The sequence below is a fragment of the Mobula birostris genome, chromosome 21 (assembly GCF_030028105.1).
Source record: "Mobula birostris isolate sMobBir1 chromosome 21, sMobBir1.hap1, whole genome shotgun sequence".
Classification (NCBI taxonomy): domain Eukaryota; kingdom Metazoa; phylum Chordata; class Chondrichthyes; order Myliobatiformes; family Myliobatidae; genus Mobula; species Mobula birostris.
In genome coordinates this window covers 58,398,111-58,974,826 of record NC_092390.1, presented here as the reverse complement: position 1 = coordinate 58,974,826, position 576,716 = coordinate 58,398,111, and the positions used below count along the sequence as shown (strand labels likewise).

The window sequence follows — 576,716 nt, the reverse complement described above, 5'->3', positions numbered from 1 at the left end:
TTTAACTTCTCCATCTATCACCTTCCAACTTCTTACTTCAAAGCCCTCCCTCTCCACCCACCTGGCTTCACCTATCTCCTTTAGCTTGTCTTCCTTCCCCTCCTTTCCCACCTTCTTATTCTAGCTTCTCCGAAGTGTCTCATCCCAATCCATCGACTGCTTAATTCTGTCCATAGATGCTGCCCGACCTGCTGAGTTCCTCCAGCATTTTGTGTGTGTTACTCTGAATTTCCAGCAGCTGCAGAACCTCTAGTGTTAATTTTACTGAACGATCCATAATGCTCGTCTTACCTGTGCAGAAATGGATAGTTTTATAAATTGAAAGGCTAGGTCCCAACTCAGAGTGGAACAATCTACAGTGAATAGATAAGATAACAGGAAGAGAAGCAAAAATACGTAAAATGCAGAGTAACTGAAGCGTTAGAAGCAAGATAATTAGAAATTTGATTCAATCCTAATTTCAATTTGACATATCTTTTACCTAAGATAAAATTCAATATTCATTTATCACCTAGATGCCACTGGTGCAATTTGATCCTCGAATTGATTTAGCTTTAAATTAATCAATATGAGTAAAGCATATCAAGTAACTAATGGTTGCCCTAGTAACCACCTTAGACAAACATGTTTCATTACTGATTAGACTCAAAAGACTGGGTTGAAATTTCTTGATAAAGCAATTGTAGACATCAGCCAGCATTAGTTCTAATTACTTGGGTTCCATTTCATCACTGGCTAGATAATACTTGTTGTACTTTCCTTTTCTGGTTAAATTTATTTTGGTTACATTTCTCTTTGTCCTGGTCACACTCTCCACTCCCCCACCTCTATTGACAGACAATAAAAGAAATTCTTCAGCACCAATTTTCTGGTCTTGAACAAAAAAGGAATTGGGAAGAAATACACTTTCTCTCTTTTGAAATTAGTTGTGTGTTTGAAAAAAGATAAAGTTCATCCTTGCATTTAAACAGGACTTGTACAGTGCTTGTCTGATACAAAAATATTCTTTCTTTCTCTTTCTCCACTAGGTATTTTACAAAATATTTAAAGCTATACATTACAAAACTATTTCCTTTAGCCTAATATTTTGTGCTACAAGTCATATGATTTATTTGGCGGCTGATTTAAGTTAGGTTTTTGCAAATAAAATGACGTGAGGCATTTTATGTTTAAGAAAAACAGTAACAACTCATTTATTGAACTCCAAAAAAATGAACACAAAACATAATAAAAGCCTAATTACGTCATCACGTCAGACCAGCTTCTTAAAGTGAACCCCAACTCAATGTTGGTGGTTGTGAGTTATGTATGTCTGCACCAATTACGTTACCCTACAACCCAACCTACTAATGATTTGTTTCAAGCACAGAAACACTGATAACTTATTTGAATTTTTTTGGTTTTGTCCATTGTAGATGGCAGATTCCAAACACATTGATTTGTTTTTCCTTTTATTGCTCCATCAATTTCTAAATTGTGGTATCCCACACATTAGTATAATAAGTTCAATTTCCAGTTTATTGTCGTTCATCCATACACATGTATACTGCCAAATGAAACAATGTTTTTCAAGACCAAGGTGCACAACACAGTACCTATAACCCATACACAACACATAAAATATTACCATAAATAAATTAACAAATGAGTTGAGCTGAGGCCTCTGTCAGTCAGAGTCGACTATGGATGTTATATCCTAGCTGTCTAGATACACAGGCTAGGACCCTACAATATGGAGAGCAAGCTGCTGCCCATGTAGCAAGCTTCCCCTCTCCTTGCATCTGATGAGTTCAAAGAAACAGTAGAGACTGTGACAGTTTGGCAACAGCAGTGTCCAAAGAGAGGTCAGTTGGTGTTGAACTCAATGTAGGACTGCCTTAGGGACTCCAGTTCCAGATTTTTCTCTCGGGGTTTACTCCCAAAGCTATCCCTATGCATGGGTATAGATGCAAGACAGCAAGAGGTTTGAGATCTGACACAAGTTAAAAGGTAAATAATAAACACTACTGGCACTTCATATGTAATGAGACTGGTGTAGTGGCAGAGAGTTTGGTAGTGGCACAGCCCGGGGGAAGAAACTGTTTCACATCCTAACAGTTCTTGTTCTGATGCTACCATACCTCCTGTCTGAAGGTAGGGGATCAGAGAGATTGAGCGATGGATGTGAGGATTCCTTGATGATGCCAAGGGCACTGTGTATGCAGCGCTCTGATAAATATCTTGGATGGGTGGAGGTAAGATCCTAATGATGTTCTCAGCAGTCCTTGCAATCCTGTGTAGGGTCTTGTGGTCATACGTCATGCAATACCTGTACCAGATGGTAATACAGCTGATCAGAACACCCTCAATGATGTTCCTGTAAAAATTGGATAAAATGGAGGAGGAAGCCTCACTCATCTCAATCTCCTCCTGAAGTGGAGAATCAGATAACAGTATCATTATTGTCAAATGTGGAAATTTTAAAACAAAGGCAACACAAGAACGTGGAAGCAGGAAGAGGCCAGTTGGCCCCTCTAACCTGTCTAGCCATTTAGTATGACCCATGGCCGACTGACCCAGGACTCTGCTCCTCTTACATATCAGCTCCACATAGTCCTCAATAAACTGTCCGGACCCAGGCCTCGACTCCTCTATATCCTGATCTATCAAATATTTAAGTACTTCTGGAGATCCAAAATCTCTCTGGGTTACACAATTCCAGACTAGATTTTGGAAACTGTCAATAGCTCAGGCAAAATTTGTTTTTCTCCATAGATGCTGCCAAATCTTCAGACTGTTTTCTCTGCTTAGCAAAAGCCTGAAAAGAGATATCGGCATTGGTTTATTATTGTCACATGGACCAAGATATAGTGGAAAACGTGTCTTGCACACTGTTCATACAGATCAGATCACTACACAGAGCAGTGAGCTGGAATAAAGTAAAGCAATAACAATGCAGAATAAAGTGTAAAGCTACCGAAACAATGCAGTGCAAGTGAATGATAAAATGCAAGATGATGACAAATAGCTTGTGAGGTTAAGAGTCCAACTTACCATCCATTCAATAGTCCGGTAACAGTGGGATCAGTGGAATAGAAACTGTCCTCGAGCCAGGTGGTACATACTTTCAGACATTTGAATCTTCTTCTTGATGGGAGGGGGAAGAAGAGATCAGGTCCGGGCTGGAAAGATTTTTGATTATGCTGGCTGCTTTACTGAGGCAGAGGGAAGCAAAGGGTCCATAGAGTAGAGGTTGCATCCTGTGTTGAGCTATGTCCACAACTCTCTGCAGTTTCTTGCAGTCATGTGCAGAGCAGTTGCTTACCAAGCTATTATGCATCCGGAGAGAATGTTTTCTATGGTGCATCAGTAAAACTGGTAAGGGTTGACAGGGATGTGCCAAAGGTTTTTAGACTCCTGAGGAAGTAGAGGTGTTGGTAAGCTCTCTTGGCTGTGACATAAACATGGTTGGAGCAGGACAGGTTAAAGGTGACACTTACACCTAGGAAGCACACAACCATTTCAATCTCAATGCTGCTGATAATGACAGGAGCGTGTGCACTGTCCCCTCCCCCCCCCACACCTCTCTGAAGTCAATGACAAACCCTATTGCTTTGTTGATGTTGAGGGAAAGGTTGTTGTCATAGCACCATGACGCTAAGCTCTCTATCTCTTTCCCGTACTCTGATTCAACATTATCTGAGATATGGCACACTACAGTTGCATTGTCTGCAACCTTGTAGATTTAGTTACAACAAGAATCTTGCCATGAGTATAGAGGGAGTAGAGTAGAGGACTGAGGACACAACCTTGTGGAGCACCAGTTTGAGATTAATCATGGTGGAGCTGTTGCTGCCTGTCCTTATTACAGTTTGTTGGTCAGGGAGAATCCAGATGCAGAGGGAGGCATTGACTTCCAGGGATTGGAGTTTGATGATGAGAGCTAATCGAAGCGGCAGGGTGCGAAGGCAAGGAAAGATCCAAGGTTTGGATGATTTAAGCACCACACCAGATTGAAATGGTCAGGGTTTCGTGCCTGGAGGCAAGGGACAGATCGGTTCAGCTTGCTTCTCCGTGAGGTTTACTCATCTCTGCACTGAACTGAGGCTGTGGCCTGCAACGAATGGACTTCTGACTCGGCTGCAGTGATGCCTGGCTCCGTGATCTTCAGTTCTGAATGCCATTTACTTACTTTTATTGTTTGCACAATTTGTTTTTTCCCTCTCTCTGTACATTGGGTGTTTGACGGTCTTCTTTTGTTTTACTGGGTTTCTTTATTTCGTGGCTGCCTGTAAGGAGACAAATCTCAAGGCTGTATAAAGTATGCATACTTTGATAATAAATGTACTTTGAATTTTGAGTCTACTTGAAATAGTAGTATTGAAGGCAGTCTGGAGTCAATAAACAATACTGTGACATATTTGACATAAAATGTACCAACAAAAAAAGAGCATTGACTGGCAGTCATTTTGAGAGAAAGGAACTTCAATCAGGTTAAATGTGCGAGTACAAAAGGCAGCAGGGGGTCACTACAGCGAAAAAGAGCTTTGACCAGCAGTCATTCCAGACATCAGGAGTTTTGAGAGAAGGCATCTTCAATGAGGTCCACTGCCCACGTTCAAATGGCAGCAGCGGGTCGCTACAGCGAGAAAGAGCTTTGATTAGCGATCAGTCGGTGTTTGTGATTGATTATCAAGAGCAAATGAAAGGAAGGCAGGTGCAAGTGCAGCAGGCATTGTCTGAGTGGGCAGGGTTGGAGTGGTCATCTTGAGGCTTCACTGAAGAGAGGCTTCAGTCAAGGAAGACGAAGAAAAGAACAGCTCTAGGTTAAGTTTTTTTTTTTCCCTTCACTTTTTTTTTATATCTGCTTAGCTAGGACAGTCGAGATGCCAGGCAGGGCAGTGCAATCCTTTAGCGGGATGTGGGAAGGCAGGGAGACCTCCAGTGTCCCTGATGACGACAACTGCGAGAGGTGCCTCCAGCTGCAGCTTCTATCAACCTGGAGGCTGAGGGGATGATAGATAGCACATATAGAGAGGTAGTTATACTCAAGGCGCAGGACGCAGGAAACTGGGTGAAAGTCAGGAAGAGGAAAGGGGTTAAGGAGCCAGTGCAGAGTACCCCTGTGGCCATCCCCCTCAACAACTAGTGTACAAATTTGATTACCGTTGGTGGAGACGGCCTAACAGAGGAAAGTCACAGTGGTCGGGTCTCTGGCACTGAGTCTGCCTTGCCTCTCTGACTCAGAAAGGAAACGGGGAGAAGAGGTATTTTGTGGTGATAGGGAATTTGTTAGTTAGAGAAATGGATAGGAGGTTCTGTGGGAAAGAGATTTCCGGATGGTATGTTGCCTCCTGGGTGCCAGTCGAGATATCTCACATCGAGTGCTTAGCAATCTTAAGTGAGGTGGTGAACAGCCAGACGTCATGGTCCATGTAAGTACCAATGACATGAGTAGGACAAGTGACAAGGTTCTGCATAGAGAATTCAGGGAGTTAGGTGCTAAATTATAGGGCAGAACCTCCAGGGTTGTGATCTTAGGATTGCTACCTATGCCATGCGCTAGTGAGGCCAGAACTGGGAAGATTATACAGTTTAATATGTGGCTAAGGAGTTGGTGTAGGAGAGAGGGCATAAGATTTTTGGACAACGGGGTCTCTTCCAGGGAAGGTGGTATCTGAGCTGGAGGGGGACTAATATCCTAGCAGCAAAGTTTGTTAAGGATGTGTGGTGGGATTTAAACTAGAATTGCAGGGGTAGGAACCAGAGTGCCAGAACAGGAAGTGGAGGGGTTGTGAAGGCAGATGTTGGTAAGACCTCAGACTAAGTTAGGAGTCAAGAGGTTGAGCATAGTGTGACTAGTGTCCTGAGCTGCCGGTATTTCACTCAAGAAGTATCGTAGGAAAGGCAGATAATAATGCTGAAGCTAAGGTAGCTGGAGAGGCTGTTGGTAGGGCAAAATTGTAGTCAACAGGATAAATTGCAACATAAAAGGCAGACAAAATTGAAAGGGATGAATACAGGACTGAGAGTGTTATATCTGAATGCATGCAGTATACAGAATAAGGTAAAACGAACTTGAAGCACAGTTGCAGATTGGTGCTTGTATGATGTCGTACGCATCACTGAATAATGGCAAAATTGATTAAAGCTGGGAGCTTAATGTCCAAGGATACACATTGTGTTGAAAGGCAGGCAGATAGGCAGAGGGGCAGCACTGTTCTGTTGGTAAAAATTGAAATCAAATCATTAGAAAGAGGTGACATAGGGTCGGAAGATGTTGAATCATTGTGGATAGAGCTAAGGAACTGCAAGGGTAAAAGACCTTGATAGGTATTGTATAGTGACCCCCAAACAATAGTAAGGATGCAGTCTACAAATTACAATGGTTGATAGAATATACGTGTCAAAAGGGTAATGTTACAATAGTCATGGGGGACTTCAATATGCAGGTAGATTGGGTTGGTGCTGGATTCCAGGAAGAGGAATTTCTGGAGTGCCTACAAGGTGGATTTTTAGAGCAGCTCATGAATCAGCTATCCTGGATTGGATAATGTGCAATGAACCAGATTTGACTGGAGAGTTTAGGGTAAAAGAACCCTTTGGGGAAAGTAATCAAAATATGATCGAATTCACCCTGAAATTTGAGAAGGAGAAGCTAAAGTCAGATGAATCAATATTACAGTGGAGTAACCATATAACAAACCATATAACCATATAACAATTACAGCATGGAAACAGGCCATCTCGGCCCTTCTAGTCCATGCCGAACTCTTACTCTCACCTAGTCCCACCGACCTGCATTCAGCCCATAACCCTCCCTTCCTTTCCTGTCCATATAGCTGTCCAATTTAACGTTAAATGACAACATCGAACCTGCCTCAACCACTTCTGCTGGAAGCTCGTTCCACACAGCTACCACTCTCTGAGTAAAGAAGTTCCCCCTCATGTTACCCCTAAACTTTTGCCCTTTAACTCTCAACTCATGTCCTCTTGTTTGAATCTCCCTCACTCTCAATGGAAAAAGCCTATCCACGTCAACTCTATCTATCCCCCTCATAAGTTTAAATACCTCTATCAAGTCCCCCCTCAACTTTCTACGCTTCAAAGAATAAAGACCTAACTTGTTCAACCTTTCAAAGGAGTAAAGGGAATTACAGAGGCATGAGAGAGGAGTTGGCTGGAACTGATTGGAAAAGAACACTGGCAGGGATGACAGCAGAGCAGTAATGCCTTGAATTTCTGGAAGCAATTTGGAAGGTACAGGATATATACATCCCAAAGAGGAAGAAGTATTCTAAAGCAAAGATGACACAGCCATGGCTAACAAGAGGAGTCAAAGCCAACATAAAAGCCAATGAAAGAGGATATAATAGAGCAAAAATAAATGGGAAGTTAGAGGATTAAAAACTGGAAGGCAACTAAAAAAGTCACAAAGAAGGTAAAGATAGAATATGAAAGTAAGCTAGCCAATAATATGAAAGAGGATACCAAAAGTTTCTTCAGATACATAAAGTGCAAAAGAGAGGAGAGGGTGGACCATTGGAAAATGATGCTGGAGGGGTAGAAATGGGGGACAATGAAATGACAGATGAACTGAATAAGTATTTTGCGTCAATCTTCAATGTGGAAGACACTAGCAGTATGGTGGAAGTTCCAGGTGTCAGGGGGCATGAAGTGTGTGAAGCTACCATAACTAAGGAGAAAGTTCTTGGGAAACTGAAAGGTCTGAAGGTAGATAAATCACCTGGTCCAGATAGTGTACACCCCAGGGTTGTGAAAGAGGTGACTGAAAAGATCATGGCAGAATTAGTAATGATCATTCAAGATCACTAGATTCTGAAATGGTTCTGGGAGTCTGGAAAATTGCAAATGTCATTTCACTCTTCAAGAAGGAAGAGAGGTGAAAGAGAGGAAACTATAGGTCAGTTAGTCTGACCTCAGTGGTTGGGGAGATATTGGAGTCAATTATTAAGGATGTGCTTCTGGGGTACTTGGAGTCACATGATAAAATAGGCTGTAGTCAGCATGGTTTCCTCAGGGGAAAATCTTGCCTGGCAAATTTGTTGGAATTCTTTGAAGAAATAACAATCAGGATAGACAAAGGAGAGTCGGTTGATGTTGTGTACTTTGGATTGACAAGGTGCCACATATGAAGCTGCTTAACAAGCTACGAGCCCATGGTATTACGGGAAAGATTCTAGCATGGATTCTACCATAGCTGATTGGCAGGAGGAAAAGAGTGGGAATGAAGGGAGCCTTTTCTGGTTGGCTGCTGATCACCAGTGGTGTTCCACGGGGGTCTGCGTTGGGACCAATTCTTTTCAAGTTATATGTCATATGTCAATGATTTGGATGATGAAGTTGATGCTTTGTTGCAAAGCTTGCAGACAATATGAAGATAGATGGAGGGGCAGGTAACTTTAAGGAAGGAGAGGGGCTATAGAAGGACTTAGATAAGGAGAATGGGCAAAGAAATGACAAGTGGAATACAGTGTTGAGAAATGTGTGATCATGCACTACGGCTGATTATTTTCTAAAAGGAGAGAAAATACAAAAAAACTGAGGTGTAAAGGGACTTGGGAGTCCTTGTGCAGGATTCCCTAAAGGTTAATTTGCAGGTTGAGTCAGTGGTGAGGAAGGCAAATGCAATGTTAGCATTCATTTCAAGAAGACTAGAATATAAAAGCAAGGATGTAATGTTTAGGCTTTTTACAGCACCGGTGAGGCCTCACTTGGAGTATTGTGAAGAGCTTTATCTCAGAAAGAATGTACTGAAACAGGAGAGGGTACAAAGAAGGTTTATGAAAATCATTCCAGGATTGAATGGCTTGTCACATGAAGAGCATTTGATGGCTCTGAGCCTGTATTCACGGGAATTTAGAAGAATGAGTGGTGCCCTCATTGAAACCTATCGAATGATGAAAGGCTTTGATAGGGTGGATATAGAGAAATATTTCCTATGGTGGAAGAATCTAACAACAGAGAACACAACTTCGGAATAGAGGGATGTCCGTTTAGAACAGAGATAAGGAGGAATTTCTTCAGCCAGAGAGTGGCGAATCTGTGGAATTCTTTGTGATAGGCAGCTGTGGAGGTTAAGTCTTATGTATCTGTATATTTAAGGCAGAAGTTAATAGATTCTTGATTGTTCAGGGCATAAAGGGATATGGGAAGAAGGCAGAAGATTGCAGCAGAGAGGAAAATTGGATCAGCCATGATGAAATGGCAGAGCAGACTTGATAGGCCAACTAGCCTAATTCTGATCCTATATCTTATGGTCTAAAAATACATAATTACATGGAATGTTAGTTGGAAAATCTCAATTTTTTTTCTGTTTTGTATTATATCTTAATGAACTAACTTCAATAAGTACACCTGATATGTATTTGACATTCATTGGCTCTGCATAATCAGTATTTTCTCTTTACCTACCATGTTTCTCATACATTTGCAGAGAATCATTGTAAAAATGAAACACTGTAGGTGCTGCCAGTCCAAAATATAAATAGAAATTACTAGAAGTAGTCAAAAGGTTAAGCACCAGTTCAAGTCCCATGGTCATTAAAAGTGGCAAAGGTTCAGATTAAACAAATCTTAAAATGCAAAGAAGAGGCTGCTTACTGTCTGTTACACTGCTGGTGTTCAGGGCAACAATGAAGGTCCTCCATCTCAGGTAGTGTTCAAAGCTTCCTTCATCGTGTTGGCAGCTTTGTCTCGGTTTCCACCACTGTCAGTCATGCAAGTCCCAGGCGGAGACTCAGGAATACCATTGCATTCAGGTGTAGAAGGATTCTTCATTACTGTTTCCATAGCAATAGAAAAAGGAAAGCAGGGATAAAAGGGAATGTCTGTGAAAGGGGGTAAAAATGGAACAAGAAACAAGATCAAAGAGACCTGATCAAAAAACGTAATGAAAGAAAACTGCACTTTTAAAAATATTATCAAAAGATGCTAACATGTATCAGACCTTCTTGATCAATCCAACTGCTTCTTCTAAGCATTCATGCACAGATAAATTGGTCATTCTACCCTTTAAAGTTCGAAGTAAATGAATTATGGAAGTACATATATGTCAGCATATATGACTGTGAGATTCATTTTCTTGCAGGTATTCACAGGGAATTAAAGAAATACAATAGAATTCATTAAAAACTATAAATAACACTGATAAACAACCAATGTCAAAAGAAGACAAATCGTGCAAATAATCTTAAAAAGTAAATAAATAATACTGAGAACGTGAGGTGTAGAGTCCTTAAACATGAGTCTATAGGTTGCGTAGTCTGTTCTTCATTGAGATGAGTGAAATTATCCACACTGGTTCAGGATAGTTGTATGGTAATAACTCCATAATAAACAATACAATAAACTAGCATCATTTAAATAATATGCATTTTAACTCTTTTTTCCTTTTGCCTTGAAGTGAAATAGGTTCTGAGCATACATTCTTCCACACCAAATACTGGCATAGATTTCAGCAGAGCGCATGCCTTGGATAGCTCTTTTGAAGGAATATGTTAGAAAAATCCTTCAGTGAGCTGTGATGGAGTAAGTGACAATAACAAGAGAGATGCACGAAGTGTCAGGTCAACTGTCAGCTCTATTGAAGCAAAGGGAAATGTAGACCATTAAGAAATTGACTTATAAACACCAGAAATTATTGTAGGCCTTTGACGGCCTATCAAACAGATAAAAGTATAATGACAACTACCATGGTGACATCTACTACGTGCTTTACTAAGATCCATGGCATCGAAAATCTGCAGAACCAAGTGTTAGAATTGATTGCTTTTTAATACTTTTTATAAGATATTAATTAACTTAATGCAAGAGTAAATTTGTAGTTTCAATCATAGCTTTTTTACTGATATAATTTATATTTTTAACAATTTGTATTTTTAGCAAACTCGTATTTTTCAGAGTTTGTGATGGTTCGTTTCCACTTACTGGCACAAGGCAGTATAGCAGTTACGTATACCTTTTCATGTTTTAATTGGCTAAATGCTAACATTTTACCCATGTGCTATGATTGTGCAAACAGTGATTGGTTTATTCTTATCTAAGGAATTTCTGTTAACTCGAATATAAGAGTGATAGATTTTTCAAAGGCCCCATCTTTATATTGAATCTATTGAATCTGCATTGCTTTTCAGCTCCTCGCTTAGTTTCAAATGCTCTGTATCTTTGTTTAAACTTTAAAATAAACAATCATGAAGAATCAATGAATCAAAGTTTCTGGCTCACTCCTAAATTTCTAACAGAACCCAGGGATAGGAAATTACAGACATGTGGAAAATATTTATTGGAGGTACTTGCAGCAAAGCCTCCCCTCCCCATAACTCCATTAATAAAATCTAGATGGGTTGTTTATACTGTGTAACAATTTCGTAACATACCAGCAGCAAGAGATAGCAAATTGAGTCGGGTTTTAATACTAAAACCACTATATTTATTTACATCTACTCAAAAATATAGAAAATTAAATAAACTACTTTCATAAACAGAAGTTAACAGTGTTATGCCTCTATAGCTCCCTTATAGTCAAAGTTAGAACCCATTCTTAACAAATCTTACTCAAGCACAGTCATAAAGTGGCAGTTCAGAGAGTCCCAGTAATTCACGAAATAGGTGACAGGAGCGACTTGTGGGTTCACAATGCAGCGACGAGGTGATCACAATGAATTCCAAAGATTCCATGGCTAGTGAACGAAGAAACAATTACCGAAGATCCCAGCCGAGGAATACTGTTCCAAAGTCCACGAAGAGCGATTTCACAAAGTGACTGTCATGAAATCCACACCCATGGATCATGTGAAGGACAGACATGTCTCCACAATGCACAGTGTGCCGCTGATTAACCCAATCCTTTTGGTTTGGGTAAGCACTAGACTTTATCCCTCTCGTTCGTGAGCTGTTCCCGGATAGCTCGATGTCTGTGATCTTCACTCTCTCTCTCTTTCCTTTGACTCCTTCGACTGTCTCTCAGAACTGTCCACATTTCCTTTATACCGTCGGCATACGTCATAAGGTAACGCTCACAGAAACGAAACTGTGGACCCCCAGTAAAATGAAACTGGAGACACGTGATGCCCACAGTAAACGAAACTATGGACTCCCAGGAAAACGAAACTGTGGACACATAACACCTCCCCCCAAGAAGGGAACATTTTGATATGTAAGAGCAAAATTTTAACTACAATCTACAATATGTGGGACAATACATACATGGTTATCTTATAGCACACTACAAACTAATACAACATATTGCAGGAGCATACACAAATATTAAATTCCACTCCATTATTAAAATTATGTTGCAAGTTTAACATTTGGAAAGACAATCAGTAATTACATTATCTTTGCCTTTAATGTGAGTTATCACGAGATCATACTCTTGCAAAATCAAACTCCAATTCAGCAGCCTTCTATTTGTTTTTCAACTTACTCAAGAACACCAGTGGATTATGATCTGTATAAACCACAAGCAGTTTCTGAGCTGTGCAAACATACACATCAAAACGCTGCAAAGTCAAAATGAATGATAATAATTCCTTCTCTATGGTGGAATAACTCCTTTGATGCTCATTAAATTTCTTTGAAAAGTAAGCCACAAGATGGTCAACATCATCATAATCATCCCTTTGTAGTAACACTGCTCCTACAGCTGCATCACTGGCATCCACAGCTATGGAGAATGGCTTGGCAAAATCAGGTGACCTGAGCACAGGTTGGTGACATAAGGTAGCTTGCAATTTATCAAACGCCTCCTGACAAGGTTCTGTCCAAACAAACTTTTTACCCTTCTTCAGGAGGTTAGTCAATGGGAGAACAATATCAGCAAAGTTCTTACAGAACTAGCGATAATATCCAGCCATTCCCAGAAATCTTCTAAGAACCCTTTTCCCGGTTGGAATGGGAACCTCAGAAATTGCCTGAACTTTTGCCTGAACAGGAGACAACCTGCCTTGACCTACAACATAACCAAGATAGGTCACAGTGACATGGCCAAATTCATCCTTAGCTAGGTTAATGGTCAGGTTGGCTTTTGAGAGCCTTTCAAACAGCTTTTCCACTGCAGAGATATGGGCTTCCCAGGTGTCATTCCCCATGGCTAAATCATCAATATAGGCATCTGTGTGTTCCAGCCCTTAATTTACAGAATTAGTCATTCTCTGGAATGTTCCCAGAGCATTTTTCATTCCAAATGGCAGAACATTGTATCCATACAACCTAGAAAGTGTCACAAAGGCAGAAATTACTCAACTTCTATCCGTTAATGGAACACACCAATATCCTTTTAACAGATCAATCTTTGTAAGAAACTTAGCTTGTAGAGGGTTTGTTTGTACAAGAAACAAAACAACCACTTTATCTCCAGGCTTGAATGACCTCATTCTGGCTTGTTTATCACACCAAGTTTTCATTCTTTCCTGGGCTGATTTTAAATTTTCCTTTGCTAGGTTGCAAGCCGTTTGCAATTTGGCCTTGAACTTCAAAACATAATCTAGCAAATTAACATGCAGGTCATTGTTAACCCACTGTTCCTTTAACAGTGCCAAAGGCCCTCAGACCTGGTGACCAAACACAAGTTCAAAGGGACTAAAGCCTAGGGACTCTTGTACTGATCCCCTTACTCTAAATAAAAGCAAGTGAACTCCCTCATCCCAATCCTTCTCATTTTCAATACAGAATGTCCTAACTGTGGTTTTGTGGGTAGAATGGAATTTCTGTAAGGCCCCTTGCGATTCTGGATGATATGCAGATGATGTAATCTGTTTGGCTCCCAGTTTGTAAACTACTTACTAGAATAATCCTGACATAAAATTACTCCCTTGATCAGACTGAATTTCTTTAGGAAAACCAAATAAAGTAAAAAAAAAATTACAAGAGCTTTCAACACAGTTTTGGCTTTTATATTTCTGAGAGGCATTGCCTCTGGATATCTAGATGCTGTACATATGATAGTTAGCAAATTAGTCTTTGGCAATGGGTCAACACAATCCACAATAACTTTAGAAAAGAGTTCACCAAATGCAGGAATAGGCTGCAGTGGGGGCACTAGGGTGACCTGATTAGGTTAACCCACAACCTGACAAGTATGACAAGTCCTCCAAAATGCTGTAATATCTTTCCTCAAACTAGGCCAGAAGAATTGTTTTAAAACTTTGTTCACAATTTTCTTCACACCTAGATGCCACCCAAGGGTTTACTATGGGCCAAATTTAAAATCTCATTCCTATAGGCTTTAGGAACTACAACCTGGTGAAAAATTGCCCATTCCTCACTTGCAGGAACATCAGGTGGTCTCCACTTCCTCATTAACACTCCATCTTTGAAATAAACCCCTACTGGGACTTTAACAATCTCCTCACCTGAGAGAGCTTTTTCTCTCAAAGCTTCAATCTAAGGGTCTCTGCTCTGTTCTGTTATAAACTCCTTCCTAGACAGAGATAAATCTTTATTATCAGATTTAATACCTGGATCCTGGTGAAACAATGAAGGCAGAAAAGTCCCTGACAAGTCATCAAAATCTGATTCCCTATTTGGGCTATCATTAGTAGCCGAATCATGCTGCACAGGGCCATCTGCATTGGCAAGTTTCCTGGCCCTAGCTCAAGTTGCTGCACTCAAGGGATAAGTGTTAGGGTCTATCTTTGAATCATCATTGATTGGCTTAGTTGTCAGCTGTACTCCAGGAACAACTTTACCACCTTCTAGGTCAGGGGTAGGCAACCTACGGCCCATGAGCCAGATCCGGCCCGTGAAGGTATTTTGACCAGCTTGCGAGCAAATATTGGGATACTGTGTTTATCCGGCCCGGGAACGATTTTTCCTTATTCTCAGTGTTTCACGCGACCACACTGATGAACATGCATGGCGTCTTGTTACACTGGCCCCGGGTTCCGTTTTGTTCCAAACCAAACACTGGTATATACAAATGACGGGAAGGCAGACTACCTTATTAATATGTATTAGATACTCTCCGTGCACGCACAGGTTTTCAGATGGGATCGTTCAAATTTGTAAACAGAAACAGCATCACTGTGTTTTAACAAGAAATCCACGCTAAATATCCAGATATTTACATGTGCTACGATACTTGTTGAATAACTCGCGTTTCGAAATAAAATCGAAGAAAAGAATTCCAATGGCAATGAATGCAAAATGCAGGAAGGTAGACACTGAGTGCCAAAATTTCCAAGACACTTGGACACTAGATTACTTCTTCATCGAGCAAGCTGGGAAAGCACAAGCATTTTTGTGAATATGGTCCAAGAATTGAGAAAAGAATTTTCATCTCGTTTTGCTGATTTTCGCTTGCATGCAAATGAGTTCAAGCTGTTTGCTACTCCATTTGATGTGGAAGTGGACACTGCATCAGAAATTTTTCAAATAAAATTGATTGAGATGCAGTGTGATGACATATTGAGATTGAAATTTCATTCTGAAGATGTGTCTGTGCTTGACTTCTATAGAAAATATATTCATCCAAGTGGGAAGTATCCCAAATTAGTGGACCATGCAAAAAAGATGGCATCATTGTTTGCCAGCACTTATCTGTGTGAGCAATTATTTTCAAAAATGAAGCACATCAAGAACCATTTGAGAACAAGATTGACTGATGCGCATCTGGATAATGTCTTGCTCCTGGCATCAACAAGTCTGGCACCCAATATTGAGAAGCTTTCAAGCAACAAACAGCATCAGGTATCACATTGATTTATCGACTGTTTGCATAATATTTCTCTTTTTTATTATACTTAATTTACCACCATTCAATGAATCATGATCATATGTTTTACATTTAAAGATTCTTTGTGTCCTTTCAGTAGATTCAAAGGATACCTTGATTGAAATAAATTGCAACTGAACTGCGTTCTTTGATTACTAATTGGCATCCTTGGTTAAGCACAAATGATTTTCTAGCATGCGTTATTCATTAATTTGAGGCAAAACATAACTAGATATATTTAAATCAATAATTCCCATATTTCAAGTTTTTATGGCATTTGTCTGGCCCACTGTCCACTCATTAATATGCGATCCAGCCCACAGAGGCAAAAAGGTTGCCGACCCCTGTGCTAGGTCATTCCCTAACAGCAAAGAAATACCTTCCGCCGGTAAACTGGGTCGTAGTCCTATTTTAACAAGACCAGACCCTAACTCTGACTTCAAAATTACCTTGTGCAGAGGTACAGGAACAACGTCGCATCCAACACCTCAAATGAGATTTACCTCATCAATGGCAGTCTCATCACCAAACTTTAGAACACTGTCTAACATAAGTGACTGAGAAGCCCCAGTATCTCGAGGAATTTTCACCGGCACCAGGGTTGACCCTTCCTTTACTGAAACAAACCCATCTGACGTAAAATGAAGGAACCTGACCAGACATCTTAGCCTTTGGCAGAGCTTCATCAGAATGTGCAGAACCCCATGGGTTTACAGGTGTTTCAACCTTTTGAACACAGGCATCTGAAACTGCCTCCTTTTCCTTCTTCTTTTTCAGAAGGAAACAGTTAGGCGTAACATGACCAGGTTTCCTACAATAGTGACAAGTAGGACCAGAGGGCTTCTCCTTTCATTGTTTCCCTTCATCCTTACCTTCGTCACTAGACCCAGATTTGATTTCTGGTTTACCCTGACTATCCATGCTGCTCTTTTGGAAGATCTAACTCGGAGTAAAATTAACCTTGTGGGTTAAGGCAAACTCATCTGCTAGTTTAGCAGACTCTTGCAAAGTGGTGGCATCCTTTTCATCTAAATATGCCTTTATATCATTATGGATGCCCCTTTTAAATTCTTCAATTAAAATTAACTCTTTCAGTTTCTCAGAATTATCATCCACATTTTTAGATGTGTACCAGTGGTCAAAACACAAACTTCTCATAAGCAAATTTCACATAAGTCTGGTTCACAGATTTCCTCAAATTTCTAAACCTTTGCCTATAGGCTTCTGGAACCAACTCATAGGCTTTAAGTACAGCCCATTTCACCATCTCATAATTAGCTGCATCTCCAATTGATAGGGCAGAATAAGCCTGTTGAGTCTTACCCTTAAATACACTCTGTAACAAGAGAGGCCAGCTTCCTTCCAGCCAACTTAGGCTCTGAGCCACTTTCTCAAAATGCTGAAAGTATTTATCAACCTCAGTTTCATCAAATGGAGGGACCAATTTAACTTCCCAACTGGCAACAAGCTTATCACCAGAGCCAAATGCTAGATCCCTTTGCTGCAACTTCTCTATCTTCTCTTACTCAAACCTCCTTTGTCTTTTTGCCACTTCAGCTCCAAACTGCCTCTGTTTTTCTGCTTCCTCAACCTCAAGCTGTTTTTGTCATAACTCAAACTTGAGCTGTTGCAGTCTTTGCCTATCCTCAGCCTCCATCTTTAATTTTTCCTACTTGTACTGGAGCTCAAGATCACTGGGTTTACTTTCAGGAAACCTTTCTAACACCCCCTCTTCAAACTTCCTCAAAGAAATATACTGCTCAGCTATTAACCTCTGAATCTGTACCTTTTCATATCCCGCTTTACCTCTTCTTACCAATGGCCAACAAGTCGTCTTTTCCGGTAACCCCTAATGCCTTAGGGTCTGGCGATGCCAGAAATGCACCAATATCCATTGTTGTTGGTTTCCCCACACAAGTCAATCAAAAGCGTAGTAGCCAATGAGATAGATAATCAATCAATCCATAAGCTCCAATTTTGTTCATATCCCGGACGAGCCCCCAATTTTGTAATGATTTCATAACGTACCAGCAGGGAGATGACAAATTGAGCCAGATTTTAATATTAAAATCACTATATTTATTTACATCTACTCAAAAATATAGAATATTAAATAAACTACTTTCATAAACAGAAGTTAACAGTGTTATGTGTCTGTAGCTCCCTTCCAGTCAAACTTAGAGCCCGTTCTTAACAAATCTTACTCAAGCAGAGCTGTAAAGTGGCAGTTCAGAGTCCCAGTAATTCACGAAATAGGTGAGAGGAGAGGCTTGTGGATTCACAATGCAGCGACGAGGCGATCATGATGAATTCCAAAGATTCCACGGCTAGCGAAATAAGAAACGGTTATCAAAGATCCCAGCCGAGGGATCCTGTTCTGAAGTCCACGAAGAGCGATTTCACAAAGTGACTGTCATGAAATCCACACCCATGGATCATGTGAAGGACAGACACATCTCCACAATTCACAGTGTGCTGCTGATTAACCCAATCCTTTGGGTTTGGGTAAGCATTAGACTTTATCCCTCTCATTCGTGAGCTGTTCCCGGATAGCTCAATGTCTGTGATCTTCACTCTCTCTCTCTTTCTCTCCTTCGACTCCTTTAAATGTCTCTCAGCACTGTCCACATTTCTTTTATACCGTCGGCATATGTCATAAGGTAACGCTCACAGAAATGATCAGTGGACCCCCAGTAAAGCGAAACTGGGGACACGTAACACTCACAGAAATGGAACTGTGGACCCCCAGTAAAACGAAACTGGGGACACATAACAACTGAAGTCAAACATGTTCAGTCACCTGCTTTGTACTGGGTCAGAAACAGGAGCTTTAGACAACTCATTAATTATTAAAGTCAAAACATTGCGTGCCGAACACACACAGCAGCAAATGACACACTGGACTTCAGGGAATCCTAATATCTCAGTAGATAGCACCACCTTGATGTTTTGATGATCCACAAATCTGTAGGTAGGACATCAGTCATTCAGTTAATTGGCTGTCATATTGATAGTCTTTGACAGTGAGAGCAACCAGGACAAGGAAAATTAGAGATTTTAGTTGCATTGTTTGTTTTATCAGCTGGTTGCAGATGTAGGTTTTCACCATTATCATTATGTGCCATGTTGTACTGATGTGGACAATCATGGTCTTTCCATGACTGTGGTTGTTCTTAGCAAATTTTTCTACAGAAGTGGTTTGCCACTGTCTTCTTCTGGACAATGTCTTTACAAGATGAATGACCCTAGCCATCATCAATACTCTTCAGAGATTGTCTGCCTGGCATTAGTGGTGGGGTAATCAGGACTTGTGAGATGCACCAGCTGCTCATACGACCATCCACCACCTGTTCCCATGGCTTCACATGACCCTGATTGCGGGGGTAAGCAGGTGCTAAACTTTGCCCAAGGGTGACCTGCAGGCTAGTGGAGGGAAGGAGCACCTTACACCTCCTTTGGGTAGAGGCGTATCTTCACCCCGCCACCCAATGCAGATGTGGTTAAGGCTGACATTTTATTACCTTTCCTCAAATACTCTTGTTCTAGGCTGCTGCTGGAGCAGTTAGGAATCTGGATGACGACCATAGATTCTGGGTCACATGTGGACCAGACCAGGTGAAGATGGCAGATTTCCTTCCCTGAAAGATATTAGCAAACAGTTAAGTAGCTTCACAATCCTTGCTAGTGGCACCAGATTCTCCAGCTGTCAAACTCATGTCTCTGGATCCTCAGTAACACGATCACTAAGAGTTCTCGTCAGCATTGTTTTAACTGACTGAAGATAGTTTAGAGCCACAACTGAGGGTCTAGAACAGGACCACCAGAGAATGGAAACATTTATTTTACAAAGGCTATCACTGGGTAAAATGTATTCATTTGTTTATTTATTGAGATAGAGTGTGGAGTCGGTCCTTCCAGCTCTTCAAGCTGTGCCGCCCAGTTACCAACGCCTGATTTAACCCTAGCTTAATCACCCGACAATTTACAATGACCAATTAACCTACTAACCGGTATGTCTTTGGACTATGGGAGGAAACCGGAGCACCCAGACGAAACCCACGTGGTCACAGGGAAAACGTACAAACTCCTTATGGACAGCAGTGGGGATTGAACCCAAGTCCTGATACTGTAAACAATTGTGCTAACTGCTACGATGCCATGCCAGTTAAATAGCATCAGAAAGAGAGTGAGGATGATAAAAATATTTGTCAAAATCAAACCAAAAATGATTTTATCACTGGACATTGGGCCATATATCCGTACAATGTTGGCAAACTTACCAACTACACAGGGGAATGAAATAGTTTAGTTTTCATTCTAAAGGCATCATTGATCAAACTTCATAATGTAACATCGACCTACAGCACCTCTAGTGGGTTACAGGATAATGCCAGTCTCCATAACACAACACACTCTGACTGAATTCTTCAATAATACTTCTTTTTCAAGCTCCCATGAATTGTTCTTAGAAGTTAGTAGCTCACTGAGTTCACAGGATGTTCCTCAGGAAGAATACTAATTTAAAACTGTGCATTGACCAGCTGGTGGAAGCATTTGTTAAGTCCAAGCTGTGGTAGTATTGATAGTATTCTAATTTGTTATGTATTTCAGTTAAATACATAATTTGTTACTCAGTTAAGCGGTAGTTTGTATTTTTTATACCTTTTTAACTATTTTCACGAAACCGGCTAATTGGCACAGCCCCTTAATTGCCCAAAATGTATAGGTCCTGATGGCTCCCTTTTACAGTGCCTACAAAAAGTATTCATCTTTCTTGGAACTTTTCATATTTTATTGTTTTACAGCATTGAATCACAGTGAATTTAATTTGGTTTTTTTGACGCTGATCAACAGAAAAAGACCTTTTGAGTCAAAGTGAAAAGAGATATGTACAAAGTGATCTAAATTAATTGCTAATATAAAACACAAAATGATTAATTGCTTAAGTATTCATCCTTCCTTTAATATGACACACTAAATGACCACTTCTGCAGCCAATTGGTTTTGGAAGTCGCATAATTAGATAAATGGAGGTCTGTTTTTGGAGACATGCGTGCAGTCAAGGTGTTTCAATTGATTGTAGTGAAAATACACCTGTTACTGGAAGGTCCAACTACTGGCGAGTCAGTATCCTGGCAAAAACTACACAATGAAGACAAAAGAACAACCCTGTGAAGAGGTGATTGAAAAGCACAAGTCAGGAGATGGATACAAGAAAATTTCCAAGTCACCGACTATCCCTTGTGGTACAGTTTAGTCAATTACCAAGAAATTGGAACAACATAGCACAGCTATAAATCTGCCTAGAGCAGGCCGTCCTCAAAAAGTGAATGACCTTGCAAGAAGGGGACTAGTGAGGGAGGCCAACAAGAGACCTACGACAACTCTGGAAGAGTTACAAGCTTCAGTGGCTGAGATGGGAGAAATTGCACGTACAACTGTTGCCCGGTGCTTCACAAGTCACAGCTTTATGAGAGAGTGGCAAAGAGAAAGCCACTGTTGAAAAAGCTCAGATGAAATTGCTGCTAGGATTTGCCAGAAGGCATGTGGGAGACTCTGAAGTCAGGTGGAAGAAGGTTCTACGGTTTGATGAAACCAAAATTGAGAGTTTTTGGCCATCAGACTTTGACATAAGCCAAACACTGCACATCATCAAAAACACATCATCCCTACCGTGAAGCATGGTGGTGGCTGCATCATGCTGTGGGGATGTTTCACTGCAGTAGGCCCTGGAAGGCTTGTGAAGATGGAGGGTAAAATGAATGCGGCAAAATATAGGGAAATTCCGGAGGAGTCAGAGTCCAGACCTCAATCCAACTGAGAATTTGACTTGAAAAGTGCTGTCCGCTCACGATCCCTATGCAATCTGACAGAGCTTGAGCAGTTTTGTAAAGAAGAATGGGGAAAAATTGCAGCGTCCAGTTGTGCAAAGCTGATACAGACCTATCCACACAGACTCAAGGCTGTAATTGCTGCCAAATGTGCATCTGCTAAATACGGACTTGAAGGAGGTGAATACTTATGTAATCAGTTATTTTCTGTTTTATATTTGTAATTAATTTAGCTCACTTTGTAGAGATCTGTTTTTACTTGACACTAAAGTCTTTTGCTGTTGATCAGTATCAAAAAAGCCAAATTAAATCCATTGTCATTCAATGTTGTAAAACAATAAAACATGCATCTTCCGGGTGGGGGGGCAGGTGAATACTTTTTATAGACACTGTTACTGGAATCCACTGTATTGTGATTAACTTGTTGTCCTTTTGTATTGTAGAATACATATGTGTTTACTGAATCAAAGGGAAATGCGTGGAGATGAGGGAGAATATGCTATCGGGCTGCATTGAGAAAAGGAGTAAGGGATTGGCCTGATAGGATTCCCCCACTGGGAGAGGTCCAGGACTGAATGGGAGGGAGCAGGATGCCTGGCCCTTTCCTCTTCAGGACAATCAGGAGACCATGTGCTCTCCTCAAATGCTGTCTGGTACCAGGACCTCACCAACTGGGCCACACCCTCTTCTTGACTCTGCTATCGGGTTGGAGGTCTAGGGGCCTGAAGACACACACCTCAGGGTTCAACAACAGCTTCTTCCCCACTACCATTGTGTTCCTGAACTGAACTGATGGCCTCTAAAACTACCTTCGGTTGTATTTTTTTTTCAGTCTTGACCGTTACAATTTTTTGTTGATAGGCCATAGAAAGCATTCTTTTTGGATGCAAACCCATTTGGTACAGCAACTGCTGTGCACGTGACCACAAGACACTGCAGAGAATTGTGGACACAGCTCAGCACATCAGGGAAACCAGTCTCCCCTCCATGGACTGTCTATACTCACCGCCTCAGTGAAGCAGCCAGCATCATCAAAGACCACACTCACCGCAGACATTGTTGCTTCTCAGGCAGAAGATACAAAAGCCTGAAAGCACACACCTTCCAGCTCAAGGACAGATTCTACACTACTGTTATCAAACCCTTCAACGGACCTCTTGTATGACAAGATGGACTTTTGGCCTCACAATCTACCTCATTGTGATCTTGCACATTATTATTTACCTGCTCTGTGCTTTCTCTGCAACTTTTAGACTTCTTCTGCATTTTTATTGTTCTACCTTGTTCCACCTCACTGCACTGTGTAATGATTTGATCTGTATTAACAATACGCTGGATAAGCTTTTCACTGTATCTTGGTATGTGTCAAATATAAACCAACCCCAGTATATCTCTAACAAAAACCAACAGTCCATGTGCCAGGCCTCATCGGAGGATCAGAGGTAGAGGGGGTTACTAACTTTAAATTCCTCAGTGTTATTATTTCAGAGGACCTGCCTTAGGCTCAGCACGTAAGTACAATTACGAAGAAAACGTGGCAGTGCCTCTACTTCCTTAGCAGTTTGTGGAGATTTGACATGACATCTAAAACTTCGACAAACTTCTATAGATGTGTAGTGGAGAGTATATCGATTGGCTGCATCACAGCCTGGTATGGGAACACCAATGTCTTTGAACGAACAAAAATAGTGAATACAGACAAGTCCATCACAAATAAAGCCCTCTCAACCATTGAGCATATCTGCATGAAATGCTGTCGCAGGAAAGCAGCATCCATCATCAGGATCTGTTACCACCCAGGCCAGGCTCTCTTCTTGCTGCTGCCAGCAGGAGCCTCACGACTCACACCACCAGGTTCAGGAACAGTTATTACCCCTCAACCATCAGGCTCTTGAAATAGAGGGGGTAACTTCACTCAACTTCACTCACCCCATCATTGAAGTTTTCCCACAACCAATAGGCTCATTTTCAAGGACTCTTCACCTCATGTTCTCAATATTTATTGCTTTTTTTTTTTTTTTATTTTTGTATTTGCACAGCTTGTTGTCTTCTGCACTCTGGTTGAACACCCTAAATGGACAGTCTTACTGTCCTGGTCTTATATTGTGGACTGGTCACTCACGGCTCCATCATGGGCTCATGCAGTGAAAGCTTCCATTTTCCTGAATGCTCTGGCTTTCAGCAGCCATATCTCTCTGGGAAAAGAAACAGCAAATGTAAATTCACTAGACAATGACAAAACCGATTACACTCCAGCCACAGAGGTACACAGCAAGGGAACCTGTTCACACTTTCTTCACCACCCTGTCTATCTGCATCATATTTTTGCAGAACTCTGCATTTGTGCCCACGGTCTCTCTGTTCTACAACTCTTCCCTAGGCCCTGACATTCACTTTGTATGTTCTGTTCTGGTTTAACTTCCCAAAACCTATCATGATTGCCCTTGTCCCAATTAAGTTCCACCTGCCATTCCTCAGCCCTCTTTCCCAGCTAGTCTTCATCCCATTGTTATTTTAGATGACTCTCACTTTCACCATTCTTGGTGTTCTGCAGGAGGAGAAGATGGTGGCGCAACGCAGCTCGCAGTGGCCACTCTGGTGGTGATGTCTGTTATTTGTCAAGTAGGGTACCGTGCACAATCCTGATTTGATGGAGGCAGACGTGAGAGCACGGAGGAACATCTGGTGAAACTTCTGAAATGTCTGTTTCGCTGCCGCTGCTACTGTGTGATCCAGAATCTCCGGAGGGGAAGGACCCGAGTCCTCGGCTTTACTTGTTGCTTGGCGGCCGGGGTAGGGTCGAAACGCTCGGCAGAGGATGGTGCTCAGAGAGGCCTTGTCAGAGGGACTGGTCAGAGGCTCGAAGTTTTCGGTCGGACTCAGAGTCGGCTACAGTCAGGTGCTTCCAGGGTGCTGCATCGGCAAGTTTGTGGTGCTTGGAGGTTCATGGCAGAGAGAGTTTCTCCCTTCTACCGTCTGCATGAGATGATGGGGCTATTGGGACTTTGAGACTTTTTTTACCGTGCCCATGGTCTGCTCTTTATCAAATTACGGTATTGCTTTGCACTGTTGTAACTATATGTTATAATTATGTGGTTTTGTCAGTTTTAGTCTTGGTTTGTCCTGTGTTTCTTGTGATATCATTCTGGAGGAACGTTGTACCATTTTTTAATGCATGCATTTCTAAATGACAATTAACGAGGACTGAGTGACCTCATAATCTAATCTAATCTAAAGAAACTAATTATACCAACTCCATTCTCCCTCAAATCCTTACCACAGAAAACAAACAACAGATTAAAACAGGACAACTACATGGACCATTTACACTTCTAGATTCCGACAGAGGGTGAAACACTGAGTATTAAATGTGACAGGATCCCCTATTGGATAATCAGCATTGCCTTCAGGCAGGCCCAGGGGGAGCATCTGACATCACTGAAGGACCTTTGTCTACATCAACCTAGGAGCAAGCTCTTTAGCAATGACCCAGGATCAACAAGGACAGTGGACCCAATGCAGTAAATTAGCCATGTTTACCATGACCCAACCTTCCAATTCCAACAGCTAGTCTATTATCCCTCCCAAAGACAATACTCTACTCATTGCTCCCTGAAGGAATGGAAGGAATCAGTTCTTCAACTCCTGTTACAGCAGTTCTCTCACGAGGAGTCTCTCCATTTTGTGTAAGTTTCTTCATTCTCCTTCAGATATCTTCCCCTATTCTCATCTGTCTCTCTTCTCTTCAGAGTTTCAATGTCAAAGATTTAATTCAGGAAAGTCAGTCAAGTCTAACCAGGCTCCTGGATCTCAGGAAGAGGCCTTTCATCCATCATGATGTTGCTACAGTAAATGCTCCATAGATCCTCCATGTCCTGGAATTATATCTCCTCTATGGAATTACATTTTTAGAAAGAGATGACATAAGGTCAGAGAATGCTGAATCTTTGTGGGTGAAGTTAGGAAACTGCAAGTGTAAAAAAAACATTAATAGAATCATATATAGGCCTCCAAATAGTAGCCAAGATGTGGGGTTAAGATTGTTAAAGGAGTTGGAAAAGGCATGTAATAAGGGCAATGTCACAATTGTAATGGGGAACCGCAATATGAAAGGGGATTGGGAAAATCAGGTTGGTGTCAGATCACAAGAGATGGAATTTGTTGAATGCTGATGAGATGGCTTTTTAGAGCAGTTTGTGCTTGAGCCTATTAGGAGAAAGGTTATCTTCGATTGGGTGTTGTGTAATAACCCAGATCTTATTTGGGAGCTTAACATGAAGGAACCCTTTGGAGGCTGTGATCATAATATGACTGAATTTATACTGCAGTTTGATAGGGAGAAGCTAAAGTCACATGTTTTAGTGGCACAATGGAATAAAGGGAATTACAGAGGCATGAGAGAGGAGCTTGCCCAGGTGGATTGGAGGAGGATACTGGCAGGGATGACAGCAGAAGTTTCTGAGAATAGTTCACAAGGCGCAGGCTAGATATGCCCCACAGAAGATGATGTTCAGAAATGGCAGGGGTAGGCAACCGTGGCTGAGGACTACAGAAAAACCAAGGAAGCCACAGCACATAAGGAAGCAAAAATTAGATGACTGGGAAGCTTTTAAAATCCAACAAAAGGCAACTAAAAATGCTATAAGAAGGGAAAAGATAAGGGCAAACTAGCCAATAATATGAAGGAGGATACTAAAAGCTTTTTCAGTTATATAAAAAGTAAAAGGGAGGTGAGAGTTGTTATTAGACCACTGGAAAATGATGCTGGTGAGGTAATAATGGGGACAAAGAAATGGCAGATGAACTTAATAAGTACTTTGCATCAGTCTTCACTGCGGAAGACATTAGCTGTGTGCCAGAGGTCCGTGAGTGTCAGGGAGCAGGAGTGAGTGCCATTGCTATTACAAAGGGAAAAAGTGCTAGGCAAACTCAAAGGTCTTAAGGTGGATAAGTCACCTGGACCAGATGGACTACGTCCCAGGGTCCTGAGAGAGGTTGCTGAAGAGATAACGGATGCATTGGTCATGATCTTACAAGAATCACTTGATTCTGGCATGGTCCCGGAGGACTGGAAAATTGCAAATGTCACTCACTCTTTAAGAAGTAAGGAAGGCAATAAAGGAAATTATCGGCCAGTTAGCCTTACCTCAGTGGTTGAGAAAGTGTTGGAGTCTATTATTAAGAATGGGGTTTCGGGGTAATTGGAGACTAATGATAAAATAAGTCAAAGTCAGCATGGTTTCTGTAAAGGGAAATCTTTCCTGACAAATCTTTTAGTTCTTCCAGAAAGTAACAAGCAGGGTGGACAAAAGAGAGGCGGTGGATGTCATTTACTTGGATTTTCAGAAAGCATTTGATAAGGCGCCTCACATGAGGCTGCTTTACAAAATAAAAACTTATGGTGTTACAGGAAATATACTGGCATGGATAGAGGAATGATTGACAGGCAGGAGGCAGTGAGTGGGAATAAAGGGAGCCTCTTTCTGGTTGGCAGCCAGTGACTACTCAGAAGTCAGTATTAGGACTGCTACTTTTCACACTGTTTGCCAATGATTTAGATCATAGAATTGATGACTTTGTGGTCAAGTTTGCAGATGATACAAAGATAGATGGAGGGGTTGGTAGTGCTGAGAAAACAATGCGATTGCAGCAGGTCTTAGACAAATTGGAAGAATGGACAAGAAAGTGGCAGATGGAATACTGAGTTGGGTATGTACGATAATGCATTTTGGTAAAGGAACAACAGTGAAGACTATTATCTAAGTGGGGAGAAGGTTCAAACATCAGAGGTGTAGAGGAAGTTAGGAGTACTCATGCAAGTCTCTCACGAGGTTAATTTATAGGTTGAGTCTGTAGTAAAGAAGACAAATGCAATGTTGGGATTTCATAGGAAATAGAATATAAAAGCAAGGAGAAAACGCTGAGGCTTTATAAGACACTAGTCAGGCCGCACTTGGGGTATTGTCAACAGTTTTGAGCCCTGTATCTCAGAAAGGATTAGTTGCTATTGGAGAGAGTCCAGAGGAGGTTCTTTTCCATAGAAGTAGCCTGGCCTGCTGAGTTCCTCCAAAATGTTGAAAGGACTAGATAAGGTGGATGTGGAGAGGATGTTTCCTATGGTAGGGTTATCCAGAACTAGAGGGCACAGCCTCAAAACTGAGGTGCGGCTTTTTAGGTAAAGAGGAATTTTTTTAGCCAGAGAGTAGTGCATCTGTGGAATTCTCTGCCATAGATTGTGGTGGAGGCCAAGTCCACGGGTATATTTAAAACAGAAGTTAATAGTTTCCTGATTGGTCAGGGCATCAAAGGATATGGCAAGAAGGCAGGTGTGTGGGTTTGAGTGGGATCCGGAATCAGCCATGATGGAATAGAGGAGAAGACGCGATGGGATGAATGGCCTAATACTGCTCCTATAACTTCTCTGTCCTCTCCTTTCCCACCTCCAGCACTTCCTCTCTCAGACGCTTTACCTTTTAAACAGGACATGTTCTCTTCTACATTCTCCAGTGTTCACCTTTTCCAGTGTTATAGTTCCAACACAGAAAATGCCATCCTTGAAAAGTAGTCGAGGTCATGATGAATTTTAGAATCCAAAATGAGACCTTTTGGCTGGTGGTGGTGCTATAGATTTGAATTCACCAGGTTCTGACTCGATCAGTACTGCTCCGTTGGGAATGCTAGTGATCTGGGAGATCCAAAGACCAGATTTGTCACTTTGACCAGTCAAATCTTGACATCACCATCCGAGGATCAGAGGAATCTGCAGCCCAGACAGAGGCATCTGAACACATCGTGTCTACACCAGCCTCCAGATCAGCAGACTGTCCTCCAGCTGCACTGAGGGGTTGATATGCCTCTGGTATCTAGGTGACCAGAGTTTGAAACCTGCTGTGACATTACATCTCATTGTGATGTGTCCCATTAGTGTGACAGTGACCTTGTGAGGTCAGGCTTTGACCTCTCCCTGAGTGGTCAGACCTCAACATCTCCATATTTAGCAAAAGCCCTAAATTAGTTAGGGCAGGCAGCAATCTGACACATGGCCAGCTGCAGACGTAAGGTGACTTTACAAGAAAGCCTCCATTGAAATAAGCTCAGGAAAAATCTTCAGGTTGCAAGGAACACACTTCGGCATTTAAAATTCATGAATATCTTACTTATTTTAAAGATTTTGTTATTTATCACAATTGCACCCCATAACGAGGCAGATAGGAAGAACGGTATGAGCTCACTTAGTCCTGCCGAGTACATCTGTTTACTGGAATATCCTACAATTCCCAAAATTTCTAACAGTTCTGCCAAATCACGTAATATCTATTCAATTACTTTATTTTAGGTACAACTATTGTTGCTAGAATTTCAGATGGTGACGAGAGGGCGTACAGGAGTGAGATATACCAACTAGTTGAGTGGAGTTGCAGCAACAACCAACGAAATGATTGTGGGCTTCTGAAAGGGTGGGATGAGGGATTCTCATAGAGGGGTCAGAAGCGGAAAAAGTGAGCAATTTCAAGTTCCTGGGTGTCAACATCTCTGGGGATCTGTCCTGGGCCCAACATATCGATGCAGCTACAAAGAAGGCTTGACAGAGACTATATTTCATTAGGAGTTTGAGGAAATTTAGTATGTCACCAAAGACACTCACTAATTTCTACAGATGTACTGTGGAGTGCATTCTAACTGGCTGTATCGCTGTCCAGTATGGGGTGGGGGGGGAAGGGTCTACTGTGCAGGATCAAAATACTGTGCAGGGCACAAAGGGATATGGGGGAGAAGGCAGGAGATTGGGGCTGAGAGGAAAATTGGATCAGCCATGATGAAATGGCGGAGCAGACTCGATGGGCCAGATGTTCTAATTCTGTTCCAATATCTCATGGTTTTGTATCTTACTTCATGATCTTTAGGGTTGTTATAGCCAGAGATGGTAATGGGGCAAGCTCCCACTACCTATTAAATGTTCCCAATGGCATGCCCCTCAAATAGCCTCTGACAAACAAGTCCAGCTCCTGGCCTTCACATGTGGTTTAGCTATTAAGCCCAGCAGAAAACATTTCTACTGACAAGAGAAGGGGCAAAGACAGGTTACCGGCGCCTTAAAACTGTGGACCTTCTGCCCGAGGTCCGAGCAGAATGGTAATTGTCTGGTGATGTGAGCAACTCACTCAGCCTGGTGACCTCTCCTGAGTCCAGAGGGGATCTGGACTGCCTCTGTGTTGTTCATCCACTCGTGAGGGTGGAGCTCAGAGCAGCTGAGAGAGTCAGCTGTTGGATTGTCTGACCCCGGCGGATTGTCACCCTGTCATTTAGGAAGCAGTGGGTTGCCAAGACAGACAGATCCGGGAGAGGGTCCCAGCACATCGGCAGTGCCCTGGACTCCGGTCATACTGTCTGTCTGGAGACATGCTGACTTAACTCTGCCCCGAGTCTGGAACTGGACAATGCCGATTGTACCCTTCACTCTCCGAGCCTGTGGAAGTACCAGGTGATCACATCCACGTTCAGTGGCCCAGAAGCCCACTGGTCCTGAATGTGGTCCTCACACCCAAGTGCCAAAGCATCTGAAGGGCCCGAGAGCCACAGCACCCAGCCCGGAGAAGGCTGGACACCCAGGACCCCGACTTATTCAAATGCTGCATCACAGGAGATCTGTGGACACATTCCCAGTGTGGGCGCATGACCCTTCCATAGTGTGTATGGTCAGAGACCATGAGATCACCCAATGGTGTGTTCACCAGTAGAGCCAGATAAACCCACATAAAACAAACATGCAAGCTGAAGGCATGAAATGAGTGGGCTTCACTACCTCAGATCTCCCAGACCCAAGCACTGGACTGAGCCATCCCTAGTGATTCCTCTTGGGGTCACTGGTTGTGGCCTACTCCACCTGCTGGGTGCTGGGTGACCAAGCTGGACAGGGTCTCAGAGGTGAATGGTTAGAGAAGGTGGCCCCTCATTCCTAATCCGGAAGGATGGTTCAGTACAGCACAATGGACACCAGGGTCTGAGCACAGCCTCAGAGAGGCTGGTGGAAGGGGAGATGTCAAGGACGGGAGTCAATGCTACCAGTGTGCCGTGCCCCTGCTCCTTGACAGTCAGAGAGGGATCTCCTAAAGGTAAACACAAAATAATCTGCAGATGCTGTGATCAAAGCAACACTTTCAGTACGCTGGATGAACTCAGCAGTTCAGGCAGCATCAGTTAGGAACGATGAGTCGACGTTTCGGGCCGGAATCCTTCGTTGGGACTGAAGGATGAAAGATGGGGAAGGATTTGAAGAATGCTTGTAGCTTCAGTTGAAAGACCAGTAATTTGAAAGACAAAGGGGTGGGGGAGGGGAAGCATTGACGTCATAACCCTGAAAACAATGGGTAGTAGAAGAAGGAGGCGGAACCATGAGGGAGCTGGGGAAGGGGGTGGAGTGAAATAGGGATAGAGGAAGGGAGGAGGAGGGAATTACTGGAAGTTGGAGAATTCTGTGTTCATACCAAGGGACTGGAGACTACCTAGACAGTATATGAGGTGTTGCTCCTCCAACCTGAGTTTAGCCTCATCATGGCAGTAGAGGAGGCCATGTATGGGCATATCTGAATGGGAATGGGAAGCAGAGTTGAAGTGGGTGGCTACCGGGAGATCCTGTCTGTTGTGGCGTATGGAGTGGAGGTGCTCGACGAAGCAGTCCCCCAATCTGCGTCGGGTTTCACCGACATAGAGGAGGCCGCACCGGGAGCACCGGATGCAATAGATGACCCCAACAGACTCACAAGTGAAGTGTTGTCTCACCTGGAAGGACTGTTTGGGGCCCTGAATAGTGGCAAGAGAGGAGGTGTAGGGGCAGGTGTAGAACTTACGCTTACAGGGATAAGTGCCGGGTGGGAGATCAGTGGGGATGGACGTGCGGATAAGGGAGTCGCGGAGGGACCGATCTCTGCGGAAAGCGGAGAGGGGTGCAGAGGGAAAGATATGCTTAGTGGTGGGGTCCTGTTGAAGGTGGCAGAAGTTGCAGAGGATAATGTGCTGGATCCAGAGGTTGGTGGGGTGGTAGGTAAGGACAAGGGGAACTCTGTCCCTGCTGTGGTGGCGGGAGGATGGGGTGAGGGCCAAAGTGCGGGAAATGAAGGAGAAGCGGGAGAGGGCATCATTCATGACGGTAGAAGGGAAACCACGATCCTTAAAGAAAGAGGACGTTTGAGATGTCCTGGAACGGAAAGCCTCATCCTCAGAGCAGATGCAGCGGAGACGGAGGAACTGGGAATAGGGAATGGCATTTTTCATGTGGTGGGGTGGGAAGAGGTATAGTTGTGGTCGTTATGAGAGTCAGTGGGCTTGTAGAAGATGTCAGTGGACAGTCTGTCTCCAGAGATGGAGACCGAGACATCGAGAAAGGGGAGAGAAGTGTCAGAGATAGAGCAAGTGAACTTGAGGGCTGGGTGGAAGTTAGAAGTAAAGTCGGTGAAATTGACGAGCTCAGCATGGGTGCAGGAAGCAGCACTAATGTAGTCGTCAATGTACCGAAGGAGAAGTTGGGGAGCAGTACCAGAATAGGTTTGGAGCACAGACTGTTCCACATAACCAATGAAGAGGCAGACGTAGCTGGATCCCATGTGAGTTCCCATAGCTACACCCTTAGTCTGAAGAAAGTGGGAGGAGCTAAAGAGAAGTTATTAAGTGTGAGAACCAGTTCCGCCAACCGGAGGAGGGTAGTGGTGGTGGGGAACTGGTGAGGTCTATTATCCAGGAAGTAGCGGAGGGATTTGAGGCCTTCTTGATGCTGCCACTGCGCAGGACCTGGAGGAATGCCCGAGGTGGAGGGGCAGGTGAAGTAGTGACTAGGCTGAGGGACCTTGCTCCTTCACGGAGGCTGCTGCTGCAGTGGCTGATCTCGGAGAGCGTTCCTTCCTCTGATACCAGTTGATTCTTCAACTTACCTGCAAGATCTGAGGTGCCAGAGGGTGCAATTGGAGACATTGGTAGGATGAGTGGAGGGACATTCAGACCCTCGGTTCCAGACTTGTATCACCCTGGTTCAGTACATCAGCCAAAATGACAGGAGGGTTGTGACCGACACACTTTCCCACTGGGCTTCCAAAGACGGGAGCCCTCGGGAAGCTTCCTTTGGGTGAACCAGCAGGGAGGGAAGGCTGAGAGGGAATCCCTGGGATCAGGAATGAAGGTGGCTATCCAGCTCCAAGCTCACAATTACAGACTGAAGGAGTTCGGCCCTCGCCAGGAGCCACTGCCTCTCAAGATAGGTGCCGCTGGGGTTCATATATCCTCCCTGGGTGTGCCAACCCCAGGATCAACCCCAATGACCCCCGTACGAATTGCAGAGACCGGCTGTGGGTGGGTCCGCATTGTGGGGGGAAGATTCACTTTAGGGCCAATTGAGACCTGTGACCACCCTCCCCACAACCTAACCCACCGACAACACGGGTGCCCCGGAGTGGGATGCCATCCAGGAGGGTGGTTCCCCCAAATGAGTTGGCACCAACCAGAGACCAGGGGCCCAGGGCTGGGTTGGAGACACCACAGAGCATGATATGCACCCTGGTGAAAAATACACTAACAGCAGCTGTTGGCTCTTGGGGGAACTAGCCTGATTCGGGCAGAGACTCCTCAGAGCCAGCTGTTGCCAGACAAGGACCCATCCTGCCTTCTAGGAGGTCTTGGTACTAGTGTGTTCCAAGGTTTACCAGATGATGTGGCCGGCAGGTGGGCAGCAACTGTCTGGCCAGCGGCTTTATCCAGTCCTTATGTTTGCCTCAGTGCCAGGGGAGAGCCCGCAGTTGGCATTGGCCAGAATTGATCTCTCCAGTGCCAGTGCTGTTACTCTGAGCAATGCCAGGCTGAGTCTGGAACCGGAGCAGGGTCTGTTACTGTTGCCAATGTGCGGACACGGAGACAGGACGTGATGATCCAACTCAGGGGAGAACCCATTGTCAGATGTCACCCAGAAACAATCAGAATGGTCGGAATGACACACCCATCAACACACATAAATGGCAGCTTTTAAATTAGACATAAATCAACATCAAAACAAACTTAGAGAAGTGTGAGCCCAGGTTGGACAGGATGGAACCATAGAACCATAGAACCATAGAAACTACAGCACAGAAACAGGCCTTTTGGCCCTACTTGGCTGTGCCGAACCATTTTCTGCCTAGTCCCACTGACCTGCACACGGACCATATCCCTCCATACACCTCCCATCCATGTATCTGTCCAATTTATTCTTAAATGTTAAAAAAGAACCCACATTTACCACCTCATCTGGCAGCTCATTCCATACTCCCACCATTCTCTGCGTGAAGAAGCCCCCCCCCAATGTCCCCTTTAAACTTTACCCCCCTCACCCTTAACCCATGTCCTCTGGTTTTTTTCTCCCCTTGCCTCAGTGGAAAAAGCCTGCTTGCATTCACTCTATTTATGCCCATCATAATTTTATATGCCTCTATCAAATCTCCCCTCATTCTTCTACGCTCCAGGGAATAAAGTCCTAACCTATTCAACCATTCTCTGTAACTGAGTTTCTCAAGTCGCGGCAACATCCTTGTAAACCTTCTCTGCACTCTTTCAACCTTATTTATATCCTTCCTGTAATTTGGTGACCAAAACTGAACACAATACTCCAGATTTGGCCTCACCAATGCCTTATACAACCTCATCATAACATTCCAGCTCTTATACTCAATACTTTGATTAATAAAGGCCAATGTACCAAAAGCTCTCTTTACGACCCTATCTATCTGTGACGCCACTTTTAGGGAATTTTGTATCTGTATTCCCAGATTCCTCTGTTCTACTGCACTCCTCAGTGCCTTACCATTAACCCTGTATGTTCTACCTTGATTTGTCCTTCCAACGTGCAATACCTCACACTTGTCTGTATTAAACTCCATCTGCCATTTTTCAGCCCATTTTTCCAGCTGGTCCAAGTCCCTCAGCAGGCTCTGAAAACCTTCCTCACTGTCTACCACACCTCCAATTTTTGTATCATCAGCAAATTTGCTGATCCAATTTACCACATTATCATCCAGATCATTGATATAGATGACAAATAACAATGGACCCAACACTGATCCCTGTGGCACACCGCTAGTCACAGGCCTCCACTCAGAGAAGCAATTCTCTACTACCAATCTTTGGCTTCTTCCATTGAGCTAATGTCTAATCCAATTTACCACCTCTCCATGTATACCTAGCGACTGAATTTTCCTAACTAACCTCCCATGCAGGACCTTGTCAAAGGCCTTACTGAAGTCCATGTAGACAGTATCCACTGCCTTCCCTTCATCCACTTTCCTGGTAACCTCCTCGAAAAACTCCAAGAGATTGGTCAAACATGACCTACCACGCACAAAGCCATGTTGACTCTCCCTAATAAGTCCCTGTCTATCCAAACGCTTGTAGATTCTGTCTCTTAGTACTCCGTCCAATAACTTACCCACTACCGACGTTAAACTTACTGGCCTATAATTTCCCGGATTACTTTTTGATCCTTTTTTAAACAACGGAACAACATGAGCCACTCTCCAATCCTCCGGCACCTCACTTGTAGACAGCGACATTTTAAATATTTCTGCCAGGGCCCCTGCAATTTCAATACTAGTCTCCTTCAAGGTCCGAGGGAACACCCTGTCAGGTCCCGGGGATTTATCCACTTTAATTTTCCTCAAGACAGCAAGGACCTCTTCCTTTTCGATCTGTACAGTTTCCATGATCTCACTACTTGTTTCCCTTAATTCCATAGACTTCATGCCAGTTTCCTTAGTAAATACAGACGAAAAAAACCTATTTAAGATCTCCCCCATTTCCTTTGGTTCCGCACATAGCCGACCACTCTGATCTTCAAGAGGACCAATTTTATCCCTTACAAACCTTTTGCTCTTAATATACCTGTAAAAGCTCTTTGGATTATCCTTCACTTTGACTGCCAAGGCAACCTCATGTCTTCTTTTAGCCCTCCTGATTTCTTTCTTAAGTATTTTCTTGCACTTCTTATACTCCTCAAGCACCTTATTTACTCCCTGCTTCCTATACATGTCATACAACTCCCTCTTCTTCTTTATCAGAGTTGCAATATCCCTTGAGAACCAAGGTTCCTTATTCCTATTCACTTTGCCTTTAATCCTGGCAGGAACATACAAATTCTGCACTCTCAAAATTTCTCCTTTGAAGGCTTCCCACCTACTGATCACATCCTTGCCAGAGAACAACCTGTCCCAATCCATGCTTTTTAGATCCTTTCTCATTTCTTCAAATTTGGCCTTCTTCCTGTTAAGAACCTTAACCCTAGGACCAGATCTATCCTTGTCCATGATCAAGTTGAAACTAATGGTGTTATGATCACTGGAACCAAAGTGCTCCCCTACACAGACTTGTGTCACTTGTCCTAACTCGTTTCCTAACAGGAGATCCAATATTGCATCCCCTCTAGTTGGTCCCTCTATATATTGATTTAGAAAACTTTCCTGAACACATTTTACAAACTCTAAACCATCTAGACCCCTAACAGTATGGGAGACCCAATCAATATATGGAAAATTAAAATCCCCTACCACCACAACTTTATGTTTCCTGCAGTTGCCTGCTATCTCTCTGCAGATTTGCTCTTCCAATTCTCGTTGACTATTGGGTGGTCTGTAATACAATCCCACTAATGTGACCATACCTTTCCTGTTTCTCAGCTCCACCCATAAGGACTCAGTAGACAAGCCCTCCAATCTGTCCTGCCTGAGCACTGCTGTAATATTTTCCCTAACAAGCAATGCTACTCCCCCACCTTTCATTCCTCTGCCTCGATCACATCTGAAACATCGGAACCCTGGAATATTAAGCTGCCAGTCCTGCCCCTCCTGTAGCCAAGTTTCACTAATTGCTGTAACGTCATAATTCCACATGTCAGTCCATGCCCTCAACTCATCCGCCTTCCCCGCAATACTCCTAGCATTGAAATATATACACCTCAGAAGATTTTTACCACCACTCACAACCTTTCTATTAGTGGATTTGCTTGAACTTTTAACATCATTTATTTTCACCCCAGCCACACTGTTAGCTCTGGCACTCTGGTTCCCATCCCCCTGCAAATCTAGTTTAAAGCCTCCCCAATAGCATTAACAAACCTCCCTGAAAGGATATTGGTCCCCCTGTAGTTCAAGTGTAACCTGTCTCTCTTGTACAGGTCCCACCTGCCCCAGAAGAGGTCCCAATTATCCTGAAATCTGAAACCCTGTCCCCTACACCAGTTCCTCAGCCACTTGTTCATCCTCCAGAGCATCCTATTCCTACCCTCACTGGCATGTAGCACAGGTAGCAATCCTGAGATTACCACCCTCGAGGTCCTGCTTTTCAACTTCCTACCAAGCTCTCTATACTCACTGTCCAGGACCTCCTCACTCTTCCTTGCTATGTCATTGGTACCGATGTGCACCATGACATCTGGCTGATCACCCTCCCACTTCAGAATGTCATGCAAGCGATCAGAGACATCCTTGACCCTGGCACCCGGGAGGCAGGTCCTGGATTCTCTGTCACTACCACAGAACCTTCTATCTGCACCTCTAACTATCGAGTCCCCTATCACTACCGCTCTCCTCTTTTTCCACCCTCCCTTCTGCACTGCAGAGCCAGGCTCAGTGCCAGAGATCCGGATACTGCAGCTAGTCCCAGGTAAGTCATCCCCCCCAACAGTATCCAATGCGGTATACTTGTTGTTGAGGGGAATGGCCACAGGAGAACCCTGCTCTGCCTGCCCTTTCCTCTTCCCTCGCCTGACAGTGACCCAATTTCCTGTCCTCTGCTCCTTTGGCGTAACTACCTCCCTGTAGCTACTATCTATAATCTCCTCATTCTCCCGAATGATCCGCAGGTCATCCAGCTCCTGCTCCAGTTCCCTAACGCGGTTTGTTAGGAGCTGCAGCTGGATGCACTTCTTGCAAGCGTCGTTGTCAGGGACACCAGAGGGCTCCCTGTTATCCCACATCCTGCAAGAGGAGCATTCCAACATCCTGCCTGGCATTCTCTCTACGCTAGACAATCTGAATAAAAAACTTGCCGGAACTTACCCTGGCCTCTACCTGTTCTCGCCGAAGCCTGTTTGAGCCAAAGCCGTCCCACTGTGACTCAGTCCACTCCGACGATGGCCGCTACAACGATGGCCACTGTATATGGTGGTCTGCTTTTAAACCTTGGCGCACTACGTCAAATAGTCCTGACATGTGAAAGGTGGTTTCACACAGTTGACCTGTGGAAGGGAGTGCCAGTGATTGTCGAGTCAGCACTGAGATGTGGATGGCACATAGAGAGATTGATCTGAGAAGCATCAGTTCGATTGCAGTCAGGACCTGCTGTCTTGGGCTTGTATGGTGGACAGGTTGCTCACGGTTCCATCACTGGCTCGAGGTGAAAGCCTCCGTTTCCCTGCTCTCACCCAGACGCCCTGGTCTCCAGCAGTCATTGTCCTCTGGGAGAAGAAAGAGCAAACGTAAATTCACCAGTTTACAACTAAACAACCACAGGGCCTTTCACACAGAGATACACAGCACAGGAACCCGTCCACACCTTCTTCACCACCCTGTCCACCTGTGTCACCGTTTTCAGTCTCTCTGTTCTACAACTGTCTTTGAGCCCTGTTATTCACTTTATATGTCTTGTTCTGGTTTAACTTCCCAAAATCTATCATGTTGTCCTTGTCCCAGTTAACTTCCACCTGCCATTCCTCAGCCCTCTTTCTCAGCTGGTCTCCATCCCATTGTAACCTTAAATGACTCTCACAGTCACCATTCACCACTCTTGGTGTCATTCACAAACTAAATATACCATCTGCACTCTCCCTCAAATCTTTAACACAGAAAACAAACGACAGATTAAAACTACAAGACCGTTTACATTTCTAGATTTTGAAGCAGGATGAAATGTGACAGGATCCCCATTCTGCAATTGGACAATGGCAACAACTTTGCCAGCTCAAGGGGAGCATCTGACATCACTGAAGGGCCTTTGTTTTCATCAACCTAGGAGAAGCTCCTTAGCAATGACCCAGGATCAACAAGGAGAGTGGACCCAATGTAGTCATTAGCCATGTCTACCATGAGCCGATCTTCCAAATCTCAACAGCTACTCTATCATCCCTCCCAAAGACTATCACTCTACTCATTTTCCCCTAAAGAAATGGAAAGAATCAGTACTTTGTCTCACTGTTACTGCAGTTCTCTCTCAGGGTGTCTCTCCACCTGGTGCAGGTTTCCTCATTCTCCTTCAGATATCTTCCACTATTCTCCACATCTGCCTCTTTTCTCTTTAGAGTTTCAATGTCGAAGATTTAGTCCAGGAAAGTCAGTCAAGGTTGGGATGGAATCCCACCAAGGATCAGGATTCTGATTCTCAGGATGAGGCCTTTCATCCATCATGGTGCTACTATAATGAATACTCCATAGATCCTCCATGTCTGTCTCTGTCCTCTTCTTCCACTTCTCCAGCTCTTTCTCTCTCAAATACTTAACCCTAAAAACAGGACGTGTTCTTCTCCACAGTCTCCTGTGTTCACCCTTTCCAGTGTTAGAGTTCTAAAACAGAAAATACAGTCCAAGAAATGTAGTCAAGATCACAATGAAATCTTTCTGAAAAGAATAATTCTAGAGTCCAAAATGAGACCTTTTGGCTGGTGGTGGTGCTATAGGTTTGTATTCACCAGGTTCTGACTCGATCAGTACTGCTCCGTTGGGAATGCTAGTGAGCTGGGAGATCCAAAGACCAGATTTGTCACTTTGACCAGTCAAATCCTGACATCACCATCCGAGGATCAGAGGAATCTGCAGCCCAGAGAGAGGTATCTGAACACATCATGTCTACACCAGCCTCCAGATCAGCAGACTGTCCTCCAGCTGCACTGAGGGGTTGATATGCCTCTGGTATCTAGGTGACCAGAGTTTGAAACCTGCTGTGACATTACATCTCATTGTGATGTGTCCCATTAGTGTGACAGTGACCTTGTGAGGTCAGGCTTTGACCTCTCCCTGAGTGGTCAGATCTCAACATCTCCATATTTAGTAAAAGCCCTGCTCATTGGCTGGGTTGCAATGATGTGATGAGGGTGAAAACAATAACTGGTTTCCATGGTGACCTGGATCTGTGACCTTGGGAATGGTAGCGGTGAGACTGTTTATTCTCACTATCAACGGAGTTAAGGGAGATTAAGGGAGATTGACTGCTGAGATGTGCTCGGAAACAAGGCAATGGTTATGACATTGCACAAAATATTTTGGATTATCCTAGTTTAATTCAACCTTGAATTGAGAAATAAAGTGAAATATTGCAAGGAGACACATAAATGGATCATGAAAATGACAGCTGGGGTGGCTTCTTGTGAACACTGCTCCATTTCCTGCAGTCCCCTGGAAAACACAGTGATGTTACTGAAGACCTCCTGTGAAGTCTGTCCCTCTCCCTGCTGACTCCTTGACTACATTCTCACAGGAGTTTCCTGTCCCACTCCTTGCATCCTGACTCCCGATGTCCCAGTGTGGAAATTATGGGAAGACAAGGGTTAAAATAATGTCCAGGCAAGGAAATTCTTTGAAGAAAAGTCTTTGTAGAGCCCAGCTTCCCCTTGCACAGCAGGGGACCAGTGCAATTTGGCATAAGGAGACAAGCTACAGATACAATCGAAGTATGTAAGCCACACACCAACTAAGGGAGAATTGCTTTACTAACTTCAAAGTATCATCGGTTGTTGTTTATACTGACTTTTAACACCTGTATTGTGAATGGTGATTGATATTATGAGTAAGGAATTTGAATATACACAGTTTACCAAGTGGACATTATCCATTACTGCTAATTAAGGTTGTATAAAAATAGCATTTTTCTTTTCAGATTTCAGAACATTTTCGTAACAGGATCTGAGCACAAATAAATAAAGTGTGTTTGAGGAACAAAAGTGAGTTTTTAAAGAGTCCAGCTATACAGCTGACACCACTAAGCTTGCAAATGTTGCACTGCATCTGGTGGTCACTTGCACTGCTTCTAAACAGTGCCCCATTCCTGGGGACCCACTGGGAACACAAACACTCCTGAGTGAAAGCTCCACATGAATCTGCCTCCATTATTCCAACAGACAATTCCCTTCAGACCTGAGATAAAAAAAAATTCCTTTTGTCACTCATCTATTTACCAAACATCTTCATTCTACAACAACACACAAAATGCTGGAAGAGCTCAGCAAGTCAGGCAGCCTCTAAGCAGGGGAATATGGTACAGTGTAGGCCTCTGTTGGTCAGGGTCAAGCATGGATGCTGTGTCCTAGGTGTCCAGATACCCAAGGCTGGGCAGTACAATATGGAGAGCAAGCAGTTATCCATGTAGCCTGTGTGTGCCTTTCCCTCAGCCATGACCTTGGCTTGTGAGGAGTGTGCAAAGGGTGCTGGTTGCGCCTTGCACTATCCACCCTGAGGCCCTACTCATAGTCAGACCCCACCACACTGGCAATGGCAGAACCCCACCCACTGTCCAGAGACAATCATTTCAGCCCACATGGGCATCGTCCCAATGCAGAAATAACAGATCCCACGGCTCTGATCCTAAAACCCTTGGCCAAGAGTTTAGTTTAAGTGGGAGCAGGGAGGAGGGGGAGTGAGGATAGTTTCAGGATGACAAAATAATTATCAAAAGCCATTCACTTCGACATGGTACATTTAGCTGTACCCACCCAGCCATGGGTGTATGTTTGCAGTGATGCCGAGAAGTGGCTGATCATTGTCGTGCACACGTAGCTCAAACTGCCCACAAACATCATCCCAACAGAATGAGTTTGCTCAGTATCCCTGCTCTGCTGCACAACTAACCCCAGTGCCCAGGGACGTGAAGTTGCCCCTCTACAGCCCCCACTGCTGTCACACAACTTCTTGCTAGGCATCTTAGCTTCAAGTTCAAGTTTAATTGTCATTTGCCCATACGTGAATACCCATGAATACAGCCAAACCAAACATTATTATGTGGCCAAGGTGCAAAGCACATACACAACAAGATATGGCACATATAAGATATCAGTAAAATCCAGTCACACAAAAGACTATACAGTCAAAGACCCCGAGTCCATGCATGTTCCAGCAGCCTGCAGTCGTGCACAGTACAGCTTATGTTCTGCATAATGAACACCGGGGGGTGGAGGGGACAGCACCGGCTCCATGCAGTCTGGTGGAGCACACCGACTCCAACACCTCACCTCTGGGCAGCTGTAAGCAGTGGACACTGCAGCTCGAGGCGTAGTCCTCACTACGACCAAAGCCACCCAGCACTCTGTTGTCTGCAAATTAATCAGTAAATCAGACTTTCAGCGTTCTGCATTCACAATGACCACCTGGGTCTCGCAATCACAAACAGAGTGACTAAGACGATCATTCACTATTGGACTGTACACACCTTCGTGCTCTGTCTCCTCCAACGTCTCTCTAATACAGAAAAATCGTGTTTCACCAATGAATGTCAGATGACAAAACTTTAAGGGAAATATCCTGTCAAAGCTGATAACCCTTCTTCCTTCCTGATTGTAATTCTCTTGTGATAAAGCCTGGTATCCTCAAGGCATCTCTGTTGGAATAATCTGACTCTTTCAAAACTGACCAAAGGAGCTTCTCCTGACTCCACAGACTTAGCAGAAGACAGGACAGTTTTAGGAAAGTGTATCCAATCATTTACACTGTGTCAACACATCTGTCTTCTAGTAGATCTAATCATTTATGGCATAGTAGCCTAATGGTTAGCACAACGCTTTACAGTACCAGCCACATGGGTTCAATTCCCGCCGCTGCCTGAAAGATGTCTGCACATTCTCCCCATGACCACATGGGTTTCGTCCCACCAACCAAAGACCTATCAATTGGTCATCATAAATTGTCCTGTGATTAGGCTGGGATTTAATCAGGGGATTGCTGGGTGATGCGGTTCAAAGGGCCAGAGGGCCTATTTTGCACTGTATCTTAATAAAATAAAAATAAGTGTGCTTAATCATTTGCATATGAATGCACACCTGTATTCTAGTGTGTCTGATCATTTGCACCATGAATACACACCTGTATTCTAGTGTAGTGAATCATTTGCACTATGAATGCACACCTATATTCTAGTGTGTCTGATCATTTGCACCATGAATGCACACCTGTATTCTAGTGTAGCTAATCATTTGCATATGAACGCACACCTGTATTCCAGTGCAGTGAATCATTTGCATATGAATGTACACCTGTATTCTAGTGTAGCGAATCATTTGCATATGAATGCACACCTATATTCTAGTGCAGTGAATCATTTGCACCGCATACACACACTTGTACTTTGCGTAGTTTTAGCCCGATACCATCTTCCCCTATTGTTGAATTATTTTCTTCCAGACGATTTTGAGAGGTATACATGTCCCTTTACAAATCGTTGACTGGTTTATGGATGACACCTTCCACTGCAAAAATGGTAAAAAACCTTGTCAATTATCTTTAATTTTCAAGGCAGAAATAAACTCAAAGATATGGCAATGGATCCTCAAACATGTAATAGACTCCAAAACAAAACAAAAACATTGAAATAAGCTCAGTGAATTTCTCATTGTAAAAGGAACAATCCCCTTTTGTTTTGTTAACAAGATAAACAAGAAATGAATTTAGACTGCTGTTTGAGTAATTATAATGGCCAATTTGTTGCTGGAGACTTTTGTTCTTTGGTTCATTTTTGACCCATTACATCAAATGGGTCTTAATTAACAGATGGCGCTGATTGATTAGGGTTAAGCAGCTTCAGGCAATGTTGGAAAGAAACCATAGCTTTGATACCTTTAAATCTTATTTTTTAAATTGAAAACTGATGTTATAAGACTATATTCAGAAATACACACTTAGCTCAGTTTATCAGGTCTGTGTTGTACGTGTTAAGCAGCAAGCTTCTTAGATCTTTACATGGCATGGCGTACGCTAATATTACTTTATGTTCTCCTGCCAGAAGTGCAGCAAGCGCTGCAAAAATTAATAATCCTAAATTATCTTTTGCTGCTTGAATGCAAGAAAAGACCTTTATAAAGCTGACACACATTTATAAAGCACATTCATTTTTGGTACTAATATTGTAATGATAATATATTTTTCTTCCGACTTAATAAATATAAATAGAAAAAGATAGGCATGTGGTGAAGTTTAATGAGTTGGCGACTTACCTCAGTAAAATAAAAACAAGTGTATCTAATCATTTACAGGATGTGCTGACATTGGAGAGGGTTCAGTGCTGGATCATGAAACGCTTATCATACGAGGGGCATTTGATGTCTCTGGGCCTCTACCCACTGGAACTCAGAAGAATGAGGGGGGAGTCTCATTGAAACCTATCGAATGTTGAAAGGCTTTGGTAGAGTGGATGTGGAGAGGATGGTGGGAGAGTCTAGACTGGAGGATTCAGCCTCAGAATAGAGGGACGTCCTTTTAAAATGGCGCTGAGGAGGAATTTCATGAGGAGGCCAAGTCATTGGGTATATTTAAAACAGAGGTTGATAGATTCTTGATTACAAACAAGAGAAAATCTGCAGATGCTGGAAGTCCAAGAAACACACACAAAATGCTGGAGGGGCACAGCAGGTCAGGCAGCATCTGTGAAAAAAAGTACAGTCGATGTTTCTGTCAAAGGATCTCAGCCCGATTGGAGCGGAGAGAGAGTTTGAAAATCTGGCAGGAGCAAAGAATGTTGGGAATGGTGAGGGTGGAGCACCATGAGAGCATCGTGGGACAGGTGGCAGAGAAGGAGTGCCAGGGGCCGGGGCTGCACGGGTGCAGATAATCCCAGCCCTGAGATACCAGGCCAGTTCATTCAAATCCAAATGATTGGTTTATTGATCATTACAGAATGTCTCTCTGGTGCTTCCCACTCCTTCTCCTTTTCCCAACCACGATTCCCCTCTCCCTGTTCCCTTCCCACTCTCAGTCCACAACAGAGACCAGATCAGAATCACGTTTATCATCACTCACACATGTCATGAATTTTTTTTGTGGCAGCAGCACAGTACAATACATAAAATTACTACAGTACTGTGCAAAAGTCTTAGGCTCACCAGTTATATATGTGACGGCTATATAATTCGACTTTTGCACAGTAATGAGTGTTTCTACACAGACACACACACACACACACACACACACACACACACACACACATATATATACACACACTCAATGAAAGACAGTTGGTGAGGGAGTTAAAATGTATCTTGTTCAGTGGACTGATAGCAAATGGTAATGAAATGGTAAAATACTTGTACTGTCTGGTTCCAGTACGCTAGGGGAGTTAAACCAATTTTGTGGTACAAATGTTTTAAATGAGTACATATCTTTCTGTAACACACCATGCAATCTGATACACCTCTTTCCATTATTTTCCTTGCCTTTGGATAATTTGGTACATCGGCAAGTTAAAAGAGAATGGAAAAGTTGTTATTTAGAACATAGAACAACATGGCCCAAACTGGCCCTTCAGCCTAGATATCTCCTCTGCTCATGAAGCAGCAGGGTAGAATAATGGTTGTTGTAATGTTATTACAGCAGACCGGGGTTCAATTCCACCGCTGTCTGTAAGGAGTTTTTACGTTCTCCCCATGACCATGTGGGTCTCCTCTGGGTGCTCTGGTTTCCTCCCACAGTCCAAAGACATATGGGTTAGTAGGTTAATTGGTCACATGGATATAATTGGGCAGTTTCGACTCGTTGGGTTGGAAGGCCCTATTACCATGCTGTATATCAAAAAATCAATAAGTAATAAGCCAAATTAAATGAATCCCTTCTGTCTGCACATAGTCCTTTTCTCTTCATTTCCTCTATGTTCCTGTATCTGTTTAAATGCCTCTTAAAACATCTCTAGTGTATCTACATCCCCCACCACTTTCGGCACGATCCAGACACCCAAATTTTTCTGCGTAAAAAAATTGTCTTGCACATCTCCTTTAAACGGTTTTTTAAATATACAGTATTTCTGTTTTTGCACGTTTTAAAAAACTTATTCAATATAGGTAATCGATTGTTTAATTATTATTATTATTATGTTTTATTTTATTTTTTTCTCTCTCTCTCTGCCAGATTATGTATTGCATTGAACTGCTGCTGCTAAGTTAACAAACTTCACGTCACATGCTGGTGATAATAAACCTGATTTCTGATTCTGTACCTGTTGTGTGCATTCATCATTTCTTAATGATTTACTTTTATCAGAATAAAAAATATATTTCCCTGTTAATGAACCAGATAATTTCTGCCCATAACTTTCTGCAGCTACTTCTGAACCTGTGCAATGGCCCCCCCCAACCCATAGCGTGTGGTGATGCAGCCAGTTAGAATGCTCTCCATAGTATAGCTGTAGAAATTTGCGAGTGTCTTAGGTGACATACCAAACCTCCTCAGACTCCTAATGAAATATAACTGCTGTCGTGCTTTCTCTGCAACTGCATCGATATGTTGGGCCCTCAGAGATGTTGACACCCAGGAACCTGAAATTGCTCACTCTTTCCACTTCTGATCCCTCTACGAGGATTGGCGTGTGTTCCCTCATCCTACCCTTCTGAAGTTCACAACCAGTTCGTTGGTCTTACTGACGGTGACTGCAAGGTTGTTGTTGCGACTGGGGTTGCCAACTTTCTCACTCCCAAATAAGGGACAAGAGTAGCAGTCAAATACGGGACACTTGTGTTTACCCCGAGAAAGACTACCATGACCATGAAGCCTTGGGTGGGCACCTGTGTGCGCATGTGTCACGTGCACGTACGTGATGTGCGCATGCGTGTACATGCCGATTTTTTTCTACAAGTCAGTTTTGGCTTAATCTTCCTGATTCTATTCAGTGAAACTATTCTGTACATGCATTATTTCTACTTTATATAGGCTGTGTATCTATCATATCATTCCTGCTTTTACTATATGTTAGTGTTATTTTAGGTTTTATGTGTTATTTAGTAGGTTATTTTTTGGGTCTAGGGACGCTCAAAATTTTTCCAATATAAATTAATGGTAATTGCTTCTTTGCTTTACGCCATTTCGGCTTATGAACAGTTTCATAGCAACGCTCTACCTTAGTGGGGGGAATACGGGACAAGGGCGGTCCCGTATTCGACAAACTAATTTAGCCCAATATACAGGATGTCCTGGCTAATACGGGACAATTGTCAACCCTAGTTGTGACACCACTCAACCAGCTGATATACCTTGCCTCTGTATGCCTTCTTGTCTCCATCTGAAATTCTGCCAACAATAGTGTCATCAGATGGCGCTTGAGTTGTGTCTAGCCACACAGTCATCAGAACTGGGAAGGAAGGGGAAGACACCAGAAATATTAAATATTTCTCGTCAACATACAACAATAGAATAGTGGAATATTTTTCTAAAAATGTTTATAAATCATTTACCACTAATAAATATGCAAATGATTTGCCATTGTTATTTGTAAACATATTCTGCTTTTCTTGTATTCCCATTCCTGGACAGTAAAGATTTGTATCAGAATTATGGTACTTGGTAAAATGGTTGCGATAATTACTCAGTCCTAAAAAAAATAAAGATAAAATGCAAATACTGAAAACCTGAAAATAAAATTGGTGGAAAGACTGAGCAGCAGAGATGGCTTCTGTGAGAAAGGAACAGGAATTACTGTGTCAAGCTAAAGACACATGATTGATCTAGAGTTGAATATCTTATTCAGCCAGTGGATTTGGAATATTTTACAGTTTATTTATTTATTGTATTTAGAGACATGGTACAGTAACAGGCCCTTCAGGCCTAATATGCTTACGCCATCCAATTACACCCATGGGCCAATTAACCTACTTTCCCTTTGTAATGTGGGAGGAAACCAGAGCACCCGGAGGAAACCTGGGGAGAACGAACAAACTCCTTACAGACAGTGGCAGAATTTCGTAGGGATATTGCAGACAGGTGTACTTTGCAGCAGAATAACTTTACTAAATTGAGTAGCATTTGACCATTTGGACAAGTTGAATTCACATTAAACTTGATTTATTCCAGTGCATTGGGATAAGTGATTTAGCCTGAGGTCAATGAGGCTGAGAATCAGGTTTAATGTCATCTGTATATGTCGAGAAATCTGTTGTCTTTGTAGCAGCAGCACAATGCAATACATAATAATAGAGAAAAAACTGTGAATAACAGTAAGTGTACATATATATTCAATTTAACTGTATGTATATATAAACAGTTAAATTAAATAAGTAGTGCAAAAATTAAATTAAAAATATCAAAGTAGTGTTCATGGGTCCAATGTCCATTCAGAAATCAGATGGCAGAGGGGAAGAAACTGTTCCTGAATTGTTGAGTGTCAATGCTGATCAAAATAACAGTGTAACAGGTAACATGATATACCATTGAAGACGTGGTCTTCCTCTACAAATACATTTCTGAAACAATGACTTACAACATATTTATTACTGATTATAGGAAAAACGAATTTGTTATGTGTAAATCCTTCGCTGATAGGATCCAAACATTTGGCATTAGTACTAGCTTTAGAACATGTTGTCTTTTAAGTAAATCTTGAAAAGAAAACGTATCAGATTACTCAGATTGAAGACTGACAAAATGCAGCTGCAGAAGATGAGAACATGGTTGAAAGAGAGACAAAATGTTCATTCTGGTCCCTTTGTTACAGTTTCAGGTGAAGAAGAACAGATGGCTCTGATTAGATTTATCAGGGAACAATACGAATGTATTTGAAAGATGGCAGTGATGCAGTGATTCAAGATATTCATTGCATGTCTGGGGGAGGCTGCTTTGTTACAGATGTCAAATTTTAGACATTAAAGCAAACTCTCTAATTATCTGTTCAGTTGCAAACCACGGTAGTGTTGCAGTTAGCACGACACCATTACAGATCTTAGTTCCACTGCAGTGCTGTCTGTAAGGAGTCTCTGTACGTCCTCCCCATGAAATATGTGGGTTTTTCATGGGTGTCTAGTTTCCTCCTACAGTCCAAACTCGTACCAGGTAGGTTAATTCGTCATTGTAAATTGTCCCAATATTAGGCTAGGTTTAATCAGGGTTGTCATTGTCTGCTGGAGCAGCACAGCTCAAAGAACCAGAAAGACCTACTCCACACTGTATTGCTAAATAAATAGGATTCTCTGTTGTTACTTGAGGAGAGAAACTATAGAATCTTACAGTATGCAAACAGCTCACCTGGGCACACTGAATCTGTATCAACTATCATGTGCCATTTACCCTAATTCTACATTGATCTCACACCATTCTCCATCAATTCTCAGTAGAAGTTCAAACCTACAGTGGCCAATTCACGTGTCCTTCGGTTGTGTGAAGACACAGGAGCATCGCAGAGAAACCCCTGCATTCTCAGGGAGAATAGACAAGATCTTCACAGGCAGCAATGGAGGTCAAGATCTGAACCCAGGTTATTGGAGATGTGGGGTAGAAGTTCTACTAGCTGCATCACTGTGCAACGTGTCTCCATCAACCAATTAATCCAATAAACTGTCTCATTTACGTATACGGGACTACCTTTACAGACACATGGATTGGTTGCTGCACCTCCTTAGTTGCTGGAACAAACTACATCGGATAAAGATTGCTGTGAAATACCTTGATATTTCCTGAGGGGTTTCTCAGGTGATTATGTGCAAGCTGCACATAAGACATACAGATATTAAATGCTGTAACTGTCGCACTGGCACTAAAATTGACAAACCTATCAAAAAAATTCAAACCTGTATCCTGCAAAATAATAGTAATGGAAATCCAGCAATTGCATACAGCACATTTTTATTATAACTTGCTCAAACTGAAAGGTAGTAAATCAATTTGCTCACTCATTTATTAATACATGTTGCGTACTCCTTATCTGAAATGTCGGGGCTGAAAGTATTTTGAATTTTGGATTTTTTTAAATTTTGGAATATATAATGAGATAATTTGGGATCACCATCATTCCTGACCCTGAATTTATGTGCTACTGGTAAGCAGTCTTTGTCTCACCCTTGTTCATCACACATATGTACTTACAGTAAAAATTATTGCATGCCATTAATATGATGAAAATATAATGCGTGCAGGGTAACAGAAGCAACACAGCAGCAACAGAATACCTGAATCAGCTGTTGGACAACTACATACACCAGCAAGCTTTCACTCTCCATCACCAATGCTGTGTTTTGATTAAAAGGTTACAGTACACTCTATCTGTAGGTTTTATATATCAGCAATCAGCATTGTAGACTTGTTCTGGTAGGTTTTCATTGGCGACAATCTCAGCAAACTCATCAATGAATTTTTCTGCTGCTATGTGTTCAGCAGACGCTTTAAAATGTAATGCCATGGTTTTTCTTAAATTTCTGCAACCAATGGGCTGAATATTCACAAATACCTTCAATTTTCAGTTTGTCATGATAGATCTTTACTTGTTTCATGATCAGCATGCTGTTAAGTGGCACACATTCACTCTGACGCTGATGAATCCCCTCTTTCAATACACAATCGACACCTTCATTTTTTGCTTAATGCAGTGTTCTATTTTTCATTAACTTTTTTCGTTACATATGTGAGGTCACTTCTCAGAACTGTCTGTGGTCACAAAGACTTGCGCATTGCCTGGAACCTTCTCCATGCCCTATGGAGCTTTCCATGTCTGACGTCATGTCAGCACTCAAAAAAAATTTCGGATTTTGATGTTTATTGGATTATAGATTTTTGGGTGAAAGGTACTCAACCTGCACTTCCATGAATGTTATATCCTATAAAAAATAGAGTTTCTTTCTTCATCTAATTTTCAGGATCCAATCTGAAATATTATAAAACAGATATAGTATGTTCACATTGAATAACTTCAGAACCTACAGATGATTATGAAGAAACATTAGTAATTTATTGTTTTTACATTGAAGATTTATTTACATATTCAGAATATTTGCTTGATTTTCAAATTAAAACATTATTATCCTTCATCCTGGATGTACTCCAACCCCCATCAGGCCAGAAAGTCGTCTGATGAGTCAGCAGCTCTGCGTGCATTCTCTCCAAGAATACCCTGACATAACATATCCTTGGCAAGCAGTCAGTTCAGACAGCCCTGCAGTGGCCCACTGCCTGAACCTGTGAATGGCCTTTTTAACCAGGACCAGGAGTTGACCAATGAAGAGAGCTACTCACATACCCTCCACCACCCTTCTCTCACTTACCACTGACCCCACTCCCACACACTTGGCGCCAAAATTCTGGGGCTGACGTGCACCAGAACTTACCAGCTGCTTTGAGCACTCATTTGGGGACTGCAACCTTTCACATTCCATGTAAACATAGAACACAGATTTCTCTAGGCTGTAAAAACTGGCAAACAGCCCAGGGAGGCCTTGAACCAAGTTAACATAGTGTGACACTATTCTATGCAACACCCTCCACTGCTGGTCCCCAATGTAAAGGGTAAAGACTCTCACTTAGAGAGACCACCACCATGCCTCCCCACTGTTAGGTCATAGAAGCGACTACCATGGCACGTCCCAATGGCAGATAAGGGTAGGAAGTGGAGAGTGGGTAGGAGCAGCTTGTACTGTGTGGTGTGGAATGGCACTGAGGATATTCCTAAGGGATGGCTCATGTTGTGTGGAACTGGCTACCATGGTTTCAGAGCCTAGTTCCAATCAACATCTATGACTGAGTGGGAGCTAGAGTGATTTTATTTATGAAGGCTTTATCTTGCGTGGAACATCTTAGAAGCATTGACAGAGGATCTGGGACACTTCATCTGAAATCTGGCAGAAGAATCCTAGATGACCATAGGGTTCTCACTATGGACACTGCACAGCTGTCAGTAAAAGATCATAGATACTGTATATTTTTTGCCCACTGATGCAAATAAGATGTTGAATGGTGCGGTTATATTTAAAAAAAAACAGCTTGCAGCAAGCAAAATACCAAGTCCCAGATGGACATAACCACCCAGACCTAATTTGAAAATCTCTGTTTTACACAACTTGAAACAATTATACTGTGATTTGGAATAATGGAATTTAGAACTAAAACTTAACAGATTGCTTTCCTAGCATTTTTAACAAAACATGTAAATCCTTTCAAAACTTCCAGTTGATCTTTGTTGCAGTACCACATGCAATTTATCATCTGTTCTATGTGCTTGGTCATAGGCTATACTCGAATATGTAGCTTGAACTTACAGTCTGTTTTATTGTTTATGCAGTGAGCAATCCCAAAAGTAAGGTATTCAAAGTGGTATCAAAACTCCTTCAAGATAAGATAAACAGATAAGATGGAAAGCAAACAGGAACAGCAGGATAAATGCCTTTTTAAATCCTCATTAAGATTATGCTCCAAAATAGAACATTTTTCCATACTTGCAACTCATGAGTAAGTATTATATACTTCTAAATTAGGTACAAGAATTAGGTCTTGGAATTTCTGAGCTGGAAGCGAGAAAGACCTCACTGAAGAAGAAACAGTTTACCAGACATTCAGATTTTTGCAGTTTAATTGTCCTACGAAAAATCTAATCTTTGAGGAGTTCGAACAGAAATGTGGCTGACGCAGCATCAGACCTGACTGAAGGCTCTGAAGTCTGGACAGCAGAAAAATTACACTGAATGCATGTGAATCTATCTATTTATTTATCTGTCTACCTGTTTATCTGTTTTTTTCTTTCTCTCTGTACTTGCACAGCTTGTTGTCTTTTGGACACTGGTGGAACACCCAAGTTGGTGAGGTCTTTCATTGATTCTATTATGGACTTATTGAATATGCCCACAAGAAAATGAACCTCAGGGTTGTATATGGTGACATACATGTACTTTGATAACAAGTTTACTTTGAACTTTAAATGCTTGATGGAATTTGAGGGCGAGGGTGATGGTTATCAGTTCTGTGGAGATCAATGTGAAGCTGTGCATTAAAAATTAAATTAGCCCAAAATTTTGTGGTTGGCAGCCACTGGTCTTGAAGTAAACTCTCAGTAAACATCTGACAATCTCTGTGGCACTGAGCTTTCCATTTCTAAACTCAAGCCAGTATTTGGCAGTACCTGACAACCAGCCAATCAAATTAAAGAATTCTTCCAGATAGCAAGCCAGCCAGTAGAAAGCAATTTTCAAAAAATTTTTCAGCTGCGGGGTTATGATTCAGATTGAAATATAAATGATCTTGGCACATTGTTTTAAATTTTTAAATACTTATTTATATGGATAGCAGTGAAGAGTATGATTGATTCTAAATGTCTCCTTAGTTTAAGGGCAATTAAGGATAGAAGTTCTATGCGGGCGATATCAGTAATGCCTACATCCTATACTTAGAAATATCTGCACACTAAAATTAGTTATTTACTGGTAAAGTTTGCTAAGCATTAACAAAAAAGAGAACATTGTTATAAGCTCATGCAACAAAACCTAATGTTCTAGTTTGGTTTACTGCAGGAACAGTTAGTAAGGAATTACTAACTGGGAGTTGGGAATACTATTGTTTGCATGATCTTTTTTTTGTCTTTCTCTTGCACATCAAGTGTAGGCCTTTTATTTTTTATTTTTATTCCTTAATGGGTTCTTTCGAGTTTCTTTCTCTGTGACTACCTGTGAACAAGCAAATCTCAAAGTTGTATAATTTATACATTCTTTGATAATAAATGTACTTGAATCTTGAACTGAAGTTTTCAACAATTTCACTAATTCAGGAATGCCATGCTGGAAGAGGATTTTAAAGCAATGAATGCTGTGGAGCAGATTGGAATTACTAACAGCAGCTTTTGGTTTCCCTCGCTGAACTATATATGTGCATAGTTCAGAAGCTGCTGTCAGTTTTACAGTCTAGTAACAGCAAATACACAGTTTGCAATTGTTAACCCAGTGAATTTCAGTCAGATGTACCGTGGAGAGCATTCTAACTGGTTGCAATCAGCATCTGATACGGAGGAGCCGATGCATAGGAATTGAAAAAAGCTGCAGAGATTTGTAAAGTCAGCCACTCCATCACGGGTATTAGTCCCCCTCAGCATACAGGACACTTTCAAAAAGTGATGTCTCAAAAAGGTAGCATCCATCATTAAGGATGCCCATCACCCAGGTCTTCTCATCGCTACCAGCAGGAAGGAAGTATAAGAGCCTGAAAACACCCTCTCAACTTTTCAGGAACAGCTTCTTTCACTCCACCATCAGATTTCTGAATCGGTAATAAACCCATGAACACTACCTACGCTGTTCTCTTTTTGCACGTAACTTACAGCATATTTTGTGTATTGTACTGTACAGCTGCCACAAAATAACATATTTCAAGACATACCGTATGTCCCTAAGATCATAAGACATAGGAGAAGAATCAGGCCATTCAGCCCATCGGCTCTGTCCCGCCATTTCCATCATGGCTGATCTGTTTCCTGCCTTCTCCCCGTAACCATTCACACCTGGCTAATCAAGAACCGATCAACCTCTGCCTTAAATACATCCAACGACCTGGACTCCACAGCCACAAGTAGCAACAAACTCCAAAGATTCACCACCCTCTGGCTAAAGAAATTCCTCCTTATATCCATTTTAAATGGGTGTTCCTCTGTTCTGAGGCTGTGTTCTCTGGTCGGAGACTCCCCCACTATAGGAAACACCCTCTCCGCATCCTCTCTATCAAGGCCTTTCAGCATTTGATAGGTTTCAATGAGACCCACACTTCCCTTCATTGTCCTAAATTCCAGTGAATACAGACCCAGAGCCATCAAGCACTCCTCGCGTGGTAAACTTTTCATTCCCAGAGTCATTCTTGTGAACCTCGTCTGAACCCTTTTCAATTTCAGTGATAATAAACCTGATTGTAATTCTGATTCTAATTCGATCTCTGTGAATCTTTATTGTTTCAAAGTATTCTGTATTTGTTTCTTGGGCTCCGTTACTATGTGAAGCATTAGCCTGGACTGTTTGAAACACAATGGAAACAACACAGGTGCACCAGAAGCCAACTATGCATTAACTGAAGGGCTTAATGGGACCATGTTATTTTTTAGTGCGCAGTAATGGCAAATGTTTAAACATTATGGGATCACGAAGCATTTGAAAAAGTAAGGTGAAAGGGAAGAGAGGAAGCTAAGTCACAATAAGTTGCTTATCTAATCCTCTCCCTGCAATAAGTGAAATGTCAGTAAAAATACCCAGCTTTCTGAACCAGTCACTGTGTTTGTGATCACGTTATTGAACTGCTAAAACAGAGCTCCATTTACATGTCCCTTACAAAACAGGTAGGAATCACAATATCTCTTTGGTAATCATAAAAGAGGGCAATTGAAAGATGGTGCTAGCCACCAATGCTACCAGAGGTGACATCCTCAAGAAGGGTCACAAAGCTTTTCCTTTCACTTCTTTTATATCTTCTTTCGATTTCAGATGTGGTTCTGCTGTTGTTAGAGCCTGTTATCTACAGTCTGGTGGTGTGGTTTCGGGCTGATGAGGCGATCGGGCGCTTTGCTGTGTCTGAGAGGGTTCCATGAGGCTGTGAGCAAAGTGTGCAGCGTGAAGGCCTGAAAGCCTGGGGACCAGGATCGACTCCATCTCTTGTTGATCTCGCTGATTGAAGTGCCAAGGAAGACTGAAGATCGAGGCAAGTGGGAAGTTAGAGGAAAGGGAAGCTTTTAAAAACCAACAGAAAGAAACTAAAAAAGCTATAAGGAGGGACAAGGCGAAATACGAAGATAGGCAATAATATCAATATCAAAGAGGATTCCAAAAGTTTTTTCAGCTATATAAAGAGTAAAAGAGAGGTGAGAGTAGATATCAGACCACTGGAGGGGTAATAATGGGGGACAAGGAAATGGCAGACAAATTAAATAAGTATTTTGCATTGTCTTCACTGTGGAAGATGTTAGCAGTATAGCAGAAGTTTGAGAGTGTCAGGGGGCAGAAGTGAGTGCAATTGCTGTTATTAGGGAGAAAGTGCTTTGGCAGCTGAAAGGGCTGAAGGTAGATAAGTCACCTGAACCAGATGGACTACGCCCAGGGTTCTAAAAGAGGTAGCTGAAGAGATTGTGGAATCATCAAGTAATGATCTATCAAGAATCACCAGATACTGGCATGGTTCCGGAGGACTGGAAAATTGCAAATGTCACTCCACTTTTCAAGAAGGGAGGGAGGCAGAAGAAAGGAAATTGTAGGTTAATTAGCCTGACCACGGTGGTTGGAAAGATGTTGGAGTCGAATGTTAAGGAGGCACATGATAAAATAGAGCAAGATAGACAAAGGATAATTGGTTGATCCTGTGTACTTGGATTTTCAGAAGGCCCTTGGCAAGGTGCCACACATGATGCTGCTTAACAAGATAAGAGCCAATGGTATTACAGGAAAGATATTAGCATGGATAGAGGATTGGTTGATTGGCAGGAGGCAAAAATTGGGAATAAAGGGAACCTTTTCTGGTTAGCTGCGGGTAACTAGTGGTATTCTGTAGGTGTTGGGATTACTTCTTTTCATGTTATATGTTAATAATTTGGATGATGGAATTGTTGGCTTTGTAGCCAAGTTTGCAGATGATATGAAGGTAGGTGGAGGGGCAGGTAGTGCTGATGAAGCAGAGAGTCTGTTGAAGGACTTGGACAGATTAGGAGAATGGGCAAAGAAGTGGAAGATGGAATACCGTTTAGGGAAGTGTATGGGCATGCACTTTGGTAAAAGGAATAAAGGCATAGACTATTTCTTAACTGGGAAGCAAATTCAGAAATCAGAGGTGCAAAGGGAATTAGGATTCCCTAAAAATTAACTTGCTTAAAAAAGACTAAATATTTAGTTGGCAATAAAGAAGACAAATGAAATGTTAGCATTAAGTACAAGGGAATTAGAATATAAAGACAAGGTTGTAATGCTGAGATATTGGTCAGACCAGATTTGGTGTATTATGAGTAGTTTTGGGCCCCTTATCTGAAAAAGGATGTGCTAGCATTGGAGAAGGTCCAGAGGAGGTTTATAAGAATGATCCCAAGAATCGGAAGGTTAATGAATCAGAATCATTTGATGGCGCTGGGTTTGTACTTGGTCTAGGATGAATATCATTGAAATTTATTGAATATTGAAAAGTCTAGATAGAGTGGATGTTTCCTATAGAAGGAGAGTCTAGGACCAAAGGCTCAGAATACAAGGATATCTCTTTAGAGCAGAGATGAGAAGGAATTTCTTTAGCTAGATGGTAAATCTGTGGAATTCATTGCCACAGATGGCTGTGGAGGCCAAGTCACTATGTAGATTTAAAGCAGAGATTGATAGGTTTTTCAGATGTGTAAAAAGTTATGAGGAGAATGGGATTGAGATGAAAAATAAATCAGCATTGATTGAATGGGTTGAATGGCCTAATTCTACCTCTATATCTTACAGTCAATCTACCTATAAGGGTTCAACAAAAGGAAGCAGATGTAATTGACCCATGTAAGGACAAGGTTATTTAATTTTTTTGAAATAATTTAGCTTTAATTATTTAAGAGTAGTTTTGAATTTTTGCATCTTTTCATGTTAATATTTTTGATGTTTTAATTAGTTAATTGGTTTTTAATACTTTTTGGGTCTTAATGATTTGGGAAATCATTCAAACTCTTGGCAGGTTTAATAACCATTTAAACCCAAGGATTAGCAAACTGCCAGAGTTTATTCCAGCTGTTTCATGAATGTTGCTCATACTGGCCAATTCCCATCACAGAGGCCCATCCCTTTGGATGGCTTGGCAAGCGAATGAATGGTGAGTGTGAGAGGCTCGCAAGTACTGGCCAATATATTTTTCAAATATCAGCTGTAAGATAAATACTGGCTATTTCTCTGGGAATCCATCTCATTTTTTAAAAAATCACATGAGAGTTCAGTTTGGCTGTGCATCTACATTCACCAGTCTGATCTCAGCTGAAAGAAAATGACTGACAAGGCACCATCCTTCGTTATTGCAGGTTGGTTGGTTGGTTGCCCATCGTATCTGACGATGACAGAGCACGAAAGAACCTAAGCAGGAGAGTTTCTAAAGTGGATAAGCCGTTAGACTGGGGCAGTTCCACTCTATGGACCTTGTAGGTCTGGGTCCAGTGGTACAAGTTGTTGTCTCAACATCACTTCCTTGGTTGCAGTGGATGACCATGACTACACTCACTTGCCCATACACTGAGATGTTCCCACAACTGATGATCTACTTTAAGGACTTTTCATCGTGTTATTTCATGTGCTCATTATTTATTTCCACTTATCTACATTTGTATTTGCACAGTTTGTTGTCTTCTGCACTCTGGTTGATCTTTCATTGACCCTGTTATAGTTACTATTCTATAGATTTAATGAGTACGCCCACAGGAAAATGAATCTCAGGGTTGTATGTGGAGACATACATGTACTCTGAAAATAAAATTTACTTTGAACTTTGAACTCCTTCTGTGCCTTGCCATACCCTTCGCTCTCCACTGAGTTTTTGCAGAACTGCCTTCCTGGCCATTAGATCTCACTTTGATCTCATCTGCCCAGTCCACCAGAGCTAAATTCATATGCTAGTAAAGACATGTCCATAGCTCACTGGGGTATGGAGCCCGCCAACTACACTCACCTGGTCTACCTGGTCTAGTTGAAGCGAAGTACTGGGGTGTGACACTGTTGTTTGCGAACAGTTACTTGGAGCCACAGGTGAGAGCTGAGTGTCTGGTGGGAACCAAAGTTGAGTGAGCTGCCCAGAGGGCACAACAAGTCCCTTCACTAGAGGTGCTACCCCTCCCTGAACATATCATACACCCTATTATTGCAATAACGCCATGATTAAATTGGAGGAATATTACCAACATCCTTTTCACTTTTCAATAAAAACTTGAGCCTGAAATATTAGAATATCATCAGAATTATGAAATTCAGTCAAGCATTGCAGGGTTGAAGACCTTCTTACCACATGAAAACTTTGGTATTAAGTGCTATATATATATTGTCATTGAATAATAGTTTTTGGCAGTTTGAAGCTGATGGGAATGTACATGCCTGTCCTGATGTTAATGTTCTTAAAATGTTTTGATCCTCTTGCTGTTCAGTTACAATCCTTTCTAACTGTATTGAATTACAAAATTCCATCTTTGGTTTGAATGTTAGACTTCCAGGCTTGTAAATCATCAAAATTGTCTGTGTCTCTTTAACAAGCTTCAAAATTCCTCAGTTATATATTGCAGATCAAGTTCTCATGGATCAGTCAATGGAGACTGCCATGAAATAGAATTCTTGATGTATGTTTCATATTGAGGCCCAAAAGCAATTCACTGATTTATTAGTAGCACAAATGTTCTCAGCATTTTGTATCGAAGCTTCTGAAGAAAATTACTTCATATCGATCCTTGTTGTCGTTTTGAACTTACTGGGAAAATGCAGTTAGTGCTTGAAGTTTCGAGGTGCCCAGTTAGATAGAGTATCATAACTGTGGTTGTACGGGCATTAAATCAAAAGTTTCACTTCCCTTATAGAAGCAAGGTCACATGTTGGATGGAGTTAATTAACCATCCAGAGCATTTCCTCTCCTGGGATGACTAGGCCACGAAATTTTAGGGTTTCTTGTTTATCACAAGTCTGATTAAAATCTATTTGCTTCAGAGGGAATTTAAATCTAATTCTGAAGATGATTCTGTTTATTTCAAAGTAGATCAAAGTAAATAGCTCTAAACAATTGAAGCCATGCTCATTGAATTGACATAACTATCTCAAAGGGTGTTTTTTTTCTGTGCCTGAAGGGGATCAGAGGGCACCATTTCCACCTTTGCAAATTTGTAACAGAATGAAATATTGCTGGATCATATTTAATAGAGTAAAGTACAGAGTACGTTTCTTATCCTCTGTCACTGAAACACATTGTAATTCTGTTCTCAAAGGAGGATTTATTACTTATTTGAAAAGAACGGCATGTTGGAGTCAATGTATACAGGCTCACAACCACATCTGTGCAGCATTTTGCACTTAGAAGGAACTGCTTTCTGATTGCCACCTATCAGGCTGTTAACGAGGGGCTAAAACGGCTTATTTCATCAGTGTGGATTACCTATGTTTGTGAGGTAAATGGAACATACTGCGCAACAGTTTGTCAGGCTGTAATTCGAGATGATTGTGCTCCAATTTCCTCCCACTGTCCAAAGACATACCGGTTGGTAGGTTAATCGGTCATTGTAAATTGCCCCATGATTAGGCTGAGATTAAATCTGGAGGATTGTTGAGTGGTGTGGCTTGAAAGGCCAGAAGAGCCTGTTCTGAGCTGAATATCAATAAATAAAAAAATAAATAAAATTAATACTTTGGGAGAGAGAAATAAAACTATAAAATACTGATTTCTTTGAATCTTATGTCAGCACCAGAATGTGGTGCCACGATGTGAAGCAGGCCATTGGGACCTTGAGTTTGTTCTTCCATTTAATGAGATCCTGGCTGCCCCATTCATTATCTCCATTTACTCGACCTTAGCTCTTATTCCTCAATACTCCTACTTCATAGAATCCACTCCTTCATGAAACTTGAAAAATGTCAATTGACACGGCATTCACAACCTTTTGGATGGAGAATCCTACATTTTCACGACATTTCAGTAAAAAATATTTACTGATTTTCCTTCCAACAGGCTTCAAGTTCAAGATCAATTTCAACTTGTTTTAAAGTTTCCAACCTCACCTCTTCGGCCCCCCCCCCCACTGTGCTGGACTGCATCACCAGAAGAGAATAATTTCTCTAGGATGCCATGGGGAAAGGAACTGAACAGTGAGGTAATTATGTCATACAAAGCAAATGTTGACACTGGAACATTGTCCAATAATGAGATTTTGAAACAAGAATGTGTACTTATTCTTCTTTTTAATTAGATCCTGGCTGCCCACTGCACCAACTCCATTTACTCGGTTTTAAGCCTTCCCCTTTGTTACCCACATCTAATAGAAGACTTGCCATTCACAGCCTGAAAATATCAACTGACGTGATGTATGCATCCTTCCGAGTAGAGAATTCCCAAACTTAATTTCATCATCTGAAAATAATTTTGTCATCCCTCAACTTCTAAACTCAAGGGAATAGAAATCAAGGTTAAACACGCAGTGGCCACTTTATTAGGGGCATTTGTACACCTGCTTATCAATGCATGCATCTAATCAGCCAATCTTGTGGCCACCACTCAATATAGACATGGTCAAAAACAGTGGCAGCGCCAGAGATTTTTTCTTGCTGGTGCTATAGTGGGGCTGAATATTCAGTGATGGTGCTGAGGGATGCACTCGCAAGGCCAGACGCGAGGTGTATTCGCAAGGCCAGACGCGAGGTGTTAAAATGTCAGTTTCAAGCATTATGTGCCTACTATAAATGCCTCTGTTGATTCACAAGCAACAGCAATTGATAGATCTAATATAGAAGTGAACTGTTACAGTGTCAATGGCATCGGAGCCAACCTGGGCTACACGGAGCATAAACAAAAAAAACAAACAGAGCATCCGAGCAACAGCAGACAACGTGAATCACTCACCTATCCCGCAATCAGCGTCAAATGCGTGCTTTTCAATTGAACCCACTGCTATTCACATTACATAGACAGCAATGCCAAAAGATACACCGTTATTAAAGTCAAATAAGGCAAACAACAGATGCAAGGCTTTACCAGGAGTTGGACAAATCGTACTCTGACCATACAATACCTCAATTAATTAAGCTATTGAATTTAAAACAAAATCAATAGAATCACTGCTTGGAAGTCTAAGCAAAACCAGTAGGCTTAACAGCAGTAAATTTAATATTTCAGGATTTGCAGGAAACATAAGGACTATGGGGTATCCACCACAAAATAATAACAATAATCAGCATTAGTCTTGGCCCAAATTTTTTAAAAAATCAACTGCGCTCACCATTAATGTTTTCAGAGAAGCACAATCTGTCTGTTGTTGTGATTGGTGGCGAAAGCATCAATGATTTTCTGGATGTCAAGTGCTTTGGTCCTCCGGCTGTTTATGGCCAACAGGACCAAGTTGCTGTTCCGAGCATCGCCGTTGCTATACCTTAAGTAGTTTTCGATGCGTCTGAGGCAAGAGAAACTCCGTTTGCATGAGGCAGATGTAACAGGCAGAGTCAGTGATATGCAGATTAGTTTGTATAAATCTATAAATGCATCGCGGTAGGGTCTCATTAGAGCTAGAAATTCCACTGTGACATTCACTGTCTGTCCTTGCTTTTGTTTTGTTTCCAGCAGACACCAAACCTGATGTAGCTCTGCAGTCAGGTTCACTTCAGTCACTCCATAGTATTGGGCCATTGGCCAAAGACAATTCTTGTCTAGGAAGAACTCATGTTTGGGACTCAATGCTGAGACTCCAGTCAGAACACCCCCAGTCTCAACTGAGAACCGTCTTTTCATTTCAGTCAGAAATCTGTCTATAACTGGATAGAAACAGTGGTTGCGAAGGTCATCAGAGGATGTGACAGGTGTGCGTTCAGTCTGGGCCTCAACAACAAAATTATTTAGGCGGCGGAGTGGCTGGGCCTCTCTCCTTTCATGTGGTCTGCTCTGTATACCGGCCTTGACGCACAGGTCCCTAGCTCTTGTCTGAATTTCACTCCATGATTCCTCTCCCTGTTTTGCTGAGAGTGCATCGATAACAGACTGAGCCAAGTCCACAGCGGATGAAAGCCCCAAACTGGGAGATTGTAGCTGGTCTGACATGAACTTGGTGACTTGGAATAAATCCTCAAACAGAGTGAGAAGTAAAGCAAACTGCTCGTCAATCAGTCCACTTACAGCTCTGGCCTCCGTTTTCCTCCGTGCATTTGGTTGACCCATAATATCCTGTACTGTAGCTAGAATGGCAGGGAGTGATTTTCTTATAGCCCACAAAGCTGTATACTGCCATGCCCAGCGTGTATCTGACAATTTCTTCAACTCCACGGGCTGTGCAGTTGATTCCAGTTCTCTCTGTTTCTTCATGAAAAGTTCGTGGGCAATAGAGTTTGAAAAGAAGTTGTAAAGCAGCTACACAGTTTCAAAAAACTCACCCGCTTGTTGTACATTGCGCACAACATCCACTAAAACAAGGTTAGGTCTGTGAGCATGGCAGTGTATATGTAATGCCTGTGGGACCTCTTTCCTGAACCTCTCTTGTACCCCGTTATTGCAGCCGGACATCACTGCTGCCCCGTCATAACACTGACCCATACACGCCTTCTTATCAATAACACACTGGGCAAGTATCTGTTCAATGCTTTTAAGAAGCGACTCTGCGTCCAACTGGAGTAAAGTGCAAGAATTCTTCAAGCACTGTTTCGTTACTCAAATACCGCACCACCACTGATATTTGCTCCTTTTTACTCAAGTCTTTACTTTCATCCACCATGATGACAAAATGTCCAGCCTCCTTGATCTCTGCACTTATTTGACGTCTGACCATATCTGCCATAATACCCATAATTTAATTTTGGATATCGTGATGGGTGTTTTTTGCATTTCCAGGATTGTCCTCTATTTTTTTAGCTACAATCTTATCAAACTTTCCAATTACACTGAGCAACTCAACAAAGTTCCCCTATTGCCAGATCCATCATTCTCCCGGTGTCCTCGCTGGGCAATGCCTTGGCACGCAGTATAGCGTAGAGACTCAACTACTGCTCTCTTATACTCACAATTTTCTTGGACCATCTTTGCATGCCCCTTATCAAGCATATTTCCCAATCTTGAACTATCTTGTTTTCTCAATCTGAATTCGGCCCATGCCTCCATCGCAAACTTATGAGCTGCACTTACATGGTGGGTTTTGAAAGCTGTTGTAGCTTTCCGCCAGTTGTGGTAACTGGTGACAGTGAAGGTAGACTCAGAATGGAACCTATGGCCTCCACACAGGAAATGCCTGCTTGAGAAGCAGAATGTAGCATCTTTTGTGATTGAATATTCCAGCCAGGAGTACAGGTCAAACCAGCCATGAATAAAACTCCTTTGCTGATTGCCGAACTGTTGCGAAGGGTACTTTTTCAATGCTGGCCGACGGGGTCCTTCCTCAGGCTGCTGACTAACATCGCTAACAGTATTGCCACTAGAGAGCCTCATCCACGTTCTCTTCCGAATCCTGCTCCATTTCTTGTTCCTCTACTTCGCCCTCACACTCCCTCGATGAACTGCTGTTGTCCTCATCCCCACTTACTCCTTTCTGCATGTCACTTTCAATTAAGACATGCTCAGGCTGAGACACCACTGGATGAGGTCGTTTTCTGACTAAAAATCGATCCATTTTTCACGCCGGCCAAAATAATGCACGTGCCAGGTCAACGCTCGCTTGTAAAAGCACAATGTGCATGTGTGGCATCCGTTAGTCTCGCGAGACCATGGATCTGCGCCTGAATGTATGCTATCAATCTCTCGTGTGAGTGAGGGTGAATGACATCACCACCTTAAGTGATCTTAGATCAGCTTAACTGATCTGAGGGCAGCAACGGCAAGACATTGTCAACGAACGAATAAGCAGAAGTGTAGAGTGGATCTGACAGAGTTTATAACTTTATTGCTGCGCGGGTGCTAAGGTAATTGGGGGCGCTGTTTCACAGATCAACTGGAGAAACAAGCTGTATTCAAAACTATACAGAGAAAGCAAAGCAGCTGCAGTTAATTTCTTGGTGGTGCTATGGTGGGGCTATTGCAATTTCTGCTGGGGCTATAGCCCCAGCTAGCACCACCTTAGCGCTGCCCCTGGTCAAGAAGTTCAGCTGTTGTTCACACCAAACATCAGAATGGAGAAAAATGTGATCTAAGTGACTTTGACCATGGAATGATTGTTGGTGCCAGAGGGGGTGATTTGAGTATCTCAGAAACTGATGACCTTCTGGGATTTTCATGTACAACAGTCTCTAGACTTTACAGAGAATGGTGCGAGAAACTTTTAAAAAACCCAGTGAGCGGAAGTTCTGTGGCCTAAAATGCTATGTTAATGAGAGAGGTTACAGAATGGCCAGACTGGCTCAAGGTGACAGGAAGGCAACAGGAACTCACATAACCATGCGTTATAACAGTGGTGTTCAGAAGAGCATTTCTGAACACACAAAACGTCAAACCTTGAAGTGGATAGGCTACAGCATCAGAAGACCACAAACATCCGCTCAGCGGCCACTTGATTAGAAACAGGATATACCAAATAAAGTGGCTACTGAGTGTATAATCTGTTTTCATAATTGAATTCTAAACTCTGGCCTTGTGTTTGTGAACTTGTGTTGTACCCCAGCCAGGAGTGAAATATTTTCCTAGTGGTGTTCTGCCCATATCCAAATACAAGATGTCAGATGGGGACTATTCAAGACTTTATATCATATCCAAACCATTTTCAGCTAATGGGAATGTTTTATTTGCTGGGTTCTTCCATAAATTGCTTTAAAATATGAAATAGTAAAATCAGAGATAATTCATAAGCCCATAGCAAATCATTATGTGTAATATATAACTGATAGGCTAATAAAACGTACACAGCGAGGAATTTATGTGGGATTACTTTGTGTGTCCAATAAAATGTTAGCAGAAATGTGAAAATCTTGTAAAATTTGTCTAAGTGGATTTGGTAAGAACATAAGAGAATACAAAACAAGAGCTAAAGTAGGGATAAAAATACTAACAAATAGTAGTAAAAGAACAAAATGGATATCAGATACAGACACTTTCACTTGAAGTGCCTAGAAATTATAGTGTTGATTTGCTGAGGCTTCTGAGCAGCACAGATGTTAAGAACGCTCAAAGGATTTACTATCACCAGATTCAGAGCACGAAGGACTGTAAATTTTATGTGGTGCTCATGGCATTTGATTGATTTGCAAGCGACAGCTCTTAAAATTTATTCAGCCGTTTCTGGATGTACCCATTTTCTGTATAAATGATGCAATTTTTAAGATATTTTATTTGTGAATCACTGTAAAATAATTTAAAAAGCTGAAGTTAAATGCAATCACAGAAATAGCACGGATGAAGGAAGCTTCTGAAAACAGCACATGCCTTTTCAAATTTCGTCTCTGATATCTGTTCTGGAAGACCATTGCACAGGAGTAACTGTCCAAAGTTCAAAGTACATTTATTATCAAACTACGTGTTTAGTGTACAACCTTGAGATTTGCCTCCTTGCAGCCAGCCACAAAACAAAGAGACACAATCGAATCCATTCAAAGAAAAACCCCACACAAGACTATCAGACACTCAATCTGTGAAAAAGGAACAAATTGTGCAAGCAATAAAAAATAAAGAAACAACATTAACTGCAAAGTCCCCAAAAGTGAGTCCTCAGCACTGTGGAGATGGTAGTCTTTTTTATGAATGAGAATTTAAGTCTGAACTTTTCATAGTTTTAAATCATTGTGCAGTGCAGAAAAGTGAAAAAAAAATGTATCCATACAGTAGTATATAGAAGGGATGGAAAGGATATGTTCTGGTTTTTCAATTTGCTCAGAGTTTCTTTTCTTCATGGGTGCCTTTTTGCCTTCAGAATAATTGTTAGAAGCATCACCAATGATCAGGGCTCTTTGGAGATCATGCCATCTGAAACCATATAGGAAAATTTAGGGTGCTTAAGTCTTTTGCACAGTACTGTACCCCCACCAGAAGAAATATTCTCTCAGCACCCACATTGTCAGACCCCCTCCAAATCTTCAAATGTTTCATAAGATCACTTTTTATTTTTCCAAATTCTCTTCCCTACAATGACTATTGACCCAGCCAGCTCAGGCTTTCTTCATAGATCAACTCTTTCATCCTGCTGAACCTGCTGGCAATGCAAACACATCCTGTGTTAAATCATAGGATTAAAACTTAATGCAGTGGTCCAGGTGCAGTTTCACTCATGCTGCTCTAATGCTAGTTTTCCTAGAGTTTCTATGGTGTGCAGCTCTGCAGCCTTCCCACATCTGCTTATGAAAGGTGGTGAACAATTAAATGTCTTACTGGAGCAGGAGATGCCAAGAGCATATTCATCCTTGAGAAACATTAAGAGAAGAACTCCAGAAGATTAAGTCTAGAGCTTGGGCTAAATTCCAAGGAGAATATAATTACAAACATGAGACACAATGAGTCCTGATGAAGGAGCCTGGCTTGAAATGTCAGCTGTCTTTTCCATAGATGCTGCCTGACCTCTTGAGTTCCTCCAGCACTTTGTGTATGTTGCTAGAATATAATTCCAGCCTGAAATGAATTGCTGTTCAGCAGGTAGGCAGGTAAATCCTCTGGAATTCTTTTTAAATATCTCATGGAGTCATTTTAATACCAGGGCAAAACTAATGACATCACTTGTCCTGTCTTTCAACTGCCCTAAAATGCTGTTAAAATAGAGTCCTCCATTTTCTATGTATATATGCCAGAGTCTGCCTTTTGGGAAGGAGCTACAGGAGCCTTAGATCCCACACTACCTGGTTCAGGGACAGTTTTAGCAACCTTCAATTATCAGGCTCCTGAACCAGCATAGATAACTTCCTTCACCTCAACACTGAACTTATTCCATAATCTATGGGCTCACTTTACAACTCTAAATGCAAGGATGTATTGCCAAGGCCTTATAAGGCATTGATAATGCCTCATCTGGAGTATTGTGAGCTGTTTTGGGCCCCTTAGCTAAGAAAAGATGTGCTAATGTTGAAGGTTCACAAGAATGACTCTGGGAACGAAAGGGTTATCATATGAGGACCAATTAATGTACTCACTGGAAATTTGAAGAATGAGGTGGGACCTAATTGAAACCTATTGAGTGTTGAAAGGCCTTAATAATGTGGACGTGGGTGAGGATGCTTCCTATGATGGGAGAGTCTAAGACCAGAGGACACAGCCTCAGAATAGAATGGCGTCCTTTTAGAACAGAGATGAGAAGGGATTTCTTTAGCTAGAGAGCGATGAATCTGTGCAATTCATTGCCACAGGCAGCTGTGGAGGCCAAGTCATCAGGTATTTTTAAGGCAGAGGGTGATAGAGTCTTGACTAGACAGGGCATAAAGGGTTATGGGGGAAAGCAGGAGATTGGGGCTGAAAGAGAAATGGATCAGCCATGATGAAATGGTGGAGTAGACTCAATGGGCCAAATGGACTCATTCTGCTCTTATACCTTATGGTCAAACTCATATTCTCAGTATTATTTACTTATCTATCTATTTATTTGTTTGTTTGTTTCTTATTTTGTGTATTTGCAGTTTGCTTTATTTTGCACATCGGTTGTCAGTCTTTGCGTATAGTTTTTCACTGTATTGCTCTGTTCTACTGTGAATGGCGGCAAGAAAATGAATCTCAGACTGGCATAGAGCGATGTACTGTACCTTGATAATAAAATCTACTTTGAACTTTGAAAGCAACAGCCAGGTAGTTCTGAATATCTTGGCACTACTTCACACTGAGCAGGTACTGGCTGCAGATCTCATGTACAATATATTCACATTCCATTATTATTATTATTATTATAAGAAGTTCCATGTAAAAGATATGCCCTGAGAACTCACGCATATTTCAACTTGTATTGCCAATTCAAGAAAATAAATATGAGCTTCCTCATCTGAGTGTACTATAATGGCTGCTAATATCTCTTCCTTTATATTCTCAGCTGCATTTAGGATAAAAGCAAAATTAGCACAGGCAGAGTGGAAGTGCCAGTGTAATTGCTGCTTCTAAAAATAGTAGTCATAAGTGCATGTTTTCCTCCTAATGGAGCTCTATCCTCAACAGATTGTTCAGTCCTCTTTTAAATTAATCATTCTTTGACCTACGATTATGCTGAGTTATTGAAAATTATGGTGTCAACTCTCATGGAGAACTTTGCTACTGTACGATGTGAACTGAATGGGTTGGACTTGCAAGTGTCGTGTTAATTTCTTCCTTAAATCTAATTAATTTTTAAATGAAGAGTGATATTTGTAAACTTTAATGAAAATTGTTGTGTATGAATATTTGTGCCTAATAAGATTAAATGCATCACTGGGAATAACGAGACACTCCAGCTGAGTTATAATTCCTGTGAATAAATTCCGGAATAAAGTAACTTCTGTTTTTGTTTTTTTTAAATTCACTTTTACAGATTAGTGCAATTGAGTGCTGAAGATCACTAAAATAATTCCTTGAAATGTTGTTGCTTTGTCATGTTAAAATGCAGTCTCTGCGTCAGTGACACCACCATTTAAATGGCCATATTAGTGACTTGCAGCAATTTTGCTGAAGGATACTTGATACGCCTCTGCGTCGATAGGTCACAAGGTCAGGTTTTACTGCACAGACTTGAGCACATAATTAGAGCTGTCAATATAAATCGTGCTTTGGGTTATAAAACCCATTTCAGTTCTACTTCCCATTCCTGTTCCGACATGTCAGTCCACGGCCTCCTCTACTGTCGCGATGAGGCCGCACTCAGGCTGGAGGCACAAACCTTATATTCCTTCTGGGTAGCCTCCAACCTGAAGACATGAGTATCGATTTCTCGAACTTCGCTAATTGCCCACCCCCATCGTTCGCCATTCCTGTTTCACTCTCTCACCTTATCTCCTTACTTGCCCTCTTGTGCTCCTCTTCCTTCTCTTTCTTCTATGAGCTTCTGTCCTCCCCCATCGGATTCCCACTCCTCCAGCCCCTTATCTCTTCCACCAATCAACTTCCCAGCTCACTACTTCAGACCGTCCTCCTCTCATGGTTTCACCTATCACCCGCTAGATTGTACTTCTTCCTCCCCTCCCCCCACCTTCTCACTCTGTCTTCCCCCTTTCCTTTCCAGTCCTGGTGAAGGGTTTCATCCTGAAAGATTGACTGTTTACTCTTTTCCATAGATGTTTACTGGCCTACTGAGTTCCTTCAGCATTTGTGTGTGTGTGTTGCTATAAAACGTACTGTCATTTAATTAGGTGTTGAATTATGTGTTTTGAAGTTGGTGCAAAAAAAAAGGCAAGGCACCAAATTTTAAGGCCATCCAGAGGATTTAAGCACTGCTGGCAAGGACAGTATTTATTATACGTTTCTAAGAACCATTGAGATAACAAAAGTAAATGACCTTATTCAGGTGTAAGAGTCCATGGGAGTGAAAATGCTGTTGAGGAGAGAGATCTGAGATTTAAACCTACCAATTAAGAAGAAGCAATAACTTTTCTTGAGTGGTGGGGTGGAGATACATCTCTACCAAAGGAGGTGTAAGGTGCTCCTTCCCTCCGCTAGCCTGTGGGTCACCCTTGGGCAAGGTGTAGCACCTGCTTAGCTCCTCCGCCCCCCCCCCCCCCTCAATCAAGGTCACGTGAAGCCATGGGAGCACCCAGTGCATATCACAAGTCCTGGTTATGCGACCAGTGACGCCAGGCAGATAATCTCTGAAGACTATTGATAATGGCTGAGGTCACCTGTCTTGTAAAGACACTGACCAGAGGAAGGCAAGGCAAACTACTTCTGTCGAAAAAATTGCCAAGAACAATCATGGGCAAAGACCATGAATGCCCATGTCATACAACACAGTACATAATGATCAAACAAGTAATTTTTCCAAGTCAGGATACAGGGAAACTTTCAACTGGGAGCATTCAGGTCCATTCAGGTCAATGTGTTCTCCTCTCTCCTAGGTGATGGAGGTCTGAGGTTTTTGAGTTGCTGACAATGGGTTTCTACAGTGCAATTTGTAGGTGATATGTGCTATTGAAGTGTGTTTAATTTACATCAGAGGAACAGAGCATGCTGTCAACCAATCAGTGTGGGTATTTTTAAAACTCTCCACAGAAACTGCATCGGATTCAAATTATTTAATCTCAGTGTGTCAAAATGACCTTGTATTCCTTTTTCCTGAAGTGCTCATTTGGCTTCCAAGATGCATTGGCTTCTCTGCTGCTTGTCTCATTCGCTGGATGTGATACTGAGTTCCAAGCAGTAAAAAAAATCCTGCTGAATTTTGTGTTGTGTATATTACTGATGACAGGATGAACGGGGGATCCCTCCCAGCGTCCAGACTAATGTCCATGCCTCTCACTATCATCATTATGTTCCATGTCGTGTGATGTAGTCGACCATGGGCTCATGACCATGACTGTTTTTGGCAAACATTTCTGCAGAAGCAGTTTGTCATTGCCTTCTTCTGGGCAGTGTCTTTACAAGACAGTGACCCCAGCCATTATCAATACTCTTCAGTGATTGCCTGCCTGGTGTCAGTGGTCACATAACCAGGACTTGTGATATACACCAGCTGCTCCCATGTGTCACATGACCCTGATCGGTGGGTGGGGCGGGGGGGGCTAACCTTGCCCAAGGGTGACCTGAGGCTAACAGAGGGAAGTATGTATACTTCAGTAAAATGGCTCTCCTAGCCAATAAAGTTGAAAAGGCTATCATATATTGAGCAGAAACGGGAATGTTTCCTGGTTTCGATGGGGAAATCCCAAATATTGCTGTAAGTAAATTAGATTGTAGGTCCGGATCCAAGACTTTTGATAATGCTTTAAAAACATCTCTCCAAAAATTGTCTAGCTTTATACAAGACCAAAACATATGAGTTAAAGTGGCCACCTCACTATTACATCTGTCACTAATAGGATTAATATTGGAAAAAGTACGTGCTAGTTTATCCTTTGACATATGGGCTCGATGCACTGCTTTGAACTGTATCAAGGAATGACGGGCACAAATAGATGAGTTATTAACCAAATGAAGAATTTTACTCCATTGATTATCTGAAAATGACTCTTGAACTTCCAATTCCCAAGCACGTTTCATTTTATCATTAGATGTCATTCATAAATTCAATATCCGTTTATAAATTATAGCTATCAACCCTTTTTGAAGTGGTTTAAGCTGAAAAAGAGCATCTGTCATATTAGGTGGATAAGCAGACGGGTAATTTTGCAGCAAGCCACGTAAAAAAATCCTTTTTACTGTTTTACTTATTTACTATTTACTGTTAAATGAGCCATTTTACTGAAGTGGAAGGATTCTAATCCACCTGTCTTTTATTGGCTTTCCTCCATTATGTCCTGTTTAAGTTTAGAGAAAATAAGAAGTCAGACATTTGATACATCCTTTAAATTTGAGCAAAACTGGCGACCTTTTATTCAATATTTTCACTTGATTTGATTTAGTACTCTTCCAATTTTTTTTCAAAGTTTTACATTTGATCAGAAAGTATTTCTTTTTTTTCGGTCCTATCCTCAGAATGGACTGCCCCAGTCCCTTTTTTTGTATAGTGTAGTGGGTTTTTTTTTCATTTAAAATTCAAAGTTTTTACTTTCTTCTTCATGAACTATTAAGAGGAGAATTGCTGTTTTCTTTTTTATTATTTATTACATACTAGCTTAATGTCTATTTCAATCTCTGTTTGTGCTGTTATTGATATATATATTTGAGATAATTCTCCTCTTTTTGTATTTATGTTCCTTTTAAATCAATGAAAAGATTAATAAAGAAGAAGGAAGTATGTATACTTTATACAACCTTGAGATTCATCCCCTTACAGGCAGGAACAAAACAAAGAAACCCAGTAGAGCCCATTAACACAAAAAAAAGACCATCAAACACCCAAAGTGCAGAGAAAAACAAAGCAACTTGTGCAAACAGTACTGCACTAGTTAGCAAATAACATTCAGAACTGAAGTTCACGGAAGTGAGTCACAGACACAAAGCCAGGCAACATTGCTACTGATTCAGGAGCCTAGTTGTAGGCCACAGCATCAGTTTAGCACAGAGACGAGTATTACAAATGTTAAATGAAGCTCAGTAGAATGTTTCTAGCCATTTAGTTAGCTTCTTCTGACATTTTATCTCTGATGCTAAATAAAGCTATTATATGGATTTATTTCATAGACTCGTAAAGTCATAGTCATAGAACAAGACAGCACAATAATAGACTATTTGATCCAACTCTTCCATGCATCTTTCCATGCTATTTTCATTTTCCTGTATTTGACCCATATTCCTCTATTCTTTTCCTATCCTCGTATCTATAAAAATTATTTTAAATGTGATGATTGTCCCTATCTCTCTAATTTCCTCTGCAGCTTGTTCTGTATATCCACTGCCAATGTTCCCTCCAGCTCTTTTTTTTACAGATGCACGGAACAACCACTGCTCTGAACAGGAAACTTTTACACGGTCTGAAATCTGTGTGGCACTTTGTATATTGTTTTGTAATACGTACTTCAAACAAACATCACCACAATTCACAACACGAGTAAATGATGTCAGGCAGTCAAAACAACTGACAGGCACAATGGCAAAAGTAAAATGTTTTGACTAGATGATGCCAGTGTTTAGCAGGCCGATGGTTTATGAACAACAAGCTACTGGCTTCCATTCTGTGTATATTGTTGCATTTGTAACAGAGTTGTAACTTGAAACATTGGCAATGTAAATACATTGAAGCTCGAAAATGTTTCAAAGTAAAGGCTGTGGTATGTTTATTATTTTGAAAATTTATGGATTATATTTATTAACACAATTAATTACAAGGTATTTCACAACTACATTAACATAGATTTCAAAATTATATTAATATTATACAAAAGAAAATTTCAGCTGCATGGCAACAAAGGCTATGGGAGCATTTCAGTTACTGTGTAGCTGTGCACCTGTGCAGCTTAGAAGGAACAGTGCTCACCATCCTTTGTGAAAATCTTGTCCCTCAGCTCTGCTTTAAATTTTGACTTCTCACCTTAAATCTACGTTTCTCTAGTTTTGGATACCCCTACCTGTAATGAGCTCTTCAGGGCTGCGCAGGGTGCCAGAGAGCATTGGGCTCCGCAGTTTATAGAGCACCCGAATTGGTTAATTGTTGTTTAATCAAAGTTATTAATTGTTTGGAGTGGCTTGTGTTTTTCCTGAGCGACTCACTCTTTGTAATGAGGTCTCCTAGTGCATTCTGTTTAAACTTGTTAAGTTTCTTTTGACAGACTCAGGAATTTCATGTTACTTGCGTTATTTAAGCGGATGTCCGATTAGCACTAATATGGGTTTCTAGTTTTGAGAACGTTACACCTTGCAGTGTTGCTCGGCCGAGCCATTGAAGTTCTTATAGATGTATTAAGAATAAACTCTCATTACTGTCTCCGCACTTGGGTTCAGCTACAACCAGCGCACATTGTGACACCTACCCTTGGATAAAGATTGTCAATATCTATTCTGTCTTATGCTTCTCATAATGTTATAAACTCTATAAGGTCACCCCTCAGCCTCCAGCTCTCCAGAGTGAATAATCCAGCCTATCGATCGCTTCTTCTAAGTAAAGTCCTCCATTCAACATCCTACTGAATCTCTTCTGTACTCTTTCTAGCTCTACTGTATGCTTTATGGTACATCAATATACTTACATCACAGCAGTCAAACTTCAGAGTTTTATTATAAATATTTACAAATGTATTAGATAAGTATATAAAGACAAGGATTTAATTTTACCAGCCAGCCGCAATTAATGAACCAATTGAGTCATAGTTTGTGGAGAATTGTCGTGCAATTATTTCCAAATGCCTTGTGCTTGCCAACGTTGCATTATATTGTACTTCTGCTTTTCTGACAAGGCAGCTTCATTGTGGTGTCAATTGCAAATTTTTGACTCAGATCCAGTACTATGCAAAAGTCTTAGTCGCATATGTGTGTGTGTGTGTGTGTGTGTGTGGCTAGGGTGCGTAAGACTTTTGCACAGTACTGTAGTAGTATTATGTATTGTACTGTACTGCTGTCGCAGAAAAAAAAACAAATTTCGTGACATATGTGAGTGATGATAAACCTGGCTCTGATATGGGTGTAAATGGTGGATTGAGAGTGGGAAGGGGGCAGGGAGAGGGGAATCATGGTTGGGAAAAGGGGAAGGGAGAGAGGAGGGAGTGAGAAACACCAGAGAGACATTCTGTAATGATCAATAAACCAATTGTTTCAAATCAAATGACCTTTCCTGTTGTCTCAGGCCTGGGTGTGTCAGCACCCACACCACCCCCCACTCCTGCCACTCCTCCTCTGTCACCTGTCCCACACCCCGCCCATGGTGCTCCACCCTCACCATTCCCAGCATCCTTTGCTCCTGGCAGATTTACAGACTTGCTCTCTGCTCCACGTTGACAAATACAGTACTGTGCAGAAGTCTTGGGTACCCTAGCTGTATATGTGTGCCTCAGACCTTTGCATAGTACTTTATCTGCTCAGTGATAAGTAGGTATCAAACTAAACCCAGATATTCTCTTGATCTTGTTAGGATGTGGCCATATTTAAAGTGTTTGTAATGCAGCATAAGCAAGCATTGTCCGAGGAAACACTGAGTTTACAAATGTGTATTTCTTCTTTGGATCATAACATTTAAGATGTACACACAAATGGAGAAGATTTTCAACTCTAAATCTGCCATGCTTATACAATATAGATATACCAAAAGGACAGAAAATACAGAGTTGTCTCCAGTAAGTAATTTTTTTGATAAAAAGCTTGAACAGTTCAACTAAAAGAAAAGAAATATCTGAGTTTTCCAGCTGCTGGGCATCTGGCCATGAGCATCCCATGAGCAAGGCTGTTTGGGAACTCTCTCACCTGGATGATGGTGGATTCATCCAGGTTTGGTGGGCAGTTGTGTTAAGTTGGGGACTCCTGGATAAATGATCATAATACATGTAACTTACCTCTGTTCAAAATTTCACTATATGTTTACAAATTTGCAACTTAGTTATTCAGTTTGATGGAGTTGGTTGAGACATGTGAAATCTGGGTACAGATTTGGAGGAATTTTAAGCTTGTTATCTTTTTAATGTGATCTGAAAGTGCTGGAAATATTCATTAGGTCAGGTTTCTTACATTGTACCATTTTTCCCTCTTTCCCATCTTCTCACGTATATTCACCTATTATCTGCTGAATCCTGCTCCTCTCCCGCCTCCTACCTGTTACCTTTTGTAACTTCAAAACACTAAATTAATTCAAGGAAAGACATGGGAGTCCAGGAATGCAGGTGTAACTTCCAGTTTACTTTAAGCGAGGGGTGCACGTATCATATGGTAGTGTGACAACAAATGCAATAAATGTAATTAACCCATAATTAATTACTTAAATGAACAAGAATGCTCAATCAAGCAATGCATATACAAAATTATTCAAATATTACTAAAATATTAAATAGGCAACACCACCATTTTATTCTGGCTTCTGATGCTTTCCTTTCCAGTCCTGATGAAGAGTGTCAGCCCAAAAAGTTGACTGTTTATTTTCCTTCACAGATCCTGCTTGACCTACTGAATTCCTTTAGCGTTTTATGTGTGTTGAATTGGAGTCAATGTTTCAGTCTGGAGACCCTCCATCCCAAATCAGGAGGTTCTAGAGGTCCGTCAGCCTCTTCCTTGTACAGTTGGCGCAGTCTTTCATTGATTCTGTTATGGTTTTATTCTATGATGGATATATTGAGTATAACCACAAGAAAATCAATCTTGGTGTTGTATATGGTGACATATATGTGTACTATGATAATAAATTTACTTTGAACTTTGAACTTTAAAGCCCATCCTGTCTCACCCAACAACACACTCATACCTTTTGCCTAGCTCCCCTGCCTTTTTCCTTTTAAGATGATAATTTACCGTCATTTGTCTCATCCCGACACTGATCGCACCTTTCCATCCATTGTCAGCTCTTTCAAGGTTTCTGTTCTTAATCCATCTTGCTTTATTTCTCTTTTTTCTCCTGTCTAAATGCTCCTAGTTCAACCCCTGAAATAATAATCCATTTAGTAAAAGGAGGCAGAATCCATTTCCTACTGGAAAGTCTTTACCTTCCATTAGATACCGTATATGTGACTAATGTGTTCTGAAAGCCGGAGGAAGTCAAATGACAGAATCATGATGAGTAGCAATGGTTTACCTGCAAAAGCTCTCTGTAGCTGTGGCTAAGATAAGTTTGATCACTGCATTTTGTAATAATGGTAGAAAGACATTTGATAACAGGAAATCATAATTATTTTCTTGACCCCTCCTCGGTGCAGAGGTTTCATATTGGAAGTTAAAAGTACTTCACTGACTTTTTAGAATCTTGAGGTTATTGTTTGTGATTATGATCCATCAGCCCGGGGCCAGCCACCCAGTTGCAATTTTTCTTGGTGTGCATTTTCTTGCAAATTTTGCTTAGCTTTAATTTATATGACAGGAAGAATAATGACAGATGTAGGAGCAAAATTTTGGGCTGTCACCTATTTTAGGTGCTGAGAGAACGTTTCCAAATTGACCATAAAACCATAAGCCGTCCAGTGGTATGGTGGCATCTGCACCTAACTTTGAGGCGACTGGTCCTGGCCATCTCCTTGCATGCTTTCCATCCATGCTGGGTTGAGCATCGAGCTAACAACTCGTAAAAAACAGACAAATGTGAAGAGAAACGGCAAGGTTGCTGCCCAATGTACCACAAGTTGCAGAGAGGAACTCAATGCAGCATAAGACCATAAGACACAGGAACAGAGCTAGGCCATTACGCTCACAAGTCTGGTCCGCCATTCCATCATGGCTGATTTATTATTCCTCTCAATCCCATTCTCCTGCCTTCTCCCTGTAACCTTTGACAACTTGACTAATCAAGAGCTTCGCAACCTCCACCGCAAATACACCCAATGACTTGGCCTCTACAGCTGTCTGAAGCAATGAATTTAACAGATTCACCACCATGGATATACCTTCCCTGAATCCATGTAATAAGTGGGGCTGGTGAGTCTTATTTAACTAATCGATTAGCAAAGAACTCAACAGATCAGGCAGCTGCTGTGGAGAGAGAAAGAGAGTCGACAATTGAGTCAAGACCCTTCCTTTTGGGAATAGGGTTTCCCTACCTTTTCCATGCCCTGCCATTAACTGAGGCATCCGTGACCCCCAGGTGGGGATTTCCCGCTCTGGAATAACTGAAATGTTAATTGGCGTCAGTGGATTACACCTTAGTGTAGCAGAATGGCAAATGATCCTCATTTGGAAAATTTGCAAGAGAACAAGTTGAGAGGTAGAGGGGAACGAGGAACTGCTTAGTTTTGAGGGGATGATTATGTTAATTGCTGAACTATAATCAATAAAGAGCATCCTAATGTACATATCTTTGCTGTCCAGATGTTCCAAACTTTGGGATATGTGACTAAAAGCTTGCTTAATATGATATCTTGGTTTAAAGTTGTCTTTAATTAGGAGACATGATTAGTTAGGTATGGAAAGATTCAGGAACAAAATTCCGGAGATCAGGGGTTTAGATGAAACAGCAAGGCAATGACTTTTCACTAATATTGTAAAGTATCAATAGCAGATTATACTTAAAAAATAGTTGATGCATTCATGGAGAGAAAGTTTCTTCCTCCCAGACTCGAAAACATTTTGTCTCAGTATAATTAGCACACTGGAAATGTTAAAGCTCATTCAGTTGGCTTGCAAACAGCAGGCTGTCTTGTCTGATAGTGTTTATTGCCTGCGAGGATAACCTTTTAAGCAGACTTGTGATTTTTGGCACAAGAACTACTTGAACTAAAACTGAGAGGAAGTCTAAAAGCTCCAATGTTGATTTTACTCAAATATGGTGGTTTCTGATAGCGTCTTTACTGCTAATTACTGTTTTAAAATTATACTAACATTCAGAAGCATTAGTCAGGAAAGATAGAGCTTTTGCAAATGGGGGGAGGGGGAACTGTTCATAATTTTGTTTTAATTCCCTGTCATTACATCCAGCATGACCCATGCATTGTGTGCTTTCAAAATAAAATTGGAGTGAAATGTCTCAATGCAGGAGCCTTGATCTTGCACGCTCTAAGAAGTTCTAAGAAGTTACTCTGAAATATAGCTCCCTTTGCGAAAACGAGCATTTCTAATGGCTAACATTATCCAAATGAGGTAGAGGAATGAGTCTGTGTCAGTTACACGCTCAGCAGAGGTGATCTGTTGTTTCGCTATGTCCCAGAACAGCTGCTGACTTTCTGTCCAACAGTTAAATGTATACCCCTAATCGTCCAATATTTCCAGAGATGATGGAAGTTACAGGCCTCAGATTTGTCCCACCTACCTGGAGTGTTGATGGTAATGCAGAATCAGGTTTATTATCACCGACATATGTCATGATTTTTTTTTTCTTTTGTAGCAGCAGAACAATGCAAGACATAACAAATCTGTAAGTTGCAATAATAAATACGTAGATAGATAAATAAATACATAGACGACTGAATGAATAAACAGTGCAAGAAAGGAGTAATCAAGTAGGGTTCATGGGTTCATTGTCCATTCAGAGATCTGATGACGGAGGGGAAGAAGCTGTTCCTGAAATGTTGAGTATGGGTCTTCAGGCTCTTGGATCTCTTCCTTGATGATAATAATGAGAAGAGGCCATGCCCTAGCTGGAGACAGTACTTAATGATGATGTGGTCTTCTCGAGGTAGTGCCTTTTGAAGATGTCCTTGATGGTGGGGAAAATGATGGCGATATATTAAATTTGATAAATTTATGGAATGAACTGGCTGAAGCTCATGTCATTAGCTGTTGAATTTCCGTCAGTGGCGGAACCTGGGAAATCCGAAGTGCACAATTCCCATTTGTTGATTGTACGTTGGGACTTGCTTTCGACAGCGGACCCTCTGTAATTGCAATTCAAAGACCAGATTCTCTGATGGACAGCTGGACAGGTTCGTCACTGGTGAGTTTCATTCTGAAATGGCCCAGCAGCTGATGCCTCCCTTTGTTTGGGGACACCACAGTGTGAAAGTTCTTTCAATAAAAGCTCCAACACTAGAGTCGATGAACTAGGGGAAGAAGCTACCTGAAGTGTTGGACCCTCAAAAGTTTGGCTTGGTTCTGCAGGAGACAAATGTCTACATGATTCAAGAGTCTTCACTGCATGTCAGAGTCAGAAGCAGGTTTAATACGTTGTGAAATTTATTGTTAGAGAAAGTGCTATGAAGGTTTTCTATTTCAAGCCTCCAGGAATTAACTAGTTTCTCACAACCTCCTCCTAAATGAGGTGGGACCTCTTGTCTTCAGAGGAGGCTGAGGACAAATTAAAGGAGGCCTTTAATTAAATGATAAGGCAGCAGTAAATATATGTTTTCACTTGCCAGGCAATTCAAATCTGAAGGAACATAAATGTTAGAATGTTTTAAACATTTGAACAGGCACAAGGGTAGGAAAGGAAATGGGCCAAATGGGATGAGCTCTGGTAGACAACTTGTTCAGCATGGGTGAGTTGGGCCGAAGGGCCTGTTTCATGCTATAGTACTGTATGACTCTGAAATAGTTGCAAATCAATCCAGAAAATAATTCAGGAGAAGCTTTCCTAACAATTTACTAAAATGCAGCAGAAACAATACATGGTACAATTCTTAAGCAAAACTGGTTTTGGCCCAGTCTGTCACCGGCAAAGCACTCCCAACCATTGAGCACATCTACATGAAACACTCTTGCAGGGAAGCAGCATCCATCATCAGGGACACCCACTACCCAGCACAGGCTCCCTTTTCACTTGCCCCATCCTTGGAATGTTCGTGCAACCAATAGACTGACTTTTGAGGACACTTCACCTCACGCTCTCGATATTTATTGCTTATTTATTTATTGTTTATTCTTTCTATATTTGTTTCCTTAAGGTTCTTATAGTCAGGGTGGTAATAGGGATAAGCTCCCACTACCTATTAAATGCTTCCAATGGCGTGCACCTCCAATAGCTTCTGGCAGCCATGTCCAGCTCTTGGCCTTCACATGTGGCTTAGCTACTGAGCCTATCAGAACCATTTCTACTGACAGGAGAAGGGGCAAAGGCCGGTTATTGGCACCTTAAAAGCAGTCACTTCAGGCAGATGGGGCTCGTCAGCCATGGTTAGCAGCTCATCTAGGAGCAGAAAAACTCTGATCTCAAACCTCTGCTGCCTTGCAGCTTTACCCACTGACAGGGAAGGCCTCAGGAGTAATCCCTGAGGGAAAAGTACGGAGCAGGAGTCCCTAACGCAGTCCTACATTGAGTTCAATGCTGACTGGCAACTCCTGCGACACTGCTGGTACCAAACTGTATCAGTCTCTGCTTTTGGGTTCATCAGATGCGTGGAGAGGGGAAGCCTGCTACATGGGCAACAGCTTTCTCCCCATATTGTACTGCCCTGGCTCGAGTATCTAGACAGCTAGGGTGCCACATCCATGGTCGACCCTGACCAACGAAGGCCTCACCCAACTCTTTTTGTATTTGCACTGTTTGTTGTCTTCTGCCCGCTGGTTGAACGCCCTGGTTGGGCAATCTTTCATTGATTCTGGTATGGGTATTATTCTGTAGATTTGTTGAGTATGCCCGCAAGAGAATGGGTTGTATATGGTGTCATTTATGTACTTTGTAGTAACATTTACTTTGAACTTTGAACTTAGAAAATAATTCAGAAAAAAATTTCCCAATAAGCAACTAAGATACAGCAGAAACAATGCATGGTAGAATTCTACAGTAAAACTGGAACATTCAAAGGTTTCAAAGGTACATTTAATGTCAGAGAAATGTATACAATATACATCCTGAAATGCTTTTTCTTCACAACCATCCATGAAAACAGAGGAGTGCCCCAAAGAATGAACGACAGTTAAATGTTGGAACCCCGAAGTTGCCCCCCCCAGCTTCCCTCCCTCCCAGGCATAAGTGGCAACAAGCAACGATCCCCCACCCCATCGGCAAAAAAAAAAGCATCGGCACCCGCCACCGAGCACTCAAGCATGCAGCAAAGCAACAGCAAAGACACAGACTTGCAGTACTCCAAAGACTACTCGTTCACTCTGTATTTAACATACCACAGGCTCTCTCTCCCCCTAATAAGGGAGAAAGGGATGTCTCCGTTTCAGAGTGAGAAGGGAGACATAACAAACAACTCATTGGTTTACGATGTTAAAAGTCCATTGCGTAACTTTTTCTGAGCTCTGTGCCCAAAGATCTTTCGGTCTCTGGGCACACGGCCTTAGATCTTCCATCTTCCACAACACACCAATCTCCTGCCTGGACACCAACCTCAAATCCCCCCCATCTCCAGAGCCATGAAATCTCGGACCTCTGAAGGTGAGCGAAGCTTCTAGGTTGTGCCCTTAGCGAGCCGAATAACAGCCAGTCATTAAACCCTGAGGGCGGGTCCTATTCCCGCAAAGAACGTAGTCAGCGTGTAACTCCAGGGCAGGGTCTTCAAAAGAACCCTGAAAGGAAAAAATAGAGATATTAAAGATGAAAATAGAGCTCTTTCCGAAGATGCCAGCAAAGGAGTCGCTGTTAGCCGTCATTTTGGAAATAGTCAGCAACTAGGCAGCACCTGGGGAGGGAAATGTAGTCAGCAATGCAAGTTTGAAAGTTTTTGTTAACCCTGTTTCTCTTTCCATACACAGTAGCCTGACCTTCTGTGTGGTTCTGGCATCTGCTAATGTGGAAAATTTCAAGTGGCCTTTTCATCAGAACAGGAAGCAATAAGAGATAGTTTATGATGTGAGATGTAGAAGACACTAGTGAGGCTGCACTTGGGTATTATGTTCAGTTTCAGTCACCTTGTTATAGGCAAGATGTCATCAAGATGGAAAAAGCACAAGAAGAGAATGTTGCCAGGATTCAATGGCCTGAGTTATGGAAAGGTTGGGCAGGCTGGGCCTTTATCCCTGGAATATAGGAGACTGAGGGGCAACTTTACTCTGGTGCATAAAATCACAAGGGGCAGAGACAAGATGAATTCACAGAGTCTAAGGAAATGGAACTAAACACTAGAGGGCATAGTTTTAAGATGAGAGATTAACAATTTAAAAAGGACCTGAGATATAACTTCTTCATGTAGAGTTTGGTGCATTATGAGGAATGAGCTGCCAGGGAGAGTTATTGAGACTGGTATAATAATGACATTTAAAAGACCTTTAGTAATTATTGGGTTTGAAAAGGTTTAAAGCGGGGGTTCCCAGCCTATTTTATGCCATGGACCAATACCCTTAACACATGGACCCGAGATTGAGAGCTCCTGGTTTGGAGGGATATGGGCCACATGTGGGCAAATGGCACTAGCCTAAGTGGGAACATTGGTTGGCAAGAACAAGTTGGGTCAAAGGGTATATTTCTGTATTGTACTATTCTATGATTCTATAACGACAGATGCAAAGAATGAGGGAAGAGCATGAAAGAACTAAAAGAGAGCTGTAGACAAAATGACAACATAATTTTGTTAGTGACAGTTTTCAGTCATGGAGACATACTGTAGTTATTTGTTATACGCTGTGGACATGTAGCAACGCTGATCTCTACTGGATTCCTTGCTATTGAAGGTCCTGGGCTCAAGCCTGCAAGAAGCTCTCTTGTCTGCACGAGAGTCATTGAAAAGCACAGCACAGAAACTAGCCCTTTGTCCCATCTAGTTTGTGCCAAACCAGTTAAAATGCCCACTTCCATAACCTGCCCCGGGACCAAAGCCACTCATACCCCTAACATCCATACAATTATCCAAACTTCTCTTAAACATGGAAATTGAGCTCGCATGCACTGGCAGTTTGTTCCTCAATCTCATGACCTTTAAGTGAAAAAGTTTCCCCTCATGTTCTCCTTAAGCCTTTCACCTTTCACTCTTAACCCATGACAACCTGTTCTTGTCCCACCCAACCTCAGTGGAAAAAGTCTTCTTGTATTTACCCTATCTATACCCCCCATAATTTTGTATACCTCTATCAAATCTCCTCTCAATCTTCTATGTTCCATGGAAAAAAGTCCCAATCTATTCGATCTTTCCTTATAACTCAGGTTCTCCAGACCCAATATTCAGTAAACTTGCAACGTTGTGGAAAAGCCCTGAAACAGGGACTGACATATCTTATTTTGCTTCAAAACAATCCCCACATCTACAAATAAACACACTGGGAAAACCTCTAACAGCAATAGGACAGCTGGAACAGAGCGAACAATACTCCTATGTTCTTCGTCCTGTTGATTCTTTATCTCTGACTAATCTTGCTCTTCTTTAAGTGGGATTTGGACAGGATTGACCAGTCAACATATCAAAAACTTAACAATCATTTATAGTACCTTCTCTGACAGTGGCATCAGAGGAACAAAGAGCTTTCAGAGTAATTTGGTTCCCATCCCATCTAGACCAATGCATCATGTTCTCATAGGGTGAATGACTAATAATTCATAGGCTGAAGCTACTATTCTATAAATGCGTTGAGTATGCCTGAAAGAAAACAAATCTCAGGGTTGTTCATGGTGACATTCATGTGCTTTGATAATAAAATTTACTTTGAACTTCGGTTGTTTGTGTGTAGTTTTGTGTTTCTTTGTATCTACTGTGAATCTCAGAATGGTATATGGTGACATATGTATATTTTGGTAATAAATTTACTTTGAACTTTGATATGATCTCTAACATATTTTTGAAATGGACAGAAGCTTCATGAAGGCATATATGCATCATTTTTCATATTCAACAGCAGATCTGCATTGAAATCGGATAGAAGATGATTTGGGCGAGACTGAAATTTTACAGGGTAAAACCAATGTGTTATTTTGAGTATTGTATTCAGTGTGTAGGGAGTCCGGAAGTTCGACATGTGGTAAAACTCCAGACTTCAAAGGATGATTTGCTGCTTTGTTGCCTCTTAATAGTCTTTGAGCAATGTTTTGTTAATCGTTTCCAAAGTTCGAGAGTTCTATTCTGTGATGGTGACCTTAGGTTAATAGGGCTTCATGTAAATAATCCATAGCCAACAATTTTCATTTAATTTTGAACTAAATCCTTATAACCATGTAACAATTACAGCATGGAAACAGGCAATCTCAGCCCTTCTAGTCCATGCCGAGCGCTTACTCTCACCTAGTCCCACCGACCTGCACTCAGCCCATAACCCTCCATTCCTTTCCTGTCCATATAGCTATCCAATTTTATTTTAAATGACAACATTGAACCTGCCTCAACCACTTCTGCTGGAAGCTCGTTCCATACAGCTACCACTCTCTGAGTAAAGAAGTTCCCCCTCATATTACCCCTAAACTTTTGCCCTTTAACTCTCAACTCATGTCCTCTTGTTTGAATCTCCCCCACTCGCAATGGAAAAAGCCTATCCACGTCAACTCTCTCTATCCCCCTCATAATTTTAAATACCTCTATCAAGTTCCCCCTCAGCCTTCTACACTCCAAAGAATAAAGACCCAACTTGTTCAACCTTTCTCTGTAACTTAGGAGATGAAACCCAGGTAACATTCTAGTAAATCTTCTCTGTACTCTCTCAATTTTGTTGACATCTTTCCTATAATTCGGTGACCAGAACTGTACACAATACTCCAAATTTGGCCTTACCAATGCCTTGTACAATTTCAACATTACATCCTAACTCCTATACTCAATGCTCTGAATTATAAAGGCCAGCATACCAAAAGCTTTCTTCACCACCCTATCCACATGAGATTCCACCTTCAGGGAACTATGCACCATTATGCCTAGATCCCTCTGTTCTACTGCATTCTTCAATGCCCTACCATTTACCTTCTTTAATCTTCTGTCACCTATGTTTTTGGCACTGAGACAAGAGGGAGAGAGCTGTGTGAAATGGCACTGACTGTAAACTGTAACAGGTGTTGAGAGTGAATGCTATAAAGGACTTTTAAGGCTTAGTTGCCTCTCCTCAGTTATATTATAGGTTGCCTTGGTAGCTTAGCGGTTAGCTTGATGATATTACAAGTCTGGGTGTCAGAGTTCAGAGTTCAATCCCAGCATCCTCTGTAAGGAGGTTGTGTGTTCTCCTCATGGAATGCATGGGTTTCCTCCCCGTTCTCTGGTTTCCTCCCACAGTCCAAAGATGTACTAGCTGGTGGGTTAATTGTTCATTGTAAATTGTCCTATGATTAGGCTAGGGTTAAATTGGCGGGTTACTCAGTAACACGGCTCAACAGGTCTATTTCGCACTGTGTCGTGAAAAGGCAAATTAAATAAATGAGCAGAGATTGCCATATCCCATCTTTATCAAGCATGGTGACACAATTGTGAAATAATGAAAACAGAAGGAAGTTGCAGTGGATGCTTTGTGTTTTGGCATACCACTAAAGCAATTCAATAGATAACCCTGAATTCAAAATCACATAAATTGACAGTAACTTTTTGGACCCCGTATCTCAGAAAGGATGCGTTGTCATTGGATAGAGTTCAGAGGAGGTTCACAAGGATGATTCCGGAAGGACGAGGTCAACATATGAGAAACGTCTGGCAGCTTTGAGTCTGTACTCACTGGATTTTAGAAGAATGCGTAGGGACCTCATTGAAGCCTACCAAATGTTGAAAGGACTAGATAGGCTGGATGCGGAGAGGATGTTCCCAATGGTGGAGGTATTGAGAACTAGAGGGCACAGCTTCAAAATTGAGGGGCGACTCTTTAAAAACAGAGGTAAGGGAGGAATTTTTTTTAGCCAGGAAATAGTGAATCTGTGGAATGCTCTGCCATAGACTGTGGTGGAGGCCAAGTCTGTGGGTATACTTGAGGTAGAAGTTGATAGTTTTCTGATCAGTCAGGGCATCAAAGAATATGGGGAGAAGGCGGGTGTGTAGGGTTGAGTGCGATCTGTGATCAGCCATGACGGAATGGTGGAGCAGACTTGTTGGGCTGAATGGCCTAATTCTGCTCCTATGTCTTATGGTCTAACTAAGACTGAGAACATTACATTCAGGGTCACTTAGACTCATTTTGAACCTTTTTGCAGGGAACACATAGGAATTGACAATTAGAGCTGATTCAGACATAAATGTTTTTATTGTAAAAGTGTTCATATTATGCTTACATTACATGTTTTGCAATATGCAATAACTGTGGCATCTACTGGAGATTAGGAGAATTACAAACAACTCCAACACCTTAAAAGAGTGCAGATACTTTTTGGGAATTACTTCCTTCAGTTGTCTTTCTTGGTAATTCTGTAACGAAAATCACAGGAATTCATGCCAGTCAAGCTGTATTCTCGCATGAATGATATAACATATTAAAAGTATGCAAAAAAAAGGATTGACAATGATTTGGCAACATACACCTGACCGGAGACATTATCAACAATGGATGCAATTGTGAAATTAAAACCTGTAGAACAGAGTATTAAAAATCTCTGGTGAGCAGCGGGTACTGTGAAAGACCTGATCTTTGAGCCTTCAAGGTTCAGCAGCTGTGTGTTAATGTGCTATAATTATCAGCATCCAGCTGGTGACTTGCTACTTCAGCTGCATAGCAAACTCCAAGCATTCGGCTGCTAGAGTACTGGTCCCACGGAGTGTCATCCAGCCTGCTGGTGGATTAAGGTTGAAAGCCCAACAAACCAGCACCCCACTAGTTGCAATAAGTACAGCAACATTAATCTATACCAACTGGGGTTCTTTTGACATCTAAATCAGGCCACTAGAAAAAATCCAGAATAAATAAAAATGATAAAAGGGCATAATTGATACAATGGCTCAACTAACTAATTTTAAACTTGTAACTGCTGGAGTGTGTGTTAGCCTCTGCCCTAAATGAAATTTTAAAGTCTGAGGAAAGAATGTGCTACAGATTATATCCAGCACAGTGCTTCACATCACTTGAGCCACAATCTGTCTAAAGATAAACATACAGCAGTACCTTTTCAAAAACTTTTGACTGTTCGTTCATGGTTCTCAATGATGTTAGTGTTCAATTATATCATTTAAAGACATAAAGCAGGGGTTCCCAACCTTTGTTAAGCCATGGACCAATACTACCAAGCAAGGGGTCCATGGGCCTCGGTTGGGAACACCTGCATAAAGCATAAATTTCACCAACCGTGTACTCAAACGTGCAGTGTACATCAACGAACAACCATTACGTTACATTTCAAGTGTAGGAAGGTCAGATATGAATTGCCATTAAATCTTGAAATATCTGATTGATATCTCAACTGATCACTGAGCTCGAAGGGAGCTCGCAATGATCTGACATTACAATTATTTACAAGGTGCCATTACAGACATTGTGTTTCTTTTAGAAAATAATACAATCCATAGAAATCATGTCATAATACTAGATTAATTTACCACTACAATTTATATTAAAGATTTGAAACTGTAGATTCAAATTCCTAATCTTCATATAAAATCAATGCTTTAAACATCCACTGACTGCCTGCCTAAATTACAGTTATACATATATACGTCATTGCAATATTTACACTCTGGTGCAACTTGCAAGAGACAATTATAATCGATTGTATTTTCTATAGGCTTCATGCTATATATATAAAATCACAGTTTAAAGTAACAAATCTTGCTGAAGATTTCAATAGTGCTGTTAACATGCTGTTTGTTCTATAACATTTCCTGTATACTTTTAGAATATTGCTTTGGCATACAGTGGCAGTGAACACATTTTTTATAATAGGATGAAAAGAACATGTTTTTCATGACATCAGGATATCTTGCAGCGTTTCACCACAACTGAAGTTCTTTTGTTGTTTCGTTCTTGGCGTCGGAAGCTACAGCGCTCAGTGTGTGAATTGCAAAGTTTGGTATACTGTGCAAAACAAAGCTGAGCAGATAATTTGTTTGAACAACATCGGGTAAAGACACTGCCACGAGAACTTTAATTATCTACGTAAAACAGCAGATGGCTTTCAACTTGTCATTTAAACAAATGGCAGCTTTACGCCTAAGTGTCAATTTCAATCACGGATTCAAAAAGACACAGAAAACATGCAGAATTCCAAACTAATGATTGGGTTGTTAGCTAATAAGTTTTGCTGCTTATTAAATTCCTTGATTTGGAGGATTTTCACAGAGCAATTGGATATCATCAAGATGCACGTTATCGCCCTAGCAGTCACCCTATTCACCAAATTGCTATCAGGGAGACGCTACAAGTCCATCACCAGGACTGCACATCATCTCTGAAGCTTCTTTCCTGTAGCTACCCAGCTTCTCAATAAAACTCACTCCGGTGTAATACCTGACTGTCCCTGCACAAAAGCCGTGAAATGGTTCCTCCTGCTCTCCTTGTTCTGTTGATAATTATTGAGTCTGTTCATATCTTCATATTTTTCAGTTTGATTGACACACGCTAATTGCCAATTGCTCATGGCCATTTGCACGATTGTCTTATTGACTGTTGTGTTGGCTGTTATGGTTTTGCCATCATCACTGAGACCTGACATCGTCATTCTGTCAGAAACCTCAAGGCAGGTGGTCATGACAGGACTGACTGTTCTTTGGGAAGACCAGATCGAGGAGGCGTTTGAGGCTGTTTGCACCGTTGTCTTGTAAATTGTTGGTTGCTATTGTGTTGCCTGTTATGTTACTGTCCTGTGTTTGATGCTTGGTACCGAACCACAAACAATTCTAGTTTGTTTCAGGGGAGAAGATTCCAGACGGAGATGAGGAGAAACTGTTTTTCCCAGAGAGTGGTGTATCTATGGAATTCTCTGCCCAGGGGAGCAGTTGAGGCTTCCTCACTAAATATATTTAAGAAACCGTTAGATAGGTTTTTACATAGTAAGGGAATTAAGGGTTATGGGGAAAAGGCAGGTAGATGGAGCTGAGTTTACGGACAGATCAGCCATGATCTTATTGAATAGCAGGGCAGGCTCAGTGGGCCAGATGGCTTACTCCTGCTCCTGCTCCTATTTCTCATGTTCTTATGTTTCACATACTGGCAATAAAGTGATAGTAATTCTGAATGGGTAAAACAGCACCAAGGTCAGATCATCTCAGGACAGATCTAGGGCAGCAAGTGCTCATTACTACCAAGTCAGTTCTGTACTACATTTCAACATGAAAATACACTATTTTATCAACTACACCCTGGGAAATCAGTTATGAAGGACAGTGACTATTAACTGTACATTTGCCAAGGAGTTATTGGAGGGAAAAATGCTGAGCAATTAAGCATGATGCTCCTGCTTATAATGATGTAAAGTGTCTTAGAAACGAACAGCACCTTTCAACAGCAGATATTAACCAACTTCTTTTGTTCTATTAAGTAAATGACATAAACTGCAATAAAGTGTTAAAGAAAGATTCCTTATTTGTCAAAGGCATACTGCCCAGATGTTGCACATTATTCAAAGTGGAACTTGCAAGTGGTGTCAATGAACTCAGACCAGGTGGAATGAAAGGACGACGAATGCTCCCAGAACTAAACGTTGCAGACGTGTTCATTATTAAATCAGTAGTGATCCACAAGATTCAGAAGAGTCTACCAGTTCAATTAATACTGATGAATGTCTGCTGGATAACATAAGGTAATTATTTCCGGCTTTGATGATGTTTTCATGGTGATGAGCTTGTGGGTGGTTCTCTGTGTAAATTAGCACTTTGTACAACCTTGCAAAAAGAAATTAAATATAATTAATTTGCATTAACATTCCTTAAACATAATTTCAAAAACATCCATAAGATCGTAAAACCATAAGATATAGCAGTAGAGTTAGATGTTTTGGTCCATTGAATCAGCTCGGGCATTTCATCACAGCTGATCTATTTCCCTCTCAGTCCCAATCTCCTGCCTTCTCCCTGTATCCCTTTATGCCCTGACTAATCAAGAATCTATCAAACAGATTTCAGATGTTTTTAAACTTTCTCTTCAGCTGGATGATATTTGTTTTTCATTTTCTAGTCATTCAACGCACATCTTACTTGCTTTCTCACGAGTCCTGTCCCAATCACGGCCCTTCAGTAGTCCATATGAGGTATGACTCTGAGGCTATTCCCATGGCCAGGTTTTAAGGACACAGACCAGTCCTGTACATCCATGGGTGGAAATGGTGTAATTCAAATAGATTACTTGCTTGGTGGAATAAAAGCAGGAAGGATGCACAAATGAAAAACAAAGGAAGCTGAAAGGAAAATGCTTTGAGTCCAATAAACTTGTAACTCAGTGTCAATACTACTAAACACACACACTCTTCCCTGTGCACTAACGTTAAATGTGTGCGAACTTAGCAACACACACAAAATGCTGGGGGATCTCAGCAGATCAGGTAGCACATATGGAAATGAATAAACCGCTGCTGTTTCAGGCCGAGATCCTCGTTCGGGACTTAGAAGGAAAGGGGGAGAACACCAGTGTTGGGGGTAGGGAAGGAGGACAGCTAGAAGGTGACAGGTGAAGCCAGGTGGCTGGGAAAGATAAAGAATCAGATAGGAGAGGAGAGTGGACCACAGGATAAAGGGAAGGAGGAGGGGATCGGAGGAGACAAAAGGCAGGTGAGAACAGGTAAAAGGTCAGACTGTGTAATAGAAGAAGAGGGGAGGGGGAAGGGAAGAAAATTTTGTGAACTTATTAGTCTTTGGTTATACACTTGTTTCCATTGCCATAAGTGGAGCCATAGGTATGAAAGTAACGATAAGTGTCAGCCAAATCTAGCAAATGCATTAAACAGCAGCAATCAAAGGTAAACCTCTATCTTATAAATGTACCTTTGTTTATTTTCACTCAGACCGGGGTTCCCAACCGGAAGACCACGGACCTCTTGCTTAATGGTTTTGGTCCATGGCATAAAAAGGGTTGGGAAGCCCTGATTAAGAGATAGAGCACAGTAACAGGCCCTTTTGTCCCATTGAGTCTGTGCTGTCCAATTACATACAATTAATCTTCAAAATGGTACGGTCTTTGGAATGTGGGAGGAAACCAGAGCACTCGGAGGAAACCCACGTAGTTACAGGGAGAACGCAAGAAGAAATTGGTGGAAATTGAACCTGGGTCGCTGGCACTGTAATACTGTTAGGTTGCCTACTATCCCCAATTGCCCCTAATATTGTCCCTTCTGTATTAACTTTTTGGGGAACACAGTACCTGGCAAAAATCTTAGGTATGTATATACGCTGGGGTGCCTAAGACTTTCGCAAAGTACTGTATTTGTCAAAATGGAGTGGAGAGCAAGTTTGTAAATCTGGTAGGAGCAAAGGATGCTCGGAATGGCGAGGTCAAGTACTATGGGAGGGTATGGGGCTGGTGGCAGAGGAGTGCCAGGGGCAGGGGTGGCACAGGTGCAGACACACCCAGCCCTGACATACCAAGCAAGGTAATTTGATTCCAAATTATTGGATTATTATTCATTACAGAATGTCTCTCTGGTACTTCCCACTCCATCCCCTCTCCCTTCCCCTTTTCGCAACCATGATTCCCTCTCCCTGTCCCCTTCCCACTCTCAGTCCACAATAGAGATTCAGATCAGAATCAGGTTTATCATCACTCACACATGTCATGAAATCTGTTATTATTTTACAGCTTCAGTACAGTGCAGTACATAAAATTATTACAGTCCTATGCAAAGGTCTTAGGCACCCTAACTATACATATATGCCTAAGACACTGTACTGTACATCCATTTTAACTAAACATACGAAAATTGCCACAAATAACACAATAGTTTTCTGGACAATAAAGTTCAAATGAACCAATTCCACTGCAGACAAGACATAGACACTTACTTTCATTAGTTCCTTCCTTAGATTTTCCTTATTTTTATTGTGGTCTGATGGAGCATCAGGCATTCGCAATATGGTGGCAAGCACCTAGGGGGAAGAATCATTTCCTTTAACTTCCAGAAGAACATCCAACTTATTTCCCAATTAGCACAAAACAACATCTTTGAAGGTGGTTTAACTTCACACAGTTGAATCGTTTTGTCATCTGACCCCATTCTAATCTTCACCCTCCTGCACGCTTAAGGCATAAACCCCTTTTTCCCTTTTGCTGATCACAATTCAATCTCCAGAAATCCTTTGTCAAAGGTTCCTCTGAAAATCTTCTTAACCTTCAATTCTTCTGGTAAGCTTTTGATTACCCAAATTTATCTTTCTTTGCTATAGGCATAGGGTTTCCATTTACCTGTCTGTGAAATTCTTCCAGTGAGTGGTCTCTCCGACCATCTTAACCCACTTGGCAGCTTCTCAGCTTCCCACACGGGGAAGCCTGGATGTACATATATACCCCTGTGTATTATCTAAGAGAGGATAGAACAATCTCCAGTTGTTGCACCAGTATGAACAATGACACCAGAAATCTCTGGATGTTTCAGTGCATCTCCGCCTGAGTGAAGGCACATCCATGAAAGGAGTTCAGGAGAAAAGACCAGAACTTGGAGACACCAGGCTTCAGCCTAATGAGACGGAACCTCCCTCTGGAACCTGACAAAGTGTAGGGCTTGTTCATACTAAGTACCTCAGGACACCTTCTCTGTGTGAGAGTAGACCACCTTAACAGCCTAGACCATGGAAATGCCTCCGGTCCCTGAAGATTGAGATAAGTCAGGGGCAGTTCCCTTATCCTACTGGAGAAAAAGTCCACGTGATTCTGTTTATTGTTTTCCAGGGATGAGGGTCATGATTTCCAAATTGGCATAGAGCAGTGCAGTGTTCGGGAACCTAGGATATGTGTGTATTTACAACGAGGAACCACAAGCATACTGAAGAGGTCAACATTTTACAGTAGGATCAGACAGGAAAGGCCTGGTTTTAGGAGTGGAATGGTGGTGTTAGAATTATCATATTTGTCAAAACTTACTTCATTTTTACTAAAGCAATATCCAATACATAGTTTGACTGAAGAACAACCATTATTAAATCCACATAAAAAATGCAACATACCTCCTCTTCGATTGACTTGTTTAATAACATCTGCAGTTCCTCCACATTCTGGATCTGAAGTTTGTTAATTGCCACAATTTGATCTCCATGTTTAAGTGCACACTTCTCATCTGAATATGCGACACTGTGGGCAAGATGAAGAATTTATTAGGAGGCCTTTATGACACACTTGACAAAATGACTGGCTGAAAAAGAAGGACCATTAGGATTGGAGAGAAAATGTATTTGGGGGGGCTGGTGACTTGTGTGAAATCAGCCACAAGGTGGCACCATTGCTCAGTTTCCCAGACCATGATTCACCCTGGCTTTGTGTTGATGCTGTACATTGGGCATAGAACTGTACAGCGCAAGAACAGGCCCTATGGCCCAATGTGCTGAATCGATTAGATTAGTTATCAAATAGCCAACTAAAATAATTCTTTATGCCTACACCACCCCGGCAGCACTTTTCAGGCACCCGCCACTCTCTGTGTAAAAAAACTTGTCCCTCACATCTCCTTTGAAAATACCCCCTCTCACCTTAAGTGCATGCTTTCTCATATGAGACATTTCAACCCTGGGAAAAAGATACTGTCTGTCTACTCTGCCTGTGCCTTTCATAATCTTATAAACCTCTGTCAGATCTCCTCTCAGCCTCTGCTGGTCCACAGAAAACAACCCACATTCGTCCAACTGATGCACGATCAATTACTCCAAAAGACTGGAAGTAGAGTAAATACTGAAAGGCTTTTATTAACAGTAAGTGGACCAACGTCCATGCTGAGTGTCCGTCCTGGACTGAGGGAGGAGCAGTGGCACAATCACCTTTATTCAGGGGTCTGTGGGAGGAGCCACAGGAGCAGTCAGCAGAGGGGCGTGTCCAGGCAGGTAACCCAGTTACAACCTATACATATGGTTTACCACACCAACCTCTTGTTATAGCACATGCCCTCTAATCCAGGCAGCATGCTGGTAAATCTCCATGCACTCTCTCCAAAGCCTTGACATCTTTCCCATAATGGGGTGACCAGAACCGTACACAATACTCCAGATGTAACCTAACTAGAGTTTTATAAAACTACATCACAACTTTCTGACCTATAAGGCATGGGTTTATGGAACACTAAACTGCACTTTTTCCCTTGTTGTCTTGGAGACGTATGTTTGCCCGAGCAGAATGCACAGAGGAAAACTGAATAGGGTGAAGCAGCCTTCTACAAAAAATCCTGAATTTCGCTGCATTCATCTCAAATGGATGGAAAATCATGCAAATTTTATTGCAGGCTGTACCTCCTATTTCCTGATTTCTTCTTTATGCAGAGTGTTGTGCACAAGAAGAACGTCTGCCACTTCCACACAGTCACTTACTTCATCTACAGTCTGCGCACAAGTCTTAGGTACGTATATATAGCTAGGGTGTCCACGGCTTTGGCACAGTACTGTGGTAATTTAATATATTGCACTGTACTGCTGCCATTAAAAAAAAAACAAAATTTCATGTCATATGTGATAAACCTGATTCTGATATGGGTCTCTAATGTGGACTGAGAGTGGGAAGGGGGCAGGGAGAGGGGAGTCATGGTTGGGAAAAGGCGAAGGGAGAGAGGAGGGAGCGGGAAGCACCAGAGCGACATCTGTAATGATCAATAAACCAATTGTTTGGAATTGAATGACCTTGCCTGATGTCTCAGGGCTGGGTGTGCCTGTACCCACACAACCCTCCGCCCCTAACGCTCCTTCTCTGCCACCTGACCCACACCCCGATCGTGGCACACCACCTCGCCATTTCCAACATCCTTTGCACCCTGCCAGTTTTACAAACTCACTCTCTGCCCCATGTTGACAAATGCAGTTCTGTGAAAAAAATCTCAGGCATCCTAACTATATACTAAGACCTTAACACAGTAAAACCCAAGACTTTAACACAGTACAGCATGTTCTTTGTCCTTGACAGTCTGTCAAGCTGAAGAATGACAAATTATCAGTGTGAGCAATTTGCAGGTCGTATGAATGTCTTGTAACAAGAAACTTAACAGTATTCTGGTTGTCAGCACTGAAGCTAAACAGGAAATGAAATGTGCTGTTGCAAGCACATTTTGTAACACTCACAAAACAATATTCTGTGGACTGAATCTGTACTCCAATGGCATCAAATATTACCAAAATGCATAAGACTGCCATTGAGTCAGCTTCGCTCAAAACACCAATGCAGTCCAGGTCTCTGTACAGCTTTTCCCTCTTTGTACGCTGCAATATGGAAATATCCTCTTTTCTGAGCAATTCTGAACTAACATTTGTTTTAACCAAGTGAATATTATATATCTTTATTCACACCTTCATACAAAGTATTTTGCAACAACTTAGAAGGAACAATTTTTTTTATTTCATGACTTAGTTTGTGTTGGTCTTAAAAGTTTCATGATATGTTAGAAGAAGAAAAAAATCAAAAGTGACTTACCAAACTTTGTTCTGCACTTCTAAAAGTGAAAGATTGGTTTTGAAGTCCTGTTGGCAAACAGCAACGTTCAATTTTAGCAGCTTGGTTTCTTCTGTAATTTTGCTGAGAAATAAAGATTTGTAAATATTGAGAATAATCTAGTGCAAATATCATCAAAATAAGTTTGAGATTCGTGTTGACCTGAGAAAGCTAAAATCTGTTTTGAAAAGTCTCACAGGTCATGTGTCCAAGTAATTAATTGTTGGACAATACAGTTCTGTAGTCAGCCACTGGGCGTAGAGGAGTATGCACGACTGACTCATGTGATCTACAGATAGCTGAAGGTCGAGGTCCCTACATGCCTGCCTTGGAATTAGAGAACAAAGAATTTCATCAGTTACTTTTGTCAGGCGTGGATCCTGCCAAACATAATTAGTCCAATCTTGGCTAAAATTTACAACACGGTAGGAGGCAGTTCTGTCCATTAGGTCCAAGACACACCCGCCGCTGTCTGCAAGGAGTTTGTGCGTTCTCCCGGTATCTGGGTGGGTTTGTTCCGGGTGCTCCAGTTTCCTCCCATAGTTCACAGTTCGCAAGTTAATTAGTCATTGTAAATTGTCCCGTGATTATGCTAGGGTTAAATCAGGGTTTGCTGGGCAACAGGATTAAACTACTCATAAACTACTCTTCCTTGCTCAGTCCTCTGAGAGAAATTTTTCATCAGAATCAGGTTTAAAATCACTGGCACATGTCGTAAAATTTGAGAAATTGAGCTTACTGCAAAATAGCAACATTAGTTGATATGAAGACAGTGGGATCAAAGAGGCTACCCTCATCTTAAATTACCCAACCTTTCCCAGGCAGAGAGAATTCCAACCAAGAAGTGATATTACACCATTGCTGTGGAGAATTTGCGCCAGGGGAGGAAGGAAGAAGGCTTTCTTACCTAATCAATGCTTCCAAGGCCTCTTTGGTAGGTTGTTTTCCCTTGTTTGATTCTTCGAGTGGTGACTGATAATAATGTTCATGAAGGGAGCCACCTGGAAACATGTCATCGCTGAACGAAGAAACCCACTTGTCAGTCACATGTTCATCTTGTACCGTGCTGCACTCAGTTCAATACCGTCTTAAACAATACATTCAGCCAGGGCTATTCCTTGCTAAATAAGCAAACTAATGTAAAGTACATTCATCCCTACACACAAATATTTCAAAGTAAGCAATATTTGGAAAAGTGTAAATAATATTACGTTTCATTAATTTTGTACTTTGATGTTTAATTTTGTGTCTTTTTCCCGTTTTTGCGACTTGTTCTTTTTTTTTGCATGTTGGGGATTTGATGTTTTTCTTTCAACGGGTTGTATACATTGATAATAAATGTACTTTGAATCTTTGAATTATGATCTTCTAGGTTTTACCTTAACCATATACAAATTGTTGTGTGTCTGTTTTATTTAATGTCCTGTCATGTTCAAAAGAAATTCATTTATTGAGATACAGCATGAGATAATCCCTTTGAGCCAGCGGCAGGGCAGCCCACCGCTTTAACCCTACCCTAAGCCAGACGGTCACAGGGAGAACGTGCAAACACCTTACAGGCAGCTACGGGAATTGAACCCAGGTCACTGGCAAAGTGTTGTGCTAACCACTTTGCTACCGTGCTGTGCCAAGGTAAGTGTTTTTGCTTACTGAGTTATGTCACAGCTGGGGTATTGCATTCATTTCTGGCCACCCCATTCTAGGAATGAATTTGAGGCTTTGGAGAGGATCTGGAAGAGGTTTACCAAGTTGCTGCCTGGATTAGAAGGCATGAGCTATAAAGAAAGGCTGGGTAACTTGCGGTGTTTTCTCCGAAGTAGTAGAGTTGAGGGGAGATCTGATAAAGGTTTAAGGTTATGAGAGGCATAGTCAGCCCACGGTTGAAATATCTAATACTAGAGGTCATACATACGAGGTGAGAGAGGCTAAGTTCAAAGATGTGCAGGCCAACTTTTAAAAAAAAAATTTAATCACAGAGTGGTGGGTGCCTGGAATGCACTGCCCAGGTTGTGGTGGAGGGAGATACGATCGAAGTGATCAAAAGGCTCTTAGATGGACACCTGATTATGGAGCAAATGGAAAGATATGGCCATTGTGCAGGCAGAAGAGATTAATTGGAAATTTGATTACTAATTTAATCAGTTTGGCACAGCATCGTGGGTCTAAGGGCCAGTTCTTGTATTGCACAATTCTACATTCTATGCTCCAAAGTCTAAAGCTCCAGGAGGTTTCACCAGTCCTGATAAATTATCACAAATCTGAAATGTTGAGTATTTCTGACAGTGTTACTATCTGTTGCAGAATTCTGACATCTGCAGTGTTTCTCTTCAAAAAAAATGATAAAAACTTGTGGAAATATTAATTTCAATGTCATCTCACCACTGGGATGCACAGATGAAGAAAGCAGAACTCAGCTCCATAAGCAGTATTAAATCAAATATTTTCAAGGGTGATAAAATGGTTCACACCCACACCGTGCAACTCCCTAGCATTCAATTGCAAACTTGCCTCAAATTAGAATGCCTATTGAAAAGTATCTCAAGTTATTTGCAAAGTATAAAATTATAACATGGTTTTATTGGTTATACAACTTGGATGGAGTGGCAGTGCTGGTAGTTTCTACAAGTAAACATTGATTACAAACATTATCAAAGTTCATTTATGTTGCCTTTAAGTACAATAAAATTGATGTAGAACTATCTAATGAATTTAACAGACTTGTATCAAAATGTTTCCTGGGATCTATCCATCATATGTATAACAGAGTAGCAAATGCAATTTGTGTTGTGTTTCAAATTTATTTCCATTAATAACTTTTGTTCCTGAGAATTTTCCATTGTCATACCCAAAAGCCCAAATCTAATCTATTGCCCGATTCTGTACCATGATTTCCTAACTCATATCAGTTGTGCATTCTGTGCAGAAAGGAAAGTAATTACATCTTATTATTTACTGGAGTTTGAAACCAATTTACATATGAGTAATAAAAGGCATAAGATAGAGAACAGCCAAATTGCTTGTAAATTGCATTTAGGGAGGCTGACTGCCCTCAAAGGTAAACAATGTCTCTTAAGGTTGGGATCAATCTTGTCAGATATAATTATGTTAGAAGTACATACATTGCCTTGAGATTTACATAATTGCTTTCATCAGAAGATCCAAGAGAGCTGATAGATGAAACCGAATCATGCCAGGCTTTACTGTAATAATAAAAACATTGACATGTAGTTGGCTTAACTTTCAAAGTCTTAACCCCTATTTTTAATTTTATTTTTCACATAATCATCATCATCATGTGCCGTGTCATAGAAAAGTTTGCCAAGAACAATCATGGTCATGGAAAGACCATAATCGCCCATGTCATACGACACGGCACATAACAAACAAGTGGTTGCACTGTACTGCTGCCAACTTATGTCAGTGCTAGAGCTGACTGCCCAACAAATGTTTAACTGTCACACTTGTTTGACGATGAGAAAGGCCTCAAGCCCATTTCAGGAACAGGAGAAAATCTGCAGATGCTGGAAATCCAAGCAACACACACAAGATGCTGGAGGAACTCAGCAGGCCAGGCAGCATCTATGGAAAAGAGTAAACAGTCGACATTTCGGGCCCAGATCCATCAGCAGGACTGGAAAAAAAAGATAAGGAGTCAGAGTAAAAAAGGGAGGAAGGAAGAAGGTGATAGATGAAACCGGCAGAGGGGAGGGTTGAAGTAAAGAGTTCGGAAGTTGATTAGTGAAAGAGATACAGGGCTGGAGAAGGGGTAATCTGAGAGGACAGAAGTCCATGAAAGAAGGAATAGAGGGATGAGCACAAGAGGGATGTGATAGGCAGGTAAGGAGATAAGGTGAGAGTCGGAAATGGGATTGGGGAATGGTGATGGAGTTGGGGGTGGCTTTATCAGAAGTTCAAGAAATCGATGGTCATGCCATGAGGTTGGAGGCTACCCTGGATGGAATATACTGTGTTGTTTCTCCAACCTGAGTGTGGCCTCATTGTGATAGTAGAGGATGGATGGACATGTCAGAAAGGGAATGGGAAGTGGAATTAAAATGGGTGGCCACTAGGAGATCTACTTTTTCTGGCGGATGGAGTGCAGGTGCTCAACGAAGTGGTCTCCCAATCTGCATAAGGTCTCCCTGATATACAGGAGGCCACACCAGGAGCACCGGATATAGTATATGACCCCAACAAATTCACGGGTGAAGGGAGGTGTAGGGGCAGGTGTAGTACTTATTCCGCTTGCAAGGATAAGTGCCAGGAGGGAGATCAGTGGGGAGGGACGAATGGACAAGGCAATTGCGTAGGGAGCGATCCCTGTGGAAAGCAGAAAGTGGGGGGGGGGGAGGGAAGGATGTGCTTGGTGGTGGGATCCCGCTGGATACATATTGCAGAAGTTACAGAGAGCTATGTGCTGGACATGGAGGCTGGTGGGGTGGTAGGTGGTAGCCTATTTGAGGTATGGTCAGTGCTTTGAGATTTTATTTATTTTTGCCAATATGGCAGAAGGTGAACTTCCAACTTATAATGAACTTGATCTTACAACAGGAAGGGCAAAGACAGAAGAGATACTCTTCAGAGATAAACAAAACGTAGTGTGGTCATATTTTTGTTACTACTCAGCTCAATTTTAAACAGGATCTTATATACCTGTTAAACAAGCACATTGTGATCTCCAAAACAACGAACAAAGAAGGCGATTGTTAGAACAGGAGAAAATCTGCAGATGCTGGAAATCTGAGCAACACACACAAAATGCTGGAGTTTGTTACTAATCAAGTCAATTTTTAACAGGATCTTTATGTACTGGTTAAACAAGCACATTGTGATCTCCAAAACAAGGAACAAAGAAGGCGCTTGTTAGAACAAGAGACAACCTGCAGATGCTGGAAATCTGAACGACACATACAAAATGCTGGAGGAACTCAGCAGGCCAGGAAGTACCTATGGAAAAAATTCCTGCCGAAGGGTTTTGGCCTGAAACGTCAACTGTACTTTTTTCCATAGACGCTGCCTGGCCTGCTGAGTTCCTCCAGCATTTTGTGTGTATTGTTAGAACATATATATCTTTCTAATTACAGAGGCCTATTATGTTAACCACAGAAATTCTTTGATACTCACATTGTGGACATGGGCTCATAGATCCCCGAGTCAGCCGATACCACCTTATTATTTCTCCAGTTCTAGATTTGTGTCAGGAAAAAAACTGAATTAGCTTCTAAAAGGTTAATAAAAATTAGCCACATTTTGCAAACGTACTGTTAGCTTTTAAAATCTCCAACTATGTGACAAACCCAGAGACGTTCATATTCAAAACTGCTTGTTTAAGTGTTTTGAGTTTGGGCTAGTTACAGTATTATGTCGATCAATCTTTGTTGAGTGTTAAAATATTGCCTAATGAATACATTAACCCTGGTGATCTGGTTTTTTAATGTATCAGTTTCCTGGCATAAATCCTGCAAAAAGAAATGCTATTTTTAAAATTTCTTATGCAATGGATCTGAAGGAATTTTGGCAACTTCTAAGTAAAATGAGATTAAATGGCAAAACAGGGACAGGGACAGGCAGAGTTGTTGTCAAATGTTTCCTACGGAGGTATCAAATACAGAGTCACGGTGCTATCATTTAGCCTAATCCCAAATGGAATTAGAGAGGATAGTCTGTCCTCTAATTTCACTTTATTTCATCTGGTTTAACATATTAATACAGTTTTCCCAGATGACAGAAATGATAGTCGACTCCTCCTGGTGGGGCTCTACCACCTCCTACCTGCAGGTGAGTAAAGGCAACACAATAATGCCTCATTAAACATTAGTGGCAATTTACTCCCCATGACGAGGCGTACAAGAGCAAGATAGATCAGCTAGTTGAGTGGTGACACAGGAACAACATCAGTAAGACCAAAGAATCGACTGTGGACTTCAGGCAGGGGAAGCTGCAGGAACACACATCAGTCCTCATTGAGGGACCAGCAGTGGAAAGTGTGAACAATTTCAAGTTCTTGGATCTATCCTGGGCGCAGCATATGGAAGCAGTTATAAAGAGGGCTTGACAGCAGCTGTACTTCACTAGGAATCCGTATATCATCGACAACTCTCAGAAACTTCTACAGACGTACCGGGGAGAGCATTCTAGCTGGTTGCACAGGAATGGAAAAAGCTGCAGAAAGTTGTAAACTCGGCCAGCTCCATCATGGGCACTAATCTCCCCAGCATCGAGGACATCTTCAAAAGGTGAAGCCTCAAAAAAGTTAGCATCCATCATTAAGGACCCTCATCACCCAGGACCTGCCCTCTTCTCATTGCTACCATCTAGATGGAGGTACAGGAGCCTGAAGATACACCCTCAACGTTTCAGAAACAGCTTCTTCTCCTCCGTCATCAGATTTCTGAATGCCCAATGAACCTATGAACACCACCTCAATATATTTTCCTCCTTTTTTTGCACTATTTATTTGTTTATTATTGTTTTTATTATTTGTATTACATTGTGCTGCTGCCACAAAACAACAAATTTCACGACCTATGCTGGTGATAGTAAACCTGATTCTGATTCTTGCACATTTCAAATGTGTTGGGGCACTTTACATCTTTTACATTTTGCAAATAATAATTTTTGAACCACAGTTTTGCCATTTAATGTTTCCAGATGACAGGATTTGGTAGTTTTGTAGATTAAGTAATTAATGAATATTAGTGAGAAGCTTCTATTGCTGTCATCTAATTGACCTGGAAGTGATTGACTTACCAGGCCTTTCCTGAGCACAAAGATGTGCTGATCAGTTTGGTGAGCTGGAGTTGTGAATAAGCACTGACCAGATTGGTAAGGTGGAGTTATCAATAAGAACCATCAAGTAAGGATTGCTAATGTCCCTCCTTTGATACTTTGATGCTGGTAAGCCAGTTGTGCTTTAACAACAATCCAGTAGCTTCACAGCCACAATTACAGACACCAGATATGATTATTATTACTATTTCTTTTTCTTTTTGTGTTTGCAGTTTGTTTTTTTTTACACACTGGTTATCTGTCCGAACTGTTGGGAATGTCTTTCAATGATTCTATTGTGTTTCTTATATTTACTATGAATGCCCACAAGGTTGTGTATGGTGAGAGATATGTACCTTGGTTATAAATTCACTTTGAACTTTGATTTGTTTTATTTAACTGATAGACACAAACTCAAACTCAGGTTTCTGGATTGATAATTCATGGCTTTGGGTACTGGTTCAGTAATTTAACAGAAGTGTTAATATAACCACAGTGGGGGAAAAAACAAGTAGGTAAGGAGCAAAATTTTTTTAAGAAATCTGTCAAACTTACAGCAGTTACAATCTTCCTGGGTACATCATAGTGGGATGGTGGCTCTGAGGTAGGCAGTGAATAACTACGTAGCTTTTCTCTGCTGGCCAGTTCGGGTGTGGGCTGCAAGTAAGAAAAGATGAGCGAAACAACTTATTGTTTTGATACCTTTGCAGAGCATATAGAACATTACAGCATACGACAGGCTCTTTGGCCCATAATGTTGTACTGACCTTTTAACCTACTCCAAGATCAACCTAACCCTTCCCTCCTCCACAGCTCTGCAATTTTGTTTCATCCAGGTGCCTATTTAAACTACTCATGTTATCATTTGGTGAGCTGAGGCCTGCGTTGGCCAGGGTTGACTATGGATATTGCCTCTAGCCGTCTAGATACACAAGCCAGCATAGAACGATATGGAGAGCAGGCTGTTGCCCATGTAGCAAGCTGCCACTCTCCATGCATCTGATGAACACAAAGGAACGGCAGGGACCGATCCAGTTTGGTACCAGCAACGTCACAGGAGTTGCTAGTCAGCATTGAATTCAATGTAGGACTGCCTTAGGGACTCCAGTTCCGGATTTTTTCCTTTGGGTTTACTCCTGAAGCCTTCCCAATGGGTGGGGACAGCCGCAAGGCAGCGGAGGTTTGAGATCAAAGTTTTCCTTCTCCGAGATGTGCTGACAAGCCCCATCTGCCCAAAGTGACTGGTTTTAAGTTACCAGTAACCTGCCTTTGCCCTTCTCCGGTCAGTAGAAATGGTTCCACTAGGCTTAGAAGCCAAGTCACAAACGAAGGCCTTAAGCTGAACCTGGTTGTCAGAGGCTATTTGAGGTGCATTTACTAGGTAGTGAGAGCTTGTCCCATTACCACTGATAGCTATAACAACCTTAAGGAACCTGTAATCATTTAAGATAATTTCATAATTTAATACAATTATTGTCATCTTCTGTAACTGGCCTGTCATAGCAAAGCCAGCTGCTTTTGCAGAGTCCTCTCAACTTGGAACAGAACTTATAGAGTCACCGTACAGCATTACAGCATACAGATTCTTTGGCCAACCAGATCTATGCTGACCACTCACCTGTACTAGGGGCAATTTACAGCTGCCAATGAACCTTCCAAGCCACACATCTTTGGGGCTTGGGAAGAAACTGGTGTGCCCGGGGGGGGGGGGGGGGGGGAAATATGCAAACTCAATGTAGACAGCACAGTGGTCAGTCTTGAACCCTGGTTACTGCAGATGTAAGAAAGCAGATTCTACCAGTGCAGCACTGGCAAATGTTTAGAAAGAGGACATTTACACTACCTGTGATAACCTGTGTTGGGCACTCCTGGGAATGTCATAAGGCTGGTTGGAGTCTTCATTGAAAGTATATTCAACAAATGGTTTTGGATTATTTGTGGCCTTTTGTTGCTTGCATGCCTGAAAACAAGGATACATTAGTAATCTTTTAATGAAGTCTGTCCAGTGCTTCAAATTCATTCAAGTCTGTAGCACCTTCTGTGTTTTCAGCACCTGGTCAACTCAAAATGCTTTTACTGCAAGGTATGCTGCCTCAAAAGTTCAACACATTTCACCACATCTTCACTTCCAAAGAACTGCAGATTGAAATAATCAATTATCTCTAAATCTGTGCAAAATATGTCCATCGTTCATGCATGTAGAAGTGCTTCAGATACAAACATCTTAAAACATTTTTATAATTTTATTTTAGAGATATGGTGTGGGCCAGGCCCTTCCCGCGCCACCCGGTAAACCACCTATTAAACTCCAGCCTAATCACAGGGCAACTTACAATGACCAATTAACCTCCCAACCGGTACGTCTTTGGAATGTGGGAGGAAACCAGAGCACCCAGAGGAAACCCACACGGTCACGGGGAGAACGCACAAACTCCTTACAGATGGCGCTGGAATTGAACAAACTCTGACACGTCGAGCTGTAATAGCGCCGCACTAACCACTATGCTTTTCGATGTTGAGGTATTTTTTGGTCTAAAAGGTAAATTGCCATTTCGGTCTTTGTAATATCTTTATGGTATCTATCTGCTGTTGTTAACTGCAATCTGTTCACAGTGCACAAAGTTAACTGCAGACAATGTGCAAGTTATATATAATTTATGTTAACTTAAATGTATAACTTATATTTACCCTCATCTCGTAATGCACTGTGCTGCTGCAGCAAAAAGATACTTTTCATAGCATGATGTAAGCATATGACAACAATAAACTTGAACTTGTGTTCTGAGTCCCAAACACAATGCTGTGGATGCTGGAGATTTTGAGCTGCACATACAAAATGCTGAAGGAACCCAGCAGCAGGTCAGGCAGCATCTATGTAGGGGAATATTTCCAGCTGAGATCCTTCATCAACCACCAAAAGGACCACAACCTTGTGATTGGGTTTGGAGGCTTGCATGCCTCAATGGCCCAGAGAGCTATGTTGGCTGGAGTCAGGTCTTTATGCTTTGGCTCTTGGTAGGGTCACCCATACCAAACAGGGCAAAGAGTAGAGGCCAGACTCAGAGTGGTCCACCGTTCCTCCAGGTTTGGGGGGGGTGGGTCAGCTCAGCCAGCCCCATCACCGGCACAACTCTCCCTATCATCGAGAACATCTTCAGGGGGTACCTCAAGAATCCATTACTGAGCACCCTCACCATCCAAAACAAACTTAATGATACTGTCAGTGACATTAAACCCCATTCTGATTCAAGGCAAAATTATAATTGCTTCTAGAAGCATTCTAGAAATGTCTACTCATCACATGCAGATTTTACATTACTGAAAAGAGCCTCTGGTCCAACAAATTCATGTCACTCGAGCCTTCTTGCATTTTTCCTTCTCTAACCCTCTCACCCCACTCCTCTCTTATGATCAACCAACTTCTCCTTTAATGCACCTTTGGCATTCTTCTCATCTAAGTTCTCTAGAAGAAAATTCCATGTTTGCATCACTCTCAGTAATGAAGCTTCCTATGAATTCCTCAGGTAGGACGATGATGATTATTATGTGGGTTTTACTATTCTTTTTCCCTAAAGTGAAAAGCACCCTGAGAGTCTGCTGTTTGACCAACTTCATACACTCTGACAAGATGGAGTATGTTATCAAAGTAAATTATTCAGTTAATCAAATCATTGGGAAACACCTTCAACTAACTGGGTTAATATTAAAGAGCAACACCAAGGTACCCATTACCTTTTAACCTATGTATACTTCCTTGATACCAGTCACTTTGGGCAGATGGGGCTTGTCAGATGTGATTGGCAGGTCATCTGGGAGAAAGAAAACTCTGATCTCAAACCTCTGATGCCTTGGGGCTATATCCACTTATGGGGAAGGCTTCGGGAGTAAACCTCAAGATAAAATACAGAGCTGGAGTCCCTAATGTAGTCCCATGTTGAGTTCAATGTTGACTGGCAACTCCTGAGATGCTGCTGGTGCCAAACTGTATCGGTCTTTGCTGTGCATTTGGGTTAATCAGATGTGTGGAGAGGGGAAGCTTGCTCTCCATATTGTACTGCCCTGGCTTGCATACCTAGACAGCTTGGATCCAACTTCCATGGTTGACCCTGAGGCCTCAGGTTTCCTTCCCAATGGCCATCAAGTAAGAAGTATCAGCACCATAGAATGCACAGAAATATACTGCATTGCCTGCTCTTGCTGCAAAGCTTCATCTATTGAGACACAGATTTCTTCAGCTTCATTTGGTGGTGTAAGTTGTGATTGTAAGTGTAAATTCAGATTGGTATTCACAAGTTCACAGGAATTATTCTGTAGATAAGCATTATTTAAAACTTGGAAACCAAGCATCCTAGAAATCTAAAGTTTAAGCCTAGTTCATGTATTTATTTATTTTTCAGTTGTATAAAACATTGCAAAATCCCACAACCCTTGGCACTGGTTTCCTGGACAATAAAAATACCACCTCAGAGTGTTGGTATAAAATCAATTTAAATATACTTTAACCAATAATCATATCACTACTAGTTCATACTAAATTATAGATACAAGTTGCACACATTATGGAAGCACCTGTAGCATTTTAATTGGTGTTAAGATGATTCTAAATGAAGAAGGTGCATTTGAAACTTTTCACCACAGTTAGCTTTGCATGTGTCAATTTTTTTTTACCTGGATTTGGCTTTCACACATCTGAAGCACACTTGCAATTACTTGATGCAGAAGTTCTAAGGATACTCTGAGAATGAAAAGACACAGTTAAAAGAGGTAATCTACAGGAAATTCTCACCGTTACACATGTAGCGATACCATTCCACAGCCTTGGTTATTGCCAGTCTTCCCTTAACTTCATGACCTTTAAAAGCTTAGTTGATGGAAACTTCTGTGAACTTCCAATGACTTCCCCCATATATATGAGCCCATAATTCTGTCACTTTAATTCCAGATGTATATGCCTTGGAATTATTTACAGTCCACTTCTATATCAGTTTCTTTCTTCATCTATTTATTTATTTAGCGATACAACACTGAACAGGCCCTTCCAGCCCACTGAGCCAAGCTGCCCAGCAACCCACCTATTTAAACCTAGAGTAATCACAGGACAATTTACAATGACCACTTAACCCGCCAAGCAGTACATCTTTGGACTGTGGGAGGAAATTGAAGCACCCGGAGGAAACCCACACAGTCCTCGGGAGAATGTATAAACTCCTTACAGAATCCGAAATTGAACTCTAAACTCCAATGCCCTGAGCTGTAATAGTGTTGCACGAACCACTATGTTACCATGGTGTCTGGTTCTACTGTCACCCCAGTCCAGGGACCCAAGTTTGGGTCATGTCTGTCTGGCTCTTCATCTCATGTTCTCAATATTTCTTTTCTTTTTTTCTTTTTGTATTTGCTCAATTTGTTGTCTTTTGCACACTGGTTAGTTGTCTGTCCTGTTGGGTGTGGTCTTTCATTTATTCCATTGTGTTTCTTGGATTTATTGTGCATGCATGCAAGGAACTGAATCTCAGGGTTGTATAAGCTGACATATTTGTACTTTGATAATAAATTTAAGCTGTATTTTGAAGTTTGTTCATTTTTCTTGGAACCACATTGGTGCACTGATTTCCTTCCAAGTGGCTAATATAAATTCTGTAGTGTGAGAGACAAAAGAACGAAAGGTGATGTGGGAACAAAAAATAGCAAGTTGGAACTGCACTTGATAGAAGCTCTGTTAAGCAATGTCGGAGATGAAGCTGAAGGGCATTACTATTGTGTGTAAAAAATCTCCAAGATGTATTGGACCTGTTTTCAGTGTCATACTTAGAAAGTCACCAGCAAGTTAATTGGAGACAGGATCAAAGACATTGAGCAATATGATTTATTAGTACCATGGTTAACTGGTAAACTCAGATAAATTCTTAAGCTTCAGAATATTAGTCATGACAATGTTCTGCTGCACTGTATTTATATAATATTAGTTATATTATAAATTTTCACCCAAGCTTCTCAGAACATTCTGCATTTGTTGATATCGAAATGCAATCATTTTAGTTCTCAATACTCACCCTTCTCCGATTAAAAAGTATTCTCTTTCTTCGGTCTGCACAAGCATAACATTTTCAGAAGAACATTTAAAAAGTTTCTGTAGTGTATTCCATTTTGGATGGTAAATTGGTCTAATGCAAAACTCTTTAATGCTGTTTAAATAAAGAGAAATATATTAAAGATTACCAAATGTGGTTTGAGTGTTAGCTTTTGAACATATTAATAAAACTTTAATAATTAAAACAGCAATTAAATGTTAAGCAACACACACTAAATGCTGAAGGAACTCTGCAGGTCAGGCAGCATTAGTGGAAGTGATGTCAATACAGTCAACGTTTCTGGCTGAGACCCTTCGTCGGGACTGGAAGGGAAGGGGAAGATGCCAGAATTAAAAGGCAGGCAGAGGGGAAGGAGAACAAACTAGAAGGTGATAGCTGATGCCAGGTGGGAGGGAAAAGTAAAGGGCTGTAGAATAAGGAATCTGATAGGAGAGTGGGCCATGGGAGAGAGGGAAGGAGGAGGGGGATAGGGAGTTGAGAAAATATGAGAGACCAGAGAGGGGAGTAGAAGAATTGGGGAGATGGGAGGGAAAAATTACTGGAAGGAGAAATCTATGTTCAGCCAATCAGATTGAAGACTACCTGGATAGAATTATGAGGTGTTGCTCCTCTACCCTGAGAGTGGCCTCATCATGGACGGTGTTGGAAGCGGAATGGGAATAGAATTAAAATGGTTGGCCACCGGGAAATTCCACTTTTGGCGGATGGAGAAGGTATTAAATGCTAAGGAATAATCTTGAGTTTTACCCTTCTAATTAAAGGTCAGTCATTCATCATCTTCTTCACATTTGCAATGGTGGACAGAATTTGAGAGGGCAGAAGTTAATACTTGTTTTGTTATGTACAATGTCTCTTCTGTCTCCGTAATAGCTATGTTGAAATAGTTGTACATTAATGGTGTTTTCCAGGACATTAATTGAAGAGCGTTTGCTAACACTGAAGGCAAGAGTAGTAGATTGGGTTTTCCCTAGCTGGAAATTTCTGTCACTTATCAGCCCAAACTTGTGTGTTACCAGATCCTGTTTTAATTAGGCATGGTTCTGTGCACAATAGAGAATCATGACATGGCTGGTGTACAGATTATTCCTGAACTAATGACAGTAGAATGGTCATTAATGTGGCAACTAGAAAACACTGTGCAATGGTCACTTCCCTGAGGAATTCTACACATAAACTGAGCGGTCACTTTATTAGTACACCGGCTGGGAAATATAAATATATAATCAGCCAATCATGTGGCAGTAACTCAACGCTTAAAAGCATGCAGGCATAGTCAAGAGGTTCAGTTGTTGTTCAGATCAAGCATCAGAATGGGGAAAGAAGTGTGATCTAAGTGACTTCGACCGTGGAATGTTTGTTGGTGCCAGATCGAGTGGTCTGAGGATCTCCGAAATTGCTGTTCACTTTCTGGGGTTTTCACTCACAAAAGTCACTAGAACAGGGGTTCCCAATCTCTTTAATGGTTCTCTACCAGAGGTCGAATGGCCCGTAGACCCCAGGTTGGGAATCGCTGCTCTAGAGTTACAGAGAATGGTGCAAAAAACAAAAAAAAAAATCCAGTTCTATGGGTGAAAATGCCTTGTTAATGAGAGAGGTCAGATGAGAATGTCCAGACTAGTTCAAGCTGAGTGATAATGAGAGAGGTTAGATGAGAATGTCCAGACTGGTTCAAGCGGACTGGAAGGTAACAGTAATTCAAATAACCATGCATTACATGAGTGGTGTGCAGAAGAGCATCTCTGAACGCACAATACATCAAACCATGAAGTGGATGGGCTAGAGCAATGGAAGACCACGAATGTACACTCAGTGGCCACTTTATTAAGTAGGAGGTACAAATAATGTTACCTATTTTTCATGACACAAAGTGGGATGTAACACAATCATTTCTCTTCAGCCTCTTCCAATGGCTTCAGATTTATTTGGGCTTTCCAGTGTCAGGACCGAGCAAAAGATAGCAATGCCCTTTCCTCCAACACTTTTTTTTTAAACTCATGCATGTACTTGGGTCAGGGATAGCCAATCAGATTCAATATAGCAAGGATACTCCAATGGACTTAGAGCTTTGGAAACTGTACTTAAAGCTTTTGAAAAGAAAGATGGAATATATCACAAGAGTGCTAACTTTAGGATGCATCGCTTGATCTAGAAATGGAGGATGGATTACATATGGAACATGTCTTGCAGTGAAAATAATATGTATATCAGGATTAATAAATTCTACCATGGATAGTCCCAAGCCAAGTTGTGAAAGGAGGAGGGTTAGGTATGCAGCTAGTAACCCCATCCCATAAAAACCCAGAGCTCCAGAAATGTTAACAGAAGCTCCAAAGACCTCATCTCTGGGAGAAGATGGGCTACACTTGTGATAACTTGAGAGACTGGCCCAGGACAGAGAACTCTGGTGAGTTGCTGATGGCAGCCTATGCTCCAGAAGGGGATGATGGCTTAAGTAGATAAGTCAGAATTAATACTGAAAACTGTCGGAGGAACCACTCTCAACTAAGTCAAAACTGAGAGTGCTCTCTTTGAGCAAAAGTTGATTGAGTAGCCACTTCAGGTTCAATCATCAAAATTTACCAGACAAATTAATAAAAGACAAACTGTTCTAAAGAGAACTTGGTATAGATATTCTATAAACCACAGCAGAACTTCAAAGCATGAAAAATAAATTAACTTTAATAACGTGTTCTTACTCTCTTATAGGTATCTTGCCCAGAAGCGGTGACTTTCGGCTCACTTCCTTGTTTTTGAAGTAACTCAGAACATGTTCTTCTTTTGATTTTGCCAGTATGAAATATCGTTTTTTCCATGATGACTAAGAAAAGAAAATAATGACTCTGAGTAAAGCGCAATCAACTCCGAGAGCAAGTTGGCTAGAAGCACACTTTGGTTACTTGGTGGCATTGGGGTAACAAGCCTAAGGTTTGCTCCTCACAGAGATTAATTTCAGAAAATGCAAATTTTACATCATGCTGTGGTAAATAAATGCTATACATTCACAATTTTGTCTCTTAGTTCTCCTTCTATGACAGTCCCCTGGAGTTGAGGATGGCCTGCTTCCAGTGAGGTTCTGTGTTCTGAGGTGGGTGATGAAGACTGTTGTAAACTGCAGACCCTTCCACAAATAGGCAGGAAGTGACTGAGGGGGAGAGGTTGTAACATGCCGTGCTCTTTCCCCTCTAATACGGGGATTCTGCGCACTCCTGATATATATCCTCCAGGTATTCAATGCAATCCTGAATGCTCCGGCACTTCGGGTGGTCATGGGCCGATGGTTCCCCAGAATCAGTGGGAATTTTGAACTTTATGGAAACTTTGAGCACATCCTGCAGTCCTTTTCTCTGTCTGCCTGCTAACCTCCTCCCACAAGCTCAGAATAAGGGCCGTGTTTTGGGAGTTTGGTGTCAAGCATGCAAGTGATATGGCCAGTCCAATGCTGTTGGTTTAGTGCTACAAAGGCCCCAGAGCTGGGGGTGTGGTTGGGAGAAAAGGCTGACGCCGATTCATTTACCTTTTCAGGGAATTTGGAGGATTTTGCTGAGTGTTACTGGTATTGATCACATGCCTTGAGATGTATGCTCTAGGCCAGGGATTCCCAACCTTTTTTATGCCACTTACCAATTGCATTAAGCAAGGGGCCTATGGACACCAAGTTGGAAAGCTCTGCAGGTGCTTCAAGTATCAGAAGCCTAGAAGCCATCATTCACTGAGGCCAGACAGACCAACAGTCTTGTGCCAAGTAAGATCTTTTAACTTAGTCAACCAAATTTTCATAAACATCATATACTGGGTGAATGTTAAAACTGCACTGATATGGAAGTCACAAACAAGAGAAAATCTGCAGATGCTGGAAATCCAAGCAACACACACAAAATGCCAGAGGAACTCAGCAGGCCAGGCAGCATCTATGGAAAAGAGTACATTCGACGTTTCGAGCCCAAACCCTTCAGCTGGACTGGAGAAAATAAGGTGAGGAGTAGCGTTAAAAAGTGGGGGGGGGGGGGGAAGTGGAAGGAGAAACACAAGGTGATAGGTGGAATTCGGAGGGGGAGAGGTGAAGTACAGAGCTGGGAAGTTGATTGGTGAAAGAGATACAGGGCTGGAGAAGGAGGATCTAACAAGAGAGGACTGAAGGCCCTAGAAGAAGGAAAAGAGAGGAGGAGCACCAGAGATGGTGAGAGAGGGTAAAGGGGATGGGGAATGGTGAAGGTGGGGGAGCCCATTACCAGAAGTTCAAGAAATTGATGTTCATGCCATCAGGTTGGAGGCTACCCAGACAGAATATAAGGTGTTGTTCCTCCAACCTGAGTGTGGCTTCATCTTTACAGTAGAGGGTGCTGTGGATAGCTTTATTGAAATGGGAATAGGAAATGAAATTAAAATAAGTGGCCAGCGGACACCACCTCAGAATAGAGGGGCATCTTTCTAGAACAGAGGTGAGGAGGAATTTTAGCCAGAAAGTAGTGAGTCTGTGTAATTTGTTGTCACAGATGGCTGAGCAGGCCAAGTCATTAAGTATACTCAAGGCCACACTGGGAGCTCCAGATACAGTAGATGACCCCAACAGACTAACAGGTGAAGTGTCGCCTCACCTGGAAGGACTGTTTGGGGCCTTAAGTTGTGTTGAAGGAGGAGGTGTATGGGCAGATGTAGCACTTGTTCTGTTTGCAAGGATAAGTGCCAGGAGGGAGAGCAGTGAGGAGGGATGAATGGACAAGGGAGTCGTGTAGGGAGCAATCCCTGCAGAAAGCAGAAAGTGGGGGCGAGGGAAAGATGTGCTTGGTGGTGGGATCCCATTGGAGATGGCGGAAATTTCAAAGAATTATGTGCTGGACACAGAAGCTGGTGGGGTGGTAGATGAGGACAAGAGGAACCCTATTCCTGGTAGGGTGGCGGGAGAGAGCAGACGTGCGTGAAATGAAAGAGATGCTGTTGAGGGCAGTGTTGATGATGGAGGAAGGGAACCTCTTTTCTTTGAAGAAGGAAGACATCCCTTTTGTTCTGAATTGAAAAGCTTCATCCTGAGAGCAGATGCGGCGGAGATGGAAGAATTGAGAGAAGGGAATGGCGTTTTTACCTGTAACAGGGTGGAAGGAGGTATAGTCCAGGTAGCTGTGAGAGTCGGTAAGTTTTCAAAAGACATCAGTAGATCAGCTGTCTGCAGAGATAGAGACAGAGGAGATAGAGAATGGGGAGGGAGATGTTGGAAATCAACCAGATAAATTTGAGGGCAGGGTGGAAGTTGGAGGCAAAGGGAATGAAGTCAATGAGCTCAGCATGGGTGCAGAAAGCAGTGCCAATGTAGTCATTGATGTAGCTATGGAAAAGTGGGGGACGGTTTCAAGTGTAGGCTTGGGACATAGATTGTTCCATTTAGCAAACAAAAAAGTAGGCATAGCTGGGACCCATGTGACTGTCCATGGCTACACCTTTTGTTTGAAGGAAGTGTTTTTGGTTATCAATATATTTTGTTGAGATTTTTTTGCAGAAATATTTAAAGACACCTTGTATGAAGGGGGAGTCGAAGACCAGATGACACAGCCTCAGAATACAGCGGCATCCTTCTGGAATGGAGACGAGGAGGAATTTCTTTAGCCAGAAAGTGGTGAATCTGTGGAAATTGTTGCCACAGGTGGCTGAGGAGGCCAAGTCATTGGGTGTATTTAAGGCAGAGGTTGGTAGATTCTTGATTGTTCAGGACATGAAAGGATTTGGGGAGAAGGCAGGAGACTGGGGCTGAGGGAAAATAGATCAGCCATGATGAAATAGCAGAGCAGACTTGATGGGCCAAATGGCCTAATTCTGCTCCTGTATCTTATGGTCTTCTGGTTATTTTGTAAATTTAAATTCACTCCCTTCACCCTGTATTAACAGACATAACTGTTGCTGAAAGGCCAGTTCCTGTGCTGTACACTTCTGTAACTCATGAAAGTGACAGGACAAAATTGGATAACTCAGGTAATATTCATTTCAGGTAATATTCCTGATTTTGCTGTGTGACACTGTGCAGTAGGTTATTCAAATTTAAGTTAAAAGTGGAATTCTGGCACATATAATTAGAGTACATCAGAATCAGGATCAGGATTGTTATCACAGATTTATGTCCTGAAACTTGTACAGCAGTACAGTACAATACACAACATATGCAATAAATTACAAGAAATAAATTTTAAAAATTACATCAGTAGTGCAAAAAAAGAGCAGAATTAGTGAGGTAATGTTCATGGGTTCTTTATCTGTTCAGACACTCATATGGTGGAGGGAAAGGAACTGTCATTTCACTAAACTTTTTGTCCCTTTGTTTGATAGGACAAGTTTTTCAATGGCTGTTCACTAAATTTTTAAGCACATCGATGGGATGTTTTGCTAAAAGGTAATACTGTCTTCAATTTAAAGAAATATTTATTTGTTGAATAGGCTCTTCCATGCCCTTCGAGCCACACCACCCAGCAAACCCCTGATTAAATCCACGCCTAATCACGGGACACTTTACAATGACCAATTAACCCACCAACCAGTAAGTCTTTGGATTGCAGGAGAAAACAGGAGCACCTGGAGGAAACCCACGCGTTCACGCGGATAACATACAAACTCCTTACAGGCAGTGGCAGGAATTGAACCTGGGCCATCTGTACTGTAAGGTGTTCTGTTAACCACTACACTACTATGCCAGGTTTTATGTATGAAAAAAAAATGATTTTTAAGTTTAAGAATACAGATTTCTACCGTATCACATTATACTCACATGGATTTTTGTTTGCAATTTAGCTGTACTTTCAATACCAGAAATATATTCATGAATGCTTAAAAAGCTGTCAAATATAACATCACAGTGAATATTTTGAATGTACCTGTGTTGAAAATTTATTCACAGGTGGTGACTTTATCAAATAGTCCTCATAGCAAATGTCATCTTCCTTGATGTCATTTCCCACGTAAAATGCTGAACTACCTATTTTGAAACATTGTAGCATTAATTTAACTGTATTTTATAAGATAACTATGTATTAGCACCATATCAAATAAAAAAATATTTTCAGCAGGTTTCACACTGGTTTAGTGCAGTCCAAAGCAAGGGAAAAAATAGCACCAAATTTCTAAACTTCTAAAATAGTATGGAATCTGTAAAATTTTAAGATCATGCCAAATCCCTTAAAGATTCAAAGTAAATTTATTATCATGCAGAATACTACTGTCAGAGATTCGTTCTCCCACAGGCAGTCGTGAAACAAAGAAGCACCATGGAAACCGTGTGATAAAACACCAAACACCCAATGTGTGGAAAAAAAACAAATTGTGCCAAAAGCGAGCAAGAAATCTGGCCATGTAGCACGAATATAATGCTCAGATTGTAAGAGTCTGGAATTACTAATGCAGACAGCAAAGATTTTTTTTAATCCCATCCCCAAGTGAGATTCTCAGTTCATTTTTGAAACATTAGTCACTTTCAATGAAAGAGAGCAACAGTAGTTTTGGTGAAAATAGCACACGGAAAAGCTGGTGGTGAAGAAAGGATTCTCTGGTGTTCTCATGTAGAATAAAAGTTTTCGATTACAATGCAAGCTAAATAATGTGATCAAGCATTTTTCAATGTGAGCCGAAGGGCCTGTATTGTGCTGTAGGTTTTTTAAGCATTTTTCTTTGAAAAATGGAAACCATTTAAAAATGTAACATAATTACCTTTTTTATTCATTTTTAAGAAGATTTTTACTATTCAAAATGATCTGGTGGGAGAAGAATAAAATGTGTCAGCAAACTCCAAGAATGTTAAACAGAAATATACAGTAGTTCTAAAAAAAATTCCAAGATCCAGTCAGTGCCAATATTTCAGATTGGTTCTTTACTAACAACAAGAACACAGTGAATTGAACTTGGTAACGTTCAACATTTATGGTTAAGTATTATATTTTATCAGTTTATACTATTTCAGATGGCGGGGTGGAAATGTACCTCTACCAAAGGAGGTGTAGTGGGCTCCTTCCCTCCATTAGCCTGCAGGTCACACTTGGGCAAGGTGTAGCACCTGCTTCACCCACCAGTCAGGGTCACGTGAAGTGATAACAGCAGGTGGTGGATGGTTATACGAGCAGTTGGCACATATCACAAGTCCTGGTTATGTGACAACTGATATCAGGCTGACAATCTCTGAAGAGTATTGATAAGGGCTGGGGTCACCTGTCCTGTGAAGACACTGCCCAGAAGAAGGCAATGGCAAGGCACTTCTGTAGAAAAGATTTACTAAGAGGAATCATAGTCAGGGACAGATAAAAGAATAAGAACAACAGTATGCAGGGGTCTTCCCCACAGGCAACAATCAGATGGAAGACCATGATTGCCCACATCTCAATTTCCCTCGGGATCAATAAAGTATATCTATCTATCTATATGACGAGGCACATAATGATGATGATGATACTACAACTTATACAAAGTCCAGTTAAGGTCAGAAATACCTAATTTAAAATACCTAACCTAAAATACCTAAGTTCAGAAGGGGGAAATATAGTCCGGGTGCTTAAAACACACCAGCCCAATTTGACGTCATTGAAAGGTACAATCTTTTGTGTTGAACAGCTGCATAATGATGCACAAGGTGTTACTGCTTCCACAGCAACATTGTGGACCAATGTTGCTGGGACACAAGCCAGGGTCTGATCAACCCTGGCTGGATCGCTTGGGCAAGAGTGTCTGATATTGGAAGAACTGAAACACCCGATGACCCCAGGTTACATCATTGATGATGTGTCCCAGTGCATATTTATATACATACATACATGGACATCTCTTTAGAACCCAGATGAGGAGGAATTTCTTTAGCCTGAGGGATTTTTATAGGAAAATGATAACCACACAGAAATGCTGTGAAGCTTGCAAATCACAGCAAGTAAAAATGAACACATAGGAGAGCACAGAATCTTATTCCGATATTGTTTAGCTTTCCTGTTTTACTTCTTTTCCTACAAGAAAGCAAAATTCCTTCACTCAGGTCTCACCCAACGAATTAAAGAGTCCTAGTTGCGTGAAACAATTGTGATGATTGAGAGAGAGACAGAGACAGAGAGATAGAGAGATAGAGAGATAGAGATAGAGATAGAGAGATAGATAGAGAGAGAGAGAGAGAGAGAGATATGCAACTGACCCTCCTACTACATCGTTCAAGGTTCATGGTACATTTATGATCAAAGTATTATTCAGTATACAACTCGGAGAATTGTCGTCAAAACAAAACAGCCACAAAACGATGAAAACCATGGAAGCCGTTCAAAGAAAAACATCAACAAACCACCCTGCCAAAAAAAAAATTAAGCATCGTTCGAACGATTTGGCCCTGGAGGGCACCTGACAAGCAACTGGGTTTCCCAAACCACCATACACCATAGACCATAGACTGCTTAGAAGGTCGATCCAAATACACGGTTATCGGCGCGCAGTTGTTAACATCAGGACACTAGAATACAATCGGCCGTGACAGTTCCCACTGTCCGAACACCACAGGCCTGCTTATTCTCTTCAGCTCCTGGCGCAAATCCCGAGCGAAGGTATTTTATTTCGTATTCAAGTGGACCGAGAGTGCCTGGACGAAGAAACCTCATTCTAGCCGATTTATGCCACAGTGTTACAGCAATTGTTGCGGCACAGTCGGTGCTAGGGTGTAAATTCGGCCCACTTAGTCTGTGCTAGCTGTCTGCGAAGCAATACATTCCCTTACTCTTTCCCTGCAGGCCTGCCAATTGTTTTTATCTCTACTGTCTTTTGTTTCCAGCACACCTTGTCTTGCAGAGAAACGGACTGTTCAGTACTGAGTCTCACCCGGGATCAAACACATCGTTATGGAGAAACTCCCAACATTTTTCCTCAAGTGGGGGAGTCGGGAACATGCTCAGGACACAAGGTCGTCTCCTTAGAATAGAGATGAGGAGGCACTTATTTAGCCAAGGGGCGATGAAACTGAGGCGGACAAGTCACTGGGTATGCTAAGTATATAGTTCTTAATTAGGGCGTCAAAGGTTACGGAAAGAAGGCAGAAGAATGGGGTTGAGAGGGATAATACAACAGCCATGGCGCAGCAGGCTCGATGAGACAAACAATTCTGCTCCTATGTCTTATCGTCAACACATCATCAGCCACTTACTGATTTTGCACTTTCCCCGTTATTTAACCTGTGCAACATATACCTTTTAAAAAAAAACCTCTTCCCTCAATTTTCTGAAGAATTCTATAAAAACCCGTAAAGCCTCTCTCTGTGTTTAACCCCGTTTCGGGAGGCGGACTTGACAGCACTTACTGTACTGCGAGCTTTCCGCTCCCTCCGCTGAAGCCGGTATATTCCGTGCGTTGCAGTTCAGTCCCGAGCGATGCCGTGCGTACACCTCGCTAGAACACCTTCGCGCTTGACCAACTAACTCTCGCTGCTCTTCTAACTGCGAACGAGCTTTTTAAGTTTTCTCAAGGGGCATTCCACCCGGAAATCACACACCTCGGTGCTTTTGCTTTCTCCCTCTTCGGTCGACGTCAACTTGTAATCATTAATCAAATTCTGCAGCCCCAGGGCGTGACCGTCTACAGTGACTTTGCCACAATTATCAAGGGACCAAAAATACAGCTGGGGTTTGTTGGGCCACTTCCAATAACCACACGGGAAAGACGGGAATTTTTTTTAAAAAAAGTTTTTTGGTTCTACACATAGTTTGAAGTTCTCGGTATCGGTCAGAAGCCATTATGTCAGTCAACGCAAGTGTGGGAAATAGAGACAGTACTCGGGAATTTCATTTCCTTTGGCTTTTGGCCAATATGGATTGAATAATCCTGGCAATTCTGGACAATGTTTCTCACCTTCTGCACGCCACCTTGGCTGAACAGAGGAGCACCTTTAGTAACGCAAACACGAGAAAATTTGCAGATGCTGGAAATTCAAGCAACACGCATCAAAGTTGCTGGTGAACGCAGCAGACCAGGCAGCATCTCTAGGAAGAGGTACAGTCGACGTTTCGGGCCGAGACCCTTTGTCAGGACTAACTGAAAGAAGGTCTCGGCCCGAAACGTCGACACTACCTCTTCCTAGAGATGCTGCCTGGCCTGCTGCGTTCACCAGCAACTTTGATGCGTGTTGCAGAACTTTTAGTAATAGACTAAGGCAACTGCGCTACTCCGAAGAGCACTATATGAGGTCATTCTTACCCTCAGCCATTAGGCTCTACAATGAGTCAACTTATAGCCGGGGAAGTGAAGACCGCCCCCCACCTCTTGTTAGATTGTTTCTGGTAACTTATTATTTTTATTCTTTCAATTTACAATATTTATAGCTGTGCACTTGTAATGCTACTGAGACACTGTAATTTCCTTTGGGATCAATAAAGTATCGACCTATCTATCTACTCTTCAGAGGTTGTCTGCCTGGCGTCAGTGGTCTCGCATAAGGAGGGATTGTGAGATGCACCGGCTGCTCACATGACCACCCACCACCTGCTCCCATGACTTCACGTGACTCTGATTGGGGGGGGGGGGCTAAACAGGTGCTACACCTTGTCCGAGGGTGACCTGGAGGCTAGCTGGGGGAAAGGGTGCAGGGGTGCCTTGGGCTTTACACTTTACACCTTCTTTGGTAGAGACTATCTCCACCTTACCACCCAAATTGCAGTGTGTGTGTGTGTGTATCTAAATAAGTAGTGGGAAAAGAGAGGAAACATGCTGAGGTGGTGTTCACAGGGTTCATTGTCCATTCAGAAGTCTGCTGGCAGAGGGGAACAAGCTGTTCCTGAAATGTTGAGTACGTGTCCTCAGGTCCCTGAATCTCCTCCTTGATGGAAGCAATGAGAAGAGGCCATGTCCTGTCCTGGTGTCCTTAATGACAGATGCTGCCTTTTTGAGATCTGAAATAAGGGGAAAAATATAGAGAACTCGGTGTTAATTTTCTTCTCTCTCTCTCTCTCTCTCTGGATATGCTCCTCAGCTGCTGAGCACATCGAAGTTGAAGATGTTTATTGTCATATGCAGAGTGGTGGGGTGGAGATACGTCTCTACCAGAGGTGTGAAACGCTGTTTCCCTCTGCTAGCCTTCAGGTCACCCTTGGGCAAGGTGTAGCACCTGCTTAGCCTGGATCAGGGTCACGTGAAGCCATGGGAGCAGGTGGTGGATGGTCGTATGAGCAGCTGATGCACATCACAAGTTCTGGTTATGTGACCGCTGATGCCAGGTAGACAGTATCTGAAGGGTGTTGATAATGGCTGGGGTCACCCATCGTGTAAGGACACTGCCCGGAAGAAGGCAATAGCAAACCACTCCTGTAGTAAAATTTACCTAGAACAATCATGGTCTTGAAAAGACCTACGTCATAAAACATGGCATATAATGAACAAACAACTTGTCATATGTACAAGTGTATGTGTGCACAGGTGCAATGAAAAATCGACTTGCAGCAGCTTCACTGGCATACAGTATTCTTTAAGCAGCATTCATAAGTAAAGCATAAATTAAACAAAAAGAACACAATTAGATTTTTAAAAATATCCAAATGTAGTGAATAAGGTTTTGCAGGTTTGTTCAAGAACAGAATGGTTGTGGAATGTGGTGTGGGACTTCAGGCTTCTTTTCCTCCTGCCTGGTTATCGCTGTGAAAAGATGCCATGGGCTGGATGCCTCCAGAACCAGCATACTCCGCAAAATGATTTTCACACTGATAATCTTCCTTTGCACGTTAAATATTTTCAAAGCCCATGGTAGAAATAGAATATTTCACATGAAATTGTTGAATACCATTTTGACTGCTGCTGAGAGGAGTATTGCCTTTGAACCAAAAGATTATCAGTCCAACACCATTCTAGGATATAACTATACCAAATGTTCTCTTATTGTAATGATGGTATACTGATATCTATGATTTATTGTCTGTATTGGTATCTGGTGTGAAAGCATGAATGTCAGCCATATGGTAATAGTCAAAAGGTAATAGTCTATGACAATGTATCCTTTTGATTTTAGTTGTGTGATAATATCTAGGACATGATGGGAGTTTCCAAAGGTGCAAAAAAATAGCCTGATCCACCTTCTGGAATTTGCAACTAGCTTATTCTGTCCAGGTACTGCAGTTCAGGAATTGCTCCAGTATGGTCAGTGATGGCATCTTTGTGTGTGGTGTGTTTATTGATGAGTTGGAACTGCTCTGAAATGAGACGTATTGTTGGGTGTCTCTCCCACAGTAGTTTTTGAATGGACCCATCATTGGGTCATGTCTTCCATTTAGTAGTAAATTGTTTTAATGGGGTTGTGACATGCTTGATGAAGATTTCCTTTCTCTAAATCTGAGGGAACACTGTTCACCAGCTTTGTTAGCCAGCTGATGGTAATTTAGACATGGCTTGTTATAGCTCTGCGTGCAGAGCCTTAGCATGTTGACTATCTATCTGTAAAAATCCCACACTCAAGGTGCAGAAGATCAAAGACATATGTTTTACCTCTCATTCCCTTTGGTTTCTGGAGCTTCTTCAAGATGTTTGTATTTATCTTCATCCTTTCCCTGGTTTCAAGTGCTGCTGACAGACCCTGACCTGTGGCCATTGCCTTCCTTCAGTTGTAAACATGTGGCTGATAATGGAGCAAGGGACTGGAGCCACAAATGTTCATTTTCTGCTTCAGTATGTTGGCACTCTTAAAAAATTATTATTAAAAAATGTTCTATTAGTTTAAACATTAACTTGGAGATCTAGATAATATAGTGCTGCTTTAACAGATACCACCAGACACTACATTATCGATAAATTCCTGTTGAATTGAACTTTCTGGCTTTTATATATTTTGTGCATACTTTGATATCATAAGCAACAAAACATATATTTTTCTGGACTTAAAATATAAACCTTTAGACTTTTCTTAGGGCAAAATATTATCTATATTTGTTTTAACTTTAATTGTTTTGATATGGAGATATGCTGAAATCTGAAGGGGACTATTCTGAGCCTGGCCATTTTATGGAAAGCAAAACAGTACTTTTTGCTTCATGTCAAAGACTCTTCATCAGAACTGTGAAAGAGTGGAAACAAATTAGTGTTAAGTTCTGGAGCAGATGTCCATGGAGCTCTCAGTTAATGGTAGGTGTCCAAAAAGGTTGGGAACCTCTGTTCTAGAGAATGTGGGCAAAGGGTGGGTAGGACGAAGGAAACATCTGTGACAAACAGGAATCCATGTTGCTCAGCTCTCGATGAATGATTGTGTTATGGTTGATGAGGACAGACAGACAGTGTGAAAACCATGGAACATGTAAAAGCCGTAAATTCCCAGCACATTAGGCATTCTCATAGTGAAGACTTTCACCTTTAACTTTTTCTGGATCAAATGTCTAATGAAACGTTTTGGACCACACCTGTCTTCTTGTGGGAAACATGAAATAGTCCTTACTACAGTTCTGCACTGTCCCACTCAGCTTTGTTTCTGTATATTCACAAGTCTATTGGTATTGCTTCCTACACTTCTACAGAACTAGAAATTATTATTACTTGTCTACCAATGTCTATACCTGCTCATTTGTATGCTTCATCTCTGACTCACCCCATTCTCAATCTCTTTGTTTACACCATGGATGATCAGTTTAAAAACAAATATTGATCAATAGGTCCCAGGCTCCCTCAGCTAACCAGATTTCCCCTGAACCTGTCAACCTGTTCATTCACCCATTTTATCTCCATTATATCTGCATCAGTGATGAGATTTTGCTCAAGGGTGACCTGCAGGCTAGTGGACGGAAGGAGCACCTTACACCTCATCTGATAGAGGCATATCTCCACCCTGCCACCCTGTAATGTAGGCTGGCTTTTTTAAGTTAATTAGATGAATAAAGCAAAGCAATGACAGAATACCTCTACTTGTCAGGATGAATGGTTTCCTAACCATTTGAAGAATGTTGAAAAGCCAGTCCTGTCTGCTAGGAACAGTGTAACATTTAATGGCACTCCACTTTTTTTGTTCCTTTTGAAAACCTCGGACATGAGGTGGCCTTTAAAATAACGTGTTTAAAACCTTATGGCCTTTCATGATTTTATTTAAAAACATGACCTGCCCAAATTCGTTCAGGACGTGTGTCCTCTGACGACTTACTCTGGCTTTCTTCTCCAAAGTTACTGGTAAACACAGCAGATAGTTGCGGTGAAAAGCAAGTCAAGTAACTTAAACTCTTTGTTGATGAAGGATTAAGAAGGAAATTACTGAAGATCTGTAAAGAGGACGTGTAATGGGAAATAAGCAGATTTCAAGGATTCAGACCAATGAGGGAGAAAGAATATTTCAAATTTGCTATGGGGTATTTATCTAAAGCAGGGGTTCTTAACATGAGGGTCCGTGGATAGATTCGTGGGTCACTGAACATAGGAAAAACTGCATTTTTGCCTTCACTAACCTCTAACTGAAAATTATAATTTCCTTCAATTATGAATGTAGACAACAAACCACAGTAATATTAGCAGTATTTTATCACCAGTCACCAGATATTTTATATCATATGACATTTGTTACAAATATCTCAAATATCGTTAACTCATCACTACTTTGAAATCATGGTGGTTATTAGACCTGCCACTAAATCTAACATAATCACAGTCCTCCTGTCTGCAGATGCTCATACGCGACACAGCTGGGCAACTATCGGGCAGCCCTGTGCCTAGTCTTTGTTCAGCCACCAAACGGTGAAGTCGTGTATGGTCACATTTGCGACCCAGACATCCACGTTACTCTCCCAATATTCCCTATTTACAATTGCTTGTTGATCAATGCATAGAAGGAGGTGAGTCATTTTTTACTGTTTGTTAAAGTTTTGCCAAACCAGACCGTTCAAATGAGAATTCTTAACTCTCTGTAAGGCCGCGCAAACTTTTGTAACACCAAGCGACTCCGTGGGCTTCGATAGCCAAATTCCAGAAAGGACTTGACGCCTGGGCTACCATGGTAATCCCTCTGTGTATCCGAGTTTCTAAAAGCCATTAAAAGTGTTAAAAGTTAGTATAAATTGTAAAACCTGCCTTATTTTACTTATCTGGCATACAAATTTCTTGAATATCCTTCACTTTGCTTAATTAACAATCAGATTACTTACTTCTTTGCAGATTTATCAAACAAATTACTTGAAAACCATACAAAAATATTGAGTTTCAAAACATGTCAATTAAATACATTGTTCTGAGAAGGTGTCCATAAGCTTCACCAGACTGCTAAAGGGGTCATTGCATGAAAAAGGTTAAGAGCTGCTGATTTAAAGTATATCAAGAGATAAGAAGGTAAGAAGAGTAAGTCTAAAACACAGTGTAGAAGGATTAATGAAAGAACAAGTTACATGCCCTTCTGTGTGGATTCCAATTTGATGACTGGTCGGGAGGATATCAAAGATCCTTGGAACACTCACAACACGCTGGAGGAACTCAGCAGGTCGGGCAGCATCTGTGGAAACAATCAGTCAATGTTTCAGGCCGGGACCCTTCGTCTGTCCTGACGAAGGGTTCCGGCCCAAAATGTTGACTGATCATTTCCGCGGATGCTGCCTGACCTGCTGACTTCCTCCAGCGTGTTGTGAGTGTTGCTTTGACCCCAGCATCTGCAGAGTATTTTGTGTCAAAGATCCTTGGCACTGATCCCGATTCTGTTCCGAAGAGAAGTCCAATGAAGCTGTTCAATACTCACGCTATATACTTGCACGTCTTTTTTAATCTATGCATTCTGGTCAGCTACATTTCTTAAACTGGGCAGCTCAAATGAGAGATTGGTGAGGGTAGGGCAGTGGATGTTGCCTACATGGATTGTAGTAAGGCCTTTGACAAAGCCCCTCATGGGAGGCTAATCCAGAAGATTAAGATCTATGGGATCCGCGGCAGGTTGGCCCTTTGGATTCAGATCTGGCTTGCGCATATAGTAGACAGAGGGTAGTGTTGAAGGGACCTGTGCTAGCTGGAGATCTGTAAATAGTGGTGTTCTGCAGGGACATGTGTGGGGACCTCTGCTATTTGTGATGTATGTTAATAACCTGGATGAAAATTCAGATGGGTGGGTTAGTAAGTTTGTGGATGATACCAAGACTGGTGGAGTTGTGGATAGTGCAGAAGACTAGAAAAGGATACAGTGCAATATAGATTACTTGCCGATATGGGTGAGAAATGGCAGGTGGAGTTTAACCCAAGTGCAAGGAAATAGTACATTGTTAAGGGCAAGATCCTTAACTGTGTTGTTGAGCAGATGGATCTTGAGATCCAAGTTCATAGCTCCAGGAAAGTGGCTACACACTGTTGATAAGGTGGTGAAGAGGCCAATGGAATGTTTGCTTTTTTGGTCAAGGCATTGAGTCCAAAAATCAGGAGGTTATGTTGCAATTTTACAAGACTCTGGTTAGGCCACATCTGGAGTAACGCGGACAGTTCTAGTCGCCCCACTGTAGGAAGGATGTTGAGGCTTTAGAGAGGCTGCAGAAGAGGTTTACCAGGAAGCTGCCTGGTTTAGAGGGCATTTTGAATTTGTATTTATTTTATTTCTTACATCCAAGGGCGTAAAAATATTTTATGTTGCATTTCTGTCGCGATGTACAAGCAATAAGGAAGGGAAATATGGGAGGATGTTGCCCAAACACTAAGATTGTATACATATTGTTTTGTATATGTGTGTACAGTCAGATGTGCAATCAGATCAATGTGTATTGATTGATCTGGTGGCCTGGTGAAAGAGGCTGCCCTGGAGTCTGTTGGTCCTGGCCTCAATGCTGTGGTACAGTTTGCCAGATGGAAGCAGCTGAAACAGTTTGTGGTTAGGGTGACTGGAGTCTTGATGATCCTCTGGGCCCATTTTACTCACCTGCTGCCGTAAATGTCCTGAAAAGAGAAAAGTTCGCATCTACAGATGCACTGGGCTGTCCGTACAGTGCCCTGCGATTGAAGGTAGTACAGTGCCTGTACCAGCTGGTGACACAGCCAGTCAGAATGCTGTCGACGATGCCCCTGTAGAAAATTCTGAGGATATGGGGACTCGTGCTGAACTTCCTCAGCCTTCTGAGGTGAAAGAGGTGCTGCTGTGCTTTTTTCCACCACACAGCTGGTACGTACAGACTAGGACAGACCCTCGGTGATGTGTATACCGAGGAACTTGAAACTACTTACCCTCTCAAATGGTTGGTTGGTTGTTCGTCCATCGTTGGCATTGATGAGGACCTCGACACCATTATGATGATGTCGAGACTAGCGCGTGATTTGGATTTAAGTGAGGGAGAGTTGCGCAGCGTCAGCCTCACTCTCTCTTCCTGATTCCCATCTGGATCCAGTGGCAAGACAGAGTCGAGACAGCTGGAGATGGGAGTAGGCGCAGTGGATGACCAGGACATCTTCTGTGTCTTGTCCTGCTCTACATGTTCCACGACGCTTGCAGAGGCCGCCTTCTTGACCGTTGGACTTTCCATAGGTCTCAACCGCTCAATCCGCCGGAGTCTGTCTTCACATGCTGGGATGGACAACTCCCTATCTCACCGAGGGTTCGAGACCCGTTGGCTACCCTCACCTGGTTTAGCCGGCTTGTCGAAGCCGTTGCCCGGGGCGTGGCCGCTGTCGCATGCAAACAGCTACCCTCTCAAATACAGTCCCACTGATGTCAATAGGGGCTAGCCTGTCTCTGTTCTTCCTGTAACCCATGATCAACTCCTTCGTTTTTTCAACATTGAGGGAGGGGTTCTCCTACATGCCCTTCTTTAGATAGCACTTCAATATATTGTTTAAGGAAACTTTCCTGAACACATTTGATAAACTCTATGCCTATCCAGCCCTCCTAAGGTATGGGAGTCCCAGTCGCACCACTGTATGCCTCAAGGACTCAAGGACCCTATGAATCAAAACCCACTAATGCCTGTAAGGAGTTCGTACGTTCTCACCGTGACTGCGTGCATTTCCTCCGAGTGCTCTTGTTTCCTCCCACAGTCCAAAGACATTCCAGTTATTAGGTTTATTGGTCATTGTAAATTGTCCTGTGATTAGGTTAGGGTCAAATAGGTGGGTTGCTGGGGGGGGCGTGGCACGAAGAGCTGGAAGACCTGGAGTAGATTTTAAAGGTCTTGTAAATTTGAAGAGTCTTACATATTGCAACACACACAAAATGCTGGATGAGCACAGCAGGCCAGACAGCATCTATGGAAAACAGTACAGTTAACGTTTTGGGCTGAGACCCTTCTTCAGGACTGGAAAGGAAGGGGAGAAGTCAGAGTGAGAAGTTGGGGGGACGGCAGGAAGAAGTACAAGGTGGCAGGTGACAGGTGAAACTGGGAGAAGGGGAGGGGGTGAAGTAAAGGGCTACGGTTCGTTGGTGAGAGAGATAAAGGGCTGGAGAAGGGGGAATCTGTTAGAAGAGAGCGGGTGACCATAGAAGAAAAGGAAGGAGGAGGACCATCAGAGGTAAGGTGATACAGTGAAAGATGGAGTCAGGAATGGGCAATGGTGAAGGCAGTCGAGGAGGCCATGGACTGATGTGTCAGAATGGGAGTGGAAAGTAGAATTGAAATGGGTGGCTACTGGGAGCTCCCACTTTTTGTGACAGACGGTGGCAAAGTGCTCAGCAAAGCGGTCTCCCAATCTACATTGGGTCTCCCTGATATACAGGAGGCCACACTGGGAGCACTGGATACGGTAGATGACCCCAGCAGCCTCCTATACTGATCAGCTGAATAAATAAAATACCATATTTGGAATAGTTGATTTTCAGTATGAGAGTAATTGATTGTGAGTAGCAATAAATCATATTTGCATTTCTGATCAATACTCCAGAGTACTTACAGTGAGTTCAGTTTGTATCTCACAACATTTCAGTTTGAAGGCCTTTCAGCAGATTTAGCATTCAGAGCTTGTTTTGATGAACGGTCTTCAACCTGTACATTTTAAATCAGTTTCTCCTTCAATTGATGCCTTCTGAGTTGCTGAGAATTCGCCCTTTATTGATTTTCAACACTTGTTCATATGCTGTGCACGGAAGAATTATAAAATTCCCCCAAAAGATCCCAAATTCAGATGGCTCACATTTCTGTGGCAGGTTTATATCCTCTTCAAAAATTAGGTCAGCAGCACTGGAGCAGAATTTGTTACTTAACCATCAGAGATGCTGACACTGCTTTATGTTATTTATAAAAACATGTCATAGCAATTTTGGATAAAGCTCAGATATGCAGAGGAGTGAAAATATCCGAAGGTTGTTTGCTGAATAATGTCGCCATCTTCTTGTGATCTTCCAGAAGTATATGAGATCACAGGAGGTGTAGATGGGGTGAATGCACATGCTTTCTCTCGGAGTTGGGGTATCAAGACTAGGTAGTGTAGCAGTTGGCACAACACTCTTACAGCACAGGGTATTCCGGAATTCAGAATTCAATTCCAGCGGGGTTCAGTAAGGGGTCTCTATACGTCCTCCATGTGGAATGAATGGGTTTTCCCAGCTGCTCTAGTTTCCTCCCACAGTCCAAAGACCTACCAGATATTAACTGGCCATTGTAAATTGTTCTGTGATTAAGTTAGGTTTAATTGGGGTTGCTGGGGCAGGCGTGTCTCAAAGAGCTGACTCCGTGTCGTATCGATAAAACAAACAGACGGCATAGGTACAATATAAGGTGAGAGGGGAATGTTTTAATAAGAACATAAGGAGCATTTTTATTAAACCAGAGTTGGAAACAAATATGGAATGAGCCAAATCTGAAGATTAGCAACACTAAGTATCATTAATGTTACAAAATTTACAAAGTCATTTTACAATTTATTATAACTTATTTTATAGAAATAACTGCTACAGTTCAAGTTCTGCAGTAGCTCTGTCAAATAATACGGGTGCATGAAATCTATCCACCAATTCCTGATGGCTTCATTGTTGTAAACCAGTGATATCCTGCTGTCAATATTGCTGGAAGTGGGGAAAATATTCTGTGACAAACAGGAGAAAATCTGCAGATGCTGGAAATCCAAGCAACACACACAGAATTTTGGAGGAACTCAGCAGGTCAGGCAGCATCTAGGAAAAGAGTACAGTTGATGTTTCAGGCTGAGACCCTTCGGCAGGACTGGAGAGAAAAAGCTGAGGAGAAGATTTAAAAGGTGAAGAGAGGAGAGAGAGAAACACCAGGTGAGAGATGAAGCCTGGAGGGGGAAATTGATAAAAGAGATAGAAAGCCATGGAAGAAAGCAAAGGGGGGAGGAGCACCAGAGGGAGGAAATGGGTGGTCAAGGAGGTAAGGTGAGAGAGGGAAAAGAGGATGGGAAATGGTGAAGGAGAGGGGGGGTGGGGCCATTACTGGAAGTTTGAGAAATTGATGTTCATGCCATCAGGTTGGAGGCTACCCAAACAGAATATAAGGTGTTGTTCCTCCAACCTAAGTATGGCCTCATCACGACAGTGGAGGAGGCCATGATTAGACAACACACACAAAATGCTGGTGAACGCAGCAGGCCAGGCAGCATCTATAGGAAGAAGTACAGTCGACGTTTCGGGTGGAAACCCTTCGTCAGGACTAACGGGAAAAAGAGCTAGTAAGAGATTTGAAAGTGGGAGGGGGAGGGGGAGATCCAAAATGATAGGAGAAGACAGGAGGGGAAGGGATGGAGTCAAGAGCTGGGAAGTAGATTGGCAAAAGGGATACAAGGCTGGAGGAGGGGGAGTATCATGGGACGGAAGGCCTTTCGAGGAAGAAAGGGGGAGGGGAGCACCAGAGGAAGATGGAGAACAGGCAAGGAGTTATTGTGAGATGGAAAGAGAGGGAAAAATTAATAATAAGTAATAAATTAGGGATGGGGTAAGAAGGGGAGGTGGGGCATTAACAGAAGTTAGAGAAATCAATGTTCATGCCGATAGGTTAGAGGCTACCCAGACGGAATATAAGGTGTTGTTCCTCCAACCTGAGTGTGGCTTCATCTCAACAGTAGAGGAGGCCATGGATTGATATATTGGAATGGGAATGGGACATGGAATTAAAATGAGTGGCCACTGGGAGATCCTGCTTCCTCTGGTGGACAGAGCATAGGTGTTCAGCGAAGCGGTCTCTCCGTCTGTGTCGGGTCTCACCAATATATAGAAGGCCACACCGGGAGCACCTGACACAGTATATCACACAAGCCAACTTACAGGTGAAGTGTCGCCTCACCTGGAAGGACTGTCTGGGGCCCTGAATGGTGGTGAGGGAGGAAGTGTAAAAATCCTGAGCATGAGAAGTGTCACGAACATAGGTGGGAAGGGATTGAACAGGGGGGGATAAAACAGTGTCAAGATATGCAGAAATGAGTTTGGTGGGGCAGGAGCCCTCGTTCAATCCATTCCAATGCATGTTCATGACACTTCTCATGATCTGGATTTTTTCAATAATTTCAAGTTCCCTGGCCCCCATCGTCTTATTTACACCATGGATGTCCAGTCCCTATATACCTCCATCCCCCACCAGGAAGGTCTCAAAGCTCTCTGCTTCTTTTTGGATTTAAGACCCAACCAGTTCTCCTCTACCACCACTCTTCTCTGTCTAGCAGAATTGGTCCTTACTCTCAATAATTTCTCTTTTGGCTCCTCCCACTTCCTTCAATCTAAAGATGTAGCCATGGGCACCCGTATGGGACCCAGCTATGCCTGCCTTTTTGTTGGCTATGTGGAACAGTCCATGTTCCAAGCCTATACTGGTATCCGTCCCCCATTTTTCCTTCGCTACATTGATGACTGCATTGGCGCTGCTTCCTGCATACATGCTGAGCTCGTTGACTTCATCAACTTTACCTCCAACTTCCGCCCTGCCCTCAAATTTACCTGGTCCTTTTCTGACACCTCTCTCCCCTTCCTTGATCTCTCTGTCTCTATCTCTGGAGACAGCTTATCTACTGATGTCTACTATAAGCCCACGGACCCTCACAGCTACCTGGACTATTTCTCTTCCCACCCTGTCACTTGTAAAAATGTTATCCCCTTCTCTCAATTCCTCTGTCTCCACCGCATCTGCTCTCAGGATGAGGCTTTTCATTCCAGGACAAAGGAGATGTCTTCCTTTTTTAAAGAAAGGGGCTTCCCTTCCTCCACCATCAACTCTGCCCTCAAACACATTTCTCTCATTTCACGTACATCTGCTCTCACCCCATCCTCCCGCCACCCCACTAGAGATAGGGTTCCTCTTGTCCTCACCTACCACCCCACCAGCCTCTGTGTCCAACATATAATTCTCCGTAACTTCCGCCATCTACAACAGGATCCCACCACCAAGCACATCTTTCCCTCCCCCCACTTTCTGCTTTCAGCAGGGATTGCTCCCTACGTGACTCCCTTGTCCGTTTGTCCGTCCCCCCATCCCTTCCCACCGATCTCCCTCCTGGCACTTATCCTTGTAAGCGGAACAAGTGCTACACCTGCCCTTACACTTCCTCCCTACCACCATTCAGGGCCCCAGACAGTCCTTCCAGGTGAGGCGACACTTCACCTGTAAGTCTGCTGGGGTGATATACTGCGTCCGGTGCTCCGGGTGTGGCCTTCTATATGTTGGTGAGACCCAACGCAGATTGGGAGACTGCTTCGCTGAACACCTACGCCCTGTCTGCCAGAGGAAGCAGGATCTCCCAGTGGCCACACATTTTAATTCCACATCCCAGTCCCATTCTGATATGTCAATCCATGGCTTCCTCTACTGTAAAGATGAAGCCACACTCAGGTTGGAGGAACAACACCTTATATTCCGTCTGGGTAGCCTCCAACCTGATGGCATGAACATTGATTTCTCTAACTTCCGTTAATGCCCCTCCTCCCCTTCTTACCCCATCCCTAATTTATTATTATTTATTTTTTTCTCTCTCTTTCCCTCTCACAATAACTCCTTGCCTGATCTCCATCCTCCTCTGGTGCTCCCCTCCCCCTTTCTTCCTCGAAAGGCCTTCCATCCCATGATACTCCCCCTTCTCCAGCCTTGTATCCCTTTTGCCAATCAACTTCCCAGCTCTTGGCTTCATCCCTCCCCTTCCTGTCTTCTCCTATCATTTTGGGTCTCCCCTTTCCCCTCCCACTTTCAAATCTCTTACTATCTCTTTTTTCTGTTAGTCCTGACGAAGGGTCTCAACCCGAAAAGTTGACTGTACTTCTTCCTATAGATGCTGTCTGGCCTGCTGCGTTCCACCAGCATTTTGAGTGTGTTGCTTGAATTTCCAGCATCTGCAGATGTTCTTGTGTTTACATGATTAGACATATCGCAATGGGAATGGGAAGTGGAATTAAAATGGGTGGCCACTGGGAGATCCCACTTTTTCAGTAGATGCTTGGTGAAGCAGTCTTCCAATTTTCGTTGGGTCTCACTGATATAGAGGAAGCCACACTGGGAGCACCGGATACAGTAGGTGACCCCAACAGACTCACAGGTGAAGTGTTGCCTCACCTGGAAGGACTATTTGGGGCCCTGAATGGTATTGAGGGAGAGGTGTAGAGGCAGATGTAGCACTTGTTCCGCTTGCAAGGTAAGTGCCAGGAGGGACTTATTCTGTGAACTTAGATTGCCATAAGTACACAATTATATTTGTAGAACCCAAGTTTGGCAATAATGTGAAATGGTCACTGATTAAGTACATCTGCGTTTTGTTGAACAACACTATAAAGGGTAACTCTTCTGACATATCTTGCACTTGAAAGTTGCAAAAGTAAACATGTAGCCAGGATCCAGATTTCATTACAAGCTTGATTTTATTTGGGATAGTTTGAAGGACCTGGGTTTTGCATACAATACTTTAATTATGTACCTCAAATTCAAGTTTTTCACACAGTTCCATGTATCATGTGCTGGATGCATCTGCACCCTTACCAGGATCAGATTAGTAATTGCTGAGATGAGAGACTCACTGGACCTGAATGTTTATTTGGTTTGATAGTGTAATGGTTAGCACAACGCATCACAGTACCAGCAACCCTGGTTTATTTACTGCCGCTGGCTGTAGGGAGTTTGTACCTCCTCCCCGGGACTAAGTGAATTTTTTCTGGGTGCTCCGGTTTCCTCCCACAGTCCAGAGACCTGCCCGTTGGTGGGTTAATTGCTCATTGAAAATTGACAATTTATTAGTTTTTAATCATCATCATAAATCAATAATATTTAAGAGACTTTGATAGGGCGAGGTTCTGTCCCAACCTTCTCTCCCATCAGAGGTCACCAGGCTTCAGCAGTATGCAGAGGTCTAGTCATCTGAAGTCTTGCCATATCTCACCTCTTGATTGCACGATCAGGAGACGCAGGATGACTGGAGCGATACATCCATACCTGGTTAGTATTTGCATGGAGAAAACATGGAGATTATTCTGAGCAGCAAGTGTATATCAAATATTCACATTACTTGGGTATCATTATCATCATTATGTGCCATGTCATATGACGTGGGTGATCATCGTCTTTGACCATGATTATTCTTGGCAAATTTTTCTACTGAAGTGGTTTGCCATTGTCTTCTTCTGGGCGGTGTCTTTACAAGATGGGTGGCCCCAGCCATTATCAATACTCTGCCTGGTGTCACTGGTCACATAGCCAGGACTTGTGATGCACACCGGCTGTCCATATGACCATCCACCGCCTGCTCCCGTGGCTTCATGTGACCCTGATCGGGGGCTAAGCAGGTGCTACACCTTGCCCAAGGGTGACCTGCAGACTAGTGGAGGGAAGGAGTACCTTACACCTCCTTTGGTAGAGACGTATCTCCACCCCACCACCCTACTTAGGTATAGAACAATTAAAAATACCAAGCAGATTGTTTTGTATTAAAGTACATTTTTATTTGATTTGTTTTTACTTTGCTGGCTCCACCCATTGATAAATATTGCAATCATTATAAAGTCTTGTACAATAATGATTTTTGTTTCAGTACAATCACGGAGTTAGTGGGAGCCAATTACTGAAGTAGCAATCTACCTCACAAAGTCCATTCTGCAGATAATAAACTTAAGCAGAAGATATTGGAAATCAAAGGTCATAACTGATCTTCCCACCTATCCTAACTAACCCCCTAATTTCCCTTGGTCTAAAATGGAATGAATTGGTAATGTGTTCAATTGGCAGTGCATCGTCCATTCGGGCAGCAATTCAGCTCCTCTCCACTCCAACATCACCAAATGAAGAAATGTCTCTGTTCCTGTGCTGAGACTCTATACCTAATTCCAAGTGCCCTCAGCCAGAGAACGCCCTGGAACACTAAATATTCCTTTTCAGCTCAACTCTCATTCATCTAAACTCCAAAAATTGGCAGGGTATTCCTGATGCAAATCTCTTGTGATTTTGAGCAGCATTGTAACATAATACTCAAAAGTATTTCATTAGAAACATAGAAAACCTACAGCACAATACAGGCCCTTCAGCCCACAATGCTGTGCCAAAGATATACTTACTTTAGAAATTACCTAGGGTTACCCATAGCCCTCTATTTTCCTAAGCTCCATGTACCTATCCAGGAGTCTCTTAAAAGACCCTACTGTACCCTATCGTACCATCGCCAGCAGCCCATTCCACGCACTCACCACTCTCTGTGTAAAGAACACCCCTGACTTCTCCTCTGTACCTACTTCCAAATTCTGTACCTTAAAACTGTGCCCTCTTGTGTTAGCTATTTCAGCCCTGGGGAAAAGCCCCTGACTATTGTGTGAAATGCCTTATTGTTGAAATTAAGTTCTGTATAAAAATCAATAATACAATCTCTTACTGGTATGACATCCTACTGATAATATAGAAACATAGAAACATAGAAAATAGGTGCAGGAGTAGGCCATTCAGCCCTTCGAGCCTGCACCGCCATTTATTATGATCATAGCTGATCATCCAACTCAGAACCCTGCACCAGCCTTCCCTCCATACCCACTGATCCCCCTAGCCACAAGGGCCATATCTAACTCCCTCTTAAATATAGCCAATGAACTGGCCTCAGCTGTTTCCTGCGGCAGAGAATTCCACAGATTCACCACTCTCTGTGTGAAGAAGTTTTTCCTAATCTCGGTCCTAAAAGGCTTCCCCTTTATCCTCAAACTGTGACCCCTCGTTCTGGACTTCCCCAACATCGGGAACAATCTTCCTGCGTCTAGCCTGTCCAATCCCTTTAGGATTTTATACGTTTCAATAAGATCCCCCCTCAATCTTCTAAATTCCAACGAGTACAAGCCCAGTTCATCCAGTCTTTCTTCATATGAAAGTCCTGCCATCCCAGGAATCAATCTGGTGAACCTTCTTTGTACTCCCTCTATGGCAAGGATGTCTTTCCTCAGATTAGGGGACCAAAACTGCACACAATACTCCAGGTGTGGTCTCACCAAGGCCTTGTACAACTGCAGTAGTACCTCCCTGCTCCTGTACTCGAATCCTCTTGCTATAAATGCCAGCATACCATTTGCCTTTTTCACCGCCTGCTGTACCTGCATGCCAACTTTCAATGACTGGTGTATAATGACACCCAGGTCTCGTTGCACCTCCCCCTTTCCTAATCGGCCACCATTCAGATAATAATCTGTTTTCCTATTTTTGCCACCAAAGTGGATAACTTCACATTTATCCACATTAAATTGCATCTGCCATGAATTTGCCCACTCACCCAACCTATCCAAGTCACTCTGCATCCTCTTAGCATCCTCCTCACAGCTAACACTGCCGCCCAGCTTCGTGTCATCCGCAAACTTGGAGATGCTGCATTTAATTCCCTCATCCAAGTCATTAATATATATTGTAAACAACTGGGGTCCCAGCACTGAGCCTTGCGGTACCCCACTAGTCACTGCCTGCCATTCTGAAAAGGTCCCGTTTATTACCACTCTTTGCTTCCTGTCTGCTAACCAATTCTCTATCCACATCAATACCTTACCCCCAATACCGTGTGCTTTAAGTTTGCACACTAATCTCCTGTGTGGGACCTTGTCAAAAGCCTTTTGAAAATCCAAATATACCACATCCACTGGTTCTCCCCTATCCGCTCTACTAGTTACATCCTCAAAAAATTCTATGAGATTCGTCAGACATGATTTTCCTTTCACAAATACATGCTGACTTTGTCCGATGATTTCACCGCTTTCCAAATGTGCTGTTATCACATCTTTGATAACTGACTCCAGCAGTTTCCCCACCACCGACGTTAGGCTAACCGGTCTATAATTCCCCGGTTTCTCTCTCCCTCCTTTTTTAAAAAGTGGGGTTACATTAGCCACCCTCCAATCCTCAGGAACTAGTCCAGAATCTAACGAGTTTTGAAAAATTATCACTAATGCATCCACTATTTCTTGGGCTACTTCCTTAAGCACTCTGGGATGCAGACCATCTGGCTCTGGGGATTTATCTGCCTTTAATCCCTTCAATTTACCTAACACCACTTCCCTACTAACATGTATTTCGCTCAGTTCCTCCATCTCAATGGACCCTCTGACCACTACTATTTCTGGAAGATTATTTATGTCCTCCTTAGTGAAGACAGAACCAAAGTAATTATTCAATTGGTCTGCCATGTCCTTGCTCCCCATAATCAATTCACCTGTTTTTGTCTGTAGGGGACCTACATTTGTCTTTACCAGTCTTTTCCTTTTTACATATCTATAAAAGCTTTTACAGTCAGTTTTTATGTTCCCTGCCAGTTTTCTCTCATAATCTTTTTTCCCCTTCCTAATTAAGCCCTTTGTCCTCCTCTGCTGAACTCTGAATTTCTCCCAGTCCTCAGGTGAGCCACTTTTTCTGGCTAATTTGTATGCTTCTTCTTTGGAATTGATACTATCCCTAATTTCTCTTGTCAGCCACGGGTGCACTACCTTCCTTGATTATTCTTTTGCCAAACTGGGATGAACAATTGTTGTAGTTCATCCATGCAATCTTTAAATGCTTGCCATTGCATATCCACCGTCAATCCTTTAAGTGTCATTTGCCAGTCTATCTTAGCTAATTCACATCTCATACCTTCAAAGTTACCCCTCTTTAAGTTCAGAACCTTTGTTTCTGAATTAACTATGTCACTCTCCATCTTAATGAAGAATTCCACCATATTATGGTCACTCTTACCCAAGGGGCCACTCACGACAAGATTGCTAATTAACCCTTCCTCATTGCTCAAAACCCAGTCTAGAATAGCCTGCTCTCTAGTTGGTTCCTCGACATGTTGGTTCAAAAAACCATCCTGCATACATTCCAAGAAATCCTCTTCCTCAGCATCTTTACCAATTTGGTTCACCCAATCTACATGTAGATTGAAGTCACCCATTATAACTGCTGTTCCTTTATTGCACACATTTCTAATTTCCTGTTTAATACCATCTCCGACCTCACTACTACTGTTAGGTGGCCTGTACACAACTCCCACCAGCGTTTTCTGCCCCTTAGTGTTATGCAGCTCTACCCATATCGATTCCACATCTTCCCAGCTTATGTCCTTCCTTTCTATTGCGTTAATCTCATCTTTAACCAGCAACGCCACCCCACCTCCTTTTCTTTCATGTTTATCCCTCCTGAATATTGAATATCTCTGAACGTTGAGCTCCCATCCTTGGTCACCCTGGAGCCATGTCTCTGTGATCCCAACTATATCATAATCATTAATAACAATCTGCACTTTCAATTCATCCACCTTGTTATGAATGCTCCTTGCATTGACACACAAAGCCTTCAGGCGCTCTTTTACAGCTCTCTTAGCCCTTATACAATTATGTTGAAAAGTGGCCCTTTTTGATGCTTGCCCTGGATTTGTCGGCCTGCCACTTTTACTTTTCTCCTTACTACTTTTTGCTTCTACCCTCACTTTACACCCCTCTGTCTCTCTGCACTGGTTCCCATCCCCCTGTTGTGAACTAACCTCCTCTCGCCTAGCCTCTTTAATTTGATTCCCACTCCCCAACCATTCTAGTTTAAAGTCACTTCAGTAGCCCTCGCTAATCTCCCTGCCAGGATACTGGTCCCCCTAGGATTCAAGTGTAACCCGTCCTTTTTGTACAGGTCACGCCTGCGCCAAAAGAGGTCCCAATGATCCAAAAACTTGAATCCCTGCCTCCTCCTCCAATCCCTCAGCCACGCATTTATCCTCCACCTCATCGCATTCCTACTCTCACTGTCGTGTGGCACAGGCAGTAATCCCGAGATTACTACCTTTGCGGTCCTTTTTCTCAACTCCCTTCCTAGCTCCCTATATCCTCCTTTCAGGACCTCTTCCCTTTTCCTACCTATGTCATTGGTACCTATATGTACCACAGCCTCTGGCTCCTCACCCTCCCACTTCAGGATATCTTGAACACGATCAGAAATATCCCGGACCCTGGCACCAGGGAGGCAAACTACCATCCGGGTCTCTGGACTGCGTCCACAGAATCGCCTATCTGACCCCCTTACTATCGAGTCCCCTATCACAACTGCCCTCCTCTTCTTTTCCCTACCCTTCTGAGCTACAGGGCCGGACTCTGTGCCAGAGGCACGGCCACTGTCGCTTCCCCCAGGTAAGCTGTCCCCCCCAACAGTACTCAAACAGGAGTACTTATTGTCAAGGGGCACAGCCACCGGGGTACTCTCTATTACCTGACTCTTCCCCTTCCCCCTCCTAACCGTGACCCACTTGTCTGCCTCCCGTGGCCCCGGTGTGACCACCTGCCTGTAACTCCTCTCTATCATCTCCTCACTCTCCCTGACCAGACGAAGGTCATCAAGCTGCAGCTCCAGTTCCCTAACGCGGTCCCTTAGGAGCTGCATCTCGATGCACCTGGCGCAGATGTGGACGTCCGGGAGGCTTGGAGACTCCAGGGCCTCCCACATCCGACATCGAGAACAACAAACTGCCCTCACACTCATACTGCCCCTCTCCTCAAATAACAACAGAAAATGAATACCAAACCATCCTCGCCTCGCCCATTTCCGCCTAAACCCGTTGAGCCGAAGCCCTTAAGTCTTCACTCTGCTCCTGGCTCACTCCGCCGCCCGCAAACTACGCTGCCCACTGTATGAGGCTCTGTTCCTTTTAAATCTGCCGCGCTGCACTGCCCGATGTCACACGCCTGCGCAGTCCCGCCTCTCTGAACGCCAAGAATATTCCAAGAATTTATGTTGCCATGTTTAAAACCAGGGGAATCTTTAGAAATGGATATTTTAGATCATGGACTTGATAGCACTAAGGGCTGCTTTCTCAACAGACTTCTATCTATGCAAAAATAAATTTATGCTCACGCAAAACAATCCCAATAGACTTTGAACCCAGATTGGCTTAAAAGTAGAATGAGTGTACTTCTCTGCAGACGTAAATGTATGATTAGTATTAGAAGTACCGCTGACCATCGCTATCAATAAAATCTTTATTTTATATGCAGTTTTTTCACGAATGTTTTATTTATTGCAACACTTGGGAAGTACAAATTGCTTAAAATGCACTGTACTGGAGATAATAGTTATCAATTCTGTAAAGTGGAGGCAATGTAGATGGCTGTCATAGATAACCATCCTTACACCTCTGGAGAAGGAGGATGCTTATGTGAGGATGCTGTTCTTGGATTACAGTTCAGCATTCTACACCATAATTCCATCCAGGTTCAACAGGAAGCTCAGAGACCTCGGCTTTGACCCTGCCTTGTGCAGCTGGATCCTGGACTTCCTGTCAGATTGCTGGCAGGTGGTAAGAGTGGGCTCCCTCACTTCCACCCCTCTGACTCTCAATACAGGAGCCCCTCAGGGCGGTGTACTAAGTCCTCTCCTTTACTCCCTGTATACCCATGTCTGTGTCGCCACCCACAGTTCTAAACTGCTAAATAAATTTGCCGACGACACTACATTGATTGACCTAATCTCAAACAATAAGGAGGTAGCCTACAGGGAAGAAGTCATTTCTCTGACATAGTGGTGTCAAAAAAACCTCTCCCTCGACATTGCAAGAACACAGGACTACAGGAGGTATGGACACAGGCTAACCCCTATTGACATCAATGGATCTGAAGTTGAGAGGGTGAACAGCTTTAAGCTCCTCGGCATCCACAGCACCAAGGACCTCACATAGTCAGTCTGTACACACCAGCTGTGTGGTGAAAAAGGCACAACAGTGCCTCTCTCACCTCAGATGGTTGAGGAAGTTTGGAAACACAAACACGAGGAAATCTGCAGATGCTGGAATTTCAAGCAACACACATAAAAGTTGCTGGTGAATGCAGCAGGCCAGGCAGCATCTATTGGAAGAGGTACAGTTGACGTTTCGGGCCGAGACCCTTCATCAGGAGTCGAAGGGTCTTGGCCCAAAATGTTGACTGTGCCTCTTCCAATAGATGCTGCCTGGCCTGCTGCGTTCACCAGCAACTTTTATGTGTGTTGGTTAAGGAAGTTTGGTATGGGCCCTCAAATCCAAAGAACTTTCTACAGGGGCACAACTGAGAGCATCTTGACTGGCTGCATCACTGTCTGGTATGGTAACTGTACCTTTCTTAATCGCAGGATTGTGCAGAGTGGTGTGGACAGCCCAGCACATCTGTAGATGTGAACTTCCCACTATTCAGGACATTTACAAAGACAGGTGTGTAAAAAGAGCCCAAAGAATTATTGGGGACCCGAGTTACCCCAACCACAATTATGAGTACCGCAGCAGAAAAGCCAGGACCAATACGTTCCCAGTCAGCTTCTTCTACCAGGCCATCAGACTGATTAACTCACGTTGATTTGAGTGTATTTCTATGTTACATTGACTGTTCTATTTATAATAAATTCCTATGATTGCATGTTGTACATTTAGATGGAGATGTAATGTAAAGATTTTTACTCCTCATGTATGTGAAGGATGTAAGAAATAAAGTCAGTTCAATTCAGTAAGTTACTTCTAAAACATTAGTTGTGAAATCAAAGTAAACTAAGTATGTCATGGATTTGTGGATAAGTTAGGTTTGCTCATGCTGTTTTTTTCTTATATATGTTCTAATTGAAAGCATTTCAATATCTGAGAACTATTTGTCTATATACTGTATGACAACTTGCTGTATTTAAAAATATTGTGCACAATGTGTTAAATGAAATAGTTACCACAAACATGAGAGAATATGCAGATGCTGAAAATCCAAAGGAAATCCAGTCGTGATGAAAGATTTTGGCCCGAAACTTTGGCTGTTTACTCTTTCCCATAGATGCTACCTGACCTGCTGAGTTCACAAGATCACAAGACAAAGGAGCAGAAGTAAGCCATTTGGCCCATCGAGTCTGCTCCGCCACTCCACCATGAATCATTCAGCATTTTGTGTGTGTTGCTCATCTTAGTGTTCTTCCCTTCCGCCATCAGCTTTCTCAATGGCCCACAAGCCCATGAACACAACCTCATCATTCCTTTATTTATTTATTTTGTAAATTTATAATCATCTTATGTCTTTGCACTATACTGTTCCCACAAAAACAAATCTCATATCATAAAAGACAGTGATAAATTTCCTGATTCAGCAATCTGTGTATGTGTGTATACAATTAGTTCAATCATCTGGTGATTTGGCAACAAAAAAATCAGCCATAAAAAAGAAAATATGAAATGCACGTCTTGGGTTTGTTCTTGAATGCCTGCCATTGCATAATTGACTAATAGAAAAGGATTGTTATTTATTAACTTCTCAATGGGAAGACAAAGTGGCTGGCTGCTGTCAATTGGGCTGCAGTTAGTCTGTACATAACTTGGCTGAAGGCCATCTTCAAGCAGAACCAAGTCCATTTTCAGAGGTCGAGTACTTGAAAATATTTCGCATGACATGAATCTCAAAACACGAGTGAACGAGCTGATCCAATCTCCAGACAGAAATACCCAAGAAGATACAGAAATGCTCTGGTAATGTTGCTCTCATAATCAGAAGGTGGGGCAGCACAATGCTTTACTGTACCAGTGACACGGGTTCAATTCCCACCGTTGCCTGTGAGGAGTTTGTTTGTTCTCCCCGTGACCACATGGGTTTCCTCCAGGTGCTCCAGTTTCCTCCCATAGTCCAAAGATGTACTTAGCAGTGGGTAGGTTAATTGGTCATTGTAAATTGTCCCATAATTAGGCAAGGATTAAATTGGCAGAGGACTAGGTGGCGTGGCTCAAAGGGCTGGAAGGTCCTATTCCGCCCTGTATCTCAATAAATAAATAAATTCCCTTTTCCAGTGATCTGACCCTGAAGTTTGGGCTGAAGACACGAGAAACAGCAGGTACCGGAATCTGGAACAAAAAAAGCCAAATTGCTGGATGACTGCTGTGGGCCAACGAGGCATCCGTGGAGGCGAAGGAATGCTGATGCTGTATCAGACTGGCACTGACAATGCTACCCTTTTATGAAACTGAAGGCCTGTCTGGTTCTTTTCTATGGAAGTACAAGTTCTACAATCTCTAATTACCTCAGGGTTACCAACCTAGGGTCCATGGACCCCTTGCTTAATGGTATTGGGCCATGGAATAAAAAAAGGTTGGGAACCCCTGAATCTACCTCAATAAAGAGGAGTTCTCTCTGGTTTCCAGAATAATGGTTATCCCTCAACCAGTGTCACTTAAAAACATTACCTAATCATTAGCATATTAATAGCAAAAGGGTAGTTATTTTTCTTGAATTATGACTGACAGGACTTCATAGATTCAAAATACGGAATATACAATTCAAAGTCCTCCTATGTGTTTCATGTAATCATCAAGCATGCAGCTTCAAATTCATTAAAAATCCTTGATAATAAATATCTTTCACAAACCAGAAATTAATGAACTATACTATTTTCTCAATACAAACATTTTGAATAAGACTATAAGGCCTACCGTAAGAGCTGAATGAGACCATTTTCTCCATCATGGCTGATTTATTATCCACCTCAATACCTTTCTCCTGACTTGTCCTGTAACCTTTGACACCCCGACTAAGAGCTTATCAATCTCCACTTTAACTATACCCAATGACTGTCTGTGGCAATGGAATTCACAGATTCAGCACCATGTAGCTAAAGAATTTTTTCCTAATCTCTGTTCCATATGGATATCTCTCGATTCTGTGGCTGTACAAAAGAGTGGTGGGGTGGAGATACTTCTCCACCAAAGGAGGTGTAAGACACACCTTCCTTCCACTAGCCAGCAGGTCACCCTTGGGCAAGGTGTAGCACCTGTTTAGCCCCCTGATCAGGGTCATGTGAAGCCATGGGAGCAGGTGGTGGATGGTCGTATGAGCAGCTGGTGTATCTTACAAGTCCTGGTTATGCAACCACTGACAGCAGGCAGACAATCTCTGAAGAGTATTGATAATGGCTGGGGTCACCCGTCTTGTCAAGACACTGCCCAGAAGAAGGCAATGGCAAACCACTTGTGTAGAATTGTCAAGAACAATCACGTTCATACGACACAGCGCATAATGATGTTAATGCTAATGATTAGGACAAATAACTAGCCTACTTCTGGGAGAAGAGATGAAATCTCAGTGCCTACACTATTGTTTGGCGCAACACAATCATGTTTCAAAACGTATGGCTACTTTAGATTTTTTTTCATGACGTCTCCATCCTCAATGCAATATGGAATACCAAAGAAACTTGGCTCCCCTGTAATAGTTTGTAAGATTTTAATTTAGCAGTTTCAGATTGTGGTAGCACTCATAACATTGACCTGGGAGAATGAAATTATTCATATAACTTAAAATGGCCAGAATAAGTACACAAATTTTGTTAGACTGTCTATTAAGTATGTACGGCTTCAACCAACAGGCTCCTGAACCAGTGTGGATAACTTCAATCACCACTGCATGAACTGATCATTAGACACAAAACTACTGACACACTTTCAAGGACTCTACAAGTTGGATAAGTCACTGGGACCGGACAAGATGTACCCCAGGCTACTGTGGGAGGCGAGGAAGGAAATTGCTGAGACTCTGGCGATTATCTTTTGCATCATCAATAGGGACGAGAGAGGTTCCAGAGGATTGGAGGGTTGCAGATGTTGTTCCCTTATTCAAGAAAGGGAGTAGAGATAGCCCATGAAATTATAGACCAATGAGTCTTACTTCAGTGGTTGGTAAGCTGATGGAAAGGATACAGAGAGGCAGGATTTATGAACATTTGGAGAGGCATAATGTGATTAGGAACAATCAGTATGGCTTTGTTAAAGGCAGGTCGTGCCTTACGAACCTGATTAATTTTTTGAGGATGTGACTAAACACATCAATGGAGGTAGAGCAGTAGATGTAGTGTATATGGATATCAGCAAGGCATTTGATAAGGTACTCAATGCAAGACTTATTGAGAAAGTAAGGAGGCATGGGATCCAAGGGAACATTGCTTTGTGGATCCAGAATTGGCTTCCCCACAGAATGTAAAGAGTGGTTGTTGACAGGACATATTCTGAATGGAGGTTGGTGATCATTGGAGTGCCTCAGGGATCTGTTCTGGGACCCTTACTCTTTGTGATTTTTATAAATGACCTAGATGAGGAAGTGGAGGGATGGGTTAGTAAATTTGCTGATGACACAAAGGTTGGGGGTGTTGTGGATAGCGTGGAGGACTGTCAGAGGTTACGGTGGGACATTGATAGGATGCAAAACTGGACTGAGAAGTGGCAGATGGAGTTCAACCCAAGTAAGCGTGAGGTGGTTCATTTTGGTAGGTCAAATATGATGGCAAAATTTAGTATTAATGGTAAGACTCTTGGCAGTGTGGAGGATCAGAGGGATCTTGGGGTCTGAGTCCATAGGACACTCAAAGCTGCTGCGCAGGTTGACTCTGTGGTTAAGAAGGCATACAGTGTATTGACCTTCATCAATCGTGGGATTGAGTTTAGGAGCCGAGAGGTAATGTTGCAGCTATATAGGACCCTGGTCAGACGCCACTTGGAGTACTGTGCTCAGTTCTGGTTGCCTCACTACAGGAAGGATGTGGAAGCCATAGAAAGGGTGCAGAGGAGATTTACAAGGATGTTGCCTGGATTGGGGAGCATGCCTTATGAGAATAGGTTGAGTGAACTCAGCCTTTTTTCCTTGGAGTGACGGAGGATGAGAGGTGACCTGATAGAGGTGTACAAGATGATGAGAGGCATTGATCGTGTGGATAGTCAGAAGCTTTTCCCCAGGGCTGGATGGCTAACACAAGAGGGCACAGTTTTAAGGTGCTTGGAAGCAGGTACAGAGGAAATGTTGGGGTAAGTTTTTTTTACACAGAGAGTGGTGAGTGCATGGAATGGGCTGCCGGCGACAGTGGTGGAGGTAGATACGATAGGGTCTTTTAAGAGGCTCCTGGATAGGTACATGGAACTTAGAAAAATAGAGGGCTATGGGTAACCCTAGGTAATGTCTAAGGTAAGGAAATGTTCAGCACAGATTTGTGGGCCGAAGGGCCAAAATTATGCTGTAGGTTTTCTATGTTTCATGTTCTCCGAATTATTTATTTATTATTACTTGCTTCTGTTTGTATTTGCACGGTCTTTACTTGTGTGTACTATTTCATTGATTCTATTGTACTTTGTTCTACTGTGAATGCATCAAAGAAAATGAATATTAGGGTAGTATTTGGTGACGTATACGTACTTTGATAATAAATTTGCTTTGAACTTTGAACTTTTGACTTTGAATTGAAACCAGATTATCCATTGGCATTGCCTGCTTTTACCAAGATAAATCATGCTCCCTGTTATGTTCTTTTCTAGTTATTAACCATAATAATAATTAAAATAAGGCAAACCTCTGCACAATTTTTGAAGCAAGTTTTTAGCATATTAAGAAAACAGGGCAGCATTCTATATTAGCAACATCAAACGACTGCGAGATAAAAGAACAGTTTTGTGTGCGTGTGTCTGTGGGTGTGTCTGTCTGTGATTTCTATTTCCAATCCATTATTTGATGTTCATTAGTAAGTTCTGATATGGAGGGAAATTCTGTCAAGAAGTGTTCACATGCAATTAGATGAAGTAATTTGGCTGTTTCAGATTCTGGAACAAAATATGTAAATTCTGGCAACATTAATGGGGTAAGAGATACTCTGCACGTTCTGGTGGATGGAAAGGTTTCTTGGTTTCTTGTGTTTGCAGTGAACAGCACTCGAAGGAACAGTGCAGGATTGAGATGTAAGAAACAGATTTCCCAACAATTCACTTAAAGAGTTCAACATTGAGGTAAAGTCATAGAGCACCATAGCCTAGAAACAGGCCTTTCTGACCCATCTAATCCGTGCTGAACTGTTATTCTGCTAAATCCCATCGACCAGCACCTTGACCATAGCCCTCCCTACTCCTCCCATCCCATCCAAGTACTGAACCAAACTTCTCATAAATGTTAATCAAAACCACATCCACCAAACATATTAATTGAAATATTTCTAGAAGTTTAAAATTCACAGCCCATTAATAAGTCTGTACTGTAAATCATACTGCTGACTTTGTCTCAAGTACTTTGGATCTTTAAGCAAAAAGTATAACAGATTAACGAGACAAATTCATGAATCAGTTTGCACTATTCAGCTATATCAAGTGACCATTTATAAACTGCATTGTGAAGTGATTCAGACAACATCAGAGAAGAGACATCATCAGTTTATGTCCCAATGTATGAAGTCCAGGTGAGAGAGAGAGAGAGAAAAAATAACCGATAAATTCACAGAGATAGCAAGTGTTTTCCCTGAATCTTACAGTTTCCTACAGCTCAGTTTTAAATTATCACTCGAAAGAAAGACCTAAAAAGCAACTTAAATTTTACAATTCAACATTTCCCTGAAATACTAATGGAAAAATACAGCTTCATTTCTGCTTAAAGTACAGTTCTTTTGTCAGCATGGAAACAATGCAGGGGATCTGCTTCTTTTCACTGAACCGGGGGTCTTCAGACCAAGACTCAAAGTGCATGGCCACCATGTAGTTGACCCTGGTTAAAATTTGCATGATCTCAAAATCCTTTCCATATTCTCTGAATGCATTGCACAGAGCCTGCGCAAACCAAGAGCCCTTGCCCGGATTCCTCCACGAGTAGTATCCTGCAATGACAGATAGGCATCATTCTCAAAAATGCTTCATACAAAAGTACAATAGTGTGAATTTTATAGACAGACAATTAACGAAACTAGCTCTCAACTGGATGATTAGAAAATATTTAAAAATATACTCATTCTCTAGATAGTAGTACAAGTTAATAATTAAAAATTCAGGCTCCTGTACCACCTCACTAATGGTAGCAATGAGAAGAAGGCATGTCCTGGGTGATGGGGGTCCTTAATGATGGATGCTGCTTCTTTGGGGCTTCGCTCCTTGAAGATGTTCTGGATACTATGGAGACTAGTGCCCATGATGGAGCTGGCTAAGTTTGCAACTCTCTGCAGCTTTATTTCGATCCTGTGCAGTAGCCCCCCCACACCAGAGAGTGATGTAGGTTTGTACATTGGTTGTTCGCCAGTCTTCACCTCTGTGTAGTTTTTTGATTTTTTAGTATTTCTTTGTTCTACAATGAATGACTGCAAGAAAATGAATCCCAGGGTAGTTTTTGGTGATGCACATGCACTTTAATAATAAATTTACTTTGAATACCCCGACCTTAGCATCGGTAGTGTGGGGAATTCATCAATATAGTCCTGATGCTCATGGTTGACTTATGAACCTACAAATTGGGAGCAGAAGTCCATCAATTGTTCCCTCATATCTGGTCTGGTCTCTTTGCAACTTCAATATCACACTGTATACCTGTATCCCTTAAAATCAAGAATTGATCTTAGACCATAAGGTACAGGAGCAGAATTAGATAGATACAGTGCCTATAAAAAGTATTCACCCCTTCCAGAAGTGTTTTATTGTTTTACAACATTGAATCACAGTGAATTTAATTTGGCTTTTTTGGCACTGATCAACAGAAAAATACTTCTGTGTTAAAGAGAAAACATATCTACAAAGTGATCTAAATTAATTACAAATATAAAACACAAGATAACTGACTGCATAAATATTCACCCCCTTCAAGTCAGTATTTAGTAGATGCACCTTTGGCAGCAATTACAGACTTGAGTCTGTGTGGATAGGTCTCTATCAGATTTGCACATCTGGATACTGCAATTTTTCCCCATTCCTCTTTACAAAACTGCTCAAGCTCTGTCAGATTGCACAGGGTTCTTACGTGATCAGCCCTCTACAAGGCCAGCCACAAATTCTAAATTGGTTTGAGGTCTGGATTCTGACTTGGTCACACCAGGACATTAATTTTGTTGTTTTTAAGCCATTCCTGTGCAGCTTTGGCTTTATGCCTGGGGTCATTGTCTTGCTGGAAAACAAATCTTCTCCCAATTTGCAAAGCTCTTGCAGACTGCATTGGGTTTTCCTCCAGGATTTCCCTGTATTTTGCTGCATTCATTTTACACTCTACCTTCACAAGCCTTCCAGGACCTGCTGCAGTGAAGCATCCCCACAGCATGATGCAGCCACCACCATGCTTCATGGTAGAGATGGTGGGTTTTTGATAATGTGTGGTGTTGCGCCAAACATAGTGTTTAGTCTGATGGCAAAAAGCTCAATTTTGGTTTCATCAGACCATAGAACCTCCTTCCAGCTGACTTCAGAATCTCCCACAATGTCTAGCCAAGATTTCATGTGAGTTTTTTCAACAGTGGCTTTCTATTTGCTACTCTCCCATAAAGCTGTGACCGGTGAAGCACCTGGGCAACAGTTGTTGTACGTGCAGTCTCTCCCATCTCAGCCACTGAAGCTTGTAACTCCTCCAGAGTTGTCATAGGTCTCCTGGAGGCCTCCCTTACTAGTCCTCTTTTGGCACTGTCACTCAGTTTTTGAGGACGCCCTGCTCTAGTCAGATTTACAGTTGTGCCATATTCTTTCCATTTCTTGTTGATTGACTATTCTTGACCCACCTCCTGACCTGTGCATTTCAATAACCTTCTCACTGAGTTGCTTGGAGTGTTCTTTTACACAAAATACTCTGCAGATGCTGGGGTCAAAGCAACACTCACAACGCGCTGGAGGAACTCAGCAGGTCAGGCTGCATCCGTGGAAACGATCAGTCAATGTTTTGGGCCGGAACGTTGGTCCTGACGAAGAGTTCCGGCCCGAAACATTGACTGTTCGTTTCCACGGATGCTGGCGACCTGCTGAGTTCCTCCAGCGTGTTGTGAGTGTTGGAGTGTTCTTTTGTCTTCATGGTGTAGGTTTTTCTAGGTGTAGTCCTCACCAGCAGTTGGACCTTCCAGATACAGGTGTATTTTTACTACAATCAATTGAAACACCTTGACTGCACACGGTGATCTCCATTTAATTAGTTATGTGACTTCTAAAATGAAGTGATGATTTGGTGTGTCATACTAAAGGGGGTGGATACTTATGCAAATAATTATTTTGTGTTTTATATTTGTAATTAATTTAAATCATTTTGACATGAAAGAGTCTTTTTTCTGTTGATTAGTGTCAAAAAGCCAAATTAATTTCACCATGATTTAATGTTGCAAAGCAACAAAATATGAAAACTTCCAAGGGGGATAACTACTTTTTATAGGCACTGTAGATACATTATTGATCCCAAAGGATATTACAGTATCACAGTAGCATTACAAGTGCACAGATATACAAATATTAGAAGCTAAGTAAGAAAGAATAAAAAATAAGTTGCCTCAAACAGTCTAACAGGAGGGGGTCAACACCTCCCTGGCTATAGGTTGACTCATAGAGCTAATGGCCAAGGGTAAAAATGACCTCATATAACATTCCTTGGAGCAGCGCTATTGTCTTAGTCTATTACTAAAAGTGCTCCTCTATTCAGAGTGTGAGTAACATTGTCCGGATTTGCCAGGATTTTCCATAGGATCCCTTGTTCTACCACAGCCGCCAGTGTGTCCAGTTTGACTTCTCTAATGAAGCCAGCCTTTCTAATCAGTTTATTCAGCCTGTTGGCATCGCCTGTGTTGATGTCATTGCCCCAGCACACCACCGCACAGAAAATTGTACTGGCAACAGTTAGGCCATTTGGTCCATTCTTAATCTTTCATTCCCTAATCTTATCAAGAACCTAGCTAGATTTTTCTTAAAATTATTCAAAGATTCTTCTTCCATCAGCCTTTGGGCGAGGGAATTCCAAAAACTCACGACCCTCAAATACAAAAAAAAATTCGCCTCATCTCTGTCTTTAATGGGATCCACGCCATTGTTAAGCAGTGGTCCCTGGTCCTGTATTCTCTCACAAGAAGAAATATTCACAGCCATCCTGTCAAATTTTTTCAGGGCCTCTGTACTGGAGGGAGAAGAGTGGAGAATCCCCAGGGGTCTGTCTGCGTGGAGCATTTCAGTTACGAATAGAGACTGGGTAGAGGGTAGGATGTGTTTTCCTTGGAGTGGAGGCGGCAAGTTGTAGGGGAGGGAGGAAATGTGAGGGATATACAAAATTATAATAGGCATGAATATGAAAGACGGTAGGAAGCATTTTTCCATAGAATCAGTGTCCAAAACCAGTGGGCATAGATTTAGGATACAGAATTAAATTTCTAGAAGGGACCCAAGGAAGATTTACATCACCCAGCAGGTAGCTGGTATCTGGAAAGCCCAAATGGGTGTTGGAGGCAGGGACTTTCAGATGATTTAAGAAGCATTTCAGTTAAGCAATTGAATCACTAAGGCACAAGTGGCTACGTACCAACTGCTGGTGACTGGGATTAGTATAGATAGGTACTTGAAGGTCAAAGTTCAAAGTTCAAAGTAAATCTACTAACAAAGTACATATATGTCACCATATACAACCCAGAGATTCATTTTCTTGCAGTTATACTCAACAAATCTATGTTAGAATAGCAATCAATGAAAGGCTGCGCCAATCTGGGCGATCAACCGCTGTGCAAAAGGCAACAAACTGCAAATATAAAAAGAAAGAAAAAATAATAATACATAAATGAGCAATAAATATGAAGAACATGAGATGAAGAGTCCTTGAAAGTGAGGTTGTGGGAACATTTCAGTGATAGGGCAGGTTAAGCTGGTTACAAAGCCTGATGGCTGAGAGGTAATAACTGTTCCTGAACCTGGTGGTGCAAGTCAGTATGGACTACCGAGCTGTAGGGCCTAATTTTTGTGCTGCATGACTTTATCTTGTACATTTTAGCAAGTTCCCTCTCACAAACCCAGCCTGTACAATATTTCTTCACAAAATTGACTATGCATGGATATTGGGAGTGGCCAAAGCAGTACAGGTATTAACCTAGACTATTACTTAAAATCTAATGCATGATTAACTCGGTACATGCATTACCTGGTACAGTAGAATATGCATACAAGAAGTCAGCCTCTACTGGGATTTTATATCGAGGATTTGCATCCGTTTCTACTTCGCCAGCGGAACCTGAGTCCGTTTGTACTCCCTCATCAAATTCTGAACCTCTACAAGCCTGAAACAAGCCAAGAAAAGCAGCGTCCATAATAATTTTACATAGTAAATTATGTAATGTAATTGACATGAAACTTCATCATCATTATGTGCTGTGTTGCATGACGTGGATGATCATGGTCTCCGTGACCTAGATTGTTCTGGCAGATAAGTGGTTTGCTATTTGCTATTCTTCCGGGCAGTGTCTTTACAAGACAGGTGATCCCAGCCGTCTTCAATACTCTTCAGAGATTGTCTGCTTGGCATTAGTGGCTGCATAACCAGGACTTGTGATATGCACCTGCTGTTCACATGACCATCCGCCGTCTGTCCCATGACTTCATGTGACCCTGATCGGGGGTGGGTGGGGGGCTAAGCAGGTGCCACACCCGGCCCGAGGGTGACCTGCAGGCTAGCAGAGGGAAGGAGCGCTTTACACCTCCTTTGGTTGAGACATAGCTCCATCCTGTCAGAATGGGCTTCCAATTACATTGTACGAAGACTAACATACACATCCTAATAGGACTGAGAGTAGAAATCACCCACTTGCCAGCTCTAAAATATTCTGAAGTCAGCGAAACTAATTTTATTTGTTTATTTATTGAGATACAATGCGGAGCAGGCCCTTCCAGCCCTTCGAGCCACATCGCCCAGCAACCGCCTATTTAACCCAGGCCTAATCACGGATGATTTACAATGACTAATTAACCTAACTGGTACGTCTTTGAACTGTGGGAGGAAACCAGAGCACCGTGGGGAAACCCATGCAGTCACAGAGAGAACGCACAAACTCATAACAGGCAGTGGTGGGAAATAAGCTGGCTTGCAGCTAACCACTACAATACCATGCTGCCCTTTGCTTTAGAGGCAAAGCACACGTAGCACGCAAGAGAAAGAACTTCTAACCCCTAGTACTTCTGTTCAAATGCAGTTTTCTCCATGTCAAATTAGCATAATTGAGTAATTTTAAGTACAAATTACTTTCAGTAGAACTAAGGTTCTGGCAGCCTCTTCCTACAAGCCACTTGCACCAGGGGCAGTGGTAGAGGCAGATACATTAGGGACATATATGAGACCCTTAGGTAGGCACACGGATGATAGAAAAGTGGAGAGCTATGTGCAAGGGAAGGTTTAAATTGATCTTGGAGTAGGTTAAAAGATTGGCACGACATCATTGGCCAAAGGGTGTCTACTGTGCTGTACTGTTCTATGTTCTACATAAAGCTGGAAAGGTTCCCTTTCTAAATTCAGAACAATTGGGAGTTTTGGCTGTTCATCTTAGATCAACATTTAGTGTGTTCCAAAAACTACGCTGGATCTTTTGCGCACAAAGATATTGAAAGGATCTGTGATGTACTGTACTTAGGATTACCAATGAAATGACCACTGCATACCAATCCACCCATAGCGTACACTCAGAGGCCACTTTAGTAGATACACTGGCTTATTAACACAAGTACCTAATCAGCCAGTCATGTGGCAGCAACTCAGTGCATGCAGACAATGTCAAGAGGTTTAGGCATTGTTCAGACCAAATGTCAGAATGGGGAAGGAATGTGATCTAAGTGAATTGGACTGTGGAATGGTTGTTGGCACCAGACGGGGTGGCTCGAGTATCTCAGAAACTGCTGATCTCCTGGGGCTTTCATGAACAACAGTCTCTGGAGTTTACAGAGAATGGTAGGAAAAGCAAAAAAATCCAGTGTGCGGCAGTTCTGTGGGCAAAAACACCTTGTTAATCGGGGAGACCAGAGGAGAATGGCCGGACTGGCTCAAGCTGACAGGAAGGTGACAGTAATTCAAATAACCACGTGCTACAACAGAGGTGTGCAGAACAGCATCTCTGAATGAACGACACATTGAACCTTCAAGTGGATGGGCCACAGCAGGGAAGACCACGAACATACATTATGTGGCCACTGAGGGTAGTTCAGTATGGTTTTTTTAAAACACACACCCAGTTACAGTTCTATATTGAGTTAATTATTAGTACTATGGTTTGAAAATCATACTGTATTATTTGCGATTAAACCAGATTCCAATTGAATTAATCAAGTACTATCAAGTTATAACTCAAGTAGTTTCTATTTTGAAATTAAAACAAATTTATTTTCTATAATGTCACCCAATTGACAGCAAATTTACTGATCTAGGGCTTACAGATGACTTTAAGTGTAAGTTCTGGGTAAGAGGCCAAGATATAAAGTAGGTACAATGTGTGCCAGAGTCTCTATCATGCCCCAGACAATATATCCTTTGAAAGTCAAATTAAATTACTCTGTGACTATGATGTACGTACTGGAATAAGTGGATGACAGAGTGGAAATACGTCTCTACCAAAGGAGGTGTAAGGTGCTCCTTCCCCCCACTAGCCTGCAGGTCACCCTTAGGCAGGGTGCTGACGTGGCACACAATGATGATGATGACTGGAATGTGAATGCTTTTAAAGATTTGTGTACTGTTTCAGAGAAGGTAAGAATAGCTCCATCCTTTCTCCACACTCTTGAGCAATACTCCCTCATTTTGCCAGAAACACAATGAAATATTTGTTCAGGAGCAGACATTCCTCTAGACAGTTACACTATTACTATAAAGGAAGCTATCTTCTGTCCAGATGATTCAATTGTTATTTTCACATTACCAGATGTAAAACAAACATTTTAATTGAATTTAGCAGTTTTCAAAACTCCTAATTTTAAAATGCACTCAGAACTTACGAGTTCATTTGCACTGTACAGGTTGGCAAAATATATCAACTGTCTGATTTTAATAACTGCAGTCCCGTACAGTTAGTTTGCTTCATCATCATCATACGCCATGTCGTGTGACATCATCATATGACGTGGGTGATCATGGTCTTTCCATGACCATGATTGTTCTTGGGAAATGTCTTTACAGAAGTGGTTTGCCATTGCCTTCTTCTGGGCAGTGTCTTTACAAGCCATTATCAATACTCTTCAGAGATTGTCTGCCTGGTGTCAGTGGTCGCATAACCAGGACTTCTGAGATGCACCAGCTGCTCCCATGGCTTCCTGTGACCCTGATCGGGGGGCTTAGCAGGTACCACACCCTGCCCAAGGATGACCTGCAGGCTGGCAGAGGGAAGGAGCGCCTTACGCCTCTTTTGGTAGAGATGCATCTCCACCCCGCCACCCAATGATTTTGATTTCATTGCTGGATATCAAGAGACAGTGATCAAAATAAAAACCGAAACCAGCCTCCAATTACTGTAAATACCCTTCCAAAATGGTTCTCTATTGATAGAATCTTAGAATTCTTCCTTCTGTCTTTTATTAACCTCAAAGCACCTTGCAGCACTTGCAGGGACACTTATAGGCCCTGTGGAAGTTTTAGTGAATGCTGGTGAATGCCGGATTCATCTTTGCTCTAATCTGTAAATGGGAAATTCCAATTCCTTTTCTGCACTACAGGAAGAATTCAATCTCCTTCCGGTAAACAATTTTCCCCCTCTCTTTTCCTCTATTCCCCACTCTGACCTTTTACCTCCCTTCCTCCTATGGTCCACACTCCTCTCCTATCAGATTCCTTCCTCTCTAGCCCTTTACTTTCCCACCCACCTGGCTTCAACTATCACCTTCTAGCTAGCTTCCTTCCCCTCCCCCCACCTTTTTAGACTTGTATCTTCCCCTTTCCTTTTCAGTCCTGAAGAAGGGTCTCGGTCCAAAACGTCAACTGTTTATTCATTTCCATAAATACTGCCTGACCTGCCGAGTTCCTCCAGCATTTTGTGTGTGTTGCTTTGGATTTCCAGCATCTGCAGACGTTTTTGTGCTTATAGTATACCATACACCATTCCTACCACAGTAACAGACAATTTAAACACATTCACTCAATAAATGAGTAAGGTCTTTTTGCAATGAAGCTTATGGACATTAGTGTTACCTGAATGAAGAAGAGTTTTGGTTTCCCTACGAGGGTCTTGCACACATCACCTCGAAAGAGAGAAGTGAGGGTCTTGATGGGCATTGGTCCATCGGTGCCGTAGATCTTCCCTTCATCGCCGTGGCTCAAAAGGATACAGGCAAAACATGCATTGTTGCTGTGGTTTTCCTGAGAAACTACAGATGCAACATATTTAGCTCCAAAAGTCAGGCACTCCAGAAGATGCTTTTTCTTTGGATAACCAAGTACCATTTTTCATACTGATCAGCATAAAATTAAATAGATCGTGTGGAATTAAAGGAGAAAAACAATCATATTATTGGCCCTGCTTTCCACATTGGACATGTCAGCATCATTACATCCCAAATGCTACACTATCTGATTACCTTTCTCAACAATCAATACTAAGGACAACTGCTACCCTTTAAAAGTCCATCACAGACCACTTGCGGAAAAAGATTAGCTTATTGGTATCATAATTATTATACGGTTCCTTAAGGTTGTTATAGTCAGGGGAGGTAGTGGGTAACCTCCCAGTACATATTAAATATGCTTAATGGTGTGTACCTCAAATCAAATAGCCTCTGATATTCAACTTCTCCACTTTTACGTGTGGCTTAGCTACTAAACGCAGTGGAACCGTTTCTAGTTACTGGCTCCTTAAAACCAGTCTTTTCAGGCAAATGGGGCTTGTTGGCCATTGTTGGCAGCTCATCCAGGAGAAAAAAAACTCTGATCTCAAACCTCCACTGCCTCGCGGCTATAGCCACTCATAGTCGAAGCTGGAGTCCCTAAGGCAGTCATACATTTACTCACCATCCTGCAGCACTGTTCTCATCTGAGAACAAGTCTGGTCGTTTAAAACAATAACGTGGAAACCCAAAGAGCTAAAACACTTGAATAGATTTCCAGCGTCAATGTCGGTGCCGTTACGTACGTTCATTTCTAGAAAACACAACACATATGACTAGAATAGCTTAAGTTTTCAGAGTGCAAGATAACAAAGCTGAAAGTAATTTTATTATCAAAGTACATATATATCACCATATACTCTACAATCCAGAGATTCATTTCCTTGTGGGCATACTCAACAAATCTATAAATGAATAATAACCATAATTGAATCAATGAAAGACTGCACCAACTTGGGCTTTCAACCGGCATGCAAAAGATGACAAACTATGCAAATATAAAAAGGAAGAAATAATAATAAATAAGTAAGCAATAAATATCAAGAACATGAGATGAACAGTCTTTGGAAGTGAGTCTGTAGGTTGTAGAAATATTTCAGTGATGGGGCAATAACTTACAATGGATAATCTATATTATAATAATTATGTTATTTAATAAATAACTTACAAGGTGGCTATGCTATGTTGCCACTGAAATGTGTGACAACACTTGTGGGATGACCCCTGCACACTCTCAATGTATTGGTTGCTAACACCGCACTTCACGCTATGTTTCAATGTACTCTTGAAAATAAATTCATATCTTCGATCTTGAACTCCAAAAATTATTGTGATTACAAGTATGATTGATACTAACCTTTGATCTTCAAGGAAGTGAAGTCTATGAATTTCAGTATAGCTTAAGCAGCCATTATTTGGAGATAGAATACTTGAGATAGGACCATTCAAAATAAGTTCATTACATTCAAAGAAGTGTTCACTACACTCAAAGAAAATATAGTTTATAAAGCTACTGGACAGTTTGACAGCATGGTCCTTGTAAAGGTTATGAAGATTCTTTTTATGATTTTACTTTACTGGAAGCATTGCGGGTCAAGGAGTTTCAGTTGTTTGTTTGGTCATGGTTTCTATTATGGGTAACTTAAACACAAACTTGAAATCTATCCAGAAGAATGAACACAAACAAACAAACAGACACACACACACACACACACACACACACACACACACACACACACACAAAATGCTGGCAGAACTCAGCAGGTCACACAGCATCCATGGAAATGAATAAAAGTCAACTTTTCGGGCCGACACCCTTCTTCAGGACTGAAAAGGAAGGAGGAAGAAGAAGGTGGAGAGAGGGGGAGGAGGACAAGTTAGAAAGCGATCAGTGGAACCAGGTGGGTGGAGGAGAGGGGGATGAAGTAAGAAGTTAGGAGGTAATAGGTGGAAAAAGTAAAGGGGTAGAGAAGAATGAATCTGATAGGAGAGGAGTGTGGATCATGGGAGAAAGAGAAGGAAGAAGGGCACCAGGGGGAGGTGATAGGCAGGTGAGGAGAAGAGATAAGAGGCTAGAGTGGGGAAATGAAGAGGAGAAATGACCGGAAGCTGGAGAAGTTACATTTACCAACCTTATTGTTATTTCTAAGTTATGCATGTTCTGGTTTTTCCTACTTATTCAACACAGTCCTGGGTTTGTGGGACCCTGGGATGTGTACATTTTGCAAGGCATAGAAATATACAACATAGAGACAGGCTCTTTGGCTGAACTTGCTCATGCCAATGAAATGTCATGTTGAACTCGTCCCATTTGGCCCACATCTCTCTAAACTTGTCCTAACTGTGAACTTGTCCAGATATTTAACATGGCATTTGTTCTTGCCTCTGGTGATGGCTCACCACCCTCTGGGTGAAAAACCAGTCCTTCAGATACCCTTTAAATTTTTCCCATCTCACCTTCAACCCATGCCTTCTAGTTTTAGGCTCCCCCACCCTGTGTAACAAAAAACGTGACCATCCACCATTAGAATTGTTTTCTACAGAGAGGCAGGAAAGGTTGAAACCAGCTTCACGCACACACACACCCCTGTGGGTTTATTTACCTATTCTGTAACTTGCAATGATCTTTGAACTTGTAATATGAACATTATGTAGATTAAAAATGATGACATTAAAAAAGCTGGCATACAAACAAAATCTCATTTACATAGCCGGAAAATAAATTTATAATTATTTGACTAATACTTGACGTGACCAATTTTTCTGCTCTTAACAAATGGGGATTTATTTTCTCATTTCCATTTCCAGAAGCCAATGATTGGAAACAGTGAATAACAGGAATACTACACCTCTTATCTACAAGATAAAGTTCCAGTGCAATATCCCAGTGGAAGGTTCCTCCACCGTTCATGCTGCCCTGACTTGCATCTTCTCCATTTCCTGAACATTAGCACTCACCCCACCTTCCTGCTGCCCTATCAGTGATAGAGTTCCTCTTGACCTTACCTGCCACCCCATGAACCCCCACATCATCCTCTACAACTTCTGCCATCTCCAAAGTGATCCTACCACCAAACATATCCTTACCTCACCCTCTCTCTCCACTTTCCACTGGGATCGCTTCCTCCATGGCTTCCTTGTCCATTCATCCCTCCCGGCACTTATCCCTGTAAGTGGCCAAAGTGCTACAGCATCTCGCTCACCTTCATTCAGGGCCCCAAAAAGTCCTTCCAGGTGAGGCAACAATTCACTGGCCAACCTGCTGGGGTTATCTATTGTGTCTGGTGCTTTCGATGCGGCCTCTCTACATTGGTGAGCCCTTTTGTAAATTGGGGGACTGCTTCATCGAGCACTTCTGCTCTATCCATCAAAACCAGAACTTCCTGGTGGCCAGACATTTTAATTCTGATCCCCATTCCGACTTGTTGGTCCACGGCCTTCTCTTGTGCCAAGATGAGGCCACCCTCAGGCTGGCCTCCACCTTCCCTTTTTCCTATGCTCATCTCTCCTCTCCTATCCTTCTTCTCCAGCCCTTTATCTTCCCTACTCACCTGGCTTCACCTATCACCTTGTAGTTGTCCTCCTTCTCCTCCCCCCATCTTTTTATTCTGGCGTCTTCCCCCTTCTTTTCCAGTCCTGAAGATGGGTCTCTGCCTGAAATGTCAACTGTTTACCCATTTCCATAGATGCTGCCTGACCTGCTGAGTTCCTCCAGTATTTCGTGTGCGTTGCTAATGTAAGTACCAGGTACATGCATAACTCCATTTCACTATCCTGTTACTTTGCCTAGTGAGGCATTTAGACTTTGCTTGTACCCTCTTCACTAACTGGATGGCTCCTTTAGTCAAGTTTCATTTTCCTGGCATCAGGCGTTTTGGAGAAGAAATTGAGAGGATTTTCTTGTGGGAAACCTCACCACACAAGGTGATGCTATGATTTAGGCCACACAGTCAAGCCTGGATATTATGCCTCGCCTTGCCTTAATTGGCTACCAAGTTACAAGACTCTATTTAAAAGACATACAGAATCATATTACCTCAAGTTTCAATGCCAATATTTTCAAGACCCAATTTGCTGTCTTTTCTCCATATCTCTGAACAAAATAGTAAACCCTCTTTTCGAATTAAACCAAACCAACTTGAATGCAATTTCTGGGTCAGAAAGTTCTATACTTCTAACTGCCACACCACTCTATATTTTCTGAACTACTTTGGGAGAGAATCACATTTGAGAACAAAGTTCTATTTTTTTTTTACATCTGCACAAACCAACCACTGCTCCGAGCAGGAAATTTTTACGTGGCCTGAAAACTGCACGACACTTTATATGTTTTTTTATATATATAATAAGTATTCTATGAATATTTAGAATTTAGAAAAAACACTTTGATTTTATTTATTAATTCTGGTATAATGAAATACAGTACAACAAAGATAATCTTCCACATTTTGTAAATGTGTTCACGTCTGTCCTTATTACAAATCCTCTGTCTATTAACGCTGTCCAGATTAATTTCGCATCCAGATGAAAGTTACATCTTAATCCTCATTAGATCACCCAAATGTTCCACTTCTAGTCTGTTCCTGGATTTAATTATTGTTACAATTTGTAACAGAGTTGTAACTTGAAACACTGACAACGTAAATACGCTGAAGCTCTGAAATGTTTCAAAGTAAAGGCTGTGGTATATTTATTATTTAGAACATTTATGGATTCTATTCATTAACACATAATTCATTTGTTAGTCATGTGCCGTGCCGTATGACGTAGGCGATCATGGTCTTTCCATATGGTCTTGGCATATTTTTCCTACAGAAGAGGTTTGCCATTGCCTTCTCCTGGGCAGTGACTTTACAAGATGGGTGACCTCAGCCATTATCAATACTCTTCAAAGGCTTTACACCTCCTTTGGTACAGACATAGCTCCATCCTGCCACCCAACATGTAATTATTAACAGGGTATTTCACAATTACATTAACATAATTCCAAAAATTACATTAGCATAATTTGAAATTATATGATCATTACACAATAGCTGTGCTGCAATAAAAGCTACGTGCATGGGAGGATTTCAGTTACTGCACAGCCCAGCTTAGAGGGAAGAGTGTTTGGGAGAGGGTCAGTTCTCAATTATTTTATGCTCTATATTTCTGAAAGGTAAGGATGAAAAATTAAGTTTGGAGTCTTTCATTCTGATATAGATAAGGATAGGTATGGCCCTTGTGGGCACATTTTAAATTGGAGTAGGGCAAATTACAAGGGCATTAGGCAGGAACTAAAAAGCGTTAATTGGGAACACCTTTTTGGGTCCCAGTTTATATTAGGGAAGTCGACCACAACCCTTTTATTTTTACACATTACCTCAATCTGATTGCATATCTGTTCCTCAGTGTCCCAGTGGTTCTCAGGGGTGAGGGGTGGGCTGTAGTACAATCCCACCAGTGTGATCGCACCTTTCCTATTCCTGAATTCTACCCAAATGGACTCAGTGTCCGACCTCTTCATTATGTCTCCCGAGTGTATCAGAAGTGTACTCTATTAAACCTGATTAGTAGTGCAGCTCCCCACTCCCCCTCTATCTTTTCTAAAACTGCAAAAACTTGGTACATTAATCACCCATTCCCGTCCCTCTCTCAACCAAGTTACAGTAATGGCGGCAACATCGTAGTTCCATGTAGTGATCCATGCTCTAAGTTCATCACCCTTACCCATAATAGTCCTAGCATTAAAACATACACACTTAACATTCCAACCCATCATACCTGTTATTTCAATTTTGCTTTTCAATACTTTTCCTGACATCTATATTCTGGTCCGATCTTTCCCTTACTGACCTGTGGCTCCGGTACCCAGTCCCCTGCATAACTAGTTTAAACTCTCCCAAGTAGTACCAGCAAACCTCCTGGCCAGGATATTGGTTTCCCTCCAGTTCAGGTGCAACCCGTCCCTCTTGTATAGGTCACTCCTTCCCCAGAAAAGATTCCAATGCTCCAAGAATTTGAAACTCTGTCTCCTGAACCATCTCTACAGCCTCTCATTCATCTGAGCTATCACCCCACTCCCCATTTAAACCAAAATCTAAAACTTCAGGAATATGCTTTATATGTGTTAGACCAGGCCAGATTATCCAGTAGTGATACTGACTCTGTTTTTCTCCATCAGCACAATCTGATTTGACGGGCACGACCTGCTGCCCCACATTTTGCAGCTTCCAGATTACTTTGTCTATGTCAGGCGTTCCCAATCTGGGGTCCATTGATTCTTCGGTTAATGGTAGGGGTCCAGGGCATAAAAAAGGTTGGGAACCTCTGGTCTAATTTTATATCCCTCAAGAACAAAGGATCATGTAACAGTTAGTCTGGCAGGGAGGGAGATGGAGAGAGGGAGGGAGGGAGATGGAGAGAGGGAGGGAGAGGGATGGAAGGAGGGAGATGGAGAGTGGGAGGGAGGGAGATGGAGAGAGGGAGGGAGAGAGATGGAGAGTGGGAGGGAGAGGGATGGAGAGAGGGAGATGGAGAGTGGGAGGGAGGGAGATGGAGAGAGGGAGGGAGAGGGATGGAAGGAGGGAGATGGAGAGTGGGAGGGAGGGAGATGGAGAGAGGGAGGGAGAGAGATGGAGAGTGGGAGGGAGAGGGATGGAGAGAGGGAGGGAGATGGAGAGAAGGAGGGAGGGAGATGGAGAGAGGGAGGGAGAGGGATGGAGAGAGGGAGGGAGGGAGATGGAGAGAGGGAGGGAGAGGGATGGAGAGAGGGAGGGAGGGAGATGGAGAGAGGGAGGGAGAGGGATGGAGAGAGGGAGGGAGGGAGATGGAGAGAGGGAGGGAGAGAGATGGAGAGTGGGAGGGAGAGGGATGGAGAGAGGGAGGGAGATGGAGAGAGGGAGGGAGAGGGATGGAGAGAGGGAGGGAGGGAGATGGAGAGAGGGAGGGAGGGAGATGGAGAGAGGGAGGGAGAGGGATGGAGAGAGGGAGGGAGGGAGATGGAGAGAGGGAGGGAGAGGGATGGAGAGAGGGCAGAAGAGGGAGGCAGAGGGATGGAGAGATAAATAAATAGATAACTTTGCTTACCAAATTCAGTTAATGCAACTTAGCAATCTCTCAAAACACAGTGAAATGTTACAAAAGTAATACCATACCTGTTACATCATCAAAATGCTTATTATTAATAATAATGCATTTTCCTAGTGTTTTGTAGTTCATGTCGTACAGATGTGTGGGTGCAACAATCCGTGTGTGACGATCAGCTATTTCAGGATCCTGCCGTTGTTCATCTTTTGTTTTTTTCTTGCTGTATGGAAAATAGAGAAAATCCATGAGGAGAAATCACACTAACATGCTGTTTGTCCAGCCCCTCTTCGTACTAATTGACCTTGTTGTGATTGAGATATTTAGCTGCTATGATGCAGATACATTTAGCCTGGCCCATTTGAATGTTCCGCTTCACCACATCATGAGGCTGGTTAATTGCACTTCAGAATGCTTGCCCCATTTGCTCTACTTATCAGTTTCTTTAGGGAAAGGCCAGGGTAAAAAAAAGAAGAAAATTAACTGGCATAACTCCTACACCAAAAGATTGATTTGATTTTTGTTTATGTGAAATTACAGAGATGAGGAGGAATTTCTTTAGCCAGAGGGTGGTGAATCTGTGGAATTCGTTGCCACAGATGGATGTGGAGACCAAGCCATTGGGTATATTCAAAACAGAATTGGGTAGGTTCTTGATTAGTCAGAATGTCCAAGGTTAAAGGGAGAAGCAGGAGAATGGGCTTGTGAGGAAAGTATAAATCAGCCATGATTGAATGGTGGAGCAAACCCAATGAGCCAAACTGCCCAATTTTTCTGCTCCTATGTCTTATGGTCTGCATTAATCATGAGCTTATCACCTGATTCGCTTGCCAATTGCATTGAGGGAAATAATGGCAAGAGAATCCAGTGTGCCCTAATATTAGGGGTGGAGGTGCTGTGGAAGGGCGGAAGGACAATGGCAATCCGAGTTCTTGGACATAAACGGCAAACTTTAGAAGCGTCTATATTCAAAGTGTTCAGAATGTCCAGTACTCTGGTCTCAGTGGGGTTGTGCTGCTGAAAGAGTTTGGGGATCATAGCCATAGTCATAGTCATACTTTATTGATCCCAAGGGAAATTGGGTTTCGTTACAGTTGCACCATAAATAGTAATAAAACCATAAATAACTGAATAGTAATATGTAAATTATGCCAGGAAATAAGTCCAGGACCAGCCCATTGGGAAGAGTTGTAAAGTTTGATGGCCACAGGCAGGAATGACTTCCTATGACGCTCAGTGTTGCAACTCAGTGGAATGAGTCTCTGGCTGAATGTACTCCTGTGTCCACCCAGTACATTATGTAGTGGATGGGAGACATTGTCCAAGATGGCATGCAACTTAGACAGCATCCTCTTTTCAGACACCACCGTGAGAGAGTCCAGTTCCATCCCCACAACATCACTGGCCTTACGAATGAGTTTGTTGATTCTGTTGGTGTCTGCTACCCTCAGCCTGCTGCCCCAGCACACAACAGCAAACATGATAGCACTGACCACCACAGACTCGTAGAGCATCCTCAGCATCGTCCCACAGATGTTAAAGGACCTCAGTCTCCTCAGGAAATAGAGACGGCTCTGACCCTTCTTGTAGACAGCCTCAGTGTTCTTTGACCAGTCCAGTTTATTGTCAATTCGTTTTCCCAGGTATTTGTAATCCTCCACCATGTCCACACTGACCCCCTGGATGGAAACAAGGGTCACCGGTGGCTTAGCTCTCTTCAGGTCTACCACCAGCTCCTTAGTCTTTTTCACATTAAGCTGCAGATAATTCTGCTCACACCATGTGACAAAGTTTCCTACCGTAGCCCTGTACTCAGCCTCATCTCCCTTACTGATGCATCCAACTATGGCAGAGTCATCAGAAAACTTCTGAAGATGACAAGACTCTGTGCAGTAGTTGAAGTCCGAGGTGTAAATGGTGAAGAGAAAGGGAGACAAAACAGTCCCCTGTGGAGCCCCAGTGCTGCTGATCACTCTGTCGGACACACAGTGTTGCAAGCACACGTACTGTGGTCTGCCAGTCAGGTAATCAATAATCCATGACACCAGGGAAGCATCCACCTGCATCGCTGTCAGCTTCTCCCCCAGCAGAGCAGGGCGGATGGTGTTGAACGCACTGGAGAAGTCAAAAGACATGACCCTCACAGCGCTCGCAGTGAGAGGCATCAGAACCTAAGAATACTTGGGTGAAGAACAAATGCTGGGAGATCTACAGAGATTAATACTGGAGATGTGTTAAATCATAGGACAGTGCATTTGTAAATGAAAGTCCCTTTATATCCTTCAAAACCCTTAGAATGGTACTTTTCCATGCATTTGGTACCTGCCCCTGCACAACGTCCTTGTCTTCCTGTGGGAGAAAAAACATGCTTTTTCCTGACAGCATCACAATAGATGTAGGTGAAGGAGGAAGTGATCCATTCCAATACTCTGCTGGAAAGAGTCTGGGATTGCCGTCCAAGTTTCTATGTACTGTTACAGAGGAATGTTGGACAGGGAACGACATTAGGAGCCCAAGGTTAAAGGAGTCCTGATGGTGAATCTTGACCCGAAACGTCGATTATCCTCTCACTGCTTGACCCACTGAGTTGCACCAGCAGTCTGTTTTGTGCTCCAGATCCCAGCATCTGCAGTCTTGCATGTCTCCAAGGGTAAAGCATGGCCCAATGTTACATGGTCCAGTTCTCAGAGTGAGGCAAGGCAACCCAGAAATGGTCCATTATCAGTCATGATAATGCAAAGCAAACACAATATGAACTTCAAGTAGTAAGTTCCTTGGAAGTATTTCCTACATTTCCAGATGTTGCCAGGTGTATAATGTCCAATAACATTGGACAACAAAGATTTTGCTTCCTGAATACTTTTGGGAATATCTTATGGATTTTGGGCTGCTGATCGTGAAAATCACCATGAAGTTTCCTTATCATGCACTGTTTTAAAAAATGCCTATTTTTTTTAAAATATAGAAAAATATATTTGAATTATGAATTCATAATTCAAGTCAATTAAAATGTTGCCCACAATGTAGGCTGAAAAGTTTTCTATCTTGTCCAGGCATGCCTAGGCAAGCATAGGTAGAGTGGATACTACATAGCAGGACAGGTTTTAAAAAGGCTATAACTTTCCGTGAAGAATTTTAATATTTGAGTTACTGTAAATGTTTTACAGAACAACTGATACCAAGATGAAGAAAGGTACTTTTCTTCCACAAATCAAACAGATCATCAGTGATAGGCAATTTGACAAATTTTTAGTGGGGTGGAGAAAAATGCATGGAAGGCATTCAAGAATGTGGTTGAAAGTTTTCTCGGCAGCTACAGAGCACCTGTACAAACTATGTGCAGCTGTTTGACAACATGCTTCAAGCATATAAAACCATGAAGTGCAACATGTCACTAAAGATTCTTTTTCTGCATTCCCATTTAGACTTCTTCCCTGCAAATCTTGGTGCTCTCAGTGACGAGCATGGTGAAAGGTTTCACCAGGACGATGTGGTCATAGAGAAATGATATCAGGGCAACTGGAATCCATCAATGCTGGCTGATTATTGTTGGACACTTAAGCGAGAAGCCTCAGACACTGTGCAAATGAAAATCATCAACAAAGCATTTTTAGCTGAGTTGAACTATTGCAAAGCATCAGCAGTGTTATGCAATTAAAAGCAATATATTAATAAAAGTTATTGTCTTGTTTCTCCAAATTTCTACATGATACAAGTAGTTTGAAATTATATTTGTGTTTGGCTTCAAGCGGTCTATCATAAACAAAAAACAATTCTGAGGAAGTGATAGTTTCGAAAAACAGGTTGTCTAGTGTTATTGGACATGGTTAGAAGTGTTTCTGATTCCTGGTTACTCCTTTGTTCATTGCTATTTTGTGATTTTGATCAGTGCAGACTGGCTCTGTGGCTTGTAGTCACTGAACAACACAGCACTAAACTGAACTGAACTGAACTGAACATTCCCAAACTGCTTCAAGGATTCTGTGTGCTTTTCGCTTGTTTTTTGCCATTTTCTCGATTTGTTCATATTTGCGTGTTGAGTGTTTGAGGCTTTCCTTCAACGGGTTCCGTGGTGTTTCTCTGTTCTGTAACTGTCTGTGCGAAGATAAATCTCAGGTTTGTATACTGCATACATTGATAATAAATGTACTTTTGACTTTGAATTATTAGGTCAAAGAGCTTGTGTGAAACAAATAGCAGAATTTTTTTAAAAAATGTGATTCAATTTTTCAGTATTCGGGCAATGATAAAAAAGACCGTATTTACTGTTTGTCCCTAACTGTCTTTGAGAATGAGGCAGTGAGCCACCTGCCTACATTGCTGCAGTCCCACAATGCTGTTGGTTAGAAGGTTCCAGAATATACACCCAGTGATGATAAAGAGTAGGTGACACATTGGTAAGTTAGGGATGGCTTGTAACTTAGATTACACAAAGAAACAGAGCAGTGTAATACTGTGGCCTCAGAGGAAAGAGACCAAGATGAAAGCTCTTAAATTTTATCATCTGTTCCAGGAAACCTGCTATGATCAATTTCCACTCCAATATTGGACAGTCGACTAGGTTGATAATTTGTCTTGATTTCTCCTGATGTAGTCCGATGTGGAACAATAACAGAGCTTTCCAGAAATATTACTGTATTGGAAAAAGTCCAAATTAATCTTCTCTTAAGTGACCTTATTCCAAAGTAAGAACATAAAAGTGGAATTACTGATGAGGAAAAACTTGACATTTCATATTTTTTCATTTTGAAATAGTCACTCCCCACATGGAACAAGGAAGAAATTTCTCCTCCCCAGTCCTAAGTTAATGGCTGTAACATTCTGTTTTTTTTTTTATTTTTAAGACCACAAAGCAATACCAGAGGGGATAACTTCACTCAACATCAGGGGCTCACCCCTTTTTTATGGCATGGAGCCTTACCATTAATGAAGGGGTCTGTGGACCCCAGCTTGGGCACCCCCGACCTAGATGTTCCCAGAATCTATGGACTCACTTTCAAGGACTCTTCATCTCACGTTCTCGATATTTTTTGCATTTTTCTTTTTTATTTACACAGTCTGCTGTCTAGTGCTCGCTGGCTGTTTGGCCATCCAGTTAGATGCAGTCTTTCACTGGTTCTATTTAATTGCTTAGATTTACTGTGTATGCCTGTAAGAAAATGAATCTCAGGGTTGTGTCTGGTGACTCATATGTACTTTGATAAAAGATTTACTTTGGACTCTTGAGTGCCATTCAGTTAAATCACGCCGTGCATAAGCCTTTCACTGTATCACATGACAAAAATAAACCAATACAAACACAAGGGGGTTGTGAGGAAAATTATACATAAAAAAAACTCCTGATCTCGAATTTGCTGCCTCAAGACGATGGCGGAAACAGAATCAAAAAGGGATCTGAAGAGGCAGATAAAAGACTGATTTGCAGTACAATAGGGAAGGAGCAGGGAAGTGGGGCGAGATGGATTGTGGTGTATATTCGGCATGGACTGGGTAGGCTGAATAAAATCCTTCTGCATTTTAGCAACTCTGGCATTCTTTGCTTCCATGGGAACTAAGTAATAATTCCTTGCAGCCTTTTCCAAGGTCGTTCTATGAATCGAGAGCAAGTAAAGCGGTCCAGCTCTTTTTGACATACAGAAATCTGAGATGAAAATGTGGAAAATGAGGTCCTGATGAAGGGTCTCGGCCTGAAACGCCGACTGTACCTCTTCCTAGAGATGCAGCCTGGCCTGCTGCGTTCACCAGCAACTTTGATGTGTGTTGCTTGAATTTCCAGCATCTGCAGATTTCCTCGTGTTTGAAAATGTGGAATGTTTTGCCAAGAGGCAGGAGAGTGTATAACTGTGAGTGTATAGTCCAGTTGTTTAGGATTAGGATGAAAGGATAACTTCATTCAACACTTGCCCCATCATTGAAATGTTCGCACTTTCTTCATCTCATATTCTCAATATTTACTGCAATTTATTTATGTTTGCATTTGCAACTTGCTGTCTTCTGCACTCTGGTTGAACGCCCTAGTCGGGCGGTCTTTCACTGATTCTGTTATAGTTACTATTCTATAGATTTGTTGAGTATGCCCATAAGAAAATGAATCTCAGGGTTGTATATGGTGATGTATATGCATGTACATTGAACTTTGAGAAATCTCTTTAGTTACAGGACTGAGTTTTGTACCACAGAGCCCAGAGAATGCTCAATTCCAGAGTGTATTCAAGGCTGATGTATACTGGACACTGTGGGGTGATTCAGGGCAGGCTTAACGAGCTGTATGACTTCCTCATGGTATTATGTTTCCAGACAAAGCATTGTTTAGAACAGTTCCCAGTAAAGCAATGCATTCCTTATTCCTCCACTTCCAAGCTCTCTTCAGGGATCTATAAATATACACACACCATGATCCTCCAAGTGCTCGATAAATGTTTTACATGACAGAAAATCATGGATTCCGACTGCAGTGGTTCAAGAGAGCCTCAGTATCAGCTTGGGGTAGCAATTACAGAAAGGGATTCCCATGTCCAGTATATAAATAAGGGGAATGAAAAATATTCCTGTTCATCACATTGGACACTGTTATATCCATATAACAATTACAGCATGGAAACAGGCCATCTCGGCCCTTCTAGTCCATGCCGAACTCTTACTCTCGCCTAGTCCCACCGAACTGCACTCAGCCCATAACCCTCCATTCCTTTCCTGTCCATATATCTATCCAATTTAACTTTAAATGACAACATTGAACCTGCCTCAACCACTTCTGCTGGAAGCTTGTTCCACACAGCTACCACTCTCTGAGTAAAGAAGTTCCCCCTCGTGTTACCCCTAAACTTTTGCCCCTTAACTCTCAACTCATGTCCTCTTGTTTGAATCCCCCCCAACTCTCAATGGAAAAAGCCTATCCACGTCAACTCTATCTATCCCCCTCATAATTTTAAATACCTCTATCAAGTCCCTCCTCAACCTTCTACGCTCTAAAGAATAAAGACCTAACTTGTTCAACCTTTATGGAGCACTTTAGTCACAGAGAACAGCCACTTCATCTTCACATGACATCTGTTTCAATGGATTTTCAGGAAAACTATGAGCAATGGGTTCTCGGAATGGCCATGTGGCCTGGTGTTTCGATATCTCCAGGTGCAGTCTGGAAGAAGTGCGCCTTCGATGAGACCCGGTCCTTTGCTGATGTCACCGATAGAAGCGTCATGGGAAACTAAAACTTCGAGACAGCAGGCAGCATGTTTGCTAATCGCTAGCCGCTGTTGGAAGAAAACCTTTGCACTCGAGCAATCCTCTCTCTTCCGATGGTGAGTGAGAGCCTGTCGGTCCTTGTGTTGGGGAGCTCAGAGAAGCGACTCAATAGACAATAGACAATAGGTGCAGGAGTAGGCCATTTGGCCTTTCGAGCCAGCACCGCCATTCACTGTGATCATGGCTGATCATCCACAATCAGTATCCAGTTCCTGCCTTATCCCCATAACCTTTGATTCCGCTTTCTTTAAGAGCTCTATCCATCTCTTTCTTGAAAGCATCCAGAGACTTGGCCTCCATAGCCTTCTGGGGCAGAGCATTCCATATATCCATCACTCTCTGGGTGAAAAAGTATTTCCTCAACTCCGTTCTAAATGGCCTACCCCTTATTCTTACACTGTGGCCTCTGGTTCTGGACTCACCCATCAGCAGGAACATGCTTCCTGCCTCCAGCGTGTCCAATCCCTTAATAATCTTATATGTTTCAATAAGATCCCCTCTCAGCCTTCTAAGTTCCAGAGTATACAAGCCCAGTCGCTCCAATCTTTCGACATATGACAGTCCCGCCATCCCGGGAATTAACCTCGTGAACCTACGCTGCACTCCCTCAATAGCAAGAATGTCCTTCCTCAAGTTTGGAGACCAAAACTGCACACAGTACTCCAGGTGTGGTCTCACCAGGGCCCTGTACAGCTGCAGAAGGACCTCTTTGCTCTTATACTCAATTCCCCTTGTTATGAAGGCCAGCATGCCATTAGCTTTCTTCACTGCCTGCTGTACTTGCATGCTTGCTTTCAGTGACTGATGTACAAGAACACCTAGATCTCATTGTACTTCCTCTCTTCCTAAGGCAGAAGATTGTTGCATCAGAACAGTGCTCTCATTGTTGCAGGAGCATTCTCTCTCTCCCTCTCTAGTGAGGGATGGACTGTTGTTTTTGCTGGACTGCAGATCAAAGTCTCTTTTGGGGCTTTTGCTATTGCTTGCATGGTGGGGGGCAGTGAGAAAATCGTTGCTTTTACTGGTGCAAGTGGGGTGAGGGGAGAGGGAGGGTAAAGGCTTCTGCTGCTGCTTGTGTGGGGGGAGGTGGGGCTTTGGGGTTCTGATGTTTCTGCCATTCATTCTTTGGGTTTTTTTTTGTTTTGTGGGTGTCCGTGAAGAGTAAGAATTTCAGGTTGTATTCTGTATACATTCTCTGATATTAAACTGAACCATTTGAACCGCCAAGTCATGCGTCTTGCTGCAGTGTTTCCCACCTCCCATTTCAATTTCCTCACTGGAATTTAACCTTTAAATCTCATTGGTAAAGCTTCTCATTACAATCCACAGTTTGGTTAAAAATGATAAACATCCATGATTTTCTGTCAAGTATAACATTTTGGAGCACTTGGAGTCTATACTTGAAGACAGCTTGGAAGTGGAGGCACAAGGAATGCACTGTTTTACTGTGCACGATTAAGAAATAAAATGCCAGTTAAAACACAGTAGCCTTTGATGATCCAAACAAAACTCACTGGAAAAAGCAATATGCAATGGGTTTGCACTGAGTGTAGATTTTATTAAAATATTCATGTTAGAATTGTGTTGGTCTAAGTTGACCCAGGTTAGAATTATTGCATGTGCGCTGTGCTGTTGATCAGTATTTGGTATTTCATCCTCAGACAGTTCGATAGCATATTTGACACTGTTATTTTATTGGTATTGCTTGTCCAATGTCCAAACTGGAAATGGCTTCTTTGGTTAACTAAACAAAAAATTGCTGGGAAGAGATGCATGGAAATGAACTTTTCAGGCCACAAAGTGCATGCCAACTATCAAGCATCCACTTACACAAAGCTTATTCTCCCCACTGATCTACACGTCAAGGCAAATTTGCTATTTAACTGACCAACATGCATGTATTTGGGATTGGCAAGACTTACTGTCCATTGTAGAGAAATGACTACCGAAGCGATGTGCATTTGTGGTAATTGGCAAAAGAATTTAGAGATAGTGGCGGAGGGAATACGAAATCTGAAACTGGGTTGGAAAAGCGGGGATCACCATTGCATTTATAAAGCCCTTGAAGGAGCATGATTAACTTTTACAGTACAATGTTGAAGGTTTCCTACTCTCTAATAAACTTCTGCAAATTTATGGGAAATATCTATTTCTGTCTACTATTCAAACAAATTAATTAAACATTTAGCTCTGTATTTTTAAAGGATCAACTGATTGAGAAGATTCCCCCCTCCTCCCACAGGTAATGCGCTAAAGCCAAATGCACTAGACCAACTAAGAACCACCCAAGTACCAGCTTGACACATCTATGAGAGTATCTTGGCTTCCTTTTCCAAACATGTAATTGTTTGACAAATTTGACAAAAGCATTAAGATTTTAAAAAGAAACCAGTTTAACTTAATCAACTGATCCTTTTAGCACCAGTCTAACATCATGACACAAGCACAAAACACAACTTGGAAAAAATATTAGCAGGGATCTTCAATATTTTGTACTAGAATTCACACAGGGACTTTCTCATTTTCAACCTTTTGCACAGTTGCTAGATACATTATTTCACAAACATTCAGAACTTGCACTTCTATAGAAAAGGCAACTGGCACACGGAACCACCGAGTCTTCTCAGTACAGAACCAGGATATTGTGTTATATTTGTGACCAGAAACATGGGAATGGAATTGGCTATCATTTCTGTGATGGAAATGAAAGCCTTCAGGCACAGGGACTTTCTCATTTTTGAAGTTTGGCAAAGCCGCTAAATTAAATGTGTTAGATATATTCTAAAATGGATCAAAGAATACTTCAGCAATAAAACACTACAGACGACCTCTTACACTACTATCGTAGACCTGTCCCTCATGTTGTCTGTTTTGTAGTAATGACTTGTTTCTGAAATCTTTTTGTCTCCCAGTTCCTTTATAGCCTTATATAATTTACACTTGTGTTGTCCTACCTACATGCCACTGATGCTGCTATGCAAATATTTTACATTGCAGCCATACCACACCCTAGTTATACAGGTGACAAACACAAATTAACTCAAGGGAATTCCACAGTATTATTGTACAGGAAGTTAATGTACCAATGTCGAGTGACAAAAGATGAAAGCAGTTGGGTGATCCAATTTGAACAGCCAGGTAAAAGGCTAACTCAATACGAAATCACATAAATCTAGTGGAGAACTGGGAAGTCTGTTTTTCAAACTATTATTTAAGATAATACACTCAGAAAATTTACAGTGTGGCAAGTCTTTTTTTAATAACAGAAATCCTACTGCATTACTAACTGTTGACTTCAGAAAAGGTAAGACGAGGGAACACAAACCAATCTTCAGAGGAATTAGAAGTGGAGAGTGCGAGCAATTTCAAGACCCTGGTGTCAATATTTCTGAGGATCTAACCAGGTCCCAACCTACTGCAGCTAAAATGGTGGCAAGACAGTGGCTATATTTCATTTGGTTTGTCACCTAAAACACTCACACTTCTACAGATGTACTGTGGAGAGCATTCTGGCTAGCTGCATTACTGTCTGATGTGGGGTGGGGGGGTGGGAGGGGGCTACTGCACAGGATTGAAATAAACTGCAGAGAGTTGTAAACTCAGTCAGCTCCATCATGGGCACCAGCCTCTGTAATATTCAGGACATCTTCAAGGAGTGATTCCTCAAAAGGACAGTGTCCATCGTTTATGACCCTCATCATCCAGGTCATACCTTGTTCTCAGTGCTAACATCAGGGTGGAGGTACAGAAGCCTGAAGGCACACACTTAACGATACAAAAATAGCTTCTTCCCCTCTGCCATCCGATTTCTTAACGGACATTGAACCCATGAACGCTACCTCACCACTTTTTTTTTGTTTTTGTACTACTTATTTAATTTAAACATTTAATATACATGTATATACTTCCAACAATTCAGTTTTTTCCCTCTATATTTATCATGCATTGTACCGCTGCTGCAAAAGTAACAAATTGCACGACATGTGCCAACGATATTAAACCTGATTCTGACATTGCTGTATTTTAGGAACATTGCATTTATTCAGATAATGGGTCCATGACAGATTGGAGTTGAGCCTCCACACGATTGAAAACATTCACTGAAGTTTATGAAGAGGTTGGGCCTAACACTCGGAATTCATCATAAGTATGTTCTCCACAAACCTGATCTCAATGTAAAACAATGAAGGTCCACAGCAAGCTCTTTGAAAACATGCATCTACTCCCAGAATCAGAGTGATGTTTAATTTCACCGGCATACATCATGAAATCTGTTGTCTTTGTGGTAGCAGTACAATGCAATACATAGTAATAGAAAAAACTGAATTAAAGTAAAGTCATAGTCATAGTCATACTTTATTGATCTCGAGGGAAATTGGGTTTTGTTACAATTGCACCAACCAAGAATAGAGTATAGATATAGCAATATAAAACCATAAATAATTAAATAATAATATGTAAATTATGCCAGGAAATAAGTCCAGGACCAGCCTATTGGCTCAGGGTGTCTGACCCTCCAAGGGAGGAGTTGTAAAGTTTGATGGCCACAGGCAGGAATGACTTCCTATAACGCTCTGTGTTGCATCTCGGTGGCATGAGTCTCTGGCTGAATGTACTCCTGTGCCCACCCAGTACATTATGTAGTGGGTGGGAGACATTGATCAAGATGGCATGCAACTTGGCCAGCATCCTCTTTTCAGACACCACCGTCAGAGAGTCCAGTTCCATCCCCACAACATCACTGGCCTTACGAATGAGTTTGTTGATTCTACTGGTGTCTGCTACCCTCAGCCTGCTGCCCCAGCACACAACAGCAAACATGATAGCACTGGCCACCACAGACTCGTAGAACATCCTCAGCATCATCCAGCAGATGTTAAAGGACCTCAGTCTCCTCAGGAAATAGGACGGCTCTGACCCTTCTTGTAGACAGCCTCAGTGTTCTTTGACCAGTCCAGTTTATTGTTAATTCGTATCCCCAGGTATTTGTAATCCTCCACCATGTCCACACTGACCCCCTGGATGGAAACAGGGGTCACTGGTGCCTTAGCCCTCCTCAGGTCCACCACCAGCTCCCTAGTCTTTTTCACATTAAGCTGCAGATAATTCTGCTCATACCATGTGACAAAGTTTCCTACCGTAGCCCTGTACTCAGCCTCATCTCCCTTGCTGATGCATCCAACTATGGCAGAGTCATCAGAAAACTTCTGAAGATGGCAAGACTCTGTGCAGTAGTTGAAGTCCGAGGTGTAAATGGTGAAGAGGAAGGGAGACAAGACAGTCCCCTGTGGAGCCCCAGTGCTGCTGATCACTCTGTTGGACACATAGTGTTGCAAGCACACGTACTGTGGTCTGCCAGTCAGGTAATCAATAATCCATGACACCAGGAAAGCATCCACCTGCATCGCTGTCAGCTTCTCCCCCAGCAGAGCAGGGCGGATGGTGTTGAACGCACTGGAGAAGTCAAAAAACGTGACCCTCACAGAGCTCGCTGGCTTGTCCAGGTGGGCGTAAATATCCATACATAGATATTAAATAGTTAAATTAAAAAAGTAGTGAGGTAGTATTAATGGGTTCAATGTCCATCCAGAAATCAGATAGCAGAAGGGAAGAAGCTGTTCCTGAATTGTTGTGTGTGTGCTATGTGTGACCAAAGGGCCTGTACTGTGCTGTACTATTCTATGTTCTATGTGTGCCTTCAGGCTCCTGTAACTCCTTACTGATGGTATCAATAAGAACAAGGCATGCCCTGGGTAATGGTGATCCTTAATGATAGACACCACCCTTCTGAGGCATCACACCTTGAAGATGTCCTGGATACCATGGAGGCTAGTGCCCATGATGAAGATGACTAAGTTTACAATTCTCTGCAGCTTACTTTGATCCTGTGCAGTAGCAGCCCCCCACCCATACCAGACAGTGATGTAGCCTCTCCTGTTGAATCCACTTCTTATTGAATAATTTAATGAAATTCACCATGACTTTCAATGTATGAGCATTGCCCTTGGCCAAGTAAACATTTGACTATCCAGATCTGGCAAGTCTTGTCTACCTGGCAGCAGTGAGACTCTGACAACCTACTGCAGGCACTTCAAGGCCTTGAGTGATACCACAACACTGTCTCTGAAGAATCCTCCACATCTATTAGAAAGATGGTTGAACCAACGTCAATGTCCAACATACACAGCCCTCAGCCCCTGGTTGGCTCCCTTGGATGAGAAAACTCATTTCCAAGTTTGGCACTAGGCTCCCAAAACAGATCTTCCATTCAGAGTTCTGGCAAAGGGCAAAATTATCAAAATAAAAATAAGGATCTTTTCAAAGCCTTTCTTGTAAGATTTAAAAAGCAACACCCGCGTTTATCCCTGGAAATCCTTAGCCCTTGACTGTTCAAGGCAGCAGAGAAGCATTTGAAATATTTCAAAGAATTTCAAGAATAAGGAAGCTCAGGGTAAATAACAGAAACCTCATTTATTTACCTGACCTCTACATACACACACAGTGCCAAAAAATGTATTCACTCCCCCTTGAAAGTTTTCATGTTTTATTGTTTTACAACATTGAATCACAGTGGATTTAATTTGGGTTTTTTGACACTGATTAACAGAAAAGGGTTTCATGTCACAGTGAAAACAGATCTCTACAAAGTGAACTGAATTAATTAAAATATAAAACTATATATAGTTAAAATAAAATTAAGTAGTGCAAGATTCAGAAATAAAACAAAAGTAGTGAGGTAGTATTCATGGGTTCAATGTCCATTTCGGAATCAGATGGCAGAGGGGAAGAAGCTGTTCCTGAATCGCTAAGCGTGCGCCTTCAGGTTTCTGTACCTCTTTCCCGATGGTAACAATGTGAAGAGGTCATGTTCTGGATGGTAGGGATCCTTAATGTTGGACACTGCCTTTCTGAGGCACTGTCCCTTGATGATGTCTTGGAGGCTAGCACCCACAAGGGTTATTAAATTAAATTTTCTTTTAACATATTTACTTTTTATTGCCATTCATAGCTTTTATTATGATGTATTGCAATGTACTACTACCATAAAACAAATTTCACAACATATGTCAATGATATTAAACCTGATTCTGATCTCAATGGGCCACCTAAGAATATGATATTGCAATCCAATATATAATGAACGTTTTTATTAAGCAAGTGTTACTGCTTTTAATTCCTCACCACTTTACAAGCCACAAAGTAACTTTTTTATAGTGATACTCGCTCAAATTAATTTCTTTTGATATTATAGTCACAAAATCTTGCGGGAGAAACAGATCCTTCTTCCTGTCATGTCAAGGGCCCATTGACCCTAATCCTCTCTCAATCACATTTTTCATTCTTCTCATCAACTAACTCTCCAATTCTACTAATTACTTACACTACTGGCATTTAGGGCGGCAAAGAAGGTTCTCCATCTCTGGTGGTGTTCAGGACTTCCTTCATCGTGTCAGTAGCTCTGTTTTCACTGCCGTCAATCATGCAAGTCCCAGGTAGATACTCAGGAATACTGTCACACTCAGATGTAGAAGGGTTCTTCATTGGTAAAACAAAATTGTTATGGAAACAGCAGTCAGGGTTGTTAGCCCTGAGATGAACCCCCAAACCTGGAGGACCAGTGGACCACTCTTAGTTTGTCTTACTGTTTGACCTGTTTGATATGGGTGACCCTACCAAGAGCCAAAGCATAAAGTCCTGACTCCTGCCAGGCTCTCCGGGTCATTGAGGCACGCAAGCCTCCAGACCACAACAAGGTTCTTGAAGGAATCACCTAGATTTTGGATGTCATTTACAATGGCTATGAAGTAGTCAAACCCAAAATTAGTTAGCCTACTCCCCCAGACATCTATCCAATAGGACTGCACTTTCCTCAATGTAACTTGCCACTATTTGGTCACCAAATCACGTTAAATGCTGTTGAAAAGACAGTATAACACATTTTGCCTTTATTCACTGAACAACCTATCAAAGTTAATATGACCATTACAGATGGCCGGTACATCAAATATTCAAATTATTTCTGGGTGTTTAAGTATTTTCTGCCAAGTTAGATATTCAGTGGGTGGAGCTGGGAATGAAAAGTACTGAGGCTGACATCAAAATAATCTTAACCCAGGTAAGGAATTGTTCCGCCCCACTGACTCAGAGTAGTCTTTACCTCCTAAACTACAAAGTGGAGTATCAAAACAGCAGTGCTTCCTTTCAAATTGTAAAGAGAGTCCACAGATTTATTTATGTACTGAGACACAGCCCTTCCAGGCCCTTTCAGTTCTGCCACCCAGCAGTCCCCAGTTTAATCCTAGCCTAATCTCAGGACTGCTTATGGGGAGAACATACAAACTCCTTCCAGGCAGCAACAGGAACTAAACCTGGGCCGCTTGTATTGTAAAGCTCTGGGCTAACCACTACGCTACTGTGCCATCTTCAGATGCCGGAAATCCAAAACAACAAGCAGTTGACGTTTCTGGCCGAGACCCTTCTTTGGGACCGAAGGGGGAAGGGGGAAGACACCAGAATAAAAAGGCGGAGGGAGGGGGAGGAGGATAGTTAGAAGGTGATAGGTGAAGCCAGGTGGGCAGGAAAGATAAAAGGGCTGGAAGGGAAAGAATCTGATTGGAGAGGAGTGTGGACCATACAAGAAAAGGAAGGAGTGGACCCAGGGGAGGTGATAGTTAGGTGAGATGAGGTAAGAGGCTAACTGGGGAATAGAAGAGGGGAGGGGGAAGGGATTTCTCTTTAGCTTAAAGAGAAATGGATATTCATTCCATCAGGTTGAAGGCGACCCAGACGGAATATAAGGTCTTGCTCCTTGATCCTGAGGGTGGCCTCAAGAGGAGGCCACGGACTGCCGTGCCAGAACGGGAAAGGGAATAAGAATTAAAATGTTCGGCCACAGGGAAGTTCCGCTTTTGTAGTTTGGTGCAGAGGCGTTCGACGAAGAGGTCTCCCAATTTAGGATGGGTCTCAGCAATGTACAGGAGGCTGCATCAGGAGCACCAGACACAATAGAAGACCCCAGAAGATTTGCAGGTGAAATGCTGTCTCTCCTGGAAGAACTGTATGGGGCCCTGAATAGAAGGGAGGAAGGAGGTAAATGGTCAGCTGTAGCATTTTGGCTGCTTGCAGGGAAAAGTGCTGGGAAGAAGATATGTGGGAATGGATAAATGGTCAAGGGTCCTTGCAAAGAAGACCATGCACAGAAGTTAAAAATATAACTGAAAAAAAAGCAAAGGGGAATTAAATTCATTAGTCCCAGCAAACAAAGGTGTTGGAACGGTGACACATGATTAGGCCTTGTCTGTTTACATAGAAACATAGAAAATAGGTGCAGGCGTAGGCCATTCGGCCCTTCGAGCCTGCACCACCATTCAGTATGATCATGGCTGATCATCCAACTCAGAACCCTGTACCTGCCTTCTCTCCATACCCCCTGATCCCTTTAGCCACAAGGGCCATATCTAACTCCCTCTTAAATATAGCCAATGAACTGACCTCGACTGTTTCCTGTGGCAGAGAATTCCACAGATTCACCACTCTCTGTGTGAAGAAGTTTTTCCTAATCTCGGTCCTAAAAGGCTTCCCCTTTATCCTCAAACTGTGACCCCTCGTTCTGGACTTCCCCAACATCGGGAACAATCTTCCTACATCTAGCCTGTCCAATCCCTTTAGAATTTTATACGTTTTAATAAGATCCCCCCTCAATCTTCTAAATTCCAGCGAGTATAAGCCTAGTCAATCCAGTCTTTCATCGTATGAAAGTCCTGCCATCCCAGGAATCAATCTGGTGAACCTTCTTTGTACTCTCTCTATGGCAAGAATGTCTTTCTTCAGATTAGGGGACCAAAACTGCACACAATACTCCAGCTGTGGTCTCATCAAGGCCTTGTACAACTGCAGTAGTACCTCCCTGCTCCTGTACTCGAATCCTCTCACTATAAATGCCAGCATACCATTCGCCTTTTTCACTGCATGTCCACTTTCAATGACTAGTGTACAATGACACCCAGGTCACGTTGCACCTCCCCTTTTCCTAATCGACCACCATTCAGATAATAATCTGTTTTCCTGTTCTTGCCACCGAAGTGGATAACCTCACATTTATCCACATTAAATTGCATCTGCCATGAATTTGCCCATTCATCTAAACCAGGCGTCCCCAACCTTTTTTGCACTGCGGACCGGTTTCATATTGACAATATTCTTGCGGATCGGCTGACCGGGGGTGGGAGGGGTGGTGGTGTGTAGGGTTGCCAACGAACAAGAGTAGCAGTCAAATGCGTTGTTTATCCAAAAGACTACAATGACCATGAAGCCTTGCGCAGACACCAATAGCATCATAACATTTTAAGTAATATTTGGATATTAAATACACAGCACATATTTTCCCCGTATGAACATATAAAATCATTGCAACACACCAATATCGCTGAATCAGTGGGAGCCCTGGGCTTGTTTCCCTGCAACAACACGGCCTCATCAAGGGGTGATGGGAGACAGCGATACTCGAAGGGGGTTCCTGATGTCCAGACTATTCCGCAGTTTAGTTTTCGTTGCATTCATTGCAGAAAACTCCGCTTCGCAGAAAAATGTTGGAAATGAAAGCAACGTTTTCAGTGCTTTCGTGGCTATCTCAGGATATTTAGCCTTGACTTTGATCAAAAATGCCGAGAGATGTTATGTCAAACGTACTTTCCAGCCCGTCGTCATTTGCAAGCTCAAGGAGTTGATCACCTTCCCGTCCTGACACGGATAACGGGCGGGTCATGACCTCGCATGCGTAATGGCTGATCAGTGGCCGTGACAGAGAATGAGGAAAGGTGCAGCTGACCAAATCATACCGCTTCCTCGTGGCCCGGTAGCACATGCTCTGCGGCCCGGTACCGGCCCGCGGCCCGGTGGTTGGGGACCGCTGACCTAACCTATTCAAGTCACCCTGCAGCCTCTTAGCATCCTCCTCACAGCTAACACTGCTGTTTGGTGGAGTGCAAGGAGCACGACGAGCCTGGGCACCCAGGGGCTCACTGTGGGCATAATGAGCTTCACTTAAGACTAGTCTCATCATCATCATCATCATCAGGTGCCATGCCCAGAGTGAGCTTTGACTACCTTGGCCCACACACTCTTGTTTCGGGTCAAGTGGATCAATTTGTTAATATTCATTTCCAGTTCTCTGGCTGCTGTCTCCATCATCATTTGTCTTTGCCTTCCTTTTGTTTTCTTCCCTTCAATCTTTCTCATAATTACCGTGCATTCTAACTCCTCTTTCCTAATCACATGTTCAATGAAGTTACGTTGCCTTTTCATGATCTCATATATTATTTCTGTTTTTGTGCTTGCTCTTTTCATGACATCCTCGTTAGATATTTGTTTTGTCCATGATATTCTTTGCATTCTCCTCAAAAACCACAATCTCTGCTGCTTCAATTCATTTCCTCATGTTACGAGATATTGTCCAACATTCTGATCCATATAACATAACCGGATAAACGTAACACTTCAGTACTCTGAGGCGGGTTGTCATGCCTAGTTTAGTGTTGGTCAGTATACTCTTCATTCTTGTAAAGGTGTCTTTTGCCATCCCTATTCTCCTTTTGATGTCCATGTCGCACCTGCCATCTGATGTCACCCAGCTTCCTAAGTAGCAAAAGTTCTGTACTTGTTTTATGTCTTTCCCATTTATTTTCAGCCTGCAGATAGGATTCTCCTTCTTTTTGGATATCACCATACATTCTGTCTTTTTGCAATTGATAGATCGACCCATTTTTGCACTTTCTTCAACAACTATATCAAATAAGTTTTATAGTTCTTCCTCCGTACTTGCAATTAACACAGTGTCATCTGCATATCTGAAATTATTGATGTTTTCACTGCCAACTTTGATTCCCAAAATATCTCTTATTTTTTGCAATATTGTTTCACTGTACACGGGAGAAAACACACCCTTGTCTAACGCCTCTCTTGATTTTCGTAAACTGACTCACTTCATCTATTCTTACAGCGGCAGTTTGTTCCCAGTACAGATTTCTGATTAGGCGGAAATCTTTCGAATCTAGATCTAGGGTTTCCTGCAATATTTCAACTAACTTATTGTGCTTCACTTTATCAAATGCTTTTGTGTAGTCGATAAAACTAACAAATCTTTTTGCACTTGAATAGCTCATTCTGATAGTATCCTTAACATCAATACCACATTTCTTGTACCTTTATCTTTCACAAAACCACATTGTTCTTTACCTATTTCAGCTTGTATCTTACTTTTAGCCTTTGTCATCAAAATTCTTAGAAGTATCTGAGAAGGCTAGTTTACCCAAGCTGAAACGATGGGCGGGTGGATACAGCATGAAATCAGACCCTTCGGCCCAACACATCCATGTTGACCATGATGCACCAGTAAACTAGTCCCATTTATCCGCATTTGTCCCATATTCCTCTAACACCTCCTATCCATGTACTAATCCAAACGTCTTTTAAATGTTGTTATTGTACCTACTTTAACCGCTTCCCCGGTGGTTCATTCCACACATGCACCAACATCTGTGTCAAGACACTGTCTCCCTCATAGCTCGTTTTTACATTGTTCACCCCTCACCTTAAATGTATTCACCTTTGTTTTTGCGTCCCTTCTCTGAGTGCTCACCCTATCAATACTCCTCATGATTACAGTTGGAGGTCCTGGCTGAGTGCTCTATGAATGAAGGAAATGTGGGGAGTGGGGAAGAATAAAGCAATACACACCCCCCCCACCACCCCGCGGAGGAACATAGCAGGGAAGGCAGCATCCATTTAGAGAAGTCGACATTTTGGGCTGAAATCTTTCATCAGGACTCACCAGTGTAAGACCATAAGACATAAGAACAGAATGAAGCCATTCAGCCCATCAAATCTGCTCCGCCATTTCATCATGGGTGATCCATTTCCTTCTCAATTCCATTCTCCTGCCTTCTCCACAAAACCCTCCATGCCATGACTAACCAAGACCCTATCTACCTCTGCCTTAAATATACCCAATGACCTGGCCTCCACAGCCACCTGTAGCAACAAATTCCATAGATTCACCACCCTCTGATTCCTCATTATCTGTTCTAAGGAGAAGGAGGAGAAGATGGCAGCATGACGCAGCGCGCGCGGCCTCTCCGATGAAATGATATCGTATTTGTTAAATAGGGGCCGTGCACAATTCTGATTTGATGGAGACAGACGTGAGAAGCGCGGAGGAACATCTGGAGAAACTTCTGAAATGCCCGGTTCGCTGCCGCTGCTACTGTACAATCGAGAATCTCCAGAGGGAAGGCCCCAAATCCTTGGCTTTTCCTGTTGCTGGCGGTCGGGGATGGGGTCAAAGCGCTCAGCAGAGATGATGCTTGCTGTCGGAGGGCTGGTCGGAGGCTCGAAGTTTTCGGACGACTCAGAGTCGGACTGTGGTCGAGTGCTTCCAGGGTGCTGCATCGGCAAGTTTGCGGCACTAGTAGCTCATGGCAGGAAGCGAGTTTTCTTCCTTCTCCCGTCTGCGTGAGATGATGGGACTAGCGAGAGACTTTGAACTTTTTTTATTGTGCCCGTGGCCTGTTCTTCATCAAGTTACGGTATTGCTTGCACTGTTGTAACTATATGTTAATATTATATGGTTTTTGTCAGTTTTCAGTCTTGGTCTGTCTTGTGTTTCTGTGATATCACTCCGGAGGAACATTATATCATTTCTTAATGCATGCATTACTAAATGACAATAAAAGAGGACTGCGTGTCCTCATAATCTAATCTAATCTAATCTAAATGGACGTCCCTCTATTTTGAGGCTGTGCCCTCTGGTCCTAGACTCCTCCGCCAAAGGAAACATCCTATCTGCATTCACTCTATGTAGGCCTTTCACTGTGCGGTAAGTTTCAATGAAATTTCCCCTCATTTTTCTGAATTTCAGTGAGTACAGGCCCAGAGCCATCAAACGTTCCTTATATGATAAGCTTTTCAATCCCAGAATCATTTTTATGAACCTCCTTTGAACACTCTCCAAGGTTAGTACATCCTTTCTTAGATAAGGGGCTCAAAATTGCTCACAATACTCCAAGTGAGGCCTCTGCAGTGCTTTATAAAGCCTCAACATTACATCCTTGCTTTTAACTTAATTCAACTGATCCTTTTAACACCAGTTTATTAAGACAGAGCGGAGAATGATGGGTTCTTTTTAGTCAATGCATCAAAGGTTATGGGGAGTAGGTAGGAGAAGAGGGTTGGGGGGGGGGGGTATAATAAATCAGCCATGATGGAATGGTGGAGCACACTCATTGGACCAAATGGTCTAATTCTGTTCCTATGTCTCATGGTAATTCAGCATGGAAACCGTTCCTTCAGCCTAATTAATCCATGCTGACCACAGGATTCTCCCTGCTAGGCCCTGATACCTGCATTCAGCCCACAACCCTCCAAGTGCTGCAAACTGCAGCCACCTTGACACCTTCTCTTTGGCTCCTCGCCCCAGGTACTCATCACCCTCTGTGTAGTTATTTCCTTCAGACCTGTCTTAAATATCTTCCCTCTTGTCTGTACCTTCCAGTTCTGAACATCCCAATTGTCAACATCCACCTTATCTGTACCCTTCATGGCTATCAGGCCACCTTTTACTCTCCTGTGCTCCAGGAAATAAAGATGTGGCCAACATCTCCCCATGACTAAGGACAGCAGATTTTTTTGTGAAGGGATCCTGGAGACTTTTCACAGATACCACTGCTTGCTTTTGGGGAGATTATTTCCATGCTGCAGAATTCTACAACTAATCAAGCCTGTGAAGCCTGTGGAAAATTCTTCTCACCCAGCAGCACATCCTGAACTACACACACAAAATGCTGAAGGAACTCAGCAGGTCCAGGCAGCATCTATGGAAATGAATAAACATCGACGTTTCAGGCCATAGGAGTGAGGGTGACCATTGGAGAAAGGGAGGGAGGAAGGGACTGGTGGGGGGAGGAAGGGACGGGGGAGGAAGGGACTGGGGGGGGAGGAAGGGACTGGGGGGGGAGGTGATAGCATGTGAGAAGAAGCAAGAAGCCAGAATGATGAATAGAATGGGGGGGGGGGGGGGGAGAGGAAAATGTTCATGCCATCAGGTTGGAGGCTACCCAGATGGAATTTAAGGTGTTGCTCCTCCATCCTGAGGGTGCCTCATTGTGGCACACGGACCCACATGTCACAACAGGAAAGGGAATCGGGATTTAAAGGGTTTGGCCAGTGGGAAGTTTCGCTTCTGAGGGATGGTGCAGAGGTGCTCAACAAAGCAGTCCCCTAATTTACGACGGGTCTCACCAATGTAGAGGAGGCCACATCGAAAACACTGGACACAATGGACTGTTTGGGTCCCTAAATGAAGGCGAGGGAGGAGGTGGATGGGCAGGTGTGGAACTTTGGCCGTTTGCAGGGAAAAGTGCCAGGAGAGAGATTAGTGGAGAGGGATTAGTGGAGAGGGATGAATGGACAAGGGAATCACGGAGGGAGCGATCACTGTGAAAAGGTGTGTGTGTGTTTGTGTGTGAGTGAGTGAGTGAGAGAGACATGTTGGGTGGTGGAATTCATACTCTGAACTGTCTACACCTGAACAGCTGCAGAATTTCAGCAACCGGCAAATAAACTGCAAGAAAGATGACCTATGTGGATATTGAGTTGTTGAATTGGGAAAAGAACTTGAGACCCCACTGGGATGAACAAGTAAAATCAGAATCAAGTTTAATATCACCGGCATATGTCGGGAAATCTGTCGTTATGCTGCAGCAGTACACTACTATACATAACTAATTTAAAAACTGAATTACAGTGTGAAGTGTTTGATGGTCTTTTTAAAAATTTTTTGGGGTTTCTTGTTTTGTGGCTGCCTGTAAGGAGCATATATTGCTCCCCCTTCAATAAATCCATGCATTACAGGCACTTTAGTGTAATGCAGCGAAACACAAAAGGCAAGGTTCACAATTGCCTGGAACCAGTCTAACATAAACACCATCAAGCAGCCTATCAGCATGAATGAATGCACAGATTTCCTGCTGGATGACTCCCCTTGCTTACTGTAAAAACCATCCATTCTCATATATGCAAATATCTCACCGTCAGGGAAAGTCCCGATCGGAGAAACAATGAAATAAAGGTGCAGGTTAACAGTTGTTCAGCTAACCAAAATCGCTTTCAGATGTGTAATTGGACCTTATCTTTGGCACAGCAAGTATATTTGGAATTTGATTGTTTTGTAAAGCAAATTCTCCCTACCAAGAGTCATTTTCTGTATCACAATGAGTTTCTCTAAAGGATCCCAACAGACAAAAGTAGAAACGAAGAGAACCCTCAAGTCTATTCGTACAAAGGAGAATAGGAGGGTGAAGAATGGGAACTTTGGCTACGTCCACACTACACCAGATAATTTTGAAAACGAAGCTTTTTCTCTTCGTTTTAACCCTCCGTCCACACTAAAGCGGCGTTTTCATCCCCCGAAAACGGAGATTTTCAGAAACGGTCTCCAGAGTGAATAAATCTGAAAACGCATAGTAATAGAAATAGTATTTACTACTTATGGTGCAACTGTAACGAAAACCAATTTCCCCCTGGGATCAATAAAGTATGACTATGACTATGACTATGACAATGACTAATATCCGTTGTAGTGTGTACGGGGTAAACGGAGAGATTTAAAAGCGCTGTCATGACAACACCACAACAACAATGCTTTTTCTGCTTCTGCTTGGTGCTGCGCAAGCACTGCCGGACGGCTGTTATAACGCGCAGTCGGTGTGAACGGCGTGAGAGTTAAATTGTAAAGTGAGCTTTTTTGACTACAGTATTTAAAAACGCTGTCATGACGTGCCGGAACAGATGGCGGCAGCGCGGCATTTCGTTGTTTTCTTGAACGCAACCCCCCACAGAACCTAACAATTTCAGAACGGACGGTAACGAGACTGAAGCCAGAAGAGTTAGAAATGTACTCACCAAATACTTTGACCCATAGCTTACTGAATAAATACGTATACTCACTTTGCCCTGTTTTCTGTCCTTGCTTGTATGAAGGTGGTTTACCTATTTATGCAAGTACTTCTCTGACAACAGATGTGTAACAGCCTAATGTAACATTGTATGGAAATACAAGATAACACTGATGCAGACATGTTTTATACATTTAACAAGGTGCTTTATTAATGCAACAGAGTTAGTCAGTTTTTCAATGTTCGTCGTCAGCCGGGTCATACTGTCTGTGAACTCCCTGTCGGTTGCCTCCATACGCTCCAGTATTTGTTTTTTTTTAGTTTTAAGTCCTCCTGCGCGAGAGCCAAGAGCAATTCCTTTGAAGTTTTTCTACTCTGTAACTGGACAAACGCGCACCAAGTATACCGTTTCCTCTTCACTTGTTTTCTGTGTGTCCTGCGCATGTCCAGTAGAGGAGATTCGCCCAAATATCCGTGTTAGTGTGGACAGAGATATTTTGAAAAATGCTTAGTGTGTACACCTGTTGTTTTTACTCGAAACTGGCGTTTTCAAAATTATCCGGCGTAGTTTTGAAAACGCCAATTTCGCGTAAAAAGGATAAGCGTCCACACCAGGCGTTTTTGAAAATGCCTCCGTCCACATTAAAACGGGTATTTGGGTGAATCTCCTCCTACTGGGCAGGCACAGGACACATCTACAGAAAACAAGCGAAGAGGAAACGGTATACTTGGTGCGCGTTTGTCCAGTTACGGTCTAGAAAATCTGGAAAGGAAATTGCCAAACGACAGACAGCTGTTGGCTCTCACGCAGGAGGACTTAAAACTAGAAAAACAAATACTGGAGCGTATGGAGGCAACCGACAGGGAGTTCACGAACAGTATGACCCGGCTGACGACGAACATTGAAAAGCTGACTAACTCAATGCAATGATGAGGAATATGATGGCTCCCCCCCCCCCCCCCCCCCGAGTACTTTTCACCACCACAATCACAATACCAGCCTCACAGCCACTACAATAGCTACACGTACGGACACACAGACCCCCGGGTGGCCTCACCAACATCTTCCCCACTCCCACAGAGGGGTCACCCTGGAAACATTTCCTACAGCCACAGTCTCTTCACCGATGAAAGGGACGACAGGTTTTTTAAAACCTCCGGTTACCCCGTACACACTACAATGCCCAGCCGGCGTTTTCAGGTTTAAACACTCTGGAAAGCGTTTTAGAAAAGCTCCGTTTTCGGGGGAGGAAGACACCGCTTCAGTGTGGACGGAGGGTCAAAACGAAGAGAAAAGGCTGTGGTTACGGATTTATCTGGTCTAGTGTTGACGTAGCCTTAGTCTTTGGGGTGGGAATGCAGAAAGAGAGAGGGAGAAGAAATAGACCATTAAGCCCTCTCCCTTTCACCCAACCAGTTCCAAAAATAATCCTTTAATCTTACATCAACTACTGAAATATCTGAACTACTGAAATGACCTGGCTGTTGCTCAGGATAATACTTCCTAACTGACAAACTTAGTTTAATTGAAAGATGCCCAAATTTAACTGATTGTGTTTTGTGTAACTATTCTGTAGAGCCACTCTTAAATCTGACATGGAATTATATAAATTATTTGTAATAGGCACTTGCTGAAATAGGAAGGCTTGCTTTCTTCAGGTATTTGTTGGGTGATTAGGTTGGATTTAACTCTATGAGTCAAAGATTCAAAGTAATTTATTATCAAAGTATAGTTTGTTATTGCCTGTTATGCAGCTGGCATTTCGAGCAGCAATGAAGGTCCTCTACCTCTGTCTGTCCATGGCCCAGGTATGGCTCAGGGTACTGATTTCTGCCTCTGTGCTACGGCGCCAAGTTGTCCTTGGAATCCTGCATTTTCTCTGCCCTTCAGGGGTCCAATGAAGTGCTGCCTTGATGATGGAGCTGGCCTCCCTTCTCATCACTTGCCCAAACCATCTCCAACGTTTCCTCATGTTGATTGTGGCCATGTCCTCTTGGTGACACTGAGGTAGTTGGAGATCTTCCTTGGCCAGAAAATACGGAGGATCTTGGTGTGGAATGGCGACAGCTTGGCAAGGTCACTCCCTGTCACGCGCCAGCATTCTGACCCGTACAAGAGTGTGGACAGAACACAACTCCGAAACTTGGTTAATCCCCATTGGTTATCATAGCACATATGCAGTATACAACTCTGAGACTCGTCTTCCCCATAGACAGCCATGAAACAAAGAAACACCACGGAACCCACTCAAAGAAAACATCAAACATCCATGTGCAAAAAATAACAAATCAAAAACAAAAAACAAGCGAGAAAACACAGAATATAAAACAGCAAACAAAAAGTCGTTGAAATAGTCCAGGCATATTCAGTTCAGCTCAATATAGCGCTGTGTAGTTCGTTGACTGCAGCCCCCAGAGCCAGTCCAGCCCGATCAAAACCATACAAAAAAGCAACAGAGCGACCAGAGGCCAGGAACACATCACAACGTGAGCTAGAGTCCAATCCACAAACTGCAATCAAACCTTGCCCAAGACCCCGTCACCTTCCTCCAGCAGCATCAAGCAAGAGGGAGAAAGAGACCAGTCAAACGCGCGCACCTTCCTCTGGGAGCAGAGAGGGAGAGAGGGAGGGAGGGAGGGAGAGAGAGAGAGAGAGAGAGAGAGAGAGAGAGAGAGACAGGTCACCCATAGGCACATGGCACTGAACACCCACGCACCGTCTGCTCTCATCCTTGCCGACTCTAATCTCCCGGCACCTCAATCGGTGAGATCAGCGAATAACGTACTCGATTACGGGTCTGTGCCCCATCTCCAGGCCATGCACTTTGCTGTAAACCTCACCCAACCCCCCTCAGAGACAGAAAAGCATCAGATTGCTCAATCGGCCTGAAAACACACCCTCAAAACATAGACCACAAGCTCCAACCGCAGCAGAAACGCATTTGAAAGAAAGTGAAGCAGCAAAAGAAGTGGGATTGTGAACTGACCTAAGGATGGTGCCTTCGGTCACGTTGTTCGCTGGGAGGCGGTGGTTTAACATTATCGCTAACACCGCCCCAGAGCCACTGCGCTGACTTTGTTAGCTGGGATTGAAGACATAAAAGTCTTCTGGAAATGAGCAATACTATTTGTGAAAAAACAGAACATTGCCAGATGCCTGGTGGATGGAATGTAGTCAATGGATCTGCTCAGAGCCAACAGAGGACTAAATAGTGAATCTCTCAATCTATTCTAACCACAAGTTCTATTAACCTCTTGTTAAACTGAAAGCATCAAAGCTCTATTGCCTGCGCAAAATTCAATTCCAATTGACAAGATTAACTCTTGGTAAAGCTGTGCCTTACCTTTTTATAAAGTCCTCAATCTTATTTGCATGCACCTTCACATCCTCTATATGACCTTATTAATCTCTTGGGCCACAAGCACCTTTTGAGATATATCTGTGATCCTCCATACCTGCTCTTTAGCACATTCCTATACTCCACTTTGGTAGCACTTCCAGCTGCCAAGATCCTTCATGCCAGATTTAATATAGAACAGTTCTTAGGCCCACAATGTGTGTCGACCTATCCAAGTCTAATCCACATCACTTTAAACTTCCCTCCTACACAGCCCATGTCTATCTAATATTCCCTTAAACATTTCTATCATGGCAGCCTCTATCACAACCCCTAGCAGTGTATTCTAGGCACCCCACTCTCTAAAAAAAAAACCACCTCTGACTTCTCCCCTGAACTTTCTCCATACACCTTAAAAAGATGTCTTTTGTGTTGGTCGTTGCCGCCCTGGGAAAAAGACTGTGGCTGTCCGCTCTTATCTATGTCTCTCATAATCCCACACACCTCTATCAAGTCACCATTCATCCTCCCTCATTCCAAAGAGAAAAGCCCCAGCTGGCTCAACCTTTCCTTCACACATAAATCATAGTCAAAAGAATAAAACAATAACTAAAATAGGAGAATAGCTTTTATGCTGAAGAGCTGCTTTTTTCACATCAAAACTCCAATTATCAGAAGAGTGGTACTCTAAAATGTAAAATAGTTTCCCCATGCATTTTCAAGAGGTCGTTTATGAAGATCTCTCTCAATGCTGTCACCAGGAAGAAGGTACAAGAACCACAGGACTTGCTCCGCTGGGTTCCGGAACAGTCATCAGGCTTTTAAACCAAAGGGGACAACTTCACTCAATTCACTTGCCTCATCACTGAAACGTTGCCTCAACCTATTGACTTAGTTTCAAGGACTCTTCATCTCAGGTTCTTGATATTTTTTGCTATTTACTTATATTATTTTTTCTTCCTTTTGCATTTGCAGTTTGTTGTGTTCTGTACAACAATGTTGAATGCCCCAGCTGGGCAGTCATTCATTGATTCTATTAGTTACTATTCTATAAATTTGTTAAGTATGTCCACAGGAAAATGAATCTCAGGGTTGGATATGGTAACGTATATATACTTTGATAATAAATGTACTTTGAACTTTAAACATTGAAACATAACTTGATTAGAGATAAACATAAAACTTTAAAGCCGATCAATGCATTCTACCGTCTCTCTCTCTCTCTCAATGTTTTTAAATATACAATTTGTTTATAGCTTTTGAACTATAGAGACTCTGCATATTTCTGCTCATTCCGATCATCTTCTATTACAGCAGCAGGGAGATGGGCTTCCTTTGGAAAGCATCTGCAGTTTAATTATTGGCCCCTGTCATTTCTGTACTCTGACAGGAAATACCACTATGGCGCAAGATTTCTTAAGTAGGAAGTTAAGGAGAGCTCCCTCACAAAAAAAAATCCCCCTCTTCTGGCAGTCTGTGGGATGAGAGAAATCATGGATCCCAGTATATTGGATAGATAGAGCAAGAAATTCTATAGCAGTGTTGCAACTATAAAACAAAAATGCTACTTTACATAAACTGTACAAAAATTAAATGGAGTATTTATTAAACCCTCTCTGGATTAGATATTGTCAAATTTATTGAGGTCTGGTAACAATAGCTGTTAAGTACTGCTAAGGACCTCCTGATTAATACCGTTCAGAACTTAATAATCCAGGATATAGTCCAGGAGAAGATTGTAACATCGAAACAGTGAGCTTGTTCAGGAGCGACCTCCCTCTCCCTCGCCACTGAAAGGAGAGCCTGTTTGACATCCTGAAGCGTTAGGTTATGCACTGTAGTTTTCTGGTGGACTCTAGATCAAGGTCTCTATGGGGGCTTTGCTATTGCTTGCTTGGTAGAGGGAGGGGGTCGGTGCTTTAGCTGCAGCAAGAGTGGGGGAGGGGAGGGTTGATATTTTTGTTGCTGTTTGTGCATGGGGAGGGGTTTTGAAGCTCTGATGTTTCTGTCATTCATTCTTTGAGTTTTTTTGTTTCGCGGATGTCTGCGAAGAGTAAGAATTTCAGGCTGTGTACTGCACACATTCTCTAATATTAAATTGAACCATCGAACCACATAGTTGGCAGTTTTCTCTCTACTGAACTAAATAAAATGTTACTGTTAAAATAGTTAGGTCACCCGTCAATTAATAATGAGAATTTAATTTTATAATGCAGTTATTGAAGAGTTGTTGCAACTTATGTAATATTTTAATGTAGCAAAGGAACAAGGTTGATTCACAGAACCATCAAGCAACATGTGGCACACAGAGCATGCAAGGCCTTGGTAGGGTTGAGGACCAACAGCTTGGTTAACGAAATGCGAGAGGAACTCGGCAAGACAGGCAGCATCCATGGAGAGGAATAAATTGTCAATGTTTCGGACCAAAACCAAAATAAAGTCCAGAGCAACACACACACACACACAAAATGCTGGAGGAACTCAGCAGGTCAGGCAGCATCGATGGAGAGGAAACAGTGGACATTTTGGGCCACGGACAGTCAATGTAACGCTACCGTGGACGGTCCCAAAGCTGGCTGCAAGAGCAGGAGAGTTGGACCTGGGGCTGGTAACCCCATCCTGTAAAATCCATCACCACAAAAATACAAACCAAAGCTCCAAAGACCCCATCTGAGGGACAGGAATGATCTCAAATGGGTTACTAAATGTCTGGTCCAGGACAGAGGACTCCGACAAGACCTGAAACACCAAAGAGATATGTCTTAAGGAGCATCTTAAGGGAAAGAAAAAAAATCAGGTGAGGCTTGAGGAAGGGATTCTAAAAGCATCAGACTTCAGCAGCTGGAAGATTGGCCTCCATCAGTGGAGCAATTTATTGCAGGGAAGAGCAGGGTAGTCCTGATTTTTGGAGGATTGTAGGCCTTGAGGAGATCATGAGATAGAAAGAGGTAATGTTAGGGAGAGATTTGAAAGCAAAATATATTCTGAGTTAACTGAGAGCTTAGTGTTGGATGAATGGTAGAGTCTAGGACAACCGAATGCAGTGGCAAAGACATTGACAGACTTACTCATTTTAATAAACTGACTCTTACAGTTTCAACACCTCAGCTAGAACCATTGCCTGTCCTGAATTTATTGGGGAAAGATGGAAAGGTGGGAGGCTGGACAACTGAGCTGACATTCCACAGCTGGGAGAGATCTGGTATCGCAAAGCTAGACCTCAGCACAGACTCAGGCTCTGTAGGGCTGAGGTTTTGCCCTCAGAAAAACGGAGGCACTATTGGGAGCAGAGGCACTTCCCATCAAAGCTGTGAGGTTTTAAAGTTTTTGAATACAGTACTCACAAATATTAAAATGGCTGTAAATAATGTCTAAAAAAATTAATAGTTAAAATGTCAGAACATTTACAATGAACTGAAGGAAAATAACTTTTAAGAAGCACATAACTTCCTTGTTCTCTGGAGAGAAAATGTTTTGTTGAGGTGATGTTCCACTCCAATGCATCGCTGGGAAATTCCAGCAGGTCATCGCTTCACCACTGCAGTTCAGATACATGAGATAATGGCAAATTGTGCTAGCACATTTTATGTCGAATAAAGACGCAAGTTGCTTAAAACATAAGAAACACCCTTTACTTTTCTTCAGCAATTTTTTGAGAGTTTAACATGCCAGGTGTACAAGTACCTGTCACTCAGATTCATAAAGGACCTGCCTGCTTGCAAGGACTAATGAACCACAGGCTGGTATAATTCAGCCCAACTGTATCCCCCTTCCGGCCTGGCCGATTTCACTGTCAAGTTCAACATCATTCATAAGTAAAACACATTAATTTCTGTGATAACGGTCCAATCTCCTCTTCATGGAAAACATGAGGAGAAACTCCTTCACTCAAAGGTTTGCAAGAGTGTGGAATGAGCTGCCAGCACAAGTGATACATGCAAGCCTGATTTCAACATTTGAGAGAAGTTTGGATGAGTGGGATATGGATGGCTACGGTCCCGGTGCAGGTCGATGGCAGTAGGTAGTTTACAATGTTCGGCATGAACTAGACGGGCTGAAAGGCCTGTTTCTGTGCCATACTTTTCGATGACTCTGTGACGATGACGTTTGTATTTAAGGAACCACTCAGAATGAAGTCTCTGCAACGTTGCACAACAACTAGTGAACTTAGTTTCTTCACAAAAAGAAACGCGTGGAGGGTGAAATCATCCCCGCACCTCCTCCATGATTTTGTATTCAAAGTACAAACCTTCCTGCTTGACGTGTTCTCAGAGCCAGACCTTTCAACCTTTCAAGATGTTTTCCTTTCAAAAGGTATTGCTTGGTAATCCCATTGTATTGTGCTACACTGCCCACTACTGCAAGAAAATGGTACTTCACCCTGAAAAGGTTCCTGGATCTTGGTTGACTAATTTAAGTAGTGGAAGATGTTCAAAGTACATTTACTATCAAAGTATGTGTACCGTACACAACCTTGAGATTTGTCTCCTTACAGCAGCCACAAAACAAAGAACTGATTAAAAAAGAACTGTCAAACACCCAATGTGCAAAGAGAAAAAAAATCAAATAAAAGTAAGCAAATAGCATTCAGAATAAAAGTTAGTCTACAGACACGAAGTCCAGAGCAAACCACAGCTTCAGTTCAACGCAGTCGCGGAACCCTCAGACACGGAGCCGGGAGCAGCCAGAGCCTCAGCTAAGATGTAACACATCTTATAAAGTGGACATTTTACCAGGTTTTCACAAGGAGCAGGCTGGATTCGAACCCAGGACCCCTTGCCTTGAAGTCCAGTGTGGATACCACTATACCACTGGCCAGCTTACTAGAAGTATTAAACCATACTGAACCATAACAATAAAACTGGGTTGACTATAACAATAATATTGATCATTTTGGCTGTTGTAGTGTCTTTTAAAAACTTGCTTAGAGTAAGAAAAGGGTTGTGGATGAAGGTTCCCGGCCTGAAATGTCAGCTGTATTTCTTTCCATAGCTGCTGCTTGACCTGCTGAATTCCTCCAGCATTTTGTATGTATCACTCCGAATTTCCAGCATCTGCAGAATCTCATATTTAGAACAAGAGATTCAAGTTATTTTAACGATGCCTTTTTGCAACAGTATATAGATCTGAACAAGCTACACAGCCGTCTCCGGCGTCTCCGTCGCCGATGGCCGCAACAGGCAACCCCGAGGCACAAGGGCCTTGTCCGCGCAACAACTGAGGGCACGCAGATCCTGCGCCGCCGGTGTTACCAATGAACCGGTGAATCGGGCAACAGCCATTCCACATTACTGACGTCCAACGGGGTCTTACGATCACAGTAAAAATGTCCAAGGCAACCATTTCCAGAGTTCGTTGGACTGCGTCTCCTTCCCGAAGTGGGTGAAGCAGGCTGCAACATGGTGTGCAAAATCCAGTTCCATTGCTGTTGAGCAATTTGCAAGCAGGTTAGACTTGCCATACTTGATACCCAGCAACGTCTGACGATTACAAAGACCCAAGGACGAAAAACTGCACCTTCATTTGGGTTCTGAGGCAAATGGCAGTTGAATAAACTATATTATTCCTTGAACTTTCAAAACCAACAGACATAAAACTATCTAATAATATAACATACTGTTAGTTTGAGAAAGCAGATCAGTAGTTATTTGGGAGAGTAATTCAGAAACATTTTTGTGATGTGGCAGGATGACAGTAATTTTAATTCAGCAGCTGTGTGTGGAGAATATCTTCCATAAATTGTGGCAAAGCTGTCGTCATTGGGAAAGAGTGAGGAAGACATGAAGAGGACAGCCTTTTGAGGCAGGCCTTGCCATGAGCTGGCATCAGTCCAATTCACTCTTGTAAAGAGGAAGTGATGTGTGCTGTAGCTTATAACTTTGTAAATTTGACGGCACAGTTATCATCTCAGGAACTGTAACACCAACCAGAGCATATGAAAAGTCTAAGATCTCATACCTGCATTCCACATTAATTGGCACTCCACTCTGCATCTGAGAATCTTTTTGCGGCTATTTGAAACAGAAACAGACCAGAAAGCTGACATGCCCCACCATGACACTGTGTGACACTGAATAATGGGCAAGTGAGGCCACTCAACATGTACAAATCCCCCGAGTCAGCAGCAGGTCACACTGGACTTTTCTATAGAACTATTCAGAGGGCTCCCTGTGACTTAACAACCTGCTGATGTCATCCAGGCCTCTTACATCTTTGCCGACAATCACTATGCTGATGGAGACTATTTTCTCAATAGTAAATTGGGTGAAGAAAGCCTTAAATGTAAAATCACATGAATTTTAACAGAGAGGGAGGATAGACAGTTTGTGACATTATTGAGTTTACAAATATTTTTTCTATATTTGCATGAACAAGAAACACATTCTTAGCTTACACTTGTCAATAAGTGAAGTATTTCGAAAAGGAAATAACGCGAACCCGTCTTTCAGTGTTTATTAGAAATGCAGAGCAGAACAGGCCCTTCTGGCCCTATGTGTCGTGTTGCCCAGCAACCCACCTACTTAATTTTAGCCTAATCACGGGACAACTTACAATAACCAATTAACCCTACTAACCAGTCAGTCTTTGGACTGTGGGGGAAACGGGAACACCTGGAGGAAACGTACACAGTTCACGGAGGAATGTACAAACTCTTACAGATGGCGCTAACTCTGGAATGCCCACTGCACTAATGACTATGCTCCCGTGTGGCACATCAAAATGTAAGAATTACGATTGGCAACTACAGATCAAGTCAAATCATCTGCACCATACAATGACTCCTGATACAGTCAGTGAAAACTAATCATTGTTGTTTAAGTCTAGTTGTCAGCCTTTGACACAATGTAGGCAAAGTTAAGAAAGTTTGCAGTGAAGGAATATGAAAGGGTTCCAGTCATATACCTTTTAAGGGATAACTAATAAATTTTGAAGCACAAGGAAGATACAGGCTGGAGGATGATGCAAGGACTACTGGGGTACTTTAGAAAAGATAAAAGATTATCTTTATTTGTCACATGTGCATTGAAACATACAGCGCAATGTGTTGTAGGTGTCAAATCAAATCAGCGAGGATTATGCTGGGGGCAGCCAGGCTTCCAGCACCAACACAGCTTGCCCACAACTTACTAACCTTAACCCAAGGGAACCGGAGAACAGGGAGGAAACGCACGCAATTGCAGGGAGAATGTCCAAACTCCTTACAGAGAGCTTCAGGAATCAAATGGTGATCACTGGCACTGTTAACAGTTACACCACTGTGCCACCACATTGGGAATAGGGCATTGCTGGCAACCCCAGTGTATTGCAACCATCCATCTGAAGTTGTCGTGAGCCAGCTTCCTGAAACATTGTATGCAGGTGAAGCTACTGCCATAATGCTGTTGGGTATGGGATTTAGACTGCTAAGCTGTCAGCATGGTTCCCAGCCAACGAATGCTACAATGAAGAAGAAACTAATTCACTTGGTGTTAGTTTTTGATGGCTAATGCAACTATGCCAAGTCAATGGTATACCAAAATGTGCGCTCTGGTTTTACGAAACTCAAGCATTTGCTAGCAGTTGAGCAAACATCTGATAATGTCGTCTAACATACGTTGAGTAAAGAAGAGGCAAAGAGACAATGATGATGATGATGGTATCTGTCTGTCTCGAAGGACAATGGGTGTGTGCGGTTTCAGTCCATTGTAGAGCTGACCTCTCCAGGGCACAAGCCTGGGCAGAAGATATGGAGAACCTGGGACGTCCAGTCGTCAAGATCCTGCTCTCAGCCTCACCAGTGTAGTCCGAAGGAGAGCTTATGAAGCAATAGGTTTGGCACTAGCTTGGCTGCAGGAGCTGCCAGAAGGATGTCCAATGACGTCCAGCCACCTTCGGGGTTCCACTCCAGATTTGCTGTCTGGGCGTACACTCGTAGTCTTTGTCTCTGCCGAGGCTGCCCACAAGGCCGAGGATTGCTGGGGATCTGGTTCACCAGCACCAGGGCGTGTCCACACACCGGTGGGCCTGCGTGCTAAGTGTGCAGGGGCCAGATCTCCTCCCCATCCTCTGTAGTTCAGCCCAAGTCCGAAAGGAGCTTGGTTTCCGTGTGTCACCAAAGAGACAATAAAAGAGCAGAAATTTTGAACGTAACCGAACTGGTATTGACCGTTAGCAGACACAGTCACATCAACATCGTGACACCATATTGCTAAACTGAGATTTTCAGGATTCTATACAATTCAAAGCAATGCAGAAGATAGTAAAATATTTCCCTTACCGAGCCTGATAAGTCTACTTAATGTCAGTGAGATATGACCAAGTCATCCTTGACTATTGTACCCTAGTCTGTGAATCACATGGCATTAATCATTCAAAGGGTCTAAATAATAAAAACACAGAGCAACCAAGTTGGTTGTTTTGCTTCCCACATATGGACAGGTCTGTCCCCAAACACATCTCCAAGACAAACCACACAAGATGCTGGAGGAACTCAGCAGGTCAGTCAGCATCATTTTACACCAGGACCCTTCTTCAGGGCTGGAGAGGAAGGGGGAAGACGGCAGAATAAAAAGATGGAGGGAGGGGAAGGAGGATAGCTAGATGGTAGGTTGTTAAGATAAAGGGCTGGCAATGAAAGAAACTAATAGGAGAGGAGAGTGGACCATAGGAGAAAGGGAAGGAGGAGGTATGGGCAGGTGAGAAGTGGTTAGAAGCCAGAGAAGGGAATAGAAGAGAAGGGACAGAGGAGGGAATCTTTTTACTGGAAGGAGACATCGATGTTCATGTCATCAGGTTGGAGGGAATATAGATGTTGTTCTTCCACCCTGAGGGTGGCCTCATCTTGGCACATGGACTGATGTTTTCTGCTTCTGTCCATAGTGAATCAGCTGAATAAATGGTTGGGATACAAGATGTACAAAAGGATTGGGTATTCATCTGTCAGACTGTTTTGATATCTGTTCAACCAGCAATCAGTTCATATTGTCGCTCTCTGCTTTTTAGGTATTTTTTTAGTGTTATTGCATCATGCTGTGTGACAGGATCCTTTACATCTTCTGATCTAAATGCATCTTGATTATCATCTGGTTATGACTGATTGGATGGATGTCTCTCTGACCTCGTTCTAAATGCTGTAAACATTAACGCCATCATTTCACTGCTGTTGCACTAGTTCACCAACTTACTTTTGTTTAAATTACTCATTTCATATTTCCTGTCATCTTTGTCCATTTTTACACTTCAGTTTGATTCTTCATCTTGGCTTCCATATAATTTATGCAAGTTATATTTTTATAGATACCTAGCAGAGACTGACTTCAAAAAATAGAATAATTCTCCTTGGCAACACACACAAAATGCTGCTGGAACTCAGCAGGTCAGGAAGCATCTTTTGCTCTGGGCTGAGAAGGAAGGGGGAAGATGACAGAATAAAAAGGTGGGGGGAGAGGAGGGAGGACTAGATAGGTGATAGGTGAAGCCAGGTGAGTAGGAAAGATAAAGCGCCGGAGAGGAAGGAATGTGATAGGAAAGGAGAGTGGACCTCAGGAGAAAGGGAAGGAGGACGGGACCCAGGAGGAGATAATAGACAAGTGAGAAAAGGTAAAAGGAAGAGGGGGAAGGGATTTTTTTTTTAAACTAGAAGGAGAAATTGATATTCATACCAGTTGGTTAGAGGCTAGCCAAAAGGAATATAAGGTGTTGCACCTACACCGAGGGTGGCCTCATTGTGGCACAAGAGACGGCCATGGACCAACACGTCAGAACAGGAATGGGAATCAGATCAAAATGTTTAGCCACCAGGAACTCTCCTTGCCTGGAGAAACGGTAATACTGATGACCATTTTTAATTAAAATGAAAAAGCAAAAAGCTACAGATGAAATAAATCTGTCAATGTTTAAAACTATCAGTGAGTCAATCAGAGTTAATGTTTCCAGTCTATAGAGAATCGAAGAGTTGAAACGTTAACACTTCTTCCTCACTACAAAAGCTGCCTGATCTTCTGAGTATTTGCAACGGTCACTGCTTTTATTTCTATTTTTCGCTGCTTTTTTCACAAAATTATTGGATTGTGTGAAGAGATAAGCAAAGTTTACAACTTACTTGAGAAACGTGAATCTTGATGATCTATCTGGCCTTGCATCCACAGTATCCTCCAGCGCATTGTCATCCTGTTCCATAACTTGGGCAGAATGCTCTTCCTCCTTTTCCTCCATATCTGGTTCATAATAAAGTGGAAGACGTTAAGTGTATCTGAATACTCATTTGAATGTTTAGAAGTATAATAATTGAAACTGATGATATATATTCTTCTGCGAATCTGGGTAATTATAAATATATTCAAATAAATTTCTAATTTAAATGCACATCCAAACACCAAAATAATACCAATCATACTAATGTCATCTAAATGCATAGCACTGAGTTACATCTGCAATTTAAGATGGTGGTGAATACTGGTAGCTCAGGTTGAGGCATTTGATGTTGCAGTGTTCACTCAGCTTGACATTTATCTTTGCAGACATTTCATCTCCAATCTTCAGTGTGCAGTTTTTGGTGTTTCTTGATATGAATAGACACCATCCACAATCCCCCTAAGGGCCAAAGAAACAGAAGCCACTAACATTCAAAGGTCAACTGAAGGGGTAGCCAATCAGGGCCGAGGCAAGCGAATGGCTGCACATATAAATGTGAACACTCCCAGAGAGGAACGCCAACAATTGTGCACTGTTGTCACCTCCACTGGTGATGGAACTTCTCCAAGCTAATTGCCAAGCTCGGCAAACAACACAACATGAAACACCTGCATTTCTAACTGAGGTACAACACGAATCTTTACACAGTGAAGGAGTGGATTGGATGTTTTACTCCCAATGGCTTAATCCTTCATACATCGCTAATATTTTTTCCTGATCTGCCTTATTATGGCCAAATATCCCCAGTGTGTTTACAGGAAATATCAATATGTAGCAAATAGCTGGGATAATCTATTTTCATCATCATTACACACTGTGACGTATGACGTGGTGATCACAGTCTTCCGACTATGATTATTCTTAGCAAATGTTTCTACAGAAGTGGTTTGCCTTTGCCTCCTTCTGGGCAGTGTCTTTACAGAGATCGTCTGTTTGGTGTCAGTGATCATAACCAGGAATTGTGATATACACCAGCTGCTCAAATGACCATCCACCACCTGCTCCCATGGATTCATGGGATCCTGATCTGGGGGTGGGGGGGGGGGGCGGGAGGCAGGGGTGCAAAGCAGGTGCCACACTTTGCGCAAGGATAACTTGCAGGAGAGCAGAGGGAAGGAGCATCTTTCACCCCCTATGGTAGCAACGTACCTTCACACTACCACCCAAATCTCTTTTACCTGATCCAAATAGGAGCACCTTAGCATATAATCCAGATTGATATCACAGCGCAGCACCCTCAACACAGTCAAATATTGGAAAAGACCGAAATACCACATTCAAATCAATATACACAAATGAGGAAATGCTAGTCATATATCCCTCCTTTAGACATTCACAGAGACTGGATGACCCCAGTATTTTAAACTTTTTTTTCCCTATTCTTAGTTCAGATTTCTAACATCTACAGTTTGGAAGGTAATGGAGAATCTGTGAAATTTAAAGTTTATTGCACTGGCCAACACAATTATACCCTCAGTTTTAATCAACAGGCTCCAAAACCTCGGCCTCACTACCTCCCTCTGCAACTGGATCTCTGACTCCAAACCTGGACCTCTGTACCTCCCTCCGCAACTGGTCCTTTGACTTCATCAGGAGATCACAGTTAGTGTTGTTGGCCATGGAGAATGTAAAATATGGAAGAAAACATTAAACTGGAATGGGTGAAGGGCAGTGGAAGTAGACAAACCAATTGTCTTTGTTCTCACCATGTGCTTGGAGGAGATGGAGACACCCATTTTGTAAGACTGTCTTGGCAGTCCCCTCCCCCCATTTTGTGGACCCTGAACTGGTTCTTACTCTGGGATAATCCAATCAGAGCAATTAGCTGTGGATACAAGGACCTTCAGCTAATAACCTGAAAACAGTTCTCTGACAAGTAGTTACATTTGAACTGATAAGAAATTAATATAAGGGTGGACACTTCGATTGTGCTATCAGCGACATCTCCGGAGAATCACCATCAAGAGGAAGAAATCCCCATGCCAGGGGCCGGGAGAAGGAAGGATCGATCTTCTAGCGAATAGGAGATCCCCTATTTTGGTGTTATAAATTGGAGGGGTGGTCTGAATGAGTATTGGTACAGAGGGAACAGTAGAATTCATGGTCTAAGTTGTTGGCCCAAGGTCAACATAGCTACATTGTTGTTTGTGCAGGGACAATAAAATGTGAGCTTCAATTAATTACGAGTTGCATTGTGAGTTTCCTAACCTAGTTCCATTGATGAATGGTCAACATGTTTTGGTGTTCCTGGGTGGACTCAGAAAAAAAGAATAGAGGTCTGAGACCCTCGTTTCACGTTGAATCATCCACATGGTTAGGATATTAAAATGGAAAAAGGAGAGGACAAGAAAAACCCAGAGGGTTTGGAGGAAATATTTTCTTAAATATTTATTAAGAAGTTAGCCTGACTATGAGGTGTGGATAGGAAAGACAGAGTGGAGGGTCAGGAACCCTAGATGATGCATTGTGGAAGGCAGTTAGTGAGAAGAAATTGAAGAAACTGCTAGTATTTAAAAAAGCTGTTATAATGGTATGTAGGTGGGAAGACCTAATTGAAATGAGGAGAGAAAAACTGAAACTGGCAGAGGAATTGAGTGAGTGTAAGGAAGAGATAGAAAGAGAAAGGAAAGAACAAAGGGTGGTGAATTTGTGGAATTTGTTGCCACGTGCAGTTGTGGAGGCCGGGTCATTGGGTGGATTTAGGCAGAGGTTGATAGGTTCTTAATTAGACATGGCATCAAAGGTTACGGAGAGAAGGCTGGGAACTGGGGTTGAGCAGGGGGGGCTTAAAAAAGGGTCAGCCATGATTGAATGGTGGAGCAGACTCGATGGGTCAGATGGCCTAATTCTGCTCCTATGTCTTATGGTCTAACATGGAACTTCTGAGGGAGCAGGGTCAGGTGACTTTGATCCATGTGCCTCAGTGTGATCTCATAACAAGGGAAAAGGAGGAACCTGAAGAGTGTAAAAAGGTGAATACAGATGTATAGAATTGGAAAAGTCAGTGTCAGGAATTACAGACTGCTATGAATGTCATGCAGAAATCAGCAGCTGAAAACAAAGGAGCACCAACCACATCAAATGTTTAAAACCAATCGAAAAGCTGCAAGGTCAACTCTCAGCCCAGACAGAGAAGAGCGATGTGTGTATTTGGTACGATGTAGATTGGGGTGATTTAGCCTATGAGGATGATCGGGGAAGTGGTTTGCCTCCCTATGAATTTTTCCAAGAGGGAGTGGAACCTTCATTACCCGCAGCCCCAATGGAGCCCGTGGTAACGGAGAGAGTGCACGAAACACCATAGCCGGGGCAGCGGTTGTGACACGGTATTCTACCCCTTTCCATGTGGCCCAACTGACTGCGATAGCTGCGAATATACCAAAGTGAGGACTAGGAGACAATCCTCGGGAACTTTTCCAGTGCATTCAGCAGCATAGGATAACTCATGGTTCAGATGAAGCACAGGAACTGGAGTTAACCCTTCTACGTTTGACTTCAGTATTAAACTCAGCCCTACTGGAGGATCAGGCCCAAGGCCAGGGGACACTGGGTGATTTACAGGAAGTGATATTGGAATCTGCAGGGGCTAATCGAGGTGACCCGGTGGAGGCTTTGCTCAAGTGCAGACAGTGCAAAGGGGAGCATCCCTCTGCATTTGTAACCAGGTTGTGGCCGGTTTTCTCGGGTGTTCATGGTCCTAATTTGGATAGACGAACTATCAGATTTCTTAATGGACATTGAACCCAAGAACATTACCTCACTATTTTTCCCTTCTCCTTGTGCACTAATCGTGTGTGTGTATGCATATAAAATACATTATACAACTTATGATGTGGGCACCTGGCCAAGTGGTTAAGGCATTGGACTAGCGACCTGAAGGTCGTGAGTTCAAGCCCCAGCCGAGGCAGTGTGTTGTGTCCTTGAGCAAGGCACTTAACCACACATTGCTCTGCGACGGCACTAGTGCCAAGCTGTATGGGTCCTAATGCCCTTCTCTTGGACAACATCGGTGTCATGGAGAGGGGAGACTTGCAGCATGGGCTACTGCTGGTCTTCCATACAACCTTGTCCAGGCCTGCGCCCTGGAGAGTGAAGACTTTCCAGGTGCAGATCCATGGTCCCGCAAGACTAACGGATGCTTTTACTTACAACTTATGATATAAATATATAAGTGTGTGTGTGTATATTATATATATATATATATATATATATATATGTAACCAGATACTACCTGAGATTCATTTTCTTACAGGAGAAAAAAATACAACAGAATTTGATAAAAACGTACACAATCAGACAAAGACTGACAAACTATGAATGTGCAAAAGAAAACAAATTGTGCAAATAGAAATGTTAGAGGACAAGAGTTCTAAAAAGTCCTTGAAAGTGAGCCTGTAGTTTGTAGAGTCAGTTCAAAGTAATAGGGAATGAAGTTATCCACACCATTTCAGGTAGGGGTAGGACAATAACTGTTCCTGAACCTGTTACTGTATGTCCTGAGGCTTCTGTACCTCCTGTCTGATGGTAGTAGCAAGAAGAGGGCATGACCTGGATGGTGAGAGTCTTTGATAATAGATGCTACTTTCTTGTGGCAGCGCTCCTTGTAAATGTACTCAATGGTGAGGAGGGCTTTGCCTGTGATGGACTGGGCTGTATCAATATCCACCATTTTCTGTGGAACTTTCCGTTCCTGGGAATTGGTGTTTCCACACCAGCCCATCAGTCAACTAGTTGGGATACTCTCCGCTGTGTATCTAAAGAAGTTTGTCAGAATTTCTGGTGACATGCCGCATCTTCACAATCTTCCAAGAAAGAGGCACTGTCATGCTTTCGTTGTGATGACACTTGAATGCTGGTCTCAAGACAGAGCCTCTGATATGTTAATGTTAAGAAGATTAAAGCTACTAACCCTCTCCACCTCCGTTCACCAAATGAGAACTGGCTTATGGACCGCCAGCTTCTTCCTCCTGTGGTCAATAATCAGTTCTGGTTTTGTTGGTGTTGAGTGAAAGCTTGTCATCGGGGCACCACTCAACCAGTCCCCCCTCCTATATGCCAGTTCATCATCACTTCTGATTCGGCCAAAAGCCGTGGCGTCGTCAGCAAACATAGATACGGCACTGGAGCTGGACAGCCACACAATCATGAGTGTAGAGTGAGTAGAGCACACAACTCTCTGCGTGGTGAGTGTGATGTGGAGCAGATGGTGCCAACCTGTACTAACTGGGGTCTGCCAGTGTGGAAATCAAGGATCCAATTCCACAGGGAGGTATCGAGACCTAGGTCTTGGCGCAGAGTGAGGACGATGGTATTAAATGCTGAGCTGTAGTCAATAAAGAGCATCCAAGCATGAACATCTTCGTTGTCCAGGTGCTACTGGATGATTACCATGTTTAGCTTGGGCAGCACTATGATTGATGCCCCCGTGAAGCAGGTAGGTACCTCAGACTGCTGAAACAAGAGGTTAAAGATGTTTGTAAACACTCCAGTCAGTTGATCAGCATTAATTTTCACTACTCGGCCATGTACGCCATCTAGGCCTGATGCTTTCCACGGGTTCATCCTCCTGAAAGATGCTCCTACATCAGCCTCAGATCACAAAGTCATAAGGGGTTGTGGGTTCTGGAAATGGGCGGCAAACACTTGCCTCATTCTCTGTTACCTAGTGCGCTTATCTAATGAGTTTATAACCAAGGCAAATTTACAAAGTTCTGCAGCTTTTTCCAATCCTGTGCAGAGTCCCCTCCATACAGTGATGCAACCCATTAGAATGCTCTCCACGTTATACCTGTGAGTTTCTGATGACATACCAAGTCTCTTCAAACTCCTTATGAAATATAGCCACAGTCGGGCCATCTTTGTAATTGCATCAATTTTCAAAGAGGTTGACAGCCAACAACTTGAAACTACTCACCATTTCCACTTCTGATCCTTGATGAGGACTGGTGTGTGTTCCTCAGCTTGATCTTCCTGAAGTCCCCAATCAATTCCTTGGCCTTACTGACCCTGTGTGCAAGGTTGTGTTGTGACACCACTCAACCAGCTGATCTATCTCTCTCCTGTACACCTCCTTGTCAACATCGGAAATTCTGCCAACAATCTGCAAATGGCATTTGAGCAGTGCCCAGGCACACAGTCGTGGGTGTAGAGAGTGGAGCAGTGGGCTAAGCACGTATCCTTGGAGTGAGCCAGTGTTGATTTTCAGCGAGGAGGAGGTGTTATTTCTGGTCCGTGCTGTTGACCATTTGTCAACGGAATTAGGTTAGGAAACTCATTATGCAGCTTTTAATTAATTGAAGCTCTCATCAATTTATTGTCTCTGCACAAACAACTACGTAACTATGTTGACCTCGGGCTAACAACTTAGAACATGGATTCTACCGTTCACCCTGTGACAATACTCAGACCACTTGTGCAATTTATAACACTGAAATAGGGGACCTCTCTTTGGGCAAATATTTGATCCTTTCTTCTCCCAGCCCCTGGCTTGGGAGTTTCTTCCTCTCGAAGGTGATTCTCCAGAGTTATCGCTGATAGCACAATTGAAGTGTCCACCTTTATATTCATTTCTTATCAATTCAAATGTAGCGTTCCAGTGTTATTGGAGATAAATCACCTGGCTGACCCTTAACATCTTTTTATTGGCTCTGGTTCAGGGCTACAGCCAACATTGTTCTAAGGTTTCTGCTCCCCAGCTTCGTGTCTTTGTTCCTTTCAACTCTGACTGGTTCAAACCAGCCAAACTAGGTGACCAGGACACTGAGTCCAAAGAGATTACAGATTGTTTCTCTGGTAGGTCTGTCATTTTACATAATATAGCTACACATCAGAGAATGGTCTCAGATTCAGCAGGTCATTGGCTGAAGCTTCTTGTGTCCACATTCAATTGCTCTGATTAGGTTATCCCCAAACAAGAATCAGTTCATCATCCACAAAATGGTGGAGGGAGGGACTCACAAAATGGGCATCTGCACCCCCTTCAAGCACGTGGCAGGAACAAAGAGAATTGGTTTGTCTACTTCCACTGTTCTTGAACCATTGGAGTTCGACATTTTCTGTGATATTTTAAATCAGCCACTGCCAACATCTCCCCCCATTGTCTAGCAATAGCTTCATTATGGTAAATAACCCTATACCACTCTGATGTAAAATAAAAGATAGGGGCAAAGAGCAGTAGGTACATATCTAAGTAAGCCCTCAGCAGTATCACTGATATACATACACACCTCCAGTTGAATAGGTGGTTTTGCAAAAGGTTTGGGTAACACTTGCCCAGTCAAAACTAAGTCCCGTAAAACGTTAAACACTGCAAGTTGCAACTTAAAGATTCCTTCTTGTAAGGTATGCTTGAAGTAGCAATGTAGTAAGTATCATCCATCAAGCAAACTTTAGGAATATCCTGTTATTGACAGGTAAAATAGATCGTGGATAATCATTAGAAGCAACCCCACAACCTATTAACGCATTCTTAATTAAATTCTCTTGACAAATACAATATTCCCCCTTTTGATGACAAGAACCAAATTCACTCCCTTTGTAGATCCAAAACTCATCACACAACAAAGGATAAGCAACGATTGGCAAGTGCACTTGGAGACCCCGTAGGTAAGTCCAGATACAGTCGTCAATCTCCACTGGAACCCTGGACATTACATTGAGAGTAAGGTGGTTGATCTTTCATCCTTTGTTACATCCTGACCATTTCCAATCCATCTGGGTTGTGGGCAATCCCTGGCAAAATGACCTTTGTGTCTGCAATTGAAACATTTCTTTGGGGATCCGGTATTCATAACAGGCGGAATGCAAGCATCTGACTGTGTCCTTGACCACCCTCTCTACTAGGTGGCGCTGTCGAGCACAACCACAAACCCTGATAGGCAACATGTCTTCTAAAAACAGTTGGCAACACCTGATTTATGGGAAAGCTGATGTATTGTCCAATTGCACTTGGGCATCTTGATAAATCCAATAAACCCAACCCACAAAAATTAGCAATAAAATTCTTAACTTCACGATGTAGCCATTATTAAGATGCAATACATACATGTAGTTTAGAAACAATATCTTTTTGAAAAATCGCAAAATGCCAGCAAATTTGCAGAAGTGCAAAAGTAATAGGCAACACATTTTGAAATGTGTCATAAATGGCATGTTCTGTTTGAACCACAGAAACCATATCACTGACACTATGGCAAGTTAAAACACATTTCCCCTTTAAAGAACTGAATTATTTATGTGTCAATATGCTGTCTCTAGAATCTGTCCTGATCTATAATTTAAATAGTAATTTTCAGTTTATACAATATCACCGTCAGCACATAAGTGGTCCCCAAGTACTGAGTAACCATTTTCTATCATTAAAAGTATTGCTCAGTTATAAATCAGACATACATTTTATATGGTGAATGGGTGCTGTGCAGAAAAAGTAAGCACTACTCCGAAACAGTCCCTCAAGGTATTACTGTTTGGAATATGTAACCTGTGGGAGTTACACAGTCTGCTCCTGGTGGCCAAATGTTTCAGTGCCAATTCTCACTCCCGTTCCGACGTGTCGGTCCATGGCCTCCTTCTGCCAAGATGAGGCCACTCTCAGGGTGGAAGAGCAACACTTCATATTCTCTGAGTACCCTCCAACCTGATGGCATGAAAATCAATTTCTCCTTCCGGTGAATAAATCCCCCCCCCCCCTTTTCTCTATTACCCAATCTGACCTTTTACTTCTTCTCACCTGCCTATTTCTTCACGCTGGGTCCCCTCCTCCTTCCCTTTCTCCCATAGACTACTCTCCCCTCCTATCAGATTCCTTCTTCTCCAGCCTTTGACCTTTCCCACCCACCTGGCTTCACCCATCACCTTCCAGCTAGTGTCCTGCCCCTCCCCCCACCTTTTTAACTCCAGCAATTGCTTCTTCCCGCCTCGCTTCTCAGTCCTGAAGAAGGGTCTTGACCAGAAATGTTGACCGTTTATTCATTTCCATAGATGCGGTCTCACCAGCTGAGCTCCTCCAGTATTTTGAGTGCATTGTTTTGCACCAACCATATTTCAAAGTTCAAAATAAATTTATTACGGAAGGACCTGTGAGTTATTGCATACTAGATTCATTTTCATTCATTTTCTTGCAGGCATTTACAGGAAAATAAAGAAATACAATAGAACTTATGAAAAAGTTCTAAAATATAACATAGAGCATCAAACAACCATTGTGCCAAAGAAGACAAATCATGGGAAAAAAAAAATCAAAAAATAAATATATAATAGAAAACTTGAATATTGCTAAAGTACAGGGTTCCCAACCTTTTCTATGCCATGAACCAATACCAGTAAGAAGGGTTCTCTACTCCACAGATTGGGAACCCCTGCTATAGTAGGACTCAGCTACAAACTGCCCTGGTTGAGGAATGGGTTGTAGTTTAATAAAAATAGAGAAGTTGATTAAGTCCATAAGTCAGAAAATACACAAAATGCACTTGCTATGTTAACCATGCCTCCATAGTATTGTAACGAATGGCATCAAAAACAGATAGGAGAGGCAGACAGAAAGAAAACTAGTTCTGCCTTTCAGAGGAACAAAAGTATACATGCACTTTGGGCCTTCGGATTTAATAATATGATGGAAACTAGTTCCTTATAGCAGTGTCCATAGATCGGCCATTCTTAACCAGTCTGGATGTTCTACTACTCGGAAAGTGCTTCCAAAACAGGAAGCAATAGCAACTATGTAGGATTTACAAAGAGAAAGAGAGACGACAGATTTATCTTTTTAAAATCAGAGAAATAATTATTTCCATTACATTTCAATCCATACTACTGAATGCATTGTTAAAAGCCCCAAATTTACAAAAGAACTGACATCAATAGGACACATCGACATGCCAACCCTCACTGAAAAGCTCAATATTATCACTCTTTCAGTTATTTAAAAGGTTATTAATATTAATAGGCCAGAAATTTAGAGTGCATGATAAACCTATCTTTGGGAGAAATCACGTGACCACTTTAATTCATTGTATGGTTGTATCTTTCCTAAATATTTATGTGTGCTGTCCTCTACTTACATATTTGTTTCTAAAGTAACCAAGTTTAAAAATTATCGTTCTGAATAAATGTTGATTCAGAGTTCGCTGAACTTGTTCGGATAAATCTTAACTTTAAAAAAGACATCTTTATAAATCTGCAGTTCCTGCCACGGTACTGTAAATGGTCACGTGACGACGGGGAGCCAAGCATTCGGGCCCCGCCTGCGTGATTGACAGAGATAAAAGCCAATCAGCTCCAACCTTTGTTCCGGGGACGTGTCCCTTCCATTAATATCGTTTTGCCAGAAAGTGTTATCTTTGCTGGTTAAAGCGTGTAGCTTTTATCTGCTTGGGCATAATTTTAGTCAACAAACTTTTCGGCGACCTTGAAACCAGAATAACTTTGTTCCTTTGGGCGTTAAAAGTTCCAGACGGGATTTCGCCATATTCTCTCTCGACTCCCGACAGGGGCCAATATCCCCAGTTCGGGTATTGATAAAACATGGACATTTTGGGGGCGAGAAAGGAGTCAAAACAACAAAATTAGATTATAATAAACATACGTTTTTTCTTAAAAAGTAATCATTTCACTATACATGACCAGTCACAAACATCCAGCGACAGTGGACAAAGGAAGTGCAGTTGAGGGCGCAGTAGCGCGGCTTCTAGTACTTCCGAGCAGCGACCAAAATCAGGCGGAATGCGGGAGAAAAGATAGTAAAGTTTTCGCAGTACCTTCGTCTAGCCCGTGTAAGAGAGGCGCAAAGTCCAAGAGCAGACAAAAAAAAGTTGGTTCCCACTTCGGACGCTGATGAGCAGATTGCTACAAGTTGTCTCGGATGTTGAGAGATGAGGAAACGGCTAGAACTGAAACTGACTGGCTGCAGTTCCCGCCCTGCGAGCAGTTCAAATAGCAGACAATTTCACAACGAAGTCTTATTTAGGAAAGAGTAAGCGGAAATGTAGAACAAGATTTAGTGTCAATATTTTGTGTTAGAATCTCTTAAACTCTAAGCTAATTTGAAGGGCACTTTCTAAAATAAAAATGAAGTTAATCTGCAGAGATTGGCCGGAGTTGAATGTAAATCATTTCTATGGCAGTCCGATATCCGGTCGGGGCCTCGAATTGAGCGAGATCACTGAACCTCAAATTGCTACCTTGGAAAATTCACCTTCCTTTTATTTGCCGCGTGGAATAAGGGGAAAATTAAAATTATCTCTTCGAGAACATGAGATAATTCCTTATCTGGTTCAGCTCGGGATACTTTACTGGTTATTCAGAAAACTAGCGTTGTTTAACTATTTGTACGTTTAATTATTAGCAGGAGAGATCAAACTTCAAAGTAAATTTTGTAATCAAAATATATATATGTCACCGTGTACAACCCTAAGATTCATCTTTTGTTGGTATATTGAATAAATCTATAGAATAATAACCATAACAGTATCAATGAAAGACCACACAACTAGGGTATTCAACCAGAGTGCAGAAGACAACAAAGCTGTACAAAAAAAAAGAAAGAAATAATAATAATAAAAAATAAACAATAAATATTGAGAACATGAGATGAAGAGTCCTTGAAAGTGATTCCATAGGTTGTGGGAACAATTGGATGGTGGGGCAAGTGAAATTGGGTAAAGTTATCTGCTTTGGATCAAGAGCCTGATGATTGAGGGGCAGTGACTGTTCCTGAACCTGGTGGTGTAGGTCCTGAAATTGGAAGCTCTGCAAATGTTCTTGAACAAAATGACCCACGTGTGTTTTTTTTACTGTACTTTGTTTTACCAATTTTCCAAGGAGCTTTTTCGATGTTTGATTCGGCTTGGACCTGGAGGAGGGAAGGGGTGAGGTCATAAATTGAACCATGTTTTCTTGCAACATAGAAAAACGCCATGTGGCCTGTGGAATAAATACCAGTTCTCAGAGCAATCTCATCTCTCCATTTACTTTGCTGTAACCTGTTCTCTCAACATCACGACACTGATCTCCCTTCCACATATCGAGAGTAGGGACTATTTACAGTGGCCAATTAATTTCCAATAAGACCTTTTGACAAAGGAAAATTAAGCTATTTGGCCCATTCAGTCTGCTCTGCTATTCCATCGTGGCTGATTAATTGTCCCTCTTAATCCCATTCTCCTGCTTTTTCCCCCACTTAGACACCCTGACTAATCAAGAATCTATCAACCTCTGCTTTAAATATATTAAATAACTTGGCCTGCAGAGCTAGCTGGCTAAAGAAATTTCTCCTCATCTCCATTCTAAATGAATGCCCCTCTATTCTGAGGCTGTGACCTCTGGATCTAGACTCCCCCATGACAGGAGATATCCTCCCCTCATCCACTCTATCCAGACCTTTCAATTTTCAATAGGTTTCTGAGAATCCGTCCCCCCCCCCCACCATCACTCTTCTAAACTCTACCAAGTAGAGGACTAGAGCCATCAAATAGTCCTCATATGTTAACCCTTTCTTTCCAGGAATCATTCTCGTGAACTTTCTCAGGACCCACTCCAATGCCAACACATCTTTTCTTAGATAACGGGGCCCAAAACTACTCACAATACTCTTAGGTGCAGTTGGACCAATGCATTATACATCTTTATTTTTATATTCTAGTCATCTCAATATGAATACTAACATTGCATCTGCCTTCCTTACCACCAACTCAACCTGCAAGTTAACCTTTAGGGAATCCTGCACAAGGACTCCCAAGTCCCCTTGCAGCACTGGTTTTAGAATTTTCTCTCTCTTTAGAAAACTGTCTATGCATTTATTCCTTCTATCAAAGTGCATGACCATACACTTCCCTGGTGGTGCAGAACACCAGTAGTGACTGGCAGCCAACCAGAAAAGGCCTCCTTTATTCCCACTCTTTGCCAGCTGCCAGTCGGCCAATCTTTTATCTATGCCAGTATCTTTCCTGTACCATGGGCTCTTATCTTATTAAGCAGCCTCATATGCAGCACCTTAATTAAAGACTTCTGAAAATCCAAGTAAACAACATACACTGACTTTTCTTTGTCTAAAAACAGATTAATACATATGATGAACAACAGGAATTCTGCAGATGCTGGAAATTCAAGCAACACACATCAAAGTTGCTGGTGAACGCAGCAGGCCAGGCAGCATCTGTAGGAAGAGGTGCAGTCGACGTTTCAGGCCGAGACCCTTCGTCAGGACTAACTGAAGGAAGAGTGAGTAAGGGATTTGAAAGTTGGAGGGGGAGGGGGAGATCCAAAATGATAGGAGAAGACAGGAGGGGGAGGGATAGAGCCAAGAGCTGGACAGGTGATAGGCAAAAGGGATATGAGAGGATCATGGGACAGGAGGTCCAGGAAGAAAGACGGGGGAGGGGGGGAACCAGAGGATGGGCAAGAGGTATATTCAGAGGGACAGAGGGAGAAAAAGGAGAGTGAGAGAAAGAATGTGTGCATAAAAATGAGTAACAGATGGGGTACAAGGGGGAGGTGGGGCCTAGCAGAAGTTAGAGAAGTCGATGTTCATGCCATCAGGTTGGAGGCTACCCAGACGGAATATAAGGTGTTGTTCCTCCAACCTGAGTGTGGCTTCATCTTTACAGTAGAGGAGGCCGTGGATAGACATGTCAGAATGGGAATGGGATGTGGAATTAAAATGTGTGGCCACTGGGAGATCCTGCTTTCTCTGGCGGACAGAGCGTAGATGTTCAGCAAAGCGGTCTCCCAGTCTGCGCTGGGTCTCGCCAATAAATAAAAGGCCACATCGGGAGCACCGGACGCAGTATATCACCCCAGTCGACTCACAGGTGAAGTGTTGCCTCACCTGGAAGGACTGTTTGGGGCCCTGAATGGTGGTAAGGGAGGAAGTGTAAGGGCATGTGTAGCACTTGTTCCGCTTACATGGATAAGTGCCAGGAGGGAGATCAGTGGGGAGGGATGGGGGGGACGAATGGACAAGGGAGTTGTGTAGGGAGCGATCCCTGCGGAATGCAGAGGGGGGGGGAGGGAAAGATGTGCTTAGTGGTGGGATTCTGTTGGAGGTGGCGGAAGTTATGGAGAATAATATGTTGGACCCGGAGGCTGGTGGGGTGGTAGGTGAGGACCAGGGGAACTCTATTCCTAGTGGGGTGGTGGGAGGATGGAGTGAGAGCAGATGTACATGAAATGGGGGAGATGCGTTTAAGAGCAGAGTTGATAGTGGAGGAAGGGAAGCCCCTTTCTTTAAAAAAGGAAGACATCTCCCTCGTCCTAGAATGAAAAGCCTCATCCTGAGAGCAGATGCGGTGGAGACGGAGGAATTGCGAGAAGGGGATGGTGTTTTTGCAAGAGACAAGGTGAGAAGAGGAATAGTCCAGATAGCTGTGAGAGTCAGTAGGCTTATAGTAGACATCAGTGGATAAGCTGTCTTCAGAGACAGAAAGATCTAGAAAGGGGAGGGAGGTGTCGGAAATGGACCAGGTAAACTTGAGGGCAGGGTGAAAGTTGGAGGCAAAGTTAATAAAGTCAACGAGTTCTGCATGCGTGCAGGAAGCAGCGCCAATGCAGTCGTCGATGTAGCGAAGGAAAAGTGGGGGACAGATACCAGAATAGGCACAGAACATAGATTGTTCAAACATACACTGACTTTTCTTTGTCTATCCTGCTTGCTGTTTCCCCAAAAAAATCCAACAGATTTGTCAGGCAAGGTTTCCCCCTAAGGAGACTATGCTGACTTTGGCCTATTTTATCATGTGCCTGCAAGAACCCTGCAAACTCATCCTTATTAATGGACTATGATATCTTCCCAACTACTGAGGTCAGACTAACTGGCCTATAATTTCCTTTTTTTCTGCCTCCCTCCCTTCTTAAAGAGTGGAGTGACACTTGCAATTTTCCAGCCCTCTGGAATCATTCCAGAATCTAGTGAATCTTCAAAGAGCATTAATAATGCCTCCAAAATTTCTTCAGCCACCTCTTTCAGAACCCTTGGGTGTGGTCCATCTGGTCCAGGTGACTTGACCACCTTCAGCTTCCCAAGCACGTTCTCCTTAGTAATAGCAACTTCACTCACTTCTGCCCCTGACATTCTCAAATTTTATGACATACTGCTTGAGTCTTCAACAGTGAAGACTGGCACAAAATACTTATTAAGTTCGTACACCATTTCTTTGTCCCCCATTACTACCTCTTCAGCATCATTTTCCAGTGGCCTGATATCCACTCTTGCCTCTCTTTTACTCTTTATATATTTGAAAAACATTTGGTACCTTCTTTGATATTACTGGCTAGTTTGTCTTCATATCTCATCTTTTTTTCTCCTTATGGCTTTTTTAGTTGCTTTCTGTAGGTTTTTAAAAGCTTCCTAATCCTTTAACTTCTTACTATTTTTTTGTTATATCATATGCCCTCTCTTGCTTTTATACTGTCTTTGACTTCTCTTGTCAGCCACAGTTGCATCATTCTCCCTTTAGAATCTGTCTTCATCTTTGGGATGTATCGATCCTGCACCTTCCAAATTGCCCCCAGAAACTCCAGTCATTGCTGCTCTGCCATCATCTCTGCTAATGTCCCCTTTGAATCGGCTTTGGCTAGCTCCTCGCTCATGCTCCGTAATTCTCTTTACTCCACTCTATTACTGAAACATCTGACTTTACCTTCTCCCTCTCAAACTGCATGGTGAATTCTATCATATTGTGATCATTGCCTCCTAAAGGTTCCTATACCTTAAGCTCCCTAATCAAATCTGTTTCATTACACAACACCCATTCAAGAATTGCCTTTCCCCTATTGGGCTCAACCACGAGCTGCTCTAAAAAGCCATCTTGTAGGCATTCTACAAATTCTCTCTTTACGGATCCAGCACCAACCCAAGAGTGGTGACAGGATATTCTCAAGGGGGAGGGAGAATAGCCAGAGGTCGTGGTGCATACTGGCACCAATGACATAGGCGGAAATGGGGAAGAGGTCCTACACAGTGAGTATATAGAGTTAGGAAAGGGGCTGAAGAGAAGGACCTCCAAGGTTGTAATCTATGGATTACTCCCTGTGCTGGAGTAGTGGGTAAGTAGTGCATGGATGAATGAGAGGCTGAGGAAATGGTGCAGGGGACAGGGTTTCAATTTCCTGGATCATTGGAACCTTTTCTGGGGAAGGGGTGACTTGTACATGAGGGATGGGTTGCACCTGAACTGGAGGAGAACCAATATCCTGGCTGGGAGGTTTGCTGATAGTACTCGGGAGAGTTTAAACTAGTTTTACAGGGGATTGGGAACCAGAGCACCAGGTCAGTAAAGGAAGGATCGGACTGGAAGTTAGATGTCAGAGAAAGTATTGAAAGGCACAATCAAAATAACAGGTATGCTGGGACAAATAGTTTGAAGTGTATATATTTTAATGCTACAAATATTATGGGTGTGATGAATTTAGAGCAATGATCAGTAGATGGAATTATGATGATTTAGCCATTACTGAAACTTGGTTGAGAGAGGGGCAGGAATGGGTGATTAACGTGCCAGGTTTTGAAGTTTTAGAAAAGATAGAGGAGGAGGTAAAGGTCGGGGGGGTGGAGAGGCGGGTTGAGATGCATTACTAATCAGAGACAATATCACAGATACACTCAGGGGAGCTGTAATGGTGGGTTAAAGTCTGAGACCATTTGGGTTGAACTCAGGAATAGGACGGGTGAAATCACACTGATGGGATTGTTCTACAGATGCTCCAATAGCCAGTGGACATTGAGGAACAGATACGTAATTAGATTAAGGAAATGTGTAAAAATAATAGGGCTGTTGTCATGGGGGATTTCCACTTCCCTCATATAAACTGGAACCTTCTTAGTCCGAGAGGTTTAGATGGGGCAGAATATGTTCAGAGTATACAGGAAGATTTCCTAAATCAGAATGTGAATGGTCCAACGAGAGGAGAGGACCATTCCACAAATTCACCACCCTCTGGTTAAAGACATTTCTCCACATCTCAATTTTAAATGGACCCCCCCTCTCTACCCTAGGCTGTGCCCTCCTGTCCTCAACTATTCTACCATGGGAAACTTCCCTTCTGCATCTACTTTGTTTAGGCCTTGCAACATTCAAAAGATTTCAATGAGATCCCCTTTCAACCTTCTGAATTCCAGCAAGTACAGACCCAGAGCCATCAAATGTTCCTCGTATGATAACCCTTTCATTCTGGAATCATCCTTGTGAACCTCCTCTGAACCCTCGCTAATGCCAGCACATCTTTTCTTAGATGAGGAACCCAAAACTGTTCACAATACTCAAGGTGAGACCTCACCAGTGCCTCAGCATCACATCCCTGCTCTTGTATTCTAGACCTCTTGAAATCAATGCCTTTTGCATTTGCCTTCCTCACCACCAACACCAAAAGTTAATCTTTAAGGTGTTTTGCACAAGGACTCCCAATTCCATTTGCATCTCAGATTTTTGGATTTTTGCCCCATTTAGAAAATAGTCTGCATATTTATTTCTACCGCCAAAGTGCATGACCATGCATTTTCCAACATTGTATTTCATTTGCCACTCTCTCGCCCATTCTCCTAATCTAAGTTCTTCTACAGCCTACCTGCCCCTCCACCAATCTTTGTATCATCTGCAGCAAAGCCACTTATTCCATTATCTAAATCATTTATGTAAAGCATAAAAAGCGGTCCCAACACCGACCCCTGTGGAACACCACTAGTCTCCGGCAGCCAACCAGAAAAGGATCCTTTCATTTTCACTTGCTGCCTCCTACCAATCAGCCAATGCTCTAACCATGCCAGTAACTTTCCTGTAATACCATGGGCTCTTAACTTGGTAAGCAGCCTCATGTGTGGCACCTTGTCAAAGGCTTTCTGAAAGTCCAAATATACAACATCCACTGCATCCCCTTTATCTATCCTACGTGTATTCTCCTTAAAGAATTCCAACCAGTTCATCAGGCAAAATTTTCCCTTAAGGAAACCATGCTGACTTTGTCCCATCTTGTCCTGGTTCACCAAGTACTCCATAATCTCATCCTTAACAATTAACTCCAACATCTTCCCAACCACTGAGATCAGGCGAATTGGTCTATAATTTCACTTCTGGTGTGTGAATGTCATTTGCAACTTTCTAGTCCTCTTGCACCATGACAGAATCCAATATATTTTAAAAGATCATTACTAATGCCTTCACAATCTCTAACAGTACCTCTTTCAGAACCCTAGGATGCAGTTTACCTGGTCTGGATGACTTATGTACCCTTAGGCCTTTCAGCTTTTTGAGCACCTTCTCCCTTGTATTCGTAACTGCACTCACTTCTCTTCCCTCACATCCTTCAACATTTTGCACACTGCTAGTGTCTTCCACATTGAAGACTGATGAAAAATACTCATTTAATTCATCTACCATTTCCGCGTTCCCATTATTTCTCCAGTCTCATTTTCTAGCAGTCTTACATCCACTCTCATATCTCTCATTTTTTTTTACATATTTGAAAAAGCATTTACTATCTACTTTGATATGGTTTGCTAGTTTGTTTTCATATTCTATCTTTTTGCTCCAAATGATTATTCCTTTAGTTGCTCTCTGTAAGGTTTTAAAAGCTTCCCAATCCTCTGTCTTACCACTAATTTTGCTTTGATGTATGCCCTTTCTTTTGCTTTTATACTAGCTCTGACTTCCCTTGTCAGCCACAGTTGTACTATTTTAACGTTTGAGTATTTCTGTGTTTTTGGAATACATCTATCCTGTACCTTCCTCATTTTCCCCAGAAACTCACCTCATTGCTGCTCTGCTGTTTATCCCTGCCAGCTCTTTTCTCATATTGCTGCAATTTCTTTCACTCCACTGAAATACTGCTACATCAGACATTACTTTCTCCCTATCAAATTTCAAGTTGAACTCAGTGATAATGTTTTGACAGACTGAATATCACTGGCAATGCTAGGACCTACCCACCATTCATTCCGAAAGATGATCAGAAAATGGCCCTGTTTGGTGAGGCTGGAGTTACCTACACCACTAGAGAGTTTCAGTCCTGATGAAGCACCTTGGCTCAAACTTCAACTGTTTATTCCACTCCATTGATGCTGCCCGGCCTGCAGTTGCTCTAGTATCAGGGGTTCTCAACCTGGGGTCTATGGACCCCTTGCTTAATTGTATTGATCCATGGCATAAAAAAGGTTGGGAACTCCCTCTCTAGGTAGATTACTGTTTAAGTGGAAAGAAATCTAGGTCCGTTTTTAAAAACGCAAACATGAGGAAATCGGCAGATACTGGAAATTCAAGCAACACACACAAAAAATGCTGGTGAACGCAGCAGGCCAGGCAGCGTCTATAGGAAGAGGTACAGTCGATGTTTCAGGTCAAGACCCTTCGTCAGGACTCTTTCTATAGATGCTGCCTGGCCTGCTGTGTTCACCAGCGTTTTTTGTGTGTGTTGCCTCAGTTTTTTTTTGAGTTTTTGAAGTTGTAGCTCATAGAATAGATAAGGCAGAATCCAATCCATGTGATGCATTTGGACTTGCAGAACATTTTTGACTGTCACACAAGAGAATATAATACACAATTAGTAGAGATCACATTCAAGATTATTGAATGCTATTTCCATTACACAAGCTCTCTTCAGCCTCCTCATAAAGGAAGGGCATTAGTGAAATAGTTACTCTAAATTTGGCAGCACAAGAAAATACATTAGGAACGCAATAATTAAAAACACGGTAAGTATATATATGCAAGAGCTTATAAACATCAATTGTATGGCCATAAAGTGACACTAGGCACAGGTGTGTCCATACAAAAGTTGACTGACAGTAAATGATAAAGTGGTGCTTACAGGTGTGGAGAATTGGGTTAGAGGGTGGAGGCGTTGATCAGCCTTACTGCTTGGTCAAAGTACTGTTTTTGATTGTCGTGGACCTGGTGCGGATGCTATGTAGCCTTCTCCCTGATGGGAATGTAACAACAGTCCATGAACAGGATGGGTGGGACCCTCCATGATGTTATTGGCCCTGTTTCTGTATAATCTGTAGGTAGGCTGGTGTTGGTGATGCTTTTGGTGGTTTTGACTATGCATTGTACAGCCTTCCTGTCTCCCACAATGTAGTTTCCATACCAAGCAGTGACGCAGCATGTTAGATGCTCTCTGCTATGCATCTGTAGTGCATAAATGTACAAAGTCCAGCTCTCTTCAGAAAGTGGGTGTTGGTGAGCTTTCCCCAACTGTGTATACTATGTTTTGGGACCATGAGGTTGTGCAAGATGAGCATGGGAAGATAGATAGCAGAATATTAGATTATCTGGTTTAGGAAATAATGCATTTGTCAAGAGAGCATTTGAATTAGAGAAGTGGCCTTACAGTTTCAGGCCATGGAAATGTAAATTTCCTCAATGCCAAAGGGATGGCAAATACATTTAAAAGATTCTAGGATTTGAACATGCAAGCTATGGCAGCTCAGGCAATTTGTTTTGCAATATGTTCTGCATCCATGTGTATGGAGTGTCCGGGGTGTCCTCCGGTGAAGGGGCTTGTCATGTCCGTTCCGAGGCAGCTCACTCACCTTTGATCCCCACCAGACACTCAGCTCTCACCTGTGGCTCCAAGTAGCTGTTTGCATGTGACAGCAGCCTCACCCCCTACATCACTTTGACAGGCAGCCTCATACCCAGCGAGATAGGTACACGCCTATCCTAGCATACAAAGTCAGTTCCAGCAGGCTGCAGTAACATTTTATTCTGGTTTAACTGCCGTTCTAAGTGGCAAATTGTCAGTTGCTAGGATCGTGGAAAAGCCAAGGCAGACAGCTGAAGGAAAGGTCCAGAGTTAGCCAAAGGTAAAACAAGCTCTTTTACTGTCGCACAGCTGGACATGACTATGCTATAAACTTGGATATGACCATTCTGTACTGGAAAGACCTATGCTACCTGATCTGCTTATTTCTATCTCCCATCTCATTCTACATTATTAACAATTCATTGGATGCCCATACTAGATGATTAGCATTTTACTTGTCTTTCTGAACAGTGTCTGATCCAAAATCAAAGTAATCTTAACCTTAAACTCTGCATTGCTCTCAGCACAAGTCCTGCTTTGTCAGGGACTGCAATTCTGTAGAACAGAAAAAGCTGGGATTAGTTTAGCCAGACAGTGTCTGTGCAAGGAACAGTTACCGTTTCATTTTAAATCCCCTTTGACAGAAGTTTTGACAAATGGATTTTAGACCCAAACATTTTATCTCCATTCCTTTCCATAGATGTTGCCAACCACAATTCCACCCCACCCCCCCACCCTCAGCTCTTTGCCTTTATTTTAGATTTCACAACGGCCACAACTTTGATTTTGCTCCAATCAAACAGTAGTTATCCATTGTGTCCAATGATGACAGGAGGGAGTTTGTGTTGTGTTTTTTTTTTAAAAAGTGGAAAAGCCATGGCACAGGCCAGTTCCACTCTTGACCTTGGCAGTTAAGTCCATTGGTATGAACAAGCGTCACAAACTGAGGTCTTCCTTGGTGCAGTAGATGACCATAACGTCTTCTGTCATGCCCTTCCTTCTTTATGGAACTTTGGAGTAGGGGTTGGATCTCTCTGGTAGATCCCTTGCATACTAGGACAAGTACTAATCGTGTACTCTTATTTTATAAACGCTGCAATGTTAAAGATTATAAAAAGCACCCCCATCAATAAATGACAGTTGAAAATTTATTGAGATGTCATACATTCAGATGCAATGGGGCTGCACAGTGGTCCATGAAACTTTCATAGCAAAGTAGGACAATATTCAATTTACATTTTGGCACATTGCAACAGCTTAATTAAAAAAAAATTAGAACTGATTACATGAGATTCCAAAGTAATTTAATTATGCCTATTATATTCATCCTTAGTTTGAAAATAAAGCTAATTGCCTCAAAAAAAACCCACTAATTTCAAGGCATGAAAATTCAGTACAAATTCCACAATACTTTCAGGTCCATTCACGCAAAGACAATTCCATCACCTAATATGAACAATATCGCCATTTCAGCCATCTAGTTTAATTATAATCATCAAATAGTCTCAACTCAAGATCTGTTTGTTGTTCCCCTCTGCACCTCATGGTGCATTGGGGTGGCAACCTTGCTGTTTCTTTAGCATTTGTCTGTTTTTATTTTTAAAATGAGGCTGAGTAGCTAGCTTGACACTCAACCCAGCACAGATGGAAAGTGTTCAAGGAGCCAGCCGGATTTGAACCTGCGATCACTCGCCTCAGTCTAGTGTGGATGCCACTACACCATTGGTTGTCTTAACTCAAACAAAATGCCACATCATAAAATAAAAGTGGTGGGGGTGGCGGGGGGGGGGGGCGGGGAGAGAGAAAGGTGGGAAGAAAGAAATCCCAAACCAAACTAATTCTGCTCAGGAAGAGTTCTGAGATCAAACAAAATTGTTTTTTTTAAATGATAGACAATTTGCAGGGACCATTGGGCACCATTTAAATCAAGGTGCATCTTTGAGCAAATCTTGATCAGCTCACTTAAGTCCATAAAATTAATGCAAAAGCTGCTTAAAAATTCTCTCTTCAAGTATCATCAAGCAGTAGAAATGGTGTGATTCTACTTTTTAAAAGTAGATTCAGTTAAGAGGCATGCAAGTTAATCAGCCAGGCATCTGGTTAAGTAACTTAATATTACCAAATATTCACTCCCCCAACTATTGTCATTTCCTTCACAAACTGAAGTACCATAGATTCAAGATCTAGATCAGAGCTTCCCAATCTGGGGTGCAGACCCCTCAGTTAATGGCATAAGAAAGGTTGGAGACTCCCTTACCTAAATGTTGGCTGGCACAAGTTACTAGACAAGATTCATGCTGATGAACAAATCTCAAGTACCATTATTAAGGCGAGTCATCCAACTAGCAAAACAAAACTATACCATGACTTACTGCATACTGGTGTAAAGCAATCTTAGTGCAAACATACATTTATATTTTAAAAAATAAAATTTCAAACATCCAATTCATTGTTTGGCTTTTTATTTCCACATTTCCTTTTTTTTTTAAAACATTACTTCATGTAAAGAAGGAGCATGAATCCCCTGATACTAGACAAACCTTCTCAGCAAGAGGCGCATATACAAAAGAAAAAACACAGTAAATCAAAGGACCTACATATAATAACACAACTAGGAAAACTTCCATTGAAAGAAGAATTTTCTGCTAGATGTCAGAGCTTATATCAGAAAATTTCAGCTCATCTTGAAGTTGGATTTCTTTTTGAGACTCGTGATGACTTCACTCAAGTTCTGATCAAGCCGTTGATAATCAGAAGTCTTTGGCCGCCTAGTTCTTTTGGGACCACCTTTCTGACACAGGGAGATAATCTGAAATGAAACAAAGCAATTATATGAAGGTTTCAACTTCACTCTGGCTATAAAGTAGATTTGTCTAACAAGGCTTAGATCTGAAATAAAAAATGATAAAATCTGCAGATGCTGGAATTCCAAAGCAACACACACACACAAAAAATGCTGGAGGAGCTCAGCAGGTCAGGCAGCATTTATGGAAGAGAGTAAACAGTTGACATTTTGGGCCAACGCCCTTCAGGACTAGCCCTAGCCCCTCAGATCTTCAAAATGGTGAACTTGTGGAATTCCTTGACACAAGGGAGACCAAACCCAATGCCATGGGTCACCTCAGATACCCCTCTGCTCCACAGTATGCCTCATCATACTCAAATATTATGTGGACCTATGTAACGTTCCGTTATATTGGCTCGTGTATGTCTAGGGGAAATCCCGCCCAGCACCTGCTTCAACACTCCCCTCAGGGTCAGTCGCCGCCCGAATCAATCACAAACATCAATCATCAGCCAGCACACCCAGTAAATTTTAACACATACACTTTATAAATATTACTAATTCTATGACATTAATATGCATTTGATACAGAGAGGAAAGTAATGGGAAAAAAAAAGGTGCCAACACTTATCAAAGTCCAAGTTCTTCGCGCGCTACCGTTGGAGCTCAATTCGATGTCAGACGACCACCCGAATTCCATCGACTCACGGCTCGGGACCACCCTGAGTGATCGATCGGAACCTCTCCGCACGTCCGCCATCCTCCTCGTCTCTCCTCCGACTCCCCCCAAAACCCAGTCCACAGTCATATCATACAGCATGGCATCCGAAAACAAAACGATACATAACCACCCATTGGCTAATAGAACCTTTTTATCATCATTTTAAAGTAAAACAAACTGTTAGCGCAAACTCTCTGCAGCGTTAAAACACAACAAAGCCGCATTCCCCAGATTAACATAACAAAATCGCCATTTTAAATGTAACAAAAGAAAGACCCCGTACACCTAAATCCAAGATTTTCTGTAACCGCACACCCTTTAGAAGAGGTATTCCTAACCTTTTTAGGCTATGGAGCAATACCATTAGGGGATCCATGGACCCCTGCTTTAGAACTGCCATATTAAACCACAGTTGGCAGGTTGGAAATGCATCTCTACCAAAGATGGTGCAAGGCACTCCTCTGTTAGGCTGCAGGCTACCCACAGGCACGGTGTAGCCCCCCCTGCCTCCTCCCCCCCCTCACCAAAACTGATCAGGGACACATGAAGCCATGGGAGCAGGTGGTGGATGGTCATATGAGCAGCTGGTGCTTATCACAAGTCCTGGTTATGCGACCACTGAAACCAGGCAGACAATCTCCGGAGAGTATTGATAATGGCTGGGGTCACCCATCTTGTTAAGACACTGTCCAGAAGGTGGCAATGGCAAAACAATTCTGTAGAAAAGAATTGCCAAGACCAATCATGATCATGGAAAGACCATGATCACCTATGTTATACAGCACAGCACATAATAAACAAACATTATACCAAGAAAATTAATAAGCTTACCTTATTTTTGTTGTGGTATGCAATATATACCACTGATAGAAGCAATAATCCCAGTATCAGATACATCATAAAATGACCATCTTCAACAGCAGGTTTTGCAGCGATGTTGATATCTGATTTGAAGGACACTTCAGTTGTAGTATGAATATCAAGGGCAGTAGTTTGGGCAACTACTTCATCAGTGGCAACTGGCTTTTTATAAGCTTTGTTTATAGTGGTAGATTGGGAAGTCTGCGGGAGCACATCAGATATGCTGACAACCTTGGATCCACTTTGCTGTGTGGCATTGTGGACAATATTGTTATCGGCCGCAGGTCTGGAAGGCTGACCCCCCTCGCCGGCTGCAAGTCCGGAAGGCTGAGTACTATTACCGGCTGCAGTTCCGGAAGGCTGATCCCCCTCACCGGCCGCAAGTCCGGAAGGCTGAGTACTGTTACCGGCTGCAGTTCCGGAAGGCTGATCCCCCTCACCGGCCGCAAGTCCGGAAGGCTGAGTACTGTTACCGGCTGCAGTTCCGGAAGGCTGATCCCCCTCACCGGCCGCAAGTCCGGAAGGCTGAGTACTGTTACTGGCTGCAGTTCCGGAAGGCTGATCCCCCTCACCGGCCGCAGGTCTGGAAGGCTGAGTACTGTTACTGGCCGCAGGTCCGGAAGATCGATCCCCCTCGCCGGCCGCAGGTCCGGAAGGCTGAGTACTGTTACCTGCCGCAAGTCCGGAAGGCTGACCCCCCTCGCCGGCTGCACCAGCTGTAGTTTTATTAGACTGGTTACTGTTGACAACCCGATTCCCATTCTGCTGCACAGCTATTTGGTTATTGCCGTTAGTGGTTTTTCTGATAAACTGGTTACTTTTATCAATAGTTGTATTTCCTGTTGAGTGAAGCACATCCTTCGCAATTGGGGCTTGGGCTCCAGTTGCATCTTTCTTTATTTCCCCTTTGGCCAAAACAAGGGTGCTCTTGTAAAAAGTAACTGCAAACAGAAATGTTGGTTATTTATTCACTATTTACTGTTCAAGATAAATCTCATCAAGAAATATACATTTAAGGTGCCTCATTTCAAAAGTCCTCCATAATACAGTGGAGGGGAGGACAAAGATCTTTACTTACCACTGATAACACTTTTCCCATGAAGACAAAGCACTTCACGCTTTAGCAGCACTCGCTGCCTTTGCAGCAATGCAGACAGCTAACCACAAACTTAGTATATTATGAAGGGCAAGTGTCAGCTAGGACACTAACTTTTCAAACAATTACACTGGCCTAAGCTGGACAAATTCTCTGGAATTAGTTATTTTTAAATTAAGCAATATCTGGTACTACATTGAACTGAAACAAATTAGCCATTTTGATTTTGAATACAACACTTCGTCCTGCCCCACTTCTCAGAGCATTACCATGACAACTAATTTTGAAGAGGAATATATCATACATTTGCAGGTACAACCCATGACAGCAATAAAGAAAATTTCTGCAAGTCAATTTTGTGCATTTCCCTGCAAATTTGTAGGAAATTCAGAACAATTCAAAGGTAGTGGATACGACCCAATCCATCATGGGTAAACCGCACCCCATAGAGCACATGCCAGGGGAAAGAAGCCTCCATCAAGGACCACCAGGACTGCTGTCACCAGGAAGCTGGTACAAGAGCCACAAGATGCCCACCTCCAGGTTCAGGAACCGTTATTAGCTCTTGAACCAGTGCGAATAACTTCACTCACTCCACTGAACTCTTCCCACAATTTATAGTCTCACTTTCAAGGATTCTTCAACTCATGTTCAATGTTTATTGCTTATTTATTGTTACTTATTTTTTCCTTTTGTATTTACACAGTTTGTCTTTTTCACATTGGACACTTGTCCTGTTGGGTGCAGTCTTTCATTGATTCTATTATGGTTCTTGGATTTACTAGGTAAGCCTACAGGGAAACAAATTGCACGGTTGTACATGCTGATATATGATAATAAATTTACTGCGAGCTTTGACTGCAGCATTTTCATTGCCACAAAAACTTGTAACACAGACATCCCACCTCTCCTGGAAGTTCCGGGAGTCTCCCGTATATAAATAGTGGCTCCCTGATGCCTGCAAATTATATACAATATCACGAAAATCGATTTTTTGAGAGCGAGAGAAAGCAAGAGAGAGCACGAGAGAGAACGCAAGCAAGAGCGTGCCATGGGAGAGTGTTCCAAAAAAAGAAAATATAAAACGTACATCACCCCAGACTACACTAAAGTGTACCCCTGCCTAATAGGGGTCAAAAATAATGATAGTGTTGCTCGCTGTGCTGTTTGCAACAGTGACTTTTCTATTGCCCATGGTGGGTTAAGACTGTAAAAGACATGTTGAGGTGAGTTTAACAGGTGTCATTCATTCATCAGCATTGCTAACGTTATTTAAACTAGCTGGCTAGCTGCTAAGGAGCTACTCTATTGCAGACATCCTATCTCTCCTGGAAGTTCCGGGAGTCTCCCGCAAATTGATGGTGTTACCTCCCTGAAATGAGTTTTTGCAGGGTGGGATGTCTGGTAACATGAACACTAGTAAATGAGAAAGTATTGAAATCACCAGAGCATCACTAGTACCTATGATGTTAAAGATACATTGAAATATAACATCAGGCTTGGTTGGTGTCTTAGCCACAAACACCAGCGGCCCGCAGAGATTTTTCCTAGTCGTGAAAGAGGTCCAAGTCCAGATGTTTTACAGGCAAAATATTTGGACTGGGTAATTAAAACCCCAATAATCCACTTATTTTGGAAATCCGAATGGACATTAAACCCTTTAAATCAGGTTTTCCCCAACCTGGGGGCTACAGAGACCTTGGTTAATGGTAAGGATCTAGGGCATAACAAGGTTGGGAACCCCTACTTTAAACTCATCTTGCTCAACAAAGAATGTTACACTACTGTGCCTCATAATATAGGAACTAAAAATTGTATGTTGGGGTATTAATAGGAGCAACAGCCAATAGTTTGGAAAATCTGCCAGTTTGATCCCACTAAAATATTAAGTCTGGCAGGTGAGACCTGTGAATGAAAAAAAACTTGATTTTCCACAGAGAAAAACCTATCCTTTCATTTTCAACAGCATTTTGAATAATTGCTGAAATCAAGCAAAGAGCACCAAAAGCATTTCAGTCAATGGAAACAAAACGCTTGCTGCTCTAACTTTATTCAACAGAAATTAATAAATGACAGAATCCGAAGAGCAAATCTACTCTTCACAGCTAAGGCCGAAGATTGAGTAAATGACTTAGAGAAACAAGGGTAATTTCAAATATTACTATGACTCAGACAAGCCCAAAGTCTTGTATATTACAACAGCACTGAACGATTATTAATCTGATTGATTACAGACGCTATTGCCTTCAGGTATAATTTGAATCATGCAAGATCTACTTTATATTTTAGGCAGAAAAAGGCACAAGGACTGAAAGATTACAATCTGGATTTACTTTTATGGATGCAGTGAAAATGGACACATTGTGTCAGTTGGCTATTCCAAATAGAAAGTGAGGAAACATTCTACAATAAAACACAGTATAAAAAATTCAGCGATTGTTCAGTGAAATACATATACCCAAGGGCCTGCAAGGACAGCTTTGAGAGATAAATTTAAAGTATTCAGTGCGTCACTAAATTAAGACCAAAACAGAAGCAACAAATTAGGCAGCAGCTGTGAGGAACAGATAAAGGTTCCATGTTACTGACTTTCCATCACAGTGCCTTGAAAAAGTATTTAGCCCGCACAACTATTTTCACATTTTACTGTTTTTCTAAATACAAATATTGAATTAGGATTCTGATCAAACCTACAAAACACTGTACATGTCAAATCAAAAGAAAAACTCCAAAACCTGACAACAATGTACTGAAAATTATAAACCAAAATTGTGAGTCCGAGAAAGTATTCATCCACTTGGCATAACTATGCTAACTTCTCAAGAGCCATGTTACCCTATTTGTTGACGTAGAAAATTGGAGGATCACCTCTTCTCAATGAATTCATAATAAATACCTCTTTATATGGTCCAGAGGTATGGTAGATTTTCAACACTAACCAAAATGAAGACAAGTCAGGAACATGATAATAGAAGACCACATATTTAGGGACGGGTACTAGGCCACCACAAAGGCACTGAACACACCTCAGGGCTCACTGCAGTCCACCCTGACAAAATGGAAAAAAATATGAAAACACCACCATACTGTCTAGGTCAGGCTGCCTTTCTAAACTTAGTTGCCGAAGGAAAATAGCACTTGTCACAGAGGCTACCGTGATGACAGCAGTCAACAAGTGAGCTGCAGAAGGTAGTGGCTGCAGCTGGAGTTCATGGCTTTGCAGTCTCCAAGGCCTTGCACAAAAAGGGCATTTATGGAAGAGTGGAAAAGAAGAACCATGGTAAATACAAAAAAAAACATACCCTTGTCCATAAAGACTTTGCAAAGCATCACTCAGAAAAACTGTAAAGATGTGGAAAAAGGTCTTGTGGTCAGATGAGACTAAAGTGGAACTTTGTGGCTTTAACACTAAGCAGTACATGTGGTGTAAATCTAATACAGTGCACCAGGCTGGTAACACCATCCCTACTGTAAAGTATGGAGGAGAGATGGGGATGCTTTTCAGCAGCAGGGACTGAAAATATGGTCAGGATTAGAAACACAGAAAACCTACAGCACAATACAGGCCCTTCGGCCCACAAAGCTGTGCTGAACACGTCCTTACCTTAGAACTACCTAGGCTTACCCATAGCCCTCTATTTTTCTAAGCTCCATGTACCTATCCAGGAGTCTCTTAAAGGACCCTATCGTGTCCGCCTCCACCACTGCCAGCATTGAGGAGAAGATGAATACTGCTAAATACAGAGAGATCCTGGATTTAAAAAAAACTGTCAGCCTCTGCCAGAAAACAAAGTGGGAAGAAAGTTCATCTTTCAGCAGGACAACAACCCCAAGCACACTGCCAGAGCAACCACAGAGGTGCTTCAAATTAAGGAAATTGATGTCCTTCAGTGTCCCAGCATCCTGACCTTAACCTGATTGAACATCTGACAAGACGTCAAGCTTGTTGATCACCACCATTCCCCAACTAACCTGGCATAGCTTGAGCAATCTTGCATGAGGAATGGGCAAATCTTGCTCCACCGCATTATGAAAAGCTAATACTGGCTTATCCAAAAGACTACAGGGTCTAATGGCTGAGAGGTGGTTCAACTAAGTACATAGCAAAGGGGAATTAATAGTTTTGAACTGCTGACATTTATTTTTGAATTTTTAGTTTTTCATGCTTTATAATCTTGCCTGTTTTGGGGGCTTTAGAAAAATGAGCATGTGTTCACAAATAAAAATTCATAAATTGATCAAAATCCATGGTTGTAATACTCATTTATGTGAGCAAAGTAGCTGAATACTTTTTCAAGGCACCGTATATATTGTTTCAATGCATCAATATTGCCTAACCACCATCGCTTCAGCATTAGGAGACCCAAGATGCTGTACATGCTGGAGGGTGGGAGGACAGGAACAGCCAACATTTTAACTCAAACTCCGCAATAGGTCGAATTCCATCCTGACAGATGCTGCCCACTCCGGTGAATTCTTCCAGCATTTCCTGTCTTATTCAGGATTTCCAATATATGTTTTTATTTCATGTCTCCAAGTTTCTTTTAAGCAAAGCAAAACCAGCTGGAAACTAACATTATCCTGATATTTCTGTAAGTTGGACAACTATTGGGCCAAGGGTAACCTGAAAGGTTTCATTGGTTCTATTGTATTTGCTATAAATGCCCATAAGAAAATGCCTCCCAGTGCTGTATATGGTGACATGTATGCACTTTAATAAATTTACTTTCTTTCTACTTTATTTTTATTACAAAAAGATAACCTCTCACTAAAGATTAAACAAGACTGGGAGCGAGAACTTAATATGACTTTTGTTAATGAAGACTGGTCACCAGTTTTGAAAATGTTTAATTCTTCTTCGATATGTGCCAATCATTGTTTAATTCAGTTTAAAATTGTTCACCGCTATTATTTAACAAAGGAGAGACTATCCAAAATATTTCCTAACATAGATAATTACTGCGATAGGTGCAAAAATGAAGTAGCTACTTTGTCACATATGCTCTAGTCATGTCCCTTGTTGAAATCTTTCTGGAAATCTTTATTTTCCACAATTTCTAAAGCTTTGAAAATTAATACATTGACTGTTTTATTTGGAATAGTTCCACATCATATTCAGGGTATTTCATTTTCAAATCAACACGTAATTGCATTCGTTACATTGTTGGTGGGAAGAGCTTTTTTATTGAAGTGGAAAGATACTTCTGTTCCTACACTAACTCAATGGCTTTCCCAAGTAATGTTATGTCTTAGTTCAGAAAAAATTAGAAGTAGAACTTTTGATCCCCGATTTGATTTTGAGAGAAGGTGGGGCTCTTTTGCTAAATATTATCATTTAATTTGAATCAATTTACATGGTTTCCTTCCAATTTTATGTTATATAAATGTGATTTAGTAGTTGCTGTTTTCTATATAAAATTGTAAGATGTATCACTCAGGGAGTTGGTTCCTAATGGTTTTTTTCCCTTTTTTTTTGTTTTATAGTTAGCGGGGTTTTTTTTTAAGTTAGCTGGCATTCTCTTTTTTCCTTTTTTTTTCTTTTATAAAAATTTTTTTTTCATTAGTATAGGGCTCTTTTTCTTCAGCTTTATTAAATATATACACACACACTAATTTGTTGAATCTCTATTTTATAGCTGTAGAAGATTATATTAATAAAAAGATTTAAAAATGAAAATGAAATTTATTTTGAACCTTGGTCGAGGGTGGGATTTTCTAAAAAAAAAGACGGAGTTAAAGATTCAAACATGACGAATTCTGCAGATGCTGGAAATTCAAACAACACACATCAAAGTTGCTGGTGAACGCAGCAGGCCAGGCAGCATCTCTAGAAAGAGGTACAGTCGACGTTTCAGGCCGAGACCCTTTGTCAGGACTAACTGAAGGAAGAGCTAGTAAGAGATTTGAAAGTGTGAGGGGGAGATCCAAAATGATAGGAGAAGACAGGAGAGGGAGGGATGGAGCCGAGAGCTGGCCAGGTGATTGGCAAAAGGGATATGAGAGGATCATGGGACAAGAGGCCCAGGGAGAAAGACAAGGGAGGGGGGAACCCAGAGGATGGGCAAGGGGTAGTAGTCAAAGGGACAGAGGGAGAAAAAGGAGAGAGAGAGAGCGAGAGAGAGAGAAAGAAAAAGTTGTGTATATAAGTAAATAACGGATGGGGTACGAGGGGGAGGTGGGGCATTAGCGGAAGTTAATGGTCAGTAAAGATAAAGCCACACTCAGGTTGGAGGAACAACACCTTATATTCCCTCTGGGTAGCCTGATGGCATGAACATTGACTTCTCAAACTTATACACACATTCTTTCTCTCTCTCCTTTCTCTCCCTCTGACTATACCCCTTCCCCATCCTCTGTTCCCCCCACCCTTGTCTTTCTTCCCGGACCTCCTGTCCCATGATCCTCTCATATCCCTTTTGCCAATCACCTGTCCAGCTCTTGGCTCCATCCCTCCCCCTCCTGTCTTCTCCTATCATTTTGGATCTCCCCCTCCCACTTTCAAATCTCTTACTAGCTCTTTCTTCAGTTAGTCCTGACAAAGGATCTCGACAGTACCTCTTCCTACTGATGCTGCCTGGCCTGCTGCGTTAAAGATTAACAGACTAGGAGCGACTATTAAATAACAAGTACAATACACCACCAAAATCCGACGGGGATTTCAGCGGCAGCATTTAATTTGTCTAATTAGGAAACGTCGACGTACCCACCCCAGGATTTCGTGAAAGCATAACTGAAATGGAAATCGAAAGTCAAGTCACTAAGGAGGAACCTTATCACGCCAAAATCTCTTCACGTGGTCATTGCTGGAAGAGATAAAATTGGCTCTTTTGGCACAAAAGTTATGTTTTGGATGTAAAGAAAAAACTCATGTTAACATTCTTAGGTTAATCTAATTCTTTCAGAAGGGAGCTCCGAAAGAGCTAGCCCCATACACGACAGACGCCGAAACTTCACTACTTCGAACTTTGACCACACCGAAATAGCGCGTGGAAATAATTTCTTCAAATTTAGGCGAATTCATAATGGTCTAGCATTGGGGAGAACTCCTTGTATATTAAATACACCACCCGGAACTGTTTAAACTGGAGTTTACATGGCTGGACTCTGCCGCGCACACACCTGCGGCCGCTTTATCTTTATTGCCAAACGCGGAAGTTAGCAATACAGTCGTTCCAACACCCCCCAGCTCAATGTTAACATTTAAAAACTTACTACTGCTGACGAGGAGCCATATAACAACGCCAAAGGAATTGCTCTTTGGTACCATGGTAGTCTACTGTAAAGGGTATGTTGTAGAACAAGTACACAGCCAAACAGTTTTAAAATTAGATTGAAAACTAACCCCGCCTCCACATCCGCTCTCAACGTAGCTATTTACACAATTAGCTCTGATCGATATGATTGGATAAAAGCAGACCGCTAGATAATAGTATGTCAAGTCTTCTCATCTTATTCGCTGCTAATGACTCAGTTTCTATTGAACTCTTGCCTGGCAATTTATTATTTAACGACTAGTTAATTATTGATCGTTATAGTTACAAATAAACGTAAGTATGCAGAAAAAAGTTTTAATTTATCGCTTGTAATGACCCAACTGCATAGATATGTATGCTTTGTTAAGAATTTTAAAATGCAACATTTATTGAAAATATTATTCATTCGCCCTTCATCATGCTGATGACAACATACTCGTGACTATTTCACGCGGTGATTGTGGAGTGATCCGTGTACAGGAGATTCACATGCCTCCAATCTCCTCATAGCCGAGTTGGTTAATGGCGAGTGAAGTCCATTTTGTGGCGGTAATGCACCATTAAGCTGGATGCCAACCGCCGTACAATAAGATACAGACAGACAGAGGTCCATTTTGCCCAGGTGTTACTTGGGTCAAAGGAATAAGTGCGTGCCTGAGGTAGAAATCTCATCTTGGCTTGTAGCCAGCTAATGCACGTGCTCTCTGAAGCAACCTGTTATAATCTGAAGCCATATGTTTCCCAGCAACATGGAGTTTCCAGAAGAGCAACGTACTATACGTACCTGGAATTGGTTCAAAAATTTTACTACAATGAACACTTGGCCATGAATGTCATTGAGAATTGCAATGCAAATTCTGATTCTCATTGTTAAGAAACTTAGTTTGATTATGTGTTCCTAGCTGGATGGAACATCAGTACAGCTTTAGATGTTACTCGCTCTATAATGCAGTATCTATCACTCACTGGGACATGCCATCAGGGATGAGGTACAGGAGCCTGAAGACCCACACTCAATGATTTAAAAACAGCTTCTTCCCTACTGTCAGATTTCTGGACTGTCCATGAAAACACTACCTTGATAATGATTTTTCTTTGCACTATTTAGTTTTGTAATTTGTGCTTGCAAAACAACAAATTTCATGTGTTTCAGTGATAATAAATCTGATTTTGAAGCTCTTTATCCACTCCAATGTGGGTATTTATCATGTATTTGCAGTTTATATTATAGACAGCATCAAACATTTGAGAATTATTAGAGCCTGTGAATGTAAGTGCCACTGCAGTCCTGTTAAGTAGGATTTCTAGGATGCTGACCTGGGACAATGATCAACGTTTAGGTTGAGATGGTGTTAACTTGGATTATTTTGTATTCCCACTAAACTTTCCAAGGTGTTGGAGAACATCACATGTTTGGGAGGTGTTGCTGGATGTGTTTGAGTTGTCCTGGAGGATCCTGTAGAGATAATTCCAGCTGCTGGCATGGTGTACTGGTGAATGGTGCTATGCCTGTTTTTATTAAACTTTGGGGTCTGGCCATCACTGGCAAGACCAGCATTTATTGGTTATCTCTGTTGGCATTGGGAACATGGTGGGAAGCCACTTTCTTAAATTGCTGCAGAGGGAGTGAAGGTATTTTGACACTGTGATTGGGCAGGGAGTTCAAATGGAGAAGGGTGGTTCACAGCTCAAATGCCAACTATAAATTTGCTGATGACAGAACTATTGTTGGCAGAATTTCAAATGGTGACAGGAGGGCATACAGAAGCGAGATACATCAGCTAGTTGAGTGGTGTCGTAGCAACAACCTTGAACTCATTGTTGGTAAGACCAAAGAACTGCTTGTTGTCATCAGCTAGGGTAAGTCGAGGCAACACTCACTAGTCCTCATATAAGGATCAGAAATGGAGAGAGCGAGCAATTTCAAGTTCCTGGGTGTCAGTATCTCTGAGGATCTAACCTGGGTTCAACATATCGATGCAGCCACAAAGAAGACATGACAGTGGCTATATTTCATTAGGAGTTTGAGGGATTTGGTTTGTCACCAAAAACATTTGCAAATTTTTACAGATGTACTGTGGAGAGCATTCACAGATCAAATAAGCTGCATAGAGTCGTAATCTTAGTCAGCTCCATCATGGGCACTAGCTTCTGTCGTATCCCGGACACCTTCAAAGAGTGACGACTCAGAAAGATGCCATTCTTCATTAAGGACCCACATCATCCAGGACATGCCTTGTTCTCATTGTTACCATTAGGAAGGAGGTACAGAAGTCTGAAGGCACACACTCAGTGATTCAGGAACAGCTCCTTCCCTTCTGCCATCAGATTTCTGAATGGGCAATGAACCCATGAACACTACCTCACTACTTTTTAAAAATATTTATTTTTGAACAACTTATTTATTTTAACTAGTTAGTGAATATATACTTACAGTAATTCAGTTTTTCTCTATTATTCCATTGTACAGCTGCCACAAAGTCAACAAATTTCACGACATGTGCTGGTGGTATTAAATCTGATTCTGATTCAGTCAGACTCTTATATTTCAAATGCTGTTGATCTTTGAGTTTTGTTGCAATCACCCTCTCATAATCTGTAATATCAACTCACAGGCAACAAAATATGACGAAGGGTCTCGGCCCGAAACGTCGACTGTACCTCTTCGTAGAGATGCTGCCTGGCCTGCTGCGTTCACCAGCAACTTTGATGTGTGTTGCTAAAATATTTTAAGTTTCAGTTTCACTTTCCCAGGAATGCATTTGCTTCTATGGTCTACAGGGAAAATGTAGACTATTCAGTGACGAGTGCTCAGTTTGTTTGATGACTGAGTACATTAACGGAAAATGGTATACATTTTGGACCATGACTGCATTCAAAATGTGTATTTTGTGAGACACATGCATGGGGAAAAGATGTTGTTTATGGGATCTAAAGCTTGCCTCCTGTGATCCATGGGTGTTCTGAGAAATTACATGGCATCCATCATCAGATAACTTGACAAACTTCTGTGGATGTGTGGTGGGAAGTGTATTGACTGACTGCATTACAGCCTGGTATGGGAACACCAATGCCTTTGAGCAGAAAATCCTACAAAAGGTAGTGGATTTGGCTCAGTACATCATGGGTAAAGCCCTCCCAACCATTAAGCATATCTATATAGAAAATAGAACATAGAAACCCTACAGCACAATACAGGGCCTTCGGCCCACAATGCTGTGCCAAACATGTACTTACTTTAGAAATTACCGGTTTTTCTAAGTTCCGTGTACCTATCCAAGAGCCGCTTAAAAGACCCGATCGTATCCACCTCCACCACTATTATCGGCAGCCCATTCCACTCACTCACCACTTTTTGCGGAAAAAGTTTACCCCTGATATCTCCTCTGTGCCTACTTCCAAGCACCTTAAAACTGTGTCCTCTTGCGCTAGCCATTTCAGCCCTGGGAAAAAGCCTCCGACTATCCACATGATCAATGCCTCTCATTGTCTTATACACCTCTATCAAGTCACCTCTCATCCTACGTCGCTCCAAGGAGAAAAAGCCAAGTTCACTCAACCAATTCTCGTAAGGCATGCTCCCCAATTCAGACAACATCCTTGTTAATCTCCTCTGCACCCTTTCTATAGTTTCCACATCTTTCCTGTAGTGAGATAACCAGAACTGAGCACAGTACTTCAAGTGGGTTCTGACCAGGGTCCTATATAGCTGCAACATTACCTCTCAGCTCCTGAACTCAATCCCATGGTTGATAAAGGCCAATGCACCATATGCCTTCTTAACCACAGAGTCAACCTGCGCAGCAGCTTTGAGTGTCCTATAGACTCTGACTCCAATATTCCTCTGATCCTCCACACTGCCAAGAGTCTTACCATTAATACTATATTCTGCCATCATATTTGACCTACCAAAATGAACCACCTCACACTTATCTGGGTTGAGCTCCATCTGCCACTTCTCAGCCCAGTTTTACATCTTATCAATGTCCTGCTGTAACCTCTGACAGCCCTCCACACTATCCACAACACCCTCAACCTTTGTGTCATCAGCAAATTTACTAACCTATTCCTCCACTTCCTCATCCAGGTCATTTATAAAAATCAAAAAGCGAAGGGGTCTCAGATTCCTGAGGCACACCACTGGTCACCAACCTCCATACAGAATATGACCCGTCTACAACCACTCTTTGCCTTTCTGTGATCCACAAAGCAAGGTCCTTTTGGATCCCATGCCTCCTTACTTTCTCAATAGGCCTTGCATGGGGTACCTTATCAAGTGCCTTACTGAACTCCATATACACTACATCTACTGCTCTACCTTCATCAATGTGTTTAGTCACATCCTCAAAAAATTCTATCAGGCTCGTACGGCAAGACCTGCCATTGACAAAGCCATGCTGACTATTCCTAATCGTATTATGCCTCTCCAAATGTTCATAAACCCTGCCTCTCAAGATCTATTCTATCAACTTACCAACCACTGAAGTAAGACTCACTGGTCTATAACTTTATGGACTATCTCTACTCCAGTTCTTGAATAAGGGAACAACATCTGCAACCCTCCAATCCTCTGGAACCTCTCCCATCCCCATTGATGATGCAAAGATCACTGCCATGGGCTTAGCAATCTCCTCTCTTGCCTCCCACAGTAGCCTGGGGTATATCATGTTCGGTCCCAGTGACTTATCCAACTTGATTCTTTCTAAAAGCTCTTGCACATCCTCTTTCTTAATGTCTATATGCTCAAACTTTTCAGTCCACTATAAGTCATCCCTACAATCACCAGGGTCCTTTTCCGTAGTGAATACTGAAGCAAAGTATTCATTAAGTATCTCCACTACCTACTCCGGTTCCATACACACTTTTCTGCTGTCACACTTGATTGGTCCTGTTCTCTCACGTCTTATCGTCTTGCTCTTCACATACTTGTAGAATGCCTTGGAGTTTTCCTTAATCCTGGCCACCAAGGCCTTCTCATGGCCCCTCCTGGCTCTCCTAATTTCATTCTTAAGCTCCTTCCTGCTAGCTTTATAATTTTCTCTATCATTACCTAGTTTTTTGAACCTTTCGTAAGCTTTTCTTCTTGACTTCATTGTCAACTGCCTTTGTACACCATGGTTCCTGTACCCTACCATCCTTTCCCAGTCTCATTGGAATGTACCTATGCAGAATGCCATGCAAATATCCCCTCAACATTTGCCACACTTTTGCTGTACGTTTCCCTGTGAACATCTGTTCCCAAATTATGGCTGATAGCTTCATATTTCCCCTTACTCCAATTAAACGCTTTCCTGACATGTCTGTTCCTATCCCTCTCCAATGATATAGTAGAGCGGATAGAATCATGATCACTATCTCCAAAATGCTCTCCCACTGAAGATCTGACACCTGACCAGGTTCATTTCCCAATACCAGATCAAGTACAGCATCTCTTTTTGTAAGCTTATTAACATACTGTGTCAGGAAACCTTCCTGAACACACCTAACAAACTCCACCCCATCTAAACCCCTCGCTCTAGGGAGATACCAATCAATATTGGGGAAATTAAAATCTCCCATCACGACAACCCTGTTATTACTGCACCGTTCCAGAATCTATCTCCCTATCTGCTCCTCGATGGCCCTGTTACTATTGAATTGTCTATAAAAAACACCCAGTAGAGTTATTGACCCCTGTCCTGTTTCTAACTTCCACCCACAGAGACTTAGTAGACAACCCTCCATGACTTCCTCCTTTACTGCAGACGTGACACTATCTCTGATCAGCTGTGCCATGCCCCCGCCTCTTTTGCCGCCCTCCCTGTCCTTTCTGAAACATCTAAAGCCTCGTACTCTCAGTAACTATTCCTGCCCCTGAGCCATCCAAGTCTCTGTAATGGCCACAACATCGTAGCTCCAAGTACTGATCCACGCTCTAAGCTCATCCGCTTTGTTCATGATGCTTCTTGCATTAAAAGAGACACATCTCAAACCATCGGTCTGAGTGCATCCCTTCTCTATCACCTGCCTACCCTGCCTCTCACACTGCCTACAAGCTTTCTCTATTTGTGAGCTGACCGCTCCTTCTTGCGTCTCTTCAGTTTGGTTCCCAACCCCAGCAATTTTAGCTTAAACTCTCCCCAATAGCCTTAGCAAACCTCCCTGCCAGGATACTGGTCCCCCTTGGATTCAAGTGCAACCCGTACTTTTTGTATAGGTCACACCTGCCCCAAAAGAGGTCCCAATGATCCAGAAATCTGAATCCCTGCCCCCTGCTCCAATCCCTCAGCTGTGCATTTATCCTGAATCCCCTGTCTGACTCCCTAACTATAGAGTCTCCTATCACTGCTGCCATCCTCTTCCTTTCCCTACCCTTCTGAGTCACAAGGCCAGAGTCTGTGCCAGAGGCGCGGTCACTGTTGCCTCCCTCAGGTAGGTTGTCCCCCCTCCCCAACAGTACTCAAACAGGAGTATTTACTGTTAAGGGGGACAGCCATAGGGGTACTTCCTAGTATCTGACTCTTGCCCTTCCCTCTCCTGACTGTTACCCACCTATCTGTCTCTCGAGGCCAACATACGAAATGTTGTCGCAGAAAAGCAGCATCCATCATCAAAGGTCCTCACCACCCAGGCCATGCTCTTTTCTCGCGGCTGCCATCAGGTAGAATGTACAGGAGCCTCAGGACTCACACCACCAGGTTCAAGAACACTTACTACCCCTCCACCATCAGGCTCTTGAACAAAAAAGGATAACTACACTCATTCTATTTCTGGTGTTCCCACGACCAATGACTTCACTTTAAGGACTCTTTATCTTGTTAATCTATGCTCTCGTTATTTATTGCTGTTTATTTATATTACATTTACACAGTTTATTGTCTTCTATGCGCTTGCTCTTTCAATGATCCTGCTTACAGTCACTGTTCTCTAGATTTGCAGAGCACGGTCACAGGAAAAAGAATCTTGGGGTTGTATGTGGTGACGTATGTACTCTGTTAATAAGTTTCACTTTGAACTTCGAACGTTGGAGGATTATCAAAACTTCAAGTGTCTCTGGCAGGCTTCAAAGAGACATTTCCCAACTATCTATTAGGAGGCCTAAATAGATAATTTCTTGATCTTTAGAAGTGATGATAATCCTTCCATTGGAAGTGCTTTGTAACTCCAAAATGTAAAACCAATTTGAAGAAAAAGACAGGAGCTCAAGAGATGTGAGTCTCAGTTTGTGTATACTTTAAACAAGCTGCAAACGTATCACGGGTCACATCATGACAAATGCAATTCCCTTATTTTTACATATAACCCTTAATAAGTTATTGAAATGAATAAGGATGCTTAATCAAACAAGATATTTACAATATTACTCGAATGCCACTGAAATATTAAGTACAAAACACTCCATACTTCCAAGTTTGGGACATGCTGTTGAATTAACCTGAGTGAATACTGTAATTGCTGTGTTTTTTTTTGTAGATAGTGTACACTGCAGCTAAGGGGTGCTGATTGTGGAAGGCGTGAATGTTTATTTTGGTAGATCTGGAGCCATCAAGTAGGCTCTTTTTTAACTGGATGGGAGCCACAAAGATATGAGATAATGCTGAAGGATGCATATTCAGTCGTTCTAGAGAATCTGACAGGTAGCCATACTAAAGTTGTGCTGTAGTTGTGAAGGAGTATATTGTTGTTTGGACTGGTAGATCGGAACTTCATCCATGCAGTTAATTGGCTAGTATTCCCATATACATCTGGCATACAGTACTGTGCAAAAGTCATAGGCACCTACATATAGTTAGGCTGCCTAAGACTTTTGCATAATACTGTCGTAATTCTATGTATTGCACTGTACGGCTGCTGCTGCAAAAAACAAATTTCATGACATACATGAGTGATGAAAAATCTGATTCTGATATGGGTCTTTATTGTGGACTGAGAGTGGGGAAAAAAGCAGGGAAAGGGGAATCATAGTTGGGAGAAGGGGAAGGGAAAGGTGAGGGAGCAGGAATCAGCAGATAGACATTCTGTAACGATCATAAAACCAATTGTTTGGAAACAAATGACCTTGCCTGGTGTCCCAGGGCTGGGTGTGTCCTTCACCCAGAGAGTGGTGGATATATGGAATGCCCTGCCCCAGAAGGCTGTGGAGGCCAAGGCTCTGGATGCTTTCAAGAAAGAGATGGATAGAGCTCTTAAGGATAGCGGAATCAAAGGTTATGGGGATAAGGCAGGAACTGGATACTGATTGTGGATGATCAGCCATGATCACAGTGAATGGCGGTGCTGGCTTGAAGGGCCGAATGGCCTATTCCCGCACCTATTGTCTATTATCCCCCACCCTGCCTCTGGCACTCCTTCTCTGCCACCCGTCCCACAGCCCTCCCGCGGCGCTGCACTCTCACCATTCCCAGCATCCTTTGGTGTGTATATACACCTAAGACTTTTGCACAGTGCTGTATGCATTTTTACCAGTGGAATGGATTTCTGGAGCTGGGAAGTTAAACACCCTATGCAAGATACCTAGATTCTGGTTTGCCCCTTCAGCAGTATTTTCCAGCTGATCCAGTTAAATATCTAGTTCATGTCAATCTTGTATATATGTATGTATATAAGATATAGGAGCAGTATTAGACCATTTGGCCCATCGAGTCTGATCCACCATTTCATCATGGCTAATCCAATTTCCTGTCAGCCCCAATCTTCTGCGTTCTCCCCATATCACTTCATGCCCTTTCAGGACTTTTTACCCTTGCAATTCCTTAACTCTAGTTTAAACCCCTACCTTGCAGCACTAGCGAACCTTCCAGCTAGATATTAGAGTTCACGTGCAAACTGTCCTTTCTGTACAGGTCCCACCTTCCCTGGAAGAGAGCCTAGTGATCCAAACGTTTTATTCCTTCCCTCCTACACCAAGTCCTTAGCCACATATTAAACTGTACAATTTTCCTAGTTCTGCCCCCAATAGCACGTGGCACAGGTAGCAATCCTGAGATCACAACCCTGGAGGACCTGCCCTTTAACTAAGCCCCTAACTCCCTATGCAGAATCTCGTCACTCATCCTACCCATGTCATTGGTACCTACAGGGACCATGACTTCTGGCTGTTCACCTTCCCACTTAAGAATGCTGAGCACTTGATCCAAGTACAGTATCCTGGACCCTGGCAGCTGAGAGGCAAAATACCATCTGGGAATCTCATTCCTGTCCACAGAATCTCCTGTCCGTTCCCCTAATTAATGAATCCCCTATCACCATAGTGTGCCTCTTCTACCCCCGTTCCCTTCTGATCACAGAGGCAGACTCAGTGCCAGAGACCCGACAGATCATCACTTTGGACAGTATCCAAAGGTTGTTGAGGGCGATGGCCCCAGGTGTACTCTGCACTGGCTCCTTAACCCTTCCTGACTGTCAGCCAGTTTCCTGTGTCCTGCACCCTGGGTGTAACTACCTCTCTATATGTCCTATCTATCACCCCTTCAGCCTCCCAAATGGAGTTCACCCAGTTCCAGCTCCGACTCCTTAATGCAGTTTGTTAGAAGCTGAAGTTGGATGCACTTCTTGCAGTTGTAGTTGTCAGGGACACTTGACATCTCTCTGCCTGCCTGTATCCCACAAGAGGAGCAATGCACTATCCTGCTTGGCATCTCTACTGTCCCAGCTGAACAGATATAAAGAAGAGAAGAAAAAAATCTTGAGCTTTTCTTTCCTTTGCTTTCACCGTGTGAAGCCTCTCAGCTCTGAGGCTTTGAAGACCTAAAGCCTCAAGATCACCACTCTGACTATGTCCACTGCGCTTGCCCCTGCTTTCCTTTAATTTGATCTTACTAATAAATATGAGAGGCTGATTGGTCACTGATCAAAGCTCTATTATGCTTTTGCGATCTTTTGCTGCCTTTTATGGTCAGGCAGTGGACCTGATTGAAGTCCTTTCTTCTCCAAACTTCTGGATTGGTTGCTGGTCTATTATGCTGCCACTCTCCAAGATATTTGAAATTGGAGCCTTCACAATGATATCACCAAATGTCATGGATAAAGAGGATAGATTTTCTCTTGGTGCAGATGTCATTGCGTGGAACTAAAAAATGTTCCCTGCTGCGCCTCAGCCCATCCCTGAATGTCCCACTGCATGGGCTGCTTCATTTTTTGGAGAAATTTAGAATGGTAATGAACATTACGCAGTCATCAGCAAATGTTTCCATTTCTGACTTACGTAGGAAAGGCCATCATGGATGAATTGGGTGAAGATAGCTGGGTGTAGATCTTCACTGAAGAATAGTCATAGTCATACTTTATTGACCCCGGGGAAAATTGGTTTTCGTTACAGTTGCACCATAAATAATTAAATAGTAATAAAACCATAAATAGTTAAATAGTAATATGTAAATTATGCCAGGAAATAAGTCCAGGATCAGCCTATTGGCTCAGGGTGTCTGACCCTTCAAGGGAGGAGTTGTAAAGTTTGATGGCCACAGGCAGGAATGACTTCCTATGACGCTCTGTGTTGCATCTCGATGGAATGAGTCTCTGGCTGAATGTACTCCTGTGCCCAACCAGTACATTATGTAGTGGATGGGAGACATTGACCAAGATGGCATGCTACTTGGACAGCAGCCTCTTTTCAGACACCACCGTCAGAGAGTCCAGTTCCATCCCCACAACATCACTGGCCTTACGAATGAGTTTGTTGATTCTGTTGGTGTCTGCTACCCTTAGCCTGCTGCCCCAGCAAACAACAGCAAACATGATAGCACTGGCCACCACAGACTCGTAGAGCATCCTCAGCATCGTCCGGCAGATGTTAAAGGACCTCAGTCTCCTCAGGAAATAGAGACGGCTCTGACCCTTCTTGTAGACAGCCTCAGTGTTCTTTGACCAGTCCAGTTTGTTGTCAATTCGTATCCCCAGGTATTTGTAATCCTCCACCATGTCCACACTGACCCCCTGGATGGAAACAGGGGTCACCGGTGCCTTAGCTCTCCTCAGGTGTACCACCAGCTCCTTAGTCTTTTTCACATTAAGCTGCAGATAATTCTGCTCACACCATGTGACAAAGTTTCCTACCGTAGCCCTGTACTCAGCCTCATCTCCCTTGCTGATGCATCCAACTATGGCAGAGTCATCAGAAAACTTCTGAAGATGGCAAGACTCTGTGCAGTAGTTGAAGTCCGAGGTGTAAATGGTGAAGAGAAAGGGACACAAGACCGTCCCCTGTGGAGCCCCAGTGCTGCTGATCACTCTGTCAGACACACAGTGTTGCAAGCACACGTACTGTGGTCTGCCAGTCAGGTAATCAATAATCCATGACACCAGGAAAGCATCCACCTGCATCGCTGTCAGCTTCTCCCCCAGCACAGCAGGGCGGATGGTGTTGAATGCTCTGGAGAAGTCAAAAAACATGACCCTTACAGTGCTCGCTGGCTTGTCCAGGTGGGCATAGACACGGTTCAGCAGGTAGACGATGGCATCCTCAACTCCTAGTCGGGGCTGGTAGGCGAACTGGAGGGGATCTAAGTGTGGCCTGACCATAGGTCGGAGCAGCTCCAGAACAAGTCTGTCCAGGGTCTCCATGATGTGGGAGGTCAATGCCACCAGTCTGTAGTCATTGAGGCCGCTGGGGTGTGGCGTCTTCGGCACAGGGACGAGGTAGGATGTCTTCCACAGCACAGGAACCCTCCGGAGCCTCAGGCTCAGGTTGAAGACATGGCGAAGTTCTCCACATAGCTGAGGGGCACAGGCTCTGAGCACCCTGGTACTGACACCATCCGGTCCTGCAGCCTTGCTTGGGTTGAGACGTTTCAGCTATCTTCTCACCTGTTCAGCTGTGAAGCCCACCGTGGTGGTTTCGTGTGGGAAAGGGGTATAGTCATGAGAGCAGGATGGGGGACTGTGAGGAGGGGTAGGAGGGGAGAGTGGAATATGTGTTGGTTGGGGCCGACAACAGATGACTCATGTGGGGGATGGGTAGGGGTCACAATGTCAAATCTGTTAAAGAACAGGTTAAATTCGAATTCCCGTGGTGGTGATCTGGGGTTGAGGTGATTCATGATTTTCCTTTGTCATAGGCTGGTGGACAGTTTTTGCTTTTGCATATCATCAAATTAAGTACATGTACCCGTTGCCACATTGTAGATTTCTTCAAATCAGAGAAAACAAATGCAGGTTGGTTTGACACTTCACAGAACACCTGTGTGAATTTTGCTCTTCCTGTCATCTCGCTCCTTAATTTTTCATATGACTGCCACTCCGAACTCTGTGTTGGGTCTTCTATATAATCCTGAGTTTAATACCCAACATAAACTTGAGGAGCACCACCTCATCTTACACCTAAGCACTTGTAGACTTATGGACTCAATATTGAATTCAATAATTTCAGCTAATCAGCCTTTTCTGGTCTGTTCTGAAGAAAGCCATTCATCTGTAGGATTAATTCAGCTTTGTCTTTCTCCGCGCACGGGAACTGATTGGCTGAGTATTTTCATCATTGTCTTTAACACATACTGTTTTCATTCACTTCTGGTCATTTGCATGCTTCCCAGCACATCAGCTATGATTAATTCTTGTCTAGTGATAGTCCGTTGTGTCTGATGACGACAGTAGAACCTACGTGGGAGAGTTTTTAAAGTGGAAAAGCGATTGCACTGGGGCAGTTCGACTTTCTCAGCCTCAGAAGTCCAGCTTCAGTGGTAAAAACAAGCATCACAAAATGGGATCTCCCTTGGCTGCCATGGATGACCATGACATCTTCTGCACCGTGTCATGCCCTTCGCTCTCCACAGAACGTTGCAGAACCGCTTTCCTGGCCGTTGGATCTCAGTGTACATCTCATCTGCCCAGTCCGCTGGATGAGCTGACTTCGCATGCTAGGACAGGCATGTCCTTATCTCACCGGAGTATGAGGCCAGCCAGCTACCCTCACCTGGTTTAGCCTGTCTGTCGAAGTGGTGTACAGGGGTGTGACCGCTGTCATATGTGAACAGTTACTTTGAGCTGCAGGTGAGAGCTGAGTGCCCGGTGGGGAACTAAGGTGAGTGAGCTGCCCTAGAATAGACACAATAAGCCCCTTCAGCATAGGTACTACCCCTCCAATGATTAATGATTAATTAGATGGCACCAAAAATGATGTTTTTACTTAGATAACCAGATAACCATAATCTCCACCCTATCACAGACATTCTCTTTGTTCTCCCTATCCTCCAATTCTTCTTTCGCTTAAAATGCGCTTATTTTCTCACTTTTCAGTTCTAATGAAGAGCCATTGACCTGAAACTTTACCTCTGTCTCTCTCTTCACAGATGCTGTCTGATCTGCCGAGTATCTTTATAATCTTTCTGTTTTATGTCAGTTCATCCCAGGACTCATTAATGCTGCACTCAATCATGTGCTGTTCCAAAGAGTGCTGTATGAGGTCATTGTTACCCTTGGCCATTGAACTTTATAATGACTCAACTTATAGTTGGGGAAGTGATGACTCCCTCCTGTTAGACTGTTTGAAGCAACTTAATTTTTTATTCTTTTTTACTTCTAATATTTATATTTGTGGACTTGTAATGCTACTGTGACACTGTAATTTCCTTTGGGATCAATAAAGTATCTATAAGTGTCTAACACACATGTAGCTCACTAACATTAAGTCAATTAAATCTCTATCTTTAAATGACTAACTCTGTAAGTCATGCAGGAGTTTTATTCATTTGTTATTCTTATCATTTGGTTTAACAGGTTCTTAGTGTGGCAGGATGGAGATACATCTCTACCAAAGGAGGATAAGGTGCTCCTTCCCTTCGTTAGCCTACAGGTCACCCTTTGGCAAGGTGTAGAACCTGCTTAGCTCCTGGATCAGGGTCATGTGAAGTCATGGGAGCAGGTGGTGGATGGTTGTATGAGCAGCCGGTGCAGATCACACATCCTGGTTATGCGACCACTGACACCAGGCAGACAATCTCTGAAGAATCCTGATGAAGGGTCTTGGCCCATAACGTCAGCTGTTTGTTCAATCCCACGGATGCTGCCAGACCTGCTGAGTTCCTCCAGCACTTTGTGTGTGAATCTCTGAAGAGAATTTATACTTGTCTTGTTCACCTGTCTTGTAAAGACACTGCCCAGAAGAAGACAATGGCAAACCACTTCTGCAGAAAAATTTGCCAAGAACAATCACTGACAAGACAATGATCACCTACATCATACAATACATACATAATGACGGTGACGACCATGTTCTAAGTTGACTGGTAAAAACAGCGTATTACAAAAGATGTCAGAGTGCATTAATCTTCTAATATCACCATTATTAGAAGTTGACATATGCACATGATAGTTACTGTAGATACTTTAAAGAGTAAATTAACTCTTAGTTTATGATTACATCATAACACATCAATGTTCATTCTAAATGAATCATGGATGCCATGTAAATGACAGCTTTACTGATCGCAGAACAGCAAACCCCAACAAAATAGTGGAAGGTTTGAAGCAGATAAATTGATTATTATTTTGGTTTGTGTTGTGTTAAAACCAATGCAGATTTTCACCACCGATCTAAAGTTGTCTTTTTAGAGGCGAAAGAACACACTAGGAAATGGTAAAGATTAAAAATTTGAACTGTAACCATAGTGGATTGATTTATTTCTGTTACATTCCATTGCCCCGAAAGCCGTGTTGTGATGTTACGGCTATGGTGAGCACGGTGTGTATTGATTCTATTTCTATTCACGCTTCTCAATTAACGACATGACGTTGTTAGATTCCAACACCTTCTGAAGTTTAATGGGAACATTGATTAATCCAGTTATGTTCATAGAGTCATACCCCATCCAGTCCATGCTGAATTATCTAAATTATCTTTTCCCATTGACCCGCACCTGGACCATAGCCCTGCATATCCCTACCATCTTTCTACATGTCCGAACTTAAATGTTGAAATCGAGCTCGCATGCACCATTGGTTTATAATATTCAGTTGATAACCAAAATGATAATGAAAAGAAATACTAGACACACTGAACAAACAATAATAAACTAGTAGTTTACCTTAGGAAAACTCTGGACAACTTTAAAGCATGTGTTGAGACCATTAATAATAAAAAGTAACCACAGGAAACTGAATTGTGCTTCAAGATATTGAATTGAATTGATTTTTTTTATTTTGCTGGTAATATGTTGTCAGTTCCCTTTTACATGTGGTTGATGTCAAATTGTATTTAGTATCATATCAGTTCCTACTATTTTGGGACGAGACATTTCTGAGTACCGTCACTCTCCCAATCTGATACAATTCGCACAAGGGGCCGCTCTCTGTGATTGACCGCTCCGCTGACCATTCACAAGCCGTATTCGGGAGATCAGAGCCCCGGTAACGAATAGTTCCAACCAATGGATGAGGAGCGGGGACAGGACGGGATTAGCCATGAAATAAAGCTGCTGACTGCTAGCGACAGGTTTGAGTACAGACACGGTGAAAAGGCAGGGGCCACAAAGCACAGCTCGGGGGAAAGTAAGGTTTTTATCGTTGACTTATAAATCAACAATCAAAATGAATACACCGTGCGCCCGCTGTGGTTTCGGGGTTTATCCCGCGGAGAAAGTAGTTTGCTTGGATCAAGTAAGTGATAATCTCTAGATTTTAATTGAAGCGCCATTATTAATGAAGATTATGGACAATCAATAACATGTTTATTTTGCTATCCACAGACATGGCACAAGTCTTGTTTTCATTGTGAGGTCTGCAAAATGATTCTAACGGTTAACAATTTTATTAGCCATCAGAAGAAACCTTATTGTCAAGCGTAAGTGATTTTTAATATTAGCGGGAACTTCTGTGACACTTTGCAAAAGTTTATATTATGATTAATGTATCTTTAAAATATGGCAAAATATTAACACTAAAACAATGTCATTAGTAATTTCTATTTCTGTTTTTCCTGTGTACACTGACAGTGTCACAGCCATTCTAATTTTAGATATTTATACCATCGGAATTCTTCAACCTATTAATAGTAAGAATAGATTGTATGATTGGCGAAACTTGCCTGGGTAACTTTAGGTGAACTTACGGGACAATTCCATTAATTTCATTTTTGTCAATTATGTGCAACGGTTTTGCTTAATTCTCAGGCACAACCCCAAAGTCAACAAGTTCACCAGTATACTTGACACTCCTCTGAACGTGAACGTAAAGAAACAAAGCGAATCTAGTGAGGTGGGTGCACCAAAAAAACCGTGAAAACATTTTATCCTTAAAGATCTCTCAAGGCGCCAGTCACTTCAACAGCTCGAAATGAGTCCCAATGGTTTTTGTCGCCTCCTTTAAGAATTTCAGTTTAAACAATAAATGAGTTAGTAAATCGTGGAAGTATCTAATTTAGTACTTTATGGTGGACAGGTTTTACAGTGATTCAGTACACGTTTCCAGTAGCTTTCGGTGACATCCAAATTTTGGAATAAGTCCGTGTTACGGCAACATCTATTTCAGGATGGCAAATGTGGCGTGAAACTTCCGACTTCATGTATAAATTCAAATTATACAGCCGGCTTAACTTCTCGTTAGCTCTTATCGTCTTCTATTGCTTTTAGTTACAAATCACAAATCTGTTTTTGTGTTGCTAAAATAAAATGCCATGACTTAGTACATTGAAACTGATCCTTGATAAGTTAACCTTGCAGGTACGAAAGGCGAATAACGAAAACTTCGTCGCAAACACACTATTTTCTTGTGTTATATATAACGACAGCTTTCGCAAACCCGCTCGCATGTCGTTTGTTGTTAATGTTCATAATGTCTTTTATTCCAGTTGCACTTTAGTTTGGGCTTAATTTAATTCCATAACAATTGGAATGTAAATTTCAATTTGTACCAGAGACTAGCAAAACCAAAATAATATTTTTTTCTGTTTAAAATGACTATGTCTCATTTGTGTGAATTTACAAAGAAGGAGCAAGGTCGTCTAATACTATTCAAAGTGAATTCTATTTCGTCTAATTCTACTATTCAATGTGAATTCTATTTCTTCTAATTCTACTATTCAATGTGAATTTTATTTTGTCTAATTCTAATTCAATCCATCTAATACTATTCAACATGAATTCTGACTGATACCAGTAACTGAATAGAACAGTATACAGTAGAACTTTGTTGTGAACGATCAAGTCAACGAGACTCTGGTGCTACTTCAGTCCGTGCAGAACAGACATTTATAATGCTCGTGGTACGGCTTAATTTAAAAAAAACAATCCCATATTTACCAGTGACAGGTGACTTTGAGAGTCCGTAACACTCAAAGGTCATTGGCAAGCCGGGGTGTAGCCTTATCCAGCTGCACAAGAGCCCTTGGGAAGAAGCTGTTTTTCAGTCTTACTGCCTTGGCTAAGGTATTTCTGTATCTCCGACCAAACGGCAGGAGATTGATTAGACAGTGTTCGGGATAGAATGTATAACATGGTATAACGGCAACAGAAATTGTGCTTCTTTTGTCGATTTTAAATGCATAAAATAAGAAAATCATGAAATGTAGTATCTTACAGTTAATTGGTTTTTAAATAGTAATATTTTTAATGGAAATATAAACCCTTTCTCTTCTAAAGCAGGTAAGTGCGTACAGTGCCTATAAAAAGTATTTACCCCCCCTTGGAAGTTTTCATATTTTATTGTTTTACAACATTGAATCACAGTGGATTTAATTTGGCTTTTTTGACAGTGATCAATAGAAAAAGACTTTCATGTCAAAGTGAAAACTGATCTCTACAAAGTGATCGAAATTAATTACAGATATAAAACACAAGATAATTGATTGCATAAGTGTTCACCCCCTTCAAGTCAGTATTTAGTAGATACACCTTTGGCAGTAATTACAGACTTGAGTCTGTGTGGATAGGTCTCTATCAGCTTTGCAGATCTGGACACTGCAATTTTTCCCCATTCTTCTTTACAAAACTGTTCAAGCTCTGTCAGATTGCATGGGGATCGTGAATGAACAGCCCCTTTCAAGTCCAGCACAAATTCTTAATTGGATTGAGGTCTGGACTCTTGACTTGGCCACTCCAGGACATTAACTTTGTTGTTTTTAGGCAATTCCTTTGCAGCTTTGGCTTTATGTCACTGTCTTGCTGGAAAACAAATCTTCTCCCAAGTTGCAGTTCTCTTGTAGACTGTACCTGGTCTTCCTCCAGGATCTCTCTGCATTTTGCTGCATTTGTCTTACTCTCTACCTTCACAAGCCTTCCAGAGCCTGCGGCAGTAAAGCATCCCCACAGCATGATGCTTCACGGTAGGGATGATGTGTTTTTGATGATGTGCGGTGTTTAGTCTGATGGCCAAAGAGCTCAATTTTGGTTTTATCAGACCTTGGAACCTTCTTCCAGCTGACTTCAGAGACTCCCACGTACCTTCTGGCAAACTCTAGCCGAGATTTCATGTGAATTTTTTTCAATGGTAGCTTTCTCTTTGCCACTCCCTCATAAAGCTGTGACTGGTGAAGCACCTGGGCAACAGTTGTTATGTGTGCATCTCGGCCACTGAACCTTGTAACTCCTTCAGAGTTGTCGTAGGTCTCTTGGTGGCGTTCCGCACTAGTACCCTTCTGGCATAGTCACTCAGTTTTTGAGGGTGGCCTGCAGCTGTGCCATATTCTTTCTATTTCTTGATGATCGACTTAACTGTACTCCAAAGGATATTCAGTGACTCAGAAATTTTCTTGTATCCATCTCCTGACTTGTGCTTTTCAATAACCTTTTTGTGAAGTTGCTAGGAGTGTTCTTTTGTCTTCATGGTGTAGTTTTTGCCAGGATACTGACTCGTCAACAGTTGGACCTTCCAAATATGGGTGTATTCTTGAAAATCAATTTAAACACAATGACTGCACCTGGTGGTCTCCATGTAATGAATTATGTGATTTCTAAAACCAATTGGCTACATCAGTGATGATTTGGTGTGTCATATTAAAAGGGGGGGGGGTGATTACTTATGCAATGAATTATTTTGTGTTTTATATTTGTAATTAATTTAGATCACTTTGACATAAAAGAGTCTTTTTTTCTGTTGATCAGTGTCAAAAAAGCCAAATTATATCCATTGTGATTCAACATTGTAAAACAATAAAACATGAAAACTTCCGGGGGGTGGGTGGGTGAATACTTCTTATAGGCACTGCATACAATCAAATGTTATCAATATTTCACCATTTATTGGAGGTGAAATTCTGCTTTTATTTCGAATTAGGTGTGGGACCAGAATTTGGAGTTGAAGTAAATAAGATTGATAAATTTTTAGCTACATTGTTCGATCTACTCTCTGTTAACTCTCTTTTCTTGCTTTTCAAGTGATTTCTGTTTGTGTTTATTTGTATGGGACAGATCACCACTCTTCGTTTACTTACATAACAGAATTTCTTGAAAAGAAGAACTTAACTCAATCTATTCAGCTTCAGTGATATAATGTTCCTGTTGCTCTCAAGTTGAAAATGTTTAATTTTGAGAAGTCCAACAAGGAAATGAAGCATGCATCCAGAGCTAATTACAACTAATTAGAACACAAAAGAATTTTATTTTATTTGCTTACCATATATGAGTGTTTGTTGTCCATCTGTAATTACCCATAAGACCATAAAATAAAGGAACAAAAGTAGACCATTCGGTCCATTGAGTCTGCTCCAACATTCAATCATGGCTGATCCAATTCTTCCAGTCTTCCCCACTCCCCTGACTTCACCCCATACCCTTTGATGCCATGACTAATCAAGAACCTATCTATCTCTGCCTTAAATGCACCCAATGACTTGGCCTCCACAGCCACTTGTGGCAACAAATTCCACAGATTTACCACCCTCTGACTAAAGTAATTTCTCTGCATCTCAGTTCTAAATGGACATCCTTTAATCCTGAAGTTGTGCCCTCTTGTCCTAGACTCCCCTACCATGGGAAATAACTTTGCCATATCTAATCTGTGCAGGCTTTTTAACATTTGGAATGTTTCTATGAGATCCCCCCTCATTCTCCTGAACTCCAGGGAATACAGCCCAAGAGCTGCCAGATGTTCCTCATACAGTAACCCTTTCATTCCTGGAATCATTCTCGTGAATTTTCTCTGAACCCGCTCCAATGTCAGTATATCCTTTCTAAAATAAGGAGCCCAAAACTGCACGCAATACTCCAAGTGTGGTCTCACGGGTGCCTTAGAGAGCGTCAACATCTCATCCCTGCTCTTATATTCTATACCTCTAGAAATGAATACCAACATTGCATTCGCCTTCTTCACCACTGACTCAACCTGGAGGTTAACCTTTAGGGTGTCCTGCAGAAGGACTCCCAAGTCCCTTTGCATCTGTGCGTTTTGAATTCTCTCTCCATCTAAATAATAGTCCGCCCATTTATTTCTTCCACTGAAGTGCATGACCATACACTTTCCAACATTGTGTTTCATTTTCCACTTCTTTGCCCATTCCCCTAAACTATCTAAGTCTCTCTGCAAGCTCTCTGTTTCTTCAACACTACCCGCTCCTCCACCTATCTTTGTATCATTGGCAAATTTAACCACAAATCCATTAATGCCGTAGTCGAAATCATTGACATACATCATAAAAAGCAGCGGTCTTAACAATGACCCCTGTGGAACTCCACTGGTAACCGGCAGCCAGCCAGAATAGGATCCCTTTATTACCACTCTCTGCTTTCTGCCGATCAATGAATGCTCCACCCATGCTAGTAACTTCCCTGTAATTCCATGGGCTCTTATCTTGCTAAGCAGCCTTCTGTGCAGCACCTTGTCAAAGGCCTTCTGAAAATCCAAGAACACCACATCCACTGCATCTCCTTTGTCTACCCTGCTTGTAATTTCCTCAAAATATTGCAGTAGGTTTGTCAGGCAGGATTTTCCTTTCAGGAAACCATGCTGGCTTTGGCCTATCTTGTCATGTGCCTCCAGGTACTCCGTAATCTCATCCCTAACAATCGATTCCAACAACTTTCCAACTACTGATGTCAGGCTAACAGGTTTATAGTTTCCTTTCTGCTGCTTTCCACCCTTCTTAAATAGTGGAGTAACATTTGCAATTTTCCAGTCATCCAGTACAATGCCAGAATCTGTCGATTGGAGCTGCCTGCTAGAATTGTTGCAGTCCATGTTGGAAGGAGTTCTCGATGTATTATTTGGGTTGTTAGTTTCAGGATTTAGACTCTGTAACAATGTAAGAACAGAGAGTTTTCCAAGTCAGGATAATGTGTGACCAAGTAATTTGGAGTTACTTCCATACAGTTACATTCCGAGACTTTGTTGGTGGTAGAGATGGCTGGAGTTGGAGGTGCTGTTAAGACCTTATGACCGTAAGATATAGAGGCAAAATGAGGCCATTTGGCCCATCACCTTTTCATCATGGTTGATTCATTTCCCTCTCAGCCCCAATTTCCTGCCTTATCATTTATCATTCCCCATTTGCCTCTAACTCTCAACTAGACTAAACTGAACAACTAGGACAGAGTACATAATTATACTCATTCACTTCCACCACACCCCAACCCACTTGACAAATTACCCATAATAAACATGCAACACAACATGCAATACAGACAGACAATAGGTACATGGCTCCTACAGGTGATGTCAAGGATATGAGGTGGGATTCAAAAGAAATTGCAACATCTGCATTACTATGGACAGGATCCCTAAAGATATGTTTTAAAATTCATCATCATAAACTGTCTACTGAATTTTTGTACTTAGATTAAGTACCGCGAGGAAGCCGAAAAATTCAAATCAGTGTTTCAGTGGGATATAAAATCAAAGCAACTTGAGCATGCCTGTAATATTGGACAACTTGCCAGTAAGGTAAGTAATTTGATCTTATTGTGTAATGTGGGCATCATAATTCATTAGTAATTACACAGTGGCCCTGAATATTTATAACTGTTTGAATTGAAACCTGCCATAACTGTGGTCAGAATCCAACACAGCACTCAGAAGTGTGTTCTGGGGATGGGCCTGCAAGATCGTGCCTCTTCCTGTCTCTTGGAAGAAATTCACTTTGAATTTCCATGGCAATGATCTTTTATTGAGCTGCCCAGTACAGATAGTGCAGTTCTCTCAGGTGGAACAATGGACCAGACTTCCTTATCTTCCTCTTTGGTAGTTGGGCTGGGTACGATGAAGGCATATGAATTAATGGCTTTCTCACTGACGCCACAAACTTTAGTGGAGTTAGCAGTAGAGATGGTTACAGGTACTATATGATTCTGTAGATTTTCAGATCCTGTGTGGTTAAAGATAATAGAACCCTGGAGAAATTTAAAATGGGGTTCTGACTGATTAGATCCATTTACACTATGTATTGTACAAAATCAAATATTAAATGGGCTGAAAAATGGCAGATGGAATTTAATACAGACAAGTGTGAGGTATTGCACGTTGGAAGGACAAACCAAGGTAGAACATACAGGGTAAATGGTAAGGCACTGAGGAGTGCAGTAGAACAGAGGGATCTGGGAATACAGATACAAAATTCCTTAAAAGTGGCGTCACAGGTAGATAGGGTCGTAAAGAGAGCTTTTGGTACATTGGCCTTTATTAATCAAAGTATTGAGTATAAGAGCTTGAATGTTATGATGAGGTTGTATAAGGCATTGGTGAGGCCGAATCTGGAGTATTGTGTTCAGTTTTGGTCACCAAATTACAGGAAGGAAATAAATAAGGTTGAAAGAGTGCAGAGAAGGTTTACAAGGATGTTGCCGGGACTTGAGAAACTCAGTTACAGAGAAATGTTGAATAGGTTAGGACTTTATTCCCTGGAGCGTAGAAGAATGAGGGGAGATTTGATAGAGGTATATAAAATTATGACGGGTATAGATAGAGTGAACGCAAGCAGACTTTTTCCACTGAGGCAAGGGGAGAAAAAAACCAGAGGACATGGGTTAAGGGTGAGGGGGGAAAAGTTTAAAGGGAACATTAGGGGGGGCTTCTTCACACAGAGAGTGGTGGGAGTATGGAATGAGCTGCCAGATGAGGTGGTAAATGTGGGTTCTTTTCTAACATTTAAGAATAAATTGGACAGATACATGGATGGGAGGTGTATGGAGGGATATGGTCCGTGTGCAGGTCAGTGGGACTAGGCAGAAAATGGTTCGGCACAGCCAAGAAGGGCCAAAAGGCCTGTTTCTGTGCTGTAGTTTTTTCTATGGTTTCTATTACCATGTTATATTTGTAACAATTGTTTTGAAATTATATAAAAAATGGAAACTTGTCTTTGTTCAGCAAGTTTTAGTTTCAAAATTTATCACAATGTAGGGAGGATTGTTCCTGGGCCTAGATTCAAACATGAGTTTGAAGCTTGGATGTGAATCCTGCAGGTTTTCAGTGTTTGGTGTTTTCTCTCCTGTCTCTGTGGGAACTGTTTTTTAAACATACAAACAAATATGAAAGCGTTTTCTTTATTACTCTGGTTTGCAGGTGCAATATACTAAAGACTGGAATGAAACGAAGGGGTCATATCACTTACCACCAGGCATTCTTCAAGCACGGAACAATCTGGATCTGATCAGTGAGGTAGCATATGACTATTTGCCTTACTAAGTTAACAATATATTATGTTGTACACGTTAATGTTTGTCACTAGTTATAAATAAATAAGTTTACTCATTTTTCTAACATTCTAGAAAGCTTACCAGGCTACGTATGGAGGAGATAACAGTTGGTATTCTGCTGCAAGTCAAGAGGTTGTACAAGTTCCCCTGGCAGAAAAAGTAATCAGTAAGGTAAGTGAAGGGAGATTTATGTAGTTTAATTATTCATTCTTAAATAAGTTGTATCATGTCTGGTTTCCACTGGCCTGTTTCTTAATGCTGCCTTCGGAGTAAGACCTGTAGATTAGATCATTCTTATTTTAAGACTACAGATCACATACTGCTGAAAGATAAGGATAACGAGGACTAGTGAATGACGCAGTACATAATTATGTGTGTACAACTCAGCAATACGGATTGCTATTCATTCCTGCACTACTACAACAGTTTGATTGTTAAATTAAAGAATGAAGAGCAACTATACTGAGTATACTGAGACTGTTTCAAAGATTCTGCACTTTGATGTTTAATATTCTGTGTGCTATTTGCTCTTTTTTTGCTGTTTGCACAATTTTTTTTGTGTATGTTGGGTGTTTGATGTTTCCTTGAATGTTTGCTTGACTTTTCAAATAATGGTAATGGGTCTAAAGCAGAAAATGTTTCATTCAACCTGATCATACCAGTGTAATTTTTTACTCAGCTTCTGTCGGCTGTGTAAATCTAGGGAAGACGATCTCTGGCCGCACCAAACGTGTGAGATTGAGGTGTAAGCTCACCTGAAACCTCCTGTTTGGGTGGATGCTGCGTGACTTGTTACCCTGTTACAAATCAGTACCACAAAATAACAAGACAGTGCACCATACACAATTAACGATTTAGCTTTATAATTCTTAATTTGACTACAGGGTTAGTAAAGAAAAAAAGAAAAAGAAAAAGATCCATTTCAATGTGCACAAGTTGGAGCTCACGGTTTCCCCTTTGCCAATCCTCCATCGATTTTCCTGGGCTTCATCGACTCCAAGACCACTCCTATGACCTCTCCTCTCTGGCATCTTCTCTCTCTATCTTCTGCCGAATAAAAGACCCAAACCACCTTGGTGTCAGACACACAACACGAAAACGCACTCCCTTCATTGGACAGCTCACATTCCAAAGCACCCGTTATCACTAACCATCACCCAAACACCGCTTCTACAGAAAGACCATTACGTTAGCAGTGAAACCTTTCCCAGGGTGTTACACAAGTCGCAGTAATAATAAGAAGCCTGCTTTAACTAATGTTAAATTGAACTTAATTAAATGTAATACATGCCCCATTCCTAATGTATGTCTGAGCTGTACGAAATCTAATATATGTCAACAAATTGTCACAGTTCTAAGTTTTTTAAATGATTAAAGGCATCATTTCTACCAGCTTATTTGTCATTAATGTTTAATAAAATCTAATAGATTTTAATGCTTATTCTGTTTTAAAATTGGGAAAGATTGTGTTAATGTTGCATAAAAGGGTTGTTCAGTTTTTTTCATTAATATTTGTAGTGTATATATATGTTTCTAATTATTATTATTTGTGAAGAAATACATCAGGCAGATAGTAAGTGATGAAATTAACCACTGAGTGACTTATGTAATTCATGACAACAGATTTGTAACTATAATAGTGCATTGATAAGTTAAATCTGCATTATTTTCATGACAAATATTTGTTGCCTAAAACATGGATTTTGTGAAAATCAGCAATTGTCATGGTATGGTATGCCTAGTTTTAGGAAGTTAGCACTCCAATTTGATTCCATTATACACAATTCCTGCATGTGATATTGGCATACTCAATCCTGTTGGTAGTGAACTAATAGTTAGTTTGGTAACTAATAGTTGGTAAGGATGTCCTCAGGACATCCAGGTATGTCTGATAGATGCCAGTTGCCTATGCCAATTTGGATGTAAACATAAATACGAGAGATTCTGCTGATACTGGAAATCCAAAGCAACACAAGCAAAATACTGGAGGAACTCAGCAGGTCAGGCAGATCTACAGAAATGAGTAAAATATCATATTTTCAGGCCAAGACCTTTCTTCCAGTCATGAAGGAGGGTCTTGGCCCGAAACATTGACTGTTTGTTTACTTCCATAGATGCTGCCTGACTTTCTGAGTTTCTACTGCATTTTGTGTGCATAGCTTTGGATGTGAACGTCCCTTTCAGGCCATTTCCCAGACTGTAGCTAACTGCAGTTTGCATCCACCTGGTCAATGTTTCCTGGCTGCGAGCTGGAAACCGCAAGTGCAGAAAGGACCTTTGAATGGTTCTCACCAAAAGGCTAATTAAAACTTATTTTACATGAGGTAGAGTTTGTAGTGGAAGTAGCAACCACAATTGACCTTTGCAAAGTGCCCTGCGGTTACCTCTTCCATTAACTGGAGGGCTGTCATAAACCAGAGTCTTGGTTAGCCAAGCTCACTTTCAGGGCAGTGAGGTTGGGAAAGATGCTGTGGCTAACCACTGAGTCACAGACTAAATGACTAGAGAGTCTGGCAGACTGATTTTGTGCATTTATATAGCATATAAAATGATAAGAGGCAGAGATTGAGTGGACAGCTAGAGACTTTTTCCCAGAGTAGAAATGGCTAATACCAGGGGACATAATTTTAAGACGATTGGAGGAAAGTATTGGGGGGATTTGAGATGTAAGCTTTTTTACACAGAGAGTTGTGGGTGCATGGAACGCCCTGCCATGGGATGGTGGTCGAGGCATATACATTAAGGGCATTTAAGAAGCTCATAGTTAGGCACATGGATGATAGAAAAATTGTTGAGCTATGTACGAGGGAAGGGTTAGATTTATCTTAGACTTGGTTAAAAGGTTGGTAGAATTTAGTGGGCTGAATAGCCTGTAATCAGTTGTAATGTTCTATGTTCTATATTGCCAATTTACTCAATCATGTGTGGCAGACACTACACGAGAATTGACTCCGTGTTATAATCAAATTTGTAGCCAGCTGAATCTAAATAATTTTATTTTGGATTCTCATGCTGTAAGCAAGCACACCTCTGAAATATAATTTCAGAGAATGATTAATAATCATAGTTAATGTTTCAAAGACCAAGGATATGAGATTTTTATAGTGAAGGGGTCAGAATTAGAACAAAACAATCATGGAAAACTGGTGAAAGATAGTTGCTGAAATATTCATGCCCACATGTTTCCTGACCTGCTGAGTGATTCTAACATTTTCTGTTTTTATTTAAGTCAACATTAGATACTTTTCTTTTCATTTTCTTTTTAAATTTTACATCCCAGTTTCAACATAATGAAGAATACGAGAAGGACATTGAAAAACAATGGAACCAAGCAGCAGGTGCTGAAGTGGCCATGAAAAGAGAGAATTCACTGAAGTACACACAGGTTGGTTGGGCAACAAAAGATTATGTTGATGCACAAACATCCCTCTCCTCAATATTTTCCTGATCATCTGAATGATTTGACTGATATTAATAAAAGTGAATTTCCTAATTGACCAGCTAATAACACAGAATGAAAGTCAATCAATAGTTCAAAGTTCAAAGTAAATTTCATTATCTAAGTATATATATGTGTCACCATATTTAACCTCAATTCTTTTTCTTGTGGGCATACTCTATGCAAATCTATAGAATAGTAACTATAACTGGATTAATGAAAGATCAACCAGAGTGCAGAAGGCAACAAACCGTGTAAATGCTGATGTAAATAAGACCATAAGACTTTATGATATAGGAGGCAGATTAGGCCATTTGGCCCATCAAAACTGCTTTGCAATTTCAACATGGCTGATCCATTTTCCCTCTCAGCCCTAATTTCCTGCCTTCTCCTCGTATTCCTTCATGGTCTGACTAATCAAGAATCTAGCAACCTCTGTCTTAAGTATACCTGATGATTAGGCCTCCACAGCCGCCAATGGCAACAAATTCCACAGATTCACCACAATAAGTAACGAGGTCATGAGTTAATGAGTTAAAGAGTCCTTAAAGTGAGATCATTAGTTGTAGGAACGTCTCAATGATGGGGCAAGTGAATGTAGTCATCCCCTTTTATTCAAGAGCCTGATGGTTGAGAGGTAGGAACTGTTCTTGAACCTGGTGATAAAGTCCTGAAGCTCTTGATGGCAACAGTGAGAAGAGAGCATGGCAAACACAATGCTAGAGGAACTCAGCGGGCCAAAACGCCCACTATACTTTTTTCCATTCACGCTGCCTGGCCTGCTCAGTTCCTCCAGCATTTTGTGTGTGTTGCTCAGATTTCCAGCATCTGCAGATTTTCTCTCGTTGGAGAAGAGAGAATGACCTGGGTGGTGCGGTCTCTGATGATGGATGCTGTTTTCCTATAACAGTGTTTCATGTAGATGTGCTCATTGGTGAGGAGGGCTTAACCCATGATGTACTGGGCCGAATCCACTACCTTTTGTAAGTTTTTCCGTTCAAGAACTTTTATGTTTTCATACCAGGGTGTGATGCAACCAGTCAATATACTCTTCACTACACATCTATAGATTTGTCAGAGTATTAGATGTCATGCTGATTCTCCGCAGAGTCTTAAGGAAGTGCTAATATATTTAGATTGAAAGTTAACATGAACATTTTTATGCTTCACATCCTACCTTAGTGGGACTTGAATTCTGTTTCCTATTTTACCAGTGCCATTCTTGTGCAACAAATACCCGATGAAATTAATCAGCCTTTCTATATTCAACCTGCACCAGTGAAAAGCTTTGCTCAATTCTGTCCATATCCCCCAACTATCCTCATGGTTACTATAAACTTCTGGAGCTCTGGTTTAGGTCACGTTCCCATTGCTATCCGGTGAAACGTAGAGAGCAAAGTTATTTAAATAAAATATTCAAAGATTAAAGATTAGCTGTATTTGTCAAACACACACTTAGTGGCTACTTCATTTGGTATCTGCTGAACCTGATAAAGTGGCCACTGAGGGTAGGTTTGTTGTCTTCTGCTGCTGTAGACTATCCACTTCAAGGTTCAACATTGTGCATTCATGAATGCTCTTCTGCACGGCACTGTTGTAATATGTGGTCATTTAAATCACCGTTGCCTTCCTGTCACCTTGAACCTGTCTAGCCTTCCTTCTCTGACATCTCTTATTAACAAAGCCGTTTCCCCGACAGAACTGCCACTTACTGATTTTATTTTGTTTTATGCACCATTCTCTGTAAACTCTAGAGACTGTTGTGCATGAAAATCCCAGGTGATCGCATATTCTAAGATAATCAAACCACCCCATCTGGCACCAGCGATCATTCCACAGTCAAGTCACTTAGATCAAATTTCTTCCCCATTCTGATGTTTGGTCCCACCAACAACTGACCATGTCTGCATGCTTTTATGCAATGAGTTGCTGCCACACGATTGGCTGATTAGATATCTGTTTAATCGAGCAGGTGCACAGGTGTACCTAATAAAGTGGCCATTGAGTGTAATCAAAACACATGGATTAAAATGGTAAAAGGTTAAAAGATAATAAATTAAAAATATATAACAATTGTAAACAGTAACAATAATTTACATGAAGAAATGAATCTCAAACCACTTTCCTTTTCATATTAGGTTATTATACCCATTGTTCCATGGTTGAGAAGAGCTGATGGACTAGATGTAAAGTGTGTTTGCCCCTCAGCTTAGTATAACCAGATATCATTCTACACCCAGTGGCAAGACAAATGGACGGGAGGTACCTGGCCTCCACCACCTTTCTGACTTCTTTGGTTCATTCCGTTGGTGCAGAAGTTAGAAATCTTTACAGAATTACAATCTTCTGTTCCAGACCATTTATTTCTAATTAGTTTTTAATGCAGAAGATATCTGCATGGCTATTTTTCAGGACAAGGAAGTACTAATTCAGCCTTACTGAGGCTCCTTGATGGAGGTAGTATGTGTGAGGGAGAGTTGGGGATCCATAGTGGATACATGAAATACTTCTATCCGAATATTAAGTTACGCATGTTTTGGGTTTAGCTGGTAGCTGACTGAAAGGGAACATATTTTTAATATATGAAGTAAACACTGACCCTGTTACCCATTTTAATTGCTCATGTCCACATGGACTTTGAAGAGTGAAGCAGGAGTGGGGCTGCTACATTCTCCAATATTCAAATGTGCACCACCAGTTAAACAGCCTCTTAAAGCAGTGACAGTGACCAAAATGTATATTCCTTTAGAAATTAAAATTAAAATTAAAACTTCCCAGAAGCAGCTGGAATTCCCTCTGATTCCACAATATGAAGAGTGTCAAATTTCCTAATTATAACTTGCCCCTGGTATCAGGCAAAGGAAGCTGGTGATATCAGGTATTTCAAATGGGGGAGTAACCCGTCACAGGAACAAACTTTGATTGATTATTGATGCCTGCATTTTGTTTTGGAAATCTCCCCACAAACAATTGCACATTAAAAATGCTGATGTCAGCTGCTTGTCATAGAGTTGTGCGGGCCCTACAGCGCACAGTGGCCATGTCAACCAAGTTGTCTGCTTGCGCTAGAACTGTTTTCCCAACATTCGGCCCATATCCCTTTAAGTCTCTCCATGTACCCGTCTAAATGTGGCCTGAGCACCATACTGAAATTTACATCTTCCTCTCGCCGCTCATTCCAGAAATTCACCACACTCTGTGTGGAAAAAATTGATCTCAGATCCCTGCTAAATCTTTTCTCCATCACCTGAAACCTATTCCCTCTAGTTATTAGCCTACCCTAGGAAAAAGATTGTGACTACTGTATTCACATTTGAATGGGATGAAAAATCATATGCACCAGGTCTTGTAATTTTTAATATATTACCTCAAGGCAAGGCAAGTCATTAAATCATCTGTAGTGTTGAATTTTCCCTTTTAATTATTTTTGTTCACATTGTTAATGTTTTGTGGTATTGTACTTTACCATATTAACTATGCTTTTTTTTTAAAGACCATAGGCATAGGAGCAGAATTAGGCCTTTCAGCCCATTGAGTCTACTCTGCCATTTCATCATGGCTGATCCATTTTCCCTTGCCTTCTTCCTGTAACCTTTCATGTTCTGACTAATCATGAACCTGCCAACCTCCACCTTAAATACACACAGTGACATAGCCTCCACATCAGATTCCACAGATTCACAACCCTCTGGCTAAAGAAATTCCTCTTCATCTCTGTTCTAAATGGACATCCCTATATACTGAGGCTGTGCCCTCTAGTCCTCGATTCCCCCACTATAGAAAACATCCTCTCCACGTCCATTCTATCTAGGTCTTTCAACATTCGATAGTTTTCAATGAGATTTCCCCTCATTCTTCTAAATTCCAGCAAGTACAGGCCCAAAGCCATCAAACCCTCCTGACAGGATAACCCTTTTGTTCGTGGAATAATCCTTGTGAACCTCCTTTGAACCTCCTCCATCCTTTCTTAGATAGGGGGCCAAAAACTGCTCTCAGTCCATCAAGGCCTCATCAGTGCCTTATAAAGCCCCAGCATGGCATCCTTGCTTTTATATTCTAGTCCTCTCGAAATGAATGCTAACACAGTGTTTGCTTTCTCTGCCACCTGCAAGTTACTCTTCAGAGGTCTGCCAAGTCTCTTTGCACCACAGATTTTTATTATTAAAGAATATGGCTTTCCAAATGTGGATATTGTGCAGAGGCTGCTGACCAATTCTGTTTGTTCATGGGCACAAAATAGGATTCACTGGTCAGTTAAATGGCTGCATTATTCAGGTAGAAATGCAATGGATTGATCAAAGAGTGGAAATAACGGATAATTTTGAAGGAGCTGCTATTTTATTTTGTTGTTATAACTTCAGCTGGAAAATAAAGCTAGTTAGTGCATTGGCATTTTGTTCTAATGACCAAAAGTACCTGTTTGGTCAAACAATGATAATAATAAAATCAAACGAAGTAAACCAGAAATAAACCAAAGATAAATCAAGAACCCTCCAGTGTGATCTCAGTTCTTGGATAACAGATTTGAAGCAAATAGTCTGGGTTTTAATTTAGGTAATTTGCATATTTAAGTTAATGAATATTGAGGCTTAAGTCAGAAATATGTTTTTTTTAGATGTGCTAAATTTGATGAGTTTTTATTACTGTTATAGGTGTGTGTCAGTGATCTATCGGAATATCTGGTCTTTAAATGTAATTGTCAATATGGGTTGACTTACAATTTGCTTCTCCTTTCTTTGACAGCCGGAGTTCTCTGCTGAGTTTGAGGAAGCGAAGGGGAAAGGGAGTTTCCCTGCAATGATCACACCAGCATACTACAGTGCCAAGAGAGCCAATGATCTTGCAAGTGACGTGAGTATTTGATTGGGAAAAATAAGAATTTCATTGCAATACAATTGTTAAGCAAAACATGAAATATTCCAGAATTAGATTGTTTTCAATATACTATACTATATGACAATCTCCTTAAGGTTGTTATAGCATGGGAGGTCGTGGGGATGAGCTCCCACTTTCCATTAAATGCTCCCAATTGCATATGTTTCAAAAAGCCTCTGACAACCAAGTCCAGCTCCTGGCCTTCACGTGTAGCTTAGCTACTAAGCCAGGTGGAGCTGGTTCTACTGACAAGAGAAGGGACAAGGGTAGGTTACTGGCATCTTAAAACCAGTCACTTGGGGCAGATGGGGCTCGTCAGCCATGGTTGGCGGCTCATCTAGGAGAAGAACTCTGGTCTTGGACCTCCGCTGCCTTGCAGTTATACCCACTCATGGGGAAGGCTTTGGGAGTAAACCCTGAGGTTTAAACCCTCAGGCAGTCCTATGTTGAGTTCAATGCAGACTGGTAACTTAAACGGCGCTGCCAGTTCCTAATTGTATCAGTCTCTGCCATTCCTTTTGATTCATCAGCGGTGTGGAGAGGGGGAAGCCTGCTACATGGCAATGGCTTACTCTCCATATTGTACTGTCTTGGCTTGCGTATCATGTAGACAGTTGGGACGCAACATCCATGGTTGACCCTGACCAATGAAGAGCTTCTGATAAGACAGATGCACAGAATGAAGTGAAGCGAACTTGTGCTATGTTTATCTACACCCAGTTTCCAAAGTGAGCCACGTTAGCATAGGTAATGCCGGGGTGCTTCTCTGAGCACAGTGATAAATCTTACTTCATCAAGTTTCTGCATCCTCTCTGAAAAGTAAGAAAAAACCCAATACCAGATTACTGTATTATGCAAAAATTTTAGGCACATATATATAGCTAGGGTGCCTAAGACTTTTGCACAGTACTGTAATTGTCAAGGTGGAGCGGAGAGTGAATTTGTAAATCTGGGGGGAGTAAAGTATGGTGGGAATGGTGAGGGTGGAGCATCGCAGGAGGGTATGGCACAGATGGCAGAGAGGAGTGCCAGGGGTGGGGTATGGCTTGGGTGCAGACACACCCAGTACTGAGACACCAGGCAGGGTCAGTTGATTTCAAACAATTGGTTTATTGATCATTACAGAATGTCTCTCTGGTGCTTCCTGCTCCCTCCCCTCTCCCTTCGTCTTTTCCCAACCATGATTCCCCTCTCCCTACCCCCTTCCCACTCTCAGTCCACAATGGAGACCCATATCAGAATTAAGTTTATCATCACTCACATATGTCATGAAATTTGTTTTTTTTTGTGGTAGCAATATAGTGCAATACATAAAATTACTACAGTACTGTGCAAAAGTTTTCGGCACCCTAGCTAGGTATATGTGCCCAAGACTTTTGCACAGTATTGTATGTGGCTGCAGTATTGCAGTTTGTTCTTCCCTGCAAAGACTATATCCCAGAGATGTAAAATTCCCTCCTCTTCTTATCGTGTCCACGGACAGTCTATACATGGCCCAGCCAGAACTGGACACAGTTTTGTGCTTTGTTGTTGAAAATTCCCTGAGAGGCAGCATAATCTGTCACTGAGAATTTCAGGCATGTGAACGTACCATTACCCTGATTTCAATCACCCTGTTTCTTCTGATGTCAAGCGGGTTCCAATTACTGAATCAGGTTTCAAACTTCCAGAAATTCTCAATAATTTGATTAAGATTTATTATGCTAAGCAACATTTTGATTTCATGTTGTCTCCAAAACGAATATGTATAACTTTATTCCAAATATAGCTATTTTATATATAAGTAATAATGTACTTGTGTGCTGGGGTGGAGATACATCTCCAGCAAAGGAAGTGTAAGGCAGTTCTTCCCTCTGCTAGCCAGTAGGTCACCCTTTGGCAAGGTGTAGCACCTGCTTGGCTCCCCAGTCAGGGTCACGTGAATCCATGGGAGCAGGTGGTGGACGGTGATCTCTGGACTAGAACCCCTTGTTTCCCCATTTTTTGTAACAATTTAACAAATTTCATCACCCACAGATAAGAGAGCAGACTGATGAATTAACCTTCCTGTGATTCATTCTTGACTGATGCATTAACCTTCCTGTGATTCATTCTTGACTTAGAAATCTTCAATTCACGCTCATCATCTCACCATGTCCTGTATCGTATGATGTAGGTGATCATGAATTTTCCTTTTTCTCCCAGACTTTGTCTTTTTCCACCCACATGGCTTCACCTATCATCTTCCAGCTAGCCTCCTTCCCCTCCCCTCCACCTTTTTATTCTGGCGTCTTTCCCCTTCCATCTTGGTCCTGAAAAAGGATCTCGCCCCAAAATATCGATTATCTATTCACTTCCGTAGATGCTGCTTGACCTGCTGAGTTCCTCCAGCATTTTGTGTGTGTTGCTTTGGATTTCCAGCATCTGCAAACTTTCTCATGTTTATGATCTGACCATGATTTTTACTGGCCGATTTTTCTACGGAAGTTGTTTGCATTTGCCTTCTTCTGGGCAGTGTCTTTAAAATACGGGTAACCCTAGTCATTATCAATACTCTTCAGAGACTGTCTGCCTGGTTTGGTGGTTACACAACCAGGACTTGTGAACATCCACCACCTGCTCCCGTGGCTTCATGTGACTCTGATCTTGATATGGGGGCTTAGCAGGTGCTTCCCTTATCCAAGGGTGACCTGCAGGCTAGCAGAGGGAAGGAGCAGCTTACACCTCCTTTGGTAGAGACGTATCTCCACTCCACCACCCATGCTCTATCTACATTTGTTTTATTGATATTGTTGTGACAAGGGTGTCATTTACAACCTGCTTTCCCTCATCTTCCTAGTGTTAAAGATATTAAAGTATCATTTCTCATTGCAAAACTCAAAATAAAATTTTTGCCCTTCTTAAAATGTACCTTTTGCCTTCCTGATTCATGATACAGTCACACAAGAGATTCTGCCAATGCTGGAAATGCAGAGTAACACACACAAAATGCTGGAGGAACTCAGCAGGTCAGGCAGAATCTATGGGGAGGAATAAAATGTCGTTCTCGGCTGAGACCTTCATCCTTTATTCAGTATCAAATCAATATCACTGACATATGTTGTCAAAGTTGTTGCTTTGCAGCAGTTTTCTTTTTCATAAACTAGTTTTCCTCTCCATGGATACTGTCTGACCTGCTGAGTTCAAGATACAGTATATTTTTATGTTCTGCAATTTACAGTTGATATCACCATGGTTATTATCCCCATCAATTTTTTCCTTATATGTCAAGCACATTATCACATATTATGTCTTTCTTTGGTATGCTTTCCCATCAGCTTGAAATGTAGACACATACCAGTCCCCTAATCTAATTCATGCACGACCAAGACCGGAGAGCTGTGTAACATCTTCCTTCTTAAAATCTTTAAGCTTTTGATTGTCATAACCTTGACCCTGACAAACAATCATTGATCTTTTTATTCTGAAAACTTAGTTGTGTTCCAAACTTTGAACCTTTGCCCTTCATTCTCATTCTTTAATAGAGGGAAAGGTGACATGTGGAAAGTAGTCTTTGAGGGAGTATTTTAAGACGAATGAGTACAAGGATGTAAATACATGGTTAATTGTTGTCGTTAAAGAAACATGATGCTGAAAGGATGATACATGATTAAAACATTGTTTAAGAGACAATTTCTTCCCGATTGCAGATAAAATACAAGAAAGACCTTACACAGATGAAAGGATCAGCTCAATACCACACAATGACAGCTGAAGAGAACTTAACCATGAAACGTGCCCAGGAAGTTAACAAGCTTGTCAGTGAGGTAAAGGAACTTAATTGCTTGTGTATTTTTATACCTATCAGCAAGGAGTCATAACTGTAAATTTTCATAAAATTCATTGTCCTCAAAGGAAGACTGTTCACAGTTTTATTGATTTGTTGTGAGGTAATTAAAAATATTAGTGTCCAGTATGAATGGATTTCCACCCGATGATCTATATTTGTAGCTGATGCCTTTCCAGTCTTACTAATGACAGAGGTTGTACCAGACTTACTGGTGATATATTTCTGCAATAAAGGGCCATGTTATGTCTTTATCTCAGGAATACACAATAAGATTTAACATGAATTTAGTAATTTAGTTGATGCAAATACTGCTCTATTGATGATGGTTTGGAACTCCTGGTTCTACCTGATCTCGGAGGTCAGGGTAGAATTTGGTCGGGAGCACTGCATTTAAGTACTAGGTCTAGAAAAGTGTACCTATGGAAAACTTGGGTTCCAGAAGGTTGCTCCACCCAAGAATCGTCTACAAAGCAAAGGAAGTTGCAGCATCTAAGTTGCCTCAGTGATTACAGCAGCTTTAGGATTGACCTAGTTTTTGACGAGGAAATTATGTCAACAGATGAACATTGGTCTATAAATGTTTTACATAAGACTGAAAAATGAAGGAACAGCATTCGGACAACTGACCCATCGATCTGTTCCACCATTTGATCATGGCTGATTTAGATTTTTTTTAAATTCCATTCTCCCATCTTCTCCCTGTAACCAACTAAGAATTTATCAGTGATAACATGAAATCATTTCCTAATCTGATTTGATATCGCCGGCATATGTCATGAAATTTGTTGTTATGCAGCAGCGATACATTGCAATACATAACAATAAAAAGTGTAATTACACATGTCCTGGGTGATAGGGGACCATAATGATGGATACCACCTTTTTGAGGCATCACTCCTTGAAGATGTCCTGGATGCTGGGGAGGCCAATTATAAAACATGAAAATGTACAGATTAGTAACCAAATGTAAATCGTACAGTTGGTCAAGTCCGATCAAATTCCCCTCATCAGCTCATACTGGCCTCGATGTCACTTTCTTCTCACGTCCCAAAGAGGTGCTGGTTGGTAGGTTAATTGGGAATGTAGATTGTTCCTTGTGTGCAGGAGAGTGATAGCATCAGGGTTGGGGAGGGGGGGCATGTGGGGGTGCTGTTCAGGTCGGGGGAGGGAGAGGGTGTGGAGTGGCAGTGGTTCTGAGGGGAATGTGAGGAAACTAAAATGAGCTTAGTGTAAGATTAGCATAAGTGGGGTCTTGATAGTCTCTATGGACCCAGTGAACTGCAGGGCCTGTATCCATGCCAACTGGCCCATGATTCTATTGAAAACTCAGCAATACCACTGCCAAAAACATTCAGCCAGATTGGCTGGAGAATCATCAGCTGGCAAAGTGTCTGAGGTTGGTCAGGAACTTAGAGGAAGATATATTATTAGAGGGAAAACTGGAAGAAAGTACTCTCTATCATTTACTTTGTCTTAACAGCACATATGATTGTCCAATTAATGTTAAGCTCAAGAGAACTTAGGTTACTTGCCAAATTTATACAAAGGCTTTGAATACTTGATATTTGAAATATTGTCATCCCAAAGTATGTGTTTATTTAAGTTACAGGGTACAGTACTGTGCAAAGGTCTTAGGCACACATACTGTATATAGCTAGGGTGTCTAAGACTTTTACAGAGTATTGTATTTTGTTTATTTTCTTGGAAATGGGAAATGTATTTCAATGTAACTAACCAATCTACTTTATATTCCTATTAATTGACTATTTTATTGATAACTTTTTCAGATTGGGTACAAGAAGGACCACGAATCATCTAAGGGTCACAGCATTAACTACTGCGAGACACCCCAATTCAAGAATATTGCTAAAATATCTAAATTTACAAGCAATGTAAGTCATCCCAACTTTGTACAACTTTTAGGGATAAAATTGTTGCTCCTGAGATCAATGATAGGATAATTGTTGTATTTCTTGTATTTAATTATAATAAGAAATTAGTAAGGTATATTTATTCTTTGATATACAGTACTATGCAAAAATCTTAGCCACATATGAATTGCTAGGGTGCCTAAGACTTTTACACAGTACTGTGTTTGTCAACGTGGAGTGGAAACCAAGTTTGTAAATCTGGCGGGAACAAATGATGTTGTGAATGGCAAGATTTGAGTGCCGTGGGAGGGGTGTGGCAGAGGGGTAGTGCTGGAGTGTGGGTGGGGGCTTGGCACAGGTACAGACACACCCAGCCCTGAGACACCAGACAAGGTGCTTTGACTCCAAGTAATTGGTTTATTGATCATTACAGAACATCTCCCTGTGCTTCTAGCTTCCTCTCTCCCTTCCCCTTTTCCCAGCCATGATTCCCCCTCTCCCTGCCCCCTTCCTGCTCTCAGTCCACAATAGAGACCCATATCATAACTCACTTATGTCATGAAATTTGATTTTTTTTGTGGCAGTGTAATACATAAAATTACTACAGTACTGTACCAAAGTCTAGCTATATATAGCAACACACATAGAATGCTGGAGGAACTCAGCAGGTGAGGCAGCATCTATGGAAATGAATAAACAGTCAAAGTTTCGGGCAGAGGCACATCTTCAGGACTGAGAAGGAAGGGGGAAGATGCCAGAAAAAAAAGCTGGGGGGAGGGGAAGGAGGCTAGCTGGAAGGTGAAAGGTGATGCCAGGTGGGTGGGAAAGGTCAAGCTTTGGAGAAGGAATCTGATAGGAGAGGAGAGTGGACTATAGGAGAAGGGGAAGGGGGAAGGGACCCAGGGGGAAGTAATATGCAGGTGAAAAGAATTAAAAGGTCCGAGTGGGGAATATAGGATGGAGCGGGGAAATTTGTTTTCCAGAGGGAGAAATTGATAGTCACGCCATCAGGGTGGAGGAGACCAAGACATGAGGTGTTGCTCCTCCACCCTGAGGGTGGCCTCATCTTGGCACAATAGGAGGCCATGGACTGACATGTTGGAACAGGAATAGCAATGGGAATTAAAATGTTTGGCCTCCGTGAAGTTGCACCTATGCGGGGTGGAGCAAATACATATATTTGCTTAAGAATTTTGCACAGTACTGTAATGGTATCCTACTCTAGATTAAGTTTATTGAACATGTTCACTATTCCCTCCATCTCTTGGGTTGCTGACACAAATGACATATTTCACTGTTTGTTTCAATGTTCTCGTGATAAAGACACTTGAATTTGAATCACTTAGGTTAAAATTCAGAGCTTATTTGCTATTGGCTTTTTGTATATTGTGGTTCCCCTTCAGTGATTGTGTAGATCTATAATTTATCCAGATGCAGTATAAAGTTCCTTTTACTTTGCATGCTCTGGACCCCCACCATTAACTGAGGGATCTGTGGACCCCAAGTTGGGAACCCATGATTTAAACAGTTACTATTATTGCAGACCAATTCAGTAAACATCCTTCAGTATCTGGACTCCTGCAATTATATTGACAAGTAATAATATTCTAAGTGGTAGTCATATTACACGTGCAAAGCTGTGGGATAATTCACCAAGAAGTGATCAGACCACATTCTTTTGATGCTCAGTGCCATTGCTATAATTGAATTCCCCACCATTAATGTTCTCGGTTTTGCCATTGACGAGAAAGTTAACTAGATTGAGAGAGGGGAAGAGATGTGTCTGGAGGAGATGGAACTAGAGGGTGATTAAAACAAAACGAGGACAGGGAGAAAGAGAAAGGAATTGCAGGAGCTGGTCTGTTCTGACACAAACTGGAAAGGCTGGTTATCTGAAGCTGCATTTAGTTTCCTGCTTGGTTTATATTCTCTTGTTTCACTTCTTCCAGACAAATCACCCAAAGTTAACACATCTTCATTACGCCTTTACAGCCAGCACTACCAATACGTATGTCATTCACTCTCTCCAGATCTTCTACACAAATATACCCTTTCTTTGTCCTCTCCACCCCCCTGTAACTTAAAGCATTGTTAATTTTCAACCCAATTCTGCTGAAACGTGAATGCCCAGAATATTTAAGTATTTCTCCCTCTACAGATGTTGGATTATTTCTGCCATTCTCAGTTTTGATATTAACATTAATGCATAAGGTAGTGTAGTGGTTAGCACAACGCTCAACAGTACTGGGAACCCGGGTTCAAATCCCACCACTGCCTATGAGGAGTTTGTATGTTCTCGCCGAGACCACAGGGGTTTCTTCCGGTACTACGGTTTTCTCCCACAGTCCAAAGACCTACGTGTTGGTAGGTTAATAGGGTCCTTGTGAATTGTTCCATGGTTAGGCTAGGGTTAAATCTGGGGATTTGCTGGGCAGCGTGGATCGAAAGGCCAGAAGGGCTTGCTGTATCTCAATAAATAAATAAACAGGTATAGTAATAGCATTAATGTTGCATAAATGGAATTCTCTTCTTTGGACGTAAGACAATTCCCAGTCAGTTTTGCTGGTTAAGTAGCTTGTGACTGTGTGATTAAAACATGACATTAATATATTGCCCTATTTCCTTTGCATAGCTCAAGTACAAAGAAAACTACCAAAACCAGGTGAAAGGTCACTATGAAGGCGTTGGCATGGATAGGCGCACAATGCATTGTATGAAAGTTGGAAGTTTGGCAAGTGATGTGAGTGTAACTAAAATTAATTATTATGAAGTTCATTGTTAAATTCACTGATCAGACCTATATTATAGGCCTATACTATAATGGATACTATAGAAAGAGTGCAGAGGAGATTTATAAGGATGTTGCCTGGATTGGAGAGTGTGCCTTATGAGAGTAAACTTGGCCTTTTCTCCTTGGAGTGACAGAGGATGAGAGGTGACCTGATAGAGGTGTATAAGATGATGAGAGTCATTGATCATGTGGCTAGCCAGAGGCTTTTTCCCAGGGCTGAAATGGCGAACATGAGGGGGTATAGTTTTAAGGTGCTTCGAAGTAGGTACCGAGGGGAAGTCAGGGGTAAGAGTGGGTGTTGGATGCGTGGAATGCACTGCTGGTGACAGTGCGGGAGCGGGATACAATAGGGTCCTTTATGAGACTCTTAGATAGTGCTTAGAAAGATAGTACATGGAGCTTAGAAAGATAGAGGGCATACGGTAGGGTAACTCTAGGCAGTTTCTAGAGTAGGATACATGGTCAGCACAACATTGTGGGCCAAAGGGCCTATGTTCTAGACCTTCCTCGGAATGACAAGGCAATGGGATTCACTGCTGCCAAACACTCGGTGTGGGGAGGATCTTCCAGTGCACTCTGTAAACCTGCACCATTACTATGGTGCAGCAGAATGGCTGGGGAACTGCGGGACGGTGGTATTCCACAATATCTGAGCATCACTGGAATGACAGCAGTGAGGCACTTCAGGAAGTCTGAGGCTTACAGTCGCACACTCTTGTACGGGACTCCCAAACTTCCTGATAGTTGTACAGTCCATCTCTGGGTAATGAGTGGTCTCTGCTTTTGCAGACGTTCTCAAACCAAATTTGAACACAAGTCATAAAAATGTACAAAAATCATGATACGGCAACCAATTCTTCACGGCGTTGTAATGATGGTATCAACAACGTGTAAGAACACAGAGGTGTGACAAGAAAGAACAATCACCAAAAATGGGAGGGGGAAGAGGGAACGAGAGGGAGAGGGAGGGGAGGAGGGGATTGCTAGGGAGCAGAAAGGAGAAAGAGAGAGAGGGGAAAGTAAGGGAAGGGAGGGGGAGGGAGAGGAGAGGGAAAGGAGGGAGGGAAGAGAGGGCGGAAGGGGAAGGGATTGAGGAGAGGGAGGGGAAGGGGAGGGAGAGAGGGGAAGGGGGTGGGAGGGAAGGGATCAGGGGGAGAGGGAGGTGGAGAGAGAGGGAAGGGGCAAAGGGAGAGAGGGAGGAAGGAGGGAAAAATGGGGGAGGGGAGAGGCAGAGAGTGAACACAAACTAGTTTGGCTGTTCATAGGAATGAGCTTCAGTATGTATGACTATTAAATTTAATATCATGGGAGCTTGTTCACAGGTACAGGGTCGATAAGTTAGGTATTAATAACCCTGAGATGACTTGTACCATGCAGAATTGCTATCATTGCTAAGTAATTTCATGTATATTGTGTTCAGTAACGATTTCTAATTATAGCCCCATTCTTTTAAATAATGATGTTAATGAGGTCAGATCATGTGAGATCCAATGTCAGTTTATGCTGAATACCACTGCTAGAAGTTGTAAAGACAGTATAGACAGCATAGACAGTAACTTTATGTATGACAAGACTCTTCATAAAAAATAATGTCAATTTATGCCTTTTGTGAAACAATGCAAAGAACACAAGTGAACGATGACAAGCTTTTAAGTCAAGATAGCATTTCACTTTAATTTGTTTGATTTCTAATCCAAAACTGTTTACAGAGGTGTAAACACAAGAGATTCTGCAGATGCTGGAAATCTAGAGTAACACACACAAAATGCTGGAGGAACTCAGCAGGTCAGGTAGTATCTATGGGAATGAATAAATAGCTGATGTTTTCGGCTGAGACCCTTCTTCAGGGCTTGCTTATTTTCTCCAGCATTTTTTGTGTGTTATTCCAGTTTACAGAGGAAATATAGTCTCAAATATTATAATAGTTTTGTTATGTGCTTGGCTACAGTAAATATGACTTTGATTCTGAATAGATTACAGATATATCTATCTACTTGTTATATTTTAAGGAAAGCTATTGAGTGTATGCAGAAGTCATATTCTAGAAAAAAAATTAACAATTTGATAATGAAATAAATATCTTGAAGTAACATATGATTCTGACCTAACTCTAACTTAAACCTGCTGGTTTGACCAAGGAACAGTTTAACTCTTGTTTACCAAAGTTGGCATTTACTTAACAAAAAGACATTGCTAAATGCATACACGAGGAATTCTGTAGATGTTGGAAATTCAAGCAATTCTAGAGATGCTGCCTGGCCTGCTGCGTTCACCAGCAACTTTGATGTGTGTTGCGAGACATTGCTAAGTGCCAATTTTCAGAAACTTTGCAGTACAAAGGGCATGAAACTTGTGCACGAGAAGCTCAGAGTTCATAAGGTAGGCAAGAGGCAAATCACGCAAATAAAGATGGGAAAAAAGTAAATATTCAGATTTCCAAAGAGAAAATAATTTTTGTAAGTGGGGAGCCACAGTTGCTTAACAGTTAACTACATTAAAGTAACTCCTAGGTAAGGAATCTGTACGTCCTCTCTGTGGAATGTGTGCGTTTCCTCCGGGTGCTCCGGTTTCCTCCCACAGTCCAAAGACGTACTGATTATTAGGATAATTGGTCATTGTAAATTGTCCCGTGATTAGGCCAGGGTTAAATCAGGCATGGCTGGAAGGGCTGGAAGTGCCTATTCAGTGCTGACTCTCAACAAACTAATAAGTAAGTAATGCTATTACAGTGCTGGTGACCTGAGTTCAGTTCCAGCCACTGTTTATACGTTGTCCCCATGAATGTGTAAACTTCCTCCCACGGTCGAAAGGTTAATAGTTTAACTGGCCACATGGGTGTAATTGGACAGTGTGCAGCCTAGAGGGAACAGTGGATGTGGGACAAATGCAGGGAAATTTGGGTGGCACGGCAGTGTAGTGCTGAGCACAATACTTTACAGCACAGGTGACGCAGGTTCAATTCCTGCCACTGCCTGTATATTCTGTATGTTGTACATTCTCCCTGTAACTGTGTAGGTTTTCTATGGATGCTCCAGTTTCCTCTCACAGTCCAAAGACGTACTGGTTGGTGGGTTAATTGGTCACTGTAAATTGACCCGTGATTAGGCTAGGGTTAAATCAGGGGATTGCTGGGTGGCGTGGCTTGGAGGACTGGAAAGGCCAATTCCACGCTGTATCTGAATAAGTAAATAAATGATAGATAGGCAGACAGCAGATAGTCCTGGCCTAGATAGGAATCTTGGTTGGCATGGACCATTTGAGCTAAGTGTCTATTTCCAATGTGTATGTCTGTATGACTAAGAAATCTAATAGAGAATTCAGGACTAACTTCATTACCCAGAAAGTGATATGAACGAGGATTTCCGTACTGTAGAGTTATATAAAGTGCACCCAAGAAGATGGGATGAGATGATCATTCACGTAGCTGGATGATATTCTGGCCGTTGGATACCATTAAGCTGACACCTGAGAAGAAGGGAAGGGAAATCTAACAGAAGTCAAAGAGAAGATACTTTGCTGACATACTTTGTAAACTATAAAATATTGTAAAACATTTAACAAATCAGGTAAAAATAATTGTAACCAGCTTTCTTTGGAGTCAGTGGAAAGCATTTTCTCTTCAACACAAATTGCAGAATGACCTTTTTTTAGTAATTATCATTATATTTTATGAACCATAAGATTGACTATTATGTTAGATACCATTGCTTAGTAACAATCAAACCTTTTTTGGCATGCAACATGAGAATAAATATTCATTTTCTTGAGGGAGTCCAATACACTCACTGCTGATTAACGGTTCACAGAATTATGTATTGATACCTGTCAAGATTCAGCTTTTGTCATTGACAGACTCAGATCGTTTTCAAAACCATATTGGTGCTAATCCAGTAAATACAAGCTTCTTGAAAAAATAATATTTAACGTGAAATTCTGACTTATTTTTCAGAGGAAGTACAGAGGTGGCTTGGAAGGGGACAAAATGCTTTGCTTTTACCCAGCTGACATCACAGCTTCGTATAAGACAATGAAGAAACTGGTCCCATTAAAAGATGTAAGTGTCATGTTTTGCAACTTAAAAACATTAAACTAATTCAAAGGAAGACACAGGAGTCCAAAATGTGAGTCTAACTTTGTGTTTACTTAAGCGAGGCACGCATGTATGACGTGGTGGCATGATTATGTATGCAATTAATGTATTTATACATATAACCTGTAATGAATTACTTAGAAGAACAACAATGCTTAATCAACCAATATAAACACACACACACACACACACAAAATGCTGGAGGAACTCAGCAGGCCAGGCAGGAAAAGAATACAGTCGACGTTTCAGGTCGAGACCCTTCAAAAATTTTGGATTACTACATTGTGAAGTCTCTTCCAGGGATGCCTACCCTGAAGAAGTTGAAACCTTCCCTATGAAGTGTCTCAGCTCGAAACGTCGACTATACTCTTTTTCCATAGATGCTGCCTGGCCTGCTGAGTCCTGACAGCATTTTGTGTGTGTTGCTTGGATTTCCAGCATCTGCAGATTTTTTCTTCTTTGTTAGTATGTACACAAGCTTACTCAAATATTACTGAACTATTAAATACACAACATTCCTCGCAGCTTATCTATAAACTCCAAATCGAAGGAGGCTGCATCTCAACTATATATACAGTTGCAGTTGTCTGACAATGATAGGAAACCTGTGCAGGAGTTTTTAAAGAGGAAAAGTGTTGCACTGGGGCAGTTCCACTCTCTGAACCTCAGAAGTCCGGGTCCAGTGATATAAACAAGCATCACAAACTGGGGTCTTCCTTGGTTGCAGTGAATGACCATGACATCTTCTGGCCTTGTCATGCCCTTCACTCTCCATGGAACGTTGCAGTACCGATTTCGGGGTCGTTGGGTCTCATCCGCCCAGTGCCGACTTCACATGCTTGGACAGGCAAGTCCACATCTTACGGGGGTGTGAGGCCACCAGCTTCCCTCATCTAGTTTTGCCAGCCTACTGAAGCAGTGTGCTGGGGTGTGGCCGCTGTCACATGCAAACAGCTACTTGGAGCCACAGGTGAGAGCTGAGTGTCTAGTGGGGATCAAAGGTGAGTGAGCTGCCCCAGAATGGACATGACAAGCCCCTTCACCAGTGTGCTACCCCTGCCTGGACACCACATGCACCCTATGTATACAGTCTAATATAAAATACAACTACGATGTACAGGCATCCACAGCTAAGTAAATTTTAAATTGTCCCATTTTAGGCCTAAGGATTTAATCGCTGTGGAGGATTTCTTACTCTTGTGGATAATGTTTTCTTTGATGAGAGGGATTGTTCTGCTTGACAGGTGAGACTTGTGGTTCTGAGGCCTCCTCTACAGAGTTGACTCAGAGCCTGCAGGAGGTGATTCTGACAATGGTAGCCACCTTTCTTGTTCTTTTCTCAGCTTTTCTCTCTGGATCCACTTCTCCCCCAGCCCTGGTTTCTTTCTCTTCTTTTTCCTCACTTCCCTTCTCTCTTTCATGCCTTTCTCTTTCTCAGTCATGTTCTTTTTCTCTATCTCTTTCAACTTCTTGTCTTCCTTTTTCTCCTTTCTAGGACATGCATCCTGATCTTGGGAAGGTGCATTTAGTTCTGAGTTCTGAGACTGCAAAAGTGGTTCTGAAAACTTCGGGCACCTTTCTTCTTCCTCTTTCTAGTTTGTGCATCTTGATCTTGTGAAGGTGCATATAGTTCATTGTTCATTCTCTTATTAATCTGTCTATTTCTCCCTTTACAATCTGATCTCTCCTCTTGATCTTCTCATTCACAGCATCATCTGGCAAGTCCTCTATTTTCATATCCCTATTGACTCCTTTCTTTTTGGCTTTCCATTCATCCAGATAGGTTTTGGTTTTTGCATCTACTTTTACAAGCAGCTTTTTGTCTTCCACTGGAAGTTCATGCAATAACCTTAATGCACGCAGAGTAGATTCTGATTCTTCAAACTCACAAAAGCTGAATGGTTACAACTTTCCTGAAGCTCTTTGAACTCTTTCCCAGCTTAAAACTGAGCCTCATTCACAAGTAACTGCCTGATTAACATATCCTTGGTCCAATATGCTTTCCAACCAGAGGCTGGCATCAACACCCGTTTGTCCTCGGTTGGACACCAGTTCATGGTGTACAGCATGGAGACAGTTGTGGAATCACCCAGCACCTTTCTTAATTCACTTTTAGTTGACTTCCTTGCAGGGGATGTGACATGCAAATGGTGAATGGATCTCCAATCAAGTTGTCGTCGTCTCAGTCAATCTCGCCCCCACAATACTGGCCCTCCTGCTTTTACCACATACAAGCCCAATGTGGCTCGTTGGTTGCTGTATTTCACTGTTACGAACATCACTCCCCATAGAACTTAATTTTTTCTCCAGTATAAGTTTTTAGTTGAATATCTGCAGGCTTTAGTATCTTCAAAATGCTGTTCAAACTTATTTTGCGGAATGACTGAAACAGCTGAGCCAGTGTCTAGTTCCATTTTTATTAAGTTGCCATTCACTCTTAAGTCTTATAGACATTACTTGTCTATTGTTAGTTTTCTCATTGTAAATCTCAAGGCTACATAGTCTGGTGTCACTGTCATCATTATCAGATTTTTCATCACCATGCAGATTAGTGGTCTTCTCAAAACTGCAACTTGACTTTTTATCTTTTTCTCTTCTCTGAGCAGTTTGTTTATTTTTATCTGCCCAACATATTCTTTGTATGTGTCCTTTCGTTGCATTTTCTGCAAGTTTCACCTTTAAACATGCACTGGTCTGCTGTATATGAGCCACTGTGACAAGGTAATGTAATTTGTTCAGCCAGGTGGAGGCAGGTACAGGCAGGTTTCTGTTCAAATGTTGCAATTATGTTCATGCTCAGTTTCATTCCTGACTGCAACTCAATTGCATCTCTATCTGCCGTTTCCATTGATAGAGCAATTTCAACTTCTCTTTTAAATGTAACTACTACTACTACTACTACTACTACGTCGACTCAGGCCTAGGGGGCCGGCGTCGGGCACGATGACAGACTCTCCACTTCTCCCTCTCCCTCATCAGTGTGTTCAGTTCATCTACATTAGCCGCACTGCTGTCTTCTAGGAGCGTGTTGACCATAGTCTTGGGAGGGCGCCCAGGGTTCATCTTCCCGTGCTTGGGCTCCCATATGATGTCTAGGCTGGCAGGTAGCTCGGGGTGGCGTAGACAGTGCCCCGCTAGTTGCAGTCTTTTCGCCTCAATTTTAGTGGTGAGCATCGGTAGGTTGTTATAGAGCTCGACGTTCGTCATGTGCTGTTGCCAACTCACATCAAGAGCCATCCGGAGCATTCGTGTATAGCAACCATCCAGAAACTTTCGCATAGTCTTGGTAAGTGTCCACATCTCGCATCCGTATGTGAGAATGGACTCTATGACCGCTATGAAAATCCTCTTTTTAAGCCCTCTGGTCAGGTTCGACTTCCAGATTTCCTTCATGTCATTCATAGCCCTCCACGCCAGCGCCTTCCGTATCCTTATGTCCTTCTCTGAACTCATCATTCTTGACCCGAGGTACTTGTAGTCAAAGACTTTCTTAATGGTATCATTCTTTATGGTCTTGAGAGTACCTTCGTCGCAGTTAAACGCTATGTACTCTGTAAATATAAGCTGTGCTTGAATTAGGAGCTGTTTTTGAATGCTTTCTTGTAAGATTCCACAAACGACACAATCCCTTAGTGCATTATAAGACCATCACTGAACTGACAATGCTCAGACAATCTCTTCAATTCAGCCACGTACACTGAAATGGACTCCCCTTCCTTTTGATTCCACTTGTGAACCCTAAAGCATTCTGCATTCAACAATGGCTTCAGTTCTAAATGTTTTTGCATTACTTTCACAATATCAACGAAGCTGATTTCTGCTGGCTTGGTTGAAGCTGTTAAACGTTGAAGGAAACTTAAATCCAATGCACTTAGCAAAATTTGTAATCATTTCTCATTGGCTATTTCATTTGTTCAATTAGCCCAGTACATGTGAGCCCATTACCTGGTGAATGTGTCAAACTTTCCAATGTAGTCAGCTATTTCTGCTCTACTTTTTAATTATTATGAACCCATGAATTCTTCAGTTTTCTGCCTTTTTTAAACTCAATTGTATTTTCACTTCCAAGGAACATGTTGCAGTGCTGCTTTTTTAAAAAAAAACCTCAACCATTCCTCTCTGTGCTTCAATGGGTTGGTATCTGTCTTAGGTTTGCTGTAAAAATACTTTGTTTGTAACTTCATAACATTAAACTAATTCAAAGGAAGACACGGGAGTCTGACATATGAGTCTAACTTCATGTTTACTTAAAGTGAGGTGCACATGTATCACATGGTAGCGTGATGACATATGCAATTCATGTATTTATACATATAACCCATAATAAATTATTTAAACAGAGTCCTTAATCAACTAATATATATACAAGAATATACAAATATTACTGAAATATTACATATACAACAGTAAGGTTCTTCAGTAATCTACCTGTGCCACTTTCTCTTGGTGCTGGTTCTTGCTAGGCCAGAGTTCCACTGTCCTTTTCTACCTTTGGCAGGAGTAAGCCCAAATATCTCACCCTGAAACGTCGACTGTTTATTCATTTCCATAGATGCTGTCTGACCTGCTGAGCTCCTCCAGCATTTTGTGTGCATTGCTTTGGATTTCGAACACCTGCAGACTTTCTTGTGTTTATAGTTAATTTTATCGGAATATTTGAGCCATGTTGGTTATCATATGCTAAAATATCTCTTGACGATCCTGTTCCTCTATCCACCCCCCCTAACCCCAGCTACTTTGGATGTTTTTTGGAGCATTCCCAGTTTCAATTGTTCACTCTGACAACCATGTTATCAACTGCCAGGCCTAGAACTCCCTCGTTGAATCCTTTTGGCTCCTGCCTCTCTACTCTCTCCACTGCTTCAATATGCTTCATGGGATCACTTAATAGGCCAAAATGTTCACCATCTTGTTAAATATTCCTTTATGTCAATTTTTGTTTAGTGTGGGCAGTCCCCATGTTCTGTTCCTGAGAACCCACATGTTACACAAAAGCACTGTGTGTGAGAGAGGATCACAGAAACAGCTCTGCTGGGAGAGCGAGCAGGCTAGGGAAGAGTGCTCACCAGTTGGCCGAATGGACTCTGTGTGTGAGTCTACTCAGCTTGATATTACTCGTTGTGGCTTGGGGTGGGGGTATGGTGAGAAGCGAAATGATCCACGTGACAAAAGAATGCCTGTGGCCCCACGGGATCCCACAAATCCATCTTCATCCATTCCGCTGGCTTCCCGAAAACTTGTCTGTATGTACGAATGTCTGTAGATTGGGCGTTTGTAACACAGTGAGGTCTAGAAATGTGGCTTCAGACACTCAACTGTGTTAAATGCACTGAGTATTCTTGTTACAAAGTTGTGGTGAGGGGCAATGTTTAATTTATATACGCCATTTGTTATGTTACTGTAAGCATCAAGGAAATTAGTCCTGGCTGCCGTTCTTTAGGAAGGGTTTTTGAAGCCCTCTGTGGACCTGGGTGGACCGCGGATGTTGCGTACCAGCTCTCTACATGATATGCAAACCAGGGTAGTACGATATGGAGAGCAAGCTGTTGCCCAGGTAGCAGGCCCCCCTCTCTCCATGCAGCTGAAAGGAACGGCAGAGACCATTTCAGTTTGGCACCAGCGACGCCGCAGGAGTTGCCAGTCAGCGTTGAACTGAACGTAGGACTGCCTTAGGGACTCTAGCTCTGGGGTTTTCCTCAGGATTTACTCCACTGGCTGTTGGGCCGAATGGCTTCTTTCTCTGTTATAAAGTTTAATAATCCATATTTTAAGCATTTGCTGTTTCAGGACAATTGTTCTTCTTACAGAGTATGCTTGTCAATTATAAATGCTTCACATTTTTCCGAGAACTTACGTTGTATTCATTGTTATCACTGCAACGACTTTCTGTCCATCTCTCTTATCCTCTGTGCTTTTCTGCGTGGTCCTAGATGTACTACAGGCAGCATGCAGAGAAGCTGAACTACACATCGGTAACAGATACTCCTGAGATTGTTCGAGCAAGGACTAATGCACAGCAGCTAAGTAATGTAAGTTATTGTAAAATAACTGAATTAACAGTTGGATATGGGGTTACTTGGGATACCTATGTCAACTATGGGGATAAAATAATTGTTTTAAAAACGCTGCCTTTGAGGGAACATTAGTGGTAAATGCAAACTTTTTTTTCCTTCCTCTTTTTTTTCCAGATTCACAGCAGGAAAGCTCTACGAAGAGACAATTTACTGCTATCGTTGTCATTTTGGTAGACATGTTTAACTTGCTTTGTGTTTTAGTTACAAAGTTGAGCCTCTACCTCTTCCTTTTCAGTTAAATTATCGAGCGCAGTACGAAAAGACTAAAACCAAGTACACGTTGCCTCTTGAAGTACCACAGCTAGTTAAGGCCAAGGCTAATGCCGATCTTTACAGTGATGTGAGTATGGAACCCTGCTTTAACTTTATTCCACATCAGAGCATAGTGCTTTATTTTATGAAGTGATATCAATAATTTAATCGTTAATCTGATTGCTATCTTGCTTAGTTTTTGAGTACAGTCAAAATCGTGTCTCAGGTTCATGTTATTGTCATTCAACCATACAGTGAAACAAAACATTGTTCCTCAGGGGCCAAAATGAAAAACACAGTGCCTACAGTCACGCACAGCACATATAGTCACGATCCAGCACAAGTTGCTATCAGCACAACTCCCTGAGAGGCAGGGCCTAAAGACTAACAGGTTGACATGAAGCATGAGGTGCATGGTTATGTGAGACAGGATAATGCTACTGGCACTGTTATAATGAAACAAGCAGTCGTATAAATATGTGAAACAACAGCAATAAAAGATGAAGAGTGACCAGGGCATTCACTCAGGGTATACTTGTGCTTTCGTCTTGGGCTCTTAGTTCCCAGTGGAGCCTAGACCATTGATGACCTTCCATCTAAATCAGCGGTCCCCAACCACCATGCACTACCGGACCACGAGGAAACGATATGATTTGGCGATATGAGTCAGCTGCACCTTTCCTCATTCCCTGTCACGAACTGTTGAGCTTGAACGCACACGCGGTCATTATGCACGTGTCATCCATGTCAGCGCAGGAAGGAGATCAAATCCTCGAGCTTGCAAATGACGGCGGGCTGAAAAGTATGTTTGACATAACATCTCTGCCGGCATTCTGGATCAAAGTCAAGGCTGAATATCCTGAGATAGCCACAAAAGCCCTGAAAACGTTGCTTCCATTTCCAACATATCTCTGCAATGAATGCAATGAAAACTAAATTGCAGAATAGACTGGACATAAGGAACCCCCTTTGAGTATCGCTGTCTCCTGTTACCCCTCAATAGGACTGTCTTGTTGCAGGAAAACAAACCCAGGGCTCCCACTGAATCAGCGATATTGGTGTGTTGCAATGATTTTATATGTTCATACGGGGAAAATATGTGCTGTGTATTTAATATCCAAATGTTACTTAAAATGTTATGATGCTATTGACTTATAAGTGACTTATATATAACCATATAACAATTAAAACACGGAAACAGGCGATCTCGGCCCTTTAGTCAGTGCCGAACGCCACTCTCACCTAGTCCCACCAACCTGCACTCAGCCCATAACCCTCCATTCCTTTCCTGTCCATATACCTATCCAACTTTTCTTTAAATGATAATATCGAAGCTGCCTCTACCACTTCTACTGGAAGTTCATTCAACACTTACTTCAAGCTCCCCTGTCCTCCCCTGATAATTGACTTATTACTATATTCATGCCAGGAAAATATGCGCTGTGTGTTTAATATTAAATTCATTAGATAATCCCTTTTAGAAACGAAATTGAGTGTATTAGCCACTTATCACCGATATTCCAGCCGTGATTAACACCCCCCCCCGAACAGAATCGCCAAAAATGATTTGTAGGAAAAAATCGACACGTACACGCATGCGCAAGTCACGCATGCGCACTGGTGCCGCGCAACGCTTCATGGTCATTGTAGTCTTTCTCGGGGTAAACACAACGTATTTGACTGCTACTCTTGTCCGTTGGGGCCCCCTGGTCTACATCATCCAAAGTCGATGGGATGGTTGGAGTTCATCAATGTTTCTGCAATCCATCGTACCCTCTGTACAGGGGATTGGAATATACAGCTTCACCAGAGCCCTGTTGGCCAGCCTTATCTAGTTCTACCTCTCACGACAGGGGCGTAGGGTTAGATTTTGAAAGGTGCACATGTGTACTGAGTGGTTTTAAATCTGTGCTGCTCTGCTGCTGTTCTTCATCTAACTAAGATTGATGTGTTTAGTAAGAACAGGGGACGTTTAGAGGAGGAAAGGTCACTGGAGGGGTCAGTTTGCAATCCTCCGCACATAACCCCAAATGGAGCAGCAGGTGGCTTAAATGACATTTAACATCTATTGGTGCTTATCATCACAGCTTGTCACACCAGACAGCCAGCCACTCTCGTGTTGTTTGGTTGATGTTCAGCAGGTCAGTGTCAGCTCAATCAGGTGAGGGTGAGCAGTTGCGCAGAACGTGTTCAATGTTCTGCACCATTTCGCCACACGCACAGGACTCGCTGGTCTTTAAACTCCACTTCACCATATTGTCTCCCGTCCTACAAACTCCTGCTCTCGCTCTGTTGAGAGTGCACCACTTCCGTCTGTCAAGCCGTGCCCCGTCTGGCAACATTTCTGTGGGGTCTTGCACTGTATTGTTTAGTGGGGTTCTGGCTTCTGTTTGTTGTCAGAGGTCAATCCTGTATGTTTGGGGGGATGTTCCGTGTGGTAGTCCCTCCACTGTAGCAAAGCTTTTCCTCGATTTTAGGGGGTTGGAAACTGGCTCATGATGGTGTAGCGGGTGCCGTGGATCCGAGTTCTGTTTAACTTTTTCAATTTTTCTTGTAGTGTGTCTCCGGATCTCTGGGGGGATCTATCGGTGCTGAAGAGCTTGAGAAAGAGAGGGTGGGAGGAGAAACTGGGAGGAGGGACACAATGACAGGGAGCATCGTCAAGCAACGAGCAGGTGCACCAGACTGGGCCTTTGAGAGAGACTGGGGGTGATATCCAGGGTAGGCACCTACCCCAAGGCCCAAGACATGCAATAATATTGCCCAGGGAGGGTGTACCCTGTGGATGATCACCCATAACATTTCAAAAACATGAGGAAAGCTGCAGATGCTGGAAATCCAAACCAACACAAACAAAACACTGGAGGAACTCAGCAGGTCAGACAGCATCTCTGGGAATGAATAGATAGTTGATGTTTCTGGCCCAGACCCTTCAGGACTGAGAAGGAAATACCAGAATAGGAAGGTGGGGGGGTGGGGTTGGAGGGGAGGGAAGGAGGCTAGCAGAAAGGTGATAGGTGAAGCCAGGTGGGTGGGGAAAATCAAAGGCTGAAGAAGAATGAATTTGACAGGAGAGAAGAGTGGGCTGTAGGAGAAAGGGAAAGAGAAGAGGACTCAGAGGGAAGTAATAGGCAGGTGAGAAGAAGTAGAAGGTCAGAGTGGGGAAGAAAGGAATTGAATTGTTTCCTTCCCTTGAGTGGATTGTTTACAAGAAGGAGTGATCGATATTCATGCTATCGGCTTGGAGCATACCCTCCACCCTGAGGGTGGCCTTATCTTAGCACAAGAGGAGGCTATGGATGGATATGTAGGAACAGGAATGGGAATGGGATGGGAATTAAAATGCTTGGCCATAACATTTCAAGTCTCGTTGATATTGGGTTCCGGCACTTTGGATGACTGAATGGAGATTGGAGACAAATCTGTAAATGTAAAGTGGAAACCCATGGTCTCAGCTCGGCATGTGGTTTGGTCCCTTGGCTGTCTGCAGTTTCCGTTTTCAACTGGCCAATTTGTGGTGGAGAGGTGGTTAGAGGAAAGCTTAGTGCCCTTGTAACTGGCACCCAACCACACCAACCCCACCTCTGCAATCATCCACAACCCGCTGGCTTATTGGACCACACCATGTCTGCAGGCACACTAGGCACTTGCTGCTGGGCAGCTCCCACTGCCCCAGGGACCTCGCTGTGTGGCTGTCCCACATAGCAGAGCGCTCCATCAGTCACAGGCTGAGGTCAGGCCTCCCTCCCAGACTACACTGACACAACGTTCCGTCGCTGAATGTTGCTGATAATCAGAGACAGGACTGTTCAAGTTTAAATAATTACCAAAACTAAAAATTATTTAAAACATTCCAACTTCATACAATATGAGACACAGGAGCAGAATTGGGCCATGTAGCCTATTGAGTCTGCTCGGCTGTTTTATCATGACTGATTTATTGTCCCTCTCAACCTCATTCTCGTAACATCTGACACCCCGACCGATCAAGAACTTATCAACTTCCGCCTTAAATACACTTAATGACTTGGCCTCCACATCCATCTGTGGCAATGAATTCCACAGATTCACCACCCTCTGGCTAAAGAAAATTCCCTCCTCATCTCTGTTCTAATGGGACATGCTTCCCTTCTGTGTCTGTGCCCGCTTGTTCTAGACTCCCCCACGATGGTAAACATCCTCTCCATATCTACTCTGTCCAGGCCTCTCAATATTTGATAGGTTTCAATGAGACCCTCCTCATTCTCCCAAACTCCAGTGAGTACAGGCCCAGAGCCATCAAATGCTCCTCATACATTAATCTTTTCATTTCCAGATATATATAAAATCATTAAAATAGTTTAATTTAGTCATAGTCATAGTCATATTTTATTGATCCCGGGGGAAATTGGTTTTCGTTACAGTTGCACCATAAATAATAAATAGTAATAAAACCATAAATAGTTAAATAGTAATATGTAAATTATGCCAGTAAATTATGAAATAAGTCCCGGACCGGGCTATTGGCTCAGGGTGTCTGACCCTCCAAGGGAGGAGTTGTAAAGTTTGATGGCCACAGGCAGGAATGACTTCCTATGACGCTCTGTGCTGCATCTCAGTGGATGAGTCTCTGGCTGAATGTACTCCTGTGCCCAACCAGTACATTATGTAGTGGATGGGAGACATTGACCAAGATGGCATGCAACTTAGACAGCATCCTCTTTTCAGACACCACCGTCAGAGAGTCCAGTTCCATCCCCACAACATCACTGGCCTTTCGAATAAGTTTGTTGATTCTGTTGGTGTCTGCCACCCTCAGCTTGCTGCCCCAGCACACAACAGCAAACATGATAGCACTGGCCACCACAGACTCGTAGAACATCCTCAGCATCGACCGGCAGATGTTAAAGGACCTCAGTCTCCTCAGGAAATAGAGACGGCTCTGACCCTTGAGTTCAATAGGGACTCCTCACATACACCATCTATAGTTGTTGCAGAGCTGAAAACCTACCACAATGCTGCCAGTTGCTTGGTTCAGATTCATTAGGAGCTACCTCTCTGCTGGCATTTTGGCAGAATTAATACTGCTTAACCAAAAAGAGATAGTACTAGAAACTTTCATAAGACTCCTGATGAATGATGAGATGTTAATTTCTATGGATGCTGCCTGACCCATTGATCTTCTACTTTTACCTCAGATTTCCAATATTTCGAGTTCACTGCTGTGAACTCTCATTTAGTGTATAGCTCTGTAGTGCCAACAGGAAGCCAGGAGATGGCAGTCTTACCCCACATAAACAGCAGCTGAACACTTGACAACCCTTGTCCAATCTGCAGTATTAACATAGTTACAGTATTAACATAACACTGCTCTTCTCCCAAAGGATAAAGGGTATTGGAGATTAATTTATTAAAGTTACTTTAGGTCCACTCCAAGCATTGAGATTTAGTTTGTTAAATACCTTTCTGCAAAGGAAATTGTAATTTCTTTTAAACAGTGTATTTATAGTTTAGAAAGCTCCTCCTGTTTGCTCTAATGTTAGTATTGATTACAAGATCTATGCAGCTGTATTATGAACATAGAATATTACATTAGAGGGACAGATTCTTTAGCCCATGACCCTGACAATGATGCCACGGTAGTGTAGTGGTTAGCATGACACTATTACAGCTCAGGGCGTCAGAGTTCAGGTTGAATGCTGGCACACTCTGTAAGGAATCTCTGTACTCTGGAATGTATGGGTTTTTCCAGGTGTACTGCTTCCCTTCCACAGTCAAAGGATATACTGGTTGGGTTAATTGGTCATTGTAAATTGTCCGTGCTTGGGTTAGGGTTAAAATGGGGTTGTCGGGAGTTTCTGAACAGCGCAGGGCGGCTCGACGTGCCAGAATGACCTGTTCAGCACTGTATCTCCAAATAAAACAATAATAAATCTGCAAAACAAAGACACAAGAGGCTCTGCTGACGCTGGAAATCTTGAGCAACACACAGACAAAATGCTGGAGGAACTCGGCAGGTCAGGCAGCAGCCTTGGAGGGAAATACTGAATGATCCCAACCTGAAACATCGACTGTCCATTTTCCTTCATAGATGCTGCCCGGCCTGCTGAGTTCCTCCAACATTTTGTACGTGCTGCTGTAGAAATCAGCAAAATTTTTGCTGATCTTTGCAGAAATTTCGAAGAGGAGAAATGGTATTTAAGAATAAAATAACAAAGAGGCAAAATGAACAAAATAAACCTGCTTAGAATAGAGCAGAGGTTCTCAACCTGGGATACATGGACCCCTTGCTTAATGGTATTGGTCCATGACTAAAAAAGATTGGTATCCCCTGAAACAGAGGGACGTCCATTTCAAACGGAGATGAGGAGGAATTGCTTTAGCTTGAGGGTGGTGAATCTGTAGAATCCATTGCCACGAGAGGCTGTGGAAGCCAGGTCATTGGGTATATTTAAGGCAGAGGTCAATAGATTCTTGATTAGTCAGGGTATGAAGTGATACAGAGAGAAGGCAGGAGATTGTGGCTGAGAGAGAAATGGTTCAGCCATGATGAAATGTCAGAACAGGCTCAATGGGCCAAATGGCCTAATTCTGCTCCTATATCTTATGGTCCTATGGAAATTTGCACGTCCTGTATTGAAAAACTGGCATAGACTGATGGGCCAAATAGCTTTCTTTATCATGAGCAATTCCTTGATTCTATTTGTATTTAGGTGAGCCGCTTTAATCTTAATCAGTGCAAGAGGCAACACTTTCACTGCTAAGTCTGCAGTTGAAACCACACACACACAATACTGGAATCACTGGGCATCTGCCGAGACAGAATTGGAGCTAATGTCTCAGGAAAATCTTGAAATGCAACACAATTTGGACTGTAGAGAAAAGGAGATGGTCCAGAGAGTACAAAAGACAAGTGGTATGATAGGCTGGAGAACCAGAGGGATTTAATGGTGATGGTAGTGAATTTATGTAATTTTTAAAAAAATGCACCAAGTTTACGATTGACTACCAACAGTGGTTAGGCATTAGTACTTCTGCTTAACAGTACTATGATTAAGTTCCATCCCAGTTTTAAAGTTTCACCCTAGTCTTGACGTGCCAATATCTAGGTCCCCATTAGAAAAGGAGGGACAGCAATCCATTCTTTCGGATGAGCTGTTAACCTCAGATATTCTTCAGACAGTCGGGAAAGAAAATCCCTATGTCGATTCTATAGGGGATTTCCTTCTGTATTCCAGCTCGTATCTATCCCTCAACTAATGCCATTCAAAAATAATTTTTTTACTGTAACGACCTTGCTGTTTGTGGGAGGTTGCTTTGCTCGGATTTGTGGCTGTCAATCCTACATCACAGCACTGACACCTCAGAGGTGTTTCCTGCAATGTAAGGCTGTCTGGGACATCCTGAGGTTGTGAACGGCATTACATAAATACATTTTTTTAAACTACCAGTTGTAGCATCATTTTCTGTACATTTATTATGCCTTGCAACAGTTCCAAATGTTCATGGTGTCTGCAATTCATCTCACTGATTTCCATTGTTAATCCAGTCTCACACATGACTGCTAATAGAAACTGAGGACTTATAGAATTGTGTTGGAAAAATATTGCAAACTGTCAATCGGTGCTCCCGATTGCGTCGTAGAATGTTTACAATGCAGGAAGTACTCAATTGGTTCATCCTGTTCTTACTGACCTGAGTAATATTATCCAGACCTGAAAGCTCTACAAGTGAAGTATTGTTTAAATTGTGTCTGGTGTTCCTGACGCTGCCTCCTCGATGTTGGTGAGACCCATTGTAAATTGGGGGACTGCTTTGCCGAGCATCTCCACACCATCTCCCACAAGTGAGACTTCCTGGTGGCCAAACGTTTTAATTCTGATTCCCATTCTGACATGTCGATCCACAGCCTCCTCTTGTGCCACAAAGAGGCCACCCTCAGGGTGGAGGAGCAACACCTTATATTCCATTTGGGTAGCCTCCAACCTGATGGCAGGAATATCAATTTCTCCTTCTAGTAAACTAATTTCCTCTTCCCCCTTCTTCTATTCCCCACTTTGACCTTTTACCTCTTCTCCTCTACCTATTACTTGCCCTGGGTCCCTTCCTTCTTCCCTTTCTCCTATGGTCCACTCTCCTCCCCATTAGATTCCTTCTCCTTCAGCCCTTGACGTGTCCCACCCACCTGGCTTCAACTAACACCTTCCAGCTAGCCTCCTTCCCCTCCCCTCACCTTTTTATTCTGGTGTCTTCCCCCTTCCTTTCCAGTCTTGAAGAAGGATCTTGGCCCAAGACATCAACAGTTTGTTCATTTCCATAGATGCTGCCTGACCTGCTGAGTTCCTCCAGCATTTTGCATATGTTGCTTAATCTCAACTGAGTGTCTTGATTACTTTGGTAAAGATCCCTCCTGAGCATTGAATCGAGAAGTGGCACAAAATGTTAAAATAGAAGTCAGAAACTATTGGAAAAGGGGAGCAGTGTCTCGAAGCTAATATGTTTCATTTATTTGAGTAGTTCCAATCAACCTGCTGTGCTGATGAACGTTTCTGAAAATACCATCTATTTTAGATGAACACTAAATGAGTGAATCAGTGGCAATGCAGCACCTTAAAATAGAATTAACTTTTATTTTCTATTTTCCTCTGTGAAATGGACACCGAAGGTTCAATGTTCTCTGAGCAACTTCCTCTCACTTCCCAATGGATAATAATAATAATAATAAATAATGATAACTTCATTTATAGAGCACTTTTCATCCAGATGATGTATTCCAAAGTGCTTTACATTGCGATAAATGTACAAACATGAAAATACAAGACAAAAAGATGTTAGTTAAAAGCAAGGTTAAATAAATTGGTTCTGTGCTGGTGTTTAAAAGTGTCAAAATGAGTTTGCATCCTTTTTAGTTTTAGGTATTGAATTCCACAGTTTAGGAGCATAGTATAAAAAAGTCTGACCTGCCAATTTGGATGCTAAACAATAGCTGTGGTGCTCATTAAAAGTGGCCACAAAAAGAACGAGGAACGTTAAGAGCTCAGATGATTTCTGATTTCATTTACCTTCATAGCTGGTCCTGTGGCTCAAGTCTTCTATGCTGTCTAATTTCTATATCTTTTCTGATTCCTACACCATTAATTTCAGCATATAATGTTGTTGTTGTTGTTGATTGCCCATCGTTGGCGTCGATGAGGACCTCGACACCATTATTGATGATGTCGAGACTAGCGCGTGACTTGGATTTAAGTGAGGGAGAGTTGCTCAGCGTCAGCCTCATTCTCTCTTCCCAATTCCCATCTGGATCCAGTGGCAAGACAGAGTCGAGAGGGCTGGAGATGGGACTAGGCGCAGTGGATGACCAGGACGTCTTCTGTGTCTTGTCCTGCTCTACACGTTCCACGACGCTTGCAGAGACCGCCTTCTTGACCGTTGGACCTTCCACTGGTCTCGTTCGCTCAATCCGCCAGAGTCTGTCTTCACATGCTGGGATAGACAACTCCCTATCTCACCGAGGGTTTGAGACCCATCGGCTACCCTCACCTGGTTTAGCCGGCTTGTCGAAGCCATTGCCCGGGGTGTGGCCGCTGTCGCATGCAAACAGCTACGGGGGGGAGCCACAGGTGAGAGCTGAGTGCCAGGTGGGGACCAAAGGTGGACTAACCACCTTGAAAAGGACGCGACATGTTACCCCACCAGAGGTGCTACCCCTCCCTGACACCCCATAACACCCCATATAATGTAGTCAGTGACTGAGTGTCCACTGCTCCCTGCATCGTACCTGCAATTCTTTGCTCAAAGATCATACCCCCAATCTCAATCTCAATGGTCCTCTACTTATTATGAGTGTATGTTCACAAATTTAGACTCACCAGCCAGAGGAAACCATATAGCACAGGCAGCCATTTGCTGGCCCCCATCATGATTTTGCTAACGCTCTGAATGGACTTAATTAGTTAGTTTTATTCCACCACTCTTACACTATTGCCCTGCAGTTTCGATCTGATTATTTATGCTATGTGCCAATTAAGTATTGTCACATGCACAAACATGTGTGATATATAATTGGCATAAACTCTTTGTTCTCAGGTCAAATACAAAGAGCTCTGGGAGAAGAATAAGGACAAAGGGTTCCAAGTGAAGCTGGATTCGATTGCTCTTTTAGCTGCTAAAACCTCTGGGGATTTGGCAAGTGATGTAAGTTGCTGAGCTTTTTCTCTACAGTTTCTCCTTAACCTAGATTCAAAGCCATTTTCACACATCCTGTCGATATTTTTTTTACCTCTGTCTGCTACACCATAGCTAGGGTGATATTGAATGCTGAAAATTAATTACTGACATTGGTCAAAAAGGTCTTAAGGTTTTGCTGATTGAAGGTGGAATCATGTTTCTGGCAGAAAATTGTTAGAATGAAACACATTCCTGATCTTCTAAAAAGGTTGTCAAAGAAACTCAGACAAAAACTGGGTCTTATTTCCATTGATCCAGATTAAGTCACATCACTTATGCTAATACAAAGCTCAGTGATAAAATATTTTGTTTGATAGATAAAAAGACAGTGATTCCTGAATGAATTCAAAGGGCTGAGGCATGATCTAACCATTGCTTAAAATTATCTAGGTTATGATAGGGTTGGTACAGAGACAGTCAATTTGCTGCTCAGCTAGTTTACAACGGAGTTCTATCTTAAAGCCTCTCCATTAAGAAAAGTTAGGAAGCCCTTTGTCGCAGAAGAGGAGATGAAAATCTGGAATCACCTTCTCCAAAATGGCTATCAATGACGGCTTCATCATGGTAATGGAGGCTGCACAAACTTTTCTTTCTGTTGGGCAAAAAAATGAAAGGATGTGAATTGGCTTTGGGTAAATGGAGGCAAGGAACAGAGCAGCCATTATCCAATTAAGTTATAGACTAAAACGGAGGGGTTTATTCATGATTCATGCTCTGTAATGCCACCCCAATGTTGTCTTCCTCCTGAAGTCAGCCCAGCCCTCCTCTCCAATATTACACACTTCCATCTTGTCCTCACCCCATCTGCTACTGAATCCTCATCTGAAGTTCGATTTGACCACTATCATTCCTGAAGTATGGAGTCCCGGTTGCAGTGATTGGGTATGAGAGCTCAATTGTGATGACATTATTTTGCTGTAACAAGTTCTCTGCAAATCATGTTACTTGCGTGATTTGCTTTTTGCGTGGGAGGTTGAGGTTTTTTTGGTTTTCTTTGAATAGGTTCCATGGCTTTCTTTGTTCCGTGTCTGTCTGTGGAAAAAATAAATCGCAGGGTTGAATACTGCATACATACTTTGAATATAAATGTACTTTGAATCCTTTGAGAATAATCCATCATATTGAAATTAGGATGCTGAAGTTTTCTTTAATGAAAGCATCCCCTTTGTACGTTAAGGAATGGTTAATCTTTCATTTTCCAAGCTACACAGACTGTAGTACCCAATCCCAATTCTTCAAGGTCTGTGCTGCCTGATGTTGGACCGCAGTCCCCTGATGGGTCAGATTTGTATCTTATTCCCTCCCAGGCCTGCCTCTTGCTCTTACCTGTGGCCTCATCCCAACACTGCATTGCCCCGATTTCCTTTGCTGTGTCCTAACCCTTCTGACTGGGCTACACGGTTTGGAATTGCCTTCCTAAACGCCTTACCTCACCTTACCTTTTGTTATAGGCACCTTTGACCAAGGCTTTTGGCATTTATTTTTGTGGGTCAGGGTTCTAATAACCAACAGCACCTACCCACACCTCCATCATCTCGTTCCCTTGTGAAGCACCTTGGCATTTTTTGCTTTATTTATTACATTCAGATGCTGATACATATTTCAGTAAATTTTGCACTTGCATGTGGAATAGCAAATTCTCTTGGAAGTGGCTATGTTCTTAATGTCCACAATTTGTTTAATAAATAACTGACATTTCATTCCCTGCTACTTTAACATGTTTTAAATAAATAGGCTGTAGCTTTGTTCACGTGTCTCCTTCTTAGACACCACATGAAGGAAAATGGACATCTCTTAGCTCCACAAGATTGCGAACATGTTTAAATCGTTTATTTCAACTCTTTATCACCAGGCAACTGCCACATGTTTAATTTAATTTCTTTCTCCTGTTGTTTGAAAGATAAAATACAAAGAGGCATATGAGAAAAGCAAGGGCAAAGCAATGAGAAGCAAAGTGTATGATTCGAAGACTCTGCATTCTCTGCGGGTTTCCAAGATGAGCAGTGAGGTATATTAGATAAGAAAAATCAAAATCTCATTATTTACCTCAGTTCAATATGCAATTTAAAATCATAATGGATTAACACATCAGTTATCGAAGGGCTGAATTTTCCTTCAAATTGACATTGCATCGTGCTTATGATCTATAGTTGCTAAAGATGCATTTTCATACAATGGATTGAAATAAAATTTGCATGGTGATGAATATGTTGTTACATTGGTTGTAATACACTCTTAATTTATAACTTGCAAGTAATACATTCATGTATTTAATACATAACTACAAAAATGTTAAAAGCTTAGAAATTTATTCTACTTCTGTGTGTACTAATTGTAAACTCTGTCCTTTCACACCTTTTCATCAGCCTGTCACTTCCCCCTGGGTTCCTTCCTCCTTCCCTTTCTTTTGTGGTTCACTCTCCTCTCCTATCAGATCCCTTTACCTTTCTTACTCACCTTCCAGCTATCCCCCTTCCCCTTCCCCTACTTTTTTATTCAGGCGTCTTCCCCCTTTCTTTCAGGTCCTGAAGCAGGGCCTCGGCCTAAAACATCAACTGTTTACTCTTTTCCATTGATGCAGCCTGCCTGATTGTATGTGTTGCTTTTAATTATAAACTTGATCCAACATCTCCCTATGCATCAATGGTCATAAATGTATCTCCCATCCCCACACCAATCTATACCAGTTGGTGAGCCAACTGTTGAAGTGTTATTGGCCCACTACAGGCTATGTACCTAAAAAGATGCCTTTCAAATTCCAAGTTACATACTTTACAACCCAGTGCCTTCACTCCTGTGTTAATGCTTCTTTTGGATTTGTGTCTCTTTTCTTGTTTACAACAGGTAGCATACAAGAAGAGCTTTGCAGAGACGTGTAATAGGTTCCACCTACCGTTGAACATGGTGAATCTGACTCATGCCAAGAAAGCCCAGGCTTTGGCCAGTGACTTGGACTATAGAACGAGGCTTCATGACTACACACTGTTGCCTGAAGATATGAAGCTGAAATGGGCAAAGAAAGCCCATGGCCTACAGAGCGAGGTGGGACTGTGAGAGTGGAAAATTGACCTCCTCTTAAAGAAGGGTCAAAGTTCAGTGGTGAATCAGTGGAATTCATTGCCACAGGTGGCTGTGGAGGCCAAGTCATCGGGTATATTTAAGGCAGAGGTTGATAGACTCTTGGTTGGTCAGAGCATGAAGGGATACGGGGAGAAGGCAGGAGATTGGGGCTGAGAGGAATTTGATCAGCCATGATGAAATGGCGGAGCAGACTCGATGGGCCGAATGGCTTAATCCTCTGCAGGCCAGGCAGCATCTATGGAAAAGAGTACAGTTGGCGTTTCGGGCCGAGACTCTTCAGCATGACCTGCTGAAGGGTCTCGGCCCGAAACATCGACTGTACTATTTTTCAGAGATGCTGCCTGGCCTGTTGAGTCACTCCAGCATTTTGTGTGTGTGTTGCTCAGATTTCCAGCATTTGCAGATTTTCTCTTGTTTGTAGCTTAATTCTATATTTTATGGTCTTAGCTATTGTTTTAGATGTTCACTGTAAGATTGCACATTTTATTTATTTGTATAGAAATCACTGGCTATTTGAAGGGTATTGTGTTTTTATTTGGAAGTTGTAGGTAAAAATAGTGCATTAGTGCAGTGAGCATCCTGATAAATACATGGATTTTTCCTGTGAGGTCCCTGCTGCCTTCCTAAAGCTGGATATTTTTGTTGCATTGGTTGCATCACTACACTTGACTGACCAGCTTCTCACATAAAGAACAGTGAGATGCTGACGGTGGAGCCTCTGGACTACAGCTCGTTTGCTTGCCAGCAAGGGTCAGAGACAAGCAATTAAGAACTGGAAACCATGCAATTGTGAGGTTGCTAAGAGCACTTGCACTGCCTTTATCATTGTCGGGATCAGTTAAATCAGCACTGATCAGACCAAATCAAGTAACGGGCTGTAGGTGGCAGCCCAATACCAGAAAGTGATATATTCTGAGGCAGTGATTTGTAAAGGACTTCAGTGGTGTAAGAGTGGGGCCCACTTGAGTTGAAAGGCTGAACATGAGATTCTGTGTTTTGCACAATGTATACCTATCTTTGTCTCATTAACAAGATTTTGGTTGTTAACAAAGATTATTTTAATTTTAATTTTAAACTGCAGAGTAAGTACAGAGCAGACCTTACATGGATGAAAGGAGTAGGGTGGGAGGCAGATCAAAGTCTGGATGTGGAGCATGCGAAGAAAGCTGGAGATATTCTGAGTGAGGTGAGAAAACAAACTGGCTAGAATTAAAATGCATCGTATCGTAGCGGTTTGAAGAAAACAAATTCCGCTGATAATAATTCTACTTTAGCAGAAGTATTAATTGATATACCATGGGTGCTTGGATGCCACTAATAAAAATGGTAAAAGAAAGTTTGTGCCAATGTGTTCTGTTGAATCCTGATGCCTTTGTGATCCAAGGGTTATTCCAAAGTCAAGAATGAGGCATAAATGTTGTTGCTTATGGCTGGTACAGCTGGTGCCCATCACAATTCTTTGTTATGCGACCACTGAGGCCAGGCAGGCAGTCTCTGAAGAGTATTGATAATGGCTGGGGTCATCTGTCTTGTAAAGATGCTGCCCAGAAGAAGGCAATGTCAAACCATTTCCGTAGAGAAATTTGCCAAGACCAATCATGGTCATGGAAAGACTATGATCACCCACACCATACGACATGGCTCATAACGATGATGACCATTGGACTGAAGTGTAGAATTGTTATTTTTCTTGTATTTTAACTTGTTTTTCTTTTAAGCTGCTTGTGTGTATTTTTAAATAATCACTCATGTATGTTTGTACATACATGTGATTGTTTGGTGAATTTTCCAGTAACTGCAGTACAGTTGCCTCTGTATTTTTATTAAATCTTACAAAGAGGAAGAAAGAGAGGCATCAAGACAAATGAAGGAAGAAAGCAGACTAAAAAGTAGTTGTGGTCTTCTCAAACAAGACTAGAGATCAACAGAATATCCATTCATAACAGTTAACCAATAAGATCCTTTTGGCATAGATGGGATTCTTAATGAATTCCTTAAACATCTTGGACCTAAAGCACTCCACTGGCTTCTGTCCCTTTTTAACTGTTGCCTAAGATCATTAAAGATACCGAGAAAGTGGAGAAGAGGATTGAAGGACGCCCATTCAGAACAGAAATGCAAAGAAATTTTTTTAGTCAGAGGGTGGTGAATCTATGGAATTTGTTGCCATGGGCAGCAGTGGAGGCCAAGTCATTGGGTGTATTTAAGGCAGAGATTGATAGGTATCTGAGTAGCCAGGGCATCAAAGGTTATGGTGAGAAGGCGTGGGAGTGAGACTAAATGGGAGAATGGATCAGCTCATGATAAAATGGTGGAGCAGACTCGATGGGCCGAATGGCCAACTTCTGTTCCTTTGTCTTATGGTCTTAAGAGCCAAAGTTGTTGCTCTCCTAAAACCCAATAAAGACCCAAACATTCCTAAAAACTACAGACTGATTTCCTTGCTCTGCACCCTCTATAAACTCTACGAGAGATTCATACTGAAAAGAATATCCCCCTTAGTCGAAGATCTCCTAACACCAGACCAAGCCGGGTTCAGGCCAGGCCACCCTTGCTGCGGTCAAGTCCTGAACTTAACCCAGTATATTGAGGACGGCTTTGAAATGCAACAAATTACAGGGGCAGTACTCGTTGACTTAACAGTAGCATACGACACTGTGAATCACAGAGGCCTTCTCCTGAAATTATCTAAAATGTTAAAGAACAAAACCACAGTCAAAGTAATAAGAAGCCTCCTAGAAAATCGTAGATCTTATGTGGAAATGAATGGAATTAAGAGCAGGTGGTGTCCACAAAAGAATGGACTACTACAGGGATCAGTCCTGGCACCACTACTATTTAATCTACACGAACGACCAACCAGCCTTTCCTAACACACACAGGTTTATCTATGCAGATAACCTATGCATAGCAACACAAGCTAACTCCTTCCAAGAAGTTGAAGTACGACGCACAGCAGTCCTCGAAGCAATGAAGCAGTATTATGAAAAATGGTCTCTGAACCCAAATCCATCAAAAACTCAAGTGTGTGCATTCCACCTGAGGAATCGAGAAGCAGCTCGGAAACTCAAGATCTTCTGGTGTGGGAAGGAGCTCCAACACCATCCGACTCCAATTTACCTGGGCGTGACACTGGATAAGACGCTCTCATTTGCCACCCACATCCAAACACTCCGAGGGAAAGTTGGCTCTCGCAATTCTCTCTTGAAAAAATTAGCAGGCACGAAATGGGGAGCTAATGCTCACACACTTAGATCAACTGCCCTAGCACTCTGCTATGCACCTGCAGAATACTGTGCACCTGTGTGGGGCAGATCAGCCCATGCGAAGAAAATAGACCCGCTGCTTAACGAAGCCTGCCGAATAATCACGGGCACACTGTGCGCCACGCCCACTAACATCATTTACAGACTTGCAGGCATTGCTCTCCCAGAGATCCAAAGACACACTACAAGAAAAGTTGAAAAAGGTGAACAGAACTCGGATCCACGGCACCCACTACACCATCATGTGCCAGTTTCCAACCGCCTAAAATCGAGGAAAAGCTTTGCAACAGTGGAGGAACTACTGCACGGAACATCCCCCCAAACATACAGGATTGACCTCTGGCAACAAACAGAAGCCAGAACCCCACCAAACAATACAGTGCAAGACCCCACAGAAATGTTGCCAGACAGGGCACTGCTTGACAGACGGAAGTGGTGCACTCTCAACAAAGCGAGAGCGGGAGTTTGTAGGACGGGAGACAATATGGTGAAGTGGGGTTTAAAGACCAGCGAATCCTGTGAGTGTGGCGAAATGGTGCAGAACATTGAACACGTTCTGCGCAACTGCCCACCCTCACCTGATTTAGCTGCCACTGACCTGCTGAACATCAACCAAACAACACGAGAGTGGCTGGTTGTCTGGTGTGACAAGCTGTGATGATGACCAATGAGATAGTCAGATTCAAGTAATATGATATCTGCGACTGAAACCAAAAGGTTTCCAGAAAAATACAGAGGCAACTCTATTGCAGTTACTGGGAAATTTACTGAAAATCATATATACATAAGTGATTACATAAAAATACACACAAGTGTCGGAAAGTTAAACTACAGGATTAATACAAGAAAAACAACAATTCTACATTCCAATCCAACAGTCATCATCATCATTATGTGCCGTGTCGTCTGATGTGGGCGATCATGGTCTCATGGTCATGATTATTCTTGGCAAATTTTTCTACTGAAGTGGTTTGCCATTGCCTTCTTCTGGGCAGTGTCTTTACAAGACGGATGACCCCAGCCATTATCAATACTCTTCAGAGATTGTCTGCTTGACGTAGGCGGTCGCGTAACCAGGACTTGCGATATGCACCGGCTGCTCATACGACATTCCACCACCTGCTCCCATGACCTCACATGACCCTGATTTGGGGGGCTAAGCAGGTGCTACACCTTGCTCAGTGGTAACCTGCAGGCTAGCAGAGGGAAGGAGCACCTTGCATCTCCTTTGGTAGAGATGTATCTCCATATGCCACCCAAAAATCCAACAGTACCAAACAAAAATTTTGTTCCCCACATACATTGCACTTCTGGACTTGCTAGTAACTGGCTATGTTTTAGAAGGCACGGTACAACCCAACAAGATTATAGATTTCTGATGACTGCTGGGAATAAACAGCCAGTAATGACTGTGAAGTGATCTGCATCCCAGTGTCTGGTACATCAACCCCTTTGGAAATACTTGCAAAGACTACATATTAGTCTTTGAGGCTTTAATAAAGTTGTGATAAGATCACAAGAAAAGCTAAACTGAAAATTCAATTGTTGGGAAGTTTACATTAGAAGTAAAGCTAAATAAAAATATATTCAGGTAGCCACTGCTCAAGAATCCTGAAAGAGGAGGGCTGCCAACAATGCTGAGACGTTGAATGGAGTGGCCCACAACATCCTCAAATGATAATGAGGGATGTATATTTTATTGAATGTGAACAAGTAATATTTTCATTCTGAAAGATTGGGAACTACTAAACAGTAGATAAGATATTAACAAAAATCTAATTTGGGATTAATGAATACAATTGACATATTACCATTGGTTAACCTGAAATGATCCTTATAAGCAACACACACAAAATGCTGGAGGAATTCAGCATGTCAGGCAGCATCTATGGAAAAATGTAAAAAGTTGATGTTTCAGGATGAGACCCTTCTTAAGGAGGATTTGGTCTGAAACATCAATTGATTATCCCTTTCCATATTTGCTACCTGACCTGCTGAGTTCCTCCAGCATTTTGTGTGTGTTGCTTTGGATTTCCAGCATCTGCAGATTTTCTTGTGTTTATGTTTAAAAGCATGTATATATTGTACTTCTGCCATAAAGACAACAAATTTCTTGACATATGCTGATGATACTAAACCTGATTTGATTCTGAGTACACTATTTTCACATAAAGTAAATAATTTCTGTACTTATTCTGAGGATGAGAGAAAAATCAATAATTGTTAAACGGTTTGTTTTCACTTGTGTTTCGATCTGTTACCGTGTCAGAGTATTAAACTGCCAACAGGTGCCCTTCTAGAAGCCATTGAGGAAAGCTTACCTGAATTAATGTTAAGTATCTTTGAAGCACAGAGACATTTGTGGCTGATGTTAGTGAGCTTAATTTCCTGTTCAGATTTAAATTCATTATGTGCACTGGATGATACCCCAACTGAGTGTGGCAGTATGTTTTAAATTACAGTTGGACCCGAAATCTGCCTTAGTGGGTCGAGTTCAAAAATTTTAGGAAATATGATCAAGATAATCACATAAAGTAATGGAAATGTGCAAATATTCTGTCAGTTTTGAAGGGTTGTGCTTTTTTTTAAGGCACATAAATATGATCCCATTAAAGTCATAGATTTGGCCCCTAATATTTGTATATTCTCACGTCACAAGTTCTGAAATGTTTCTTCATGTGAATTCCTGTATCTTACTTATCATACTTAAAGCAATTTCCTGGATTCCTAATAATAACAGCACCCTGACGAGAATTTTAAGGGACAACATCAATTTAGTCCATCCCCTGCCTTGGTTCTTTTAGGATAAAAAGGCCCAATTGCATTGCATGTTTTTATTTGACAGGAGTTTGTGAAATGGGTTTGATGAAGAATGCATCGGATCTTTTTGAAACAAAATAAAATGCCACGTAACATAGGCATGGACAGAAAATGCAAAAATACCATTATCCGGGATAATTGAGCATATTTTTTTGATCATGAAATCAGTTTTATCTGGGGTAATCATGAATACTTTTATTTTAAGAAAAAACTGAGAGTTTTGTGGTTTTAGCCTCACAGTAACCACAGCGGAACGATTAATATTGAAGCGTAGTGGCTAGATTTATGCTGCTGTTCTAGACCTTGACCTGACACTTGGTCTGCTGGTTAGATTTAATGTTTCTGATCGCTGTTTAATATCAGCAAGACTGTGTCCTTTAACAATCACTTACCAACCTTGTTATGACTGTGGGACTAAAGCTTCACATTAGGAAAACTTTAAAAGAAGGATGTGGCAGATCTGCGGCCAGATTAACCTGCTGTTTAGGGCATTGCTGTGAATTCTTCAAACTCTCGAGTTCACTTCCTAATCTCCTCCGTGCCAGCACCATTACTTTCATTTCATGTTCAGCTATTTGCTCAAAATTCCATCTTTTCACAACACTTACGAAGCCAGCATTGTTTCTCCGTGTTTGTTTGTACCATGTCAACATTGCAATTTTACACCTTTATGATATTCTGTTATATGTATACAGACAGTTGTAGGACTATCTGTTATAATAGAAGAATAACACCACACTGTATCCATGGTCTATCATCATCATCAGGTGCCATGCCCAGATTGAGCTTTGACTACCATGGCCCACACACTCCTGTTTTGGGTCAAGTGGATAAATTCATTGGTATTCATTTCCAGTTCTCTGGCTGCTGTCTCCATCATCATTTGTCTTTGCCTTCCTTTTGCTTTCTTCCCTTCAATCTTTCCCATAATTACCATGCATTCTACCTCCTCTTTCCTAATCACATGTCCAATGAAGTTACTTTGCCTTTTCATGATCTCATACATTATTTCTCTTTTTGTACTTGCTCTGTTCATGACATCCTTGTTAGATATTCATTTCATCCATGATATTCTTTGCATCCTCCTCAAAAACCACATCTCTGCTGCTTCAATTCGTTTCCTCATGTTACTGGATATTGTCCAGCATTCTGATCCATATAACATAACTGGATACCATGGTCTGTGCACCACAGAATAGCCAGAAGGGCTCTGAATTTTTCCCTTTTGTGGTAACTAGATAGCATCATCATTATGTGCCTTGTCGTATGGCGAGGGTGATCATGGTCTTTCCATGACCGTGATTATTCTTGGCAAATTTGTCAACAGAACTGGTTTGCTATTGTCTTCTTCTGGGCAGTGTCTTTACAAGACGGGTGACCCCAGCCATTATCAGTGCTCTTCAGAGATTGTCTGCCTGGCGTCAGTGGTCGCATAACCAGGACTTGTGATATACACTAGCTGCTCATACGACCATCCACACCTGGTCCTATGGCTTCACGTGACCCTGATGGAGGGGAGGTAGCTAAGCAGGTGCCACACCTCGCCCAGGGGTGGCCTGCAAGCTAGCCGAGGGAAGGAGTGCCTTACACGTCCTTTGGTAGAGATGTATCTCCACTCTGCCTCCCAAATTAGATATAGAGTCTTTTAACTTTAATCAATCTTAGCATTATCTTGGGCTATGTTTTCTTCTCTCTCACTCAGTCTTTGTCTTTGTCTATGCTGCAAAAAGCTAACTTTAACAAGATTGACTACCTATTTAAGTATGTCTAAGACAACAATAACAAAAAACTTGAACAAGGGTACTGATAACAAAATAAACAATTATAATAACCCCAGTTCTCTAACTTTTGGATCTTAATAGGAATATAGTGGTGTAAAGAATAATCAACAGTATTAGGATGTGGCCATGTACAATTTCAACTTAATTTACAGTACTGTGTTAGGGACTTCGGCACATGTATATAGCTAGGGTGCACAAGACTTAGCACAATATCTGTCAATGTGGAGTGGAGATCCAGTTTGTAAATCTGGAGGGTGCAAACAATGATGAGGGTGGAGTGCCACAGGTGGGCGTGGGACAGGTGGCAGAAAAGAAGTGCCAGGGACAGGGGTGCAGACACACCCAGCCGTGAGACACCAGGCAACGTCATTTGATTCCAAACGATTGGTTTGTTGATCAGTACAGAATGTCTCTCTGGTGCTTCCCATCCCTTCTCCTCTCCCTTCCCCTTTTCCAAACCATGATTTACCTCTCGCTAACCCCTTCCCTCTCTCAGTCCACAACGGAGACCCATATCAGAATCAGGTTTACATTCGCATATGTCATGAAATTTGTTTTTTTCTTTGCGGCAGTAGTCCAGAGCAATACATAAAATTACTACAGTACTGTGCTATCTATACTGTATATATGTGCCTAGGACCTTTGCACAGTACTGTATGGATTTCAATATTGGCTGCTTGGGAATCCTATGTTTCATCTGCCAGGAGCAATGAAACCTTGCTATCAGCAAGACAGGATAATAACTTTACATTCCGGGTGGCAGGTTATGCTGCAGGGACAGATTAATTATCAGGCTGATACAAAACACAGGGGCAGCCATGTAAAAATAAATATGGAAGACATATCAGACAGTGAGATAATTGTTGGTAAAGTGGGTTCTACTTGCTAACAGTGAATCTTCATTTAATGATATTATGGTCCTGAAATAGCAGTAATATTTCAAATAGCAATAATCAAGAAAAGACTGAAAACAAATGTGATCATAGTAAATTGGTTTCATAAACCCTAGCATGCATTTGGTTAACATTTCACTAGAATCAGGCACAGACTGTTTTTTATGCTGATTTAAAGAGTAAGTTCACTGTTGTCAGAGATTAAATTGTACGTTCTTTTAACTTGCAGAAAAAATACAGACAGAGAGTTGATGCGTTAAAATTCACCAGTGTGGCAGATACTCCACAGATTATTCATGCTAAGAAGAGCCAAGATTTGCAAAGTGATGTGAGTACTGCACTGGCAGAGGGAGATCACTTATGAAAAAAAAATTGCTGTGTTTCAAAGAGTGACGGGTGCCACTGACATAATCAAAGATGATCAAACCAGAAAAGTTTGGAAGAAAAAGTTTCATGTGTTTATTTCTAAACATCTGAAAGTTTCTGATTTTTTTTCTTATTGTGTTTCATAGTTCCATACATAAATTTAGTGCAGGTAACTGGGTGCTTAAAATTGAACTCTTTCAGTTCTGAATGCAGTTAGTTCCACTAGCCCACTGATGTAAAAATATATCTCCTCAACAATGCTGACTGTCATACAAAGGAATAGGTGAAGGTATTTATGTGAACACAACACTAGAGATCTCTTGCACTTCAAGTATCTTTATTGTGTTATCATTTTGCCTTTTATAAATTGAAGGAAATTAATGATCACTGACACAAAGGAGGTGGATAAAGAATGTGTAACTTCAGTACCGCCTGCCTCCTCCAGGTGGCACAATAGAGAATAGTGGTAAACAATGGATCCATAAATTCATTTTTTTGAGATTTTTTTTAAAATTTCAGTGTTTATATCAGTTTATTGATTGTCAAGCCTGGACAGTTATACTATACTGTGCAAAAGTCTTAGGCACATATAAATAGCTAGGGTGCCTAAGACCTGGGAGCACAATTAGGCTATTCAGCCCATTGAGTCTGCTCAGCCACAGCTGATCCCGGATCCCACTCAACCCCATACACCTTCCTTCTCGTCATATCCTTTGATGCCTTGACCGATCAGGAAATGATCGACTTCCACCTCAAATATACCCACGGACTTGGCGTCTACCTCAGTCTGTGGCAGAGCATTTCATAGATTCACTACTCTCTGGCTAAAAGAATTCCTCCTTACCTCTGTTTTAAAAGGTCACCCCTCAATTTTGAGGCTGTGCCCACTATTACTGGATACCCCCACAGGAGGAAACATCCTCTCCACATCTATCCTATCTAGTCATTTCAACATTTAGTAGGTTTCAATGAGATCCCCCCATATTCTTCTAAATTCCAGTGAGTACAGGTCCAAAGTTGCCAAATGCTGCTCATATGTTAACCCCTTCAATTCCAGAATAATCCGTGTGAACCTCCTCTGGACTCTCTCCAATGACAACACATCCTCTTTGAGATATGGGGCCCAAAACTGTTGACAACATTCCAAGTGTGGACTGACTTATAGTGTTTTATAAAGGCACAACATTATCTCCTTGCTTTTATATTTTATTCCCCTTGAAATAAATGCCAACGTTGTATTTGCCTTCTTTACCACAGACTCAACCTGTAAATTCATCTTCCGGGAGTCTTGCACAAGGACTCCTAAGCCTTTCTAAACCTTTACCGTTTGAACCTCCTCCCCATTTCGATAATAGTCCACACTATTGTTCCTTTTCCCAAAGTGCATTATCACACATTTCCCAACACACTATTCCATCTAACACTTTTTGACCATTCTTTCAATTTGTCTAAGTCCTGCTGCAATCGCATTGCTTCCTCAGCACTACCTACCCCTCCATCTATCTTCGTATTACCCGCAAACTTAGCCACAAAGCCATCAATTCCATTATCCAAATCATTGACAAACAATGTGAAAAGTAGTGGTCCCAATACTGACCCCTGAGGAACACCACTAGTCACTGGCAGCCAACCAGAAAAGGTCCCCTTTAATTCCACTCGCTGCCTCCTGCCTGTCAGCCATTCTGCTATCCATGCTTGTTACTTCCTCGAAGAACTCTAACAGATTCAAAGACCCTAAGACCTTTGCATAGTTACTGTAGTAATTCTATGTTTTGCACTGTACTGCTGCTGCTTCAGAAAACACATTTCATGACAGATGTGAGTGATGATAAACCTGATTCTGATATGGGTTTCTATTGTGGACTGAGAGTGGGAAGGGGGCAGCGAGAGGGGAATCATGGTTGGGAAAAGGGGAAGGGAGTGGGAAGCACCAGAGAGACATTCTGTAATGATCAGTAAATCAATTGTTTGGAATCAAATGACCTTGCCTGGTGTCTCAGGGCTGGGTGTGTCTTCACCCGTGCCACCCTCTGCTTCTGCCACTCCTTCTCTGTCACTTGTCCCCCACCCCTCCCGCAGCACTCCAACTTCGCCATTCCCAACGTCCTTTGCTCCTGCCAGATTTACAAACTCTCTCTCTCAGCTCCACATTGACAAATACAGTACGATGTGAAAGTCTTAGGCACCCTAGCTGCACCCTAGCCTAAAACATTTGCACAGTACTGTATGCGCGTAATTATAGTACTTCAAAAGCAGAAATCCTGAGTCTATTCTGCCCCAGTCACTGTGAACATATAAAGGAAAGATGAAAATAACAAAAACCTGCAGATGCTGAGAATCTGAGATAAAAACAGAAAATACTGGAAACAGTTTTCTAGTGTTGAAGTCTTGAATTGTTGCACTTAGCATTGGCAAAGGATAGATACCACTTTATTCAAGAGATGTTTTGTGCTTTTTGTCCATGATACACAGCTAACATACAAGGCAGTGGGCGAACAGAGTCTTCATCAGTACAGCATCAGCAAAGATGAGCCATTGTTCATGCAAGCCAAGGCTAACGCTCAGTACTTAAGTAATGTAAGTAACAAATTATTTAAAATACCTGAAATTATAAGTTGGGTGTCATTAGGTTCAACTTTTGTTCCATGATTCATTACTTAGATTTTAGAATTTGCCTGAGTACAGGTGAGAAAAATAGGTGAATGGTATTCTGGTGAAAATGTTTATTTATTTATTGAAATACGGCGTAGAATGGGCCCTTCTGGCCCTTCAACCTGGGCTCCCCAGCAATCTCCCGATTTAACCCCAGCCCAATCATAGGACAATTTATAATGACCAATGAACCTACCAACTGGTATGCCTTTGGACTGTGGGAGGAAACCAGAGCACCCGGAGGAAACCCTCGCAGTCGTGAGGAGAACATACAAACTCCTTGCAGGCGGTTGCAGGCAGCTACCGTGCCAACTCAAAGTGTATGGTATTATTTCTCCCTGAGATCTCGCTGTTTGTAGTAAGGCTAAATTTTCTGTCCATTTTTCTTTGTTCTCGGAAGGGACTGATAGATTGCGAGGTCACTTCTGACAATAACTCAAGGAATATTAAGTCACAGATTAGTATCAATAAACTTTAATTTCTCTAAGGCATTAATGGAATAGTTGGAGTTTATGATATAATTTCATGGCTTCCTACAATTAATGACATTGGGGCTTGAACTTGTGATATCTGTAGCACTAGTTCAGCACTATAACAGCTGTGCTAATTAGCTTGATGCAAACACAAATGCTTTACGTGGACGATCACTAACAAAAGCAGTGTTGTTTATTCAAAGTAATTAAAGAAACTGTGGCTTAGAAGTTCTTTGCTATTGCTTTGAGAAGTGTTGAAGGGCTGTGTGGCACAGAGAGCTATCGTAGAACGGAACAATACAGCACAGGAATAGACCCTTTGGCTGTGCCAAGCTCATTAAACTAATAATTAAATGCCAGTCTAAACACAAGAAAGTCTGCAGATGTTGGAAATTCAAAGCAACACACACACACACACAATGCTGGAGGAACTGAGCAGGTCAGGCAGCATCTGTGGATAAGAGTAAATAATCAACATTTTGGACTGAGAATAAAAAGGTGGGTGGAGGGGAAGGAGGCTAGCTGGAAGGTGATGGATGGAGCCAGGTGGGTGGGAGAGGTCAAGGACTGGAGAGGGAGAGAGGAGAGTGTACAATAGGAGAAAGGGAATGCGGAGGGGACCCAATGGGATGCAATAGGCAGGTGACAAGAGGTAAAGGGTCAGAGTGGGGTATAGAAGAAGGGGTGTGTAGATTCGTTTATCAGAAGGAGAACTCGGTACCCATGCCATCAGGTACTCAGAAGCAATGTAAGGTGCTGCTCCTCCACCCTGAAGGTGGCATCAGAGGAGGCCATGGATCAACATGTCAGAACAGGGGAATGGGAACTGCACCAATCTAAACTAATTCCTTGTGCCACCATGTGATCATGTCACTCCAATCTCTACACATTCATCTGGCTATCTAAGAGCCTCTTAAATTCCTCTTCCATATTTGCCTCCACTACGATTCCTGGCAGTACGCTCCTGTCACCCACCATTCACCGTAAACAAAAAAACTTCTCCCTTTTCCCCACACATCTCCTCTGAACGTATGCCACCCCCCCACCCCAGCCTAAATGCATGACTTCAAGTATTAGATATTTCAACCCCGAGGGAACGATACTTTGGCCAGGGGTTTGCTCCTGAAATCTCACTTGTGCCTGAGACCCGTGGGAGAACGGGGCCGCCAGTAAGGGGGTGGGAATCAGAAGGTTGTGGAGGGTCTGGGATGGCACCAGGTAGTTGGCAGTGGGTGTCCTCCGAATAACGACTGAGTTTAAGGAAAAGGAATTAGATGGTATTCACTTGTGTCAGGCCCCAAGAATTTAGCTGGGGTCATCTGTAAGAGGCTCTATTTACATGGTGCTGTTCCTTGGGAGGAGATGGTCCACTCTCCACAGAGTGCTTCAAAGTAGAGCTGTACAGTGCCGTGCCACCGAGTCCTGTACGAGTGTGTTTAAAAGACAAATGTTCCGGGGATCACAATGGGAAGCAGCGTTTTCATTTTGAGGGTGTGTGTGGGTGGGGAAGACACAATGGTCAGAGGGAGAGAGAGAGAGAATGGCGGCACGGAAGTGGAACAGAAAAGAAAAAGACGAGAAAAACAAAATGGATTTTAAGTTTGGGAGATGTGCAGAACCTGAACTTCAGCGAGAAGTGGTTTTAAATTGGCAGTTCTGTGAGTGACACTGCAGCAGATTAACTGTTATAATTAAAAATGTATAAATTAACATATAAATCTGAGCAATTTCTGTGCACAAATAATTCATTGTTGGAATGCTGTACCCGGGAACAAAAATACTTGCTTGGTCACATCTAGCGCACTGCACAAGCAGATAAGAGAAATGGAGAAAATAAGTTGGCACTTCATTACAGAGATAAGCCCAATAAAGTCCAGGCATAATGGACTTCACTTGTGTTTTTCTCTCCACAGACCAGAAGCAAAATAATAATGATTATATGGCTTTGGTTAGATTTTAGAACTGACCATTTTAATTTTAATTGCACTTGGCTCCTGCGTTGAAAGGTTGAATTTTATATTTGAAGGTAGGAAGACACAAACACGGATGACGAGTGAATTCCCATTGTGCTTCTGTATTTTTACTGTAATCTTGTAAGGGGTATACAAACTTGGGAAGAATGGTATAATTTTGGCTCTCCAGCTTGTGTTACTGTTGGAAACCAGGAAACTCCCTGTGCAAATTCCCCAGTGACCTTAAATCAAGCCTTACCTGGGGTTAGTCAGGAACCAGATGAGTTCCTGATGTTTCTTTTCTCTACCTGAATGATGTAAACTCTAATTAGCAAAGGGTACAATTAACTGAAACTATTGTAAAATCTGTCTTTCATCAAGAAAATCTACAAGAGTCACTGGGAGGCAGAGAAAGACAAAAGCTTTGAACTGCGGCTAGATACTATAGCCATCCTGGAAGCTAAGGCAAAGAGAGATCTTGCAAGTGATGTAAGTGATATATTCTGAGCAAATTGACACACCATTAATGTCTCAAATTTGAATAAGTATTATGCTGAATTTTCTTTATTAGACTAGATATTGCAAACATTATTTCCCTATTGCCACTTAAAATTAATTTATCTGAAAATAAAAAGAGCTTGTTTTAAAAAGACATACAATATAAAAGTCAATATAGAAGTAACTCCAAAATGTTATTTTGTAGTCATGAAAGCCAGCAGAGCCTCTTTTGAGCCATTCACTGCCCCCGGGCAGTGTGGCTGACTCCCAGGACTGGATTAGCAGAAATTTTCTCAGAATGAACTATTTGGATGAGTGAAGCCATCACCCTTGACCAACATCACAAACATTGGTTCCCCTCCTACTGACCCAATTTGAAACTGAAGCAGATTCTTTGCAACTTTACTGTCGACATTCAGTGCTCAGTTCTGTGACAGCTCAGACATTGCTTACTTTCACATTCATATCATTATCCTATTTCATCCACATGTCATCAGACACCCAAGTCTCATCCTTATCTTTGTTACCTCCAAACTTGCCTCAGTCTATCTCACTCCTGGCAGGCCTTTCTTGTTCTCATGCTTGCAAACCTGAAGAGATCCAACAATCTTCAAGCTGTGTCCAGCCTTACAGAAAACAGATTCCCACAACCAATTTGACAAAGGAAATGCTGGAGGAACTCAGCAGGCCAGACGGCATCTGTGGGAAAAAATACAGTCAATGTTTTGTGTCGAGACCATACCCACAACCAATGATCTCACCTTAGGGACTCTTTATCTCATTATCTCATGTTCTCATTATTTATTGCTATTTATTCATATTTGCATTTGCATAGTTTGTTGTCTTCTGCACTTTGGTTGATCTTTCATTGATCCTGTTATAGTTATGATTCAATAGATTTGTTGAGTATGCTTGCAGGAAAATTAATCTCAGGGTTGTATACGATGACATATATGTACTTCGATAATAAAATTTTCTTTGAACTTTGGACTGTGTTTGCACCAGATCCCTGGGTATGCTGACTTGTACTAAAGCTTTGCTTAATTGGGGATCAGTTTTAAATTTGTTTTCAAATTCTTTTGTTGTCTCACCTCCCTATATCTTTATGATCACTTTCAATCCTACTGTGATTTGAGACATCCCGAGAATTTAGCAATTCGATTTTGACAGTTGCATCAAAGATCTAAACTTCAGATTCTCTTCCAGCACCTTTGTCCTGCATTTTGCCACTTTCTCACATTCTCACTTCATTACTTTATCAAACCCTCCCTCTCTCTCTGTAACTCTGTTCTCCTGTTAAGATGCTCTTTAAAATCTACGTGTTTGATCGAACCTTCTTTTTGTCCCCTTTCATTACTCACATGGCTTGGCAAAAACATTTTAGTGTGCAAGCACTTCAGTAAATCACTGGAGCTACACTCATACTGTTATGTAAGTGGTTTGGTATTGTTAAAGCCAATCTGTTGTACATGCAGCGCTTCATGGTAAAGCACATTGGCAGAAATAATATAACATATAATTGTGTGATGTAATGAATCACCCGAATTAGGCAAGGAATGCTTAGGTCATGTGCATATAGAAAATCCACAACGGAACTCACAAAAATCTAGAAATCTGTCTGGATATTTGTCTTCTGAAGGGGGTGGGGGTGGTAAGTTGCTAGAAGTCTGTGGAACACAAACTGATTCTCTGAAAGACCGGTGCCATTTAAAACAACATGAATCCAGCTTTCATGTGAAGATAGAAAAGTTGACAATAGATACAAAAACAGTAAGTATGAACAGAACCTACATACTTGACAGAAACATTCCCTCTCAGTGATGTTATCATACTGCTTCATAGCACGGGTGGTTTTATTTATTTTATTGATTAAGAAACAGGGTAGAATAAGTTCTTCCAGCCCTTTGAACTGCACTGCCCAGGAATCCCTCAGTTTAATCCTAGCCTAACCACGGGACAATTTACAATGACCAATTAACCTACCAGCCAGTATGTCTTTGGACTGTGGGAGGAAACTGGAGCACCCAGAGGAAACCCAAGCGGTCATGTGGAGAACATACAAACTCCTTACAGACAGCAGTGGAAATTGAACCCGGGTCTCTGGTACTGTAAAGTGTTTTGCTAACCACTATACTACTGTGGCGTCCTGGAATTATCTTTATGCCTGGAATAAAATCTCAAGTTTCAGTAAATGTACAAGTTTATGGTTTGCTTGTAGGCACTTGGCTAGATTTACACTTACATAGATGCTTATCTGGTCCAATGTTTTGAAAGCACTTTGCAGGCAGTTCAACATCATTCATTAACCTCTTTGCGAAATACTTTGACAGCTGAAGTACAAGGAGGAACATGAGAAGATAAAAGGCAAGTTGATTGGGGTGAAGGAGGTTGCAGGTGACTCTCAGCTGGCCCATTCCATCCAAGCCTCCAAGCTGCAGAGTGATCTAGAGTACAAAAGGAAATCGGAGGCAACCAAGACAAAGTTCCATCTCCCAATGGATATGCTGGAATTAGTGCGTGCAAAAAGGGCGCAGAGTCTGGCCACTGACATGGGCTACAAACACCGATTCCACCAGTATACCGTCCTACCTGGAGACATGAAAACCGAATGGGCTAAAAAAGCGTATGCTCTTCAAAGTAATGTAAGCAACAAGCTGCTAAATTCAATAGTGTTCTTTACTGTTGTGATGTGTTTCTTTATGGTGCAAAGAAAATTTAACTTATTTCTTCGACCACATGGTATTGCTTCCTTCCTGCTGCTGTGTGCCCAGACTGAAGGTGAGATGTCGTTGCTCCATTTTGAATTGCTCCTTGTTGTAAGAGTGCAGGATGGGAGTAGGATGGAGAATTCAAGTGACAACCAGCAGAAAACGGAAGGTCTCTCCTGTGGGATGAGTACTTGATATACGGCAAAGTTGATCACCCAATCTAGGTTTGGTTTCTCTGGTGTAGAGGAGACTGCATTGTGAAGAAATCAAAGTCTTGATAGGATTGGCTTGATTCTATATATGTTTTGCAGAAAAGACCTCAACGCAATGAAAAAACACACGTGTCCACTTCCAACGTGTTCACATTTCTACATTAGCAAATAATTGTAAATTTATGAAGCTCTGGTGAGGCCTTACTTGGAGTATTGTGAGCAGTTTTGGGCCCCTTATGGAAGAAAGGATGTGCTGACAGTGGAGAGGGTTCAAAGGAGGTTCATAAAAATGATTCTGGGATTGAAGGGTTACCATCTGAGGAGTGTTTGATGGATTGGGGCCTCTACTCACTGGAATTCAGAAGAACAAGGGGTGACCTCATTGAAACCTATTGAGTGTTGAAGGGCCTCAATAGAATGGATGTGGAGAGGACGTTTCCTTTGGGGGCAGGGAGCCTAGGACCAGAGGATACCGCTGCAGAGTAGAGAGGTGTGATCTTAGAACAAATCTGAGGAGGAATTTCTTTAGCCAGAAAATGGTGGATCTGTGGAATTTGTTGCCACAGGCAGTTGTGGAAACCAAGTTATTGGGTATATTTAAGGCAGAGGTTGATAGATTCTTGATTAGTCAGGGCATGAAGGGATATGGTGAGAAGGCAGGCGTTTAGGACTGAGAATGAAAATGGATCAGCCATGATGAAATTGTGGAACAGATTCGATGGGCCAAATGGCCTAATTCTGCTCCTATATTTTATGGTCTTATGAACTTATTCCTGATACTCCAATTTCTCTGATGAATACTCTCCCTTAACTTAATTATGTATAACCTTGTTTGACTCAATTTACCACATGCGCAAAGCTGTAATGGCCCTAAAATGTTGACAGCATTAAGATTATCCTGCTAAAAGCATGGATTCAATTAAGCAAGATTATAGTATTTCAGTTTATGTGAAATTTTCTATTTATTCAATTTTGCAGTTGTCAAATCTGGAAACTCTAAGCCAAGTAAAAGTTTGTTTCCTGCCTTACAGCATGTAGTTGTCATCACATATTCCAATGTATTAAAGAGAGCTAATGCAAGAGGGAGCCCAGCTGGTTCTGAAGTGTTGGGTATTATTTATAGTGTGAGCTGTCTTAAAGCTTGTGCCCAAATTCATCCACATGACTCATTAACCAAAGCCCTGGATCATGTAACTTTGGAAAATTGTTCCTTCATAAAATGAACACAAAGGGAGGACGGGCAATTCTGGTGCCTGTTCACAACATATACTGTTTTTACAGCCCGATAATTTAGTAATCATTTGTGTTACAGTCTTGTTTAATAAGGTTAATTCAATATATCGATGCCCAGTGAAACAAGCTGAATACAAACTCTGATCAAAAGTACTGAAGTGGAAGAATGAAGGGACGTTATGTTTTGTACCTCCAAAACTAATTGAAAGTAAAACACAGGAGTCAGGGATAACTTTTGTATTTAGTTTGTGTTTTTTAGTGAGGCACTCACATATGACGTGGTGTTGTAATAATGTATGCCATTTATGTGCTTTTACATATAACCCATATTGAAATATGTAAAAAATAAGGAATGCTTAATCAAACAATATATTTACAATATTACACAAATATTACTGAACTATTGAATACACAACATGGGGGTGGTAATTTTCCTTTCTGCTAAACATTGATATGGGTAGATGATACATTTTGTAACTTGAAAATATTAAACTAATTCAAAGGACATTCGTGAATGCACGTCTAACTTCGTGTTTACTTTAAGCAAGGTGTGCACATATTATGTGGTAGCGTGATGATGTATGCAATTCATCAATTTATACATATAGCCTGTAATGAATTATTTAAATGAACAAACAATGCTTAATCAACAATAAATTTACAAGATTACTCAAATTTACTGAAATATTAAGTACACAACGGTAGAGAAGAGGAAGTCACCCAGTTTCTTTTAGCAAGGCAGTTTGTTTCGCATGCCTAAGTCTTCAAGTCTGAACTAATGTTGGGAGATGGTTGAGAGGAAATACAGTGACTCCCTCTTGTAGTTTATGAAGCTCGCTTATGTCACAAAAATATGTCTTGCCTTATAATCCTGTCTGGGAAGATTGATACAGTATTACTTTCTAAAATTTATCAGAACCAGTACAAGTCTGACTTGAATTGGATGCGTGGTGTTGGATGGATAACCAGTGGTTCTCTAAATGCTGAACAAGCTAAAAAGGCAGGAGAACTGTTCAGTGAGGTAAGTGTGATAAATGGCTCCTGCTAATCAAAACCATCAGCCAGCACACAATTAGAACACAAAATCCAGCGCCACTTTCATGCCATTCTACATCACAAAGTTTCTGGAATTGATTGGAAAGATTTAGATGCTAACTGAGTCCTTAAAGGTTGAACACGATATCTGCAAGACGAAAGCACATTTTGCGGGGCAAGTTGAGGCACCTACCAGTGTTGCTTATGGAAGTTGGCTCATGCCTATCTGTCCAGATATGCTAGGTTGTTGCTAGTGCTGCCAGTTTGGAGCACAACACCTCATCCTGCCCTTTACGTCACCTCTCATGTAAGTTCAGCAGCAGCAAGGAGCACCTTTATGCTTCCCGCTCCCATAACCATTTCTGTTTAAATTGGTCATCAATCATTTGCTTGATTAATGTTGTTTAATGCCATTGGGATGTAACTTCTAAATGTACTTTACTCTTCTTAGAGTTATTTGAAGTTCAAAACTGCTTTTGGGGAGTGTTGTGGCAAGTCTTGAAGGAAATTCAGCAATTCTGCTCCGAGTTTCTCTTGGATGTAAGATATTCTGGCTGAAATTTACCAGCTGGATTCATCAGGTGGTATGTTTCAGCTGGACGGCCAAGGGCAAGCCCCACGTTGTCACTGGCTGTCATGGCAATAAACCCTTATGCATTTGGCTCTTTACAATCTGGAACTAGGTACTGCTGGAAGTACTTGTTAGATTAGGTTGAACCTATGGAGAAAAACCAGAATTAGTCTTCATGTCAATAACTTTTTATTGACACTGAAAATAATCTGTTAGAAATATGTACTCAGTATTTATATTTGTGTCAACAATAATTCTTGATTTTACATCTGTGCCTTTCAGAAAAAATATCGTCAATATCCTTGTAACTTGAAATTTACGAGTGTTACAGACTCTCCTGAAATGATACAAGCCAAGATTAGTTATAACCAGGCTGTGGATGTAAGTAGTTGATTGACGTGTTTCATACATTAACTGCTCAATTATTTCCCTATGTTATTCTTTCATTGAAGAGAAAATATTAGTAATACGTAGAAAACTAGGAAGTATCCGAGGAGACGTAAAGAGAATTAGCACTTAATGACTATTGCATTTTATCAGGACCATTCTATTTTTCTGTAGGAAATGTATCTCTTTATGAAGTAATAGAAAAGAAAAATGTCTCTGTAAATAGAGTGTATATCTGGTTATGTTCACATTCGCTTGGCCTAGACAATGAAGCAGCAAAAGAACGAAGTATATTTTTAAACTCAGATTGAATGACAGAGTATGGGACTGTACAATATCTGCCAACTTTGAAAGTAGAACATTTTAGCTATTTTCTGTCTATTACTTTTCTCAGTTTGGAGTGAGTGCACTGTGGACAGGGCAAAACAAAATTGTATATTTTGAAAGTTCAAAGTAAATTTGGTATCAAATTACATATATGTCACCACATACAACCTTGAGATTCATTTTCTTATGTGCATACTCAATAACTCTATGGAAAAACAGTATCGAATAAAGACTGCAACACACATCAAAGTTGCTGGTGAACGCAGCAGGCCAGGCAGCATCTGTAGGAAGAGGTGCAGTCGACGTTTCAGGCCGAGACCCTTCGTCAAAGAAAGACTGCCCATCTAGGACATACAATCAGGGTGCAGAAGACAACAAACTTCAAAAACAAAAAGAAGGGATAATAATAATAAATAACTAAAGAATAAATATGGAGAACATGAGATGAAGAGTCCTGGAAAGTGAGTCCATTGGTTGTGGGAACATTTGATTGATAGGACAAGTGAAGTAGTTGTCCCCTTTGGTTCAAGAGCCTGATGATTGAGGAGTAATAACTGTTTACGAACCTGGTGGTTTGAGCCCTGAGGCTCCTGCACTGGCTTCCTGATGGCAGCAGCAAGAAGAGAGCAAATGCTTCAATGCATTTTGCAGTCCTTTACCTACAAGTATCCTTGTTGGTTAGGAGGGAATATTTCAGATCAAATCTATCGAAAAGGCGACGGGCTGTTGAGAATGTGCTGGTGACTTCTGTGAATTAACAGTTGTTCTGCGTGATATAATGGAGACCTCCAGTCCGGCCTAAAGACCCAAGACTACCAGTGAAGGATCAGCCGTGGTGGTATGGCAGAACAGATTAGATGGGCTGAATGGCCTAATTTTGCTCCTATATCTTATGGTCTTATAGTTAGTAATTTTTAAGGTGAAATGACAGAGATGAGGACGAGTTGTCCCACTGAGTCTAAGCTGACTCAAAGCTTCATCACATCCTTTCCCCTGTAAACTCTTCTCCCATTTCTCATCTCCCACCACTCCACTCTCCAATTCTACCACTTGCCTATGCACGAAGGGAAATTTATAATGGCCAGTTAATCACATATTTAGAATGTGAGAGGAAATGAGAGGTTTTGGAGAAACCTCATGTTGTCACAGCGAGAATGTGAAAACTGCACACAGGAGGTCAGGACTGAACCCACATCACTAGCAGTGCGAGGTAATAACTACACCTCTGTTCTGCCACAAAAAAGACTTCCCAAGTTCTCTAACATCATAAAGAAAGTCTTTGGCACGTTGGCCTTCATAAATCTAAATACTGTACTGGGTACAGGAGATGGGATGTTATGTTGAAGTTGTATAAAATGTTGGTGAGGTCTAATTTGGAATATTGCGTATTCCTCAACCTGCCAGTCATTAAAATGAACCGATATTGATCTGCTTTCAGCAACATGTCACTACTTCGGATTATCAAAACTGTCACATATGACAGCAGAATACGAGATCAACCGATCTAATGTCTTGGTGTGATAGGGTTTGACTGGATTTGCAAACAATATCCACAACGGTTACATACAAATCCAATTCTCCATATGGTCAGGATGGCACTGAGGAGTGCTGTAGAACAAAGGGATCTGGGAATACAGATCCAAAAGTCATTGAAAGTGGCATCATTAGTAGATATCACAATAAAGAGAGCTTTTGGCACATTCCCCATCATAAATCAAAGTAGTGAGTACAGGAGATGGGATGTTATGTTGAAGTTGTGTAAGACATCGTTGGGGTCTAACTTGGAATATTGTGTGCAGCTTTGGTTACCCGCCTATAGGAAAGATGTAAGTAAGGTTGGCAGAGTACAGAGAACATTTACCAGGATGTGTCTGGAGGACCTGAGTTATAAGGAAAGATTGAATAAGTTAAGACTTTATTCTGTAGAACACAGAAGATAGGGAGGAGATTTGATGGAGGTGTACAAAATTGTGGGGGGTATAAATAGGGTACATGCAAGCAGGCTTTTCCCGCTGAGGTTGAGAGGGATTAAAATTAGAGGTCATGGGTTAAGGGTGAAAGGTGAAAGCTTAAGGGGAAACTTCTTCACTCAGAGGGTCATGAGAATGTGGAATGAGCTGCCAGCACAAGTGATGCATGCGAGGCCAATTTCAACGTTTAAGCCAAGTTTGGATAGGTACATGGATGGTAGAGGTATGAAGATCTATGGTCCTGGTGCAGGTCGATGGGAGTTGGCAGGTTAATTGACTCGGCATGTCCTAGATGGGCTTAAGGGCTTGTTTCTGTGCTGTACTTTTCTATGACTCTATAACTCTAACATGTACATTTTTTAAGGAAGCCTGATAAACATTGTCCAATGTGATGTTAGCTTGTCACTATACTTTGTGCATACTCTGCTCCTCTTTCCCAAATGGGCCTTACTTGTTTGCCAGCTGGAGTGAAGTAACTATGTGATATTCCATCCTGCATGATACATGAGGATCCCACCAGCTGAGAAAGTAGGCTGCACCCATCACTCCTTCAGAATGTCTTTGCCCTTCAGTTCTCTTCCCTCTGCATCATTATCTGTATAAGTCCCTTAGGAAGGGAATAGATATACTCTTGGTAATGCAAGTAAGGTGATTAAAGCCTCTCCTTGTGGCATTGTAAATAATTTTTAAAAAAAGATTAGCTTTATTTGTCTCATGTACATGAAAACATACAGTGAAGTGCATTGTCCTGTGTCAAATCAAATGGTGAAGATTGTGCTGAGTGCAGCCCACAAGTATCGTTACGCTTCTGGCGCCAACATAGTGTGCCACACCTCACTAAACGTAAATATACTTGTTTGGACTGTGGGAGGAAACTGGAGCACCCGGAGGAAACCCATGCAGTCATGGGGAGAATGTACAAACTCCTTATAGAGAGTGGCAGGAGTTGAACCCTGATCTTACAGCTGGCTGCAGTAAAGTGTTGTGCTAATTGCTAAGCTACAGTACCGTGCCACCCTGCAATTTCTATAAATACATTCCATTGGTTGTTCTTTTGAAAATGTTATAAAATCAAATATTTTTGGAATGATTTGTTGTTTCCATCACAATAGTTGTTCACTTGTATTTGGAGCTGGTTTTAAATTCTGTTGTAGAAATATTTTTTCTTTTTCAATCTTTTTATTAATTTCAAAATATAGAAACAAAACATAGCAATAATACAAATAATATGAGATGTATTGTTACATTTAAAAAAAGAGTAATTGCAAAACCAAATAGTGGAAATTACCAAAACTCCCATACATGTAGAACTGATCACGGATAATATAAAGCAAAAAAAAAAGGAAAAAGACAAAAAAAAGAAAAAAAAACCCATCCCAAAAGAAAAAAAAACTAAACTAAACTAAAAGACTTGGGCAAAACTAACAACTTAAAAATGGAAAAGAAGAAAACCTCAGCGTCGACGCCTCCACTCCCCTCCCAACAGTACAGAGAAATAAAACCAGTTTGGAAATGATCAAATTACATCAAATGAAAATGCTGAATAAATGGCCTCCAAATTTTTTCAAACTTAATAGAAGGGTCATAAACTGCACTTCTAATTTTCTCCAAATTCAGACACACCATAGTTTGTGAAAACCAATGAAATACTGTAGGAGGGTTGATCTCTTTCCAATTCAACAAGATGGACCTTCTAGCTATTAAAGTAAGAAATGCAATCATCCTTCGTGATGAAGAGGTTAAATTATTTGAGTCTATCATTGGTAATCCAAAGATAGCAGTAATTGGATGAGGTTGTAAGTCTAGATTTAGGACCGTTGAAATAATATCAAAAATATCTTTCCAATATTTTTTATTTTATTGAGAAACAGTGCAGTCCTTCAGATCCTTGGAGTTGGTGCCGCCCAGTATCCCTAACGATACTTCATATTAACTGATCAGATTTAATACACAAACCTAGTATCAGTTCTAACTTGAACATGGTTCACACCATGATATTTTATGAGTTATTTTAGATGTAAAAAGCCAAAATGAAAATTAATTGAAGAATATCATTCCTTTTCTATAAGTTTAAAAAGGTGCAATCAGTTTATAGAGGCAGCAATCACCACCTGGGTCAATTCCTGCTGCTGTCTGTAAGGAGTTTGTATGTGCTCCCCGTGACTGTGTGGGTTTCCTCTGGGTGCTCTGGTGTCCTTCCACATTCCAAAGACACATGGTTAGGTTTAGTGAGTTGTGGGCATGTTACATTGGCACCAGAAATGTGGTGACACTTATGCGCTGAGTTGATTTGACGCACACAATGCATTTCACTGTATATTTTGACCTGTCAATCTACACGTGACAAATAAAGCCAATCTTAAAAAAAGGTAGAAATGCTGAAAGCATTCACATGCACTTCCTCATTCTGAGTCCTAAACAACGTGTATTAAATAAGTTAACATCTACTTTAAAATAGTGGAAAGTTAAATTGGTACCAACTAAATAAGCCTGTGAACATTATTCATAATTTAACATGTTTATTGCTTTGTGGCTACCTATTTCTTGAGTCGTTAATGTAATTTGTTATTTAATTAATAATCCAGTAGTGGGATGTGCACAATTGCAACTGTGTTATATGCATATTTCTCTTACAAGATATAATACTTTTTCCACCTGCCAAGATGTAAGATGACGTTGCCCTAGATACATATTAAAATGGAACTTATTCTTTTATTTGACAGAGACTGTACAGAGAACATGGAGAAAGTGTAAAACATGACTACACACTGACAAAGGACCTCCCAGAATTTCTGCAGGCTAAAGTTAATGCAAAGAACATCAGTGAGGTGAGATTTAGAACGGTGTCTCTCTGTCCTTAATCCAATGTTCTGTAGCTTTATTAGCTGATCAGAGGCACTGCTAATGCTTATTAGTGAATTAAAATTGTCATTTCTGTAATGAGCAACCCAGGCAATAAAGGCAGTTTGGTTAAAAGATTTTACTTACATTTTCTGTAATTTCACATGAGGATGAAACACGTGTTCCTCAACCTGCCAGTCATTAAAATGAACCGATATCGATCTGTTTTCAGCAACATGTCACTACTTTGGATTATCAAAACTGTCATATATGACAGCAGAATAAGAGCTCAACCGATCTAATGTCTTGGTGTGATAGGATTTGACTGGATTTGCAAACAATATCCACAACTATTACATACAAATCCAATTGTCCATATTGCCAATAGGGCACTGAAGACGGTTGTAGAACAAGGTATTTGGGAATACAGATTGAAAGTGGTGTCACGGGTAGATAAGGTCATAAAGAAAGCTTTTGGCACGTTAGCTTTCCTAAATCAATGTATTGAGTACAGAGACGGGATATTATGTTAAGATGTTGGTGAGGCCTGATTTGGAGTAATTTTCCCTCTCAGCCCTAATCTCCTGCCTTCCCCCCGTATCCCTTCATGATCAGACCATAATTACACTGATATCAAGTAAAATTTGATAGAAATAAAAACTGGGATTGGTTACCAATGGTTTTGTCAAAATTGTATGGGCTTTAAGGAACAAGCTAAAAATGCGGAGAAATTTGGGACCGGATGTTCAGAGCTTGGGGTTCAGCCAGCTGAGGGGAACGTTCATCAGTATCGGAGCAAGAAAACACGGGCCCGTGTTAATGCAGTTCTGTGATTCTGAAGAGCCATAGATCTGGAGAAAGCCCAAGTGTAACCTTTGAAAAATGAGGTGGAGACTATTAAGATTTACGAATGGTCACATCAGGTGTCCATGTAGGGTAGTTGGCAAATGGGTAATGTATGAATGGGAGTTACGATGTGGACGGCAGGGTTTTGGAGGGTGCAAAGTTGGAAGACCGACCAGGACAATGTTACAACTTTAACAGTATAAACATCTGCAGGACATCCCAATGGAGCATTATTGATGCCATGTGGTACTAAAGTGGTGGCTCCATTCAGAGAAATCACAGTATGATTGATTTGAGAATTGAAATAATACAATAACTGAGGTTGGAGCAGAAAAGGTTAGGTTTTACTCTGTATAATGCTCTGCATTGATAATGGAAATGCTCCATCTCCCAGCACTGGGATCACTTACCTTGACAGGCACAACATCCACAAAAGTGAAAAACATTTTTTAAAGATACAAAGCCTTGAGCAAATTAAACAATTTGAATCCACTTACCAAAATTCTAATTAGCCCCAGCTGGCACGACATTGAAAGACGATGCTGTGATATTTAATGACTTCAGAATTGAATGTATGTGCTTGCTTGGCACTTAATCTTTGTGATTATATGGGCTAAGCTATTGACAATCGTAGGAAAATTATTGTGCCTGTTTTAAGTTATTATTTCATTAGTAACTAGTACGTCATTTTGTAATATATTTTTATGTTACTTTGTGAGGTAATTAGTCCTTCAAAAACAAGAGGCACTCGAATGATCAGGTGTAAATTAAGATAAGAGTTCACTTTAATAAAAGAATTTAAGGCAAAACTGCCATTTCTTTCTGTGATGGAAAAGATAACAAAATAAACAATCGTGAATCTGGCTGGCAATTGAGTATGTCTGAATTTTCAGTCTCTGAGATCTCAAAGCTGAATAGGACGCAGTAAAAGTGCTTACAAAATCAAAGTATGATGTATGGGAGATGGAACATAATGCTGAACTTGTATAAGACATTGATGAGGCCTAGTTTGGAGTATTGTATGCAGTTTTGGTTACCTACCTACGGGAAAGATGTAAATAAGATTGCAAGAGTGCAGAGAAAATTTACAAGGATGTTGCCAGATCTGGAGGACCTGAGTTATAAGGAAAGACTGAATAGGTTAGGACTTTATTCCTTGGAAAATAGAAGATTGAAAGGAGATTTGATAGAGGTGTACATGAAGGGTGTAGATAGAGTAAATGGAAGCAAGGTTTTTCCACTGAGTTTGGGTGAGACTACAACTAGAGGTCATGGTTAACGGTGAATGGCGAAATATTTAAGGGGAACATGGGGGAAACATCTTCACTCAGAATGTGGCGAGAGTGTGGGACGAGCTGCCAGTGCAAGTGATGGATGTGATTCGACTTCAATGTTTAAAAGAAGTTCGGATAGACACATGGATGGGAGGAGTATGGAGGGCTATGGTCCTGGTGCAGGTCAATAGATGTAGGCAGTTTAAATAGCTTGGCATGGACTAGATGGGTCGAAGGGCCTTTTTCTGTGCAGTGCTTTTCTATGATTAAGACTCTAACATCACTTCTTGTCTTAAAGATTCGCTACAAGGAGGCATGGACAAAATTGCGAGATGGTGGATACAAACTACAGTTGGATGCTATTCCATTCCAAGCTGCCAAAGCTTCCCGAGAAATTATTAGTGATGTAAGTATAACCTTAGATAACTACTTTGGAAATTGTTGAAGTTAATACTTTCCAGAGGTGCAAAGAAGATGAAGTTAAACAGTTTATGTGCTATTTAGAATTAATGCCATTTACTTGAGAGCAATTTTGGACTCATACGCTTGGATAAAATCCAGCCTTAACTATTCCTTGGCCTTTGGCAAACTTACATTTTGAAGCTATTAAAACTACTCTCTCCGACATGTATGTTGGGATTGGTTCTGTCATGATTACAGTCTGTATTGGCATATTTTACTGACCTACCTCATTTTTTTTACGTGAATAATTATCAGAACGAAATTCAGAGCAGATGATTAGTGCAAAGGGGAATAGTACGTTAGAGTTACTGTAGGCTAAGTACAGTAATATCTTTTTTAACAGCCATGGTCTAGTAACAAAGCCTTTAATATTTTAATGAAGTCCACTTCTGATTAAAATACATCTCTCAGCATTCTGAGAACTGGCCACTTTTGATACCAGCTTCCTCCTGTTACGTTTCTTCCAGTGCTCATAGTTCAGTTGACACTTGAAGCCACTTATTGAGGCCTTTGGCAGCACTCTGCAACCTTGTAGGAACGTAATTTAAAATTCTGACATGTTTGACAGTGTCTTTCCATTGGGACTTTGAACTCCTTTAAGACTTTTGGAAATTGGAAAAGTTTCCAACTTAACAGAGCAGATTTCATTTTTAAGTATTTTAACATCCTTCATACAGAAACATACTGATTCTGACATAACTTTACATTTCAGATGTAAGATGTTGCTTTAAACTGCTCAATATTTGTACACACTGCAGGATGGCTTTAATTAATTTGCTAGTCTCTGGTTAACTCAGAAAGAGAATCAGAGTCAGGAGTATTATTACTGACATATGTTCTGAAATTTGTTGTTTTGTGGCAGCAGTGCAGGTGTAACAAATTACAAGTTATAATAAGAATGATATAAAATAAATCAATAGTGCAAAACGAGAACAATCGTTCTGTTCATGGGTTCATGAGCAGTTCAGAAATCTGATGGTGGAGGGAAAGAAGCTGTTCCTGACATGTTGAGAGTGCAACTTCCAGCTCCAGGACCTCCTCCCTGGTGGTAGTAATGAAAAGAAGTAGTAATGAAAAGAAGTAGTAATGACGTTTGATGACATAAGGATTGGTTTACTGCAAACACATCTTTTGATATGAGCATTAGCTCCATTACTCCAGTCTTAGGCACATATATATGGCTAGGGTGCCTAAGACTTTTGCACAGTACTGTAGTAATTTTATGTATTGCACTGTACTGCTATTACTGAACAACAGATTTCATGACATGAGTGAGTGATGATAAACCTGATTCTGATATGGGTCTCTGCTGTGGACTGAGAGTGGGAAGGAGGCAGGAAGAGGGGGAATCATGGTTGGGAAAAGGGACTGGAGAGGGGAGAGAATGGGAAGCACCGGAGAGACATCTGTAATGATCAATAAACCAATTGCTTGGAATCAAGTGACCTTGCCTGGTGTCTCAGGACTGGGTGCGCCTGCACCTGCACTACTTTCCTCTGCCCTTGGCACTCCTTCTCCGTCAGCTGTCCATGCCCACCCAAGGCACTTCACCCTCACCATTTGCAACATCCTTTGCTCCTGCCAGATTTACAAATTCGCTCTCCGCACCACATTGACAAATACAGTACAGTGCAAAAGTCTTAGGCAGCCTAACTATATTTGTGTGCCTAAGACTTTGGCACAGTTCTGTTTATATACAGTATATTTCTCAGTCAACATCACACACAGATTGTTTGTCATGATAACTTTACCTTTCTGTATATCAATTGACTGCTGTGTTTCCTACATTACAATAGTTACCAAACTTCAGATATATGCCCTTAGCTTTATATTGAATTTCTCTTAGTGAAGGTGTTGAATTTATGATATACAGAACAGCACGGGGGAGTAACACACACAAAGTGTTGGAGGAACTCAACAGGTCAGGCAATATTTATGGAGAGGGCTAAACAGTTGATGTTTCGGGCTGAGATCAGGACTGGAAAAGAAGGGGGATGAAGTCAGAATAAGAAGGTGGGGTGTGGGGAGGGAGTACAAGCTGGCAGGTGATAGGTGAGCCCAGGTGAGGGGGAAGGTGGTTGGGTGAGGGAGGGGGTTGAGTGAGAAGCTGGGTGATGGTAGGTGGATAAGGAAGAGAGGTAAAGAAAAAAATCTGACTGGAGAGGATTATGGAACATGGGAGAAAGGGAAGGAGGAGGTCCACCTGAGGGAATAGAAAGGGGAAAGGTGAAGGTGTACGATGAACACCTCACTACACATATGCTACAACCATCACTTCATTTATATTTGTTACTTGTAAGTTAGCTGTTGGTTAGTCATTGAGATCGTATTGTTTAAAGACCTTTAATTGAGAAGAGGTCAACATGTAGATCTTATACGTAGGCCCACTGCCCACAATGGTTCATAGAAACCCAGCCTCCCTTTTATGGACTCTGTCTCTAGTTCTTGCTTCCTCAGAAAAACAGCCAACAGCATCAAAGACCCCACCACCCAGGGCATTCTCTCCTCTCCCCTCTTCCACAGGGAAGAAGAGGTAAAAATCTGAAAGCATACACCAACACGCTCGACGGTATCTTCTAGCTGCTGATATAAGGCTATTACATTGTTTCTTAGTACGATAAGGTGGACACTTGACCGCACAATGTACCTTGTTATGATTTTGCACCTTATTGTCTGCCTGTGCTGCACTTCCTCTGAAGTGGTTGCATTTTATTCTACGTTGTTACTGTTTGACCTCATTCTACCTCAGTGCACTGTGTAATGATCTGATCTATATGAACAGTGTGCTAGGCAAGCTTTTCACTGCCCTTGGTACATGTGATGGTAATAAACCAGTACCAATTCCAAAACCCCTGAGTTTACGTGGTGTGGATTTACAGAGACAACCCCACACTCTTAACAGTAAAGCCTGAACTGGGGCACGGCTTGATCACTATTTGGAGCAATTCCACTCCTGAAATACCTGTGATGGGCCCAAAACCCAGCTGCCATCTTTCCTGTCTGTCAAAGCTGCTGGGTTTTAAATGAAATAAAGGACAAAAGTAAAATGTATTTAAGTTGTTAACTTACTTATTCACTGTCTATAATGCTGCTGGCATTTAGGGCAGCAATGAAGGTCTGCCATCTCCTTGGCAGTGTTCAGGGCTTCCTTCATTGTGTCAGTAGCTTCCTCTTGGTTTTTACTACTGTCAGTCATGCAGGTCCCAGGTGGAGACTCAGGAATAACTTCGCACTCAGACGTAGAGGGATTCTTCACTGCTATTTTCTTTTTGACCAGTCAGGGTTGTTAGCCCTGAGCTGACCCGTGGAACCTGGAGGCGTGGTGGACCACTCTTAGTCCAGCCTGTACCCGTTGACCTGCTTGGTATGGGTGACCCTACCAAGAGTCAAAGCATAAAGCCCTGACTCCAGCCAGCATAGCTCTCCGGGTCACTGAGGCACGCAGGCCTCCAAACCATGAAGGTTGTACTCCTCCTGCAGGTTAAGTTGTTAACAATGTGACAAATCTAAAATAATTAAACAGCAACATGTTCTTTCATGGCTCTACTGCCCTGCAATTCAACAATCTGGATTGAAATCAATAGGGTCACAGATATTCTACCAGGTCTAACCTAGGGTCAATGTTGAGGCATCTCAGGAGCTAAGTTCTGGATGCTTCTGTGGAATATGTATCGTCAATACTGTCAAGACAATTTGGGCTATTCAGAGGGGACGATTCTTACTGCTATTGATCAACAACATTGGGGCATTAAAAGACCATCCTTCAACAAAATTGTAATGGTACTCTTAGATGCAGAACAAAGTTCCCTCTAATTATTTTTGCAGCTGAGTGGACCAACCCTAACCATTGCACTGAGCAGGAAATTTTTACACGTTCTGAAAACTGTGCTGCACTTTAATAAAACATTATATAAAAGAAATTCCAACCGTGCGGCAACAAATGCTATGTGCCTGGGAGCGCTTTAGTTACTGCATGCCATGCACCTTCACAGCTTAGAGACAGCCCTTTTAACATTCTGCTGTGTGTTATTAGTACAGCACCGAAACCATCTAGTCTATGCTGAACTATTTAAGCTGCTTACTCCCATCCACCTGCTCCTGGACCAACACTTGAGCATATGGACATTAAAATGGAGGATGTGCTGCAGCTTTTGAAAAGCATTAAGTTAGATAAGTCACCGGGTCCGGACAAGATATGCCCCAGAATACTGTGGGAAGTGAAGGAGGAGATTGCTGAGCCTCTGGTGATGATCTTTTTATCATCAATGGGGATGGGAGAAGTACCAGAGGGTTGCAAATATTGTCCACTTGTTCAAGAAAGGAAGTAGAGATAACCCAGGAAATTATAGACCAGTAGGTCTTACTGCAGTGGTGGGCAAGTTGTTGGAGAAGATCCTGAGAGGCAGGATTTATGAGCATTTGGAGAGACATAATCTGGTTAGGGACAGTCAGCATGGCTTTGTCAAGGACAAGTCGTGCCTTATGAGCCTCACTGAATTCTTTGAGGATGTAACAAAACACATTGATGGAGGTAGAGCAGTGGATGTAGTGTACATGGATTTCAGTAAGGCATTTGATAAGGTTCCCCATGCGAGGCTCATTCAAAAGTAAGGAGGCATGGGATCCAAGGAGATCTTGCTTTGTGGATCCAGAATTAGCTTGCCCACAGAAGGCAAAGAGTGGTTGTAGATGGTTTATATTCTGCATGGAGGTCGGTGACCAGTGGTGTTCTGCATGGATCTGATCTGGGACCCCTCCTCTTTGTGATTTTTATAAATGACCTGGATGAAGAAGGAGAAGGTGTGTTAGTAAATTTGCTGATGGGGTGGATTGGGGGAGTTGTGGATAGTCTGGAGGGTTGTCAGAGCTTGCAGTGGGACATCAACAGGTTGCAGAACTGGGCTGAGAAGTGGCAGATGGAATTCAACTCAGATAAGTGTGAAGTGGTTCATTTTGGTAGGTCAAATTTGAAGACAGAATATAATATTGGCAGTGTGGAGGATCAGAGAGATCTTGGGATCCGAGTCCATAGGACACTCAAAGCTGCTGAGCAGGTTGACAGTGTTGTTAAGAAGGCGTTGATCAACCATAGGATTGAGTTCAAGAGCTGTGAGGTAATGTTACAGCTATATAAGACCTTAGTTTGACCCCACTTGGAGTACTGTGTTCAGTTCTGGTCACCTCACTACAGGAAGGATGTGGACGTTATAGACAGAGTGCAGAGGAGATTTACAAGAATATTGCCTGGATTGGAGGGCATGCCTTATGAGAATAGGTTGAGTGGACTTGGCCTTTTCCCCTTGGAGCAATGGAGGATGAGAGGTGACCTGATAGAGGTGTATAAGATTATTGGGGGCATTGATTGTGTGGATAGCCAGAGGCTTTTTCCCAGGGCTGAAATGGCTAACATGAGGGGGCATATCTTTAAGGTTCTTGGAAGTAGGTACAGTGGAGATGTCAGAGATAAGTTTTTCACACAAAGAGTGGTGGGTGCGCGGAATGTACTGCCAGCAACGGTGGTAGAGGAGGATACAATAACGTCTTTTAAAGACTCTTAGGTACATGGAGGTTAGCAAAATAGTGGGCTATGTGGTAGGGAAACTCTAGGCAGTTTCTAGAGTAGGCTATAGAGTCGGCTCAACATTGTGGGCCGAAGAGCTGTAGAATTCTATGTCCTATAGCCCTCCTACCCCTACATGCATATACCTATCCAAACTTGTAAGCATTGAGACTGAGCTTGCACGCATCACTTCTACTGGTTGCTCCTTCCACACTCTGATCACTCCTTGAGTGAAGAAGTTTCCCAAAGTTTTGAAGTTTTCATGAATTGATTGAAATTCCTCTCAGCACTCCGGTAATATTAGATTAATTAAAAGAGTACAATCACCAAGTCTACATCTTCAGATGCATTTATTGATTGTGTGGTTCACACAGCCAGGTTTCTGGAGTATCAGGCTAAGGAAATGAAGCACTTCTTCAAGCTTCATTCTACACTATTGCACTACTTCCCTCAACTTCAGCTGGTTCCTAAAATGTGTTTTTTATTACAGCATAAATACAAAGAAGCATTTGAGAAGACGAGAGGTCAGATGGTTGGAACGCGAAAACTGGAGGATGATCTGAATATTTCTCATTCGGTTCACGCAGCCAAACTCACCAGTGATGTACGTAGGAAAAGAACTTTGCAGCGCATTGTTCTCATATATATTTTTCAGCACTGTGGGTAGCCACAGGAGAGACTGATAGTGTTGTGGGGGCTGGTGGTGTTGGGTAGATACATAACACAGCATCATATCATCAGCGTTGTGTTGTATGAGGCAGAGAGCAGATTGCGGAAGGAATGGTATTCAATGTTTAATGTTGGCCTGTTGGGTTTTCATGTGTGCTTTGGAAAATATTTGTAGTTTAATTTGATTTAAAGTTGCCTGATGTTGAAGGAAATCATGGAGGTATCAGTGCATCGTTATCCTTCCAAGGTCAGATCAAGATGTACCTTGAGCTTTTCCAGTGAAAAAATACGGTACCTCTTCAAGATTGTTTAATGACATTTCCTGTACACAATATAATGAGAATGAAATAATTGCTACTCAGGATTCACAGCAGCATGAAAATAAACCACAAAAGCTAAAGACCAAAAAAATAATAATAATAAAAAAGAATACTGAATAAATATAAATGCATATCTTAAGATAACTTATATACCATAGAAACCATAGAAAAGACTACAGCACAGAAACAGGCCTTTTGGCCCTTCTTGGCAGTGCCGAACCATTTTCTGCCTAGTCCCACTGACCTGCACACGGACCATATCCCTCCATACACCTCCCATCCACGTATCTGTCCAATTTATTCTTAAATGTTAAAAAAGAACCCGCATTTACCACCTCGTCTGGCAGCTCATTCCACACTCCCACCACTCTCTGTGTGAAGAAGCCCGCCCCAATGTTCCCTTTAAACTTTTCCCCCCTCACCCTTAACCCATGTCCTCTGGTTTTTTTCTCCCCTTGCCTCAGTGGAAAAAGCCTGCTTGCATTCACTCTATCTATACCCATCATAATTTTATATACCTCTATCAAATCTCCCCTCATTCTTCTACGCTCCAGGGAATAAAGTCCTAACCTATTCAACCTTTCTCTGTAACTGAGTTTTTCAAGTCCTGGCAACATCCTTGTAAACCTTCTCTGCACTCTTTCAACCTTATTTATATCCTTCCTGTAATTTGGTGACCAAAACTGAACACAATACTCCAGATTCGGCCTCGCCAATGCCTTATACAACCTCATCATAATATTCCAGCTCTTATACTCAACACTTTGATTAATAAAGACCAATACAATCATAGTTTGATTGTATGTCCGTAATGTGACTCTAGGCTGTACATAAGGTGACTGATGGGAAATAATAAAATAGTGGTGGAGTTAGTGGAAGGAGGTGTTGATCACCCTTACTCCTTGGGTAAAGTAACTGTGTTTTGAGTCTGGTGGTCCTGGCATGGATGCTACAATAACTTCTCCCTGATGGGAGTGGGACAAGCAGTCCATAAGTAGGGTGGGTGATGTTACTGGTCCTTTTCTGGCAACTTTCTGTACATACATTCCTGATGGCGGGTGGGCCTGGTGCCTGTGATGTGTTGGCAGTTTTGTTTATCTGTGGTGGTGCTTTCCAGTCCATCACAGTGCAGTTTCCGTACCATGCAGTGAGGCAGCTTGTCCGAATGCTCTCTACTATGCATCTGTAGAATGACGTATGGATCAGAATGCTAAATTAGAGACATTTATGTTTACATTTACAGTAGTTAGTGAATGTTTTTGACTGACTGGTTCTCTTGGATAAGGGAATCACTGTTTGAAGGCTCAACACTAGCTTCTCCTGTATCTACATGATCTCTGGATAGAAGAAGGGAGGAAAGGGGTGGCGGTGTTTCTCTTCCCCTGTTGAGCGGTGGAGTAGAGCAGTGGTTTATGGTACCATCAATCACTAATTAGGGTTCGATTCCCGCCACTGTCTGTAAGGAGTTTTGTACCTTCTCCCCATGACCACTTGAGTTTCCTCAGCATGCTGTGATGTCCTCCCACATTACAAACTGGTACAGTACAGTTAGTGTTCGTGAGTTGTGGGTGTGCTATGTTGGTGCGAGAAATGTGATGACACTTGCAGGGCTGCCTGACACAATCCCTGCTGATTTGATTTGACACAAATGATACATTTCACTGCATGTTTCAATGTTTCAATGTACATATGACAGATAAAACTAATCTCTAACTGGAGGCCTAGACCCTAATCTAACTCCTTGGGGAACAATAATCCCGGAATCCCTGATATAAGGTATCCTTTGTTCTCTTCCTTTTTCCATGAAATTTCAATATTTCATCAACTTTACAGATAGTATTATTGTTCCAGGAACTAAATGACCATTGATTGGAATAATGAAAAGGTATTTTTATTGCTTGTTGTCTAAACCAGCTGAAGTACAAGGATGATTTTGAGAAGACAAAGACAGACTTCCATCTACCAATGGACATGGTGAACTTGGTACATGCTAGAAAAGCCCAGGCCTTAGCTAGTGATCAGAACTACAAGAATATCATTCATCGTTATACAACACTACCGAGTGACATGAAGGTGCAATGGGCGAAGAGAGCATATGATTTACAGAGCGAGGTATGTTCACGTTAGCAGCTTGGTACTTCACCCACATTCAGCCTTTTCCCTGGAGGGTACTGTCTCCAACTCTGGTGAGATTTTCTAGCTGTTGCTCTACCACTGGACCAAGGTTTCCCCAAAATTCTTTTATAGCTACGCAAGTCAACCATTGTTCTGAGCAGGAAATTTTTACATGGCCTAAAAGCTGCATAGCACTTTTATAAAACATTATACTTTAGGACATTGTCGGTTGTGGTTAAGCTGATGTTGCTTCACAATAAAAACATTTGAAAAAAAAATCATATAAAAGAAAGTTCGAGCTCCGTGGCAACAAAGGCTATGTGCGTGTCCACATGTTTGTTACTGTATGGCTTAGAGGGAATGGTGCTCTGAATATTTCTTTTCCCATGCCTCCTTACACCAGGAAGGGCATTCCTGCGCTGATCTTTTGTGTATCCTCGCGTATTTTCTTTAAGATAGCAATTCAGTCTGGCACTTCTGCTACTTTTTAATCTCCGACTATACCATGATTTGTAAAATTCATTCTTTTCAGTTTTTTAATGCTTTCATTAAGTCCAGGTTATCCCTAGATTATGAAACAATGGACACTCTTACATATGAATGGTCTCTCATAATATTATTAAATTCAAAACTCCTATGTATATACATATGTTTCTTTCTATAGATGGTAAAATTGGTTTCCCTTCTCAAAGTTCAAAGTAAATTTATTATCGAAGTACATACATGTCACCATATGCAACCTGCAATTCATTTTCTTGCGGACATACATAGTAAATCCAAGAATCACAATACAACCAATGAAAGACTGCACCCAATAGGACAGACAAAAACCAATGTGCAAAGGACAATAAATTGTGCAAATACAAAAGAGAAAAATAGATTAATTAATAAAAATAAGTATTGAGATCATACGATGAAGGGTCCTTGAAAGTGATTCCATAGGATTGTGGGAACAGTTCAGTGATAGGGTGAGTGAAGTTATTCCCTTTGGTTCAAGAGCCTGATGATTGAGGGGTAATGACTGTTCCTGAACCTGGTGGTGTGGGTCCTAAGGGTCTGTACCTTCTTCCCGATGGGTGGTGGGGGTCCTGGACGATGGATGCTGCTTTCATACGACAGCACTCCGTGTAGATATGCACAATGGTGGGAAGGGCTTCTTTCTCCAATTTTTTGCCTTTCATTGCAGTATTCCAGAGGCAGGGTTACCATGGTTACCATATTGAATACTTTTTGTGTACTTCTTCAACTAATGGACAAAATTGACTTATGGATGCCTGTAAAAATGGGGCTGGCCTGTAATTAGAAAAGTAACTGCTAGATCTCTTCAGATTAAGAAAAGTATCTATAAAATAATTAAATAAAACTTCACCGGGAAGCACAAAACAAGTGTAATTTGATGTTTTCCAAAGAGGACAGGTGCTGATTGGAAAAGGTGGGCACACACCCAGTGAGATTTTTTTCCTGAGGTGAAATTAATGAATTACGAAATCTAATCCGATCTATTCACTGTCCTCAGAACAGGTTCACAAGCAGCACTCATGGAAAAATATTAACTTTGCGTTCTTAAAATCTTTTTTCCAATGTGTTTTGAGTAATGTATAATGATCATGATGTTTTGGTAATCTGTTTTTCTCAGAATTTGTACAGATCTGACCTGAAATTCATGAGAGGAGTGGCTTGGATTTCGACAGGGGCGTTGGGGATTGAAAGGATGAAGAGAGCGAGTGATCTTATCAGTGAGGTGGGAATTTTTTGATATTGGGTTTGTATGCTTGTGCTGCTTAACACTGTGAAATCAGACAGTGCAATCTAAGATTAGAGTAAATGGAGAGATATTTTATTGGTTCCTTTGATCGTAGTATCTGCTCTGATGTTACCATAGCAATTGTGCAAGCCTACAAACTACTTACTGACTGTCCATTACACCGCTGGCATTTAGGACAGCAATGAGGTCCTCCATCTCTGGTTTTCTTCATCATGACAGTAGCTTCCTCTTGGTTTTCACTACTGTCAGTCATGCAAGTCTCGGGGGAGACTCATGAATACCATCACACTGAGATGTAGAAGGACTTTTCATTGCTGTCTTGCTTTACCGGTCAGGGTGTTAAACCTGAGCTAGACCCCCAAACCTGGAGGATCAGTGGACCACTCTAAGCCTGGCCTTCACCATTTGACCTGTTTAGCATGGGCGACCCTACCAAGAGCTAAAGCATAAAGCCCTGACTCCAGCTGACATGGCACTCCAGGTTATTGATGCACACAAGCCTCCAAACCATGACAAGGTGTGGCCCTCTAGGAGGAAGCTTGCAAGCTAAGCAGGAAATAAACCAGCTTTTGGCATCCTGAAAGTATAAATTAATCTCTGCCCATTTCCAAATGATGCCATGGAATCTTACTCAAAGGTGGGAATTTCAGTAATACATTTGGTACAGCCCTGAAGTTTTGGTGTGGAGCTTGTTCCCTTGTGGAGTGCAGTCTATATTTGGATGTGAGACTGCCACCATCTGGCCAAAAATGAGATGAAAGTAATTGTGGTGACCTTCCTTCATGCTTTATTGCATTACTACGTGACATAAGCCTTGGCCTCTGCTACACAGAGGTAAAATTTGTTTGGACCAACCATAGGGAGATGGTCCAGTTTTACTAAAATACTAGCATTTTCTATCAAAGGGAATTGATTGAGAATAGGTAAACATGTTTCATTTTCCTTCCAAATTCACAAGTTTGGTTGAACTGCCAGGCCATGATTTTACTTAATTTATTCAGAGATACAGGCCTTTTCGGCCCACTGAGCCTGACTCACAGCAACCCACCGAATTAACCGTAACCTAATCACGGGACAATTTACAATGACCGATTAACCTACTGAATGCTAAGCCTTTGGAGTGTGGGAGGGAACTAGAGCGGCTGGAGAAAAGCCATGCACACATGGGAAGATGGTACAAACTTTCTTACAGAGGACGCCGGAAATGAACTTCCAACTTCAACACCCTGAGCTGTTGTGCTAACCACTATGCTATGATCCAGACCATACCAATGATTTCCACTTGAAGGACAATAGTCATTCAAAGAATTCCAAAGGGCCTTCACTAATGAATAAATACAAAATTTCTAGTCCCAAAAAGCATCAATCAAGATATCTACTGTTAAACTGGAGTTATGTGAACTATATGCATTACAGCCTTCCAATTTAGACACACATCTGGATTTATACGGGTTGGAACATAATAGCTATTTTCTGGTGCCATCTTTGTAGTTGCTTGGTGTACATTGTTACTCTATTTTCAAGTTTGATCTGCCAAAGTGTATAACTTCACTTACACATAGATATTATGTGGATTTAGAATTGTCTTGCCCACAGAAGGCAGTGGGAGGTGGCAGATGGACCGTATTCTGCCTAGAGGTTCAATGATAACTGGTGGTCTGCAGGAATCTGTTCTTTGTCTATGCTGACATTTAATGTAGACTTGATGAAGGTCTCGGCCTGAAATATAGATTTTTTTTACTCCCCACCACAGATGCTGACTGACTTGCTGAGTTCCTCCAGCATTTAGTGTGTGTTGCTCAAGACTTGCAGTATCTACACACTCACTTGTGTTTAACATAGACACTTTAATACTTAGGTGGTGCGAATGGTGACAGGAATGTAGATGGAGGGTGCCAGTGTCAGTAAACACACGCAGAATGCTGGAGGAACCCAGCAGGCCAGGCAGCATCTATGGAAATGAATGAACAGTTGACATTTCGGGCTGAGGCCCTTCTTCAGGGCTGGAAAGGATGGAGGAAGATGTCAGAATAAAAAGGTGGGGGTGGTGAGGGGAAGGAGGGCCAGCTAGAAGGTGATAGGTGAGGCCAGGAGGGTAGGAAGAGTAAAAGGCTGAAGAGGAAGGAGTCTGATAGGAAGGGAGCGTGGACCACAGGAGGAAGGAAAGGAGGAGGGGAGATGATAGGCTGGTGAGAAGAGGTAAAGGGCCTGAATAGGGAATAGAAGAAGTGGGGAGGGAGGGTGAATTTTTTTTTACGAGATCAATGTTCATGCCATTAGGTTGGAGGCAACTAAAATGGAATATGAGGTGTTTCTCCTCCACCTGATGGGGGGCCTCATCATGTCACACCAGAAAGCCATTGACTAACATGTCAGAACAGGAATAGGAATAGGAATCTTTCTCCAAAGATCCTTTTAGAAGCAATGAAAAAAATGAAAAGCAATGAAAAGCAATATAGTATCTGTACTGGGCATATAACTCCCCGGGCACCATTATGAAAATTAACAATATAGTATCTGTACAGGGCATATAACTGCCCAGGCACCATTATGGAAATTAACTGCCCTGTCCCTTTGCCAACCTTAAGATCCACCCCTTTATAAACTCCAGCAGAAACTGATATATCCGCGTGCTTGCATATTGTTACACTCTGATGTTCGGTATATTAATCAATGAGTATTAGTATTTTGTGACATGATGACAACGTGAAAATGGATAATCTCTTTAGTGCAGCACTGAGCTGAAGCAAAGTGAGGGATGAGATTAAATGGTTAAGCATTTCTTGTTCTGTTATTTACAGAAAAATTATCGACAGCATCCGCATTCACTAAGGTTTACGCAAGTGACAGATTCACCCGACCTGATTCATGCAAAACTCAGTAACATCATCGCCAACGAGGTTAGTTGATTTCTACAATTCAATAGAATCTCACTGTGGGGAACACCATTCAGAATTGAAATATTATTCACTTATTGAGAAACAGCATGGAACAGGCCTTCTGGTGTTTCAAGCCGAGCTGCCCAGTAATCTCCCGACTTAACCCTAGCCTAATAACGGGACAATTTACAATGACCAATTAACCTACCAACTGCTGCACCTTTGGACTGTGGGAGGAAACTGGAGCACTCGGAGGAAGCTCACACGGGGAGAACGTACAAACTCCTTGCAGGTGGCAGTGGGAAATGAAACTGGGTCACTGGTACTGTAAAGCGTTGTGCTAATCACTACATTACCATGCTGCATACGATACAGGATCAATAGAATAGCCTGAATGCACAACACTACTTAGGGAAGAGAGGCTTGTTGTGATGGACTGGGAATGGAGTTGGTGAACTTACTTCCTCTTCCTCAGTTCCATGGGACTGGTGATGAATTACCCTCACTCTGGTTTTTTATGTTCTGAGGAATTTTTGGGGCCAGTGCAGGATCTGCAAACCCCTCCACAGAAGGGTAGGAGCTGGTGGGCAGGGCAAGTGGGTGAATCGTTCCATATGTTGATACTCTCTTTTGGGTTCTTATGCTGATGTTCTGTGTTATCCTTCAATACCATTCTGAATGCTTCATGTCTGCTTCACCCATCATGGGCCAGGGAGCCCCTAGATTTGAAGGGATATTGAACTTCTTTTCAAGGAAGCTTGGAGCATATCCTCGAATGATTTTTTCTGTCCAGCTGGCAGTCCCTTCCTGTGACATATTGTGGAATTGTCTGCTTTGGAAATCTGAAGCTGGGCTGGCAAATGACAGAACCAGCATAACACAGCCAACTGAGAGATCAGTAAGAGTTTGATGCTGGGGTGTTGGCTTGGGAAAGGATGGTGACATTAGTTTGTTTGTCCTTCCAGTGACACCTGAGTCAATGGAGTTGATTAGGATTGGTCATATGGTGGCCAGCAAAGTCAGGATGTGCCCTTATTATCTGGGTATGTGTTTCCTATTTGGTGTTCAAGTTGGGCTCTAACTGGAGGCATTTATAGTGCTAGTGAACACTGTGTCTTGGGATCTTTGAGTAATGGGGCAGCTCTGGGAGAAGAATACATTGAGAATATGATCCAGACATTAGAGAACACCAGGGGAGGGCCTGGGGATTTTAGAGTGGGGTTGGAATCTATAAGCAACAAGGATGAGTGCTGGAGCCTTGTATCATATTTTGATCTGCGTGTTTATTATGGTAACTAGTCATGTGGGAGGGGTTGTGGTAGAAATGAAGGGAATAAGTTACACATTCATGTTTTGTTCTGGGCATTTTGGTTCTGGGGACCGCTGGGTGTCATATCTTCAGCTGACCGCTTAATTGCATCGTTTCAAGATTGTATGTTTTGCTAGTTACTAATAAAGGATCAAATACAGTTCCTTGACTTTTTGGAACAGTATTATTGAATTGATTGCGGCCATGTCATAGATGATAACTGCCTGCGTGGTTGCCAGCAGTGACATTAGCTTGTTCGAGTTGCCACTACAGATGAGTTTTTCCATCACTGGAGGTATATGAGTCTGACAACGTTGAGGTTACTTGCCTCCAAATGCTTTAGTGAAGAAATAGAAACGATGCATAAATAGTGGCCTGGAGATCCTGCAGAAACCTGGCCCAGCAAATAAAGTACAGTACTGCACAAAAGCCTTAGGCACATATATATAGCTAGGATGCCTAAGGCTTTTGCAGAATACTGTAGGAAATTTATGTATTGCACGTATTGCTGCCTCATAAAAAAAACAGATTTCATAACGTATGTGAGTGATGATAAACCTGATTCTGACATGGGTCTCTGTTGTGGACTGAGAGTGGGAAGGAGGCAGAGAGAGGGGAATCATGGTTGGGTTAACAGGAAGCACCTAAGAGACATTCTGTAATGCTCAATAAACTAATTCTTTGGAGTCAGATAATCTTGCTTGGTGTCTCAGGGCAGGATGTGTCTCCACTCACGCCACCAGCCCCGCTCCTGGCAGGCCTTCTCTGCCACCCGTCCCACGTCCCTCCCGCAATGCTCTATCCTCACCATTCCCAACATCCTCTGCTCCCGACAGATTTGCAAACTCACTCTCTGCTCCACGTTGACAGATACAGTACCGTGCAAAAATCTAAGGCATCCTAGCTAAATATACATGCCTAAGAATTTTGCACAGTACTGTATGTTAACAGGAAGACACAACATGTTCAGTACTTTTCATAATCTGTTCATTGACAGTGGCACAGCTTGTAGTTACTCTTCCACTTATTTGTTAGTTATCTAATATGCCAGTGTAAACATTGTAATCATGTTGTATTCCTTGAAGATATGTAATTTATTTTGTGATATGAGATTCCTTGATCTCTGCTTCTTTCTCTGTTGCTCTGTCTCTTTGTTTTGATCTAAGACAACCTTTATTTCGGTTTCTGTGATTCTCTTGCTTTGGGGACCAATTCTCTCATGCATTTGTGCTCAGACATCATATGTGGTGGGTTGTGCAATGTGCCAACATCCATTTACATTGTGGGCCACTGCAGACGACGCAAGGCTTGAGCACAGAATCCACACATCCATCCTTCTCCTTTTTATGTTGGGACTGCTTATCTTTGCTTCAAGATGCTAGGTATTAAATAGCTGCCAATAAACTCTTAAAGGGCACGTTGAGTAGCAGTTGCTAGATAATGCAGGGACATAGTGTACACATAAATATTTCCATGAGTGCCCTTGGAAAGGCCACTGGTTCATGTCACTCTCATGGAGAGGCCACTGGTTTGTGTTGCTGCCCTTGGAGAGACCACTGGTTCATTTTGCTGCTCTCAGAGGGGCCGCTGGGTCCTGATGATCTTGGAGATGTTATTGAAATTCTGCGATTTACGGATTGGACTGTAGTTCATATCAACTTCTTACAGTTCTATTTTTTTATGTGTTCTCGCCTATTCTTTCTTGTTACCAATTGGTGGGCTGGGGATTTGGGCGATCTGTTAGTTTTTTTGTGTGAGGGAAGGGTTGGGGGGGTGTTGAAATCTGCTAGATTTTGATTCTATTTTTTCATGTGGCAGGTGGGGGGGCAGGATTGATGTCTTTCTTTCAACTGCTTCTATGGTTTTCTGTACTTTATGGCTATTTTGAGAAGCCAAATCTCAGAGAGTTGTACTCTGCATACGTATTTGATAATAAAATGAATCTTTGAACCTTCGATTTGCCTTTCAGCGCTTGTACAAAGCTGCAGGAGAAGATGCACGACACTATTACACTGCAGTGGTTGGTTCACCCGAATATATTCGGGCACGGGTTAATGCAGCCAATTTCAGTGAGGTAATATTCATCTCCTTAGTGGTCAATTGATTCAGATTTTATACCTTTTTTTAACTACATAACTAACATTAAATTCTGCCTCTCTGCAGGTGAGGTATAGACAATCATGGCTGAACCAGCAAGCTCTGGGGTACAAATTGACCCTGGAAGCCATTCCTTTTCAGAGCGCGAAAGCATCCAGAGAAATAGCAAGTGATGTAAGAGGAAATCTCTTCAGATTCATGCATAAAATGTATTTGCATACAGTAATTCTTTTATTTACTTATTTAGCGATAGAGTGTGGAGGAGGCTCTTCTGGCTGCTCAAGCAGCGCCACCACAAAAAACCCCTGACAACCCTGATTGAACTCTACCTTAATCCTGGGTCAATTTACAATGACCATTTAAGCCACCCGGTACGTCTTTGGACTGTGGGAGGAAACCAGATCATTGGGGAAAATCCACACGTTCCATGGGGAGGAATACAGATTCCTTACAGAGGACACAGGGATTGGATTCCAAACTCTGATGCCCCCGAGCTGTAATAGCATCGTGCTAACTGGTACACTACCAGGGCATAGTGGTTAGTGGTATTCTGCATATAAATATAACAATTATAATCCTTGTTTGTGACTATTTCTAGTGAAGTAACAGTGGATGATGACCTTCATGGTGTTCACTGAATTGGCACAATAGCAGCTGTGAGATGATAGTGACCCTCAAACAATCTACCAGCTAATTTTCTAATAAAACTGTACGACAGTGTGCCTAAGAGCACTGATGCAGTTTAAAGGCATAAGGCGGTCACACCAAGTATTGATTTGATATGGTTTTCTACTGTTTACTACTCTTTATAGTACATTTATTGACATTTAGAAACTTTTCATTTTATTATTTTTGAAAGCATCTTCGTTTTACAGCATTTTTTACATTTGCCTAAGATTTTTGGATGGTACTCTATGTTTGATGAAATTTGCATTAATTTTTCACCTGAATTTTTGAATACTAATATTCGTTTTTCAGTATCAATACAAGAATGCCTTTGTCAGGGCCAAGGGAAAGCATATTGGTGCGAGAAGCATTCTGGATGACCCCAAAATGCTGCACTGCATGCAAGTCGGCAAGTTACAGAGCGACAAGCTGTACAAGAAAGAATCAAAAGAAAGCCGAACTCAGTTTCACTTACCAATGGACATGGTGAACCTGGTGCATGCTCAGAATGCCCAGGCTTTGGCCAGTGACTTGGGATACAAGAAGTTGTTTCACTCATATACAATGCTGCCAAGTGACATGAAGACACAATTGGCAAAGAAAGCATATAATCAGCAGAGTGACGTGAGTCCATAACCATAGTTTAACACAGATTTGAAAATTTGTTATAAATTGGGATGATCATTTCCTTTTACCTAAGTTATCATGGCAATGAGTCGTTTATTGTTTGAGATACAGTGCAGAATAGGCTCTTCTGGCTATCTGAGCTGCGCAGCCCAGCAACCCTTGATTTAACCCTCGCAGGTATTGTGGTGGCAATACCTGTGATACAAGAGTACAACCAATGACTTGTAGAAGAGTACAGCACTGGGCACGCCATTCAGTTCTCAATGTTGAGCCATTCATTATGTCCATTTATACTAAATGTCCTCCTGTGTGTCATCCATATCCATTCATATTTATGTGTAGGTACATCTAAAAGCCCCTTAAACTCCACCAAACTGTCCACTTCACTACTATTCCTGGTAATTCCCCCTATCAATCCCTGCTTAAAAATCTTACCCCATAAGCTTCTCTTCCCTTATATACTGTGATCCAGCTGATGATAACTTGCATCTCTGATGTCCTCAATACCCTATTTACTGCCACCATCAAATGACTTAATGACCTCATATAGCATTCCTAAATTGGGCAACTGTGTATACTTGCATATATAATTACTTATTTACAAGTAACAGCTTACTATGCTTCCTAGTGGCTGTAGTATGTAAATACAAGTTTAATGTGCCTCTAGCAGTTATACAAAGTATAATTCTGTTAAGTTCTGGAAGCTTCTTTGTACTACATTATTTGAATAATGATTTTCTAATTGGTTAACTCTTATCTATAAATTTGAATGGAATTTGTACTTATCTATGAGTATAAAATAGTTAAACACAAAGCAGCAAGAGGGATAACATGGCCAAATAGGACTAGTGTGAATAAGCATCTTGGTTGGTGTGCACAAATTGGACACTCACTACCCTCTGAGTGAAGAAGTTTCCTCACATGTTCCCCTTGAACTTTTCATCTTTCACCCTTAACCCATGATCTCTAGTTATAGTCCCAACTGACCTCAGTGGAAAAAAACCTGCTTGCATTTACTGTACCTACACCCCTCATAATTTTGTATATCTCTGTCAAATCTCCCTTCAATCTTCTACATTCCAAGGAATAAAGTCCTAACCTGTTCAATCTTTCCTTATAACTCAGGTCCTCCAGTTCCTGCTTTCTGAAACTGATTACTGTTTATATTTCATTCTTGTAAATTAATACACACTTCTCTCTAATTTCTACAGGTACAATATAGGTCTGATCTAAATTTTCTCAGAGGTGTTGCGTGGATGACTCAGGGATCTCCACAGATCGAGACAGTGAAGAAGGCTGGCGCACTAATCAGTGAGGTAATTATATGCAGTCATTCAATCATACATGAATACCTATGAATACGGCCAAAAGAGACAACGTTACTCTGGGGCCAAGGTGCAAAACACAGTACACCTGTCACACACAGCACAAAGCACACATAGTACATACAAGGTAGCAAGCACATGTAGGATACCAGTTAAATACAGCCACGCAAAAAACAAGTGGAGACCACAGGTTCATGAATGCTATAGAAACCTGCAGCCAACCAAAATACAGCTTGTCTTCTACCGAGCAAACACTGGGGGCAGCATCAGCTTCAGCCTGGATGCTGCACAACAACCTCCCCAGTGGAGCACATTGGTTTCGATGCCTCTCTCCTGGCAGCTGTAAACTCAGCAGCTTGAGGCCCAGTCCTTACTATAACCAAGGCCACACAGTTCCCCTGCTGTCCGCCAATAAATCAGTGAGTCGGACTTACAGCATTCCACATTAGTAAAGGGTCTGGCAATCACAAGTAAAGTGACGAGGACGGTCACTTGCTATTTAACTGCACACCTCTTTTGCACGCTGACTCCCCCAAAGCCTCTCTGACACACTTTCTGACTAATGTTGAAAACTGTAGATGCCTTTCAACTAAATGAAAAGTGAATCTTTATTAATCAGATATCTATGAAGATTCCTGATAAACAGTTTGTAGTTTGAAAGTTGTGGCAAGGAATTTGTCAAGAGAATTGCAATTAAATATATGGTCATGATATAAACTGAGTCTGTTTCTTTAGCTTTCCCTAAAAGGAATATAAAGAATTTATATACTAAATGGACGGTATATGAATATTCCCACATAAAGTTCATCTTTGTAGCCCCTGAATAAGGGCTCTAGTCAGTGTTAATTTGCTCTTCTGCTCATTTAGTGATGTCTGTGTCCTTGGCAGAATTAGTTGCTATGTTTATCAGGAAAAGACTGGCACTGATAGGAGGGACACATGAAGATTAATATCACACTACCAGTGTATTATAATCATCTCTGAGCAGAAGTGACATTCCTAGAACAGATATGGTGGAAGACAGTCTGATTCCATTAGGTACTTGGCTTTTTTTTTAGTTTCAACAGTATATTTAATTAAATTTTCCATTTCTTTGTTCTCTAGAAAAAGTACAGACAGCATCCTGATACCTTGAAGTTTACAAGTGTGACTGATTCAGCAGACATCATCCATGCTAAGACAAGCTACCTGCAATGCAGCGATGTACGTTAAGGGAGGGATTTGAAGTATCCTTTCAAGTGGCAATAATGTTTTGGTGCTGCGTCCAATTTTCCCCTTCAGATCTGAGATAGAACTTCTTCAGCGGAATAAGTAAATGTAGTTTGACAGAAGGGCAATAATTAATTCAGAGAACATACCTCGCTCTCCTTTTCTTTGACTGTAGCATTGAAAGCAAAGTGAAACCTATCGTAATTTTAGCATATTCACTGATTTTCTCACAGGAACGGGGAGCAAGTTAGAGGCAAAAGAAAGCTGTGCTGTCAAATTTGATGCTGCCAGTGGCCTAATAGTAATTATCGCTTCAATGGTCCTGTCCCCAAGTGGATGAATATAAAATTATAAACCCCAGCCAACAAAGTGCTTCCCCTTGGCACAAGTCTGGGTTGTGGGCTATGCTGCCTATTGTAGTAGTAATGATAATCTGGCTATCAGGAAGTGACAGCTTTACAGTTTATTCTGAGATTGATGTGGGCCTTTTCCCCATAACCTTTGACACCCTTACTAATCAAGAACCTATCAATCCTTTATTTAAGTATACCCAATGATCCGCCAACTGTGGCAATGAATTCCACACAGATTCACAGCCCTCCGGTTGAAAAAATTCCTCCTCATCTCTGTTCTAAAGGGACATCCTATTATTCTGAGACTGAAGCTCCTTCTATTCCAAATTCATATAGAAATTGCAATTTGGCCCAGGTCATAGCAGCCCAAAGATTAACTCTGAATGAAATTGGACATTCATACCATCATGCTGTAAGTCAGAGATACAAATGAAGTTATGATTTTAGGTCAACAGCCTTTTTCATCCTGCTCCCATTGTCCTATAAGTTGAACTTACGGCCTTAGGGTTTCTGTCTTTCCTGCTTTCCCCCTAGTTTTTGGCCGCTGGTTTTGGTCTGTATAGTGGCCGATGGACCCAGTCTCAAATTAAGGGGTAAGATATTTAGGACTGAGGTGAGGAGAAATTTCTTCTCTCAGAAAATGGCATCCCTCTGGAATTCTCTATTCTAGAAGCCATGTTGCTGATTACATTTAAGCTAGATAGATATCTATGTATCAAGGAGCTTGGGAGAATGTGTAGAAACATATAATAAGATAAAGGATCAGCTGTGATTGCATTGTGGGAGAGCAGGATTGAAGGGATGAATGGCCGACTGTTGCTCCTATGTTTCTATGCAATAGTAAGTCCCTGCATCTGTGTGACAAGTACTATGACACCATAGTACCCTGGACTGTTGCAGGTGTTTAGTTACTATGACCCTGTTAGTTACTGGCTCTCATTGTACCTGTACTCAGCTGCTATAGAGCAGAACAGCATTAGTGGGAGCAGCCAGGGAATAGAGAGTGCTAACATTGTATTTGCATTCCTCAACATTGACTCAACCTGCAAGTTAACCTTTAGGCTGTTCTGCACAAGGACTCCCAAGTCCCTTTGCCTCTCAGATTTTTGGATTTTCTCCCCATTTAAAAAATAGTCTGCACTTTTATTTCTACTGCCAAAGTGCATGGCCATGCATTTTCCAACATTATTTTTGATTTGCCACTCTCTTGCCCATTCTCCTAATCTGTCCAAGTCCTTCTGCAGCCTACCTGTTTCTTCAACACTACCTACTCCTCCACCAGTCTTTATATCATCTGAAAACTTGGCAACAAAGCCATCTATTCCATCATCTAAATCACTGATATACAGTATAAAAAGAAGCGGTCCCAACACCGACCCCTGCAGAACACCACTTATCACTGGCAGCTAACCAGAAAAGGATCCTTTTATTCCCACTCACTGCCTCCTACCAATCAGCCAATGCTCTAACCATGGGCACTTAACTTGGTAAGCAGCCTCATGTGTGCCACCTTATCAAAAACTTTCTGAAAGTCCAAATATACAACATCAACTGCATCCCCTTTATCTACCCTATGTGTAATCTTCTCAAAGAATTCCAGCAGGTTCATCAGGCAAGATTTTCCCTGAAGGAAACCATGCCGACTTTGTACCATCTTGTCCTGTGTCACAAAGTACTCCATCACCTCATCTTTAACAATTGACTCCAACATCATCCCAACCACTGAGGTCAGGCTAACTGGTCTATAATTTCCTTTCTGCTGCCTTCCTCCTTTCGCAACGAGTGGAGAGACATTTGGCACTGAGCCAGAGTCCAATGGTTTTTTGAAATATCATTACTTGTGCCTTCACAATCTCTACTGCTACCTCTTTCAGAACCCTAGGGTGCAGTTCATCTGGTCCAGCTGAATTATGTACCCTTAGGATTTTCAGATTTTGAGCATCTTCTCCCTTGTGATAGTAACTGCACTCACTTCTCTTCCCTCACACCCTTCAACATCTGGCATACTGCTAGTGTCTTCCACAGTGAAGACTGATGCAAAATACTCATTTAGCTCATCTGCCATCTCCTTGTCTCCTGTTATTATTTCTCCGGCCTTATTTTCTAGTAGTTTTACATCCACTCTCATCTCTCTTTTATTTTTTACATATTTGAAAAAGCTTTTACAAAGTGAGCAGCCATTTGGGAGGTGCAGCCGAGATCTGGGGCCATCACTTGGAAAAATGCTGTGGTGGGGGAGCTGCGCAACAGTATTATCTTGACTTGCACCGAGAGAACAATTCGGAATTGTTAGGAATCCTGTGAGCCTCTGTGCCGTGCTGTAGAATGTTGGGTTTCTGGGTTTCTTGAGCATCTGTGTTTACTAATTGTTATCTTAACTAGGGTCGTTAAGCTCTTGTGATTTCTGGTTCACTTTGTCAAGTTAATTGTGACTGGCACAGGTTTTCTGCATTCTGTGATTATTTAAAGTGGACTCCCGATTAGCACTTATCGCGGGGTCCTTGTGTTGGGAATGATTTGTCTCACAGTGTCGTTCGGTCATGCCCCTGATGTTCCATTGGAATTCCCATCTTGTTTCCATCTCTAAATGGGAGTCTGCCATTCCTTCTCACCTGGGTTCATTCACTGCCAGTGTGCATTGTGAGAGGGATGAGAGTGTGGCCAAAGGGTCTGCTGAGCATTTCAATGGTCACAAACTCAGGAAACCCTGAGCTGTCAATGCGCCAGCAAAGCCTAAGCAGGATCTGGTGTCTGGCAGGCCTGGGTTCTTTGTGAGTAGGCCTCCTGCCACGAGGAGCCCAGCTGACCTGGCTCAGCCAGCCATGGTCATAACAGCCTCTGATAGTGCCGTGCAGCCTGCTGTGTGTGGAAGCAGTACCTCAGCAGGCAGCTGCTGGAGAAGGCACTCAATGTTAGAGGACACATACTTAATAGTGCTGGAAGGTGTTTGAGCAGCAGCAGTCAGCTCTGAATTTGTGTAGGTGGGTCACTCAGTGTCATCAGAGAACTGATTTAAATTGTGTGTAAACCATTGGCCTCGCAATATATGCTACGGGACCGTGCAAAGCAACAATGCTGTGGAGCCTGAAGGCCCAGTTCATTAGGCAGGCAGAAATGTGGAATGCTTGGTTACTGACATTATTTATTGCAGGCCTCCTGTTGTGTAAGGTCATGGTCACTAAAAGAACTCTTGCAAGGAAGTGCTTTGTCCAGATTCACAACAAACATGATTTTAACTAGACATGATCCCAGCAGAAAAGTGAATTTTGCATGCTTAATGCCGAAAAGGTGCCTGACTAGTTTCTAGGCTTTAGATCTTGACTACGTTGCTGCCATTCACCAGGTAAATTATTCATGACTGTTGTGGTATGGTGTACTTGTATTGTTCAATGCACAGCCCTCTTTGGGTTTGATTAAATGTAAAAATAAAACCTGTCCCAACCTGTTCATGGCAAATCTGAATTTGACTCGAGCCACATGCATACACTTTTTTTTCCTCAGGGTCCTGACTCAATCATGACATAAACATAACAATCAGAATTAATATCACCTGTATATGTCATGAAATTTGTTGCCTTTGCGGCACCAGTACAATGCAATGCATAGTAATGAAAAAGAGCATGAATTACGTGAACGTGAATATACAGTCCCACTAAAAAGTATTCACCTCTCTTGGAAGTTTTCATGTTTATTGTTTTACAACATTGAATGACAGAGGATTTAATCTGGCTTTTTTTTTGACACTGATCACCAGAAAAAGGCTTTCATGTCAGAGTGAAAACAGATCTCTACAAAGTGATCTAAATTAATTATAAATATAAAACATAAGATAATTGATTGCATAAGTACTTACCCCCTTCAAGTCAGTATTTAGCAGATGCACCTTTGACAGCAATTACAGACTTGAGTCTGCGTGGATCAGCTTTGCAGATCTGGACACTGCAATTTTCCCCCATTCTTCTTTACAAAATTGCTCAAGCTCTTTCAGATTGCACGAGGATTATGAGTGAACAGACCTTTTTAAGTCCAGCCATAAATTTTCAATTGGATTGAGGTCTAGACTCTGACTTGGCCACTCCAGGGCATTAACTTTGTTGTTTTTAAGCCATTCCTGTGTAGCTTTGGTTTTATGCTTGGGCTGATCGTCTTGCTGGAAAACAAATCTTCTTCCAAGTCGCAGTTCTCTTGCAGAGTGAATCAGGATTTCCCTGTATTTTGCTGCATTCATTTTACCCTCTACCTTCACAAGCCTTCCAGGACCTGCTGCAGTGAAGCATCCCCACAGCATGATGCAGCCACCACCATGCTTCATGGTAGGGATGATGTGTTTTTGATGATGTGCTGTGTTTGGCGTATGCCAAACATAGCGTTTAGTCTGATGGCCAAAAAGCTCAATTTTAGTTTCTTCAGATTATAGAACCTTCTTCCAGCTGACTTCAGAGCCTCCCACATGCCTTCTGGCAAACCCTAGCCGTGATTTCATGTGAGTTTTTTTTCAACAGTGGCTTTCTCTTTGCCACTCTCCCATGAAGTTGCAACAGGTGAAGCACCCAGGCAACAGTTGTTGTAATTGCAGTCTCTCCCATCTCAGCCACTGAAGCTTGTAACTCCTTCAGAGCTGTCATAGGTCTCTTGGTGGCCTCCCTCACTAGTTCTCTTCTTGCACAGTCACTCAGTTTTTGAGGCTGTCCAGCTCCAGGCAGATTTACAGCTGTGCCATATTCTTTCCATTTCTTGATGATTGACTTAACTGTTCTCCAAGGGATATTCAGTGACTTGGAAATTTCCTTGTATCCATTTCCTGACTTGTGCTTTTCAACAACTATTTCGTGGAGTCACTTGGAGCGCTCTTTTGTCTTCATGGTGTAGTTTTTGCCAGGATACTGACTCATCAGCAGTTGGACCTTCCTGATGCAGGTGTATTTTTACTACTATCAATTGAAACACCTTGGCTGCACATAGTGATTTAACTAATGATGTGACTTCTAAAACCAATTGGCTGCACCAGTAATGATTTGGTGTGTCATATCAAAGGGGGTGAATACTTATGCAATGAATTATTTTGTATCTTATATTTGTAATTAATTTAGATCACTTGTAAAGATCGGTTTTCACTTTGGCACGAAAGAATCTTTTTCTGTTGATCAGTGTCAAAAAAAAAGCCAAATTAAATGTTGTAAAACAATAAAACATGTAAACTTCTGAGGGGTGTAAGTACTTTTTATAGATAATATATATATAAACAGTACATTTATATATAGTTACATTAACTATGTAGTGAAAAAATAGAAATAAAAAGGTAGTGAGTTAATGTTCATGGGTTCATTGTCCATTGAGGCATCTGATGACAGATGGGAAGAAGCTGTTCCTGAATCATTGAGTCAGGCTTCTGTACCTCCTCCTTGATGGTAGCATTGAGAAAAGGGCATGTCCTGGATGATGTTGGCCCTTGTTGATGGATGCTGCCTTTTTGAAGCATTTCTCCTTGAAGATGTCCTGGATACTATAGAGGTTCATGCCATGATGACGCTGACTAAGTTTACAACTCTGCAGCTTATTTTGATACTGTGCCTTAGCCCCTCCCCCTCGCATAAAAGACGCTGTTCAAAGATTCAGAGATGGCTATTAGTCTGTCACAGGAAATACAAGAAATATTGAAGACAGAGGAGAGATGTGGTAATATTCAGCAAATCACACAGATCTGCACAGCCCAAGCTGAGCTGAATCCAAATGCTTTATTGGAATGTACCGTTAGCCCAGTCCAGTACATATAATTGGGTCATTTGGGCATGGGCTGGGGAGAATGGTTTAATCTTAAGTGCTTAATTAATTTCTTCCAGTTATTTAAGCCAAGGCAAAGTCCAGTTCCATTGCTGCAATCTAGTTCTGATGTTTATTTTACAAATGAAGTAACGGAGTTTGACTTTTTTGAGAGGTAAAAGAGAATATTCTAATGTAAGTTAATGATGAACTTACTTTCCAAATGTAGATTTTTTGCTTCCAAATTTTAGGTTTCCAAGTGTTGATTAGTCATCTTTAGAAGTAGCAAGCAATGATTATCTTTATGCAATGTTGCAATGAACAACCCTTAACTTGATAGTAGTGGAGCAGTTGGTCTGAAGGTCCTGTAACTGTGTAGGGCCACTCTGTGACCTCTTTGGCCTCATATCATTTATTTTGCTGTTAATGGTATCTTCTGTCTCAAATTCAGTGCTGGACAGGTCTAAATATAATCAAGTTAGAATTGAATTTTCAGTTACTGGTATCTTGTATCAGTGAAGAAAAGTAATAAGTGTTCCCATAATTTGACAGTGTGTTAGAAACTATATAAATATCCAAGTAGGTTTGTTTGTTATTCAGTCAAATGGCCGTTTTTGGCCTTTGCTGATCAACAATGAGCTAATGGCAACTCCACCTCCATTTGGAGGGAGAACTGGGTTTGAAATCTAATTTAGTGGTGCATTGTGTTTCAGAGATTGTACCGATCCAGATATGCACAGACTATGCATAGATCTACAATACCACCTGACCACCCTGATTTCAAGCGAGCGCGAATCAACGCCTACAACATCAGTGATGTAAGTTGCTGGACTCTGCTTTATTTCTCACATAGTTAAAATTTAATCAGAAGTTTGCTTCTTCCAGAGAACAACAACATGGCTGCTGATGATCATATTATATATTCGGTAAAAGTTCACAAACTGTTATATGGGGAAAACATGGGCAGATGGGACTAGCTGTGATGAACATTTTGGTCAGCATGAGTGAGTTGTGCTGAAGGGCCTGTTTCTGCTGCTATGTGAGGGTTTTTTCCCTTGTTTGTTGAAAGCCACTTCCATTGTGCGATCGTCAGTTGGCCCGTTTGAAAGATGCAGCAGCTCTTTCCCATTGTGTGCCACGGCATTGATGTCTGTTCTCAGGCAGCTCAGGGGTATAAGAATTACAAATGCAGGAGGCTCGGCCTCTTTCCTTTGTCCCCAAGGTCTGTTTCATACCGTGGTCTTGTGCAGTGCTGAGGCACTCCAGATGCACACTATAAGCTAAGTTGCAGTCTAGCTTTGTAGTCTGTGTAATTCAGTTATTTAGATGTTCAGTCGAATCTTTTACTCTTTGTAAATAAATGACTAATACGCTTATTCATAGTCATTGTCTTCTGTCTCACTCACCAAACCGATCTACATCTGTGTTGCATGACTCTGTGACACTCGCATCATTTCAATTTGTTCACGTCTACACTGCCTTTTGCAATGGCTTATTGCAAATGTTTCTGCCTTCGAGTCAAAGGGTTTGAATTTGTTTCAGGCAGGGCTAGCAAGTGGAATAGTTGTCAGTGCGTCCATGTTTGTATTGTATAATTTGGGGTGTCGTAAAATGGTCATTCCATATGGAATGAGTTATCCTATTGCACTCAGAGATGACTGCTGTGACCTGACTGACTTTTAATGTGTGAAAATATTAAAAACTATCTATCTGTTAACGTGAGATCCTGCAGGCAGCATCTATGGAGAGGAATAAACAGTTGACATTTCAGGCCGAGACCCTTCATCAGGACAGGAAAGGAAAGGCGTGGAAGTCAAAATAAAGTGGAGGGAGGGAGGAGAAGGAGTACAAGCTGGCAGGTGATAGGTGAGACCAGGTGTGATTGTACTCCTTAACACAAGAACATACAGAGCTTGTATGCTCCTGTCAGGATTAAAGGCAAAATGAATAGGAATAAGGAACCTTGGTTCTCAAGGGATATTGCAACTCTGATAAAGAAGAAGAGAGAGTTGTATGACATGTATAGGAAATAGGGAGTAAATAAGGTGCTTGAGGAGTATAAAAGTTGCAAGAAAACACTTAAGAAGGAAATCAGGGGGCCTAAAAGAAGACATGAAGTTGCCTTGGCAGTCAAAGTGAAGGATAATCCAAAGAGCTTTTACAGGTATATCAAGAGTAAAAGGATTGTAAGGTATAAAATTGGTCCTCTTGAAGATCAGAGTGGTCGGCTATGTGCACAACCAAAAGAAATGAGAGAGATCTTAAATGGGTTTTTTGCGTCTGTATTTACTAAGGAAACTGGCTTGAAGTCTATGGAGTTAAGGGAAACAAGTAGTGAGATTATGGAAACTGTACAGATTGAAAAGGAGGAGGTGCTTGCTATCTTGAGGCAAATTAAAGTTGATAAATCCCCAGTACCTGACAGGGTATTCCCTCGGACCTTGAAGGAGACTAGTGTTGAAATTGCAGGGGCCCTGGCAGATATATTTAAAATGTCGGTGTCTATGGGTGAGGTGCCGGAGGATTGGAGAATGGCTCATATTGTTCCGTTGTTTAAAAAAGGACCAAAAAGTAATCCGGGAAATTATAGGCCAGTATGTTTGACGTCGGTAGTGGGTAAGTTATTGGAGGGAGTACTAAGAGACAGAATCTGCAAGCATTTGGATAGACAGGGACTTATTAGGGAGAGTCAACATGGCTTTGTGAGTGGTAGGTCATGTTTGACCAATCTATTGAGAGTTTTTCGAGGAGGTTACCAGGAAAGTGGATGAAGGGAAGGCAGTGGATGTTGTCTACATGGACTTCAGTAAGGCCTTTGACAAGGTCCCGCATGGGAGGTTAGTTAGGAAAATTCAGTCACTAGGTATACATGGAGAGGTGGTAAATTGGATTAGACATTGGCTCAGTGGAAGAAGCCAAAGAGTGGTAATAGAGAATTGCTTCTCCGAGTGGAGGCCTGTGACTAGTGGTGTGCCACAGGGATCAGTGCTGGGTCCATTGTTATTTTTCATCTATATCAATGATCTGGATGATAATGTGGTAAATTAGATCAGCAAATTTGCTGATGATACAAAGATTGGAGGTGTAGTAGACAGTGAGGAAGGTTTTCAAAGCTTGCAGAGGGATTTGGACCAGCTGGAAGAATGGGCTGAAAAATGGCAGATGGAGTTTAATACAGACAAACGTGAGGTATTGCAGTTTGGAAGGACAAACCAAGGTAGAACATACAGGGTAAATGGTAAGGCACTGAGGAGTGCAGCAGAACAGAGGGATCTGGGAATACAGATACAAAATTCCCTAAAAGTGGCGTCACAGGTAGATAGGGTCGTAAAGAGAGCTTTTGGTACATTGGCCTTTATTAATCAAAGTATTGAGTATAAGAGCTGGAATGTTATGATGAGGTTGTATAAGGCATTGGTGAGGCCGAATCTGGAGTATTGTGTTCAGTTTTGGTCACCTAATTACAGGAAGGATATAAATAAGGTTGAAAGAGTGCAGAGAAGGTTTACAAGGATGTTGCCAGGACTTGAGAAACTCAGTTACAGAGAAAGGTTGAATAGATTAGGACTTTATTCCCTGGAGCGTAGAAGAATGAGGGGAGATTTGATAGAGGTATATAAAATTATGATGGGCATAGATAGAGTGAATGCAAGCAGGCTTTTTCCACTGAGGCAAGGAGAGAAAAAAACCAGAGGACATGGGTTAAGGGTGAAGGGGGAGAAGTTTAAATGGAACATTAAGGGGGGCTTCTTCACACAGAGAGTGGTGGGAGTATGGAATGAGCTGCCAGACGAGGTGGTAAATGTGGGTTCTTTTTTAACATTTAAGAATAAATTGAACAGATACATGGATGGGAGGTGTATGGAGGGATATGGTCTGTGTGCGGGTCAGTGGGACTCGGCAGAAAATGGTCCGGCACAGCCAAGAAGGGCCAAAAGGCCTGTTTCTGTGCTGTAGTTTCTATGGTTCTGTGGTTCTATACTGCAGATGCTGGAAATCTAGAACCACACACGCAGAATGCTGAAGGAACTCAGCAGGTCAGGTAGCATCTATGCAAATGAATAAACAGTTTTGGGCTGAGGCCTTTCTTCAGGACTGGAAGGAAAGGGGGAGGATGCCAGAATAAAAAGGTGTGGGGAGGGGAAGGAGTACAAGATAGATGGTGATAGGTGAAGCCAGGTGGTTTGGGGAGGGGGGATGAAGTGGAAGCTGGGAGGTGACAGATGATCTTCTACTACTTCTGCTCTGCCCCACCTCCTTATTTTGGCTTCTGCCGCCTTACTTCCCATTCCTGATGAAGGGTCTCGGCCTTACTTCCCATTCCTGATGAACGGTCTTGGCCTTACTTCCCATTCCCGATGAAGGGTCTCGGCTTTACTTCCCATTCCCGATGAAGGGTCTCGGCCTTACTTCCCATTCCTGATGAAGGGTCTCGGCCTGAAACTCTGTTTATTTCTCTCCATAGATCAGGGGTTCCCAGCTTTGTTATGCCATGGACTGATACCATTAAGGAGGTGGTCCACGAACCCCTGCCATAGATGCTGACTGAGCTGCTGGATATCTACCTATGCGTGAGAAGAGTTGGAACAGAAAAGTAACTAATTGCCAGATGATTGAAGTGAAGGTTTTCATTTAATAAGCAGCTTTCTATAATATAACACTGTTAATTTCACCGTACCATTCATTTTTGGTGACAGTGAGGTTTTAATATGAACTTGAGGTGAATAGTAATTGTTATAGACAGCCAATTTTTGTGGATTACTGCCAGCAGTTGATGTCTGATATTACTTTGTTGGATTCCTGATTTCAGCTCAAACACGAAGGTGATTGCTGTTTCTTTAAAGGACCAATTATTCCAGACCAGCCTTGAGCACCTCTCGCTACTCATTCAGGGTTTTGGCGGGGAACTGAAAATGCTACCTCCAGTGTGGTAATGAGAACCAGATGTGAGAGATGTTCTATCGCATAAAATAAATTGTTGATTTTAATATTACAGAAAGCTTACAGGACATCTTGGGAACAGATAAGGGCATTGGGTTATGACCTTCGGCTGGATGCTATTCCGTTCCAGACCGCCAAAGCATCCAGGGAAATAGCCAGTGATGTAAGAACTATTTCCTTTAAAATGTGAACATTTTATCTCAATTTGCATCTACTGTTTACATTAAATACTAACTGATTACTACGTTTTACTTGCTTGAAGATAAGAAAAACTAAAAGATTCTTAATGTCTGAATCACAAAAGTTTAATGAGATGCAATCCATTAAGAAGTCTGTTACTTTTAAAATTTACTAAGATTTTACCATGCAATATTTTTGATTAATATCATTGAATGCATTAGATTTTTGGAATAGTTTTCACATAATGTTATTATATTATTACTGCCCATTATGCCTCTGGCATTTAGGACAGCAATGAAGGTCCTCCATCTCTGGCAGTGCTCAGGTCTTCCTTCATCGTGCTAGTAGCTTCCTCTCAGTTTTCACTACCGTCTGCCATGCAAGTCCCAGGTGGAGACTGAGGAACTAAACTGGACTGAACCCCCAAACCTGGAGGACCGGTGGACCACTCTCGGTCTGACCTCTACCCTTCGCCCTGTTTGGCATGGGTGATTCTACCAAGAGTCAAAGCATAAAGCCCTGACTCCAGCCAGCATAGCTCTCTGGGTCATTGAGACATGCAAGCCTCCAAACCATGACAAGGTTGTGGTCCTCTTGGAGGTCCACATAATGTACACAAAAGCAATATTGACTATTTGTGTTTGTCTTTTATAAAAGAGTATTTGCTCTCAATCACAAATTTTAAATATAGATTTTAATGACTGCTCAGAATTAGAATTGGTAGCATTGTATTGATAGATAAAATGATTTTGACATAAAATTATAAGCTTGATCTTTATAGCATTAGATGCATGTAAAAGCATTTGGTTTTAAAAGCTTTCTTTCTCTGGTAGTACAAATATAAGCAGGCGTTTGTGCAAGAAAGAGGACAACAGATAGGCTGCTGCACTGTTGACGACGACAGAAAAATGAGGCATTTCCTGGCTGCCAGTAGACTCCAGAGTGCAACTGAGTACAAGAGACAATTTGAGGAGGGCAAATCCAAGTACCGGATACACATGGACCAGCCTGGCTTTGTACAAGCTAAAAGAAGCCAGGAGCAAGCCAGTAATATTAACTACAGGCAGCACCTCCATCATTGGACATGTGACCCGGAGCAACTGAACGTGAAGCATGCTCGAGAAGCTTACAAACTACAAAGTGATGTAAGTAATGACGATTGGTTTCTTAAACAATCTTGAACAGAAGTTTGAAAACACAAGGAAAGTTCTTTTGCAAGGACAAGGGGGAGCAGCCTTGTATATGGTTTCTATACACTTATGAAGCATGGATCAGACAAAGTCATGTAGTTACATTGTAAATAAGTTCATTTAGTATGTATTTATTATGTCACAGCCTGTAGGAGCCATAACAATTCTTTTGGCCCTCGACTGGAAATGGTCAGGTAAGGAGTTTGTTAAAACTGTACATGAGAAAAATAGGAATGTTCCAAGCTCAGTATCCATGTCCTTATACAAAGGATGGCCATATGTTCTTGGTAATATGGCGAATCAGGTTTATTGTCACAGACATGTTGTGAAATTTGTTTAATTTATTTTTATTGAGATACAACATAGAATAGGCCCTTCCAGCCCTTCATGCTGCGTCGCTCTGTAATCCCCTGATTTAATCCTAGTATAATCACGGGGCAATTTACAATGACCAATTAACCTACCAACCTTCCACAGTCTTTGGACTTCGGAGGAACCTAGAACATCCAGAGGAAACATACCCGGGGAGAATGTACAAACTCCTTACAGGCAGCAGCGGGAATTGAACCCAGGTCGCCTGTACTGTAAAGTGTTGTGCTAATCACTATGTTAATGTATTGTGTTTTGTGGTAGCAGTAAAGGGCAGGCATAACAAATTACTATAAGCTACTATGAATTGTGCAAAAGAGGGATTGTGAGGTAGTGTCTATGGACCATTCAGAAATCCAATACCAAAGGCATTTAGGGTGGCAATGAAGATACCCCATCTCAGGGGATGTTCAAGGCTTCCTTCATCGTGTCAGTAGATTCCTCTCAGCTTTCACTGCTTTCTGTCATGTAGGTCCCAGGTTGAGACTCAGGAATACCATTATACTCAGATGTAGAAGGATTCTTCATTGTTGTTTCTATAACAATTTTGTTTCAGCAGTCAGAGTTGTTAGCCCTGAGCTGAACCCCAAAACCTGGAGGACTGGTGGACCACTATTAGTCTGTCCTGTACCCCTTCAATTGTTTGGCATGGTGACCCTACCAGAAGCCAAAGCATGAAGTCCTTACTCCAGCCAACATAGCTCTCCAGGTCATTGAGGCACGCAAGCCCCAAGCCCAATGACAAGGTTGTGGTGCTCTTGGAGGAGTTTACAATATACAAGACCATAACACATAGGAGCAGAATTAAGCCATTCAACCTATCAAAGAAGCCAACATAACTGGAAAATGTGATTGAACTATATGAAGGCATAAATTAGCAAATTCAGTATAAATGCTGAAGTCATAAGTCTCCTCACCAACTACTGGAGTCCATACTGTAGTGTAAGATGTTGCAAAGTGCTTTTATGTCCTGAGTGACTGTGGGGCAGGGTGAGCTGGAGTTTTGTTTGACTGTAAATGTTTTCCTAGGTTGCATACAAATCTGACCTTAACTGGACTCGTGGGATTGGTTGGACACCTCCAGGTTACCATAAAGTTGAGATGGCCAGGCGTGCTGCTAACATGGCCTACGCACAAGGGCTGGACCCTCAGGATGCTGCTGCTCAGTATGAGAAATCCATGGTGAGTAATGTTACATTAGAACACAGAACATATCCCTTCATCTTCCTCACATTCATGTGCCTATCTAAACATCTCTTAAAAGCCTTCAATATATTTGCCTCTACGACCAAACCAGGCCGCACATTCCAGACGTCCACCATTTTCTGAGTAAAAAATTTACTCCTCACATGCCCTTTGAACCTACCCCCTTTCACCTTCAATGCATGCCCCATTAAGAAAGGGATTCGCAACCCTATGGCCCATGGACTCCTTGCTTAATGGTAGGACTTAATGGCTTAAAAAAGGTTGGGAACCAATGTTCCCTCTGAGGTGTGCGCGTGTGCCCACACACAGCTTTTGCGACTAGCGCATAAAGGAATTTAAAACGCACACAAAAGGTTGTCCCCCTCTACCTCATTGTCATGTTAAGTATATTTCACGATCATACAGAATCACATTTCCTTTTCCGGTTTCTGAAGTGGACGGTGTGAACAACGTGAAGTTTGCGACAATTTGTCTGCAGATTTTGAAACTGGCTTATTTGTGCTGTTTTTATTGAAGAGATTATTCAGTGCGCACATGTTGTTGTCACTGGGCAAAAATTGCACAATTAAAGATTTTTGTGCACACTGGTCATTACAAATTGGAGGGAACATTGTTGGGAACCCCTGCATTAGGGCATGTGACAAATTATTGGGTCAGTCAATAATTATTGATGATAAGATACCCATCAAAACCATCATCATCATCAGTGCAAAAATTGCTGGAAATCTGAAATAAAATGCCAGAGACTTTGAGTAAAGCAGGCTACAGCTGCAGAGAGGGAGAGAGAGTTAACAGTTCATTTTGACCTAGAATGTAAACTCCACAAATGCTGCCTGACCAGTGAGTGTGCCCAGTACTTTTCTGTTTTATTGTCATCAGTATACGTATAAAATCATTCTCACTGACATGATATTGCCATAACCAAAACCCGTCAAGTTATTTGGCAGGAATAACCAGGATGTGCTTCTACTCTGACCCTGTAAGTCCACAAGATGTGCTTCAAGAATCTGTGTGGTGATGTGGAGCATGAGGCACTTTGTGAAATTTCTCTGCCTTTATAATGATAGACAACCAGGTATCGCAGCACATAAACTTTTGAAGAATATTCTTTTTGTCTGATGTATTAGTGGTTTCCGTGCTTTGAAGAAACAGCTCTGAATCTGTGCATCAATGGCATAGGTTCATTAAAGGAACATTATACATTGAAAGCATATAAGTGAACCAGATAATATATGATCTAAATTTAAGCTGTATGTTCCCTGAGTAATATTGAGTGTGATAAGAAATGAGTTCACCAAAAATAAAGCTTTAATATGACAGCCACAGTCAAACTGAAAGCATCAGAGAATTAAGAATATCGTACTTAACATTCAACATCTGATGTCAAATGAAGATCTTAATAAATATCAGATTCAGGTTAAGCTGTGCTTATGCATTTGGAGTTTTGCTGACCTACATCTATTCCTGCAAGGATCAATGCTTTTGAATACGAAATATTAAACTGGAACTTTGGGAATAATTCTGGCAAGTAGTTTGCTCACATTTCAAATAGCTGAATGAACAACACGAACCCTTGAAATGAATGGGCAGAATACAAAAATGCTCTGTGCACCCTGGCTTCAGATGTGTCCTCTGGCAGATGAAACTCCCCAGGGGAGCACCAAGTTAAATAAGTACCTTTTAAACTACAAGAAATCATTTATATGTCTGTGTACTCAGAATGATGTGAAGGGGTCTGATCATATTATATTGAAGGACAATTTAAAGTACCCTAAATTTCTGAAGTTTTAATGCTTGGAGCTATTCTTTGTGCTTTCTTGATGGCTGCACTGGAAAATGATTGATGTCTTATGGAATGTGACTGAAATGTATTAACACAGAATTATTATGCATGAATCCAAAAGCTCACGTTCTCCTTTTTGTTATCAGCGAGCTCAAGCAAACAGGAGTACAGAAGAATTTCAGCGGACAGATGTGATGCCAGATGCAACTGAAATACTTCAAGCAAAAAGGTTCAAGATGAAACTCAGTGAAAAATAAAATGCTCACATGGCTAATTGCTGTCCTACTTTTTAAATGGCACATTTTCCCGACATTATATATAAGCTACATTCAATTTTTAGTCAAAAACTTTGCATACATAATTAATGCACCTTCTGTACTACAAGGTACTTCTCTTTATTAATTTTCTATTCAGTCATGCATTAAATAATTTTAAATTGTAATTTTTGTCTAATTTAAAAAAACTATGCATTAAAGGTGAGAGAAGTCTTAAAGTATATCGTGGTTTGTAAATGTTATTAGCCTTTTCAATGGTCTAATTCATTTTGCATTAGCGCTGGGTCATATTTGATTCAGAATTCACCATAAGTGATGGGGAGGTTTTCCTTGTTAAGCAATCAATTCTCAAACCATTGAAGGTGCTTCAACAAAGTCTACTTAACTTTTGACCATCAGGTGGCCAAAGTCTATCTTCAGAATTGGCCTTCAGTGATGCCTGATGTATGAAAAGGGCACTTTGCAGAGGAGTTAGAAAGTCTGCTGAAGTGGAAATTTGGTTTTTAGGTTAGACATGTTAGAGGACAAGTCCAGACAGAAGGAAGGTGAGCATCAGCAATGGGCTGGAAGATTTTCCTAATGCAGCCATTGTAAAACTGACATCGTAAAGCAAATAACATAGTAACTTAAGATATACCGTACATCATCCATGATCATGTTCTTTTTATTAACAATCACCTAAATATTACCATTCTATAACAGAGACGACTGTTCAGGTTGGATCTTCCCTTCTTCAAAGTTCTCGCTCTACTGCCCACTATGCCACTGGCGTTTAGGGCAGCAGTGAAGGTCTTCCATCTCTGGTGGTGTTCAGGGCTTCCTTCATTGTGCCAGTAGAACCATAGAGCACTACAGCACAGAAAACAGGCCATTTGGCCCTTCTAGTCTGTGCCGAAACTTTATTCCGCTAGTCCCATTGACCTGCACCCAGTCCATAACCCTCCAGACCTCTCCCATCCATGTATCTATCCAATTTATTCTTAAAACTTAAGAGTGAGCCCATATTTACCACGTCAGATGGCAGATCGTTCCACACTCCCACCACTCTCTGAATGAAGAAGTTCCCCCTAATATTCCCCCTAAACCTTTCTCCTTTCACCCTAAAGCCATGTCCTCTTATATTTATCTCTCCTAATCTAAGTGGAAAGAGCCTATTCGCATTTAGTCTGTCTATATCCCTCATAATTTTGTAAACCTCTATCAAATCTCCCCTCATTCTTCTATGCTCCAAGGAATAAAGTCCTAACCTGTTCAATCTTTCCCTGTAACTCAACTCCTGAAGACCTGGCAACATCCTAGTAAATCTTCTCTGCACTCTTTCAATTTTACTGATATTCTTCCTATAGTTAAGTGACCAGAACTGCACACAATACTCCAAATACTCCAAATTTGGCCTCCCCTCAGCTTTCACTACTGTTGGTTATGCAAGTTCTGGGCGGAGACTCAAGAGTACTGTTGCACTCAGGTGTAGAAGGATTCCGCATTGCTGTTTCTGTAACAGTTTTGTTTGATCAGTCAGGGTTGAAACCCCTGAAACCTGGAAGACTGGTGGACAAGTCTTTTCTGACCTCTACCCTTTGACCTGTTCAGCATAGGTTCAAATTAAGTTTATTATCAGTTCAAACTAAATTTAAATTAAATTCATTAGATTATGAAGACACGCAATCATCTTTTATTGTCATTTAGTAATGCATGCATTAAGAAATGATACCATATTTCCTCCAGTGTGATATCACAAAACACAGGACAGACCAGACTGAAAAAACTGACAAAACCACATAATTATAACATAGTTACAACAGCGCACAATACCATAACTTGATGAAGAAGTCCATGAGCACAGTAAAAGTTCAAAGTCTCTCAAATATCCCACATCTCACGCAGACGGGAGAAGGAAGAAAAACTCTCCCTGCCATGCCTGACCACAATCCGTCTCTGAGTCATCCGAAAACTTCGAGCCTCCGAATCAGCTCTCCCACACTGGGTACTGACCGCCATCTCTGTCCGAACGATTCAACCTCAATCTCGGTCGCCAACAGCAGGCAAAGCCGGGAATTTTGAGGCCTACCCTCCGGAAGATTCCCGACCACGCAGTAACGACAGCAGCGAACGAGCGTTTCAGAAATTTCTCCAGATGTTCCTCTGTGCTTTCACGTCCCTCTCCATCAAATCAGAATTGTCCACGGCCCCTATTTAACGGATACGATATCATTTTTCACCGGAGGGCTGCGCACGCGCGGCGCGCTGCTGTCTCTCCTCCCTTCATTATCAAAGAAGGTACAGTATTTGTCACTATATACTACCTTAAGATTCATTTTCTTGCAGGCATTCACAGTAGAACAAGGAAATATAACAGAATCAATGGAAAAACTACATGCAAAGACTGACAAAAAATCAATGTGCAAAGGAAGACAAACTAAGCAAATTAACAACACACAATAATGATAAACACATAAACAAATAAATAATATTGAGAACATGAGTTGTAGGGTCATTGAAAGTGAGTGCATTGGTTGTTGAATCAGTTCAGTGTTGAGGTGAGTGAATTTATTCACGATAGCTCAGGAGCCTGATGATCGCAGGGTAAAACTGTTACTGAACATGGTGGGTGTGGGAACCAAGGCTCTGGTACCTCCTTCCCAATGTCAGAAATAAGAAGAGAGTGTGGATGATGGGGGTCCTTGATGGTTCTTTTCCTCTTCTTCCTCCTTTTCCAGTCCTCAACTGTTTTTCCACCTTCCACATAGCTTCTTCTTTCAGTCTTGTTTAGTGTGCAACGAGCTGAGGGATTAGGCCAAGGTGGGAACTGCAGTCTCTTGCTCAGGTGAGGTTCCTGATGGGGCAGGTGGGAAGTCAGTTTCTGAAGTGACGCACTTCAGCCATTGCTTCGTCAGTTCTTCTGTGTGCTCCCTATGAACCATCAGAGCTACTTCTTCACTTTGTGTAGACATAGGCAAGAGAATGCCAAGAGTAGGAATGTTTCGAAGAACCTTTGAGAACTTTCTTGAATCTTTTTCTCTCCCTGCCTGGTGATCTCTTCCCAAGATAGTGCTTGGAATTGAGTCATCATCATCATCATTATATGCCATTACATATGATGTAGGTGATCAAGGCCCCCATGAACATGATTATTCTTGGGAAATTTCTCTACAGAAGTGGTCTGCCATTGCCTTCTTCTGGGCAGTGTCTGGGGCATCAGTGGTCGCATAACCAGGACTTGTGATATGCTCCAGCTGCTCATATGACCATCTACCACCTGCTCCAAAGGCTTCACATGACACTGATCGAGGGGGGCGGGGAAAGCAGGTGGTACACCTTGCCCGGGCTAATGGGAGGAAGGAGTCACATGAAGCCATGGGAGCAGGTGGTGGATGGTCGTACAAGCAGCTGGTGCGTATCACAAGTCCTGGTTATGCGACCACTGATGCCAGGCAGACAATCTCTGAAGAGCATTGATAATATCTGGGGTCACCTGTCTTGCAAAGACTCTGCCCAGGAGAAGGCATGACAAACTACTTCTGTAGAAAAATTTGCCAAGAACAGTCATTGTCATGAAAACACGATTGCCAATGTCATGCAACGTGGCACACGATGATGGTGATGAGTGACGATGAAATTATTGAATTGTAAAAGCCATGTAAATGCCACTTAAGGAAAGGTAATTGTGACTCCTTTTCATCAGAAGACTGGTTAACTTTAAACCGCACTCTAAAATGGCTTAATAGGTCAATCATTTCACAGATAATTAAGTTTTTGCCGCTAAGTGCCAGTTTATCAAACAATGTTCACACCACATGAGAAGATGAACATGGGACCATCACAGAATGAGGACACCAGTACTGGTGCCTGGCTATTGAGCACTCCTGAGCATGGGGTTTTTTTCATTGGTTGCTCTTGGTGAAAGGGAATCTATTTCATGCATTGTACATCCCAGGTTTGACACACTGTGCCTGCGTTGTGATGTCAGTGACATTTTGGTGGCCTATTATGCTACCTTTGACAGCTGGTCTTCAGGAATCAGAAATAGGTATAATTAACTACCGGGTGCCCAGTAACCTTCCTTATTCGATATAAACTGTCATTGAGCACATCTGTTCCATCTGCCAAATGCCGAACTCCTTGGTGGCCAAACATTTAAATTGTGATTCCCATTCCCATTCTGACACATTGGTCCATGTGGCTTTTGTGCTACAATGAGGCCAGCCTCAGGGTGGAAGAGCAACAACTTATATCCCGCCGAGGTAGCCGCCCACCTGATGGCATAAATATTGATTTCTCCTTCCAGTAAAATAAAAATTCCCTCCCCCTTCTCTCTTCTTATATTCCCTGCTCTGGCCCCTTACCTTTTCTCATCAGCCTATCACCTCCCCCTGGGTCCCTTCCTCTTTCCTTTTCTCCTATGGTCAACTCACTTCAATCAGATTCCTTTCTCTTCAGCCCTTTATCTTTCCTACCCACCTGGCTTCACCTTTCACCTTCTAGCTATCCCCCTTCCTCTGCCCCCACCTTTTTATTCTGACGTCTTCCCACTTCCTTTCCTGTCCTGAAGATGGGTGTTGGCCCAATACATTGACTGCTTATTCATTTCCAAAAGTTGCTCCCTGGCCTGCTGAGTTCTTCCAGCATTTTGTGTGAGTTGCTTTGGATTTCCAGCATTTGCCGCATTTCTCACATTTATAAACTGTAAAATGTTTCATATTTATCCAGTTTCAGCAGTGTGTCAATTCTTCAATCTCCTTGACAGTCATTAACAATGCAGTCCTTGTCCTGTTCTGAAGTCTGCGATTGTGGGCACAGCAGATGGCAGATTTGACTAGGAAATGCAGCTACTGATTCTTTTAAACGACGTTCTCTAGCTGCTCTACACATGTGTATCTTGTGAGGTTAACAGAGTGAAGGAAATTTCTCCTTCTGGTAAAAAAAAATTCCCTCCCTCTCCTTTCTTGTTCTATTCTCCACTCGAGCCTCTTACCTCTGCTAAGAGATTTCATAGGCTGTAAGGTGGATGTGCAGCCTGGCAGTGTTAACTTCATAGCAGTGTTGTTCATCTGTGGCAGCTTAGTCTTTCAGAAGGAACGTCCTTACAGAACTAAAAGTGTTCTTTGTTGAGCTTCACATAGGCAGGTTGCTTTCTAAACATGCTGGGTGAGTTTGGTTCCCTGCTGAAAGCCTTTCTTTTCCTTCTCCTCCTTAATGATTATTATTTTGAGGGTCACAAACAAGGGAAAGTCTGCAGAAGCTGGAAATCCAAGCACACACGCAAGATGCTGGAGGAACTCAGCAGGCCAGGCAGCACCTATGGAAAAGAGTATGGGCAACGTTTTGGGCCAAGACACTCGGAGTCTTGCCTGTTATTTCAAGAGTCTATTCTGCACACTTGCCCAGATAAGGTTTTGAGCTGTTCTTAATATCTGGATTTACAGAGGTTGGCAAAAATGACCTTTAACATTCTAAGTTCAAAGTACATTGACTGACAAAGTAGGTATACTATACACAAACTTGAAATTCATCTCCTTAAAGGCAGCCTCAAAATGAAGAAACCCAATAGAATCCATTAAAGAAAGACCATCAAACAACAAATGTGCAGGAAAAAAACTGATCGTGCAAACAGTAAAAGTAAGCAAATGACATTCAGAATTGAAGCTCATGAAAGTGAGTCCACATCCTCGAAGCTATATGTAAAAATACGGGTTAAATGTAAAAATATGTTAATTGCATACATCATCGTGCTGCCAAGTGATACGTGTGCACCTTGCTTAAAGTAAAATTGAAGTTACACCCAGGTTTTTGGGCTCCCATCATCTTTTGAATTAATTTAATGTTTTGAAGCTACAGGATATAGCGGCAGCGAGCTGAACACCAGCCAGTCCCTTGCCCCTGCACCCGACACCCTGACCTTTTCAATATGGAGCAGTGCTTCAATCAGCCAAACAGTAGATTGCTTCTTGCTGTCAGACCCGGGCTCTGCCGCCTCGATGTGCTCTTGGCCCCACTGTCATAACACTTCCTATGAACTTTAGCTACTTCAAAGACTCTTTAGCAGCACCAAAACTTTGTAATATTGGCACAATAGAAGGAATGAACCAGCACCTAATAATTGCAGCTACTGATTCCTTTAAATGGTGTTCTCTGCTTTATAGATGTGCAGCTTGTGAGATTAACAGAGGTCATAGGCTGGAAGGTGGGTTTTGAAACTGGCAGTATTAGCATTGTGTTGTGGGATGGAGACGCATCTCTACTGAAGGAGGTGTAAGGCACTCCTTCCCTCCGCTAGCCTGTAAGTCACCCTTGGACAAGGTGTAGCACCTGCTTAGCCTACCAAACAGGGTCAGGTGACGCATGGGAGCAGGTGGTGGATGGTCATATGAGCAGCTGTTGCATATCACAAGTCCTGGTTATGTGACCACTGACACCAGGCAGAAATCTCTGAAGAGTATTGATAATGGCTGGGGTCACCTGTCTTGTAAAGATACTGTGCAGGTGAAGGCAATGGCAAACCACTTCTGTAGAAAAATGTACCAAGAACCATCATGGTCATAGGACTATGATCGCCTACGTCATACAACACGGCACGTAATGATGATGATAAGTGTTTATCATCTGCGGCTGCTCCCTCTTCTTTGTCACCCACTGAAGTCTTGAGCAATATTGTCAAGCTTCATGGGGCATGCCTGTGTGGTGGATGCCATGTTTACTCCGAATACTGAACCTGGAGCTGCTGAAGAGAGAGTACTGCTGACCTCAATTTCACACTCAGGAGGTTGAAAGATTATGTTTTCGCAGCTGCCTTCATTACTGCAGCCTTCCTGACTGCCTTAGTGCGAAGAATTGAAACATAAAAGAAGCTGACACCATAGACTTAATCCACAAGTAGATGATATTTAATCTTGTATGATGTTGACAATGCATGAAACAGGCAAAGAGATAATAAGAATCACCCCAGACAGGTGTGAATCGCTTCCAGACAGGATGAAACACATAAAACTGTTTTAGAAGTGTCATTGACCAGATTTAAACAGTAAGATCCTTCAATATCTAAGTATTTGAGAAACGACTGTTGGCACCGTGTGAAGTTCAGGACCCTCAGCAGTCTATAAACAGGAGGAAGACTAACATTGCAGAGATATGACTTTAAAAGCATGGGAACTTTGCTTGGCTACTGACAGAAGGGACAAGAAAGGAACGGAGCCTCTGTCCTCTGAATGAGAGCATGTGCTCCACTTCCAGGGCGCTTGATTAAAATTTCTAGAAGTATGCCAGTTTGTTTGATCTTCTCTGAATGCATTCCTGGAATTCAGTAGTTCCTGTGCCCATTTCTAAAATAATTAATGCAATCCACTTCAAAGCAAAGATGATCACGATGAGAGGGCTATGCATAAATTTTCCTTAAGTGGAGGAGGGGTTATACAGCAGCCTTTCCCCTTCTTTGACCTTGCCCATCTGGTGCCAGTTGTATAATGAGGTGTGCAACAGCTGGAAGCCACATTGACTGCAGTCTGTTGCCGTTGGATGGTAAATGTGCCAGCTCATCTGCCCTTCCGAGAGTTTTCCCTCAGAATCGAATGCATTAGGTGTCAGTTAAACTGACACCACTACCACCTGTATTCCTTTCTTGCCGTTGTGTTCTGAAGACACCATGAGGTCAACGTGTGTAATGCTGGCTTTGTGTTGTAGATTGTATTTGGGAAGTGGGCAGGATTCATTTACTGGCCCCTACAACACCTATCCAAAATGTGTGATAATTTTACTTGGTCAGTAAAATTTGCAGCAGAACAGACTGCTGAAGGAAGTAATGATAAATGATAACAGGTATTATTTATTTATAACTGTTCTTGAAAAGTGCCTAGCCCATCAGAACAGGTGGAAAATGTTTGCTATCCTGTCAGGCTAAAAGCTTTGTATTTTTTAATGAATTGATTGTAATCACTGCTATTAATTCTGGTGAGGGGGAAGTCTTGCCATCTTCAGAAGTTTTCAGATGACTCTGCCATAGTTGGATGCATCAGCAAGGGAGATGAGGCTGAGTACAGGGCTACGGTAGGAAACTTTGTCACATGGGGAGAGCAGAATTATCTGCAGCTTAATGTGAAAAAGACTAAGGAGCTGGTGGTAGACCTGAGGAGAGCTAAGGTACCGGTGACCCCTGTTTCCATCCAGGGGGTCAGTGTGGACATGGTGGAGGATTACAAATACCTGGGGATACGAATTGACAATAAACTGGACTGGTCAAAGAACACTGAGGCTGTCTACAAGAAGGGTCAGAGCCATCTCTATTTCCTGAGGAGACTGAGGTCCTTTAACATCTGCCGGATGATGCTGAGGATGTTCTACGAGTCTGTGGTAGCCAGTGCTATCATGTTCCCTGTTGTGTGCTGGGGCAACAGGCTGAGGGTGGCAGACACCAGCAGAATCAACAAACTCATTCGTAAGGCCAGTGATGTTGTGGGGATGGAACTGGACTCTCTGACGGTGGTGTCCGAAAAGAGGATGCTGTCTAAGTTGCATGCCATCTTGGTCAATGTCTCCCATCCACTACATAATGTACTGGGTGGGCACAGGAGTACATTCAGCCAGAGACTCATTCCACCAAGATGCAACACAGAGCGTCATAGGAAGTCATTCCTGTCTGTGGCCATCAAACTTTACAACTCCTCCCTTGGAGGGTCAGACACCCTGAGCCAATAGGCTGGTCCTGGACTTATTTCATAATTTACTGGCATAATTTACATATTACTATTTAACTATTTATGGTTTTATCACTATTTATTATTTATGGAGCAACTGTAACGAAAACCAATTTCCCCCGGGATTAATAAAGTATGACTATGACTATGTCTATGACTATTCTCATGACCCTCTGAGTAAAGAGGCTTCCCCTCATGTTTTCCTTAAATTTTTCACTTTTCACCCTTAACCCATTGTAGTCCCACCCAACCTCAGTGGAAAAAGCCATGCATTTACCCTTTCTATGACCCTCATAATTTTTGCAAATCTCTATCAAATCTCCCTTCAATCTTCTATGTTCCAAGAAATACAATCCTAACCTATTCAATCTTTCCCTGTAACTCAAGACCTCCAGTCCTGGCAACATTCTTGTAAATTTTCTCTGTACTCTTTCAAACTTATTTACATCTCTCCTGTAGGTAGGTGACCAAAGCTGCACACAATATCCAAATGAGGCCTCACCAACATCTTATACACTTCAACATACCATCCCATCTCCTGTACTCAGTACTTTGATTTATGAAGGCCAACATGCCAAATGCTGTCATTACAACCCTATCTATCTGTGATGACACTTTCAATAAATTATGGATTTGTATTCCCAGATTCCTGTGTTCTACTGCATTCCTCGGTGCCCCACTGTTCACTGTGTAAGACCTACCCTGGTAAGTCCTACAGAAGTGCAACACTGCACTTGTCCGCAGCTAAATTCCATCTGCCAGTTTTCAACCCATTTCAGTCAAAGAAAAGTACAGTGTTGAGGCAGACCCTTTGGCTCATCTAGTCCGTGTCAAACCATATAAATTGCCTAGTTGCATTGACCTGCACCCACACCATAGCCCTCCACACCCTTCCCATCCATGTACCTATCCAAGCTTCTCTTAAACATGATAGAGTTTTATAATAAATACGTTGTTATAAAAGACATCTTTAATAAGATTCTCATTATTCTCAAATACTTAATGCATTAACTTATCACTTCATGACTTTGGGAGATTTTTGTGCTGTTTATTTCTTTGTTAAAAGTGGCAAAGACAGAGACGGATTATCCGCACTCTGCGTGTTTATACAATAACATGGTAGACAGTCACCAGCTGTTGTAGATTCTCCTATCATGAAGTGGTCTGAGGGTTGTAATGAAATTTATTATATATTATGCCTGGTTAAACACTGCATAAGTAAATGAAAAGGCAATTAATGTGTTTCAATTTATTAAAATTGAAATACAAAATATTGTTCAGCCATTCCAATATCAGTGTGGAGATATATTCATCACTTTCTCTGCCATAACTATATGAAAATATGCAATGTATTAACTTTTGAATTATTCCTATAAGCAGTGGTTGGGATGATACATTATAAGCAGAGCAGCACACACAAAATATTGGAGGAATTCAACAGGTCAGGAAGATTCTATCAAGAGGAATAAATAGTCAGTATTTCAGGCCAAGACTCTTCACCAGGACAAGCTTCATCACTCAGTCTTGATGAAGGGTCTCAGCTCGAAACATGGACTGTTTATTCCTTTCTATAGATGCTGCCTGACCTGCTGAGTTCCTCTAGCATCTGCAGAATCTCCTGTGTTCACATTATTAAACAGAGTTTTTAGTTTCAATGTATTCTTTGCAAAATGCCTATCTGATTTTGTTACAGTATATTTAAAAACAATTAATATACAGGGTAAGTAACACAAACTATAGCTGAGCTATTAAATTCAATTTTGATTTTATTTGCAAGTTGAAAAATTAAAAACTAGTTAATTATTCCTTGAATCCAGTTAAGGAAGGTGGTGACACGGGCATAAATACCCGGTTTGTTCTTCACTCCACAATGATCCCCCCAACTCACTACTCCATTGATCTCGTAGTGTCCATCTTTCAAACAGGTCAGTGGTCCTCCAGAGTCTCCCTGTACAAAGTGAACAGCATTGCATTAATCTATTGTTCTCATTTCTTTACACTTATTCTGTTCCTCTTCTAATTTACATTACTGAGCAAAAATCTTAGGCACACGTATATAGCTAGGGTGTCTCAGACTTTTCCAGTGTACCGTAGTAACTTCCTGTATTGCACTGTATTGCCCCTGCAAAGAAGCAACAAATTTCACGACATTATGTGAGTGATGATAAACTTGATTCAGTTATAGGTCTCTATTGTGGACTGAAAGTGGGAAGGGGGCAGGGAGAGGAGAATCGTGGTCGGAAAAAGAGGACGAGAGCAGAAATCACCAGAGAGACATTCTGTAACAATCAATAAACCAATTGCTTGGATTCAAATTAACTTGCCTGGTGTCTCTGGGCTGGGTGTGTCTGCACTCCTGCCCCTGTCCCACACCCCTCCCGTGGTGCTCCACCCTCACCATTCCCAATGTCCTTTGTTCCCTCCTGATTTACAAACTCGTTCTCCGCTTCATGCTGACAAAGACAATACTGTGCATAAGTCTTAGGCACGCTAGCTATATACAGAATTTGTGCCTAAGACTTTTGCATAGTACTGTATATGTTTGACTTTTGCTTGTTATAGTTAGTTGAGAAATAGTTCTCTGGAATCTTGAGCAAGTGGTTATTTCTTTTATATCATTTTAGAGATTGGGAACACAGTGCTGTGGCCCTAGTGACATTGGTTTGATGCTGACTACTAGTGCTCAGTGCAAATGACCTTGCCTGGTATCTCAGGGCTTGGTGTGTCTGTACCTGTGTTCGGCTCTCTTTCTCTGTCATGTGTTCCACATCCTTCCTGTGGTGATCCTCCCTTGCTTTTTGGTGTGAGACTAACAAACAGCTTGCCCTCATATGCTGGGTCACAGCACATATAGACTCCATGGCTGGTCTCTATATGTAGAGTGGTGGAGTGGGTGCCTCTGGACCTCAGTGGGCTTTGATGTGCATCCATATCAGTCTTCTAGAACATGTTGACTATTACGGGTTTGCTTCAGAACTGCAGCAGGACTGATACAATTTGGCCCAAGTTCCTGGAATTATATCCCTCTTCCAAACTGCGGTGAACAGAAACTAACTACAGCGAACCCAAGGCTTCCTTTGTGTAGATCAGATAACATCATGCAAATCCTGGACTTCTCAAAACAGAACTGTGTAGGATGGAGCTGAGAGAACAAGTCATAATTTGTGCTTTGGGAAGCAACAGTTCTCTGGAATATTGACCAAGTGGTTACTCCTTTTATATTATTTTACAGACTGCGAGCAGGGAAGAGGGCCAGTGTATTCGAAAGTTTATATACAGTAATATTCTAGAACTTGGTGATTTAAGAAGTCTATTTCACAGTTAGATCTCCCACCCAGCAGTTGTCAGCTTTACCTTTTTCTTAAAATTGTTCCTAGCTTCAAAATTTAAATTTCAATAGCCATTGTCAGGGCAGAGGCATCATCATCATCTTATGTGCCGTGTCATATGGCATGTGCAATCATCGTCTACATGATCATGTTTATGCTTGGCTATTGCCTTCTTCTGGGCAGTGTCTTTTACAAGGTGGGTGACCCTAGCCATTATCAATACTCTTCAGAGATTGTCTGCCTGGCATCAGTAGTCGCTTAACCTGGACTTGCGATATGCACCAGCTGCTTATACAACCATCCACCACCTGGTCCCATGGCTTCATGTGACCCTAATTGGGTGGGGGGGGGGTCTAAGCAGGTGCTACATCTTGTCCAAGGGTAACCTGCATACTAGCATAGGGAAGGGGCGCCTCACACTTCCTTTGGTAGAGACGTATCTTCAGCCCACTACCACATTTCTAAAGTGATATGTGTTCCTTTAACACAGACAGAGGTCAATTCAGCCCATCGATTCTGAGCTGGCTCACAGAGCCAATCCATTTCCCTGCATCGCACTCTCCCCATGTCCAGAACCAGAATTTTCCACTCACCCACACGGTCAGGGGCATGCACAGTGGCTAATGAATGTATTAACCATGTGTCTTTGGGATGTGGGTGGAAAATGGAGAGCACCCAGAGAAAATCCAAATTGTCATGTCCAGAACGTACAACCTTCACAAAGAGTACAGGATCAACAAGGTTTCTCAATCCGTAACACTGTACCATCCATTTCAAGTTTTTATTAATTAGGATCTTGATCTTTATTGCCTATTGCTAACTGCTCTTCAGAAGTTGGTGGTGAGATCTCTTTTTGAACTGGTTCAGTCCTTTTGGTAATAGTGATGTTGGTAGGGAATTTAAATTTTTTGAAACTGGGTCAATGAAAGCAAGATGGTATTTTTCCAAGTCAGGATGGTTTGTAACCTGCAAGGGGTGGTATCCTGGTTGCCACGTTCTTCCCAAATCTGTGGGGTACCATGTTTCAGTACATTGTAAGGGATATGCAGCATCAAGGAATGGGCTGTTTCAATTGCTAAGGAGTGGGAGTGGAACTGAACTGTCAAAAGTGAACATCCCCTCTTCTGACCTAATGGCAGAAAGATCACTCACAGCGCATTTGAAAGTGGTTGGAACTTGGACACCACTCTGCGTGACATGATATCCCAGGAATTTACTTATTGAGATACAACACCGAATAGGCATTTTCAGCCCCTTGAGCAGCACCATCTAGCAATACCTGATTTAATCCTAGCCTAATCACAGGACAATTCACAATGACAAATTAACCTGCCAACCCGTGTGACTTCAGACTGTGGGAGGAATCCAGAGAACCAGGAGGAAACCCACGTGGTCACGGGGAGAACGTACAAACTCGCAGCGGCAGGAATTGAACCAAGGTTGCTGGTACTGTAAAGCATCGTGTTAACCACTACGCTATAATCATAATCATCTTTGTTGTATGAGGTACAAGTCCAAACATTGGTATGAGATTTCCACCTTGAATTCAGTTTTACCAGGGTTCACTGATGACACTATGCAGTTTTGATGTTAAAAGCTTGATAACAGTTTTGATACCACCTTATATCATCTTGTAAATATAAACAAAATGTATATGGTCAGTGCCAGTGTTGTAACTATATGTTGCAGCTTGGCTAGAGATACAAATAGTTCTGAAACAGGTCTTCAGTACCACAGCTGTATGTCTTGTTGTTTAGCCTTGGCTATTTCTGATGCTCTCAGACTTTTCTTGGTATCGTCTGGAGTGAATTGACTTGTCTAAAGCCTGGTTTCCATAACGTTCACCAGAGGAACACATATTGAGTAGTTCCGACTGGATGTAGTTGCAAATTTTTCAGCCTTGCATTTAGCACTCACATGCTGGGCTCTGCCTTCATTGATGAAGGGGCTGTTCGTGGAGTCATCTCCTCCCCCGTTGACTGCTTAATTGTCCTGCATTGTTCACAATTAGCTGAGGTAAAATGGCAGAGCTTTTATCTGATGCATTGGCCAAGAGATTCCTTAGCTCTGTATATATCCCGCTGTTCTTGCCGTTCAGCATGCATATAAACTGGAATTTCATGGAAATCGTGAGTCCTTGGATGTTATGTATCATTTTAAAGTTAAGGAAGCCTTATTGAAGATTTGAAACAAGCCAGAAAGCAATGGACAACATCTGTAGGAATAAAACAGATCTAATATTTGATGTCCAAGAACCCTTCTTCAGAGGTGCCCTAGTTATGGGGTCTGTTTTGAAGAAGGGTCTGGGATCTGAAGTTTTAACTTTGTTTCCCTATCTATAGGTGCTGCCCGTTCTACTATGTTCATTTTCCTATTTCATTTTGGATTTACAGAATCTGTGGATTTTTGTCTGATTTTCCTCATTTGCAAAATTGTAGTTAAAAGTAATACATTAGAAAAGTCTTACAAATGGTGGAACTTCGGACTTCGACAAAATTAAATCTATATAAAATAGGAGAAATGTACAAAACTTTGTAGCTTAAGACAAACTGGACAGAAACTAAAAATCAAGCAGATAAATTTTAAAAGTCTCAAACAAACTAACGAACAGGAGGAATCATACAAAAGACAACTAAACGTAGCTAAAGAAAGGATTAAAAATGCAAACAGAAAAGAAAGGCAAATTATAGAGTGCAGCCAAAAGTGCTTTAGGACCAAGTTTGTGGTAAAGGGAAGGTCATGGACCAGATGGGTCTATTAGAAGATAAATTGGGTAAAACTATTACAGATGATTAGGATATAGGAAACATATTGAATAGATTTTTCACATCAATTTTCACAATTGAACACTGTAGGCAAATTCCAGCCAGAGTGAATGAGACTCCATGAGCCACAGAACCTTTGTAAGTTAGAAAGGAATGGTCCAGAATTTGCACCAGTAATGACCGCAAGATTACTGATGCTCTCTGTTATTATTGGAGCAGAAATGACAGCAATGGTGGTATTTCTGCCCTTTCCTAGTTTAACCGAGCATCTCTGAGGCTGCTGTCAACAATTTAGTCTCCCACAGCTTGGCTGCTTGCGGTCTTTCCCATTGCAGCCGAGAGAATTGACTCTTCCATTTAAGCTATTTATGAATGAGCGTCTTTGCAAAATACCCTGACAATTTTACACATTGCTAATACATTTATAATGACCTATTTTAAGCTACACAGTATGCCTAAGCAAACTATCTGGTCTTAGCAAAAACTACATTTCAGTATCAGTACATTCAATATAAGGAATATTTAATACAATAAGAGATAAACTCTTCTTCAGAGATTTGTCTCCATTAACCTCAATGAGATATTAGGAGTTTATTGCAATCCATCGTGTGTTTAGCATACATAAAAGAGGACTAGTAATATTGAAGGTAGACCTCGATAGTAGGGAAGGCATAAGAGTGGCTATACTACCTGAAGTGATTAAGGAGAGCTAATCGGCCTCAAAAATTGTTGGCCAACTTTTATTGATGTGCAATAGAGGGCATACTAACATACAGAATGACAGTGTAGTACTCTAGCTACAGCAGGACAGATCACAAAGCACTCCAACAAGTGATTAGGATCATTGGGATTCAACTACCAGACCTGGAGACAATTTACAGCTCTTGATGCTTATGGAGTGCTCATAACATCAGTGCCCAGACACTGTCTGCTCCATCTTCTGCTATCTGGTAGGAGATAGAGAAACACCTTGGCCAAGACAGTAAGACTGAAACACAGCTCCTTCCCGAAGGCTGTTTGAGTATTATGGACTATCAAAGTCATTTGTTGCATGTAAATATGTGATTTTTAAAAAAAATTAGCTGTACTGTAATTTAACTGTAAATATCTGTTTTGCACAGACTGGAGTAGTACCGTAGTGTTGTTGTCCTAAGCAATGACAATAAAGTTCTATTCTCTTCTAATTTCTGTCCTTTAGAATTACAGATTTTTGCATTATCATAAAGATTACCAATAATTACTCAGCTTTTTGCTTAATGACACTCATGTCAAAGTATATTTTTACCTGTTTGTGTATTATTAAATAAAAACTATTAAAAAATGTGGCTTTTACTTTTTGGCCTGAGAATTGCAATTGGGTGACAACCGACCGACTTTATAACATCACAGGTGTTACACCTAGAATTCCCATTGACAGGAATCCATTCAGAAAAGGGAGCGGGGCAGGGGGAGGGCACACCTATCGCAGGGATCATTAACCCTTTGTGGTAAACCCTGTTCAAAGTCGGCAGAGAGTACCACTACTATACGCTTGTTTTGAGCTGAGATGACGTTACATGGAAAGTGCAAGAATGAAACAGCCGTTGAAATATTTGAAGTAAAAGAAGTATATCATGGAGTCATTTTTTGATTTATTTATTAAGATGCAACACCTTTCCAGCAATTCGAGCTGCGCCAGCCAGTAATCCCCCAATTTAATCCTAGTGTAATCACAGGACAATTTACAATGACTAATTAACCTACCAACTGGTATGTCTTTAGAATGAGTGAGGAAACCGGAGCACCTGGAAGAACGCACGCAGTCACAGAGAGAACGTACAAACTCCTTACAGGCAGTGGTGGGAATTGAACCCCAGTCCTGTACTATTAAGCAATGTGCTAACCACTATACTACCGAATCATAGAGCAATACAGCCAGGAATCAAGTCCTACAGCCTAGCTTGTTCAGGCTGACTATGATGCACATCGAAGCTAGTCTTATACACCTATGTTTGCCCATATTCCTTTAAACCAGTGGGTTCCAACTATTTTATGCCATGGACCAATACCATTAAGCAAGGAGTCTGTTGACCACAGGCTGGGAGCCCCTGCTTTAACCTTTTCTTATCCAAGAACCTTTCTTCTAAACTGTCTTTTAAATCTTGAAATCTTTAAAGAATTTAAATTGCAAAATAATGAAAGTCAAGTTCATATCTTTCAGAACTCCAGAAATAGGGAATAAATAGAGGATGATCATGACTCAGGAGAAAATAATTGCACAATCATGGGTCAGATATTCACTTCGCTATTGGGAAGATCATTCATCCAGTATGTGCTGTGTCGTATGACATGGACAATTATGGTCTTTCCAAGACAATGATTGTTCTTGACAAACCTTTCTACAGAAGTGGCTTGCCATTGCTAACTTCTGGACAGTGTCTTTACAAGACGGGTGACCCCAGCCATTATCAATACTCCTCAGTGACTTGTTTTACCTATTGCTTTCTCCTAATCTGTCCCATATCTACCTCTAGTGAAATAAGGCATTCTGGCTTGACAATTCTATTGGGTGGCACTTTTTCCATGGGCTCTACACAATATGAGTTAACTAATTTGTATTCCCTGATTTCCAGTTCGCTGAATTTTCTTCCAGGTTTCCTGTGTGGATAGCATAGTTACAATGTCTGTTGTCTATACAAGGTATCTGGACATATAAAATTGAGCCACTTGTAATTTGAATGGTTTGGAACTTGTGCAAAGGTTTCACAATGAACGTGGGGCAGCCCACAGCAGATAATTGGGACCCCTCTTCACCATTCCCCAATGCTTCAACCTGAACATATCTTCAAGTGGAGGGAGGGACTCTTACACTCAGGGGCTACTTTATTAGGAACAGTAGTGGAACCCGGTGTGGTCTTTTGCTGCAGCAGCCTGTCCACTTCAAGTTTCAATGTGCTGTGCACCCAGAGCTGCTCTTTTGCACACCACTGTTGTAACTCGTGATTATTTGAGTTACTGTCTCCTTCCTGTCAGCTTGAATCAGCCTGACCATTCTCCTCTGATCTCTCTCATTAACAAGGTGTCCATACCCACAGAACTCCCGCTCACTGGACTGGATGTTTTTCTGTTTTTTTGCACCATTCTCTGTAATTGCTAGACTGTTGAGAGTGAAAAGCCCAAGAAAGCAGCAGTTTCTGAGATAACCAAACCACCCTGATTGGCACCAACAATCATTCCATGGTCAAAGTCACTTAGATCAAATATCTTCTTCATCCTGATGTTTGGCCATATCTGCATGCTTTTATCCATTGAGTTGCTGCCACACAATTGGCTGATTAGATATTTGCATTAATAAGCAGATGTACAGGTGTACCCAATAAAGTGGTCACAGAGTGCATAGAGTGAGCACTAACAATGTGGGTGGGCCACTTGTGCAAAAGGATTCACAATGAATGTGGGGCAACCCACAGCAGACTTTCGCGATCCCTCCTCACCCTTCCCCGATGCTTCAACCTGACCATACATTTAGGTAGAGGAAGGGACGCTTATAATTTGCAAATGAATCAAACATTGATTCACAGTAAAGATTAATGCACTTCTCCAGGCCTTAGAGGTTGATAAATCTACCCTCTGTTTTGATGCATCTAACTTAATTTTTTTGCATATGTATTTATGCAAATGCTTTCTAGACCTGCTGGAACTAGTCAAAGATACACATGGATCGTTAAAGGAATCAGGAAAGGGGCAACCCACCTGGCAAGCATCCACTCCACCTTTTTCTAAATTTCCTGCACAAAGCATTGATGCATCAAGGACACGATTGTAAGATGTGACTCTGTTGCAAGATCGTTGAGGGATTAACTTGACAGATGCGTCCAATAAATAATCTGAACTGCTTCCTGGAAAAAAGGAAAACCATTCTGTATAAGATGATAGGTCATACGAACAGAATTAGGTTAGTTGGCCCATCAAATCTACTCTGCCATTCCACCGTGGCTGATTTAATAAACCTCTCAACACCATTGGCCTGCCCTCTCACCCTAATCTTTGATGCCTTGACTAATCAAGAACCTATCAACCTCCGCTTTTAGTATATTTAAAGACCTGGCCTCCACAACTGCCTGTAGCAATGGATTCTACAGATTCTCCACCTTCTGGTGACATTCTAGAGAATTTCCTTCTCATCTCTGTTCTGAGGCTACGTGCTCTGCTCCAGGACTTCCCCACTGTATGAAACATCCTCTCCACATCCACTCTTTCTAGGCCTTTCAATAGTCAATAGGATTCATTGAGATTCCACCCCCCCCCCCATTATTCCAAACTCCAGTGAGTACAGGCCTAGAGCCATCAAATGCACTTCATACGTTAACTCTTTCATTCCCAGAATAATTCTCATGAAACTCCTTGCTCCAAAGCTAACACGTCTTTTAGATAAGGGGTTCGAAACTGCTCACAATACTCCAGCAGCAGTCTGACCAATGCCTTATGTAATGCCCAGGTTAGGATTTCTACTTCTATGCTGCAGAAATTTCACTTTAGCAGTTTTCTGCAAAAGCTATGTGTCCTGCTGATTGGTTTCGGCTAAAGATAAGAAGCTCTGTTGTCCAACTTAGGAATGTAGTGTCAGCCAATCGGGATGGTGGGATCTGGAGACAATTACAGAGAGAGCAGGGCAGAGAGAGTTTTGTGATGGACAGTAGTCTGGTTTGGGGTCTTTAGGTACTGAAGGGACGATGCCACAGAATGCCTTTGGAAGGAGAGTCCCCGTTGCAAGAAATGCATCGTACAGATGAATGGCTCCAAGGAGCAGATGCAATGCTCCTGAGAGACAGAGCCAGTTTGCCTGAACTGGTCTTCAAGGGCAGTTCAAAAATCTGGTGGATGCTTTCACGCAGAATGCGGGTCCAGTGCGTGAGTAAGAGATATACCCAAATACCCAGTTTTGGAAGAGACGAGCTCCAACAGATTTGAGCACATTGGACTGGTTTATCTGTAATGGGCCCTTTCTTTTCTTTTTCCTAATAACTGAGAAAGCTGAAATGAGCAAATATGCTTTCTTTATAATTTTATGATCTGTTATTTCTTGCTGATCAATCATTGTGTATGGGCAGTATTTACACAGCATTCGCTCAAATTGAAGTTTATTTAATCAGCACACCATGAAGTTCCTGTTTGGTTGAACCCCAAATCATATTGACTCTAGATGTATAGTGTTTATGAAAGATGGCCTTCTCACTGCCAAGTCATGGGACTGATATCGGAGGAAGCTAGTAAGTAAAATTTGCATACGTGCCTGGTGAGGGGGTTACACTTATAAAACTTCAGCATTACATCCTTGTTCTTATATTCTAGTCCTCTCTAAATGAATGCTAGCATTGCATTTACCTTCCATACCACTGACTCAACCTACTAGTTATTCTTGAGGGAATCCTACACAAAGACTTCCAAGTCCCATTGCATCTCTGATTCTTAAATTTTCACTATTTAGAAAATGGCCTACACCTTTATTTCTTTATACCAAAGTGCATGACCTTACAATATATTCGATCTTCTACTTCTTTTCCCATGCTCCCAATCTGTCTAAGCCCTTCTGCAGACTCCCTGCTTCTTCAGCACTACCAGCCTCTCTGCCTATCTTTGAGTTGCTCGCAAACTTGACCACAAAGCCATCAATTCTGTCATCCAAATCATTGACAAACAATGTGGAAAATATCAGTCCCAACACCAACCCCAGCACAACACCACAAGCCAACTGCAGCCAAACAGAAAGGGCCCCCTATTATTCCCACTCTTTGTCTCTTGTCAGTCAGCCAATCTCTGATCCATGTAATTATCTTTCTTGTAATACCATGGGCTTTTATCTTGTTAAGCAGCCTCTTGTACAGTACCTTGTCAAAGGTCTTCTGAAAATCCAAGTAAACAACATCCACTGACTCTTCTTTATCTGTCCTGCCTGTTATTTTATCAAAGAATTCCAACAGATTAGTCAAGCAAGTTTTTCCCCTAAGGAAACATGCTGACTTTGGCTTATTTTCTCATGTGTCTCCAAGTACCCTGAAACTTCATCCTTAATAATAGACTCCAATGTCTTTTTGACCACGGAAGTCAGACCAACTAGCCTATAATTTCCTTTCTTCTGCCTCCCTTCCATCTTAATGATTGGAGTGACCTAGGCAACTTTCCAGCCCTCCAGAACCCTTCCAAAATCTAGTGATTCTTGAAAGATTATTACTAATGCCACCACAATCTCTTTATCTACCTCTTTCAGAACTCTGGCTTGTAGTCCAACTGGTTCAGGTGACTTACCTAGTGTCAAACCTTTCAGCTTCCCAAGCAAACTTCTCTTTAGTAATAGTAACTACACTCACTTCTGCTCCCTTGAATTTCTGTATACTGCTAGTATCTTCTATAGTGAAGACAGGTGCAAAATATTTATTAAATTCATCTGTCATTTCTTTGTCCCACATGACTACACCTCCGCATCATTTTCCAGTGGTCCAATCTCCACTCTCGTCTATCTTTTACTCTTTCTATATATGAAAAATATTGTTTCCTCTTTGATATTATTGGATAGCTTACCTTCATATTTCATATTTTCACTCCTTATGGCTTTCTTAGTTGCCTACTGTACGTCTTAAAAGCTTCCCAGTTCTCTGGGTTCCCATTATTTTTTTTGCTATATTACATGCCTTCTCTTATGCTCTTATGCTGCATTTGACTTCCCATGTTAGGCACGGTTTAGGCACGGTTGTCTCATCCTCCCTTTAGAATACTTCATCTTTGGGATGTACTGTATCTATCTTGCACTTTCCAAAATGCCTTCACAAACTCCAGCCAATGTTGTTCTGCCATCATCTCTGCTAGTGTTCCCTTGCAATCAACCTTGGCCAGCCCCTCTCTCATGCTTCTGTAATACACTTTACTCCACTGGGGTACTAATACATCTGACTTTATATTCTATCTCTCAAACTGCAGATTGAATTCTATCATATTATGGTCACTGCCTCCTAAGGGTTCCTTTACCTTAAGCTCCCTAATCAAGCTGGTTCATTACACATCACCCAATCCAGAATTGCCTTTGCCCTATTGAACTCAACCACAAGCAGCTCAAAAAAAACCTTCTCATAGACTTTTTACAAATTCACTCGCCTGAGATCCAGCACCAACTGGATTTTCCAATCTATCTATATATTGAAATTTCCAATGACTATCATAACATTGCCTTTTTACATGCCTTTTCTATCCTACATCCTGGCTATTATTCAGAGGCCTGTATAAAACTCCCATCAGGGTTTTTTTTCACGCTTGCAGTTTTGTAACTCTATCTACAAGGATTCTACACCTTCTGATCCTATGTCCCCTCCTTCTAAGAATTTGATTTCATTTTTAACCAACAGAGCCATGTCACACCCTCTGTCTACCTGCCTGTCTTTTCAATACAATGTGTAAGCTCCCAACTATGCTCTTCTTTCAGCCACGACTCAGTGATGCCCACAATGTTGTACTTGCCAACCTCTAAATTTGCTACAAGATCATCTACATTATTCTGTATACTGCCTGCATTCATATATAACACCTTCAGTCCTGTATTGATCACCCTTTTCGATTTTAACCCCATGTTAAATTCACCTCATCCTGTCAACTGCAATTTTTCCCTGTCTTCTGCCGGTCCTTCCTCATGGTCTCATTGCACAATGCATCTAATTGTATACCAACTGTCCCATCTTCAGCCCTGTCACTCTGGTTCCCATCATCCTGCCAAATTAGTTTAAACCCTCCCCAACAGTCCTAGCAGACCTGCCCAGAAGTATATCGGTCCCCCTCAGATTCAGATGTAACCCATCCTTTTTGTACAGGTCATATCTTCCTCAGAAGAGATCCCAATGATCCAAAAATCCGGAATCCTGCTCCCCCCTGCCCCAATTCATCAGGGCTCAACAGTTGACATTTTGAGCAAAAAACCTTTCCTCAGAACTCAACAGTCAGTGTTTCAGGCTGAGACCTTTAGTTGAACCGTCAACTGTACTCTTTTTCTGTAGATGCTGCCTGGCCTGCTGAGTTCCTCCAGCATTTTGTGTGTGTTGCTCACTCTGATGAGACTTGTCTGGGTGGGTACTGGATTTTAAACACAGAACTTTCACATTTTTTATGAAAAACAAAACATGATGCATTTGATTACCTGATTCTGTCACACCCCATCCTGAAATGTAGCACGACGCGTTGAGAGGTGGATTACGATCCGGTAAACATACTGTTTTGACATATCTGGTCTCATTGGCACACCATCCATCAATATGTTTCAACTTCACTAAGGCTGAAAGATAAGTTTTACTAACTTAGGATTTCACAAACAAATTTACAACGCAGCTTAAGTAAGATTTTCTGTTCTGGGTTGTTATAATTTTCTTAGAATTAGTCACGGTGAAACTTCATAACTGCTTATAACTTTGAAAAGGAGAAATGGATTTAAAAAAAGGAACCAAAACAAATTTGTGAAAAACAAATCTATTCAGGGAATCATTAATAATAAAGTGAATCTTGTCTGTGATTTAAACTTAGAATCTAGTGATAACAATACTGGGAGTTCAGATACCTTTATAGCATATAGCATGCTTAAGTTACAAAATTTGAAAAAATTATAAAATTACTCTTAATTAATCAAAGGGACTGAGTAACTATAATTGAATCCAACCACCCAATTAATTTGACACTCTATCAAATTGGATGAGAAATAGATGAGAATACAAACAATTTTCTCACCAATATCATTATATAAGGCTCTGTCTGTCTCTTGATATTCTGGATGTAGAATTATTCTCTCAACATCAAACTTTTGTTCATTGAGTTCCGTGTATTCTATATTATGCTTCCCGAGTAATATTTGATAGTGCTTGGGTTGTTGGCTACAAATCATTGAGGAGTTAAAAATAAGTATATTTTTATTGGAAATTAGCGCCCAAATTAAATTCTGCTATGCAGTCATTTCCATATCAGCCCATGCAACACAATAGCTAAGCATTTGCAGGCAGGTAATTTAGAAGGTTTTCATGTAAAAAAAAATCAAAGAATATAGCTATCTATATTTTCTGTTATGTATTCTCTGTAGGTTATTCTGCTTGTTTTTATTTTACAAATTTCTCTACTTTATTTCATAGCAATTTTTGTAGGAAATACTTAACTATTACTTTGTGCTTTCATCATGCCATTAATTGATTGATTGAGCTAGGATTTGTCCGAAATTCCCTCCAAAATATTGACAAGTAATTCAAGATAAGTAATGGTCATTGAACAGAATAACTTTTGCATTGTTTGCCTCAACCAACATTAATGCCAATTTAGAGAACTGTGTCTTTTTCCTGAGAAATACTGAAAAACTGTTGCTGATCTGAGGTAATCACACAGAATCTGGGAAATATTGTATATGCTGGTATATTCCATAAAAAGATATGGGAATGATTGTCTTTTCCTAAACACAAGCAACTAGTAAGTGTCAGTACCTAGAATACATCACAAACAAGAGAAAATCTGCAGATGCTGGAAATCCGAGCAACAAATGCAAAATGCTGGAGGAACTCAGCACGCTGGGCAGCATCTATGGAAAAAAGTACAGTTGACATTTTGGGCCGAAACGTCAACCGTACTTTTTTCCATAAACGCTGCCTGGCCTGCTGAATTGCTCCAGCATTTTGAGTGTATTACCTAGAATACATAATAGTTAATGGTAAGTTGCTTAAAAATTATTTTAAGTATTACTAGGAGACTACAAGGGATTTGTTATAGCCAGGGAGGTGGTAATGGGGATAACCTCTCTCTACTTATTCAATGCCCCAAATAGTGTGCACCTCAAATATCCCCTGACAACCAAGTCCGGCTCCAGGCCTTCACGTGTGGCTGAGCTACTAAGACCAGCAGAACCAATTCTACTGACAGGAGAAGGGGCAAAGGCGGGTTACCGGTTCGGTAAAATCAGTTGCTTTGGGCAGATGGGGCTCACCAGCCATGATTGGCAGCTTCTCTCAGAGAAGGAAAACTCTGATCTCAAGCCTCCACTGCCTGGGGCTATACCCATGCATGGGGAAAACGTTAGGAGTAAATACTGAGGAAACATCCAGAGCTGAACTCCCCAAGACAGTCCTATGTTGGGTTCAATGCTGACTGGCAACTCCTGCGACGCCACTGGTGCCAAACTGTACTGGTCTCTGTCGTTCCCTTGGATCAGGGGTTCCTAATCTGGGATCCACATGGCAGGGGTCCATGGCATATAAAAGGGTTTTGGATTCATTAGCTGAGTGGAAAGGGGGTGTCTGCCACATGGGGAACAACTTGCTCTTCCTGGCTTGCAGACTGGCTTGTGTGTTACCTAGACTGCTGGGGCGTAACATCCACGCTCATCCCCGACCAAATGAGATCCTTTCAATGTTATATAGCTTTTGCACAGTTTGAATAGAGGAATTCAAATCATATCTACATTAAAAATAAATTCAAGTATCAAAAGAGCATTAGTTGAATCAGCTGTCAACTGTGTTCATTTTTAGAGAATTTTAATTGAAGGAACTGTGTCACAAACTGCCGGAGATTTTCTCCACACTACAAGAATGGATTCACATCTTTGTGCATCCATGTTATTCTGAAATTCATTGGATAGAAACAATTCAGAGGATGGGCTTCTGGAATAGTTTTCAGTTCAACTCCTTCCCTTAAACCAAATTCAACACAGTTTGATTTCCTGCACTTTGTGCATCTCTGTATTCACGATGAGTTTAAGAATTGTTGGGTAGTGACTTCATCCACAATTTCTATCGGCTTTTTCTGTTTAATATCTGTTTCAGGAAATCATGTTGACTAAGATTTATCTCTGGAAGTAACCAATGTCCCACAAACCAGCACCTGGTACTTAGACAGCTGTCAGGAAAACAGTCACACAAGCAGTCATAAGAACTGTGTTCGGTCTCTCTCATGTAGCTTTGTCGAATGTTCATACCACATGGTAACTTTAAGCTTTATGTTGCCTATCATATCATACCCCCTCTGCCCTAGCTAGTCAGTAGCCACTTGCTCTGTTGTAAAAGTGCATGCCTGTCCTTTGGAATGTATTCAGCAATTTCTGATTTTACCTAAGATTTCCAGCATCTGCAGTTTTTTTTTGTTTTTACCCAACTAGATGTTTTTTAAGTCCAAATAGAAATAATTAAAAAAAAATAATATTTATTTAAATTATCTGCATGATATTAATTATATTGCTTCTAGTTCCAGATCCTTCAGATTATACAGTTACATTGATAATTTGTGCTATCATACCTTACTTCCAAGCAGTGAGCTGCCGTAAGAACCCAGCAAGGTGCAATCAAGGCCCCTCCACATAGATGTCCTTCTTCATAAATACCTACATGAGATTTTAGTTGTAAAGATGCTTGCCAAGGGTGTCTGCCAAGCACTGTCTTCCTTCCACCATAGATACGAGCTATACTTCGCCTGGAGCTTAATGCTTTACCACAGCTTTCAAAGGTTTGAGGGCGCTCTGTTGCAGCAATGGTCTCGGTGACTGTGTCAGGTTCAGCCTCAGGCATGAGGGTGTATTCTACATCAATTACAAATTGCTTTTGGTTACCAATAATTTAAATTCTAATCCTTGTCCAAGCAGCACGTTCCTGGTCCCAGATACTGTTTGGAATGATTTGTTTGGAGTTCTCACCACTATTGCACCAAGTCCCCATCGTGCCAGCTTCTGAGGTTTAGACGCACTAACTCCCCAGATTATGGTAGTTGTCGTGGCCCTTTTAAAGATTCAGGACAGTCCCACTAGTTGGCAATCATGTTTTGGGTGCCAAGGATTGAGCATTTAAGGAGCACCTGAACAGAAGTTTGGTGTTCAGTCGTAAGCCTACTCATGATCTGGTCTAATGTTTCTTTTGTGATCAGGTTCGTGATCCAGTTTGAAACCGTGTCTCAATCCTTGCTGTGGATACTCCAGTATTTGGGTCCAAACCATTCTTATCAAGGACTCTCGTCACAAAGCAAGCTTGACTAAACACAAACTTACTCTACACTTCCAGAGTATTCTGACCAGAAGAAGAATAAAGTGCATTTTAAATCTGAAACTTGGTCTGAAAAGGGTTTGTTGAGATCCCCGTATACAGACTAGGATCTTCATAGCCAAGTCCATACACTGTAAGCTAAGTGAAATTTCATTAGCCTACGGAAGGTTTGGAATTTTCTGCATGTTAATATCTTCGAGGACCTAACTTGGTTCTGGCATATCAATGCGGCTATAAAGAAGCAAGACAGCAGCTATATTTCATTAGGAGTTTGAGAAGATTTGGTGTGTCACCTAAAACACTTGCAGATTTCCACAGGTGTACCATGGAGAGCATTCTGACAGGTTGTTGCAGAGAATTGTAAAATTAGTCAGCTCCATCATGGGTACTAGCTCTCCACAGTATCCAAGACATCTTCAAGGAATGGTGCCTCAAGAAGGCAGCATCCATCATTAAGGACCCCCATCACCCAAGGCATGCCCTATTCTCATTGTTACCATCAGGAAGGAAGTACTGAAGCTTGAAGGCACACACTCAACGATTCAGGAACAGCTTCTTCCCCTCTGTTATCAGATTTCTGAATGGACATTGAACTCATGAACACTACCACACTTTTGCACTACTGATCTAATTTAGCTATTATACATATAGTGTGTGTGCATATTTACTGTAATTCACTGTTTCGTTTTCTATTATCATGTATTGCAATGTAATACTGCTGCAAAGTTAACAAATTTCACGACATATGCCGATGGTATTAAACCTGATTCTGATAATGACATTCAAGTTAATGACATAACCTGGTAGAATAAAACTGAAACAAGAGAAAGTCTGCAGATGCTAGAAATCCAAACAACATGCACAAAATGCTGGAGGAACTCAGCAGGCCAGGCAGCGTCTATGGAAAAGAGTACAGTCAACATTTTGGACTGAGACCCTCCAGCAGGACTAGAAAAAAAAAGATTAGGAGTAAAGTTAAAAGGTGGGGGAGTGGGAAGGGAGGGAGAAACATAAGGTGATAGGTGAAAGCAGGAGAGGGGCAAAGACAAGTGAAGTAAAGAGTTGGGAATTTGATTAGTGAAAGAGATACAGGGCTGGAGAAGGGGGGATCAAATGAGAAAGGACAGAAGGCCATGGAAGAAGAAAAGCGTGGAGGAGCACCAGAGGGAGGCAATGGGCGGGCAAGGATATAAGGTGAGAGAGGGGAAAGGAGATGGGGAATGGTGAAAGTGGCGGCGGGGGGTGGTGGTGGGGGGGGAGGAGGTCATTCCGGAAGTTTGAGATATCGACGATCATGGCTGGAGGTTACGCAGATGGAATATAGGGTGTTTTTTCTCCAACCTGAGTATGGCCTCATCATAACAGTAGAGGAGGCTTTGGATAGACATATCAGAATGGGAATGGAAAGTGGAATAGGTGGTCAGTGGGGAATCCCGCTTTTTCTGTGGTCTGAGTGTAGGTGCTCAGTGAAACTGTCTCCTAATCTGCACCAACTCTCCCCAATATACAGGAGGCTACACTGGGAGCATCGGACACAGTATGTGACCCCAACAGACTCACAGGTGAAGTGTTGCCTCATCCGGAAGGACTGTTTGGGGCCCTGAATGGTAGTGAGGGAGGTGGTGTAGGGGCAGGTGTAGCACTTGTTTCACTTGCAAGGATAAGTGCCAGGAGGGAGATCAGTGGGGAGGGACAAATGGACAAGGGGCATTTCACCTACCACCCCACCAGCCTCTGAGTCCAGAACATAATTCTCCGAAACTTCCGCCACCTCCAATGGGATCCCTCCCCAAGCACACCTTTCCCTCCCCCTCACTTTCTGCTTTCTGTCCCCACGTGACTCCCCACGTGACTTCCTTGTCCATTTATCCCTTCCCACTGATCTCCCTCCTGGCACTTAGAAAGCATTTGATAAGGTGCCTCACATGAAGCTGCTTAGCAAGATAAAACCTATGGTGTTACAAGAAATATACTGGCATGGATAGAAGATTGGCTGACAGGCAGGAGGTGGCAAGTGGGAATAAAAGGGGTCTGTTCTGGTTGGCTGCCAGTGACTAGTGGTGTTCCTCAGGGGTCTGTATTGGAACCACTACTTTTGACATTGTTTGTCGATGATTTGGATAATGGAATTGATGGCTTTATGGCAAAGTTTGCAGATAATACGAAGATAGGTGGAGGGGTAGGTAGTGCTGAGGAAGCAATGCGATTGTAGCAGGACTTAGACAAATTGGAAGAATGGGCAAAAAAGTAGCAGATGGAATATAGTGTTGGGAAATGTATGAATGCATTTTGGTAAAAGGAACAATAGTGCAGATTATTATCTACATGGGGAGAAAATTCAAACATCAGAGGTGCAAAGACTTAGCAGTCCTTGTGCAAAACTCTCAGAAGGTTAATTCATAGGTTGATTCTGTGGTAAAGAAGGTAAATGCAATGGTGCCATTTATTTCAAGGGAAATAGAATATAAAAACAAGGAGATAATTCTGAGGCTTTATAAGACACTAGTCAGGCTGCACATGGAGTATTGTCAACAGTTTTGGGCCTCTCATCTCAGAAAAGATGTATTGTCATTGGAGAGAGTCCAGACGAGGTTCACAAGGATGATTGCAGGAATGAAGGGGTTAACATATGAGGAGCATTTGGCAGCTTTGGTCCTGTACTCACTGGAATTTAGAAGAATGCAGGGGGCATCTCATCAAAACCTACCAGATGTTGAAAGGACTAGATAGGGTGGATGTGGAGAGGATATTTCCTCTGGTGGGGGTATCCAGAACTAAAAGGCACAACATCAAAATTGAGGGACGACCTTTTAGAACAGAATTAAGGAGGAATTGTTTTTTAACCAAAGAGTGGTGAATCTGTGGAATGCTCTGCCACAGTCTGTGGATGAAGCTAAGTTCATGGGTATATTGAAAGCAGAATTTGATAGATTCCTGATTGGTCAGGGCATCGAGGAATATGGTGAGAAAGCAGGTGTATGGGGTTGAATGGGATCCAGGATCAGCCACGATGAAATGGCAGACCGGAGTCAAAGAGTCAGTTTTCTCTGTGGGTGGCCTTTATAGTCGACCTCAAAAATAATGACAGTGTTTGCAACAGTGACTTTTCTATTGCCCATGGTGGGTTAAAATGTAAAAGACATGTTGAGGTGAGCTTAAGGTATCGTTCGTTCATTAGCTTAGCTAACGTTATTTAAACTAGCTGGCTAGCTGCTAAGGAGCTACTCTATTGATGTCCTACGTGATGAGACCAAACTCCCTGTAGACTTGCTTAAAGTTGTAATAGAATAAACATGATAATATAATATAAGTACATACTTTAATGTCACATTTTCTGCATGTACCCAACTTGGTTTACAGATTAGACAAAATCACTAAACAAAGTATTACATACACCCTTGGAGGTCGACCGGGGGGGGGGTGGGGTGGTGGGAGGATGCTACCTCCCTGAAATGAGTTTTTGCAGGGTGGGATGTCTGGCAATGGGAATGGGAAGTGGGATTAAAATGGGTGGCCACTGGGAGATCCCGCTTTTTCTGGCGGACACCAGGTCTCACTGATAAACAGGAGGTCACACCAGGAGCACCAAACACAGTATATGACCCTAACAGACGCACAGGTGAAATGTCACCTCACCTGGAAGAACTATTTGGGGCCCTGAATGGTAGTGAGGGAGGAGGTGTAGGGGCAGGTGTAGCACTTGTTCCACTTGCAAGGATAAGTGCCAGGAGGGAGATCAGTGGGGAGGGACGAATGGACAAGGGAGTCATGTAGGGAGTGATCCCTGTAGAAAGCAGAAAGTTGTGGGGGGGCAGAGGGAAAGATCTGCTTGGAGGTGGGATCCTTGGAGACAGTGGTAGTTGCGGAGAATTATGTGTGTACACGTAAACAGGTGGGATGGTACGTGAGGACAAGAGGAACTCCACCCCTGGTAGGGCGGCGGGAGGATGGGGTGAGAGCAGATGTGTGTGAAATAGAAGAGATGCAGTTGAGGGCAGCGTTGATGGCGGAGGAAGGGAAGCCCTTTCTTTGAAGAAGGAACTCATCTCCTTTGTTCTGGAATGAAAAGCCTCATCGTGAGAGCAGATGCAGTGGAGACAGAGCAATTGAGAGAAGGGAATAGAATAGAAGTTTATTGTCAAGACAAGGAGATTGCAGTGGACAACAAGCACTTTGAGCATGGAATGGAATTTTTTTTATTATGAAGCAATGTAATAGATGCCTTTTGATTCATCATGCTTGCAACTGTCTGGATTTTATTTGAATTTCTTTGCTTTAATTCCTTTAGATTATGAATCATATTGAAAATAAAACAATGAGAATGGAAATGGCAGCAGGCATAGGAACATGGGCCCCCCTTGTTCTTCCTCTGCCTGTCTGAATCACTAAGTCATCCGTGTCCCCTTACTCATCTTCATAACCTTCTGATTCCCTTGTTGTCGAAAACTCTATTGATTATAGCTTTGAGTGAAATCCACAACTCCCTGAGCTAGAGATATCCAAGGACAACTGATTGAGAAACTTTTCTTCTAAATCCAAAGTGACTCATCCATTATCCTGAGACCATGGGACTTGGTGTGTATCTGCTTGAATGAACTTAAGGCTTTGTTTGCTCCGTGTATTTAAAGAGCATTTGTCAGGAACATTTTTTTGCCTGACCATCTCTTTCGTTCCACTGGATTTGTATATTCAGTTTGGATTGCATGGATAAAATAAGGTTGTGTTGAGACAGATGCTCACAAACAAAAGAGAAAACCTGGCAAAATGTGTCCCTGAAAAAGCACAGTACCAGGAGCAGGGAAGTAGTGAATAATGCACTTGATGCATTCTAGTCAACATTCATAGCATAACAAAGACTGAACTGCACACACCTCTCTCACACTGAGAGATTGAACAAAAATCCCACTTCAGTCTTCCATTGCGTTCTTTGAAAAAGCACCAAGGTTTAACATCATCGTCAGGGTTCCTGTTGAATGATAGAGTTAAGAACAGTTTTAGTTGTTTGCAACATGATTGATATAAATTTTGATCCTTTTGTTGCAAGAAAGCGGCATCCATCATCAAGCACCCCCACCCTCAGGCCATACTCCCTTCTCGCTGCAGCCATCAGGGAGAAGGAACAGGAGTCTCAGGACCTTCTTTCTGATGGTCCCACAGCACCAGGTTCAGGAACAGTTATTACGTCTAAACTATCAGGCTCTTAAACCAAAGGAGGTAACTTCACTCAACTTCACTGAACTGTTCCCATAGCCTATGGATTGACTTTCAAGGACCCTTCATTTCATGTTCTCAACTTTTATGGCTTAGTTATTTATTATTATTATTTCTTTCTTTTTGTATTTGCACAGTTTGTTGTCTTTTGCACACAAGTTTAAGTTGGTGTGCCTTTCATTGATTCTATTATTGTTATTATTCTGTTATTGATTTATTGAGTATGCCTGCCAGAAAATGAATCTCAGGGTTGTATATAAGGCAAAGAGAGATGGTCTCGACATGATTTCCTGCTACCAAGAGCTGCTTCATGAGAGGAAACTTAAGAAAAGGCTGTCAAATCTCGATGCCTAATTGATGAGGAAGCCAATGTTAGAGGAGGACCCACTGTCTGGCCCCTCCTCTAATATGTAATCACCACCCTCTTCCCTCCACTGTTGTTGCCCCACTGATGTACAGGTTAGATCTATTTGCATATTCGTTACTCCATGAATTACTGTGGATACATAAAATAATGTATCATATATCTTGGGTGTGTTTTTTTAAAAATCAGGCACACATGTCCATTTATGACCCTACATAGCGCTGATTTACATAGCATTCCGTCCCCGAGGAATACATCCTCACTGTTAGCGAGGTCTGAGTGTAATTTTGATTTTATTTAGTTATTGAAGACTCTAATGAAATGCAGTAAAAAAAAAGAAAATTTTTCGTATTGTGTTCAGTGGACTGGCGCTTTATTAACAATGAATTACTGACCCATTCTGTGTTTATTGTTACAATTTGTAACAGAGTTGTAACTGGAAACCTTGACAATGTAAGCTGTTGAAGCTCTAAGATGTTTCAAAGTAAAGGTTGTGGCATTTTAATTATTTAGAAAATTTATTAATTATATTCATTAACACATAAATAATTACAGGGTATGGTATTTCACAATTAAATTAACATAGATTTCAAAATTATATTGACATCATACAAAATAAAATCCCAGCTGTGCGCAATAAGGGCTATGTGTGCCAGAGCATTTCAGCTACTGCATGGACATGAACCTGCACAGCTTAGAGGGAACAGTGATTGAGTCAGTAATTATTATTGTACAAGTTGGTTCAAGCCTTCCTCTCCAGCCCTTTACCTTTCCCACCTTCCAGGCTTCATCTGTCTCCTTCCAGCTATCCTCCTTCCTCTCCTTTTTATTCTTGCATCTTGCCCCTTCCTTTCCAGTCCTGAAGAAACGTCTCAGCCAGAAATGTCATTTCCACGGATGCTGACCTGCTGAATTCCTCCAGCACCTTGAGTGTGCTGTTTCAAATATCATTAATTTGTGGTTTTAATGAGATGCATCAATGCTTTATCTCCATTCTTGCAATCACCAGGGCTTCTGCCCCTTGATAGTACATGTGTGTCTGTTTGGTATTTGATATTGTAGACTTCTCATGGGCAATGTCCTATGGATGCCGACCAGTGTATTAAAGATCCTGGTGTTACACCAGCTCATATTTAGGGTTGAAATTAGGCACAGTGATCACTACATTAGAAATACGGATGTTTTATTTACCTACAAAATCTGTGCTCTCCAAGGCCGTTTTCTTCAGCTTGGTCTCCAAGTATATTAATATTTTTCCTTAGAAGCAAGTGAGAACTCCAGTATAAACATGTTTTCCCTTGTTCTGTCATACTAACGTTGCCCCTGTAGTTTTCACCATTATCTTCATAACAATCATTTACATCTATAGAAGATTAAAGCCAAGAGTCATATGCAGATTGGCAAAAATTCTACAGTATTACACATCCTATTTAAGCTTTAAACTTAATCTTTACACTAGATCCCCCAAAACTCAAACAAGTTGACAAGTATTGAGTCATGAATTTTGCTTTTAACTGTTTGGCTTAATAAGAGATTCTATACCTTTCTAAAGATTTGTACAGAATTAACTGGTAATATAAAGAAACCTAGGAAGTGCTTTACCCAGTAAAGGAAAACTAGTCTCAAATAACTAATCTAAGGGTTTCTATTCAACTGCGTCAATTGAATTGAAATAGAGATTCTTAAAGGATGTTCATCTAGTACAAGTGAAAAGAAAATCGTTCTTACCTACTTCACAAAACCTGCCCGTGAATTTCTTTAGACACAAGCAAGTGAAAGAGCTTCTTGTTTTTCCCATTCTGCAAACTCCTCCATTTTTACAGGGGTTTCTTGAACAGGTGGATACTCCTAAGAGCAGATGCCTGTCAAACCTTACCAAAGTGTTATCAATTCTGCATGAATTTTAGAAATACTTTGAGAAACTATTGGTTTCTTCTAGAACTTTGAAACTTAATTAAAGTGAAACAATATAAACCCAGAGCCCACCTACACCCTGCTTCCTATGCTTCTACCAGTGAGATGAAAACATACTGGAAAAACTGCTTGCAGTTATCCCCGAATACTTTGCAATCATTTCTCTACCTAGACATTAAACTTTAAGCATTTCTTGTAGGTTCGACCAAGAAGCATTTGCTAAAGACAAATCAGAAAATATAAAAGAATTATGTAATTAAAAATCTTTGCTTTGACAAATCATTATTTGCTGTACTCTAAAAGTGTTAAAACTATGAAACCTAGGCATTTCAAGGTGGGAACTGGAGCTCAGGCTGTTATGGAGATGAGGGTGAGTGGGTGGGCGACATTGGTGAAATGGCAGTACGGTATATACAGAGGTGGGGGAGGGTGATGATGCAAGGATCTTCATGAAGGGATTATGGTCCCAAGGCTCCGTAACACGCTACAACAGTTAAGAACACAGATCAGGGACAGCTGGTCTTTACAGAGGAGTACCAGCACTGGTATTTTTAAAATAAAACATACCACAAGACCACAAGAAATGAGAGCTGAATTGGGCCATTTGGCCCATCAAGTCTGATCTGCCATTTCTTCATGGCTGATCCATTTTCCCGCTCAGTCCCAATCTCCTGTCTTCTCTCCTTTTCCTTTCATGTCTTGACTAATCAAGAGTGTACCAACCCCTGCCTTAAGTATACCCAATGACCTGGCCTCCACAGCCACCTGTGGCAACAAGTTCCACAGATTCACCATTCTCTGGCCAAAGAAATTCCTCCTCATCTCTGTTCTAAATGGAGGTCCCTCTACTTCTGAGTCTGTGTCCTCTTGTCTTATACTCCCTCACCATAGGAGATATCCTCTCCACATCCACTCTATCGAGGCCTTTCAACATTCGATAGGTTTCAATGAGGTCACCCTTATTCTTCTGAATCCTGATGAAGTATTCTTCTGAATTCTCCAGAGCCATCGTACGCTCTTTATATGACAAGCCCTTCAATCCTGGAATTTTTTTCATGAAAAGGGGATGTCCTTTTATGCTTAAAAACTCTAGGGCAGTTTAATTCCTGATTACTATCTTCCTTGTTTTGTTAGTAGTTATCATAAAGGAAATAAATCATGATTTTAAAAATCCAGTTTCTTTGCCAATTACATAAACTGCATCATGAACCATGCAGGCCTGTGCACCTGTAATTGTTGATTGTTGCCTAATCCAGGGTCATTAAACCCTTGTGATTTCTGCTTAATCTTGTCAAGTTCATTTTGACTGGAATGGGTTTCTTTGTGCAGGTCCACAATCCCTTATCCGAAATCCTTGGGCCAGTTGCATTTCAGAATTTTTCGGATTTCAGAAAATTGATAATTAAACATAGAACATGGAACATAGAATAGTACAGCACGTTACAGGCCCTTTGGCCCACAATGTTGTGCCGACCCTCAAACCCTGCCTCCCATATAACCCCCCAACTTAAATTCCTCCATATGCCTGTTTAGTAGTCTCTTAAATTTCATTAGTGTGTCTGCCTCCACCACTGTCTCAGGCAGTGCATTCCACACAGTAACCACTCTCTGAGTAAAAAACCTTCCTCTAATATCCCCTTTGAACTTCCCACCCCTTACCTTAAAGCCATGTCCTCTTGTATTGAGCAGTGGTGCCCTGGGGAAGAGGCGCTGGCTATCCACACTATCTATTCCTCTTATTATCTTGTACACCTCTATCATGTTTCCTCTCATCCTCCTTCTCTCCAAAGAGTAAAACCATAGCTCCCTTAATTTCTGATCATAATGCATACCTCTGATCATAATTATATTGATAATTAACCTGTTTTCAGTGCCGGTGGACTTTAGGATCCGGGAGAGCTCCGGACCTTTGCATATCCTCCCCAATACTTTAAATCATCTCTAGATTACTTATAATACCTAATACGACGTAAATGCCATGTAAATAATTGTTATACTGTATTGTTTAAGGAATAATGACTAGAAGAAAAGTCTGTACATGCTCAAACAACGAGTGCTGGAGAGAGAACTGAGTTTTCTCGATCCGCGCTCTTTTACAAATACTATTACTGTTTATTTATAGAGTAATATACTGATAAATGCAATAGTGGGATAATTATAAACCATAAATACACTGGTACATTTTATTTCCAACAAAAACATTCAATAAAACATAAAAATATACAGCTTCAAATGAACCAAATCAAACACATGGTAAATGACTTATTGGAATAAATGTAGAATGTAAATACTCTAGGACATATACAGGTTCAAACTAAGCTAAATACGTACAGGTACCTTAAGTTACGTCTGGCAAACGAAGTTAAATACTCTACGGGTACCTGATGGGCCAGGAACAGGATTCTCAAGTTATGAAGCAACACCATGACAGACGGCGTTTTTAAAGACTTCTTCAAGTGTCATCGGTCTCATTAACATAGGTTTATGTCTAAGCAATCTCTTTTTAACAGAGTAAGAGATAAATGCACATTGTTCAAGGCCAGCAATTAAATTGAATCGAGTGACGTCAGCTGTTGGCGCTCCAAACAAGCCTTGTTATGACACACTCCACACTCCACCAAAAAACTTCAGTTTTCGGAGCTTTTCGGTTTTCAGAATTTCGGATAAGGGATTGTGATGATCTAAAGCAGACTCCCAATTAGTGCAGATCGCAGGATCCCCATGTGTTTCAATAATGATTCATCTCACAGTGTTGCTTGGTCAAGCTCCCAACGTTCAGTTGGAATTCCTATGAATAAATTCTTGTTTCTATATTAATTTGGGAGTCTGTTATTCCCCCATTCCTGGTTTCAGTCATCAGTCATGATTTGTCTCTGCTTTCCAGAGAACTGGCCCAAGGAACAGGTCTACATCAGAGCCAGCTGATCACATCCACAGACTTTACATATGAACTATTTTGGAGTGAGCTTTGGACCTTTGTTTCTATTAGGGTTTTGGGTTTTTGCCTTTTTCTGGCAACCAATATGTGGAAACAAATGCTTAACTTGCAAATCATTTCCTATCGATTCCTTTAACAAAGCAGACTAGCTGGACGAGCAGTTAATAATACAGTATCCTTAAATATACTCGCTCTGCCAATTACATATCTAGTGAGTCACCAGAGAGATTAAGTGTTCTCAACTTCTGAATCAGTCAAGCCATCTTGGATCTTCTTGGTGCCCAACTACACCTACACAGCTGTTGTCATAACCTCACCCTGCTCAACCCAAATCACTACTCTGAGAGGAGTAGTCACAAGTTGTTCTTGAGTCCTTGATGGATGAACAAGTGCCTCATTTGCCGTTTTTTTCATCCTTTTGATTCCTTGGTGTACTGACATCTGCAAACATAATCTTATTGTTTTAAGATTAATTGTGGATCATTTATGAGTAACAGGAGCAATAGTTCCTGACGGCAATGGGATTAGCTACTTTGATTGTACACTCCAGTTAATGTCCTCACTTTTTGTGGCTCAGAACCCCCACCTGTTTCAGCCCATTGAATACACAGCACCTGCTTGTAGACCAATTTATTCAATTCCTTCCCTTCTGTCCTGCCCAGGAGCCCAATTACTATTCCTCGTGTCCACCTGATGTCCAGTGAAAGCAATGATTAACCCGACTTCAAACATCCTCTGTTTCAGATGGTAAACCATGCTCTATGTAAAACAATATTTCACCGCACTCTCTTCTGGTCTACACCTGTTGAATCTTTGATCCTTGGCCCTTAATCTATGTCGCTGTAAAAATATATCTAAGATCTCATGGAGTGTTATATCACTTTGGTTAACCTACCCATCATATTCAGAAGCAATTTAACTTTCTCTGTGAATTCAACTCTAGCTTTTCTACTATTGGAACCAACCTTCCCCATCATATTCAGACACAAATGACCTTCTCTATAAATTCAACTCCAGCTTTTCTAATATTGGGAGAACCAACATGAATTCTTTAACACCTGTCTTTAGCTTCCTTTAGTCTTTGTTTTGGGCTCCTGAATTTTTTAACCGACATGCAGTTGGATCAATCCTTCACTCCCTTTCTCCATCACTACTTTATTGTTTCTTTCCAATTTGTTTGCCCCATCGATACATTCTCAAGCCTTTTTTATTTGCCATGCTTCAAAGTAATAGCAGATTTTGTAACGGAAGCCACCTGGTGGGCTGTGCGGACATCTGCCAACATGGAGCCAACAGGATCACTTGTACCAGCTGCTTTCACATATTAGTTGTATTTTGACTAAGTTCATGACAACATTTTACAAGGAACTGTTTACTGAGAGAACAGACGGACTATTCATATGGAAAAATATAACTGGTTACTGTACGTTTTTTGCAGTTCGGTGGCTTGAAAGGATAGTCACATTTGCACTTGTGATATGGTGGTGTATCTATAAGGACGCACTCTCCATTCTTGCACGTATTCTTCCGACAGGGATTCTGCACTGTAAGGTAGAGAACAATTTCTTATAAAAGTTCCACGTTCAAAGCTCAAAGTTAATTTATTATTAAAGTACATTTAGGCCACTATATACCATCCTGAGATTCATTTTCTTGCAGGCATTTGTAGTACAACAAAGAGCTACAACAGAATCAATAAAAAAAACTACACATAAAGACTGACAGGCAATCAATGTGCAAAAGGCAGCGAACTGTGCAAATATAAATAAATAAATAATACTGAGAACATGTCATAGTCATAGTCATACTTTATTGATCCCCGGGGAAATTGGTTTTCGTTACAGTTGCACCATAAATAATTAAATTCAGTAATAAAACTATAAATAATTAAATAGTAATATGTAAATTATGCCAGGAAATAAGTCCAGGACCAGCCTATTGGCTCAGAACCTTTGTTCCTTGGCCAACCTCCTGCTCACTTACCTCCTCTTGCTGTAAATTGGAATGCGATTTTGACTTAGGATATCCACAATAAGTTATGTCACAACTACAAGCATAGAATTAATTAGAATGTTTTAATATTGGTTAATAAGGGTTTATGAACCAGACAGAACTTGCATTCATATGATACCTTTCACACCCTTATAATGTCCTATTTCCTTCATAACCCAAATGATGATTTTTAAAGAGCAGCCATTGCTGTATACATTATGAATCTAATTAAAAAGCACGTTATAATATTAATATTCATTTACCATCAATATTTTGTAATATAAGAAGTACGTGAAAAATTGAAATCAATGGTAAATGAGAATCTGGGAGTTACCCAACAAACGCCTCACCTTCTTACTCTCTAAAACTTTTTGCCTCCAACAAACTAAATTCAGGAATGCCCTTGATGTGTCTGGATAAACTCAGCAACACTGAAGAAGAAGACTTGATCCAGGATAAAATGGCACATTTGATTAGCACCCTGAGCTAGCCATTCACTCCCTCTATATCTGATGCATTAAGACCACTCGATGTGCAGAACGAGCTGTTCTAAGTAAACAACACCCAAATCCATGACATTGTTCATGTACAGCAAAGCCAAGAGAGACATGGGGACATCATCGTGGTAGATATACAGCAAAGTTACTTACTATCCAGCTTCAAAATATTTTGCTTTTCCTTTGTTGTTACTGACCAAAACCTTACCCAGTAGGGTAGGCTCACTATGCCCACCTCACAGGGTGATAGATACTTTATTGATCCTAAAAGAAATTACAGTATCACAGCAGTATTACAAGTGCACAGATATACAAATATTAGAAGAGAAGAAAAAAATTTACAAATAAGTTACCTTAAAATAAAATGTACAAGATTTACAAGCCAAAATTGCATTACAAGATTTACAAGTTCACTCTGCGCTACAAGATGGTAGCGCAAAAATTACTGTAATATTATACAGTGATGGGTGCACGTTCACACTGTCCAGGTAAGAAGTGATGTTAGTATTGCACAGTGTGTCCGTGATAGCAGGGTGTGGTAAACAGAGCTTGAGCAGAGCTTAAACAGAGCTCTAATTGAAGCACCTTCAATAACTCCATAAGACTGAAGTTGTGTAAAATACTGAAAGGCTTTTATTCGCTGTACAGTTCGACCTCCATGCTGAGTGTCTGCCCCTGGACTGAGGGGGAGGGGCAAGGCGAAATCACTTTTATTCAGGAATCTGTGGGAGGAGCCACAGGGGCAGTCAACAGAGGGGTGTGTCCAGACAGTTAACCCAGTTACAACATATATATGGTTTACCATACTAGTAAACAGAGATTAATAACAGTTTAGCAGGAGGGGTCATCACTTCCCCAGCTATAGGTTGACTCGGGGTAAGGCCCAGGGTAAGAGTAACCTCATATAGCACCCTTTGGAGCAGCGCAGTTGTCGTAGTCTATTACTGAAAGTGTTCAGCCAAGGAGGCATGCAGAGAGTGAGAAACATTGTCCAGAATTGTCAGAATTTTTCTGAGGGTCCTTTGTTCTACGACAGCCTCCAGTGTGTCCAGTTTGACACCTAGAACAGAGCCAGCCTTTCTAATCAGTTTATTGAGCCTTTTGGCATCACCCGTGTTGATGTCATTGTCCCAGCACACCACCGCATAGAAAATTGTACTGGTAGAACATGTGAAGGAGGGCCAGCATACTCTGAAGAATCTCATTCTCCTTTGGAAGTAGAGACAACCCTGACCCTTCTTGTACACAGCGTCTGTGTTGGCGCTCCACTCAAGTTTGCTATCCAGGTGCACCTGTAGGTACTTGTAGGCCCACACCACATTCACAATCTCACCTTCAGTAGTAACAGGGAGCAGTGCAGGCTTAGTCTACCTAAAGTCCATTAGCATCTCCTTTGTCTGACTGATGTTGAGCTGCAGATGATTCAGCTTGCACCGTCTGACAAAGTCCTCCACCAGGGCCCTGTATTCATTCTCCTGACTTCCCTTTATACGCCCAACTATTGCTGAGTCATCAGAGAATTTCTGCAGATGACATGACTCAACGTTGTATCTAACATCCGAGGTATACAGGGTAAACAGAAAGGGAGCCAGTACAGTCCCCTGTGGGGCCCCAGTACTGCTTATAGCCATGTCTTATGCACACCTCTGAAGCCACACAAACCATAATGTTCCAGTTAGGTAGTCCATTATCCAGGATACAATGGAAGTGCCAACCTGCATTGAACGGAGCTTTTCCCCCAGCAATGAAGGCTGTATGGTATTGAGAGCACTTGAGAAATCAGAAAACCATGATCCTCACAGTGTTGCCCTGCTTACCCACATGGGAGTAGGCTCTGTTCAGCAGGTAGGTGACAGCAGCATCAACGGCAATGTGCTCCTGTGGGCAAACTGCAGGGGACCGGGGGCTGAACTAACCAGGGGTCACAGGTGAGCCTGGACCAGCCTCTTTAGGGTTTTCATGATGTGTCAGGTTAGGGCCACTGGACGGTAGTCACTCAAGACTTTCAGTTGGCCCTTCTTGGGTACTGGACCACAGGTTGTTTTCCACACACTCAGGAACCTTTCCAGGCTGATACTCCGATTGAAAATGCACTGGAAAACTCCACACAGATGCTCAGGACAGTCTTTCTTGGGGTTCGCACCAGCTGTTCCCAACGTTTTGCCATGTCTGAGTTTCCTCACAGCCCTTCTCACCTGCTCGGTAGTGAGGTTGAATTGCTATGTGGAGGTGTGGATGGTAGGTGCAGGGCAAGGAGTTGACATAGAACTGTGACAGCCTGTGTAGTTCATCCATGCATTGAACTGGGTGGCGGGGGGGAGGAGGGAGGAGGGGAGGCAGGGAGGCACTGGTGCTGAGGGAAATTGGGTGCCTCGGCACCTGGACTACTGGGCTACTGTCCTGAGGGAGGTGTGAACAAGGGAGCAATTGTCAAACCTATTGGTTTAACTCATTAGCCCATTCACAGCTGCGTTCTGAGGCTATGCAGCTAGGCTGATTGATGTCAGTGATAGTCATAGTCATAGTCATAGTCATACTTTATTGATCCCGGAGGAAATTGGTTTTCGTTACAGTTGCACCATAAATAATTAAATAGTAATAAAACCATAAATAGTTAAATAGTAATATGTAAATTATGCCAGGAAATAAGTCCAGGACCAGTCTATTGGCTCAGGGTGTCTGACCTTCCAAGGGAGGAGTTGTAAAGTTTGATGGCCACAGGCAGGAATGACTTCCTTTGACGCTCTGTGTTGCATCTCGGTGGAATGAGTCTCTGGCTGAATGTACTCCTGTGCCCAACCAGTACATTATGTAGTGGATGGGAGACATTGTCCAAGATGGTATTCAACTTGGACAGCATCTTCTTTTCAGACACCACCGTCAGAGAGAGGCATGCTCTTCATGCCTCTCCACTGCAGCACCCACCCCCCTGTGTGCTACTCCGCCCAAGCTTGTTCTCCAGCTCTCTCCTGTATTCCTCTTTAGCCACTGTGATCTTCACCTTTAGCTCCCTCTGCACATGTCTCACTTCCTCCCTGTCTACTGAACTAAAGGTACTTTTTGTGGTGAATAAGAACTTTTAGATCATCACTGGCGAGCCATGGTTTGTTGTTAAGGTAGCAGCCAGCAGTCCTTGATGGTATGGCAGCGTCCACACAGAAGCTGATGTAGCCAGTGATGCTATCGGAAAGTCTGTTAATGCCCTCCCCATATGGTTCGTAAAGCACATTCCAGTCAGAAAACCTCAAAGCAGTCCTTCAGGGCCTCAAAGGTGGGTAGGATTGTCGAGAAAGGAACATGGTTGAAGTTCCCCGATCCTACAATGAATGCATTAGGGTGTTGAGTCTGGAGTCTTGCGATGGCAGTGTGTATGATGTCACACATAGCATTGGGATTGCGTGGGGAACTTGCAATGTAGACAACGAGAAATAAGGTGATGCTGATCTCACATGGTAGATACTATGAATGTAAACTCACAGCATGTAGTTCAAAGTCTGGACTGCGGATTCATTCCTTCAGAGAAATGTGACCGGGACTACACCACCCGTTGTTCACAAGCACAGCAAACCCACCTCCCTCCTCTTACCGCGCTGTAGATTAACTCTGTCTGCCTGTAGCTTTGAAAACCTGTTCACAGCAGTGTTGGAATCTAGGATTTGCTCATGTAGCCATGTTTCAGTGAAACACATCACACCAGCTTCCTGGTATTCATTCTGTATCCTCTGGAATGGGTAATAGATGCTGATCTTGGCAACGATGCCTCATCCCACAGGCAGCCATGAAACAAAGACCATGGAACCCATTCAAGAAAACATCAAACACCCATTTCAAGGGTAATATTACAACCCACTTAAATCATGCAAGTGTTATAATAAAGACCAGTAAAAATACCGGTAGATTCCACATACGTCAGACTGCAGAAATTATCAAAAGGTTAAAGGTAAATGTGGTAATATCATCATGGGTTGAGATTCAAAAAGTCAATGCATCTGCTATGGTTGGCTAAAACATAGAATGTGTGTCAACAGTAATGGTGTAGAAAAGGCCATTAAAACTGTAGTAACCACCTTACTAAGGCCTCTGTAAGTGACAAATTGCTCTGTGACTCCATATGTTACTTGAAGAATAAGGGAATCATCCCCATAAGGCAGGGGTTTCCAACTTGGGGTCCCCAGACCCTTCGGTTAATGGTAGTGGCCGATGGCACAAAAAAGGCGAAAAAGGGAGCCAACCTCTGCTTAAAGGTTTATGACATCAAACTCTCCACTAGGCCACCACAAAGTCTATGGTATATTCCAGATGTATTTCTTGAATAAACTGCACACACTCATTTGAGTTCATTGTACCTCAGCAGTACTAGTCTGTAACACTCCCCAATAAACTCAATGGCCACTTTATTAGGTACACCTGTGCAATTCCTCATTAGTGTAAATATCTGATCAGCTAAATTTGTAGCAGCATCTCAAAGCATACAAGTGTGCAGATATGGTGAAGAGGTTCAGTTGTTGTTCAGATCAAACATCAGAATGGGGAAGAAATGTGATCTAGGTGACTTTGACTGTGGAATGATTGTTGATATAGGATTGTTTATCTCACAAACTGATCATCTCCTGGGATTTTATGCACAGCATTGTCTAGAACAGAGGTTCCCAATCTGGGGTCTATGGACCCCTTGCTTAGTTGTATTGGTCCATGGCATAATAAGGGTTGGGAACCCCTGCTCTAGAATTTACAGAGAATGGTGCAGAAAACATCCAGTGAGTGATAGCTCATGAGAGAGGTCAGAGGAGAATAGCTAAATTGGTTCAAGCTGACAGGAAAGTGACAGCATCTTAAATAACCACACATTACAATTGTAGTGTGCAGAGCATCGCTGAACACACAACGCATCAAATCCTGAAGTGGATGGGCTACAGCAGCAGAAGCCCATGAACATACACTCTGTGGCCACTTTATTAGGGATAGGAGGCACCTAATAAAGTGACCACTGAGTGTAGGTAGTATACATATACCGTATGTATGTATGTGTGTCTGTATGTATGTATGTATATATGTATGTTCATTAGACTTTTGAATTCTACAATATTATAGGAGATCACTGGTATTTGGGGAATCCATGAGTGTTGCAAATAATCCAAAGACAGCTGCTAAGCCCGTGTGCTTTCAAGTCTACATTGAAACTCATTTTGTTGTAGTTATGGTATGACACAAAAGGAAGGGGCTGGTGCTAAAATTCAAGGACATTCTTTTTTAAAAAATAAATTATTTTTCTGTATTGGTTTTGAACTTTGCTCTTTGTTTCCTTGTTAAATAGTAATCATTGACTTTCTACTCTTACACTTTTCTTCCTAACTACATTATTGAATTTAGTGGGACAGGAGAAAAATCATCTTTGATCTTCATTGGCTTTGAAGTTAATGGAATGTACAGGGTGACTACAATCAGAGGACAATATTATATGTATTTGACACTGGCAAGCAAGGATAAATTTCTCCCTAGCATGTCTTAACTTCAAACTATCTTTGTATGGTATTCATTACTTCAGTGTCAATTGATGCAAAACTAACACCCCTTTCCAGCAGGGCAACATAAAAAATGTAAACTCTCTAATAATCTATCACCGTGAAAATCTCTTCACTTAGTACTATTTAACATTTTTTTTTCAGATTGACCAGAATTGAAAAAAAAAGATAGTGCACTCATTCAGGTTATGAAATAATTTTAAAAGCTCATCTGCCTATAATGTCCTTCAGAGATGATGACTCATCTCCCCTAACTTCTCTGGTCTGCACCTGACTCCAGTTCTACACTAATGCTGTTCTCAGGACAAATAATAATAGGGATTATATGTTGCCTCTCCAGTCTTCATCCACAGACAAAAATAAAAAAGTTAACAACTACTTTGTTTGGCACGGACTAGAAGGGCCGAGATGGTCTCTTTCCATGCTGTAATTGTTATATGGTTACTTAATTTTGCTGTATGTTATCCTTGATGCCCTGATTAATATTCATCTTTCATTCATTGAGATTATTAGAAAAAGCTACTTTTGACAAATTGTAGCCATAGTCATAGGAAAGTACAGACAGAAACAGGCCATTCAACACATCTAGTTCATGCTGAACCATTTAAACTTCCTACCTTCATCGACCTGCACCCAGACAATAGCCCTCCATACCTCTACCATCCACGCTTCTATCCAAATGTTGAAATCAAGCTTGCATGCACCATTTGTGTTAGCAGCCCATTCCACACTTTTACAACCCTCTGAGTGAAGAGGTTTCCCCTCATGTTCTCCTTAAGCTTTTCATCTTTCAACCTTAACCCATGACCTCCAGTTGTAGTCCCTTGTGGAAAAAGCCTGCTTGCACTTACCCTATCCTTTCCCCTCATAATTTTGTGTACCTCTATCAAATCTCCCCTCAATCTTCTACGTTCCAAGGAATAAAGTCCTAACCTATTCAATCGTTCCATATAACTCAAGTCATCCAAATCCAGTAACATCCTTGTAAATTTTCTCTGTATCCTTTCAAACTTATTTATATATTTCTTGTATTTAGGTGACCAAGACTCTTCTATTCCCCACTCTGACCTCTCAGATCTTCTCACCTGCCTATCACCTCCCTTCGGGTCATCTCCTCCTTCCCTTTCTCCAATGGTCCACTCTCTTCTCCTATCAGATTCCTTCATCTCCAGCACTTCATATTTCCCACCCACCTGGCTTCACCTATCACCTTCTAGCTTTCTCTCCCCCCACCTTTTTATTCTGGCATCTTCCCCCTTCTTGTCCAGTCCTGAAGAAGGGTCTTGGCCCGAAACGCAGACTGTTTATTTATTCATTTCCATAGGTTCTGCTTGACCTGCTGAGTTCCTCCAGCATTTTGTGTGTGTGTATGTTGCTATATAAATGCAAGTTTATTGCTCGGTTTTGTAGCATGCTGCACTGGTGCTCCTCTTAAGATGTGCTTTTACTTGGATTTAAATTCAACACTACAGTTTCTATCTGTCATTCATTCATTCAAGGGCCAACTGCCCTGCCCTAGGTTCAGGGTGCATTCCCTTGTGTTCAGTTCAATCTGCACCTGACAAACCTGAAGGTTTGGGTTACATTTGACATTTTAAGATTAAGTAAATATTGTTTAGATTATTTCTTAATATTTCTAATTATTTTCAAATGGCAGAAACATTTCCAAAAATATAATTCAGGCAAGCATGTTATTTTCCATCAAACAGAATTTTATGTTATACAGATCATCTACAAAGAGAATTGGAAATGTGGAGTGCATAACCTATTGTCATCTTAAGAACATTCTGCCATTGATCTAAAATGTAATGCTGAAATGATTGACAGGATGAAATATAAAAAGGACCAGGATAAACAATGTTAAATCAAATTTACTCGAGCACAAATTTTGTGTCTCACTGTGTAGAATGGACGCTTTGCCCTTTTGCCAATTCGGTCAGAGTAAAACCCATGCTGAAAATAATCTCTTTCTTTCCAGAACGTTAGAACTCAGAGCAGATTAAATTGAGAAGGGGTCGAGCTGTTGTATTTGAGTATATGAAACATAAAACAGGTCAGTATTCAGAATATCATGTAAGCTGTCTGCAAAAATAGCTGGGGCAGAAAATGGTCAAGCACTAACTGGTAAACTGAGAGATGTGTTCTGCGGTAGGGCTGCTAGTATTTTTGGGATAATTTGTGGGGAGAAAGGAGGTGGGTGGAAGTGATCATTGGCACTGAGCTACAGCTACTGATGATACCAATTGAAAACAAAATGAAAAATGATTGCACCTCTTTTAAGTTCCACCTTCATTCTTCTGATGCGTACATATATTTTTATTTATTTTATTTAGTGATACAGCACATTGTAGGCCCTTCTGGCCCTTTGAGCCACACCACCCCAGTAACCCCCAATAAGCTCGATTAACCCTCACCTAATTATGGACCAATTCACAATGACCACCAATCTGATACGCCTTTGGTCTGTGGGAACACTGGGAGCAAACCCACACGTTCCACGGGAAGGGCTTGCAGAACGGTGCCGGAATTGAACTCTGAACTCTGGGACACCTTGATCTATAATAGCATCATACTATTCCCTTCACTGCCTGCAAGGAGTTTGTACACTCTCCCCGTGACTGCTCGGGTTTCCCTTTGATATTCAGGTCTTCTCCCGCAGTCCAAAGATGTACTGGTCGGTAGTTTGGTTGGTCATGGTGAATTATCCCATGATTAGGCGAGTTTAAAATTGGTGGGTTGTTGTACGGCGTGGATGAAAGGGCAGAAAGGGCCTACTATATCTCAATAACAAACAAATAAATAATTAAATAACCACTATGCTACCATGGTGCCCATATACTGAAATCAAGTACATACACAGATCAAATGAACTGATTGCAACATACGTGTGCTGCAAATGATGGGCATTGCTGACAAACCTGATTGTCTGCAGCAACTACTGTGAACCAGCTGGGAATGAGTTACTGGAGGCTGGAAGTAGAAAACTAAATAAATACAGTAACCTTGAACCTTGTTTCACAAATTTGTTTTTAAGTCACGTGGGGCAGATTTACTGCAGACCATGTCTTTACATCAAACTACAAGAGTCAAGAAACGCTGTCACATTCACTGATGTCACGTAATAAAAAAATCAATATGATTTGTACAAATTTTGTTCGTGTGCATCAGGAGTACTATCATCCTTTGAGTGGAAAAGTAGAGAAGCTGCTTGTTTTCCATTAAAATTCACAGACCACCACCAGAATCGCAGGGCCTTGCAACCTCCATGTGGTTTATTTTTGAAAACACAGTTTAATTTGAAGCACTAAGGTAATCACTTTACATCAGTTACCATGCCATTTGATGTACGGACTTCCTGTGGTCTAAAAGATGGTATAACTGAATATGGTAGCTTCTTCTGGCAACCTCGCAAGTTCCTTTATGTAAGCGTTAAGGAGAACAGTGATATTCAGTCTTGAAGGTGATTGTTCCCAACGAAGAGCAGAGAAGTTTAAAAGCAGATTGAGTAGAGGTGTTTAAACTGAGGACAGATTTAGATAGAGTAAATAATGTAAATGGTTTTCAAGAGCACAAGGATCAATTACAAAAGGGGCAGATGTTAATGTGCCTGTGTTCAGTTTTCGAATCCAAAAGAGATTAGGGAAATGATTAGAAGGATATAGGGAATGAGCATATCTACTGTATGAGCATCAGAATGCAAGGCGTGTGCAGCTAAATGGATTGCTTTTAACAGAACCTGTATCAGACTTGGCTGTACTGGCCTATGATTGTATTCTGCAAAACCAGTTCACCTTTTAACACCACGTAGCACAGATAGAGAATCGGGTGGGATAGTTCAATTCCAGGTGATGACAGATTTTTAAGCCATATTGTTGATTGCTTCTTGACTGTGCCAAGTTGTTGACTTTCTGGCAATAGACTCATCGGCAGGAGAGCTATTTGCTCAGGTCAAGTGCCTATGGTAATTTCTGGACATGTACGAGTCTATGTAGCTGTTCCACTCTGTGAGTCTCCCATTATCTTTTCGTTTATGAGGACCAGTCTCAGTTTCTCCAGTCTATCTAATTTACTAATTATCCAGTTAACTATATCCAGTCAGCATCATGTCGCAGTTGTAAGGGCTTGATCCTGACCTCAGGCACTGTTTGTCTGGAGTTTGCATCATTTTTCCCCAGAATGTACACTCCTGTGCAAAAGCCTCAGCACAAAAGACCGTAAGACATAAGATGCAGCAGCAGAATAAACCATTTAGCCATTGAGACTGCTCCGCCTGACCCATGGAACATGGCAGATCCATCTTTCCTCTCAATCCCAATTTCTTGCCTTTCTACCACATCCCTTCACACTCTGACTAATCAAGAATCTATCAAACTTTGCCTTAAATATGCACAAAGACTATCAATCTATCAAGCAAACACGAGGAATTCTGCAGATGCTGGAAATTCAAGCAACACACATCAAAGTTGCTGGTGAACGCAGCAGGCCAGGCAGCATCTCTAGGAAGAGGTACAGTCGACGTTTCAGGCCGAGACCCTTCGTCAGGACTAACTGAAGGAAAAGTGAGTAAGAGATTTGAAAGTGGGAGGGGGAGGGGGAGATCCAAAATGATAGGAGAAGACAGGAGGGGGAGGGATGGAGCCAAGAGCTGGACAGGTGACTGGCAAAAGGGATATGAGAGGATCATGGGACAGGAGGCCCAGGGAGAAGGAAAAAGGGGGGGAGGAACCCAGAGGATGGGCAAGGGGTATAGTCAGAAGGACAGAGGGAGAAAAAGGAGAATGAGAGAAAGAATGTGTGTATATAAATAAATAACGGATGAGGTATGAGGGGGAGGTGGGGCATTAGTGGAAGTTAGAGAAGTCAATGTTCATGCCATCAGGTTGGAGGCAATCCAGACGGAATATAAGGTGTTGTTCCTCCATCCTGAGTGTGGCTTCATCTTTTCCCATTCATCCCATTCCCATTCTGACATGTTCCACATCCCATTCCCATTCTGATATGTCCACATCCCATTCCCATTCTGACATGTCTATCCACGGCCTCCCCTACTGTAAAGATGAAGCCACACTCAAGTTGGAGGAACAACACCTTATATTCTGTCTGGGTAGCCTCCAACCTGATGGCATGAACATTGACTTCTCTAACTTCCGCTAATGCCCCACCTCCCCCCCCCCCGTACCCCATCTGTTATTTACATACACACATTCTTTCTCTCACTCTCCCTTTTCTCTCTCTGTCCTTCTGACTATACCCCTTGCCCATCCTCTGGGTTCCTCCCCCACTTTTTCCTTCTCCCCGGGCCTCCTGTCCCATGATCCTCTCATATCCCCTTTGCCAATCACCTATCCAGCTCTTGGCTCCATCCCTCCCCCTCCTGTCTTCTCCTATCATTTCGGATCTCCCCCTCCCCCTCACACTTTCAAATCCCTTACTCACTCTTCCTTCAGTTAGTCCTGACGAAGGGTCTCGGCCTGAAACGTCGACTGTACCCCTTCCTAGAGATGCTGCCTGGCCTGCTGCGTTCACCAGCAACTTTGATGTGTGTTGCCTCAATCCATCAAGCTTTGCCTTAAATATCCACAGCCATGAATGGCCATAGATTCACCACTCTCTGGCTAAAGAAATTCCTCCTCATCTCTATTCTAAAAGACGCCCCTCTATTCTGAGTCTGTGTCCTCTGGTCTTAGACATTGCCACCAAGAGAAACATCCTCTCTGCATCCACTCTATCAAGGCCTTTCACCATTCGGTAAGTTTCAATTAGGTCATTCTTCATTCCAGCGAATACAGGCCCAGAGTCATCAGATGCTCTTCATATGACAAGCCATTCAATTCTGGAATCATTTTCGTGAACCTCCTTTGAATCTTCTCCAGTTTCACCACACCCTTTCTAAGATAAAAGGCCCAAAACTGCTCAGAATACTCCAAGTGAGGCCTCACAGTGGTTTATCAAGTCTCAACATTACATCCTTGCTTTTATACTCTAGACCTCATGAAATAAATGCTAACATTGCATTTGCCTTCCTCACCACAGACTCAACCTGCAAATTAACCTTTGGGGAATCCTGCACAAAGTCTCCCAAGTCCTTTCTGCCCCAGTTTTCTGCATTTGCTCGCCATTTAGAAAATATTCATCCCTTTCATTTCTTCCACCAAAGTGCATGACCATACACTTCCTGACATTGTATTCCATCTGCCATTTCTTTTCCCATTCTCCTAATCAGTCAAAGTCCTTCTGTAGCCTCTCTAATTCCTCAAAACTACCTGCCCCTCCACTTATTTTCATATCGTCTGCATACCTTGCAACAAAATTGTCATTTCCATCTTCCAAATCATTGACATATAACATAAAAAGAAATGTTCCCAACACAGACTGCTGTGGAACACCACTAGTCACTGGCAGCCAGCCAGAAAAGGCACCCTTTATTCTTACTCTTTGCCTCCTATCAATCAGCCACTGCTTTATCCATGTTAGAATGTAATACCACGGGCTTGTAGTTTGTTAAGCATCCTTATGTGTAGTGCCTTGTCGAAGGCCTTCTGAAATCCAAGTACACAACATTGATTGATTCTCCTTTGCTTATCCTGCTTGTTATTTCTTCAAAGAATTTCAACATATCTGTCAGGCAAGATTTTTCCTTGATGAAACCATGCCAGCTACGGCCTATTTTATCATGTTCCTCCAAGTACCCCAAAACCACATCCTTAACAATCGTCTCCAACATCTTCCCATCTGCTTTCATGACATATGTGAGTGATGATAAGCCTGATTCTAATATGGGTCACCAATGTAGACTGAGAGTAGGAAGGGAGCAAGGAGAGGGGACGGAGAAGGAAGCATCAGGGAGATATTCTGTAATGACCAATACACCAAACGACCTTTCCTGGTGTCTGAGGGCTGGGTGTGTCTGCACCTGCACCACCCCCTGCTCCCGGCACTCCTTCTCTGCCATCTGTTCCACACGCCTCCTGTGGCATCCTTGCCATTCCCAACATCCTTGGCTCCTGCCAGATTTACAAACTTGTTCTCCGCTCAATGTTGTCAAATACAGTACTATGCCAACGTTTTAGGCACCCTAGCTATATGTATATGTGTGTAAGAATTTGCACAGAACTGTATAGGTTTTCTGAGAGCTGGGGCTAACTGGTACAAAACAGCATCTCAGAACTAAGGTTTGGTGGCCTGGTATGGATAGAGCAGCTGAGAAATACTACAAAATTTGTCACCACAGTCAAACTGTATCTAGACCTGACCCTCCAGAACCGCTAAAGCTGATGCCTTTACCGGATGATCCTTGGCAGGAGGTAGCTGTGGATATGCTTGGACCTTTACCAACAAACCATTCTGTTCTAGTAGTAGTTGATTACTACAGCCGATTTTATGAATATGACATTTTGTCCTCTCCAACTGCAGAGAGAATCATTGACAGTCTGGAGAATATTTCCAGTAGACATGGACAGCATGTATCTATCAAATCAGATAATGAACCTCAATTCAGATCTGAACAGTCCAAGGAATATTGTGGGAGTAATGGAATCAAACACCCGAAAATAATACCACAGTGGGCTCAGGCAAATGGTGAAGTGCATCACCGATGTAAAGGATTAGGATTTTTCAAGCAGAAGTTGACTGGAAATGTGAACTGAGAAAGTAGGTGACTGTGTACAGACGTATGCAACATGCCACTGCAGGGAAAAGTCCTGCTGAACTTCTCTACAACTGCAAAATGAGGGGGAAGTTATCAGACATCAAGAAGGTATGCACAGCAGAACTGGAAGTATGAGATCGGGACACAGAACAAAAAGGAAAGTACAAGCCATATGCGGACGATCACAGAGGAGCACTAAGGTCTACGGTAAAAGTTGGGGATACTGTGCTTATCCAGCAAGAAAATGTGGACAAATTCACCACCCGTTTCAACACAACACCACCCAGGGTGGTGAGGAAAACAAGAAATCAAGTGGTATTTGAATTTCCAACGAGAGTGCAGCATGCAAGGAACACCACATGTAAAAAAGTTCAACAGAAGAGAGACTTTTGACCAACTGGAGGAAATTCAAGGATTTGGCAATGAGGTACCAGGACAAGAGGACAATATGAAGGACAGTTACGAACAAGCTCAGATTCACAGTGAGCAAAAACCATAACCAGACATTGAAAGCACAGAGAAACTGGTAGAGAGACCTCAAAAGGTTAGAGAACAAACTCTGAAGTTTAACAATGTTGGATTGAAGTGGAGCTTTAACAGATATCCCACCCTGCAAAAACTCATTTCAGGGAGGCAGCACCATCAATTTGCGGGAGACTCCTGTAACTTCCGGGAGAGGTGGGATGTCTGCGATAGAGTAACTCCTGAGCAGCTAGCCAGCTAGTTTAAATAACGTTAGCTATGCTAATGACCGAATGACACATGTTAAACTCACCTCAACATGTCTTTTACAGTCTTAACCCACCATGGGCAATAGAAAAGTCACTGTTGCAAACAGTGCAGTGAGCAACACTGTCATTATTTTTGATCCCTATTAGGCAGGGGTACACTTTAGGGTAGTCTGGGGTGCTGTACATTTTATATTTTCTTTTTTTGGAACACTCTACCATGGCATACTGTCTCTCTCTAGCACGCGCGCTTGCTCTCTCGCTCTCTCTCTCTCTCTCGTGGTTGCTCTTGCACTCGCTCTCTCGCTCTCTCTCATGCTCTCTTGCTCTGTTTCTCTCGCTCTCAAAAAAATTGATTTCCGGGATATTGTATATAATTTGCGGGCATCAGGGAGCCACTATTAATATGCGGGAGACTCCCGGAACTTCCGGGAGAGGTGGGATGCCTGCTTTAAGCTGTGGGTTTTGAAACAATGGAAACTGTTGTAAGTTGAAAATGGAGTTATCATTATGTTAAAACAGAAAATGCGTTGGTTATAGTCATGTCTATCAGAGAATATATGTTGAATTGAAATGGTTAAACCAGTGAGTTGAATGTGGCCTAAAACATTGAAGTTGATTTCTCAGGAAAGGCGAGATGTATTGAAAGGGGAAGGTCTGTTAATGTAAGTTGACACTCGTCAGGTACAGTGATGATGTCATCAGTCTGGGACAGAAGAACACGTGATGTGAGGGAGGCTTGGAAGCGAGAATGAGAAATAAAAACACGTTTAAAGCATGGAGCCTTGAGTCATGATATATACACTATCTAATTAAGTACTAAGAAGGGTTGCAAATATTACAATAATGTGAGAGGAGCTTAGACTGTAGGGACCGTACAGTACGGGACAAGTCCTTTGGCCTGTGATATTTGATCCAAACACAAGGCCAATTAAACTAAGTATTTGCAGCTAGTATATAATCAACAATCTTCCATTCCCCATGTATTCATTGTGTCTAAAAGTCTCTTAAATGGCACTTAATTTTCAGAATTCATTTTAAATTTCTTTAAATTTTATTCACTGTAGATATAGCATGCAGAATGTGTGCTATTTATTAATGATCGCTTAGATTTACAGTTGATACTCAACTACCTTGTACTCAGAAAACAGAAGCAAAGAAAAGTTCACCGAAGTAGAATGTAAGGTGGAAAGAATACAGAGAGACTGGTGCATGAGCTAGGATATAATAAAAACTAGGGGATGTGCAAGAGTTTGAGCTGGTAGATGACTGATTCCTTACTTAAATGATACTCCATTGTTTTTGAATAACTTGTATAAAAAGTGTTGTGATCATTAATGTATTTTATTTTAAATGGCACATGAGATCCCATGCCACTAGGTACAGAAAAAGTTACTACTGTACCTTACAGCCATATGGGTAACTTCACCCACCACAACTCTGAACTGATTATACAACTTAAAAGCTCATTTTCAGAGATATACTCTCAGTGTTATAATTTTATATACACAATTTGTCTTTATTACATTGGTTGCTTGTCAGTCTTTCTGTATAGTTCTCATAAATTCTATTGTATTTCATTTTTTTCTGTAAATGCCTGCAAGGAAATAAATCTTAACATTGTATATGATAACATATATGTGCTTTGATAATAAATTTAACTTACTTACTTAAAAAATTGACAAATGGGGAAGAAAATTACAAACAAATTATATGTTTAGAAAAACCATTACCTATCTGACATGTCTTTCCTGTATAGAGGGGATGGCAGTGACACACAAAGTTTGAGCCAATTGTTTCACAGGTGCCTTCATTTTCACAAGGATTGACTGAACAAGGATCTAGAAAATATATAAATAACAATGTTACTATTCCATCCACTTTGCTTGGTTTAACCTATACTAAAGACCAGCATACATGCAGTATGTTAACATGTGATAAGATAGTGTCAGAGTAATTGAATTCCTATCCAGTCACTTGTACAAGCTTTTGATTCAGAAATCAGAATCAGAAACAGGCTTAATATTACTGGCATACGTCGTGAAAGTTGTTAACTTTGGGGCAGCAATACGATGCAGTACATGATAAATAAACAAAAACTGAATTGCAGTAACTATATATATGCACATTAAATAGTTAAACTAAGACAAGTAGTGCAAAAACAGAATATATATATTATATACACAGTTAAATGAAATAAGCAGTGCAAATGCAAAAATTAAAATAATGAGGTAGTGTTCATGTGTTAATGTTCTTTCAGAAATCAGATGGCTGCAGGAAGGAAATGGATATGCTATGTTTTCCTGCAAGTGGCATTTTACAGTTGATTGAACATACAGGTGCAGTCTGTCAGTCTTTAGCAAATCTGAAATGTTCTGAGAGCACGAGCAATGCTCCTTTAGTTAGCCCTAACTGAAGTCCTGGCTGGTTTTGGGAGTCTGATTGAGTCACTGAGCATTTTCTAAAGCCTACCCAGTATTTCAGCAGTGTTAAACTCCATTTGAAAGAAGTCAAAGGAGTGTTCTATCTTCTTCCTGTGAGGGATCTGAAATTCGTGTGCTCTAGAGATCAATTCCAAATATAAGACTGTAAGATATAGGAGGTTCCAAGGTTGCCAAGCGAGGGGTGGTAGTGGGGACAAGCTCCCACTACCTAAATGTGCTCCTCACGGCATACACCTCAAATAGCCTCTGACAACCAAGTCCAACTCCTGGCCTTCTTGTGTGGCTTAGCCTCTAAGTCCAGCGGAACTGTTTCTACTGACAGGAGAAGGGGCGAAGGCGGGTCCCGGCACCTTAAAACCAGTGCTTCAGGTAGATGGAGCTCGTCAGCCTGGGAAGGCAGTCCATCTAAGAGAGGGAAGATTCTGATTTCAAACCTCCACTGCCTTGCAGCCATATCCACTCATGGGAGAGGCTTCGGGAGTGAACTCTGAGGACAAATCCAGAGCTGGAGTCCCTAAGGCAGTCCGACGTTGCCTTCAACCTCGTTCTGGCAACTCCTGTGACGACACTGGTGCCAAGCTGTATCGGCCCTTGTCCTTCCCTTGGACAACATCGGTGTCATGGAGAGGGGAGACTTGCCGCATGGGCAACTGCCAGTCTTCCATACAACCTTGCCCAGGCCTGCGCCCTGGAGAGGTCACTCCACAGACTGTAGCAAAACTTTCCAGGTGCAGATCCATAGTTTCGCGAGACAAATGGATGCCACCAAAGATATAGGAGCAGAATTAGGCCATTCAGCTCATTGAGTTTGCTTCGTTATTCTTTCATGGCTGATTTATTATCCCTCTCAACCCCATTCTCCTGCCTTCTCCCTGTAATCTTTCACACCCTGATTAACCAGAATCTATCAACCTCCAACTTGAATATATCCAATGACTTGACTGACTGTGGCAATGAATTTTTCCTCAACTCAGTTCTAAATGGATGTACCTCAATTCTGAAGCTGTGCCCTCTGATCATAGACTTCTCACTATGGGAAACAGCCTCTCCACATCCACTTTATCCGGATCTTTTAATATTCAATAGGTTGCAATGAAATCTCCCCTCATTCTTCTGAACTCCAGCGAGTACAGGGCCAGAACCATCAAACGCTCCTCATACGTTAAAGCTTTCACTCCTAGAATCATTCTCGTGAACCTCCTCAGGCTCCTCCCCAATGCAGGTGCATCTTTTCTTAGATAAGGGGCCCAAAACTCACAATATTCTAACTGCAGTCTGACCAATGCCTTATAAAGCCTTTGCACTACATCCTTGTTTTAGTTTTCTAGTCCTCTCGAAATAAATGCTAACATTGCATTTGCCTTCTTACCATCAACACAACCTGCAAGTTAACCTTTAGGGAATCCTGCACGAGGATTTCCAAATCCCACTGCACCTCTGATTTTTAAATTTTCTCTCCTATTTTCAACTATCAGAAAATATTTGATGTCTTTATTCCTTCTGTCAAAATGCATGAACATACACTTCCCTACATTTTGTTCCATCGGTCACTTCTTTGCCTATTTTTCCAATCTGTCTACATCCTTCTGATTCCTCAACACTACCTGCCCCTCCACCTACCTTTGTATCAGCCACAAACTTGACATATATTGACATATAACATGAAAAGATGCGGTGCCCTCTTTATTCCCACTCTTTGCCTCCTGACGGTTAGCCAATCTTCTAGTATTGCTAGTATCTTTCCTGTAATACCATGGAATCTTATCTTGTTAAGCAGCCTCATGTGTGGCACCTTATGAAAGGCCTTCTGAAAATCCAAGTAAATAACATCCACTGACTCTCCTTTGTCCATCCTGCCTGTTTATTCCTCAAAGAATTCCAACAGATTTGTCAGCAAGATTTCCCCTTTAGAAAACCATGATGACTTTGGTGTGGCCTTCTATATATTGGTGAGACCCGACACAGACTGGGAGACCGTTTCGCTGAACACCTACGCTTTGTCCGCCAGAGGAAGCAGGATCTCCCAGTGGCCACACACTTTAATTCCACATCCCATTCCCATTCCGATATGTCTATCCACGGCCTCCTCTACTGTTGAGATGAAGCCAACCTCAGGTTGGTGGAGCAACACCTTATATTCCATCTGGGTAGCCTCCAATCTGATGGCATGAACATCGACTTCTCTAACTTCCGTTAATGCCCCTCCTCCCCCTCTTACCCTATGCCTCTGATTTATTTATTTATTTATTCTCTGTTTCCTTCTCACAATAACTCCTTGCCTGTTCTCCATCTTCCTGTGGGCTCCCCTCCCCTTTCTTTCTTCCTAGGCCTTCCGTCTTATGATACTCCCCCTTCTTCAGCCTTGTATCCCTTTTGCCAATCAACTTCCCAGCTCTTAGCTTCATCCCTCCCCCTCCTGTCTTCTCCTATCATTTCGGGTCTCTCCCTCCCCCTCCCACTTTCAAATCTCTGACTGTCTCTTTGTTCCGTTAGTCCTGACAAAGGGTCTCTACTTGAAGTGCCGACTGTACTTCTTCCTATAGATGCTGCCTGGCCTGCTGTGTTCCACCAGCATTTTGTGTGTTGCTTGAATTTCCAGCAACTGCAGATTTTCTTGTTTTTATGACTTTGGTCTATATTGTCTTGTGCCTCCAAGTACCCTGAGCCCAGGACTCCAACAGCATACAACCACTGAAATCAGGCTAACTGGTCCATAATTTCCTTTCTTCTGCCTCCACCCCCCCCCTCCCAAAGTGACATTTGACAAAAACTAGAGAAAGCTTTTCACGTTTATAAGTCACCACACACTTGCTTAAGATGCTTTGAATGATGATCAGTATCTCCCAAACCAATGTACACAACAGACCCTTGTGAGGCAAGATCCAAAACTTGGCATAGGGTCATGTTGAAGAAAGAGCTCAAATAATACCAGGGCATCAACCTCCTTCAACAGAGGCCCCCGAAGCTGCGCAGAGCAGAGAATTTAAGGAAACAACGCAAAAAGGAAAAAGCAAGAATTGACTTCTACAAAGATCGCTTTAAATATGTGAAAGGCATTTTCACAAAAGAGAAGAGCGGATACTTGAAAGTATCAAAAGAGGAGGTTGAAAGACATCTCAGAATCATCCACACTGGTAAGCGAAAAGATGAACCGATACTTGTCCCAGCTGACATCCCACCAACCTCACCCCCACAACATCAATTTAACATCAGCCCTCCCAAGCTGAGCGAAGTGAAAGAGGCAATGAAGGCAAGATCAGCATCAGCACCAGGCCCTAACCGTGTTCCGTATTGTGTCTACAAGAACACCCCGGATGTTCTGAAATTCTTTTGGAAAAACATGAGGGTTGCGTGGGAAAAGCAAGTTATCCCCAAAGCCTGGAGAAGAGTTGGGGGAGTTCTGATCCCAAAAGAAAATAATTCGTCCACAATCGAACAGTTTCACCAAATAAACCTTCTGAACAGAGGGCAAGATCTTTTTCAGCATGTTGGTGCAAAGACTTACAAAGTATCTGAAACAAAACCATTTCATTGATACGTCAATCCAAAAGGCCGGCATAGCAGGCTTCTCGGGATGCCTTGAACATACCAGCGTCATATGGCATCAAATCCAGATGGCTAAGAAAGAAAGGAAGGATCTGCATGTCTTGTTCATCGACCTGGCCAACGCCTATGGATCAGTTCCTCATTCCGTACTGTGGACTGATTTTGAATTCTTTCAAAATAACGAATCTGGTAAAACACTACTTCCAGGATCTGCAAGTTTGTCTCACAACATCAGACTTCACCACAGCGTGGCAACCACTGGAAGTAGGCATCATGGTGGGGTGCACCATCTCCCCATTGGCCTTCACTATAGTAATGGAGCTCATTATCAGAGCCTCAAAACAGGTTGCAGGAGGAAAAGGACTACAGTTTGGTCAATGGTTACCACCGATACGAGCCTATATGGACGATGTAACAATACTGACGACAACTGTCCCCTGCACCGAGAGACTTCTGGAAAAGCTTCAATAAAACATCAAATTGGCGGGGATGAATATCAAGCCCAGCAAGTGCAGAAGCATCTCCATTGTCAAAGGTCAAGTCAAGGATAAAAGATTTCATATTGACGGAACACCTGTCCCAACTGTTTCAGAAATGCCAGTGAAGAGCTTGGGCCGATGGTATGATGCTAAGCTCAAGGACGCTGAGCAGTTTAAACAACACAAAAAGGATACCATCATGTACATAGCTCGCATCAACAAGACCTGGCTGCCAGGAAAACTCAAGCTGTGGTGCTTCCAGTTCAGCATACCCCCAAGACTCCTGTGGCCTTTAATAGTGTATGAAATCCCCATCAGCAAGGTTGAAAAGCTCGAAAGAGTGATCAGCACACATGTAAAACAGTGTCTTGGACTTGCATGATGCTCAAGTCCTGTTGGACTGTACAGGAACGGCAAATTGGAATTACCAATTGCAAGTCTTGGGGAAGAATTCAAATGCACCAAAGCAAGGTTGGTCATGACCCTCACTGAATCTGAAGATACTGTTTTTTGAACAGCGGCCCCCCGTGTGACAATGGGGAGGAAGTGGGCCCCAACTGAAGCCATTCAGAGTGCTAAGTCTGTTCTTCGCTTCAGGGATGTGGTTGGCCAAGTCCAACTGGGAGAGCTGGGCTCGGGCTCGTCCCAAAAGCTCCTCAGTGGCACAAGGCAACATCAGTGCAGAAGAGACAGCTTGTGGTGGAGGAGTTGAGAAGACAGGAGGGAGCAGAGCGACATGCCAGGGCCGTCTCAATGACCAAGCAGGGCCACTGGACTAATTGGGAGAGCCTGGAAAAGAGGAAACTTAGCTGGCGTGACATCTGGGAGATGGAGGGATCTCAGCTAAGTTTTGTCATCAGAGCCACTTATGACCTCCTACCCACACCCCAGAACCTGAACCAGTGGTGGGGAGAAGACCCTGCTTGCTCTCTTTGTCCAGCACCTGGATCACTAAGGCACATTTTAACAAGATGCACCACGAGCCTCACCCAGGGGCGGTACACTTGGCGGCATAACCAAGTTCTGAGACAGCTGGCATCAATCTTGGAACAGAGGCGAATCACCACAAATGCTCTCCCACAAACATCGGCAGGAAATGCCCACATCACACGATATGTACCAGCAGGCCAACCTCCAGAGCACCATATAACATCAAAAGATGTAAGCATTCTGCAGGTTGCTCGGGATTGGAAAATGGACGTGGACTTGGAAAAAAGCTTGTGTGTCCCCCAGACATTGCGGCTACAACACTCCAGCCAGACATGGTCCTGTGGTCCACAACAGCCAAGCTGGCATATGTTGTGGAATTGACAGTACCATGGGAAGAAGCTGTTGAAGAAGCTTATGAGAGGAAAAAGACCAAGTACTCTGAACTGGCAACTGAAGCTGCCCAGAACAGCTGGAAGACCAAGATTTTCCCTGTAGAAGTGGGATGCAGGGGATTCGCTGCTACATCTACGACCAGTCTATTGAAGAAGATGGGGGTGAGGGGTCACTCCCTCCAACAAGCAATCAAGTCCTTGTCAAATGCAGCAGAAGAAAGCAGCAATTGGATTTGGAATAAAAGGAAAGACAACAACTGGGATGCAAGATGAAGACAGGAGGGTATGGAACTGGGGGCGGGGGGGGGGGTGTACCTGGAACGCCAGGTGGCACCGTTGAGCCCTCTGGAGACGTTGTGGGCTTATCAATGAAACATCAAAGAAGGAGGGTGCCCACCTGATGACCCCGATGATGTACCTACCCTCCCTCCTTGTCACCACTCCAAACCCACTGCCAACATCGAGAGTGCCAACTTACCATAGGGATTGAAACATCAAGTCCTAGTAGCTCCACATCAAACCCGTACAATTTGTTTTCCCTGCATTCTGTTAAAATGATGTTGTCAGATTAAACTCAAGAGAGGACACAAACTCATTTTACATACAGTAACTTAGAACATTATTTCCTTGGAGATCGACTGCATGAACACTACCTTACTACTTTGTTTTCTCTTTTTGCACTGCTTATTTAATACAACTTATTAAATATATATACACTTTTCACTGTAATTTATAGTTTTCTTTATTGTGTGTTACAATGTACTGCTGCCACATAACAACAAATTTCACGACATGTGGCAGTTGCTTTCACACCACCATAAATGTGGGAAAAACATGGGTTGTGTTCTAATGAAAAGTTACATACAGCTTTGAAAAAGAAGTAATAATTTCAATGAAGCAGCTGTCTAATAACTTTATAAATTATGTCAAGACAAAGATCATTAAATAAATGTGCATTTGTACATGGCAAAGTTAACAACAGTTAAACTAACAGATAATAAGTGAATGCTACATTCTATGATCATAAAAAATTAAGAACTATAAAAAACCTTCTTCTTCAGAGTCTTCAAATATCCAGTCTGTAACCAGGTCTTCTGCATCCTGCTCGTCATCATCATCTGGATCATTGTCGTCTTCATTGTAATCTGTTTCTTGAGTAAAATTATAAGTCATTAGTTAAATACACACAGTGGAATACCACATTAATTTAACCCGTGGGGGATATGCAGGGAGATGGTGCACACTCCACACAGACAAAAATCAGGGTTCAACCTGGAGTTATGATGTATACTGTCCCTCCTCTGTTGTCAGATTCAACTCAAGAGAGGACACATGATCTCAATGAATTCAATCAAGACCTTAAGCTTTTTCCAAATTACCTGAGTTTGGTTAAGATTTTAATTATTCATATTTTTGTTTGTTTTTAATAAATATTGTGTTGTCATTTTTAATTTCTGTATTTTTAACATTGCTTGATTATTTTCTTAACACCAGCTACAAGTTGCAGGAAGATCTCAGGAGATCAGACAGCAACTATGGAGGGTCTGTCTGCAGGATCGATACCACCTGATCTGCAGAGATCCCTCAGCATTTTGTATGTATAGCTCAAGATTTCCAGAATCTGCAGAATCTCTTGTCTCTCTGTTTATCTTTAATATTTGGTAAGTATTTCTGGTTATTAGAGGGACAACTTGCCTTCATATCTTTGAAAGGTGGCAAAGCTGGAAGTGATGCTGTCAAAAAGGGGGCGCTGATGGCGGACCCAAATGCAAGACACGGACACTGAAGTACAAGGAACGGGACAGGACTAGAGTTAGGGACGGGACAGGACACAGACGAGGAGCTGGGACAGGAACACAGACTTGGGCTAGGACCTTGGCTAGGAAAGCAGGACCAGGACAAGGAACTGGGAACTAGGAGCCTGGGCTTGGACTCTGAGCCAGAGACTGGACAAGGACCCAGAACCTGGGTCTTGACTCTGGTTCAGTCCCCAGAGCTAGGTAAGGACGTGACATGGCTACAGGACTGGACATGGCTTGGGTTCTTCGAGCTGGAGACTGGGTAAGGACCCAGAACCTGCGTCTTGACTCGGGCTCAGACTCCAGAGCTATGCAAAGACATGACGTGGCTACAGGACTGGACGTGGAACTCCTGCACTGGACGAGACACATGGACAGGACGAGAACTGGAAGCCTTGACTTGGTCTTGGGAGAACAGGAAACACAGGGACCTGATCTTGGCAGAACAGGAATGCAGGGACCTGATCTTGGCAGAACAGGAACGCAGGGACCTGATCTTGGCAGAACAGGTACATGGAACACAGAGCCTTGGTCTTGGGAGAACAGGAACACAGAGACATGGAACACAGAGCTGGGACCCCTCCTTGGGAACAGGACTTGGGGGCCAGGGCTCTACACAGAGTCAGGACCTCTCCTAGGGAGCAGGACATAGGGCTGGGACTCATACACAGAACACTGAGAGATAGTTCCCCACTCAAGGTAGTGGCAAACGGCTGGACCTATGTAGTGAAGCTTTGGACACAAGGAGACAGTTCCAAACAACGATAGACAGTTCCTTATCTAGACACAGCAAGGCTCTGGTCTTGCTCTGGCTGTAGAATTTGATAGCGATACATACGAGGATGCAGGCAAGGTTGCAGGAGAGTCTTCAGGCAAAGGCTACAGGCAAGTCTTCTGAAGGAAGGGGAAGGAAAGGGAACAGTCCAGCAATCAGAGGCTGAATCCTGAAGCTATTTATAAAGCCAGCCCAAATGAGAATCAGGTGCCTCAATTAGAGCACCCAACAGAACAAGGGAAAACTGGAAAACCTGGAATAAGGAACAATGGACTGGACCGTGAACCAGAATGTGGTCTTCACAGACCGGACCATGACAGATGCTTTGCCAGTTGTCAGAGCTTCTTGAGGTCAGGGAGCAACAGAGGAAATGGGGGTGGGGGGGCTCTTCCATCAGGTTTGGCCATTCATTTGGAGCGTGGAGTACATCCAGGTTAACAAAAAAGATTAGCCACCCCTGGAGCAGAAAAAGCTGTCATGGTGGGCCTGCAAGCAGTGATTATGGGCAGAGGGCCTGGGTCAGTAGAATTCAGCTCAGTGCATCATGGAATCAGTGGAAGAAGTAGATCAAAGGAGATATGTGCTGCATCAGGTCTGATGTGGAAATCAATGCTCTGAGAACTGCTCATCAAAAAATAGATGCAAGGCAGGAAGTTTAGTGCTTTCACAATATTGGTCAAGGTCTGAGAGTTTATCTTTAACCAGATGTTAAAAGGCAAATCGACAGCATAAACGCTGGTGTATCTCAGGAAGATGAAAATGCAGGTTCTGAATGTATCAGTAAGCTGAAGGCTTGTGTGTTTGACAGCATGTGCCTGTCTTTAGGTAGCATAACAAATACAGACAGCCAGCAACTGCAGACTCAATTTGCATCACATCCAGCACTTAATCTCCGAACTTCTATTGATCAGGGCCTTACCCTTCCATTCTGACAATGCTCCCACCCATAATGGACAACTTACCCAGTGTCAACAATAACTGTACATCACTTGGGAATTTTGCATTACCCTCCTGAAGAACTTACTTTATCTTCTCGAGGAGCAAGAGGTGCTGGAAACAGGGAAAAACAATAGAATGGACAAAGCAAGCATACCGGCAAAGTGGAGACCCAGCTGAAGAGGTGTCCATGGAAGAAACACTTGTATAGGTACACGAAGAGGCCGGGCTGAGAGAGATGTGGGCCAAATGCAAGAAATTGGACCTAGCTGGGTGCGAACCATGATCAGTATGGACTTGATGGATCATGATTGTGTTTGCTCATTAAGATCTCAAACGTTTTGTAATATACTGTATATAATTGCTTCCAGTTCCTTTAGCTGATTCCTCAGCGACTACATGCTTTATAATTTTGTCAAGTTATTTAAAACTGCCTTCCTTTGTGTTTTCAAAAGTATTAGGTAATGCAAAGAAGATTAATTTTTATGATATGTCATCTCTAATAAATAGTTCTTTATGTTTCATTTATACCTTTTTGGAATTTCCTTGCTACATTGAAGAGATCCATTTATTCTTAGAACATAGAAAATAGGACATTATAGGACAGCACAAGCCCCTTGGCTCACAATGTTGTGCTAACCTTTTAACCTACTCTAAGATCAATCTAACCTTTCCCTCCTGTAGAGCCCTCCATTTTTCTATCATCCATGTGCCTATCTAAGAGATTCTTAAATTCCTTTAATGTATCTGTATCCACCAGCCCTGGCATTCTATACACCACGACTTTCTGTGGAAAGAACTTACCTCTGACATCCACCACCCCCCATACTTTCCTCCAATCACCTTAAAATGGTGTTGCCTTGTATTATGTTTGTATGCTAAGGTCCAAATAACAATGAGTTGAATAGCTCAGAGAAATCCCACCCCACCCAAAAGCACCCAATTATCACAAGGTTCCCATCATTTATTCCCTTATGTGAAGACTTGAGAAAATGGCCAGCACCATTTCTTGGTCACTGTCTTCTATATATCAACCGTTCAAAGATTTATCTTTCTCCTTAACTTGCTAAGTACATCTGCTTTGCAGAAGTGGGAAAAAACTCGAAAGGCACTCTGCAAAAATAGAAGTAATTAAAATAACAAATCTGAATAAATAACTTCAGAACTGCATGCAGCACTAATGAATTCCTTTGACTAGGTGTAATCAATTGGACCTTGTTATCTTTTTCATTATAGTATGCAAATCCTTCTGCTTGAACACTTCAGCTCGCGACCATTTTTTAGCAAAATTTTATATGTGCACTCTACTTAATTATTGTATGGATTCTGAACTATGATTATTTCCTTGAATTCCTGTGTAAATAGCATTCCCTGATTTACAACTTTCTTTAAAACAATTTAAATCCTTTCACAGGTATAAAAAATAGCAATAAACTGCAACTCACCATCTTCATACCAATCAGTGGATTTCTACACAAAAAGAAATAGTATTAGATTTTCCATCATTTAGAAAAATAATTGCAGAAAGCAATAAGATATAATTTATACGAAGCAAACCACAGAACTTAAACAAACAAAAAATAAACAGTAAAATTTATCATAAATATGCACATACTTTGCATTTACTACTATGAGCATTAAGTTACCGTGGAACTTTGATGTAAAATGCACAACATTCATGAATCAAACAATCATAAAAATTGACTTATGATACTTTAATGGGAATAGGCAATGAAAAATAGATTTATTTATATTACTTACTGTCAATGGTACAACTGTATGCCAGATCACACAAATAAACACCAAAGTTATACCCCTTGCCATACCGACATATATAACAGTTAGACCTGACCTGTTTGTTGTTTGGCAGTAGTGGCAGCCTTCGCTTTATACTAAGAAAAATTAATTTACCGGACGTTGAATGGTCAGTGCATGGGCACAGAGGAAAGCTGCCACTGAGACACCAAATGCAAATTAATGTTTAATAGTCAGATTTCCTGCACACTTGCTCCATCCCAATCATTTCTGGTTATTCTCCCTCTTCACAATCCAGTCAATATTCCGACATCAGTTTGCTTGACAAACTTTCTGTAGATAAGATATTCAAAGTCCAGTTTAGTGCAGCTGCAGGTTTCTTTGAAAATGTGTTTGTTTTAGTTACAGGATTACCCTTTTGTTTTTAAACAAATGTACATCTCTGTTAAAGCATCAAGTAAAGAAGTTTCAGCGTCTATTTTTGAAAAGATGCTATTTGTCTATCACATTGTCAAAATGTGACCAAACTTTAGACAGAGAGCTGAAATTTACAATGTTAATAGAACAGCAATAGTTATATATTAATGGAAGTGTAGACACACACAGAACTTCCACAAAATCAATGATATTCCCTTTCTTGTTCAAGCTCTTTGGCCCAATTTCCAATCAGGATGGCTTTATCCTTGTTCTTTATTGTCTCACTCTTCCAACCTCTGAAAGCTTCCTTGCTTCTCTGCGTTTCTCTCTGTTGCACCTACAGTCTCCCTGAAATCCTCCACCTAACGACGTTCAAAGTAAATTTATTATTGAAGTACTTATATATCACCATATACAATTGTGAGCTTCATTTTCAATAAATCCATAACGGAATAATAACCATAATATGGTTAAGGATCAATGGAAGACCACTCCAACTTGGGTGTTCAACCAGCGTACAAAAGACAACAAACTGCAAATACAAAAAGAAAGAAATAATAATAATGAATAAATAAGCAAAAATATTGATAACATAAGCCAAAGAGTCCTTGAAAGTGAGTCCATAAGTTGTGGGAACAGTGCAAGTGAAGTCATCCCCTTTGGTTCAAGAGCCTGATGGTTGAGAGGTATAACTGTTCCTGAAGCTGGAGACGTGGGTCCTGAGGCTCCTATTTGCACAGCTATACCACAAGGCTGTGTGCTTGGTCTCCTTGTCTACTCCCTTTACAAGATCGAGGAGTGGATTATTAACTTCAGGAGGAGAAAATTAGAGGTCTATGAGCCTCGGTGTTATCATTTTGGAGGACGTGTCTTGCACCCAGTATTTAAGTACAGTTACAAAGAAAGCATGGCAGAGCCTTTACTTCCTTGGGGGTTTGTAAAGATATGGCATAACATTTAAAACTTTGATAAACTTCTATGGATGTATAATGGAGAGTATATTGACTGGTTGCATCACAGCCTGGTCTGGAAACACCAAAGTCCTTAAATAGGAAATGCTCCAAACAGTCACAGGTACGGCCCAGTGTGTCGTGGGTTTAAGCCTTCCCCACCATTAAGTATATTTACATAGCTCGTTGTTGCAGGAAGGCAGCATCCGTCATCACGGAGCCCCAACACCCAGGAAGAAGGTACAGGAGCCTCAGGACTCATACCACCATCCACTCAAAACTAATCAATAAGCTCCAAGACCTTGTTCTCAATAGCTCCTTGTGCAATTGGATCCTGGATTTCCTCACTTGCACACTTAGTCAGTTCAGATTGGGGGAAAAAGAAAACATCTCCTTCGTGATCTCCATCAGCACAGGTACACCACATAGGCTGTGTGCTTAGTCCCCTTGCTTCACACTGATGGCTGTCTGGCTAGCACAGCTCCAAAGCCATTTTCAAGTCTGCTTCTGACACCACTGATGTAAGCTGGCTCAAAGGTGGTGATGAAACAGCATACACAGCACAGCGCTTCACACAAACCAATCTTCCGTCCGTGGACTCACTTAACACTGCACGCTGTCGGAGCAGTGTTGCCAGGATAATCAAGGATACGACCCACCCAGCCATCACACTTTTTGTCCCTCTTCCCTCCGGGAGAAGGCGCAGGAGCTTGAAGACTCGTACGGCCAGATTTGGGAACAGCTTCTTTCCAACTGTGATAAGACTGCTGAACGGATCCTGACCCGGATCTGGGCCGTACCCTCCAAATATCCAGACCTGCCTCTTGTTTTTTTTTGCACTACCTTACTTCCCATTTTTCTGTTTTCTATTTATGATTTATTATTTAAATTTTTAATATTTACTAATTTTAATTATTTTTAATATTTTTAATATTTAATATTTGTAATCCAGGGAGTGTGAAGTGCAGAATCAAATATTGCTGTGATGATTGTACGTTCTAGTACCAATTCTTTGGCGACAGTAAAGTATAAAGTATAAGTATAGGAATGGAGGTTAAAAATCTGGCTAAGTGGTGTTGTAACAATAACCTCTTTCTCAACATCAGCAGGACTAAGGAGCTGACTTCAGGAGAAGAAAACCAGAGGTCCATGAACCAGTCCTCATTGAAGAACCAGAGGTGGAGAGGGTCAGCAACTTTAAATTCCAAGGTGTTATTATTTCAGAGGACATGTCCTGGGGCCAGCACGCAAGTGCAATTACTCAGGAAGCACAGCGGCATCTCTACATCCTTAGGAATTTGCAGAGATTCTGCATGACACCTAAAACTTTGACAAGCGTCAACAGATGTGTAGTGCAGAGTGTATTGACTGGCTAAATCATGGCCTGCTATTGAAACACCAATGCCCTTGAATGGAAAATCCCACAAAAAGTCATAGATATGACCCAGTCTATCATGGGCAAAGCCCTCCCCACCACCGAGTTCACCTACATGAAATGCTGTCACAGGGAAGCAGCATCCACCATCAGAGACCCTCACCACCCAGGACATGCTCTCTTCTCACTGCCACCATCAGGAAGAAGGTGCAAGAGTCTCAGAACTCGCACCCCCAGGTTCAGGAACAGCTATTACCCCTCAGCCATCAGGCTCTTGAAACAAAGTGTAACTGCACTCAGCTTCATTTGCCCCATCATTGAAATCTTCCCACAAAAAATGGACTCACCTTCAAGGACTCTTCATCTCATGTCCTTGATATTTATTATTTATTATTATTTCCACTTTTTGTATTTGCACAGTTTGTTGTTTTCTGCACTCTGGTTGATCGCCCCAGTTGGGTGGTCTTTCATTCATTCTCCTATGGTTATTATGCTCTGGATTAATTATGACCACAAGAAATTGAATCTCGGAGTTGTATATGGTGACACACGTGTACTTTGATAATGACATTTAATTTAAACCTTGAACCTTGACGATCATCCAGTTACCTGTGTCCTGCATCTTGGGTGTAACTGCCTCCCTGAATGTCCTGCCTATCAACTCCTCAGCCTCCAGAAAGATCTGGAGTTCACCCAGTTCTAGCTTCAACTCCTTAACACGGTATCTGTTAGAAGCTGCAGCTGGATGCACTTGCAGATTAGTCGTCAGAGACACTAGAGGTCTTCCTGCAAGATGAACATTCCACTATCCTGCCTGGCATACCCACTTCTCTAAAATGTGCAATGAGAAAGAAAGCCTTATTTACTTGGGCCCATAGCTTCCCATGGAGCATAAGCCAGCAATGAGGTCTCATCGCCAGTGTCCTCTGAAGAAGATTGTATCACTTCTGCAATCCATTGCAACCAGTGTATAGCAATGGATTGCAGAGCAACCATTGCTCCTAGTAGGGAATTTCTACACAGGCTGCAAACTGCATAGCACTTTAAATGTTTTTTTCACTAGACTGTATCAGTGTTCAGCAGGCCGCTGGTTTATTAACGATGAGCTAGTGATTTCCATTCTGTACTTATGGTTACAATTTGTAACAGTGTTGTAACCTGGAACACTGATAATGTAAATATATTGAAGCTCTAAAATGTTCCAAAGTAAAGATTGTGGTAACCTTATTATTTGGAAAATTTATGAATTATGTTAATTAACAAATAATCAATTACAAGGTATTTCATATTTATGTTAACATAGATTTCAACATTGTATTAGCATGTGTGTAGGAGCATTTCAGTTACTGCACAGCAACACACCTGTGCAGCTTAGAGGAAACACTGTGTACAAGCAAATATAATTAACCTACTTCAAGTCCAAGGTTAATTGACATTCAACCATACATCATTACCCATGAGTACAGCCAAATGAAACAGTGTTCCTTCAGGGCCAAGGTGCAGAGCTCAGTACCAACAAATCACATACAGCACAAGGCACATATAGCATATAGAATTACAATAGCAGTATAAATACAATCACAAAAAATAATATAACCCAAGTCCCGGAGTGCGATGCAATGTAGATTGATGGTGCATGAGATGTTATCCTGGAGCCACATTTCTGCAAGAGCAAGCATACAGCAATCTGTTCATCACGTGCCAGGGCAGCCGCAGATGAATGGAATCCGGCTTGTCTTCCTCTGAGCCATCACTGGAAGGCACCACTGACGGAGCGGCCAGTCCCCAACCCAGCCTGGATGCCTGCCACACCACTCCACCACCAGCGTCTCTGGGCAGCTGCAACAAGCAACCCCTGGGCATGAGGGGCTGCCTCACGCAACAACTGAGGCCATGCAGCTCCCCTGCAGACGGTCTTTCCAATGGACTACTGAACTGGACTTGCAGTATTTTACATTACCAATGTCCAATAGGGTCTTATGATCCCAAGAATAACATCCAAGACAGGTCATTTCCACCATTTGTTGGACCACCTCCCACATCTTCCTGTAGTGGGTGTAACACAGAGCGCAATAAGCGCAGTTTCATCCCTATCCAGCAACTTGCTAGTGGAGTAAGCCTATAGTACTTGATGCTTGTAATATCCAACAGTGTCTTGAGATTGTGAAAAAGACATGAAGGACAAACAATTACACCCTTGTCTGGAACCAGAGAGCCTATTATATTGTCTTTAGTTGTGTAGAGATTTATGCTTGATGAAATTCAGCCAAGCAAATGACTATCACATGGTTATTATGATTACAATGATGAGAGATGCCAATTCACCAGGATCCTTGGCTCACATTTGAGCCAATGAACAAAATCTATATGTTGTTTTATGTTACTAACAGGTCAATTCACTCAAGTAGGATGTCCAGGGAGCTTGTGCTGAAGTTGAGACTTGGAATGAAAATCTGAGGTATTTTGCCACAGTTATCAATCTAATCGTCATTAGGTCATCAATAACATTCAACCTTCAGAATTACAGAGGCACAGCCTATTATATAAGCATTATAATATGAAGTGCCAAAATACAGTTTTTATAATCAAAGCAGCATACTGTAAGCTGTAGCACAATAAGTACTACCTCTTTGAATTAAATGCTATAATTTAATCTTCAGAACAGTTCTGGTCTACTCTTGCAGCAGTGAGTGATTGATACGGTATGGTGCATATACAAAAATCTTTTGTGTCTCTTTGTGATTGAACCAAGATGTGTGATTGTTACAGTTTTCTCTTCCAAAGAATTGTACTTCAGTTTTTTGAGTGTGGTTAGACTCCTTCTCCAAGGTTTCAAAAGGAGATATAGATCAGGCAAAATCTGATTTGTCTTTGAGTTGTCATTTCAGAAGTATGTTTGAAGGTATAACCAACTATAGCTCAGTGTATTTACTTTAAACCTTTCCTGAAGTAACAACAAGTAAGATAAAGGCTATCAGGTCTTCACAGTAACAATAATCTATAAAAGAACGACTTGCATTTATATAGCATCTTTCATGATGCCAGGATGTCACAAAGTCTTTTACAACACTTTGAAGTCTAGTCACTGTTGAAATGTGAGAAACATGGCAACCAATTCCTACAAACAAGTAAGCTCCTACAAGTAACATGGTGATAATGAGCAGAAAGTCTGTCTTAGTGGAACTGCATATATTTCTGAGAAAATGATTTGCTTACATTGAACCAAATGATTTTTGTTGCTTTCCTTCATTTTGATCTAATTGACACAAACTGCACTGTCAACAAGCTGAGAAAATTGACATATTGTGCTTCTCTTCAGACACAACAGTGTTTTTTCTGCTTAAGTTGTTGGGCTAAATCACCACAATTGAATTCAGTTTCTCCCCTTCTCTAACTAATTGAAAGTGTTGGTGAAAGTACACAATGACATTGAATCAAGGCTGAATGGCATATTTTTATCCTGAGCAACACACACAAAATGCTGAGGGAACTGAGCAGGTCAGGCAGCATCTATGAAAATGAATAAACAGTCGACAATTCAGGCTGAGACCCCTCTTCAGGACTGAGACGGAAGGAGGAAGACGCCAGAATAAAAAGGTGGGGGGAGAGGAAGGAGGCTAGCTGGAAGGTGATAGCTGAAGCCTGGTGGATAGGAAAGGTCAAGGGCTGGAGAAGAAGGAATCTGATAGGAGAGGAAAATGGACCATGGGAGAAAGGAAGAAAGAGAAGCCTGGGGTAAGTGATAGGCAATTGAGACGAAGTAAAATGCCAGAGAGGGGGATCAAGCAAGAGAAGAGAGGGAGGGAATTTTTTTCCCAGAAGGAGAAATCGATATTCATGCCATGAGGTTAGAGGCTACCCAGACCGAATATAAAGTGCTGCTCCTCCACCCAGAGGGTGGCTTCATCTCGGCACAAGAGGAGGCATGGACCAACATTTTGGAATGGGAATAGGAATTGAAATTAAAATGCTTGGCCGTCCTATTTGTGAGTTAGTCACCGAGTCACAGAGTTCAACCATGTCTTTTTTCTAGGAACTATTCTAATACTTCTAGTGCGAGTCTCAATCATTTGAAAAAGAATTGAACAATAAACTCTGGAATTCTATATCATGATTTGTGGAAATTGTTCATTAAGCCCTTGCTGAGAATCGGTCCATGGCATAAAAAAGGCTGGGAACCCCTGGTCTAGTGACATCAATTAAAAATAAGGCAACATTGAGATGGTATTGGGTTCATCGTTTGCAAGGCCTAAACTCAAAAGGAGAATTTAAGCCCTATCCGATATAGATAGCCACAGATACCCTCACAACAGGGAAGTTATACTCTAACAGCCTAGTCTTCAAGGACTAGCTTACTTCCTATGAAGTATCTGCCACAAGGTCTACATGCCAATACCCATTGATAAGTGGCAGGATCCCCCCCACCCACCGTGGAGGAGACACTCCAGATAACAAAGTAGCTTAAATGCAGTTATTTTATTTTTGATGATGCCTGATTAAATTTTGACAAATAGCTCTTAACACGCATTTAACACTCACAGCGGATTTCTGATTTATAAAAGATTTTCAAATTACAAAAGATTTACAAACTACAAAGGATTTCCAAACACAGATGCAATTCTTATGAACTAAAAGAATTTTAAAAAGTTGCAGGTGAACAAAGCATCCGTTGCTGAGACCGAAGGCTGAGCAATGAATTCTAGTTCTTTGTGTCACCCTGTTTTTCTGTCATTTTCCCTGTTATTCCTAATTCCTAACAATCCTCAATGCTTTCTGATACTTGTTGCAACTAGTTAACGTTATCTGAATGAGATATTTTTCAAATATCTTTGCTGTGACAAAGAAATTCACAAAGACATTCTAAAGGCTTCTGACAACAGAGATTCCAGACATCCACAATTAATGCTGCAAGGGCTGACTCTCTTGTGTACGCAGATATCCTGACCATTGATAGATCACCTATTCCTGGCGGTGCGATGCAGCGTGCGCGGCCTCTCCGGTGAATGACATCTGTAATCTGTCAAGTAGGGGACCGTGCACAATTCTGATTTGATGGAGACAGATGTGAGATTACGGAGGAACATCTGGAGAAACTTCTGAAATGCCCGATTCGCTGCCGTTGTTACTATGTGGTCTGAAATCTCTGGAGCAGAAGGCCCCAAATCCTTGGCTTTGCTTGTTTCGGCAGCCAAGGTGAGGTCAAAGGCGCTCAGCAGAGGATGGCGCTCAGGAGGCAGTATCAGAGGGGCTGGTCAGGGGCTCAAAGTTTTCGGATGGATGGACTCAGTGTCGGCTGTTGTTGGGTGCTTCCGATGTATTGGCAGTTTTCGGCGCCTGGAGGTTTATGGCGGGGAGTTTCTCCCTTTGCTGCCTGCTATCGGGGACTCAGGAGTCGATCGCGACTTGAGCCTTTTTTTTTACTGTGCCCATGGTCTGTTCTTTATCAAATTATGGTATTGCTTTGCACTGTTGTAACTATATGCTATAATTATGTGGTTCTGTCAGTGTTAGTCTTTGGTTTGTCCTGTTTTTCTGTGATATCACTCTGGAGAAACATTGTATCATTTCTTAATGCATGTATGCATTTCTAAATGACAATAAATGAGGACGGAGTGTTCTCATAATCTAATCTAATCTAATGTCTGATGTGTTAGTGACATAACCCCATTGTTTTATGTTTGCTAATGAAGACAAGAAAGCTCATGGTCACTTCACTTTGCAAACCGTATCTCTCAGCACCAGTCCAGGTGCCCTTTTAGCTTCAAAGTGATTATTGTTTGCAGCATACATTAAGAACTGAAGACTGAACTTTGTTTATGAAAAGAAGCTGAGCAGAGAATATTTTTCTGAAGTTTAACTTTGCCAGAAACAACTTTGGCCCTTTGGAAATGTTGTGCTGTTGTGATAGAAAGCTGAAGTTATCAACAAATCTCTTGTGCCCTGGAAAGTGAATATCTAACACAACTTGCTCCATCTTTTCACCTGCTTGTCAGCAGTATCATGAAGAAGATAGTCACCATTTAAGGCCTGCCTTCTTGGCCTTATTGGTTTTGGCCCTGGCTTCATTGGAAATTAAATTTGGGAGAGAGATACACCTGAGATTGAATCAAATGGATGAGTTTTTGATCAGAGCCATTCCAACCATCATTACTTCCATCAAGGAGGAAGTAAAGGAACCTCAAGGCCCACATTCAACATTTTAGCAGGAGCTTCTTTCCCTCTGTCATCAAATTTCTGAATGGTCCTTGAAACCATGAACACTATCTTGCTATTCTACTTTTACACTGTTATTTTTTATAGCGTACAATAATTATTTTTTGTGTGGTGGGTGGATATATATCTCTACCAAAGGAGGTGTAAGGCTAGCCTGCAGGTCATTCTTGGGCAAGGTGTAGCACCTGATTAGCACCCCCCCCCCCCAATCAGGGTCACGTGAAGCCATGGGTCTATGGGAGCAGCTGGTGCATCTCACATCCTGGTTACATGATCACTTAGTCCGTCCTGTTAGTTGTGGTCTTTCATTGATTCTATTGTGTTTCTTGTATTTACTGTGAATACCTGCAAGAAAATGAAGCTCAAGGGTGCGTATGGTACTTTGGTAATACATTTACTTTGAACTTTAAAAATATGCGGTCTAGTTAAACTTGATCTTGGTGGTTGAGTTTGAAAAGACATCCATAAAAGGACAAGCTTCTAGAGGAGGGAACCAAGATCTTGTGCTCAGACCAGAGGAGTGTTTTCCCAGAGCAGTCTCATTGAGGAACAGTCTGGAAGCCCCGATCATTGTGTGGTATCTAGACCACAAAGGCATTAGTCTGAGTGAGCTGAGCTTGGAATGGCAGCGGTCTGTCGTTCACAAAACATGTGGCTGCTGGATGGGTTCTGTTTTGCAGTGCCAGAGGCTGTAAGATGTGAATTGAGGTTGAATCCAGTAATTCCATGCCTGAATGCAACCAACTGTCCAGTGTTGAAAGGGATAAGTTGCAATGTCTGCCCATGATCCCTTGGCAAGTTAGTGACAAATGTCTCCATGTTCTAAACTAAATGGTGTCTTTTTGCAGACATTCCAGCCTAGACGCCATTATTCCTTTCTAGTAGCAGACCAAAGAAGTTCAAAGTTCAAATGAAAGTCTTTATCTAAGTTTCCTGCAGCGGATCTAGTGTGCAACTCACCACTCACAAATTGACACTTTTTCTCCTGGTCTTGCTGTAATGTCCCCAGCCCTTCAACATATGTTCTTCCCTCCTCTGTGCTGATTTATAAGTTACATACAGTGTAGATATGAACTTGGATGCCATTACTGTAAAATGATCATAGGCTATATCTTCATCTTCACCAGTTGCTCAGACGTGATTCCATAAGACCATATGATATAGGAGCAGAATAATGCCATTGGGCTCATTGAGTCTGCTCCATCATTCCATTATGGCTGATCCATTATCCTGCCTTTTCCCCATAACCCTTCGTGCCCTGATTAATCAAGAACCTATCAACCTCTTCCTGAAAATACTCAATGATTTGGCCTCCACAGCCACCCTATGGCAAAAACTCCACAGATTCACCACTCTCTGGCTAACGAAATTCATCTTTATCTCTGTTCTAAATGGATATCTCTCTATCCTGAAGCTGTGTTCTCTGGTCCTAGGTTCCCCCACCATAGGAAACATTCTCTCCACGTCCACTCTATTGAGGCCTTTCAACATTTGATAGGCTTCAATGAGATCCTCCCCTCATTCTTCTGAATTCCGGTGAGTACAGGTCCAGAGGCATCAATCGGTCCCTTCATACCTGGCATCATTCTCATGAACCTCCTCTGAACCCTCTCCGATGTTAGCACATCCTTTCTTCGATAAAGGACCCAAAACTGTTCACAATACTCCAACTGAGGCCTCATCAGTGCTTTATAAATCTTCAGCATTACATCCTTGCTTTCATATTCATTCCTATGTATCTGATCTGATAGAAAAGGGTTAAAACGTGAGAGGGGAGAGGGGAGAGGGGAGAGGGGAGAGGGGAGAGGGAAGAGGTGAAAGTGTGTGATTATGCCTGCAACACACATCAAAGTTGCTGGTGAACGCAGCAGGCCAGGCAGCATCTCTAGGAAGAGGTACAGTCGACGTTTCAGGCCGAGACCCTTCATCAGGACTAATTGAAGGAAGAGTTAGTAAGAGATTTGAAAGTGGGAGGGGGAGATTCAAAATGATAGGAGAAGACAGGAGGGGGAGGGTTGGAGCCAAGAGCTGGACAGGTGACTGGCAAAAGGGATATGAGAGGATCATGGGACAGGAGGCCCAGGGAGAAAGACGGGGGGGGGGGGAACCCAGAGGATGGGCAAGGGGTATAGTCAGAGGGACAGAGGGAGAAAAAGGAGAGTGAGAGAAAGAATGTGTGTATATAAATAAATAACGGATGGAGTACGAGGGAGAGGTGGGGCATTAGCGGAAGTTAGAGAAGTCGATGTTCATGCCGTCAGGTTGGAGGCTACCCAGACGGAATATAAGATGTTGTTCCTCCAACCTGAGTGTGGCTTCATCTTTATAGTAGAGGAGGCTGTGGATATACATGTCAGAATGGGAATGGGATGTGGAATTAAAATGTGTGGCCACTGGGAGATCCTGCTTTCTCTGGCGGACAGAGCGTAGGTGTTCAGCAAAGCGGTCTCCCAGTCTGCGTCGGGTCTCGCCAATATATAGAAGGCTTCAGCAAAGCAGTCTCCCAGTCTGCGTCGGGTCTCGCCAATATATAGATCCTCTCATATCCCCTTTGCCAATCACCTGTCCAGCTCTTGGCTCCATCCCTCCCCCTCCTGTCTTCTCCTATCATTTTGGATCTCCCCCTCCCCCTCCCCCTTTCAAATCTCTTACTCACTCTTCCTTTGGTTAGTCCTGACGAAGGGTCTCGGCCTGAAACGTCGACTGTACCTCTTCCTAGAGGTGCTGCCTGGCCTGCTGCGTTCACCAGCAACTTTGATGTGTGTTGCTTGAATTTCCAGCATCTGCAGAATTCCTGTTGTTTGATTATGCCTGCAGTAGCTCTAAGTATTTCCTTATGGCAAGGAAGAGACCATTTGGCCCATCAAACCAGATTCGGCTCTTGGAACAACGTGACAATCCCCCTTCTACTACTATTTCCCGGTAACCTATTCTGTCTCATACACTTGTCAACTCCGCCCTGTTTCTCCTGTCGGCTACCTACAAGTGCCTCTAAAAGGTATTCACTCCCCTTGGAAGTTTTCATGTTTTATTGTTTTACAACTTTGAATGATTAGCAGTGATTTAATTTGGCTTTTTTGACACTGATCAACAGAAAAAAAGACTTTCATGTCAAAGTGAAAACAGATCTCTACAAAATGAGCTAAGTTACAAATATAAAACACATGATAGTTAACTGCATAAGTATTCACCCCCTTTAAATAATCCACCAAATCATCACTGGTGCAGCCATTTGGTTTTAGAAATCACATAATTTGTTCAATGGAGATCTGTTTTTGGAGACTGGTGTAAAGTTGAGGTGTTTCAATTAATTGTAGTAAAAGTACACCTGTATCTGGAAGGTCCAACTGCTGGTGAGTCAGTATCCTGGCAAAAACTACACCACGAAGACAAAAGAGTGCTCCAAGCAACTCTGCAAAAAGGTTATTGAAAAGCACAAGTCAGGAGATGGATACAAGAAAATTTCCAAGTCAGTGAATATCCCTTGGAGTACAGTTAAGTCGATCATCAAGAAATGGAAAGAATATGGTGCAGCTGTAAATCTGCACAGACGTACTGGGCTGTCCACACCACTCTCTGCAGAGTCCTGCGATTGCGGGAAGTACAGTTCCCATACCAGCCAGTCAGGACTCTCTCAATTGTGCCTCTGTAGAAAGTCCTTAGGATTGGGGGACTCGTGCTGAACTTCTTCAACCTTCTGAGGTGATAGAGGCACAGTTGTGCTTTTTTCACCTCATAGCCGGTACATGCAGACCAAGTGATGTCCTTGGTGATGTGTATACCGAGGAACTTAAAGCTGTTCACCCTCTCAACCCCAGATCCATTGACGTCAATAAGGGTGAGTCTGTCTCTGTTCCTTCTGTAGTCCACAACCAGCTCCTTTGTTTTTAGCGACATTGAGGGAGAGGTTGTTTTCTTGACACCACTGTGTCAGGGTGATGACTTCCTCCGTAGGCTGCCTCGTTATTAGTTGAGATTAGACCAATCAGTGTAGTAGCATCTGCAAATTTAATTAGCCGGTTAGAGCTGTGGGTAGCAACACAGTAATGGGTGTACAGAGAGTAAAGGAGGGGACTTAGGACACAGTCCTGGGGGGTTTCTGTGTTGCAGGTCTGAGGAGCAGAGGAGAGGGAGCCCATTTTTACCACTTGTTGGCGATCTAACAGGAAGTCCAGGATCCAGCTGCACAAAACAGTGGTCATAACATGATTGAGTTCACTGTGAAATTAGAAAAAGAGAAGCCGAAATCTGATGTGTCGGTGTTTCAGTGGAGTAAAGGAAATTACAGTGGCATGAGAGAGGAACTGGCCAAAGTTGACTGGAAAGAGACACTGGCGGGAAAGACGGCAGAGCAGCAGTGGCTGGAGTTTATGCGAGAAATGAGGAATGTGCAAGACAGGTATATTCCAAAAAAGAAGAAATTTTCGAGTGGAAAAAGGATGCAACCGTGGTTGACAAGAGAAGTCAAAGCCAAAGTTAAAGCAAAGGAGAGAGCATACAAGGAAGCAAAAATTAGTGGGAAGACAGAGGATTGGGAAGTTTTTAAAACCTTACAAAAGGAAACCAAGAAGGTCATCAAGAGAGAAAAGATTAACTATGAAAGGAAACTAACAAATAATATCAAAGAGGATACTAAAAGCTTTTTCAGGTATATAAAGAGTAAAAGACAGGTGAGAGTAGATATAAGACCGATAGAAAATGATACTGGAGAAATTGTAATCTGAGATGAGGAGATGGCAGAGGAACTGAACGAGTATTTTGCATCAGTCTTCACTGAGGAAGACAGCAGGATACCGGACACTCAAGGGTGGCAGGGAAGAGAAGTGTGCACAGTCACAATTATGAAAGAGAAAGTACTCAGGAAGCTGAATAGGCTAAAGGTCGATAAATCTCCTGGACCAGATGGAATGCACCCGCGTGTTCTGAAGGAAGTAGCTGTGGAGATTGCGGAGGCATTAGCGATGATCTTTCAAAAGTCAATAGATTCTGGCATGGTTCCAGAGGACTGGAAGATTGCAAATGTCACTCCGCTATTTAAGAAGGGGGCAAGGAAGCCAAAAGGAAATTATAGACCTGTTAGCTTGACGTCGGTGGATGGGAAGTTGTTGGAGTCGATTGTCAAGGATGAGGTTACAGAGTACCTGGAGGCATATGACAAGATAAGCAGAACTCAGCATGGATTCCTTAAAGGAAAATCCTGCCTGACAAACCTATTACAATTTTTTGGGGAAATTACCAGTAGGCTAGACAAGGGAGATGCAGTGGATGTTGTATATTTGGATTTTCAGAAGGCCTTTGACAAGGTGCCCCACATGAAGCTACTTAACAAGATAAGAGCCCATGGAATTACGGGAAAGTTACATACGTGGATAGAGTGTTGGCTGATTGGCAGGAAACAGAGAGTGGGAATAAAGGGATCCTATTCTGGTTGGCTGCCGGTTACCAGTGGTGTTCCACAGGGATTAGTGTTGGGGCCGCTTCTTTTTACATTGTACATCAATGATTTGGATTATGGAATAGATGGCTTTCTGGCTAAGTTTGCTGATGATACGAAGATAGGTGGAGGGGCCGGTAGTGCTGAGGAAACGGAGAGTCTGCAGAGAGACTTGGATAGATTGGAAGAATGGGCAGAGAAATGGCAAATGAAGTACAATGTTGGAAAGTGTATGGTTATGCACTTTGACAGAAAAAATAAACGGGCAGACTATTATTTAAATGGGGAAAGAATTCAAAGTTCTGAGATGCAACGGGACTTGGGAGTCCTCGTACAGGATTCCCTTAAAGTTAACCTTCAGGTTGAGTCAGTAGTGAAGAAGGTGAATGCAATGTTGGCATTCAGTTCTAGAGGAATAGAGTATAGGAGCAGGGATGTGATGTTGAGGCTCTATAAGGCGCTGGTGAGACCGCACTTGGAGTACTGTGGGCAGTTTTGGTCTCCTTATTTAAGAAAGGATGTGCTGACGTTGGAGAGGGTACAGAGAAGATTCACTAGAATGATTCTGGGAATGAGAGCGTTAACATATGAGGAACATTTGTCCGCTCTTGGACTGTATTCCTTGGAGTTTAGAAGAACGATGGGAGACCTCATAGAAACATTTCGAATGTTAAAAGGCATAGACAGAGTGGATGTGGCAAAGTTGTTTCCCATGATGGGGGAGTCTAGTACGAGAGGGCATGACTTCAGGATTGAAGGGCACCCTTTCAGAACAGAAATGCAAAGAAATTTTTTTAGTCAGAGGGTGGTGAATCTATGGAATTTGTTGCCACGGGCAGCAGTGGAGGCCAAGTCATTGGGTGTATTTAAGGCAGAGATTGATAGGTATCTGAGTAGCCAGGGCATCAAAGGTTATGGTGAGAAAGCGGGGCAGTGGGACTAAATAGGATAAAATGGATCAGCTCATGATGGAATGGCGGAGCAGACTCGATGGGCCGAATGGCCTACTTCTGCTCCTTTGTCTTATGGTCTTATGGAAAGCCAAGGTCTCTGAGCTTCTTGTCGAGCCTGGATGGAACTATGGTGTTGAATGCTGAGTTGTAGTCCAAGAACAGCATTCTCACATAAGCATCCTTCTTCTCCAGGTGTGTAAGGATGGTGTATAGAGCCGAGGCTATTGCATCATCTGTCAATCAGTTGTATTGGTAGGTGAACTGTTGAGGGCCCAGTGCGGGTGGCAGCAAGCTGCAGATGTAGTCTTTGACCAGCCTCTCAAAGCATTTACTTATTATTGAGGTGAGTGTGACAGGATGTCAATTATTCAGATATGTTACCTTGGTCTTTTTAGATACAGGGACAGTGGTGGATAATTTGAAGCAGGAGGGCACTCTACACTGGAAGAGGGAGAGATAAAAAATGTCTGCAAACACACCTGTCAGTTGGGCTGCGCACATCCTGAGTACTCGCTCTGGGATGCCGTCCGGTCCCGTAGCCTTGTGGCTGTCCACTCGTTGGAAACACCTGAATACTTCAGTCTCAGAAACTAGAAAGGAAGACTTGCATTTATACAGCATCTTTCAAGATGCCAGAATGTCACAAAGTCTATTACAATACTTTGAAATCTGGGAAATATGGCAACCTATGCCAACAAATGGCTTTACCCATTATAGCCAGCAATGGGAGCTAAAACATGTGAGTGTATCACTCAGTTAGCTCTTGTTGCTTCTATCTGTATGTTACATCCTGCTGAGTGAAGGTTAGAAATGAGTGAAGACTGTGGGGCCAGGATGTGAAAATTGGGTGGTGTGGTCTTCAAGTGCTCAGTGTGCATGGGTTAAGTTAACTGCACGGTATGATGGGTATGAAACCTGACTGACCAAGACTGTTATTAGTAATAGATAGGTAGTGTATTGACTGGTTAATGGAGTTAGTGTCATTAGTGATAATATACCTTTTGAAGATGTATTCACTGACCTTCTATACTTGTATAAGATTATTAAATATTTTCATGCACTCTATCTATGAGCTTAGAACTATATTCTTGGAAATGCTCTCCACAGCACTGCCAGCCAGCACCATCAACTTCTCGTGTGCAAGCTAGCTTTACATATTGCAGACCGCTCAAAACATTGGCATCCCTATAAAAGTACACACCAATTAACACGGTGAACAATGATAGTAATGAACATGCAGTATAAAATTGACTCCTTGACATCTTATCATGGGTTGATAAGTTTTGCACTATAATCACTTGGGTAGCAGGGTGGAGATACGTCTCTACCAAAGGAGGTATAAGGTGCTCCTTCCCTCACTAGCCTGCAGGTCACCCTTGAGCAAGACGCAGCTCCTGCTTAGACCCCACTGATCAGGGTCATGTGAAGCCATGGGAGCAGGTGGGGGATGGCCATACGAGCAGCTGGTGCACATCACAAATTCCGGTTTTGCGATCTCTGACGCCAGGGAGACAATTTCTGAAGAGTATCGATAATGGCTGGGGACACCTGTCTTGTAAAGACACTGCCCAAAAGAAGAAAATGTCAAAGCACTTCTGTCGAAAAATTAACTAAGAGCAATCATGGTCACAAAAAGACCGTGATTACCCATATCATACAACATGGCACCTAATGAATGAATGACCATAATCACAATGCCCATTTTAAAAGATTATTTAATTTAAATATATAATTTTTTTTCAATGATTTTTATAACGAGTGCCCTCACAAAATTTGTTAATCTGTAAAGAAGGATAATGAAGATATAGTTTCAAGCTAATTGAACTGAAAAAATGATGCAGGAAATGATCACTCTGAAGGTGTTTTGTATCTTATTCATGAAGTACCATCTATGAAAACAATTACTGTTAACTAACTGTAAATTCCATATTAGATGGTAAAAGCACTTCTGAGGACAAAACTCAATAATTGCATTTTGTCAGTTGTGTATACTAATATTGTACATCACTGCATAAACAGAGTACAAAGACATCATTGTATGTAAGAAATTCTGTATTTCTGATTTGTTTATTAAAATATGAAATAACATGAGAAGCTTTGAGTTTTGTAGATCAAAATTATACTATGGTAGGTCAAAATCAAAGGCACTTAATAAATGCAATCACAAAAGGATTACAGTTCTACTTCCCCATAATGATGAACAGTATTAGAGGAATACGTAATTAATGACAACGAAAATCAGAACTGATATTAAGATGGTAGAAATGATCTTATTGTCATTGTGGTAATGACGCATTTTAATGTCCTTAATGTAGTTTCTCCAGAAATAATGTATATTTAAATACCAATGTCAAACTTTCTTTTATGCTCTACAATGATCCCCAATGTTAGAGACACTTAGGTAGCTCGTGCTTTAATCCATTTAAGGAATGTGGTGACACGAACGTAAACTCCAGGTTTGTACTTCACTCCACAACGATCGCCCCAGCTCACTATTCCGTAGACCTGGTAGCGCCCATTCTTCATACAGGTCAGAGGTCCTCCAGAGTCGCCCTGAACGTAAAAGAGCAGATGTCCAGTTTTACAATGTATTAGCAATGACTTTCATTTAATCCTTTGATACTGAAGAAAAATGATTACTAAATTTTTGAATTTCATGCCACCTGAAAATTTAAACATTGTAAGCTGTGTGGTTTGTTAATTGAAAGATGGCAGAAAAAAACTCTGGCTCTTATGCCCTCTGCGTGTGGTAACTGTAGTCAAGAGGCTCAGTTGTTGATCAGGCCAACTATTAGACTAGGGAATAAATGTGATCTAAGTGCCTTTGACTGTGGAATGATTGCTGGTGCCATATGGGGTGGTTTGAGTATCTCTGAAACTGCTGATCTCTCCTCAGATTTTTGCACACAACACTTTCTAGAATTTATGGAGAATGGTTTGAAAAACAAAAACAAAAAAATCCAGTGATTGTCAGTTCTGTGGGTGAAAACACCTTGTTAATAACCTATAATGAGAGAGGTCAGAAGAGACTGACCCGACTGGTTCAAGCTGATAGGAAGGCAGCAGTAACTCAAATAGCTACCTGTTACAACAGCGGTGTGCAGAAGACATCTCTGAATTTACTGCACACCAAACCTTGAAGTTAATGAGCTACAGAAGCAGAGGACCATGAGCAATACTCAGTGGCTACTTTATTGAATACGGGATGTACCTAATGAAGTGGCTACTGTGCATGTTGACTTTTAACTATTGACAATTCCTTCTCCAAGTGCTAGTTCATTTTTATTTCAGATTATTGTTGTTAAAACCTCCCCATAAATTAAGTTTCAACTCTGCATGTGGTATCGCTACGCACTTGTGCAGCAATTGTCTCTCCCAAACCTTTCTTAAACTTGACCATTTTATTGACTCTTGTGAAAGAATGGGTTTGAAACCTCTTTAATTTTCACCTCTCCTTTATTATTTTGTGTTGGGCATGTGGCCAAGTGGTTAAGGCGTTCATTTAGTGATCTGAAGGTCGCTAGTTCGAGCCTCAGTTGTGGCAGCCTGTTTGTGCCCTTGAGCGAGGCACTTAACCACACATTGCTCTAGTGCCTGTGCGAGGAGTGGCGCCCCACACAGACTTCCAATCTGCACCTTATAAGGTATGAAAATACCTGACGCAGACCTCTCCTGGTCTGAGTCGACATTCCCTCCCTCCTTTATTAACCTAGCATTAGGGAACATTTTGATGTTCAGTGCAATATCTTATCCTCTATCAGTACTATTTAAATTACTATGAAATTGGTAGAACTGTCAGCTTGTGATGACTAAAATTATAGGTACCTCTGGTACTTTTTGCATTTCCTGTGCCTCAATAAGTAGATCCTTAATGGATCCATTCTGTTGTCAATGATCCATAATAGATCCATTCCACTGTCAATGTTATTTTATAGATCCCTTATAGATCCATTCCTCATGCCAACATGAGGCCATCCTCAGGGTGGAGGAGCAACTCTATGTTCTGTCTGTGTAGCCTCCAACCTGATGGCATGAATTTGATTTCTTCCTCAAATAAACAATCCCCTCTTCCTCTATTCCCCATTCTGACTTTTCGCCTATTCTCACCTGCCTATTACTTCCCAGGGTTCTCCCCCATGCCCTGCTCCTTTTCATTCTCCTGTAGTCCACTCTGCTCTTCTTCTTCTTCTTGTTCTTCAGCTCTTTATCTTTCCCACCTATCACCTTGCAGCAAGCCTCCTACCTCTCCCACCACCTTTTCATTCTGGTATCTTCTGTCTTCCTTCTCAGACCTGAAGGAAGATCTTGGCCTGAAGTGTCAACTATCTACTGATTTCCATAGATGCTGCCTGACCTGCTGCGTTCCTCCAGTATTTTGTTGGTGTTGTATTAGATCCATTCTATTTTATAGATCCATTCCATTGTTAGGGTTACTTTACTATTTTCATTGTTATAAAGGTATATTCATTCCACTAAGGTACTCTCCCAGTCCCTCATTGTGTCCTGCAGTCCACTTTTCAGATTTCCTCTGTCTTTCTTATATTCCACTTGATTTCCTACATTATCATCAACATTACATTTGTCCCATTCTCTTTTTCCATTTCATTTTGTCCTGAGTGGCCAAGAGATTCATCATTAATCAGCTGAAAGGATTATATTTTACTGACTGTGAGCTGAAATTTCCAAAATCCAGTTTCATTGAAGTTAATGAAATTAACTTTGGAAGCCAGCTGCAACATTACTGTTCCCGTTTATTGTAATTTGCATCTCTGAATGAAGATGCATTGCTAGACTTTTACTACTTTCTCTTCCCATGCCAATACCACAATCTGCACTAACCAATTCACCTCTCACTTCCCATGATACTTCTGTTTTTAAATTCTAGTCAACTGGAACAAAGCAACTTTCAAGTCATTGCTATTAATATCCCTCCAGGTAAATATTTTCATTCTTGAATATCCTTTGTCTTTTCTGATAACTGTTCAAACCTAATATAATGAACACTGCTCAATTCTATTCCAGACCTCTGCACACAGGGGTGACCTTTTATATGCCATGGGCCCTTACCATTAACAGAGGGACCTGTGGACCCCAGGCTGGAAACCCCTGTCGGTACAGATTTAAAACCGCTTCATTAAGAATAGGAACTGAACGCATTACTTAAAAGTGCCCTTCCAAATGTATTTCAAGAATTTCATGCATGTTTTCACTGTTGGAATATTATGATTTCAATCTCCCATTATCACCGTTCTTCTTCTTGCATTTTTAGTCACTACCCTGCAAGTTAGATTATCCACCTCCTTTCCTATTCCACTACTTCCAGAGCAAGTAGTGTAAAAAAAACTCCCCCATTTTTCCTTTGTGTTTAGATTACATGTTTCTTTCAGGTTGCTATAGCTGGGAGATGGTAGTGAGGATAAGCGCCCACCACGTAATTTAATGCTCCCAATGGCGTGCATCTCAAATAGCCTCTGACAACCAAGTCCAGCCCCTGGCCTTCATGTGTGGCTGAGCTAATAAGCCCAGTGGAACTATTTCTACTGACAGGAGGAGAGGCAAAAGTGGGTTACTGGCACCTTAAAACTAATCACTGCGAGCAGATGGAGCTCATCAATTGTGGTTGGCAACTCACCTAGACGAAGGAAAACTCCGATCTCAAACCTCCTCTGTCTTATGGCTATACCCACTCATGGGGAAGGCTGCAGGAGTAAACCCTGAGGGAAAAATCCAGAGTTCCTAAGGCAATCTTATGCTGAGTTCAGTGCTGACCTGGCAACTCCTGTGACACCGCTGGTTGCCAAATAGTATCCGGCCTCTGCCATTCCTTTGGATTCATCTGCCGTGTGGAGAGGGGGTACCTGCTACATGGGCAACAGCTTGCTCTCCATATTCTACTACCTAATTTGCCTATCATGTAGACAGCTAGGATTCAACATCCATGGTCAACCATGACAGATGGAGGACCTCACCATGCCTTACCAGTGATCCAACATCTTCTTTGATCAATCCTTCCATTACCTCCCCCTATTCCTTTATACCTCTTTATCAGCTCCTTATAGTTGAAGGAATTTTATCTCCCAAAACAAGTGAGATTGTGAACATTTAAAAAAATATCTTGCAAACCAATCTATTTTGAATTCTCCCATTTCCCTTTTTGCCAGTAATGGAATAATATAAAGAATCACTGGTGTGAGGGAAAAATTTTGATCAGGTTTCTTTTCCTCAAATTTTTTGTTTTACACATTAACTGCCATGAGCCCTTTGGTCCTCTGCAGCAAGTCTCAGAGCCCTGGGCCTCTGGATATCTTGAGCACCTGTATTTAATAATTTTAGTCTTAACTAGAGTCATTAAGCCCTTGTGGTTTCTGTTTAATCTTGTCAAGTTAATTGTGACTGGCATGGGATTTCCATGTTCTATGATTATTTAAAGTGGACTCTCACTTAGTGCTGCTCACGGGGTCTTCTTGTGGAGAATTATTTGTCTGGCAGTGTTGCTCGGTCGTGCCTTCAATGCTTTGTTGGTATTCCTGTGTATAACATTTTGTTTCCTTCCCTACAAGGGAGTCTACCATTCTTCTTCACCTGGGTTGAGTCACTGCCGGGCACCACCGTGACCCAGTCTACTGCACCCCCGCACCTGTGTTCAGTCCTGCCAGCGACCACTGTGACATTAAATCTAGTTCACTTAATTTGCCAACCCCCCAGAAACTCAGAAATTAAGAGGGGGCTGGAATTTCAGTGTAGAAGCTGTAGAGGTACTACCAACGTTGCCAGAAGGTTCAGGAGAGGTCTGCCCTGATCTCCCTAAGATAATCAAATGACTTCCTTTGGAGGTCAGTCCACTTTGCAACCTCGAAGCCTCTCATGATTACTGACCTTTCATTCCCATTAAAACTTGCCACTCATTTGTTCTGTGCCTTTGATATCCACCTGATAACCAAGATCGATTTCCATTCCTCCACCAACCCCCATTTACCCATCATTATCTCTCATCCAGAAGTGGAAAACCTACAGCACTGTGCAAAAGTCTCAGGCACATATAAATAGCTAGGGTGCCTAAGACTTTCACGTAGTACTGTAGTAATTTTATACATTGCACTGAACTGCTGCTGCAAAAGACAAGTTTCATGTCTTATATGAGCGATGATAAATCTGATTCTGGTATGGATCTCTAATGTGGACTGAGATTGGGAAGGGGGCAGTGAGAGGGTAATCATGGTCAGGAAAACGGGAAGAGAGACGGGATGCAGTGAGAGGCACCTGACAGACGTGGTATAATGATTAACAGTGCACTTGGTGACCTAAGTCTGGGTCTGTCTGCACTCATACCCCGGCACCCCTTCTCTGTCACCTGTCCCACAGTCCTCATGCAGCGCTCCACCCTCACCATTCCCAAGAACTTTTGTTCCCGTCAGATTTACAAACTTGTTCTCTGCTCCATGTTGACAAACAGAGCACTGTGCAAAAGTCTTAGGCACCCTAACTGTATGCGCCCAAGTCTTCTGCACAGTACTGTTGTTTGTCCTAGCCTGTAATTTTTTTTTCCACGCAATGAGTGTGGATTACCAGGGACAAGATTTATGTATTTATGTATTTAATCCTAGCCTACTCACAGGACAATTTACAATGAACAATTAATCCACTAACTGGTACGTCTTTGGACTTTGTGGGAAACCAGAGCGCCCGGAGGAAACCCGCACAGTCACTGGAAGAACATACAAGCTTTCTTACAGACGGTGTCGGAATTGAACTCCAAATCCTGACGCCCAAGCTTCCAAGTCAGTGGAAATTTCAAAACAACAAATACAGAGACAAGCAATTTTCCAATCTTCCCTTTTAAACCTAGTCTCTGAGATTGCTATGACATTATATACGACATGTATACAACTCACACAAAATGCTGGAGGAACAGTTGACGTTTTGGGCCAAGACCCTTCTTCAGGACCGAGAAAGAAGGGGAAAGGTTCTGGAATCCATTCCCGTCTCCTATCTGAATCTTTCTTCTCCAGTCCTTGACCTTTCCCACCCACATGGCTTCATCTGTCACCTTCCAGCTAGCCTCTTCCCCCTCCCACCGCCTTTTCATTCTGATGTCTTCCCCCTTCCTTCTCAGTCCTGATAAAGGGTCTTGGCCTGAAACGTCAACTGTTTATTCTTTTCTATAGATACTGCCTGACCTGCTGAGTTTCTTCAGCATTTTATATGTTGTTTTGGATTTCTGGCATCTGCTGACTTTCTCATGTTTATGTATACAGCTCACCAAAGTTATTCAACATGCACAGTGCCATTTCAGACTGTTCTCACAGTAATGTGACCTCTCTACTCTTTCTGATTCTCTGGATTATTCTTTAAGCTCAACACTTATTTGCCTATACCAGGCCATTTTTACCCCTTTCTGCTTCACTCCACGTGTCAATTTAAACCAAATTACCCCACAGTATTAATTCGCCCACTCTGTGTGAGAAAGTTGAAGACAGAGCCCTGCTAAAATGCAATCCTTCCATCAGTTTTATTCAGAGCTTCACACAGCATGGAAAAAGGTCCTTCTGCCCCTCTTGAACAAGATCTCCATCCACACACAAGGGATTCTGCAGATGCTGGAAATATTGAGCAAAACACACAAAATGCTGGAGGAGCTCATCAGGTCTGGCAGCATCGATGGAAGGACATAAGCAATCAATGGTTTGGGCCAAGACCTTCCATCAGTTTTGGAAAGAAAGGGGGTAGAAGCCAGAATAGGAAGGTGGAAGGAGGCGAAGGAGAGCAAGCTGGCAGGTAATGTGAGACCTGGTGAGAGGGAAGGTGGATTTGTGGAGGGCACGGGCACAAAGCAAGTATCTGAGAAGGGATAGGTGGAAGAGGTAAAGGGCCAAAGAAGAAGAAATCTCATTGGAGAGAACAGTGGACCATGGAAGGAAGAGGGGATCCAGAGAGAGGTGATGGGCAGGTGAGGAGAGGATAAGGTGTGAGATGGTAACCGGAATGGAGAGTGGAAAAAGATGGAGGGAGGGATGGGGCAGAAACTACAGGAAGTTGGAGAAATCAAACTTGATACCATCAGTTTGGAGGCTACCCAGAAGGAATATGTGGTGTTAAATATAAGTTTGGCCTCATCATAGGAGTAGAGGAGGTCAAGGACAGAAGGGGTGCTGCATTAGCATAGTGGTTGGCACAAGGCTTTACAGTAACTGAGACCCAGGTTCAATTCCCGGCACCATCTGCAAGGAGTTTGTACATTCTCCCCGTAACCGTGTGGGTTTCCTCCAAGTTCTCCAGTTTCCTCCCACAGTCCAGTTGGTAGGTTAACTGGTGTTTGTAAATTACCCCATTAAATCAGGTGATTGCTGGGCAGTGCAGCAGGAAGGGCCGGAAGGGCCTGTTCCACACTGTATCTCAATAAATCAAATAAACATGTCAGAATGCAAATGGGAAGTTGAACTGAAGTGGGTAGCCTCCAGGAGATCCTCCCTTTTATGGTGCACAGATTGAAGGTGCTCAGTAAACTGGTTCCATTTAAGATTCTCACCTAACCTGACACTACCTCACTCAGGTATGGCTAATATCTCTTGAAACCATGGGTTCCCAACCATTCTGATGCCATGAACCAATACTATTAAGGAAGGGGTTCGTGTTGGGAACCCCTGCTCGGAACCTTTTCCTATCCAAGTAGCTTTTAAACGTTAATGTAAATCGGTTTTGAAACCATGAAACTCTCACTCCTTCTTACACCAACTCTGAGGTTCTGCAGTTAACTTGTTGATTGACTTTGATCTAAGTGAGAAATTATTCCACGGTGGAAGCAAGTTTCACAAACAAAAACACAGCTATTGCCAACCTGACATGAATCCACACTTCCATCCAGACTTCCCGCACAAAACATGGTGTGATTGATGGCAGCTCCATACGACCCTGCGTCTTTACACCGCTGATCTCCTATCACTCTCACCTTGGTGTGCAATAACTGATTGGATGATGCCTCTGTACAAACAGTAATAAATGGAAAATGATATTAAATTCTCCCAGTACCAACACAGGACAATAGACTCAGGGCCTGGATCATATACATACATATTTTGCGTGATTGTATTTTACTGATATCCTATACGTGCAAGGACCAGGCCTCAAGTGTTGCCTGTTATAGCTGCCAGGGAGAGGCATTGGGCTGACACCACCAGCTGGAATTGGTGCTGACACCTCCCATCTCCCCCCCCCCCGCCCCCGCCATTGTTCACTAGGCAAAAGACGAGCTGTGTTGTAGTCGTCATCAGGTTTTGGCAAATTTGGATGGCTTAAGTTCAGTCTCTTTTATTGAGTGACTGTACCTTTCTATCTTATACGTGCTATGCGTACTTTGTACTGTGTATGACTGTTGGTACTGTGTTTTCCCCCTGACCCCATAGTAACGCTGTCTCATTTGGCTGTATTCATGAGTATTCATGTCTGGTTCAATGCCAACTAAACTTGAACTAAATATACTGATCTGGAGTTACACGCTGACTACAGTTCTTTGTGGGAATGGGACCCGATATCAGGGTTTCATAATTGGCTGTTGTTCGGTATGCCAAGGGCTCGGCCTAAGAGTTGGGCTTGACTTTGGAGGCCTAGGATCTCGGGGCTCTGGAGATGGGTGGATCGAAGGTCGGTGTCATGGCAGGAGACCCATGTGTCATCGGAGGAGTCGGAATATCTACAACTATGTGCCCAGAGACTTGAGCTCTTTGGGCACAGAGCTCGAAAAAAGTGATATAATGGACTTTTAACGTCGTAAACCAACGAGTTGTTTGTTATGTCTCCCCTCTTGCTGTGAAACAGAGACATCTCTTTCCCCTCTATTAGGGAGAGAGAGAGCCTGTGGTATGTCGAATGTCGAATGAACAATGTAGTCTTTGCGTAACTGCAAGTCTGTGTCTTTGCTGTTGCTTTGCTCACGCTTGAGTGCTTGGTGGCGGGTGCCCATGCTTTTGTTTTGCTGGTAGGTGAAGGGGGGGGATTGTTGCTGCTGCCACTTACATGCGAGAAGGAGGGCTGCTGGGGGGTACTTTGGGGTTCTAACATTTAACTGTCGTTTATTCTTTGGGGCACTCTTCTGCTTTTGTGGATGGTTGCGAAGAAAAGGGATTTCAGGATGTATATTGTATACATTTCTCTGACATTAAATGTACCTTTGAAACCTTTGAAAAGAACAAAAATAATCACAATACCTGTTTCTGTCTGTCCCCATCCTGAAATGTAGCACTCAGTACCCGCCGGAAAATCACTCTCTGGCAAACAGACAGTTTTAACGTATTTAGTTTCTTTGGCACAGTGACCATTGACGGGTTTAATCTTCAGCAAAGCTGGAATGCAAATGATTAGTTGTTACTACTATACCGAAAACCTTACAAGGAGAATAAATTAGCAGCTTGATGGCAAAATACCTCTGCTTGCTTACCGACATCGTTATATAATCCCACAGAAGTTTCTTGGTAATTATCATGGACAATAATATTTTCAACATCAAAGGTCTGTTGATGCGTTTCGTCCTTTTGAAGATCTTGTTTGCCAAGTTGTAAGCGGAAATCTCTTGACTGTGCTCTATATGTTAGTTTGAAAAATATAAAGAGTTTTTCTAACTAAAAAGAATTAATAATCAATGTTAGAAACCAACAGCATTAGGACAGTATTAAGTGTATATTCCTAATACAATGTGTGAATAAACATGATAGCTTAAATTCTTTCTAAAAGTTTCATCTGAATTGGAATGTTTAATTCAGGTTTAGATCAGATCTTGGAATTCTAGCTGGTATCTGTAGATCCTCTAACTGATCCCTCCACCACAAGAAGGAACGTTGGGAGAAATTCCCTCAGTTGATGCTGATGGTTCCTTGACCTTGAATTGTTATGGCTCTCGTGGTGAGAGCCCTTGCATCTCCAGATACCAAAGAAGGTAGTCATGAAAGAAAATTGGCAAGCGCTCAAGTCAGTAAAATGTGACAATTGGAAGGAAATTCTTATTTGAAGGAACTGTCCTGGCAATGTTTGTCTGAGAACTCATGCTCTTAGTATCTATCTATCCATTCATCTCTCTCTCTCTCTCTCTGTAGGAGCCGTGTACCTGTTTTCGATCTGCATTGTATTCTCTGTTGCACGTTTACTTTGCTTATCATGGTAACTAGTCACATGAGTGGGGGCGTGGTTAAAAGCGAAGGGAATAAGTTACGTACTCTTGTGTATTTCGTGGCAGTTTGTAGCTTGTGACTGGTGGAGGTCATATCTTGGTTGACCACTGGGATTACACTAATTGCCAATTGTTAATAAAGGATTGAATAAAGGGTTTGACTTTTGGAACAATCGTTGGTGCTGTGAGCATGTCACACAAGCGTAACAGTCTGTATGGTTACAGGCAAGTGGCAGTGTTCTGTTTTGATTTTGAGTTAGTTCTGCCACTACATTATTTATTTTTTTGTGTTTGTACAGTTTTTCTTTTACACATTTGTTGTTTGTCATCACTTGTTTGTAGTTTTTCATTGACTCTATTAGATTTCGTTATTTTACTGTGATTGCCTGCAAGGAAATGAGTCTCACTGTGGCGTATACATACTTTGATAATAAATTCACTTTGAACTTTGCTCCTTCTAGGTGCTAGTGGGAATAGAAGTATCCTTTTCTGGTGGCTGCCAGTAACTAGTGGTGTTCTGCAGGGGTCGGTGTTGGGACTGCTTTTTTTTTATGCTGTATATAAATGATTTATTTGATGGAGTAGATGGCTTTGCTGCCAGGTTTGCAGATGATATGAAGATAGATGGAGGGGCAGATAGTGTTGAGGAAAAATGTAGGATACAGAAGGACTTAGACAGGTTAAGAGAATGGGCAATAAATTGGCAAATGAAGTACAATGTTGGAAAATGCATGGTCATGCACTTTGGTAGTAGAAATAAATGTGCAGACCATTTTCTAAACAGGGAGAAAATCCAGGACTATGAGATGTGAAGGGAGTTGGGAGTCCGTGTGCAGAACATGCTGAAGGTTAACTTGCAGGTTGAGTCAATGGTGAGGATGGCAAATGCCATGTTTGCATTCATTTCAAGACATCTAGAATACAAGAGCAAGGATGTGATACGGAGGCTTTATAAGGCACTGGTGAGGCCTTAACTTGAATATTGAGAACAGTTTCGGGCCGCTCAGCTTAGAAGAGATGTGCTGGCATTGGAGGGGGTCCTGTGGAGACTCACAAGAATGATTCTGAGCATGAAAGGGTTATCATATGAGGAATGATTGATAACTCTGGGTCTGTACTCGCTGGAATTTAGGATGATGAGGGGGGATCTCATTGAAACCACTCGAATGTTGAAAGGCCTAGACAGAGTAGACGTGGAAAGCATATTTCCCATGGTGGGAGAGTCTAGGACAAGAGGGCACAGTCTCACGATAGAGGGGGGTCTATTTAAAACAGAGGTGCGGAGAAACTTCTTCAGCCAGAGGGTGGTAGATTGTTTGATCTATCATCTTTGTCTTTTACTCTTTGCAACACACACAAAATGCTGGTGGAACGCAGCAAGCATCTATAGGAAGAAGTACAGTCGACGCTTCGGGTCGAGACCCTTCATTAGGACTAACGGAAAAAAGAGCTAGTAAGAGATTTGAAAGTGGGAGGGGGAGGGGGAAACCCAAAATGATAGGAGAAGACAGGAGGGGGAAGGATGAAGCCAAGAGCTGGGAAGTAGATTGGCAAAAGGGATGCAAAGCTGGAGAAGGGGGAGTATCATGGGATGGAAGGCCTTGGAAGAAAGAAAGGGGGAGGGGAGCACCAGAGGAAGATGGAGAACAGGCAAGGAGTTATTGTGAAGAGGGAAAGAGAGAAAAGAAAAAAATATATGAAAATCATAAATTAGGGATGGGGAGAAGGGGCATTAATAGAAGTTAGAGAAATCAATGTTCATGCCATCAGGTTGGAGGCGACCCAGACGGTTATTCCTCCAACCTGAGTGTGGCTTCATCTCGACAGCAGAGGAGGCCATGGATTGATATATTGGAATGGGAATGGAACATGGAATTAAAATGCGTGGCCACCGGGAGATCCTGCTTCCTCTGGCAACAGAGCGTAGGTGTTCAGAGAAGCGGTCTCCCAATCTGCGTTGGGTCTCACCAATATATAGAAGGCCGCATCGGGAGAACTGGACACAGCATATCACACCAGCAGACTCACAGGTGAAGTGTCACCTCACCTGGAAGGACTGTCTGGGGCCCTGAATGGTGGTGAGGGAGGAGGTGTAAGGGCATGTGTAGCACTTGTTCCGTTTACAAGGATAATTGCCAGGATGGAGATCGGTGGGAAGGGATGGGGGGATGAATAGACAAGGGAGCGATCCCTGCAGAAAGCAGAAAGTGGGGGGGGGGGGGGGAAGAGATGTGCTTGGTGGTGGGATCCCATTGGAGATGGGAGAAGTTACGGAGAATTATATGTTGGACACGGAGGCTGGTGGGGTGGTAGGTGAGGACAAGAGGAACCCTATCCTTAGTGGGGTGGCGGGAGGATGGGCTGAGAGCAGCTGTGCGTGAAATGGGAGAGATGCGTTTGAGAGCAGAGTTGATGGTGGAGGAAGGGAAGCCCCTTCCTTTAAAAAAGGAAGACATCTCCTTCGTCCTGGAATGAAAAGCCTCATTCTGAGAGCAAGATGCGGTGGAGATAGAGGAATAGCGAGAAGGGGATGGCATTTTTGCAAGAGACAGGGTGGGAAGAGGAATAGCCAGTTAGCTGTGAGAGTCAGTAGGCTTATAGTAAACATCAGTAAATAAACAGTCTCCAGAAATAGAGACAGAGAGATCAAGGAAGGGGAGGGAGGTATCGGAAATGGACCAGGTAAACTTGAGGGCAGGGTGAAAGTTGGAGGCAAAGTTAATGAAGTCAACGAACTCAGCATGCGTGCAGGAAGCAGCGCCAATGCAGCTGTCGATGTAGCAAAGGAAAAGTGGGGGACAATTACCAGTATAGGCTTGGAACATGGACTGTTCCACATAGCCAACAAAAAGGCAGGCATAGCTGGGACCCATACGGGTGCCCATGGCTACACCTTTAGTTTGAAGGAAGTGGGAAAAGCCAAAGGAGAAATTATTAAGAGTAAGGACCAATTCCGCTAGACGGAGGAGAGTGGTGGTAGAGGGGAACTGGTTTCCGTTTCTGTTTGGATTCCAGACCCAACCAGCCCACGGACTCTCACAGCTACCTTGACTATTCCTCTTCCCACCCTGTTACTTGTAAAAATGCCATCCCCTTCTCTCAATTCCTCCGTCTCCACCGCACCTGCTCTCAGAATGAGGCTTTTCATTCCAGGATGAAGGACATGTCTTCCTTTTTTAAAAGCAAGTGGCTTCCCTCCCTCCACCATCAACTCTGCCTTCAAACGTATCTCCCCCATTTCACGCACATCTGCTCTCACCCCATCCTCCCACCACGCCACTAGGGATAGGGTTCCTCTTGTTCTCACCTACCACCCCACCAGCCTCTGTGTCCAACATATAATTCTCTGTAACTTCTGCCATCTCCAATGGGATCCCACCACTAAACACATCTTTCCCTCCCCCTGACTTTCTGCTTTCTGCAGGGATCGCTCCTTACGTGACACCCTTGTCCATTCGTCCCCCCCACCCCTTCCCACTGATCTCCCTCCCGGCATTTATCCTTGTAAGCGGAACAAATGCTACACCTGCCCTTACACTTCCTCCCTCACCACCATTCAGGGCCCCAGACAGTCCTTCCAGGTGAGGTGACACTTCACCTGTGAGCCTGCTGGGGTGATATACTGTATACGGTGCTCCCGGTGTGGTCTTCTATATATAGGCAAGACCAGACGCAGACTGCGAGACCACTTTGCTGAACACCTACGCTGTCTGCCAGAGAAAGCAGGATCTCCCAGTGGCCACACGTTTTAATTCCACGTCCCATTCGCATTCCGATATGTCAATCCATGGCCTCCTCTACTGTCAAGATGAAGCCACTCTCAGGTTGGAGGAACAACACCTTATATTCCGTCTGGGTAACCTCCAACCTGATGGCATGAACATCGATTTCTCTAACTTCTGTTAATGCCCCTCCTCCCCTTCTTACCCTATCTCTAATTTATTATTATTTTTTAAAATGTATATATTTTTTCTTTTTTCTCTTTCCCTCTCACAATAACTCCTTGCCTGTTCTCCATCTTCCTCTGGTGCTCCCCTCCCCCGTTCTTTCTTCCAAGGTCTTCCGTCCCATGATAGTCCCCCTTCTCCAGCCTTATATCCCTTTTGCCAATCAACTTCCCAGCTCTTAGCTCCATCCCTCCCCCTCCTGTCTTCTCCTATCATTTTGGATCTCCCCCTCCCACTTTCAAATCTTTCACTATCTCTTTTTTCCGTTAGTCCTGATGAAGGGTCTCGACCTGAAATGTCAACTGTACCTCTTCCTAGAGATGCTGCCTGGTCTGCTGCGTTCCACCAGCATTTTGTGTGTGTTGCTTGAATTTCCAGCACCTGCAGATTTTCTTGTGTTTTCTTTTAATCTTTCCTGCTTTTGAACCAATCACAATCCCAGTGTGCTCTTTCCTCCTCTTTTTCAATATCTTAAGATCCATTTATGGCCAAGCTTTTCACGGTACAAATGATAAGCCATTATAAAATTAAATCTTTCCACAGATGCTGCCTAATTTGCTCACCATTTTTAGCCTTTCGTGTTTTTTAAAAAATTTTAAACATTCAACACCTATGATATTTTACTTAGAACAGAAACTAAACTTACTAGAAAATATTATGGTGTAGAAATATGCTGATATGAAAGGAGATAAGTCAAGATAATCTTTAACAAGTTAATACCTACTGTGGAATGATGCAGTGAGCAGCAGTGAGAACCCAACATGGTCTAATCAATGCTCCACCACATAGATGTCCTGGTTTATAGAGCCCAATGCGGTTCTTCAGCTGCAGAGATACCTGCCATGGATATTTTCCAGGAACTGTTCTTTTCCCTCCAAAGATCCTGAAGGTGACATTTCCAACCTCTGGTATTCCACATTGGAAGGATGAAATGACAGCAGTAGAAGCAGTAGATTGGAGTACAGACTTGGTTGTTTGGCGATTGGGTGGTCTAGGTGCTATGATGGAGCAAGAGTATGGAATCAAAATGCATTCTCCGAATTAACATTAATGAACTCATGTACTGTAACCCTTTTGGGATTTGTGATATTTGATACTGTTTTCAGAATTTGGGGAGTTATTCTAATTATAGAGTTCATACATCTTGGAAACGGGCTCTTTGCCTCAACCTCTCCATGTTGACTAAGTCGCCTGCCTGAGCATGTCCCATATGCTTGTGTTTGAACTAAATCTTTCCTATTACGTAGCTAGACACAAGAGATTCTGCAAATATGAGAAATCCTGAGCAAAGCACTCGAAATTGCTGAAGGAACTCAGAAAGTCAGGTAGATTCTATGGAGGGGAATAAATAATTGATGTCTTGGACAAAGATCCTTCTTCAGGACTCCTGATCCTTGACCTGAAACATTGACGATTTAATCCACTCCATAGATGCTGCCTGACTTGCTGAGTTCCTCCAGCATTTTGTGTGTTGCTACCTACTGGATATGTCCTTCAAACATTGTGATTGTGCCCATCTCTACCACACCCTCTGGCAGCTTGTTTCATTTATCCACTACTATCTGTGTGAAAAAAAATGCCCCTCTGGTCCCCTTTAAATCTCCCTCCTCACATCGCAACCTAAGTCCTTTTTTTTAAGATTCTTCTACTCTGGAAAAAAGTCTGTCACCATTACCCTTATTTATGCCCCTAGGCTCCTGTATCTAGCACCACTTTAAGGACATACAATCAATCTACAGTATGTACATAAGTTATCTTATGTATTTACATTTATTGTGCTTTTTTGTTATTGTGTTCTCTATCTCTTAGGTGGCGGGGTGGAGATAAGTCTCTACTAAAGGAGGTGTAAGGTGCTCCTTCCCTCTGCTAGCCTGCAGGTCATCCTTGGGCAAGGTGTAGCACCTGCTCAGCACCTTCCCCCCCCCCCCCCCCACCCCCCCACCCCACCCCATCAGGGTCACGTGAAGCCAAGTGGTGGGTGGTTGTATGAGCGGCTGGTGCCTATCACAAGCCCTGATTATGCAACCACTGGTGCCTGGCAGACAATTTCTGAAGATTATTGATAATGGCTGGGGTCACTCTTCTTGTAAAGACACTGCCCAGAAGGCAATTTTGCTGTAGAAATATTTGCCAAGAACAATCACGGTCATGACAGATGGAAGACCATGATTGCCCACTTCATATGACATGGCACATAATGATGATTATGATATTCTTTATCTTATTGTGGTTCTTTTTCATGCTGCATTGGATCTAGAGTAACAATTAATTCATTCTCCTTTATATTTGTGTACTGGAAATGACATTAAACAATCTTGAAGCTTGAATCATGTATCATGATTTTGTATATCTTTATGATGTCACCCTACCACACCCCAGGATAAAAGCCCCAGCCTATCCCATCTCAGCTTATAAATTAATCCTCAATTTCCAGTAATATCCTTGTGAATACTTTCTTCACCCTTTCCAGCTTAATGACATCCTTACTATAGTGAGGTGGCCAGAACTGCAAATAAAACGTTAATTACGGCCACACCAACGTCTCGTGCAGTTGTAAGAGTTGTCCAAAGATAAGAACCACGCATGAAGAACAAAGCTGTAATGCAAGTGGTGTTGACATGGAGGAACTTTGAGAGATACAAATTTAGTTTGCTTTAATCATTTTGGATTAGATAAGGACATGGATCTAATAATCATAGCTATCCAAAACTAAAGTGAGGGCAGCATGGTAGCATAGTGGTTAGCACAACGGTTTACAGTCCAGGTAACTTGGGTTCAACTCCCACTACTGCCTGTAAGGTGTTTGCACATTCTCCCTGTGACAGTGGGGGTTACCTCCAGGTGCATCGCAATCCAAAAGCTTACTAGTTGGTACGATAATTGGTCATTGTAAATTGTACTGTGACTAGGCTTAGATTGAATTGGCGGAATTGCTGGACAATGTGGCTCGAAAAGCTGGAAGGGCCTATTCTGCCCATTATTTTTTCAATCAATCAATCTATCATTGAATAAATAAACAGATGAGAAGGGCAACAAAATACAATACAATATGAAGGTACAACTCTGAAGGAAGTGGATGGACAGAGAGACTTGGATACATATCTTTGAAGGTAGCAAGGTAGATTTAGAAAATGATTGTGTACGCATATATTCAAGCAATAACATTTGCCCAAACATAGAATTTCAGGCATCCTAAACTGCATAAATAGAGACACCAAGTACAAAGCAGGGAGTCCAGTTCTGGTCGCCTCACTATAGGAAAGATGTGGAAGCATTGGAAAGGGTACAGAGGAGATTTACCAGTATGCTGCCTGGTTTAGAAAGTATGCATTATGATCAGAGATTAAGGGAGCTAGGGCTTTACTCTTTGGAGAGAAGGAGGATAAGAGGAGACATGATAGAGGTGTACAAGATAATAAAAGGAATAGATAGAGTGAATAGCCAGCGCCTCTTCCCCAGGGCACCACTGCTCAATACAAGAGGACATGGCTTTAAGGTAAGGGGTGGGAAGTTCAAGGGGGATATTAGAGGAAGGTTTTTTTACTCAGAGTGGTTGGTGCGTAGAATGCACTGCCTGAGTCAGTGGTGGAGGCAGATACATTAGTGAAGTTTAAGAGATTACTAGACAGGTATATGGAGGAACTTAAGGTGGGGGGTTATATGGGAGGCAGGGTTTGAGGGTCGGCACAACATTGTCGGCCGAAGGACCTGTAATGTGCTGTACTATTCTATGTTCTATGTTCATTGAAACTCTGAAACACTGGTTGGGATGGAAATAGACCACTGAAATCCACTCTGGCCACCGCACTTCAGGAAGGATGGAACATCCCTAGAAAGGACACAGAAAAAATTTGCAAGACTAGTTCTTGGGATGTGGGGCATTATTAAGGTACTGTAGATAGATTGACGAATCTGGAATTGCCTGAGGAGGAAAAGCGGAGATATGATATGATATGTTTTATAAACATTCTAGACTGAGGAAATAGTAAGCGTTTGCACTGATTCACATTGGGAATGTGAGGACAGATTTATGGTGATTGGCAGAATACTTAGAGATTGCATAAAGGGAAAAATTCCTCACAAAGATTGGCCTTTATGATCTGGAATTCATTGCTTGAAAAAGTAAAAGCAGATTCAATCATTGCTTTCAAGGAATAGATACTTGAGGGAGAAAAGAATGGAAAGCTACAGGGAAAGCACTTGTGCTTTGACCTAACAAACTACTGAGATTCTGCTCCTTGATTCTCTATTGTCAGAGATTTGTTTCAATGCTCACTTGATACAATACCAAGCCAGTTCCCTTTCCCATTGACATTACAATTTTGGATTAGGAAATCGAAAAGGTGACCTGCCATCTACTTCACTCTCAAAGGAAATCGGTGACTATACAGCAGCTTATTTTCCTTGAGATGTGTGTGAAAGCTGCTTTTTATTAATTTAAAATTGTTCGTCATTTAACATGGCTTTCGTGAACATACAGTTAGTTGATAGAAATAGACACATAGTCCCATTAGTATCTTCACAATACTTCCTTTTGTGGAGGAATGTTGATAGCGTGTTCTCACTTAAGAGGAAGGTTACTAGTTTCACAGCAAGAGTTGACAGTACCAGGACAAGTGATCCTTCAGATGGCAATTGCTGATTGCTGAAGGAAAGAAAAGACTTAAATTCTTTTGTCCTGCCCTGGTGGTATCTCTGAGTGAAACTGGAAGGAACTAAGAAAATAGAAACATAGAAAATAGGTGCAGGAGTAGGCCATTCGGCCCTTCGAGCCTGCACCGCCATTCAGTATGATCATGGCTGATCATCCAACTCAGAACCCTGTACCTGACTTCTCTCCATACCCCCTGATCCTTTTAGCCACAAGGGCCATATCTAACTCCCTCTTAAATATAGCCAATGAACTGGCCTCAACTGTTTCCTGTGGCAGAGAATTCCACAGATTCACCACTCTCTGTGTGAAGAAGTTTTTCCTCATCTCGGTCCTAAAAGGCTTCCCCTTTATCCTCAAACTGTGACCCCTCGTTCTGGACTTCCCCAACATTGGGAACAATCTTCCTGCATCTTGCCTGTCCAATCCCTTTAGGATTTTATACGTTTCAATAAGATTCCCCCTCAATCTTCTAAATTCCAACGAGTATAAGCCTAGTCGATCCAGTCTTTCCTCATATGAAAGTCCTGCCATCCCAGGAATCAACCTGGTGAACCTTCTTTGTACTCCCTCTATGGCAAGTCTTTCCTCAGATTAGGAGACCAAAACTGCACACAATACTCCAGGTGTGGTCTTACCAAGGCCTTGTACAACTGCAGTAGTACCTCCCTGCTCCTGTACTCGAATCCTCTCGCTGTATTTTCCTCTTACACAGAAAACCCTCTGATCTGTTACATCATTCTCCAATGTTTGAGATCAATTATAAAGATGCTGTCCAAATTTATTTCTTAAATTGAAACAGTTAGCACTGAACAGTATCTTTAGCATAAGAGATTCTCTAGAGTAACAGACACACCACAAAATGCTGGTGAAACTCAGCAAGTCAGGCAACATCTGTGGAGAGGAATAAATTGTTGACATTTTGGGCTGAGATCCTTCATTTGGGTGAAGGGTTCTGATGAAGGATCTCACCTCAAAGTGTTGATTCCTCTCTATAGATGTTGCCTGACCTGCTAAGTTCCTCCAGCATCTTGTGTGTATCTTTAGCAATTAATCAGCAAAGTGTTAATTATTTATTTTGATTGGGGATGTTTCTGTTTATTGATTAAGACAATACTAATAAGAAACAGAAGAAAATCTGCAGATCCTGGAAATCCAAAACACACAAAATGCAGGGAGAACTCAGCAGGCCAGGCAGCTTACACGGAAAAGAATAAACAGTTAATGTTTCTGGCTGAGACCCTTCTTTAGGGCCCTTCTCCCCAAGGAAGGGTCTCGGCCCGAAACATCGACTGTTTACTCTTTTCCATAGATGTTGCCTGACCTGCCAAACTCAGCATTTTGTGTATGTGGCTAATACCAATCAGGATCAAATAATTAATGGAACAGGTTAATTGTTCTGAAGGAAGGATGTGAAAGCTTTAGAGAGGATGCAGAGCAGAATTACCAAGGCACTGCTTGGATTAGAGAGGACATTTTATGAAGATAGGTTCAGTGTGCTAGCCTTCTCTTTGGAGCGAAGATAGATGAGAGGTGACTTGGTAGCGATGTGTAACATGGTAAGAGGCACAGGTAGAATGGACATTCATACCTTTTTCCAAGTGCGGTAATAGCTAATATTAGGGGGCATAATTTTAAGGTGATTGAAGGATTGTCTAGGGGAGAATGACTGGCAGTTGTTTATAGAGAGTGGTAAATGTGTTGAAGTGGAGATGGTAGAGGCAGGTACATCAGGGACACAAGCATGAGAAATTCTTCAGATGTTGGAAACCCAGAGCAACACAAACAAAATGCTGGAGGAATTCAACAGGCCAGGCAGTACCTATGGAAAAGAGCAAAAGGTCGATATTTCGGGCCAAGACCCTTCATCAGGACTGGAAAGGAAGGGAGAGAAGTCAGAATAGGAAGTTGGGGGAATGGAGAAAGTAGTACAAGCTGGCAGGTGATAGGTGAAACCAGGAGAGGGGAGGGGTGAAGTGAAGAGCTGGGAAGTTAATTGGTGGAAGAGATAAAGAGCTGGAGGAGGAGGAAGCTGATAGGAGAGGACAGAAGAGCATAGAAGAAAGGGAATGAGGAAGAGCACTGGAGGGAGGTGATGGACAGGTAAGAAGAGAAGATGTGAGAGGGAAGCAAGAATGGGGACATTAGGGACATGTAACAGACTCATAGGCACATGGATGAATGATAAATGGAGAGCTAAATGGCAAGGTGGGGTAAGATTGATTTTGAAGTACATTAAAAGGTCTGCACAACATTTTGGGCCAAAAGGCCTGTACTTTGCTGTACTGTTCAATGTTCTAAATGAAATGAAGAGAAATAATACATACCTGCAGTGCATTGAGATATGTCACAGTGAGCCCAATTTAATTTGTCATGCTTGTCCTTAAAATAGCACCAAGGTTTTTCATCACCATCGGGATTTCTAAAGGATAAAAGATGTTAAAAGTAAACCTTTATTGTTAAGGTGTGTAACATGTGTAATTTCAATGAAAATGTCAGTGAAGAATTTCTAAAAGTTTATTTGTTGTTGTTCCTTTCCACACCTTGTGGTGCATTGGGCAGCAATTTTTCACGCTGTTTCGTTAACATTTTTGTCTGTTTTTTATGAGACCAAATTGCTAGCTCAACGCAGCATGGATGGAAAGTGTGCAAGGAGTTGATCAGATTTGAACCCGGGACCACTTGTCTCAAAGTCCTATGTGGACGCCACTACACCACGAGCTGGCTTAAAAGTTTATTTGCACGAGTTGAATTTGATGCAGTCAACAGCTGCTTCTGTTCAATATGTTTACTCCTCCTCCACTACCTCTCCCTACCATCCCTGTGGAAGGGACATTACTCACCTGATTCCAAATTATAGGCAAGGAATTACCTCCAACAGTAGTTTTTCCACCTTTATCTTTGGTGCACTTCCAAGGATTTATCCTGGGTGAATGTGGAGAGGATGTTTCTTATGCTGGAGGGGTCTAAGACCAAAGAACACAGCCTCAGAATAGAGGATGGAGACGTGGAGGAATTTCTTTATCCAGAGACTGGTGAATCTGTAGCATTCATTGCCACAGGTGGCTGTGGAGGCCAAGTCATTGGGTATATTTAAGGCAGAGGTTGATAGGTTCTTGACTAGCCAGAGCATGAAGGGATACGAGAAAAGGTAGGAGATTGAGGGGGAAATGGATCAGCCATGATGAAATAGATGAGCAAACTCGATGAATTCTTATGGTCTCTCCCTAATCAAACTCACCACCATTTCTCACAGTCATTCTTCTGCCTTTGAAATGTCACATTGTTTGTCTGACATATGGGATTGGGTTATTAAAAATATTTTCAGCAAACAATTAGGAAAACCAATTCCTCTGGAAGTTCTCACTATTCATCTTCCTAAGATAGGTCTGGCACTGAGTTGATCTGTTTGCAACAGCGAGCTCCTGGCATTCCCCAAGGCTGGTCTAGTTCTACCTCTTTAGAATTAGTTGGTCCCCCACACATTCAAAGGCTTAAAGGTTTGTTTATTATCAAAGTATCTATCTCTGAAATTCTTCTATTCTCTGGGTAACCATGAAACCAAGAAAGAAAAGAAAATAGAAATGGAATGAGCACATCAACCCTGTTGGGTTTTGGTGGGACTCGAGTGCAGACCAATGAATACTTTTTTACCTGGATTTATTAGGGAGCATGAAAGCAACAGTCTTTCAAAAACAGAACACAGGCACAAATCTGAAATGGCAGGCAGAGGTCTGAACCAGGAAAGGCAGTCAGGCGAGGGTAGACAATCCAGAGCACACAGGCAAAATTCAGGTCCAAGAACAGGCAAAATCCAAAACACAGAATCAGGCAAAATCAGTTGGCAGAAGTCACAATGACAGGCTAGAACAACACAGGTCAGAACTAGAACAAACTGGCAGAGAATGCTAGTCAAGGCAGGGTTTAAATGGACAGGGCAAATGGGTGAAAATTAGAAACAGCTGGGTGCAAATGAGGAGACAAGCAGGTAATTGGAGGAAGTCCAAAAAGGAAAGGGGCTGGGCCAGAACCCACATGGCCAGGTGAAAGAAAACAGAAATTAAAGACTGTCGTGATCCAGAGCTACCAGCAGAGGCCCTTCGACCCAGAGTTCAGATTGGATCCTTAACAAACTCTTAAATCCCCCCTCCAGCACAAAAACCGAAAAAAAAACAGACCAGGCACATCGACCCCCAAATCCCTCTTCCTGCAAAAAAACCAAACAAAATTGATCAGGGACATTGACCCCCAAATCTCTCTTCATGCCCAAGAAAAATGAATCACATGCATCAGGCACATCAACCCCCTAAATCTCTCCTACCGCACACAAAAAATGAAGAAAGTAGATCAGGTACATTGACACCCACAAATCCCTCCTCCCACCCAATAAAAACAACTAAACAGATCAGGCACAGAGACCCTAACCAAATCCCCCTCCCATGTGCAAAAACACTGAGAACATCGGTAGAAAAACATAGAATATAAAAACTATAAGACTGAAAAATAGAGTTTATAGTCCAAAGTCCACATCCAACAATACTGAAAACTCCTGGGTGCAGCAGTATGCTCTCCCCTCTGCACTTGCTTAGATGCTTCAATCTTCCTTGTCGCTTTAATCGGCGAACAATGGGAGCTTTAATCAGAGAAGTGGAGCCAAACATCAGCTTGTGCCCATCCTGCAGCCTGCCAGCTACGAGGTTCGTGCACGCTGCCTCGGCCTCTTGGAATCCTCTTAAAGACTGCAAAGCGCTGGAACACCCAAACAATCTCCAAACTTCCACACTCGCCTTGATGCTTCAATCATCCTCATCGTTTTAATCGGCGAAATGAAGCCAAACATCGGCTTGTGCACCATCCTTCAGCCATCTCACCGCAAGGTTCGCTCACTCTGCCTCTGTCTCCCAGAATCCTCTCGGAGACTACAGAGCACTGAAGCACCCGAACAATCTCCAAACGGCAAATCACCAGCTCCAACAATTCCAGAATCACATTCAAGACAAGAAACAAATGTAAAAGACATAAAAAAAGTGATAAAGATGGTTTCACGATCTATCCCGAAGATGTTGACCAAAGGAGTGTTGTACGCAGGTACCATCTTGACCGAATGTCCCAGCATGCATTTACTTCTTTTGCTCATCATTTACTTCTGGGAATTATGATCTAGACTAGACTTAATTATTCCAAAGCATTCTACATCAACCTCACATTGGTCTGCTCCAGTTAGCTTACAGTCTAGTAAATGCTAAGCGTTCTTCATTTTGTATCTATCATTGTCTCTGAGAATAAAGTCAGACCCTCTTTGTCATTGAAGTTGTGAAAGAATTGTTACAGGTGAGGAGTGGTGATGGCAGGAAGAGAGATACACCGTCAGCTATTGTGGGATATTAAAGATTTATAGTAGACTTCAGGTTATCAAAGCAGACAGTTATCAGGGTCTGAGGTCAGATATGTTACTGATTCAGAGTAGATATGAAAGGTCTACACTCCAGTCTATTCCCTCAGTGGGTTCCTAATCTCTAACAATGTCCCAGAAACATAGGAACATAGAAAACCTACAGCACAATACAGACCCTTTAGCCCACAAAGTTGTGCCGAACATGTCCCTACCTTAGAAATTACTAGGCTTACCCATAGCCCTCTAATTTTCTAAGCTCCATGTACCTGTCCAGAAGTCTCTTAAAAGACCCTATTGTATCCGCCTCCACCACCGTTGCCAGCAGCCCATTCCACGCACTCACCACTCTCTGCGTCAAAAACTTACCCCTGACATCTCCTCTGTACCTACTCCCCAGCACCTTAAACCTGTGTCCTCTTGTGGCAACTATTTCAGCCCTGGGAAAAAGCCTCTGACTATCCACACGATCAATGCCTCTCATCATCTTATACACCTTTATCCGGTCACCCCTCATCCTTTGTCGCTCCAAGGAGAAAAGGTCGAGTTCACTCCACCTATTCTCATAAGGCATGCTCCCCAATCCAGGCAACATCCTTGTAAATCTCCTCTGCACCCTTTCTATGGTTTCCACATCCTTCCTGTAGTGAGGCGACCAGAAATGAGCACTGCACTCCAAGTGGGGTCTGACCAGGGTCCTATATAGCTGCAACATTACCTCTCGGCTCCTAAATTCAATTCCACGATTGATAAAGGCCAATGCACCGTATGCCTTCTTAACCACAGAGTCAACCTGTGCAGCTGCTTCGAGCATCCTATGGACTCGGACCCCAAGATCCCTCTGATCCTCCACGCTGCCAAGAGTCTTACCATTAACATTATATTCTGCCATCATATTTGACCTACCAAAATGAACCACTTCACAATTATCTGGGTTGAACTCCATCTGTCACTTCTCAGCCCAGTTTTGCATCCTATCAATGTCCCGCTGTAACCTCTGACAGCCCTCGACAATATCCACAACACCTCCAACCTTTGTGTCATCAACAGACTTACTAACCCATCCCTCCACTTCCTCATCTAGGTCATTTATAAAAATCATGAAGAGTAAGGGTCCCAGAACAGATTCCTGATGCACACCATTGGTCACCGCCTCCATGCAGAATATGACCCGTCTACAACCACTCCTTGCCTTCTGTGGACAAGCCAGTTCTGGATCCACAAAGCAATGTCCCCTTGGATCCCATACCTCCTTATTTTCACGATAAGCCTTGCATGGGGTACCTTATGACAGTCCTTTACAGACTGTCCTACTAATATAGACGAGACGTGAGGACCTCAGCAAACTGTGTCTCTGGAACTTTCCGTAAGGTATTGTTATATCGAGAGACCAGTTAATCTGATGGCACAATCATTAGCAGAGCAGCAGCAGACTACGCCTCTCCACACAGCTAATGAGTCCAAAGGACCTGCAGGAACCAAAACAATTTGGCACCAGTGGCATCATAGGAGTTGCCAATCAGCTTTGAACTCAATGTAGGACTGCCATAGGGACTCCAGCTCTGGATTTTTCCATCGTGGTTTACTCCCAAAGCCTTCCCCATGATTGGGTATAGCCACAAGGCAATGGAAGTTTGAGATCAGAGTTTGCCTTCTCCTAGGTGAGCTGCCAACCACAGCTGACAAGCCCCACCTGCCTGAAGCAACTGGTTTTAAGGTGCCAGTACCCACCTTTGCCTCTTCTGCTGTCAGTAGAAATGGTTCCACTAGGCTTAGTAGCTAAACCACTTGTAAAAGCCAGGAGCTGGACTTAGTTGTCAGTGGCTATTTGAGACACAAGCCATCAGGTGCTTATCCCTAGCACATCTCCAGCTATAATAACCTTAAGGAACCATACCTATCCTAAAAACCTTAATGACCCCTTTCTATATTGGCACTATCTATCCTCAGTGCATAATCATACACTTTCTTCAAAATCGGCTGTTCCTGTGGAGCTCTTGCTGTTTTCAGTGCTGTTCCAGGGAAATCATCTTCAATTGGTTGTACTCGATGTCATGGTCAATTGAGATAAAATGATGCTCTACACTGCATCCATAACAAACAACCTAATCCGGACCCACACCACTTCCTCACGACTCAAGAAGGCAAAGCAGCGTCTACACTTTCTGAGGAAATGAAGATGTTCATGGCTCATCACTCCCATTCTAACAACTTTCTACAGGAGCTCCATCGAGAGCGCATCATCGTCTGGTACGGAAGCTGCAAGACCCTACAGAGGAGAGTAAAAACCATTGAAGTGATCATCGGCGGTCTCCTTTCCCCCCTACTTGTGACATTTACTGGGGGCGTTGCAGCCAAAAGCACTGTTGAGGATCCCTATTACCTACCCCACAAACTCTTTGACCCACTACCATCAGGAAGGAGGTACAGGAGCATCAAGACTAGGATCTTCTCTCAGCCTGTGAGACTGATAAATATCGTGCCACCACCGAGGTCTCATTACTTGGAACGTGAACTGATTACTGTTTACTTGTGCTGCCCTTTACTACATATTAACTTATATATAGTATAATATTTTGTTTTATGTGCTGTGTGTGATATATGATGTGTGGGTGACCATGGTCTGGAGGAATATTGTTTTGTTTAGTTGTATATATGCACAGCCAGATGACAATAAACTTAAACTTGAACTCCCTACCATCCATCGCAGACATTTCTCAGGAGAACTGTGTACGCAGAGCCCTTAGTATTATCAAGGATCCCACCCATCCATCCAGCATCCTCTTTGACTTTAACCAGCAGGTAGGAGACTACGATGCATAAAGACAAGAACGGTCAGGGTGGGAAACAGTTTCTGCCTCCAGGCCATTAGGCTTCTGAACTCCCTGTCAATGATTAATCTGTTTTGTACCTCACAGTATTTAATTTATATACTTTACTTTGTTTATTTATGCGTAATTCATCTGTAGATTTTATCCTAAGTTATTGTGTATTATGTGCGTGTTATGTGAAGTATTATGTTTACACCCCGTCTCGGAGGACTGTCCTGTTTGATGGTATATGTGTATACCATCAATAAACTTGACTTGACTTGCACCATCATGAGAAAAACAGACTTTAGCTCCAAAATGGCCAACAGAACTTATGGTCAGTAATTAGTATGACCCATCAAATTTGACATAAGTTTGTACTTCTGAATATAACCACTGATGCCCCCCCCATAAACTGATATCTCTGATTATAATCACTAATGCCTTTTTCTTTATCTAACAATACAGCGATTTCTGGTTAATTGGGACACACAAGGACTAGTACATTTTGGTTAATTAAGTGGCTTCCCCAATTAGCTGAAGTTTCACGGAAATAGTTAAAAAGGTATAAAACAGACCTTTTATATGATTACTTAAATTTATAATCGCTGGGGGATGTAGAGGAGATAAACTACCACTACCCATTAAATGGTCCCAACGGCACGCATCTCAAGTAGTCTGGGACAACCAAATCCAGCTCCTGACCCTCACATGTGGCTTAGTTACTAAGCCCAGTGGAACTGTTTCTACTGACAGGAGAAGGGGCAAAGACAGGCTACAGGCACCTTAGAATCAGTCGGTTCAAGTGGATGGGGCTCATCACCCAAGGTTGGTAGCTCATCTAGGAGAAGGAAAACCTTGATCTCAAAACTCCACTGCTTTGTGGCTATACCCACTCGTGGGGAAGGGTCTAGGAATAAACTCTGAGGAAAAATCTGGAGCTTCAATCCCCAAGGCAGTCCTACATTGAGTTCAACATCGACTGGCAACTCCTCTGATGCTGCTGGTGCCAAACCGTATCGGTCTCTGCTGTTCCTTTGGATTCATCCTGTTCCACGGGCTGCAGCTTGCTCTCCACATCTTACTGCCCTGGCTTGCATATCATGTGTAGGCAGTTGGGAATTGTCGACACCAACAAACTAGGGCCTCAACAAAAAAGACAAACTACAATTTATTTGAGTAACAAATTATGTATTTAAGTAAAATATAGAAGAAATGAGAACACTACCAATACTACAGGAGGTTGTCTGTCATATGTGACAATGAGTGGGATAGTTTTTAAAGTGAGAAGAGCTGTTGCTCAGGGGTTGTTACACTCCCTTGACCTCAGACGTTTGGGACCAGTAGTACAAGTAGTCATCACAACTGATCTTCCTTGGTAGTAGTGGATAATAATGACATTTCTGTGCTTTGTCATGCCCTTTGCTCTCCATGGAGCATTGAAGAACAGCCTTTCTGGCCGTTGAACCTCACGGTAGATCTCATTTGCCCAGTCCACTGGGGCTGACTTCGTAAGGTAGGACAGGCATGTCCCTATCTCACTGGGGTATGAGGTATCAGACCTGCTGGCTATCCTTACCTGGTTTAGCGTACCTGTTGAAGCGGTGTACGGGGGAATGGCCGCTGTTGCATGCAAACAGCTACATGGTGCCACAGGTGGGGACTGAGTGTCTGGTGGGTCCAAAAGTAGCCTCCAGGGTGATTGTCGATACCTTCACATTCCTTCTAGTTTCTATCTTGTTGAAGTAGTGAAATCATTTCATTTTCACTCCCTACCATTTCTGGCATTTCCAAGCCTGAATGTTTGAAATTGCAGTGAACAAAACAATTCTGAATTGTCTTACTGCTTATTTCTTGCCAACTGTCAGTGACAAAAGTCACTGTTTTTTGAAGACAAATACACCCTTCCGATGCTACTTACAAACTGCTAATTCTAAGCACCATGTAGTGTCTAACTGCCACGCAAGCGCACTCAATTGACACTAGTTAGACGCTGTTTGACAACAGTCTCCTGTCGCAATTAATCAGCATAGTGTCCCAAATAAACAAAGGTAATCCAGGCTATTTTCTCAAATAGATTTTGTTCTTTAATAGTTTGTCCCAAATGAGGGGCTGTCCCGATTAACTGATGGCCCAGTTAACTGGAATCCACTGTACTTTTTACCACTTTTATTCAGTGAGCTTGATTTATAAGCAATAAATTTCATACCACCACTGTTTTTACGTAAATCATGCACTTTGTCTCGCTGTTGATCACATCATCAAGGCTCACCTTTCTTAAATAACTAGTGGAGACAATGTCAACGTACTGGCATTGTGCAGTAGAAACCTAATTGGATTATTCATAGAAATGAGTGGAGCTCTAAAACATTTTTGGGTTTCTGATTCCGATGATAGCCTTAGCTTTCTCTTCAAATGGCTGCAGCCTGTTTCAACCAAGTTTCAACCAAGCCCGAGCTAGGGCTTTACTCTTTGGAGAGAAGGAGGATGAGAGGAGACATGATAGAGGTGTACAAGATAATAAGAGGAATAGATAGAGTGGATAGCCAGCGCCTCTTCCCCAGGGCACCACTGCTCAATACAAGAGGACATGGCTTTAAGGTAAAGGGTGGGAAGTTCAAGGCGGATATTAGAGGAAGGTTTTTCACTCAGAGGGTGGTTGGTGCGTGAAATGCACTGCCTGAGTCAGTGGTGGAGGCAGATACACTAGTGAAGTTTAAGAGACTACTAGCCAGGTATATGGAGGAATTTAAGGTGGGGGTGGGTTATATGGGAGGCAGGGTTTGAGAGTCGGCACAACATTGTGGGCTGAAGGACCTGTACTGTGCTGTACTATTCTATGTTCTATGTTCAAAGCTAGTCAATTTTTTTTGTTCTTATGAAAACCACTTTGATTTTAAAAGCAAAGTTGTATCCATTGGGGTGGTGGAGTGGAGCTACATCTCTACAAAAGGAGCTGTAAGGTGCTCTTCCTTCCTCTAGCCTTCTGGTCACCCTTGGGCAAGTTGTAGCACCTGCTTAGTCCCCAAGGTGAAGCCACGGGAGCAGGTGGTGGATGGTTGTATGAACAGCTCATGCATATTCCAAGTCCTGGTTATGTGACCACTGATGTCAGGCAGACAATCTATGAAGAGTATTGATAATGACTGGGGTCACCAGTGTTGTAAAGATACTGCCCAGAAGAAGGTAATCTGTGGAACAATTGGCCAAGGACATAGCAGCCACTCCAGGTCCAACCAAAGGTGTAATTGTTCACCTTTTGTGCCTTCTTTATGATTGCCAAACACTGCTGGTTATGAAGAACATCAAGCACTGCAAGTTTACCCCATTGGTGAGGCTTGATAGCAATGGAGTTGGACTTGCTGAGTACCATTGTTGTGGTGTTTCTTGGACTTGCTGCATACTGTTGTGCCAAGGTGCTGCTCAGTCCAACAAAAGGTGCAAGCGATTATCTTGGACTTTTTTTTCTGATCACAAGACTTGGCTCGATATTAATAATGTAGAGTACTGCAAGTCCAGTTCACTGTTTTGTTGGCATGACCAATGGTGGAGGAGCTGCGTTGTCTTACTTGTGGTGAGGACTAATCTCTCATGCCCCAGGGGTCACCTGCTGCAGCTCCCCAGGAGGAGATGTTGAGGCAGTGTGGGAGGGTGCTGGAGTCTGTGCAGGGTTGGGGGTTGGCCCCCACCTCCCATCAATCAATGTCACCCTTCAGTGTTCGCTTGGTGCTGGCCTCTAGTGTTTACTCAGTGGAAGAACAAGCTGGACCAGGACAACATCCCATGCACCATCATTCTCCAATGACCAAGTGACCTACTAATTGGTACGTCATTGGACTGTAGGAGGCAACTGGAGCACCCAGAGGAAACTCACACATCCGCAGAGAGAACATACAAACCTAGAGACGGCACTGAAATTGGACTCTGAATTCTGGTGGCCTGAGCTGTGATAGTGTCGTGCTAACTGCTATGCTACTGTTGCTGTGACATCTCCAACCCCATTCTCAACTAGCACTTCCAATCCTACTTTCCTACCTTCTCACCTAACCTTTGACACCACTAATAATCAAGGACCTATCAATCTCTGCTTTAAATATACCCAGGGTGAAGATATGTCTCTGCCAAAGGAGGTGTGAAATGCTCCTTTTACCACTAGCTTGCAGGTCACCCTTGGGCAAGGTGTAGCACCTGCTTAGCTCTCCCGATCAGAGTCACGTGAAGCCATGGGAGCAGATGGTGGATAGTCATATCAGCAGCTGGTCCATATCACAAGTCCTGGTTATGCGACCACTGATGCCAGGCAGACATTGTCTAAATAATGTTGATAATGGCTGGGGCCACCCATCTTGTAAAGACACTGCTCAGAAGAAGGCGATGGCAAAACGCTTCTGTAGAAAAAATTGCCAAGAATAGTCATGGTCAAGACCATGATCACCCACGTCGTATGGCACAGCACACAATACTGATGATGAATGACTTGGCCTTCACAGCCACTTTGTGGTGCTACTCCGTCTTCCTTCCGTAGTCTCAGATCTACACTTCAGATGCTGTGGTCACAGGGAGAACTAGACACGCCACACGGACTGAACCAGAGGTCAGGACAAAACCCGGGTCACTACATCTGTGGGCTTTTACTCTGAACTGCAGTAATATGCATTAGGGCTCACTAAAAATTCAGCAAACTATGCTGTGCTATCTTAACTACAAAAATGCATTTATCAACAGCTATGAAATAATTATGAATCATCATACAAACCTTAGGAGCGGTGGAAAGAGAATTAATCAATGTTTGTACGAGCGGTTATAATTTGCAAAGCTATTGGGAAATCAGACTTATAGATTCTTCAGAAGTTGGGATAGATTCAGAAGACCACATTATGTGTTATTGAATTCTATGGGTTTCTTTATATTTGATGGCTAAGTGTGAAGACCTTATGTGAAAATATGAGGGTAGTGGGTCCCTGGGATTATGGGAGTAAACAAAATGGCACTGGTGATACATAAGTAAGGTATTACAGGCAGCTCACAAAACATGGATGTACTTTTAGAGATCCTGGAGGTTAGGTCACAATCATTTCATCACCAGTTGACGTGGCATCATCAGAGTGCAATTGTGTTGTCTCTGAGAAACGTTTGCAACTTAATCTCCAGGCTCGACAAACAACCCTTCAAACAAACAGCCAGCCCAAGCTATCAACCTTCTCTTTCATTTCATGTACATACTTTGATAATAAATGGACTTTGAACTTTGAAGAACACTTAAAGAAGATTGAGAATGTACCAGACAGCCATTAGAATAGACTAATGACTATCCTCATCAGTAGACCCTACAGAGCATTTAGCCCTTCACGAATATATTCAGTATTATAGGAGACAAGGATATTCCCTGCCCAAGGAAATACTAAAAAGTCCTTGACAAGTGGCTAAGTCAAGCCCATGGCTCAATCAGCTGTCAAAGCAGAAAATAATCAGGTGCTGCAGCAGCATCAGAAATGTTTAAAATTCAGCAAACTATTAATATATATATATCTCAAAATATCAAGACATTTAAAATAATTTTAAAACAAAAAAACACTTAAAGCATTAACAACAAAAAAACTGATTGATTAAAACTGGTTACTATCTGAATCTTAACTCAGTTCCTCCAGCTGTCTCTCTCCTTCGAAGTAAATGGAGTTGATCTTACTTTTCCAGGTTTAACCTGGTATGGGTTTATTGAGCAGATTCTCAAGATTACAAATTTCAGAGTTATATAGGGATACATGCTTTGATTAATCCTAGGGATTGCCTGAATGTTTATGTTCTTTTACCATACTCCACGAGGAATCAAAGCAAAGACCAGAAGTACAGCATAGATGGCAAGACATTGGTGAAGTCCATCAAGAAGTTCAAGCCCTCTGCATTTATGCAAGCTTGTGCCTTGAATTTCTTGACACTTATATGGTTAATGCCAGAAATTGTCAGGATAATCCACATCACTGTATTTCTCCCTCTCAATGTTCCTCTAAGTTCTCAGAGGAAAAATAGAGTTTCTATTCTCTTCAAACACTCATGATGCATACCACTTTATAATCTATTTTGAATCCTTCTACCTGAAATGATCATTAAGAAGAATGTATAACAAAGGACCTATGACATATTATGGTTTGCCTATTAGCTGATATATCTATTACTTTCTCATTTAACTTGTAATTAATCTCACTCTAACAGTGTCTTAAACCCTCTATTTCAGGGATTCCAAACGTTTTTATGCCATGGACCCCTACCATTAACTGAGGGGTCCATGGACCCCAGGTTGGGAACACCTGATCTATTTATACGTTTCATATATAAGAAATAAAGTCAATTCAATTCATAGAGAAATGCAGTTTGTGACTTTATTCTGCATACGTTTTGTAAAATTCAATTTCAGGAACTAGTCAAAATATAACCTTTTAGAGTACCATGGATAAATTTACTTTCTGAACATAAAGCTGAGCTTCTTTCAGTATTTCATATTCCATTAACAACTTGTGATAGTTATCTTTTGTGTAATGTGCTTTGTTGCTGAAATATTCAAGGGATCACTGATATTAGATTGTATCTTATTCGGTCATTACTTGTTCTTACACATATTCTCAGAAGCAGCAGCTTTCGAAACCGCTACTGTCCTTTGTGGATAAAAAAATGGGATTTAATTTTATTTTGCAAAAATAGTCCCTGTAACTCCACATAATTATACATTAACAACATAAGATCATGAGAGGTAGGAGTGGACGTAGCTCAATCATCCCCTTGAGCTTGATCTACCATTTGATGTTGAGCTAATCCTGGCCTAAAAGTACATAAGAAACAAGGACAGAAATGGAAATGATTATTTTGCAATAAAACTGATACATCATTCAATTCTGTCCTGACGAAGTGACTTGGCCTGAAACGTCGACTGCGTTTCTTCCTATGGATGCTGCCTGGCCTGCTGCGTTCCACCAGCATTTTGTGTGTGTTGCATCATTCAATTCTGATCATTTAGCTTGCAATAAAACTAATCCAATCATATAAAGATGACATTATTCTTCAGAGGAAGTTACCTACATAATAATACATTCTACTCACACAAATATTTTAATATAGGAAAATCATTTGTGGGCAACTTGGAGATCTGAAATAATGTCCTCCACCTGAATGTTATTTAAAAAAGCACGGCCAAACTCATCATTACAGTCAGATGTTGTACTTTCCCCCAAATCTAGTATTTGATTTAGAAATCAATGTTCTGATTGACTATGGGTTCAAAAGCTGAGAGCAATGCTGTGTTTTAACTGATAAATCCAGACCGTTATCCTTTAGCTTGATGGAAGGTCCACCAAAGCTTTTATACCTGCAATAATTGTGATCACCAATGCCATATTTGCTGGGACTTTGCATGTGAGTACCAATGGCTTCTTTGAGTAGCAGGTTAGAGCTCCAGTACAGACACCTCCTCCCCTGTTCAGTTTGCTTCACACGACCTCTGTATGACACACCATTACCCTGGTAGCATTCATTTGGTGCTGTAGAAAAAGGAAGCGCAAATGAACAGAATATAAATAAGAACTTCACTAAGTTTAAGTATCTTGGGTCTTGAAAATAATTTTGGAGGTAATATAATATGTCATGAGTAATAAGATGTCTGATACAAGGTACAGGAAAGAGCTTGAATTAGTTGTATTCAAGTGCCAGTGTGGAATTTTCCATGTCTAACCATGTTCCAATAAACCTGATTGATACGTTGATGGCTATTTCTGTAAATACAGAGAGCAAGTTTCATGTATGTAACTCACTAGTTTATTACCAACTCTCTGCTCAGAATAAATAATAAATTCAAAATATCTTTGGAAACTTTGAAATGATTTATGTTTAAACATTATTCCTTCAATATCAATGGATAAGAACATAACATGGTCCTTTAAATCTTATTTTAATGCAGGCTCATGGATTAAATCAAATCCATGGACGTTTCTTGTGAATGCGATATCCTCCACTGAAACAACTGATATTTGAAGAGCTCAATAAATATTTGCTTTCTAGTTGCTTCACCAGGTTTTAGTGTTCTGATGAAGCAGTGGCAGTGTTTTTTACATTCCCGGTGTGAAGGTCTAGGTTAATGGATCCAGGCTAACTGGTGAAATCAAGTCAGCAGGGCTGAGCATATTGGACTTTGGAGCCTTTTCAGGACAGCAGCACTCACAAAGGTTATTTTATTTTTCATCATCCAAACATCCAGGATGTGCGTCCATGTTTAAATGGTGTGTCACTTCAGAATACTTAACAGTAGGTAAATAAAAGGATAATTCCTCCTCACATACATATACAGTATATATGTATGTTACAATGCTCTCTCTCTCTCTAAATAAATAATAAGTAGTCTTAAATAAAGAGAAAAAAATATAATGTGGTAGTGTGCGTGGGATCGTTCATTTTCCATTCGGAAATCTGATGGCAGAGAGGAACAAGCTATCCCTGAAAATTCTACTCCAAATTATAGATCTTGCCATTTAATGGAGTCAGGGTCAGCAATAGGAAAAGGCTGTAGACACCCCAATGAATCTGCCAGGATTAAATCCAGGACATATTTGCAAGGATCCCATCTGGATAACAGGAACTATTAAAGCAAACAATGTTATCGAGGTGAATGTGTTTAGATTAGAGACATCAGCCCCAACTAGTATGATTAGTAATTTTACCGATTTCACATAGCTCTCCTCTGAATGATCCGGCACAGTGACAAGAGAAGGATTTTTTCTTCCCAACTTTGCATGTAGCTCCATTTTTACAGGGATTAGGGTTACATGGTGCAGTTGCTGGCAAGACAAAATTGTTAAAAATAATCATTTGAGAAAAGAGAAAGATTATGAGGGAAGCAGCATTAGAACATAAGAAATAGGAGCCAGAGTAGGCCACCTGGCGGTCGAGCCTGCTCCACCATTCAGTGAGATCATGGCTGACCTGACCTGACCTGACCTGGTCTAAAGCAGGACTGATTTTTAAAAAAGATAAAGCTAGAAACTTGCAGCAAGTCCATCAGCACCTGTGAAGAGAAGCATTGATAACAGGTGTACATCATCAAGACCTGGGAGGAGACATATTAATGAACCAAATAGATTTCAATAGACTGTTGATTAATCACCATTGACAAGAAAAGCTGATTTATATTAAAGATTCTGAGGGATGAGAGATATTCATGCATCTGGAAAGACTGGGGTTAATTAGGAATTGTCAGCATGGCTTTTATGCGGAGATCTTGTTTTATGAACTGGATTTTGAATCATGTGACCAGGAACATTGATGAGGACTGGGTGGTAGACATGCCTTAAATGTATTTCAGTAAATCATTTGATATAGTTGCATATGCTTGGCTGCTGGAAGGTTAGATTGCATGAAATTCAGAACTAGTCCTTAAGAGCAGATGGATACAGTATAACCTCCCTACTCTGAGGATACCTCCAAGAGGACCACAACCTTGTCATGGTTTGGAGGCTTGTGCGCCTCAGTGACCCGGAGAGCTATGTTGGCTGGAGTCAGGGCCTTGTGCTTAGGTTTTAGGTTGGGTCACCCATGCCAAACAGTTCAAAGGATAGAGGGAGATGAAGAGGGGCCCACTGGTTCTCCAGGTTCAGGGGTTCAGTTCGGGGCATCTAGTCAAACAAAACCTGTTACAGAAACAGCAATTTGGAATCCTTTGACATCTGAGTGTGATGGTTTTCCTGGGTCTCCACCTGGGACTTGCATGGCTGACGGTAGTGAAAACTGAGTGGACACTACTGGCATGATGAAGGAAGCCCTGAGCACCAGCAGAGATGGAAGACCTTCATTGCTGCCTAAACACCAGTAAGTAAGTAGGTATTGTGAGGATACCTGTAGATATCTGTATCAGATAGGGCTTAAAATCTTTTGAGTTTAGAGCTTTGTGGACTGGAAACCAATACCATCAAATGGGTGAAGAAGGCTTTTGGCTTGTTAGCCTTCATCAGTCAGAGCACTGAGTGTAAAAGATGCGAGGTCATGGTGCAGTTGTACAAGATATTGGCGAGTCTGCACATGTAGTATTGTTTCTGGTTCGGTCACCCTGCCGCAGGAAAGATGTTATAAACTGGAAAGTGTGCAGAAAATACTTATAAGGATGTTGGCTGGACCTGAAGGACTGAGTTATAGGGAAAGGTTAGACAGATGAGGACTTTATTCCTTAGAGTGTAGGAGACTGAAAGTTGATCATATAGAGGACATGAGGGCCATTAGTAGGATAAATACCAACAGGTTTTTTTTCCCCTGGGTTGGAGACTCCAGAACTCAAAGGCAGAGGCTTAAGGTGAGAGGGGAAAGGTTCAATAGGAACTTGAAGGAAAGCTTGTCTATACTGATATGTGTATGGAATGAGCTGCCAGAGGAAGTGATTAAGGCAAGTACAATAGCAACTTTTAAAGGGTATTTGGACAGATACATATATAGGAAAGGTTTAGGAGGTTATGGACAAATGCGGGCAAATGGGACTAGGCTGGATGAGCATTTTGGTCGCCAGGGATCAGCTGAGCCCAAGGATCTGTTTTCTTGCTGTATGACTCTATGACCCTATAATTCTATATGGAGAGGTATTTAAAAATTCCTCAAAAGACGTGAGAGTATGTGAGAAGATCAACTAATTCAATCCACAAACTGAAGTGAGAGATTGAAAGCATCTCATACCAAAAAAGGGAACAAGGAAGAAGCATGTAGGGAGTTAGCCATTAGTAAGATATATTAAAATGTAAGGAAGTTAGCCATTGTTAAAATAGAAGATGGACAGGTGACAGAGACAGGAATATCAAGGAGGCTGCTAAAACTTTCATTTGCACAACTTGCTACTCAGGCCATATGGCAGACAAATGCTCAGCTGAAAGACAAAATATTGTTCCGGAAATGCATTGAAGGTTCTAGTTTACTAAAACCATCTTTCAAAAAGTTTCACATCAATAAAAAGAAAAAGTTAAATCAAACCCATGGATGTCATGAAAGGGAAACACCTAATTTTTTTCTGTATTTAAACATGAGATCCTGTTATTAGGAATAGACTAAACATCATCAGCAGGCATCCTGTTAGGGGACGGACAGGCATTCTTTCTATCAAGGGTTTTAAGTCATCACAGAAACATCTGCAGCATACTAGGAGGGTATTTTTCTCATCACTTTGGTATACATTAGTTCCACAATGCTGCTTTTTATATTTAACCTTAGAAATTTCTCACTTCAAAAACTGTTTAAATCCCTTTTAATATTATTTATGGAACACCCATCCTCCATTTTTTTTCCAGTGGAACATTCCCGATCTCAGCGTCTCCTCATCTTCCTCGATCTCTTTTGCCAATAGATCTATGATCTCCAGTACTGACCCATTGGTGAAGGCAATCAATTTTTATTCTACTCACTTTGCTAAAGTCTGCCATCAACCCAAGACTCTATTAGATCACATTTTTGTCTTCTGGTACCAACATAAACAGTTCTAGCATTTTCAGTTTCTGATGACTGAAGTACCTCATACATATGTACATACATCTTGGCCATCCTACACTGCTTGCTTAAGTTGAAATCAGGTGTGCTCAATTCTTTTCAATAATTTATAAACTTCTAGTTTTGCCTTTAAGTCCATTCGTTATATATACACTGAAATAATCCACTTAATATGTTTATCAGCTTTATCTGCCTTCTTCACAAACTTGCATATAAAAATATAAGGATCTCTCGTCTCATGTACATATTTCACCTCCTGCCCTTTATTGCAAGGGTTGGCAACCTTTTCTATGCCATGGACCCCTACTGTTAACCCAGGGGTCTGTGCACACCAGGTTGGAAACACATCAGAATCAGATTTATTATCACCGGCATGTGTCGTGAAATTTGTTAACTTAGCAGCAGCAGTTCAATGCAATACATGATAATTTAGAAAGAGAAGAAATAACGAAATCAATTAGAGTAGGTATATATATGTATACTGAATAAATTAAAAATAGTGCAAAGACAGAGATGATACATTTTTTAAAAAAGTAAGGTAGTGTTCATGGGTTCAATGTCCATTTAGGAATTGTATGGCAGAGGGGAAAAAGTTGTTCCTGAATCACTGAGTTTATGCCTTCAGTCTTCTGTACCTCCTTTCTGATGGTAACAATGAGAACAGGCCACGCCCTAGATGATGGGGTTCTTAATAATGGACACTGCCTTTCTGAGGTACCACTCCTTGAAGATGTACCCCCCTCACCTTAAGCCTCTGCCTCGAGTTCTTGAGTCCCCAGCTCATGGAGAATAGAATACTGTTGGTATTTGTCCTGCTTATGGCCCTCATGATTTTATGTCCTCTATATGGTCACCTTTCAGTCTCCTATGAAGTCCTCACCTGTCTAACCTTTCCCTATAACTTAGTCCTTCAAGTCTAGCCAACATCCTTATAAATATTTTATGCAAATTTTCAGTTTATAGGAATAAAGTCCTAACCTATTCAATCCTTCCTTATATCTCAGGTCTTCTAGACCCAGCAACATCCTCGTAAATTTTCTCTGTACTCTTTCAATCTTATTTACATCTTTCCTGTAGGTAGGTGACCAAAACTGCACGCAATACTCCAATGTCTGTCCTATGCTTATCCTCCCAAAGTGGATCACTTCATATTCCACTAGACTGAAATCAGTTGCTGCCTTGCTCATTTCATTCTATCTATACCATCCTAGAGCCTGTTAACAACTATTTTTTCCCCAAGAGTTGCATCATTTGCAACTCTATACTGACTGCTCCTTCCAGTTGGTCCAGGCCATTTATAAAAACTGAAAAGAGTGCTGGGTGGAAAAGCAATCCTTCTGACTTCGGTCAAATGCCTCCCTGTCAGAAAGGAACTCTCCCATCGCCATCTTTTGTTTATTAAGTAGATTTTGAATGAAAAGCTAATCCTTGGTCACTGCTTCTAAATGGCTGGAAGAGCACTGGGCTGATCGTACGTACTTTTTCAAATTTAACTCCAGGTCAATAGAGTAAAAGTGGATATAGTTCGGCTCAAGGTTATTGGTGGTAACGAAGGACAAAGGTTTTCTCTAGTGCATCCGTACGCCACTTTCTCCTCCATTCCAAGACAGTGCACATTTTTAATCACTTCCCCTCCCCCCCAACTGTTACAGTTTTCAATGCCATCTGAATTTTATCAAACAATTTAATTGTTAGCCAGACACCATGGTAGTGTAGTGGTTTAGCAAAATACTTTACAGCATCAGTGACCCAGGTTCAGTTCCTGCCTCTGCCTGTAAGGAGTTTGTATGTTCTCCCCGTGACCGTGTGGGTTTTCTCTGGGTGCTCCTCTTAGTGTTTCCTCTTACAGTTCAAAGACATACCAGCTGGTAGGTTAATTGGTCACTGTAAATTGTCCCACGACTAGGCCAGGGTTAAATTGGGGACTACTTGGCAGCAAGGCCTATTCTGTGCTGTACCTCAATAAATAAACAAAACTTGTTAGTCAGCATGACAATCCAGGTTTGTAGCTCTCCCTGATGAAACCATTCCTTTACAACTGACAGTTAATTTTGTCTCTGATAATGGCTTCCAATAAATTCCTCACTACTGATATTAAACTAGTAGTTTATCGGTTTTCCTTTATCTTGAACAACTTTGGACATTCTAAACTAAAATGTCCTCCAGCTTCTCCCTTGCATCCAATGAAGATTGAAATGTTGTGACCAATGCCGCCTCTATTTATAGATTCATCCCTAAGTTTATTACCGATCTTTGCTTTATTTTGATCTAGTTTTTTAAAAAGGATTATCTTCTAAACAAATTAATAAGAGGACGAATAATAGAACATTTAATTAAGAACGCAAAAAAAAAGTAAACTTCAGTTTCTTATAAGCAACTGTGGTGCTGCCTCAGAGTTACAGGCCCTCAGATTCAATCCTGATGGTAGGAACTGTTGAAGCAGAGCATGTATATTCCCTCGATGAATGTCTGTGGTTTCCTTTGTGTGCTCCTATTTGCTCCCATATCTCAGAGCTGCTGGTTGGTTTAGGGTGAAAGGTGAAAAGATTAAGGGGAAATTGAAGGGAATCTTCTTCATTCAGAGGGTGGTGAGAGTGTGGAACTAGCTGCCAGCGCAAGTAGTGCATGCTAGCTCGATTTCAACATTTGAGAGAAGTTTGGATAGGTACATGGATAGTAGGGGCATGAATGACTATGGTCCGCGTGCAGGATGGTGGGAGTTGGCAATTTAAATGGTTCGGCATGGACTCGATGGGCCAAAAGGCCAGCTGCTGGGCTATAGTTCTATATGACTCTGACTCCTGTAAATTAACCCTTGAAACAGATTATTGGCAAAAGAAGATAAAATGGCATGAGTGAAAGACAGCAGATTGCAAGGGGACAAAGAAATGAGGAGTGAGGAAAGAGATTGCTGTTCACTGTTCGCTCTCAGCTGCATGGGTGTGTGGCTGCGCATTAACTGAAATGCTCTTGTGCACATAGCCTTTGTTGCCACACAACTGGAATTTTCTTCTATATAATCATTTAAAATGCCCTACATTTTCCAGGCCATGCAAAAACTTCCTGCTCAGAACAATGGTTGGTCTGTGCAGTTTTAAAAAAAAATTAGAGGGAATGTTGCTGCTTTGTAGCCTTGTTCTGTTTTGTATTAAGACATGAAATTACGATTCTACACACAAAGACTGAGGAACAACACTGATTGAATTCATACTTCTATTTTTATGGCTTTGCTGGTTTAGTTACTCACTTTATGAGCTTTGTCACTGAGTAAAGTTAGGTAATCCACTACTCTCATTTCTGCCCATATAAACCCCTGAACCTACTAACTGTAAAGGACAGAAATGAGCTTATTTTCAGATTTCAAAAGATTTTATGGTTCATAATAAAACATATCTTACCTCGTTTGCATCCTGGGAGCACGTACGGGTGCTTGCATTTACATTTGTAATATGGTGGGTTGGGCTGGATAATGCATTCACCATTTTTGCATGTCTTTTTCTTGCAAGGATCGTTTACTGAAAAGAAAAATAGAGAATGTATACTAATCTTCTGCATTCAGTTACTATGGGTTTATAGCAGCAGATCAATGATTAAATCAGTATTTTTGTTTATTTCTAGTTTATTTACCATCCATGAGCTAAATAGGGTGGCATGGTAGTGTAGTGGTTGGCATGGTGCTTTATAGTACCAGCAACCTGGGTTCAACTCTCGCTGCTGCCGGTAAGGAGTTTGGATGTTCACCCTGTGACCACAGGGGTTTCCTCTGGCTGCAACGGGACAAATTGCTCCGGTTTCCTCCCACTGTCCTAAGATGTACCGGTTAGTAGGTCAATTGGTCATTGTAAATTGTCCCCTGATTAGGCCAGGGTTAAACTGGGGGATTGCTGGGTGGCATGGCTCAAAGGACTGGAAGGGCCTATTCTGTGCTGTATCTCAATAAAAAATTATTTTGGTAATATAGAGAGGATATTTAATTCAAATCTTGTAAAAACTGTAAAATCTGATTTAAAAAAAACCTGTTTTGATTTAATTTAGAAGGGTTATTTTTAAATATATTTCTGATATTTGTTAATGTTTCATTAATACAATTACTGAGTAGTAGATTTTATAATAAACTACAAACATGTAGTCTGTCCTCAGGGCAGTTTCAGTTTAAGCTAATTTGGATTGGCTATGGGTTTTCTCTCCCTCTTCCATCCCAGAATTCTGCAGACCTTAACTGACCTGAACTGAACTGAACAGTCCTGGACTGTTTCAATGACTCTGTGGTTTGATGTTTTGTATTCTGTGTTTTTCCCCCATTCTTTTTTGTTGTTTGCACGATTTGTTCTCTTTTTTTGCACGTTGGGTGTCTGATGCTTTCTTTGAATGGGTTCCATGGTGTTTCTTTCTTTTGTGCCTGTCTGTGGGAAGACAAATCTCAGGGTTGTGTACCGCATACCTACTCTGATAATAAATGTACTTTGAACTTTGCATTTGACTCTTACCATTTTTTAAAATTCCAGACCAAGTCACATTTTACAGACAAACATTTTACATGTATTTGTTCTAAATGTCTGTGTTATTTATAGAATATTCTCTAATGGGATTTGTTGCTTTGTTCATGGTTGAATTACTACCCATAGTTGCCTTGGTGAAGATGGCATCACTTTGCTTTATATACCTCATTTCCATTGTGGTCCCTTAGATTAAACAATCTCATTTGATATTTTAACCTGCTTTAGAAGAATTGTGGTGTTTAATAAAGGAGCAAGGATTCCTTCTTTCTGGGAAGGAGTAGAATGGACTGAAAAGAAGTGGCACTTGCAGGGTTTGGAATGTACTGTCATAAAGCAGATTGCTGGAAAACTGAATTATAATAGGACATACGAAGATACACAGAAGGCCAGATGGCAGGTATGAAGAAATGCTTCAGACCCATAACTGGGTAAAGGAATATCCTTTGAAACTTCATCAAACCGATGGTTTAACACTTTATCTCCCATCAGCACTGCCAAATCCGCTGAATGTGTCTGGAGTTTTGCTTTTATTTTCGACGTTATGGTGTCATGTTTCTAGTGCCTTCTGGAGCTGAGGACAACGAGTTTTCAAAGTGCTCCTTCATTACTAACTGAACAGTGATGAAGGCGACCGCTTCAAATTCCCGTCCTGAATATGAAATTTGCAGATGTGAGGTGACATAATTCTAGCAGCAAATATTGCCTGAGCAGTGGAAGAGGCAGGAATGAAGCAATATATATATTTTTTGCATCAAAAAAAATGGATGATGCCACATTAATGAAATTGTTCATGTTCAACATTAGTTATATACTTGTACTGAGATACCAGGTTAATGATCTATCATTAGGAGGTAGTTACTTGAGAGCAAGCAGAACAGAAAATGATACTCAAGAGCATTTGTTAAGTAGTAGTTCATTAGTTGGATAACACTTTGAAATGCCCAGAGGTAACGACAGGTCCTATTTCCTTAATTTGTCTTTGTTATTATCACACATTAAACAGCTGGGCAACATCTCAATATTGTAAATGGTTCCCAATCCTGCACATTGTCTTACAGTTCAGTGTGAATCCCGTCTTCAAGGGAATTACTTGCAGAGGCAGCAGCAATTCCTTTCTTCACAATTCTTTACTCAAAGTACATTGTTCACTTATCCAAAAGGACAGCAGGAATAAGCCAGGAAATTACAGGCTAGAGAGCCTCACATTAGTGGTTATGAAATTGTTGGGAAAAAAGTATAAGGAACAGGACATGTGTTCACTCAGCAAGGAAGGAATCTATCAGGGGAATCAGCATAGTATAGTGCTGGGGAAATCCCCTCTCACAATCTAATTGAATATTTGAGGAAGTCACTAATGAAAGCAGGATGGTAGGTGTGTTCTGCATGGACCATAAAGAGATCTGATTAGAAAGTTAGCCTTGAGGCTTTTCACTGGTCAGGATAGACCACAAATGCTGCATCCCAGCGATCTACATGATATGCATGCTAAGGCAGTACAATATGGAGAGCAAGTTGTTGCCCGTGTAGCAAGACCCCCTCTCTATGCAGCAGATGAATCCAAAGGAATGGCAGGGACTGACACAGTTTGGCACCAGTGGCATTACAGGAGTTGCCAGTCAGTATTGAAATCGTTGCAGGACTGCCTTAAGGACTCAGCTCTGGACTATTCCTTGGAATTTACTCCTGAAGCCTTCCCCATGTGTGGGTATAGCCGCTAAGCAGCAGAGCTTTAAGGTCAAAATTTTCCTTCTCCTAGGCATGCTGCCAATCATGACTGATGAGCCCATCTGCACAAAGCCACTGATGTTAAGGTACCCGTAACCCACTTTTGCCCCTTCTTCTGTCAGTCAAAATGATTCCATTAGGCTTAGTAGCTAAACCATACATGAAGGCCAGGAGCTGGGCTTGGTAACCAGAGCTCTTTGAGACCAACACCATTGGGAACATTTACTCAAGCCCATCACCATAAGTTTGCTAATGGCACAAAAAGTGGTGCAGATGTAGATAAAAAGAAGGCTGTCTAAGGACAAAGCGACATAGATCAGTTGGAAATTTGGGTGGAGAGGTACAACTCAAACTTAATCCAGACAAATTTGATGTAATTTATTTAGAATGTCAAATACTGGCAGGTCATATACAGTACATGGCAGGAACCTAGGAGTGAGTGCCTAGGATACGCAGAGAGACCTTAGGGTGCAAATTCATTTTCCCCAACAATGATGACACAGATGGACAGATAGTGAAGAAGACATTGGGAATTTTGTCTCCATAGGCTGAGGGCTTGGATATAAGATTTGAGCCATTACATGGCACCTGTGTAAAAAAAGCATTGGTTAAGTTGTGTTTGGAGCATTGTAGTAGCCACAGAAAGAGTGCAGAAGAGATAAACCAGGATATTGGCAAGAATGCAGGGCTTTAGTTACGATGAGAGATTTAACAGGCTATGATTGCACCAAAGGCCAGGGATAGTATGGGGGAGACTGATGAATACTCTCCTTCTAGCAGCTTGAATCTAGCTAGCCTCACTAAAATTCTGGTGTGGAACTGAAGGCACCCTTATGCTTTTCTATGACTGGCACATTACTTACAAGGCCTGTTGCCAAGTCTGCATAGGCTCAGAATTTCAAAGCACCCTATAATGTTGACTTCTTCACAAACAGCACCATTGCGAAATCCATCCAGTGACATGTAGTTAGTGAACTGATGAGCATTAAGCACAAGTTACTGGTGTTGGGGATAGTGGAAATGCAGAAACCTGTTGCTGCTGCGGAGATCTGCTCAGCTGTGGAGCAATAGATCCAGCCACCAGGACAGTAACTTCAAGTATTGGAAAACATTACTCTTCTATGATGTGTGTGGGATACACCCTGATCTAAAGGCAAACAATAGATTTCATTTTATTATCACCCCAAGACTAATTGGAACAGAAGAGAAAAGCACAGGAATATCAAGCACTGTAATCCATTTACACCATTACTGCCCCACTGTGACTTAGCTAAAGCTACTTATATGCTCAGTGACTACCTTATTAGATAGCCTGTATACCAACTTGTTATTACAAACATCTAATTGGCCAATCACACGGCAGCAACTCAAAGCATAAAAGCATGCAGACATGGTCAAGAGGTTCAGTTCACTAAACATCAGAATAGGGAAAAAAAATGGAAAAATAGATCTAAGTGACTTTGACCAAGGAATGATTGAGGGTGATTTGAGTATTTCAGAAACTGCTAATCTCCTGAGATTTTCATGCATAATAGTCTCTAGAGTTTACAGAGAATAATGTGAAAAACAAAAAAATCCACTAGGTCCTGTGGGTGAAAACACCTTGTTAATGAGAAAGGTCAAAGGAGAATGGCCAGAGTGGTTCAACCTAACAGGAAGGTGACAGTAACTCAAATAACCACAATTACACAGTGGTGTGCAGAATAACTGAATGCAGTACATGCCAAACCTTGAAGTGGATGGGCTACAGCAGCAGAAGACCATGAGCATACACTCAGCGGCCACTTTACTAGCTACAGGAGGTACCTAATAAAGTGGTCACTGACTGTAGGAATGGCAAGAACGTTGAGTTTTATATTGTTTACCTTTCTCTCCCAAAATGAATGGTCAAAGCCTTTTCATTGATTCATTGAATGTGTTCATTTGACTTACAATAAAAAAAATTGAAGTAGTAATATAACCTTTCATAGTCCAAGGGGAAATTTTCTAGTCTGTGTAAAATTGGTGATATGGATGCAAATTAATCTGAAATTGATATGACTTTGGGAAAGTTTCATTTTTTCTTGAATTTCCATCTAAACTCATTTACATGTCAGGGATTGCAATATTGGTCATTAGTCAGCTAACTAGGCAGCATGGTACATTTTATTTCCAAAAATATTGCTACTTTTAAACATATTTCCTACTATAATGAAAAACTTGGTAATACTTAGTTAATTGCAGTGAATATGGACTTATCATAGAACGTAGAATACTACAGCACATTACAGGCCCTTTGGTCCACAATGTTGTGCCGACCCTCAAACCCTGCCTCCCATATAACCCCCCACCTTAAATTCCTCCATATACCTGTCTAGTAGTCTTTTAAATTTCACTAGTGTATCTGCCTCCACCACTGACTCAGGCAGTGCATTCCACACAGTAACCACTCTCTGAGTGAAAAACCTTCCTCTAATATCCCCCTTGAACTTCCCACCCCTTACCTTAAAGCCATGTCCTCTTGTATTGAGCGGTGGTGTCCTGGGGAAGAGGCGCTGGCTATCAACTCTATCTATTCCTCTTATTATCTTGTACACCTCCATCAAGTCTCCTCTCATCCTCCTCCTCTCCAAAGAGTAAAGCCCTAGCTCCCTTAATCTCTGATCATAATCCATACTCTCTAAACCAGGCAGCATCCTGGTAAATCTCCTCTGTACCCTTTCCAATGCTTCCACATCCTTCCTATAGTGAGGTGACCAGAACTGGACACAGTACTCCAAGTGTGGCCTAACCAGAGTTTTATAGAGCTGCATCATTACATCGCGACTCTTAAACTCTATCCCTCGACTTATGAAAGCTAACACCCCATAAGCTTTCTTAAATACCCTATCTACCTGTGAGGCTACTTTCAGGGATCTGTGGACACGTACCCCCAGATCCCTCTGCTCCTCCACACTACCAAATATCTTGCCATTTACTTTCTACTCTGCCTTGGAGTTTTTCCTTCCAAAGTGTACCACCTCACACTTCTCTGGGTTGAAATCCATCTGCCACTTCTCAGTCCACTTCTGCATCCTATCAATGTCTCTCTGCAATCTTTGACAATCCTCTACACTATCTACAACACCACCAACCTTTGTGTCGTCTGCAAACTTGCCAACCCACCCTTCTACCCCAACATCCAGGTCGTTAATAAAAATCAGGAAAAGTAGAGGTCCCAGAACAGATCCTTGTGGGACACCACTAGTCACAACCCTCCAATCTAATGTACTCCCTCCACCACGACCCTCTGCCTTCTGCAGGCAAGCCAATTCTGAATCCACCTGGCCAAACTTCCCTGGATCCCATGCCTTCTGACCTTCTGAATAAGCCTACCATGTGGAACCTTGTCAAATGCCTTACTAAAATCCATGTAGGTCACATCCACTGCACTACCCTCATCTATATGCTTGGTCTCCTCCTCAAAGAACTCTATCAGGCTTGTTAGACATGATCTGCCCTTCACAAAGCCATGCTCACTGCCCCTGATCAGACCATGGTTCTCTAAATGCCCATAGATCCTATCTCTAGGAATTTTTTCCAACAGCTTTCCCACCCTAGATGTAAGGCTCACTGGTCTATAATTACCCGGACTATCCCTACTACCTACTACCGACTATCATATAAAACAAATATATTTAATATTAGTGTCAGTTCACCAATAGCAATTGAATTTTAAATGACTGAAACCTATTCTTCAAAGCAAATTTCGAGTCATTTCCTAATTAGTTTGGGATATAGTAATCAGTGGGGATACATCTCCACCAAAGGAGATGTAAGGTGCTCCTTCTGTGCAATTGCCTGTGGATCACTCTTGGGCAAGGTGTAGCACCTGCTTAGCTGCCTGATCAGGGCTGCCTGAAACCACAGGAACAGTGGTGGTTGGTCATCTTAGCAGCTGGTGCATATCACAAGTCCTGGTTATGTGACCACTGACACCAGGCAGACAATCTCTGAAGAGTATTGATAATGGCTGGGGTCGCCTATCTTGCAAAGACACTGCCCAGTAGAAGGCAATGGCAAACCACTTCTGTAGTAAAATTTGCCAAGCACAATCATGCTCATGGACATAGCACATAATGAACGAATGAAATAGTAATCAGTTTCTTAGTAACTTTGAAACAATTTAGGAATGTATAGAACTATGCAGCCAATCTCTTTGCATCTAGAAAATCCAACTTAACTTTGAAGATTTCTTTAAGACCAGCAAAGCAATGCAATTTGCAGAATTTCCCTATACTGGCTAATGAATCCAGGAAAGGTGATCTCTTTTGAGTACAGTTCTGGCTTATAACATGTTTTATTTAAAGCAACATTAAAAATGCATGTAAACCTGGCATGCCTAGTACATATACTATACTTAAAATCTTATGATGTTCTGTGTAAAAGAAAATTAGTAAGCAGAAAAGCTGCTCCAAATCATATTTATATTGGTTTACAGTCATTCTGTTGGTTGATTTGCAAAGGCCTACATCACTGCAGGACGAACTTTAATCAATAATGGCTGAATTACAGACAAGACACACAATATTGTAGAGAAGTAACTGTGACTGTTTATTAGGAGCAGTGATTTGCAAATAATAGTTTACTTCTGGAAGGAAAAGCAGTCTAAATCACATAAAGCACCTTTCATACATAATAAAAACATCTATACTTGCTATTAGTGACATCGTTTCTTGATTCGCAAATTTCTACACATGTACAGCAGAAAGCATTCTAATCGGCTGCATCACTGTTTGCTATGGGCGGGGGTGTGTGGGGGAGCTACTGTACAGAATCGAGATAAGCTGCAGAGAGTTGTAAACTTAGCTCCATCATGGACACTAGCTTCTGTAGTATCCAGGACATCTTCAAGGAATGATGGCTCAAAGAGGCAGTATCCGTCATTAAGGACCCCCATCACCCAGGAGATGCCTTGTTCTCATTGCTACCATCAGGGAGGAGGTACAGAAGCCGGAAAGCACATGCTCAGTGATTCAGGAACAGCTTCTTCCCCACTGCCAGCTGATTTCCGAATGGACATTGAACCCATGAAAACTACCTCATCACTTTTTTATTTCTCCTTTTGCAATACTTATTTAACTACTTAATATAACTATTCTTCTGTAATTAACTTTTTCCTCTATTATTATGTATTGCATTGTGATGCCGCTGCAAAGGCAACAGATTTTATGACATATGCTGGTGATATTAAACCGAATTCTGATTCATGTTGGGACTCTGTTGATGTCTCTCCTTAACAAGCCAACATCCTTTAGTGAGGGCCCAGAAATGAGCTGGGCGTCAGCTGGTTTGAAATCCCTCTTGAACTAGTTTGATCCAGTCACAAGAGATTTGCCAATCCATCGTCACAGTGTGGACGGTCTGACTCCCTAAAAGACCTGCAGGCAATCCACCGTGCCTGCCACTTTTCCTGTTCTCTACTAGTTGCTGCCCCCTGCCTTGTACCCATAAGCTTCAATCCCTCCTCATGCTTCCCTGCTTACTGGCTTTCTCCTTCCCAGATCGGGAGTCTGGAATAGAGAAATCTACTCCACATGAGACAAGGAGTCAGCCCTGCTGTTCCCTAACAAAAAAAAAACGCAGAAGGGGTATAGTATTGCAGAATCTGCAATTTCTGTGAACTTTAATCAGAAATTTGGTGAGGCTTCATTGATCAGAATAATAAAACTCATTTTCTCAAATTATTCTGACATCTACCAAAAGTAAATGAGCAGTTATGTCATCATCTACTGTAATATCCATTAATAGATCGATTAAACAGAGAACCGCATATAACAGTTATAATTCTGATTTGCTTTCAGGGGGTAGTGGATTGCAAAGAATACACTGCAACATAGCTTTAGGCCATACAGGTTTAATCTTACAAGTTACCGAGTTCCGTATCCCGAATACAGTACTGTGCAAAAGTCATAGCCACATGTAAAAAAAAATCTGTAAAGCGAAAGTTCTTTCAGAAATAATGAACTTATAATTTTCTAAATATCAAAAACCAAGAAGTCTAGGAGCATTTCTATAGTCAGGGAAAGGCTGGTTCCATGTGGATGGGAAAGTAATTCCTACTGTGTCAGAAATGCCAGTTAAAAGCTTGGGCTGTTGTTACAATGAAAACCTCAGTGATACAAATCAAGTGAAACTGCTGAGAGAAGAAATTATCAAAGGGCTTAAAGCCATCGATAAGACCTCAAGCTCTGGTGCCTTCAGTTTGGATGGCTTCCTCGAGTGTTGCGGCCACTGACTCTGTATGAAGTCCCATCACTCATGTTGAAAAGCCGGAAAGGACAGTTAGTTCCTTCATTAAGGAGTGGATGGGCCTACCAAGATCGCTAAGTAACATCTACCTGTGTGACAAAGGAGCTCTGCAGTTGCCTGACACGGGGCTGACTAAAGAGTTCAAGTGTGCCAAATTGAGGCTTGAGATGACTCTCAGAATCTCGTGACAGATACTGCACCCAGGACCTGAACAGGAAGAAAGTGGTGTCCAGCAGAGTCAGTAGAACAGGCAAAAGCAGCACTCAGTTTGTAGACATGGTGGGCCGGGTGCAATCTGGAAGAGGGGGCCTTGGCACAGGCTCAAGTAGGCCATTTTGACAAAAGGCAACAACACAAAAGCGAAGATGAGCTATGGTGGTGGAGGAAGTATAGCGACAGGAGGAGTAGATGAGGTATGCATGAGCAGTGTCTCAGGCAAAACAGGGACAGCGGACAAGGTGGGAAAACATTGAGAAAAGAAAATTCAGCTGGAAAGACTTATGGGAAAAGGAAGAAAGATTAGCTTCCTTACAAGTGCTGTTTATGATGTTCTTCCAACTCCCAAAAATCTGACCAAGTGGCTCGGTGAAGACCCAGCTTGTCCACTCTGCAGAAGAACAGCAAACCTCAAGCACGTCCTCTCATCTTGCAAAGTAGGCCTCACTCAAGGAAGATACACGTAGAGACACAACCAGGGATTGTGTCCTCAGGTGTTTGACAACCATTGTGGAGAGGCAGAGGCTGAATAACAACTCTAAGCCCCATATGACTTGAAGAACCACCATCCCCTTTGTCCAGCAAGTACAGACAGTGCCACCCTCAGTGACATTGTTGGTGTCAGGCCTACTGGAGCCTGCTTGTGAATAGAACATGGCTGTCGACGTTGACAAAAGGCTAGTATTTCCCCTGGAGGTGGCCACTACAATCCTCTGACCAGATTTGGTCTTGTGGTCCAGCAGTCTGAAGGCTGTAGTAATCTCAGAGCTGGGAAGATGCAGTCTGCGAGGTGATTGAGCGGAAAGCTGAGCTGGCCACAGGTGCTGAACAGCGTGGATGGGAGGTGCACAGCTTCCCAGTGGAGGTTGGCTGCAGAGGGTTTGTGACTACTTCCATGGTCAGACTGCTGAAGAAATTGGGAGTCTGAGGCCAGGGTCAACGGCAAGCTATAAAAGATCTCTCGGACGGAGCCGAGTGAAGCAGCCACTGGTTATGGATGAAGAAAAATGACGGCAGCTGGGCCCTAAAATGACCCATGGGTGGCCTGATGTGAAGGGGGTGCGCCTGGGACGCCGGGTTGCACGTTCAGCCCTCTGGAGATGCAGCAGGCTTAAATTGACGAAACATCTAAGAAGAAGGGTGCTCACCTGATGACCCCAGGGAAGCATCTGACACCCGCCAAGCCTCACCTCAAGACATCCAAGCTATGACCCGTTAGGATCTGCTTATCAAAAGCAGATTGAAACATCTAGTCCCATGAACTCAAACTAAATATCAAAAATGTACTATAAAGTGCAGTAAACAGTAAAAACACTAAATCAAATCAACATATGGTGTGGTCCCCCTTTGTCTTTAAAACATCATCAATTCTCTTAGGTACACTGTTGTACAGTTTTATAAGAAGATTGGCTGGTAGGTTGTTCCAAGCATCTTGGAGAACTTGCAAAAGTTCTTTTGCAGACTTTGGCTGTCTCACTTGCTTCAGCCTCTCCGGGTAATCCCAGACAGCCTCGCTGATGTTGAGATCAGGGCTCTGTGGTGGCCATACCATCTGAAACCATTTGAACCATCTAGGGTGCCTAAGACTTTTAAACAGTATTGTATGTTTCTGGGGGTGGGGGGGGGGAGCTACAGAGAGTGCACAATAACCTATGGAAAGAACATTCATTATATATTTTGGGAAATATGATTTTAAGTGTTTTTAATATAATTGTAAGGTAAAGCATGTTACTTCTCTGGCATCTTTTCCCATGGAATGGACGAGGACACCGACAGTTGTAGCCTGAAGCAGTGGTTTCACAGACTCCATGGTTTTGGCAAGGGTTTGAAAGACAGGGATCTGGAAACAAAAATGTTTTTGTTAATAGATCATCACATACGCTTGAAGCTGTTTTAATTTTAACATCGATAGCAGAGGACGTTGGTACTGGAGGAGAGTTTAAGGGAGCTCTCAGAGGAAGGATTTCTTTAGTGCTTGGTGCCAGGAACACATTGGGAGGAATGGTGGTAGGGTCTGATACAATCAAAACATTTAAGAGATTCTTTGATAGGCATACAGATGTAATGAAAATGGAGGGTAATGAGCTATGTAGGGGGGAAGGTTAAATTGATTGTGAATTAGGTTTGTGTAGTCCAACACACCATCAGGGGTTGAGGGCCCATTATGCGCTGCACTGCACTATGTTGTGTATGGGAGCATACACAATGGACAAATGCTGGAAATACTTAGCAGTTCTGACAGTAAGTGCAGAGTCTCAAAGTCAAAGTAAAAGTTTATTGTCATATGCATCAGTAGATTCAGTACATGCCTTCGCAGGTGCAATGAAAAACTGATTTGCAGCAACATCACCGGCACATAGCACCACATAAGCAGCATTCACAAGAAAAACATGAATTAAACATAAAATATACACATTTTTTGGTTGCAAGAAAAACATATAGAGAATCAAAGTTAGCTTTTCAGGTGAAATGGAAACCTTAATTCTGTTTTTCTTGTCTTAAGCTAGATCTGCAAGAAATCTGAAAATGGCAGAAATGTTTGCATTTATGAACTAATGGAAAAGGGCTTGATATCCATTCTCCTTAAATTTTACTTTGTTCTTGCCTGCAGTCTGCTTTACAAAAAAATTCAAGAAAATGCTATGCAAAGTAATTTCTGGAGAAAATGCCATACGTACTCTTTGCATCGTTCAGTCACAGTAGAGACATACAGCATTATATAGAGAAACAGGTCCCCTAGCCCACTATGTCCTAACTGACTTTCAACTACGTATCTGTACAAATCCTGCTTTCCAGAACTTTATCTGCAGTTTTTCATGTATTGGTGATTCAAGTGTCCATCTATAGTGCTGTGCAAAAGTCCTCGGCACATATATATAGCTAGGGTTGTAAAGACCTTTGCACAGTACTGTGGTAATTTTATGTAATGCACTGTACTGCTGCTGCAAAAGTAAAATAACTAATTTCATGACATATGTAAGTGATGATAAACCTGATTCTGATATAGGTCTCTGTGGTGGACTGACAGTGGGAAGGGTGGCAGGGAAAGGGGAATCATGGTTGGGAAAAGGGGAAGGGAGAGGGGAAGGATTGGGAAACACCCAAGAAACTTTCTGTAATGATCAATAAAGCAATTGTTTGGAATCAAATGCCCTTGTCTGGCGTCTCAGGGCTGGGTGTGCCTGTACCCGCGCCAACCCCTGACCCAGCACTCCTACACCTTTCTTACACCTCTCCCACGGCACTCCACCCTTGCCTTTCCCAACATCCTTGGGTCCCATCAGATTTATGTTGCTCTACATTGACAAGTACTGTACTGTGTGAAAGTCTTAGGCATCCTAGCTATATTTATGTGTCTAAGAACTTTGCACCTTACAGATACTTCTAAAATGCAGTCTGAGTAGCTGCATTTACCACATCACTCAGTCAGTGTGTTCTAGATCCCAACCACCCTCTGATGAAAAGTTCTTCCTCAGATCCTGACAAAATCTCTTACTCCAAATAGTAGCCAAGATGTGGGGTTGAGATTGCAAACGAGCTGGAAAGGGCTTGTATTAAGGGTAATGTCACAATTGTAATGGAGGACTTCAATATGCAAGGGGATTGGGAAAATCAGGATGGTGTCAGATCTCAAGACAAGGTATTTGTTGAATGCCTACAAGATGGATCTTTAGAGCAGCTTGTGCTCGAGCCTACTAGGGGTAAGGCTATCCTAGATTGGGTGTTGTGTAATAACCCAGATTTTATTGGTCAGCTTAATGTAAAAGAACCCTTAGGAGGCAGTGATCATAATATGATCGGATTTATATTGCAATTTGAGAGGGAGAAGCATAAGTCACACATAACAATATCGCAATGGAATAAAGGGAATCACAGAGGCATGAGAGAGGAGCTTGCCCAGATGGATTGGAGGGGAATACTGGTGGGGATGATGGCAGAACGGAGGTGGCTGAAGTTTCTGGGAATAGTTCACGAAGTACAGGATAGATACGTCCCACAGAAGAAGTTGTTCTCAAATGGCAGGGCTAGGCAACTGCCACTGACAAGGGAAGTTAAGGACTGCATAAAGGCCAAGGAAAGGATATATAAAGTAGTAAAAGTGAGTGGGACGTTGGATGATTGGGAAGTTTTTGAAATCCAACACAAGGCAACTAAAAGAGGGGAAAAGATGAAATATGAAGGCAAATTAGATGATAATAAAGCAGAATACTAAAAGTCTTTTCAGTTATATAAAGAATAAAAGGGAGGTGAGAGTTGATATTGGACCACTGGAAATGATGTAGGTGAGGTTAAAGAAAATGCAGATGAACTTAATAAATACTTCAGTATTTACTGTGGAAGACACTGGCTGTATGCCAGAGGTCTGTGAGTGTCGGAGCAGAAATGAGTGCCATTGCTATTACAAAGGAAAAAGTGCGAGATAAACTCAAAGGTCTTAAAGTGGATAAGTCATCTGGACCAGGTGGACTACATCTCAGAATCCTGAGAGAGGTTGCTGAAGAGATAACGGATGCATTGGTCATAGCCTTTCAAGAATTACTTGATTCTGGCTTGGTCCCAGAGGACTGGAAAATTACAAATGTCACTCCATTCTTTAGGAAGGGAGGAAGGCAAAAGAGAGGAAATTATAGGCCAGTTAGCCTAACCTCAATGGTTAGGAAAGTGTTGAAGTTCATTATTAAGGACGAGGTTTCGGGGTACTTGGAAACTAATTATAAAATAAGTCAAAGTCGGTATGGTTTCTGTAAAGGGAAATCTTGCCTGACACATCTGTTGGAATTCTTTGAGGAAGTACCAAGCAGGTTGGACAAGGGAGAGGCAGTTGATATCCTTTACTTAGATTTTCAGAAGGTATTTGATAAGGTGCCTCACACGAGGCTGCTTAACAAAACATCCTATGGGTATATTCAAAGTGGAAGTTGATAGATTCCTGATTGGCTGGGCATCAAGAGATATGGTGACTGGGCAGGTGTATGTGGTTGAATGGGATCCGGGATCAACCATGATGAAATGGCCCAGCGGACTTGATGGCTGAATGGTCTAATTCTGCTCCTATGTCTTATGGTCTTATTTCTGACCCCATCGGTTTTGGGTAACTTTGGCAAGGGGAAACATTTCCTATTATTACCCTACTTGTGCCCCTTGTCTACTTCCATCAAGTTTCTTCTTCAGCCTTCTCCGCTCCATGGAGAACAAGCCCAGCTTCTCCTCTGAAGCCACACCAGTTCAATCACGCTGTTTCTGCAATGTCGCAACCAGAACTATATGCAGTCCTGCAGATGTAGCTTATGCAATGTATTATAAAATTCTATATCACCTCCCTGCTCTTTTATTCTACGTCTCACTAATGAAGGGAAATATCCTATATACCTCCTTCACCACCTTTTCTATCTGTGCTGCTACCTTTAAGAATCCTTGGACCTGTAGAGTGAGGTTCCTCTGTACCTCAGTACTCCACAGTGCACTAACATTCATTGTGTGCCACGATGAGGCCACCTTCAGGGTGGAGGAACAACCTTGAATTCCATCTGGATAGACTCCAACCTGATGGCATGAATATCGATTTCACCTTCTGGTAAAAATGATGCTTATCATAAAGGGTCATTGTGGCCCTGTGATCCTGGGTTTCCTGTTTTCAGATTGAAACACCACTGACAACTAGATGTTTGGAGATGATGTTCACACTTACCTTGATGGCCATGATTCAATCTGGAGTAGGGTTTTTTTCATTGTATATTGTAAAAATTTTTTCACAAACAACATGAAATAATAGGATCTCATAGGCTCTTAGGAAGCTAATCTTGACAAGTTGAGTACGTAGCACAAAGAGAGAACAAAAACAAATCTACTGCCATTATCATTTCTTTACAAATTTGTAGAATTCCATAAATGTACAAGTTAGATACTGTACTGCTGCCCAGGCAATTCAGACTTCCTACATAAATCATAACTGCAAGATAATGTTACAGTCAAAACAAATTGTCAACCAACCATTATCATTGTAGGAATATTCCATCCAACTGGGATAACCTTCTTCATCTATCCCCCCATGATCGTCCCCTACGATTAAAACAATTTAAGTATTAGTTTCACTGTAAAGTTGGTTCAGACTTAAAACATTAACTTTGCATTATTTCCCAGTTTTCCAAACAAAACATTTATCTTTTTACAAGTAAATATTTTTATCACCCAAACATCCAAACCCACCCTCTTGGGAACAACCATTGGAGAGAGCTCTCTCATCAGAGACAGTAAAACAGCCATCGCCAATGGAAAAAGAGAGTTTCAAGGATTTCTTCAAATATGTTTTACACAAACATTCTTGATTCCATCCCAAAGCATGTCACCCACCACTATTTCAGTGCAGCCTCCCAAGCAAGAGGTTGTCAAGAATTATCCAATAATATTAAGCAAGAAAACCTGGCCTGGAACATACTGAACAAGTAACCCTAAAATGGGAAGAGGAGAGCATCCTCACAGATCTGAGATGGACCAAGCACAGAACCATCATCAGAAATAGAGGCAAGTCACATTGTGGTAACTATAGAGACGTCTGGGAAAGTGCAGAGTGTGACATTAACCCATATGTGGCCTTCACTGACTTCACAAAAACTTTCCTTCTCCATCAGCCAGGAGGGATTATGATGTCATTTTCTCAAGCATGGCTCAGGAATTTTTTACCCCTCTACGGCAGCACGGCAGCATAACACCATTAAAGGATCAGCGGCCAGGGTTCAATTCCTGCTGCAGTCTGGAAGTAGTTTGTACGTTCTCCCCAAGACCGCACAAGTTTCCTCCGGGTGCTCCGGTTTCCACCAACATTCCAAAAACATACAGCGGGTTAGTAAAGTAATTGATCACATGGGCAGCATGGGCTTGTTGGGATGGAAGGGTCTGTACCATGCTGTTTCTTTAAATAAAAAATAAATAAATAAAATCTGCTTTCTGATTATGCGTAAGTCTTAATCCTGATCAATAGGTATGTCATTGACCCATCCCATCACAGGCGGAGGTCAAAGCAAGGCCGTGTTATCACACCTAACTGCTTTTTAACCTTCCTCTGCAATACTTCACCTCACCTCTAACATGCTTCCTGCTTGAGAGTGTCAATGAATAGGCCAAGCAGGAAGCTCATAAACTTTGATTGTCTCCTCTCCAAAAACAAGATTGTCTCTCAGCCTCAGAAGTGTTTTTACTTTATGCAGAGTATACTTGCAGATGTTCCTATTTGGAGGCTGAATTCCAAGTCATCATTAATTGATTGACTGAAACAAATGAGGGGAAGACTTTATCTTGGATGTTACAAAATAAAGTACCTCATCCACCTTGTGCCCTCTGCTTCAAATTGCCCTTCCTAAGATCATAAGACCATAAGACATAAGAGCAGAATTAGGCCATTCAGCCCATTGAGTCTGCTCCAGCATTTCATCATAGCTGATCCACTTTCCCTCTCAGCCCCAATCTCCTGCCTTCTCCCCATATCCCTTCATGCTGTGAATAATCAAGAATCTATCAACTTCTTCCATAAATTTACATAAAGTCTTGGCCTCCACAGCTGCCTGTGGCAACTACTCTTTGGCTAAAGAAATTCCTCCTCCTCTCTGTTCTAAAATGACACCTCTCTACTCTGAGCCTGTGTCTGGTTCTAGGCCTCCCTCACCATAGGAAGCATCCTCTCCACACCCATACCATCGAGCCCTTTCAACATTTGCTCGGTTTCAATGAGGTCACCCCTCCTGACGATCAAGATTCCTGAAAGACGTTGATCAGTGTCTGTGTCTTAGGAGTCAACTCAAACAGGGCTGTGAGAGCGCGCAAAGAACTCAAGGAGCATGTGACATCCCAATAACCCACCCTCCTCCCCACACCGTCAAGCACCACCTGCCCCACCTGTGGCTGAGTCTGCCGATCCCACAAAGGACTCTTCAGACACTTCAGAGCTCACAGGAGTTGCGTGGACACGAGTCAACCTTGACCCCGAGGGACTCCCTGAGAAGAAGATTTTATCAATGATTCTGGAGAATTTGTCTTGAGAAATATTTACTTTTTATTCAGATAGTTGCCCTCACAACGTTGAAGATGTTTGTTTTTGGTTATACATTTAAAGGGATTACAGGGAAATTTTCAGGATCTTGTTATTTTAGGCAAGTGCATAAGCCAGCTCATACACCCACGTTAATTATTGGTAAAAGTACTTTCCTCTTGCACAGGAACCCCTTCACATCAGAAACCCCAACTGAAGATTTCTTTTCTACTCTTTTGCAAAAACAAAATAATTTCTCACCCCGAGGGTGGAGCAAGTGCGGAACGATCTGCTAGTGAAAGTGGTAGGAGTGTGTTCAAACGTAACATTTACTGTAAGAGAAGATTGAATAGAAGGAACTTAGAAGGAGATTATCCGGGTGCAGGTACGAGCAGAAGATTAGGTTAGCATGGACTAGATGGGCCAAATGGTTTGTTTCTGAGCTGTAGAGTTCTGACTCTAATAAATGCATTTTATTTATAAAGGTATTTACAATTAATAGCACATAATACAGAGGTGGAACTCTATACGGTGGTCCACTTTTTTTTGAAATGCAGGTTCAAATAATTTAGATGAATTGCTGTATTTAATAACTTCATAATCTATTTACATGAAGGCAAATGTTAAGGAAAGTGTAATTAGTCATTCACATCAAGGATGATTTTGGATGCATTTAGCATTCTCTTATTTGCCCTTTTTCTCTAAAGAAAATGAGTCATGTTGGCTGTAGAACTCAAAGGCGCCAGATGTCATCTGGTACAGTGGGCAAGGAGGCTGAGATGGTTAGTGATATTCAACTATCCAATCACAGGAAGCTACAGCTTTCCCTAATACTACTGTCAATTAATATTAATATGTGTATTTTGCCACTAAAGGCTACTGGATAATATTCAGGAGCTGAATTGATCTTTTTGCCTATTCAGTCGTGACCTGTTAATGCAGTGGTGACTAGGGGAACTGGGCAGGGATTCCTGACTTTCCTGCAATATTTTATTTTGTGGAATTTTGAGATCTCTCAAAGTTGCCGCACAAGTTGACAGGGTGGATAAAAAGTGTTGGCCTCCATAAGTTGGGCAATTGATTTCAGGAGCAGCAAGGTAATATTGCAGTTCTGTTGAATTTTAGTTAGACCACACTGGAAAGATTGTGTTCAGTTCTGGTTGCCTTATGATAGGAAGGACGTGGAAGTTTCAGAGAGGGTGCAGAGGAGATTTACTAGGATGGTGCCTGGATTAGAGAGCATGTCTTACTTATGAGGATAGGGTGAGCGAGCTAGGACTTTTTTCTTTAGAGTGAAGGAAGATAAGAGGTGACTTGATAGAGGTGATGAGATATTAAGAGGTAAAGACAGAGTTGAGAACAAAGGACTTTTTCCAGGGTGGAAATGGACAATATGAGGAGCCATAATTTTAAGGTGATTGGAAGGAAAAGTTTCGGGACATTGTCCCAGGTAGGTTTTTATTTTACACAGAGAAACGTTGGTGCATGAAATGCATTACCGGGGTGGTGGTAGACGCAGATACATCAGAGACATTTAAGAACCTCTTAGATAGGCACACGGATGAAAGAAAAATGGAAGGCTATGTAGGAGGGAAGGGTTAAATTGATCATGGAGTAGGTTAAAATGTCAGCACAATATTGTGAGCAGAAGGACTTGTACTGTGCTGTAATGTTTTATGTTCTGTGAGTGCTGTATCCTGAAAATACGAAGACATAACCATACCAACAGGCTGGAAGGTGCGTTCGGACCAGCCTTGTACCTCGTGTTTACCTCTATGGGATGCCTGCTGCCACCCTCACACTTTACAGCAGCCTGTCCTGCAAGTTCCACTCGCCTTGCTGCTCCAGCCTTTCCACAAGGTAGAATCGGCTGTGAGCAGTAACGAGAGCACACACAGAGAAAACTAAATCCCCGACAAGTCATGGCATCAGAAGACTTTCTCACTGATATCAAATGTCTTACAAAAACAGATAAAACACATCTGAATCATAAAAAACGCAAATGTAAAAAAAAACAGATAAGTGCATTTAGAATCACACTGGATATGTCAATTAATCAAAAGCATTAATATAGCTCAAATAACCACAACCAACCACATGCTCTCACTTGACTTTTTAGTGAAGTTTGGTGATCCAGTCAAATCTACCCTCTCTGTTCGATTTGACTGGAAATAGAAGCATAGAAACATAGAAAATAGGTGCAGGAGTAGGCCATTCGGCCCTTCGAGCCTGCACCGCCATTTGTTATGATCATGGCTGATCATCCAACTCAGAACCCTGCACCAGCCTTCCCTCCATACCCCCTGATCCCTTTAGCCACAAGGGCCATATCTAACTCCCTCTTAAATATAGCCAATGAACTGGCCTCAACTGTTTCCTGTGGCAGAGAATTCCACAGATTCACCACTCTCTGTGTGAAGAAGTTTTTCCTAATCTCGGTCCTAAAAGGCCTCCCCTTTATCCTCAAACTGTGACCCCTCGTTCTGGACTTCTACAACATCAGGAACAATCTTCCTGCGTCTAGCCTGTCCAATCCCTTTAGGATTTTATATGTTTCAATAAGATCCCCCCTCAGTCTTCTAAATTCCAACGAGTACAAGCCCAGTTCATCCAGTCTTTCTTCATATGAAAGTCCTGCCATCCCAGGAATCAATCTGGTGAACCTTCTTTGTACTCCCTCTATGGCAAGGATGTCTTTCCTCAGATTAGGGGACCAAAACTGCACACAATACTCCAGGTGTGGTCTCACCAAGGCCTTGTACAACTGCAGTAGTACCTCCCTGCTCCTGTACTTGAATCCTCTCGCTATAAATGCCAGCATACCATTTGCCTTTTTCACCGCCTGCTGTACCTGCATGCCAACCTTCAATGACTGGTGTATAATGACACCCAGGTCTCGTTGCACCTCCCCCTTTCCTAATCGGCCACCATTCAGATAATAATCTGTTTTCCTATTTTTGCCACCAAAGTGGATAACTTCACATTTATCCACATTAAATTGCATCTGCCATGAATTTGCCCACTCACCCAACCTATCCAAGTCACTCTGCATCCTCTTAGCATCCTCCTCACAGCTAACACTGCCGCCCAGCTTCGTGTCATCCGCAAACTTGGAGATGCTGCATTTAATTCCCTCATCCAAGTCATTAATATATATTGTAAACAACTGGGGTCCCAGCACTGAGCCTTGCGGTACCCCACTAGTCACTGCCTGCCATTCTGAAAAGGTCCCGTTTATTCCCACCCTTTGCTTCTTGTCTGCTAACCAATTCTCTATCCACATCAATACCTTACCGCCAATACCGTGTGCTTTAAGTTTGCACACTAATCTCCTGTGTGGGACCTTGTCAAAAGCCTTTTGAAAATCCAAATATACCACATCCACTGGTTCTCCCCTATCCACTCTACTAGTTACATCCTCAAAAAATTCTATGAGATTCGTCAGACATGATTTTCCTTTCACAAATCCATGCTGACTTTGTCCGATGATTTCACCGCTTTCCAAATGTGCTGTTATCACATCTTTGATAACTGACTCTAGCAGTTATGTAAATGGCCCGAGGTGTGGTGTGGAATGAGAGGCAATGCAGGAGGCTGGGCACACTGGTGCCACGAGGCTGTGCACATTGATGTCTGGAAGATGTTGGCACTCACACTGCGGCTAGCTTCAGGTTCTGCCTGTATGGAATGATTGGCTATCCTTCAGCGTTATCCATCCCTATCTTTCATTTCTCTAGAAAGAAACTGTACTGTTAAATCCAATGCTTTGAAATGAGCAATCTGGAATTTCATCAAATTTTGAAAAACTGTAGGCTTCTATCAGTTCCTTCAACAAAAATGGTTATACAGGAATACAGACAGTCCCTGGGTTATGTAAAGCTTCAGTTCCCAAGAAAATCTTCCAGAAGGAGGAGAAGATGGTGGCACGACGGCAGCGTGTGTGGCCTCTCCGGTGATGAATATCTGTTATCTCTACACCATACCTCGGGCCATTTACAAGTAGGGGACTGTGCACAATTCTGATTTGATAGAGACAGACGTGAGAGTATGGAGGAACATCTGGAAAACTTCTAAAATGCCCGCTTCGCTGCCGCTGCTACTGTGTGGTAACTGGAACCTCCGGCGCTGAATGCTCCGAAATCCTCGGCTTGGCGTGTTTCAGCGGCCGGGGCGAGGTCGAAGGCACTTGGCAGAGGATGGCGCTCGGGAGGCTGGTCGGAAGCTCTAAGTTTTCAGACAGATGGACTCAGTGTTGGCTGTGATCGGCTGCTTCCAAGGTATCGGCCAGTTGACAGTGCCTGGAGGTTTATGGCAGGGAGTTTCTCTCTTTTGCCGCCTGCTATCGGGGACTGGGGAGTCGATCGACTCGGGACTTTGAGACTTTTTATACTGTACCCATGGTCTGTTCTTCATCAAATTATGGTATTGCTTTGCACTGTAACTATATGTTATAATTATGTGGTTCTGTCAGTGTTAGTCTTTGGTTTGTCCTGTTTTCTGCGATATCACTCTGGAGAAACATTGTATTATTTCTTAATGCATGTATGCATTTCTAAACGACAATAAAAGGAGGACTGTGTGTTCTCATAATCTAAATGTCCATGACCTGGTTTCAGAAAGTCCATTTTCTGCAGCTACCCAGCTATCACACTATATGCACTTGCTGTAAACACTTGTTTGCATTCATTTCAAGAGGAATAGAATATAAAAGCATGGATGTAATGTTGAAGTTTTATAAAGCACTGGTGAGGACTCACTTGGAATATTGTGAGCAGTTTTGGGCCTTTACCTAAGAAAGGATGTACTGACATTGGAAAGGGTTCAAAGGAGGTTCATAAAAATGATTCCGAGATTGAAAGGCTTGTCATATGAGGAGCATTTGTTGGTACTGGGCCTCTACTCACTGGAATTCAGAAGAATGAGGGGTGACCTCATTGAAACTTATTGAATGTTGAAAGGCCTGGACAGAGTGGATGTGGAGAGGATGTTTCCAATGGCAGGAGGTGTGTATGACCACAGGACATGGCATCAGAATAGAGGGGTGTCCTTTTAGAACGGCGATAAGGAGGGATGTCTTTAGTCAGAGAGTGGTGAATCTGTGGAAGCTGTTGCCACAGGCTGCTGTGCAGATCAAGTTATTGGGTATATTGGGTTGATAGGTTTTTAATTACTCAGGGCATGGATACGGGGTGAAGGCAGGAGATTGGAGGTGAGAGGGAACATTAAATTAATTAGCCATGATGAAATGGCAGAGCAGACTCAATGGGCCAAATGGCCTAATTCTGTTCCTATAGCTTATGGTCTTATAATTCGTCCACTTCATTGACTATTCACACTTATGCTGCCCATAGTTAAATGTTATCCTATCCTTAATTAATGCACAAAACATTTTATGATGACATGGTAGTGTAGCAGTTAGCACAACGCTCTCCAGTACCAGTGGCCAGGGTTCGATTCCTGCTGCTGTTGGAAGGAGTTTGTACGTTCTCCCCATGACCATGTGGGTTTCCTCCATGTGCTCTGGTTTCCTCCCACAGTCTAAACAGGTACCAATTAGTAGGTTAGTTGGTTATCGTAAATTGTCCCATGATTAGACTAGGGTTAAATCGGTGGGTGGCTGGGTGATGTGGCTCGAAGGGCTGGAAGGGCTTGTTCCGTGCGGTATCTCAATGAGCAAAGTTATTATTATTATCTTGAAAAATTCATTGTTGAGGTTCTGTAAATCAGGATATCTGTAACCTGGGCCATCTATGTACTTTTTTTGTGTGCATGTACAGTGGTATTTTCTTTGGTAGCCTCATATTTACGAGGCTAACTCTGAGAAATAAATGTAGGAGTAAATTAAAGCCATTAGATTCAAAGGAACAAAGATAGAAGATGATTTCTGTTCATAATATTTTGCATTGTAATCTAAAATAAGGATTCTAAAAATTCTTTGTGATTTAAGATTAGTCTCCAGTCTTTTTTAAACAACAGCAGATACTATAACTGAATATTCACTTCATCAGGCTCAGTAAGTAGAATGTTGTGATGGGCAAGTTCATTACATCAATCACATGGAAAAGCACAAGTAGAAATTTGTTTTAAAACATCTGAATCAATCAACAGTGGCTAGTTCTGAGTAACCCAGGCCAGTCTACTGGGAATGAAGTTCTTTGCAGGAAACAGACATGCAAGTGGGTCACCTCAGCCTCTTGCTAAGGTCCTCAGCTTTGCTGGTTCCACACTTCATGTGATATAAAGAAATGACTGAACATAATGGTTACAGCATAGACTTTGGGATCTGATAATATCTCATCTCAAGACTTGCTCGCTAAGACTCATTACTCCTTGAGCCACAACAAAGTACAACAGTTCTTTGGGATCTAGTTGACAAAAGGCAGAACAAGTCAAATCCAGACACTTTATAAGCCATCAGGATACAATCAATTAGCAATGGGAAATGGATTTTGAAAAACAAGATGATGGAGGATTTCCGCAGGTATGGCAGTATCTATGAAGGGAAATATCCAGGCTGGATGATTTATACTTCCATACAATTATCAGGAAGGCTCTAGGGCTCTCCATATTTTTCTAGAATAAAGAGTTAGCTAGTCTCCATCTACTAACACCTTCCTTTGCCTGGCATAACTTGTGTATGCCCTGAATAAATTCTCTTTTGACTCCTCCCACCTTCTCCAGTTCAAAGATGCAGCTTGGGCACTGGAACGCCTATGTGGAGCAGTCTATGTTTTAAACTTTCACCAGCACGACTGCAGAATTCTTTCTCTGCCTCCTGCTCTCACGTGGGACTCGTCACCATCATCGAATTTGCTACCAACCTCCACCCTGTCCAGTTTAGTCAAAGGGTCTCACCCCGATACATCGACTGTCCAATTTATCCCACAGACTTGGTCTGAGCTGCTCAAGTTCCCACAGCATCCTGTACCTTTGCTCCAGATCCCATGTTCAGCAGGCACTTGTGACATGACAGGCAATTGATTTTTTAAAAGATTAATGACAGCCACAACTCATGAATGAATAAATTAAAATAAAGAAAGACTTAGCTCTGGAAGTTCATGTCACTGGTGGTCCCTATGGAAAGATGGCTCTTTATTTAGGATCTAAGTTATTTACCATTTTGACAGGCTCCATAAAGACACAAAGATTATAAGAGAGGGAATGGATGTGGTGGGAAAGAAATGTGAGTAGGGAGGCTGGAGGTGTGAGAGAGAAAAGCAAAAGTATAACTATATTTTCATTTCTGACTAAACTTCTTTTGGCATAGTTGGAGTGCCCTAATAGCTATTATGAATTTCAGTTGGTAGTGGAGTTGTCCAGTCAATATTTTGCCCTCCTGTTCCCACTCCAATCCCTGAGCAAACAAGTTTTCTTCCTCCTGAAAGCACTCACACCAGGATCTCAGAGCATTAAAGGACCAACTATGGAAATGAATAAGAGGTTGACGTTTCGGTCTGAGATCCTCCCTCTCAGCCCGAAACGTCGACTGTATGTTCATTTCCATAGATGATGCCTGTGCTCCTGATTTCCTCCAGCATGTTGTGTGCGTGTGTTCGTTTGGATTTTCAGTATCTGCACAATTTCTTGTGTTTATTAGAAAACATTGTGCTTTCTAAGAATATGTGGAAGCTGGCTCTCAGTACAGAGTGACTCGTCGTTGACTGCTGCCGAGATGAACCTGTCGTTTAGGTGGCCCATTTAAGGCAGCCAGGGTGAAGCTGAGCTTCCACTTTCAGAGTGTATCAGGAGTAGCTGCAGCCCCTGACTCGTGGTTGTCAGCAGGTAGCAGCAATGCAGGTTTGCCTGCGATGGGATGGGAGCAGCTTTCTGTGCACTCTCGGTTTGAGGCATTCTTGAATTTCCTATCCTCTCCAACTGGAGCATGACTGAAGCAAGGTTACCTGACAATAACCATGGAGCTCACTTTGTTCTGTTGCTGCTTGAAGTTATTTGTGAGCAGTGGAAGCATTTCCTCAGCTGTTCATTGGAGAGGGCAGACTGGCTGTCCAAAGTTCCCATCTGAGTGCTAACCAATCCCCCACTTCTCCCCATAACATTCTCCTTCTGAAAACTTCTAACTCCATGGCTTATATTATTTGTTATATTAACATTATCCAATCATTAAATTATTCAATCCATACAAAGGACGTGCCCTCGTTGTTGAAATGAATGCCACTGATTAAAACATTATGTCCTGCCTGCACAAAGCTAACTAATGCACAGTGTATAGAATAAACATTGCCCAGTCAATTATATATGTTTTGGGACCAGCTATAAAATCTTCATAAAGCCTTTGCGTGCGCTTCATCACTAGAAGTTTACATTCATAACACACTTATTTATGATTTGAATAATATTTTTTGAATTGCACATATGCCCCAGCAAACATCAAAGTTCAAAAGTTCAAAGTTCAAAGTTAATTTATTATCAAAGTACATATATGTCACCATTACAAACCTACAATTCATTGTCTTGTGGACATAGTCAATAAATCCATAATAGAATAATAACCATAACAGAAATAATGAACGACTGCACCAACTTGGGCACTCAACCAATGTGCAGAAGACAACAAACTCTGCAAATACAAAATGAAATGAATAATAATAAAAATAAGTAAGCAATAAATATTGAGAACATGAGATGAAAAGTCCTTGATAGTGAGTTCCTAGGTTGTGGGAATATTTCAGTGATGGAGTGAGTGAAGTTATCCTCTCTGGTTCAAGAGCCTGATGGTTGAGGGATACTAACTGTTCCTGAACCTGGTGGTCTGAGTCCTGAGGCTCCTGTACCTTCTCCCTAATGGCAGCAGTGAGAAGGAAACATGTCCTGGGTGGTGGGGATCACAGATGATGGATGCTGCTTTCCATAAGGAGAAAATAGCAGGGAAACTACACTCTGGGGCCACTTTATTAGGTACACCTGCGCACCTGTTTATTAATATAAATATCTAATCAGCTAATTATGAGGCATCAACTCGATGCATAAAAGCATGCAGACATGGTTAAGAGGTTCACTTTGTTCAGAACAAGCATCACAATGGGAAAGAAATTTGATTTAATTGACTTTGACTGTGGAATGATTGTTGGTGCCAGATAGGTTGGCTTGAGTATCTCAGAAACTGATGAACTCCTGGGATTTTCATATATAACAGTCTCTAGAGTTTACAGAGAATAATGTGAAAAACAAAAAAAACAACCAGTGAACAGCATTTCTGTGGGCAAAAACACCCTGTTAATGAGAGAGGTCAGAGGAGAATGGGCAGACTGCCTTAAGCTGACAGGAAGGCGAAGGTAACTGAAATAACCGTGCTTTACAACAGTGGTATGCAGAACAGCATCTCTGAAAGCACAACATGTCAAACCTTAAGGTGGATAGGCTACAGGAGCAGTAGAATATGAACTTGCACTCAGTGTTTATTTTACTAGATACTGCAAAAACCTAATAAGGTGGCCACTGAGTGTCGGAATGACAAGAATGTTGAGTTTGCAGAGTCTGTTCTACCATCCCATCAGATCGAAACAGATAAACAATCTAAAAGTACATGCTAATCTATTCCCTGTCACCATTAGTATATATGGATGGGTTACAGCAGCAGAAAACCATGAACGTACATTCAGTGGCCACTTTATTAGGCAGAGGAGGTAGCTGGTAGCGCATGCACCTAGTTATTAATACACTTTCTTGCCAATGTAGTGGGAACAATATCAGTTCCTAACCTGATATCAATCACTATTCTTTCTTAACTGTTCAGCTCCTATCCTGGACTTCTCCATCAAATAACACTGCAGAACCATGAAGACGGCAGCAAACCGAGAAAGAAAATGTACTAACTCTTTCTCAGTGCAACCAGCCATGAAGAATAGAAGCAGACTTATTGCAGCCCCACTCATTGCAAGAATTTTTGTTAAATGTTGGCTCATTGTCGGTTTTGATTTGGTCTCTGTGCTAAAAGAGGAGCATTTTGGTTGACAATATCAGCACAGTTTGCAAAAATGTAGTCTTCCTAACATATGGCCTGGCAGCAATGAGGAAGAATTAATGCATTGTTCACTGATGTTGAAATTACACCATTAGTCACGGACTCTACCAGGGTTCTTCCTGCTGACGAATCAGTGCCATGTATTGAAAAAGAAAGTATTTTCAAATAAAAACATTTCCGTTTCAGTGGTAAAATGAGGGCAATTACCTGGACACGGATGGCAAGTTTGATTTTAAAGAAAATAAATAATAGTGTCCCTGATTGCAACTGCAGACCTGTTAAAAGTGAAATGGTTAAAAGTTAAAAGTTAAAAGATAAAAGTTAAATAGTTCTTGGGGAGTGGGGAAAGGATAGGATGGGGAGCATAGTGGAGGGTTAATATTCTTGGGGAAAATACTTGAAGCTGGAATTAGCTCCATTCTATTAAAAGCAGAAATTCTGGATTAGAGGTCAATTATTACCAACTTGCTAGATTTACATGAAATAACAAAGGAATGCAAACCTCTGGGCATTGTACAGCAACTGCTGTCTGAATGGTGGTATCATTCTGCCTGATGGTAATGAGGCATTCAACTAGTTGCCATCCCAAAGCTAAACCCCTTTTATAAGATTCAAGTCAAGGCCAGTTTTGCAAAAAAATTCAATGAAATTGTGGAGGAGTTTTTTCACTTTTTATCTCAATCACTCTTCATCTTTCAGCTATTTACTCCCTGTGGAAAATGATTGAAGAATTTTGTGATCTGCCCAATCAAATGCCATTTCTTTATTAAGTGTAATTTGACTTCACTGTGTATATAACATAGAGATAGGTTAAAATACACTTACCATAGTCACTATAGGCTTTCTGTGGAGAAACAAAAATATGATTGTTTAAAAAAAAGTGTAAGTAAATTTATCGAGTAGTATAAGTTTAAAAAGTGTATTTTAAAGCTTTCAGACAAGTCCCTGGAACACTAGTTATATCCTATCATAATAAAAGGTATGCTCCAATTTAAATTAAATCAACTATAGTTCAAACTAAACTTTCTCTTTTGACTATTAAATGCCCTTACATATAAGTGAACTTGGTGCAACAACATTATGACATCACTGCGTCAACATTTACAATGAGCATGTTTGCACATCACTTGACTAAATGGCTTGCAAAAAATATTCACTGTCGGCAATGTTCCTTTAAGATTTTGTTTGAACGAAATGAGACCTTTGTTCCCAGCCATTCTTTTAACACATTTTGAATAATTACAATGATCTTTTCTCAGCTGCTTATTATAAAACTGGTCACAGAGTCATAGAGTCAACACAGTGCAGAAACAGGCCGTTCAGCCCATCTAGTCTGTGCCAAACCATTTAAACTGCCTACTCCCATCGACCTGCAATGATCTCTGCAATGTTTTTATTACTTCAAATAAAACCGGCATTATACTCTAAGTAGGAACAATAAAATCAGCATGATATCATTTCCTTAAAATTCCAGGCAAAAAAATGATATCTCGTAATTGAGAGGTTTAATGAAGTTAATATAGAGTCAAATGAGCAGAGAAATCACGTAAAAAGAAATAGGGAAATTGTAATAATCAGAGGAGAGATATCGAGGCACTGTAATGAATTGGTGATTCATCAAAGATTTTGCAGTGAATGGACAAATTATATTCTAAATCATGCTTAACTTTTAATTACATTGAACCAGGAAAGTTGTGTGTAATTGCTTTGGTGGTGGAATTATGCGTATGCACATTAGGTTGCAATAGCACTTTGTTCATGTTTCCCACTTTAAACAAAAAAATATTGCAGTTACACACTTTAACAGTAGTGTAAAAAAAGTGCTTACTTACAGAAAACGTCAATGCAGCCAGGCAGATGAAAAAGCACCTGGTAATTAACCAAACTATTGCTTTTGGCATATTTCTAAGATTTGAAAGTGATGTGCTTCACTCTCGATATTTGACTTTCTGCTATATATATTACAACACATCGGCATAAGTCAAGGGTCATATGAACATACTAGAAGATATTAACCAGTCTTCAAACACAGATAATTTACGAGGCAAAAACTTTGACTTTGGTAAAAGTGGGAAAAGCTCAACTTTAATATGAATGCATTTATAAATGCCACGGCTGCGCGTCAATCTTATCAGCAGCATCTCTTTCAACTGATCTCTCGATTCAAATTGATACACAGTTGTAGGGAGCAATATAGTTTTAAAAAGCCCAGTCTGTCTCCTTCAAGCGTACAGATAATAACATGAGTGACAGTGATGCACAGTGCTTGAACCAAATGTTGACTTTCGTAAATTATTTTAAATTTGATAGCAGTATAAAACAAGTTCTATACATAGAATCGAATGTACATTTTATATCACAGAAGACATTCCGCTATATTGGCTTCAGTCAAAATGAGATATGATACGTTATTTGATATGGTTACTTAATTTTAATGTGAGGTATTTTAGTTGGCTGCAGTAAAGTACTTGTCCAAGTGAAGTTCAGTCCCCATGCCAACCTCCCAACCGGCAGCATAGTGCACTCCCACCGGGATGACTGAAGCAAATACCATTGCCAATGGACTGAAATTTGTAGTCTGTTATTGATGAGTGATCCCTCACCCCTCTCTATCAGCACAGTGCTCCCTGCACCTCTCTGTCAGCACAGTGAAACCCATCCCTCTCTATCAGCACAGTGCTCCCTGCACCTCTCTGTCAGCACAGTGAAACCCATCCCTCTCTATCAGCACAGTGCTCCCTGCACCTCTCTGTCAGCACAGTGAAACCCATCCCTCTCTATCAGCACAGTGCTCCCTGCACCTCTCTGTCAGCACAGTGAAACCCATCCCTCTCTATCAGCACAGTGCTCCATGCACCTCTCTGTCAGCACAGTGAAACCCATCCCTCTCTATCAGCACAGTGCTCCATGCACCTCTCTGTCAGCACAGTGAAACCCATCCCTCTCTATCAGCACAGTGATCCCTCACCCCTCTCTATCAGCACAGTGCTCCCTGCACCTCTCTGTCAGCACAGTGAAACCCATCCCTCTCTATCAGCACAGTGCTCCATGCACCTCTCTGTCAGCACAGTGAAACCCATCCCTCTCTATCAGCACAGTGCTCCATGCACCTCTCTGTCAGCACAGTGAAACCCATCCCTCTCTATCAGCACAGTGATCACACATCCCTCTCTATCAGCAGAGTGATCCCCCATCCCTCTCGATCAGCACAGTGATCACCCGTCCCTCTCTATCAGGACAGTGATCCCTCACCCCTCTCTATCAGCACAGTGATCACCCGTCCCTCTCTATCAGCACAGTGATCCCTTACCCCTCTCTATCAGCTCTGTGATCCCTCACGCCTCTCTATCAGCGCAGTGATCCTTCACCACTATCAGCACAGTGAACCCTCGTACCTCAATATCAGCACAGTGATCCCTCATCGCTCTCTATCAGCTCAGTGCTCCCTGCACCTCTCTGTCAGCACAGTGAAACCCATCTCTCTCTATCAGCACAGTGATCCCACACCCCTCTCTATCAGCACAGTGATCCCACACCCCTCTCTATCAGCACAGTGATCCCCCATCCCTCTCGATCAGTACAGTGATCACCCGTCCCTCTCTATCAGGACAGTGATCCCTCACCCCTCTCTGTCAGCACAGTGAAACCCATCCCTCTCTATCAGCACAGTGATCCCACACCCCTCTCTATCAGCACAGTGATCCCACACCCCTCTCTATCAGCACAGTGATCCCCCATCCCTCTCGATCAGCACAGTGATCACCCGTCCCTCTCTATCAGGACAGTGATCCCTCACCCCTCTCTATCAGCACAGTGATCACCCGTCCCTCTCTATCAGCACAGTGATCCCTTACCCCTCTCTATCAGCTCTGTGATCCCTCACTCCTCTCTATCAGCGCAGTGATCCTTCACCACTCTCTATAAGCACAGTGATCCCTCGTCCCTCACTATCAGCACAGTGATCCCTCACCGCTCTCTATCAGCTCAGTGATCCCCCATCCCTTTCTATCAGCACAGTGATCACTCACTCCACGCTATCAGCACAGTGATCCCCGTCCCTCACTATCAGCACAGTGATCACCCGTCCCTCTCTATCAGCACAGTAATCCCTCACCCCTCTCTATCAGCACAGTGATCACCCGTCCCTCTCTATCAGCACAGTGATCCCTCACCCCTCTCTATCAGCACAGTGATCCTTCACACCAGTCTGTCAGCACAGTGATCCCTCATTCCTCTCTATCAGCACAGTGATCCCTCACTCCTCTCTATCAGCACAGTGATCCCTCACTCCTCTCTATCAGCACAGTGATCCCTCACCCCTCTCTATCAGCATAGTGATCCCTCACTCCACTCTATCAGCACAGTGATCACCCGTCACTCTCTATCAGCACAGTGATCACCCGTCCCTCTCTATCAGCTCAGTGATCCCTCACCCCTCTCTATCAGCACAGTGATCACCCAACCCTCTCTATCAGCACAGTGATCCCTCACTCCTCTCTATCAGCACAGTGATCACCCGTCCCTCTCTATCAGCACAGTGATCCCACACTCCTCTCTATCAGCACAGTGATACCACACCCCTCTCTATCAGCACAGTGATCCCTCACTCCTCTCTATCAGCACAGTGATCACCCATCCCTCTCTATCAGCACAGTGATCCCTCACTCCTCTCTATCAGCACAGTGATCACCCGTCCCTCTCTATCAGCACAGTGATCCCTCACCCCTCTCTATCAGCTCTGTGATCCCTCAATCCTCTCTATCAGCGCAGTGATACTTCACCACTCTCTATCAGCACAGTGATCACACATCCCTCTCTATCAGCAGAGTGATCCCCCATCCCTCTCGATCAGCACAGTGATCACCCGTCCCTCTCTATCAGGACAGTGATCCCTCACCCCTCTCTATCAGCACAGTGATCACCCGTCCCTCTCTATCAGCACAGTGATCCCTTACCCCTCTCTATCAGCTCTGTGATCCCTCACTCCTCTCTATCAGCGCAGTGATCCTTCACCACTCTCTATAAGCACAGTGATCCCTCGTCCCTCACTATCAGCACAGTGATCCCTCACCGCTCTCTATCAGCTCAGTGATCCCCCATCCCTTTCTATCAGCACAGTGATCACTCACTCCACGCTATCAGCACAGTGATCCCCGTCCCTCACTATCAGCACAGTGATCACCCGTCCCTCTCTATCAGCACAGTAATCCCTCACCCCTCTCTATCAGCACAGTGATCACCCGTCCCTCTCTATCAGCACAGTGATCCCTCACCCCTCTCTATCAGCACAGTGATCCTTCACACCAGTCTGTCAGCACAGTGATCCCTCATTCCTCTCTATCAGCACAGTGATCCCTCACTCCTCTCTATCAGCACAGTGATCCCTCACTCCTCTCTATCAGCACAGTGATCCCTCACCCCTCTCTATCAGCATAGTGATCCCTCACTCCACTCTATCAGCACAGTGATCACCCGTCACTCTCTATCAGCACAGTGATCACCCGTCCCTCTCTATCAGCTCAGTGATCTCTCACCCCTCTCTATCAGCACAGTGATCACCCAACCCTCTCTATCAGCACAGTGATCCCTCACTCCTCTCTATCAGCACAGTGATCACCCGTCCCTCTCTATCAGCACAGTGATCCCACACTCCTCTCTATCAGCACAGTGATACCACACCCCTCTCTATCAGCACAGTGATCCCTCACTCCTCTCTATCAGCACAGTGATCACCCATCCCTCTCTATCAGCACAGTGATCCCTCACTCCTCTCTATCAGCACAGTGATCACCCGTCCCTCTCTATCAGCACAGTGATCCCTCACCCCTCTCTATCAGCTCTGTGATCCCTCAATCCTCTCTATCAGCGCAGTGATACTTCACCACTCTCTATCAGCACAGTGATCACACATCCCTCTCTATCAGCAGAGTGATCCCCCATCCCTCTCGATCAGCACAGTGATCACCCGTCCCTCTCTATCAGGACAGTGATCCCTCACCCCTCTCTATCAGCACAGTGATCACCCGTCCCTCTCTATCAGCACAGTGATCCCTTACCCCTCTCTATCAGCTCTGTGATCCCTCAATCCTCTCTATCAGCGCAGTGATACTTCACCACTCTCTATCAGCACAGTGATCCCTCGTCCCTCACTATCAGCACAGTGATCCCTCACCGCTCTCTATCAGCTCAGTGATCCCCCATCCCTTTCTATCAGCACAGTGATCACTCACTCCACGCTATCAGCACAGTGATCCCCGTCCCTCACTATCAGCACAGTGATCACCGGTCCCTCTCTATCAGCACAGTAATCCCTCACCCCTCTCTATCAGCACAGTGATCTTCCGTCCCTCTCTATCAGCACAGTGATCCCTCACCCCTCTCTATCAGCACAGTGATCCTTCACACCAGTCTGTCAGCACAGTGATCCCTCATCCCTCTCTATCAGCACAGTGATCCCTCACTCCTCTCTATCAACACAGTGATCCCTCACTCCTCTCTATCAGCACAGTGATCCCTCACCCCTCTCTATCAGCATAGTGATCCCTCACTCCACGCTATCAGCACAGTGATCACCCGTCACTCTCTATCAGCACAGTGATCACCCGTCCCTCTCTATCAGCTCAGTGATCCCTCACCCCTCTCTATCAGCACAGTGATCAGCCGTCCCTCTCTATCAGCACAGTGATCCCTCACTCCTCTCTATCAGCACAGTGATCACCCGTCCCTCTCTATCAGCACAGTGATCCCTCACCCCTCTCTATCAGCACAGTGAGCCCTCGCTCCTCTCTATCAGCACAGTGAACACTGGTAACTCTCCATCAGCACAGTGACCCCCCCATCCCTCTCCATCAGCACAGTGATCACCCGTTCCACTCTATAAGCACAGTGATCCCTCACCCCTCTCTATCGGCACAGTGATCACCCGTTCCTCTCTATCAGCACAGTTATCCCTCACCCATCTCTGAGAGCACAGTAATCCCCCTCCCCTCTCTATCAGCACAGTGATCCCCAACCCCTCTCTATCAGCACAGTAATCCCCCATCCCTCTCTATCAGCACAGTGATCACACGTCCCTCTCTAGCAGCACAGTGGTGCTCGTCCCTCTCTATCAGCACAGTGACCCCCCCATACCTATCAGCACAGTGATTCCGCGTCCCTCTCTATCAGCACAGTGATCCCCCACCCCTATCTACCAGCACAATTATCCTTCACCACTCTCTATCAGCACAGTGATCCCTCACTCCTCTCTAACAGCACAGTGATCCCTCACCCCTCTCTATCAGCACAGTGATCCCTCACACCTCTCTATCAGCACAGTAATCCCTCACTCCTCTCTATCAGCACAGTGATCACCTGTCCCTCTCTATTAGCACAGTGATCCCTCATCCCTCTCTATCAGCACAGTGATCACGAGGCCCTCACTATCAGCACAGTGATCCATCACCCCTCTCTATCAGGACAGTGATCCCTCACCCCTCTCTATCAGCACAGTGCTCCCTGCACCTCTCCGTCAGCACAGTGAAACACATCCCTCTCTATCAGCACAGTGATCCCACACCCCTCTCTATCAGCACAGTTATCACTCACTCCACGCTATCAGCACAGTGATCCCCGTCCCTCACTATCAGCACAGTGATCACCCGTCCCTCTCTATCAGCACAGTAATCCCTCACCCCTCTCTATCAGCACAGTGATCACCCGTCCCTCTCTATCAGCACAGTGATCCCTCACCCCTCTCTATCAGCAGAGTGATCCTTCACACCAGTCTGTCAGCACAGTGATCCCTCATCCCTCTCTATCAGCACAGTGATCCCTCACTCCTCTCTATCAGCACAGTGATCCCTCTCTCCTCTCTATCAGCACAGTGATCCCTCAACCCTCTCTATCAGCATAGTGATCCCTCACTCCACTCAATCAGCACAGTGATCACCCATCACTCTCTATCAGCACAGTGATCACCCGTCCCTCTCTATCAGCTCAGTGATCCCTCACCCCTCTCTATCAGCACAGTGATCACCCGTCCCTCTCTATCAGCACAGTGATCCCTCGTCCCTCTCTATCAGCACAGTGATATCTCACACCTCTCTATCAGCACAGTGATCCCTCACTCCTCTCTATCAGCACTGTGATCACCCATCCCTCTCCATCAGCACAGTGATCACCCGTTCCTCTCTATCAGCACAGTTATCCCTCACCCATCTCTAAGAGCACAGTAATTTCCCTCCCCTCTCTATCAGCACAGTGATCCCCAACCCCTCTCTATCAGCACAGTAATCCCCCATTCCTCTCTATCAGCACAGTGATCACACTTCCCTCTCTATCAGCACAGTGACCCCCCATACCTATCAGCACAGTGATCCCTCATCCCTCGCTATCAGCACAGTGATCACCCGTCCCTCTCTATCAGCACAGTGATCCCTCACCCCTCTCTATCGGCACAGTGATCACCCATTCCTCTCTATCAGCACAGTTATCCCTCACCCATCTCTGAGAGCACAGTAATCCCCCTCCCCTCTCTATCAGCACAGTGATCCCCAACCCCTCTCTATCAGCACAGTAATCCCCCATCCCTCTCTATCAGCACAGTGATCACACGTCCCTCTCTAGCAGCACAGTGGTGCTCGTCCCTCTCTATCAGCACAGTGACCCCCCCATACCTATCAGCACAGTGATTCCGCGTCCCTCTCTATCAGCACAGTGATCCCTTACCCCTCTCTATCAGCACAGTGATCCCTCACCCCTCTCTATCAGCACAGTGATACCCCATCCCTCTCTATCAGCAAAGTGATCCCTCACCCCAATCTATCAGCACAGTGATCCCTCACCACTCTCTGTAAGCACAGTGATCCCCCATCCCTCTCTATCAGCACAGTGATCCCTCACACCACTCTCACAGCACAGTGATCCCCCGTTCTTGTATATTACCACAGTGATCACCGGTCCCTATCTATCAGCACAGTGATTTCCTCACCCCTCTCTATCAGCACAGTAATCCCTAACCACTGTCTATCAGCACAGCGATCCCTCATCCCTCGCTATCAGCACAGTGATCAACAGTCCCTCTCTATCAGCACAATGATCCCTCACTCCTCTCTATCAGCACAGTGAACACTGGTACCTCTCCATCAGCACAGTGACCCCCCCATCCCTCTCCATCAGCACAGTGATCACTTGGTCCATTCTATCAGCACAGTGATCCCTCACCCCTCTCTATCGGCACAGTGATCACCCGTTCCTCTCTATCAGCACAGTGATAACTCACACCTCTCTATCAGCACAGTGATCCCTCACTCCTCTCTATCAGCACAGTGATCCCTCACCCCTCTCTATCAGCACAGTGATCACCTGTCCCTTTCTATCAGCACAGTGATCCCTTATCGCACTCTATCAGCACAGTGATCACCCGTCCCTCTCTATCAGCACAGTGATAACTCACACCTCTCTATCAGCACAGTGATCTCTCACTCCTCTCTATGAGCACAGTGATCCCTCACCCCTCTCTATCAGCACAGTGATCCCTCACTCCTCTCTATCAGCACAGTGATCACTCACACCTCTCTATCAGCACAGTGATCCCTCATCCCTCTCTATCAGCACAGTGATCACCCGGCCCTCACTATCAGCACAGTGATCCCTCACCCCTCTCTATCAGCAGTGATCACCCGTCCCTCTCTATGAGCACAGTGATACCCCATCCCTCTCTATCAGCACAGTGATACCCCATTCCAGTCTATCAGCAAAGTGATCCCTCACCCCAATCTATCAGCACAGTGATCCCCCACCCCTATCTACCAGCACAATGATCCTTCTCCACTCTCTATCAGCACAGTAATCCCTCACCCCTCTCTATCAGCACAGTGATCACCTGTCCCTTTTTATCAGCACAGTGATCCCTCATCGCACTCTATCAGCACAGTGATCACCCGTCCCTCTCTATCAGCACAGTGATAACTCACACCTCTGTAACAGCACAGTGATCCCTCACTCCTCTCTATCAGCACAGTGATCCCTCACCCCTCTCTATCAGCACAGTGATCCCTCACCCCTCTCTATCAGCACAGTGATCCCTCACCCCTCTCTATCAGCACAGTAATCCCTTATCCCTCTCTATCAGCACAGTGATCACCCGGCCCTCACTATCAGCACAGTGATCCCTCACCCCTCTCTATCAGGACAGAGATCCCTCACCCCAATCTATCAGCACAGTGATCCCTCACCACTCTCTGGAAGCACAGTGATCCCCCATCCCTGTCTATCAGCACGGTGATCCCTCACACCACTCTCACAGCACAGTGATCACCCGTTCTTGTATATTACCACAGCGATCCCCGGTCCCACTCTATCAGCACAGTGATTCCCTCACCCCTCTCTATCAGCACAGTAATCCCTAAACACTGTCGATCAGCACAGTAATCCCTCACCCCTCTCTATCAGCACAGTGATCACCTGTCCCTTTCTATCAGCACAGCGATCCCTCATCGCACTCTATCAGCACAGTGAACACTGGTACCTCTCCATCAGCACAGTGACCCCCCATCCCTCTCCATCAGCACAGTGATCACCCGTTCCATTCTATCAGCACAGTGATCCCTCAACCCTCTCTATCGGCACAGTGATCACCCGTTCCTCTCAATCAGCACAGTTATCCCTCACCCATCTCTAAGAGCACAGTAATCCCCCTTCCCTCTCTATCAGCACAGTGATCCCCAACCCCTCTCTATCAGCACAGTGATCCCCAACCCCTCTCTATCAGCACAGTAATCCCCCATCCCTCTCTATCAGTACAGTGATCACACGTCCCTCTCTATCAGCACAGTGGTGCTCGTCCCTCTCTATCAGCACAGTGACCCCCCATACCTATCAGCACCGTGATTCCGCGTCCCTCTCTATCAGCAGTGATCCCCCACCCCTATCTACCAGCACAATGATCCTTCACCACTCTCTATCAGCACAGTGATTCCTCATCGCACTCTATCAGCACAGTGATCACCCGTCCCTCTCTATCAGCACAGTGATAACTCACGCCTCTCTATCAGCACAGTGATCCCTCACTCCTCTCTATCAGCACAGTGATCACCCATCCCTCTCTATCAGCACAGTGATCCCTCACCCCTCTCTATCAGCACAGTGATCCCTCACCCCTCTCTATCAGCACAGTGATCACTCACTCCTCTCTATCAGCACAGTGATCACACATCCCTCTCTATCAGCACAGTGATCCTTCACTCCTCTCTATCAGCACAGTGATCACCTGTCCCTCTCTATTAGCACAGTGATCCCTCATCGCACTCTATCAGCACAGTGATCACCCGTCCCTCTCTATCAGCACAGTGATACCTCACGCCTCTCTATCAGCACAGTGATCCCTCACTCCTCTCTATCAGCACAGTGATCCCTCACCCCTCTCTATCAGCACAGTGATCCCTCACTCCTCTCTATCAGCACAGTGATCACCCATCCCTCTTTATCAGCACAGTGATCCCTCACCCCTCTCTATCAGCACAGTGATCCCTCACCCCTCTCTATCAGCACAGTGATCCCTCACCCCTCTCTATCAGCACAGTGATCCCTCACTCCTCTCTATCAGCACAGTGATCACCCATCCCTCTCTATCAGCACAGTGATCCCTCACTCCTCTCTATCAGCACAGTGATCACCTGTCCCTCTCTATTAGCACAGTGATCCCTCATCGCACTCTATCAGCACAGTGATCACCCGTCCCTCTCTATCAGCACAGTGATCCCTCACTCCTCTCTATCAGCACAGTGATCCCTCACTCCTCTCTATCAGCACAGTGATCCCTCACCCCTCTCTATCAGCACAGTGATCCCTTATCCCTCTCTATCAGCACAGTGATCACCCGGCCCTCACTATCAGCACAGTGATCCCTCACCCCTCTCTATCAGGACAGTGATCCCTCACCCCTCTCTATCAGCACAGTGATACTCCATCCCTCTCTATCAGCAAAGTGATCCCTCACCCCAATCTATCAGCACAGTGATCCCTCACCACTCTCTGTAAGCACAGTGATCCCCCATCCCTCTCTATCAGCACGGTGATCCCTCACACCACTCTCCCAGCACAGTGATCCCCCGTTCTTGTATATTACCACAGTGATCACCGGTCCCTCTCTATCAGCAAAGTGATTCCCTCACCTCTCTCTATCAGCACAGTAATCCCTAACCACTGTCTATCAGCACAGTGATCCCTCATCCCTCGCTATCAGCACAGTGATCACCCGTCCCTCTCCATCAGCACAGTGATCCCTCACTCCTCTCTATCAGCACAGTGAACACTGGTACCTCTCCATCAGCACAGTGACCCCCCCATCCCTCTCCATCAGCACAGTGATCACTCGTTCCATTCTATCAGCACAGTGATCCCTCACCCCAATCTATCAGCACAGTTATCCCTCACCACTCTCTGTAAGCACAGTGATCCCCCATCTCTCTCTATCAGCACGGTGATCCCTCACACCACTCTCACAGCACAGTGATCCCCCGTTCTTGTATATTACCACAGTGATCACCGGTCCCTCTCTATCAGCACAGTGATTCCCTCACCCCTCTCTATCAGCACAGTAATCCCTAACCACTGTCTATCAGCACAGTGATCTCTCATCCCTCGCTATCAGCACAGTGATCACCCGTCCCTCTCTATCAGCACAGTGATCCCTCACCCCTCTCTATCGGCACAGTGATCACCCGTTCCTCTCTATCAGCACAGTTATCCCTCACCCATCTCTAAGAGCACAGTAATCCCCCTCCCCTCTCTATCAGCACAGTGATCCCCAACCCCTCTCTATCAGCACAGTAATCCCCCATCCCTCTCTATCAGCACAGTGATCACCTGTCCCTCTCTATTAGCACAGTGATCCCTCATCGCACTCTATCAGCACAGTGATCACCCGTCCCTCTCTATCAGCACAGTGATAACTCACACCTCTCTATCAGCACTGTGATCCCTCACTCCTCTCTATCAGCACAGTGATACCTCAACCCTCTCTATCAGCACAGTGATCCCTCACACCACTCTCACAGCACAGTGATCCCCCGTTCTTGTATATTACCACAGTGATCACCGGTCCCTATCTATCAGCACAGTGATTCCCTCACCCCTCTCTATCAGCACAGTAATCCCTAACCACTGTCTATCAGCACAGTGATCCCTCATCCCTCGCTATCAGCACAGTGATCACCCGTCCCTCTCTATCAGCACAGTGATCCCTCACTCCTCTCTATCAGCACAGTGAACACTGGTACCTCTCCATCAGCACAGTGACCCCCCCATCCCTCTCCATCAGCACAGTGATCACTCGTTCCATTCTATCAGCACAGTGATCCCTCATCCCTCTCTATCAGCACAGTGATCCCCAACCCCTCTCTATCAGCACAGTAATCACCCATCCCTCTCTATCAGCACAGTGATCACACGTCCCTCTCTATCAGCACAGTGGTGCTCGTCCCTCTCTATCAGCACAGTGACCCCCCATACCTATCAGCACAGTGATTCCGCGTCCCTCTCTATCAGCACAGTGATCCCCCACCCCTATCTACCAGCACAATGATCCTTCACCACTCTCTATCAGCACAGTGATTCCTCATCGCACTCTATCAGCACAGTGATCACCCGTCCCTCTCTATCAGCACAGTGATAACTCACGCCTCTCTATCAGCACAGTGATCCCTCACTCCTCTCTATCAGCACAGTGATCACCCATCCCTCTCTATCAGCACAGTGATCCCTCACCCCTCTCTATCAGCACAGTGATCCCTCACCCCTCTCAATCAGCACAGTGATCCCTCACTCCTCTCTATCAGCACAGTGATCACACATCCCTCTCTATCAGCACAGTGATCCTTCACTCCTCTCTATCAGCACAGTGATCACCTGTCCCTCTCTATTAGCACAGTGATCCCTCATCGCACTCTATCAGCACAGTGATCACCCGTCCCTCTCTATCAGCACAGTGATACCTCACGCCTCTCTATCAGCACAGTGATCCCTCACTCCTCTCTATCAGCACAGTGATCCCTCACCCCTCTCTATCAGCACAGTGATCCCTCACTCCTCTCTATCAGCACAGTGATGACGCATCCCTCTTTATCAGCACAGTGATCCCTCACCCCTCTCTATCAGCACAGTGATCCCTCACCCCTCTCTATCAGCACAGTGATCCCTCACTCCTCTCTATCAGCACAGTGATCACCCATCCCTCTCTATCAGCACAGTGATCCCTCACTCCTCTCTATCAGCACAGTGATCACCTGTCCCTCTCTATTAGCACAGTGATCCCTCATCGCACTCTATCAGCACAGTGATCACCCGTCCCTCTTTATCAGCACAGTGATCCCTCACTCCTCTCTATCAGCACAGTGATCCCTCACTCCTCTCTATCAGCACAGTGATCCCTCACCCCTCTCTATCAGCACAGTGATCCCTTATCCCTCTCTATCAGCACAGTGATCACCCGGCCCTCACTATCAGCACAGTTATCCCTCACCCCTCTCTATCAGGACAGTGATCCCTCACCCCTCTCTATCAGCACAGTGATACTCCATCCCTCTCTATCAGCAAAGTGATCCCTCACCCCAATCTATCAGCACAGTGATCCCTCACCACTCTCTGTAAGCACAGTGATCCCCCATCCCTCTCTATCAGCACGGTGATCCCTCACACCACTCTCACAGCACAGTGATCCCCCTTTCTTGTATATTACCACAGTGATCACCGGTCCCTCTCTATCAGCACAGTGATTCCCTCACCCCTCTCTATCAGCACAGTAATCCCTAACCACTGTCTATCAGCACAGTGATCCCTCATCCCTCGCTATCAGCACAGTGATCACCCACCCCTCTCTATCAGCACAGTGATCCCTCACCCCTCTCTATCGGCACAGTGATCACCCGTTCCTCTCTATCAGCACAGTTATCCCTCACCCATCTCTAAGAGCACAGTAATCCCCCTCCCCTCTCTATCAGCACAGTGATCCCCAACCCCTCTCTATCAGCACAGTAATCCCCCATCCCTCTCTATCAGCACAGTGATCACCTGTCCCTCTCTATCAGCACAGTGATCACCCGTCCCTCTCTATCAGCACAGTGATAACTCACACCTCTCTATCAGCACTGTGATCCCTCACTCCTCTCTATCAGCACAGTGATACCTCAACCCTCTCTATCAGCACAGTGATCCCTCACACCACTCTCACAGCACAGTGATCCCCCGTTCTTGTATATTACCACAGTGATCACCGGTCCGTATCTATCAGCACAGCGATTCCCTCACCCCTCTCTATCAGCACAGTAATCCCTAACCACTGTCTATCAGCACAGTGATCCCTCATCCCTCGCTATCAGCACAGTGATCACCCGTCCCTCTCTATCAGCACAGTGATCCCTCACTCCTCTCTATCAGCACAGTGAACACTGGTACCTCTCCATCAGCACAGTGACCCCCCCCCATCCCTCTCCATCAGCACAGTGATCACTCGTTCCATTCTATCAGCACAGTGATCCCTCATCCCTCTCTATCAGCACAGTGATCCCCAACCCCTCTCTATCAGCACAGTAATCCCCCATCCCTCTCTATCAGCACAGTGATCACACGTCCCTCTCTATCAGCACATTGATACCCCATCCCTCTCTATCAGCACAGTGATACCCCATTCCAGTCTATCAGCAAAGTGATCCCTCACCCCAATCTATCAGCACAGTGATCCCCCACCCCTATCTACCAGCACAATGATCCTTCTCCACTCTCTATCAGCACAGTAATCCCTCACCCCTCTCTATCAGCACAGTGATCACCTGTCCCTTTTTATCAGCACAGTGATCCCTCATCGCACTCTATCAGCACAGTGATCCCTCATCCCTCTCTATCAGCACAGTGATAACTCACACCTCTCTATCAGCACAGTGATCCCTCACTCCTCTCTATCAGCACAGTGATCCCTCACCCCTCTCTATCAGCACAGTGATCCCTCACCCCTCTCTATCAGCACAGTGATCCCTCACCCCTCTCTATCAGCACAGTGATCCCTCATCCCTCTCTATCAGCACAGTGATCCCCGTCCCTCACTATCAGCACAGTCATCACCCGTCCCTCTCTATCAGCACAGTAATCCCTCACCCCTCTCTATCAGCACAGTCGTCACCCGACCCTCTTTATCAGCACAGTGATCCCTCACCCCTCTCTATCAGCACAGTGATCCCTCACACCAGTCTGTCAGCACAGTGATCACCCGTCCTTCTCTATCAGCACAGTGATCCCTCACCCCTCTCTATCAGCACAGTGATCCCTCACCCCTCTCTATCAGCACAGTGATCACCCGTCCTTCTCTATCAACACAGTGATCCCTCGTCCCTCTCTATCAGCACAGTCATACCGCACCCCTCTCTATCAGCACAGTGATCCGTCACTCCTCTCTATCAGCACAGTGATGCCTCACCCCTCTCTATCAGCACAGTGATCCCTCACACCTCTCTATCAGCACAGTGATCCCGCACTCCACTCTATCAGCACATTGATCCCCCGTCACTCTCTACCAGCACATTGATCACCGGTCCCTCTCTATCAGCACAGTGATCCCTCACCCCTCTCTATCAGCTCAGTGATCACCCGTCCCTCTCTATCTTCACAGTGATCCCTTATCCCTCTCTATCAGCACTATGATCCCTCACCCCTCTCTATCAGCACAGTGATCCTTCACCACTCTCTATCAGCACAGTGATAACTCACACCTCTCTATAAGCACAGTGATCCCTCACTCCTCTCTATCAGCACAGTGATCACCCGTCCCTCTCTATCAGCACAGTGATCCCTCACCCCTCTCTATCAGCACAATGAACACTGGTACCTCTCCATCAGCACAGTGACCCCCCATCCCTCTCCATCAGCACAGTGATCACCCGTTCCACTCTATCAGCACAGTGATCCCTCACCCCTCTCTATCAGCACAGTAATCCCTCACCCCTCTCTATCGGCACAGTGAACACTGCTACCTCTCCATCAGCACAGTGACCCGCCATCACTCTCTATCAGCACAGTGATCACCTGTCCCTCTCTATCAGGACAGTGATCCCTCACCCCTCTCTATCAGCAAAGTGATCCCTCACCCCTCTCTATCAGCACAGTGATTCCTCATCCCTCTCTATCAGCAGAGTGTTCCCTCACCCCTCTCCATCAGCACAGTGATCCGCCGTCCCTCTCTATCAGCACAGTGATCGCTCACACATCTCTATCAGCACAGTGATCCCTCGTCCCTCTCTATCAGCACAGTGATCACCCGTCCCTCTCTATCAGGGCAGTGATCCCTCACCCCTCTCTATCAGCACAGTGATCCCGCACACCTCTCTAACAGCACAGTGATCCCTCAACCCTCTCTATCAGCACAGTGATTCCACGTCACTCTCTATCAGCACAGTGATCCCACACCCCTCCCGATCACCACAGTGATTCCTCACTCCTCTCTATCAGCACAGTGATCCTTTACCCCTCTCAATCAGCACTCTGATCACCTGTCCCTCTCTATCAGCACAGTGATCACTCACCGCTATCTATCAGCACAGATCCCTCACTCCTCTCTGTCAGCACAGTGAACAGCCGTCCCTCTCTATCAGCACAGTGATCCCTAACAGCTCTCTATCAGCACAGTGATCCCTCACTCCTCTTTAACAGCACAGTGATCTCTCACCCCTCTCTATCAGCTCAGTGATCCCCCATCCCTCGCTATCACACAGTGATCACTCACTCCACTCTATCAGCACAGTGATCCCCATCCCTCTCTATCAGCACAGTGATCACCCGTCCCTCTCTATCAGCACAGTGATCCCTCACCCCTCTCTATCAGCACAGTGATCCCTCACCGCTCTCTATCAGCACGGTGATCCCCCATCCCTCTCGATCAGCACAGTGATCACCCGTCCCTCTCTATCAGCACAGTGATCACTCACACCTGTCTATCAGCACAGTGATCCCTCGTCCCTCTCTATCAGCACAGTCATACCGCACCCCTCTCTATCAGCACAGTGATCCGTCACTCCTCTCTATCAGCACAGTGATGCCTCACCCCTCTCTATCAGCACAGTGATCCCTCACACCTCTCTATCAGCACAGTGATCCCTCACTCCACTTTATCAGCACATTGATCCCCCGTCACTCTCTACCAGCACAGTGATCACCGGTCCATCTCTATCAGCACAGTGATCACCCGTCCCTCCCTATCTTCACAGTGATCCCTTATCCCTCTCTATCAGCACTATGATCCCTCACCCCTCTCTATCAGCACAGTGATCCTTCACCACTCTCTATCAGCACAGTGAACCCTCGTCCCTCACTATCAGCACAGTGATCCCTGAACCATGTCTATCAGCACAGTGATCCCTGACTACTCTCTATCAGCACAGTGGTTCCCCGTCCCTCTCTATCAGCACAGTGGTTCCCCGTCCCTCTCTATCAGCACAGTGATCCCTCACCGCTCTCTATCAGCTCAGTGATCCCCCATCCCTCTCTATCAGCACAGTGATCACTCACTCCACGCTATCAGCACAGTGATCCCCGTCCCTCACTATCAGCACAGTGATCACCCGTCCCTCTCTATCAGCACAGTAATCCCTCACCCCTCTCTATCAGCACAGTCGTCACCCGACCCTCTTTATCAGCACAGTAATCCCTCACCCCTCTCTATCAGCACAGTGATCCCTCACACCAGTCTGTCAGCACAGTGATCCCTCGTCCCTCTCTATCAGCACAGTGATCCCTCACCGCTCTCTATCAGCACAGTGATCACTCCTACCTGTCTATCAGCACAGTGATCCCTCGTCCCTCTCTATCAGCACAGTCATACCGCACCCCTCTCTATCAGCACAGTGATCCGTCACTCCTCTCTATCAGCACAGTGATGCCTCACCCCTCTCTATCAGCACAGTGATCCCTCACACCTCTCTATCAGCACAGTGATCCCTCACTCCACTCTATCAGCACATTGATCCCCCGTCACTCTCTACCAGCACAGTGATCACCGGTCCCTCTCTATCAGCACAGTGATCCCTCACCCCTCTCTATCAGCACAGTGATCACCCGTCCCTCTCTATCTTCACAACGATCCCTTATCCCTCTCTATCAGCACTATGATCCCTCACCACTCTCTATCAGCACAGTGAAACCTCGTCCCTCTATATCAGCACAGTGATCCCTACACCCCTCTCTATCAGCACAGTGATCCCTGACTACTCTCTATCAGCACAGTGATTCCCCGTCCCTCTATATCAGCACAGTGATCCCTCACCGCTCTCTATCAGCTCAGTGATCCCCAAACCTTCTCTATCAGCACAGTGATCCCCGTCCGTCACTATCAGCACAGTGATCACCCGTCCCTCTCTATCAGCACAGTAATCCCTCACCCCTCTCTATCAGCACAGTCATCACCCGACTCTCTCTATCAGCACAGTGATCCCTCACCCCTCTCTATCAGCACAGTGATCCCTCACACCAGTCTGTCAGGACAGAGATCCCTCGTCCCTCTCTATCAGCACAGTGATCCCTCACCCCTCCCTATCAGCACAGTGATCACCCGTCCCTCTCTATCAGCACAGTGATCCCTTACCCCACTCTATCAGCACAGTCATCCCTCACCCCTCTCTATCAGCACAGTGATCCGTCACTCCTCTCTATCAGCACAGTGATGCCTCACCCCTCTCTATCAGCACAGTGATCCCTCACACCTCTCTATGAGCACAGTGATCCCTCACTCCACTCTATCAGCACATTGATCCCCCGTCACTCTCTACCAGCACAGTGATCACCAGTCCCTCTCTATCAGCACAGTGATCCCTCACCCCTCTCTATCAGCACAGTGATCACCCGTCCCTCTCTATCTTCACAGTGATCCCTAACAGCTCTCTATCAGCACAGTGATCCCTCACTCCTCTTTAACAGCACAGTGATCTCTCACCCCTCTCTATCAGCTCAGTGATCCCCCATCCCTCGCTATCACACAGTGATCACTCACTCCACTCTATCAGCACAGTGATCCCCATCCCTCTCTATCAGCACAGTGATCACCCGTCCCTCTCTATCAGGCAGTGATCCCTCACCCCTCTCTATCAGCACAGTGATCCCTCACCGCTCTCTATCAGCACGGTGATCCCCCATCCCTCTCGATCAGCACAGTGATCACCCGTCCCTCTCTATCAGCACAGTGATCACTCACACCTGTCTATCAGCACAGTGATCCCTCGTCCCTCTCTATCAGCACAGTCATACCGCACCCCTCTCTATCAGCACAGTGATCCGTCACTCCTCTCTATCAGCACAGTGATGCCTCACCCCTCTCTATCAGCACAGTGATCCCTCACACCTCTCTATCAGCACAGTGATCCCTCACTCCACTTTATCAGCACATTGATCCCCCGTCACTCTCTACCAGCACAGTGATCACCGGTCCCTCTCTATCAGCACAGTGATCCCTCACCCCTCTCTATCAGCACAGTGATCACCGGTCCATCTCTATCAGCACAGTGATCACCCGTCCCTCCCTATCTTCACAGTGATCCCTTATCCCTCTCTATCAGCACTATGATCCCTCACCCCTCTCTATCAGCACAGTGATCCTTCACCACTCTCTATCAGCACAGTGAACCCTCGTCCCTCACTATCAGCACAGTGATCACTGAACCATGTCTATCAGCACAGTGATCCCTGACTACTCTCGATCAGCACAGTGGTTCCCCGTCCCTCTCTATCAGCACAGTGGTTCCCCGTCCCTCTCTATCAGCACAGTGATCCCTCACCGCTCTCTATCAGCTCAGTGATCCCCCATCCCTCTCTATCAGCACAGTGATCACTCACTCCACGCTATCAGCACAGTGATCCCCGTCCCTCACTATCAGCACAGTGATCACCCGTCCCTCTCTATCAGCACAGTAATCCCTCACCCCTCTCTATCAGCACAGTCGTCACCCGACCCTCTTTATCAGCACAGTAATCCCTCACCCCTCTCTATCAGCACAGTGATCCCTCACACCAGTCTGTCAGCACAGTGATCCCTCGTCCCTCTCTATCAGCACAGTGATCCCTCACCCCTCTCTATCAGCACAGTGATCACCCACCCCTCTCTATCAGCACAGTGATCCCTCACCGCTCTCTATCAGCACAGTGATCACTCCTACCTGTCTATCAGCACAGTGATCCCTCGTCCCTCTCTATCAGCACAGTCATACCGCACCCCTCTCTATCAGCACAGTGATCCGTCACTCCTCTCTATCAGCACAGTGATGCCTCACCCCTCTCTATCAGCACAGTGATCCCTCACACCTCTCTATCAGCACAGTGATCCCTCACTCCACTCTATCAGCACATTGATCCCCCGTCACTCTCTACCAGCACAGTGATCACCGGTCCCTCTCTATCAGCACAGTGATCCCTCACCCCTCTCTATCAGCACAGTGATCACCCGTCCCTCTCTATCTTCACAACGATCCCTTATCCCTCTCTATCAGCACTATGATCCCTCACCCCTCTCTATCAGCACATTGATCCTTCACCACTCTCTATCAGCACAGTGAAACCTCGTCCCTCTATATCAGCACAGTGATCCCTACACCCCTCTCTATCAGCACAGTGATCCCTGACTACTCTCTATCAGCACAGTGATTCCCCGTCCCTCTATATCAGCACAGTGATCCCTCACCGCTCTCTATCAGCTCAGTGATCCCCAAACCTTCTCTATCAGCACAGTGATCACTCACTCCACGCTATCAGCACAGTGATCCCCGTCCGTCACTATCAGCACAGTGATCACCCGTCCCTCTCTATCAGCACAGTAATCCCTCACCCCTCTCTATCAGCACAGTCATCACCCGACTCTCTCTATCAGCACAGTGATCCCTCACCCCTCTCTATCAGCACAGTGATCCCTCACACCAGTCTGTCAGGACAGAGATCCCTCGTCCCTCTCTATCAGCACAGTGATCCCTCACCCCTCCCTATCAGCACAGTGATCACCCGTCCCTCTCTATCAGCACAGTGATCCCTTACCCCACTCTATCAGCACAGTCATCCCTCACCCCTCTCTATCAGCACAGTGATCCCTCACCCCTCTCTATCAGCACAGTGATCACCCGTCCCTCTCTATCTTCACAGTGATCCCTTATCCCTCTCTATCAGCACTATGATCCCTCACCCCTCTCTATCAGCACAGTGATCCTTCACCACTCTCTATCAGCACAGTGAAACCTCGTCCCTCTATATCAGCACAGTGATCCCTGACCCCTCTCTATCAGCACAGTGATCCCTCATCCCTCTCTATCAGCACAGTGATCACCCGGCCCTCACTATCAGCACAGTGATCCCTCACCCCTCTCTATCAGGACAGTGATCCCTCACACCTCTCTATCAGCACAGTGATAACCCATCCCTCCCTATCACACAGTGATCACTCTCTCCACTCTATCAGCACAGTGATCCCCATCCCTCTCTATCAGCACAGTGATCACCCGTCCCTCTCTATCAGCCCAGTGATCCCTCACCCCTCTCTATCAGCACAGTGATCACTCACACCTGTCTATCAGCACAGTGATCCCTCGTCCCTCTCTATCAGCACAGTCATACCGCACCCCTCTCTATCAGCACAGTGATCCGTCACTCCTCTCTATCAGCACAGTGATGCCTCACCCCTCTCTATCAGCACAGTGATCCCTCATACCTCTCTATCAACACAGTGATCCCTCACTCCACTCTATCAGCACATTGATCCCCCGTCACTCTCTACCAGCACAGTGACCACCGGTCCCTCTCTATCAGCACAGTGATCCCTCCCCCTCTCTATCAGCACAGTGATCACCCGTCCCTCTCTATCTTCACAGTGATACCTTACCCCTCTCTATCAGCACTATGATCCCTCACCCCTCTCTATCAGCACAGTGATCCTTCACCACTCACTATCAGCACAGTGAAACCTCGTCCCTCTATATCAGCACAGTGATCCCTGACTACTCTCTATCAGCACAGTGATTCCCCGTCCCTCTTTATCGGCACAGTGATCCCTCACCGCTCTCTATCAGCTCAGTGATCCCCCATCCCTCTCTATCAGCACAGTGATCACTCACTCCACGTTATCAGCACAGTGATCCCCGTCCCTCTCTATCAGCACAGTAATCCCTCACCCCTCTCTATCAGCACAGTCATCACCCGACCCTCTTTATCAGCACAGTGATCCCTCACCCCTCTCTATCAGCACAGTGATCCCTCACACCAGTCTGTCAGCACAGTGATCCCTCGTCCCTCTCTATCAGCACAGTGATCCCTCACCCCTCTCTATCAGCACAGTGATCACCCGTCCCTCTCTATCAGCACAGTGATCCCTCACCCCTCTCTATCAGCACAGTGATCCCTCACCGCTCTCTATCAGCACAGTGATCACTCCTACCTGTCTATCAGCACAGTGATCCCTCGTCCCTCTCTATCAGCACAGTCATACCGCACCCCTCTCTATCAGCACAGTGATCCGTCACTCCTCTCTATCAGTACAGTGATGCCTCACCCCTCTCTATCAGCACAGTGATCCCTCACACCTCTCTATCAGCACAGTGATCACCGGTCCCTCTCTATCAGCACAGTGATCCCTCACCCTATCTATCAGCACAGTGATCACCCGTCTCTATCTATCTTCACAGTGATCCCTTACCCCTCTCTATCAGCACTATGATCCCTCACCCCTCTCTATCAGCACAGTGATCCTTCACCACTCTCTATCAGCACAGTGAAACCTCGTCGCTCTATATCAGCACGGTGATCCCTGACCCCTCTCTATCAGCACAGTGATCCCTGACTACTCTCTATCAGCACAGTGGTTCCCTGTCCCTCTCTATCAGCACAGTGATCCCTCACCGCTCTCTATCAGCTCAGTGATCCCCCATCCCTCTCTATCAGCACAGTGATCACTCACAACACGCTATCAGCACAGTGATCCCCGTCCATCACTATCAGCACAGTGATCACCCGTCCCTCTCTATCAGCACAGTAATCCTTCACCCCTCTCTATCAGCACAGTGATCACCCGACACTCTCTATCAGCACAGTGATCCCTCACACCAGTCTGTCAGCACAGTGATCCCTCGTCCCTCTCTATCAGCACAGTGATCCCTCACCCCTCTCTATCAGCACAGTGATCACCCGTCCCTCTCTATCAGCACAGTGATCCTTCACCCCTCTCTATCAGCACAGTGATCCTTCACCCCTCTCTATCAGCACAGTGATCCCTCACCCCACTCTATCAGCACTGTGATCACCCGTCCCTCTCTATCAGCACAGTGATCCTTCACCCCTCTCTATCAGCACAGTGATAACTCACTCCTCTCTATCAGCAGAGTGATCACCTGTCCCTCTCTATCAGTACAGTGATCCCTCACCCCTCTCTAGCAGCACAGTGAACACCCGGCCCTCTCTATCAGTGCAGTGATCCCTCACACCACTCTCACAGCACAGTGATCCCCCGTCCCTCTCTATCAGCACAGTAATCCCACACACCTGTCTATCACCACAGTGATCACCGGTCCCTCTCTATCAGCACAGTGATTCCCTCACCCCTCTCTATCAGCACAGTAATCCCTAACCGCTGTCAATCAGCACAGTGATCCCTCATCCCTCGCTATCAGCACAGTGATCACCCGGCCCTCACTATCAGCACAGTGATCACTCACCCCTCTCTATCAGGACAGTGATCCCTCACCCCTCTCTATCAGCACAGTGATACCCCATCCCTCTCTATCAGCAAAGTGATCCCTCACCCCAATCTATCAGCACAGTGATCCCTCACTCCTCTCTATCAGCACAGTGAACACTGGTACCTCTCCATCAGCACAGTGATCCCCCATCCCTCTCCATCAGCATAGTGATCACCCGTTCCACTCTATCAGCACAGTTATCCCTCACCCATCTCTAAGAGCACAGTAATGCCCCGTCCCTCTATATCAGCACAGTGATCCGCAGCCCCACTCTATCAGCACAGTAATCCCTGACTACTCTCTCTCAGCACAGTGATTCCCCGTCCCTTTCTATCAGCACAGTGACCCCCCATCCCTATAGGCAGAGTGATTCCGTGTCCCTCTCTATCAGCACAGTGATCCCTCACTCCTCGCTATCAGTACAGTGATCCCTCACCCCAGTGATTCCTCATCCCTCTCTATCAGCATAGTGATCCCTCACCCCTCTCTATCAGCACAGTGCTCCCTGCACCTCTCTGTCAGCACAGTGAAACCCATCCCTCTCTATCAGCACAGTGCTCCCTGCACCTCTCTGTCAGCACAGTGAAACCCATCCCTCTCTATCAGCACAGTGATCCCTCACCCCTCTCTATCAGCACAGTGCTCCCTGCACCTCTCATTCAGCACAGTGAAACCCATCCCTCTCTATCAACACAGTGATCCCTCACCCCTTTCTATCAGCACAGTGCTCCCTGCACCTCTCTGTCAGCACAGTGAAACCCATCCCTCTCTATCAGCACAGTGCTCCCTGCACCTCTCTGTCAGCACAGTGATCACACATCCCTCTCTATCAGCACAGTGATCCCCCATCCCTCTCGATCAGCACAGTGATCACCCATCCCTCTCTATCAGGACAGTGATCCCTCACCCCTCTCTATCAGCACAGTGATCACCCGTCCCTCTCTATCAGCACAGTGATCCCTTACCCCTCTCTATCAGCTCTGTGATCCCTCACCCCTCTCTATCAGCGCAGTGATCCTTCACCACTCTCTATCAGCACAGTGATCCCTCGTCCCTCACTATCAGCACAATGATCCCTCACTGCTCCCTATCAGCACAGTGATCACCCGTCCCTCTCTATCAGCACAGTGATCCCTTACCCCTCTCTATCAGCTCTGTGATCCCTTACCCCTCTCTATCTTCACAATGATCCCTTATCCCTCTCTATCAGCACTATGATCCCTCACCCCTCTCTATCAGCACATTGATCCTTCACCACTCTCTATCAGCACAGTGAAACCTCGTCCCTCTATATCAGCACAGTGATCCCTGACCCCTCTCTATCAGCACAGTGATCCCTGACTACTCTCTATCAGCACAGTGATTCCCCGTCCCTCTATATCAGCACAGTGATCCCTCACCGCTCTCTATCAGCTCAGTGATCCCCAAACCTTCTCTATCAGCACAGTGATCACTCACTCCACGCTATCAGCACAGTGATCCCCGTCCGTCACTATCAGCACAGTGATCACCCGTCCCTCTCTATCAGCACAGTAATCCCTCACCCCTCTCTATCAGCACAGTCATCACCCGACTCTCTCTATCAGCACAGTGATCCCTCACCCCTCTCTATCAGCACAGTGATCCCTCACACCAGTCTGTCAGGACAGTGATCCCTCGTCCCTCTCTATCAGCACAGTGATCCCTCACCCCTCCCTATCAGCACAGTGATCACCCGTCCCTCTCTATCAGCACAGTGATCCCTTACCCCACTCTATCAGCACAGTGATCCGTCACTCCTCTCTATCAGCACAGTGATGCCTCACCCCTCTCTATCAGCACAGTGATCCCTCACACCTCTCTATCAGCACAGTGATCCCTCACTCCACTCTATCAGCACATTGATCCCCCGTCACTCTCTACCAGCACAGTGATCACCAGTCCCTCTCTATCAGCACAGTGATCCCTCACACCTATCTATTAGCACAGTGATCACCCGTCCCTCTCTATCTTCACAGTGATCCCTTACCCCTCTCTATCAGCACTATGATCCCTCACCCCTCTCTATCAGCACAGTGATCCTCACCACTCTCTATCAGCACAGTGAAACCTCGTCCCTCTATATCAGCACAGTGATCCCTCACCGCTCTGTATCAGCTCAGTGATCCCCCATCCCTCTCTATCAGCACAGTGATCACTCACTCCACGCTATCAGCACAGTGATCCCCGTCCCTCACTATCAGCACAGTGATCACCCGTCCCTCTCTATCAGCACAGTAACCCTTCACCCCCTCTATCAGCACAGTGATCACCCGACCCTCTCTATCAGCACAGTGATCCCTCACCCCTCTCTATCAGCACAGTGATCCCTCACACCAGTCTGTCAGCACAGTGATCACCCGACCCTCTCTATCAGCACAGTGATCCCTCACCCCTCTCTATCAGCACAGTGATCCCTCACACCAGTCTGTCAGCACAGTGATCCCTCGTCCCTCTCTATCAGCACAGTGATCCCTCACCCCTCTCTATCAGCACAGTGATCACCCGTCCCTCTCTATCAGCACAGTGATAACTCACCCCTCTCTATCAGCACAGTGATCCCTCACTCCTCTCTATCAGCACAGTGATCCCTCACCCCTCTCTATCAGCACAGTGATCCCTCACCCCTCTCTATCAGCACAGTGATCCCTCACCCCTCTCTATCAGCACAGTGATCTCTCACTCCTCTCTATCAGCAGAGTGATCACCTGTCCCTCTCTATTAGCACAGAGATCCCTCACCGCTCTCTATCAGCACAGTGATCCCTCACCCCAATCTATCAGCACAGTGATCCCTCACTCCTCTCTATCAGCACAGTGAACACTGGTACCTCTCCATCAGCACAGTGATCCCCCATCCCTCTCCATCAGCATAGTGATCACCCGTTCCACTCTATCAGCACAGTTATCCCTCACCCATCTCTAAGAGCACAGTAATGCCCCGTCCCTCTATATCAGCACAGTGATCCGCAGCCCCACTCTATCAGCACAGTAATCCCTGACTACTCTCTCTCAGCACAGTGATTCCCCGTCCCTTTCTATCAGCACAGTGACCCCCCATCCCTATAGGCAGAGTGATTCCGTGTCCCTCTCTATCAGCACAGTGATCCCTCACTCCTCGCTATCAGTACAGTGATCCCTCACCCCAGTGATTCCTCATCCCTCTCTATCAGCATAGTGATCCCTCACCCCTCTCTATCAGCACAGTGCTCCCTGCACCTCTCTGTCAGCACAGTGAAACCCATCCCTCTCTATCAGCACAGTGCTCCCTGCACCTCTCTGTCAGCACAGTGAAACCCATCCCTCTCTATCAGCACAGTGATCCCTCACCCCTCTCTATCAGCACAGTGCTCCCTGCACCTCTCATTCAGCACAGTGAAACCCATCCCTCTCTATCAACACAGTGATCCCTCACCCCTTTCTATCAGCACAGTGCTCCCTGCACCTCTCTGTCAGCACAGTGAAACCCATCCCTCTCTATCAGCACAGTGCTCCCTGCACCTCTCTGTCAGCACAGTGATCACACATCCCTCTCTATCAGCACAGTGATCCCCCATCCCTCTCGATCAGCACAGTGATCACCCATCCCTCTCTATCAGGACAGTGATCCCTCACCCCTCTCTATCAGCACAGTGATCACCCGTCCCTCTCTATCAGCACAGTGATCCCTTACCCCTCTCTATCAGCTCTGTGATCCCTCACCCCTCTCTATCAGCGCAGTGATCCTTCACCACTCTCTATCAGCACAGTGATCCCTCGTCCCTCACTATCAGCACAATGATCCCTCACTGCTCCCTATCAGCACAGTGATCACCCGTCCCTCTCTATCAGCACAGTGATCCCTTACCCCTCTCTATCAGCTCTGTGATCCCTTACCCCTCTCTATCTTCACAATGATCCCTTATCCCTCTCTATCAGCACTATGATCCCTCACCCCTCTCTATCAGCACATTGATCCTTCACCACTCTCTATCAGCACAGTGAAACCTCGTCCCTCTATATCAGCACAGTGATCCCTGACCCCTCTCTATCAGCACAGTGATCCCTGACTACTCTCTATCAGCACAGTGATTCCCCGTCCCTCTATATCAGCACAGTGATCCCTCACCGCTCTCTATCAGCTCAGTGATCCCCAAACCTTCTCTATCAGCACAGTGATCACTCACTCCACGCTATCAGCACAGTGATCCCCGTCCGTCACTATCAGCACAGTGATCACCCGTCCCTCTCTATCAGCACAGTAATCCCTCACCCCTCTCTATCAGCACAGTCATCACCCGACTCTCTCTATCAGCACAGTGATCCCTCACCCCTCTCTATCAGCACAGTGATCCCTCACACCAGTCTGTCAGGACAGTGATCCCTCGTCCCTCTCTATCAGCACAGTGATCCCTCACCCCTCCCTATCAGCACAGTGATCACCCGTCCCTCTCTATCAGCACAGTGATCCCTTACCCCACTCTATCAGCACAGTCATCCCTCACCCCTCTCTATCAGCACAGTGATCCGTCACTCCTCTCTATCAGCACAGTGATGCCTCACCCCTCTCTATCAGCACAGTGATCCCTCACACCTCTCTATCAGCACAGTGATCCCTCACTCCACTCTATCAGCACAGTGATCCCTCACACCTCTCTATCAGCACAGTGATCCCTCACTCCACTCTATCAGCACATTGATCCCCCGTCACTCTCTACCAGCACAGTGATCACCAGTCCCTCTCTATCAGCACAGTGATCCCTCACACCTCTCTATCAGCACAGTGATCCCTCACTCCACTCTATCAGCACATTGATCCCCCGTCACTCTCTACCAGCACAGTGATCACCAGTCCCTCTCTATCAGCACAGTGATCCCTCACACCTATCTATTAGCACAGTGATCACCCGTCCCTCTCTATCTTCACAGTGATCCCTTACCCCTCTCTATCAGCACTATGATCCCTCACCCCTCTCTATCAGCACAGTGATCCTCACCACTCTCTATCAGCACAGTGAAACCTCGTCCCTCTATATCAGCACAGTGATCCCTGACCCCTCTCTATCAGCACAGTGATCCCTGACTACTCTCTATCAGCACAGTGATTCCCCGTCCCTCTCTATCAGCACAGTGATCCCTCACCGCTCTGTATCAGCTCAGTGATCCCCCATCCCTCTCTATCAGCACAGTGATCACTCACTCCACGCTATCAGCACAGTGATCCCCGTCCCTCACTATCAGCACAGTGATCACCCGTCCCTCTCTATCAGCACAGTAACCCTTCACCCCCTCTATCAGCACAGTGATCACCCGACCCTCTCTATCAGCACAGTGATCCCTCACCCCTCTCTATCAGCACAGTGATCCCTCACACCAGTCTGTCAGCACAGTGATCCCTCGTCCCTCTCTATCAGCACAGTGATCCCTCACCCCTCTCTATCAGCACAGTGATCACCCGTCCCTCTCTATCAGCACAGTGATAACTCACCCCTCTCTATCAGCACAGTAATCCCTCACCCCTCTCTATCAGCACAGTCATCACCCGACTCTCTCTATCAGCACAGTGATCCCTCACCCCTCTCTATCAGCACAGTGATCCCTCACACCAGTCTGTCAGGACAGTGATCCCTCGTCCCTCTCTATCAGCACAGTGATCCCTCACCCCTCCCTATCAGCACAGTGATCACCCGTCCCTCTCTATCAGCACAGTGATCCCTTACCCCACTCTATCAGCACAGTCATCCCTCACCCCTCTCTATCAGCACAGTGATCCGTCACTCCTCTCTATCAGCACAGTGATGCCTCACCCCTCTCTATCAGCACAGTGATCCCTCACACCTCTCTATCAGCACAGTGATCCCTCACTCCACTGTATCAGCACAGTGATCCCTCACACCTCTCTATCAGCACAGTGATCCCTCACTCCACTCTATCAGCACATTGATCCCCCGTCACTCTCTACCAGCACAGTGATCACCAGTCCCTCTCTATCAGCACAGTGATCCCTCACACCTATCTATTAGCACAGTGATCACCCGTCCCTCTCTATCTTCACAGTGATCCCTTACCCCTCTCTATCAGCACTATGATCCCTCACCCCTCTCTATCAGCACAGTGATCCTCACCACTCTCTATCAGCACAGTGAAACCTCGTCCCTCTATATCAGCACAGTGATCCCTGACCCCTCTCTATCAGCACAGTGATCCCTGACTACTCTCTATCAGCACAGTGATTCCCCGTCCCTCTCTATCAGCACAGTGATCCCTCACCGCTCTGTATCAGCTCAGTGATCCCCCATCCCTCTCTATCAGCACAGTGATCACTCACTCCACGCTATCAGCACAGTGATCCCCGTCCCTCACTATCAGCACAGTGATCACCCGTCCCTCTCTATCAGCACAGTAACCCTTCACCCCCTCTATCAGCACAGTGATCACCCGACCCTCTCTATCAGCACAGTGATCCCTCACCCCTCTCTATCAGCACAGTGATCCCTCACACCAGTCTGTCAGCACAGTGATCCCTCGTCCCTCTCTATCAGCACAGTGATCCCTCACCCCTCTCTATCAGCACAGTGATCACCCGTCCCTCTCTATCAGCACAGTGATAACTCACCCCTCTCTATCAGCACAGTGATCCCTCACTCCTCTCTATCAGCACAGTGATCCCTCACCCCTCTCTATCAGCACAGTGATCCCTCACCCCTCTCTATCAGCACAGTGATCCCTCACCCCTCTCTATCAGCACAGTGATCTCTCACTCCTCTCTATCAGCAGAGTGATCACCTGTCCCTCTCTATTAGCACAGAGATCCCTCACCGCTCTCTATCAGCACAGTGATCCCTCACCACTCTCTGTAAGCACAGTGATCCCCCATCCCTCTCTATCAGCACAGTGATCCCTCACACCACTCTCACAGCACAGTGATCCCCCGTTCTTGTCTATCAGCACAGTGATCTCCCGTCCCTCTCTATCAGCACAGTGATTCCCTCACCCCTCTCTATCAGCACAGTAATCCCACACACCTGTCTATCACCACAGTGATCACCGGTCCCTCTCTATCAGCACAGTGATTCCCTCACCCCTCTCTATCAGCACAGTAATCCCTAACCACTGTTTATCAGCACAGTGATCCCTCATCCCTCTCTATCAGCACAGTGATCACCCGGCCCTCACTATCAGCACAGCGATCACTCACCCCTCTCTATCAGGACAGTGATCCCTCACCCCTCTCTATCAGCACAGTGATACCCCATCCCTCTCTATCAGCAAAGTGATCCCTCACCCCAATCTATCAACACAGTGATCCCTCACTCCTCTCTATCAGCACAGTGAACACTGGTACCTCTCCATCAGCACAGTGATCCCCCATCCCTCTCCATCAGCATAGTGATCACCCGTTCCATTCTATCAGCACAGTTATCCCTCACCCATCTCTAAGAGCACAGTAATGCCCCGTCCCTCTATATCAGCACAGTGATCCGCAGCCCCACTCTATCAGCACAGTAATCCCTGACTACTCTCTATCAGCACAGTGATTCCCCGTCCCTTTCTATCAGCACAGTGATCACACGTCCTTCTCTATCAGCACAGTGGTCCTCGTCCCTCTCTATCAGCACAGTGACCCCCCATCCCTATAGGCAGAGTGATTCCGTGTCCCTCTCTATCAGCACAGTGATCCCCCTCCCTCTCTATCAGCACAGTGATCACCCGTCCCTCTCTATCAGCACAGTAATCCCACACACCTGTCTATCACCACAGTGATCACCGGTCCCTCTCTATCAGCACAGTGATTCCCTCACCCCTCTCTATCAGCACAGTAATCCCTAACCACTGTCTATCAGCACAGTGATCCCTCATCCCTCTCTATCAGCACAGTGATCACCCGGCCCTTACTATCAGCACAGTGATCACTCACCCCTCTCTATCAGGACAGTGATCCCTCACCCCTCTCTATCAGCACAGTGATACCCCATCCCTCTCTATCAGCAAAGTGATCCCTCACCCCAATCTATCAACACAGTGATCCCTCACTCCTCTCTATCAGCACAGTGAACACTGGTACCTCTCCATCAGCACAGTGATCCCCCATCCCTCTCCAACAGCATAGTGATCACCCGTTCCACTCTATCAGCAAAGTTATCCCTCACCCATCTCTAAGAGCACAGTAATGCCCCGTCCCTCTTTATCAGCACAGTGATCCGCAGCCCCACTCTATCAGCACAGTAATCCCTGACTACTCTCTATCAGCACAGTGATTCCCCGTCCCTTTCTATCAGCACAGTGATCACACGTCCCTCTCTATCAGCACAGTGGTCCTCGTCCCTCTCTATCAGCACAGTGACCCCCCATCCCTATAGGCAGAGTGATTCCGTGTCCCTCTCTATCAGCACAGTGATCCCCCTCCCTCTCTATCAGCACAGTGATCACCCGTCCCTCTCTATCAGCACAGTGATCCCTCACTCCTCGCTATCAGTACAGTGATCCCTTACCCCAGTGATTCCTCATCCCTCTCTATCGGCACAGTGATCACTCATCCCTCTCTATCAGCACAGTGATCCCCCGTCTCTCTCTATCAGGACAGTGATCACTCACCCCTCTCTATCAGCACAGTGATCACCCGTCCCTCTCTATCAGCACAGTGATCCCTCACTCCTCTCTATCAGCACAGTTATCCCACACCCCTCTCTATCAGCACAGTGATCCCTCAACCCTCTCCATCAGCACAGTAATCACTCACTCCAAGCTATCAGCACAGTGATCCCCGTCCCTCTCTATCAGCACAGTGATCACCCGTCCCTCTCTATCAGCACAGTGATCCCTCACCCCACTCTATCAGCACAGTGATCTCTCACTCCTCTCTATCAGCACAGTGATCCCTCATCCCTCTCTATCAGCACAGTGATACCCCATCACTCTCTATCAGCACAGTGATCACCCGTCCCTCACTATCAGCACAGTGATCCCACATTCCTCTATATCAGCACATTGTTTCCTCACCCTTCTCTATCAGCACAGTGATCGCTCACACCTCTCTATCAGCACAGTGATCGCTCACACCGCTCTATTAGCACAGTGATCCCCCGTCTCTCTCTGTCAGGACAGTGATCACTCACCCCTCTCTATCAGCAAAGTGATCACCCGTCCCTCTCTATCAGCACAGTGATCCCTCACCGCTCTCTATCAGCACAGTGATCACCCGTCCCTCTCTACCAGCACAGTGATTCCTCACCCCACTCTATCAGAACAGTGATCCTTCACTCCTCTCTATCAGCACAGTGATCCCTCACACCTCTGTATGAGCACAGTGATCCCTCAACCGTCTCTATCAGCAGTGATCACCTGTCCCTTTCTATCAGCACAGTGATCCCTCATCGCACTCTATCAGCACAGTGATCACCCGTCTCTCTCTATCAGCACAGTGATCCCTCACCCCACTCTATCAGCGCAGTGATCCCTCACTCCTCTCTATCAGCACAGTTATCCCACACCCCTCTCTATCAGCACAGTGATCCCTCAACCCTCTCCATCAGCACAGTAATCACTCACTCCAAGCTATCAGCACAGTGATCCCCGTCCCTCTCTATCAGCACAGTGATCACCCATCCCTCTCAATCAGCACAGTGATCCCTCACCCCACTCTATCAGCACAGTGATCTCTCAACCCTCTCTATCAGCACTGTGATTCCTCATCCCTCTCTATCAGCACAGTGATCCCTCAGACCTCTCTATCAGCACAGTGATCCCCGTCCCTCTCTATCAGCACAGTGATCCCTCACTCCTCTCTATCAACACAGTGATCCCTCATCCCTCTCTATCAGCACAGTGATAGCCCATCACTCTCTATCAGCACAGTGATCCCCCGTCCCTCTCTATCAGCACAGTGATCCCACACTCCTCTCTCTCAGCACAGTCATCCCTCACCCCTCTCTATCAGCACAGTCATCCTTCAACCCTCTCCATCAGCACAGTAATCACTCACTCTACGCTATCAGCACAGTGATCCCCGTCCCTCTCTATTAGCACAGTGATCACCCGTCCCTCTCTATCAGCACAGTAATCCCTCAACCCTCTCTATCAGCACAGTGATCCCTCGTCCCTCTATATCAGCACAGTGATAACTCACCCCTCTCTATCAGCACAGTGATCCCTCACTCCTCTCTATCAGCAGTGATCCCTCACCCCTCTCTATCAGCACAGTGATCCCTCACCCCTCTCTATCAGCACAGTGATCACCCGGCCCTCTCTATCAGCACAGTGATCCCCCATCCCTCTCGATCAGCACAGTGATCACCCGTCCCTCTCTATCAGGACAGTGATCCCTCACCCCTCTGTATCAGCACAGTGATCACCCGTCCCTCTCTATCAGCACAGTGATCCCTTACCCCTCTCTATCAGCTCTGTGATCCCTCACCCCTCTCTATCAGCGCAGTGATCCTTCACCCCTCTCTATCAGCTCTGTGATCCCTCACCCCTCTCTATCAGCGCAGTGATCCTTCACCACTCTCTATCAGCACAGTGATCCCTCAGACCTCTCTATCAGCACAGTGATCCCCGTCCCTCTCTATCAGCACAGTGATCCCTCATTCCTCTCTATCAACACAGTGATCCCTCGTCCGTCTCTATCAGCACAGTGATAGCCCATCACTCTCTATCAGCACAGTGATCCCCCGTCCCTCTCTATCAGCACAGTGATCCCACACTCCTCTCTCTCAGCACAGTCATCCCTCACCCCTCTCTATCAGCACAGTCATCCTTCAACCCTCTCCATCAGCACAGTAATCACTCACTCTACGCTATCAGCACAGTGATCCCCGTCCCTCTCTATTAGCACAGTGATCACCCGTCCCTCTCTATCAGCACAGTAATCCCTCAACCCTCTCTATCAGCACAGTGATCCCTCGTCCCTCTATATCAGCACAGTGATAACTCACCCCTCTCTATCAGCACAGTGATCCCTCACTCCTCTCTATCAGCAGTGATCCCTCACCCCTCTCTATCAGCACAGTGATCCCTCACCCCTCTCTATCAGCACAGTGATCACCCAGCCCTCTCTATCAGCACAGTGATCCCCCATCCCTCTCGATCAGCACAGTGATCACCCGTCCCTCTCTATCAGGACAGTGATCCCTCACCCCTCTGTATCAGCACAGTGATCACCCATCCCTCTCTATCAGCACAGTGATCCCTTACCCCTCTCTATCAGCTCTGTGATCCCTCACCCCTCTCTATCAGCGCAGTGATCCTTCACCCCTCTCTATCAGCTCTGTGATCCCTCACCCCTCTCTATCAGCGCAGTGATCCTTCACCACTCTCTATCAGCACAGTGATCCCTCACCCCTCTCTATCAGCACAGTGATCCCTCACCCCTCTCTATCAGCACAGTGATCCCTCACTCCACTCTATGAGAACAGTGATCACCCGTCCCTCTCTATCAGGTCAGTGATCCCTCACCTCTCTCTATCAGCAAAGTGATCCCGCATCCCTCTCTATCAGCACAGTGATACCCCATCCCTCTCTATCAGCACAGTGATTCTGCGTCCCTCTCTATCAGCACAGTGATCCCCCGTCCCTATCTATCAGCACAGTGGTCACCCGTCCCTCTCTATCAGCACAGTGATCCCTTACCCCTCTCTATCAGCTCTGTGATCCCTCACCCCTCTCTATCAGCGCAGTGATCCTTCACCCCTCTCTATCAGCTCTGTGATCCCTCACCCCTCTCTATCAGCGCAGTGATCCTTCACCACTCTCTATCAGCACAGTGATCCCTCGTCGCTCTCTATCAGCACAGTCATACCGCACCCCTCTCTATCAGCACAGTGATCCGTCACTCCTCTCTATCAGCACAGTGATGCCTCACCCCTCTCTATCAGCACAGTGATCCCTCACCGCTCTCTATCAGGCTCAGTGATCCCCCATCCCTCTCTATCAGCACAGTGATCACTCACAACACGCTATCAGCACAGTGATCCCCGTCCCTCACTATCAGCACAGTGATCACCCGTCCCTCTCTATCAGCACAGTAATCCTTCACCCCTCTCTATCAGCACAGTGATCACCCGACACTCTCTATCAGCACAGTGATCCCTCACACCAGTCTGTCAGCACAGTGATCCTTCGTCCCTCTCTATCAGCACAGTGATCACCCGTCCCTCTCTATCAGCACAGTGATCCTTCACCCCTCTCTATCAGCACAGTGATCCCTCGTCCCTCTCTATCAGCACAGTGATCACCCGTCCCTCTCTATCAGCACAGTGATCCTTCACCCCTCTCTATCAGCACAGTGATCCCTCACCCCTCTCTATCAGCACAGTGATCACCCGTCCCTCTCTATCAGCAGAGTGATCACCTGTCCCTCTCTATCAGTACAGTGATCCCTCACACCACTCTCACAGCACAGTGATCCCCCGTCCCTCTCTATCAGCACAGTAATCCCACACACCAATCACCACAGTGATCACCGGTCCCTCTCTATCAGCACAGTGATTCCCTCACCCCTCTCTATCAGCACAGTAATCCCTAACCACTGTCAATCAGCACAGTGATCCCTCATCCCTCTCTATCAGCACAGTGATCACCCGGCCCTCACTATCAGCACAGTGATCCCTCACCCCTCTCTATCAGGACAGTGATCCCTCACACCTCTCTATCAGCACAGTGATAACCCATCCCTCCCTATCACACAGTGATCACTCTCTCCACTCTATCAGCACAGTGATCCCCATCCCTCTCTATCAGCACAGTGATCACCCGTCCCTCTCTATCAGCCCAGTGATCCCTCACCCCTCTCTATCAGCACAGTGATCACTCACACCTGTCTATCAGCACAGTGATCCCTCGTCCCTCTCTATCAGCACAGTCATACCGCACCCCTCTCTATCAGCACAGTGATCCGTCACTCCTCTCTATCAGCACAGTGATGCCTCACCCCTCTCTATCAGCACAGTGATCCCTCATACCTCTCTATCAACACAGTGATCCCTCACTCCACTCTATCAGCACATTGATCCCCCGTCACTCTCTACCAGCACAGTGATCACCGGTCCCTCTCTATCAGCACAGTGATCCCTCCCCCTCTCTATCAGCACAGTGATCACCCGTCCCTCTCTATCTTCACAGTGATACCTTACCCCTCTCTATCAGCACTATGATCCCTCACCCCTCTCTATCAGCACAGTGATCCTTCACCACTCACTATCAGCACAGTGAAACCTCGTCCCTCTATATCAGCACAGTGATCCCTGACTACTCTCTATCAGCACAGTGATTCCCCGTCCCTCTTTATCGGCACAGTGATCCCTCACCGCTCTCTATCAGCTCAGTGATCCCCCATCCCTCTCTATCAGCACAGTGATCACTCACTCCACGTTATCAGCACAGTGATCCCCGTCCCTCACTATCAGCACAGTGATCACCCGTCCCTCTCTATCAGCACAGTAATCCCTCACCCCTCTCTATCAGCACAGTCATCACCCGACCCTCTTTATCAGCACAGTGATCCCTCACCCCTCTCTATCAGCACAGTGATCCCTCACACCAGTCTGTCAGCACAGTGATCCCTCGTCCCTCTCTATCAGCACAGTGATCCCTCACCCCTCTCTATCAGCACAGTGATCACCCGTCCCTCTCTATCAGCACAGTGATCCCTCACCCCTCTCTATCAGCACAGTGATCCCTCACCGCTCTCTATCAGCACAGTGATCACTCCTACCTGTCTATCAGCACAGTGATCCCTCGTCCCTCTCTATCAGCACAGTCATACCGCACCCCTCTCTATCAGCACAGTGATCCGTCACTCCTCTCTATCAGTACAGTGATGCCTCACCCCTCTCTATCAGCACAGTGATCCCTCACACCTCTCTATCAGCACAGTGATCACCGGTCCCTCTCTATCAGCACAGTGATCCCTCACCCCTATCTATCAGCACAGTGATCACCCGTCTCTATCTATCTTCACAGTGATCCCTTACCCCTCTCTATCAGCACTATGATCCCTCACCCCTCTCTATCAGCACAGTGATCCTTCACCACTCTCTATCAGCACAGTGAAACCTCGTCGCTCTATATCAGCACGGTGATCCCTGACCCCTCTCTATCAGCACAGTGATCCCTGACTACTCTCTATCAGCACAGTGGTTCCCTGTCCCTCTCTATCAGTACAGTGATCCCTCACCGCTCTCTATCAGCTCAGTGATCCCCCATCCCTCTCTATCAGCACAGTGATCACTCACAACACGCTATCAGCACAGTGATCCCCGTCCATCACTATCAGCACAGTGATCACCCGTCCCTCTCTATCAGCACAGTAATCCTTCACCCCTCTCTATCAGCACAGTGATCACCCGACTCTCTCTATCAGCACAGTGATCCCTCACACCAGTCTGTCAGCACAGTGATCCCTCGTCCCTCTCTATCAGCACAGTGATCCCTCACCCCTCTCTATCAGCACAGTGATCACCCGTCCCTCTCTATCAGCACAGTGATCCTTCACCCCTCTCTATCAGCACAGTGATCCCTCGTCCCTCTCTATCAGCACAGTGATCACCCGTCCCTCTCTATCAGCACAGTGATCCTTCACCCCTCTCTATCAGCACAGTGATCCCTCACCCCTCTCTATCAGCACAGTGATCCCTCACTCCACTCTATCAGCACTGTGATCACCCGTCCCTCTCTATCAGCACAGTGATCCTTCACCCCTCTCTATCAGCACAGTGATAACTCACTCCTCTCTATCAGCAGAGTGATCACCTGTCCCTCTCTATTAGCACAGTGATCCCTCACCCCTCTCTAGCAGCACAGTGAACACCCGGCCCTCTCTATCAGTACAGTGATCCCTCACACCACTCTCACAGCACAGTGATCCCCCGTCCCTCTCTATCAGCACAGTAATCCCACACACCTGTCTATCACCACAGTGATCACCGGTCCCTCTCTATCAGCACAGTGATTCCCTCACCCCTCTCTATCAGCACAGTAATCCCTAACCACTGTCTATCAGCACAGTGATCCCTCATCCCTCTCTATCAGCACAGTGATCACCCGGCCCTCACTATCAGCACAGTGATCCCTCACCCCTCTCTATCAGGACAGTGATCCCTCACCCCTCTCTATCAGCACAGTAATACCCCATCCCTCTCTATCAGCAAAGTGATCCCTCACCCCAATCTATCAGCACAGTGATCCCTCACTCCTCTCTATCAGCACAGTGAACACTGGTACCTCTCCATCAGCACAGTGATCCCCCATCCCTCTCCATCAGCATAGTGATCACCCGTTCCACTCTATCAGCACAGTTATCCCTCACCCATCTCTAAGAGCACAGTAATGCCCCGTCCCTCTATATCAGCACAGTGATCCGCAGCCCCACTCTATCAGCACAGTAATCCCTGACTACTCTCTCTCAGCACAGTGATTCCCCGTCCCTTTCTATCAGCACAGTGACCCCCCATCCCTATAGGCAGAGTGATTCCGTGTCCCTCTCTATCAGCACAGTGATCCCTCACTCCTCGCTATCAGTACAGTGATCCCTCACCCCAGTGATTCCTCATCCCTCTCTATCAGCATAGTGATCCCTCACCCCTCTCTATCAGCACAGTGCTCCCTGCACCTCTCTGTCAGCACAGTGAAACCCATCCCTCTCTATCAGCACAGTGCTCCCTGCACCTCTCTGTCAGCACAGTGAAACCCATCCCTCTCTATCAGCACAGTGATCCCTCACCCCTCTCTATCAGCACAGTGCTCCCTGCACCTCTCATTCAGCACAGTGAAACCCATCCCTCTCTATCAACACAGTGATCCCTCACCCCTTTCTATCAGCACAGTGCTCCCTGCACCTCTCTGTCAGCACAGTGAAACCCATCCCTCTCTATCAGCACAGTGCTCCCTGCACCTCTCTGTCAGCACAGTGATCACACATCCCTCTCTATCAGCACAGTGATCCCCCATCCCTCTCGATCAGCACAGTGATCACCCATCCCTCTCTATCAGGACAGTGATCCCTCACCCCTCTCTATCAGCACAGTGATCACCCGTCCCTCTCTATCAGCACAGTGATCCCTTACCCCTCTCTATCAGCTCTGTGATCCCTCACCCCTCTCTATCAGCGCAGTGATCCTTCACCACTCTCTATCAGCACAGTGATCCCTCGTCCCTCACTATCAGCACAATGATCCCTCACTGCTCCCTATCAGCACAGTGATCCCTCAGCCCTCTCTATCAGCACAGTGAGCCCCTGTTCCTCTCTATCAGCACAGTGATCCCTCATCCATCTCTATCAGCACAGTGATCCTCCATCACTCTCTATCAGCACAGTGATCCCCCATCACTCTCTATCAGCACAGTGATCCCCCATCCCTCTCTATCAGCACAGTGATTTCTCAGCCTTCTCGATCAGCACAGTGATCCCTCACTATATCAGCACGGCGACTCCTCAGCCCTCTCGATCAGCACAGTGATCCCTCACTCCTCTCTATCAGCACAGTGATCCCTCACCCCTCTCTATCAGCACTATGATCACCTGTCCCTCTCTATCAGCACAGTGATCCCTCATCGCTCTCATTCAGCACAGTGATTCCTCATCCCTCTCTATCAGCAGAGTGTTCCCTCAGCCCTCTCTATCAGCACAGTGATTCCACGTCACTCTCTATCAGCACAGTGATCCCACACCCCTCCCGATCACCACAGTGATCCCTCACTCCTCTCTATCAGCACAGTGATCCCCCACCCCTCTCTATCAGCACAGTGATCACCCGTCCCTCTCTATCAGCACAGTGATCCCCCATCCCTCTCTATCAGCACAGTGATCCCTCACACCTCTCTATCAGCACAGTGATCCCTCAACCCTCTCTATCAGCACAGTGATTCCACGTCACTCTCTAGCAGCACAGTGATCCCACACCCCTCCCGATCACCACAGTGATTCCTCACTCCTCTCTATCAGCACAGTGATCCTTTACCCCTCTCAATCAGCACTCTGATCACCCGTCCCTCTCTATCAGCACAGTAATCACTCACCGCTATCTATCAGCACAGTGATCCCTCACTCCTCTCTGTCAGCACAGTGAACAGCCGTCCCTCTCTATCAGCACAGTGATCCCTAACAGCTCTCTATCAGCACAGTTATCCCTCACTCCTCTTTAACAGCACAGTGATCCCTCACCCCTCTCTATCAGCTCAGTGATCCCCCATCCCTCGCTATCACACAGTGATCACTCACTCCACTCTATCAGCACAGTGATCCCCATCCCTCTCTATCAGCACAGTGATCACCCGTCCCTCTCTATCAGTACAGTGATCCCTCACCCCTCTCTATCAGCACAGTGATCCCTCACTGCTCTCTATCAGCACAGTGATCACCCGTCCCTCTCTATCAGCACAGTGATCACTCACACCTGTCTATCAGCACAGTGATCCCTCGTCCCTCTCTATCAGCACAGTCATACCGCACCCCTCTCTATCAGCACAGTGATCCGTCACTCCTCTCTATCAGCACAGTGATGCCTCACCCCTCTCTATCAGCACAGTGATCCCTCACCGCTCTCTATCAGCACAGTGATCACTCCTACCTGTCTATCAGCACAGTGATCCCTCATCGCTCTCTATCAGCACAGTCATACCGCACCCCTCTCTATCAGCACAGTGATCCGTCACTCCTCTCTATCAGCACAGTGATGCCTCACCCCTCTCTATCAGCACAGTGATCCCTCACCGCTCTTTATCAGGCTCAGTGATCCCCCATCCCTCTCTATCAGCACAGTGATCACTCACAACACGCTATCAGCACAGTGATCCCCGTCCCTCACTATCAGCACAGTGATCACCCGTCCCTCTCTATCAGCACAGTAATCCTTCACCCCTCTCTATCAGCACAGTGATCACCCGACACTCTCTATCAGCACAGTGATCCCTCACCCCTCTCTATCAGCACAGTGATCACCCGTCCCTCTCTATCAGCACAGTGATCCTTCACCCCTCTCTATCAGCACAGTGATCCCTCGTCCCTCTCTATCAGCACAGTGATCACCCGTCCCTCTCTATCAGCACAGTGATCCTTCACCCCTCTCTATCAGCACAGTGATCCCTCACCCCTCTCTATCAGCACAGTGATCACCCGTCCCTCTCTATCAGCACAGTGATCCTTCACCCCTCTCTATCAGCACAGTGATAACTCACTCCTCTCTATCAGCAGAGTGATCACCTGTCCCTCTCTATCAGTACAGTGATCCCTCACACCACTCTCACAGCACAGTGATCCCCCGTCCCTCTCTATCAGCACAGTAATCCCACACACCAGTCTATCACCACAGTGATCACCGGTCCCTCTCTATCAGCACAGTGATTCCCTCACCCTTCTCTATCAGCACAGTAATCCCTAACCACTGTCAATCAGCACAGTGATCCCTCATCCCTCTCTATCAGCACAGTGATCACCCGGCCCTCACTATCAGCACAGTGATCCCTCACCCCTCTCTATCAGGACAGTGATCCCTCACACCTCTCTATCAGCACAGTGATAACCCATCCCTCCCTATCACACAGTGATCACTCTCTCCACTCTATCAGCACAGTGATCCCCATCCCTCTCTATCAGCACAGTGATCACCCGTCCCTCTCTATCAGCCCAGTGATCCCTCACCCCTCTCTATCAGCACAGTGATCACTCACACCTGTCTATCAGCACAGTGATCCCTCGTCCCTCTCTATCAGAACAGTCATACCGCACCCCTCTCTATCAGCACAGTGATTCGTCACTCCTCTCTATCAGCACAGTGATGCCTCACCCCTCTCTATCAGCACAGTGATCCCTCATACCTCTCTATCAACACAGTGATCCCTCACTCCACTCTATCAGCACATTGATCCCCCGTCACTCTCTACCAGCACAGTGATCACCAGTCCCTCTCTATCAGCACAGTGATCCCTCCCCCTCTCTATCAGCACAGTGATCACCCGTCCCTCTCTATCTTCACAGTGATACCTTACCCCTCTCTATCAGCACTATGATCCCTCACCCCTCTCTATCAGCACAGTGATCCTTCACCACTCTCTATCAGCACAGTGAAACCTCGTCCCTCTATATCAGCACAGTGATCCCTGACTACTCTCTATCAGCACAGTGATTCCCCGTCCCTCTTTATCGGCACAGTGATCCCTCACCGCTCTCTATCAGCTCAGTGATCCCCCATCCCTCTCTATCAGCACAGTGATCACTCACTCCACGTTATCAGCACAGTGATCCCCGTCCCTCACTATCAGCACAGTGATCACCCGTCCCTCTCTATCAGCACAGTAATCCCTCACCCCTCTCTATCAGCACAGTCATCACCCGACCCTCTTTATCAGCACAGTGATCCCTCACCCCTCTCTATCAGCACAGTGATCCCTCACCCCTCTCTATCAGCACAGTGATCCCTCACACCAGTCTGTCAGCACAGTGATCCCTCGTCCCTCTCTATCAGCACAGTGATCCCTCACCCCTCTCTATCAGCACAGTGATCACCCGTCCCTCTCTATCAGCACAGTGATCCCTCACCCCTCTCTATCAGCACAGTGATCCCTCACCGCTCTCTATCAGCACAGTGATCACTCCTACCTGTCTATCAGCACAGTGATCCCTCGTCCCTCTCTATCAGCACAGTCATACCGCACCCCTCTCTATCAGCACAGTGATCCGTCACTCCTCTCTATCAGTACAGTGATGCCTCACCCCTCTCTATCAGCACAGTGATCCCTCACACCTCTCTATCAGCACAGTGATCACCGGTCCCTCTCTATCAGCACAGTGATCCCTCACCCCTATCTATCAGCACAGTGATCACCCGTCTCTATCTATCTTCACAGTGATCCCTTACCCCTCTCTATCAGCACTATGATCCCTCACCCCTCTCTATCAGCACAGTGATCCTTCACCACTCTCTATCAGCACAGTGAAACCTCGTCGCTCTATATCAGCACGGTGATCCCTGACCCCTCTCTATCAGCACAGTGATCCCTGACTACTCTCTATCAGCACAGTGGTTCCCTGTCCCTCTCTATCAGCACAGTGATCCCTCACCGCTCTCTATCAGCTCAGTGATCCCCCATCCCTCTCTATCAGCACAGTGATCACTCACAACACGCTATCAGCACAGTGATCCCCGTCCATCACTATCAGCACAGTGATCACCCGTCCCTCTCTATCAGCACAGTAATCCTTCACCCCTCTCTATCAGCACTGTGATCACCCGACACTCTCTATCAGCACAGTGATCCCTCACACCAGTCTGTCAGCACAGTGATCCCTCGTCCCTCTCTATCAGCACAGTGATCCCTCACCCCTCTCTATCAGCACAGTGATCACCCGTCCCTCTCTATCAGCACAGTGATCCTTCACCCCTCTCTATCAGCACAGTGATCCCTCGTCCCTCTCTATCAGCACAGTGATCACCCGTCCCTCTCTATCAGCACAGTGATCCTTCACCCCTCTCTATCAGCACAGTGATCCCTCACCCCACTCTATCAGCACTGTGATCACCCGTCCCTCTCTATCAGCACAGTGATCCTTCACCCCTCTCTATCAGCACAGTGATAACTCACTCCTCTCTATCAGCAGAGTGATCACCTGTCCCTCTCTATCAGTACAGTGATCCCTCACCCCTCTCTAGCAGCACAGTGAACACACGGCCCTCTCTATCAGTGCAGTGATCCCTCACACCACTCTCACAGCACAGTGATCCCCCGTCCCTCTCTATCAGCACAGTAATCCCACACACCTGTCTATCACCACAGTGATCACCGGTCCCTCTCTATCAGCACAGTGATCCCTCACCCCTCTCTATCAGCTCTGTGATCCCTCACCCCTCTCTATCAGCGCAGTGATCCTTCACCACTCTCTATCAGCACAGTGATCCCTCGTCCCTCACTATCAGCACAATGATCCCTCACTGCTCCCTATCAGCACAGTGATCCCTCAGCCCTCTCTATCAGCACAGTGAGCCCCTGTTCCTCTCTATCAGCACAGTGATCCCTCATCCATCTCTATCAGCACAGTGATCCTCCATCACTCTCTATCAGCACAGTGATCCCCCATCACTCTCTATCAGCACAGTGATCCCCCATCCCTCTCTATCAGCACAGTGATTTCTCAGCCTTCTCGATCAGCACAGTGATCCCTCACTATATCAGCACGGCGACTCCTCAGCCCTCTCGATCAGCACAGTGATCCCTCATCGCTCTCTATCAGCACAGTCATACCGCACCCCTCTCTATCAGCACAGTGATCCGTCACTCCTCTCTATCAGCACAGTGATGCCTCACCCCTCTCTATCAGCACAGTGATCCCTCACCGCTCTTTATCAGGCTCAGTGATCCCCCATCCCTCTCTATCAGCACAGTGATCACTCACAACACGCTATCAGCACAGTGATCCCCGTCCCTCACTATCAGCACAGTGATCACCCGTCCCTCTCTATCAGCACAGTAATCCTTCACCCCTCTCTATCAGCACAGTGATCACCCGACACTCTCTATCAGCACAGTGATCCCTCACACCAGTCTGTCAGCACAGTCATCCCTCGTCCCTCTCTATCAGCACAGTGATCCCTCACCCCTCTCTATCAGCACAGTGATCACCCGTCCCTCTCTATCAGCACAGTGATCCTTCACCCCTCTCTATCAGCACAGTGATCCCTCGTCCCTCTCTATCAGCACAGTGATCACCCGTCCCTCTCTATCAGCACAGTGATCCTTCACCCCTCTCTATCAGCACAGTGATCCCTCACCCCTCTCTATCAGCACAGTGATCACCCGTCCCTCTCTATCAGCACAGTGATCCTTCACCCCTCTCTATCAGCACAGTGATAACTCACTCCTCTCTATCAGCAGAGTGATCACCTGTCCCTCTCTATCAGTACAGTGATCCCTCACACCACTCTCACAGCACAGTGATCCCCCGTCCCTCTCTATCAGCACAGTAATCCCACACACCAGTCTATCACCACAGTGATCACCGGTCCCTCTCTATCAGCACAGTGATTCCCTCACCCTTCTCTATCAGCACAGTAATCCCTAACCACTGTCAATCAGCACAGTGATCCCTCATCCCTCTCTATCAGCACAGTGATCACCCGGCCCTCACTATCAGCACAGTGATCCCTCACCCCTCTCTATCAGGACAGTGATCCCTCACACCTCTCTATCAGCACAGTGATAACCCATCCCTCCCTATCACACAGTGATCACTCTCTCCACTCTATCAGCACAGTGATCCCCATCCCTCTCTATCAGCACAGTGATCACCCGTCCCTCTCTATCAGCCCAGTGATCCCTCACCCCTCTCTATCAGCACAGTGATCACTCACACCTGTCTATCAGCACAGTGATCCCTCGTCCCTCTCTATCAGCACAGTCATACCGCACCCCTCTCTATCAGCACAGTGATTCGTCACTCCTCTCTATCAGCACAGTGATGCCTCACCCCTCTCTATCAGCACAGTGATCCCTCATACCTCTCTATCAACACAGTGATCCCTCACTCCACTCTATCAGCACATTGATCCCCCGTCACTCTCTACCAGCACAGTGATTACCGGTCCCTCTCTATCAGCACAGTGATCCCTCACCCCTCTCTATCAGCACAGTGATCACCCGTCCCTCTCTATCTTCACAGTGATACCTTACCCCTCTCTATCAGCACTATGATCCCTCACCCCTCTCTATCAGCACAGTGATCCTTCACCACTCTCTATCAGCACAGTGAAACCTCGTCCCCCTATATCAGCACAGTGATCCCTGACTACTCTCTATCAGCACAGTGATTCCCCGTCCCTCTTTATCGGCACAGTGATCCCTCACCGCTCTCTATCAGCTCAGTGATCCCCCATCCCTCTCTATCAGCACAGTGATCACTCACTCCACGTTATCAGCACAGTGATCCCCGTCCCTCACTATCAGCACAGTGATCACCCGTCCCTCTCTATCAGCACAGTAATCCCTCACCCCTCTCTATCAGCACAGTCATCACCCGACCCTCTTTATCAGCACAGTGATCCCTCACCCCTCTCTATCAGCACAGTGATCCCTCACACCAGTCTGTCAGCACAGTGATCCCTCGTCCCTCTCTATCAGCACAGTGATCCCTCACCCCTCTCTATCAGCACAGTGATCACCCGTCCCTCTCTATCAGCACAGTGATCCCTCACCCCTCTCTATCAGGACAGTGATCCCTCACACCTCTCTATCAGCACAGTGATAACCCATCCCTCCCTATCACACAGTGATCACTCTCTCCACTCTATCAGCACAGTGATCCCCATCCCTCTCTATCAGCACAGTGATCACCCGTCCCTCTCTATCAGCCCAGTGATCCCTCACCCCTCTCTATCAGCACAGTGATCACTCACACCTGTCTATCAGCACAGTGATCCCTCGTCCCTCTCTATCAGCACAGTCATACCGCACCCCTCTCTATCAGCACAGTGATTCGTCACTCCTCTCTATCAGCACAGTGATGCCTCACCCCTCTCTATCAGCACAGTGATCCCTCATACCTCTCTATCAACACAGTGATCCCTCACTCCACTCTATCAGCACATTGATCCCCCGTCACTCTCTACCAGCACAGTGATTACCGGTCCCTCTCTATCAGCACAGTGATCCCTCACCCCTCTCTATCAGCACAGTGATCACCCGTCCCTCTCTATCTTCACAGTGATACCTTACCCCTCTCTATCAGCACTATGATCCCTCACCCCTCTCTATCAGCACAGTGATCCTTCACCACTCTCTATCAGCACAGTGAAACCTCGTCCCCCTATATCAGCACAGTGATCCCTGACTACTCTCTATCAGCACAGTGATTCCCCGTCCCTCTTTATCGGCACAGTGATCCCTCACCGCTCTCTATCAGCTCAGTGATCCCCCATCCCTCTCTATCAGCACAGTGATCACTCACTCCACGTTATCAGCACAGTGATCCCCGTCCCTCACTATCAGCACAGTGATCACCCGTCCCTCTCTATCAGCACAGTAATCCCTCACCCCTCTCTATCAGCACAGTCATCACCCGACCCTCTTTATCAGCACAGTGATCCCTCACCCCTCTCTATCAGCACAGTGATCCCTCACACCAGTCTGTCAGCACAGTGATCCCTCGTCCCTCTCTATCAGCACAGTGATCCCTCACCCCTCTCTATCAGCACAGTGATCACCCGTCCCTCTCTATCAGCACAGTGATCCCTCACCCCTCTCTATCAGCACAGTGATCCCTCACCGCTCTCTATCAGCACAGTGATCACTCCTACCTGTCTATCAGCACAGTGATCCCTCGTCCCTCTCTATCAGCACAGTCATACCGCACCCCTCTCTATCAGCACAGTGATCCGTCACTCCTCTCTATCAGTACAGTGATGCCTCACCCCTCTCTATCAGCACAGTGATCCCTCACACCTCTCTATCAGCACAGTGATCACCGGTCCCTCTCTATCAGCACAGTGATCCCTCACCCCTATCTATCAGCACAGTGATCACCCGTCTCTATCTATCTTCACAGTGATCCCTTACCCCTCTCTAACAGCACTATGATCCCTCACCCCTCTCTATCAGCACAGTGATCCTTCACCACTCTCTATCAGCACAGTGAAACCTCGTCGCTCTATATCAGCACGGTGATCCCTGACCCCTCTCTATCAGCACAGTGATCCCTGACTACTCTCTATCAGCACAGTGGTTCCCTGTCCCTCTCTATCAGCACAGTGATCCCTCACCGCTCTCTATCAGCTCAGTGATCCCCCATCCCTCTCTATCAGCACAGTGATCACTCACAACACGCTATCAGCACAGTGATCCCCGTCCATCACTATCAGCACAGTGATCACCCGTCCCTCTCTATCAGCACAGTAATCCTTCACCCCTCTCTATCAGCACAGTGATCACCCGACACTCTCTATCAGCACAGTGATCCCTCACACCAGTCTGTCAGCACAGTGATCCCTCGTCCCTCTCTATCAGCACAGTGATCCCTCACCCCTCTCTATCAGCACAGTGATCACCCGTCCCTCTCTATCAGCACAGTGATCCTTCACCCCTCTCTATCAGCACAGTGATCCCTCGTCCCTCTCTATCAGCACAGTGATCAGCCGTCCCTCTCTATCAGCACAGTGATCCTTCACCCCTCTCTATCAGCACAGTGATCCCTCACCCCACTCTATCAGCACTGTGATCACCCGTCCCTCTCTATCAGCACAGTGATCCTTCACCCCTCTCTATCAGCACAGTGATAACTCACTCCTCTCTATCAGCAGAGTGATCACCTGTCCCTCTCTATCAGTACAGTGATCCCTCACCCCTCTCTAGCAGCACAGTGAACACCCGGCCCTCTCTATCAGTGCAGTGATCCCTCACACCACTCTCACAGCACAGTGATCCCCCGTCCCTCTCTATCAGCACAGTAATCCCACACACCTGTCTATCACCACAGTGATCACCGGTCCCTCTCTATCAGCACAGTGATTCCCTCACCCCTCTCTATCAGCACAGTAATCCCTAACCGCTGTCAATCAGCACAGTGATCCCTCATCCCTCGCTATCAGCACAGTGATCACCCGGCCCTCACTATCAGCACAGTAATCCCTCACCCCTCTCTATCAGGACAGTGATCCCTCACCCCTCTCTATCAGCACAGTGATACCCCATCCCTCCCTATCAGCAAAGTGATCCCTCACCCCAATCTATCAGCACAGTGATCCCTCACTCCTCTCTATCAGCACAGTGAACACTGGTACCTCTCCATCAGCACAGTGATCCCCCATCCCTCTCCATCAGCATAGTGATCACCCGTTCCACTCTATCAGCACAGTTATCCCTCACCCATCTCTAAGAGCACAGTAATGCCCCGTCCCTCTATATCAGCACAGTGATCCGCAGCCCCACTCTATCAGCACAGTAATCCCTGACTACTCTCTCTCAGCACAGTGATTCCCCGTCCCTTTCTATCAGCACAGTGACCCCCCATCCCTATAGGCAGAGTGATTCCGTGTCCCTCTCTATCAGCACAGTGATCCCTCACTCCTCGCTATCAGTACAGTGATCCCTCACCCCAGTGATTCCTCATCCCTCTCTATCAGCATAGTGATCCCTCACCCCTCTCTATCAGCACAGTGCTCCCTGCACCTCTCTGTCAGCACAGTGAAACCCATCCCTCTCTATCAGCACAGTGCTCCCTGCACCTCTCTGTCAGCACAGTGAAACCCATCCCTCTCTATCAGCACAGTGATCCCTCACCCCTCTCTATCAGCACAGTGCTCCCTGCACCTCTCATTCAGCACAGTGAAACCCATCCCTCTCTATCAACACAGTGATCCCTCACCCCTTTCTATCAGCACAGTGCTCCCTGCACCTCTCTGTCAGCACAGTGAAACCAATCCCTCTCTATCAGCACAGTGCTCCCTGCACCTCTCTGTCAGCACAGTGATCACACATCCCTCTCTATCAGCACAGTGATCCCCCATCCCTCTCGATCAGCACAGTGATCACCCATCCCTCTCTATCAGGACAGTGATCCCTCACCCCTCTCTATCAGCACAGTGATCACCCGTCCCTCTCTATCAGCACAGTGATCCCTTACCCCTCTCTATCAGCTCTGTGATCCCTCACCCCTCTCTATCAGCGCAGTGATCCTTCACCACTCTCTATCAGCACAGTGATCCCTCGTCCCTCACTATCAGCACAATGATCCCTCACTGCTCCCTATCAGCACAGTGATCACCCGTCCCTCTCTATCAGCACAGTGATCCCTTACCCCTCTCTATCAGCTCTGTGATCCCTTACCCCTCTCTATCTTCACAATGATCCCTTATCCCTCTCTATCAGCACTATGATCCCTCACCCCTCTCTATCAGCACATTGATCCTTCACCACTCTCTATCAGCACAGTGAAACCTCGTCCCTCTATATCAGCACAGTGATCCCTGACCCCTCTCTATCAGCACAGTGATCCCTGACTACTCTCTATCAGCACAGTGATTCCCCGTCCCTCTATATCAGCACAGTGATCCCTCACCGCTCTCTATCAGCTCAGTGATCCCCAAACCTTCTCTATCAGCACAGTGATCACTCACTCCACGCTATCAGCACAGTGATCCCCGTCCGTCACTATCAGCACAGTGATCACCCGTCCCTCTCTATCAGCACAGTAATCCCTCACCCCTCTCTATCAGCACAGTCATCACCCGACTCTCTCTATCAGCACAGTGATCCCTCACCCCTCTCTATCAGCACAGTGATCCCTCACACCAGTCTGTCAGGACAGTGATCCCTCGTCCCTCTCTATCAGCACAGTGATCCCTCACCCCTCCCTATCAGCACAGTGATCACCCGTCCCTCTCTATCAGCACAGTGATCCCTTACCCCACTCTATCAGCACAGTGATCCGTCACTCCTCTCTATCAGCACAGTGATGCCTCACCCCTCTCTATCAGCACAGTGATCCCTCACACCTCTCTATCAGCACAGTGATCCCTCACTCCACTCTATCAGCACATTGATCCCCCGTCACTCTCTACCAGCACAGTGATCACCAGTCCCTCTCTATCAGCACAGTGATCCCTCACACCTATCTATTAGCACAGTGATCACCCGTCCCTCTCTATCTTCACAGTGATCCCTTACCCCTCTCTATCAGCACTATGATCCCTTACCCCTCTCTATCAGCACAGTGATCCTCACCACTCTCTATCAGCACAGTGAAACCTCGTCCCTCTATATCAGCACAGTGATCCCTCACCGCTCTGTATCAGCTCAGTGATCCCCCATCCCTCTCTATCAGCACAGTGATCACTCACTCCACGCTATCAGCACAGTGATCCCCGTCCCTCACTATCAGCACAGTGATCACCCGTCCCTCTCTATCAGCACAGTAACCCTTCACCCCCTCTATCAGCACAGTGATCACCCGACCCTCTCTATCAGCACAGTGATCCCTCACCCCTCTCTATCAGCACAGTGATCCCTCACACCAGTCTGTCAGCACAGTGATCACCCGACCCTCTCTATCAGCACAGTGATCCCTCACCCCTCTCTATCAGCACAGTGATCCCTCACACCAGTCTGTCAGCACAGTGATCCCTCGTCCCTCTCTATCAGCACAGTGATCCCTCACCCCTCTCTATCAGCACAGTGATCACCCGTCCCTCTCTATCAGCACAGTGATAACTCACCCCTCTCTATCAGCACAGTGATCCCTCACTCCTCTCTATCAGCACAGTGATCCCTCACCCCTCTCTATCAGCACAGTGATCCCTCACCCCTCTCTATCAGCACAGTGATCCCTCACCCCTCTCTATCAGCACAGTGATCTCTCACTCCTCTCTATCAGCAGAGTGATCACCTGTCCCTCTCTATTAGCACAGAGATCCCTCACCGCTCTCTATCAGCACAGTGATCCCTCACCCCAATCTATCAGCACAGTGATCCCTCACTCCTCTCTATCAGCACAGTGAACACTGGTACCTCTCCATCAGCACAGTGATCCCCCATCCCTCTCCATCAGCATAGTGATCACCCGTTCCACTCTATCAGCACAGTTATCCCTCACCCATCTCTAAGAGCACAGTAATGCCCCGTCCCTCTATATCAGCACAGTGATCCGCAGCCCCACTCTATCAGCACAGTAATCCCTGACTACTCTCTCTCAGCACAGTGATTCCCCGTCCCTTTCTATCAGCACAGTGACCCCCCATCCCTATAGGCAGAGTGATTCCGTGTCCCTCTCTATCAGCACAGTGATCCCTCACTCCTCGCTATCAGTACAGTGATCCCTCACCCCAGTGATTCCTCATCCCTCTCTATCAGCATAGTGATCCCTCACCCCTCTCTATCAGCACAGTGCTCCCTGCACCTCTCTGTCAGCACAGTGAAACCCATCCCTCTCTATCAGCACAGTGCTCCCTGCACCTCTCTGTCAGCACAGTGAAACCCATCCCTCTCTATCAGCACAGTGATCCCTCACCCCTCTCTATCAGCACAGTGCTCCCTGCACCTCTCATTCAGCACAGTGAAACCCATCCCTCTCTATCAACACAGTGATCCCTCACCCCTTTCTATCAGCACAGTGCTCCCTGCACCTCTCTGTCAGCACAGTGAAACCCATCCCTCTCTATCAGCACAGTGCTCCCTGCACCTCTCTGTCAGCACAGTGATCACACATCCCTCTCTATCAGCACAGTGATCCCCCATCCCTCTCGATCAGCACAGTGATCACCCATCCCTCTCTATCAGGACAGTGATCCCTCACCCCTCTCTATCAGCACAGTGATCACCCGTCCCTCTCTATCAGCACAGTGATCCCTTACCCCTCTCTATCAGCTCTGTGATCCCTCACCCCTCTCTATCAGCGCAGTGATCCTTCACCACTCTCTATCAGCACAGTGATCCCTCGTCCCTCACTATCAGCACAATGATCCCTCACTGCTCCCTATCAGCACAGTGATCACCCGTCCCTCTCTATCAGCACAGTGATCCCTTACCCCTCTCTATCAGCTCTGTGATCCCTTACCCCTCTCTATCTTCACAATGATCCCTTATCCCTCTCTATCAGCACTATGATCCCTCACCCCTCTCTATCAGCACATTGATCCTTCACCACTCTCTATCAGCACAGTGAAACCTCGTCCCTCTATATCAGCACAGTGATCCCTGACCCCTCTCTATCAGCACAGTGATCCCTGACTACTCTCTATCAGCACAGTGATTCCCCGTCCCTCTATATCAGCACAGTGATCCCTCACCGCTCTCTATCAGCTCAGTGATCCCCAAACCTTCTCTATCAGCACAGTGATCACTCACTCCACGCTATCAGCACAGTGATCCCCGTCCGTCACTATCAGCACAGTGATCACCCGTCCCTCTCTATCAGCACAGTAATCCCTCACCCCTCTCTATCAGCACAGTCATCACCCGACTCTCTCTATCAGCACAGTGATCCCTCACCCCTCTCTATCAGCACAGTGATCCCTCACACCAGTCTGTCAGGACAGTGATCCCTCGTCCCTCTCTATCAGCACAGTGATCCCTCACCCCTCCCTATCAGCACAGTGATCACCCGTCCCTCTCTATCAGCACAGTGATCCCTTACCCCACTCTATCAGCACAGTCATCCCTCACCCCTCTCTATCAGCACAGTGATCCGTCACTCCTCTCTATCAGCACAGTGATGCCTCACCCCTCTCTATCAGCACAGTGATCCCTCACACCTCTCTATCAGCACAGTGATCCCTCACTCCACTCTATCAGCACAGTGATCCCTCACACCTCTCTATCAGCACAGTGATCCCTCACTCCACTCTATCAGCACATTGATCCCCCGTCACTCTCTACCAGCACAGTGATCACCAGTCCCTCTCTATCAGCACAGTGATCCCTCACACCTCTCTATCAGCACAGTGATCCCTCACTCCACTCTATCAGCACATTGATCCCCCGTCACTCTCTACCAGCACAGTGATCACCAGTCCCTCTCTATCAGCACAGTGATCCCTCACACCTATCTATTAGCACAGTGATCACCCGTCCCTCTCTATCTTCACAGTGATCCCTTACCCCTCTCTATCAGCACTATGATCCCTCACCCCTCTCTATCAGCACAGTGATCCTCACCACTCTCTATCAGCACAGTGAAACCTCGTCCCTCTATATCAGCACAGTGATCCCTGACCCCTCTCTATCAGCACAGTGATCCCTGACTACTCTCTATCAGCACAGTGATTCCCCGTCCCTCTCTATCAGCACAGTGATCCCTCACCGCTCTGTATCAGCTCAGTGATCCCCCATCCCTCTCTATCAGCACAGTGATCACTCACTCCACGCTATCAGCACAGTGATCCCCGTCCCTCACTATCAGCACAGTGATCACCCGTCCCTCTCTATCAGCACAGTAACCCTTCACCCCCTCTATCAGCACAGTGATCACCCGACCCTCTCTATCAGCACAGTGATCCCTCACCCCTCTCTATCAGCACAGTGATCCCTCACACCAGTCTGTCAGCACAGTGATCCCTCGTCCCTCTCTATCAGCACAGTGATCCCTCACCCCTCTCTATCAGCACAGTGATCACCCGTCCCTCTCTATCAGCACAGTGATAACTCACCCCTCTCTATCAGCACAGTAATCCCTCACCCCTCTCTATCAGCACAGTCATCACCCGACTCTCTCTATCAGCACAGTGATCCCTCACCCCTCTCTATCAGCACAGTGATCCCTCACACCAGTCTGTCAGGACAGTGATCCCTCGTCCCTCTCTATCAGCACAGTGATCCCTCACCCCTCCCTATCAGCACAGTGATCACCCGTCCCTCTCTATCAGCACAGTGATCCCTTACCCCACTCTATCAGCACAGTCATCCCTCACCCCTCTCTATCAGCACAGTGATCCGTCACTCCTCTCTATCAGCACAGTGATGCCTCACCCCTCTCTATCAGCACAGTGATCCCTCACACCTCTCTATCAGCACAGTGATCCCTCACTCCACTGTATCAGCACAGTGATCCCTCACACCTCTCTATCAGCACAGTGATCCCTCACTCCACTCTATCAGCACATTGATCCCCCGTCACTCTCTACCAGCACAGTGATCACCAGTCCCTCTCTATCAGCACAGTGATCCCTCACACCTATCTATTAGCACAGTGATCACCCGTCCCTCTCTATCTTCACAGTGATCCCTTACCCCTCTCTATCAGCACTATGATCCCTCACCCCTCTCTATCAGCACAGTGATCCTCACCACTCTCTATCAGCACAGTGAAACCTCGTCCCTCTATATCAGCACAGTGATCCCTGACCCCTCTCTATCAGCACAGTGATCCCTGACTACTCTCTATCAGCACAGTGATTCCCCGTCCCTCTCTATCAGCACAGTGATCCCTCACCGCTCTGTATCAGCTCAGTGATCCCCCATCCCTCTCTATCAGCACAGTGATCACTCACTCCACGCTATCAGCACAGTGATCCCCGTCCCTCACTATCAGCACAGTGATCACCCGTCCCTCTCTATCAGCACAGTAACCCTTCACCCCCTCTATCAGCACAGTGATCACCCGACCCTCTCTATCAGCACAGTGATCCCTCACCCCTCTCTATCAGCACAGTGATCCCTCACACCAGTCTGTCAGCACAGTGATCCCTCGTCCCTCTCTATCAGCACAGTGATCCCTCACCCCTCTCTATCAGCACAGTGATCACCCGTCCCTCTCTATCAGCACAGTGATAACTCACCCCTCTCTATCAGCACAGTGATCCCTCACTCCTCTCTATCAGCACAGTGATCCCTCACCCCTCTCTATCAGCACAGTGATCCCTCACCCCTCTCTATCAGCACAGTGATCCCTCACCCCTCTCTATCAGCACAGTGATCTCTCACTCCTCTCTATCAGCAGAGTGATCACCTGTCCCTCTCTATTAGCACAGAGATCCCTCACCGCTCTCTATCAGCACAGTGATCCCTCACCACTCTCTGTAAGCACAGTGATCCCCCATCCCTCTCTATCAGCACAGTGATCCCTCACACCACTCTCACAGCACAGTGATCCCCCGTTCTTGTCTATCAGCACAGTGATCTCCCGTCCCTCTCTATCAGCACAGTGATTCCCTCACCCCTCTCTATCAGCACAGTAATCCCACACACCTGTCTATCACCACAGTGATCACCGGTCCCTCTCTATCAGCACAGTGATTCCCTCACCCCTCTCTATCAGCACAGTAATCCCTAACCACTGTTTATCAGCACAGTGATCCCTCATCCCTCTCTATCAGCACAGTGATCACCCGGCCCTCACTATCAGCACAGCGATCACTCACCCCTCTCTATCAGGACAGTGATCCCTCACCCCTCTCTATCAGCACAGTGATACCCCATCCCTCTCTATCAGCAAAGTGATCCCTCACCCCAATCTATCAACACAGTGATCCCTCACTCCTCTCTATCAGCACAGTGAACACTGGTACCTCTCCATCAGCACAGTGATCCCCCATCCCTCTCCATCAGCATAGTGATCACCCGTTCCATTCTATCAGCACAGTTATCCCTCACCCATCTCTAAGAGCACAGTAATGCCCCGTCCCTCTATATCAGCACAGTGATCCGCAGCCCCACTCTATCAGCACAGTAATCCCTGACTACTCTCTATCAGCACAGTGATTCCCCGTCCCTTTCTATCAGCACAGTGATCACACGTCCTTCTCTATCAGCACAGTGGTCCTCGTCCCTCTCTATCAGCACAGTGACCCCCCATCCCTATAGGCAGAGTGATTCCGTGTCCCTCTCTATCAGCACAGTGATCCCCCTCCCTCTCTATCAGCACAGTGATCACCCGTCCCTCTCTATCAGCACAGTAATCCCACACACCTGTCTATCACCACAGTGATCACCGGTCCCTCTCTATCAGCACAGTGATTCCCTCACCCCTCTCTATCAGCACAGTAATCCCTAACCACTGTCTATCAGCACAGTGATCCCTCATCCCTCTCTATCAGCACAGTGATCACCCGGCCCTTACTATCAGCACAGTGATCACTCACCCCTCTCTATCAGGACAGTGATCCCTCACCCCTCTCTATCAGCACAGTGATACCCCATCCCTCTCTATCAGCAAAGTGATCCCTCACCCCAATCTATCAACACAGTGATCCCTCACTCCTCTCTATCAGCACAGTGAACACTGGTACCTCTCCATCAGCACAGTGATCCCCCATCCCTCTCCAACAGCATAGTGATCACCCGTTCCACTCTATCAGCAAAGTTATCCCTCACCCATCTCTAAGAGCACAGTAATGCCCCGTCCCTCTTTATCAGCACAGTGATCCGCAGCCCCACTCTATCAGCACAGTAATCCCTGACTACTCTCTATCAGCACAGTGATTCCCCGTCCCTTTCTATCAGCACAGTGATCACACGTCCCTCTCTATCAGCACAGTGGTCCTCGTCCCTCTCTATCAGCACAGTGACCCCCCATCCCTATAGGCAGAGTGATTCCGTGTCCCTCTCTATCAGCACAGTGATCCCCCTCCCTCTCTATCAGCACAGTGATCACCCGTCCCTCTCTATCAGCACAGTGATCCCTCACTCCTCGCTATCAGTACAGTGATCCCTTACCCCAGTGATTCCTCATCCCTCTCTATCGGCACAGTGATCACTCATCCCTCTCTATCAGCACAGTGATCCCCCGTCTCTCTCTATCAGGACAGTGATCACTCACCCCTCTCTATCAGCACAGTGATCACCCGTCCCTCTCTATCAGCACAGTGATCCCTCACTCCTCTCTATCAGCACAGTTATCCCACACCCCTCTCTATCAGCACAGTGATCCCTCAACCCTCTCCATCAGCACAGTAATCACTCACTCCAAGCTATCAGCACAGTGATCCCCGTCCCTCTCTATCAGCACAGTGATCACCCGTCCCTCTCTATCAGCACAGTGATCCCTCACCCCACTCTATCAGCACAGTGATCTCTCACTCCTCTCTATCAGCACAGTGATCCCTCATCCCTCTCTATCAGCACAGTGATACCCCATCACTCTCTATCAGCACAGTGATCACCCGTCCCTCACTATCAGCACAGTGATCCCACATTCCTCTATATCAGCACATTGTTTCCTCACCCTTCTCTATCAGCACAGTGATCGCTCACACCTCTCTATCAGCACAGTGATCGCTCACACCGCTCTATTAGCACAGTGATCCCCCGTCTCTCTCTGTCAGGACAGTGATCACTCACCCCTCTCTATCAGCAAAGTGATCACCCGTCCCTCTCTATCAGCACAGTGATCCCTCACCGCTCTCTATCAGCACAGTGATCACCCGTCCCTCTCTACCAGCACAGTGATTCCTCACCCCACTCTATCAGAACAGTGATCCTTCACTCCTCTCTATCAGCACAGTGATCCCTCACACCTCTGTATGAGCACAGTGATCCCTCAACCGTCTCTATCAGCAGTGATCACCTGTCCCTTTCTATCAGCACAGTGATCCCTCATCGCACTCTATCAGCACAGTGATCACCCGTCTCTCTCTATCAGCACAGTGATCCCTCACCCCACTCTATCAGCGCAGTGATCCCTCACTCCTCTCTATCAGCACAGTTATCCCACACCCCTCTCTATCAGCACAGTGATCCCTCAACCCTCTCCATCAGCACAGTAATCACTCACTCCAAGCTATCAGCACAGTGATCCCCGTCCCTCTCTATCAGCACAGTGATCACCCATCCCTCTCAATCAGCACAGTGATCCCTCACCCCACTCTATCAGCACAGTGATCTCTCAACCCTCTCTATCAGCACTGTGATTCCTCATCCCTCTCTATCAGCACAGTGATCCCTCAGACCTCTCTATCAGCACAGTGATCCCCGTCCCTCTCTATCAGCACAGTGATCCCTCACTCCTCTCTATCAACACAGTGATCCCTCATCCCTCTCTATCAGCACAGTGATAGCCCATCACTCTCTATCAGCACAGTGATCCCCCGTCCCTCTCTATCAGCACAGTGATCCCACACTCCTCTCTCTCAGCACAGTCATCCCTCACCCCTCTCTATCAGCACAGTCATCCTTCAACCCTCTCCATCAGCACAGTAATCACTCACTCTACGCTATCAGCACAGTGATCCCCGTCCCTCTCTATTAGCACAGTGATCACCCGTCCCTCTCTATCAGCACAGTAATCCCTCAACCCTCTCTATCAGCACAGTGATCCCTCGTCCCTCTATATCAGCACAGTGATAACTCACCCCTCTCTATCAGCACAGTGATCCCTCACTCCTCTCTATCAGCAGTGATCCCTCACCCCTCTCTATCAGCACAGTGATCCCTCACCCCTCTCTATCAGCACAGTGATCACCCGGCCCTCTCTATCAGCACAGTGATCCCCCATCCCTCTCGATCAGCACAGTGATCACCCGTCCCTCTCTATCAGGACAGTGATCCCTCACCCCTCTGTA

At 43.0% G+C, this 576,716-nt stretch overlaps 6 protein-coding genes across 9 annotated transcripts; 1 reads left to right on the top strand and 5 right to left on the bottom strand.

Moving 5' to 3' along the window:
- Positions 1–86,174: 86,174 nt before the first annotated feature.
- Positions 86,175–118,857, bottom strand: LOC140185823 (pleckstrin homology domain-containing family S member 1-like). 2 transcript variants are annotated; one of them, XM_072239573.1, is made up of 15 exons: positions 118,626–118,856; positions 116,021–116,064; positions 115,192–115,292; positions 111,034–111,155; positions 108,299–108,430; positions 106,914–106,980; positions 104,089–104,205; positions 102,801–102,902; positions 100,602–100,663; positions 98,597–98,677; positions 96,385–96,495; positions 95,460–95,561; positions 93,023–93,146; positions 91,865–91,948; positions 86,175–89,755 (listed from the first exon to the last, which is right to left on the bottom strand). In XM_072239573.1, exons 2-15 carry the CDS (start codon positions 116,031–116,033, stop codon positions 89,702–89,704), a joined length of 1,272 nt encoding a protein of 423 aa, XP_072095674.1. In that variant the 5' UTR covers positions 116,034–116,064; positions 118,626–118,856; the 3' UTR covers positions 86,175–89,701. The 2 variants fall into 2 exon arrangements, with proteins under 2 accessions (XP_072095674.1, XP_072095675.1); XM_072239574.1 differs by lacking the exon at positions 104,089–104,205 and having other exon boundaries at positions 118,626–118,857.
- Positions 118,858–146,714: 27,857 nt separating this feature from the next.
- On the bottom strand, positions 146,715–211,420 carry casp7 (caspase 7, apoptosis-related cysteine peptidase). The gene is made up of 7 exons (XM_072239572.1): positions 211,202–211,420; positions 200,359–200,473; positions 162,817–162,968; positions 156,306–156,434; positions 155,490–155,665; positions 151,473–151,608; positions 146,715–147,222 (listed from the first exon to the last, which is right to left on the bottom strand). The coding sequence occupies exons 2-7, from the start codon at positions 200,469–200,471 to the stop codon at positions 146,990–146,992; spliced, it is 939 nt and encodes a 312-aa protein (XP_072095673.1). The 5' UTR covers positions 200,472–200,473; positions 211,202–211,420; the 3' UTR covers positions 146,715–146,989.
- A 10,669-nt stretch (positions 211,421–222,089) lies between these two features.
- LOC140185821 (uncharacterized) lies at positions 222,090–233,775 on the bottom strand. The gene is made up of 3 exons (XM_072239571.1): positions 233,631–233,775; positions 225,293–226,263; positions 222,090–223,764 (listed from the first exon to the last, which is right to left on the bottom strand). The coding sequence occupies exons 1-3, from the start codon at positions 233,683–233,685 to the stop codon at positions 223,630–223,632; spliced, it is 1,161 nt and encodes a 386-aa protein (XP_072095672.1). The 5' UTR covers positions 233,686–233,775; the 3' UTR covers positions 222,090–223,629.
- A 15,300-nt stretch (positions 233,776–249,075) lies between these two features.
- Positions 249,076–363,072, top strand: nrap (nebulin-related anchoring protein). The gene is made up of 40 exons (XM_072239570.1): positions 249,076–249,241; positions 249,331–249,425; positions 249,754–249,838; positions 255,350–255,454; positions 257,069–257,164; positions 257,275–257,373; positions 260,483–260,587; positions 265,385–265,492; positions 269,185–269,301; positions 271,112–271,216; positions 273,828–273,935; positions 277,936–278,040; positions 284,007–284,105; positions 284,386–284,490; positions 294,468–294,575; positions 296,509–296,616; positions 297,453–297,650; positions 298,771–298,875; positions 306,679–306,777; positions 309,288–309,392; positions 312,274–312,381; positions 314,721–315,032; positions 317,460–317,564; positions 318,432–318,530; positions 323,557–323,661; positions 326,093–326,200; positions 332,307–332,420; positions 334,720–334,917; positions 336,557–336,661; positions 339,487–339,585; positions 342,843–342,947; positions 343,037–343,144; positions 343,949–344,260; positions 345,475–345,579; positions 346,693–346,791; positions 353,624–353,728; positions 357,907–358,014; positions 358,865–359,176; positions 360,620–360,772; positions 362,726–363,072. The coding sequence occupies exons 1-40, from the start codon at positions 249,173–249,175 to the stop codon at positions 362,834–362,836; spliced, it is 4,995 nt and encodes a 1,664-aa protein (XP_072095671.1). The 5' UTR covers positions 249,076–249,172; the 3' UTR covers positions 362,837–363,072.
- A 9,700-nt stretch (positions 363,073–372,772) lies between these two features.
- On the bottom strand, positions 372,773–429,727 carry LOC140185981 (hyaluronan-binding protein 2-like). Of its 3 annotated transcripts, none has more exons than XM_072239798.1 (13): positions 429,523–429,727; positions 429,207–429,231; positions 425,301–425,402; positions 418,194–418,301; positions 401,501–401,617; positions 396,950–397,069; positions 396,413–396,584; positions 394,518–394,612; positions 388,910–389,189; positions 386,372–386,514; positions 385,791–385,925; positions 381,365–381,510; positions 372,773–373,486 (listed from the first exon to the last, which is right to left on the bottom strand). In XM_072239798.1, exons 1-13 carry the CDS (start codon positions 429,583–429,585, stop codon positions 373,331–373,333), a joined length of 1,662 nt encoding a protein of 553 aa, XP_072095899.1. In that variant the 5' UTR covers positions 429,586–429,727; the 3' UTR covers positions 372,773–373,330. The 3 variants fall into 3 exon arrangements, with proteins under 3 accessions (XP_072095899.1, XP_072095900.1, XP_072095901.1); XM_072239799.1 differs by having other exon boundaries at positions 425,301–425,396; XM_072239800.1 differs by lacking the exons at positions 386,372–386,514; positions 388,910–389,189 and having other exon boundaries at positions 429,523–429,726.
- Positions 429,728–446,560: 16,833 nt separating this feature from the next.
- On the bottom strand, positions 446,561–517,930 carry LOC140185869 (hyaluronan-binding protein 2-like). The gene is made up of 14 exons (XM_072239665.1): positions 517,862–517,930; positions 516,855–516,873; positions 505,915–506,013; positions 504,016–504,084; positions 499,757–499,864; positions 488,713–488,829; positions 482,518–482,634; positions 481,173–481,344; positions 467,941–468,035; positions 461,687–461,960; positions 456,290–456,432; positions 456,060–456,194; positions 454,694–454,836; positions 446,561–447,411 (listed from the first exon to the last, which is right to left on the bottom strand). The coding sequence occupies exons 1-14, from the start codon at positions 517,928–517,930 to the stop codon at positions 447,256–447,258; spliced, it is 1,716 nt and encodes a 571-aa protein (XP_072095766.1). The 3' UTR covers positions 446,561–447,255.
- Between the last annotated feature and the right edge of the window lie 58,786 nt (positions 517,931–576,716).

Excerpts from the sequence above, each read along its gene's own strand:
- nrap (XM_072239570.1), top strand. The coding sequence starts at position 249,173 with ATGAATACACCGTGCGCCCGCTGTGGTTTCGGGGTTTATCCCGCGGAG. Across the intron at positions 249,839-255,349 it reads AACAAAGCGAATCTAGTGAG|ATTAAGTACCGCGAGGAAGC; the intron begins GTGGGTGCACCA and ends TTTTGTACTTAG. Across the intron at positions 360,773-362,725 it reads CTCAGTATGAGAAATCCATG|CGAGCTCAAGCAAACAGGAG; the intron begins GTGAGTAATGTT and ends TTTTGTTATCAG.
- LOC140185821 (XM_072239571.1), bottom strand. The coding sequence starts at position 233,685 with ATGGTACCAAAGAGCAATTCCTTTGGCGTTGTTATATGGCTCCTCGTC. Across the intron at positions 226,264-233,630 it reads ATGGCTCCTCGTCAGCAGTA|TTACTTTTTACAAGAGCACC; the intron begins GTAAGTTTTTAA and ends TTCTGTTTGCAG. Across the intron at positions 223,765-225,292 it reads CATACCACAACAAAAATAAG|ATTATCTCCCTGTGTCAGAA; the intron begins GTAAGCTTATTA and ends GTTTCATTTCAG.
- LOC140185823 (XM_072239573.1), bottom strand. Across the intron at positions 106,981-108,298 it reads TACTTTTTAATCGGAGAAGG|AGTATCCTTAGAACTTCTGC; the intron begins GTGAGTATTGAG and ends TTTCATTCTCAG. Across the intron at positions 95,562-96,384 it reads GCCTTGGAAGCATTGATTAG|CAAAATTACAGAAGAAACCA; the intron begins GTAAGAAAGCCT and ends TTTATTTCTCAG.
- LOC140185869 (XM_072239665.1), bottom strand. The coding sequence starts at position 517,930 with ATGCCAAAAGCAATAGTTTGGTTAATTACCAGGTGCTTTTTCATCTGC. Across the intron at positions 454,837-456,059 it reads ATGGGGACAGACAGAAACAG|AGGCATCATCCAATCAGTTA; the intron begins GTATTGTGATTA and ends CTGTTTGTACAG. Across the intron at positions 447,412-454,693 it reads GAAGTGTGGATTCATGTCAG|GGCGACTCTGGAGGACCTCT; the intron begins GTTGGCAATAGC and ends TTTTACGTTCAG.
- LOC140185981 (XM_072239798.1), bottom strand. The coding sequence starts at position 429,585 with ATGGCAAGGGGTATAACTTTGGTGTTTATTTGTGTGATCTGGCATACA. Across the intron at positions 401,618-418,193 it reads AGGAAAGACATGTCAGATAG|TGCAGAATCCCTGTCGGAAG; the intron begins GTAATGGTTTTT and ends TCTACCTTACAG. Across the intron at positions 397,070-401,500 it reads GCCACCGAACTGCAAAAAAC|GAGTATCCACCTGTTCAAGA; the intron begins GTACAGTAACCA and ends ATCTGCTCTTAG.
- casp7 (XM_072239572.1), bottom strand. The coding sequence starts at position 200,471 with ATGGAGGAAAAGGAGGAAGAGCATTCTGCCCAAGTTATGGAACAGGAT. Across the intron at positions 156,435-162,816 it reads GCATTTTGATGATGTAACAG|AAATGAACGTACGTAACGGC; the intron begins GTATGGTATTAC and ends TGTGTTTTCTAG. Across the intron at positions 155,666-156,305 it reads GAGAACAGTGCTGCAGGATG|TTTCTCAGGAAAACCACAGC; the intron begins GTGAGTAAATGT and ends TTGCATCTGTAG.